The sequence below is a fragment of the Hirundo rustica genome, chromosome 4 (assembly GCF_015227805.2).
Source record: "Hirundo rustica isolate bHirRus1 chromosome 4, bHirRus1.pri.v3, whole genome shotgun sequence".
Taxonomy (NCBI): domain Eukaryota; kingdom Metazoa; phylum Chordata; class Aves; order Passeriformes; family Hirundinidae; genus Hirundo; species Hirundo rustica.
This window is the reverse complement of record NC_053453.1, coordinates 13,530,359-14,035,470: the sequence shown is the minus strand read 5'-3', so window position 1 is coordinate 14,035,470 and position 505,112 is coordinate 13,530,359. Positions and strand designations below refer to the sequence as shown.

General features: G+C 39.4%; 11 protein-coding genes across 19 annotated transcripts; 3 read left to right on the top strand and 8 right to left on the bottom strand.

The window, feature by feature from the left end:
* The first annotated feature begins 23,171 nt into the window (after window positions 1-23,171).
* Window positions 23,172-37,806, top strand: SLC26A3 (solute carrier family 26 member 3). Its single transcript, XM_040062349.2, has 20 exons — window positions 23,172-23,302; window positions 24,116-24,255; window positions 24,366-24,476; window positions 24,568-24,725; window positions 25,470-25,634; window positions 26,318-26,470; window positions 27,228-27,310; window positions 28,123-28,270; window positions 28,400-28,513; window positions 28,628-28,705; window positions 29,129-29,224; window positions 30,781-30,887; window positions 31,144-31,213; window positions 31,302-31,394; window positions 33,076-33,171; window positions 33,780-34,013; window positions 35,678-35,732; window positions 36,233-36,378; window positions 37,135-37,200; window positions 37,783-37,806. Exons 1-20 carry the CDS (start codon window positions 23,172-23,174, stop codon window positions 37,804-37,806), a joined length of 2,268 nt encoding a protein of 755 aa, XP_039918283.1.
* A 7,016-nt stretch (window positions 37,807-44,822) lies between these two features.
* CBLL1 (Cbl proto-oncogene like 1) lies at window positions 44,823-52,015 on the bottom strand. The gene is given in 7 exon segments (XM_058420347.1): window positions 44,823-47,141; window positions 47,143-47,518; window positions 48,037-48,110; window positions 48,931-49,014; window positions 49,258-49,358; window positions 49,725-49,892; window positions 51,900-52,015. Coding segments are annotated over 7 exon segments (1,482 nt in total). The 5' UTR covers window positions 51,913-52,015; the 3' UTR covers window positions 44,823-46,475.
* Window positions 52,016-55,417: 3,402 nt separating this feature from the next.
* On the bottom strand, window positions 55,418-77,587 carry SLC26A4 (solute carrier family 26 member 4). The gene is made up of 20 exons (XM_040061979.1): window positions 77,433-77,587; window positions 76,954-77,093; window positions 74,744-74,854; window positions 72,927-73,117; window positions 72,310-72,474; window positions 69,517-69,669; window positions 69,325-69,407; window positions 68,245-68,392; window positions 65,821-65,934; window positions 64,975-65,052; window positions 64,699-64,794; window positions 63,365-63,471; window positions 61,976-62,045; window positions 61,556-61,648; window positions 61,357-61,452; window positions 60,251-60,481; window positions 58,620-58,674; window positions 58,155-58,300; window positions 56,896-56,979; window positions 55,418-56,392 (listed from the first exon to the last, which is right to left on the bottom strand). The coding sequence occupies exons 1-20, from the start codon at window positions 77,585-77,587 to the stop codon at window positions 56,369-56,371; spliced, it is 2,340 nt and encodes a 779-aa protein (XP_039917913.1). The 3' UTR covers window positions 55,418-56,368.
* A 6,152-nt stretch (window positions 77,588-83,739) lies between these two features.
* BCAP29 (B cell receptor associated protein 29) lies at window positions 83,740-107,489 on the bottom strand. Of its 2 annotated transcripts, XR_009207753.1 has the most exons (9): window positions 107,356-107,489; window positions 107,003-107,106; window positions 103,434-103,534; window positions 101,184-101,334; window positions 96,035-96,170; window positions 93,339-93,450; window positions 86,072-86,172; window positions 85,000-85,166; window positions 83,740-84,700 (listed from the first exon to the last, which is right to left on the bottom strand). XR_009207753.1 is itself a non-coding variant. In XM_040061612.2 (8 exons), exons 2-8 carry the CDS (start codon window positions 107,092-107,094, stop codon window positions 84,662-84,664), a joined length of 732 nt encoding a protein of 243 aa, XP_039917546.1. In that variant the 5' UTR covers window positions 107,095-107,106; window positions 107,356-107,489; the 3' UTR covers window positions 83,740-84,661. The 2 variants fall into 2 exon arrangements, 1 of the variants encoding a protein (XP_039917546.1); XM_040061612.2 differs by lacking the exon at window positions 85,000-85,166.
* Window positions 107,490-111,693: 4,204 nt separating this feature from the next.
* DUS4L (dihydrouridine synthase 4 like) lies at window positions 111,694-122,190 on the bottom strand. 3 transcript variants are annotated; one of them, XM_040061611.2, is made up of 7 exons: window positions 122,126-122,190; window positions 121,396-121,530; window positions 121,005-121,126; window positions 117,541-117,658; window positions 116,022-116,144; window positions 114,493-114,719; window positions 111,694-113,030 (listed from the first exon to the last, which is right to left on the bottom strand). In XM_040061611.2, exons 2-7 carry the CDS (start codon window positions 121,503-121,505, stop codon window positions 112,780-112,782), a joined length of 951 nt encoding a protein of 316 aa, XP_039917545.1. In that variant the 5' UTR covers window positions 121,506-121,530; window positions 122,126-122,190; the 3' UTR covers window positions 111,694-112,779. The 3 variants fall into 3 exon arrangements, with proteins under 3 accessions (XP_039917545.1, XP_039917544.1, XP_058276200.1); XM_040061610.2 differs by lacking the exon at window positions 122,126-122,190 and having other exon boundaries at window positions 121,396-121,715; XM_058420217.1 differs by lacking the exon at window positions 122,126-122,190 and having other exon boundaries at window positions 117,541-117,574; window positions 121,396-121,715.
* COG5 (component of oligomeric golgi complex 5) lies at window positions 122,189-301,543 on the top strand. Its single transcript, XM_040061601.2, has 22 exons — window positions 122,189-122,282; window positions 123,081-123,220; window positions 124,220-124,277; window positions 127,171-127,225; window positions 127,324-127,393; window positions 132,394-132,514; window positions 196,541-196,671; window positions 239,138-239,303; window positions 240,521-240,633; window positions 240,728-240,805; window positions 254,086-254,167; window positions 256,418-256,622; window positions 257,317-257,478; window positions 259,461-259,560; window positions 278,424-278,534; window positions 279,898-279,960; window positions 280,755-280,858; window positions 282,198-282,435; window positions 290,682-290,758; window positions 291,244-291,370; window positions 291,933-292,012; window positions 300,696-301,543. Exons 1-22 carry the CDS (start codon window positions 122,228-122,230, stop codon window positions 300,808-300,810), a joined length of 2,451 nt encoding a protein of 816 aa, XP_039917535.1. The 5' UTR covers window positions 122,189-122,227; the 3' UTR covers window positions 300,811-301,543.
* On the bottom strand, window positions 153,484-159,542 carry GPR22 (G protein-coupled receptor 22). Of its 5 annotated transcripts, XM_040061609.2 has the most exons (4): window positions 159,500-159,530; window positions 159,100-159,352; window positions 157,041-158,095; window positions 153,484-155,139 (listed from the first exon to the last, which is right to left on the bottom strand). In XM_040061609.2, the coding sequence occupies exon 4, from the start codon at window positions 155,112-155,114 to the stop codon at window positions 153,813-153,815; it is 1,302 nt and encodes a 433-aa protein (XP_039917543.1). In that variant the 5' UTR covers window positions 155,115-155,139; window positions 157,041-158,095; window positions 159,100-159,352; window positions 159,500-159,530; the 3' UTR covers window positions 153,484-153,812. The 5 variants fall into 5 exon arrangements, with proteins under 5 accessions (XP_039917543.1, XP_039917541.1, XP_039917542.1 ...); XM_040061607.2 differs by lacking the exon at window positions 157,041-158,095 and having other exon boundaries at window positions 159,500-159,542; XM_040061608.2 differs by having other exon boundaries at window positions 159,100-159,520.
* On the bottom strand, window positions 301,534-319,024 carry HBP1 (HMG-box transcription factor 1). Of its 2 annotated transcripts, none has more exons than XM_040061604.2 (11): window positions 318,974-319,024; window positions 314,906-315,094; window positions 313,571-313,805; window positions 312,548-312,680; window positions 311,666-311,777; window positions 311,430-311,542; window positions 310,938-311,094; window positions 310,224-310,368; window positions 307,626-307,955; window positions 304,187-304,328; window positions 301,534-302,644 (listed from the first exon to the last, which is right to left on the bottom strand). In XM_040061604.2, exons 2-11 carry the CDS (start codon window positions 315,072-315,074, stop codon window positions 302,627-302,629), a joined length of 1,554 nt encoding a protein of 517 aa, XP_039917538.1. In that variant the 5' UTR covers window positions 315,075-315,094; window positions 318,974-319,024; the 3' UTR covers window positions 301,534-302,626. The 2 variants fall into 2 exon arrangements, with proteins under 2 accessions (XP_039917538.1, XP_039917536.1); XM_040061602.2 differs by having other exon boundaries at window positions 314,906-315,098; window positions 318,974-319,023.
* Window positions 319,025-326,039: 7,015 nt separating this feature from the next.
* Window positions 326,040-402,265, bottom strand: PRKAR2B (protein kinase cAMP-dependent type II regulatory subunit beta). The gene is made up of 11 exons (XM_040061951.2): window positions 401,864-402,265; window positions 371,868-371,903; window positions 344,924-344,976; window positions 343,777-343,860; window positions 334,054-334,160; window positions 332,653-332,806; window positions 331,397-331,498; window positions 330,754-330,828; window positions 329,924-329,989; window positions 329,663-329,801; window positions 326,040-328,241 (listed from the first exon to the last, which is right to left on the bottom strand). The coding sequence occupies exons 1-11, from the start codon at window positions 402,189-402,191 to the stop codon at window positions 328,108-328,110; spliced, it is 1,278 nt and encodes a 425-aa protein (XP_039917885.1). The 5' UTR covers window positions 402,192-402,265; the 3' UTR covers window positions 326,040-328,107.
* A 24,962-nt stretch (window positions 402,266-427,227) lies between these two features.
* On the bottom strand, window positions 427,228-460,930 carry PIK3CG (phosphatidylinositol-4,5-bisphosphate 3-kinase catalytic subunit gamma). The gene is made up of 11 exons (XM_040063311.2): window positions 460,798-460,930; window positions 452,974-454,989; window positions 448,723-448,788; window positions 448,392-448,617; window positions 444,393-444,496; window positions 441,997-442,143; window positions 440,678-440,768; window positions 437,438-437,568; window positions 436,717-436,828; window positions 434,673-434,830; window positions 427,228-429,254 (listed from the first exon to the last, which is right to left on the bottom strand). The coding sequence occupies exons 2-11, from the start codon at window positions 454,975-454,977 to the stop codon at window positions 428,973-428,975; spliced, it is 3,321 nt and encodes a 1,106-aa protein (XP_039919245.1). The 5' UTR covers window positions 454,978-454,989; window positions 460,798-460,930; the 3' UTR covers window positions 427,228-428,972.
* A 25,475-nt stretch (window positions 460,931-486,405) lies between these two features.
* CCDC71L (coiled-coil domain containing 71 like) lies at window positions 486,406-489,168 on the top strand. The gene has a single exon (XM_040062407.2). The coding sequence runs from the start codon at window positions 486,533-486,535 to the stop codon at window positions 487,385-487,387; it is 855 nt and encodes a 284-aa protein (XP_039918341.1). The 5' UTR covers window positions 486,406-486,532; the 3' UTR covers window positions 487,388-489,168.
* Window positions 489,169-505,112: the final 15,944 nt, after the last annotated feature.

Genomic DNA, 505,112 nt, shown 5'->3' with positions numbered 1-505,112 from the left:
GTCTTCTCTTGACTAAGCAGGCACAGCTCCCTCAGCCTCCCATCTTAGGACAGACATTGAATCCCATAGTCAATTTTGTGGCTTCTACTGGACCCTCTCCAGCAGCTCCTTCTTTTTCTTGTACTGAACAAGTACAAGAGGAGTCCGGACTGGACACAACATTCCAGATGTGGCCTCACTAGGGCCAAATAGAGGAGGAGGGCAACCTCTCTGGACCTGCTGGCTACACTGTTCCTGGTGCACTCCAGGATACCAGGCAGTCATCCTGGCCACAAGGGCACACTGCCAGTTCATAATCATCTTGTCACCTACCAAAACTCACAAATCCTTCTCAGTACAGCTGCTCTCAAGCAGGTCAGACCCCAAACTGTGCTGGTACTTGGGAGGCCATGGACTCACCTGGCACCGAAGTGAACCCTGGGGTGAGCAAAGCAGCCCCCAGACCCAGACTGACTGCATCAGAACAACACCTGGGCACAAGCAGAGAAAGGGCAATTACATGTTTCAGACAGAAACCTCTTTCATCTAATTGACAGTGAAATGCCCACACATTTTTAAAATATTAAAAAATGTAAAATCGAAGATGATTTTGAAAAGACTTGGAATAATTGTTTTCAATTTATTTAATCAGGAAAAAATTGAACTAGAATATTCTTGAGAATATTCTTGAGCTAGAACATTCTCTAGAAGAAAATTCTTCTCAAGAAGAGGTCATCATCAATGTATAAAAGCATCTAAAGGGAGGTGCCAAGAAATTGGAGGCAGGCTGTCCTCGGTGGTGCCAAGCAATAGGACAAGAGGCAATGGGCAGAAAGTGATGCACAAGAAGCTCTGCTTGAATATGAGGAAGAACATCTTTACTGTGCAGGTGACTTGCACTGTAACAGAGTTCCCAGAGAGGCTTTGGGGTCTCCCTCACTGGAGATATTTGAGAATCTTCTGGATGCAATCCTGTGCAATGTGCTCTGGGATGACCCTGCTTGAGCAGGGAGTTTAGACTAGATGATCCACTGTGGTCCCTTCCAATCTGACCGATTCTGTGACTCTGTGGCAGTGAGATGCACAAAATCCTCAACTTTTAAAACATTCAAAAATCTAAAATCTAACATATATAATTTTAGAAAGACTTTCAAGTGTCTTGGAATAATTGCTCCTAATTTATTCAGCCAAGAAAATAATTGAGCTAGAATGTTGACACATTTTTATAATTAGCATGGTTTAATTTAATGCTCTGTATATTTTCCCAGAACTTATGTTTACTTCTGGAAAATAGATTGTATTTTCTTCTAGAATAATAGATTGCACACCCTGCGTTCCTCTGTTATTTGCACTTCATCACTTCAGTATTTTAAAACTTAAATCCTTCATTGCCTGTGGGAGAACAGCAATGGGCCAAGATAATTTTCTTTATATAGTGAATTCTACCTAATTTAGGATATACATAATATTCTGTTAAATTTATGCTAAAAACACCTAAATGTCGCTTTAGGTAAGTGATATGCAACACAACATAGGTCATACTATTGATTTCCCACCTTGCCTGAACCTGAAAATCTTTCCTGTCAAAAAGAGTTCTCAGGTTTTCCAGATGTACTAATTTCTTCCATACGTCAGTACTTCCATCAGGGGGCGGTGCTTTGCTATTTCCCACACAGCCGGGGAAAAAGGAGACGCCCCATTGAGCAGGCAGAATTCCTCTTCTGTCTTTTTCCATAAGGATTTTTCTGATCGGCCCTTCAGCAATGCTGGAGACTGTGTGTGCCCAATATTTTCATATTTAAGCCCCTGTTGGTTAGAGCGTGGTGCTAATAATGCCAAGGTTGTGGGTTTGATCCTTGTATGGGCGATTCACTCAAGGTGGACTTGATCATCCTTGTGGGTCCCTTGCAGCTTAGAACATTCTGTGATTTTAATGAGAACACATCCCAGAATCATCCTGATGGTTGCAGGGATAGTATCATGTCCCCATTATTTCCTACCACCCTCACTAATGAGCCAACCAAAGGGAATGAAACCCAAAACTGCTGCAGCTGTAGCTGACTGAAAGTACTCAGCCAACATGTTTTAATTCTCCATGGCCTCCTAGCCTTGGTGCACGTTGGGGTACTGGAGGTCTCCCCTCTGCACAGGCATTACATGAGTATTTCTAGAGAAATTACAAGTTTTTTCAGACACAAATTTGAATACCATGAGAATGTTGTTGCTGCAAGCAATGAACAAGGCCACCTCTTGCAACCAGAAATTACTGAATAATGCCTCCAGTTGCTGTGCTCACCAAACGGAAGGCAGCTTGCGTGGTTGTTGCTTCAGCAATACTCTGCTTCTCTCCAGCACGTCCTTGCAGCTCTGTTAGTCTATGCAGCCATATTGCCCTCTGCTGGAAGAGGTGTAGGGGGCCTGGGGAAATGCAGGGAGCATTAAAGTGTGTATTAGTGCATGGGGACAGTGGGAAGGCAAAGGGGCACACGGGGAATGCAGGGTTAGATCCCTCCATCCCATTCACCTCAACCCCGGGAGTCACCTCTGAACAGCCTTGCCCATTAATTGCATGTCCCTTGGGGTCATGGTGGATGGGACAAATGTTCTGAGTTTTCCTGGGTACTCTGCTGAAGTTTGGAGATTGTTAAAATTCTTTATTGAGGTTTTACATCTCTCAGTAATAAAGATCATAAAGACAGTATATTGCCTGTAGAACTGTGGTGCTTGTAAACCATGGACACCTGAGTACTTTTTGTTCCCTTCCTCCTGACACGACTACCTCACCTCGCTTTTGTTGTGGCACTCCTTTCATGAACGCTGAGGTTACAGTACCTGTTTACATTCCCATTTTTTATTACATCCATGATTACTCATGAAATGTCCCCTCACAGCAAAGCAGGCTCCCAGGATTCCTGCATGAGGAGGAATCTTGCTAGCAAGAGGAGGAAGATGATCCTTCCCTTCTGTTCAGCACTGGGGAAACATAGCTGGGGTTCTATGTCTAGCTCTGGGTTCTCCATTACAGGGGGGACACAGACATACTGGAGATAGTCTAGCAAAGAGCCATGGCGATGAAGAGGGGCTGGAGTACCTCTCCTGTAAGGAAAGGCTGAGTGAGCTGGGACTGTTCAGCCTGGAGAAGAGAAGGCTCAGGGGGATCTCATCAAGGTGTACAGATACCTGAAAGGAGGGTGCACAGAGGATGGAGCTGCGCTCTTCTCAGTGGTGCCCAGTGACAGAACCAGAAATAGTGAGCACAAAGCGAAACACAGGAAGTTCCTTCCAAACATTTAATTTCTTGTGAGGATGACTGAGCACTGGTACAGGCTGCCCAGAGAGGTTGTGGAGTCTCTCTCCTTGGAGCTTCCCAAATGTTATTCAGACATGATGCTGACACACCAGCTCTAGGCAGCCCTGCTTTAGAAGAGGGTTGGATCAGATACCTCCAGAGGTCCCTTTCCAACCTGAACCATTCTGCAATTCTGTGTCAGGAAAAAACTGCATAATGGTTATTTGTTCTGAGAATGAGAGTCAGCTCTGACTTGGAGCCAGGGGAAAGCAGCCGGCACAGGCTGAAGTCAGCAGAGGGCAGTATGGCTGCATAGACTAACAGAGCCGCAAGGACGTGTTGGAGAGAAGTAGAGCATTCCATTTCTTTGAAATACTGAATATTTTCTTGCATTAAACATTGAAATTTTATGTACCTATGCTGTTTATTCGTACACATCAAATTATCAATCTAGACAGACTATAACACTGGATCTGACTTGAGAATACAGTACTAAAATGCCTATTGCATTCTATTCAAGGATTGGATGGTGGCCATCAGCATCTTGTACCTTTGCAAAGCTGTAATTAGGAGAACACATTTTCAGATTATTCCTCCTCTCTTTGGTAAATCCTTTTGGTAAACTCTTCTCTTTGTGAGAAGCAGGGCAAAGAGACAGGATGGCATTTTGTTTTGCATCCTTGTTCAAAGCAGAGCCCTGTACTGCTTTCCAGATTGCTCAGCTTATTGCTCTGCATAGAAAACTTCCTATCACTCAAGCAGTAAAGCAAGATGAGAAGTGCAGAGAAAGCTACAGCAAGTCAATGATCTCTGCTTGAGCTTCTGCATAAATATGTAGGATAAATAGGAAAGAGAGGGAATGAAACTCGGCCAGATGCAAAATAGCAGCATACCTTGGATTCACTGAAAAGGCAGGACAAGGCATATCAAGAGACTTGGTATGTGCTGTGTTGTGCAGGTATTTTACAAAGAACTGTGGCTCCCACATGCTAGCAGGAGAGTTAAGCAGTCAGGACATTCCTCTGCCAGTTGGAGCTCTAAAAGAGCACATGTAGGCAAGAAGGGGTTGGGGAGCTTGAAGCATTTTCAAGCTAGAGAGTATTAGTCACAGACTCTACCGAGGGCACCACAGGTGGTGCCAGTGACAGGACACATTTAGGTCTTCTCACACCACCTCGTGAGCCCAGAAAAGGGCACTGGTCCAAGCTGAACCATTATATACTCAAGATCTTGCTACATACCATGGTTAAACAGCCAACACCCTGCTCCTGGAAGTGGCTTTGGTGTGAGATGGAATCCAGCTGCCTTACCTGAGGGAGTGACATTGCTTTGCATTTAAATGTTAGGCACCTAGAGAAGCCATCCTCCTAAAGCAAGTATCCAAATTCCCTGTGTGGTCGGCAGGAATCTTTGAAAATAAGCACCCAGGAGATTCTATCTGTCTGTCTTATATGCATTTGCCAAGGCCAAGGCAATCTTCCTTGGGGCCTTCAAGGATTCCTGTCTCTGCTTTTACTACACAGAGAAAGCAAGCAATCATTGCAGGACTTACTGCAACTGTCAGGGCTGGACATCTGGTTTAGCAGGTCTAATAGAAAACGTGTCTTCTGGGCTCCTGCAGGACATGCAGAAAGATTGGCAAATTGAGAGCATCACTCATACTATCGCAAGGTGAGTGTCAAGGATTGCCCTCCAATGGCCAGCTCTACTGCTGCCATGTGCTAGCAGAGAGGGGACACAGCTCACCTGCACTAAACATCTAATTTTGATACAGTCAAACCTTGAGAAAAAAGCTCACCCCATTAAATGAGGGAGAGCCTCCAGAGGCCTGGAGACACTGGGCATCTCAGGCTGTTCAATTTGGTTCTGCCCTTGGCATTCCTGGGACACAACTGTGTTGCTGCCCCTCAAAGGAGGCAGAGATGAACCTCCCTTTAGTCATCAGTTTGCTTAACTTGATATATCGAGTTTGTTTTGCAGAAAGACAGTGGGAGGTCTGTGTCTGATGTCCTTCCCTTCATTTTCTTTCCATGTGACTTTCTTCTGGGTAGCAATAATTTTGCAATAGCAGTGAGTGGCTTTGCATATCAGTAACTTGTTGTACCTTGTAAAATTCTATTCCCTGCACATTACACTTGTGAAAATCTGTGACTTAATTAGAAAGGAGATTATAAATGAGGCCAATGCTGTTTATGAAAGCCTGGTTTGTTCACAGGAAAACGTCAGTGTTCTTTCTAGAAGGATAAAATTGCTCAGTGCCTATAATTCAAGGTCTTTGCAGTGAGAATTAGAAAGATATATGATTGTTATTTCCCATTTTCTGTGCTCAATATGTCATGCCAATTTAAGGTTCTTTATAAGCATTCATACCAGAGCATAAAGTGCCAGTTAATTTTCACATGTAAAGCAAAACCACCCCACTTTCATTTGTTTTAAGCTCCCAGTTACATTTTCAGCTTTGTAATAAAAACCAAACCAAAACCTGCAAATATTTTCTATTTCTTAGACAGCCATAAAATCAATTTGTTTTATTGTTGGAAAATATGTAGAATGTAAACTGAGGCAGAAAGTTTCCACACAAGTTTTCATGTTAACAGAATCTCAACTTATCCTCAAACAAGACCACTAAAAATGCAGCAACTGTTCAGTATTTAATTTTCTTCAACTCCAAAAGCTCTGTCAGACACAATTCACTTACAGACACCCCTCAAGAGATATGTATTATATCAAAGAAATGGTACACTTCTCCTCTGGGGATAGGTTTTCTCATGCTCTGCTCTGCTAATTTCAGGACCTGACCTTTAGACCCCCTGAGCAAACAGGGGGAAGTGTGGCTAACAAGAAATTTTGCATCAGAAAGCAGTGACAACTTCTTTGCCCCTACAGAAAATCTCTGAAGTAATACATTCCCATTGTTATGTCACGTTGGCTTTATGAAAGTCAAAGTTCTCCCTGAAGCATAATGACGTTGTGCAGTTTGGAAGTGTCTCAGTGATAACAGGGTGATAAACACAGTGTCATTCCTGCACCCTAGTTCACTGCAGTGTTGAGATTGTAGGCTCTCTACAGCATCTGGAAGGGAGAATGTCTTGATCTAGCACAGCAAATCAACTGACACCATGAAAACCAAAGTGCATGCCCCATGCAGTTTGCCCTTTAAGAACTGTAATTAATAAAGGTTAGTCATATTAACATTACTGTTTGCTTGTGATCCTGTATGCCAATCTGTTAATATAGGACATTAGAGCAAGGCTGTGATCCTGGGAGGCACCAACCCCATGCCACAGTGTGGGCTGAGTTCCAGCTGGGGAGAAAGTGATCTTGCCCTGGAGAAATGGGGCTGCTGGACACCGAGCTGACAATAAGCCAGCAGTATGTCCTGGCAGCCATGAAGGCCAACAGCTGCAAGAGCCAGCAGGACAAGAGGGGATGACTTCTCTCTATTCCATTCTTGTAGGTCTGTATCTAAAGGCCTGCATCCAGTATTGGCTCCCCAAAGCAAGAAAATATGGGGATCAAGAGAACAGGCACAAGTTGGAGCACAGGTACTGTGCCCTTTTTCTGGGCACTGGTCCAGGCATCCACTACATATAAGGCTATATAACCTGCTCTTTAGGAGCCCCAAGGAGATTTTAGAATGCTGTTGGCTTCCTATTCTTCCACTCTAGTATCATCACCATTAGAAAATTTCACATCTACTTTGTGTCTACCTTGGGCTGATACTCTGTGAAAGAGAACATTTTATCAGTTGGTTACAATTTGTTCCTATAAAATGTCTGGTTCAACCTTGCTTATCTCTTTATTGTCTTAAAGGTGCTAAAGCTTCACTATTCCTCCACTCTAGTATCATCATGATTAGAAAATTCCACATTTACTTTGGATCTACCCTGGGCTGGTTACTCTGTCAAAGAGAACATTTTATCAGTTGGGTACAATTTGTTTTTATAAAACATCTGTTCAACGTTGCTTATCTCTTTATTGTCATAAAGTGCTAAAATTTACATAGAAGTGTCAAATTAGTCTCATTCTCCTTTGGTTCTCTTTCTCTTTCAGTTAAAAATAAAGTAAATCTTTTCACATTCAGCAAGACTGAGTCCAGGTCTCTGATAAGAGTCAGAGGTTGCTTCTCTGAGTCCAGGATGTATTTCAGGTCCTTCCAACCTAGCAACCTTTACCTGAAGTTTATAAGCAGAAACGTTATACACACATTTTTGTAAGGATATATAGGATAGAGAAAGAAGAGGTTAAATAATATTCAGGCAATCTAGCATGATTTATGACCATTCTCTACCCTAAGGGTTGGTGTTTCAGCAATGAAGAAATGTATGTTTCAGGTAGTAAAACAACATCGAGCCAAATGTTGCCTGAAACTACTTGTGCATAAGTATAAGAAAAGGAAGGATAGAAAGAGAAAGATACAGGAAAAAATGAAGGTTAAACCAAATCAAACCAGCATGACTTGCTTTGCAAAGTGAACAAGAGCAGAGGCAAGCGGTACTTTGTCTCTAACATGTAGTATTGCATTGCAGTGGTTTTGGCTGGAAAAGAATTTCTTCATAGTAGCTTGTACTGGGGATATGCTTTGGATTTGTGCTCAAAACAGTGTTGATAATACAAGGAGGTTTTCTTCATCCAGTTCAGGTATGCCTACACGAGTGAGAGCCCGGGAGTCCAGGAACTGCTCCTCAAAGTGTCCTTTGCACAGAGACACATGAGCCTTTTGTTTGGCTGCATTCTTAACATATTTGTGGAGCACAGTCATATTAATGTCTAACAAGCTAATAACCAATACCTGCAATGCCCCTCACAGGCCTCCCAAACCACAGTGTCAACCACAGCTGTCAACCACAGTTCTTGAAGTTCTGGTATTCTTGCTGGTGGCCTAGTCAATAACTAAAATGGGTTAAAGAGACATTGTTGGGAAACAATTAAGGAAGACATGTGACAAGACATCCTTGTGAACAGGAGCACACAAACAATAGGACCTGAACTCCCAGGTCACCCACGTGAGGCACAACCCACACAAGGACACGGCTGCCAGCCTTGTGCCAGCTGATCCGTCAGGGAGCAAATCAGTGTGGACTCCTGAGGGACACAGTGGTGATTTTTAGATGGTTGGTAGCAAGGAAGATGGAAAACCATGTCAGTAATCCAGTCCCACTATGACTGTGACACCAGAGCAATAGCTCTTACGCCAGCAAGAGCCAGCAACATCCCCTTTCTTCTCTTCACAGCTGGCCTCCCTGCCTGAAGGCAGGAGCAGATTTCTAGAGCAAGGCTTTTCAATCCAGATTTTAAGAGCTAGAATATTCTCAAGGATCTGCCACAGACTCAAAGCAGAAGTAAGAGAAAATATAAGGACACTATTTTCCCCTTTAAATAATTCTAAGTTTGGTTGGGCTTTCAGAAGGCTTCTCCCAGTCCAGGTCATTTTAATTCCAGAACAATGGAGAATGTCAATTGCCATGAGCTGGTATCTGCCTTTAACAAAAGCTGCGTTGGGCTGTCAGAGGACAAGATATTCTTGCAAAGGAGGTTTCAAAAACATCTATCAATATAGATAGATGTGGCACTGAGTAAATTTTACATGTGCCAGTTTATTTTAAGTAAAGCAAATATCACATGCTTATCTACAAAGGAAAGGGTCACACTAACAGTCATAAAGCAATTCAAGAATCTTGAGAGAAAGGTCCTAAAAAGTGACAAGTGTTCTTACATCATTAATATATTAATAGTGAGATACCTCAGGTAATGTTTAACTACAGAATGAGACTTTAGTAATAAAAATGGCACTTAAGTAAGCATTAATTATTCTTCTAGTCAAGCTACCATTCCTCTAATTGAAGTATTATCTTCAAAAATTGGAGTGATTAAATAAGGGGCATATTTACAAACACTTTGTCTTCAGACAGAGTCTAAGGGTTATCAGCATAGATATACATTAACAAATAATGCTGGAATAAAAATTCTATTTTTGGATCAGTTTTCAAATGCTAACCAGGAAAAAAGGAGTTTAATGTCATTTCATATGATGTAGTCTTAGACTGTCAGGGAAAAATACTATCTTTGTATATATAGCACTAACATAAAATATCAATTTATATAATAAGAATGGTTTATAGTGGTTACAAGAGCTCCAACTCATTTTCCTGTATGACCAGGCCAATCTAATCATTGTGTTTCCATTGTTGTTAATTTTGTTTAATGGCTGAACTTGAATTATTTTTAGTATTTACTTGCATACACATAAATACTCTAGCATAGGCAGACATAGGCACATGTGTGTCCAGAACTGAGGGGAGAGCTTTATATATTCATTCTTAAGAGAAACAGGGGTTTGTAGCTGCATCAGAGTAGGATGCCTGAGGTATTCATCCTCAATCTCTCCTGCTGAAAATCATACATGAATTTGTTGGTGCCTCGTGGAGACAGCCCCTACTTTGCACGTCATTTATCCTTTCTACACGTTTTGCTGGCACCTCATTCCTCTGCCACAGACATCGTGCTCTCATCCTCTCCAACCTCCTTTCAGAACGCTAAAACTATACAAGGTTTTTTTGAGTACAAGGTACATGAGAGCATAGCACGTCACACATGGTCTTCCACAACCACGCGTGACCTTAGAACTTCACCCTTAGCACTCCAGCAAAGCTGCTCCCCTCTGCACCCCCAGCTGAGTCTCTGGCCCCTGTGCTGTTCCCACCGCTCCCTCATCGTGGGGACAAAGACAAGCAGGGTGCAGCCATGGTACAGCATGGGGCTCCTGTTTGCACCCCAGCGCTCCTTCCTGACAAGGCTCTCCTCGCTCTCCTGGGGAGGCTGTGAAGGTCAGTTCTCATGTGACAGCTTCACCATACTCCTGTGCCTACTGCAGCTCCCTGGGACATGCCCCTTCACCTGCTGTGACTTCACCCCGTGCACCTTCCGAGCTCTGGCTGGCAGGAGCGCGTGTGAGTGCTGCCATTCAGCAGCTCAGACCCACCAGGGTCTTGCTTACACAGCCTGCCTACACCCCAAACCCTTACCACGGCTTCTGGGATAAGACTCAAAAGACTGAGTTTAAATATTAACAAGATACTCCATGGTGCACCCGGCAGTCAAGGCTGAGCACAGTGTTCTGCAATTGGGTTACACCAGTTTGGAAAAAATTTTGCCTTTCAACAGCCTCATGCATATGCAACAAAGTTTCATTTTCCAATGTGTAAGCAGTTAGCAATAGAAGGTATCTGCTCTCCCTGAAAAAAAATTTTTAAGCTCATAAGGCTAAATGAAGCTCAGAATCGTCTCTTTCCAGCCCAGAACGAGTACCCAGCTATTTCTGCTCTCCTTTGGGTTGACAGGAGGAGGGGAAAGACTGGGAGCAGGGTGATGGGGACATCTCCATCTTCTTCAGCAAGGCTGATGGCTGAGCCCTCCAAAGGAGGGTTGCAGAGTGGTCACCCTTCCAACAAGAGCACACAGGCAGCCCTCTGTGCCAGGGCGAGACCTCCGTGGGTTAATTTGTATTTTCTTGCATCCTATCAGTCTCCCCAGCAAGCTGGCTCTCCTGGTGACTTCAGCCGTGTCACCCATCTGCAGCTGGGCATTTCCACCCGCAATCTCCTGACGGTCTCCTTTGCTTCACCCTGATAATCCTCATCAATTGTTGGTATGTCTCACTATAGAGAGTTGGAGTTTAGCCATTGGAACAAAACCCAGCTGCTTAGAACTAACTAATACTTACCTTCAGGTGGAAGAAAATTATTTTAGAAACTTAATAAACTTAATATCTTAAAGTACATGAAGAGGGCAGAGTGGTTCTTGTGGAGGTGAAAATCCCTTCGGCAAAGCCTCACTTCACACCCAAGAGATGGGGCAGGATGCTTTTCAGGCTTGCCAGCACCAGGGTGGTCTGGGTGGTGCAGCCTTTGCAACATAAATTGTGGCAATGCAGCACTTTAGAGCACCATAAGCATCTGCAAAATTTTGTGTGTATCATTTGTTTATTGTGCTTGTTAATTAGAAGTTTGAGCCAATGGGACCAGCAGTGCTGCACCATGCCTTGCATCCATAACTCAGGCAGCAGTCCCTGCCCATCTTGTCCTGCCGATCCAAAACAAGCTGTGTTCTGACTCCCCACTGCTGTTTCAATCAGGCTCTGAGAACACAGTTGAGTAAATAAAGGGCTGGATTGGCTAATGAAAAAGAAAAATTCAACAAAAGGAGGGAATACACATACTTGTGTGGTTGGTTTACTAGGACAGAGGATATTTAATTGTGGTTGTTTTGATTATGACTTAGACTGCAACTAACTCATCTTTATCAGATGTACTTAGATACATGGGTTTTATTTTAGGCCCATCCCAAGTTATAAATTAAAAAGCCTTTCCAGAAGACCTTGGAAAATATTGCATCATATGAATGCATCCAATAGGTTAAAGATAATTAACTTTTGATCATAAAGGCAGATAATAAAAAGAATACTATGTTTGAAAGCATTTTTCATGAAAGCCACTATGATATTAAAGCATATTACAATATTTGTAATGATAAAGCTTTAAAAGTTAGTTGTAATCATCATCATAAATTTACAATGACATTGTAAGGGATATGGCAGGAATATTGTGGTAGTTTCCAATATTGTTTCAGGACTAAGCCTGAAACTAAGCCCCAGAAACACAAAAGTTTATGACATTATGATAAGGAAGTATTAAACTTCCATTGACAACTAGACTGGACATTCAAATACACTCACTCCAAACACGTGGACTGCATGACTTTTTTTTCATACAAACATCTTGAGAAATGAGACAGGCAAGATATTTTCAAGATATGAAGGAGAGTTTGATAAGGATAGTTTACTTGTCTGTCCTTTCATTGCAAAAGCACCTCCCCAGAGCTCCAGCTACAAGTTTCCACCCAGCAGACTCTTTGCCCCAGCCAGGATAACCACACAGCTGTTCATGTGGAGACAGACAGGTGCTGCTGGTTCCCATCTCAAGGAGCCTTTGCCTCCTAGTCCTTCAAGGAAGAGCCCTGCTGGAACTCCTGCTCTTATTTTATCCTCCTTTGTTTGCTCTAAATTACCTTCCTCATAGACTTTGATAACTGGCTGGTAAGAATGGGCAGCTCCCCTTTCCCTTCCTCCAATCCCCCAAATGCTCATTTTCAAGGGACTTGTGTTCAGGATTACGGTTGTTTTCCCCAGTCCCAGTGCTGCCCTTCAGACTGACCAGTTTCTTATTGTCTTATTTTGAAGTGTTTTTGTATGAAGCTTAGCATGGGTGAGGTTCCCTCTTTAGTTTAATCCAAAGGACTTTTCTTTTCACTCTGTAGCTCAGCAGTCAGAGCCCTTTTGTGGTTCACTGGGAATGATGCCAGCTCTTGAGAAAGAAGCTCATTTCCTGGAGCAACTACCTTTTCTGAGATGGCCTTTATCCTAAACTGATTAGTCACAGTATTTTTGGCTTGTTGATCTGGCATGGTTACAGCCTGAAGCAGCCTTTTGAAGAGCCAAGGCGAGCACCAGCCCTGGCAGCAGGTGCTGTGGCCAGGATCTGTTCCCCAGAGGCTGCTGCAAAAGAAGGTGCCACCACCTGAGCACTGGAGGGTTTTCCCATTGCTCTTACTGCTTGTTGTTTGCAAAATGACTTGGCACACCTGGCTTTGGGATTTGTGGCTTTACATATTTTTATCCCAGCTGGAGGAAGTGCAGCTCTTTTTATTAATGATGTCGTAGGTAAAAACTACAGTAGCAGCCTCTCTGGGGACCAGAGACAACTGTGGGCCTGATTACGGTTCTAGGTGGCCACATTTCCTTCAGATTTGTCACAATGAGCAAATAAACCTTTTTATTTACTGAAGAAAAACAGCTGAAAAAATAAGAAATAGGCTGAAACCATTGTCTGTATGCAAGTCACAGCTAAGCCCCACGAGCACTGAGGCTTCTCCTCATACAAGCAGAGGCCAAAGTATGAGCTCCAAGCATTGTGTGGAGCAAGAAAAATCTGGGGGTCAGGGCTGGGCTGAATGAGAGATGATGTGGATGAGCCCAGGAGCCCCAGAGCTGGTGGGTTTAGGACAGTGAGCACAGAAATACAGACATCGCTTCAACAGGTGATGAATGAAAATTCATTCAAATGCTGCATTTGTGGCTGGTTGTTTTGTAGCGTTGGGTTTTTTTCCCTGCATCTCTCAGTTGTCATACTTCTAAACCTCCTCAAATTAGCGCTGTTAATAAGGAGTGCTACAGCTGGGATTATATTTAACCACTTTCCTACTTCTGCCTTCTCCTGAGCAGACAGCATGCCAGGTCAGGTCACCTGCTGATCTGCATAAAGATTTTATCATCTTCCTGTGTCAATCTGCAAGTGAGCAGATAGGAAGAATATTTAGGGGTGTGAATGCAGCGGAGGGTACTGGGGGGCTTTTCAGCAGCATGAGAGAGATCTCATTTGTGGATTGAGAATAAGAGGGGCAAACAGAAATATGTTAAACTTCTTGTAACTGAGCTCAGGTCTTGAATTTTACCCTTAATTTGTTCTACTTGTATTTATTATAATAGTATTTAAAATATATATTTAAGATTTTAGTTACTGCTTAATGTATTTTAATATGGTCTTAAAAAATGTGATACCTGTATGACATCGGGAGGCAAACTTTAAAAAAGTGAATATCCAGATTAGCTAGCACTAATCTGGAAATTAATCTAAACTACTGATCTTCAGCATGTGGTCTTTGAACCTAGTGTTCTACTTTTAAGGATCTTTGTGGCATGAGTAAGAAAAACAGACTTCTCTGTGATAGACTTCAATGTATGCTTGAAAGATTTGTATGGAAATGTTTATGAGCCCACAAATGGAAGAAGTACGTAAACAGTAAATTGAAAATTAACAAGAATTTCAAAGAATGTCAGTGGCAAGTCATTGCAATGTAGAAACTGGGATTCCCTCTCGTAACAATTACCAAAATATTCAGGAAAGTGAGGCTCCTTAAATAATCTGAAACTATCCTGATGTAAGATCAAAAGACAAAGTACTCCGTATCCCGTGGCAACTTGTTTTGTACAATTCCAGGGGAAGAGCAGGCTGTTAATAAAAGTGAGTTCATCTTAAAATTCCCAAATCCAGGTGTAATTTCTAAGGGGCTATGCACAAATGGATAGCTCTGGAACAAATACTTGGTGATAAAGGGGGGGGGACTGTAGACCCCAGACCTGTGGAGCCTTGGAGCCTGTGGGTAGGTGAATCCCTCTGCTAGATGAACACAACAATGTTGCTCTACGAACAAAACCCCAGATATTTCATTTTGCACATTCTTGCAAAACAAGCTGACACTGATAGGAATGCAGGAACTGATAAGAGACCTGGTGAAATATTGGGAAAGACATTTTTCCATGTCGCTGTTACCTGAGGGAAACTCCAGGCATAATTCACATGGTTTAAGGAATGGCACAGTCTAAAGTATCTGGAGATAGTGGAGTATTTTATTGCAGTGGTATCTGCAAAGATACATCCCACACTAGAGCACAAACATAAATGATTACTAGGAGATGTCTTTGACAGTGTTTGAATATATTCTAATGTTCCACCAGCTACCTAGAAATATACTATTTGTTTAGGTTATTTTTAACAGTTTATTTTAAGGTTATTTCAAAATGGATAAGCAAGTAAAAGTGTGCTCAGCTGGACTTTAGGAAAGAAACTGGAAACAGTGGCCAGGGCTCACCTGCGAAACAAGGTGCTGACACCCATTCATGGAAGCTTCTTGTCATATTCTGCCAAGCAGCATTTTGGCCATTTATAATTATTTTGGTTTTGCTTTTGCTTTCATGAAAGTTTGACTTTGTTCCTATTTAACAGAAATATTTTAGGATTAATTGAAATTCAGGTAACCGCTGTTGTGGTCTTCAAGGATCATTATCTTGACCCTGGCATTCCCAGAGATGGGATATGCTTAGAGGAGGAGTATACATAGACACTGTGCGGAAGTCTGAGGTGGACAGGACACCCTGCAGTGCTTCTCCTTTGGCCTGGTGGAACACAGGGTGTTTTTACATTCTCATATGGCTGAAAAGCCCTTGCAAATGGGAGTCCCACAAGCATCTCAGGGGCAGGCGTCCCTGTAGCCAGCAGACAAGACATCAGGGTGGAGTGGCAAGGCTGAACCTCCCATCCCAGCACAGCACAAATCAAGGCAATCTATGTCTCTGCTTTATTTCAGGTGTCTGAACACTCATTGCAGTCTGTGTTAAACATAACTTCATGCTCATGTAGCTGTCCCTTTACCAGTATCTGTAGCAGTATCTGGCTGTGACACTGCAGATTCCCTGACTCACCCATCACCAACTCTGTGACTGTGCTTCCTCCCATCCCTGTGATTCCCAGCCTGGTTGAGTCTCCATGTATTGCTAGATTCAGCAGCTGTGAAAGTAGAGTCAAATGCTGAATCAACAAGTCTAGTTGGTTGGTTGTCTCTGATGTGAGAGAATGCTTAATTAATTTTCTTCATGAAATTAGAAGAGAAAGCTTTAAATGAAAACAAATTACTTACATCTTAAGCAAAATGCGGAAAGTTCGTAAGAGGGAAAATAACACTGGATTAAAAGATGATACTTTTGTATTGAAGAATCAAGCACTATTTTTAATGTTGGCAGAGAAGGATGTCAAAACTTTCCTTGTTCTGAAGGACTTTGTGTTTGTGCTCTTCATTGTAGTGTAATGGAATCCTATAAACACCCAATACTGAGGCCACGATTGCTGGGTTTCAGGGCACGATAACTGTAAAGTCCATAAAAAAGAGAATAAAATTGTAGAAGTGTAATAAAAGAAGTGTGAATAAAAAGTGAGAGGTATGTGAATATGGCACCAATCTTTCACTGGAAATTTCCAGTTCCCATTCACCATGCACTGCAATAACAGCACTGGGTGCTTATGGTGTGCTCTATACAAAGGAGTGATAACTTTCAATGACTCTCATCCTAGCTCAGTGTCAGTTCTTCCTGAGGCACTAAGCAAAATTCCAGCCCTCATTTTCTACAGGTCTTAATAAACCTGAGCAATCAAGAAATATCATTGTTAATGGAACTGATCTCTTCCCATCCAACTTCACTGTCTTTTCCTTTCTAATGTTGTTTGCCTGATACTTGCATCTTGACTAAACTTACTCGTCCTCATCTCCTAGTTTTAGGCATCACCACTGAATTTGACACAGTAATGTGACTGATTTGAATTGGGCTTCAGGGTGCTAGTAAAAGAAACTTTCTGTAAAAACCTAAGGTACTAGAGACTATAAGGAGTGGAAAGTGAAATGATGTTATGCTTCCTTTTTGGCATCAGTGTCCTGAGTCTGTGAGTACAGGGGACACCTCTGCTTTCCATGAAGGCCTCTCAGGGCCAAGTATTTTTCCATTTCTTTCTTGGATGTCTCCAGTGGGGGCTTCAGAACTTCCTAAGGATGCCATTCAGAGACTGGGTCTCTGTCTTTCCTCCAAAAGAGGAGACAGGAACTGGCACCGACAAGAGATGCATGCCCAAACTGTCTGTTGCTCTACCACTGAGCAAAATACATTTATGTGCTAAACTGCCCAAGTAGAACACAGCATCATTTTTTAAATGGTTGGAAGAACTTGAGTTTGGGGTGTTTTGCACCTCTGGCATCACAGCAGATGGTATTGTGAGCAAATTTTTCTGCAAGGTTTTGGGCAGAATCTGGCCAGAAGACAGGATGTTGCCAGAAAGTTACACAGGAGAACAGAAGTTTTATACAGCACATGGTGAAGGAAAACATGGGAAAACAGTAGAAATCTGTATGGGCTGATGCAGTTATCCACATTCTCAGCCAGCTAATCTCCCAGTATTGATATTGGTGTTTATTTAACACTGAAGAAAGAGGTGGAGCTCTTCTAAAGAAATTCTGTGCCTCCAGTACAACTGTTTTCTTCTTTGTGAAAAAATAGCTTCTTTCTGCAGTAAGTCACTGAATTTGTTGCTGCTTCATCTCCTTCCAGTCACTTGTTCTTCCCTCTCCACCCTGGCCAGGGTGGGAGGCAATTCACGTGAAGCCCTTCAAAGCTCAGCTCAACAAGGGGCTCTCAAGAGCTCTAGGTGGATTTCAGCTCCCATGAAAACAAAGGGAAGCTGAGAGTGCTTGAGGCTTGGCAAAGGATCAGGCTGTGACTGATTTACATCTCTGAACTCTCTGTGTTTATGGGGCTGCCTGAGAGACAGAACAATCAGGAATTTTCATTTCTTCCTCCTCTGTTCTGCCTAGGTAGAAAAAGACCACACTTTCCCAGTTAGTTAGTTTAGATGTCTTTTGAGTATTTGGTATAAAGACATACAAGGTTTGCACAGCTGAACTTCTGCAGTGTGGGGCACAGGCGACCAGCCTCTTGTGTGGCCCTCGTGCATGAAACCTTTTCTACATTATCAGGGGAAAATCATGTTTTTAACAGTACTGCTGCAAACAGAAAAGCCAAAGGGTTTATTGCCTTTGTCGCTCTACATACCACCTCATTCCTTCAGTGAATTAGTGGAAATAATCCAAGAGTAAAACACTTGCAGGTGGATGTGATGAAGCCAAGGACAAGACCCTCCTGACTTCTTCAGAGCCAAGGGTCCCTCCTTTAAACCTAGTCTTTAAAAAGCTGTTCTCTGATTTAGGTTGCAGATTCTTGTGATGTATCCTGAACATAAAGAATTTAAAATTTTAAAGCACTTCTATGATCACGCCGTGTGAGGAGGGAAACCAAAAGCTGTTTATGGTTTTAAAGGGGTTCTTTATACTTTATCGTTCTGCAGCTTTTAAAAATGTTTGATATTTTAATGGTAATAAGTAAAAACCAAAACTGTGTCAGTTTCACAAACTGCAGTTGGTCCCTTAAGCCAACAGCAGGTCCCAAAACAGGGTCTCGCTGATGCAGAGAAGGTACTCACAGCAGTTTGGGAAGTGGCCTGGGATCCATATGGACTAGATGAGCTTATGGTCTTGGTTAGAAGTGTTGCTCTAACTGTCAAAAGAACCTGAGGTCTCTAACAACTCTCAGAGGGCTAAAGCACAGAAAGAAATCCTGCTGAACCGTCTAACAGAGGTCTCACCTTAAGCGATCGGATGTTGGAGTCCTGCTTGCTTCGTCATTTCTTGGTCTAATAATTGACTGAAATGTGGGCAAACCACCTGAGGAGAGAATCCCAGGCTCCTCCTGCCTCTTCTCCTAGACCCATCTCTGTGACTGATCCTGCAGGGCCCGAAGGGTGCCTATCCTCATGTTGTGACCTTTCACCAGATGAAGAAAACTTTCTTCAGGGGCAGAGTCTGCCACTTCAGATCTCCAGAGGCTAAATCAAGCTCTGCCTTCCAGAGCAGAGGAGTACCCTGAGGAGCCTGGCAAACCATGGTCCTCCTGATAAGATGGGTATCAACAGCTGAAGCATTGCTAGGTGTTCATGTCAGTGTGACTGAGCAAAGGGTTGTAAGGATGGTTTTCATCCGATGCTGGAGTGTCCTCAGCACCTCAGCTCTGAAGGTTCACTGCTGTCATGAATGCATGCTGCATGTCACAGGCACCTGGAACTGAAGTTGCAACCTGAGGCCCCAAAACACTATTTCATTATTTCCTTAGGCAGTTTTAGGTGTCTCAGGGAAATGTTTATCAAAGGTTCACTTTGGTCTAGGGAGGATGATCTCCCCTAGGAGATCTATGGGCAGTGGAGGGCAACAGGAACCTGCAGTCCAGTCCAACCCACCCATGCCACAGCACGTGGCCAGAGACATGGTCTGTGCCTTTCCACTGTCTGTCGTGGGGTGCCGCAGCTGTCAGCTCCGGCAAGTCACAGCTGCCCTTTGGAAATCCCTGCAAAGATTATTTTTGGCAATAATCTGAGAATCCAGAACTAGCTTCTGGAAAGACAATTTAGGGACTATAAAAGATGCTTTGGAGGAAGGTCCAGGGAGGCAAGCTTTGCCCAGAGCTGACATGTTCAGCAGCCCATCTCCCTCATCAATGATTTAGGCTTCTTCAGAAATGAAGGGTACCATAGCTGAGCGCTGTCCACCACCTCCCACTACAGCTCAGCAGCAACACAGGATTGCAACAGACAGTCCTTTTTATTCATCTCTATTTTCCCATATGATCTCTGCAGACCAATCAGAAACAGTTCACCAAAGTTAAGCAATATCACAGAGAACTTTAAGAAATTACTCCTTATCATCCCTCCTGAGGATAGGCTCAATGGTCAAGGCCAGAGTTAAATCTTCCTTTTCTTGTAAAAGTTAACTGAAGTTAGTTATTAAAGTGCTGGCACTATTTAGGGAGGTTCTGAAGTGAAGAAGAGCACAAGATACCTGCACTGCCTGTGAAAATTTCAGGGATATCTTTATCCAAAAACATCTTGGTGTAGTTTCTTCTGAAGAGCTTCCTGGAAGATATACCAGGTACATTGTCATTTTAGCTATGGGATATGTGAAGAAATGCTTGTAAATTAAATGCTTCTAGTCATGTGTTTTATTCTTTGTAAAAGTTTCCTTTGTGGAATTTCTTTGTATCTTTCAATTGTTTATATTGCTGAGATGTTCAATTTGTAAGTGGGTATATGTAGATTTAAAAATGGGATGGATCATGTTAATATTTAATTATTTAATTAAAATGACATATTTTTGTGTACTTCATAGTCAATATTTAGGATAAATCAATGAAGGGAAAAAAATATCCCTTTGTTAATCCTCTCAACAAGCTGGCACACATGAAAATATGCATTTCCAAGATTTCACAGGTCTGAGGGATTAGTGGTGAAATTGGAGATTTTTACATATGAGAAATGGCGATGCTGTTAATTCCTGACCATGAGAACAGGATCAGAAGACTAAAACTGAACCAGAATGTTGTCCCTGGAGTTTCATTTCAGATCTAGTCTTGGTCAATAGTGACTAAAAGCTGTAACCACTCAGTAGCTGTGCAGTGTAAGTTTGGTCTGTGCTGGTGTTCCTCACGTATGGGTAGACAAATTATAGAAGTCATCAGAAGAATTGGCCTTGTCCCTCAAGGAACCCAAGGCACTTTAGAGAGGTAGTGTGGGTTACTGGAGTACAGACTTCTCTTCTAGGGAATTTGTGAAGGACGTCGGCCTTCACCATGCTGGTACTTTTCACACTATCCTCCTTTTCTTTAAAACATCTAAAAATAAGTAATATCTCCGACTGATAGAAAACCTCCCTACACTGAGGACATCCCATCTTTTTAAAGATATATGGGAAGAAAACGAGAGTGAGCAAGAGGAAGGCAATTCTGGCTGCAGTCGTGGCATCTGAGAGCTGCCGGCAGAGCCTTGCAGGAGGGAATGAGACCGGAGAAGCTCGCAGTGGGCTCTGCCTGCAGCAAGGTGCTGCTCCCTGTGGCCCCATTTACCTGCCAGGGAACAGGCTGAAGGCACTTTCCACTCGACTGCAGGTGCTGGTGCTGGCTTGGTTAAACCTCAGTGAAGCACAGCACTGATAATGCAGACTGCAGCTTGGCCACGCTCCTGCTCTCCCCCTGCAGCTCTGAGCCGTCGGCCCCCAAGGGAATCTGTGAAACAGGAGTCCCATCAGGAGGGAAAAAACACATGCAAAACACTGACACCTTCACTAAGCCCAGCACTAATAAACCAAAGGATGTTTAGAGAGCTGTCAATAAGTTATTGAACGCTCCCTGAGATTGGGGCAGTAAATTTGGCCTGAAGAAAGGAGAATGTCTGGGCAAGGGGCAGGAGGGGCTACTGAAGTACTCTCAAAAGCTACAGCAGCTGCAGCACTGAGGAAAATCTGAAATGAAAGAGTCCCATACGTTTCTTTTATTTTTATGGCTCATGAACTTTTCAAAGGGTACAAACAGTACATCTTGTGCTCTATAATGTAATGGTCAAAACTATTCCACAGGACTTTCAGCAACATTCTTCTTTGTGCCATGAAGCCTAAAAGGCAGACACACAGTCTAGGAAATGGAGCAATTTTAAAACCTTTAATAGATAAAACAATTTCTTGCAAATCTAAGTAACCACGATTTATCAGGGAATAAACTGATGTATTTTTTTCACTGAAATTTTATCAGCCTCAGTTTTGGAGCTCTGATCCCAACAGAGGGAGGGACAGTAGTGTAAAATTACAAATCAGAGTATGATTTTCACTGGCTTTGCATTGGTGTTTTGAATGAACTTAGATTTTGACCGTTTGCCTGCTAGAATAATTCCTGCCAGGTTTTGGAAAATATTATAGAACTCAGGTTTTGTGTTAAAAGAGAGAGTAAAAATGTTTAACGCTTTGCCAAAATAGTGAATCCTTTGTGCAAGGATAGTATGTCAATGAGATATCTAAGAGGTTCATTGACACTGTTTGGACTTCTACACATCTATGTATTTCCACAGAGTGAACAACAAGGAAACTAAAACGAAATCACTTTAAATAGGTCAATAATAAGCTCTGAGCTGTAGCAAAGTTCAAGATGGGATTCACATTTTAATGCCAAAATTGTCATTGATTAAAAGATTGTCATCTGTTCATAACTATGCAAATAGTTTTGTGCCACATTAAAATCAGTGCTGTGATATCTCCAAATGTTGAGTACTCACAGGTCTGAATTAGAAATGCATGTAGGGTATTTCAGCAAGAGTCAGATGATAGACTTGGGCAAGGAACTGGTGCTGGTCAGGCATCTGTCAAGAGACCACTAGCCTGCACCAAGGCACCATGGAGCATTTTCCTTAAGGGAGAGAATATAAACAAAAAAATTCTATTATCAGTGTCCCAAAAGACTACTTGCTTCCTGCAGTACATCTTCATCTCTGAGTCAAAACAAAATAGAACAGGATCAAACAGATTCGTTCCAGCTGGATGGATCTTACAATCATTGTCTAGTCCAACTGTTGCTACAAAGAGCAAGTTCCACAGCTTCTGTCTGGGACTAGTACTATATTAAATATTTTATGATGGTTTTGACTGAGAGAAATATTTTTTGATAGTGCAGGTTTTAGGTGAATTTAATGTGGGAAGAATGTGTGGCATAATGAGAAACATAACAGCACATTGAGCAGCACAGTGATGGCATCAACTAATGGCTGCAAAATACCCAGTGGTATTGACTGAAGTGTGTGATGAACAAATTCATTCTCATGTGTAATGTGGGTTCCAGAAATGATGTGGAGTGACTCAGGGCAGTTTTTCTTCAGTACAAACCTGCAAATGTGGGTTGGGACAAGACAGAAAATAGCATTCAGGTAAGAACATTGCAACAACTGTTTGTGAACGTGAAGCAGAGGAGAAGCAGTCCAGACAATCTGTGGAAATAAATCTTACAAATAACAAGCAGGAATATAATGTTTTTTATTAACATTAACAAGGAGCCTGATCTCCTTGTCACACAAATCCAACCCAATACATTCAGCCTTGTCTGTGAATCCAAGAGAGGATGGCTGAGCCCTGCCTGTGTTCTGCCTTTCCCCTCATGTGTGGGTTACAGTGAGCTCCCAGCCTTCCCAGCAGTGCCACAAAGAGAAACTGCTTGGGATCTGTTTCTTTGTTCTTTGGAAAATTAATCTCCTTTGAGGGAGGAAGTTTTTGATTGTACATGGCTGAGTCAGAGTTAACTCAAAAACCGTCTTGGCAAGTTTTTGACTGCATCTTTAGAATCAGAAATACTTCATGCTCCAGTGAAACACTGCTCTGCAAGTGGGAGGAGGAGATCACCTTGGCAAAGTGAAGCAGGTGTCTCAACCATTCCTCTTTTGATCTTCAAAGGTGGTAACGCTCAGTTTGGAGCTCACTCAGCTATGCTATGGCTACCTGCCCCACAGTACATAAAGACCTAACTCTGTTCTTCATTTCAGGTTTTTAAGTGCCTGGGGCAGAGAGGAGCACACACAAGTAAGCATCGTATCCTGACATTTCAGGAGAAATGGTTGAACCTGTGGGTAACCATTATGTTATAGCCAGACCTGTATACTCAGAGAATGCATTCAATGAAGAGCATGAGAAATTGCACAGATACCATAAAACCTTTTGGGATCACCTGAAACTCTATTTTAGGTGAGGAGTTGTTTTTTTGTTTTGTTTTTTTGGGGGGTGTTTTTTGTTGTTTTATTTTAATTAGGTCTAAGAAACAGTCCTAACTGCTCAGTGACAGCATGGACTCCATCTTGGAGGTGTCCATCTCCCACTCCAACATAGCAAGTGTAAATTCATTAACTAAATTCAGTGTCAGATTTTTCTGGATTTTGGCTGTTACCCTTAGAAGTCTTCCTACAGCTTTATCTATGGTTGCTTCTCTTTTTCTGGGCCCTTGGCAGCACAGACTCTAGGAAGACTTTAGTGCACCCTTTCAGTACTTAAGGGGGTTTTGTAAGAAAGACAGACTTAGACTTTACCATGGCCTGCTGCGACAGGACAAGATATGATGGTTTTAAACTAAAAGAGGGTAGGTTTGGACTGGATATCAGGAAGAATTTTTTTATGATGAGGGTGGAGAGTACTGGTACAGTTTGCCCAGAGAGGTGGTGGATGCCCCGTGCCTAGACATGTTCAAGGTCAGATTGGGCAGGGCTCTGAGAAACCTGACCCAGATGGCATGCCTGCTTACTGGGGTGGGGGTTTGGATTAGATGGCCACAGAGGTTTCTTTCCAACTCAAACCATTCTAGGGTTCTATGAGAACCTCTGAAGGCCACTGGATATACCCTGAAGCACAGATGGCAGGGCAGGTTGATCAGGACTGTGTCTGGGTGAGATTTTGACTTCTGACAGCCAGAACCTGAATCCTTCCCCTTTCCTCACCTCTCTGAAACAGGCTGAGATTCAGCCAAGCTGTTTACTGACAAAATTTTGTCCCCTTGTGCCTTTGTAGCTGCTCCCCACAAAGGGCCAAAAAAATTGCTTTGAGTTTGTTTCCAGTCGTGTCCTGGCTGCCAGCATACCGCTTCAGGGAGTGGATTCTGAGTGACATCATCTCTGGCATCAACACGGGGCTCGTGGCTGTGCTGCAAGGTACTTTTGGGAAATTTGTGTCCTGACACAGCCTGCTAAGCCAGCTGCCAAGGCACTGCTGGCTTCAGCCTGCAACACACACCACTTTCCCTGGGCCTCTGTCTTTACAGGTCTGGCCTTTGCTTTGCTGGTGAATGTCCCCCCTAGTTATGGACTCTATGCAGCATTCTTCCCTGTCCTGGTCTATTTTATCTTTGGCACATCGAGACATATCTCAGTGGGTAAGTTCAGGCATACCACTTACCCTCCTCACTGATGAAGAAGTACATGCTGCCTCTTCAGAGCTCTTAACAAGTGCCTTGTGCTGCTCAGGTCCCTTCCCTGTCCTGAGCCTCATGGTGGGAGGAGTCGTCACCAGGCTGGTCCCTGATGACAGCATTGGAAATGGCAATTCCACAAATACCTCAGCATTAAACGATGAGAGGGTGATGGTGGCTGCATCTGTAACCTTCCTTTCGGGGGTTATTCAGGTTGGTAAATGTATGTGTGTGTGCACCTATGTGAATAGATGGAGGGTGGCCTGACCTTCCTTTCTGGTTTCTGCTTTTGTGGTCACCAAAGAAATCTTCTTCCTCTTGCTGAGCCTGGCTCACTGATTAGGGGACATCCTGTTCCCTCCAGTGTCCAGACACTCACATGTGCTGTGAGATCCTTGGTTTTGCACAGCCCTGAGCCCACAGCCCACACAGCTGCAACCTACACCTACAGCAAAAAACAATCTGCTGGACAGGAAAAAAGTAACTGTGAAAGTAATGAGAATGATGCAGATGCACCAACGGGAGTAGAAGTTCTGCTGTGCAGCAGTAAAATATTTGGATCTGTTTTTTAAAAAAGAACTTTTATCTTTACTCCCTAATAAAGAATTCCTGCAGTTCCTCCCTTCCTAACATACTAATACATTTTTTGCTTTGTGAAACACTTCTACCATTTAAAAATATAGGAACTGAAAACTCTGTAAATAAGGTTGTATATTTTAGCTATAAAATAAAAAGAATGGATTTTAACTGCTGTAGCAATTACTTTTACTAGTATTATGTCCTCTGTTGCTAAATGTCAACTTTTGTTGCAAGTCTGGTGACAGTACATTCCTTAATATCTGGATGGATGGGATTAGGTGAAAACCTTTGCTTTCATTAAATATGTCTGTCTTTCTTTCATAGATTGCTTAAAACCACAAAGGAATCCCACTGACTTATGCTCATTTTGTGTTTCAGTTGCTCCTGGGAATTTTTCAGTTTGGATTCATCGTTATTTATTTATCACAATCATTAATCAGTGGTTTCACAACTGCTGCAGCTATTCATGTTTTGGTATCTCAACTGAAATTCATGTTTCAGCTACCTGTCCCTGGATTTAATAAACCATTTGGCATCTTCTATGTAAGTGCTAGCTGTTCATTATTTGCTATTGATATACCCGTGATGTATTTCTGTCTGTGTATCACAAGGCAGTAAAAACAACTCAGCAGAAAAATGGCAAAGCAGGAGGAAAAATGAAAGATAAGTTATCAGTATTTGACCAATCTTTATTACCAAGCACCAAGTTACATCCCATTGGGATAATTGGATAATATTTTCTATTTTGTGTTGGCATATTTCAATCAAGCATTCAACTCTGTCGTAAGGATTTAATTATTCATTTTTCCTGGACTGATATTATACATATTTGATTTGCATATGACCCTGTGAGGGCCGTTGGATGAGAAACGAGGGAGAAGAAGGACAGGAAGGAAAGAGTGGAGAAAGACACCTGCCCGGCAATGCCACTGCTCACATTTCCTATCACGGACATGCCTGTTGTTCCAACCCTCCCTCAGGGGCCAATCTGGAGGAGAGGGTCACAAATTAATGGAAAGGGCCTTTTGCAGATGCTTCATCATTTGGCAGCTGCACATACATGTATGGGGACTTGCATGGGGGTCCCTATCATACCACAGGGAATAAATCCCAAACAGCAGAATCCTTAGAGCCGTTCAGATACAGGTTCTTCTGGAAGGGATAGTGCTACTGTGCCAGAACACAACTATTTCTAAAACACCACATGTTTCTTCCTGATTCTGCAGACTCTGGAGAGCCTTTTCAGCCAGATCACAAAAACAAATGTTGCTGACCTTGTCACATCACTGATTGTCTTGCTTATCGTGTTTGTGGTGAAAGAAATGAACGATCGATACAAGGAAAAGTTACCAACTCCCATCCCGATTGAACTCCTTGTGGTGAGTCACTTCCTTTGATTTTGCAATTGCTCCGTGTTACAACATAGGAAGCAGAGTTTTAACTATTTCTTCTCCTGTAATCCATTAAATGTTGTGTTATAATTTTTGCTATAAAGAAAAATGTACAGCATTCGGGAGCTATTGTGAGATGTTTTACTTCCACATAGCTGTTTGTAACTGAACATATCTGTGGTGTTATAAACTGTGATTTTCTTTTCCTTGAACAGAACTGGCTCTGACACCAGCCAGCTGCAGTCTCATGCCTGAGGCACTTCTGCACCACACCTGCAAGCAGACACTAAAATCCTGGGTATCTATGGCCACACACAAAATTGTCTTGTCCTCCAACAGCAGGTTTTGGCCACTCTGAGCAGCAGAGGGGTGGAGGAAGCCTCACAGGGGCAGCAAGCCCCTAAACTCCTGGAGGATGTTGTATAGATTCAAGCAGCACTGGTTTTCCCCCAGAGTCATTACACCACCTTGTTAGAACATACCTGTTATACTGGATGGGATGATCTCTGTTGTTAGTAAGTTATTCTGTTACCATCTGTGTGGTTTAGGAATGTAAACCCATACCTGTAAGATCATTCAGGAATGACATATGAACAGCAAAGGGATGTGAAAACTTGGGGCATAATTCTGCCACTGGTGGTGAGGCTGTATGGTGTGTAAGAGAAGGAAAGTAACAGTGTTTAATACATTCTTCACACTCTTGCTTTAATGTGCCTAATGGAGGTGTGGTTTAATTATCTTTCAGACAGTCTTAGCAGCACTGATTTCCCATTTTGTCAACTTTGAAGAAAAATTTGGAGTAGCTATTGTCGGAAAATTAGAGGAAGGGTAAGTGAATTAAAATTCACCAGTGGAGCAAAATGTTCTCTTTAGCTCGGCAGTGTTAAATGAGCTCAGCTATGCTGATAAAAATTATCTGCTTCATCTTCTTTCTGTAGATAAGCAAACATTTTTCTCTCAGTGATATGACACGCTTTCAGTACACAAAAGTTACACACTAGAGCACATCTCCTACTCATCAAGGACTGCACAGAGACATGAAATAATTGTGTCCCTCACTTTCTGAGGCAGCTGGTGAGCAGGAAGTTGATGTTTGTCCTTTTTATTGAACTACTCACTACTGAACTCCTCCGTTTCCCTCACAGTACATGCAGAGTTCAGCAGGCACCACCAGCCCTGGAAAGCCACCAGGACCCTGCACAATTCTCCTGCCTGGTCCCATGATCAGCCACCAGCATCTCCTCAGCACCACTATCCACCAGAGGCCTCAACATCTGCCTGTCCAGAACTATAGGCACATAAAGATTATTTCTCCACATATAGTATATATATCTATATATGAACTTCATCGGGCTATGCCAGAATTTTGGCATAAAGAATCAGGAGGCACAAGTTAAGTTAAGTTAAAAAGAGGGAAGAAGGACAGCAGAGTGAGTCTGGGATGGTCTCTGAAGCCCCAGGGGTGTTAGTAGGTGAAGTGTGCGGAGGAAAAATTATTTCTTCTCGAGTATCTCTTTTCTTCAGATTTCAGCTCACTGGGCAAAAAATAAGGGGAAGAAAGGTCCAGAATGGAATTCTCCCTAGGATCTGCAAAAGACCCTTAGGTATTTCCTTAATGAGCAGAGTTTTTTGTCTTTCAGGTTTCAAGCTCCTGTTGCACCTGATGTAGGCATCCTCCAGAAATGTATTGGTGACGGCATTTCCATGGCAATCGTTGGGTTTGCAGTTGCCTTCTCTGTGGCTAAAGTGTATTCCATCAAGCATGACTACCCAATAGATGGCAACCAGGTAGGCAAATAGCACAGAGATCAATATACTGCATTTATCAATGGGAAATAAATCATTTGAGAACAGCTTTGCCTTGTGAATAACTGTCACGAACCAGCTCTTAAAAACAGTCTTTTATTTTTATTTCAGGATCTAATTGCTTTTGGGCTGGGTAATATAGTTGGTGGATCGTTCAAGGGATTTGCCTCCAGCACTGCTCTGTCAAGATCAGGTGTGCAGGAGAGCACAGGAGGCAAAACACAGGTATAGAAAACAACAGGTCATGATGGCATTTAATGAAAGACATCTCTTTTTTTTTTCTAGCTAACCATAATAACTGTGGGCACTTATTCATTGTGGAATTGTTCTCTCCTGCAGATTGCTGGCATTATCTCATCTATCGTTGTTTTGGTTGTGATCTTGGCCATTGGGTTTCTCCTGGCACCATTACAGAAGGTATTCACTGGTTTCATCTAATGCTTCCTCCTGCTTCCCAAAGACAGGACTGCTCTGTGAGAACACTGTGAGTGTTCTTAGACTTCAGTGGGAGCCAATTAGGGTTTCAAAAGCTTGGTTCTTCTTCCCACATTCTGCCAGAAAGGACCACTACATCTGGTCCTTCAGAGGGAGCACAAATACCCAAAGACCAAAAACTACACCACCAACTTTCAGGTGCCAAAAAATGTGGGATTTACAGCTTCAAGTCAGACACCTGCACTGCACCATAGCTTAGGATGTCCCAGCAGCAGTGACACACTGGGAGTAGATCCCTGGCCTTTCAGCTGCACTTTGGCCCTATTTGTATGATCTTTTAATTCCTAATGTTCTACATTTTCTTTGCTTGCTTAAGCATGGAACGTGTTTTGGTCTTTTCAACAGTCAGTCCTTGCATCTTTGGCTCTTGGTAATTTGAAAGGAATGCTCATGCAGTTCAAGGAAGTGAGGATCCTCTGGAGAAAGGACAAATATGACTGTGTAAGTTGAATTTCACAAGCATCAGAAGTTAAGTTCTCTGCAAAAGTAATCTATCATACAAATTTTCCTCTTTTTATCCCTGTTTTACTTCACTAAACAGAAAGTACAATAGTTGCATGCCTTTTTTTTTTACTGGTATGCCCCTTGCTTATGTTTTCCATTTTCTCTCATTTATTTTGAGTCGATTCTCACTCTTAACTTAGTTTTCATCCATTTCATCAAAACCTATTAAAATAGTGCATTGTATAAAGTCAAGTAGAGAGGACAGTTACAGAAAATGCCTAAATAACAGAAAATATCCAAATATCTACTGTCTTGACTAAGCATTCAGGGACACTTTCTCACAATCACACAATATGTTATATGGAAGGTGCACAGCAAGTAACAAATGAAGGCTAGGACTTGAAGGGTTTACTCCAAATGGTAAAGCTTGTGGCTAGAGTGCAGGACTCATTACTTCTCAGAAAATTTAGGCTCACCAGTGGTTCCAGGCCTCCATTTTCCTAGCTATCAAGCAGTTATTTGGCCCGTGAAAATGCTTTGAGCCCTGTGGCTAAAAGTTCTTCAGTATTATCTAGTCATTTATCAGTCGTGTACACTTGCAGGGCCTATATTTGCACATTTACAGCTCTCAGTTTTACCAGATTTCTGATTTACTTCTAATCTTGTGTTGGGGTCCAGGGCTCATGGAAAATCCCTCGAGCTGCCCTAGGGGGTCCGAGACCCTGGCTGGGACCCCAGGAAAGCATTGCCTTTGACCTTAGTCCATGGGAAGAACTTCCAGCACTTAGAGATGAATTAAAAACAACAAAGATTTGAAATAATAGTACTTTAGTTTGTCATAGGGTGAAAATTTGTAGTTTTGGGTTTTTAGTACGGAGATAGATGAGAGCAAGATGGAGGATTTTGGGCGGTGTCTCATCTTCTTCTTCTACTCCATTTTCTGCTGTAACGGTGGCACAAAGACATTGGTAGAATGGGTTTGATGCAGAAATTGTGTGTTTAGAATAGGTAGCAATTATTGGCACAAAACTGTAAATATATAGAGTTAATTGAACCAGAAACCTTTAAAAAACCTTGGAATTCTCTGGCCGGCATTGTCACCAGCTGTGTTTTCCAGCGCATTAAGCTAGGTGTTAGCAATGTGCGGACCTTGAGATAAGAAACCGAATAAACATCTCTAAAGACCAAAAAGCTGCAAGTTCTGTTCATCTTTTAACCCTGGTACCTTTTAACCCTGGACTTTGTGTCAGAGAAAACATTCGACTCTCACAATCTTGCCTTTCTGCTGGATTTTCATTGATCTTTTAGTGAACTACCTATCCCATTTTTAAGCCTTTATTGTCTAGAAATTGTTGTCCCTAGAAACACTCCCTGGTGCTGGTTGGTGACCTGTTTTTCAAGGAAAAAAAAAAAAAAAAAACAAAAAAACAACTCACCAAAAGCAGATGGACTTCCTGGACCAGATCTGAGATCTATTCCTGCTCCTACCCTAAGTTCATGACCCAGGTTCTTGACATGCTTATAAAATGTTGCCATCCACGGTCTCTTTGCAGGTTATATGGGTGGTGACTTTCTTATCTGCTGTCATTCTTGGCCTGGATATTGGATTAGCAACAGCTGTGGCATTCCAGCTGCTGACGGTGGTGATCCGCTCCCAGTTGTGAGTAGTTGTTGAATGCACTGATATCCCAGGGCCTCCTGTTATAAATTATCTCCTCCTGTACAGAGAAGGACAACAACCCTGCCTGTGCCTTGGTCTGTCCAGCAACCATTCATGGAAAAATAATTTATACGTGTAAACCTTTGGATGTGGGGCTTACTTCAGTGTGCCAGCCCAGCTGAGGTGTCATTTGATCCTTCCCATCCCTCAGGTTTCGATGTGGGACACCAATAATTGTGTGTATGTTTGTTCACAGTCCAAGCTGCACTGTTTTGGCCAACGTTGGGAGAAGTAACATCTACAGAAACAGGAAGGATTACACTGATGTAAGAAATGCCTCATGTTTTTTACCACCTGCTGCCCTTGTGCTTCTATAGCAAACATTGCAACTGACACTTTTGCTTCATTTTACAGATCTATGAGCCAGAGGGAGTGAAGATTTTCAGATGTTCCTCTCCAATCTTCTTCGCTAATATTGAATTCTTCAGAGAGAAACTCATCACTGCTGTAAGTGTCTGGGGCTGTTCTGAACATATGAATAACATGATGCATTAAGCTGGATACAGTTTCCCAATAACTTGTATGCAGTCATTCCACAGTGCAAGGGTGAATTTTCATTATACTGTCGCCACTACTCTAATATAACATGTATGCACACACCCCTGAGAAAGAGAACAGCCTGACTCGTGCTGAACTTACACCATAGCAATGTTTATGCCATATTTGTACTTATACCATAACAATACATATTTTAACAAAAAAGGAGTGCAAACATAGATAATATAAAAGGGAATTTTATTTTATTTTGTTTTGTTTTGTTTTCTCTTGTATTATATACACACAATAAATCTGTCGCTAGAGGACACGAAAAGAACTTCACTCACGCAGTCTGTTGTCAGAACAAAAAGAGGGCAGTTTATTTCTCAACCTTGATTCATATAGATTCTGGACAATGACCAGGGATTGAAGAATGAGGTTGCCACCTCTCCGACCCCACTGGTCAAACTAGAAGTCCATCAATTGTCCCTCCTCAGAGAGGAATGCGAAAACAATCACTTTGTTGATGTTACAATCCGTGAGAAACTCCGCTACAAAAATGCAAACAATCAGAAGGCTGAAAATCAGGGCAACATAAATCCTAGTTTACTCATCTTGCCCCAAGAATGTAACCACAACAGTCAGAAGAATGTCAAACGGAGTCATTCTATCAAAGAGGGCTTAACATCTTTCATAACAAACTGGTGAATGCAGCCAGTCTTTCCATAACCAGCACAGAGATCCAGGACCCCTGAGCCCCCAGTGTGTTAATGAGGCCCACCATCCTCAGCCCAAACACAGCTTGCACCATAACCTCCCCTTCCTGCTGCTCTTAGTGGGGAGTTGGTAAGCAGTGACTCCCCTGAGAACTGGTAATGAACAGTTCATTCTTCACATTAAGGACTGAAAATGGCAGAGGAATGAGGGAATCTGACACATTTGGTTCTCCATGCACTTGTCTTTCACCTCAGAAGAGCCTGAAGTTTGTTTTTTTTCTGTGATTGCAGATGTTCACACCACTCTTTCTCTACAAATACAGATAATTCTAACACCTTTCTCCTCTACGCACTAGATGGATGAGGCAGGAGACTTGCAGGAATTTAGTATTTTAGTCTGATTTTATTATTAGCCTAATTTACCTGCCTTCTAATTCTGTTAAAACCAGCTCAGAGGTTCTAGAGACATATGCAACCAACATAATAAAATCTGGCTTTCTTCTTCAGGAAAAAGAGTGGGTGGATGACCCACAAAGCAGATAAAAACCATGAGCTCTCTGATCTTGGTCACCTGGGTGACCACCTCATAATGCAGATGAGTAGGACATGCCAGCACTGTGCCTGCCTGCTGTAGGTAGTGGCCTGTGCTAAGCACTGTCACTGCTCTAATGCTGTCCATGCTGGTGTCCCAAAGCAGCACAGATAGCCCTGCCTCATCTGTAGCTGTTCCTGTAGACATCCTTCCAACCTTGTTGAGAGAGCCCCTTCCAACCTAGAGAGAGCCCTTGTTTGAATTTGTGAAAAGTGGTAGACAACATCAAGTTCAAACTACGGTCATCATGGCTGTAACAAAAAGCCGTATGAGATGCTTTGTCCTTGCACTGGTATCACAGAAGTGTTTCTTTTTACAATTATTCAAAGTGCTGTTTTTGCAGGTTGGCTTCAACCCACTGAGAGTCCTGAGGAAACGCAATAAAGCTCTGAGGAAGATTAGGAAGATGCTGAAGAGAGGAGAGCTGCAAGTGACACCAGTATGTAAGGCAACCCCCTGGGGGTGAGGGGAGAGTTAAGCAACCTAGCTCCCTGGTTTTATAGGGAAGAGAAGGGTCTCATAGCCTCCCTTCTTAATTAGATACACTATTCCCCAAGTTGTCACTTCATGATATAGACACATTTAAAAACCAATGTTTTAAATGGCTCTCACAGTTAGAGACCTACAGATTTACCATGGTCAGAGCTTGTACATGTCCACTGGAGCTTTGCTTGGCAACAAATAGCAGGATAAGATCCCATAGAGGTGAATATCTTTCTGCATTAGTGGTAGGATAAATCTGGTTTTTTCCCAGCTCAAATCCTGCGTGCCTTCTGTTGACTTGTTCCAAAATTACTGAATTAAAATGTATCTGACAGCTGTCTTCAGAAAACAATAAAAAGCATCATTAAGTGATTATGATGATGATTAAATAATTTCCATACTTCTCCAGACAATGGGGAGACAGCACTTTCCAGCATCTGCTCTGTCTCTTGGGAAGATCAGTTGTGCTTTGCCATTACTCTTGCCCTTGTGTAAGAAGTACCACTACCTTGGCTGGGTATTAAAGAAGAGAACTAATTATGACACTTTTCTATGTCAACACAGAAAGGCTTGATTTGCATGGCTAACCCTACATATGAATCAGATGAAGAGTTAGACAACAACAAGATAGAGGAGCTGGACCAGCCTACCATCATGACAGACTTGCCCATTCGGATCAACTGGAGTACTGACCTCCCCCCTGGCATCACTGTGCCCCAGGTCAACCTCCACAGCATCATCCTGGATTTCTCATCAGTGTCCTTCCTTGATTTTTCTGCCATGACAGTCCTCCGAAAGGTAATCACAGTAACAAGACAAACAGTGGTCAAATAAAAGAAAAACTTACAAATGCAGTTACACTTGAGGGATACACATGAATGACAGGATGGTGCCCAGAGGGACATGGACAGGAGTGGGCTCATCTGAACCTCATGAAGTTCAAGAAGGCCAAGTGCAAGGTGCTGCAAGTGGATCAGGACAATCCCCAGTATTGATACAGGCTGGGGAGTAAATGGATTGAGAACAGTCCTGCAGAGGAGGAGATGGGGACACTGGTGGATGAAAAGTTGGACATGACCCAGCAATGTGCACTCACAGGCCAGAAAGCCAACCATATCCTGGGCTGCATAAAAAGAAGTGTGACCAGCAGGTGATTCTTCCCACTCTCATGAGAGATTCTATTCCACTCTCATGAGACCTCATCTGAGGTATTGTGACCACCTGTGGGGTCCCCAACACAGGAAAGACATGGACATCTTAGAACAGGTCCAGATGAGAGCCATGGAAAGGATCAGAGGGCTGGAGCATTTCTCCTGTAAGGAAAGGCTGAGAGAGTTGGAGTTGTTCAGCCTAGAGTAGAGAAGGCTATGAGGAGATCTCTGTATGACCTTTCCATACTTAAGGGAGCCTATAAAAAAGCATGGAGAGGGACTTCTTACAGGGGTATACAATGACAGGACAAGAGGCAATGGCTTTAAAATGAGAGGGCAGGTCCTGATTAGAAGAAGTCTTTTGCTGTGAGGGTGGTGAAATACTGGAACAGGTTGCCCAGAGGAGCTGTGGATGCTCCATCCCTGAAACTGTTCAATGGCAAGTTGGATGATGCTCTGAGCAACCTGCTCCGGTGTAAAGTGTTCCTGTCTGGGGCAGGGGCTTGGAACAAGATGATCTTCCAGCTGAAACCATTCTATGATTCTATTCTGTGTTTGTCGCCTGGTTCTTAAAGGCATTGCTACATGGACCGGAAGGCCAGTGGCAAACTTTGAGTTTATGTGAATTTGAATGTACATTTTCTATACAAAACATTTAGGAAATGGTTTAAATAATCAATATAAATTGTCTTGGAATTAAAGTGTTGGCTGTGGCATGCTTTCTTCACCTGGTAAGATTTTGGGAAGTTTTACAGATATGTAGTTATGAAATATGGCTTTAAACACCCAGCTGGAGTTGGAACATTGGAATTCCATTTCTGCTCCTGCTTTTGTTTCCCCAAATGACCTTGAACAAACCAAAAGGCACAACATTTTCAACAGTAGCAGCTCTGTCTAGAGACACAGAGGGTGTGTAAATCTATTTCCATAGGAACTAAAGACCCACCGTGTAGTTCTGCTCAGGTTCTCAGTTACAAAAATCTCCCCCAGAAGGTTGTGAAATAATTTTTTTAGTTTCATCATATATCATGTAGATACAACAAAGACATACATCTTATAAAAGATCACCTACTTCCCTGTGAGCTAAATGTTTTCAATACTGCCTCTTTTCAAAAAGCTTGGCCATCCCTGCCTGCAGCCGTGTGAAGAGATTGTCCTGCCTCTGTGTGAACAGAGTTTGAGTCTAGAGCCACTTACCATCATAGATCTTAAACATCATAGGGTGGTTGGTATATGTGCTGTGGCTAATCACTATAATGGTAATCAGCATGCCTAGCAGAATCTAAATGGTGCTTTCTTCTGATTTAACAGACTTTGAAAGAATTTGTCCGGCTCGACATTGACGTTTACATTGCTGGGGCACATGGTGAGTACTTGCCTTTGCATTGGCATCACCACAGATGCCTCATCCCACTGCCTCCCCTCATACCAGTGAGTATGGCTCAGTGGAGGATGGCCCAGTTTTACCTTCCAGTCTTGGATAGCAAACAGGTCCCACTAAGTGGAGGTGTTGTCCCTCCACGCTGTCCCCAAAAGGCAAGGACTGTGTGTGATGGCTCCTTTTACCTATGGCCACTGCTGTGCTGTACAGCTCTGGGCTGCAGGACCCACTACCATGCACCCGAGCTAGGCGTTAAATAAGAAAAGGGGCTCAAATTCCTTCCTGCCTGGCATAGAGCAAGGAACTACTGATGGGCATTTATGTTCCATCCTCTTGATATCCATAAAGCCATCCGCCCTAGTAAATAAAATAGTGCATTATACCAGGAACTCCCGTGTTCACTCAGTGGGCGTACCTAGGGTACACAATTTCTTCCTTTTTAAGGCCTGTGGGTCACCTTGTACTTTGATTTTGTTCCCTCACAGACGGCCTCCTGGACAAACTGGAGAGAAGCGCATTTTTTGATGAAGAGATTAAGCCATCCATGTTTTTCCTCACCATTCATGATGCAGTTTTGCACATTTTGCTGAAGAAGGAGATAGCCAACTCCCCCAAATTAAAGATTACTGAGGTAACACTGCGATCTTCATCTTTCATTACTTTAGTGCCTTTCTGGTATTGCCAGGCTCCCAGCAGCGCCCTGCACTGCTATGGCTGGGTGTGCTGCACCGCCTCTATTTTCAAAAAGACAGTCATTAAAACTCAGCTGATCTCCAATACATTGAAATGCAGGAGTGGCTCCTGGTTCAGGTGTGTGGAAAACCATTTGTGAAAGGAGTGAATAATTCTCACTAGTGGCTGGCCTGGCTGTGGACTTCAAGTCACCTCCTTGGGAAGAACAGAGTGCCCATCCAGCAGCAGTCCTCTGTGGTCACCCATCCAGCAGAGACTGCTTCATTTGCTGCAGTGGCTCTTGAAAGGCAGACTTTATACTGCTAGCCCTGTCTTCAAAAGGAGTGCTAAAGTAGTGTGGATAAATTTGTACTGACAGATTTGGTGATGGTCTTTCTGGGAGTGTTCTTAAATCAAGAGCAAGAAAGGATCCTGCATACAATAAATGTGTTTAAATGTACCAGAGCCAGAATGCTGCTCATGTGGAAACTGCCTGATTCCACATAAATGAACTGCTCCAGATTTTCTGCACTGACCCAGAGATGTGGTGGGGGTCATAAAAGCCAGGCAAGTGAGAGCCTCCTTTCTTCTGTGTCAATTTCCCAGGCATGTTCCAGAGATTTAAAAATCAAAACCTTCTTTAATGTGAAAAAGGAGAAACAGAAAAAGAAAAGCAATCCATTTCCTAACCCACAACTTCTTGTGCTCGTTGCAGGAGAAGAGTAGAAGCAGTGACTGTGTCATCATCCCCAGGAATGGGCTGCGCAGCCGGGAGTGCACAGTAAGGCTCTGGCTATGGCCCTCCTGCTGTAGAGAATGCAGCCCAAAAAAGCTGCTCATGGGAATGGCTAGGTCAAATAACAAAAGCATATTCATACCTGAGCTCTTGTGTCAGCCCAGGGCAGAAAGACAGTTTATTGATGGGATTTGAGTTACAACAAAGCCTTACAGGAGTAAGAGGGATGGGGCTCGGCTCACGAGCCTTGCAGCGTGCACAGAGCAGAGGGAAGGCAGGCAAAGGCTGCCTCACCAGCCTGCCTCACCTGTCCACCACAGCTCCTCCATGATAAAGTCACTGGTAGAATGCCCCTGTGGCAGAGAGCAGTAGTCCATCCTATCTAAATGTCTCAGGCAGAAGGGGAGTCTGGAGACAGCGATAAGGAAGGGACACGAGCAGCCCTCCATTGCAGAGAGAAGGGTGGTATCCCACAAAGGGCAAACCTGTAAGGAGGAAATGCAAGACCCCAGTCTTCCCACACAAATACTTTAGGGGATCAAACACTTACACATCATTTACCAGATTACAACTACACTGGCTATTTCTTATAGAACATGGAATTTTTTTTTTTTTTATTCCCTACAGATTCCAACAGAAACGAAATTTTAGACTTAATTTCCTAAGTATAATATCCTCCGGCAACACAGTATCACAGAAGATGAATGTGGATGCTGTGATGAGCATGAAGACAGAAGGATACTTTTAAATACCTTAAGAAGGATTTACTACATATGGTCATGTTCCAGGTTTTGGAATGGGCTTGTTAGTCTTTATGTGTCTCTGTATATATAAATGTATTTATGTATATATATGGAGGCTAAAATCACAGAGATTTTCTTATTTTATACCACAGTTTGTAGACAACCTGTACAGTTACTTGAGAATCTATAAATATTTGAAATCTTGTATTGGATACCACAGAATAATAGTTAGGACTGATATTTTATCTTCAGCATGTATATAACTTGTATAAAGTTTTCTTGATGGTTTGTAAGATATTTAGTAGACTGAGTTAAACTTGCTCTCAGCTTACTACCACAAGCATAAACACAGTGTACATAGTGACTAATGTATCTAATTATGAAGATCGTTCGGGAAAGAAACAGGATTTTCAGATCAAAACATGATTCATTCAAACAATTTGGATTGGGCTTGTGTAAAGCGCACAAGGGAGGACACATTTATAGTGAACCACTGTATATACATAAATAGTGAACCACCACGGTTTCAGTGACTGTACAGCTGCAGTTCTCCGTGCCCCACCAGGGTAGCTCATGGTCAGTGAGACCCAGCCTGTGCACAGACCCTGGGCCCAGAACTTGGCTGGAGGAGCCGTGGGTGTGGAGCTGCCCGATGGGCAGGCTGAATTGCCTGGATCTATGGACAGATGGGCAGAAGGCTTCAGCTTAAAGAGTCTACTCTAATACTCTGCACAACCCAGTTTGCACAACTGCGTCAATTAACTACTGCTGGAAGTCTAAGGCTTGAAGATGAGCTACATCACAACATTCAGATAACACCCAATGCCCAGAGTGACAGAACTTTTAATTTCACATAGTAAGTGCTAGAGGTATAAAAATCTAGAGGAAAATGGAACCATTACTGGATTCTGAAAGAAACAGCACTCTGAGATCATAAGTTTTTAGTTTTCAAAGCCTAGTTTTGACTTTCAGTCAAGCTGGGGTGGCCAGAAATGTGCATTTGAACTCAAAGAAGGGCTGAAGGGAAGGAGACAGTGTTCTATGCACACCAGAAGTACATTTTTTACATTTTTTTATCTTCAGAGTATGAAGGTGTTAAAAACAAGATCTGTTTGTTTTTTTGGTTTGGTGTTTTTTTTTTTTTTTTTTAATCTGGAGTTATCTGATGAACTTTGCTAATGAACTAAGCTGTAAGTCAGTATTAAAATGAGGAGATTTTGAATATAGAAAGAATTAGGAAGTGATACTTGAAGACAGAAGTAGAAAAGTTCAGCTTCCAGGAAACACTCATGCATTTGCAGATGAATAACAAGCTGTGGTTCTATGGTGGGTGATCATGTGTCTGATCTGGTGTGGGAGACGTGGACCTCAGTGGCATCACAGAGATGCTGCTTCCTGCAGACACCAGATGGATGGTGAGCATCTGTACCAACCCACTGCTCTTCTGAGCATGCCACAGCAGATTCACTGTCAAGTGCCTGTCGTGTGCCAGATAATCAGCACAGCAGTACCTGAAGACAGGTACAATTAGCACGCTGCCGAATTGCCCTTCTAATGCAGTCTTCCAAAAAACATAGAGTATAACACAATAGATCTTTCCAGAAAAAGAAAGTTATTTGGTCACTACAACGTAAGAAAGGTATTAAACTATTAGAGGGTGTCCAAAGAAGGGCAACAAGGATGGTGAAGGGTCTTGAGAAGAAGCCGTATGAGGAGTGGCTGAGGTCACTTGGTCTGTTCAGCCTGGAGGAGACAGAGGGGAGCCCTCACTGCAGTCACAACTTCCTCATGAAGGGAAGAGGGGCAGACACTGATCTCTTCTCTGTGCTGACCAGTGACAGGACCTGAGGGAGTGGCCTGAAGTTGTGTTGGGAGAGGTTTAGGTTGGATATTAGAAAACAGGTTTTTCCCCCAGAGGGTGTTTGTGCACTGGAAGAGGCTCCCCAGTGTAGTGGTCACAGCACCAGCCTGACAGAGCTGAAGAAGCATTTGGACAGTGCTCTCACGCACGTGGGGTGAACTGCAGGGACGCTGCTCTGCAGGGCCAGGCATCGGACTTGATGATCCTTGTGGGTCTCTTCCAACTCAGCACATTCTGTGATTCTGTGATACTGTGCAATGCAAAGGGGAAATTTCACTCTAAATACTCTGAACTTCAGGATTGAGCTCTCCAGTTCAAGAAAGATGAAATCAAATGTTAATGAAGGAAATTGTTGTGAGAATCTTTGTAAAATGGAGAGCCTGTATCTAAAGACTGGCGAAAAGAGAAATAGATACAGGGGTTTAACCTAGGAGAGAGGAAAAGTTATGCAAGATAAAAAAATAATATTGTCCTGTAAAGGGAAAAAAATGAAATGGGGAAAAAAATGAAATGGCCAAACTTAAACATGAACAAGATACTAGAAGATTGCTCCTCATTTTTAGGGTGGTGAGATCCTTTCCAGCTAGAACAAGAGGAGCAAAAAACTAAACTGCTTTTAAGATGAGACATAAACATGTTAATGAAAATCATGAAAATCATGATACCACATCATACCAGTGTAATATGAACTGTCAGACAAAAGAACAAAGCTGTTCTTTTCAGTCCTGTGCTCGTATGTACCTACACAGACCCAGGCAAACATCTCTATCAAAAGCAATATATGAAGTGCAGACTCTGGTGGAATTCCACATACTACACTTGGAAATCATATGGGATTTTTTGACAGGCTTCAGGTTAATAAAAAAAAATTATTTTCTAAATTGCACATCTCAGAAAAAATAATTTCTGTACTAATGACTCTTCTGACACAGCACAGTGCCACAGAGGATAAATCCCCCTTCCAAAACTATTCAGCATTTCTTAAATGGACATGGCATATAGACAGCCTTGGCCAGAGAGCTTTGCACTCCCATGTCACACCCTACCAGCTATTTGCCATGTTCCTGAATCACCCTACTCCTTATTTTTCAATGTTGACACCAGCAGCAATTTTACTTCTGATGCTTTATGAGAGATTCCCTCCAGGTACTGGTTATTTCTGCAACTCTGCTATTCCAGTACTAGCATTTTTCTGGGCAGTTTACCCTCAGGCAGATTATAACATCTTGTTGTGGGATACTGTGGTGATGCAGATTTACTGCTGTATTTTTTAGACAGGGACCTTCAGAAACCTGGCTGTTTAGGTTTCTAAACATCCTGCATCAGGTGCCGTTGCTACTCAGTTAGAACACTACCATATACTACATTTTAGTATTTTATTCAGGAATTAAGCAAAAAGGCAAATTCCAAACCTGCTTTTTGGAGAGCTGACAGGTATCATGTTAATTCCTCATCATATATCCTGAGCCTATCTCTTTCCAGCACAGTGCAGATGCTTTGTAATTAAATAACAATTTTACAGCCAGCAAGAGGGATGGAAAATGGAGAAGCCACAGAGCCAGTGATGCTCAAGCCTACTCTCAAGCTGATTATCACTTTGTGGTACAGTGTGAAATAAAGAAACAAAAAATTAAAATTGTTTATTCAAGGTCTTAGGCCCAATGGAGGGAGGATTATAACATGCAAACCTGTATTTTTTTCAATTTCAAACTCAGTTACTATTAAGGAAGAAGTATCCTTAAGCACTTCTTTACTGAAATGCTACTTACAGTTCTCTATTCCTCATCCCTATGCTGAATGTGGAGAATTTGTTTTCTCAGTCTGTATGCATTGTTCCTTTCTGCTTCCTAAGAAGATGCCTGAAAGTTTACCTGACCCAGAAATTGCAAAGAATAAGTTAAAGAACAATCATCAGCACTTATGTGATTTTATTTAGTGGAGGAAATAATTCACCATAAATTATCTTGGAAGTGTGTTCAAGCATTGGTTTTCACAAATTAAACAGAAGAAAACTCTTGACGACTGACACATACTTACTTCTATTTAGTTACTCATTTGCGGGTTTTTTCTAAGCAGTTATGATGAAATTCTTTTGTGAAACATTACTACATAAAAATGGAAACATTCCTGCCTGCCTGCAGACATTATCACTCTTCCCATTACCAGAAGTGTATTACAAAGAGTTCTACTGGCACTCAAGAAACGCTTGAATTGTATTATCAAAATTACTCACTTAAGCTTCATAATGACTAAGCTAATTTACCAGCTTCCTGCTGCTATTCCACCCACACATTTCTGGATGTATCCTGCATTTTTTTAGTATTTTAATCTCTTGCACTCATGAACTGAGTCTACACTGAAAATAAATTTTAAAAAAGAATAAATTAATGCCTCATACACAAGAGAATAAAGAGATCCCATTTAGAGTAGGGAAAGTTTCTAAAGTTGGTGTCTCATGGCTACGTCAGGACTAAATGGGGATTTAAACATCATTATTTTCACTCACATTGCTCAAACAAATGTAGGCAGTTTAGTTTGCACACTAGTCAGTGTGAATCATTAGTGTGAGTGTAATATATCTGAACACAGTGCAAAAGCTCACAATTGTGAAGGGACAATTACTGTATCAGGATGATTCATGAGCTGCTAAGAATTGTTTTTAACACCATAAACTAAATACGAAGGTAAATACAACTTGTATAATACTGATATTTACTTTAGAAGTGTAACCAGGATAAAAATTAATCCAAACCTTGCATATTTCTTTGCTGGACTCTCCGTCACACATATGAAGAGGAGAAGTTCAAACTTATTTCCCATACATTCAATATTCCATTACAGCTCCAATCCACTGTGCTCCTCCAGTTTCCCAGGCTTGACAGAACCTTCTGCTGTGAACCTGTGCCTACTTTTGTCAGCAGCCCAGCAATGCAGACAGAGAAAAACAACTCAAAATCAGACACAAGTTTTACAGAGCAGAAAACAGTTTAAGAAGAGAGAGGTGTGCTCAGACTTGATCCACATGGAAAGCATATCCAGGAATGTGTTTTTGAGAACACCTGATATCCACTAAGGAAAAGACAGTTTTTCTCCCTTGCTACATGTGCAAATTTGAAAGTGGAGTTAGGTAATAGTGGAGTTACTTCCACTTCAGTTTTTAACTAACAGTTTTTGACAATCTTTGAGAGCGGGAAGTGAAAAGAAGTGGAAAATTCATCCAGTAAGGTTTTATAATTCTCTTGGATCAGTTCCAAAACAAAATAATTCACAGTTTTTTCTTTTTAAAAAGCATGAAAAATATGACTTATCACATGTAGGTAACCAGTCGTTATAATAACAGTATTAAAAAATCCACCACAAACAGAAAGAATAGTTCACACAATGGGCCCCCTGGTTATAAAGCACGCATGGCTGCAGGCAACTCTTTAGGCAAAGTTAGAGATGGAATCAAGGATAAAGTGTATCTAAATCACAGATGTTTTCAGGCCATCTGCTGGTGCCCTTTCATTCTTTCCATGGTGAACACAAACCATCAAACTCTCTTTCATTGCTTATGTGACATTCTTAGAGGAACCTGCAATGGCTGACAAATTTAAATGTCAGAGTTCTCTTTAAAACTTGAGATCTCCTTGGCAATGCTTCAGGAAAAAGGTCACTGCCAGAGACAAGGACATTTATTCAAAATAAACATAATTAACCAAATTCAAATGTTTGTCTTTACAGTAAGAAGGAATCCAAAGAAATCACATCTCACCATTCCTAACACTGTCAATTACACAATTAAACATAACACATGAATTTTGTAACCTCTCAGTAAAATGACCAGGTGTTTAAAAAAACCCAAACAACCCACCAACAAATCAAGGAAAAAACCACCCTAAAACATACACCAAACCCATAAACAAATTTTTAAAAAAGTTAACACAGGGTTTCAACCAGAGGAAGCACTTTTAAACTTTGTAAATATGAAAACATCAACCGTGACCTCAGTTACATAGGTAATAGATTTATATATATATAATCTAACCCAGATTTAATAATTAAAAAAATATATTAAGTCTTCCTCTTACAAGATGACATAGAAATTTGACTCAAGTCCAAGACCTACCTACATAGGATGACTTTTCAGTTAAGTTCTCCACACAGACTTTTGGTCCATGGCCAGTAACCAGCTCAAGGGATCCCACTGATTTTTTGGGCAATACATCATCGTCCTTATGACATATGTCACCATTGTCACAAATACAGAGAAAAAACTCTCATACGCTATCTACAGTGACGATGATAGAGATACATTCATCTTTTGCGCTTCTTGATAGAGCAGAAACTGCTGTTTTCCCTTAATTCATCTGCCTCAGCATTTTCAGGAAAGCACTTCAACAGTAACTTCAAGAATAGCTCTGGACACAGAAATACTTTGAACTCTTCATCTGGGTCAAGACATGGGAGAATACTTAACAGAAGTTTGCATCCTGACTTACTTCAAACACCCAGCACGATGGGAAGAGTTGTCTCACTTCCTCATCACCTCTGACTGGCAGGTAGTAGCTCCTTCCAAAATGTCCTTTTCCCAAACACAGAGCAGGGGTGAAGTGGGTGCACAGCTCTCCCTCGGGAAGCCGCGCGTGTCCGAGCGCAGCGAGCCGGCACTGGAGCGAGTCCCTGTAACGCAGCTGTGTCGGGTCTGAGCCTGGCTTGGCAGTCAAAGGACAACAATCAGACACGCAGATTTCCTCCCAGATGAACTCATGTGCTGTAACATAAATGTGCCTCCTCCCAGTCAACTTCACCATGACAGAAGGGGTCCTCAACAGTTCCTGATGCGTTTGTTAATTACTGAAAGAAAAGAATGCTGGCAGAGCCATTTTTGCCTTCACATGTATAGAAGCAGTAAATTTTCAACCAGCCCATTTCATAGCACACTATCACAATCGGCCTCTTTTTCTTCACCACTGTATTTTATTTAAAATTAGTTTTCAGAGCAACCAAACCAAATAACTCTCTCTTAGAAAGAAGTATGTTACAGCTAAGCAGATTTTCAAGCAGTTGACACTTACTGGCCATTTGCATACCCCAGAATTTATTTGTGTCCCGTCTCTAAAGAAATATTTCCTTGAAAGGCAGTCTAAAAGATTTGGCCCTGGTCACAAGAAAATCAATGGCAGTCAAGAACAGAATAAATCTAAAGAGCCCTTGCTCTACCAATTAAAAATATGAAGTTTAGACATAAAAATACAAAATTTGGAATGTTGCACTGTCACAGCTCTTTCATAAATCTCACACTTGTGATTCCGGAAAAGAATGTTTACAAAATAAAAAATAACACTGAGGCTTTAAGATGGCTCAGATTATTTGAGAACGGTAGGAAACTACAAACTTTAGAAAAATCCCAAAGGACTTCATCTAAAAGCACCACTGCCAGAAATGTGGCATTTGGAAAAACAATGGTTCAGTGCAAATACTGATCAGAAATGCAAAGATAAGCACTCCAACCAACAGACAGCACTGTCTTATTAGTGTCTGCTTCTGCAACCAGCTGCTCTAGAAGGGAACCTTCTCATTTTATATTATGTTTCTCTTTTAAAGTATTCTTATAAAACAAAAATTTTGGACAAAAACAGACCTAAAAGTCTGCTTATATTGCTAGTTTTTGAGAAAAGCAAAACACCTAAACACTATCTGTTCAATTAAAACTGTATCACAAAATCAAAACAGATAAATAATGTGTACCTTTTTATTTCTGCACATGGGATTTCAGACCACTTCTCTTATTATCCAAATGGGAAGTTTTCCTACTGTACACATTATATAAAGTAAGAGGCAAACATGACTTCCCTACCTGAAAGAAGCTGCTTTTCATGGACATGGCAAGCCAGTTCACAGCCACTTCCACACAAACACAGCCGCAGGTAAACACAGTAGTTTGAATTCAACTCCAGTGAGTAGCTTACATGTAAACACAACCTTCTGATCAAAACTAGCTTTAAAACCAACTCCAAAAACCCAAACAAAAACCCCACAATACCTGGTTTCATGTCATGCCCAAAGCCATATCTTTGATAGATTCATTTTGATGCATAAAGAAAAAAACAGAAAAGCTGGAATGTGGTAAATGCAGAATTCTGCATGTCTGATTTTTAGTGCCAAGAATTTATTACAGCCTGAAATTCTTATGAGTAATGGTAAATGGCAGTAGGGGAAACATTAAAGTTCCTTTAATATTTCACTATACTGCTGTTTGGAAGGTACACGTGTTGAAACGGTGTCCCATAACCATGTGTATGTTAACTTCACGTAAGAACTCACCACATTTACAACCATATTTCAATTTAATTATTGTACACAGGTTAACAAAAACACTGGATTTAACAAAAACAATATTCAGAATGGTACAACACGTGTTCATCTTCTCCAGGAAATAATATTACAAGTGATCATCTTAGGACAATTTAGCCACACTAGCAACAGAAGTTCTGTTAAAATGCAACTGTGGTCTACTAAGCCACTTATTTTAGCACTACAGAGTATTTGAAGTTAAGAGTCCTACGGCCAAGGCTTAAAAATCATTTAAGATTCAAACCTCAAAATGTCTTACAGTCAAAATGACAGTATTCTTAAAAAACCACAACAAAATAACCCCAAAACAATGAATTAAAAGGCTTCTGTATTTAATTTTATTCTCTTCACGGCATTCTCTATTTATATAGTTGCTTGTATCATTGGTAATAGGGTCTGTATCTGGCTTGATCCGGGTGATGCGGTCCAGGAAGGGGGGCCTGAGCAGGAGGCCCTTGCATCCTTGGAGGTGGAGGCGGCCCCCTTGGAGCTGGCCATATCCCTGGACTCATTCCCCCAGGCTGCGTGAAGGGAGGACTAAGAGTTCCTTGATCTTCACTGAACTGTGGCAAAGAGCTGGGATTATAGTGATGGGGAGGGGGCGCGTTTACATTTACAGGCGGGCCTCCGTGCTGAGGAGGGGGAGGTCCCGGAGGAGGATGGTTCATGTAGGGCGGCATCTGGGCAATGATGTGTCCGGGCGGAGGGGTTATGGGCGGAGGGGCAGAGGTCATCGGAGGCGGCGGAGCCTGGCTGTACACCATGTGAGGGGTGCCTGCCGCCTGCGGAGGGTGCTGCAGCGGGTGGCTGATGGGTGGAGGCGGCGGCGGGGGCGGCGCGTAGTGCTGCTGGGGAGGCATTATGTGATGAGGGTGTGACACCACCGGCTGACCCTGGTACTCGGGATGGTGGTGAGCAGGTGCGGGCGCTGGTGGAGGCGGTTCTCGAGCACCTGAATTGGAATCATCCTGAATGGGGACAGTTATCAAGTTGCTGTGTTTCCTGGTTGAGATGCGGAAGGTGTCCTGACTGACCGGGCGGGGGGGGCGGCGGAGCCATGGACATCTCTGCGGGAGGAGCGCGGATGTCCTCGTGGGGCTGGTTATAGTGCTCGTGCGGCACGTGCTGCAGAGGAGGCGGTGGCATCATGATGTGCTGCTTTGGCGGAATGTGGCTCATGTGATGTTTCTCAGGGGGCATTATGAAACGCTCGGGAATTTCGGCTGGCGGCGGGGCAATAGGAGGATGTACGGGTTCGATGGGAGGACGAGTAACAGGCTTCCCCGCTCTCATATGACGGTGGTTGATGTGAGCTTGTAAGTCCCTCTGTGACAGGTAAGTTCTCTTGCATCCCTGAACAATGCTACACATGAAGAGAGACCCTCGTACGCACTGCTCGATTCGCTGCACGGGTTCGTTACAGCTGAATAAAAAGAGAATATTGATTTATCGTCATCACAGAGAGCTCAACGTGCATACTTCCTTGTTAACAATTAGCTGAATTAGAACTGACAATTTTGGCCCACTGTAGCAATGAAAGAAATTTTTCAATGATTTTGAAGTTTACCTACTTTTTAAATCTCAAAATGTAACTATGAAGGAACATAAAAATTTCATGAGGTAGACTCTTAAGTAGCATCTCTCACGTAAATTTCTTCTGTGCATTAAGTCATAACAGGGGGCCATTTTCACTAAGTAAATCAAACTGCTATTCATTCCTTTTCAAATCAGAGCAATAACAGGTTACATACCCAAAAACAACATAGTAAACATTGATCTCTTACAATCCCAAAATATGAAATAGGAACTAGAAAGTTCAGAGTACTCTACTGCCTCTGCTAAGTGTACATAAATAAGAGCCATGTTAACAGAGTATCTGAAAAAAGATATTTAAGTTACTTTCTTACATTTCCTTTAATAACAAATCCTGAGATAACTTACCCTGGACACATCTTGTCTCCTTTTTTCTCATGTAGTATAGCACAGTCATAGCAGAAAACATGCTTGCAAGGTATCTAGAAATAAAAAACTGCTGTTAAGCCATCATGTATAAATATCTATGTCATTCTGCAGAATACAGTTCTTCCTTCCAGTGCACAGTTTATAATAATTAAAGCAACTAAGTTACCTATGAGGTGAACAAACATAGCAGCGGTTAACAATTTACAGTATCTTTGCCCAGAAACCTTCTAAAACCACGTTTTTCGGTTTATGTTGTTTGGGGTAGTGTTGTTTGGGGTTAAGTGTTGGTAAAAAACACTGGCAGAAGTTTGAGTCTTGCACTACTACCAACACTGAACTTTCACAGAAGCTGCATATGCAATCTGATTATACTTGTTTTGCTGACAAGGGAGGCAAGTTTTAAAAGCATTAACTGTCATTAAGTCAGATGCTGAAGCCTGTTACATCACGCTCAGAAATCTAAATTACTCTCAGGGATTTTTAAAGGTACATAAAAGTGAACAGTTTTCTAACTTTGCTGCAAGTCATCAATTGAGATAAAAAGCTTACTTTCAAACCTAAGTGGTATAAAAAAACCCGAGAAAGGTGTCAAAACCCCAGAAAGATTTTTCCTTCATCATGGTGTTCTGGGTTTTGTTTAACATTTACAGGCTTACTTTACTGAATCCAGGGGTAAAGCAAAATCAGTCAGACAGATGGAACAAAAACACTTGAGCAGCGAAGGCCTCCAGGTCCATCCCGGTACTATTCTGCTGTTAATTCAGATGCCTGTTGAAATCAGTAATCTCTAGAAGCCTCATACAGACACAGTAAAACCTAATTTTAATCTAAAGGGAAACCATGGCTGCATCTTCCACTGGCAATTTCACTCACCATGCGTCCATACATTTTGATGGGCAATCCACACTTATCACAGAAATGGACCGGTGTATCATCCTTTTCCCCCAGCAAGTTTATCTGACAGGACAGAGAAGGAGGTGAGAAACCCCAGCACCACTAGAACTTCTCATTTCAATGATCATCAACATACCCATTATTTCTGAATTAGTTGAAAAGGAAGCAATAACACCACAAAGAGGAGAAAGCCGAGGATGTATTTTTAGTCAGACAAAAATAACTGATAATCTTTTAATTAACTAAGTATCTACCAGGACTACTTATAGCTTGGTATGAAACACAGGCAAAGATTCATTACTTTACCTTATAATCCCAAAAAATGGGCCCAGGAAATCTCCTTTGATTGCCAAACATTTCACCTCCTTTACATTCGTATCGCTCCTCTTTGTTATAATCAAATTCTTCTGTGGAAAGGAGAAAGAGAAGAAAGACACGAACCAACCACAACACTTTTGTAATTGACACCAGCTGCAATTAAGAGCCTGGGTCATTTATAATGAAATCATCAAATAATGCCACAGCACCTCCAATCTGCTGAGCCCATTCTACAGAAAGGGAGAGCCAAAAGAGTAAGACAGCCTGTTTTGGAAATGGGCACTACTGAAGCCCTACAGTGCAGCAGTACTTGGAGATTTGAAACCTGTTTTGCATTTGGACAGAACCCTGGACTCTTAAGTCTCTAAGTAAAGTCTCAAACACTCTAAGTAAAGTCTCAAACAATGCTGTAGAATAATTTACTTCCCTACTACAGGGAATTTATATGAATTTACCTTCATCACCAGCTTGTGTCTTTGAAGGCATCCTGTTCATATTTCTTGGAGTTCGAGGTGCAGGTTTGGTTTTATTGGTCTGTTTTGAAATAAGCTTTATAGGGATTCTTCTACGGACATCAAGACCACCCAATGATCCTGAACTATTTGTTCCTTGCAAATCATTGTCTATGAAAGAAAATAAAAAAAAGCTTATCTAATTTTTCACTTATCTAATAGTCTCTAAAGAGGCTAAATATTAACAAAAAAGTTTTAAGAAAAATAATTTTTAAAGCTTGCTTAAGATTCATAAAACATAAAAAGAATTAATCACTAGAATATAGGTATCTTCATATAAATTTATTCCAGATGTCACATGACAAAACTGTATTGGGAACAACAACTGTTTTAGGAAATCTAGTTTAAAAACAAAGCTATTTAAATAACCTAGCTAGTCACACGTTTTTCCACAACAGAAACATTAACCTTATAGCTCTTCTCACAGTGTGAAGAGAGTCAATTCTTTGTACAGCCTTGACTACACAGAATTTCTTATATGAAAAGATAATTTTTACTGTTTATGTATATTTTTTATTAAAGTAGGAAATAAACTACTTTATATATTAACTCAACACCTTGATGTATCACTTAGAAGTTTATCATGAAGTATCCCAAAAATATTGATACTTAGGAATATATAGCTGTATCCTTCCTAAACTGAAAATTTTTGTTCCTGGCTACAGACAAAATTCTCCTTAACCAGATTTAAATCTAAGTACAGAGTGAACAAAGCAAAGCATGATGCATGCATCAGCAGGTACAGGCTCCAAGACATAACACAAACCAGGTAGAGCAACAAGCAACACCAACGAGGAGGCGTAACTCCCTCAACCTCCAGCGAGTTTATCTGAAACTACCACACAGCATCTCATTCATACAAAAATGAAGTTATGTCCTTCACAAATCTTCCCAGCTCACTGGGATTTTAACTGAAAACGCCACAGGTGTTTCAAAGCAGGACATGCTCAGTCTGGAAAGGGTGAGTCCCAAGCAGTTACAGCCCTGTGGTTCCGCAGGGTACGGCACTCCAGCTCTGGAATGACTGCCAAGGCCCCAAAGGATTGCAGTGCAGGAGCACAGATACTGAAATTAGGGTCCATCAGTGTAATTCTGTACAATGTCTCAAAGCCTGTAACCACCACACACAATGCAACAAGTAGAAGAAAAACCAAGAAAAAACAGGATTGCTCTGTTTTTCAGCAGCTACCACCAAAACTAGGAAATGTGTCAGTTTCAAACTGGGACCGTGCCCTGACAGTCCTGCACCTTCAAATCAAAAGCCCTCGATTTCCTCATATAGATCAAACTCTTCTTAGCACTATGCTTGATGGTTTCACTCTAAAAGGCAATATGCAAAAAGGCAAAAGCAATGAAGCTCGTTTTTACTTCTGATCATTTGTTATTTCTTTTGGCTGTCCAGATGAACCTGCAAGCACTCAACTGTGTCATCAGGGTTCCCCAGGGAGTGCTGGACCAAGACATCAGAGGTGAAGCTGCTTGTTTTCCACGTGTTGGCAAATTCTGTTTTCTACCATAATACACAAAACCACAGCACCATAAACCACAAACAGTCTCTGCAGCAACTCAGTCCATTTGCAAATAGAGAGAATTAAAACAAATTTTAAAACCTGAAAACTTCTGTAGTAGTTACTCCACTGAACTGCCAATAGGTTCTGTCACTTTCTTCTCCTTATACCCTTTCAAGCCAGGAATATTTACATGAGTTAGCTGCTCAACTAACCCAAACTAGCAAGTTTATTAGTCAACTCATGCTTCACGGAAGGGTAATAAATTCCTGTCTGTACAAAAAAAACTTGCAGGATTATGTCCAGAAAAAACTACGACAAACATACCAAACCTGTTGAGATTGCTTAAAGAAGCTCTAATTAGAGGTGATGCAACCTACTGTCACCTTCATCAACTTAAGTTTTATTTTTGCATTTCAAGCTTTATTAAAACCCACAAATACAGCTAAAATACTTCACACAGATAGAATCGTAACGCAATCTTTTTTAAGGGAAAGGGGAAAAAACCTCCAAAACCACCCTAGCAAAAAGCCCACGTCCATTCATTTATTCACTGCACTACGCCAGCGCATTAACTAGCAAAGGATCACAGCTACGCCAGCGCGCTCACCGGCGAACGACATCTAAACCACGAAACCAAATTTAAGCACATGAGGAAGTTTCCTCTCGGGACAACCACGGAATCAGGAAACACATTATGGGCACCGATGCCGGGAAACGCCGCGGGCAAACGAGCGTCTCTGCCCCACCTCCGGGACGCCACAGGCTGCATCCGGTGCTGCCGGGCCCGGGCACCCCGGCCCGGTCGCCGCAGCCAGCGGCCGCCGCTCCGCTCCGCTCCGCCCGGGGGCGCGTCCCGCCGGCAGCGGCCCCTCAGCCCGGCCGAGCGCCCTCGGGGCGGGGGCAGCGCGGGGCGCCGCCGAGCCGAAGGTGGCACCGGGGCCGCCGCGCCTGCCCGGGCAGGGAGCAGGCCCCGCGGCGCACCGGAGCCCGGCGGGCACTCCCGGCGGCCGGGTCGGGCCCGCCGGCGCCGCCCCTGCGCCGCCCCGCGCCCGCTGGCCCCGCTCGGCCGCTCCCCGCCCGGCGGCGGGCGCGGGCCCGGCCAGCCGGGCCCGGACGAGTCCCCGGCCTCCCCCTGCTCACCATTGTGGTCCATGATGCGGCGCGGGGCGCTGTGGGAGCGGAAGGGCGCGGCCGGAAGCGGCGGGGACGGGGGCGGGACGCGGGCGGTGGAGCCGCGCTCGCTGAGCCTCGGCAGAGCGATCCGGCCCGGCCCGGCCCGGGCGCGGTGGAGCGGGAGGGGAGCGGGGCGAGCGGGGCCGCCTCACACCGCGGCGGGAGGGGAACGGGGCGAGCGGGAGCGCCTCACAGCTCTGCGCCTTCGGGAGCGCGGCCCCGGGGTGCAGAGGCGCGACTAGTTGGGTTTAGGAGTCCCCCCGTGGTTTTGGGGGGACGGATGGAGTGAAAACATGAGTGGGGTCTCTCAGTTTAGGAGCCGCGGAGGCCCCGTCCGGCCGCCGGTGCGGTGCAGCCGTCAAACACTGGAAAGACGTGAGGCCGCATCGCGCTCTCGGCTGCTCGTCAGCCTTAAGTTTTTAGCATGGAAAGGGCGGCTTCCTGACACGCTGTAGAAGTCATGGAACAGTGAATCTTCAGGGCACTCAGAAGCTTCACAGCAATAGAGCTCACTCGCGCAGAAAAGCTAAAAGTTACATTTAGTGTTTTGTAATTCCTGTGTAATTCAGTGCAATGCTGAGAGTTTCTATAGCACAGAAGAAAGGAAATAAAAATACAGCGAAGTCATAGGTTGTAAGTAAAAAATGGCCTCGAGCAGTCCTTCCACAACCCTGAAGTACGGGTAACTCTACTCCGTGCATTTCAGATTGGCGATTGTCTCACTAAAAGCTTCCCGGATTGAGATCTTGTTCCCCTACATACAATGTCTCTCATTATCTTTATAGTCTTAACATTTAAAAGCTGCCATTAAAGTCTAACATTTCTTCTCTTACCCGCACAAGGCAGAGGGAACAGGCTTTTCCTTTTGTTTTTATTGCTCCTCAAACAGACCCAAGGGAAGCATGACACTGATCCCTTCATAATATGCCTTACCTCCCCATAATAGGAATTCACAAAGAGAAGACTTAAACCCAAAACTAAACAAGAAACCCTCCAATATACAGATGCAAGAAACACATTTTCAGTATGCACAACTTTATTTTCTAGTTAATGGGTACAATTACTTTTCAAATGCAGCTTTTTAAAAGTGTAAAAAAGCTTAAAATACATCTCCAAATTTAATATCTGACTTGCAAAGACAGAACAGTAATACCCAAAATGCATACAAAAATACCACTTCTTCATCCTACTGGAAAAAGATAAGCACATCTAGTTACACAACTTAAAGATATTTTAATTAGTACAAAACTCTAGAGAATTTTAGCTTCATTATAAATTCCATTATTTTGGTATGCTTAATTTTGATGGATACATGGAAAATCAAGCACATAACCACTTAGGTATTTGAATGCATTCTGCATATTACCTCTTCTATGCCACTGTAGGCTTTGAGAGAAATGCTGTTTTTCAGAAAAAGTTTGATATTTTATGCCTGTTAAATTGAGAACAACCATGCCTGGAAAAAATACACAGGCCAAGAATAAGTGCATTTTACCATATTTTATCACAATTAATCCCAGATCCAATGTCGTATTTGGAAAGGAATTGGAAGACTGTTGAGTATTTAATTGCTTTTTAAATGTCTGTACAGACAAGAACTAGAGAAAGTTCAAAGAATAATGTACTGACATCTCTGTCAAGTAAGAATCTGTACTCAAACTTCACAGTGCAGATGTTTTCTTGAGAAAAAAAAATAAAATTCACTACTACTATTTTTTTACCATCTTTTCTGTAGAATGTGTCCTGCATCACAATTAGCTGAAAGCTCACTTACCAGGTAGAAAATTTTACTTTTTACTTACTTTTAGAAGTAAGCACTTTCTGTACTTTACTTTTTAGAAGCTGTATTGCTTTTCTAAAACAGATGTACATTTTTTACTTAAAATGTACATCTGTTTTAGTAAAGCAATACAGCTTCTAAAAAACATGTCACTGGCCTTGTGCACTGGCAACTGTTCCAGTAGTCAGGCTGATAGGAGTTGGGGCCACGGCCTGATGGGAACTTCAGGCCAGTAAGGTGGGCTGAAGTGCCAACCTCCTGTGAGAGGCTGGCAAGGGGACAGAAGGAGGACAGGTTGAGTTAAAAGCATGAATTGTCAAATCACAGGCTGGGCTGAAGCATTAGTTTCTACAGAAATTAATAGTTCCATCTGAAGACGTACAGAGTGGTCTGATTTGCCTCTTCAACACTTGCCTCATTTTCAGATGGTGGAGATGCCCATCCCACGGACAAATGGCCCGTGTCCATTGTGAATGCAACGCTGCTGTTTGCTGGCTTGGACTGGAGCACCAACATCACCTAAGTTCAAGTGTCTGTGCTGAGAAACTTCGCTGTTGTGAAGGCTGAAGTCTGTGCCTTTACTAGAGAATACAGATGCCGGTGTGGTGCTGTTACCTATTGTGTAAGATATTGTCCAACCAGCTGAAGTTTATAGAATTGTTTTTTCACTGATGTTGACAGAGTTCACTCAGGTGCTGAAGCCAGAATAATTTCTTTAGTGCTTAGCTTTTCCACTGTTACCCGCAGCAGAAATATCTGTGCAATGTAATGTGGGAAAATTTCTCTGATGTAATCAAGTAAGGAGAATTAAATAATGAATTTAATTTTCCACATTGTTAACTTAAAGGCATTTTGTACCTGGACATTTCTTACACTTCAGTTTTTATCTATTTCCTCAAAATGCAGGGCTTTTTCCCATTTAAAAAAATAATGTAATGCTAAAAAATTTAAGGTAGCAGTTTGTTTTCCATCAAAATACATTTCTTTTTCATGAAAATTAAGAACATTAGTTAAGGATTAAAGTTTTGCTGCTCAAATTTTTATCGTGTGTAAATTATTGCACTTGTGCATTATGAACTTTCATTTGTAAAAGAACAGCAGCAGTTTGATGTAGAATATTAAAAGAAAAAAAACTATAAAAATATAACTATTCATTAAACGAAAACCACAACTATATTGCATAAAAAGAAAAAAAAAAAAAAAAAAAAAGAACCAACAACAAAAAAACCCAACCTCAATACAAGGTCACATTCTGACTTTCTTACTTCAGTATCAATTTTACAGATTTCATTAAGTACCCAGGGACTAAGGTTCTCCTTAATTTATGTCATGATCTGCCTCTTGATGAAGATTATATAACCTAGCCAAAATAATCTTAATAATCTTCTGTCTGCCCTTCATTTAAGGGACAATCATTAATAGTAGTGCAAGACTTGCTACAATAGGATTAATACAGAACTAATGAACCCATATCCAAGGGTCTTTAGAAACTTTTCCTATTTGAAGTATTACCATAGCTCAGTGCTCTTTTTTGTTCGTGTGACAATTTCACCTGTCACCTCTTTCAGTGATCTAACTACCTGCAGCAATTTAAGGAATTGCTTGAAAAAAATGGTCGTGGTACATTTCTCAAGGCTTGTCAGCACATACTCTCACATGAATGTTCTAGAATTCAAAGCCTTGGCCAGCTAGAACTCCCGCCCTTTCACTAGGCTTTGTACAAATATTGAACAAAAGGCTTGCCATCCAAAGATTTTGGTCTCTTCCACTCTCCTGGGCAGACCACAGAGCAGCTTTTCATCCTGTACACACTGATATAAGTGTAGTGCAACTTCTTCCTGACTAATCCCAAAACTGAGTACATCTTTCACAATAGTCTTCTGATTTTCTTTTTTATTAATACATATCATAGCAGAAAGTGCTTGCAGAATCAAGGTCCAGAATATATCTGGGACAATGTTAGCTAAAATTTGGAGAGTTATAGAGATCTGTATCATTCAGACAAACAATCAGGGTTTTCTTCAAGTGCAAAGATTGGTTTCATAGCAGAAAATGCTGGTATAGATAGAATTGGTGCGTGAATATTGCCGTGCACTCACAGGCAGGGCAGTGCCCGCAGTCCTTCAGGAAGCAAGTCGGCGCATAGCCTAGAGAAATGGTTTTGAGAGTTGGAGAGAAACAGGCCGTGGTTAGTTCTCAGTATATACCACCTGGGAAAATTACATGTTTGTGTAAACTAAAAACTCAGTGAAAGTACAAAGAAAGTAACTTCTGTAAACTGCTGATTGTGCAAGAAGCTGTCTGCTTTGTTAGAAGGAGGAATGAAAGGGGAAGGTTGATCATCATTTTGGACTCTGATGCCTCAAACCTTACAAAGCCTTCTTTTAGGCACCTAGCTTGTGTTTAGATCTATTTACAAGCCTGTGTAAGGCAAAAGTAGTCCTAAAGCAAGAGGGATGAGGAGATACTTAAGCAGATAGAATCTACTACCATCTCAAGGAAAATGTGACTTCCTCCATTTACCATTGACTTTCAGTATCCAGAGAGGGTATTTATGTATGGAGAAGGTACCTGCTGAGGGCCATACTCTCACAGCGTGACTCAAGGCTACAGGCAGAGGAATAGACACATTCAGTTCTAAAGTGCATACCTCTTCCTGAACATCAAGTTCATCATCAGGCTGGCTGGCTTCTGTGAACTCTATGGGTTCTTTAGATTCCTGCATGAGTGAGATCTTGGTAGAAAGAAATTAAGAAACATGATGAGTTACATGTTGTCCATAGCATTGAAACTGATTTTTTTTTACTTTGAAGTACCTTAAAATAACTTCCGCTATTTAGAAGAGCCTGTTTTTTACTGTTCCTTGACAAAGATGAATATTTAGTTCAGCTGAGATGAACTTATAAATTGCAGAGCCTTTGGGCCTCTGTTCACATGACTAGTTATGGCTTTGTAAAAAAAATAAAATCTATCTTTAAACCATTCTATAGCATTATAAAAATGTTAATATCTACTATAAAAATTAGTATGAACAAGTTACAAAAAATAAGGGTACTATCCTAGTTAATTATCAGTATTATTAATTTTAATTTCTATTTATTCATAATACTGTAATTGTGATTGGTAGGAAAAGAGGATATTATATGACCATTTTCCTAATGAGAGCCCTTTAAATGCTTTAAATGCTATAGAGTGTAGCGAATCTTTAAATACTACAGAATGTTCTGGTTATCCGAAAAAAAAAAAAAAAATACAGAATACAACGAGGCAATGCACAGAGAAGGGCAGCAGGAATGAACACCAGTGTGGAACAGCTTCTGTACACATACATGCCAAGTAGAGTGAGATTATAGCTTTGATCAGAAGTCTATGGAGTGTTGGGAAAGGGAGCAGGGAATGATTATTCATCACAGCTAACAATCCAGAAGTCCAGCAGGCTTAAACCAAGCAGGAAATATTTGTCATATAAAATAAGATCAATAAATAAAGTAAAAATAAAAATAGAAAACCCATCTCCACAGGATAGTGTCACAGGTTCCAAAAGAAGTATTACAGACACATTGAAGAAAACTGCATCTGTAACAATTAAATGTAATATTCCAAATGCAACCTCCAGCTGATGAGGTTCTTAAGATGCCAGTAGTCAGAAATTAGAAAATATGCCTGAGGATGAAGTGCTTTCCGTGTGTGCTCTGTTTCTCAAGTTCTTTTCACTAACAAGCTCCTAGAATTGATAGATCTTTCCTTTGATCTAGAAAAATACCCATGTACTAAAAGCTGCCCAATTTACTACACTCCCTCTTTTTTTGTACTACAGTTCTAGGTCTAATTTTCAAATGTGTCACAGAAACTTCAAGAATGAGTGCTAGATGCCGGAAGGAAGGGAAAGGTACTGCTGGATATCCTTACCTTCTCAAATATGGGATCCTGGTTGTCACTGTATGTCATTTGATTTCTTATGTAGAGCACAGCATCATGGACAGTCAAGAAAAAAATGTCTTTTCTGACAGTGTCATCAAAGAAAGCACCCCGTTCCAGCTGAGATATAAGGTTGTCTGAATAAAAGAAATTTATAGCAGCTCTATACAATATGAATTAATTTAAGAAATAAGTGTTAAAATACATGGTTGCAACTGTCAGAAATGAAACGTACAGCCAAATGAATCCATCAGTTATAGTTTAGCCTTGATTTTACTTTCCATATTTCCTTTACACCCCATCATTTTTTGTGTCCCAGTGCAGCCAACAATGCTTATCAGTGTAACAGTTCACATATTTATTAGTGTGGATGCTACCACAGACACATCTAGAGATCCCTTCTCACCTTCATTTTATTATTTGCACGAGTGAAAGTAGAAATACTTGGATATTTACCTTGATATGAAGCAAAGTATACTCTCACATCAATTCTCTCAAACTCTTTAATTATCTATTAAAAAAAAAAAATGCAACAAGGACATCAATAAATAAAGTCTGTAAGGAGAAAATACATGTATGCCTGTACGTCTGTGTAATGTAGAGGCACATACACTTCATTTCTTTATGACTGTCTTCATTCCACAAAGTACATTTTGTTTATTTATCATAATTAAGATACTGCTATGCTCTGCTATACTCCAAGATCCAGTAGTTAAGTTCCTGGTTGCTGAAGTGGCCTATCTTAACTATGTAAGTGCAACTACCCATTTTACACACACAGGCATCACTGACAATTAAGGCTGTTGTTCTGTTCTCAAAATTCAAATAACCACCTCTCCAAGCGAGACCACCTGGGTCTGAGTGAGTTTTATTTCCCCCATGTACGTGTGATATGATACACTCGTTCATTCAGTGGCACAGGCATGTTTTTTTACACAGATTTTCCCCTCCTGCAGTGCAGCAGATGGACCTGTTCTTGGATGAAAAATACACATATGGAGAGAGTGATGTCAATGAACCCCATATTCCCATGTAGCTAGGCAGGAAGCTGATGCAAGGCACACACTGCTCCTGTATTTCACTTAGTTAAAAGGCAGGAGACTAGAATCTAACCCTGGCTCCCTGGTGGCAGGCAAGTCTCTTAGATCCGTGTTTTCAGAGGTGATTATTAATTCTGTTTCTGTTAATTGATAAACTTGAGTCATGGTAAAGATCTGGGTTTATAGATAGGCTAAGTAGTCCCAACTGCAAAATTAAATTAGTGAAAGCATCAATCTGAATATACAAAATATCAGAAAATACTGAAGACCGAACAATCTGGTCCTACGCACTTGTAACTGGGCCGCAAAAAATAATGGAAATACTTGGCCTTAATCTTTACACCCTGTTTCCTTCTTCCTAGGAAGGAATATTATCCTCTTATTATATACTGTGAGTTTGAAGATAAGTTAATGAATGTTGATGGAGCACTTGATACTAGCCACAGAAAATACTATAAAGAAATGAATCATTCTTCCTTCATAATTAGAAGGAAGGAAGGAAGGAAGGAAGGAAGGAAGGAAGGAAGGAAGGAAGGAAGGAAGGAAGGAAGGAAGGAAGGAAGGAAGGAAGGAAGGAAGGAAGGAAGGAAGGAAGGAAGGAAGGAAGGAAGGAAGGAAGGAAGGAAGGAAGGAACTAATCTTGTGGCTAAAGACTTAACTGGGATGGTAAGATGAAATTTTTACTATCCCTGTGTTCAGTGAGCATCATCCTGTGCCCAGATTAAAGCAGTAGGCACGTGGAAAGAAAATATATAAACAAATTATTTCCTAATATATGCATGTAAGGGGACTACATTTTGCAGTTAAATTTTTTGAGTACTCGACTATGCAACCTTCATTTTGTTCTTTCGATGCACTTTTTCACACTTACAATACACACACCACAAATATTCTATCTTTGGTGGTGTTTTTCATACTTATATTTTGATGGTATTTTTCAACAACATACTTTTAAAAACTCAGAAATTAACTTCAGCTAACAGCTCTCGATTTACATACTATTGACTAGTTTCATTTTCATAGAACATCAGAAAAAAATGCCCTTACCGTTTTTATTGATCTCACAGCTACAATATCCAAGAAGGTTACTGCTCCAAAATCAAGAATGAGACTGTGGATGGGCACCTTGGGGATGTTTACTTTGACTGGGAGTTCTGAATTCCAGTCCACCTGGATCTCTACTTCTTTGGTGGGAACTTGAATATCCTGGTTGTCTTCAGGTTCCTCATCAGTCTCAAAAGCTTCATTATTAATACCAGGCTCACTGATGATACCATTCTAATGTGCAGATAACATATGGAATATAGAATTTAATCATGGGAAAAGTTTGGGAATTACAGAAAATACCACCCTGTTGTACCTTCTGTTGAAGGAATTGACAAGACAGACACTTGTGACCAGCATCCCTCACTCCCAATCCTGGTACTGTGGTTAGCATGACTAAAGTCATTTTATAAGGAAAGAAGTCATTCTCTGTGGCTGAGCAGGTCATGTGTTTGTTCCCTTTTCCCTCATTCTCAGGTCTTGAAGGTCCTGTGAACCAATTAAACCAATCAAACTGATTTCTTCTTCCTCTCCCTACCAGCCTCAAGGTTCCTGGGCACCAGGCTGATCTCTCCCTTCCTTGCTGGCTTTGAAGGTCCCAGGCACATGGGCAGCTAGGTGTAGTTGATGACCTCATCAGAGAAAAGGGAAGTGTAACAGTGCACAGAGCAGTGACTATGGCAAGTCCTTAGTGGGAAATTTGGACCAAAAATGGTGCTGACAGTAAGACACCCCCAGGGGCCAGGGATGCCTGCACGCTTTTGTTTTCTCTGAGTATTGATGACACATCTTCTTTCATGTCATTTATAAGTCTAGATTATGATTTTTATATTGATACATTAAACCATGTATTAAGATCTGATCTGCGGGGGGTCTGGGTAGTTAGAAACTCTAAGTTAAGTTAGGGTCTAGCTTACTAAAACTCTAAGTTAAGTTGTATTATAAATTCTCCATGCTACTTATAAACTGTACTACCACATAGTAAGTCACACTTTTCATCTCTGTTTTAAAGATGAGTACAGAATAATTCACAATTAAGCCTTAACTAAAAAGCTCCAACAGTAATATTTCAAGAAAAAATAGAAATAAATAATTTTATAAAGACCTACCTTAGTAGCTTTTAATTTTCCCTTCTTGATTAGCTTTTGTATTTTCCTTAGTGCTTTGAGTCTCTTATTATATACCTTGACTGCATCAAATCCCACCTACAGAAAAAAAGACCAAAATGATATAACTTAACTCAGGTGTAATTCTGAGGAAATCTCAAGGTTAGTTAAGAATCTTCCAAACCCTGAACTTATCCCTTACCGTGGATTTGAGGCTGCTTTTCAGTCCATCAATGTTAGCATAAAAAATTGGACTTGAAAACTTGAGAATCTTCACACCTTCTGGTTCTATAACCTATTGCCAAAGAATATAAGGTTAAACAGCAACAGCCATATTTTGACTAATAAGAAGCAGTTTAACTTTTTCAGCAGTTCAACTGCATATCTAATTTTAGAAAAATTGCATGGATTTGCTGATGATTGAAGGGATTCTCAACCATCAACAAGAATTTGGAAGCTTACAGCCCCAGCATGCAAGATGGACCAGCTATCTGGATGAAGATGATGCTGAAATGTTAACTTTGAGCCCACTTCCAAATTCAAGTTGTGTACAACATGCAATGCACAACCTCTTATTACACTGACGTGTAGACTGAAGGAAAACAACTCAGCAATTACTCACATTTTTGTAGTCCTTGACCTTCTTGTAGATGTCTGTGCCAGGAATGTTTCCAAAGCCTCCCCATGAAGGACTGACAGAAATAAAAATAGAGTGAGGGTAAATGTCTTACTTGGGCACTCACAGAATTGAAGGGATTGCTGCATACAAAGTGTCTTTGATTCCTGTAGTTTGCCTTCTAATGCCAAACTAACAGACTTGCAAAAGTGTTTCAGCTATTTTGTGTCACTGTAGTGAAAGGGCCTTTATAAAACAAGGTACTTTGGTCTCAGCCTACTTGATGCACCATTTCGATTTAAGAGCTGAGTGAACAACTTGTTCAACTGGTTTTCCAAACCAGAAGAATATTTTTAAAGCAGATTAATTTGCTTGAAATTTAAAAAAACCCTATTTTTTTACACTGGAAAAAAAAAAAAAAAAAAGATGACATTTTCCATTTCAAATCAACTGAAATACATTTACATTATTTTCAGATTTTTAAAATCTTTTTGTCCAACCTTTTTAATTTTTATTTCAGTCAATAACAAAACCAAAATGTTTTGCAGCTTCCAGATATATATTTAACAGTAGAAGCAAATTGTGCTCAAGTTTGTAAGGCCTCATCTCCCCTTTATATTTTGGTAACATTATCAGAGTTGAATTTGGGAATTTTTTTTGAGGCTCTTCAAATTATATTTTTTATAATTTATATAATGTAATGACTTTTTAAAAGCTTTTTTTTTAGGCATTTGTTGACAGTGCAACTATCCTTCTGTAATGCTAGTTACTATTTATGTTGTATTTTCAGATAAAAGATCAATGAAAACTAACAAGATGACCAAATAAGATTCTTGAAATCCACTTTTTCTCACCATTCCACTAACATATATTCTTTACGCAGCAACAAATCAGCCAGAAGCACAATTTATTTTTTCTTATTTTCATGCTTTCTCTTGCTCCTCTTTTACAGCCATACAATCAGTCTTGTATAAGCAATAAGTGAAAAGGTTATTGGCATGTGCAACATACTGTAGTAGTATTGCCTGCAGAGAGTTTACTATAATGAATGGACTAATTACAAAAGCCATACATCTGTTTATATCTGATCTAGAATGTTCCTGTCCCTTTTCAGAACTCAGCTATGTGGGTGCATGCAAAATATATGGCTAAGTACCACCAGGGTGGCCAACACGATATGAAATACTGATAAAATAATGCAGCTTCTCTTTTATCAGTGTAATTAAACGATAGCACACAAAGAATGTCTTGTTCTAAAAGAAAGAGATCTTTTAATTTTAAAATTTTTGTAAACCCAAGCAGATACTGGACCACAAATCATCTTGTGTTTCAGCATATAATCTTCCTTTTTCATAACATAAAACTTGGAATTATTTCTGATACTATATTACTTACAACTGAACTCTCAGCACAACTGTCAACAATCCGAACAAAAGGCCAGCAAGTAATCCCAAATCAAGTCCCAGAATGATGGATGCTATACATGTAAAAACCCAGATCATCTGGAGAAGAAATAGCAAACATAAAGTATTTTAATTTTAACATATGAATCCTCGTCATGCTAAAGAAACACTAGACCAGCTAATGTGAGAAGCACATTTTAACTTTGGAACTGATTTTAGCACACTAGCAATTAGCTGACTTCCATACAAAAGCGTTCTTCTTCCTCCAAGATGTTTTCGTCCATCATTATCTTATTAGGCATAGTTAGCTTTTTAGGAAATAAGGGGATTTTCAACATAACAGTATTTTTTAAGGATCTGATTCCTTTGGTGAAATTAAAGGAGATACAGTTAAACGTTGCGTTTACTTATTTCTAATGATGGCAATCTTTGTTATCTTTCTTAAAAATTGAAAGAGTTTTATTTTACCAAGACATAAAATACTGTAAGGTGCCCCCTGTGCAGACATATAGGGAAGAAAAGGGATTCCTCAGTGACATCTGAGAATCAGAAAGAACTGTTGCAAAGAGAGGGAGTTCATATTAACAGGTTGATGGCACTTCTCTAAGATCTCCACTGAATATTCAGGCAGAACAGTTGAAGTGCACTCCTCACTTCTTTCCTGCATCACTGCCCATGCAGTAGACTCAATTTTTTAAAAAGCTGAGTGCTTGCACTTCTCTCTGAAGTCAGTGGGATCTTTTGTGCATAAATCAGCAAATGATTGATTAAAATATTTGAGATCTAAGTCAGGTACTACCCAATGACAATATAAAATCTAAGAACTGTAAGGACTGCATGGAAGAAATGTTTCCCATGCAATATTTTTCTGCACCAAGAGCCACAATGGTCTGTTCCACAGAATACACAGTGGGAGATATGAGCAAATACCCTGAGATTTGGTTATAGTGGTTCATAAGAAAAGTCTCTTCATCCATCCCTTAGCATGCCAAATGAATCCACATTCTAGCTTGGATTAGTCTTGCGACAACCAAAAACCCATCTTTTCTGAGGGCTGGCTGAGATTATTCAGGCAAATGGGATGCTTATGGGGTAACAAAATAAATATATGTACATGAATTAAGGAAATTCCCCTAAAAATGGGGAAACTTTTACTGATCTCAGGGCATTTGCATTTTGAGGTTGCACATAAAAGTTTTCTGATGTTAACTCCTCAAAATCCTGTTTATGTGGTAGTTAAGAGAAACTTGGATGGCATTAAAAGGTAAAAAAAACCCAACAAACTGGACAGAAATGTGCAGGAGAAAAAAAAAATAGGTTACTTACAGCATCCACTTTATTCTGTCTCCATAGACGGGGAACATCAAACACTTGCAAGAACATCCCTTTCAAGTTAGCTATGACTACAGCTGCCAACACAGACTGTGAAGAAAAATAATGAAAAAGCGGTATTCAGAAGCAAAGATGCATTTTAAGATAATGCCGAACATGACACACTGTAAACCACAGCCCTGTCTGGAATCAGTCACCACAGTTTAAAGAGGGATTTTAATCTTGCATTTGGATCTGATGTGGCTGTGCTGCAGAGGAAGAGTACAGTACCTTTTGTAATGGCTCTAGCAATTTCCCCAGGGCAACAATAGAAATCAAAACGATCCCAGCTGAGATTATACCAGCAACCTGCAAAGAACAGTGTTTATAGGAAATGAACTTACTACAATTCTAGCATCTGTTTCTAGGATTACAAAGAAAAAGGTACAAACAGTTGCACATGACATTTCTTTAGGAACAGGAAGACCTGCCAAAGTGTCATTGTGTTTAGGCATATGCAGGCAACCATTATGCACTTCAGCTAACACAGAAGGAATTCAATTAAGCAGGAAGTCTAAATAAACACAAGGTAGTAGCTCTTGAGGGATTATGTTACAAAGACAAATGAACGGAGCAGTCTGTGTGTAAGCTGGAAAAGGAGCTGCTGGATAACCTGCGGGTTTTCACTGTTAAGAACCACACAACCGTAGCTGGGTAAAACGAAACAGTTCACTCAACATAACAAAGATGTTCCATGGCTGATGGTGAATGACAAACGGCAGAGCTGCTCAGGCCAGCACGTGGGAGCTTAAAGTTATCATGGCCAGTTGGGAGAGATTTCCTCCCACATCCTACTGTGACAAACTCAGTCCTCTAATTGGAAATTAAATTCTGAGGAACTAGAGTTAAAAGATTTCTGACCCCTAAAGTAACTCATGCTATGTAAAACTTGATTGCCCTCTTCTGGCAGAGCTACAAAAATGGTTCACTGCTAGAGCAGAGCTGCTAACACACTCGTGGCTTTCCATGTGCCAGCAATGCAATCATTTTAGGACTGTTTTCATCTCACGGTGAAATCTGTGTACTACACAAAATTAAATTTACCTGTGCACACTACTAGTAAGAAGAGGTCATTACCTGAGTCTTTCCACCAGTACTTTCTTGGACTGCAGTCCTTGAAAGAGCAGTGGTTGCAACAAAACAAGAAAAGGCACCTGAAAAAATGTTGCTCAACCCAAAGGCAATAAATTCCTGAAAGATAATTGGATAATGCTGTAAATGAAGATGCCTGAAGGCATCTTTTCAATGGAGAAAGACAATAGCTTCTGCAGTAGTTGATAAAGTAGATAACACAATAATATTAAGAAGAGAATGAATTAGTAATAGCTGTTAAATATTTACACAAATTCCTCTTGTGCCAGTGCAGCTACCTCTGTTTGGAAACCAACACAAAGAAGTTGGTGTACTCCCCCTGAAGTGGACATACCTGTCTGAGTTCAAAGGTGTTTAAAGCTTACTTCCATCAATGTTACCAAAACTGACATTTCTAAGAATTACACTGGAATAATTGCATCAAGAAATGGGTACTAGAATAAATTTAACTCCCATGTATCATCAGTTAAATTATTTTGATCAGTACAACAGTCTGAGTTTAGACAAGCCTTTAACTAATGCAGAGCATTGTATTAGTAGTAGAACTATTAAGGAACCTTGCAATAAAACACAGTTGCACTGAAAACTTCTAGTTTGCTGAGTCAGAATTTTTTCCCCTCTAAGCATCCCAATGAACTCACGCTGAGTCTCAGGCCCCAGGGTCACAGATGCCAGCACCTACTGATGCTGATTTTTCTGCTCAAGTGACAAGGACCCTGGGAGCTTTATGTCCTGGGATCTGGGCCATTCCTCTGCTGGGAAATAAAGGATTTGGGAGCTGTCTGCAACCAACCCCATATAATTGACACATATAAAAGAAACATTGTTTTCACCAAGCTGACACAAGCACAGGAGCTTTTCACTCACTGCAAGCTTTTAAAAAATAATTTAAGATTTGATTTTGACTGTCTCCCTACTTTTCTACAAAATTACATTTCCTGTACATTTTCATTTAGCTCTAAATGTCCTCCTACAGGAGCAGGAACAGACCTAAATGATTCATGCCTATTCCCATGTAACTGCTGTGATCTGTAAGAAAATACTGAAGGTATAGTTCCTAGTGTTCTTAGACATTAATAATCTGGATCTATGAAGACAATATAGACAATGGTAGATAATAGTATTAACTCATCCTTCAAAACTATTTTACTACCTGCTTTTATGATGTTATTTTAACTTCTCCAGATCAAATAAAGTATTTGTCCATCATCCTGGGCTGCATTTAACCTTTGCCACATGTAAAATTCATAACATAGTACTGAAAGGAAGGCACTTTGCTTTTATAAATTAATTCTTCTACTACAGTATTTAATCAGTATCTTTGAAGCACATTACTGCTGGCAGAACAAGATACTCAACAACAGAACTGCATAAACAGCACTTCTACGATTATACATTATTCTTTGAGATTTATAAACTGAAAGTTGGTGCATTTTGGTTGACTTTAAGACCATGTGTTAGCAGATACAACCTTTGAGGATTGTAAACTGACAAACAGAAACATAATTTTCTTATACATTGCAAACCAGTGTTTCTAAAGTCAATCTTTATGTCATCAATTAGTACTAAAATAAAGGACTCATTAAACAAAATACTCATCTATTTGTTGTAGTTAGGGCATTTTCTAATATGCTTAAAGGATAAAATTAAAAATTAGCATAGATGCAGGATGAGGAAGCTTTCTGACATTTTATTTCCACACCACTGGCAAGCAACATAACCCCTGGCAAAGACATTGGACAAATGCAGGAATCCTGAAAGAGCTTGTGATGCACAGCTCATGTCACATTCTAGCTACGTGCCCCTAGAAACCAATGCTTAAAGCAGCTCAGCCATTTAGTGCACGTTCATATGCTGGTAGGCATTAACTTTTGTGAACCTGCAGGACTGATCTATTAGGTTACAAGTATAGTTATATTGATCAAACTGGTGTCATGCTGAGAAGTACAATAATTTATTAACTGTGAAGTTCAGCTGATTCAAATCCTCCATTAAGACCAAGCCCAAATAAAGCTGTCCAGAGCAACTTTTTACTTCAACAGTGCCTTCATCTGCCCAAGCAACCCACCTCAAAATATGCCTTACAAGTAGAAATGGAAAGAGGGTTGCTAGGTCATGTCAACTTGACATCACCAGAAAATTCCCCTATACAGTGTTCAGCCCTTTCAGACCTACTGCAGTCACTAAACCAATACAGAAGGAAATGAAAAGCCCATACTGAAGATGGATCTGGCTCTTCTCTATGTGGCCATTTCAGCTAATTTTTTTTTCAAGAGCTGAAAGAATTTCTTCTGTCAGCCTTCAGTGCTTGTCTGAAAAATGTCTGTGAATGGTGTTTCTTTCATTTGGCTACATAAATCAGCATGTTTTACATTCACTATGTTTTTAAACTATTTTGGTTATACATACCTGGTTTCCATCAATAGCATAGTCATACTTGGTTGCATACACCTTCCCCACAGATACAGCAATAGCATAAGCAACAATAGCAATGGAAAAGGAGGCTGCAATCATCTGGGAAAACAGGCTGACATTTGGAGGCTCAGGAGGCAAAAATCTAGCATTTAGAAAATATATTAGTGTTACTAACTTTGAATTCTGTTCTTAGCAGAGCTGTCAAGGAGTTTGAGGCGGAGGCATACAGGTTGCTTATAATATGAAGCGTAATGTTTCAAGTTAATAAAAAGGTGGAAACAGCCCACTGACATACAGAACACGCTTATCTAGCTCACCCCAGCCCAAATCCTGATGCTATTAGTCAGCAACAAAGCTCCCATTGTTCTCAGCATGACTGAGATTTGGCCTTATGATAGCAAAGTGAAAAACTACATTTTTTGAAGCATCGAATAAAGAATATTGAATAGTATGATGAATTACATAAATATGTTAATGACACTTCATACTATTGTTAACATACTTCACTAAGATCTCAGAAGCATTTTTTCCCCTACTGTGTTTCCACAAATTTTAATTAATTAAGCCCTGAATACCAAATGGAATGTGAAGGTTACTACTGTGAAGTGCTCTAAATCTTTCAACTGGAAGTCTCTACCAGTGTAATCCTCAACATCCTTGCTCCTATGAGTATGGAAGTGACAAAGTTGATTGGGATAACTGTAGCAGCATTAATGTGAATTGCAGTGGGATAACTCAGGATTACAGAAATTAAATCTATGCAGAATTTATTAAATATCCTTATTTTTTTGGACCATTTTCCATAATCCACTTCATGAGCAGGAAGCAATTAATTTTCAGATGGAATTCGTGAATTAGCCATTTCTAAGCCCATTTTTACAGGAGAAGGAAAGCTAGGCAACATATTTAGGTAGCATAATTGATAGAGCCAGAAGTAAAACTCAGAAAATCTCCAGATCTGAGTTCTAAACTCAGGTTACAGCTCTCAATGTTTCTTTTATGCATTTTCTCTTACTACAGTCATTTTTAGCCAATTAAAATAATACCTTTTTCCAACAAAACAAAGACACTCACCCTCTTGGAATGCTTTTAACAATGCCTGCATTGTATTTTTTTTCCAAGTCAGCAGCATATGAAATGCCAGTGGCTACTATTGTCTGTAATAAAAGAAAACAACAGTTTTAAGGCTTAAAGAGTTCCTGTCTTCCTATAGCTAGACCCATCCATTTTATCTGTTTTCAGCTTTTGTTACACCCCTTTGCTTACCACAATAACTTCTATTGGTATAGGTATAGGTATCTTGTGTTTGAACCGATCGTTTATTTCTTTAACTACCATGCAGACAAAAATGGTGAGGAGTCCAGCAATAAGATCTGCAATGTTGGTGGTACCAATTTTTTCAAATGTTTCAACAAGAGTCTGAAAAATAAAAATGACAACATAAAACATGCCAATGTCTACTTGAAGGACATGCAAATACTCATGAGATGATCCAGACCCATAGTGTTTTGGAGAAGGCCAAGTAACTTCTTCATTCATGCCAGAGGAAAATGTACTGTCAAGATGCTACAGAATCAGTAAATGGATTTAATAACAAATTTAATGGAAAAAGCATAACTGCAAGAATTGTCCACATAGGGGGCTTCTGATTCCCAATTTTTAGTCAATTAGTACTAAGTAAAAAAGAGCTAACTCTCTACTTGTGTTTTACCTCTACCTATATCAGAGCAAGGAAGGGAAGATCCGCAGCTTCTTCACTTTGACAAATAGCAAGGAGATCCTCATTTTTCTAAAGAGAGCTAGCAGACCCATGGGCAAAGCTCTGGTTCACTCCATGCCCAGTACACGTGATCTGTGCCTTACATGGTTCCTATTTCCACTGCTGACAAGCAGAATGAGTGTGAACACACAGGTCCTACCAGGCTATGGAGACTCCTGCACTTCAGAAAAGCAGCCACTAAACATCACTCTGCAGTAAATTAACCCTCCCAACAGAGCTCAGCCCCACATTGGAGCACTTACAACTGGACTACAATAGGCAGCTCCTTTCTCTGCCCTTCCTGTGCCCTTGTTTCATCCTATTGTTTATTACAAGTTATTGTACAGAGAAAACATGAAGGGATGGTTACAGGAAAGTCACAAATACTCCTCTGTCCTCCTCCTAAGCATCAGGGTAGTTCTCACTTGCTTCCTGTCTCCAAGAAAATGTAATTATCCCATGCATAGTGAAGTAGCTGTAGCAGAACTATCTGGTAGAAAAGGGGCTAGAAACAGACTTCTTGCATCGTGGTTAGCTCCCCCAGTAATGAGCATTTGGTTTAAACGTAAGAGAAGGTTTGCAGCAGCAGAACTACACCCACTTTTCTGAACAGACTTTGGTTTGGAAATGCAACATTTAAGTGCTTAATCAGATGTTTTCTAAGCTAAAGAAGAAGCCTTCCTGAAACGCTGAATCAGACGCCCTCCCTTGGTTGACTGAAGCCATTTCTTGCCCATTCTACTGCTTACCACAGATCCCATAGGAATGGCTGACCACCCCTTAGACTGCTTCACTTCACAGGGAAACAGCAACTTCCTAACTTTGGTTGTGGATTCTGTTGATGTTAGATGTTTGGTGTTGCAGTTTGTTAAACAACACTATTGAATCAAGTCCAAAACTTGCTGACGCAGACACAGCAAATCACTGGTTGAGCAGAGCAGAAATAACAATTTCTTTGCTCTACATGCACCTGCAAACACATTGACCTGGCTCACCTGCAAGAACATAGAAGCTTGAACTTTAACCTAAAAAGTCAGCATCCCACTCAGGCTTGCCGGAGCTGGAAGAACCATGTAGTCCCTTTAAAAAGTGTATTATACTAAGCCATTCAATAAACAAAGAGATGGAAAAAAATGCTGGATTAACGAGTCCATCATTCTGCCAGGTCTGTTGTAAGGTCAATTATACAGTACTTTGTCTCACCTAACTTTCCTTGTTCTATGGGGAAGAGCTTTCATTAGTTCTGAAAAGGCCTATAAGATATTAATTTTTTACCCCCACAAATAGTCCAGATTTCTTTTCTAATTTTTACCTTGCTGTTTATAGTTATATTCATCCTGTTATTGTTAATCTAGATGTCTATTGTATTTTTGCTAGTCTGGTTGTCAGAACTAGCAGGTAAAATCTCCAAATATGTTTTTTTCCTATTCATCCTATTATTGTTAATCTAGATGTCTATTGTATTTTTGCTAGTCTGGTTGCCAGAACTGGAAGGTAAAATCTCCAAAGACATTTTTTTTCCTAGAACAGCCTCTTTTAGAAATCTGCTGTTCTAATATGAAGTGCTATGGAAGATCTAAAACACTGTGAACCTGGATAGCTTCATGCTGAAGTCAGTGACACAACTCTGAATAATTTTCCTGGGAAAGGGTAATATTCTGTAATAAAAGACCTCTAGGAATTCAGTATTTCTTTAATGCAACCTAAACTTTTCTCCATTTGAGCATGTTCTATAAAATCAACAAATGGAGTTGTGACAGTTACAGTCAGCCTGACATTTGCTAACCAATAGGTGCCTGGCCAAAGGGTGGGAATCTCTATCCTTCAGGTATTCACACGGATGGCTACAGTGTGAAATGGAGAATGATGCCCTTTGCCAGAATGACCTGCTGGTTTAAGTGTAAAGAGCCTTGGGACTGGCCAGCTTTGGGAGATGACCTGACAGGGTTAATAAATGTCCTTCACCATAAGTGAGAAAGCAAGGGATGAGACTAACTCTAGTCTCCAGGACTGAAAAACTGTTTTGTTGGATAATCACATTTAAACTTCATGTGAAAAGGTGCTCTGTCTGAAAAGATGGCAATTAGACCTTCTGTCTGGGGAACCTCAAAGGCAGCTACTTAGAGACCCACAGCTATAAATGAGCAACTGCAGACCTTCATGAAAGTGAAAACTAAAGGAATGCCCTATACTTACCACCATATATATGAACCGTCCCTGTGTGAAATGGAAGCAGAAGTTAAGCAATTATGTAAAAATACCTATCATAAAACCAAAGCAGATTAGAAGAGCATACTTACATATATTATGGAAAGGACACCATTATAATTTTTAGTTGAAACATTCAGAACTATTTTCAGTTGTGACACAAGCACTTGAAAAGCAGCTGCAGTTGTGAACCCCCCAACTAGTGGATCTGCAAGATACCTCACAATGAAACCAATCTGGAGAACTCCAAATATAACCTGGAAAAATCATGAAGAATAACAGCTTGTTAAATAACAAAAAGGTACACTTTTATTTGGAGATCTCTTATGCTTTGTTTTTTCTCTTTATTGATGCAGAGTCTTAGGATGATATTTCCCCCATTTCAGCCTAGCATAGCTTAGTATCATCCACCCAAGGAAAAAAAGGAGACCTGAAGAAATGTGTGAAAGGAAGCTCTGGGATATGCACCATTAGTACTCAGTTTCATGCAGGTCTTCTGGTCTGCATTTACAGGGCTATTGTGCTCTCTGTACTCCCAGTCATGCTGTCAGACACTCTACACAGGATAAGAAGCTCTTAAAAGTTTGCAATAGCTTTCCTTCATTTTTGTGTTCTACTACAGGAAAATGTCTGACTGACATAGTAGGCATTTTCCTGCCATTAGCATTAAAGCAGTGTCAACCTTGTGTCTTCAAGTCAACAGTTTTACCTGTAAAATTCCAACCAGGAATGTGAGAGTACTAGCAATCAGCACTCTCTGTGCATCTCTGGATTCAGTGTCTATCAGTGCCCCAGTGCCATTAGTCCCTGTAGCATTACTGCCTTCTATGAGAAAATTCTCATCAGGGGCCATGCTCAATACAACAGATCCCACCATCAAACTGACTACTGGGAATGGACCTGTAATGACAAACAGAACACACTAAAGTTTAATACACATGGAAAAAAAGCATTTATCAGACTAGACAAGAAACCCCAGGACAGAAAAACCGTGTAAGATTGTAATTGGGGTACATTGGTGGTATTAGGGGGCCAAGAGCTGAAGGCACTGCATACATGAGAAAAAAATACTGCACCTTCTTTAAATAATGCTCCTTCTTTAAATAACTTATGTTGTACATACACATACAAGTGCAGTTTCATGCTTTGCTTGAGCCAATTTAAGGCTGTACCGAGGCCAAAAGGGGCAACACATTCAACAAGCTCCAACCATCTCCTTTGTATCAGCATCACAACCAGACAACCCAGATCACCAATCCAGGTGAAAGTAACATTTATTTCTTTAAGTTTTGTGGTTTCTTTGTATGCTTGTGGTTTTTTGGTTGGTTGGTTGGTTGGTTGCGTTTTTTGGGGGTTTTTTTTGTCACGGTTAGTTTTCAGCTGATCCTGTGTGCCACATGATCAGGGATCCCAACACCACAGTTGCGGCAGGAACATGATCCAATGGGTAGGACCACATCTTTTGGCAGTATCGTGCTATTACATTCGCTTAAGATGACTGAAACTATACTTTGGGCAAGAAACAGAAAAAAGTTACCATTGTGTCAGCAAAACACAATCTAAAAGTAATCATATTTGTTGCAGAAAATTATGCAGAAAAGGAAAATGTCACAAAATGTCTTCAAGAAGGTTAAGTAAATTTTACAGGTACCTTAGAGGACACTTCATGAATAAGAGCATTGGGAAAAGCATAAAAAGAAATGTTTGACAATCTAGAAAGTAGGAATGCCACATAAGTAGGCATAACAAGTCAGATCTGGATAGCAAATGTGAGCTGCTTGGTAGGGTAGGAAGAGGCTAACAAAGTTGAGAAAACATACAGAGAGTTTTGATGCAGCAGAGAAGAAAGTGATGCTCTGGGAGGGGAAAACAATGTGTTCTTGGTAGATATGAACAAGGAAAGACTAGGTTTTGTTAGAATGAAGAAAAAGGAGCTTCAGTGATCAAGCTGTGACAAGAATTTTAAATGTGAGAACTGACAGGAAACAAACCTCATATTCTAAAGAAAGAATACAGAATCAACAAGGTTTACCCATAGCCTTGATGTGAGGACCTAGAGTGAGGCTGGAGTGGATACAAAAGTTCTGGGTCTCCACGACAGGCAAGAAGAAGATACTGTCCACAGTAATGAAACAAGGATGCAGCAAGTAAGACTTGCAGAGAAGACTAAAAGAGCTCTGTTTTAGCCATCTTGAGCTTTAGCTGATAGACAAAGTGTTTGCCATTCATACTGCCTACTGAGGCCTTTATCTTGTAATTTCTTGCATAGAGGGTAGCCAAAGACAAGATTTAAACTTCAGTACAAATTGAAGCACAAAACAGGGGCATACCTGAAGTTAGCTATTATGCACAATTGCCTGTATAAAGAAGAAATAAGCCCTAATTTCCCAAGATCCACCAATATTAATATTCACCATAGCCAATTTGTTTCAGAAAGTAGTTATATTGTATGAAATATGAATGTCTGCAGTAAGGATTAACACTTTGTAATAGATAATTCACTGTAACTTGAACACATGCAGTTACCAACTGAGATGTGCCTTGATGTTCCCAGGAAAAAGTATGTCAGGATGGGGAAAAAAGCAGAATAGAGACCATATCCAACAGGGACTGCAACCAGCAAAGCATATGCCAAACCTGAAATGATAGATCATCAAAATATCACATTTAAAATCTCTCAGCAATCTACTATCTTGTCTAGGATAGACTTTCAGAAAGATTTACTGCTTTGGTCCAGATGCAATTTAGAATATGTTTTGTCTGTAAGTCAGCTGCAGGGACACATGTGAGTGAGTATCAATGACTGTATACCCCGTGCTGCTAGCTGAATGAGTAAGGACTGAAAGATGTTCCTGTATTTGCATAGGTAGCTCAATACACAGGCTGAGATAGGAAACTTAAGTGAAGAACATTGTTGCAAGACTGTGTGCCTCTTGAGAGAAAAGGAGGATAGCTGAAGGTTCTAGTTACAGGCAGAAATCTCAAGCGCAAGACTCTGAATTATTGCACAACAAATATGCTTCAGTATCTTCAGCTCTTGTGAAAATAGGGCCATTTCTTTTCCCAGTAGCAGCTTAAAAACTAATCTACCAATAGTAAGTCACATAAATTTGAGAGTCTCGGTTCTTCTTCCTTTGCATACCTGTGCAAGCTGTCAAATCCAGCAAGCAATAAAAAATTGCCTTCAAAATCACATCCCAGTTAGCCAGAGTATAGTATTCTCTTTCAAAGATTCTCCAAAACCTGTCAGAGTTCAAACAACTGAAGTCCTGGTCATACTACTGTGGCTGATAAGAGGACTGCAAACAACACATGTAGTTGCTGTGAATTAAGGACTTCAGGGACCTCAAGATCCTAGAAGCCTCTTTTTTTTGCAAACATTTTGGCCAATTTTTCCTGTAATGCATTTTCTAAAATTTCAGTGGTTTTTTTTTTTTTTTTTTAAATGCATAGGTGGGGGACCAAACAGTATGTTTAAAAATTTGGTTTTACAAATGGATTGTAATTAAGAGAAAATCAGGCCACAGGAAAAAAAAAAAAAAAAAAAAAAGGAGGTTATAGTACAAGCACAACATCTGTTATAAGCAATATGAAAGGTCCATCTAACCCAGTTCTTTTTACAGAAGCACAGGGATCCTGTAACAGTGCCACTACCTTCAGCAAAGATCTTCCAGCTCTGACATTCTTCTTCGGGAAAGAATCACTTTCTTTATTTCTCAGGTCACCCTCTGCCTGGGGCAGAAGTTTGTAATGGGTTTTTCCTGCCAGTCTCTGCCTTCCTAGCATGCTCCAAGGGAACAGACAGGAGGAAATACTTGTGTCTAATCGGGAATGCGTAAACTGCTTTCATTGTTCCCAGTGTAAATCTTTGTCCCCTTCTGCAAACATTTAATTTGCTTTGAGGGAAAGTGTTGGGTTGACACATCTAGTTTTGCCTGCTGCAGTCCTGAAAAATTTGTGAAAATAGTATAAGAAGTCTACTGAGATTAAAGAAATGAGTGTGGTTGATGTGTCAGGGTTATAGCCAGTCTTGTCTTAGACAGATGCTGCCTCAGGCAGGATGGCAGGCCCTCTGAGTTTTCCTTAAGTAGCTTATTTTAACTAATTTCTGCTTATTTCTGCCACTTTCCTATTTGTTCATCTACAGAAACCTTTACTAATAAATGGAATAAGGAAGCAAGGAAAACTTAAATTTGCAAGCCATGTACTCTAAATATCCATCAAGTTTAACTTTTTAAAAAATGAATACACCACCACCTTCTTGAGGGTTGTCTTCTGTAGAGACCTGAACAACCTTATGAGATTAATTTTAAAGAGGGGTAGATATTTTATAGAGGGGTACTTATTTTAGGGGAATAACTAGATTTTGTAGGCAGTTACAGAAGAACTATAGGCTTAGACAACAAAGACAGAGAAACAAACCACACAACCTATCTGATATATCACAATGTAATTAAAATTTTAAATATCAAAATAAATACTCTTCGAGTAAAACGCCTGGGAAAAAAAGCTAAATACATCCTCATAGCACATCACAGGAAATTTAAATCTTCTAGCCAAGGAAAGAAAAAGGAATGAATTAAAACCATAAATTATTTATTGCAAAATAATACCTAATATCTAGTATTAAATAACAAGCCTCAGATTCGTAATTCCATCTGCATAACGTCCCTGTGTTCAGCCGGCTCCCTTATAGGGACGTTCTGGGGCCGGAGCGCCGGCGTGCCGGGCTTTACCTTGCAGGGTGGCGACGAGGCCGGTGCTGAGCCCCGAGATGATGTCGCTGATCAGCCACTCTTTCACCCGGTAGTTGGGCAGCCACTCCAGGATGGGCAGAAAGGACTTGGCAATCTGAAAGGCCCTTTTCCTTGAACATCTGCGAGAAAACAAGTGATGAATACACCCCACGGAGCTGCGTTTGGAGCGCCCCAGGAACCCCGAAGTGACAGAGAGCCGAGCTGATGCACATTTAAATTGAAGGCGCAGTGACTGTCACAGTCCTGTCTTCCAGACAGGGACGGGGCACGTACTGGTGTCAAGAGCGCGCTCTCTGAAGAAGCACCGCGCGGGCAGCTGCGATACGCGGGGGAGCAGGGATGTGTCTGCCCGCAGTCCGGCGTGCGGGGCACTTCATCCCTCGGCGGGTGGAGTTTGCGGGCGCCGGGACGTCGCGCCCTCCGGCGCCCCCCGGCTCCCTCCCGCCGCTCGGACCCACCTGCAGGCCGCCTGCGCCCGCTCGCGGAGCGTGGGCGGCAGCGGCGGCCGCCGCTCGTTCTCCTCCTGGAAGCCGGGCTCGCTGTAGATGGGCCGCGCCACCACGTAGTGGCTGAGCTCGGCCGGCGGCTCGGCCGCCCGCCCGCCCGCGGCCATGGCCCCGCCTGAGGCGGCGGGCGGCGAGCGCGGCCCCCCCTGCCGGCCCCGCCGCCGCGCCCGCGGCCCCGCAGCGCTGTCCGCGTCCTGAACCGCGGCTCCGACGGCTCTGCCCGCGCCCGCTCCCCGGCCTGGGGCAGGGCGAGCCGGCCCCGCCGCAGCCGCATTTATACGGCCGCCCACGGCCCGGCGCTTTATTTACGGGGAAACAGAGAGACCCGGCTCCGGGCCGGCCCGGGCGACGCCTCCGTCCGCCCTTCCCCCGCCGCCCCGGTGCCCCCTCGTCAGCCCCGCTCCGGCCGGCGCTCCCGGAGCGACCGCCCCGACAGCGCCCGTCCCCTCGGGCGGGGGCTGCACTTCAAAGGCGGCGGGGGAATGGCTCTGGGGCGTGCGGAGCGGGGCTTGCTGCACGCACACGGACCCCGCCGACAGGTGATGGCCTCGGCCCTCGCCAGCTGCCCCGAAGAGACACCTGCCCGCCGGCGGCCGGCCGAAGCGCTCGCTGTTAAGGAGAGCCTGAGGGAGTGAGATAGGACCAACCGCTCTCGCACACTGCTTGGCGCACGGAACCTCCTTGGAGTTCCCAAAGCCCTGCTGCGTTCCGTGACCCAAGTTTTGGGAGTCGTCTCCGTGCATAGATAGAAATGCCTAATAAACAGCACCTGCTTTCCGAACCAGCCCGAGCTCACGCAGGAGCCTCGGTGGGAAGCAATGCCTCAGGCCCCGCAGGCTCTTTGTGTCACACCTCGAAGGACAGAAGGTGGCCCAGGGCTGCAGCTTCTGGTGTGCTGAAGGAGGCTCATAGGGAACGACCTCCTTGGCAGCCCTAATGTAATTCAGGATTACAGATATGACCGGGGCTGAAAAAGCCAGTCCTGCATGCTAAATACTGCTGGCTACATTTCAGCTCAGGTGGAAACCTTACGTACAGAAGACAACCTAGCAAAGATCTTGTGGGGTGAAGCGAAGCTATGTGTCCTCCTCACCTAGGAGACTCCCTGAAATAACAATCAGTGCCAGTGTTTCAGCCGGCACCAAAGAGGTGCTGAGGGTACAGCATCAAGCAAAGTACTTATTCAATGAAGTACTCAGGCATGGAGTTGGTTTTAAAGTATAGCCCCAATTCAGACATGTTGAAACCAGCATTACTAAAATGGAAAGACGCTATTTAGTGAAGAATTTTTTGCAGGGTTAACACAATTCAGTTTTCCTAATTCTGCAACTGGCTTCCCCTCTGCTGCACTGTAAGGAAATCAGGGTAAACTGCAGAACCGTTTTGATCTGAGCAATGTTGTATCCAGCAGTGAAGCAGCCAGCCTCCCAAAACAAGTCCCAGCATTTTGTTGAAACATGGCACTCGAGTCAGTAAAAGATGCCTTGTTCCAGAGGAACAAGGAAAGTGGTCTGATTTAAATGTTACTTTATCAAGGGTGGGAGAGCTTTCAGATTTTCTCATTAGCAGATAATTGGGGAAATGGAAGTAATATTGGAAAAAACATATTTGGCATATTCTAAAGCACATACTGAAAACTGAGGTGTCATCAAAACAGTAATGTATTAGGTTAGAATCCACTCAAGAAAAAAATGAAGCACCATGAAAAGCAGTTTTGAAAACTAACTTTAAAAAGCTGTTGCGGTCACATCATCTTAGTTCTAAAATTAATACAAAGACAATGAAATTACTCCAGCAGGTATAATGCTTTCTAGGCTAATCATAGAAGTAAAGAACAACAGCAAAATCATTTGCAGGAAACCAATGTAGATACCCTACACTTGCCACATAAACTCAGTTTTCAGGTCTGGCTGCGTATTCCATATTATTTTCTCCTTGAATATCCAAAAACTACAATTATATTATTATTTATATAACTAGGGTTTTAGAGGAGAACTGCTTGATATCAAGAGGAAAAGACATAGTACTGAACAAGTAATTAACACAGGAAGGGTACGGTCAGAAGTATCTGAATTGACTGTAACTCACACTCCTTGCTAATTTGTTCTTGCAGTGCATGTCTGAATAGTCCTCCAAGCCTCAGCACCTCAGGTGAGGAGATGTGGTAGGAGCACCTGCAGATGCTGTACAGACAAGACCTCTGTAGGACCACGAATATTGGCAGGACAGAAGAATGCAAGTTCAAGGACAAGAGGTTTCAGGCAAAAAAAAAAAAAAAAAAAAAAAAAAAAAAAAAAAAAAAAAAAAATTACCATCTTCACCATCTGCGTAACACAATATATTTACCAGAATTTGAAAAATCATTTCAGGAAGAGGCTAAAGACTGTAAACTCTAGCTCAGAATCTATCCCATACACAGAGACACATCTGTGTCGAATCAGATGCAACGTGTTTCTGAACTGTGATGTTGCTGATCCCACTCAGGATGCATCTCCCTTCCTCTTACCTTTCAAGCTAGCAAGCAGGCTCTTAGTTTTTCATTTTCCAGCTTCAGCTTTTTTATTTGGTTGGTTGGGGTTTTTTTTGTGGAGGGTCTTCTGTTGTTTTTTGGCGGGGAGGGATCTTTAGAAATTTTTTAGCTTGAAATCTGCATCAGTCTTCTGAATCCTTTTGTTTATTATTTGCTATTATTTTCTAATTAGTTCATGTTCACTTTGTACTTGGTATGAAACAAACAACCTAGGACAGATACACAGCCTGTTTCCAAGACTCCTACTTCACTGTATTCCCTGTTACTTTAGACCTCTAATGTCCAAGTCATGTCTGGAGAAGAATCAAAGCCGAAGATTTTGTCCTTACTGGCCAAGAATAATAACAGTTCCTCTTTTCCTTCCTCTCACATTATCCATTCCATACTCTGTTAAACACTCCAAGAAAGGAGTAGTTTAGCACCTTCTTCTATAGTCACAGGAACAGGGATTTAAGCCTCACACTTAGTAAGATGTAGCATATGGTCTCACCACCCAGGTGAGAAGTTATTACACTATCTCTCAAAACACAATTATCACCAAAGCTACTGCCTCTTCTGGCGGTGTTTTCTAAGACAAGAATAAATCAAGTGACTTCAAGCAGCAAGATAAAGGGTTAAAGCAACAGCTATTTTATGTTGAGTCTTGCAGACATGCTTTTATGACAGCAGTAACTGATGTCCAATTTCCAGATGAGCTTGAGAGATCCTTCCATATTCATGTTCCCGGGTATCTGTTTTTGGCATCTTCTCTCTTCCAAGAGATACACTAGAGCTAATATCTAACACCTGTTAGTCACTAAACATAGAGGGGAGGTTCCCACTTGCTAAACCCTGGTGCATTCAAGTATGTTTGAGAATCCAAACATCCCAGATGTGCTTCATGCAGACCAAGACCACTTTTACACAGTCCTGCAGGTAGTCTTTTAGCAGGTATAGTCCTGGGCTGTATAGTCTGCTTCCCTCTCTGCTTAGCTCTCCCAAAGCTGGAGATGGAATAGCAAAATCTTTCCAGGACACTTGCCTTTGCAGGTGGTCAAAAAACTTCCTTTGGACCACAGCTGCATTTCAGAGTGGACACAAAACTAGAGGGACTCTTGTTTTCCTTACAGATACACCTTGCAATGCTAGTCCCTATTTGTATGTTACCTCATAAGCAAAACACAAGTGTTACATTTTAAAATAGGAAACAAAACATTCCACGTTATTCCTGAACTGAGAATGCTCAATTCTAGAACTATGTTTTCAGACATTCCAGAATTAATGCACACAGCAATAGGCAGCACAGAGTACTGAAGGACAGGAATGGCATAACGGAGCTGATTTTCCAATTCATCTGTAAAATGACTTGTATTAGGTTGTAACAGGACCCAGATTACAACTGACAGGAGGATAAGCATTGTCCAAAGGCAAGGAAAAATGAGGGCTTCTGTCCCAAAGAATAAATTCAGAATTTCACAGAACACTTGAGAATCAAGGCAGTTTTGTAATACTTTTACAGTAACTTCACATTTGGAAAAACAAATGTTATTTCAATGCTGAGAGAAAAGCTGAGCTTTCACCCTTTACAAGAAGCTAGGCAAGCACAGTGTCTTTTCAATGAGGCTACGTAGCCAGGGACTACTGTGGCAGCAAACACACAGGGAGTGCTAATGTAAGGGTACATTTTCAGAAAAGGCTCTGCACAATTTATGTTATTAAGGAAGATGTATTGTTGCATGTTTGTTGCAAAAATAAAAACTGGGAAAAACATCCTGCCTAGCTACAGGTGCTTTCATGTAAGGTAACTCCAAAGCATGCAGCCAGGTCTATTAATATTCAGGTCAGCTCTCATGCACCCACCATGACCTCACTGCTTTCTTGACTCAGCAGAAAAAGGGGTTTATGAAAAAATATGGAAACACACCTCAATTTTTTTGAAAGCTGTCAGTTAAACCTGTGCAAATATTTTTAGAATAATCTCTCCCATGCTTCTCCACTGAAGTATTGAAAATGCACATTTCTACTTTTGTAAAGAGGGAAAAAGAGCTCTGAAACAACCAGGCAATTACTTTGACATTATTTAGAGTATAAAGAGCTCCAAATTCTTACTTCTGGAGACATACTCAGAATAAATTAACTGTCCAACGTGAGTACAAAAGTTATTTTGATCCCACCAGTATTAGTGGAGACAACTTTTTTCAGCTTCTCTCCCCACAACACAGGCACATGTGACCAAAATGAGACCAAACAGCCTAAAAGATCAGGAGATAAAAGCATGAAATTTTGATTCATTCTTTCCCTGTATATCAACTATAACTTGAAACATTACCAATGAGAGAACTGTAGTTAAAGTTGATCAACGCAGACTCCCACAAGCCCTGAAAGCACATAATGTGAAACAGTGAACATGCGAAGTATTCACAAGGATTTGCCATTTACTAGACTTTCCAGATACACTATTTAGACTTGCAATTTTACAAAACCCATGTTCTTTCCAAAAACAAAGCTCTACATAGCAGAACCTACAAAGTAATTTTAATCTGAATAACAGATTATTTTTGTGTGAACAAGTCTGGAAAGTTCCGAAGAGCTTAAAGTGTGATCATGCAACTCAGTCAAACGTGTGTGACTGGCCACAATAGACAAGTACAAAAATGATGATTGTCATACTCTCTGAAAGGGAAACCTGACAAAGGATCCAAGTAACAGACACGACAGAAGAAGTGAATGGAGGCAAAATACAAATTCTGTGTGTTGAAGGAAGCTTTAATGCATGGGACAGCTGATTATCAAGGTTTGCTGTGTAATGTATTACAGCATGTATCTATCGTGTGTTGAATGCATGTTACATGTCTGAAAACACCCAGCCTCATTCCAGCTCCGAGGGAACAGTGCATACCAGACCACAGTCATGCTCTACAGCAAAAAACTGTGTAAAGCTGTGCTCCTTCTCAAGGAGAAATATCAGTACTATCACTGCATTCACAGCCATCCATTTTTTATTCCATGTTATTTTTAAAGATAAATGTTTAAGGATGAAAATCACAGCGCACAACATCATTCATTATAAGCTTCTGATTTTCTACCCCATTACCTACTTATACTAGCAGAAGTGTTTGAAATTTGAGTAGATAACAGTAAATAATAAGCAAGAGTTACTTGCTTTTGTTCGGTGTCTTGAAGTAAGAAACATGAGTGAGGTTTTTTTGCTCTGTTATTTAAACCAGTACTCATTGTTATACCTCCAAGGCTTCCAACCGCAGCCTTTGGATTTGACTGGAGATAACATTCCACCACAATTTTAAGTATTTCAGAAAGGGGTGGGGAAAAAAATAAAACCTAAAGATGCATTCAACTACATCTTCAAAACATGTGTATGCAGGTATGAAAAATCTGTAACTTTTCCCGGAAGTTTTTATATGAATAAAAAAAATCTTGAGTGTCACAGAATCTCTGAAAACACATTCTGTTCTACTTCAGCAAGGATAAAGTATTTTTTCAAAACATATACCTTCTTATTTAATATGGTATGTTATTATGCCTTATACTATTTGATAAGCTGAGTTTAAATTCTAAGCTAAACAAATCCTATTTCCAGAGCAAGGAAAACTACCACTATGAAGACTGTATTTTCAAGAAGAGTTAAACATCATCAAGTTACAAGTATATCTTGTTCCTAGTGCATATAACTATTAACTGTGATGAGACAGTATACTGGGAGAGGTTTACAAGAATAAATCCAGAAACCATGAATTTAAACAATCCCTTTAATATAACAAACATATCAAACTTTCAAATATAAACTGGAACAAACTAACTCAATACAACAAATAAACTCAAAACAACTTTCCAAAAAGGTCTTATGCAAAACAGTGCACATTTATTTGAGGTATTGTATCCATGAAAACAAAACAGAACAAACCAAACTATCTATGTTTAAAAATATTTTTTTACTTAGCAAGGCAAAAGAAGTTAGATGGTACATAAGGAGTAAACCAATCTAAAGAGTGTAAAAGTAAAGACTGCTAATACCAGCCAACCCAAAACTGAAATATCCCAATATATTAAAGAAAAATAAACCAGAGGCATGCAAAATATTGTTTGTTAAAATACACTCAAATCCATGTGGCTAAAGTGAAAGTCACAAGCTAGTGAGGTGGATTTAGAAATGCAATGTTTCTTTCTTTATTTTCCTTAGACTGATTGTCATTCAGTTTTCCACTGATAGAAAGCTTTCAGCCTTCTTCAACCCACTGGGAACTGAATTTTTAAGGCTCCAAACAGGTGCCAAAAGAAGGTTTAAGTAATTGTTTTTATGATCTAGAGTGATATACAACCTCACTCAAATGCTACAAGCAATGGTGATCTGTTACCATTATGGGAGGAAAAAGCCTGGAAAACAGGTTGCTCCAGGTGGAGTTGAAAGATTTTTGAGTTTCTCCTCATGAGAGCAGTGACAAACTCCATGGTAAATCCAGTAAGCCATTTAACATTTTATTTGCAACACAGAACATTTTGGCAACTGATATATTAGAGGAATCTGAATAGTGACTTGCAATGCACGTGCTTTTCAGAAAAATCAAGTTTTGTTTCAGGTACACATCAGAACATCGACAGCACAAGACTTTTCTCATTCAAGCAACTGTAGCGATGCCATTCGCCTCTGATGCACTTACAGCTCTTTCTTATCTTCTGCTTTATTTAAGTTTTGCTGAAATGAGACAGATTAAAAATAACTTAAGTTTGGCAAGATCAGAAACCACTGACTCCACCACATTTTGCCCCTTTGCAGTCACACCTGCTTTGTTTGCCATTCACCTTTCTAAGCTGCATTTCTATCAACACTACCCCACAGAACACCTGAGCTTCTGCTGCCAGCACTCAGGGCTGTGCAGCCTAGTTCTGCTCCCTTTGGTGTTACAGCTGAGCTGTGCAGCAAACTCAGCAGAAAACATTTTCTGCTGTCAACTCATTTATCCTTGGGGGCTGCATCTACTGTGTGCTCAGTACCTTCTGTTCTTTCCACTCAGAGGTAAACAGAAGATGGTAAGGATGGGTGTTTTAGACCACAAATCTGTTAGAAATGCAGGACTACTATGGCTCATCACACAGGGAAGCACAAGGACAGGCCATGCACGGTGGTCTTGAATCGAACACAGAGATCAGCTGAGCAATCTCTGTAAAAATACAGGGTGAGGCTGGGGATGAGTAAGTGGTTTCACGGAGTACAGAAAAAAAAAGATTATAACCAGGTCAAAACTGCCTTTCTTTTTAATTAATACGGAACTGAACAACTCTTCTTGAAAAGCAGGTCACTATAATTTAAATGATCATTTATTTTCTCCAAAGACCACTACTTGCAAATAGACTTTCATTTTTACTGCATTTTGCTCCAGACAGATGTTGGGTATTGAGCATATGAACACCTGTCAGACAACTTAGAAGTACAGACTCCCAGTTGTACCAGAAATACTGACTGTGTATCTTATGGGTATCATAGCCATGCACATAAACTCAATCAAACAGCTAATTGAATTTTTGTTTAATATGGTTTAGATTTTTTAAATTTATTTTGTACTTCAGTTTGAATTTTACAGTAGCCTGTTTTCAGCCTAGGCTGTTTGTTGCATTTTTTTAATCCTTGTGAATCAACAGCATTGCAACATTTATAATCCAGGATTGCAAAAGCATGTTTTAAGAGCAAACAAAATAAAGTTACTTTTGTAAATTGTGTATGTACTTTCCCTGCCCTACACACACTCACACTTCCTATAATTTTCTTAAAGTATTTCAGTTTGATCACACATGCAAAACCATCTGAACCTTATTTTCCAAGTAACAGTAAAATTGAAGCTAATGATAACCCGAGCTTTGTCAAACAAAGTGCAAAAAAGAAAATGCTAGTAACTTTACAAAACAAAATTCTACTATTTTGAAGAAGTTTAGGGAATGCTGCCAATTGTAACTTCATGCGATCCTAAAGATTTTGGTAAATTCTCTTGCACAATAAATACCAACAAACGGAATTTTGCTGGTACAATTTCAAAACACAGTGCCTGTATGGCAATCCAGAACCACCTACCTGAAGCTGTTCAAATTCTTTCATCAGATGATCATATTCTCTTCTGAGGCCTTCAGACTGCTTTTTAACTGCAGCCACTTCAGTTTTTGCCTTATGGAAAGCTGTAAAATACCAGAATTGGTGTTTTAATTATTACTTGTATTCCTGCAGTTCCTCAGAGCCCTAGATGTGCATTAGGGCTCCGCTGCAGTAGTTCCTCTAAAAATGCTTAGAATTTAACACAGCATCACAGACGGACACAGGAAGAGAAGCCGAGGACAGAGAGCGGAAAGAGAATGGCCAATGTTCAGAAAGATCAGCATGAGGAACAGGAAGGGGTAGGGGTGAGACCAATAAATTCCTGAAAGAGGTGACTAGTTAGTGATGATTACAGTGTTCTGTCACATTGCAGGAGAAAGTTCTAGAAAAACAAAACTCTGCAACTCCAAAATCAAAACTGTCAGACGTCTTAAAAAGAGGACGGAACTCAAACACTGGGCAAGATTTTCACATAGCAACTGAGACCATCTACAAAACATGGTAAGGAGGAAGATGATATATGATTACAGGAGCACAGACCTCACCTTTTCATCCTGCTCTGAATTTTACCATGCATGAGTTAATTAATTAGCAGCATCAGTTTATGGATGAAAAGGCAGAAATGGTGATGCATGGATAAACAACTCTGAAGAAGTTTTTAACATGAGCAAAAAGGAATTATTACTCTACTCCATCTCAACACAAACTGAGAGCACATCTATGCTGCAGTATCAAACAGCCTAGGACTCCATAGGGGCTATTTTACAATGCAGGATAAAACAGCACAAAGTGTCATAAAGCCATTAGTCCTAAGCTGTTACATAAGGTCATTTAGACATTTTCATATTCCTCTGCTATAGCTACCTCAGGGATAGTTATATTTCTCTAATGCAGCACCACAGAATAGTCTAAATCTTGATGTATTCATGTGAGAACAAAGAAATGTTGTTAATGACCTAGTAAGGCTGCCTCACATGGCCACTTAACCAAATCTGATGGTACAAATAAAAAAAGAACATTTGTAAATTTCCTTGTTCCAAAAGTGTCAATCTATCCCTTGACTACGAACTGCCAGAGACTCTTCTTTCCCAGAGATCTCCACTGCACTCAAGAATTGCAGCACCACTAGAAGCTTGTTCTGAAGAGATGGGGAGCAACATGTGGTTTCTGTTAAGGGCTGAGTAAGCAATCTGGTATGAGCCAGATTTCTCTTTAGGTGCTAGCTCCTGAAACATCCAGAAATGAGATTTGACCACTCTCCGACAAGAAGAACTCCCTCACCCAGAATTTCTGTTGTTTTTAAATAATTAATTTGAATGTACGGATGAAAAAAAAATGCTTATTTCAGAACTCTGCAAGTGGTTTTTCTGTAACAGGACTTTTACCTACCCTGAAATTCTGATTTACTGTAGTCAGTAAGACTTCTGTCTATTGATTCCAACGTGATTAAAACTTAACCCTACCCCACCTCTTTAAATCCTTTCTATCATTTCCATATTCTTACAGTTTTCCTTCATCTTTTAAGTCATTCTTGACAGCATCAATACAGATTTTCCGAAGGTTTTGGTATTTGGAATAACTTTGATTTCACACATGTGACAGGTCAAACCCCACTGCATTTACTCTCTCTGATCTCGGTACTGTTTAAAATATTCAATAGTAAAATCTGGATATCAATAAAATAAACTTGTGACAATTTGATAAACTCCTGAATTTTAAGTTCTTGACAAAAAAAAATACATATGCTATTTCATTTCTCCAAGAATCTGATGATTAGAAAGATAAATCTTGCTTTTGTTTGAACAGTCTTGTACATAGTATAGTAAAAATTAATATCTCACTTCTGAAGAAGTTCTAACTCAATGTTATTGATCTAATACTATTTAGTTATTTATAAGTAGTGGCACAGTACTTCAGTTGCAACTAAAAACTACTTTTGCTTTAAAACATGAACAAAATATCTAAAAGAATCTACAAATGAAGAAAGCAAACAAGCTACTGCATTGTTTTAATGTTTTGACCAAAACAGATGTATGACAGAAATACCTCACCTAACCCTAGAAGAAGAAAAAGCAAAGAACAGATTGTCCTTCCCACCTGTGTTGGCTATGGACAAAAACCCCAAAACATCAACAAACCACCGAATCCAGAGTCATTCTTGTTGGGGCCACACAACTAAAAGGAGCATCACGTCTTTGGCAACATGAATTCCTCAGAGCACGGATTTCCCTGGATGCCCTGTGAAGAACCAGAGTGCCCACACACCAGTGCCCAGCTCCTCTGGCCGCACGAGCACGGCAGTGCAGCCGAGTTCAGCAGGTACGCTGCTTGTCATATGGATCCTATCATATGAACGTGGATCCAGCAGGAAACAGTGGATCCTTTGTGTGCACAGTACACTCAGTTATTATTTCTGGCTTCCATCTGGCCTGTTACTTTGCCTCACTGGAGCACAACAGCTGGACTGGCAGCAAGCAAACCCCCAGAGCTGACACCTCCCACCAAGTCAATGCATGAGCAGGCACGAGGTGAGGATGCTGCTTCTACATTAATGCACCCATTGAGAGGAATAATCAGTAAATTCCAAAACCAGAATCCATCCTTATGGATGGATGAGAGGTAGGCTATCCTTTTCCATTCCTTCTCCTTCCAAGAAAAATCAACAACCTATTCCTAGGGCAGTGTTTCAATGGAAGACATTTGTGGAAAACTGTATCCCTTTACCCTTATGTGTGACTGAAAGTCCATAAACTAATGTAACATATATGGTCTGGGAAAAGTAAAGAACTTGTCCTTTCACCACATTCTCTGATCCCTGTTCCAGGAGAGACAGTTTACTTCAGATTGCTCTGAATTCTAAGGATGAGGAATAAAACTGCTCTGAGGAGCTACATTACCGCAGCCCAGTAGCTGTAGCATTTCTATGATCTCATTTCAAAATAATGGAAAACCTAACACTAAAACCAAAACCAAACAGCAACAAAAACAACTAATAATTCTTTGGGCATTTCCTTGCCCAACTACTAGTCCTGGTCTGACTAAATCACTTGACTTACAGTGCTTGCTACTAAGGAAACCATCTGGAACTTACATTAGCATTACTCACAATACAAGCCTACAACCCAAATGATTTGGACTAGTTGAAGAGCAAAAAAGAGCCCTCTCTTAAAAGAGTTTTCAAGTTGATAAAGAGCTATTCACATTTAAGAATTTAGGCACTGACGGCTCAAGAGATTTGCCAATAAACATGCTGTAAGACTGGGAACACAACTCCAGTCAAGTAACTCCATACTAACTCTGAATTCTCTTCTTAAGATAAAATGGCAAGAATTTAAAATGAGAAGGCAGGGCCAAAAATTTTACAGATTTGCTTCAAGTTCATTTTGCAACCTCAATGAAATTTTGTTACAAAAGGGATGTTATAGCATCATTAGAGGGCATAAACAGCCTCACATAATAAACACATGCTTGCTGTATGCAGCCATCTCTTCCAATCAACAAATGTGAGTATCAACTCTTGCTGCACGCGACACTGCAATGGCTCCCACCTTTGGTTATCATCTCAGAGTTTTGTAAAAAGTAAGGTTAAGTAAGACAGACCTTGTTTCTCAACTTCCCTCTGCCATTGGCTAAATAACAAGACTGTGGCCAATTCTTTAAACTTGTTTGTTCAGTGCATCAGTGTGGAGTGCATCAGTGAAGCCCAGAGTAGTTTCCATACATGGCACTAGCCTACCCAGTAACACCAAACTGAACTCTCCCTTGCAGCTGTTTTATGAAATGTATTCACAATGTCTGTATTTTAACATGCTTTGACATGTAGTAATCTTCACATTGAAGTGAGAGCTGTACATCTGTACGCGTATATTTTCTAAAATAGCCAATAGTTAGAATTTACTTCAAAACCAGCCCTCCACACAAATTGTTGCTCTCTTCCTGCTCCTACAACACTATGCAGCCATGAAACAAAGAACACTTGTGCCAGTCTGTACATAAAATAAACTTCCTTAAAGGATGCATGGAAGTGCCATTAGAATTTCCTCCTGCCCCACCATATGACTACAACAACAATACATAAACATTTTCAGAAAAAGTTGAACTGCAGTTCAAAAGCACCTAAATGACTTTGATGTGCCAGTACGTATTTTCATGAAGCCCTGCTCCTGCCCCAGCACAAGGACCACAGGACAAAAGGCTTTATGAAACTTCTCTAAGGTCTAACCTCATGACCAGCGGCAGGTAATTGTTTTGCTGTGGTTTCATCAAAATGAAACAGTATCATGGCATGTCTTCTTTCACCAAAAAATTGCTACTGGTCCTAGACCAGTAGCCATACTGAGAACCTTTAATTATCTGAATAAATATTTTATGTTTAATGTGTAGCCGGAGAAACATTCTCACATCTGTACTGGGCATTGCTACAAGTATGTACATTTATTTCTAGATATCAACAAGACATTTTCATAATATATATGTGTCAATAAAATACCATCTCAGAAGGTTTCTAACCAGTCATGTTATTACATGTCTAAGTATGCTAAAAATGGATTTAGGCTCTCAAAGTGCTCGCCCCACTGCTGGGTGCCTATAAAGCCCTGACAACAATATGTGGGTGTGCAATAGAGTAGTGAGGAACTAGCCCTCGTTGCTTCCAAAATAAAGCAAAAAAAGGCATCAAGCGTAATAGAAAAGTCAAGCCTGAAAAGAAAGCAAATTTGGTCAAAAATCTTAAAATTAATTTCCAACCTTTCATCAGATTTTACTAATTTCACTGCTCAGTCTTGTACTTTGTTTCCTCCTCCCCACCTGTTCAAAGCATGTGAATAAGGTCTTCTTAACTTAGGATTTCACTGTTAAGCAAGGAAAAAAAAGTAGTCTGTTTTCTGTAAAAGGTAGAAAGCTGAAGAACTAGAGATGAGTCTCCTGAAAGTCTGTAATAACCTGTCTACACTATAATTTTAGTCAGAATTTCAGAAAGAGGAGACATACAGTATTTCCTCTGCCAGTCATAAATACTGATTCAAAACTTTACAGGAAATTTGCATGACCTTTGAAGTCACAGCACTAATCTGATACTAAACTGTTTTCTTAAATGTGAAGTAGGTATACATTTAGGACTCTTCCTGACTGCCATTATACTGACTTAAACCATCTTTCAATTCATGGCATACTCTAAAAAACTGTATTACCATGCATCAGCAGCTTAATAAGTGTCCCAGACCAGCACAATGGACATTTGAAACTGCTTTTGAAAATAAAAAGTTTTTTCTTTCAAGCAGCAAAAAAAGGCCCAAACACAAACCCCCAACCAACCAAGAACTAAATCCGAATTTATGACTAACTAATACTATAGCTGAAAAACAAACAATAAGAAAACCTCAAAAATCAGAACCAGTAGAGTTTTCATTTTCATACTAGTTTTGTACTGTTTCATTATTAGGTGGCACCCTACACACTCTTCACCTCTCCCCCTGCAACTTCATGGATTGGACTCTACGGACACAAAGAAAAAGGTGCTTTAGTCATGTGAGCTCAGTAGCATAAAACAAATTGCTTAGAAGAGGCAAAACAAACTTTCCAGTCTCAGCTTTCACTTTGTGTAATGCACTGCTCACACTTAGTGAACATGACAGTCAATATTCACCTACCCAGCTGCAGGAATTTCAGAAGAAAACAGTAAATTACATCCACGTTCTCTAATACTCTATAGAAAGCTGTGTCTACAGATGTGGTTGTTCTTATCAAGTATTTTAAGCTTTCTGGGTATCCATTTGCTCAAAATAACATACAAGAAAACTTACAAAAAGGTAAGACAGACATACATCAACACCACCTAGCTGCCCATAGCAATTCCCATACCACCCATGGGGTTTTTGGCAATGAGGGGGGTGGCATCAGGAGAAGGGCTATAAATATTTTCCTTTTCACTCCTTAGAAAGACCCTCTCTACAACTTTTGCCCAGACAAAAGATTCAAGCATGCCTTACATTATAACATCCCTTGGATGGACAACATCCCATGGGGAGAATGAAGCTGAAGCAGCATGAGGTAAATCTATTTATTCCCTAGCTTTCTCTAGCATTCCTGACTGAAAAGCTTACATTATATTAGTGTTACATACCACCAGTAAGTTTAAATAAAACATAAGCATTTAAATTTTCCATTGATCCTGTCACTTCAAAGGCACTTTTCTCCCCTTTCTTTAAGAAAAACAGCAGGAGAGGGGAAAACCCACCAACAAACGTGCCTGAGAATGTGAACTAATGAGAAGCTCTAGTTAAAGATTCTTGCTGCTTCAAGCCCAGCTGAAAACAGCTGGTTTACATTTCTTATTTGAATTCCCAGTGGACAGCAAAAAAGGATTCATGAAACAAAAAATATTCTTACAGCATTGTAGCAGGCAACATGTAAGTGGGGCTATGTTTTGATGATAACACATTATCTCTTACCAAGAAAATTTGTATTTTTGTTACAGTCTGAACATCTGATTAATGTTTACAAGATCGCAGGCAGTGTTATCTTAAAACACTGATTTCAGATGAGCAGGTGTTCACAGGTATCACACACCTTGAGATCCCAGTAAGACAGAATCAAACAGGTAAAATCTGCTTCTATCTCAATCTGGGCTGCCTATAAAGCAGTTTTGACAACCTAACCCTTAAACACGGAAGCTGCTAACAAAAGTATTATGTTACAAATTGCACAGTATGTTTCCTTGTAAACAAAGAAAATACTAAAAAAGCTAACATCTTAACACCTCAGCTGCGGAACATATATAAATTTAGGATACTAGTCAAGGACTTTTCTGCTGTCTGACAGAAACTCTGTGGCAGTAAAAAACCTCAACCACAATACCTCCTCATTTTATACAGGGAGAGCGGCTGCTATGTATGATGTGAAAGATCAAGCTGATGCCTATAAGCAACCTGCAAATGATTCCATACCCTGGTCATGTCATTGATAAAGACAAGTCAACATCGCTTAAATGTATCAGTCTGTCTTGTAAATAATTACAACTTAAATAAGGCGTTCCAATTACACCTTACATATTTTCATAACGAACAGTTACTAAAATATTGGGATGGCAATGGCATGTTTTGTCAGTTCCTAGTCAACGGTAAAGAAACCCCATGCCAAGTGTTCTGGAAACAGATTAAGTTAGTTCATGCTATACCTAGAATATTTTTTTGACATTCAGTGTTGAAATCATCTTTTTCGTATTTGCAAAGAAGTCCTAACTAATACTCACCGTGTGATGTCTTCTGTAGCTCTGCTTTCAAATGTTCAACTTCCTCCTTCAACTTTTCCTCAGTTGCATCTGTTGACTCTTTCTTTTTACCATTTCCTTTTCCACTCAAAGCCTATTAAAAACCACAGTTGCTACAATTAATTTTATTTTCATTAGTCAGATATTAATGCAAAATATCCAGGGAATGTCAGCCCTGATCTTGCAAAGCATTAGGTTTTATCAAATATCAACCTGATACAGGCAGATAGTCATTGTAGGAAAAAATCCTCCCAAATTAAAAAAAAGGAAATAGACAAGCTCAGTGTTCTAGATAATGGCATACTTGTAATAGAATGGTGTTATCTCCTGTGTAAAAGTACTTTGCATGTCTCTATCAAGTGTACAACTTCCATTTAGGTTATAAAACTGATTTTTCAGAAGATACATGCTGGGACTATCAGTGACAGAACACTGCCATGTTTACATGCAACTGGTTCTAATTCTCTCCTTGTAGGTTTCCAGCTACTTCAATCTTCAGAATAGTTCCAACATCCAGATTCGATTTCCAGTGAAATTCAAGACAAGAACTGGGAAGGAATCCAGGAAGAGCCACGTAAGCACTTGACACAAGAGCAATGTATTCCCTGTACTCCAAAAATGTTGGCACTACTATACTTATGCACCCTCTTAAGGTGTAAGATTAGATCCCATAATAAGATCCTTTTCTCATAAAGCTTCTACTGTCTAACCACACATCATCTCTGCAACAGCAAAAAAACCCGCTAAATGCTTAACAGGAACAAGAAAAGTAAAATAACTGAGACAAACAGCTGTTAAGTGAACTAACAATATCAGAGCTTAGCAGGCACAGGCAGGAGCAAAGGGGAAAGATTATTTCAGAAAGAAGAAAAAGAACTGTTTATAAAGACTGGTAAACAATCCAAGGAAAAGAGCTGAAAAAAAATTTCCAGAAGGTATTTAATCAAAGAGCTGAGATGACATTTAACTGCTGGTAATAAAACCACAGCCAACTGTCTTCTTTGCTTTGTGGTCACTTCTTTCTTTTAGTATGCAAATAGCTATTTCTGTAAACTTTTATCTTCAGTCCTGTGCTCCATGGAACCTCTGAACAGGTGACAGTGCAGACCTTGCACACCAGAGTAAACTCACAGTATTTATACTTGCAGCCTGTGCCTTCTGTACAATTGCTCTCAGCTCTCTAACGGTGGAATGAAACACACTTGTAAATAAACACAAATGCAGGGGCCAAGCCACAGAGAAGCCTAAACCACAGGGTGTCTGTAAAGTTAAAGTATTCCAACCCTGAACACTTCCCATGTCCATCGCATTGGAGATCCAGCCACAGCATGTTGCCTGTACCTGTGGCTACCTGTTTTTGCAAACCACGCAATCAAACACACAAATAAAAACAGATAGGACTACAGTTTCCAATTTCTGGCTATCATTTACAAGCGGCTAAGAGAATGTGTTGCTAAGAGAATGTGAAAGCAGAACAAAAAAAAGGACTTTTGGCAAAATCCCAACAGGACAGAGAAGAAAAAAAAACGAAAAACCCCCATACCCGTAGGCAGTAAAGAAACAAATTCCATGGCTCAGGGAAGAATTTGGATCATTCTGACAAAATACCAAATCCCCAAATTTTGGAATAATTTTATACTTGGGAAACACCTAACAGAGACTAGTGATCCTTGTCTTACAATGCTTCTCAAACGACTGGATTTGTTTGTATCCTCTCTAGTACCTTTTGTCCAGAGTCCTTGTACGAAGATTTATTACAAAAAAATGACAGTGCCAGTAACCATAGACACTGCTTTAGACAAACTGCAAGGAAACCTGTACACACCCACAGGGAATTTAGTTCTGACAATATCCTGGACTCTAAAAGCCCTCCTATGTCTAGATGTCTGAACTCAGCTTAGGGTTCAGTCTTTTCAAACAAAAGTCAACAGAGTAAACAGTTACAAGAAAAGACTTCATACATTTATCTTAATTATCTTTGATGTCTTTCCTTCCTGAATAATTACATGTTGAACCACAGCCTAATCATTCTTCACATAAAAATAACATCTCTTCAGTCTGTTGGTGGTTTTTTTAAGTAAGAAAAGTTTTGGTAGTATTCTTATTAATATTACAACAGTGTCCTACTAAGAAAGGGAAGTATTCTGAAATTGGCTGACCTACCATAAAAAGATAGAAGAATACAAAATACATTAAATAGAGATTACATTAAATAAATACATTAAATAAATTTTACAAGTTAGAAAATATATTCAGGACTGGAGAAAATCCTATTAAGAAGAAACAGTCAGCATAAAAACAGCTATATAGTAGGCTTTTTCATCCTGAACTGCTACAGCCTTGACCTAAACAGGCAACTGTTTGCAATAAAAGGAATAAAATTAGTGTCTCCCTCTACTTTGTTATGACTAAATTCAGAGAGATATATTAAGAATCTATTACTACTTTGATGAAATTTGTACTGGAAAAGCAGAACTTCATTTATTTTGTTTACTTCCATTTCCTTTGTTAATATGATGCTACTATAATTGGCTTTCAGTATTCTGAATTACATATTGTAAAAATATTTTTCTTCTTTTTCCAACCAGAAGGAATATAATGAACAAGCATTCCATAGCAAACCATCCTCGTACTAATTACTTGCTGTAAACAAAGTTACTGAAGAAGCTCAAAGATACCTCCTGCAGCCTTTCATTCTCAGCCATGTATTTCTTGGCTGCTTCAGTAGCATCATTTACTTGTGTTTCCAGAGCTGCATGAGATGCCATCTCCTTTGCCAACTGAGTAAGAAGGGTAACAGTACGTCTCAATACACTGGTGAAGAAAAACAGTGAACAGAACTGTAATTTACAGCACAAATAATAAAAACAAAACCAAAACAAACCACAAGCAAAAATCAAACCAAACAAAACATCCAACAAACCAAAACAAGCCCTTTTCTCTCTCTCGGCGTAGATGTAAAAACAAAACCAGAAGAGGGCTGTTTAAGCACCTTAAGGGAAAGATCCAGGCTCATCGATGACAAATAATAGTAACAAGAGAGATTGAAAATATTTTCATCCATTGACATTCTGATTTTTACTTGATACAGAACCTCCCTCCTTCTAAATACCCACAGCCGTTAAGGAGTCAGAGGCATCAAGGCTGTTTAAATACTGTTACATGACACAGTATTCTTAACAGGATTGATATCCAAACACAAGAGCCAAACAAGTTAGGGTAATGAGTACAGTGCAAAAGAAAAATAAAAATTCACACAATTTCATAAACAGCCTTGCAAGAATAAAATTAGCAGTATGAACAAAATAATCTTCAAAAGTACTGTCAATACAGTTAAATCAGAACACGTACGGATGTCAGCACTGATATGTAATCTCAATTCTAAGCTTTGCAAGTACCTCCCTTGATTATTTGCGTCACTATTTTCATTATTCATCGTGAAGTCCTTCAAATGTTGCTGAGTCAAGGCAACAACACTGAATTAAATTAATGCCTATAATGTAACTATGCAGCTGCTTTTCAAAGAAATTTGAAAATCCACGTAATTGGCTTTCGCATAACTGGAAAAGTATTAACAGACCTTTTCAAGTTAAGCCTCCCTCCACCTCCTTGCTTTTTCACTGAAAGCTCCCTTCCTTCCTATTTTGGGGGTTAAAAAAGTTAAGGTCCCCATGTCACTACTTTTTCACAGGTTAGCAAATTTACTATTGCTTATTAACTTACAGATGCAGGAGTCATTAAAACATCATAACTAAAAGAGAACCACAGAGTCATGTAAGTTGAAAGAGGCTTTCAGCTCATGAAAAGCAGGTTGAGCAGATTGCTCAGAGGCTTGTCCAATTGAGCTCCTAACACCTTCAGAGATGGGGGATTCCACCATCCTTCAGGGTCCTTGTTCCAGTGTTTAAGTGCTCTTGACAGCAGCAGTATTTTTCTGCCACAAGCCAGAACATCTCAGGTTCCTGTTACATCGTGTCATTCCTTTTTCCATCCACTGAGATGAACTGGATCCATATTTTTTACTACTAGACAGACATAGAAACCAAGAGGATTTTCCCTTCAAAGTCTCTTCTGGCTGAAAGCAAAGCTCCATCATCTCCGCATAGGTCAAAGATTTCCACCTCCATCTTTCTCTGTACCCCACTTCAGTACTTCAGTATTTTGGGGAGTTAAAACTGGACTTAAGTCCTGCAGCTGCAGCACCACACGTCAGACAGAGCAGAATAACCACTTTCCTTGACCTGCTAACTACATCCTTGCCATCACAGCTCAATACACAATTGGTTCTCTACCCGGATCCCCAGGTTTTTTCCTGCAAAACTGCTTCCTACCCACCCACGCAGCCAATCCCCAGCCCGGACGCTGTACATGATTATCCACTAAAACATCAGACTTTGCATTTGTCTTTGTTGAGCTTCATGAGATTTTTGTCAGCACATTTCCTCAACCTTTCTGGCTCCCTCTGAGAAGCAGCACTGCTCTCAAAGATGTCAACCACTCTGATTTGGTATCTTGAGCAGCTTGCTGAGAGCACACTCAATCCTATCATCCATGGTGTTAATAAAAAGATTAAACAATATTGAGCCCAGTACCGATCTCTGAGGAGCACCAGCTGAAATTAAAAATGTTATTATCCTTAGGGCCCAAAGGTCCAGGGAATTTCCCACTGGCTTTTTTCTCCATTTCTCCTGCTATGTATCTCCACAGTTAGTGCCTTTTAGTATCCAGATAGCCTATGTCATAGGCCTTGCAAAAGCAATATTCTGCTCTTTATCCACACAGCCATTCATCTCACTGCAGAAGACAAACAAGGATGTTCAGGCATCATATTCCCCTGAGTAAATCTGTGATGGGGGTTAAATTTAGTTTTGGGTTTTTTTTTCCTTTCCCTACAGAATTCTTCCCCCCCCCCCCCCCCCCCCCCCCCGCCCCGAAGTTGCTAAGAGACTAAATACTGATGCCTAAAGAGTACTTAACCTACACAAAAGAAGTGTCAAGGGCAGTAGATCACTTAGTTTGGAGGGGTAGGGAAAGGCTCGGGGGCTCCGGGAGCTGAGGGTGTTTCTCCTTCTGCTCTTGGTTTTGGAGGGGACAGTCGGGCGATGGCTGGCTGCGTGGGGAGTCCACTGTTAACGGAGGGTCCGGTCCTGGGAATTCTACCACCATCCATCATCTGCTGCAGCACCCAGGAATTAGGAACTCCTCGCCTTCCCTGCTGGAGCTGGGCCAGTCCTGCCCAGCCGTCACAGCTTCTTCAGCACTGCTCACTTTGCCGGGACACCCCCCCTTGCCTGCTGGGGACCCTCACCGTTCCAGCCACCAGCCCAGGAGTTTCCACGATCCCAGCTTGGTGCTCTCCAGGTCCCAAAGGATCAGACTGCCCCGGGCTCTGTAAAACAAAGCCCCTCAAGATTCCTGGTTCTGTTTATTATTAATTGTTGTTGGTTTTTTTGTCTTGTTATACTTACTAGTAAAGAACTGTTATTCCTTTTCCCATAGCTCTGACTGAAAAGCCTCTTTAATCTTCTAAATTATAATAATTTGGAAGGAAGGGATTAGAATTCCCCATTCCTAGAGAGGCCCCACTTCTCCCTAGCAGATACCTGTCTTTCATACCAAGACAATCTGTGACAGCTGTTCCAAGTCATCGTGGAGTAAGAACTGATTCATAACCTTTCCAGGGGGGCCAGTCTCTAGTTTCTTACATCCTGGTTTTTGTCCTTCTTGAAGACAGGTGCAATGTTTGCCTTTTTGCAGTCACCAGGATTGTCCCCAGAATCGTGATTTTTCAAACTAAGCCTTGCAATGACATTGGCCAACTCCCTCTGCCATCCTAGGATGCCACACTTTTATATGCCCAACTGGCCTATGCACTCCCTAGCTGCATCTTCCACTACTGGGGGTGATGTAAATACCCTACTGACTCTCCTAGAAGGCGCCACTGAGTGGTGGGCTCATGTTTTCTTGAGATTTTCTTTAGTTTTCAGCCCTTCTTATCCCTCTCTGGCTCAGCATGGGCTAACAGAGGACAGGTGAGACTAGCAGATGGGCGTCTTTGTCCTACGCAGGGGACAGTCTCCAGGGTCTATGACCCTCCTCTTTTCTGTGCAGTTTGCAGCTGATGGGCTCAGCTTGCCTCAATACCCCTAGTGACAGGTAATTTTCCTTACCAGTATCCAATGCTCTGCAATCACAACTGCTGTTGTCTTGCCAGAAGTGACAAGCTCCCAGCCCCCTCCATTTTATCGATCTCCATACACCATTCTTGTGGAATTCTCCTATTGGCTGATGTGCTAAAATGAACCAAAACTGACACAAAGAATGAACTAGGGGCATCCCATTACCCATTCACACTAGTCGGGGTCTCAGGTTGGTTGGGTGATGGTATAGCAGTACAAAGGGATAAGGCAACCCAAGAACACTCTCCCCTCCCTTCCCTGACAAACATTATGTCTGTTTCATGGATAAGCAAAACAGCTCTACTAAGAAAAGTCCTTTGCTCTAGTGACTACTGGAGGAGTGCTTATTTCACCTACATCTTCGTGAAAGGCCAGCAGCTCAAATAAACCTCAAGCAAACCTCTTCAAGAGCATAGCTTTTATACAAAATAATCTACTGGGATCATTTGACAACTTCTCCTCCTTGGAAGTTGAATATAAGTAGCATCCTGAGAGAACAACTTCCAATTCTTGTGTAGGAACCAATCCAGCTATTCCTCTTGGAGCAGAGATTAAAAATGTATTTGTGCATGTTTACTTAACCTTTCTGTAAGAAGGCAGGGAACTTGATGCATGCCTATCACTGTTGAGCAAGGCTACAGCCACATTGTTTTTTCCAAAGCTTTTCTGCTCAAGCTTCGCATTCATTTTTCCTTGACACTTCTTTATGCTCAATGGTCTTCTAAAATGGCCACACATCACTCTAAGGGGAAGAAGTTTGTCATAAGTCTGTGATTTTCTTGTTCTGTGTTCCTCTTGAGTACTGAGGCAATGTCAAGCAGCTCACTGAAGGAACTCCTAGCAGGACTAACACTCCTTGTCCAGCCACCACAAAAATGTACAAATAGGAAATCATCAGACCAGCAGGTCTGTTTCTGTTTGTTCACATTATCTGTGTCCAGTGACTTCATGTGCTCCCGGCCCAGCTGGTAAGATCTGCAGGTCATTGTGGTTACTGATTCACAGGTACTCTTGGATGCTACAGGTGGGTAGTACAGAACTGCCCTTTCCTTTACCCTGTTTCAGTAGCTGTACTTAAACATCCTGAAAGAGAGTTTAGACTTAAGATCGTAACACCATAGCAGGCAAGTTGCCACAAAGTGTTTGATCTGAAATATAACTGAATCTTTCCTTGAAAGCTGGAATATTATCCTACAGTTCTTAACTTCAAGCTTGAGCTGAAGTGGATCAGGTCAGGCTCAAGCTTTGCTTCTTAACACAGCAGAGTGCAATGACACCAGCTTGCCAGATAATATTATTTAACAGTACTTTTGTTTTTGAGGGTTTTTTTATTCGAGTTTTCCATGTGCAAAACAACGGGTGTAAGTTTAAGGAAGGAAATGAGTGAGTATTCCCCAAAGAATCTTCTGCAAAATACATGTTTTCTAGAGCATTCAAAATGTTTCTTTCCATGTGTTGCTCACACATCCTTCTAACCTTAAACAATTGTAAGGTATTATTTTCCCCGATCTTACTTGCCTTTTAGCCAACCTGGTCACAATTAATTCTTTAATCTCCTGAAGTTGTCCTTCTAATCTTTACAATTACTTTGTGCAATAGTTCCTGTGATAAACATACTATATAAACATTAGAAAAACATTGTACTTACAGCCAAAGAAATAAGGAAAAACCTGAGAGATACAGGTTTCTTTGTGACCGAAAGAGTTTCATCTGAATATGATCAAAGGCACTACTGTTGACATTTGCAGCCTTTTCATTCACATGAACAGATGAGTATTTCCTGACTTCTCTAACAGCATCTGCAAACAAAAACAGTCTGTTGTTATTCAGATCTGTGGATGTGCACTTGTGCTAAATCAGACTTTAGTATTAGAAATACGTACTTCAACTTTCTGCTCAGCAAACAGTAATAGGACAAATAGTGACATCAGTTGTATTATCCAAACATTTTAAAGATTCATCTTGATAAATCATGAAGTGCTCTATCATATTCCCAGAAATATGACAAACCCTTGCCCAAAATATTCTTGAACAGGTATTTCAAACACTTGTACCCAGCCACCAGGGATCGGGCCAAAGCAACTCACTCTGCAGATGTTATCAAAGACGCTATGGTGTAAAAATGTCACTGCTGACAATGGAGCTAAAATTCCCCAGCAGAAAAACAGTGAGAAATGAGAAAGAAAAGCAAAAAGAAGTAGTATGTTCTCAAGTATTTGCTTCACACAGATACACGTGTGTTTTAGTAATGACAGAAAGGTCTACTTTATGCTTCAGTCATAGAGGGAGAAAATTGTTTCTTTAACATCCATCAAAATAGGAAGACTGTAGTAACGCAGCAAGAGTAAAATCAGTAGTAACGACTAGCTGTAACAAGATCATAAAAAGAATGGAGGAGGAAAGCTACATCTCAGCCTCCTTTCATCTGCCTTTCATGCATCTTTCAGCTTCTTTCATCCATCACATACTCATGATAGTTCTGCAAAAGGGCCAGTGCACTGCAAACACCTTTCAAAGGACAAAATAATTAATTAGGACTTACATCCACATAAACTCCAAACCTAACCCAGTTAAGAGTTCATATTACATACTTTAACATAAGGTCATCAGACATTCCTACAGCCAATACAGCACCTAAAATCTCCTCCTGCACATCAACAAAATACACATTTCATTACATGTTCTTGCAGAATATCTTGGCCAGATGTTATCAAATTGCTGCTGCATTTGTCTAAGCAGGCAAAATCAACTGCAAAGAAAAGCACATGTGAATATCATCACTTCTGACTGTCTCTCTCATATGTCTAAGTTATTTAAATGGTAAAAACCCCTGAAGTGAAGCTTCAAACAATGCATGCCCCTGTGCTATCGGAAGAGTCTAGGCCTGCAGTAACCAATCACCTCATGCTATGGGGCAGGTATCTCATCACTGCTTCCATTTAGCCCTGTTCTATCTTTCCACAAAATCAATGACCATCACCAACTCAAAACCAAAAACTTTGGTCAACGTTCAACAGAGTAAATGAAATACATTAGTTCTCAATTGTAAGCCATTTACTAAAGGCCTACTTTTAAGAATACTAAACCTAATCTTAAAAAATAACTGAACAGTCTAATTGCATTTCTGGTACTTTAAATATTAAGAATATAGTACCAAAGCTCAGTCTGACATTGTTATATATGCAAGTACATCTGTACGTTTCCCTCAGCAGAAAATAAAAGTATGCATTATTTCCTTCTACTTCAAGTAGCCTGGAATTAAGTAGCATGTATATTCTAAAGCAGTGGAAACACTTATCTCTGGAAAACTACTTAATATCCCTAAAATACAGGAGAACTGCTTTTATTACTGAAATACAGGAGATGCTTACCACACAGCAGCCAGGACAGACATTAAATGAAATCAGTCAGGCATATGGCAACCATTAAAGCTTTACTCTTACTTCACAGACCTTAGGATCTACCCATAACAAATGTAGCCAGCAGCTGTTTTGTATCTGCACCGAGTAAGAGTATTCAAACAGCCCAGTGCTTTGACATATTCTGGTCTCCTATTTCAACAGCAACCAAAAGAAAGAGTGCCATCTGCTGCATGAGGTGCAGCTCAGCCAAATTCTGGTGTCAAACAAGTTCATTTACCTGTGTGAGAAAGGGAAACCAAGCAGCAGCCTAGACTGAGCTCCATTTTTTCCTTGTCATTCATTCAGTATATTACAATTGCATTTGGATTTCCAGTGTGGATGCAGTATTAGCCCTCTCCTCTTTCATTCCAGTGCATAACTTTTCAATACATTAGCTGACTTACACTAGGCTTGAATCCTTTCCATTAGTTTATTAATATAAACTCAATGTACCATGTTTCTTTTACCCATTTGTTAAGAAATTATCTAACACTTACCAAGAAACAAGACAATCAACAGAACTATTATTGTAAGAAACATCTTGTTCCAAAATACTGCCATTTTGCTCCATAGAGGAAACATAAAAATCTTCTGCCATCTGTAAAACAGAATTGTGTTATTCAAAAATAATTAAGCTCTAAAAGAAGAGCATTACAACCCCACAGAAGAGAGCCTTGTTATTGATAAGAGACTTGTATAAGGTCTCTGAACAGCTGCTTTAATTGCAATATAATTTAGGTATACTTTAACTTTTCCAGTAATCTAACTTCTCTTTTTTTGTTGTTAATACAGGAAAATACAGTTGGTTCAACTTGCAAATTTTTTGCACGATAGCAGGAATTCTGCAGGTGTGCTTTATTTTAGCTTTTACTTTGACTAGCACTATGTTGTATTCAGCCCTGACTATAACAAGGGATAGGGTAAAGACTGTAAAACCTATTCCATTATTTTATTTTTATCCACTAATAAATGAACCCTTGCCCAAAATTATAAATTATTATAATTATTAAATTTATTAATAAATAATAAACCCTTGCCCAAAATAAAATTGTTGCCAAATAAAATTAAAAGCTTCCAGAAATTCTCTACTATCCTTCTTCAGAAGGCTTATCTGCTGCGAAGATGAGTCTGCATAACTCTGAAGTACAAGGACTGTTATTACATTCTAACGTGTAATGGAAAAAAAAAAAAGGACAAGCATTGTGTTCATATTTTAAGGGTTAAAACCTTTTCCCAAACATAAACTTTCTGGCTACAGAAGTGACTTCTGGTGAGGCCAATGGTGGTGTAGACAATTTTTTTTTTTTTTTAAATAATTAGCTGTCTATTTTATGTTGCTGCATGAAGGGCTGTGGCTAAAGTCACACTTGCAGCACAAAGAACATCTGATGTGCTCAAATGAATTGAAACGAGTGGTAACAGAGCATCTACTGTCCTTTGCTGCAGGTTAGAATAGTGCATAAATTAAATAATACCTAGTCATGCCAAAAGGATGTAACACGGACATACCACTCACCATCTGATTATGTGAGGTAAAATTTTGTACTTTTGTTAAGACTATTTACACTTTCCAGAGACTGTTAAAATTTGCCGTCTAACAGCGGTTTCCAACCTTCTATGAATTTAATTTAAATGAGACTGTAGTATCATCTCCTATAGTTCTTTCCAGTTCTCCACCAGAAAGAACTAAAATGTTTTAGCATTGTGCATGCAAAAACCTCATTCAAGTCTTCTAGTATAAGATGAATTCTTTACAGCAAACAGCCACACTCTGTATCAAACAAAAAGCTTACTTCAAGATACTATTCAGGCAAAGCAAACTAACTCTTTAAACATGCAATTTTCAAGCTCGATACTGACCTTCACTTAATAAGTGATTCTTTGAGGTATGACCCTATATAAACTACACTGCCAAGTTATAATCAGGATAAAAAATCAATCACTTTACTGGAAAATCTTCCTGCATTTTATTTTCACATTTATTTTTCCTCAACAAATATTGACATTCACATTTACTAAAACTTCACTTTCTTTTGGTGACAAAAGTCATATAAATCTAAAACTTCCAAACTATAATACTAGCCACCATTTTAGATGTACTACACCTAGCAGAACAGATCTGTCTCTTGGTGTATTTGCATTTTTATGCTGTCAATTTACTTTTTCCCCAGGAACTTATAAACTTGTTAGCAAATCTGGGAAAAAAAAATTTAAAATGTGCACACACGAGAGACAACAAATCCATTTGAAAACTGACAACTGAATAAATCAAAACTTTCAAGAACAGCAGTTTCCCACCTGCCAGTAATCACGCATGCTCTACTGCTGACAGAACCGGCTCCCAGGTCACCAAGATGCATCAGACAGAGCTGCTGCCCTTGGGTACTGTCACAGCAGCTAAATATGATTTTTAACCCACAAGATTCCTGCTAGTTTTGTTAAGAAGATAATTGTAAATATCACATAAAGGATGAAGTGATTTCATGCATTTGGAAACCACTGTTCAGAGGAATAGCTGAATGCTCCAAAAAAAGCACACAAATCTATCCTTTCCTATAATTAAGAGCACCATGTTTAATGTTTGAATGAATTTTGGCAAAGCTGCACATTACAAATTTGCTTTTCAACCACAAACGCTGGACTGTTTGCATCATAAGTGAAATATATTTCAATACTCCCAAAGTATTCTGCTTGTGACATCAGCCTGCAGAAATTCTTGCAATTAGTTTCCTCACATAAACCAATAATAATCTGATGATTATGACTCCCATAATACTCCTCTTCTCTTACATAGTTGCACTTTTGCTTAGAAACCAATAAGGAATACAACAATTCAACAGTCAATGTCAAAATGCTGAACTCCTCTCAAGCCAACTTGTAAAAACCCAGAAGCTGAATTGGATTTTAGAACAGTTTCAATTTCTCAAGCTGAGGAAACATGCTTAATCATTGGTACCAGCTGTGGAGGAGCCAGTCATTTTCAAGAGTCCTCCAAAGGCTTAAGTAGTTAAACCCAGACTTTCCACAACTACTCTTGTTCCTTAAGAGGACAGAAAAAGCTACATCATTCTAAATATATCTAAAGATGCAGGAAAGAAACATGCAACAGTTTTTACAGAGCACTGCTGAGACAGCAGCATTTTAAAAAAAAAACAAAACCAGCTTTAAAGTTTCCTTCTGCTTGTTGTTCTGGGGGGTCATAGGTTTCATTCTTCTTTTAAGACTTCCTGTTATTCTGCAAAGAAATCATAAGTCTGCTTCTCCTGCCTGCTGCAGAGAATCTAGCTTTATTTCCTGTAGGAAAATAATATTACCAAATTTGAAGAGCTACTTACAGGAAACAAGATAATGCTGTAAGTCAGGCCCCTGCATACAGTAAGGGTAATGAATTCATTTTTTTTCTTTCCCTTACTGTGTGCATTTGACAAGAATTTATTATTTTCTTAATATTTGTGTTGTGTAACAGTACTATTTTCTTAATCTATATATGAGTTTTTATAGTTTTACAGAGGCCTTTATTCCAGTAGTCTTGAACCTTCAGCTTCAAACTCACGTCCAGTTTTTTTAAACAAGTGACCACAAATGTCTTGCAGCCGTTACACACAGTTTGCCGCTTGCTTTGAACATCTGACGCCTTATCTGTTCCGCACCCGCAATGCCTAGTGTACACCAAAACATAAAGTTGCACCCCACAAATCTGACTAACTGCTGAAAAAACGCACTCTCCTCTCATTTATTACTGCCAGATGCCTTCCTCTATGCTGCCTGCTCCACAACTCTGGGAGAAGCCGTCCCACCTGCTGAAGCAAAGCAGGGGGCCCCTGTGGACACCCCGACCGCTGCTCTCGGATGAATCAGCACTGCGTAGAAAACATAAAGCTCCTCAAAGAAGCTTGCGATTCTTGCACCTCCTGATACTCAAGTCCCAAACAGCAAGCCTTCGGCTTTGTTCACAACTAGTTTAGGATGCAGCAAAGCTCCGCGGTTATGAAAACAGAGGCGTAAAATAAACCCAAACTGATGAGAAGAGCGGGCTGTGTTGCTCAGCACACCTAAGTCCTCCTACCTCAGCGGAGAAATGAACGGCAGGCAGAGCACGAGAATTACTCCGATTTCGCCGTACAGGAAGGTAGCCACTGCCGTCCACTGGAAAGTCATCGTCCCGGCGGCCTGCGGAGGAACGGGCGGCTCAGGCGGGCGGCTCTGACATCCCCTCCCGAACGACACCCGGGACAGGGAGCAGGGGACCGGGACAGCCCGAGGCCAGGACAGCCCGAGGCCGCGCCGGCCCGGCGGGCAGAGTCCCCGGCAGAGGCCCCGCGGGTTCCTCCCGCCCCCCCAGCGCTGCCGGCGTCCCCTGCGCGGCCGCGGAGCCCCGGGGCCGCCTCATCCTCCCTCCCTCCCGCCTGGCCTTCGAACCTCGTCAGCGCCGGTACTCGGCGGAGCTGATGGCGGCCAAGGGGCGGGAGCGGGGCCTCACCGGCCGGGGCCGCGGAAGCGCCGGCTGGTCTCTCCCGCCGGCACGGGGCGGGGGAAACGAGGTGTCTGTGCGGACAGGGTGCCTCCTCCGCCCTGCCCGGGGGTGTGGGCCGGGACGGGGCTGAGTGACACGGCGGAGGCGGCGCGGAGCTTCCGCCTGTGCGGCCCTGGAAAGGTGCGGACGGGGAAGGCAGGCAGAATCCAGCCGGCCCGGCAAAGGTGCGGGCGGGGGAGGCAGGCAGAGTCCAGCCCGGCCCGGGAAAGGTGCGGGCGGGGAAGGCAGGCAGAGTCCAGCCCGGCCCGGGAAAGGTGCGGGCGGGGGAGGCAGGCAGAGTCCAGCCCGGCCCGCCCCCGCCGCGGAGGCCGCGCTCGCCCCGGCCCGGGCACACGTGCGGTGCCTCCTGCCGAGCGGGGAGCCGAGAACGACAGGCGCGGAGTTACCGAGGCGCCGCACCTCTGTTGGGGACGCGTGGATCTGCGCGATGAGAAGGGTTCAAATGAGCATTATCTTTTTCCTATCTAGGGAATGGTTGTTAGCGTTTTGCTGCGGAATCCTGCTGTGATCATCCCACTGCTCCATGACTCGAGCTTAATTGGTTGGGGACTTCACCTCTGCTCTCCAGCATTAGCATGAGTTTCTAAAGTTCGGTTAAAATACTGCGTGTGTCCGTCTATTCCCTCCTCCATGTGTTACACTACATTAATGTATTAAGAGACAGTAAATCGTGTTCTCAAGAAAAACAGGTCTAGTATTCATAAAGACGGCACAAATAACAACTGAACAGTCTCACTGTCAAACAGGCCTGTTTGGGCCTAATGAATAAAACACTATTCCTTCAGAAAACCCGTTCTATCCTATTGTCCTGTGCAATGATTTTTATCAGCATACCAAAGCTCCAAGAACATTATTTCCGTGCAACTCTCCTTTGTGCCTGCATATCCTCTGATCATTTTTCCTTTTGATCCTAACATGCTGAGGTGTGTCAGTGGAAGAGGACACCTTGTCTACCTGGGCATCACCAGCACTCTTTGACACAACTACTTTCTTTGGGGAATTCTTTTCCAGTCAAGTTCCATCAACATGAGACAAATAAAATGCTATGAATAGTAGTTCTTTGTTACTCTAATCCCTTGGAACTGACACGGGGCGGGAAGTTCTTGCATAAGCAGTTTTGAGCAGAGCTGTTTGCAGCTGCTCACAGTCTGAAATTGTTTACTTAAAATTTCCCAGGTCTGCAGCCTGGGGATAGAGGAGCCAGTGTGTCAACATTTTCCTAGTTGCTGCCAAGCAATGTCTGGATGAAAGGTTACATCCTAAATAATTGTTTATGCACAACAAATACTGGAGAGAGATATAAGGTGTCATTTCAATCCAATCTAGAGAGTAGGAATAGGCCCAGTTTTAAGTAGAATTTCTAACACATTTTCATAAACATATTTAATCAGCACTATAGACAAAACACAGCCTCTTAGAATATTCTGGTTATTACATTTTAGCTATTGGCCTACAGCCACAATACTTCACTGAAGCTGTTAAAACATGAAGAAATACTTTCCTTTAATTACAGATGTTATAAATGAGGAGACGTACTCCTTTATTCCATTTTTTAATTAAGCAATTTATTAACTTTGTGTTCTGCAAAAAGTGGGCAGGACAGCATTGGGTGCATGGGGAGTCACCGCTCTATCAACATACACACCATTAATTTTGCAGGTGTTTATACATGTTCATGTTAGTAGTCCCCTCCGAGTTTCCATTCCTCCTTGCGATGTCTAGTTTCCATTCTTCATTGTGACCTTTAGTTTCTATTCTTCATTGTTTCTGGTGGTTGCTGGTGGGGGAGGGGGTCAGTCTATTCTTCACCCTTTGCTGACGTCTGGCTCCTTTTCATGGCAGTTTTGCTTTGCTTGCATCATTATACATATTTTTATCTGACACAAAATTTCTCACACAGAGCAGTTTCCATTTCTGAGCTGCTCACTCACCTCTTTCTAGCACTGTAAGCTGCTCTCTCACTAGCATAGCCTCATACTGATAGGACTGTATGCACTTGTCCCTGATGCCAGAGACTTGGAGTCACTTTTTCACTTTAGGGGCTTCATACGATCTCAGAAAGACTCACTTTGAATGTGATGGCTGTGCACCTCCTCTGCAGCTGATGCATGTTCCCCACCAACCTAAAATGAGATCTGAAGAAAAGAGATGTCTCCTGCTAACACTCTTCTGTTGAGTGCACTCTGCTGCTCCTGGAAGGAATTCTGATTGAAGCTGTAGAAGTCTGCGTTGTTGATCTAAGGCTATCTCTCTTATACTGAACCACCATATGATCAATATGATGCCATACTATATATATATATATATATATAAAAATGTATGTATGTGTGTATATATATCTATAATGGCTGGCTGCTTTAGGGGAAAAAAATTCACAAACCTTCAAACATTAAAAGAAATACCCTTCTCTTCCATCAAGGACATGACAAAGTATTTAGAAGCAGAAATAGGAAATGCCTATATATTAACTGGTTAGAGGAGTAAAATCAACTAATTCTCTTCTGAAACAAAAGGAAAGTTTAAACTTGTTCTGTATTATTTTGTCTTTTGTGACAGCCTTATCATCACACACTGCTTTTGTCCAGCCCAAGAGACCTAAGAAATTTAACCACAGGCAATAGAGCAAATGGGATTGTATAGGCTGTGTGAGGGTGCTGGGGTTATTGTAGTAGGATAAAAGTTGCAAAAAACATACAGGCATTATGAGAATATGGTATTGTTGTGCAGGGGGGTTTAACATAAAGAACAGGATCAGTTACAGGAGGCCAAGAACCTAAAATAGGAAACAATGCTCTGTATCTTATGTTACTTGCTTTAAAAACTGGAAAATAGAAAGACTGACCACCTGGCGATGTTAAAAGTAACATATACAGGAGAAGGACTACATCCAGTGGTTTTAAACTGGAAATTAGTATTTTTCCATATTCAAATGCTTTGAGAAATATGACCATATTCTAAAAACAACACTGGTAGCTGAATAACTCTCATCCTTAGCAATTTATATATATTGGAACAGTATCGTATTCAAAGTATGGCTTAAAGACTCCAACTTTGCCATTTATTCTACACAGTGAAGTATGTTCAGATGCATATAAAATTCAGAATGGAAGGTTTACAATTCATTTCACCCTTGAAAAGGGATGATGAACTTCCACTGACTTTAATGATACATAAAAGGCCAGATCAAGCACTCCATAATTACTACCAATATTGACAGCAACCTAGGTCTTGTACTTCAGGCAAAAATCTCTGTGATTAATCTCACACAGGCATAACAACTGCTGCCTTCAAAGTCATCAACTACTCAGTTCCTAAATAGGTCAAGGTATTTCCAGTCCTCTCAAATTCAATTTTTCCACTAATACAGAAAAAATAAAGCCTTTGTGTTGATTATATATAATAAATTTTTCTTCTCTGCTCCTTGAGGCTAGTGGGACCATTTACTACATATAATAATTGCTAGCCAAATCATAAAACTTTTAAGAAAATGGCAACAAAGGGTTAGTATTTTCACAAATCCTTTTCTTCTATAATTCAGGTGCATAGTTTTACTTCAGAGGAGGCTGGAGGCATTTCAGAACTGAGAACTGTGTTGTAAAATAATTTGATCAACCCGATACTGGAAATGGCAGTACAAAATACCTAGTCATGCAGTTGGGAAGTAAGACCTTTTGCTCTAAAATTGGGAGCTCATAATTTACATGAAGAATATTAGCTGAAGAAAAGTGAAGTATTAGAAGTAGTATTAACTGCAGAAGACACTGCTGGGAATTTATCTGGAATGCTACACAGAATTGTGCCCAACTTATGTCAAGAAAACACTACAATCCAGAAGAGTGAAAAAATAGTTGTCTGAAAGAATGAAGACACACCAAAAATGGTTGCAGAGGTTGTCTCAATTAGCCTAGGAGAGCAAAGCATGTCTGTAGTTTTCCATTTGTTAGCACATCAAGGGAAGGTGATCATATCAGAAGAGTTACGTAACTTTGCTGCCTTAAATAGTGAACTGGACTTGATGACTTGGGTCATGCCTTTCAAACTTTTGTTTATATGCCTAAACCAGACATATTCACTATGAAAAATGATCAATTATTTTATTCTATTGCATTAAAAAAATAGTGACAATTTAAGATACCTGAACTATTAAAAGATTTGGAGAGTAGCATCAAAAGCAACCTGCCCTCCTCTAGACTGCTGTATAATAAAAAAAAATTACAACTGCATACAAACCCAAGTAATTTATTTAGAAAATCTGGAACTATTAACATGTATATTCACAGAACAATCACAGTCAGAAAACTCGGCAATTTTTGGTATGAATTTCTGTGTAAACATATAAAGAAAAAAAAATTGATTACAAATAATTGTACTATACAGTTTTGTGACATTTCCCTTGCAGAACAAATGCAGCTGGTGTGTAATGTTATTATTTTGTTCTAATTTTCACTATTTCACTCCTATATAATGATTCAAAGCCAAGTGGCTGTCATGCTTTGATAAGCAACATGCCAGCAGCCAAAAAGGACTGCAAGAGCCCCACTGAGAGAATCTGTCAGCTTTTCTTTGACCTAAAAAGTTCTGGGATTTAATCTTGTATACAATTATTCTACAGTAGATAAACAATACTGAATTTAGTTAGATTGAACTTAAAATCTTGTTCTTTAGATTCAGCTAAGTTTGTACTTAAACTATCTCTTCATTTCCTTTTTTCTTCTTTCCCTCTTAATTTTCCTTCTTTCTTCTTTCCGTAATTGTTTCTCTGTTCTCTGTTTCTTTTGCTATAAGAAGTATGGAATTTTTCTAAGTTAAAAGTAAGTTACAGAGTTTCAAGCTGCAAAAGAAACATCAAATTTAAAAAAGGACAGTATGATGGGCTTCAAGCTTATTTTATCTAAAGCAAAAACTTCTATAGTTGCTCCCTTTATATTCTTTTTGGTCTGGAATTACTGTAATTATCTATAAGTAGTCCTGATTTTAGGAGATTTAATGTAAGAAAGGCCCTAGTTTTGCAATCATATTGCTGTAAGCAATTATCTGGTGAAAAATTAAACTACTGGGGCCTTACAAGAATCAATCCTTGCTGTATTAGTACACTGTAAATAGAATTCCACATCTGTAGAATCTTGAATGTCATCTAGAGTGAAAAATGGAGACATAAAAATATAAAGTATCATCCAAATGATAATGTTTTGCTGTGTTGAAAATACACAATATACAAATGTGACTAAAAAGTAAAAACCCAATTAAAACTTTTACAGTTTATCAACAATTGCAAAATGCAAGTTTACACAGGACTAACATACTGTCATCTACCACACACCATAATGGTCATTCAGATAATCTAGTACTGCTGAGGTACTTGATAAAACATTAAAAACTTTTTTTTCTTGTTTTGAAGTTATGCGCTCCATCATGTACATTAAGTGGTGGTGAAAACAAGTAAAAGGAGTTCCATGCTCAAGAGCAATGTCAACCCAGTCCTGGATGCACTGAAAAGGTGTCTCTTCGTATCCTGCAAACATAGCTGGATTTGCCAGGAGTCCTCTAGCCACCATTATACCTTCAAATTGGAAATTAAAGCAGTAAGTTAATTGTAATTTGAATTTTATGCTAAATCTTCCTGTAGATTTTGTACAGCACTCCCAACCACCCAAAGCCTACAGATAGTAAGGGGAGAACAACAGGGATGAGTATTACAGCTGTATCAGACAAATCCACTGAACAAGGCAGACCTCAGAGTATCTACAATACCTATCAACACATTCCAGAAATTCTGAAACAAAACACAGGTCACAGAAGCATTTCTTCCCTTCTTTTGAAACTTTGATTATTACTTTGAGGTTTTTTTGCCATATACATTTATTGCCTTTATAACATAAAATTACAATGGAAAGACACAAGAGGATCCATAATTTTCTGTGCAACTCAGTCTATTCACTGTCCTTCTTCCACTAGGAACTTGATGGCTCAATTAAGTAAATTTTAGGACTCTTGATCTCCAGTAAATCTTTCTGAACAAGCATGTAGTATATTTGCAACTCTAATCCCATACTGTCAGATAAACCCATACAAGTTCTATTGTAATTTTTCTGTGATTAAGGGATTCTGTTTTCTTGTACTATCAACACACAATCTATCACAGTCAGTCTTTTCTTAAAAAATAGGATGATCAAAAATGAAAAATTTCTTTTGTCATTGTGACAGAAAATACTGAATGCTTTTACTGCTGAAGAAGGTCAGCTGGACTATGAGAACTTTTTTTTTTGTATTATGCATTTCCTTTCTGCTCTGTATTTGGGAGGAAAGTCACTGTAAGCAGCATGACAGTTTGGTTCAATTTCTGTTGTTGCTGTTAAACAGCAACAGTGTCAGCAGAAACCCCCCACGTGTACTGTTCTCTTTCCTCTTTTTCTCTAGCTGAAAGACACAAAGTCTGTAGATACAAATTACCTTTTCAGAACATATACCAAATTTCTACAGTCTTGAAACCACAGACAGTTGCAGGAATCTACTGTGACTAAATAACTGCAAAAATTTTCCAAATTTTATGACTGAAATGAAAGTGCAATGCCTCACTGTGTCCTTGAAGTTAACCATCTGGTTTAACAATATATCCCTTTTCCACTGTCTTCTTACTGCAAGAAATCTGATCCCATGTGCAGGAAGTAGAGATTTCCAAGTGGAAGTTTACAGTTCCTTAAAAGATGATCAGCTCCATAAAGAGACAGAATGTCTGAAGGTCCCCCTGAACTCCACTACTGAGTGATGAGATAGCATAATTAATCACAGAGCTTTTGTAATTTGCCTCAGAAATAATTATTTGTGGCTTTGAATAGCAGCACTCTAGTGTTCTGATGATTACCAATGATTCTGCTTATGAGTTTTTTAAGGCATCTAAAATATCCTCTTTCATTTGTCTCCTCAAGGAGAGAAAGCATTCAAATCATGTCCTACTTACATCCAAAATAAATACCTTGAAATCTGGTAAGTTTACTTAGAAAATAGAGTATGTTTAATCTTACCATCTGCTTCTGTCAAGTGATGAACCTTTTCAGCATCTCTTAAAGTTTTAATGTCTCCATTAGCCACAACAGGTATAGACATGCTTTGTTTAATTATTTTAATGGCATCATAATGTACAGGTTGATGCCTTTCTTCTATACTTCTCCCATGCACTGTAATCCATGAAACTCCAGCTGCTTCAGCTTTTTGACACAGGTCAACTGTTCTTTTTAAGTCCTCATGAATCCTAAAATTGCAAGGAATGAAAGCAGTAGGTAGTAAGTTTCCTGGCCTATATAAAAAGCACTCCTCCATACGGAAGAATTATCATAGATTTCCATAAATAACAGTATAAAGACAATATTGCTGCTGGAAAACAGTGTTTGATTTTTGGGTTTTTTGATATATGAGTTTTAAGATATATGAGTTTAGTGTATGGAAACTGATATTTAACATTTCCCAATTATATCGCATTTCTGTAATATACATGGTAAATTTTATAGAGATTGAGCAAGGGTACCCAAAAAATCTAAAATCAATGCCATGATACTGTATATTTTGGGGTGCAAAAAAGTTTCCAATTTATAATAGTTCCCCTTTCCAGAAGGATTGGAAACGGAGTTGAAACTTAAATGACAAACAGCAAAAGCCACATAGGATATATGGTTAAATAATGGATCAAGAATCGTCATAGAATCATAGAACGGTTTGGGGTGAAAGCAACTTTAAAGACCATCCAGTTCCAATGCCCCTGCTATGGTGGGCTATTGGATCTTCCACTAGACTCGGTTGTGCAGAGCTCATCCAACTTGGGCTTACAAACTTCCAGGGATGGGCATCCACAACTTCTCTGGGCAATCTGATCCAGGGCTTTACCTACCACCTCCACAATAAACAATTTCTTCCTAATATCTAATTTAAACCTGCCCTCTTTCAGTTTGAAGCCATTCCCCGTTGTCCTTCACATCATACCCTTGTACAAAGTCTGTCTCCATCTTTCTTGTGGACTCCCCTTAGGTATTGGAAGTCTGCTGTAAGGTCTCCCTGGCTCCTTCTCTTCTCTGGGCTGCACACAAAGCAATGCAAAATAAGTCTATAGAAGTTTAGAAGCTGATGGAGGGAAGCAGAATGTATTCCTTACAGCAGCTGTGGAACCAGTTCTCTTTATACCCAATCACAACTGTGGCTCTGCTCTCTAACAGCTCACAAAGCAAATCCTTGTGATGATACAGACTATGCATTGCTTTTCTTTTATGGAAGCCGTAATCTTTTAATTTGTACTTCCATGCTGTTTGGATTGCAAGAAAACTCTAGCTTATAGTATGTTAGCTGGGTAAGTAGTCAAAGGCTGTGCTAGCCCTAAGTTTTGTATTACCTGCCCCTGATATCTGAGTCAAAAAATCTCAGCAGTCTTCACATGTAAGGAAATTATTATAACATGCAGTATTGCATTAACAGAATTACAAATATTACTATTAGACTAAATTCTTTAGGGGAAAAAAAAAAGGTTTCTTCCATGTACCACAAACAGCACTTAAGTTAGACCTACCTTATTTTAATAGATACTGAAAAGTTAGGGTTGTCGATCTGACTCCGTACGTGTCTCACCATATCTTTAACAAGCTCAGGTTTATTTATTAAGCAAGCGCCATAACCTTCTGAAATCGCCCATCTTTAAAAAAAAAAGAACATTCATATTCTACATTTGAAGAACTGCAGATCAATATCAGTCACACACATCAGTTTCTTTCCTCATGACCTTCAGAATGTGTGGTTAAGTAAGCAGAGATAGTATACTGGCTGTAGATCAATTATTTTTTGCAGTTTGGTACAGCTTTTAGATCTTGGTTCAGTCTCCATTGTGCTACTAGACTATGGACAAGTTACTAATCTGTTTAGGTTCAATCTTCTGTTCACTGAATGGACTCATAAGGAAGATAAATTAAAATTTAATCTACAGTGCATGCACAAAAGAAATAATTTGATGCTTCCCCTTCCCCTTGTCACTGATTTATTTTAAACAGATGACAACTTCAGATTGAAAAGGAGGACTTTTTGAAGTGCAAGTGAGGATATTATTTTAGTGATGTTCTGGTCTCACTATTTTGACTGGCAAAAAAACCCTGTGCTTCCACTTAACCACAGTAGTTTTTAAAATAGCTTTTCTTATAAAGCCATGTAAAGTACACCAACTTTTGTTATTTTGAAACTAATATGCACAAGAAACAAAGGATTCAAATATAAACATGTATTTTTGGCCTAAAAGGAAGAGTTTGACATAACTGAAGTTAGCTGGAAAAAACCCTCCAATACTTCTATGCAGCAGTCTCAGCTCTCTCCAGAAGAATTTTCTCAAATATTATAGTTTTAAATCAAGAAAACATAATCAGAATAGAAAAAATAAGTATTTGCACCATAATATTATCTTATATTTTCCTACATTTTTCAGGTCTTCATTTAGAAAAAGACTGCCTGACAAACATGTAATAAATGGTTCTCAATTGAACCAGTTAGGAAGAATCTTACTACTCTGTTTCACTGTCAAGACAAAATCTTTATCAATTAAGAGAGAAGTACATCACTATTTCACTACACTTATAAATTTAATAAAAGATGGAAGAAAGTATTTTCAATACTTTATCTGTATAATTGTATTTTAAAGATTATCCTTCACCTGCAGAAATTTAAGACATCAGAGACTTGCCTCATTATTCTGGAAATTGCTGCATCAGAATTCAAAACACTCTGCAAATTATTTGCAGCAAACTCTTTCTGGTAGCGCACATTTAACAGTTATTGAGAAGGGAACACTTCTGAGCCAACACTCGGTATCTCAGAAATAAAAAAAGGCAAGTTGGCAAACACATAGAGTTTTCCCAGTTTCACCAAGGCGACAGGCATCTGGGAACACTCAGAACAGTGCCTTACCACATTTCTGACAGGTAAAACTCTTACTCTCTTGAAACCTATTTTTAGGTTAAGATACAAATTATGATTAAAAGGAAGGCCAGCATTCTTTAGTATCTTAATTCTTTCACTGTATTTACCCAGCTTTTTCAAAACTTTACCTCTGAGGACAGCCACAGTTTAGGTCTATTCCACCTGCAAAAGGACAGATGATACGGGCAGCATCACACAAAACCTGTGCTTCTTTAGCAGCAAACTGAACAATCAGTGGGTGATCACCTATGCCAATGAAAAGATAATTTGAGATTTAAAAAATCCCAGAAAATAAAAAGAACGAGTTCAAAATTTTGAATGCTTTTTTTGTATATTCTACAGCTGTCTGACCATGGTCCTGGCAACCAGGTATAGGTGACCCTGCATCAGCAGGGTGGCTGGATAACATGACCTACAGAGGTCCCTCCAAGCCTATCTATTTTGTGATTCTGACAGCCCCCAATCACAAATAAACAAAGGTAACTGGCCAGGGGTTACTTACTAAGTGAGTATGTCTATTAACAGAGGTGGGAATTCAGATAAATATAGGTGTCCTACACAGTTGCTGGCTGACTGAAACTGGTCAGTTCTTTCACAAAGACCATCTATGAAACTAGGCATTCTCTAATTTTCAGCAGCCTTCATGCTTCCCCTCCTAGCCTGCCCCTTCTTGTCTGCATGCTGCCCCTTTGCTGTGCTGACACGGCTGTCTGTCTTGTCAGGTGGGAAACTTGCTTAGAGAACCAACCCTTCAGGAAGGAACTAAAACACCCACAAGCTTTGCCCTTCCTCATCCCAGCCCATCAGTTTCCTTTTCTGTGCCAACATGGCTGTTTTTTATCCCCAACGTGACACTCAGAGTTGGAATGAGCACACGTGTGCAGAAGCAGCTCTAGCAGCTTTGTCTCAAGTGAGAAACCGAAGTGCCAGTGCCCCTCAGCTTGGGTCTGCTGAACTACTTGTGATTTACTAAGCCCCTGCAGAGAGCCAGATGGTCATTTGGAACATGCTCTACTCTTTTACAGCTACTGCATTACATTAAAGGCATCCCAAATATCTCAAGCAGTCTTAGCACTCACTTTCCATATAAACAATTGCTGTAGTTAAGAAGAAGCAGTGTGATATCTGAGCACTGATGGAAAGAGATGATCCAACAAATGCACAAAACAAATGCACTTCTGGTACTCAAGAGACCACAAGTGCTTTCTGAACATTTTTCTGTTTTAGAGGAAAGTAAGTAGTTACTGAAATGGTGGAGATTAAGTAAGAAATGCCCCCAGTACCCTCTCAATCAAGCTGAGACATTTCTAGAAGTTACCTAAAAATACCGTAATTAAAAAAAAAAAAAAAGAGAAAAAAAAAAAAAAAAAAAAGCAAGCACACATATTTTCAAAAGTATCCCTTTAACACAGTGCTCTAACTGAAGAGATTTACATTGTTATAACTAATTTTTTAGAATAAGCCCACATGCCTCATTTCTCTTTGTTGAGCATTAAGTAATAAAAATATTGACTTTGGCCACATCATTTTTTTAGCAGCAGCCACAAAGAACACCTACCTCTATCTGAGAAATACACAACAAAGAAACATTAATGCAGAAGAAAATGTAAAACATAAATTGCAAACCTACTCCACACTAATTAGAAGACAAAATCCCCAAAGAGCCAGCAAGTTAAACATGAAACCACACAAAAAGTATAAATGCTAATGATGTAAATACTATAATCTGGTCAAAGCATGAGGCAGAATTTTTTACAGGCCTGTAAAATTAAGGACAGCATGAAAGAACTGTGAAGGGAAGAGATGTTGTTTACAACACTGAAACATTTAATCTCCTCTTTCCCTGTCCCAGCACCCCCCAGAATACACTCCATATTGTAGAACTTCAATGTCACTGCACTTTGTGTAGGTCAGAAGTGTAAGTAAATTCAAGGGGGGCAAACTATTAACTGCGGAACTTTGAGCCATATATATTTGAATCAGTTACATTCTTACTCGTTTATTTTTACATACAATGAGTTATTAATGTTTTTTTTAAAGTTGCATTCCACTCATAGTCTACCTGTGCTTTCCAATGCGAATTTTCTCTGTAATTGCTCTGTTCTATCTGAGTAACGCACCACAGTACACAGTCAATGCTCAAACAGTGAAATATGCTTTCCCTATTACATTGGCACTTATGAAACTGCAAATTTTGTGGCCTGAATAGACTAAATCATCCCACTTTATAGACCCTACACTCTGATCTTACTTGCACTTTAGCAGCACTTTTTATTCGTCCAGTTGCAGCCTGTGCTCGTAAGTTCCTCATCACACTGTTCTGCTGCAGCCACTTCATGCTAACACATCTGTACCATTCTTGTCACCTCTTCCCACATACTTCAGATCTCTTTAAACCATGACACTTTACAAGTCCTTATACTTCTTTCTATAGCTGTTCTAGTTATGTTTCTGTACCGTGCCTGAAGCCTTGCTTCTCCCCCTCAACCTCGGCCATGCTTAAACTTCTGGTCTCTTTTGTGCTTTCTTGCGTTCGTATCTCGAGTCATCCACCAACAGCCCCTTCCACTTTCCTGCCTGGCTAATATGAAACCCTTCTTTTGTCAGTCCTTGACTTCACTGTATCAATGGTTGGTCTATTACTTTTTTCACCTTTAGTAACACTCTTTATTTTTGCTAGAGACTGGGAAACTTTTCCTGGCAATGAGTTAAATGTTTGTCTCTGAAACACACATGAAACATCTTCTAGAAAAAGAATCTTACTGTCATCTTGTACCTGGTCTAGCTGTGATGGAGTTACTGGTCAAATTTATTTGAAGTTAATTTATAGTAACCTGTGTGGTGCTGCATTTTGGATTTTGTGATAAAACCAGTGTTGATAATTCACAGTTGTTTTGGCTGTTGTTGCAAAGAACATGCAGAGTGTCAAAACATCCTGGATTTTTCACTTTGCTTCCCCCTGCCCCCCAACAAACAAACTGGGATGGGCAACAAGTTTGCAGTGGACAAAGCTATGACAGCTGACCCAAACAGGAACAGGAGTATTCCATACTGTAGAACATCAAGGTCAGCAAGGATGCTGGAATGACAGGGGAAATAAAAAAGTGGGTTGGGACATGGAATTTTTGTTCCAGATGCTTGGAGAGTGGCTGGGCATTGGTCTGCTAACAGGAAGTGGTTACCTTTGCATAACTTGTTTGTTTCTTTCCCTTTTTCTTTCCTTGACGTATTTGGCTGCCTTTATTTTGAAAATTAATTTTTCTTATATTTACTCTTCCTGTTCTCCCCCTGTGCTGCTGGGAGAGTGAAGGAGGGATGAATGAGTAGCTATGTGTAGTCAGCCCCATAAATATAAATCATTTTGTAGGCCTTGATTTCAGGTGAAGATGAGGTTTTCGACTATTTCATTTGATCTACTATCACTGGACCATGCTTACTCTCACTTAGAACATTTCTGTGGCTTTATAATCAGACAGAATATCAAAATTGGTAACAGATGTCAAGTTATGTGACCGACTTTATTCACTTGGCCAGTTTGGCTAATGACCACATAAAACATTCTGAGGAGGCAATGGTTTATTAAAAAGAATACCTTTGTTTGTTGTGAATTCACTGTCTCTGGCTTTTGCAGATCTCACAAAATCAGCTGCCACTATCATTGGTGTGTAACACAAATCACAACTGTACTTCCTAACCAAGGTTCTGAATGCCAACCTGCAGACACAAGAAGATTAAGAGGTAAATACTTAAGGCATTTTTCTGATTAGCTATCCTCAAATGCTGTTCTAACATGAAGTATTGTGGGGCTATTCGAGTATTACATGTGTAGATCTTGATGAAAACATGAAATGGAACATGTCCCACATCTACCTCTGTCTTAAATAAAAGAAGGTAATCACCCATTTCCAGTCAAGATAAATTTGAGAAACAAATTTCTAAACAGATAAAATACACTGAAAACAGCTGACATGACAGTTACTTACTTTGAATAGCGGACCATGGGGGCACATATTTTTACTACTTGCCCAGAATGAAACAAATCCATGGGATCTTTTAGCTGGCATTCTTTGGTTTCTCTGATGTCACCAATCATGTATTATTGACAGTCCTTTCAGCATCTAGAAAAACAAACAGCGTCTGAAACGGTCGTGATTCAGCTACTCCACACAGGCCACGCTGCAGAGCACCACAGGTCACGCAGCACTCGCGTTCTGGTGGAGCGTCCGGCCAGAAGCTGCTCCCTCGCAGGGTACCGGGGACAGCCCTCCCGGCACAGCCCATCCCGACACGGCTTCCCCCGGCACGGCCCATCCCGGCACAGCCTCCCCTCGGCACGGCTCCCCCCGGCACGGCCCATCCCGGCACGGCCCATCCCGGCACGGCTCCTCCGGCACGGCCCATCCCGGCACGGCACCCCCCGGCACGGCTCCCCCGGCACGGCCCATCCCGGCACGGCCCATCCCGGCACGGCCCATCCCGGCACGGCCCATCCCGGCACGGCTCCCCCCGGCACAGCCTCCCTCCGGCACGGCCCATCCCGGCACGGCACCCCCCGGCACGGCTCCCCCGGCACGGCTCCCCCCGGCACGGCCCATCCCGGCACAGCCCCCCCCGGCACGGCCCATCCCGGCACGGCTCCTCCGGCACGGCCCATCCCGGCACGGCTCCTCCGGCACGGCCCGGGCCGCGCTCGCTCCCGGCGGCCCCGCTCACCACGTGCCGCCGCCGCCGCCGCCGCCCGCTCCGTCGCGCTCCTTCGCCATCATCGCAGCGCGCCGCGTCCGGGAGTGACGCGCGGGGTCCGGCAGTGCCAGCATGGAGGAGGCGGGGGCCGCCCCCGCCCCGGCGCTCGCCGAGCTGCGGGCGGACGGTGAGGCGCGGCCGTGGGCTCGGGGGGCAGCGCCGGGCACGGCCCCCGCCGGCACGGCCGCGCCGGGGGCCTGCCGCGGCGGCGCGGAGGGTCCCCTGTGAGGGAGGCGTTGGGCCGGGCGGGCGGGGAAGCCCCTCGCCGGCGAGTCACGGGAAGTTCGGGCGGAGGAGCGAGTGCCCCGGAGGGACCGAGGCGCTGCGGTGTGCGGAGTGTGCGCTGGGGCTCGCTTGCTCCCAAAAGGAAAAAAAATTGCGCCGGCAGGGGAGGCGAAGATGCTCGGTTGAATTAAGAGTAGCTGCCTGGGAACTCTGGTGTTGCCTCATCCGGAGTCATAATTGCAGTATAATTTCATAATTGTTTTATAAACTCACACCGCTGTCGAAATCCGGTATGATTTCACGAAGTTTTGTCTCCTGCTACTTGTCAGTGATCTTCAGCTGACTGGTGTGTTTGGTTATGGGTACAGGCTCAACAGCTTCACTGTGGTTACACCGTAAAGTTTGAGAAAATAAGGCATTGATACTTTTTAGTCTATTCTGCTCCAGAGGAGGGTGTGGGGAGTAAAGAAACGTGTCTTTATTACCATTTGCAAAACCCCAAAACAAACACGAACCCCAGCTACCAGTTCCAGACTTGTTTCTCATGATTGTGGTCTCTTCTGACGTTTGTACTGTGTGATGTAGAGAACATTCACTGTTACGTTGAAGAAATTGAAGGTCAGAGAACTGTACATTGTACGGCTATAAATATTATTTACTTCTTCCGAACCATGAATAAAAGATCTAAATCCTTTTTCAGAATGTTATGCTGACTTCTTCAGAGAAGACTTTGATGTGAAAGCTTACACTTCCCAGTCTATCCATCAGGCTGTGATAGCTGAGCAACTGGCTAAACTTGCTCAAGGTATTAGTCAGTTGGATAAAGAGCTGCATTTACAAGTAAGTTTAAATACCTGTCATTCTGGGGTGATTGATATAAACTAGTCAAAAACTTAGCAATCCTATGAGCTTGTAACTTGTGAAATTGTCCAGTGTCCTCTGCAAGCAGTTTATAAAGGTACAACTTGCAGCTAGACTAGTAGTGAATTTGACAGCTCAGTTAAGCCCACACTCAGTATTCCTACCAGGCAGCCATGTACTGTTTCAGTTTTTGTAGTCTTATCACTGTGTGCTGTTTTACTTTTCTTTGTAAGAAGGAGGACTCTTTCCAAATGATTGTGTCAGCAATCATAAACACTTGAGGCCGTGTTTCAGCATTGTGTTGTAAGCAGATAGGGAGAACTTGCACCCTTACATTGTGTGCTGAAGAGTACTGTAAGCTCTAAGACTTACCTTTAGCTACACAGATATAACCTATGTTAACGTGCCTCTGAACCTTCAGAAAGGCTTTTGAGTTTAGATAGAAGACCCTTTTTATGCAGAAATCATAAATCCACAGTAGACATTGCAATGAGAACTCTCGCTAAGTTTCTGTGTAGTTTCAAAACCTGTGTCCTCCCTCCCACTTCCCTAGTTGGTAAGTTCTTTGGGAATTCGTTTATAAATGTCATAAATAGAAAAGAAAACAAGAATATATGTTTTTATGGTGTGATCAGTAAATTCACATTTACAGTTATTAGATATGAAGATGTGTTGAAATGTGATTGCATCTGCTGGCTTTAAAATGTGCAGCTCTGCTGGACATCTTAATTAATTACTGACCCTCTCTTCTCATTCTGAACTTCCTGCTTTTGTGAATTAAAACACCTTGTGTTCTTAAAACCCTTTCTCCTGTGAGATGTACCTGTTTTTTCCTGTATCTGGCTAATGTAGGGATGTTGATACTTAAATGCCTAATGTGGGAATGATGGTGATATATTTAATATTTCATTTAGGCTCATGTAATTTTAGGCTCATGCCCATTTTTTTCTTTTTAATTTCTGTATTTGGTTTTTTAAGGTTGTTGCAAGACATGAAGATCTGTTGGCCCAAGCAACTGGAATCGAATCCCTGGAAGGTAAATATTGTTATATTATGCTAGCTATGCTAGCTATCCTGACAGTGGAGGAAGCATTTTTAGGATGTCTGCAGGGAACATCATTCACTGCCAACTTTGACCTTCAATGTTAAAGCTCCAGGTCTGATTTCCGAGGAGTAACGTGTGGCAACTTTTTTTTTTTTTTTAGTAACGTCAGTAGATGGAGCTCCAAGGAGAAGATTTGGTTGATACTTCTCTGGAGTAGCTGCTTCATAGGAAAATTTATTTTGATAATGTTCTGAGCAACTTTAGTAATAAAGCCTTTTTTGACTTTTAATATATTTTTCTAAATAAGCCTAATTTTGTTGCAACATTGGTGCATATCTGTTGCCATAAGCACCAATTTTCTGTTGCATATGCAGGTGTTGCATAGTTTCCACATCTTAACCAAAGAGGTTGTAACACATAATATAAACTGTGTTGAGGTAGTTTTTACTAGTACAGGACTACTAACTTAAATACATACCTTTGTTTTATTCTGCTGTTTGAGATGTGGATTTTAACATAAACTGCTGATTTTCAAAGGCCTTGCTTAGGAACCGTTGGCGCTGTATAGAAAATGGTTGCAGTGGATTGTTCTTGTGCCAGGTGCTCATTAAACCTGCCATTCTGCACTTTCTCACTTTGCTAAGAATGTCACATGGTTGGGTATTGTGGTGGGGTTTTATTGTGCAGACAGATATTTACCTCTGTAACATGCTAGAATCTCTATAGCGTTTCCCCTTTTCCCCTTTGTGACTTGGTAAGTAATTTATCTTTGTTCCTTTTTGTGCTTTCAGGTTTTGGCATTACCAGAGTTTCTGGTTACTGATAGTTTTATCCTTAGTCTTTAGAGCTGCTTGGGTACGCTGTTTTGTGTCAGTAATTGCGTATAGCTGTAAAATTAAAGAAATAGCTATTTAATCTAGTAATGGTAGCTCCTGAATAACTTTTTAAACAGTTGGAGAATCAAGTATAAAAGGCTGAAATATGTGCTCATTCTCCAAATAAGAAGTAAACAGGAATGTGTGGTCAATCTTGTGACTGATAAATACCTCCCAGTAACAATCTTCAGCAATTTGTGCTCAGTGGAATTCTGTTTTCTGAAATTATGGTTTTTTCTGAAGGGTTCATTCCTAAAATTGCTCTGAGGAAAGAATGATGTGCTCCAAAACAACTACTGAGTAAGGAAACATTTCTATTAAAGCAGGGGTGGTAAATAATGCATGTCTTACAACTAGTACAGCAAAGTAAAAATAAAATTCAGTTCACCTCAAATTTGTTGAAATTTTTCCGTTTACTCAGGGTTATGCTCTTAAAGGAAACACTGAGTCAAGATTCGTAAGAAAAAGAAAAGATAAATGCCAACATATTTTTTTAATTGTGACGTTAGAAATGCATAGCTCTTGGTATATTTATCAAGTAAGTTAGCAAGTGAAGATTATGGAGCTAATTCACAGCATGCGTAGTCATTTGGATGTGTGAAAGTGAATCTCATTAAACATTTCAAATTGGTAAACCCAGCTTGTAGAGTCTTTTTTAGGCCTGTGCACTTTTTTTAGTGATGCACAGCTCTGGCATGTATATTCTTTTCTGTCTGTAGGTAGTTCAGTAGATATCTTGAGCTACCAGTTATTTTAAGGTAGGCTAAATTGTATCATCGTGTATCTTCCACTGTAAGTGGAGAGGGTAGAGTGCATTTTCCTCCAACCTTATTCTGCTTATTCATCCTCTGGGAAGAAGGCTGTTGTATGCTTAGTAGCAATATTACAGCCATAGATGCAGCAATGCTGTGCCACTGGCCCTCCCCCATTTTTGCGATGTAGGGTAGACAATGCAGCCTGTTTTGCCAGCTTTTCACTGTATCTCATACCTTCATCCTCATGATCTGTTGCATGCCCTGCTGTGTATAAGTAACAGTAAACACACGAGCCTGTCGCTAAGCTAAGTTAATAGTTCTGAAATACGGAGAAGACAAGAATTTACATATCTATATAAAATGAGTGAGGTACAGTCACAGTAGAGGACAAGCTGAATATAACTGTTAGCGGGAGTTTTGTTTGTCTTCTGTCTTACTGTATCATGCTACAGTTTTATCTGATTTGATGATGGCACGCTTCTAAACAGGCCTTTACAAAAATGTAGTATGTTTTAATACGCTAACAGTAACTGGAACAAAAATGATTTCATAGGCCTGGGTTTGTCTAACTTAATTAAATTCTCAGCAGGCTGATTCTGTATTGCACAAATGACTCCTGTCCCCTACTACTTTGTTTGCAATTTACCAAGAAAAGAACAGGCATGCTTGTTGGCTTTCCTTGTGCTAGTTTGCCAAACTAATGTGGAACAAACATGATTAGGGTAGTTTGCTCTGCTTGTAATCTAAATTAGATGACCTTACAATGACATTGATACCTTACTTTTTGCTAAAGATACTTACGTTCAGGAAGAAAACCTTGAAATAGCATTGTTTGTCTTCTCAGTTCTCTTTGTCTTAGAGTTGTGTTAAATCGGTTGTACCATTTTTATAAATCATATTCAGGTGTTTATACCAGGTTGTGTAATTTAAACTGCAGTCCTGATCAACATCCTCTTAGAAAGTAACATCCTCTAAATATTATTTGAAACTTCACAAATTATGGATTTTGGAGTGATATCTATTCTGTGCGTTTATGTTCTCTACCGATACATTTTCCATAACATTCAGTAAGTGACCTGCTCAGTTTATTTCCCAATATGCTTACTAATTTTGGTCTCTCTGATGCTCTGTTATAAAGGGGAAAACTGCTTTTGGTTTATGCCAAAGTAGTCTGCAGTAGCTACTGTGATTTGAAGAAAAACTCTTTCTATAATTGATGAGTGTTCCATGTAGAAAATCTGCTTTGTTTTGCAGGTGTCCTCCAAATGATGCAAACTAGAATTGGTGCTCTACAAAGCACTGTTGATAGGTATGACATTCATTATGCAATTAGAAAGTATAAATTCTTATGTTCTATAATGCTGTTTATTAACACTACTATAAATAATTTTCTCCTTTTATTTTTAGAATTAAAGTCAAAATTGTTGACCCCTACAACAAAATAGTGTCTCGCACAGCTCAGCTGGCAAAACTACAAGTAAGTTGCATTAAAAAACATATTTTTAAAAAATGCTTTTTGAACATGTTATTTCACCATTGTCAGACATGAGTACAATTTTTCTACTCTAGTAGCCTGTAGTTCATTGTCAGTATTTTTCTGAAAATCAGTATTTGTGTCTCTTCAAGAGCTACTGAGAAAGGCGTAATAGGAAAGCAGGAAATTGCAAAGTAGAAAATTGACCTTTGGCACTAGCTAATTGAGTTTTTGTAGCGATGGAGGGAAGAGGGGAGGTTTATCTGAGTACAGATTAAGTTCTCATAACCGTTAGTGTTGTTTTGGTATTTAATGTTATGGTGCTCTTGTGTAGAAGATGCTTTTTACCCCTAAGTTAATGCAGGCTTTGCTGTAGTTTAGTAAAGAGTTTGGGAATTCATTCTTTCATATTTCTTCAAAAGTCAAGATGCAACTTGAGCTATTTGTGGAGTTTTGTAAGCCCAGGTGCGTAGTTGTCCCTGCCTTTTAAATATAAGTGGAGTCTACAGAAGAATGTAGACATCTTTTAGAGGATAGCAGTGGGCAAGAGCTTATCACAATGATGGTGAGATTAAGTGTCGAATACTTCCATTGATAATTTTATAGTAGTTGAAAACTTTTCCATAGATCTTCAGGAGTCATGTGCCTGCATTGTGTTAAGTTTATGGTTTGAAATGCAACACAGCTCCAGCCCCACAAATGTTTAATGAGTTATTGTTTGAACTATTTGTCTTTGCAAGTTTAGCTGAATTTTGAGCTGTGGATATACACTCAAGTAGATTGCTGTCTGCAAGTGGCTGCTGTTGTAGAGTAGATGAAGCTGCAGACTCATGTAGTTTCAAGTCTGGGGACTGGTGGAGCAGCTGCACTGTCTCTTGGCTGAACTTCTATTTTCTGTGTTACTTTCAGTAGCAGTGAAGTTCAGCAGGAAGCTCTTAACACTCTGTGCAGCCAGCTTGGCCAGATGCTTCTCCTGTTGTTTTCAGCTCCAGCTCTTAATGTTTTTGCCACTGGCCAAAAGTCCCATGACTTTCATGTGGCAGGTTAGGTGCAGATTTTTTTGTGGTTTCCTGATGTGTGTTGTGAGTGTAGAAAAAGTTGTGGGAATGTGGGGCTAAAGATGAAGATCATTTCCACCCTGCCCTTACACAGAGTCAGACTGCGGGAAGATGCCTGAGGAGATTGAGTCTGTGAACTTCGGAAATGTTTCTTGGATGCTTCCTCTTAGCTGTTACATGGTAACATGGGTTTTCCTGTGATGTGAAAGCAGCATCCATCCAGGGTCAGCATTATTCAAGCTGTGCCAGGGGATTTGTCATACCTGACTATTTTGCTGTAAGTCAGAAAAAAGAGGTGCAGAGTAAGAGAGCCTGGTAGGCTGCTCTTTTAGCATAAGTGTAGAAAGAGGAACGATGATTTGAGATTCTCTGCCGGTGAGAGTCAAAGTCTTAGCACAAGAGCTGCTGTCCCTTCTTTTCTTGGCAGATACTTTGTGAGTGCTTTATGTTGCACTGCACTGCTGGGAGGAGTCGAGGGTCCGGATAGCTGAATTAAGAAATAAAGCTGAATTTACGGAGAGTTGAGTCAAGTCTCAACTCTCCAGCCTCCTAAAAATGCACTGCTGGAGTGTCCTTTCCCTGGAGGATTCATTTGTTGAGGAAAGAAGGGCACAGCACAGCAAACAATTCACTTCCTGATGATGGCAGGGCTTACATGGAATGGCTCCCAAATGCAGGTCTTGTGGTTTGGGACATTGTCAAACTGACTAATTTTATCAGTTGATCTACAATTGATAGAAAAAGCTGGTAAAAGAGGTTGTCTTCTGTCAAAATGTAGGGTTGGCAGGTATGTTTTGCTGAAAGGCATGATGTTTCAGTGCCTCTTGTACTTGTGATGGTGTTATTTTAATATCTCTGCATTGATTGCTGTGGGACTGTTTGCTAACTGAAGGAATATTTGACTTGCATAAAGCTAGATTTTGCCATCCTTAATTGTTTTTAATATAGTCTAGCTTTTTCATAAACATTCTCACTGCATGTTTGTTGTTAAACTTCAAATCTAGTCCTGAATTCTAAATCTCTGCTATGTGCTTGTACATGTTCTATCTTGCTCTGCTCTTAGAGCTTCATGGCATCCCAAGACAGCAGCAGACTTGGAAAGCTCACTTCCTGCTTTAAATCATGCTGTCCTCTTCTGACTCTTTCCATAGCTGATCACAAGCTAAGTGGGAGTGGTTAACAGCTGAAGTGTGTAGACAGGGAGTTTGTCCTTCAGAGAGTTCTTTTCTATGCAGCTCTGTTAAACTAAATGTTTTTGCATGGTTTCTTAGTTTCAGTGTCTTGGTGTATGAAAAACTTTCTAATAGCTAAATATTTTTAAAAACCCCAATAATTCTGTATTTTAAAGTGATTTTTACTTTAAAATATTCTCCAGTAGCAGATGTCTTCATGATGCTACTGTAAATAAACAGTAAATGTAGTCTGAAGATTGTGGACTGTCTCCTCTTTCTTGAGACTTTATAAAAAACAAAATATTCAGTTACCTTGCACATATGAGCTACACACTGGCACATTTTCAAGTGACTCTCTTCATAATTAAGTCTTTCAGTAATTTCTTAAAATTAATTTTAGATTAAAAGTAAGAGGCACTTCAGTGTCTCAAAATGTAGCATTAATTTCTGTTGGCACATTGCTTTAAATTTAAGGAGATAGCTAATATGTAATCTCAAAAAGCATTGGGGTTTATTTTTAATTTTACTTAAAATTAGTTGTTCTAACTGGGGCCACTGCCCTTTTCCATATTAATTCTTGCTTGAACAGTAGAATTTGTTCCTTCTTGGATAAAAACATCTCCTTTAGAATAGCATAATTGATCAACTCAGGGAGGGAATGTTTCCTGCTTTAGTTCAGACTTCTGTTATGTGGGTAGTCAGGTTAGAGGATCTGGCATCTGTGAACAGCTCCACCATTAGATACAGTTCTTTATTTCTGTCACATGTCCTTAAAGATAGCATTCTTTTGCTGTGACTGGGAGTTTTATTAAGTTGGACAGCTCACATAAATGAAAATACTTGAGCGAAACAGAATATTTGTCAATGTCAGTGTACAGTGCAATGGAAATCACTACAGAACTTAGAGTGCATCTTCAGTGTCTTTGGATTTTTTTCCTCCTACTAAGTCCCAGAGCCAGAAATTAAAACAAATTTTTTTTTCTCTTATATCTAAATGTAACTTTTCCCATCTTTTACTCTCTTTTAAAAGATTGTTTCTTGGGACAGGAAATAATAAGCAACAATTCAACAAAAAGGAAATAATCTTTTGATGTGTAAAGTAAAAGGTGGTTCGAAAATAGCAGAAGGTGAATTCCTGGGGAAAAACTATCCAGAGGTACACAACTGGATTAGAGAGTAATTAATTTTGAAAGCAAAATAGTAATATTGTGCCCTTCTATTTGATGAAGCGTAGTGCACTATATTAAAAGCTATTTTTGATTAATCTTGCAGAAATTTAGTTCACAGATATGAAAGTGATATGTGGATCAAGATTTTTCTAATTAAAGAAATGAATTAATAAAAATTATTACATTAATCTCTGAAAGTAGGATAAACCCCACTTAGTTCTCGCTAAGTGTAATAGAAATCATCTGGTTAAGTTATCACAGAACACTTAGAAAATTTACTCTTCAGACTGTAATAGAGAGCCCAAAGCAGCAAGAGTAATTGGACTTTCTCTGATTTGCCCCAGTGGGTTTTCTTCTAATTTTTCCGTTTTTTTCTGTCTAGATGTTTAATAAAATTAAACTATAAATATTCGTGGATTTTTTAGTTTGTGCTGGCATGGGGAAGAGACTGACAGGTTGTACAGTCTGCTGTGGATATTGGTTGAAATGATTCACTTGTGTATGTTTTCATATGTGCACTTCAACGTTAATTTTCAACAAATGAACTTGAGTTTGCGAAAGAGATTCTAAGTGTTGTTGGATGCTAAATATTTTTTTAAGTATTTTTAAATTAATTTTGATATCCATAAGGTTAATACTTCAGGAGGCTTTGCCTTCAGTACCACGGAAAATAACTCCAAACAGCTATGTCATACTTGTTCCAAATTCCTCACTTGCCACCCTTGATAATCTGATTGCAGATGTTGGACTGTACCTATGACTTTACTAAAATCTGAGTTGCATTTCTGAATTCTGTTTTAGTTGTTACCCACTTCAGGATGTTGCTATTCCCATAGCATGTATTTCAAAATACTAGTTGAGTGAAAAGTTGTGAAACTATTATATTTAATTCAGATGTTAGCAATGCCTGTTAGTCTAATTTGGTGCTAACAAAAACACACATGAATATGGTTCCTAAAAATTTGTGTATATGTCCATATTCCTAATTTTTAACCAAGAATGCCATGTACTTTAATAAGTATATGAAAGAATGTGAACTATCAGTTGGCTGAATGAAGGTTACTGACCTTCTGAAAGTTTGGCTGAGAATTATTTTTTACATATATGCCTACCATAAGAGTCAATATCTGTAATAACAATTTAGTCTTTAAGTTTTATTGTCTTCTGAGGTAAGTGCTGCCATTTTGCTTCTTTTGGATGGGTATTTGATTGTCAAAGCCAACTTCTTAACTTTGCTAAAGCTTAAAGAGGAGAGGAGTATTGAGGAGCAATGCACAAGGTAAAATAAAGCTCACTTCTAATTAGAAATAGAACATGCCTCTGTCATGGGATTTTGAGTTTCCTTTGTTTTTTTGTGTGGGTAGTGACAGAATAGTCTCAGTAGCCCCATGAATGTAATTACCATCTTCTGAAAGTCTTGGCCCATTATAACATAGAGTCATTAAAAATTTTTGGAAAAAATGGGATTTCAGTGTTCTAAAGTTCCTTGCTTTTATTCACATTCACATTTCCTTTTTTGGTTAAGATGTTTCCACATTTGAGCGCTGGTATGATGTGATTGTAATGCACTGATAATATCCCCTAATGCCACAATTTCCCTGCAGGCTGCCTGTGACTTGCTGCGGAGGATAATACGCATCTTGTATCTCAGTAAGAGACTTCAAGGACAGCTGCAAGGAGGAAGCAGAGAGATAACAAAAGCTGCCCAGAGTCTCAATGAACTTGGTGAGTCCTTGTTAATTACTTTTAGATATATTTTTAGCTTGCACTCACATGATTCACACTGGTGTTTGGCTTAAAGAAACACCCAAAACTTTTTACTGTGTTTCTTGCTTTCTACTTCCTGATATAAACTGAGAAATGGCATGGACAGAACTTATTAGTCCTTTACATTTTTTTCATATGACTTCTCTAGATGCAGGTATTTAATAACATGAAAATTCTATGATAATAACTTGTGTTCTTTTGGGCAACAATTTTTTTGTGAAGCAATGTCTTACTGTTTATGTTTCTATAAAACACCCTCAGAGACAGCAGATATATATTTAGCTTTTGGAGAGACATTGCACTATGATAAGGCATAGTTTAAATTATGTATTAAAAGAAAGATATTGGCCCTGTGACTTTCATGAAAACCACAGGTGATGTGATATACAGATACTTAACCTTCAGATATTGGAAGTGTTCTGCTGCAGTAGTGACTAGTTCACCTGTTATTTTATTGGCTTCTAGGAAGAATAATGAGGTAGTTCTCATGAAAGCTCAAGTTACCTTGCTAGAATGTTTTCTGTACTTCAGCTAGCTTGGGAAATTCTACACAGTGCTGCAGGATTCAGTGAGGAGCATCCCTTTAGTATTGGAGATCAGTTGGTGGTGTTGTATATGGTATCTTGCCCGATTCCAGCTTCCAAAAATGGATTGTAGGAGGGCTGAACTATCAAACATTCAGAATCATCCTGAAGTTTATTTTGCATATTTGTCCCTACTTCTCTTTTTTATACTGTGTGATCAAAGAATTGTTAGACAATTGTTAGACTTAGTTTAATAACTGGCAGTTGCTGTGTTGCAAACAGAAAGTTTATATTTAGTATATCAGTCGGATAGAAGCACTTAAGTGCCAATTGTCTCATTGTAAGAATATTTTTTCTGATTGTTTTTACTTTTTTTTTCCATTTTGCTCTATCATTACATCTTCAGAATATATAAAATAATACTGTCTGTTAACTACCTGGATTGCAGGTGCTGTGGGATTGAGTGCTAGATCCTATTAAACAAATTAATACAATTTAGTGGTAAAACCTGAGATGCTTAGTGTAGTTTTTAGGATTTCTTTCTTTGATAGAAAGTAGCTTTTACTATTCTTCTTCCTCTCTACTTTTTTTTTTGTTTCACCATTAAAAAAAAAAGAGCTTGCACTTTATTTTGTCAAAGTGCCACAGTGTTTTGAGCTTCTTGTTTTCAAATACTTGGTCTTTTTCTGCAGCTTAGCAAAGTCTAAGTAATTTTTGTTAAAGATCAAGGGAAATGTGCCCCTTAGGCAACTCTTTTGAATTTGATCATACAGTCCATGGGGATAGCCAAGGCTTATGGTCCTTTATTTAATCCTTAGTTCTGGCTGGTTTATGGCCAGGTAAAATACCTTGTCTACTGGCATTTCTCTCTCCATCTTATTTCCTGGTATCTCTTCCTTTCTTCTCCCTTACCTCTCCACCTGCAGCCCTCCATTTTTGGCTGTCTGTCCTTTGTCACCCTCTACTGCCCACATTGGCTGGTTTGAATTCTTTCTGCTTCCCACTGAGTGGATGGGAACAGGGGAAATGCTGTGCTGTGCTTCTGGACTTGGAAAGCATTGGGATAGGTGGGAGGTCTCTAGCAGAGAGGTGCAGTGGTGTGTGACAGGAGAGCACTTGGGATGTGGAAGTTCTGTGCTTCAGAAAGATGGGAAATGTGATGTAGTGCTCTGTGGTGTCAGGAGGGTGGGAAGCATGGGGAGCAGCCCTGAGCACTGAAGTTTGGTTGGTGAGATATGAAAGCTTTGGGAGGCCTGGGGAAATACTGCGACATCTGATGGTAGTAAGTAGGGGGTAGATGTGAGTGGTGTGAAAGCCTGGTATTGGATAGGGACCTCTGTGTCACAGAGGCTTGCTTTCATGTCCAAGATGAATACTGATCTGTGGTTTTAGCCAGATATTCCTGAATATCCCTTTCATCTCTCGTTCAAAAAAAAGTCATTCCATTGTTTATTGCCTTTCTGTGGTACATGTGGTGCAGAATATCATTTCTGCTTTGTCAGCCCTGTGATATTACTGTGAAAGCTTTGCACTTGCTGTGGTAAAAGATACCTTCCATTTCTTCTAAGATATTCTGGGTAGAATTTTGAGATAACTGTCAAGTCTTTTTTATGTACTGCTACACTCTGTGTGTATGTTTGGGGGACACAAATGTGCGCGTTCAGGTATGTATTTAACATATATTCCTAGCTAGTCTATGTTAGTTCAATCACAACTTTTATTTAATTGTGTATTGAAGTCTATTTTGCAGTGATGGGAAAGGCTATGGCAAATATATAAAATACTTGAATTAGGTAGAAATATGGGTCAGTTAGAGGAGCTACAAGAAACAGTAACTTTTACTGAGAAGTGGGTTTTTGTTGGATGCCTAAAGATGCTAGTAGTCTGCAGATCTCCAGCTTCAGTGTATGATGTTAGGAAGATGCTTTCTCTGAAAGCATTTGGTAATATTTTGACCAAGATCTCTACTTAGAACTGAATTAGATCTGAATTCCTCTGTGTTGGAGTTTCACTTTCTTTGGAATTAACTTCACACTTTGGCACAGTAAAAAGAAAAGCCAATTTCCTATGTAGTTTTAGAGATTAAAAGTGATTTCTGTGTGCATATGTGTATATATAGATATTTATATAAAATTAAACCCCAGACTTCTGCAACTCTTCTACCTTCCAACATACTTCAGGTTCTCTGTAGCAAAGTAGAGTAAGCAATAGCTGCTTCTCTAGTGTTAATTCTTTGTATTATACAATCCAATTCAGCATTTGCATCGGTAAAACAGGTGCCAATATTCAGATGTCACACAGTGCCTAATGCTGTGAATTATATGCCCTGACTATGCTTCTTGGTGGTATTTTAATACAAATATTTTATAAAGTGAAAAAGAAACATTCCTAAGCAAGATTAAACAATTGAATGTGACAAGAAAATGGTACACTATATAGTGTTGCCTTTCACAGAAGAAATCCTGCAGGTATTAAAATATCAGCTATCTTTCATGTGGGTATTCAGAAATTACTGTCTTTAACAGTGACTTATCAGATGGAGATGAAAAAATTCTGAGTTGTGCAGCAAAACGCCAGTTTAAGTGTGGACAGGCTAATTCCATCTGTCGGGTACAAACAACAAAGGATTTCTCACTTATAAATTATGTCATCTTTATTAATATAAATGCCTAGACTTCTTTTAATGATAACAAATTCATCATCTCTATATATACTTGTATTATAATTTATGTCTCAGCAAGTAAATGTTTGCTTAAATGTTCTTCAGAGTATATAATAACGCAGGCTCTTGCACCAGCCACAGTTTTGCTCTTTTGTAAACTCTGGCTTAGTCTGTGACTAAGCTGTGCAGTCATAAAATGAAGGAGAAGGGGTCTATTAAAATACAGTTCCAGTATCTTCAATACAGAAGTTATTCCAGGAAAACATTGCCTGCCTTGTAACTTAAGAGAGGATGGGCAAAGAGAGCTATAACCTTACTTTAAAACTAAATACTTCTAAAGAGATAACAAAACATTGCCAGTAATTGAAATGTAGCTAAAATGGAGAAAATGCTACATATGTAATGTGTGCCTGTTGTAGTTTAACCCTAACCAGCAGCCACGCCCATGCAGCCTCTTGCTTGCTCATCCATGACTGGAGGTGGGCTGGGCCAGAGGATTGGATGGGTGAAGTGAGAAAACCCATGGGCTGATACAAAGTCAGGTTAATGGGTAAAGCAAAAGCCAGGCATTCAAAGAAGAGTGAAACAAGGAATTCATTCACCACTTGTCATGGGCAGGCAGGTGTTCAGCGATACCCAGGAAAGCAGGGCTCTGTCAGACGGGGACACAAACACCATCACTCCAAACGTCCCCCTCTTTCTTCCCCCGGCTTTACATGCTGAGCATGACACTGTATGGGATGGAATATCCCTTGGGTCAGTTGTGCTCAGCTGACCTGTCTGTGTCACCTCCCAGCTCGTTGTGCACTCCCAGTCTCCTCATTGGAGTAGGGTGAGTCGCAGAAAAGGAGTTGACTCTAAGTCGTGCTTGGCAATAATGAAAAAATCTCTGTGCTATCAACACTATTTCCAGCACAAATCCAAAACATAGCCACTATCAGCTACTATGAAGAAAATTAACTCTATCCTTGCTAAACCCAGCCAAATCTTTTATACAGAGGGAGTAAAGCTTATCTGGGCCGGTTTTTTAGGCTGAACATCACAATACAAGGTTTAAGGGAAATTAAAAGAAATACAGCTTGTGAAGAAGTGTTTCTGGGCTGGAGACAACTGAAATTAGTTAGGAAATGCATGATACTGGGTGAAATACAATTAAAAAAAAATTATTTGGCTATGCCTGGATGGCCTCTTTGTAGCTGGTATAATATGGGTGTTGGTAGCCTGGTCTTTTGAAGTATATCCCAGAACCAGTGACATCTGTACAATGGTAACAGTAATCTTGGATGTGAAAAATTCTGGTGGAGGCTGGAAATAAATTTAATTTAGCACTTTTCTAGGATAAACAATATGGATCATATGTGATTTAAAAAAGAAAAAAATCTGAATAAACCTGAAACATATGTTAGAGTAGAATTAGAGGCAAGGAGAACAATGCCTGTCTTAATGTGGGACCTTGTCTTTTCCACTTTTCAGGTTTCTCTGTTTTAATGCACTTTTCTGGTATTGCTGCTACAAGTAGTACCCTGAAGTTTCCACTGAAAGGGAACAACACTGTTGTAAAGACTGTGAAGTTATGGTCTCTGGTACTGCAGCTCATCACCCAGTTTGTTTCATACACTGATACAAAATAGTGCTTGATAGAGGGAGATGACATGGTCTGTGTTTTCCCTGTCTTTGAAAATGTTATTAATTAGAGCAATATCTTCCCAAATATTATAAGCTTAAGAAATATTTTTTCCTTCTTGTTCTCTGTTGCTGATGGGCTTATTTCATGGAAAAGAGAGCATGTTCCTTTGTGTACATATATATAGCATGTATATGTATATACACATGTATTTAATAACATATATATATATAAAGATTTATAATATTTATAAATACAAATATTAACAATATGTAGATCCTAAAATAAAAATATATATCTCAGATGCTTTTCAGAGTAATCTCCTTATTCTTAGTGGTTATCTTTGTGAATTCTGTGGGGAGAGATTCAAATCTAATGGAGAGTTTGTTTTATTGAAAATAGACCTTACTGCCACCTAATTTAGACATTTCAAGCTAACCTGACTTCCTTAAGCAAAGGCACTCGAGGACAAATAAACTATTTGTTGGAGTCTATATAAAAGTGCTGTTAAATAGTAGGACACACATTTATCAAGAATGAATCCTGTTTAACCAACTGTATTTTCTTCGTTGGCAGCATAACAGGCCTTGGGACTAGAGAGATCAATGACTGTCTTGTAGTTTGATTTAAATAGGGCTCTTGACACCATTGATTTAAATAGGGCTCTTGACACCGTGTCACACTAGCAGGATCAGCAATAGAATCCAGATGAAAATATCATGCAGTGAATGCAGAAGTTCAGAGAAAGCTGTACCCCAAAGCCTTCATCTGTTGTTCACTTATCCAGCAATGGATCAAGCAGGGTGTTGTTAAAATGTGTTCTGTAGCTGGCTTGTATTTCCATTAATGATTTGAGTGATGTAATATGGCATATATCCTTATTAAATTTACTACCAATAATCAAGCAGAGAAGAATGGAAAGTATGTTGGGAAACAGAATTAGAATGAAGAATATTCTTAGTGAATTGAAGATATGTCTTACCTGAACTGATTTTATTTCTCTTTCAGAGAAGTTCTAAGTCCTCACATTGAATAGTCATAGTTAAGAGGGGGAACAGGAGAAATGACTGTATGGATTACAGTTCTGCAGAAAGGGTTGATAGTTCCTCACAAATTGAGTGCAAGCCACTTGTTCATTTATTTTGTAGCAGTGTGACATTGTTGGCAACGAAGTTTGTGCTGATCTTTGTAAGGAAGGGTGTTGTGTGAAAGGCACTTGAAAATAATCTTTTGTTCGTGCTTCAAGCAGAGCCATTTCCTTTTTGAGGCACTTCATTGAAGGAAGATGTAGGTTAATTGGAGAAACTCCTAAGCACAGCAGCAATGGTGGCTGAAGGTCTTGAGGATGGTCAGTGGGTGGAGGAAGTGTGTGGCTGTGGTTTGGAGGAGAGGGGTGTGAGAGGGATGTTCTCCAGATAAACAAAGGTTTTTCAGATGGGGAGGGAGTTAATGGCTCTCCATATGCACTGTGGTTGAAACAGTAAGTTAAGGGCCTGAAATGAAGCAAAGTAATTTTTTTTTTTAAATTTTAGGAAAGAATTCTGCCAGAAGTGATAATAAGGTGAGCTGTGAAGTAGTATGTGAAGCCTTTTTAGAAGTGTTTTAGACAAAGCATGTACCAGGAATGAAATCATGTAGTCATGGAATAGCTTGGGTTGGAAGGAACCTTTAAAGCCGACCTCGTTCAACTCTTCTACAATAAGCAGGGATAATTAGATAGGGATGATTTTGCCTTCAAGTAGGAGGACTGAGTGAGGTGATCTGCTCCCAATCCTTTGTGTCTCTTGGAGATGTTCCCCTCCTTCCCCAATTTTTCTGTTTGTTTGTTTTGTTGTTTTGTTTGTTTGTTTTAAAAATTGGAATGCTTCTTTGTTTTAAAAATTGGAATGCTTGATGTAAAATGTTCTTCACAAGTTGGTTTGTTGGGCATTGTTCCCAGATACCACCTGGAATATTAGGACAGTGTGACTGGAAATTTTATGCCATCACTTCAGTTCAGCCTCTTATCATTCCTTTACATGACATAGATAAATCTCCTCAAAGACCTTCATCTCAGCCCTCTGACACAATTTCTTCTCTTCTGGTTGTGACTGACATTCACATAAACTTCACATAGTTCATTGTGTTACTTGAGTGCTGCAAAAACTGACCCTCAAAAGCTATTATGTCAGTCTGGTCTAGGAGAATGCAGTGAGCAGGAAAAGGAAGGTAATACCGACTATGTGAATGTAAGTGACCTGTATCAATTTTTTTCCCCCCTTTGCTGGGAAAGAGGGCAAACTGACTGTTTTTAAGAAAGATGCTACTTTATTTCTCCTTTAATTTTTTAGTATTTGGGAAGAGTGATGAATGTTGTTTTGTGTTTATCAAAATACTAAGCACTACTAGTTAGTATTCAGGAAACAACAGTTCTAATTTGTTATTTCACTAGTAAGTATTAAGCTAATTTATTTTATACCAGTTAGCACTGTCTATTGCAAAGTACGATTACTTTTACCTGTGGTTTCCATGGTGTATCTTATTGAGTATTAAAATAGCATAAGTAGTCCAGCTAATACACAGTGACTTATTCTGAAGTGATTGCAGATTGGCTGACTGCAATATTTGTTCCTCAGGTTAAATATTGTTGTCTAAAAGCTGTTTCATTTTAGCTGCTACAGTTCTTGCAGTAACATTCAATATGTGTTATGTATCTGTGCACAAGTATTACTAAACCTGCAATGGTAAACTGTCTGAACACCTGCCGTGGATACTGTGGCAGCTCTCTTTCACTGCAATAATTTACACTGTATGATTGCCAAACCAGATCTTGTGCTGCTGTTAAAGTGAGGATGGACTTGGTTACTGTCATGTGAAGTCTTTCACTGCTACTACACAGAGCAGACAGATTTGGTGATAATAATACTGCCATGCACAGTTTCTCGTAAGAATCAACATGCATCGAACTTGGGGGAAATGTTGCTTTCATGGTGCTTTTGTTTAGGGACTTAGATGCCTTACAATTTCCTGCCTTGTGCAATACTTAGTGTCCTCCAAAATAATATGGCATATGTCTGTGTAGCACAATTGTTCTGTAGGGGTAAGTGAACTGATTTGATTAATAGAAATTACATGGCTTTGATTGCATGACTCTTTGCCTGGGGTAATTAGTCTTGCTGAGAATGACTGAATTGTATTACTGGCTCAGAGCCATCTGCATTAGTGCCACTGCTTCAGGTGGTGCATCTGAATCCATAGGAAGTGCAAATATCCTGCTAAAACATTTTTCTTCTGTCCCCGGTGGTGTTAGCAGTAACACTGCCAGACCTTCACTGAAATGGTCTGGACTAAAAAATACTGTGCCTTTCTGCAGCTGCATGTAATCTCCATGTTCTTCAATTTCATGTTGTTTCTTTCAGTTGAGTTGTTTTTTATTTCTCTTTGTTATGTTTTTCATGAGATCGTGTTACCATAAGATGGAAGATTTTGCTAAAATTTGGTTAAATTTTTATTTGTAGTGTACCAGGCCAAAAAAACTCTTTTGGTAGGAAGGTCAATTTTTTTCTTGTTGGCTTTTGAAATAAAAGAGAGTCTTGGTAGTATGTAACAAGTTCATTAATTTGAACTGCTGGCTGTAAGATACCAAATTAATGTGAATGTAATAGAATGACTTTCCAAACTTAATAAAATTTTTCACTATTAAGAGGCCAATAGCGTAAGAACACTTCATTCTCTTTGAGCAAGGCAGACAGAGCATACAGATTTTACCATCAAATTGTGTTTTACTGCGACTAGGATTTCTAGCTTGGAAACCTGATATTAGACAAAGCATTTTACGTAAATATTTCTCATGTTTTACCTAATCTTTGGCATGCATTCTTTTTCTGACCATTTCACTAGAAGACACAAAATAATTACAGACTTAAAAAAAGACTTAAGTTTGAGTTGGTGCAAGAAAAAACTCCTGTTGCAATTTTGTTATTCAACATATCCTTTAAATTACCAGGGTTTGAAATTTAATTTTCTTTATGCATACAGTTCAAGAAAAAGAATCCAAGTAGAATTGTAATTCTCGGATTTCTTCATGCCTAGTTTCCTTTAAACAACTGTAAACAAGTTTCAAGTTTGCCATATTAAGTGAAACTATTTTTTCATGCAAGCATTAAGTTGATTTCTGGTATTGATAAGATTAATCTTTTAGCTGTAACTACTCAAAAAATTTGGTTTTGCTGTACTCTTAAGTGTTTGGTAATTTTAGTCTCAAGCACAAAGACCTTGTTGGAGGGCTGTGTGTCAGATGTTTTAAAATGGGTTTAGTATTCCGCTTTCTGTCATGGTGTTAACCTTTTCCTAGGTGATACGTTACTGACAGCCCAGTAGTAAGGCTGTGTCAGAAGTTGATTATGGTGTGTTCAAGTTGCTTTTGCCGTAGCATGTGGAGTATTTCTGAAAGTTTTTATTCCTGTTCTGGGCCCATCAGAGTCTATTTTCTGTCTTTCACTTTTTTCTTTTTCGCTTATAGATCAGTTCACACCTTTTGTTCCTTATATTTCTGGAAAGCTTTACTCTTTTCAACTCCCTGTCATCTGTTCCCTAAATCTGATTGCTGCTATTTCATTATTAGAATCAGTTATGACTGTTATTGTATGATCTAATGTATAGAAGTTTTGGTTGTAGGCCAGTATTACATTAAGCTAGGCTTTAGCACAGAGTAAAATCTAGGGCCTGCCAGCTCTTGATTTATTCGCTTCTAAAGGTTCAGAGGACACCAGAGGGAAAGAAATTATGGTGGACAATAACTAAGGAAGGGAAGGGGGAATGTGATGGACTGGCACAAAGTGTTTACTTCTTGGAGAGGAATTATTGTCAGCGCAGCAGAATAACTGCACCCTTCATGCAGTTGATAAATTATTATGCATTTAAACTGTGTATGAAAAGGCACATGAGGCACAAACAGTGTTTTCATTGGTAGCACATTTAGTTCGGTGTTTGAGATTAAGCCAGTACTTTTTACTTCTTAAAATTACTGTGAGTGTTTTCAGTTTGCTTTGTTAATACATCAGCTAGTCTGGGATTTTGTGAGCTAGAGGATATATCTGGGGTTTGTAGTGTCACCTAATGCTGAAATAAAGGAACTTGAGAATTTCGGAAGAAGAATGGGTTAGAAATGAAGAATATAAGCAGCGATGAAAAGGGAAATTGTGGAAGATCTTGGCAATTACACCATCCTATCTTTTCTCATTAATAGGTGTAAATGTAAAGGCGAGGTATCATAGTTCTTTTTTTTCCAATTTTTCTTTATTTTGCAGTTAGTGTATTTAAATGTGTGATTCTAAAATCTGAAAACTGAACTTACATTCTGTTTCTCTAATTACGAAATTTTCCTTCTACTCTCTTCTCAAAGTATCCCTATAGAGCAGAAAGGAATTATGCCAAGCCTGTTTCTCTTTTGCTGTTAAGGCATATTTGTTTCCCACCAGAAGGATGGCATTCCAGCAAGGTTTGGACCTTGTTTTGCTTTACCCTTTGATCTTTTCAAGTGTTTGAACAGTAAGTATTTTTGTGTTTGTTAGCTAAGGTGTCTCATAAGAGTGGAGGTATAAAGGATATGAGAGAACCAGCAACACAGATAGGCTCGTATTTATGAATGCTTGTATTCAGCCAAATACAGCGTAAATACAAATTCAGAGGAATTTTTTTTTATTTTTAGTTGGTTCGAAGCAGTTACGATTGTGTAACTAGTACAGTTCCTAGGACATCTTTGAGTTTTGACATGAAGTATTGTTACTGGATAATCATACTTTTCAGTAGAACTACTTGATTAAAAGTAGAAAGAAAAGATCTGGGTTTCTGTTTCCAGGTGACATACAAAAACTAGCAAGACCAAAAGATGTCTGCAAGCTCTGTCTGCCTTTGAATCTACTAATTTTTGTGCACTGACTTTAAAAACTCCATATTAGTTAAAAAAAAATTTAAATTGACCAGACCAAAGGTGAAAAAAAAAAGTTTATGCAGAGGTTAGTGGTGAGTCTTTGAGAGGTTATCTTTTTGCAACTTGTAAATTATAAATACATTGTAGAGAGAATGAATAGACAGCAAGACTGAAAATAATATGCAGTTCTCTTACATATTACATAAAAAGAGAAAAAGCTGTGTGTGTATGGTCATGAAGAGAAAGGCAAGTTGAATGACATAATTCCATACAATAAATGAATGCAGGGATATCAACAAAACAGAGGGATGTCATCTCTAAATTTGTGGTATATTCGTACTCTCAACTGGCATAAAAGTTCAAGTAGGGCTCTTAAGTTGGTGACACAAAAGACTAACGAGGAAAAATTTATTTCTCTAGTTCCATTTACAGCTGGAATAATGCATCTGAAACAGTATGGATCCAGTTCTCTCTTCTACTCTGGGTGGAGGTTCTGCAAGGAAATGGCATTTTTGTGTTTCTGGCTAAGTATAGATAGGCACAGTCTGAAGTTCTGTTAGTTAACTGGCATTTATAACTTTCTCTGTTCCTTCTTTCTGAACATTTATATACTTGGAGATTCAATAGTAAACTGCAGGTTAGAGTAGTGATCTCTAAGGTGATCAGGCCTGGTGGTTTGAGTTCAATAGACGATTGCTCGTCCCTGGGAAGGTGTGGAGAAATGTATTTTTTCTAGGGATGCTGACTGAGGGTAGCTGAGTTTGGTTTATCTATGGCCGATGGTGAAGTCAGTTGTTTAGTGATCAAAGAAATAACACTGAGAAGCAGTTTCTAATATTGATCTTTGTCTTTCTGCTGGGACTGAAGCATTTATTGTTGTGTAACCCAGTGGTTGAACAGAAGAAGAACATGGTTCGTTCAGAAATAACGCTTCAATATTGTATGTCTGAGAAAACAGAGTGGGTTTATTTCTTTTTGATCGGATTCAGCAATAGAGTGAGAGAATAGAAATGGATGAAATGGACAGGTGACATGACCAAGGAAAGAAGGGAGCATTGGATTAGAATGATTACTAGAAGATCAAATAATGGTGGTAGTAAATAATTTTCAGAAAATTTCATTGAGGATAATAGAATGAGAAGTTTGAGTAGAAGTGCCTGTAAATGCATGTAGATCTGAAAGTCAGCTAACAAACCCCAAAACATGTTACTTTCACAACCCACTGAATTAAAACAGAAAAACCGAATCATTGCATGTTACCAAAATGTGTGGAAGAACAGTGTTGGGAGCCTAGACTACTTGTCCTCTGCAGCCAGTGCTTAAAAGTAACCCATTTCTAACTGAAATGTTATTTTGTGTTCTCTTAAAATAAACAAACTTACTGGATTTCAAAGCCACTCGTTGCCAGAGCAGCAAGTTGTGATGCGTAGGGCAAGCTGAGAATATACCCAGTGTTCAGTGATTCATTTTTGAAAGAGTTAATTTTCCACTGCAGAGGATCTTTTCTTCAATAGGTTGGGCAAATGAATTTAGCCAAACTTGAAAACTGAAAGCTTGCTGAGAAGTCAATATTAGATTGTGAAATACTGGCTTTTTGGCAATCAAGAACGAAGGTACTCCTGGCTGAAGGCCTGTTCTAATGTAGCGACAAAGCAAAGACAACAACTACAATTGGAAAACAATGTATATATGCCACTGAATGCATTCATTGCAAATATAGAGTTTAGATACGAAAAATTTAAAATACTGAAAAAAAAAAATAAATTCCATGACTGACTGGAACCAGAAAGACACCTATCATGGAATAAACTTTATTAATATACTTGTTTCCAGATTGTTCATAAAGATGGAGAAGAGGAGGATTTTTCAGTAAGTGCTCTTGTTTTGTCTTTGAAGGCAGGGTAATTTGTTCTTCCGTAGAGTAAGGATACCAACAACTAACTAGGATGTTACACAAAAGTGCTAAGTTCCTGGAGGCATTAGTTTATAATTCCTTACTGAATAGGGAAGGAGAAAGTCCATCTTGTATTGTTCCAGCCTTCAGAAGGAGATGGTAATTCTGTTGATATCAATGTCAAGTAGATACAAAGCTACTCTAAAAAAAGAGTAGGCAAGTTGAATTCATTTGAAAGAAGAATTCAGGGCTGTAAAGCTGAATTAATGATTGTCAGTTACCTTTTTTTGGAAAATGTGTTCTCTAACAAGTTTGTGTGTTTTGCTTACTGAATTGATTAAAGAAGTTGGGTAGATGCATTAGAGATTTATGTGCGTAAGTTTAGATGACTTAAACCTCCCTCTAAGTCATTTTTCCCCAAAGCAGGTATTTAAATAAGCCATATTCTCCTCACCTCGCAGTTGCTCTACAGTCTTAGTAGATGATTTTGTTACTAGGGAAGCTGGAAGATAGAAACAGGGGTAAGTAAACTGTAAAGCTTTGGAATTGGACCATGTTCTTGCTGGGATTACTTTACCAGTGTTGTTTCTGTTCTTGTATTCAGGCAGCTATGTCAAACAAATCTGTACTTGTGCAAATGGTATAAGGAATTGTGCCCTACAGATAAAAACAGTTTTGTGGTTACCTGTGAATAAATGCAATTATACATGTCACAGTGGGCAATTAAGTGGGCTCTTTTTCTTGAAGATAAAGACTGTAGAGGTGCATTCATGGGGAGAAAATAAAGGACCACAGAAGGGCTCTTGGATTAGTAGGGAAAGAAATGGCAAGAGCTAAGGACTGGAAAATGAGGCCTGGCAAATTCAGAAGTATAAAATAATTGAAAAATTGGATTATAGACACAATTTTGTTGTAATTCCTCAAGTGAATACTGGTTGTTTAAATCTTAAACATAATAACCAATTCTGTTCTGTTCATTTCTAATTAAAGTACAGCCCGTTCTGGTTAAAAAGTCTGGTTAAAAAAGTCTAACCAGATAGCTCTGAAAAGAAGACTGAATCTTTGTTCAGGCCCTGGATGGGAGCCAGTATCCCTGTAACTATTGTTACTATTGTCTTGCCTAAAAGATCAGTGAAGGTGTTACTGTATGTAATACAAAGTAATGAGAAGTGTAGAGTAAGATTTCATTCTTCATAGAAAACAGCTTTAAAAATAAGCAGTTTTCACAGGAGTAGTTTTTTCTCTTTGTCGCCCAACTCATGCACATAATTTTCAAATATTGTTTAAGAGTATTAACAACTCTTTTCAGTTATTGTTTAAAACAAAAAATAGTCCAGATGTCTTATGTGTTTACCTTCCAGGTCCAACCTTCAGTTATTCACAGGCATTAAATCTGATTACTGGCTTTGTTATCTTAAAGGTAGGCCTTCTTCAGTTGAAAACCAGTAGGGTCTCTTACTTTTTTTCATGTAATCTCAGGCAAAAAATGTGGGAACCTAACCTCATTAAAAGAAGGAACTTCCCAGTATTTTGAGAACATACTGTTTCTCTGCCAGGTTGCTCTGTCTACAATTTCAAAGATTCCCCCCTTGCCCAGTTTTAGCAGACCTGATTTGCAAACTAGAATTGTAGAAACTTTTGACTGAAAAAAGTTCGGAACACAAGAAAAAATCAGTGACTGAATTAAAAGTTTCTCACTTTTTTCTAGTTTATTTAAGCTGCTCTGTAATCTTTGCTGTATGCTATAAAACTGTGGCAAGATTTATTAGAAACTTCTGAATATATTAATCTTAAAAGATATCTTTAACTTGTCTTCATGTGTACGTTTTTATACTTCATTCCTGTTTAATGCAAGTGCAGATGAGCTGTATGCCTCCAGTTTAATAATTTCGACTGTAGAAGGTTTTATGTCCATAATATAATCTTTACCCACAGATTCCCTTCATAGGGTCACAGAAGGGTTTAGTTTAGAAGGGGATCATGAAAACCATCTACTTTTACACCACTACCATGGAGTATCTAAGCACTGCCAAGCTTAGACACCTTCCACTAGACCAGGTTGCTCAAAGCCCCATCCAACCTGGCCTTGAACACTTCCAGGGATGGAGGTTCACAGCTTCTCTGGGCAGCCTGTTCCAATGCCTCACCGCCCTCACAGTAAAGAATTAATTTGCAGTATCTAATCTAGACTTGCCCTCTTTTAGTTTGAAGCCATTCCCCCTTGTCCTGCCATGACATGCTCTTGTAAAAAGCCTTCTTGTAGGTCCCATTGGTACTGGAAGGTGCTCTGAGCTTTTTCTCAGAGCCTTCTCTTCTCCAGGCTGAACAACCTCGACTCTCAGCTGTCTTCAGTGGAGAGTTGTTCCAACCCTCTGATGTCTCCATGGCCCTCTGGACTCCAACAGGTCAACGTGTTTCATGGGTTGGGGCTCCAGAGCTGGGCACGGCGGTCCAGATGGGATCTCATGAGAGAAGAGCAGAGGGAGTATCACCTGCCTCTTCCTGCTGGCCACATTCCTGTGATGTTGATGAGGCCAAGGATACAGCTGACTTTATTGGCTTCAAGTGCACATTTCTGGGTCATATTGAGCTTCTCATCAACTGATTTTCACATCTTTTGTTTTGTTTGTTCTTGTTCATTGATAGATCTCACTTACTAGCTATTAGAGCTCTTAGCAGGAGTAATAATCTTCTCATTATTATTAAGGTGTTTTACAACAGCAGTGCTCACATTCATCTTTTGTTTTGTGATGGTACATACATTGCAAATAGTGTTCCTTTCTCATTTTCTTTTGCCTTAAGCGTCTTTGCAGCCCATTGTAAATACAGCCAGATACACAAATTATCACTGATTTTTGTAATAACTTACTAATGTGGGAAGCTGTCCTTTTCTCGAACTTATCCCTTCTTCTCTCTATTTGTGAAAGGGATTTATGAAAAGTATCTTGAAATAAAATTTGGAAGAAAATTGTGGTGCAGAGTAGCAGTAAGTTACTGTGCCTTTTTCCCCCCTACTAACTGAGTTGAAATTGAGTTTAATTTGAAGTAAAATCTCACAACAGATTGTGAGAGTTCCTGGTACAGTTAAAAGTAAAACTGTGCTAATACAGCTATGTTAATAGCAGTCTGACATAGCCAGAGTGACAGATTTTACAGCAATGTTGTTTCAGCAGTGACGTTGATTTGTTTATTAGATATGGTATCAGGTTGAACTGTTACAATATATGGTAGGAAGTTAGAGATTGTATCAGGGTAACAGAAACTAAAGGTGTATTTCCAAAAACCCATCTTGGAAAGGAAGCGAGAGCGTGCTGTGTGCCAGCAGCTTTGTGCTCTCAGCCTGCCTGCCTGCTTGCCTGGCTGCAGTGTCAGGAATCAGAATGGAGGTATAGAAAGGCTTATATGCAAGGGATACAATTCATTCAAACTGTAAAAAGAATTGGTTTAATAGTTTTATGTTGTGTACCTATCACACAGCTTTCACTGTAAATCTTCTGGTTTTTCATTTCAAGTAAATTTCTTTTCACTGTGTGAGAATTTCTTTGTAAAATAGGAAAACAAGATGATACAGAAATACATAAAGTAAATGCACAAGAAGATATTTCTCTCATTCTGTTTCATTTTATAATAATCTGAAGTGTAATTTTAGCAAAGAATATAAACATGCCTAGTGATATATCTCCTTCAATTTATTAGTCTACAAAAATAATTAAATTGTGCAGTAGAAAAGAAGCAGTAGTTGAAAACATACTGTGGTAGTGAAACATGCTCAAAGCGTCCAGATGAACTGAAGTTATCTGACTTAAGGAAAATTCAATAGCATATTTTAAAATGTATCACTGGGAGCAGATGCTTAACCTTTCAGGTCTTTTCTTGTAATGCTTGTACTCTGTGTGTACTTTGTACTTTATCTGTACGAAAAGAGGTAATAGAGTAGTGCGCACTTTTGGTTTGTTTGGTTTTTATTCTGTGTACATTTTGTTAAATCAAATGCCTTTTCTGGAGTTGCTATTCGTTTTGCTCTCCCCTCTCCCCCCAGGAATTTTGGCACAACCACATATCACACTCAATGGTTCAAAGATAAGTTCTTATCTTTTTGGCTGTTGAAACCTACAACGTAAGGTTAGCATTTTGTCCACAGCAAGTGCATGTTGCCCTCCGCCTTTCTGTGGTCCTGATGGCCGTAGCTGCCTTAGAGTGCTTCCTTCTGCCTTCTGTGCTTTTCCACTGGACCTGTACCCTTCACCTTCTTCACGTCCTTCTTATTTAACACGTATTAGCTGTGAGTGATTTTGATTTTCCTGTTAGTCAGTTAGTATGTGGGGTTTTTTCCTTTTTTTTTTTTTTTTTTTTTTAACCTTCCCCCACCAAAACAAAACCCAAACCCTGGGTTTAATTTTGCTTCTTGAATTGCACAAGGGTTCTATGAAGTAGAAAAAGGAAATGCTAATTATAGAATCTGATTCTTCTTTCCTCTTGGTGTAAGACAAATACATTCAGTGATATTATGGCAGAATGTGTGAAGTAGGAGTGGAATCGTGGAATCCAGCTCTTATAAGACTGGAAAATTTTAAGACAGAAGCTGGTTGTTCTTAGCTATATGTTGGAGATGTTTTGTCCGAATAATAGCTAACAGAAGTAATTTAGCATGTTCTAGATTTTTTTTAATGCTGCAGTGAAACTTTGTTTTGCAGTGAAAGAATGCAGTATTCTCTCCTTTCAAAAGAGTTTAATGGCAATTGGTAAATAAAACCTTTTTCATAGGAAAAAAAAATAGTCTAGAATATTCAGCTATCAAAGAAGTTTGATGATTATCACATGCATCAATTTAAAAATAAGTGCTGTGTGCACTGCAATATAGTATATTTAATGGTTAACACAGCAGAAAATTTTTTCTTCTGTCTGGGGAAATTTTGTAGCCTTTCAATGTCTTATTTAATTTAGAATGAAAAAAATCCAACAAGGGTGGGGGAGATAGGATGTTTAAATTTATGTGTGGTGGGACATAGTGCCTGTCAGTCCAGATCAGTGATACTCTTACCAAAACCTCCTTCATATAAATATAAAATAGATGCTAATGTTAAACCCAGCTTTTGGTATCTATGGATAAATAATAATTTTGTAGTACATACATGTGTGTTTTTATGTAACAATGAAGGAGTGGATTGATCTGATGTGTATCCAACTGCATACATTTTTAATCTTATATATTTAGAAAGTACAAAAGTGACTGCTGTTCCCCTGGCACTAATAAAATAAACAGAACTTCCAATCCTGTGGATTACATGCCTTGTAATCCATAAAAATTGTTGTGTATTAGAAACTAGATATTTGTAATATATTTACATTTCTGTTTCCCAGGTTTGTGATATACTAGCGTGTGAAGGTATGTTTATTGAGTATCCTAATACATACTGCCACTTCACTCTGCTTATTTTGCTATTTTTAGTGGGGGATAACCTCATTTTACAATGTAAAATTGAATGGAAATGCATTTGCAGTTAAAAAACAACATAGTCAGATACCAGCTAATACTTTAGAGACAGAGAATGTGTGGAAATTGGCAGTGCTTGCCTGTGTTTCTGAGATGTGTTTGCTGGAATTAATATTTTTGGAGTTCTGTACAATTCTTCTTGCCTTAGGCTGAGTGGTGTGAAATGTAATTGAACTAATGATTCAGTGTGGTGAGATCATATTTAAGAATGTAGTGGGCTTCTTATTGTACCATACTATGGCATGAATTTGCCCTTTTTTCTACAGCGATGCTGCCTCGTTGCATTTATTTTAGTCTATCTGTCAAGAACCCACACCTTCATATCGCTCCTGAAATGCTCTTGTGTCTGTAGGATATGTAATGTGTCTTCACAATTTAGTCTTTTTGTCTTGTGTTAAATCTGTCATGTGGTACAGATCATGTATGGTTCTGTTTTATGATGGCTTCTGGCTGTATGTAGGATGGCGCATATTCTTACTTGTATTCCGTCTTGCTATATGCAGACTTCCCTTCTGCAGTCCTCAAAGTGTACTCCAAGTTAGTATAAGTCCCCTTTTTAAAAATTAAATGAAGTTGAAGAATAGTAAAAATGAACCTACTTGTATTTGTAAAGGCAATCGATGAGTGTGATCGACATAGCCTTTAAAACTGGGTTTAATCTCTTTGTGTAATTCCTAGGCTGCTCTTTCTCTGCTATGAAGTGCTGCTTCATTGCATCTGACTTTCTAATGAATGAGCTTTTAACACTAAATGTGTAATTCTAGAGGTTTTATTTAATTTTAAAAAGTAAGGTTACTTTTTAAAGAAAGGTTACTGTCAAGAAACCTTTCAAGTCTGAAAGCTTTTCTAAATGCTTTTTTCAGATAAGGACATGATGTAGACTTATTAATCTGTTCATTATTATGTCTCCTTTCCTTCTTTTTAAATGAATGAGTAGTATCTTTCATTTAAGAATGCTTTACTGGAAGATTAGTAATCACTGAAATCATGTTATGATATTAACCCTACACATCCCACCTTCTCCTCCTTCTAGTGTTCAAAATACAGAGGGTAGCTTGAAAGAGAAATGAAGAAAGGGTACAAAAAGGAAAAATTAGTTTCTGCTTAAATATTTTGGGTGCATTTCTTTTTGGAAGTTATTCCCAAAAGGTTTTTTTTAAAGTGGTAAATGTGGAGGATATGGGATAAAAAACAAAACAAAACAAAAAAAAACCCCAGCTTATTGAATTTACTTATTTACTTCCTCTCTGCAAACTCTTAAATAAGATACAGTATTTCAATTCTTGTAGGAAATCAGAGATTACTTGGACTAAAAAAATGCTTTAAATGGGTACAGTTGAATGCAGCTATTTTTTGGGCTAGTTTCCGCAAAAAAACCCAGTGAAAATATGTTTGAATATATGTTACACAGTAATTTCACATAATCAGTTATTATCAGTCAGATAATAACATTTCTAGGTAGAATTTGGATGATTATAAGTGGCTATTCTTTGTGGAATATGAAGCTGTAGTATTATATTTTTAGTCTTCTGTTTTGGTAAGCTAAGGCATGAGCCCAAGTAAACTGAAGTACTTTACAAGTACTTTCTTTTTAAGCACAAAACCAGCTCTGGCAATACACATATGATTGATAATTTAGCAATGTAGTGGAAAATAACTTTTTGTTCCCTTAAAACTGCGCCTTTTTTTTATAAGCTACTTCAGAAAAGTCCTATAGAAAACCTAATTTTTTATGTAATATGTTAGTCAAACTAGCTCTCATATTGAGGAGTATGATCTGCTTTTTTATATAAGATAATAGTTATTGAGAATTAGCATTTTAAATATAGCTGGTGACACACTGATCGGTTTATATAACAAGAGGAGTGAAATCACGCTCATTGATTTTGCAGCTTTTTGTTTTGTTTCCCCTTTCCCGCCGATGTTTCATTGAATTTAAGATATTTTTAACCATGGCATGGTGCAAACAACTTGAAAAACTTGTGTTTGGATGAATATCTTAATTCTTGCTTGCAGTGCTATGGATGATGATAACTTCATAAGGCTTCTTGATACTTCAGAGCAGGTTTAGGATGAAATTGAAGCAGACAATGTAGAACCAAGGTATGCCATGGCTACCCAGGAAATGCAGGAATACCAGAGCTAGCAGCATTGGTGAGTGGTTTGTGACAAGGCAATTGCATGGCTAGAACTGAACATACTGGAAAATAATAAGGGGCAAGAAAAATTATCTTCTACTTTAGCTGTGGCATTTAACAATCATATCTATGTAGATAGATGGTATGAATGAAACATTTCTATATGAATTGTCCTTGTGTCACACTAGATATCAGTGTGAAAAATCTAAGCCTTTGCACAGGATTGACTTGGTTGGTTGGTTGTCTTTTAGCATCAGCTCATCCATGCTTTTTTCCTTCATTTAGACTTTTACTCCTATCCTGTCCTGTGTAATTATTCAAAGATGTGTATTTTCCATGTAGAAATTGTGGATCTGAGATTGTGTATGCAATACTTTTTACTTTTCTTAAGAGCACTGTCAATTTTTGGACCAGCATGAATTTTTTTTCCCCATATCAAAAGTTTCTGAACCATTCACTGAAGGACATCATGCAAATGGCTTTTTCTGTGTATGGTAGTCACATGCTGGAGAATATTGAAATAGGTGGGATATCTAAATATGAGGTCAAAATGTGCCCAGGTTGTAGCTGCTTAATATTCAGAATACCTCTGATCAATACTGTTTATGAATTAAGTTTAAAAACACCATATTGTACAAAATGGTGAATTTGGGCTATAGAAAATTATACCCAAGTGCAAGTTTTGCTTAAAAATTCTTTTATATTTACAGAGAAACTGAGCCATACAAATATCTTTAAAAGTTTGCACTTCTTTAAGGCTATTTATTTTCTAAAAAAAGAGGACTTGAATATTTTTGACAAATATACACATGGTGTTACGCTAACAAACAGCCATGCAACATATATCTTACATAATGAAGAAATTGAATATACAAGACCTACTCTGTTTAACATATATGTTGAAAATATACAGTCTTGCCAATAGTTAAAAAAGTTTTTCTTATTTGGCAGTATTTTTTTACAGTTTGTTCAAATATTCCATTTGATGTGTTTTGGTGAATACTGAAATCTAGTCAGTGACAACCTGAGGTACTAAACATTTCTGCCTTACTTCGCTGTCTTCAAAGGTAATCTTTTTGTTCCTTTTAGGCTCTATCCATGAGTTGTGTATTACAGCGTTATTTGGCATGGGATCTGCTTCCACTATTGAAACAACTCGCTTTTTCATCTTACTTTTCAGAACTTTCTGAAACTTTTGCCTCGTGAATGCGTAAAGTAGAGGGTGAAATATAGTTGTTCCATATGCCATTACTAGAAAACATAATCTCAACTTTACCAAAAGGTCACTTGGGCCCAAACATAAGATAGTGGTGTTTAAAACAGAGATGGGTGTCCAGCAGAGAAGGAATGTTGAGATAATCAGAAGGGACATTCTGAAGACTCTCTTTTGCCGTTCTCGTCGCTCCCGGTGCCGTTTTACAGCTCGGCGTAGAGCAATTATGACAGACACAGAAGTCCTTACACCAAAGACGACATTTTTTCCTCCACTGCTGTGGGATACATCTGTAGTCTCATGCTGAGTGGTCAAAGAAATAGTTTTTTTCTTTCTATTTTTCTTCTTTTGTCCCGTTGTAAATCTTGTACCAATCCGAATATTTAGGGCCTGGAGTATTTTGGTGTATGTAATTAGCATTACTATAACAGTGAAGAAAAATATTGGAATCTGAACGAGAATGTGGTAGTACATTCCTAGTTCAGTGTGGTACTCGTTTGTACTCACGCACAGAAGTGTCTTATTTTCCCAAGTACTTGCACTTTGAAGACTGAAAAAGTTGACTTCAATGAAAGGAATCAGGAAGGAAAAAAGTGAAATGATCCATATTGAAGTCATTAATATCACAGCCCTTCCCATGGTCAGGATTCGATTAGCAGGTTTTACGGAGATGTCGTATCGGTCCAGGGTGATAGCGAAGACGTTGATTGCAGTTGAAACGCTTGCAAAAGAGACACAAGCCTCATGGAAGCAGCAGATGAGAGCAGTGTTACTCTCCAGTGATAGCAGAAGGATAACTATAGTTAGAGGAATACATCCCACACAAATTATTACATCAAGTACATGAAGGTTCATTGTAATTATGTTACTGACAGAATTGATTAAGTTGGATTTCATACAGTAAAGTACCAGCACAGTGAGGTTGCTGCCAAGTCCCAAAACAATTTCTAACATCAGAAATCCAGTGAGAGAAACTTGAAAGCTTAATGGATATGACAGTGGTTGGTACATGTTGGTATCGATGTCATCAATGGCATCTTGAACAGTAATGTTAGATTCGGACTGCATGTTGACTTCCAGAATGGGGGACAAACACATTCTTTTGTTGCAGCTGGTTTTTCTCCTGAAAGGTGAAATAAAATATGGAACTATTTGATTTCTTTTTTTAACACTTATTGTCGATAAATGCTGGGGAAGGAGGAGGGAGGAAAAGCAATATTCTTACCAAACTCTTCATTTACAGTATGTTTAGAGCTTTAATTGGCATGGACTCAAAAGCCTGAAGATCTAGAATAAGGTCCTTACTTTTTAAAAGAAAGCAGTATTTGTTTGAAAAAAAGAAAAAACAGTGAAAAGCTTCCACTTAGGGAGGCAAGCCTTTGTTTACAGTGATGTGGTTTTTCACAAAGGGCTCATTTGTTGAATAAACCATACTTTGTGCGTAGTCTTTGTATTGCTTTGAGGGTCATTTTAGAAGAATGTTGTTAAGTATTAACAAATTAGTGATCAGGGTAATTTTAAAAAGCTCTTGTGGAAAAAGAAGTGATAGGAACATGGAGCACTGTTACTTATGTATCGTAAAAAGGATGTTTAAATTATTGATGCCATTTTATCCACCTCTTATGAGGTTTACAGTAGTGTTGTGGACTGAAATGTGATGTTCTGTAATTGACCAGATTTTTACAGAGTTTAAACCTTTTGTTCATTTTAATTTTCTGTGCATCTTTGTGTATGATGCTTGCCACTACAACAATTTTATATAAGTATATAGAATTTCAAATGCAAAACTTATGAGGGTTTGGGAAATTGAGTTTATTATAAAATACTAAGTTTTCTTTTTCTGATTTGAATATTCAATTTCTTCAAGAAATCTGTGCCTACATGGAATGGAAGAGTATTTAATTTTATTCCAGAATGTATTTAAGGGAATATTTTTAGCAAATAATACTTAAAAAGAAAATTGTCTCTTTCAGGTTTTGTTTTTGGTTTGCCTTTTTTTTATTTTTTATTTTTTAAAAGCTTCTATTAAACCCAACAGATTTACATGCATAGAATGTTTCTCTTAGGAGTAAGTAAGGCTCAAAAAAGTATTTATTTTATCTAGCAGAATTTTTATTTTGTGTCTCATCTGCTTTAGTTTTACACATGCGGGTAAGTTTTAAATATAGCATCTGCATGTAATACATGATGTTTGTATTATTTATGTTGTCAGCCAGCTCTTGGGTTTGTAATTGATTGAATAAATAAAAGAGAGGTTATTCAATTTCTTGTTATGATAGTGGAGATTTTTTTTTTCTAGGTAGCTTTAAATTTAAGAGGGGACTTATTTGGCATGAAAATAAATTTGAATGTCAACCTTTGTTCTATTCTGAATACATTAAAATGGATAGCACTAAGGTGAACAAAATTGAGCTCTTTTAAAATTAAAGTATGAATTAAGCACACTTGGGATACAGTATGCAAATGGATTTCATCTGCAGTTCTGAAAAGCCTCAATTGAACAATACTATTAATTGCAAATTGTATGATGAAAATTCTTCGTATTCTTCAACAGTTACTTCACATGTGCCTCTTAAATAAAAAAATATGTAAATTAGAACGTATTACTCTCAGGTGTGAAATGAAACAAGAAATATTTCAAAAGCTTTGTTTCATTTCTAATTTAGGCTACCTCTATCTGTGTTACATTAACCCTCAGGAAAATGATCTCCTCTTGCATGCTGTCCTGGCTGTGAATGGATTTCAAGAAACCATTCCAAATACATTGCTGGATAAATGAAGTTCTTTTGTATTAGCAAAAGCCAGGAGGAAATCAAAACCAGATCGGCTAAAACAAACGACAGTCTCACCCTAACATTATAGCAACCGAGATTTTGTGAAAACAGAAAACCTCAGCTGTGTTGGGCTGTCATGAATAGATTAAACATCAGCTCCTTGTTGCATTGCCTCGGCTGTGGGTGCAGGGAAGCAGAACCGTGGGGACAGGAGCTCGTTCAGCCAGCGCCGCAGCGCCGGGGCACCTACCTGTTCTCTGTGCCTCAGGGGCCTGGCACAGCGTGGCAGCAGCTTGGCACAAACCGATACATGGTGTCACTGAGAGATTTTTGACACGCACTGTAACCTGGAAATCAAGTGGTAGCTGAGCTCTTATTTCATTTCTTGTAGGATTTTTGTTTTCCTTTTTTTTGTTCCTGCAGTTCAGCAGCAAAAAGTTCTGATTAAACATGGGGACTTCTTAATTGCCTCAGATACTTCTACAGACCAGACCATTTTCTATTTGTGTGTTCTGAGTTTCAAGCCAGCAATAACAAATAAACCTTCTTTTAAGTGATGTTAATTTCCTTCCCCTGTTGCATTTTGTAGAAGCCTGTTTTTATTTTCCAGGTTTAAAGAAAAATAATTTCTGATCTCTGTTTTCAGAATATGTGTAGACATCCTTAGTTTATGGTTGCGTATTTCTTTCTGTAATATTCCTGCTCATTACTTTTGAGTGATGGCTTAGTGAAAGAAGTTGCTATACATCATAAAATCCAGTTCATGTGCTTTGAGAGTAACCGTGGGTTACCTAATTTGGTTTATTTTGATTTAAGGGGAATACATAACATCATAAAATTGAGAGAAAAATATCCATTAGTCATTATGACAAGTAAGTTATTTAATGAGCAGTATAGAAAAAGCTTGGTTAAACCTTTATTCAGCTTGCTGGTGAAGTATGCATATTCTCCTTTTGGGATTTCATGTTTCATTGTCTCTTCATGCATCAGTAGTTTCCACAATTCTGGTTTTAAATTATAAATCCCTCTTTAAGAAATGCTCACCATTTTAAGAATCAATCATTGCACTCTTCTTTTAATGAAAATCTGAGCAGATGTGTTAGTCTTCCATGTATATTGTTGAAGTGTCATGCACAGAAATGGTAATGCAAGTGTGCTCCATGTTTTGTTTTTAATTCCTTTATGTCTTAAGAATACATTTTAGGGATGCATCCTGCTGCTTGTAGGTCATACAGCTACAAAGATACCCGGTCAACTGCATTCTTCATATTGTCAGTTGTAAAACTGAATTAGTTGCTGCATGCCCTTGTGAAGGGGAGGAAAAAAAAGGTTAAAAGTAGGGCTTATCATTTCAAAAATAAAGTAATGCAAGAATGTATTTTCTAATGTCACTTAATTAATGAATAAAGGATCTCTAAAATTGGACTTTATAGATTACATAGAAAATCAGTTAGCCTGCTCTCTGTTTGCCAGTAAAATCATATTCTTCTGTCAGCTTACATGAATTTAGGTTTTTTGGACAAGTTTCCTGTTCTCCAGATAGTGCAGGTTACAAAAAATCCTGGCTAGAAGTGATAACTGTTGGATGCAGAGTATCTGTGACTAAAGCTAGAAAACGTAGTTTTTTAGCTCTGGTGAGCAGGTAGTTTATACATACAACTCTCTTGTCTTTTAATGAGAAACTGAATTAATGAGCCTTTAAAAAAAAAAATGCTTGTGTTTAATTTGCGCACTGATACACTTTCCTTTCTTGAAATAAATGTTTAGTAAATCCAAGCTTTTAATAAGTGGCTTGAATGTATAGGAGAACGAAAGAAGTTGTTAAAAAAACAACAGAAAAGGGGGTTTTCCTGAGCAATCAGAAATTAGTCATATTAGCCAACCTTCATAAAGCAATAAGTATACACTAATTACAGACTACCTGATCCTTCAAAGAGTAACTGAATAAATCTGAAACATATTTAACTGCCAATATTTGGAAATACTGCTGAGGGAGGAGAAGCATATTCCCGGTTGCTTTATGTGGTTGTTTTCCCCAATACTGTGAGCTTAAACTGTACTGTCTTCATGTTGTACGAACAAAACAGGTTCTTAATATTCTATAAGACTTTCATACAGAATAACATTTTTCTATCATTATGTTTTTAATGGAGAAGGAGAAACAGCATTTAAATATTTCCTGGTCTTAAACATAACAATATATTACTGCTTAATATCAGTTGAATCTAATCTCTTGCCTTTTTTTCTCCAATTTTTAATTTGGTTTAATGTTGCTTATTCTGCATATTGTAATAAGGAACAGGTCTTACCTCCACTAAAGATTTGGTAAATTCTCGATGCAGGTGAAGCAGTTCCAGGTTGGAGGGATTCATTTTGTTCACTTGTTAGCAGAGTAGAAGGGAAAGAGGGTTATAAGCATATCTTCAAAAAATGACCTTAATGAAAATTTGTGCCTGTACTGTGCCATTGTTTCAGCATACTGCTAATGTATACAATTGCTTTAGTTCTGGTTTACAGGCTGCTGCAGTCTCCCACTCTTCCTACGGTAGAATCAATAAGCATCTGAAAATGCATAATGAAAGTAATTTAACATACTGAAGGCTTCTTGTCTCCAGAGACACCACTGAGATTCAAGCTTTCTAAAAAAGAAGAGCAGTGCTTCTGAGAGGAAAGCTTGCGATGGGCAGCTTTTGCAGAATGACAGCCTACCTTGTCGCTTCTCCTCACTGCAGAGAGATGCAGTGCATTCACTAATTTTGATTGGTCAGTGATGTTGGGCTTAAATTGTGCTTCATATATGGGATTGATGCCCTCCCTCCCCCCAATTTATATAAGGATTCTTTTATAAAAGGACTAAATTTACAAATGATTTATGAATTCTGGAATATATTAAGGGTATGCCTGTTTTTTTTTTTACCTTTTCACTCTTTACTTTGTGTACACTGGAAATCACATGGCACTGAAAAAAAAAGGGATTAAACGGTTATTACTTCAAAAGCTTCCAACAATCTGTATTTGAATTTGTCTACTTCCCATTTTTGAGCCTTTTAGGTTTTGAGTTTTTGTTTGATTGTTTGTTTGGTTGGTTTTGTTGGTTGATTTTTCTTGTCTTAACATTCTGAAATAATACTGCCTCTTTAAGCCATGCTGAATTTCACTATACATGTTTCCATGCGAGTGGTCATGTAGCTTTTGTAGCAATATATTGTATTCAGGACAACTTGGTACCCACGTGTATATTAGCAAAATTTATGCTAGGACGCACCGAGATTATTCAGACCCTGATAATTATTCAGACATGATAATTCAGTTGCTTCATGATCAGAAAAAAATGATTTTTAGGATCCATCACTATGTACAATGTATGTATAGTTGTGGAGGTTATTAATTTTGTTGAAATGTAAACTTATTAAAAAAACTTGTATGTTCCACATGAATTTTGCTAGAGACTCGACAGGTTTTTGTAAGGATGTCTTTCTTGTATGGTGTTCTTGACCTTCACTTTGCAAGGGATGTCTTTATTTTCACTTTTTGTTTTGCAACTTATTTATGAATCTGTTCTATCAGTATAAGCAATGCTCAGAACCTCATAATGAGAAGTATAGCGCAATACCTGTTTTGATTAGTACTGGTGCTAAATAAATCTTGGAAATAATTTCAGTATAAACCCCAAAACAGTATTTTTCAAAATTGGTTTGCTGAAACAAATAGTTTAAAAATATCTGAGTATAAAATGCCCTATAGATAATTTATAATCTGAAATGAGCATGGGGCTTTTTTTCACCATGATTTAAAAGATTTTTAAGTTTTTTTTTTTGTAAAGTGTGATAAAGTACTAAATGTTAAAGTAGAGTTCTTATGTAAGTAACCATATTAAGATGGTAGTTTGGGTCAAATTTTGGTGGGGTCCTCTGGTTTTAGGTTGTTAATGCAAATACAGAATGCAGTTGTGTACCTCAGATGTCTTTCTTTCTTTCTTTTTTTTTTTACTTTTTGTTTCAGCCAGACATCCAATATATTATTTATCTTTAGGTAACAGCATGCTTTATTTATTTTTTATAATGGCTTCATATCCATCTAGCGTGCTTCCTCTTCCGTACTCTTTTGCATTCAGAAACCGTGTAAATAAAGATTGCAGAAACTTTGAACAGGGATCAGTAGGTACCAGCTGGCTATGCTGAGTAGCAGCTGATTGAGCCCTTTGAGCTGTCTCTGTATCATCTGCCTCCCAAGAGCTTGAAACCAGCTATACCAGCATAGCTCTTAAGGGTAATGTGATAAAGAGGATTCCTGAAATGAAAGCATAAATACTAATATATTAAAGAGATTTACTTGCTTCACTCTCAGTATGACTAAGGATAAGTAAGGAAGCCTGTCTAAATTTAAACAGATGAATCTCCATCTCCCTTTTTAATTCTTCAGTGTGTGCCTGAACAAAGATGGAGGTATCGGAAGAACTGTACTGTTAGAAAAAGGTGTAAACACAGTGGAAGATTGTAACAGGATTTTGGGTATACCATGAATATATGGTTCAAATGCAAGCAAAGGGGTCACAAAAGACTACCTGTATGACAGGAGGTGATATTGGCAGAAGTTTTATCTGCAAGAAGTGTTTGAGAGGAGTGATAAGGAGCTGAGTTGTGAACATATATTAAGCTTAAGTTTTCTGGAGACAGAATCAGGAAAAGAAGCAGTACCATATGGAGGCAATCAGGAGTAGGTGGATGGATAGACATGCTTATAAGCCATTGCTGTGCAGATGCTAGTTAAGATGGTGTGAACAGATGACTTCATCCTCAAAGGGTAGATAGGGAAGAGTGGGCAAAAAGAGCCATGTGCAGGCACCCAGCATAAACAGAAAATGTGCTGTTCTTATACCTGATTCTATATCAGTACAGATGGGGGAAAGAATTTGACGGGTATTTTGGCTTTTAGGGTAGTGAAAAGTGGGGTGAAAAGGTAATGAGAAGGTAGAAGTATCAGGGAACAGCAGGAGTCCTACACCAGGAGACTGATGATGAAGGGTTTTTGGATTGAGAATGGCAACACAAAGGAAGAGGGAGCTCCAGATGGTAACAGACTTGAAGGGTTGAGGCTGCTGGGTCTGATGTGGGGGGAAGAGAAATGCAGAGAGGCAGGAGCTTGAATCAGGGTTGAGCACAAGGATGTAGCGGCATGTGATTGAAAAGAGACACTGGGTGCACACGGGTAGAGAGAATGGCAATTGCCAAAACACACACCCCAGTAGTACTTCTAAATTCAATTCAGGAGTCATAGCTGTATGTGAGAATATATTTTTCTGTTTTGCTGAGAGGAAGTCCAGTAATTTTCAAGTTGTAGTGTGTTCCTTGGTCCTCTTCCATCTTTTATCTACTGTCTTACTTTCTATGCAGAGGAAGTAATGTCCCAACATTGACTGTTACTGCATTCCGAAATGGTGGTAGGTCATCTCTAGATCTGATGGTCAAAGCTTTGCTGTTGAGTTTATAAGATAACCCTGAATCAGTTTCTTGAACTGCAGTGTTTTAAATAAGCTTAGTTTGTTTAAAAAGACTCATTAGTCTCAAAAGGTCTAGCAGGGCCAAAGGAAGTACCCAGTTCTTAGAATGGGATGAAGTACCCATAAGAACTGGGTACTTCCTTTGGCCCTGCTATCAGAGTCCTTGATTTTGGAGCTTGAGAATTCTTTTAATGTGTTTTAGAGTTTAACTTTACATAAACCTACTGTAGACTATTTTAACATCCAGATGTCATAGATCTTCATGAAGATCTTTATTAGCACAGTTGTGAGACTGTGTCTGCTCACTTCCCTTGTTGTCTGCATTATTCTTTTCTTCATCCTGAATACTTCAGCAACTTTCTTTCTTTCTTTCTTTCTTTCTTTCTTTCTTTCTTTCTTTCTTTCTTTCTTTCTACTGCACATCTTGTTTCCTAGTCTGAATCTTGCTGCTCATTTAGTGACTATTTAGAATTTTACTGCTTCTGGTGTAAAAATGTCATCTGTTTTCATATTAGCAAGAGACTTGAGATCCTAACTCAGACAAATTTCTTAGTGCCAGATAGTGTCTTTAGAGCTCAAGTTGCTTTAGAAAATTAATATTGGGTGGTTTTAGAAATCCTGCCCTGGGATTGTTGTTCAGCATTATTTACATGGTGCATCTGCATAATTTCAGCTAGATAGCTCCTCTGTACCTTTCATTTACCTACTCTGAGTCATGCCCAGTTCTAACCTAGCTCTTCTGAATATTTTGTGATTTGTATCTGTTCTAGCAGTTTGTCATCTGTATCTAAAATTGTTTCTTACCTTGTATCTCAGTTTCATCAATAGTCAGTTGCAAAGAACATTTTTTAGAATATTGTTGAAAATTCAGTAACTTCTATAGTATCAAGGAAAAATAAGCAATGGATAATAGCTGTTCGAGTTTGGGAGTTGTACTGATGTGCTCTTGCTACGCTGAATTTGTAAATGTGTTCTGCTTTCTACCTGATACTGAAATTGCAGCTTGCTGGTCTGGATCATGCTGGAGCATGCTTTCATGTAGATACTGACTCCTGACCCATACACAAGATCCAGTAATAAAGGGGTTTATTATTATTTAAGAGTGATATGCTGAATCGATGACAAAAATTCTGTTAGGATTTGTAGATAGTACTATTCTGACTGAGATGGTATCATGGTCTTTCTTTTTGGCTCAAGTGCTTTATTCTGATTTCTTTTATCTACAGAGAACTGTTTTAAGGCTATTATTCCTTTTCTGTAGCAAGGACCGACATCCAAAAAATTAATTTTCCATTTGGCATCTTACCTTTAAAGTTTATTTTCTCATCTCCCTTACTGTTGCTTGCCATCTTGCTTTGTTTTGGTATTTTTATAATGATTTATTTAGGTCGGGTTTTACAAGGTTTTTTTGGTGGGTTTTTTTTTTTTCACTTTTCTAACATTCATGTTTCCCTTGACAGGTAACAGTCCTTCACATGGGACTTTGTTGATCTCGGTTCTACCACTGTAGAATTACATCCCTGGGAAAATCTGGATTTTCCAGATAAATTGTATGTTGTTTCACTGTGCTTCCTCTTGTATTTGCAAAGACAATGACCTCTGGAAGCAGCAGAAAGACAAGTATTTTTAAATAGATAAAGAATAGATTATGTAGAAATGATGAATATATTAGTACATATATTTTCCATGTTTATGTATTTTTATATCTAATGTGTACATATTAATTTTCAAGATTTGGCATTAATGATAGTATAGCGGCTTAAGTAGGGAAAAATTAACTATTTTTGCCATGGAATAAGAATGTCTTTTAAGATTCTTTTGGGTTTGTATAACTATTAGGCATAGGTTATTTGTTCAGTAGTATTCCATGTTAGAACAACTGTTGACCTTTTCAGCACTGGAAGGTTCTGTACTCATGAGGAAATGTGTAAGTTGGTGAATGACCTTTAGCTATTAATACCAAAAATGTATTGTTTTAGTTTCGCACAACGAGGTGATACGAAAGAAGAATTGCAAACCCATTGCTTGCTCACTCATATGTTGGGAAAATATCCTTTTTGTATCATAACAAAAAATTTGGTCAAGTGGTACAGCTAAATCACGGTCCTAGTGCATTATTGCACAATTATTTAAACATTTTAGTGGAAAGAAAAAAAAAAAAGGCAATATCAGTTATGCTCAGGAGGGAAGCATGGCTGGTAAATTTAATAGTAATTTAAATAACATGTCTCATTCCAGCTTTTCTCCATGGAGGTGGTTTGTGCTCTAGTATAAATATTCATAATGAGTAGTGCTGTATGTTGTAGTAGTTTTAGGCAAAAGTTTAATTAGTGACTATAAATTTCAGGATATTTTTTCATTTTTCTTTAAAAATTGTAATATTGCTATGAATTTGGTTTCTCCTTCATTAAAATTTTGTTTTGACTATTCTGAGAACTTAAGAGGTTTCTGCTTTTGTAAAATATCCTTAGTTCTAAGTTGGTAATTGTTACTGAATTTTAGTGAGGATTTTCATTATTATGGAAAGGCTTTTGGAATTCTGACATCATATCTTTTGTATGGTTTTGAACATACAGATAAAAAAGGCACCTGCTCACATTGTGTGAGCCTTGTGGAAGCGTGCCTGAAAGAATGTTTGTTCCCAAAGTGGCAAAAGGGTTTAACATAGTAGCTGAAATGTTCTGGAGCTGGAGTCCTGATGCTGTGTGGTTACAGAATGAGGAAATTCTGTCTTGTGATTTGAAGTGCCATGGGATTACTTACCTTTCTTTCATGAAGATATTTTGTATGTTGGAGGAAGTTTGCAGTGCTGTTCCCTGCTGCTGGATAGCTCTGTTGCCCAGCACCTCCAAGTCTCAGCTTCTGGCAGCTCTGTGTTTGTGCATTGCACAGCAGCCTTGGTGCAGATGTGTCAGGAAGTGTTCTGCCTGGCTGATTATGTTGCTTTGGATTGGGAGGCAGCTGAAGTTAACATGCAGGGTTGAATCTTTAGGATCTGGTTCAGGATTCTCCGTCAGATATCATAGTTGTGAAAGTCGTGTGTAGCCAGGTATGCGGGATGGGCAGCAGCAGGAGCGGTGCTAGCTGCCCTGTTACAATCCCCTGGTGCAGGAGTTTGGTTACACACCTTCCTTGCTGTACTATCCTTTAAGTAGAATTGCTAATTTAAAACAAAATGAGAAAACAGGAAGATTCTCTCTAGAATTGTTTATTCGGCAGAGATCTTGGATAGACTTTGTTTCTAGTAATTTCGTAAACTGAAAGGACGGTACCATTGTCACTTAAGACAAAGTGTTCACATGGTGTGCCAAGTAGCGAGCATTGTTCTAGCTGAAATTAAGAGACAAATCTTGGGATCTTAACTGTCCTGTAAATAAAGAGTGAACACAATATGAATAGGTATCACTTGTCATGTCCCTTTAATTTTTTTAAGGCTATGACAACAGTGTAAGAGTTACCACCAGGGTTACCACCAGGGTGACTTCATATGTGTCAGTCTTGCTCAGGTAGCTGCTTGGCTGATTCAGTTTGGAAGCACTACAAAAAGTGTGTGAAAAGGATCTAGTAGGTTTACTACCCTTAAAATCAAAGTTCAGTGACCACACACAGTAACTCTGCATGTGACAGGAGCATACTTTGCCTTCTTCAGACAACAAAATAAAACCTAAGGACAGTAGTTAGATTCCCCTCGTTGCTGTGAATGTCTGATATAAGCAATTAATATAATGCCAGCCTCTGTGTTCAGTTCAAATGTAGGAAGTTCTCCACATCAGTCTGACAGTGGTGATATTCCACAAATTAAATTCTCAATATCTGAAAAATTATATGCAGTATGTTCTCTTGTCTGATTTTTTAAATGATAAATTACTCGGTTGTCCCCTCTTTGTCACCTTGGTTCTTCAGTTGTTTTTACAAGGTCGTTCAGGGAAACGGATAAAAATCTGTTTATGTAGTGCCATAAAAAGTCATGAGAGAAGTTTAAAAGTAATAAGCTATAATGATAAATGCATAATAATATGGAAATTGAACTAATTTAGTGCAGTGTGTTGGCTTCACATTTCCTCTACTAAAAAAATATTCATTTGATTGATGTGCATGTTGATCTAAATTTAGATTTGTGTTGGTATCATATTCAGTTTATTTTCGTTCTTCCTCTGTTGTTTGGGTTCATTAATTTTCATGATTTGTATCCATAATATAGTTGGGGGTTTTTTATTGATTATTGAAAAGCATCTCTAACTTTCTTAACTGGATAAATGAAAGAGGAATATAAACCCCTTCATATTTTCTCGATTTTTTTGAAAAACATATATATTGTAGCTGTAGAATCTAAAATAAATACCTAAACTGTGTTAAAATGCATATATACACATGCATATGAAGAACTAATTTTGTCTGTGAAGCTTTCAAATATCAAGGATTTTTGTGCCTAAACGAGAGTTTCAGTTTTTTTCCATCTTCTGAAGTATTTTTAACCTCACTGCATAATTGTTGTCTTTGAAATCACTTACTGTAATACTGAAGCAAACCACAGCTTGTATGAAAAATGCTTTCATTTGCTGTTTTTTTGGGAGAAAGCTGAGAGCAGTGGTGTCAGTGGTATGTCTGAGGAAGGGAATAATGTTTTGCGTTGTATATGGTTGATGCCTGGAGCTGGCCTTGTAGTCATTAGGCTTGAAGCCTAAGTTTTATTTTACTAATAAAATCTTGGGAAATTTAAAACGATTGTTCAAGACATTTTTATTGCACTGATGGATGGTGAGCAAATACAGGTTTATGGAGAAGAAGCTTGTCACATTCTTCGGCAGCCTTCGCTGATGATCTACGTAATCAATTAAAACATATAGGTAGCATGAGTTGCAGTGATGGGAGCTATGAAGTGTAATTGGAATAGGAAAAAGGAAAAATGTTATGTGCATTATTTCTGGTACCTTTCAAAGTGAGAAGCTTCACTATTACTAGGTAGGCTGGCAGCTCTGCTACCTTGTCTTAGGAGCTCCTGGAGGAAATGTGGAAGATGGAGAGTAGCAACAGCAACAACCCATCAACAGGAAAACCATGTGAGTTATTACACACTCAGTTATGACTGCCTGTTACCGTGCTGTCTTTCTAAAAGAGAAACTGCTGTTCTGACACAAGTAGAGGTCTTTTCTAATTCTCATTCTTTCCACAGTAGATATGGTGCCCAGTGAGAATTTATTCCCCTGAGAGACAGCTGGATATGGAGAACATTATTTTATCTTACTAATCAAGCAAATTAGTTTTAATGCGAGGAAAGAGTGAAAGGAAAGGAGAGCCCGCCCTTTGAAAGCAGTTACCATTTTAAACTGGCTGGTTGTTAGGCTTGAAATGTTTTTCTTTGAAGTTGCTTTATGCTGTAATACCTTTTCTGCTGCCTTGCTGTTGAAGTAAAAGGAAAACTCAGGGCTTTCTGTTCCCCCCAGGGTAGTTTTTTTCCCTGCAAATTTTTTCTATATTCTTCAGAATTTTGTTTGCCACCATCAAAAAATTCTAGGCATTTACCTGTTTACTGGACACTTGCTAATACCTTGTTTAATACCCACTCTGAAATCTTGAAGCTTGCATTATCTCAGTAAGACTACAGGTCTAGGGTAGAATACTTCAGCAGGGATTTTCCAATGGTGTGCGAGTGCATCTTGGACTGTCGGTTGAGTGCATACCTTGAGACATGTTACAGGCTGTGATGATAACATTTGTGAGAATATAAAAGCCACTCTCAGTAATCTTGAAGCCTGTAGGCAAAGCAGCTATTACAGTGTACTTTGAGGCAATAAAAATTGATACTAGGCAGAGTTTTAGTTTGTATTCAGTACCCTTAATGTAGAGCGAATTTATATGGACAGTTAGAGATAGTGTGGATTAACAGTTAAACTCAGGATTTTAGCTTCTTGTATGAGGTCCATGACTGCAATGCCTGAGCATCCTGTATCTGCTTCATAGTTTCTGTTCACATTATTGTGTTTTTTCAAAAAACAGTTTGGTTATGTCCTAGATGCCTGGTGCAGATCTGGAAAGGTTGTCTGTATTTCATTAATCTGTCGAGTCTCTGTAATACAAGATTTATTTCTTTTTGAAGAATGCATGGACTATAGAAAATTAACACATTTATTCTCTTTGCAGATCTTTAAGCTGAGATTTTTAATGACTAACTGGACTTGACAAAGTTAACCAAAGAAATGCTTTGGAGTAATAAGGAGAGACTTGAGGTTTGAGTGGAAAAAATAGTTCATGTATCTATCTCAAGACATAAATTTATTTTTTTCTGAAGTAAAGTAATGTATTGGCGAAGTCAGAATATAAATTATTTCTTGTGCTAACTTTACTTCTATCTAAATTGCTTTAAGCCCTCAACTGCATTGGAAGAGGGGTGGGGGAGCAAAACAAACCTTCAGAACATGCAAATAATTAATGATATTTTAAAAAATGTATAGTGATGAAACATTATAGAAACACTCTCTACTTCTTCACCCATCTTTTCAAAATTAAACATCCCCCCATCTCTAAGGAAACAGGCCTTGCAGCATGCATTATTTTTAAACACGGGACAAAAATGCAAAACTCTTTGGAGAATATTTCACCTGTAATTTGACGCTGAGAAGTTGTGGCTTCCAAGCATCAACTAGGAAGTTAAATTAAGTGTAAAGATGCTTCATAAATAAAACCTATAACAGGCAGTACCATGCAGTTTAGCAACAGTTAACCAAATCAATATTATGAGTAGAACAAACTGGACATAATGATTTTTTTGTGTGGTACTTTGGGTTGTGCCATACTGAAAAGAAATTGTCATTAATATATTAGGTGTCTTGTGTTGTGCATTTCCCCTTTTCTTATCCTTCCCAGTACCACCTTACGTGTGTGTGATGTGGCAGAAGGAAGAAGGATCCTATTGAGGATGGAGTTAGTTGCATGAATATTTGATGAGAACTAAAGGAGTCACATACAAGGACAGGGAAACAGGGAGAATTGCTGCAAGGGTGACTGAGCTGCTCTTCAGATTTATTTATATAGGCTTTCTTCATTTTCTTAATGAACTTTTGCTATAAGTAGACGGAATGTTGAGTGTTGAATTTTATGGTTGCTTTTGTACGAAATTGCTAAGAGCTTGACTTGTAACCTTGCTTTAAGTTTTGGGCTTTTGAAAAAATTCTTCAGCTCTATCAATATTTCTTCCCTTTGGTACCACAATATAATTCTATTGGGTACAATTGCCACATACAGGCGCTGGCTGAATGGCATCCTGTGATCAGCTGGGCACAAAATTGCCTTGAATAGATTTGATCCACAACACAAGGAAATGAAAATGGAAGTGGGATTGATCCCAAAAATTCCATGAACCAGCAGTTGCAGAGGGAACTGTGAATTGTAGAGTATCCACATAAAATTGCTAATCTGTAGTTTTAAATCTTGTTTAAATCTGTGACTATGATACAAAGTTTATTTTTCTGTGCTTGCCTGAAAGCATCTATATTTTCAAACTACGTTTGAAGATTGGTGAGAGCTGCTAGATGTAGATACTAAAGAAATTAATTCACCAAATCACTAATATTTTTAATTTTTTAGATTATTTTTGCAATAAATCCAGCTGATATAGTTTAATATTCTGGTTTTGTGCAGAGTCTTGGCTAATGCATCTGTTGAATGAATGAATAAATAAATGGAAAGAAATGCAGTTTTAATTCTGGAAAAACCTATTTTTATGTTTTTGCTTATAAAATTGGCAGCAATACTCTACTCTAGGATAGCGTTGGTTACTGACATGGTGGAATAATAGTAGCAGTTAGAAATGAACATGAATGTTGCTGAATTTTACAGCTTGAGCTTTTATTGGTTTTAAGTAATTTTAGCGCCTGCAAAATAATGCAAGATGTTGGTTTCTCTTTTGACAAATATTACACATTCACAGATCAATGTATAGCTTCCAGTTTCCATTGATTACTATTACCTAGTAAGGACTTGTTAGATATCAAAGCAATGAACAGTGTGAGCAGGTCACAGACTGGGTCTGTGACCTGCCTGTTTGACAGAGGCTCAAGAAAGCAGCCAGGCACCTATTGTTTTACTCTCTGAACAGAAACAATTATTTCTTTGTCTGTGTTTTGGCTTTTGAATTCCTACTGAGTTGGTAATTTATTCATTTGTTTTGATATTTGAATGATATTTGAACTTTAAATGAGGAAATTCTGTTACGCTTCTTGTGGGAAAAGAAAATTGTATCTGTACAGTTTTAATTACTGTACCCAAATCTTTGCTGTTCAGTTTAGCTGATACGTACAGGGCTACTCAAAATGCCTGCTATGTCCACCAGCCAAGGCATTCTCAGCACTGTTCCAGCTCCTCTACCAAACCTGGGATTTTGGGGTGCTGACTCAGCTGGCACAAGACAGCTCTTGGTGCTCTTGAGGAAATCTGTGATTGCTCAACTTGATTAAAACTGCTGTCACCACTGCCACTGACAAGCAGTGCTCCACGTGAGGCCACATGTTCAGCTGAACACTGTGTACAGAGTAATTATTCTGTAACTCCTGTCATAGACGCACCAGTTATATTTCGTATGCATGTGTGTATGTATTTAAAAAGTATAAAGTGGTTATAAAAATGACTTGATTCATTGAAGTCCTACAAAATACACGCTTTCTGGCAACAGAAATAATGTATTTGCTGAATTCTTCAAATGGAGATTCTCCAATACATAGTGCTTTCGTCAAAGTGGAATCCTGCTTCTGGAAAGGTACCAAGAAAGAATGGTGAATTTGAGGAAATGTACCCCTTACCCAGAGACTTTCCAAAATAACCTTTTTTCCCAAGGATGGGCGGGCTGCAATGGTGATGGAGAAATCAGTTCAATCTGTAGTTTGAATGGACATTTTTAGTTTCAATGGACATTTTGTCCCCGGTTTTATTGATTTTGACAATGGAGATAATTTTTCCCCCCCTCTTCCATTTAATAATTTTTTTCTTTCAACATTTATTCTTCTTAAAAGCATCAGAAGTAGTATTATCTGTATGGACATTGGAAAGGAGAAAAGATGGACACAAATCTACTTAGAATCTCAATCTCTTATAAAATTTTGATTTTTGTACAAATGAAGTATTAGCATTCCTGTCTTCTTTTATATTTTTAATAGAAACATAGAATCATTAAGGTTGGGAAAGACCTCCAAGATCATCAAGTTCAACCTTTGACCATACACTACCAGGTCAACTAAACCATAGCACTAAGGTCCAGTTGTTTTTTGAGCACTTTCAGGGTTTGTGATTTTACCACCTCCTTGGGCAGCCTTTTTCAATATCTGATCACCTTTTCAGTGAAGAAACTCTTCATGATTTGGGATTTTCCTTTGTGTAACAAAACCAGTTCCTAAAGATTAAAGAAATTACAAATTTATAGTTGAAGGTGTGAGAAAGTTCTTTCCTTCACTTCTCTCAGTTTGGTAGGTTTCCTAACCCTCCATTTCTACTCGTGGGCAGAAATAAGTCAAAGGGGAAAAAAACCCAAAACCAACCCCTGTTGCAAAAACAATTAATCAGCTGGGAATGGATGAAACATTGGACAAAGTCCTAGGGTGGTATTAGGTAGAAAACAAAGAATGATATTTCTGTTATAACACTGTTCACAGGACTTGTGTGGTAGCTGGGTTTAAGTGCAAATTTGTTTTTCAGACAAGTTACTTTGTATTCAACTTCTTCCCTTTATAAAAATGCTTAAAATGGTAGCCAAAAATGCTGTGAGAGTTTAAGATGGGAACTGTAGACAAGTGCTACCTTCTAAAAGTTATTTTAAAAATACAGTCTCTATGGTTTGTGAGCAGTTTTACAAACTGCAACCTCGCATGATGATTGAAAAGCAGTAGGGAAACTGATTTAGCTTCCAAGCTTCATGCATCAAATGCTTTTTTAAATATCATGAAAAAGTGCTGTAGCAATTGCATGTGAATATGGTGTTTTCCTTTCCTTAACTGTTTAAAGCTGAGCATCATTGGCTGTGTAAATATTGATAGCTTTAAAGACCGGAGGAAAAATTACTGTGAAAAACGTAATCTGGATAGGCTCAAATACTGCAATTTCAAGACAAGATCTTAAACAGAATATACTAAAACTAAATTTAAGTAATTCTCCCTTAATAATAATAAAATATACAAGTCTCCATGGTGCCCCATCACCTTTGTGCAGAAAATGGCAGCATGGAAAAAACTGCCACTGCTCAAAGGATGTTTTACAATTACAGTAGATTGAAAAAATTAACAGTGCATGAAAACACATAAAATTTCTTCCATTATTTATTAAATATTAACTTATTTGAAACACAGAGTGATACTTTGCTCATGTTTGAAGAAGAAAACCTCTGAGTGTTAACCATTGTGTATAGTTGTGCATGGTTTTTAAATGATCTGAAAAATTATATCTTCTCAGGCTCTTTTTAGGATTACTTGCTTGAACTTACATTAAAGCAAGCATGAGTGAAGAAGTGGTGTTGAAGTAATGCTCTCTTTTCTATTTGTAATCTAGATATGATCTTAGATACATTAAAAAAATAATTAATGCACTAGTTCCCATAATTACTGGAATAAATTCATTGATGTCTGCCTTAAGCTGATGCTTATAAAAAACCTGCTTTTGTAGTTGATCATGGTAATATAAGAGAAAAAATTATGATTCTGACATTATGAATATGATAAATACTGCTCCTATCCATATTACCAAGGCACACACATCTACCTCTGGTGAAATGTAAAGCACTATGTTGGCTTTCTAGTAAAATACTAAATATTAGAAGGAAATATTTCCTTATTGGTGATTGCTAAACGTGTGAATAAAACAGATTTATGGATGGTAGGGTTTTCTGTATGTTTATTTAAAGTTTCTATCATACTGTTATGCCACACTTGCAGTTAGAATAGTTATGCATTGAGTTCTGAGAAGAGTGATCTGAATCTCAGACTGAAAAAAACAGACTGGATTTTGAATCAATTATAGCATTTTTAAGTCTGGAGAAGTTTATTTTTAGTCTTGAAGGGAGTTCAAGTGGCAAAGATGTCTTACAGTTTCTACTTTATAACTGTGTGTCATCTTGGACAAATCCGTTTTACCTTCATTCATGGATGGATTAGATAAATTGGCAGCTTGCTTAGACAGAACAAAGAAAAGCACAAAGAAAAGGCAATTCTGTCTTGGAACATTGCACTGCAGCCCTTTCACCTGCTTCTGAATTGCAGTGAAAGACACTTTCTTCTTCCTTTTGATCTGAAGCTTGATTTATGAAATAATAGTTTACTGTTCTATAGTAGCACAGAAATCAGGGTTATGAGGTTGGTTCAGAAAGAGGGTAAATGAAAAAAAAGGACAGGTATACATACCTGTAGAAGGAAAATAGTTATGCTGCTCGGTTTCCCTGCATAAGTGATCCCACTTGAGAAGGCACAAGTTCAGTGATCCCATTCTTAGAGAAGTTCTCTGAATTCTTGCTCAGAAAATAAGAAGTCATTCAAATCTTAAAGTTTATGGACTTGAGCTTCTGTTTCTAGCCTCAGTTTCAGGTTTGAAAGTCTGAGCTGTGAAAGTTTTGGTTCATCAGTTTCACAAATTCTGAAGTGTTACTTATTTAAAGCAGGTTGAGGTGGTTGTACCAATGTATTATGTAATGTTGTACTCTAAAACATTCTCTCTACCAAGGTAGTCAGAAGAAGTTGGTTTATGTCGCTCTGTTGTAAAATATAATAGGTGACCTACTTTTGTACTTTCCACATGGGAACAGAAAGAACAACACTATATTTATGTACTTTGAGATCTTCCTACACATTTTTCCATCCTTTCTTTCTTTAGGTTTTTCCTCCTTTTTTGTATTCTATGCCCAGAAATTAGAGATTCAATGAAATAAAATGCCTTAAGTTTTTTCATTTGACCAGGTACAAAATATGCATAAATTTCTGTTAAATATAATCCTAGATGTATATTTTCACATTTCTTTGAAAAAAGGATTTCTTTTTTACTTATGTTTCTTTCATATACCTCTGTATTTGTCTCAAGTTTAGGTTTTTGTATATGTTTCACATATTTTTTTGTTTTAAAATTTGTTCTTAAGAAACTTTTTGTTCTTTTTATTTAGTTTTTAGTGTTTTTTTTCCCTTGGTAAGGGATTAACTCAACTCTTGCATAATTGACTGTGAAAAATGTATTATTAAAATTGATACAGGGAAAATGCTGTTATATGTATAGCTTAAACTAGACTCTTCTCCTTGCGCTGACCTTTTCTACTGTATAATAAAACATCCTATTCTAACCAAGTCAGATAGCAGAAAATTTTCCGGCAGTAATGTTTTTCAGATTCATGGCATCTGTTCAATTGGCATTTATGAAGCACTTGGAGATACTCAGATGAATGAGGCTATGTATGTGTTAGAGGGCACTGTTAGAAGGAGCAGCATGTATAAATAATTGCAACTTGGACTTTTATAAATTTAGTCGTATAGAAACCATCCTAAGTAAAACAGCCTATGAAAGGCAAAACATAAGCATTAAATTCCTTGGATGCCTTTTATTGGGAAAGCAGGATTCATAAAAGCACAGTATGTTGCAGGCTTTATTTCACAGTTCTGCCAACACGAATCCAATCTGAGCTCGAGCACAGCTGCTATTCCTGCCAGTCCTCCTCACTCTCCTGATGGAGCTTGATCAGCTCTCTTTGTTTTCTCTGTTCACTTAAAATGAACGCTGTTTAATGATCTTCACTAATGAATTTATGATGTCCTTTTCAGAGACTTTTATTTATGGAGTGCTTCCCCTCCAGCATTAAAATATCCTTTACTGACATAGTATAGAGTAAGGTAATGAGAAAAAATAGTTGTGAAGTTCAGGATGGATTGTGATGGATAGAAATACATAGAGAAAACTAGATGTTCTTACAACAATTGTGCTATTCTTTTTATCCCTGTAACACAGTTACTCCTCCTCCGCCCCCCACACAACAGATTTGTAATGAAAGAATAGAATCTTGTGCAGGCTGCAACTCCCAAAGGTAAAACCCACAGTACTAGACTTCCATCTGTATAACCTATTTTGTTTCAGGGAGATTTCATTTAGTTTTCCTTGGTTAAATTAGTCTGAAATACTGTCTTTGCAAGTTCATTAAAATTATTCTATAATGGGCGTCTACTGTAATTTTTGAAGTTCTATATTCAGTTTCTTGGTGGTGGTGCTTGCTATTTACCTGATGTTCCTGTCATCCTTTCTGCTATGTTCTGATGTTTGTCAGGCTCTCTTGCCTCTGCACTCACCTTCATGACCAGTAGTGTTTTTCCTGACCTGTGCTCCATAGCAGTCTTTGGCCTTGTCCCCTTCCACCCTCATAATAAAATACTGGAATAGAAAAAAAAAAGTCACCTGTATTAGTTATGTGTAATTGGAGTGGCGAAGGTAATCCTCTTTGGTTGAATAATATATTTTTATAGCATTTAAGAAGATTATTTCACCAGTATAATAATCCGTAATGTTTACATTTACCAAACGTAGCCCTTACTGATTTGTAAGGGCTTTTATCTGCTTGGAGAAACTAAAGCTATACATGTAAAAAAAAAAAAAAAAAAAAAAGCTTACCAGGGAAGGGGATAGTGCTGGGTTTTCTTTCTATTCTGCAACTAGCATGCTAAAATGTACTGGATCAATACTAGGAATCAATACTGGATAGTTTCTTATGAGCAGTTAGGAGCACAGGAGGCCTAATCCTGATGAGATCTGCACACTTGGATCATTTAATAACCCGCACAGCTACGGGGGCAAGTAAAGCCTCAGTGCTGAGTGTAGGACTGGGCACAGGTTGGTGAGAGCTTGGCTTACCTCATGTGGCATGAGCACTCATCACTGCTCCACAGACTGGGAGTGCTCCAGGGCTTAGTGGCCGCTGCTCTTCCCTGGCTTGTAAGACACTATCATTATCCCTCTCCTTTGCCAAGTAATCAATCCCTCTCCCTCTAAAACATGAGCAAATAGCTGAACTAAGTAAGCGAATTACTATGAATATATACAGGATCCATCCAGGTTCTTTCGGGAAGGGCAGTGATTGAACATTTGAAAAAAGCTGGTGACAAGTTTTATCTGAATAATCTGAATGTGTCTAATTGCCATTTAAAAACTTTTCCCACAAACAGTTTATCCTTACTGAAGGTACTTGTTTCAATACCAGATAATCTGACATCTTTTCTTTCCAAGCTTGTTGCTCTGCTCGACTGTTCTTTAAAGAATTTATATTTCTGCTTTGAAATTTCTGAGTGCTTTTGCCACAACTAATTTGTGCATTAACTTCTTTATATGTTGAAGGCATGTGCTAATTGGTACTAATGAGTTATTGAGTAAATGGAAATCTGAGTAAGATACTGAAAACTTGATGTCCGTACAAACCACAACTTTACAGATTCATATACAGAATTTACAAAGTTCTGTTTTTTATTGCTTTAACATGAAGCTTCCTACACACAGTGGATTAGAGACTGATTTCCATCTCCGGTTAGCTGATAATAAATTGTTCTCCTATGATTCTTTTCTCCTTGCATCTCCACCGTACATGGGTGCTTGTTCCTTGCATAGGTGTATCCAGAGGAGTGAGGAGCTGATGCTGAGCAGTGGCTGAAAGCTCCTGGGGTCATTTTCAGCAGAATGCAGAGGTGGGGAGGAGATGACATGGCTGGGAGATGAGGAAGGGAGGGAACAATGGCAGCAGGAATGAAAACTGATAGCATAAACTGATGTGGAACTGAAGCACAAGAGACCTGGGGTCTGGTACCAGGTCTGTATTTTCCCTTTCTTAAAATCTGTAGTATGATCATATTATACACAAGTAGGTGTCTGTCTGAATTATTATCTTTCTGTGGAGGTCCCTGAAGACTCAGCAAAGGAGGGGTGGGTGAAAGCTAACATTATGGCAGAGCTCAGAATGAGTAAATGGAATGACTCATTACCTGGACCACTGGAATATTTGCTTATGACAGAATAATTTTGAATATGGGACATAACAAGCAAAAAGGACAATCAGAAATCTAAGCACTACTCCTGGAAACAAGTTTTACCATTTAATTTTTGCTTTATCTCTATTGTAATAGCATTCCTTTGACATTGCGCATAGCTATTGATGTGATCTGCTTGCTGTGGATTGAGATTGCCATGGTATCTGTTAGGGTTTTAAATACATTTTTCTAAATGTGGATGAGAAAATTAAAGTAATTAATTTTGCATGGACTCTGAGACAAGAATTGACCACAGCCATTCTGCTAGCAAAGTTTACACATTCTTTTTGTCATCCTTTATAACTGATTTTCTGTAACTACTAAGGGAAAGACTTTAATAAAAAGTGATAAACTGAGATGATTTTTAAAATAAGGTTACAAGTGTCATAAAGCATAAATGTGTTAACACTATTGAATTCTGTAGTCTTTTTAATACATTTTAATTTTACAAACCAAGTAAAAGGTAAAATGCAAAAGACAAACCCTGAGCAACTGTAATGATAAGAGTCAATGGCAGAACAGCTTTCCCATGTAAAAGAATGGTTTCATCTTTGTTTTCTCTTTGTCAAGTTTATTCCACCCCAAGATCTGTAGAGTCCTTAAGCCTTCCAGCCTTTTTCATAGTTGAGCTGAAAATCTTATATGTGAACATAAAAAATTGAAGAAATGTTGATAAAATTTTTTCCTGAACACTTCTAACTGTTATTGTGATTTCCTTATTCTGTATTTTTAAAACTCTTTTATACTTCATTAGCTATTTTAGCAGCACAAAATATCTCCTTTCTGTCAGAAGCTGTCTTAAAATTCTATCCTTCATCCATCCACCAAGCACCTATTGTTATTTTTTGAATTTAAAATTAGGGCTTAATGTCATAAGCCAGTAGAAATATAGTACATCTAATATAAGTATTAGTGCTATTTTTAAAACTTGCAGAATGAGAGAAGAACAAAAGTGAGTGGCAGTTGGTATAGTTGCTGGGACATGGAGAGGAGCCCTCCTGTTTGAGCAGAGGCAGTGAATTGGGGTTAAGCATCAGACAATTATCTGCAGTTTTATTCCTTGATCAATATGCAGTTGTTTCTTGGTCTTATTGATCTTTTCTGCTTATTTAATGTACTTTCATTTTATGAGACCTATACAATCATTTAATGGAGTAATTTGAATTGGGTTTGTATTATTTTCACTTGCTGTGACATTGGTTTTAACATACTGGGTTCATTTACTGGATATCTGTACTGTTATTGCCATTAAGAGAAGCAAGAATAGCACATCTACAGGACCAGGCAACTGTCTATAGCCAAGCGTCCCATGTTAAATGATTTGACCTTCTTCAGAAAGTTGCACACACTCAGTATCTCTATTTCAAAATGTCAGGTATTGTTCAGTAGTTTATTTGGAGGTTTTGTTGTTGTTGTTGTTTTTTCCTGTTTGTTTGTTTGCTTGTTTATTCTGACAACTGGGGAAATACTATTTCGCAGCAGAGCAGTTTGGTTGCAGTGTGAGCTGTGCTGAAGATCAGCTTGCTTATAATAGGCTTTTACTGAGCAGCAGCCCATGCACCGCTGTGTGACGGCATCATTCGTAATTCTCAGCTCGCTGTGTGCCTGGCGGTGCGTGCTCCAGGCGCTAGCTGGGAACCCGTGGAAGTGCCTCTTGCCGGGGAAGAGCCTCGTGCTGCAGTGCCCTGGCCTTGTGCTCTCGCAGTGCTGAGGTGCCCGCGTGGCTTCGGTCTGCGCTGCGCTACAGAGGTTTTGCCGCCATGGCTCTTCCAGATATTCCTTTCAGCAGACACGTAATGGTGCAAATGCATTTTGGCCAGCTTGGGCTGTGTTAACTCCGGAGTGAAATGGGATACGTTGCATCAGCTTTTCTACACTTAAGCTTTTTTTGGCATAAAAATGCTGTAGACCTTTCACTTCATCCCAGGACGGTGCGCTAAGAAAAGTTTGTAATCTAGTGCTGGACTTAATTAATATGTATTAAGAATAGAATATAGAATCAATGTTGTTACACTTTAGTAAGCAAAGCTAGTGAAAAATACTGGGTGAGTCATGATGAATACTGGGAGTCTTTTTTTTTTTCCTATCCCCCTTTTTTGTCCTCAAAACAATTTGATGGGGCTGGTTTAACAGATGGGCAGAAAACTTATCACTGTGTGTTGGAAAACTGTTTCCAGATGAAGAACAGTTTTCTTAAGTCATTTGCACTCTTTTTTCTTTGTTCAACATTGACTGAACTAGTCAAAACATTTTAATCACATTAAGCAATAACATATTAAGTAAGTCTATAAAATAATTAAATTGGGACTAGAAGCTAAGAGTTCTTAGAAATATTTACATTAATATTAGACTTAGTATAAATTTTACGATAGCTGCTTTTGAATCTTTGAGGAACCTTGTGCTGTAGATAAAGAAGAAGTTTGTTAGGGTTGATGTGCTGTTTCACACAGAAATGTTTAGGATTATCTGGTAATTTTATTTCTGAGTCAACAACAGTCTGTGCTTTCCCTTTGTTGTAAATACTCAGCTATGATGATGAGGCAGAGAGACTTAAGGTTTACATCTCTCCTCCCAGGAGAGCTTTTGTAGAGTTATTGAGGTGTTGCAGCACCCTTTGTTTTTCATGGACTTTTTTTCTGTATATTTTCTCATACAGGAATTGCACAGCATTGCTGTACCTGAATTCAGGTAGAGGTTTTAATGGTTATTCCTTGAATCTTTTGGTCCTGGTCACTGCTCTGAAGAACTTTTATGAGTCTGCCCTTTGCATGTTCTTTGGGAAGACCCAGACTTTTAAAAATTACGTAAGGTTAATAGTCTGCATAATTTTGCAGAGTATGAGCAAGTACTTGGCAGGAAGTGCTAAAAAGCTGTGGCAGATTAATGTTGTGCTCTGTAGTCTCAAACTGGGTTCAAAGGACACTGTTGATAACAGGTGACAAGTAAAACACCATTAAATAGCTCTTCTGTGGTCGAGATGAGTCAGGTAGTTATCAATTTCTAAACACATTTGCAAAGCAAAATCCTTCTGACAAGAGATGTTCGGAAGTTTTTTGGATCTGAAATTTGGTGGAATGCTGGTAAAAGGTGTATGCAGATTTGGGGTTCTTTTTTGTCCTGTCCTCACTGTGTGAAAGGGGATAGAAGAATCCTGTAATTTATTCCTCCAGTGTCCAGTAATTCTCAAGTTCCTTCAGCGTCTCCAGTATGTTTTCTCTTAGATGAGAGAAATCTCTGATCTGCAGTTTTTCCCCATTAAGATGCTCTCTGTCTTACCTCTGCCTGCAGGCACTCTGTGCAGTTCTCACCAGTGAATCGTTTGATTCCTCTCAAGCCCTCGCTGGAGGGAAGCCAGCAGCAATCACTTTCAGGAGGAGGCAGTGAGAGAACTGTAGCTGAAAAACAGCTCCTTAACCTTTCTCCATAAAGCATGTCACTTGAAACTGGGGGTACTTTAGCATCCTTTGTTACCAGGCCCAGACTCCTCACATCATGCCCCTGTTTTTTCAAAAAAATACATTTGAAGATCTGTCTCAGCTGCTGAATGTTCTCTGGAAAGGGAAAGTCAGTACTATGCCCCCATGGCTGTATTGCTAGCTTGTGGCAATTGAAAAATCTCATCCTGCTTTTATGTATTTTCACTTTTTTAGATGTTATGATCACGATAAAGTTTGAGAACCTGAACTTTATAGATCCCACTTTGTTTTCAGAACTCTGAAAATGTGGCGAGTGCAGAGCGAGAGTTCTGTAGAAGTTCAGGAATAAGTTCAGAGAAACACAGTAAAACATGCATACCAATGTTATTTGGAAACACAACTATGCCATGGTTTCTTGAGGACTGACTCCGTTTTTAGCTCTTTATTATTGATGATTCTCCCCTTTCTTGTTTTCTAGGGAAGGAAAGAGGGGTGAAATCCCTCTTTCCCACACTCCATGTTCTGCTTCCTCTTTCCTGACTATGCACTGTTATTTTCCAGTTTTACGTGGAGCAAAGGGTGAGAGAGACTCACAGCAGCATGAGTGGTTACTTGGATAGTGAAGGTAGAATGAAGAACATCTATGCAAACAGTACTTAGACTCCTCAAAGACATGAAGCATGGAGAAGTATTCTGAAATGTCTGCTTTATCAAGAACCAGGGAGGATTTTTTTTCTTTTCCTGTTTTTTCTTTTCTCAGAAATGTACTTTTAGTGGTTTGTGTATTTTATTAACTTTAAATAATTCCCTCTGTCAGCCCACACAGACATCCCTCCTCTTAGTTGCTGCAGGGCCTTTGATACTCAATTTCAGGGTTTTTTTGCCTCATTCTATTTCTAAAATGAGAATTGTGTTCTACTTATTTTTACCCTTGCAACAGACTTCATACAGAATTTTCCTGTCATTTTTTGTAGCATATGAACTTCAAGAGATTATTTTTAAGTACCCACCCATCAACCCCTCTTCTATATTCCTTTCTTCTTACAAGCCACTACTTGTGTATGAGATGATGGAAAACTGTTATTCTCTAAATGAGCCAATGAAATTATTTTCCTATTTCCTGTTATCAAATACAAAATTTTATTATTGAAGCCTTATGCTCCTAAGGAGCACTCTGTCTTACCTAGAATGACTTTGAAGACCTGTCTGATTTCCCCTTACTCCAGCAATTTGCCTTGATCCCTAACACTGCTCACTGAATTCAGATCAAACGTAATTAACTTTATGGTTGAAAATGAATCTTCATGAGAGTTAGAGGATGAACTTGGAATTGTTGCTTTCTGAGAAGATTTGACATTTTGAAGTCCAGTTTTCATCCAATTTGTGACAAATAGGGCTTACTTGCTTTTCCCTCTAATTATGAAATTATTTCATAACATAATATGACATAATCAAAATATATTTTTATTTAAAGAGGAAGCAATAGCTGCTTCCAAGCAGTTACTGAAATGTCTTATAGAATGCATTTAATTTTGAATTCTCATTTATGATAGCATAAATATGTGGATTTTTAAAGTCAGTGTCTTGCAGAGACTACACTTTTCATTGTTAGATCATTTCTGTAAATGAAATGGAAGTTCTGTTAAATCTGGAGTACTTGTACTCTTGTAAGTCCTAGAGCTTTATTCCCTCTTCAGTGCTTGCTTTTGGAGAGTGCAGGAGCTGAGGTCCATGGGAGCTGTCCCAGCAGCCTGTTGGTGGCTGTGCTGGCCATCACAGGAGGACCCAGGGCTGCTGATCTGATGGGTGACTGCCTCTCAAAGGCTGCTGCTAACACGAGCCTCTGCAGGGATCCTCTACTTCAACCAGTCCTAAAAAGCCATTTTATTTACAAATATGATCTGTGTAATGTCTCCTGAAATGCAGTCAGCTAATTCTGCCTTTTTAATTACTTGCAATGGCTTTAATTGGATCAGAAAACAGAGCGAGCTATAAAGTAGTGATGTAATAGGGTTCATATGGCGGGAGGAGTCCTGCTGTCAGCAGCAATTTGCAGTGGCTGTTACCGAGCTCTGTCCATTCTGCCGTGCTGCAGGTCTTCTGTGATGCAAGTACCAAGACAGCCATGTTCATTTAAGATACTCAGTAGCTGGAATTTTTCAGCATTTCAGGTTCTGTACTGAGAATGACTGACTAGTGTTGATCCCCAGTGTGCTGCTGTGTCTTGCTTTTGGAGTAGTTAGCCCTTCTGATACCACTTTCTCATCATTTCAGCAATCTGATGAGTACACAAGCATCCAAAACCAAACTGCTGCCTTTTCTAAAGGGCACTGCAGTCAAGCCTAACTTCCTACTGAGATTGTCTGTTTATTGGTGTCTCTGGCTGCTTTAGTGAAAGCTGGTTTTGAGGAGCCAGTATCCTGGAGCTCTTACTGCTCTTTATCTTCTGGCCATTTCTAGCCACAAAAGCAAGGTACCTTATATGTGTCTCTGTGTGATGTACTTATGAATTTAGGACTTCCAACTTTTCCCTGACTGGTGGTTTCCAATTTGATTTTTTTTTTTTTCTTTTTTTTTTTTTTTCCCAGAGGGTCCAATACACAGAAAGTAATTGGCAGCTGTGCCCGAAGTACCCAAGAATTTATAAGTTTCTACAAATGTTCATTTTGAAATGTTTTCCTTGTGTATTTTTTTCCTAACAAAAAAGTATTTTTTCATGTACTTAGCTTGCAAATTAAATGGCAAAGAAGGTTATAAAATCACTTAAGAGAATCAAAAGTTTTACTTGATAGAAGGGTCACAAACTTGTTATTTTTCTCAGTTGGCAGGACTTACGACTTCATCTATTGCATGGTGTTTAGGGTCATTATACCCAGAGGGGTCAGGCTCAGGCTCAGGCTCAGCACTGTGCTGGCTCTCTCTGCTGTCCATTAGTAGCTCTCTGTTGGGATTCTTGTGCCAGAGACATCATTATGTAGTGTTAGGTAAATCCATTACTTGCTAACCCCAAGATTACCCAATGAAGGAATACATGGCAAATGCTCCTGCGATAGATGGGGTGAGGGTGGAGATTCCAGTCAGCTGTCAGTGGCCACCCGCTATAAATAAGTTTAAAATGGCTGAGGGGCAATTATGATGGAGGTACATGGAATCATGAATGCTGCAGGAACAAAGGAGCACAATGAACAGTCACCTTCTCCCTTTACAAGCCCAAAAAAGTGCTGAGTGAAACTGTCAGGTGGCAGGTTCACAGCCCAAAGTTGCTGCCCCATGCGGTGCATGTTTCAGTTGCCACGGGAAGCAGTGGTTGCTAAATGTTTTCATGAGTTACAGGAGTTACTTTATAGTTAATGGAAAAGAAGCAGAAAGTGAGGATTATTGAACATGACAGTACTCACATACTTGTTGCTCATAATATTGCTAAATTGTAAACTGTTGCTCCGTGGAGTTTCTGCTTTGCTAGTTGTCCATGCATTGGGCTCAGCACCGTCTGTTGGAAGGAGCTTGGAGCTTGGCAGCGGCTTGGCTAACCTGAAGGCGATATCAAATGGAAGCTAATGGCCAAGAACACAGCTCATCTAGGAGCTTATCTCTTAGGATCTGTTGATGGAGATTTTATTCTGCTTGCTGAGATATCCCAGAGATGTGTATTTGATGGTAATAAGTTTTACATGTTAGAATTTCATGTGTTGTTATGTTTCCAGTCAAGACTCTTTGCTGCTGCTTCTTCTTGATTGTCAGTGTTTCGGTAATGATAAATAGTTTTGAGTATATCAATACTCAATTGATACTCAATCAATTTTGAAGACCCTTGATAATCTTCATTTAATTTTCTGCTGAAGTTATTTTCAGGCTTTGATGTTTTTTGTATATGCTATTGAAATTTTGGTTTTTCTCTGTTTTTCTCCTGAAGGAAAAGCTGTTTAATTTAAACAATACTAATGTTTCTTTTAGAGAAGATTCTGTTTCTTTCCTGATCTTGAAATTATTCACAACGATCAGCAGTAAATGTCACAAATTATGCTTTGTAAGGCTTGAGAAATATCTGTTATCAGACTAAATATTATTTAGAAGTAGAACTGTAATAAAAATTATGATAAAATCATATGAGTACACAATGCATCTGTATGTTTTCTCAATTTTATTTTGAAGTATTAAATTGCTAAACATATTTTATTCTTCAAGCGGCACATTTTTTTGTCCATTCAACTCTTTTGTGTTAATTGTTAGATACAATTGGCTGACAGATGTAGGTAATAATAATTGGCTCATAGATAATTATGAAATTCTGCAAAGAAAATATCCGCATTATTTATTTAATAACAGTTACTTGCTAAATTAAATTTTTTCACCCATCTGTTAACAATTTGTGCCTTTAATGACTGGAAGATTTGCCTGAACTTATTGTTGGCTTCTTTGGATATGCGAACTTTAAAAAAAAGGGACTTATATATTTAGCATTTAGCTCATTACTTTGAACTCGGCTACAATAGATACTGATTTTTAATTTTATGTCTCTGTGACATTAATGATAGTAGGAACTCAAATGTGTCATCAGTACTGTATTAGAAAAGACTTAGCTTTTCGTTTTTATCCATTTTGAAATAATAGAATAAACCCAATGGCTTCTCTTTCTGTTTACGCTGACATTTAGTAATTTTGAGAAGACATATTAATTTTTGTGAACTCTTAATCCATGGTAATTTTCAACCTTCATACGTGCATGTGCTTCCTAATTTTAATACCGTGTGGTTTTCATAGAAAATCATGGTCAGTGTACACAATTTTAATTTCACTATCCAAATTGGACAAAATAGAAGGTATTAAAGAATCATCAGAAACATCTGCTGTCAGTCTATGTTGTGGTTAAATACTATTCCAGTTGAAAGGTCAAAAGACAGGCATCTGTGCAGGCTAACTTCAAATGCAAGTGTTTGGAATATGAACAGTTAGTTTCAGTTTGGCTTTTAAACAATTCTTACCTGTTTTTTTAGTACTGTTGCAAAGTTTTATTATTACTAGAAGAATTGGAAAGAATTCTGGCAGACTGGGCAGATTTCTGCCATAGGCTGATCTCTAAATTTCAAAAAAAAAAAATTTGCTGTAGGAGACAAGATATATTTCAAGATGTTTTAAAATTTTGCAATTACATTCAAGTTGTCTACCGAAACACTCTGTAACACAAGGTTCACTTTGTTGTCCTGCAAAGTATCTGAGGTACTTAAAAGCTGTGTGGTTTATAACCTATGCAACACCTGTTGACTCTAAAGATGATAAAAACAGGTAAATCTGCAGCCAGTTGCAGGAAGTTATTGGTGATATGACAAGTGAGGGGTGGGAGGAATTGAATATGCATTTATTGAAGACAAAAATTACATATATTCCAGAGTACAGAGGTAGTTGACATAGCTGTTACTAAAGAAAATGCAGTTCTGCTTTTGCAGAAGTGTTTTCTTGAAGGTGTAAGTATGAAAGGATGAATGGTGGGTGTTGAAAAGAGGCAGCAGAGACCCATAAGGAGAGAGGAATATGAAAGAAATATTTGCAGCTTATATACATGTAGTAAAGAAAAAAGGTAGTATTTCCCCTTATGCAGGGGCCAAGATAGCATGGGGGTTTTTGTGGGTTTTTTTTGTTTGTTTGTGGTTTTTTGTTTGTTTGTTTTTGTTTTTTGTTTTGTTTTGTTTTGTTTTGTTTTGTTTTGTAATTACTTTGATTATATAGCACTGTAGCACTACTGATTCTAAAGTATCTCTTAACATTTACAAGTGTATGTTAGAAACTGCCTGTGTTCTTTCATGGGCAATCTACATTTTTGGATGCACATTATTAGTGCAAAAATAATGATATAAAGTCAAAAAATGTAGGATATATCTCACCAAAAAGAAAAAATTAAATGCAAACTAGCTAGTACAGGATGGTAATTGTAGACCTGTGGACTTGTAAGTCTGTAGCTGTCCATGTACACCTTTATCCATGTGTAAAGTATTCAAAAATTAGGTCAATAATCATTGATATTGTTAGTTAAAACTCACAGATGTACCAACATCTCCCCTGCCCTCCTTCCAAGGCAGTGATTCAGTGAAGAGTCAGCCATCTTTGCCTTCTCCGCAACTGGTGGGATGTCTGAGATAAGTTATTTTTGACTAAGATTCTTGAGACACATCATCATTTTCCTTCACTTTCTTTTATCATTGCATGGTCTATTGCAACATGGGATGGTACTGATGGAAGCTGAATCATCATGCGTTTACATAATGCTCTATATTGAGGAATTCTACTTAGCTATTGAATGATAACGTATTAATAATATGTAAAAGCTGCCAAAAGGACTGGTGTTTTCAGGCCAACATGTAAATTTAGGTTATATTTTGCATCTCTCTGCTTGTAACTATTTTAATGGCTTTCATGGCTTTAGTTGCAACACTAACTTAGGGAAAAAAAAGACAGCCAAAGTCACGTACCTTCATTTAGGTGAGTCCTTATCTCAGTTTACTAGTTCAGGAAAGGGATGGTTTACTTCATCCACTCCATTTGGAAGGGCATAATTCTTTTACATGGGTTTATGGTGCAGTTGCAATGTATTTTCAATGCTATTATCTCTGATAAATATGGGAGTACATTCTTTTCGTGCTGCTTCATTTTATATGCTGATATGATGCTCCATCTCAAGAACTGTTTATTGTTCACCTGTTGAGATTTCAAGAAATAGTTTTGAGACGGTAAAAATCCTGATTACTGTCTGTATGAAATTTATTTAAAACAAGCTTTATTCACCTCTTTGTTTTCCAGTTTTGGATGCTCTTCTGAAACAGGAGCAGAAATGAGCATTACCATTGGCCTTGGTAATAAACAAGCAGTGCAAAGCTGTGAGCTTAGGTTGGGATGGGGAGGAACTGGTCAAGGTGGAAAGCATATGATGGCACTAAATTGCTCTTACAGATTAATAAAATCAAACTGTATTAACTTATCTGTATTTGTACCTTTTCACTACATTCCTTTGTAATTTTCTGTTGTTTTTCATCCTTCTGTTAGTCTCGACTCTTTCCAAGCTGAAGTTCATTTTTTCTGTAATGCCCCACTTGGGCTACATCTCTCTCCTGTTTCATATTATACCTTCATGTCCCCCTTTCTGTTTTTGTCTCTTTCACACATGCTGTACATTTGCTTTGCATCTGTGATGCTATGAAGTCTGTTCACAACTGAAATAGGACAACTAGAGTTCTACTGGCAATGTATTTTATTTTTACTTTGCTCCAAAAAAAGCCCAAGAGGAGTATTGACTTGTAGAGGTATTATTGCATTGTTGCCAGAATAAATTTAATTTTGAAAGTTGAAGTACATCTGAAGAGCAGTTCCATATCTGTGCAGTGTTTAAATTAAACTTCAATGAATTTATTGTGGCAAAGTGTTTTTTTTCTGTTGATTTTTAATGAACAGTCTTTATTGTCAGAATAGAACATAGACTTTGTAAGTTAGATGGGTACTGGTGTTTTTTTCCATGATTATAACTTTTGTTTCATGTTACAGACCTGGATTATGTTTGTAATTTATGGCCATTGTTGTAGGAAATTTTCTTTTGAATATTTTCTGATTTCTAGGCCATAGCTCATATAGGATACTTGGGGTGAAATTGGTTTCAACTTCACACAAGTACTATTGGTGAATGGCATGGATGTTACAGTTCTTTGTGAGTATTTTATCACAGAGAATTCAGAAAAAAATATGCAGTTTTAGTTACTAAAATTGTTTTGGGAGCTCTGAGGGAGTTTCCTCAAATTAGCTTGTTTTGAGGGAAAGCTTAAGAAGCTTACGGTGATTTTTAGTTTTAGAGTGTAATGTTTTACAGTTTATCAATTTTAATTATATTAAAATATATTGTGTACATTCCTGCAGGTTAATAGCCTCCACAGGTAAGGTGTACAGAACCATAAGTACAGTATTCTGCCCCCGTGTCTAGCTGGAATTTCTCATGCTGTAGCCTGTACCTCTTGCCTCTTGTGCACCTCCGGGAAAGGTCTGTCTGTCAGGTAGCAGAAGATGCAGTTAGATCTCTTCTTAACCATTTCTTTTCAAGGTCAACAGACTTCGTTCACTCAGCCTCTCCTCACACTCACATGCTTCAGTCCCCTGTCGTGATGGTTCCCTATTGCACTCATTTGTCAATGTCTCTGTTTTACTGGGAGGTGTGGAGTACAGTGGTCTTACAAGTGCCAAATAATACGAATAATGACTTCCCTCAACCTGCTGGGTACAGCCAGTCCAGTATGCAGCTGGCTGCCTGTGCCACAAGACTCTACTGCTGCTTTAATTTAATTTTTCTGTCCACTGGGTCTGTTTCTGAGAGCTTCTTTCCAGCCATTGAGCATCCAACCTGCTTGTCGGGACAGGGCTGTGCCATCCCGAGTGCATAGGGCATAACTCACTTTTGTTGAACTTCACAATGTTTTTTTCTGTCCTTATCTAAGGATTGCTAAGGTTCTTCAGAATAGCAGCCCTGCTCTCCAGGGTGCTGAGCACTTCCTCAAATTGCTGTCGCCCGTAAGCTCGCAGAGGGTTAATTCTGTCCTGTCACCCAGGTCACTAACAATGGCGTTCAGCAGCCACCAGCTGGATGTGGGCTTGCTCCCCTTGGAGCCCGGCAGTCCAGGCAGCGGGGGGCACACGAGTGAGGAGCGGGTTTAGTAGGTCGTGGTGAAGTAAGGTTGTGAGTCTGTATTCAAGGGTGAGGGGGAGGGATGGGGGAGATCTAATGGTGCGTGGGAGGGGGAACCTTAAAGCAGTGCAGCAACTCTTGCTTTAGGTCTAAGTGAGTGTGGGAGTCGTGTGGTATAACTTGTGATTAGACCTAAGTAGTGTTTGTCTTGGTGTGTTAAGCTATTTTCTGAATCATGGCATTTTCACAGGAATGTCTCCAAAATTTGGTGCTCATTGTTAAGTCAGTGATGATGATAAAAATAGATATCAAACTCATTTCCATCAGTTCCAGATCCTATGTGGCATCTGATTTCCAGCCCGGAGAGCAGTAGGAATTAACTCTTCCATCAAGACGACTTAAGTGCAGCTTTAATTTAATTTAAAAATAGCTAGTCAGTCTTTCTCACTGCTCCCCCATAATTGTTCTCAGTTCAGGGTGTGGTTTTTTATGTTTTTGCATCCAGTCTGGAGAGAAGCAGCAGGCTTCCTCTGTAGATAGGATTGGACATAGATGATTATTAAAACACTACTAAATATTTTAACATAAACCATATTCTATTAAAAAAACAGGAACAATTTTTGGAGGAAACAAAGCTTATCCCAAGTGCAGGATGACAACCCATTCTTTCTTATTCCAACCTTTACACTTAAAACTTTCTCCTTTGTTTTAACATGCTAGAAAATGTTCAATTTTTTCATACCTACATGGTCTCTGAATTAGAGTGTTGAACTTTCCATTTTCTTCTGAAGTAAAGCTTTGTTCAGGTAAGATGGTGCCCCATCATTGGAAGTGTTCAAGGTCAGGCTGAACAGGGCTTTGAGCAACCATGATATCATGGAAGGTGCTCCTGCCCATGCAGAGAGGTTGGACTATGTTTTCTTTAAAGGCCCCTTCTGACCAAACCATTTTGTAATAATATAACGTAAATGACAGGTCTGTTTTACAGCACAAGATAATTATCCGTGTTTAAATGAGCAGTTAAAGTTTTGCTTTCTTTGACTTACATGCTTTCTGCCAGTTTGGTTTTGGTACTGTTGACCTGATTTCTTTAAGATGAAACCAGTCTTGGATTGAAATGAAGAGCTGGGAAGTGCTTTGCTCTATTTGTATTTTTCATGTTCCCCTTTGCTTGGGACATCTATCAGAAAATATACTTGGTTGTCTAATATTTCCTTTTCTGGACTTACACAGAAAGAGCGTGTTAATGTGCTGTCTGAGAAAACAAGCAAGTAGAGAGCTAGTTTCTGTCTGCAGCAGGACAGTTTTCACTCATTTAATGTTGCTCAAACAGCTAAAGACTGAAGTCTTATGTATTATGCATGCAAGTAGTTAATTTTTAAGATAGTAGAAATTGCTTAAATATGGACTAGATTTCATAGGAACTTAATGGCACTGTAGTTACACAGACAGATTTTATTCTCTGTTGTTTCACTGAAGAAACATTTGCAGGAATTTTGCCATATAGGGAAAGGAAAGAAAGATACCAAGAGTTTTGTAACAACTGGCATTTTAGTAAAATAATTTTTTCTTCCTCTTTAATAATGAACTAATAATACCTCCAGAAAAAATTTCAAAATTAATATTTTTTTAATGTATATTCAAAATATTTGACATTGTGTATGGCACTTAGTATAGAGAAATTGCATTCTTATTTTGAACACTTTACAAGGCATTGTAATCTATACAGTTTTGATAGGAATGAACATCTTTTTCTGAAGAACTCAAGTTGCATAAGATAACTCTAAGATATTGTTTAATAGTACCAGTAGTGGAATCCCTTGATTTAAAGGCTTAATATAAGGCTTGCTTCAGCAAGCACTTTGGTGCCTGGTGCAGAGTGTGGGGCAGTCATTTCTGCTTAAGTGGAAAACTAGTCTGGTTAAAACAGAACATAAGCAAAGGTTCCTTTTGGAGGCATCAGCTTCCAGTTTGAGCACTTAGAAATTTGCCTTCTCTTGCTATTCCCCACTTGCTCTATATGCATCAATTGTACGGCAAATTTAAGTGTTTCCAAGCAGCAGAACACTGTTCTTTAAGGTAGGGTGTTTGTTTATTCCATCTAGGGACTAGAGATATAATGTAAAGCTCTAGGTTGCTTTCACCAAAGGGTGAGCATTGGTCTTCTGCTGAGGAATTGGGATCTTAGGCTCTATTTTCAGGACCTTGGTTTCAAATGAGCTGCATTGACAAAAACAAACCAGTTGATATATTCGGGCCCAGCAGCATCCTGAGTTGTTGGTTCAGATACAGGTGAGGCAAACAGGATGGCCTTCCTGTTCAGTAACTGCGGCTACAACTAACATATCCATTAAGACCATGGAAGGTAATAGAAAGAAATGCTCCCAACAGCAGTTTAGGTTCAGTTTTGTGAGCGTCTTCTACCAATGCACACATGAGTCTTCTATAGTAGTTCTTGATAAATCATGTAGCCTCTCATCTTTTGCATACTTAAATCCCAGCAGAACTCTTGGGTATCATTTAGACCTGTTGACTTTTTGGAATTTAAATTAGTTTCTTCAAAAAAACTGCATTTTTTCTTCTCTATAGAAAAGTAGCAGTATCTTCTTAGGGTACAGATATCACCAACATTATCTACAACTAAGACTGCAGAAGCAAGTAAAACAATAACCAGTGCAAGAGAAATAAGCCTCAAGCCTTCCTCAAATAGGGAAACAAAGACCTGTGATTTTATAATTTTGTGATTTTATTTAAGATTTCAGAAGCGGGTTATTTTCCATTAATACCTTCTCTCACCCCTTCCCAATCTCCCATGGAACGCCTCGTAATTTGTCATTGGGTTCTTGCATTTGTGGAGAGTTAACGTGTCTGCAGGTCTTAGGTGTTCACTCCTGGGGAATCTACTTCAGATGTTCTAATTTCCTTTTTCCTCCTCTTTATTAGTGTCGCTGAGGTTGGTTCTCAGAGCGCAGAAGGGTTTCTCTTTTGACTCAAGTAGCCTCTTGAGTCATGCAGCTTAATCACATTGGTTTATTACTGTCTTCTGTTTTCCTCTTTGTTAGTGCACCTGATTGTTCTCAGTAGTCTTCTGTTGATTGTCTGATTTCTAGCATAAGCTCAGAATCAATTCAGTCCATATAAAGAAAGTAATACAGTTTTTGTGGAGCTCATAAGGGTGCTAGTTTTATAGTTATCTCTGTTCCAAAATGTATTTTAATGCTAACAGAAAGTTTCAGCTTCTAATCTTGATTCTGTATCACAAAGAATATTTGAGGTTAAAAAATGAGATCACATAATAGAAAGAATCTGTATTGGTGAGTCATTTGGATTAAGGAAAGCTAACTGTGTGTTCAAAGTACTGTTTTTCTGCCTAATGTACTATGTGCATATTGGATTTGTCTGTCTCTGAAACTCTTCTTACATAACTCTCTGGGAGATATTGCTTTAAAAAAGCATTTTCAAGCAGCACCTCAACCAGTAGATTAGAAAAGTTGTTCAGGTTTAATAAATCAAGAAAGTTTAGAATTTTAGTAACAAAAATATTTGTTTTATTTAAAAAATACAAAGTCCTAACCCTTTGCTAGGCTGAAGTAGATTATGTATGTCACTTATTCCTGGGTCTTAGTGTATTCCGCCTTAGCATACAGTATTTTTGTCCAAGAAAATTATTCAGCAGGCAGTCTGTATTTAAAGTTTTTAGAAAGCAATTTCCAGCTGTGCTTTCCAAACTTAATAGGGTGCGATAGAAGGGAAACAATACCAACACCCAATGAGAGAGTTAAGGATTTGCCTTTATGTTCATGAACCTATATAAAGAGATATAATTGTCAGAGGAATGAGAGGTACAGGAATGGTTATAGGACTATGACTCTCTCCTCTAATTTGCTCCCTGGCTGTGCTGAGAAGTGGCTGGAGCAGCCTGTGGTGCTGCTGAGAGGGCGATGCTTTGGTGGCTGCTCCAGCCCTGGCATGTGGTGGTACAAGATACTTAGATTCTAATTTGTTAAAAGCACAAATCTTCCCAAAGACTTAAAAAAAAAAAAAAAAAAAAGTTATATATATGCTTTTAAAATCTCTTAAGGGAGAGACGTCAGTTATAAATATGTACTCACTGAATCTTTTAGAGTTAATACAGTAATAGTTTTACTCCAGAGCTTTAACCTTAAAGCAGATGGAAAGTTGACATACTTGAAAATGGACACCAGTCCACAGAGCCTGTGCTAGCTGAGGGGTGAGCCACTATTTTTGGTTAATTCCTGACAAGAAGACACAAGTACTTTACAGCCCGTGTCCCACTCACCTCTGATCATGACCACAGTGTTATTGACTGACTGTGCATGGCAAGAAATAGAAAAATGATCACGTGAGTAAGTGCCCGAAGCAAAATCCTACATTTGCTACTCGCAGAGTTAATAAGCGATAGCATTTTTTGTTGTGTTTCACTTGACAGGGTTTCTGTACTAACTAAAATTGACTAGCTGGAATGTGTGAGTTCCTCTGCAATATTTTAAATAAATCAGATCTTAAATGCACAGGTATTTTGGGAATGATCTGGCTGCTCTTATGTCAACTGTCCTGCTTGGTTTCATTGTGCTGTCCAGGATTGCAACATCACTCTTGAGAGTAAACAAGTGTAGAGATTTCTAATATTATGTTGTCTGCACAGGTGACAACAGCTATCCAAAGGCACGTACCCTGCCTGTGTTACAGCTTCTGCTCTCACATAAGAATGCAGGAAAGCACTTGCAGGCATAGACCTGCTGTCCTTATGAAAACTGCTTTTCTTTTGTCACGGTGTCGTTGCTAGAGCTTCCTTACTGACAGAATAGCAACTAAGAGCATCTATAGTAGTACACCCAGCCACTGAACCTACAGAAAGGCCCACTGTTTTGAAGTCCTGCTGAAATGCATTGTCCAAAGACATTTTGTTAGGATTGCAGAAAATTTGGAGCAAAGCTGCAGATTTTAACAGATTGGCAGGAGGTGGCTGCCAGTCGGAGACACAGATGGAGGTATTTGGTGAAGCCAAAGCAGCATGGTCTTTCTGTTCTTTTCTTAAAACCATCAAAAGGATTAGATTTTTAGCACTTGAAGTGACTTTAGATTTTGAGATAAAACACAGCAGGAAAAAACTGTATCTTTTTTAGTCATCTTCCTCAGATTTTCTGTGAATTTAGGAGATCATAATCATATTTTAATTTTGTTTTGTTTAGGCAGCCTGGGCTTCCAGATTATGACTTTATGTCTTAAGTGAACTACACAGCAGTTCTTGTATTTGTGGTATATGTAAACATTTGGTAATATTTGCACCTTTTTCAATCTCATGTTGCCAAGAAACTTCTTCAGAGTTTACTATGGCAGTAGAGTGAATCTGTGATAGTGCTTTCCTCCTTTTTTTTTTTTTCTGAGCAGCTAAAAGAAAGGGGTCAGAAAATTAATCTTCACATTCAGGACTCTTGCTCACTGGAACTTGTGGGAGTTCAATATTAGTTTTAATGGGTTCGTATACCAGACCACCTGTAGAGATGCAGCTTAGTCACAGCAAAAAGTTGCAGGGAAATAAGGGGTAAGTGTGCTGTGGCCCGTGGCAAAAGCAGCTCTGTAGACACATCAGCACACAGGGCTCCATGGATTGCCTGTGCTGTCCTGCTGCTCAGCTGACCTTTGTCCCCTCTGATCCATTTTTAAACAAGTGCATGCAGGGAAAAGCATTTGCAGGCCTGTTCTTAATAGACTAAAACCTATTTGACATACTGTACTGTTAAGAGAGATGATTTCCTTTATGCCTGTAGTAAGCTTTATGCAGTATTTCAGTAAGCTTTTTGTTTCAATTTCTTATATGGTGTTTTTCATGTGCAGATACAGGGATGTTCTCTGCATAGCTGTGAAATGATTCACTTGGAAATTTGTGTTCAGTTGTGAACGTGATTGCTGAAATTAATCTGAGAATTAGGTTAGTTTATTCTCAGTAAACAAAAATAAATGGCTACTAAAGTGAAAGGTTATTTGGCAAATATTTAAAAGTTCAGTTAGCTTAGTTAAAATGTTTAAGTCTGTGCCTTAATAAACTTACTGTGAGGACTAAAAAGAAGATAGCTTTATTAGGAAGTCATAGAGGACTGGTTATAAGTGGAATTAGTGGAACGTCATCTTATGAAGGAAGAATCTGATGCTGGGTGAAATGCCTTGGCCATTATTTTGTTAGTTTTATTTGATCTTTCAAAAAAAGCAGTGGAAAACCTGCTTTATTAGGAAAACGGTGTAAATGAGAGTAGTTCTGCATTATCTTGGTGGTAAGCAGTAAAGTTCTAGGCTACCTGGTCATGGAGAATTGGATTAATTTAAAACCAGAAAGATTAAAAGGGGCAAAAAAATAAATGAGAAAAGCTGAATTTGAATAGATTTTTTTTTCTGCAGTCAGCAGTGCCGCCTAGTAATCTGTAGCTACCTGACTGATGGTGATTTCCACCTGACTGATGGTGATTTACATGATGGTAATAATTTTTTTGATGATTCTGTCATTAAAAAGGAAAACAAACTCTCCTCTCCTCTCCTCTCCTCTCCTCTCCTCTCCTCTCCTCTCCTCTCCTCTCCTCTCCTCTCCTCTCCTCTCCTCTCCTCTCCTCTCCTCTCCTCTCCTCTCCTCTCCTCTCCTCTCCTCTCCTCTCCTCTCCTCTCCTCTCCTCATTTAGTAGTGTAAAATGTTTAGTAGTTTAAATATATGAAGTATAATTTGAGCCTTTTAATGCACCTTTAATTTCAGATCTTAGAGCAAATTATGCTTATTTGAACACGTAGTTAGACAAGTTTAATGATCTAGTTAATTCTTTGGAACAAGGATATGACTTCTTGTCTCTTTGTGGCCTCTGGTTTTGATTCTGCAGCTCCTAGAACTCATGTTTTGCACCTCTTCAGCAGTCTCTGGGTTTAGAGAAGTGTCTTGAAGTAAATTCAGTGTATTCAATATCCAGGTTTTCTTAAATAATATTCCTCTGATTTTCAGTTTTTCTGGTAGAAGACATTACTTTGACGTTCTGTACTGTCAAGTGTTGTGTACAGAAACGTCCCTTGGAACTGACTGTAACTTTGAAATGTTTTAACATGCTTAAAATAGTTCCATTATCCTGTGTCATGCTTATCAATGTTTTGTTGCTTTTATAGATTATCTTTCTCAAGGGATAGATCTGTCTGGAATAGAAGTAATTGAAAATGACCTGCTTTTTATTGCAAGAGCTCGTCTTGAGGTGGAAAACCAGGCTAAAAGGTTGCTTGAGCAAGGTGTGGAGACTCAGGTAAAATACACTTTGTTCTTTATTTCCTTTCAAAAGTAAAGTGTAGAAGAACTTGAGCTTGATTTGCTTTGTGTATCACTGTCCAGTGTAAGTTAAACAAGAAAAAAGTCTTATGTGAGAAATTCTCACACATGACTGTATTCAAATAAATTGACAAAACTGGTCTTGCACAGTACTTGCAAGAATAAAATTTTGCTGCATCTGACCCTGTGATTTGGAAGAGAGTAGGTGAACTGTAAACACTGTCATACAAGCTTGATGCATTCAACGCCATATACAGCATTGCCAATGTTGCCAAGCTTTACAGAAAAATATGAAAAATGCAGTTTCTTAAGCCTGTAAGATTTCTGCATTTTAGCTGTGCAGAAATATATTGAAAAGATTTGAAAATTTTGCATTAAAACTTCAAAGAGCTGTTTAAACTTTGAGGTAAATATTCACTGTAGGGAAATAAAAATGAATATGTATAATTACATTCATTCATATGAAATGTAATTATCGACATCTTAATAACTGAGCTACATCTCTTAGCCGTTTGCAGTATCTTTAGTGCTATTTTCTTGCCTTTGTATAATTTAATGTTCTTTTGCCCATACTTTTTAATATTCTTCAAAAACCAAAGTATTTTAAATCCTCATTGCCAGAGTAAGAGGAGAAATATGGTACAAGTTACTATCAAATTTGGATCTTAAATTAGAGAACGAAGAGGCTTAGAACAAGATATTTTTATGCTGTTTCTTACCAAGTGTTAAACTTCTCTGTAAGTCAGTATAGCATTTGTTTGTACTGTTGAAGACTAACATGAAAATAGAACGTATACAGAAAACCTATTGAATAAATTGGCTTGACTAAACAATTGAGGATTAAAATTATCAGCGTGTCTCAAACTTTTACTTAGATCTGTCATTTCAACAAATTTTCTGCAGTAAGAAGTCATGGTTGTGGTAAATACCTTTGACTATTTGCTGATAAAAACCTGGTAGGAAAAAACCACTCCATTTTTCACTTGATTACTATTCCACTGTTGAAACTTCTGGCTATTTGAGTATGTTGCCAAGCTGTGATTGCACTTTTTGCAAGCTATGAAGTATACGCGTTATTAAATAAAGATTGACAGAAGATAGGGCCGAAGAAAAACCAAGTGGACATTTATTTTAAATGTAGCAAAAGTCTTCATTAGTGTGGACTCCTAGTTTTTCATGTCAGATTTGACCTTCTCTGATAATTTTCTCTTCATATTAAGTACTAAAATGGAACTGACAAAGAAACCCTGGGGAAATCAATCCCACTCCACTTGAAAAATAGACAGATTTATTAGGTGTTCCAGGCTGTCTCCAGGTAATCAAGAGATTATTAAAGTATATGCCTGTTGTGCTTTAGCCAGGGGCCTGTTTCCAACAAATGGGACAGTGTTTGGAAGAAAATTATTAGTGCTTAGTCATATGAGAAGTGGAGATGTTTTCATGAGGAGGTGGTGGGTTATGCATCACAGGTTTGTTGTTGGATATGATTTGTGAATTTAACGTTGAGAACAATAGTTTGCTTTAGAAAATACGCACGCGGGCATTGCCCAAGAAATCTAGAATTCAAAGTATGACTAGTGAATAGCATGTCTTTGATTCTTGTTATTGTGTTTTATTGATAAGCTGATTTACATCTATACCTTCCAACCCCTGAGATTTCCTTAAGGAGGACATGGGACCTTCATCTTTTCTCCTGCATTAGGTACTACAGAATTCCTTAGATGAGCTGTCTTCGTGCCAGTATGTATTCTGGTAGCTGTCTGTACCTTTGAGAATAGTGCATCTGTATTTATCCAGGTGGTTCTTTGGTTATTTGATATTCATATTTGCAAATGCAGTTTTAGTTTCCACCCTTGTTTTCATCCGCTGTGTAAATGATATATGAGATCAGTTGCCTATGTAAGAGCAAGCTATATTTCTATATTTCATGCAGCACTTCTCAGCAACACCTTAAGAGAAAAATTACCCTTATGTCTCCATTTTAGAGCATTTCAGTGTTCACCTAGAAGAGAAGCAGGAAGCAGAAATACATTTTAAACAGTAAGACTGGAAGTATTTATTTTTAAACAAAAGTCATGAGAATTTGGTGAATGGAATTCAATTCAAATACTCTGGAATTCAGCTTTTTTTTCAGAGAGGCTGCTAGAAGTTATTCTGACAAAAACAACAGAGCTAAAAAGTTTAAACTGCTCCTTTTGTCATTTTTATACATCACCTTTGCTTTGGACAGAGACTATTTTTGTTATTTTTATTGTTTGTTTAATGATGTATAAGTCGCATGCTAAAGAGCTGTGCACAGATTCACCCAAATAATGTCCAGCAGTAACACATGAAAGCAGATACTTATACCTAAGTAATGCATTTTCTCTTTCTGTTCAGTGTAATTCATGTTTTTATGGCATATCCACCACTGTGGTGTTTGTGTATTTCTCTTCGCCCTTTGGAAATGTGGCATTAGCCATTGACTGCTTTAGAAGTGAAGCCTTCTGCTCCTGTTCCTGGTGGTATCTTAAAGCTGCCATCTGGGTATAAACTGGAAGTGTCTGTCAGTGTGTCTAGACTTAACAGGCTCTCATAGATCTGCAAACCACACTTGCCTTCCTAATCCTTTTAGGAAGGGTAAGCTCTCTTTGCTATTGATGACAAAAGTAAAACAAATAACAGCAAAACTGAGCACGTGGGTACCAGTGGCTACAGACAGGTTTTTTTATTGTTCTGTGTGCTTTGTTAGGCACTCCTAGTGTTTGTAGTACAGATAGATGGTCTTTTGTCATCCACAGAACAATTTAAAGAAAATGGATTCTAACCCCATTTTTCTTTCTAGTCCTAAACACCTTGCTAGCTTTCCTTCATACTGTAAATAGGTTAATGGCAGATAGCATGGGAAGCAGGAAAGACTGTTTAGCAGAGCATCAAGAACGTGATTAAAAGCCACCCTTCTAACAGAGGGGCCAACAATATTTTCTGCTTTGAAATTTAAAAAAAAAGATATATTTGCATCTTGCAACCACCTGAAACATGCCCATCATTTCTTTTCCTCCCATGATGAACCGTAGACTGAAGAATCTAGACCTGCTCCTGGTACTGCTTCATCCTTGTTTTCAACAGCAATATTGTATAAGGCGATCTGAATAATAAGAAATTACTGGGGAAAAGAGAAGTTTGTTAAGATTACCATGTTCAGTTCCAGGCAGAACAGTTTTTCCAGACACGGTTTTGTGTCTGCTGTACTTAAAAATGAGAAAGCTCATGCTTCAAACCTTTCCTGCTGTGTATTGCCATGCTTGGTGTGGGATTTACAGCCAGGGATAACAAACTTAGCTCCACCTGGTAATGGCAACATTGGTAGCTTTAGGATCCAGGCTGTGTGTGTGTGGAAAAGAGCTGCATTTCCATCTCCTCCATCCTCTTAAAAGGTAACCTTAGTTTGAGCTAGGTTCAATGCTTTATACAGCAGCTGTGGATCTCTGTGAAAGAAGGATGGATTTTTACATGTGTGAAATATGTTAGGAACCTGTGTTCTTGCTTGTGACTTTACTGATACAAATTGTAATAATTAGGATATAGGTTGTGAGGTATCAATGGTATCATTAAAGATTGATTAAAATATAAATATCCACTTAGGTCTAGCAGGATGTGGTGTAGAAATGAGAGCAGAATTCAGATTTCCCTGGGTTTGCATTTTAAACAGTTTGTCTTTCTGTGTGTTGCAGAAGCATTCTGTATCTTTAAATACAGAATAAAAATGGTCTTTCTTTTTCTTTTGGAGGAATCTGTAGATGTCTGACTAGTGGGGGGGTTGTTTGTGGGTGGGTTTGTTTTTTTTTTTTTTTTTTAGGTTTTAGAGAAATTATTATGATGTTTTATTGTCCGATTTCCTTGTATAAGGTGTGGATAAATCTACTTACCTATCTAGCATGGATCTGGAGAGAGTCAAATTCATTGATAATTCATTGAAATTGTTCTGGTCATCATGTAATGAAGTGTCCTAATCAAGTTAGAGAAAGAAAAACATTGGTGTTAGCCTAATAAGTACCCTTTGTTAAATTGGGTGTGCTGGTTTTTTTTGTTTTTTTTTTGTTTTTAATACATAGATTTATTTTTTTTTGAAATGAACAGCTTTCCTAATTATAACCTTGCAAAATAAAGAAGAGGAGAAAATAACGTAGAAAAATAAATCCTAAATTCTACTTCTGACACTTATTCAAATGCTGGATTTGTATACACTGGATAAATAGGTAAACATTATGATCTGAACACAAATTTCTGAGTTATTCACAGTGTAACATTTTTGTACTGTTGTTATTTTGGGCATATTTGGGGACATTTTGAGTTTTAATATAGTAATTAATTGAGAAGAATTTGTTTTGTGAATTATTCTGTTTTCCATTCTTTCTCATACTGAATCTTTCTTCTCACTTGTTGGCTCTGGAAAAAGTACAGCTTTTTTTTTTACCTTTAAAAATTACTAACTAGATGTATAAGTGTAAGTGTTCTTAACTAATGCTACTTAGTGCCTGAGAAAAGTGATGGGAAGATGAAGTGTCTGCATAATTAACAGTTGTCTGGAGGTGATTATCCAGGAGTTGCTCAATCTATCTCAGTTCAGGGTTCCCTAAGCTAGGTGCTTGTGTAGTAAATCTTGCAGTGTTATTGGTGAAAATTGGTGAAATTAATCTGAGATCTTTCATAGACTAGCATTTAATCTCTTGTCAAGGATCTCTAATAGGTCTTGTTTCTTATCCCCCGAGGCATTGGAGGGGAAAGTACGTACATAATTGACCGGTTTTCCAGACACAATCATCAAGAAGTTGCATAATTTGTTTCATTTCAGGGCCCTCTGAGCTGAGTGCTTATCTATCACAGCTTGCAGAGTTACGGCAAGATTGGTGAAATTATTCTTAAATCAATCATAGGTCAGTGTTCAGTCTAATGTCAAGGGTCTTAAGAAATACATGCATTTATTATCATGTGGCAGATTTTTCCAGTCATGCAAATGTACTTCAAGGTGTTTGAGATATTCAGATATTAAGAATGGTTGGCATTGGGCTCCATTTTTCACTTTTTTGATGAAACGTGGAAAAATATAGTAGTGCTGTGTTTTCTAATTGCTTCTAATTATTACTGCCAAAAGTGCATGGCTCTTGGAGCATGACTGACTGGGCAGGGTCCTGTGATCATGAGTCTCTCCATTTCTTTCTATCTTGTCTACATTAGCAAGAGTATGTGTTGCACTGAAACATCCTTTTTTCTAGATCAGTTCACGATATTTAAACACCTTGATTTAAATCAAAGTATGCCTGCTTTTTGCTGGTTTAGTGTCTTCTTCAGATGAATGCTTCGTTGTGAAATGGACTGTGCAAGTACATGAATGTGCTTTTCTAAAGTTGTCAGCTCTGTGGAGATGAGCTTCACTGTAGAATGAAGTCTAATGTTGTAGCGGGAGGTCATTTTGTGCCCTGTGGTTGTGTGGGGGCCTCTTTAATGTGCAGCTTTAGTTCATTTAGCTTAGAATCTGTTAGATTATCCACGCTGATGTACTGTGCTAGTCAAAAGCAGAATTTTAGTTTCCAGATGTTTTTGCCTATCCTTTGCTGCTTTTATATATTAGCTATCATATTTTGTCATACCTTTTAAATAATACAAGCGCTTATGTGCTTCAGCATGTCAGTGGGATTGATTGCTGTTATGTAGATGTACATAACTGCATAGAAGTGCATAATTACAAAATGATCATTAGAATAGCAAATAAAGTAGGGGGGGGAAAAAAAAAAGAAAGAGAAAAGAACCCCTCCAATCTGGCTCATAGCCATTCACCTTTTTATTCCATATACTGTTGGTTACCCCCATAAAAATTCTGGAATAACTAGAGTTGAAATGTTTGAGTGCTTTTTTTAAGTTTAAAAAAAGTAATCATTGCTCTTTTTTTTCTTTTTTTCTTTATATTCTGACATTTATTTCTATCTTGAAAGATAATAGTTGGACTTTAACCTTGTTACTGTCAAAATTTTAACCAATATAGTACACTTTACGCAGTAGTTGGTATATTTCCTTTTTATACCACAATCTTGATTCCCTGCAGGAGATACTTATGGAAACCAGACTGAGACAGTTATTTTGTAATAAAGTGATTGACTACAGTATGATATAGAAATAGAAGGATTTTCTGATTATTCAGTTTGAAGTCAATTATTTGAATCTAGAGTAAGGAGTCTTACCTGTAAAGAGGAAAATTTGAACCTGCTTGCTACTTTCAGCGTAAGATGAGGGTGGTAGCTATAGTTGACTTTAAATCATCTAGTTTTGTTTAGTGAAAATGGAGTATGAAATCCAAAGCCTTTTATTTAAATTCATGTTAACCACCCATTTTACTGCTTCTTCTAACTCTAATGTAGACAGAGAAGACTTATTCCAACATGTTATAGCTGTCATGTTGGCTTTTGTTCTGAAAGATCACAATGTCATTTGAGGCTGTTTTAATTAAAATCTTACTAACTTACACTGTTTCTATCCTTTCTTTTAGAGTAGCTCTGTATACATATGGAGAAATTTCACTTAATATGTTTAAATGTCTTCATAAGTTTTACTCTATCCTAACCTTTAAGTTTTTTTGTCATAGAAATATACTCATGTTGCATTATTCAATTTTATTTCTCATCTTCAGTCTTATGGTTATGGTTTTCTTGATCTTGTTAACTTGCTAAATCAGATTCCTTCATCTGGCCATCTGGTGCATGGCACTACTGAAGGAGTTTTGTATAAATCTAAATTTTATTTTCATTGAACTATTCTATTAAGATGTGATGCAGCAATGTACGGCTCATCTAACAGCCAAAAAATATCTTCCAAGTGTATATTAGTTATATCCTACATCTAAACTGTAAATTCATGGGGATTAACCAGACCTTAGAAAATTTCCGCTTTACTATTCTGGTCTAAAAGGAGTTTGTTTTATCTTAAAGTCTGATCTAATGGAACTGAAGCGTTAACCACGCCTCAGTAATTCAAAATCACCAAGCTAAACACTAAGCATGAATTTATACCTCTGAACTATGGATTAAAAATAAACCACAGATTTCTCGGCAACATAATCGGCTGATACTGATATAACCTAGAATATCCTTTCAGTTTCCATAGGAACAGATGATAGAATGTTTTGAATCTTGGAATAGCTAAAATGAATGTCTGACTTCAATATAGTTCACTTTTACTTTGCAGCTTGCAACCTCTGCATGTAAGGGCTAAAAATGTGCATTAAAAAGGATGGTGGAATATTGGCATAACACATATTAAAGTGGTTTTAGGAGCAGTAGTAACAACGATAACAAAAAAATAGTATTGCAAGTAAAAAGAAGGTGTTTGTATGCATAGTTCTTCAGGTGTTAGCTCTGTATTTTATTATACAAGTGCAAAAGGTGTTTTCAGTTCCATAGGAAATGAGAACCATTAATTATCCTTTGTGTTAATGGCTCATTTATTAAATGTTTTACAACAACAACAACAAAATCTGTCTTGTTGGTCATCTCTAAATTTCCTGTCCAGCCATTGTTTAATCCCATTGTGTTACATTGTATTAGGTGTATTTTCTGATTGAAATAATTTCAGAACACAAGAAAACTTTATATAGCCAGAAAAAAAAGATCAGCAAAATTTAAATGGAATATGTAGTGTGTTATTTAGGTGACTATAGCAAAAAATTATTATTGAAGAACAGGCAAGGAAACATGGCAGTTGGAGTAGTACCTGTTTTATTAGATGTTTGACATTGTTTTAACAGGTTGCGTTGCTAAATCAGAGGAGATATGCTTTGAATGTAAAAACATTAGCAATATTTATTTATTTATCTCGTTGAGATAAACGGATATGTAACTCCAGTATTGATGTAGAGGGAAAATATGGAGATCTTGTTAAAAAGACAATTAGGAAATGGAGTGCCCATAATCTGAAACATTGTGCATGCAGGTTGAAATGATAGTGTGCGACTGATTGTTCAGTACATGGGCTCTTTTCATTTTTTTACCTCATTTAAGGTACAACATGTTCTCCTTTTAAGATACTTAATGCTTAAACATTGTGTATGAGGAAATTAGGATGGTGCTGAAAGTAAAATTAAAAAAAAGAAAGAAAGAAGCAAAATGGCAAAGAGGTAACAAGTTGTGATAGTTTCTCTTTTCAGTGAAACAGGTTTTTGACAGAACAGAGCTGCACTGTGCTAATATAGTTCAAATAGTAATTTTTTTAAGGTATCTGTGTTCTAAGACTATTTTAACTACCATTAACATAGAAGACTCATGAGAGCTGTAGTTATTGGAACATATGGGCAAGTCTAATAGCAACTTTTTGAAAATAGAAAGATTTTAAAATAACAGTAATATCTAGGGGTTTCCTGCTCAGTATTAGAATGCATGCGCATGTGTGGAAGACCCTTTGTCACATGTTACTCTCTGAATATTGATCCTTTCTCATTAATGATTTTGTTTACAATTTTGCACCATCCTTTAGCAAACTCCTCACAAAGTGTGTAGCAGGTGTTTTAGGCAAGTATTAGCAAAACTTATTCCACAAGTGGGCCTATACGGAGAAGTTCTGAATGACAAGAAGTAAAGAGGCACGTTCTTAGGAAGTATTTGGGTTTGCAAGTTTCTATGCTTTAGTGATTAGGCAACACTGGCCCTTTTTAACAACACTGGCCTTGTTTCAAGAAAATGCTTTTTTCACTTGCATGAAAATAACTTTTTTTTCTTAAATCCTGGAAGCTTCTATTTTCTCACCTGAAAATATCTTCAACTGTGATTATTCATTTGTTGAAATATTTTCAGGTGAAGTAGAAAAAACATTGTAAAAGAAATGTAAATTTTAGTTCTTTAATTTATGTTCAGCACGAAGTTTTCAGGTGTGGGGGTGAGCACAGGGCATGGAGGGGCCCCTTGCCTTCCATCCACCACCTTGCCCAGTCAGCACCTCTTGCTGGGAGTCTGCCTCCCCAGCTCTGGGCTGTCCCATGGCTGTGCAGCTCTGCAGCAGTGTCACCTGCATTTCACTCCACAGCCAGTTCTGATGAACTCCTGCAATACTCAGGATCGGGTTTAGGCCTTGAAAACGTAAAGATTTTTTTGTACTAGATATTGAAGTTATGAAATGTCTATTAGAACAAGCAAAATGCACAGGTTTTCCTTTTTGTGATGAGGCAGTATGGGGAGGTACTGTGTTGTGATGTATTAGCAGCTATTGTTTTGTAAAACCTTCAAATTTGGTTAGTTTGAAGTAAGAGAACTTTTTTTTGTCTCCTGTCCTTTGAATTTTTTTTTCTTCAAATCACATTAAAGCAGAGAACTGAGATATGTTTCCCAGACTTGGATTGTCTGACTGTCTCCTCTGGGGTGGTGGCAGCGGCAGCAGCTTCCTCTGCAGTACCCACGTGCCCATGGATAGGGCATACAGCTGTCCTGCCTTCCTCCATCCTTCAGCTGGATACCGTTACACTGCCATTTCCACAGGGTTCAAAACGCCTTCAAAAGCATCCAGATTAAGAAGTCCTCTCACTCTGGACATCGTGCTGTATTACCTCTGTTGTTTTCCAATCTGTGACCAGGGCTGAGCCCACCAGCTGCCTTCTGGGAGCCCTGTATTTGTATCTGAAATGCTACTGCAGATCAGCCCATGGCCCAGGCGAGCCCAGCAGAACTGGGAAGTGCCACCTCCTTTGCTGTCAGTGTCCCCTGCGGCTGCTGGAGGTGCTCTTGGCTCGGGGCTTTGGGTGGCTTGGCCAAGGGTATGATATTTCTTGTTGCTCATCAGTTAGCACCGCTGACTGTTAATTGTACGTCTGCTGGACACATGTTCCACAGGGTAGTCTGCAAAGCAGACAGCCCCAGTGAGATGTTGTCAACAGCAAATGGAGCGTGAACCATTCGCTTTTCCCTTCCCTGGGTGGCAGGTAGTACACCGTGGCGTAAGGAATTCATAATTAGTTGATACGAGGCACAGACTCAAATGTACTGCCTTTAAGCAAATATTGAAAACAGAAGAAAGCAAGAGATTGCATTTTGAGGAGAAACCTGCTTGGACAGACACATGTATATTTAATCAGTCTTCAATAATTCATGTAATATTAATGTGAAGCGTATGATAATACAAGTGTTTAATAAAATGGTTTGGGCTGAAATTTTAATACCTAATTGGGAGTTGTTGCCTTTTATTTTATATCTTAAAATTCTTTGGGAAAAAGTAGAATTAGCTTAAGTAAATTATTTAATATTACTCCAGCTATGTGTGTTATACATATTTAACTGAAAATAGTTTAGTCCTTAAAGTCACTAAGCTTCTTTACTAAAAGCGGTGTCTGATTTTGCGCAATAATTTTGTGCCATGACCTCTTTCAGTGCCTTTCCCAGAGAATCCATCACTATCTAAACCGTGATTTCTTTTGCTTTACTGTTTTTCTTGTGACAAGGTAGTGCTTATGTTTGCTAGTCTGATTTGTTTTTTTAAAAGACAGCTGCAACAAATAGCATAAAATACAGATTAATATTATAAAAACAGAAAAAAAAAGAGACATTGGTTTTGCTGTTCAGTTTTCTATGTTTCATAACAGTTTTTATGATGGTGATAATTTATTAAAATTATGAAGTTAAATCTGTATCTTTCTAACTTGACCTTGTTTTGTATTACCATAAAATCCATTCAAGTTTTCATTTAATGGACTTTGAAAAATTTTGGTAGCGACTCTTTTGCAAGCTCTTTAACCAAGCATGGTATTTCTTTGTGTACAATAAAGATTGTTTGAGCAATTACTTGGATAATCAGTAATTTACATCTTGAACCAGGCCGAGCATTTCTGCTGGGTAAACATTTCGGAAGCACAGAAGAAAGGAAAACATTGTCAGCTTTGGAGACATCTCAGGCCAAAAACCCAGATGTACAGGTCCACCTCATTCATTTTTCAGAGCCATAGTTTTTCCCCATCCATGAGGGGCTTTCCAGAATGAAAGGCTTGTAAAAGAGGAGGGAGTGGTGAATTCCTCGGTGAATACTCTTGGGGAAAGGCGACTGCTCGGGAAGCACCCAGGCAATACATTTTTAGAGGCCCACATTTTAGGGTAATAGAGATAACATAGTAGCAAAAATAGTCATGAGAGTGTTTTGTCTAATCTAGGGAGAATTAGTTAATGCCAAAATCCATCCCTTGTACTGTTTGCTGAACCGTGCTGAGGCTGCAGTGCTGTTCTGCCCCTGTCACTCTGACAGAGCACGAGGAGTGCCCACGCCAGGGGCGAGAGGGGCAGCGTGTCCGTGTTTCGTCCTGTTCCTCTTGGTCACAGAGCATGTGACAGGGTATTGTGTGCTGATACACAGTCCCTCTCCAGAGATCAGATGGAGCTTTGTGCAACTCTTCCCCTCCAGGAGTGGGGAGGAAGGGAGGGTGGAAGAAGAACTTCTTTCAGTGTTTTCCCCTCCTTCCTCCAGCACTGTATATGAGCAAAGCTAAAATCCATATGCATTTGGGAAGGAATGTGTGCTGTAGTAGGAGTTACCAGCATGAAGGATGGGAGGGTGCCATATGTTCTCCTGCGCTGCAGGTTTTACTCTTTCCTGGAGATTTGTTCTAAAATCCTATTGATTTCTTGTCCAAAAAATTTGGTTGTCTTTTGTACTTGATCAGTATTATAGAAGATCTGGCTATTCCTGCTTAGTGTTGCTATCCTTGTGTTTATTGGGAAAGAAGTACTGACTTAATTGAGAAAAGCATGAGATACCTTGTTCTTTGTTACTAGTGTTAGATGAAGGATTTTCCTGAATTTAGATCTAGGTCAGTATTTATTATTACTGTTGGGGTTTTTGTGTACTGCGTATTGAAAACCAAATTCCTCAAGCACATATGTTTCACTCAGTAGAAGCTTGTGGTATGACAATGTTGGTTGCTTTTTGCTGCAGGTTTGTGGTATTTTCTGCCTAAGGAGATATTAATGCATGAGGCCTTTTCATTGTCTTTCTACTTGACTCTTGTTTTATCCCCCTTTAAAATGCTCACTAGGAATCTGAAATTCAAAACTGTCTGCAAATAAATACAAGCAACCTTTCCAAAGATTTAAGACTTTTTCATTTGCTGTGCAGCTACAGACTATTCTTCTATACTTTTAGGGAATTCATTCCACTTAATTTAGGATCAGCACTGCTCTGTCACCGAGGCACACAAAGCAGCCACAAGCAGACAAGACGTTTCGCAGGGCAGAAGTTCCTCCGATCCGGCTCAAAAGCTGAGTCCAGGCAGAGAGAGAGCCTCTTTGGTTTATTTCTTACTTTTTATACATTTGTGGGTCTAGCAGAAGATTGGCTTTTAGAGTTTTCACCTCTCAAGCTAACTGGCCACACCAGCCGTCAGTTACAATTGTTTTCAGGTTAGAAATATGCAAACAAAGGACAGAGAATGAAAAACAAAGGATTTGTTTATGTTACATATGTGGGAAAAGTTAGAAAACTGCTCTTAATAACGTGCAGTAACTAAAAATCTGACTCCATTTATGAAAATTCAAAAGGCTATAAAAAACTCAGAAAAACCAGGGTAACACTCCACCACACCTTAGAATTAAATTTAATCTACCTCATGATCAAGAATATTTTTCTCCTTAATAGAAAATATCGCCCTTCATAGAGACCCTCTGACAGTGTTTTCATATACGGCACAGTGGGAAAGCATCACTGTATCTAGTATATGTTGCTTCAGTGCAGGTTATAAAAATAAAATAGTGAAATAAATAAATTCACAGAGTTCTACAGTGAGTCAAGAAAACTTGTGCTGGTTTAGTCTGATTTGTATAGTGCTGGACACTGACTTAAATTCATCAGATGATGAGCTGTAAGGTGTAAAGAATAACAAGTGTTATGAGCTGAAAATTATATTCTAAAGCAGGGGATTTGAAAATTAACTTTCATTGGACTGAACAGTTTTGAATCTTAAGTTATATAGCCATGTAAATAAAATAGTCTTTGCTCTGAGATTTGACATGGCAAAACTGCTGACAAGAATGAAGAGGATTATTGAAGTAATGGCCTGGCACGTAAACATCTAAAAATCGATCTCATGCTTATTATTTTAAAATGGATACCTATAGAATATGGGATGTTCTTTTCAAAAGAGATAAATTTTAGCATACTTTTTACTTCTGTTCAGAGGCTTTCATTCTTAATTCTAGGACTAGTGACAAGAACTTTAAAAAAATATTAGGCTGTTGGCTTTGACTAGATCTCAGATTAGTTTTTTAATCCACAACTGAAATCTTTTCCCCTACACTGAGAGTACCTCATATTTTGTGTCTTGATAGTGGTATGTGAAAGAGCAAACTTAATCCTACATCTTGATAAGTAACTGCACCTACATATAATTTCTCTTGCACAATAGACTTCTCCTGTGAAGACTTTTTCCATTGCATCTGTATACAGTTTTTAGGAACAAGTGATTCACTCCCTTTTTTTTTTCTTGAAACCTATACTAGTAAATAAAGCGTGCCTTAGGTAAAGTGCAAAATGTTCTGAAACACTTTTGGTTTTTACAGGTTATACTGTTATGTATTCCAGTTTCTGTAAGAGATTTTTGCATGCTGAATTTTATTTTCCATACCACACTTATTTATATTTCATGGTAGTTAAGTTCACAATTTATGTGTCATTCATACAAGAGAAAATACGAGGGGGATGACAGCTGAATTTTTATAATGGATGAGGAATTACTTAGTTGCAGTAGTTTTTCTAAGGCCCTTTTAGTTAAGGATCTCTATCAACAACCTCTTTGAATCTTTTATATATGCTGAAGGTTTTTACCTTGGCTGTGAGTATTCAGAGGAAGTCTGGCAAAGCTGATAATACTACTCATAATTTAAGTGTTTGTTTATGGCTTTCTTGGGATGGGGGAGAAGCTAGGCTAAAATAAAGTTAAATTATTGTCCTTATCGTGTGCATTAGACCCAAGTTGTTCTTTGATGTCAAGTAGCTCATCTCTTCTGTAGACAAAAACTGCTCTTCATACAAGTAGAGACTTTGACATAGAATTCATGAAAACATGTCATGCTGTGTAACTGTACATAGGTGCTAAGAATATTATTTTAACTGAGAATTTATTGAATTTTCTCGCTGAGGATCATTATTATTGTTTAACCCTTCCAACCAAACTGTTCTGTGCTACACTTTACAGAGCATCCAATTATGCAGCAGCACATGTGAAGCTTAGACTGGAGCACGAGGCACATTGTCACAGTCAGGCAGTGTTGAGAGGCAGCCTTTTGGTATTCCCCTGAGCTGGGATAAAATTACACACCTGTGATACAGGAACATCATTGATGTTTTCAAATAAAGACAGAGTTTTGGGGTTCTTTTAAATATGTAGTAGCCAGAGAAACGTGATGGTTATTGTGAGGGGAATTCATTTTCCATACGCCTTAATATGACATTTCAGTTTGTCCAGACCACAGTGTCTTTGCTTTGTGAATTCTAAACCTGTCCACCTGTATAAATTGTGTACCGTGATGGTTTGCTGTCCTCCCTTCTGCCTTTTTTAGGTCTATGAGAATGTTGAATAGAACCAGAATTAGGACAGTTAATGAGAGACACAGGTGCTGGGGTGTCATATGCTTGGTTTATCCCTCCCTATTCTTTATGTTCATCGTTAGACCATGTTTGCTTGGCTTACTTAGGAAAGTCACTTAAAATAATGTCAGCCTTGCTTCAAATCAAAACATGTTACGTCTCCTATTCAAAGGTATGTTTTCTCTGTCACAGAAATAAATTACTTTGGTTTGGCATGAGTTGTTTCTGACAAAGCCGTCTTGGCTATTATTTAGCACCATATTAAAATTTCCTTGTGCATATCAAAAGGCAATTTAGCTGTGCAGTCAAATGTAAATAAGTTATTACTTTGTGGCAGTAAGACTTAAAATATTACTATGCTGTTTGATGGTCCAGTTTTGAAGAACAGAAATGTATGAGATGCTAATTTCAGAATTTCAGACTGTGCAACATGCTTCCAGTGTTAATGACTTTTTTATAGGAGAGCTTTAAACTCCTTCATGTATTGTTTGCATTTCAATGCAAATTTCAGGGAATTTTCTCACATAGATTGGTAATTAGGATACTTTTTTGACATAATTAGTGCAGCATACTGTGATTAATGAACTTCCAGTCGCAAAATGAAGATTTATTCTTAAAGTACTACAACCTGGATAATGAAAACATTTACAACCTGTATCATTCATGGAATACACTAGTACTCCTTAATATAATTTGCAACGAATCAGTGAACTCCCTTTCTCCTTCTTCAGCTCCCGCTGCTGATAGTTATTTTAAGATCAGAATTAACAGTTACATAAATACAGCTCCTCTAAATCAGATAGATTTTAAAAAGTACATTTTTGACAATGCTGAAGCTAAAGTACCTTTTCTAGGGTGGGTCATACATCAGCTGTAAATATCTGGCAGAATTCTTCTGTAATTAGGTATTTGTGAAGAGCCTTATGTTTATGAAAGCTTATTATTCTAATCATTCCAGACTTTTACTTCTGTACCTAGCTGTACACATCCATTTAAGAAGTTGGAACAGACATTTTTGGGGGTTACTATAGTTGATTCTCTTGACAGCCAAATGAGATGATTAAATGGAACTAACATCATCTACTCTGAAACCTTTTTAAAAAAGTCACATAGCTGAAGACAATTTCTCACCAGCTGTTAAATTAGATGCCACCATATATGCATCTAAAAGTTTCATGTTGCCTCTCAATGCCTCTGTTCTCCTCCCAAGATGTTGGAGAAAATATGTCTGCTTTTCAAAAAAAACCAAAATAAAGGGATGTAGAAAATACTAATGTAATCATACATTACATTACAGCCTAAAATTTGGAATATGGCCAAATTCACAATACTCTTAACTATGCACATTCTGTTTCAGTAACAGGATTTAGAAGAATTTAAAAAAAGAACACAAGAAATTTTAGGAATATAAACCCATCGTCAGAAGAATAAATGCTTAAATACTGAGGTTATTTAGTATATAAGGTAAATAAGTTGTGCAAATAATATATGTATAAGCCTATAAGACAGTGACTGATACAGAGAAGAGAAAATGGAGTCTTTTAGAATTTGCAGTTTTCTAACCAGGTCACACACTTGTTGCCCAACAGAGGGTTTCAGAGTAGCAAACAAACTCTACAACATGTTTCTTACAAAAGTCACAACAGCAAGAAAAATTATTTGTTAAGTATTAACTTTAGAACAATTAAGGTGCTAATGTAGAACATCTCTGAAACAGTCACATTTAAAATGTAAATTTTAAGAATTTAATGTGTGTCATTTATGGACAGTATTTCCATTTAAAATGTGAGAAATCTCTGAAGAGGTCTCTGTGTCTCAGAAAAGGTGCAGGCATCTGTCTCTCTAAAGAAAGATGGAACTTTGTTCCTTTTATTTTTCATCATTAATTCAGACTCAAGTTAAAATAAAATCACTGGTGTGTTGTAGATTCTTGACAATACAGTCAAGACTCCTTGTCATGAGGAGCTTTGGTTAATCATTTTACAGTTAACTTTAAAAATAAAGTACATTCAGTCATGATACTCATGTGCTCTGCTTTCTCAGTAATGCCAGAGAATGCAAAAAGAGAGTTACAAAAATTGCATTGCCGTTATTTTTGTAGTAAATGTTAGAGGAAAAATTATTAACCACTAGCAACTTCTTTACTTGTGAGAATATCAGACTGCATGTGCCTGCTTGTGCTCTTTAGGAAAGAGGCTGTGGTAGGATGTGTTTAGTCTCTTGAAAATAGCAAAGTCCTGAAAGTCCAAGTAGTGTTATTGTGGTAAGGGGTTTGCATAGAAGTATTCTTGTATATTCTGCAATTTACTTTTTTTTTTCAAGGAGATCTTCAACAGCATTTCAGTGCTTATTACCTGTTTCACAGGCATTGATGACCTTTAAACAATGTAAAGGCATATTTGTATATGACAGCTAGTTAGGCAAAATAATGGATTTTTATCAGGATTTTTTTAAGGTCTGCTTTACTAACTTCTTACACAATTTATGATGTTACAATGGCATTATGTTAAAATTAAAACTCTTTGTTTTGCTTTAATATATCCATAATGTAAAGACTTGATTGGCATACATGTTGTCAAAAAGTCAGTAAAAAATTACTTTTAGGTATAGTTTAAGTGTTCAGAGATTAAAGTTTAACTAAGTAATGTGGTAATTCTGTTATATTCTTCAAGTAGGCTCCCTTTCTTAAGTAACTCTCATTTTGGATTTAGATAAATAGAGAAGCTCTTAAGTTTTCAAATTTGAATTCTGAAATTCATATCTTCTTGGCAAATTTGTTCACAGGAAAAATAAGTGTTAGAAGACACTTAAATGTGTGCATATATGTAAAATTCATCCTTGGTTGCTGACTGCTGCAAGTTAACCTCAGCAGTGCGCTTATATGTGACCTAAGTGATGTCACAATGTTTATCCAAATGACATTGTCACAGGAAATAGCTATTATTAGCCCAAATGTTTCCTTTTTAGGAATCCTTTCAAACTTGTTCTGCCTATGAGTTTATTTTGATACAAGCCCCTGAAAAAGGTCATGTTGTTTTATTACAAAATCTTTTGCCTCTCTTCTTTTTTTTTTTTTTTTTTTTTGTGCTTGAAAAAGCAAGTTAACAACACTTGAACGTAATTAGATCCTCTGTCTCGCAGATGACCCAGACAAGTATTTATCACCCAAGAAAGTTCCTGATCTAGAGTTTTTGTAAAAGTGATATCGTATTAGGTGTCAGAACAATTCCACAAAGTTCAGAGGCATGCCGAGGAATTACAAGAAAATTTGTATAGGGTTACGCTGGGGTTCATTTAGCTTGACCCCAGCCATTTGGAGCTCTGAAGTCAGAAATTCCTGCAAGAGTCAAAAATCTGTATGGTAGACATACAGTGTGATGATTGTTTTTGTTGGGATAGGTTATCTGACAGGATGAAGTATAGGCAAGTAGGTATTCTTTTGTCTGTAGCCGTATAGTAGAATGAATCTGACTCTGAACAAATGCGATTTTTTTTTTACATGAGGTATAGATGGTTTTTGTACTTTCTTGATCCCTTTTAAATGCAATGTTAAGACTTAAAATATATATTAGAAACAAGGCTTAGCATTGAAAATGCTGAGTTTTGTTTTCTTTAATGAAAAGCATCCTGTGTTTTAGGGTGGAAATACATGTTTAAATTACATCTCCTTGGAGAGTCATCTTAATGCCTACTGATGAGATTCAGTACTTCAGTGATGCTGGAGCCAATCAAGATCCTTTATTACAAGATTTGTTCAATCATCATCATCCCTGCTGGGTGAAAGATGATATATAGTACAGTTTACCATACTAGATAGGAATGGAGCTGAGCCTTCAGTTCTCATTGCTAGTTTGGAGTGGATGCATAGGACTGTGTATCACTTAGGCCTGGGGAAGAAACTGAGTTATTTTAGGATTTATTCTTACATTATAAAATCATCCTTTGATCCCTTGGAAGGTTAAAGAATATTTTATTGCCCTTGAGATTTTGTATGCAGACAGACACAAACATTTTCACTGATGTAATGATTCAACAAGCAAAGTTCAAATGATCAATAAGGAACCATGATTTGTGCGATGCTGCTATGTTCTTTGTCAGCAAACAAGGAGGGTGAACAAGGATTCATCTTCTCTCTAGAGAAACAGCACAAGTCAATAAGGCAAATGGAGGATTTCAGATCAGAGGAACCTTTTGCCATAGCTTGGCTTAAGTTTGCAAAAAAAAAAAAAAAAAAAAAAAAAGGAATTTGTACTCTGTCATTCTAGAATGGTGTATTTTTGAATGCTTTGCAGATTGTGCACCTTGTCTCTTCAAAACAAACCCTTTAAAAAAAATTCTTTTTCTCTGACACTTCATTTTAAATCACAGGGGTAAACAGAAATGCCAGCAATTTAGTATATTTTGCTAAAAGAACCCTCTCCAGGGAAGAGGCTCATGAACCAGGATTTAATTCAGAAAAGAAAGCAAGTCTAAATTACTATAATCAGTGAATTTTTGTTTAGATCAATGATAAAGAGCTAATCCTCTAGAGCTTTAATATTTGTGTCAGTGTCAGTAAGGGTATTAAGGGTCTGATGGGTAAAGACTAAGCAAAATATCTAAAGCCTTCTTGATGACAACTGCCCATTAGGAATAAATACACATAATTTTATTCTGACCAGTGAACCACTGCTTCTGAGCCTGTCCTGAGCATGCGAATGATGTAGTGTTTTTCTCCAGGCTTAGTCAGTAGATAGAAGACGTGTAGGTGAGATACTCATTTTTAAACCAGAATCTGGGTCTAGAATCTATCAAAAGGATCAGAAAGTGTACCTGGGGTGGCTGGGAAACTGTGGGAGATTCCAGATGATAGCTTGGTTAAAGGGTTGCTGCCCTCTGTAAGGCAGAGGTTAGAGGGTTGTAGTGTTCGTGTAACAAAGAAACCTTTATCTGCTCATTAATCTTAACAACTTGAAAAGCTAAACTGTATGTAGTTGTTTATTTGACTTAAAGCTACCTCAGTGTTTCTGCACAGAACGAGATGGTAAAAGACAGCTTGCTGGAGTGGCAAAAAGCTGACACGTTGCTACTGTTCATTTCTTCTGTTCTGTATGTTCTGTATAGCTCATAGAGCAGTCTTCCCTATCTTTACCCTTTCACAGCTTGTTATGTGAATGTTTTGACTGTGTTTTGGTGTTAAATAGTTGTTGATAGTTGCTTTTCGGTAAACCTCTTGTGTTCTAGATATTAAGAATTTGTCTCAGTTGGTCTGATAGCAGACCAACTGGTGCTGAGTCAGAACTAATGAAATGTGTATTATTTCTTGTAATTGTTCGCAGTTTATGAATATACCACGTATTTCCACCCCCAGAGAACTAACTGTGCAAAAGCCGTACTCAGTAGCAAACCTTTTAGTGGGCTGTGCTTAACCATGCTGTGTTAAGTGCTGTTTTAAGTTGATTCAACTACTGATGGTTTTTGTGTAAACTTTTCCCTCTAGAATTCTGCCAAAACATAATACTTTGACACTACTTGAAAATACTCTGGCTGCTGTTTGCTTATTATTTGGCTAGATCTAACTTCTGAGAAATACACTTAGGCCACCTTTGAAATTGTTCCTTCCTGGCCAAAAAAAAAGGCAACCAGTTGTGCATCGGAGAAGAACATTACTTAGGATCTGCTGCAGGAAGAGTACCCTGAGTCTGAGAACTGACTTAACTACTGCTCTACCACAGACCTGCACGTGGTATGAGGATGTGAAAAGCAAAGAGATGCCTGTTTTCTCAAAATCCGCAAGAGGAGATTTGTGAAATACATAGTTTCACATATATACACATGAAGGCTAAAAAGATCCACTAAAACCATAGTACTCTTTCTCACATTTTGGACCTTCCCACCTGTTAATCACTACTGCTGTAGACTTTCTTAGGAAGCGTGTTTTTTACATGGCCTTCAGAAATATTTCATAGCACACTCTCTTAGAAATTCATTACCTTTTGAAGAGATGTTGGCAAGCAATGAAGACTCTATAATTAAATCTTAAATTTTCACTTACCTTTCATTTTCAATGGGATATTTAGGAGTTGTTTTGTATCTGTTGGTTGGTTATTAGTAAAAATAAATTGGAGGAGAGAGAAAACAAGGAAGGTAAAAATAGCTGAAGGTAGAGTTGAATATAATCTGTGGTTACAGTGAATAGCTCTAGAAGGCTTTTCAATGGAAAAAAGGCCAATTGTTTTTTCCAAGGAATAAAGCACGTAGCTTGTGTTTAATTTTGTGGTAAGTATTTATGTTATTTGTGTTAATCCAGCCCTGTAAAAAGCATCAACGTGTCATCGGAATTGCTACAAAAATTACAATTATTTTTCCTTTGTTTTGCTCTTTTTCTATCAAGCCAAAGAGAGACTAAGGCATTCTTTTTACCTTTGCTCAATCTATGGCTCATCTCTTTCAGTTTGGCTTTTAGGATGCTGCTGTTTGCTTCCTCCTTCCCAGCTGTTCACTAGAAGATTCAGGACTGAAGCCAATTCAGTTGCTTTCCTACTTTATTACCAAAAATGGCAAAAATTTGCCAATGTTGTCATTTTCCCATCTCAATAATAGATAATAAAGTTGCACATGGGAGTTTTTGCATATCTTCAATTTTTTGAGTGTGGGTGGAATACTATTTCAGGCTCTTACTCTGAAATGCTAAAACATGAAAGACTGTATTAGGTTTTTTTTCTATGATAACCAATATTTTTAGCTTATTTCTGATTCATCTGAATCTGAGATAAGATATCAAAGGCACAATGCTGTGTAGAGAAGAGGGGACAACCCTCCCTAAACTTTTGGAAATGTGTGGGTTTTATTTTTGCATTTTACCAGAGGATGAAGTTTCTTGACATTGGCTGTAGTTGAGTTTGATGAGAACTAGTGTGGAAGACAAATTGTATTGAATTTAAGGACATATAAACGCCTCACTGGAAAGGGTATTTTGGTTTTGTTGAATTTTTAAATCCTGTATAGCTTTATTTAAAAAATGCTTGGACAAATTTTTTAAGAGACTAGTGAAGTGCAAAAAACTCTTCAGAAGTTTATATAATATCCAGGGCCAGATACAGACATTGTGAGGAATTACTAACATTACTTAACTGGAAGCAGTAAATTCTGGCGCACCCTATTGCTGATGTGAAGGGATCTGTAGCCTTCACCTGCTTCAACTTCGCAGTGAAATCTTATGACTAACACCATTCCTCAGATTGTCTCCATCCTTATTAATGAAAACATAAGTGGTAATCAAAGAGTTTTGCTTAAGAAAGACTCTGAATTGTGAGTTACTGTAGATTTTAAGGTGAAAGGGGAGTATGGTATATATGACTCAAGAATCAGTATGAGTAAGTACATATAACCTCTTATGTAAGTAAGATTGTATAATCTTTAAGAGCTGAAGAACATTTTTGTAGAGGAGATGCAATTTGATTTAAAGAATTAAAACCACCCAAAAAGATTAGCTAACTTATCCAGGAATGTATCTGTTAGGTGATTGGGTTTTTTAAGGGAGAAAATATACTCACGAAAATGCAATGCTAATGTTTCAACAGATAGCAAAGCAATTTTTCCCTATTACAGTCGGTGGAATGAAGTGTAGACCCGTGTGGGACAATGCCTGTGTACAGGTACTGTACAGACATGCAATGGTAGCATTTTCAGGATTGTCAGCTGGAGGAGGTGCTGGTTTCACAGCAGCAGCAGCAGCAGCTGTTTTTCTGACCAGGCTATCACTCTGAAAAAAAAAGCTCAGCTGCTTCATACATGAGATTAATTGCCCAATTTTAATTCATTACTATGGGCATTCTTGAATTCTTTTACATTTTCTCTGTGCAAATCATCTTCCTTAGAATAATCAAGATAATTAAAGCAGTCAGAGCTGAAAAACTGAAAACTGGGGATTATTACAATGATTAGCAACAATATGGGATATTAGATGATGGGTGACAGAAGTCCAAAACTAAACATATTAATGAAACAACTATTGAAGTGTTCCTTTACCACTAAGCAGTCATGTTACTGGGGAGTGTCAACAATTAGAAGTTAGGCTAATCAGGAGTAAGTATAGCACCTGTAATTTTGAAACACATCTTGAAGGGTAAAAGACTCTTTCAAATATTACTCTTGGCATTCCCAGTCACGTTGCTGTATTAATATTTTATACTTCTGAAAGCAAATGTCTTTCTGAGGTAACAAATTTTTTGGCCTTCCAAATGTATTGATTGAATTTAAGTTTTCCTTCTAACATCTCTGTTAAAATACATAAGGTACTATTTAAAAATAGTAAAGTGTCACAGATGAATATGTAATACTAGAAGAAGACTTGTACCGACTGACAGTTAAAGTTTTAACCGTTGTTTCTAGAACTTCTTAGCTACCACCTTTAATACTTAAAAGGGAAATTTTAGACGTTATCTAGTTTGGATTTCAAAAAAGAAATTGGATGCTAAAAGAGAATATGTAACTTGCTCTCTTCTGGAGAAGGGAAATACTTCTCTGGTAATTTCATGCAGTGTTCAAAAGAGAATGTTCTCCTTCCACAGAATATTCCACTTCAACATCGTTCTTTGGGTTACATTTTGAGCAGCTGATATCTGTGCTTAGAGTGATGTGCTGTAGTGGCGGTCAGCCTTTAGCCTGCAGTGCACATCAGCCCCTCGGGACGGTGGCCCTGACCGCTCTGGGAGCTCCCTGCGTGCCCGGCTGCGGCGAGGGCCGTGCTTCCTGCGGCGAGTGCCTTCCCTCCTGCGCCCCCATACATTCCTGTGCACACGCCTTGAAATTGTGTGTATGAACACAGCCCACATTCACACGCTTCCTTCGTGTCCCAGCACTGATAACCACACGTGTGCTGAGTCAGCCTCATGACCAGCACAGGTTTCTGCAGAATGAGTTCTGTCACACCAGCTTAGTTTCCTTCTGTTAAAGGGTGTTTGCTTTAGTGGATGGAGGTGTGAAAGGTGGAGTCTGCTGTTTTGTCTGTAATATTTCTTTACCTGTGGCATTTTAAAATTCAAGCTGAGGAAGGATAATCTAGACTTAATAAGGATAATCTTAAACTGTTACAAGATCAATGCAGAATGGTTTGGAAAACCATACATAGTGTTGTTTCACTTCCAGTATGGAAGAACTGTATCCAGTGAAGTTCTGCAGGGATGTGCCCCAGGGCTAGCACTACTCAGTGCTTGCATTTATGGTCTGGATGATGGAATACAGAATATTCTTATTAAATTTGCAGGCTATACTTGTCTAAGAAGGATTAAGAGGTCTTGTAAGGACAGAATTAGGATGATCTTGTGAAATTGATTTGAAAAAATAGGATGATATTAAAAAGGAGCAATGTCAGGTACTGCATGAAGAAAAGGAACAAGGGAAGAAAAGCATGAAGCAGCTGTGTGGAAAAGAGACCTGCCAAAGGGGATTTTGAAGTTATAGTGGATTACAAGCTGAATGTCAGCCATGTCAAGTAGATACTAAGGAGAAAAATATTGTCCTGGGAGGTGTAAACAAAAGTTTACCTGGAGTAATCTCTTAGCTCTGCTCAGTAGAGCAACCTTTACACTCTATTCAGCCCTGGGGGTTCTGGTAGTGAATTCAACATGTCAAGAAGGATGTGGACTAACCTGAGAGGTAGTCAAGTAAGGAGCAGTGAAAACTGGACTTAACGAATAACAGTTTGGGTAAATTTCTACTAGATGGTTTGTATTTTCATCTGTAGATATCTGTTGTTTTATAGAAGGAAAGTAAATTTAAACTCTTCCTGGAGATCTTTTCAATCTGTGTGGTAAATTTAGACATGGTGTCCTGGAACTGACAGCAGAACTGATCATCCAACACCCTGCTTGCAGTGGGTGCCCACATAAGAGCTCAGCTGAGGGCCAGCCTCAGTATACATGAGGAGCAACTCCCCAGCAGGTGTCACATCTCTGACACACACAACACCACTTGTGTGTGTGTGCTGTAGTCATTTCTTGTGGTAGGGAACGTGGACTATGGCTCTTCTTTGCACAAAGGCAAGTGACCTTCCCAGCCAGAAGGGTTGGGCATCTCTGCATTTGCTTTATGATTTACAGTTGACAAGGCACTCACAGTTTTAATGGATTTCAGATTTCATTAATGGAAAATATTTGCTGCTGTAAACAAAGTCAGTCACCTTGTTGATAATTCAATACTGTATTTCACACACTGATAAGTTTGTAAATCCATTGGACACTACTTGATAGGGTTGAAGGGCATTCAATACCAGCAGTTTGCTCTCTCATGTATATAGACCAGCAGCATGCTTTGCAAGTGACAAAAAAAAAAAAAAAAAAGGAATGTTTGTGGTTTGTCAGAATACTGAAAATCTGAATGATGACATTTTTAGGTAACTCTTACCTGGAGTCCTCTTGCCTGCAAGGACATCAGTGACTGGTTTTGATAAGCAAACTGCAAGAAAAATGAGTAACATTTGTGTTAAAGAGAAGACAAAGAAACTTTTAAAAGTAACTAATAAATAATAAAATAATAAAAATTGACAAAGAAAAAAGTATCATGTTTTAAATTAGGAAAGCAAAAATAGTGAAATAATTGCTTGTTGAAGAGGTGAAATGGGTATTACGTTTGTTCAGTAGAGCTGGGAGGAATTTATGCTCTTGGAAGCAAGGAATGGTGTCTGAGAAAAGGATGCTCTGATGATGAGTGCTATTGAGATCCAAGTCTGAATTGTTCCAAGTAAAAGTATATGCTTCAACAATACTAGATCTTCAGAAATATGTGTAAATGTATGTGCCTAAACTATCTGTTGGTATTTACTATGGCTTTTAAATTAGAGCATGAGGTTGAAATGGAGTGCATATGTTTGTGGTTTGTTGGGACTCTGTATGTCTCAGAAATGCTCTACACACAGAAATGTCAGAAATAATCCAAGGAACTCTGTCGGCCTTTTCAGGAGTAATGTTCCTCTAAGATACTGCAAATAATTTGAAAGGATCCAGTCAGGAATTTCTCTCAAAATATTTGTGCTGTACTCAGTGCACCCACTCAATTGCTTAATATAAGATTGCATTGAAAAGCTTGCGTGCAGATGTAGAGATAATAGTCATATAAAGAAATGCTAGAGTATGGCTCACATCTTAGGAATCTGAAGGTACGTTATGGATAGATGATATTTGTGTACAGTAGTTAACACATGTATCCTAGTAGGTTTTGAATTTCTTTCTATATTGTTTCTTGAAAATGAGTTATGCTGGAGATGAGCAAAGATGGACACAGTACTTGTGTAGATTAAGTGGAGCTGCAGAACTTACGCAGTAAGGCACAATGTAAATTTATACATAAAAAACTCAGTGCACTATAGAACTTAGCACTTACAGTAACACGACATCATGCTATATTAATAAACTGAAAGGGACAGTAGACAATTTCCTTCAGTTGTCTGTCCCTCACACCTCTGTCTTCTATCAGCTGTACCTTTTTTCCACTGGAGATAGTATCATTGTATTCAAACTGAAATTGTGTGGTTTTCATCTTAACTTGTTTAGCGTGTGACAGCGTTATTAAAAATGTGTATGTCCTACTAGTGATCCTTGTAGGAACTTGTCTGAATACAGATAAAGTACAGTATTGCATACTGAAGATCTATTTTTGGGAATTCCTCAGAACATCAGTTAAAAGAAAGAGTGAATTTCAGTCATTAGACATTTTTGGCAGCAGTTCACAATTTAAATGGCATTTTAATCTTTATTCAGAATGTCTGTCTGACCAGAGGATGAAGACAACTTTTTTTATATTTAGCTTGGTAACTAGAGGTACTAAATTACATATATATAACGTAAAAGGTGAAACAGAAATTTAATTTTCTCAAAATGAAGTATCTAACATCACATGAAACTTGCCTAATGCCTACAGAGGCCTTGTGCATAGTTCTGTGTATCATTTAGTGTGTTTACTTTTTGTTAGTCCATGGGGCTTCATTTACTGGTACATAGCTAAGAAAATACAATTTTTAGCTGACATGTTCAGCTGTCATCTTTTGTCTTTTGCAAGCTGTTACAAATATCTGCATGTTTTTTAATCAGCCGGTTAATTCAGAAAAAGTGCTAAACTGCAACATTTAATCAGATTAATTCTTCATATTAATGATAAATCAATAAGCATCTCTTCTGATAGTATATGTTGCCCAGGTTTCCTGTAGAAGGAAACCATCTTCCAAGATTGAGAAACTTTTATGTGTCTTCCAGAAATTCCCTGTGGCAAGTTTCGTATTTACTACACATTGTTTCCAGGTGCGCATAGCAAAACTGGAGCTGCTGTTCTCTGATATTCTGTATGTTTTTAGCTGAGGGACTAGCATTTTCAGTAAAAGTTAACCTGAGTTTATTTGGTCTGTCTCTCTACTTTAGATGACTCCATGATCTGTGCTATCAGAATTCCTTACTGTTGCTGTTATCCCTACAGCAGCTTTGTGACACAGGTGAAGTGTCACGAAACAACATCGGTGTTTTGTGGGTGAAGAGCTGAAGCCGAGAGAGCGAGAGGTCATGGACAGATCGACAATGTGGCAGACTCCCAGGTCTTGCCATGCACAGTATGGGTTGTGGTGGTGGGGAGTGTGGTGTGAGGTACAGGAGTGGGATTCACAAAACCATTTCAGTTTTCTGGGTGAACGTAGTGAGCTGAATTAAGGACTTGGTGAATTAAGCACTGAAGGTCTGAGATTTGCAGCAGAGATTTGATACACTGCTTTACAGTCAGTGTATCAAAACTGAACCTCAGCGCACATTTTCAGCTTTTCTAGGGCTGCTTTTGCTGGGATTCATCAGCCATTACCTTTCCTGAGCGTAAGTACCTGGGGCTTCCTTCTAGGCATGGATGACTGCTTCTTTAACTGTGCAAGCGATGAAAACAATGAAGGTGCTGGAGAAGACGTGTTAAAACACGGCAGGAAGTTGGAATGAAGGCCAGGGCCATCCTTAGGCTGAAGGGCTTTGCCTCGTGTCTCATCTGGGAGGGAGTGACCTGTCCTTGAGCACCAGGCAGGGCTGGGGTGGTCACACACTGCTGTGGCTGCCAAAGGACTCAGGACTAGGGCATGGCACCAGGTGGTCCTTTACATGCTTATCATCTACTCGTGCAGACAAGGCAATTAGTTTGTGCTTAGGGTTTGGATCTGCATAATGAATATGGTATAGGAATGTGGTATTCGTGGAGCAAAGGGAAGAATAATTGCAGTCCAGTGTGGACAGTGTACTTGGGAAGTTCTGCTCTTGGATAATTTTGGGAACTTAGGCCTCAGTGACTTGCTGAAAATCATGTCTTATACAGCTGAGTCTGAGCACTAGTAAATAGATTTTTTTTTCCTCCCTATAACTTAAAAGCAGGCTCAAGTCATTGCAAGAACTGCTATTTCACAGACTGTTCCTTAACTGTACTGGTATTACTTCTTACCCAGAAATTCATATGGTTGAAACTGATGTTAAAAATAAGCTTTCCCATGCTCTGGTGATTTAAACCTGCAAAGGGAGAAGAGACAGCAAACAGCATCTTTTAGTATCACTTCCTTTCTGCTGCTGCTCTGGTTGTGATGCAGAGGCAGTTTAGGCATTCCCCCTGTCTGTGCCTTTTTTTTTTTTTTTTTTTTTTTAGTCTCCCCTTCTTTTGCTACTCAAAGTTATTTTTAAAATAGAAATATAGAAGGCAGAAGCAGTGATTTTTGCAAGAAGGTACTATGGAAACCTGTCACGACAACAATTTCAAATGAAAGTGAATTTTTAGCTGCTTAAGAAGTCCATGTCTTTGTCAGACTCTAGTGTCTCCTTCGCGGTCAGAGTTGAAGAGGAAGGAAGTGAATAGAGCAGTGTTGAGGGGAAAATATATATTTTCGCTTTTTACTTGGGGAAAATGAATTTCTGGGCTCAGCCTTGCAATTAGATATCCTGCAATGAACTTCTTATCTGGGACCTACAATTTCTCAGTTATGTAATGTATTATAATGCTGTGGTAGCAGTATTGTCCATTATGGATGGTAAAATCTAGCTTCTAAGTGCTTCCAGATGTTTTGCTGTTTGTTTTTGTGTGTTTTTTTGAGAAGTCATAGGCAGATGAATTATTCACAAAGCTCAAAAGAAGGTGGTGCAGAGGGCAATAACTAAATAAATATATCTTTAGCATACATTTCGGTAGTGGATGTTGGTGCATATTTGTCAGATGGAAAATCAAAGCATGATGTGAATGTATTAGATCCCAAGTCACTTGATATTTGTTGTCTGTGCCCTTGCTAAAGAACACACAGTCAAATAAGTTTCATTGTTATTAATGTAGCATGCAGAAGATGAAAAATGACACAAATCTGGTACTGCTAGTAATTTTAGGGCTGATAGATTCACTTTGGTCTGTTTCAGCACTATCCTGATGCATAATAGTGTACATACATCTATATATCTATATGAACATTAATGTTCCTGAGTTAAATATTTGGAATGCCAGTGGTTAATTATTTAAATATGGTGCTTCCTGGGGATATTCCAAAGATGTGAGTTGAAATGCTGAAGTATTTAGTCTTTCTGTGGTCACTGAAGTTCCTGGGCATATTTTATAATGTTTGGTTGTCATGTTCCTTGCTGCTAGAAGTATTGGAAAACAATACCTAAGAAACGATATCTAAGAGAATACATAAGGAAGACTTACCTTTTTTTTTTTTTTTTTTTTTTTTTTAAATTTAAAAAATACTGCTGTTCTTAAAGGATTATAAAGGGAGAGAAAGACTTTGGTTGAGAAGTTGCTCTGAACAAGTAAATTAATCTTTCATAGTGTGTAAATTTAGAATTTTTTTTTTTAATTGACAGAGGTTTTATTTTCACATTTTGTCTTAAACTTTTTGCTGTGGAGTTATAAAGCCCTGACAATAATAGACATAGTGGTAGTCTCTTTTGTCCTGTGAGATTCAGATCTTTCAGATTTTGATGACACTGTGCACATTTATTAAAAGATGTGTACTGAATTAGAAACATGTTATGGGATTGTGCAGACTTTGTCTGCTCTGTGATACAGAAAGCTTTATATCACTTTGCCATTGTGCATTTGCCCTATATAGAGGTAATTTAAGAAGCCTAATGCAATTGATGTCCTCCTGTGACATGGTATTTTTGTAAAAGTAAAACTCTTCACTGCTCCTAGCCTTTTTAAATGGTTAATCAAAGTGAATTGACAGATTATGTGTCTGGGGGTTTTTTTGGGCTTTTTTTTCTGTGTAGGTGTTTGTGACTCATAAATGCAGAATTAGACTAAAAATGTGTGACTGGAAAATGGAGAATTTGCAAGTACTTTATTGCAATTTTCAGTGCAGCACAACAAATAGCCTTCACTTTCCAGTGTTTATTTGTAAGGAGTTATTATTGTTTGGCCCTGCTAATCTCATAAATTCTGCTTCTATTTTAATGATAGTGCAAGAAAGTAGTTTATAAATAGTTTCTATAAATGAGTATTCCTGAAAATGCATCTGATCTGAACAATATTTTTGTATAACTGTCTTTTATGGTAAAGTAATAAGTGAAAATTGAAAAGTCATTAATGTTTTATATCCCTTCACTCTGCTATGAATCACCACTTAGCTGTTTGCCAAAATCTTTGCATTCTGTTTAGTTGCAATTTTATATGAGGATCATCTGGGTAATTTTAAAATTCACTTCTGATCCTTTTCTTCAGATAGTCATATCAATTAATTTGACCAGTTGTCAACTAAACGTGAAAACTTAATCTTCCATTGTACATGATGTTTTAAATGCATATTAACTTAGGTAGTGTTTTTTGAAGAATTCAGATGGCATTACTGTTCCAAAAAGTTTAGGTATTAATAAATTCTAAGGAATTAGTAGCTATGCAGTGTGTGTGTGAGGAGGGAAAAAAAAAAATCAGAATACCTTAGTAAGCTATTAAAAATGACCTTGTGGTTTAGACCTCCCCATTGAGACTAGTTATTTCGAAATGTGAAACACTTAGTTTGGTTTCATACCAATTAGTAAATGTCATTTGTGATCACTAAAAAATTACTCTTCATAGAATATCCGTCATGAAAACACAGGAATGGTTAATAATATTGAGTTCAGCTTTCTTTGCAGACAGAAGTTATTTAAAATTAGAGGCTGTTGCATAGTCTGTTTCCATGTTCTGGTTGTTCATCTGTTTAGGTGTTTTCTCTGGACTGGAAAACTGTCTGCCATTATGTCTTGGGCAACTCTAACCACAGTGAGAAACTGAAACTGCACTAAGACTAGGTAATACTTACAATGCAAGAATTTATCTGATTCTAGTATTTCTAAGGTAATTAATGCAAATATGATGATTGATTCATCTATTTATATGCAGAGAGGCCTGGGTCACTGCTATGAACTGCTAAGCTGTGAAAGGCTTTGTAAATAAAATACACTGTAGGGGTAGAATGGAGGAGACTGGGAACCATATATGTGTCAGTATGGAAACTGGAAACAAGGACTTGAAAGTAACTCCAAAAAATTACCATGGAATGGAAAGAGCTGTTCTAAGAGCAAGACTGCAGAAGGCTGGAGGATGGACTGGGGGATGCATAAGGTAGAGCGGTGAAGTAAGGAAGTGGTGTTTGCATGGCTACAAATGCAGAAAGGTAGGCCAATATTAGATCTTGTTGAGGTAAGACTGGAATGGGAACCGTGGAAGTTTTTCTTTATCAGACATTGCAATGTTTTAATTACATGGGCCTAATCTTTATGGAATGAGGTTAAATAAAGTTGTCTTCCAAAGTCCTAGTCCTTTTAGGCTTTTATACCAAATTGATTAAAATATTTCTTCAAATCCAAAAACAGCATATATGAAGTTCTGCTAAATTCTGCAACTGAACAGAGACTGACATGGGCTTTGGCTAGATCTCTATATAATCCATCCCAACCTTTTAAATTTTTACTTCGTGTATCTGTGTCTCTTCAAAACTAAAGCTACACCGGGGTACTTTCTCTCCAGATAAGATAGTATGTTATTGTTAAACGCCTCTCCCAGACTGTAATTCTATTTGTGGTTTGTACTGTTGGCTGTTGATTGTTAGCAGGTTCTGCAATAATGCAATTAGGTGATCCAAGAAGAACATACAAAGCATTAATAAGCCACATCTGGATAGAGTAGAGTGAAAAATATGATCGACTAGTCATGATACTCATCTAAATAAGATAATTCATTTTGCCTTTCTCAGGTTAAAAATCTTCTCTGTCTTAATCCTCTTAGAGAAAATCAATGCTTCATCGTGTTCTTGATCTGCTACTCAGGGCCACATGAAATTCTGTATTATTGTACGTTGTTACATTTATTGTAACAAAAAGATTGAAAGCTTTGGGTAAGCTTGAAATGACATAGGGAACTGAACAGTATGTGACATTAGAAAAGAGAAATCTTGCATCAAAATACTGCAGTTCTTGGATGATGAATAATGTTGTCTGTGTGGAAGAAGACATGCACTCAGCTGCTTATTGTTCTCTTTCACCTCCCTTCTGTCCTTCTGCAGACAGCACCCCCAGTAAGTTCCCATTTGTGTGAAGATTTCAGAATGCCTTGCTGGCTGACAGCTGAAGTCACGGGTGGGGACTGCCTTTTTTCAGTGGCCAAACTGGATCCCAATGTCTGTGTTAGTAGCAGGCAAAGCTAGATGCAATATTTCTTTTCTGCAGAGGACTTCAGATTTTTTTTCCTTCATAATAAAGTTTTTGTATGATACAGCTTTGCCCATTTGATCTTAAAGGGACTTACCTTGTTTTCTTAAAAAAAGCCTAGAAATATAAAATCTATTTCTATGAATGTAGAATCAGTAAGAAAAAGAGGTCAGTTTTGTTGTGCTTCTCCCAGTGGACAAATTTACAAGAGGACTTGGAAGACTTAGATTGCTGTCAGGGTGTGGGTAACACGGCCAGCACTGAAGACAGGTTTGGGTGTATACATGCCCTTGCTCTCTTTCAAGCTGGCCTCAGCAAAACTTGATGAAAATGACTGCACAAATCCATTGTTGCATTCTCCAGGAACTGTAAGAAGCACTAGGAAGGGAAATTGGAGCAGAGAGTGTCTTCTGGCTCATTCCTGAGCAGCAAGCAGTTGGATTAGGGCATCTCCAGCAGTCCTGGCAACCTACAATGCATCACCAAATTATCTGCAGATTTTCCTGTAGGTGTGTGATACAGTGAATTTGAACTTCGTATTAAGAACAAAAAAATGTTTTAAAATTCTATTCAACAGCAAATCTGACCTTGATGGAGATGTATCTGTAGTTGAGTATGAAAATATTAGCTGAAAAGCATTTAAAATAAAATAGCTTCCTGAAGTTCATTCCTTTTAAATACCTGAGGACACTTCAGGGCTGTTGACAATATATGCACAGATTCCAGAAATGAGATGTTGTCACTTGCATAGGTAATTACTCTCTTGATGCAAAGACTAGCAGGAGAACAAGAAAACCCAGATGGCTTTTGGTAGATATTTAAATCATTCAGAGAATACCATTTAAAGGGTATTTTTTCTGAGATAGGTGGTTTGGGGTTTTTTTGTAAAGAGAGAAGAACATGTTATAACACTTCAGCAGCTAATTCCTAATGTTAATTGTTAAGACTGAGTTAAACGTGAAACTTGACATTTCTGTTTTGTAATGGCTTTGTTGAAACATCTAATAGAGTGAGCACATACATAATGATATTGTGAGGTGGAAGAAAACATCTGTTCACAAGCTTTTGTCCAAATATCAAAATTAGTAATGAGATTTTGTGTGCTTAAAATTCTGTTCTTCAGTAATGGGACTTGAATCAGCAGGTGTAAGTCAGGGTTGCACAAGGACAGGAGAGGTGCTGCAATCTCACCTTGTGCTCTCTAAACTTCATCAGAAAGGGATAGCTGTGTTTTTAATAGAGCATCCACATCTTCAGATGTGAACTGGTTTGTTGTCAGTAAGGGCTTTAGAGATCAGTCAAATTGTGTAAGAGGTGGGAGAAGCATTTTAAGAAGCTTGATTTGGCTCAGAAGCCCTCATTTCCATGTTGCCTGACTATTTTTTTAAATTTTGTATCATTTCTACTCTGACTTTATACTCTTCCTGCACTTAAATAGAGCAGTGTAGGATAAAATTTGTAATTGTTATGGCCTAGTCAGTCTAGCTGATCTGTCCTCAGAGGAGCCAAATACTTTCTTTGAAATTGCTGTCACGTTGATAGCCTAAGGCTTGGTAAACTTTGGAACATTGCTTGATGTTTCATGAGATAATTCTTTACAACAGTTCCTGATGCCTTTCTGTCCCATTAGCTCTTAGCCATCTGTTGCTTTGATTACACTATTATGGTGAATAAGTGTTTTGGCAAGCTATTTAGCTGTGTTGAAAAATCTTGTTTCTTTGCTTTCTAGTATTTTATTGCTACTGTTTCTTTTTATTTTTTCCCTCCTCAACCTTTGTAATGCAATGCTTCTTGCGATTTCCTTGTTATTCTAAGAAACAAAAGGCTGACCTACTTTGAGGACATGATGAGGTTTATAACTGTGCTTTGTGGCTGTTCTCCTTTCGTGTGAGTCTTTCTACCATAGGAGGTTGTGTATTTCAAATGTGGGCTCACAGAAGGTGAATGTTATAACCTAACCATATTTAAATGTTTGGCTTTGGGACTCTTTCCTCTTAAGGCTTAAAATGTTATTTTCTGATCTAGCCAGTGTCACATGTGTTACATCAGTATTGCCTATGGTATTTCTGTAGCAAATCATAGTATTTTAACCTCTCACTCCTCCCAACACCGCAAAGGCCAAAACAGGAAGATTTGGGATATCATTAGAAAGAAGCCTGTATTCTCTGGCTTTACATTGTCACTTTGACCTTTTCATTTATTCCTCAGGTTTTAGAAATGAACAGAGTAAAAGACAGATGGGGTGATAATGAACATAGAGATGAGCTTCCCTAAGCAGGCTCATTTTTAGGAGTAGTGATATATCAATTAATTTTTTTAGGCATGGACTTTTGGAAATGGAACAAAATACCATTTTTAAACTGAAACTGAATTTCATTGGCATTTAATTTCTACTTTTAGGTTTTTGTTACTTTTTCTACTATTAAAATAACTTTTAAATTATTAAAATAATTTTTCTACAATTAGAATATTAATATACCTCAAAGCAAGAATTCCAGCCATTCTTACTAAGTTACTAATTCTGCTCAGTGGATCATTTTGCCTTGACTGTGACTTCGGTCACAGGGTTCTTCACTGCTTACGTGCTTGAGCTCTGTTGCATTGTGTGGCAGCAGTGACCATTGTGTCCAGGGAGGTTACAACGACCAGCAGGGAAACAGAGAGATAAGTCTTTGTTGTAAACACGAGAATCCATTTATTCCCCCTACCCCGGCTCGGGAGGGTGTGAGAGTGAAGAGGGGTGAAGATGAGGAGGGCGAGTAGGGGCAGGCTTGTGGGTTTTATAGGGTATTCTAGGGAAGGAGTCTTAGGGTTTAGGTCAAGGCGGGAGATCAGAGTTCAGCCTCCTCAAAACAGGACTCCACAGGGCTCTTGAAATTGAACTGCAGCTTTTCCTGGAGTAACTTCTCATTTTTTCGCTTCTGGTGTCTGTAAGAGATGACTAAGAATGGGGTAGCTACAAGTGCTTGCAAAACTCTCAGTCACTTGGTCTTCAAGTAGTACTCGTCTTTAGGGATAGTAATGTTATTTATGGGAAAATTATTGGAAGGAGGCAGCATGTTGTGATGAGTGAGAGGGGGAAAAAGGGGCAAACACTGTAAAGGAACATCTGACGGGACTTTTACCTCTCAAAGGGGTCCCTTTGGACCTTTTAAAGCTGTGCTGTGTTGGAAAATGCAGCTGCTATCTCCTACAAACAAAAGGAGCTGTATGAAATAAACTTTAAAAGTGTGTGAAATAATTCCCAATGTAGCTGTAATAGTTTTAATTTTGAAAACTGGATGGAAACACTAATTAATGTAGTGGTTTCACGTTCACTAAATTCTGGTCTTAGTATTCACTCTTTTTTCTGTGGAAGAGAGACTGGGAGAGAAACAAAGCAGGCTTAACTTTAAAAATTAACAAATAGTTTTATTAACATACACTAAAAGAATGGAAAAAGAAAGTTGGGAAAAAAAACCCCTAAAAACAGAATGAAACTTCAAAAATACTTTTCCTTTCCTTTACAAACTGTTCACTTTCTTACAAAACAACATGAAGAGACAAAACTTGTAATTTTCAGTCAGTTTCAGTATTTGACAATAGTCTTTTATTAATTTTTTAGGAGAAGAGTCTCTCTTAGAGTCATGGATCCTACTGGCAACTTAGAATGGTTCTTTTGTGGGGTTTTAACTGTTAAAAAACCAGCCGCCTGGAGAAACTTGCTTTTGTGATCCTTCCCATTAGCAGTTTCCCAAGCTGCTTATGGGTTATGGGTCTTAGACTTTTGCATATTGGGGTGTCAGCGTTTAAAGATAAATAACTCTAAAGGCAAAGGATTCTTCATCTCTACGGTACAGAGGTATCTTTTCACTTCTTCACTGGAGCAGAGGGCTTCTTATCTCTATCTCTGTTTAAGTATCTTATAGGATTAATATTACTTAGTCCATTACAAACACTTTTGCTCAAATCCACACACAAATCTAAACAATCATCTCCTCAAATGCTTATCTTTTCCGTGATTTAAAGGAATAATCTAAATATAGGGTTCATTTCTATGGCTTAAATAAGAATGGAACAACTAACTCTTCAACACTCTGTCTTAATAGTCTTTTTACTCTCGCTTTACTGACTTCATGCTGTTTCTTCTTCATGGTCAGTCTGTCCCATTCTTTTCTCTCTCAGAGAAGGGCTAAGTTCTGGAAGCTTTATGTTGCTAGGAAAGGGTTAAATTTGCCTAGAGTCTCTTTTCTCCCGTGGTAGCTCATGGTGTTAGATGTTCAAGGCCGAGCTGATGAGGGAGGAAGAACTCACAAAAACATCAGAGATCAGAGCACTCAGGCAGTCCGGAATCACAAAACCAGGCAGGATCATAAATGCCTTCTCAGCCCACCCCTCAGTGTAAATTGGGGCGGCCTCAGCCCAAACGGTGCCCATAGCTCTTATCAGGGGCCCGGCAGAGATCTCTCCCTGCTCCAGGGAGGTGTAGAGAAAGTAGTTGTTGTAAAGCAGCAATCTCTCCTTCCCCGCACCCCCCGGGAGCCGATGGAATCCGGCCAGGCCTCAGGCCAGCTCCTCCCCAAAAGGGGGAGCAGCAGGCCCAGCTCGATGTTACCTGTCTCTCTCTGGCCAAGGGAAAAAGAAGGAAGGACCCACCTACAGGAAATTCATGGGGTTTTATATGGTACTTCCCAAACAGTTTTCAGTTGTCAAAACAGATGCCAATATTCCAACTAACCCTCTGATAGGTCCCTGTCCTTTCTAAAGAAATTCCCAGGTCCTGACCCGGAAAATCATTCTACATTCCTCTATGACTGAAAAACTAAACTGTACTAACCCATAAGAGTACCAAATGACAGAATTTCATTCTGTCAAATTAAATTAGTTAATACTAAATGTCAGTCAAAGATACTCAGAAGTATAACTTGGAAACTGTTTCTGCCATTACTCTGTAAGGACTTCAGTCTTTTGTATTCCTTGTCAGAGAATATACATGAGTTTACGAGTTTGGTTATTTCAGTGCGCATCCTACTCTGGGATTGTGTTTTAGTGCCGATTATTTCTTGATGGGTAGGGAATGTTGTGGTATTCCTTGCTCGCCACGTTGTCAGACCACTCTGTTTAAGTGCTTCCTGGACTAATTAGTAATTATGGATCTTCCTTCAACTAAGCAATGTACGTAATTATTTTTGAGCTGTGTTACATTTTTACTGCTTGTGAATGGGACATTGTGTATGTTTTGCATAAGAGGTAATGATGTGACAGCACAATGAAATCGCAGCTGTTGAGTTTATCTATCATCTATCATCTATCTATCTATGTATCTATCTATCTATCTATCTATCTGTCTCTCTTATCTGTCACCAGTGAAAATTTTCTATTGGGTTTCTGTCACAGCCTCTTGTGAAAAGGGTTATCTGTTCTCTGCAGAATGATAAAGATTTTCAGTCAGAACCACTGTTCTGATGTTAATAAGCAAAATAGAAATGTCCTTTTATACATTAGTAGCTATGGAACATAATTTCTAAGTGAGGGACTAGTCCAAGTTTGACTTCTCTGCATGTGGTCCTTCCAAACTGTACTGTAAAAGAGCATTTCCTTGGAGAGCTGTTCTCATTATTGGTGGTGAAGGTACTTGTGAAATTGAACTGCATGAAAGTTAACAATTAATTACATTTGTGACACTGCTTCTTCATGAAAGTAGTAGTAATTGTCTCAGATAGTATTGACCATAAATATTTTTGCCAATTAACACATTCTCATTTGAGAAGGAAGTTGATAGTCCACACAGGTGAAAATCCTGTGGCATGGGATCTTAGGGGCAGGTTTGTACTGGATAAAGAATTAATGATGTAAAGTTCCATAAGACAGAACTGGGTAGAGAAGAATGATCCACATAATGAATCCTGTACCCTGAGAAGGTGGAGTGTAAGTTTGGAAGCTGTGTTTGTAGTACTTGAGCAATTAGTTTTGTCTGTTACACAAGTTTCTTATTTTGGGTTCAGCCTTGTGGTAGGAATCTTCCTGTCCCCAAATTAGCTCAGGGTCATCACCACACTCCCTTTTGAGAAGCAGGTTTGCTTGTCCAATTTGCATTACTAATGATGAAAAAGATTGCTCTTTCCTTAGCCGTGCTGTCAGAAGATTATTCTGATAATACTAGTGTCAATCTAAAAATAAAAGACTACAATCTTGGCCCTTAAAAAATAGTTGCAATATCGTCAGTTGGCACAACAAAATTGTTTAGTTTCTGTTTAGTCTTCGCAGGGTTATTATCTTTGTGGGAAAGGAAGTGACCAAATGGGGTTGTGCTCTGAGAATGACGGTAACTGCCATGCTGGCCTGGACAGCATCTGCTGGATTATTGAGTCCAGTCACCTGTACTTTGAAACAACCATGTGATGTAATTATGAAAAAAACCCACATTCATACTGATGACTGCATGACACTTATTTTTCTACCTGTGATCATTTACAAAACCAATGGAATGGGATGGGATAAAATTAATCAGAAATTATGTCAAAAAAAATGAATGGTTCTCATGCATAGAGAAAATGAGCCAATACGCCTGGTGTGAATATTTCTTCATAGCTTCTGCTGAATGTCTATCTGTTTTGCAAAAACATAAATTGAAATACTCATGTCTTTTTTTCAAGTGGTGACTGGTATCAAACTTCTGACCAAGCTATTTGATCTATTGTCTGATGGATTCTGAGAAACTTCGATGTTTTAAAATATTTATGAGACTTGTTTCATGGTAGAACTAGCATTTGAGCATGCTGATTTTTCTTTTATTTTCTTTATATGTTGAACTGATGACTTTTTAAACACATACATTTGTGGAATTTCATTTCTATGTATGTGTAACATACTATGTTGTGACTTGCCAGATGGAGGAGTTCTTTGAATGGAGAAGGGTATTATTGGTGGACTTAATGCCATCTCTCCCTAACTCCCTGATTCATAATAATTTTTGCAATCTGAAGATTACTGTGGTTAATTTTTGAGTAGGTAATGTTGTTGCCCTACACTTTGTGAGGTCATGTTTTTACTTCACTTGTGTATGCTTGTGTTTATGTGCTTTGATTATACTGTATTGCTAAAATACTACCAAATGCTCTTCTGTTTTTCTTTGCCCTCTACTCTCGATTGTCATAGCTTCAAGGTTATGGCAAATGTAAAAATTCTTTACAGACAGAGATTCTAAGGAGAGCGCTTTAAAACTCTTAAGTGTGGTTGTCTGCAGTGGCAGAAAATTTGTTATAAAACACTGCTGCTGAACTCAATTATTTCAATCTCAGAAGTAGTTATATTATTTTCCATATTGTTCCTGTTGGATAGCTATTCTGAATATTATTCTCTGATGTGATTTCCTTTTACTTTGTTGTAGTCAGTTGTTTCCACTATTGTAGTCAGTCATTTCCACTATTGTAGTCAGTCCTTCTTGACTTCAAATACATGATTTCCTCTTGATAAAAATTATGGCAGGTTTTCAAATCTCAGCACAGTTTAGCTTTAAGCTTTCTTGGGTAGAAGGAAAATATTTGGGAAAAATTCTTATCAATAAAATCTATTAGTAGTAGCAAATTCTGAAATACTGGCTCTCAACTTTTTGTCCAGTGTGTATTAACAATAAACAGTTTAATTTTGAGATGTATATGCAAGCCCTAAAGTATAATAATTCATTTCTGTCCTGCTTTTCAACATTTTCTTTTCACATAATTTTTGTCCCAAGTGGGGCTTTTTTTTTTTTTTTTTTTTTTTTACATATTGTCTAAATCGAGAAACTAGCTGTGCATAAAAATTTCCATTGTCTTAGGATTAGTCATAAACCAACTATGGACTGTTACATAGCCATATGAAACAAAAATTGTTTCCTGAGGTGAGAAAATTACTGTATATGAATTAAATAAAATAATACACTTTGTTCTACATTGTCAGGGATTTGATATGTCTCTAATTCTACACAGGATAAATGCATGAGCTATAACCCCTCTATCTGTGGCCATGTCCACAGTTTAAAGCAAATAAGAAATAGGCCATGTGCATAATTTTTGTTCCAGTCTGATTTTAATTTTGGTACTAGATTTGGAAGATACTTGGAGTGAATAACAGGTTTCCAAAATTATGTATTTTGGTTTGAAACTTCTGGCTAAAACCAGTTCTTTTGAGATGTAGCTCAGGCTCTCTTGGAGTATGTTTTAATGTCTTTCTTGCCCAGTAGCTGCAGAGTTATTTTGCTAAACTGTGATGTGGGAGCTCTAAGATTGATTTTTTTGCCTGCAATTATTTGTGCCAGTATTGCCTGTTTGCAGGAAAATAAGTATCTGGCCACTGATTATTTAAGGGTGGGCAGTGCCCAGCTCACCTTTTGATGCTGTTCTATTTTTTTATTTTTTAATATATGAACATTAGAGCCTGACTGAAATCTGAACGCTCTTATAGTAAAAGTAGGATTTTGTAGTACTGACTCTCTATGTGGTTTCATAATTGCATAAGTATTCTGTAAAAAATAGAACAATTTAGGAAAGGCTAGTAAGTGAGGTGTGTCTTTTGTATCTTTTCTTCCTTTCAGTTTCATTCTCTTTCTTTCTGCCAGAGTATTTTCATTCTACTCCCTGTCCTATTCCCATTTATATTTTCTTTCTCTTGTTCATTCTGTCCCCAAATTCCCTCCTTGCATTATAGTACTCTTCATCTTCTGACATCCCATTAATCTTCCAGTCTTTATGGCTTACTTTCCCACCTCCACAAGCACACCCACAGGATGCTTAGAAATTTTACAGCATACCCAGTTGTCAAAAAACTAAACCTACAAGTCCCAGACCTGTAATACTATGCTGGGAATGCTCATTAACTCCCACACTGTTTGGAAAAAGAAACTGGTATAGTTAGTATAAGGTCTGCAAACCATAATACATGCCTAATGTTCCTTTGCTTTCCACTAAACCTGGGAACTCCTCATTAGAGCTGAGAAAAAAGATGGGATTTGGCCTTTTTTACTTTAACTGTGGTTTTGATCTTGCAGGAACCCTAGAAAAAATGACACGAATGTGCAACTATAGGAGTGTGACCTTTGAAACACTGGGTTTGAGAATGCATTGTTTGCCAACAGATCAGAAAACCTATTGCCATAGGTGGATGTACCAGCAAGTGCATCCTCAGCACAGCAGCTGCACCATGGCCAAAGCCAAAATGGCTTTGCAGGAGGAAGTGCCGGTGGTCTCAGATGCTTCTCTCCAGTCTGGCTGCCAGCATTTCTGTCAGATCATGTTCTTTGCTGCTGGCTGAAGTAAGAAAAATGACAAAAGACTGCATCGCTAATGTGTATATGATCAACTGATTGCCCCCTCCACTAATTGCCAGTGAATGCTAATTTAAAAAGCAGTATTCAGTGTATGGATGACAGTGCATAGTTTCCAAAGGCAATAATTTGAGGCTTCTCTCTTGCTAAATAGCACCCATGCCAGTGTTTAGTGTTGCTAAGTGGAATTATCATCAGATTCAATCTATACCAGAGGTCTCCTAAATAGTGGACCTGGACACTTTTTGGACAGTTTTCATTTCCCTGTGTTGAGGCCTTTTTTTTTTTTTTTTTTTTCTTTTTTCCCCCAAACATGGGAAATAATCACTGCATTGCTTTATTTTTTAATTCTGCTGTGAGGAAAGTGAAGTTATTGTCAGCATTAGAAACAGAAGTGTGGAAATACAAGCTTAAATATTGCAGTAGCCAGTAGGAGGGGCTTGACCTGCATGCTTCTTCTTATCCTTTGTTAGTACTTTTTTTAAGCCTGTATCACATTTAATTAACTATTTGGGACTTAACTGGCAGTAGTGTAACACTGCATGTTAAAGCAATTGCAGCACTGTAGAGTACAGCTGTACTGTAACTTACCCCAGAATTACTGGATCAGTCACTGATAACTCACACCAGGTTAGATCTGCCAGCTGTGCTTCCAGTTTCTTTCTTTCCTTTCATATTCAGAGGATAGCACCAAAAGGCTCTGAGCAAAGCACTGCTCAGAGATCAGAGGAAATCAGGCCTCTCCTTTATTCTCCATTCTCTGTTATGCAGTAAGGATGCCAATAACTTAAACAAAATTAATTAGCAGACTGAACTTAAAAGATGAACTTGCCCACTAAAATGATGTTTCATCATGGATAAAACATCTCAATAGTTAGAGTTAGAGATAATTGTTATTTTTTAATATCTTTTTTCTTCAGAATCCTACTCAGGTGGGAACTGCTCTTCAGGTTTTCCATAATCTTGGGACTTTGAAGGATACCATTGCTAATGTGGTGGATGGATACTGCACAGTGCTGGAAGAGAACATAAAAAATGCTTTGGATATCAAAGTGCTGACCCAACCATCTCAAACAGTCACAAGAGGTGCGATACTTGTTTTACAGAGAATGATAACTGATCCTTTTTTATAGGAGTACAGTATGTTATAAAATGGAAGAAACTCTTCACATCCAAACCTGTTCCAGTAAAGTTTCCCTGCTTGCTTTAACCAGTAGAGCGTGGGAGTAGACATATCTCCGCAAACATTTAATTTTAAAACATTTAATTTGACAAAATTGGGTCTATCTGATATTTGGCTTGGAAAGTTTTCCTTTATTCCTCCCTGCCACTCCTTCCTAACTTACCCAGTTAGGCAAATTGTCCTCATTAGGTTACAACTTTGTAGCATTTTCTCAGCTGTTTCTCATGGAAAGATGACTCCAAATTCTGCTTTCTTTGTATTGGTGGGAGGAGTAGGTGTTGAAATTATTTGCAGTTGATAGAAGAGGCCTGCATCTACATTGTTATGCTTTTGTCAGGTGAAAATTTTTTCAAAGCAGACTATTTGATATGAAGAAATGTTGTACTATTAAACATTTAGTTTAAGACTGGACATGGCACTTAGTGCTATAGTCTAGTTGAGGTGTTAAGGTATAGGTTGGACTTGATGATCTTAGAGGTCTCTTCCAACCTCATTATTCTGTGATTCTGTGAAACATTTAGTTCCTATTTAGCTCAGACACCAAAAACTACTGACAAATTGAGTGGGCAGGCAAATTTGAGGTTTGGTGTTGCAAACATTCAATTTTTTTTTGAAAGTCTTGCAACAAGGTGAGGGTCCAGAAGCATAATCAGTGGCATAATACCAAAATGTATCCTCTCTCAAGTGAAGTGATTGTTTAGAAGCTACATGACCTTCATCTGAATATCACTTTTTTTTCAGCAGTTTGTCTTTGCATTCAAGTCCTGAGCTGGTAATAGCTGTATTTTTCACAGCTACTCTTTCTGCTATTTCACTTTGCTCTTACATGCTGTAAAACTGCTTATTGGCATTACTGTGGTGTTTATGTGGAGGTCTGAATTGGTAGAGTATGTAACAGTCATGAGCATGAAGTATCCTCACTGAACTTCAGTGTTTAGTCACCTTCTCAGCTGAGACAACCGAGACCATTCACAAAGTCTGTTCTGAAGGTATTTTAGGCTGCCTTGGCTTAAAAAAAAAAAGTGTCTGTCAAAGTGCATAGATATCTGTATTTCCAATATTTTAATTTTCATTTGTGGAAGTTGAAATGTGCTGCTGTGTATGTTTGAAAACCATTTAGGTGGCCCTGGTAGAGCTGCTATGCCAACACCTGGGAACACAGCAGCTTTTCGAGCAGCCCTCTGGACAAACATGGAGAAACTCATGGATCAGATCTGTGCTGCTTGCGGACAGGTAATCTGCCCCTAATTCCTGTTTGTCTCATCATGCAATTTGGGATGTAAGAATTTAGATGTCACTTTCCCTCTCAATAAATTCTCTCTTACAGGTACAGCATTTGCAGAAAGTATTGGCAAAGAAACGAGATCCTGTGTCACATGTCTGCTTCATAGAGGAGATAGTTAAGGTAAAGGCTTTTGCTGAATACGCTTTAGTAAATCTCTTAAGAAAGAGAAGGAGTTTGTTTACAATTTTACAGTTCCATAATTTTTTAAAGTAAATTGATGGAAAGTATTGAAACTCAAACTAACATTGAAGGATATATTTGTGGTCTGTAATGAACCGTGGGTTATATCTGTAGGATGTAAACATGTTCATTTTGTTCTAATTTCTTTTGTTTTCTTTAAACGGGAGCTGATAAGGCACCACTGTATGGATCATTAATGTCATTCCATAATACCATGTGATTTGAGTAATTAATTAAATCTGTTAGTTTGCATAGGAGAATGTGTCTTCATCTATCATTTTCAGCCATCTGTTTCTCACTTCTTGACAATTTCTCCCTTGAAAAATAATCATGGCTGTTCTTTTGAATACCTATTATTTTCCATTTTTGCATTGCTTTTTGTTCATATTTGGAATAATTTGATTAATGGTCTCCTTCAGTGGTAGGATCAGGATTACTGAAACTGTCTCATCTACCTTAGTAGAAGAGAGCAAAAACAAAAGACGTGTTCCTGCTGACGTCTCTTTCCAAGTGTATAACTGGATTTTTAATTTAAATGGACTTAATATTTGAAATAACTTGGAGAAGCTCTTCATATGCAAACATGGTCTTCTCAACAGTGAAAGCAAATAATGAAGGTTAAATACAGCCTTCATCTGTCTCTTAACCCCATCTCCTGAAGATATTGCACAGAGCTTCACTTTCCTATGAGGCACTTCAAGCTTCTCTTTCTGTGTTAAAACAAACAAACAAAATAGCAAACCAAAACAATAAAAAACCAACCCAATAAAAAAAAATCCACAACCCTCCTCAAAAAGTTTATAAACTTTTAGCATATTTTCTTAATTAAATAAAGTTTAATCTGGAAAAAAATATCTATTGCTGCCTGGGTGGATCAGCCCTTCAGTGGATCAGCGTGTTTAGGGAGAAACATAGAAACCTGGAGACAGAGCAGAAACACTGAAAAGAAGAGTTTGGATGGAAAGGCAGCTTAGGTAAATGATCTGTTGGTGTTCTTGGGTGGCTCCCGCCCTGTGCCCATGCTTCTCACTTTCACTCTTCCCTCTTGCAAAGCATCACCTGAAAATAAGTTTTTCTACAACTGAAAACGGAGTTTTTCCAGTTTTTGAGGCTGATAATAGAGGGAAGGCAAAGGAAATATTTTACTCTCCTAGAGACTAAATGAACAGGGAAAATGAATTTGAATGGAAGCAGGGTAAGGAAAAACTCATTAGAAAATAAGACCTACGGGGTTGTCTTTTGCTAAGCATGTTCCATTTCTCTGATTACCCTTCCTTCTCTTGAAGTTCATACTGCAGAATTGCATCTAAGTGAAAAGTTTCATTTCCCAAATATAATCCATGTCGCTTTCTGCTCTGTGTTATTTGTTTTCATATTGTATTTTATGTTACTTATTTTTTATATTGGGTTTTGTGCTATAATGGTTTGTTCTGTACTCCCGTGTTCTCCCGTAAAGTGTTCTATTCCAAGGTTTGTCCCTACCCCTCTTCCCTGTCACTCCTCCCAGTCCCCTCCTACAGGCCCTGTCTGTCATTCGGCTGTTCCTCCCAGCTTCTAGAGAGTTCAGGTAAAGATATCGAATGATAGGGCAAGAGCTGAGGAGGTTCCTCCCTTTATGTTCCCATTGGTTTCTTTAAATGTCCCTCCAGCCCTGTTCCACTCCCAGCTTATCCCTCGCTGGGTGTTGGTTTGTCCCCTCCTTCAGCCCCTCCCCTGTATGTAAACCCGGGACACGAGGCCAGGAGGGACTTGGCCAGAGCAGCTGAACTGAGGCAGGCGTCCGACCAGGATGGAATAAAGGCCTTGGACTCACCCTCTCACCAAGTCTGACTCCTTTCCTCTGCCACAGACAAGGTCTCTCTCATGATAAGGGGAAAAAGCCTCTTTGCCGCTCCCCAGGTTTTTAGGATTCAGGGGAGTTTTCCTCTCTGGTCGCAGTCTCGAGCTGGCCTGGGCAAAACAGAGCCAGCAGCTCTGATGGAAACAAGCGATAAATCCATCTATTTATTTTTCCACAGTTATCACTCTTCCGATTGCTTTGCTCTTTGGTGGGTGTTTTGGTGTAACATGGTGCCAGGCTGGATATTGTCATTCTCAGCGGGGCAGCTAAGGAGGGCTGGTACATGCTTGTCTGATGTTCTGCTAGCAGAGCTCTCTCAGCATGGCACAGTACTGCTGATGGCACCGATGCTTGACTTACTTCTTGCCTGAAATGGTTCAGTATAGCACCGTGTTTTTCTTGGACATTGTCACAGTTAGACCATTTGTTCTGGTGTCTCTTGACAAAGGTGTGGCACCAGGCTGCAGATGGTTGAGGTCACACCAAAGAGCAGAGCTGTTGTTCAGTCAAAACCAGACACGTACTGCATGCTGCAGAAATTCAGGAGTGTAAGTACAGATGGTTGTATGGGAGAGTATGAATTGTTTTAGATATAAATAAGAAATTGGTATTTTGCCATTTACTAATGAAGATTCCGTCTTGTGTTAAACCAAATTGAAATGTGCTTTCCTCAGCAAGTGTTCTGGAGAGGGAGAGAAGTTGGATTTTCTTTATTGTATTCAATTTCATTAATAAACTGAGCAAATGAACAAAACAAACCAAAGGTACTAACATTGCACCCGTTTGCTAGAGCAGCATGCCCACTCCAGAAGATAGGAAAACGAATCATCCACTCTACAGTCTGTGCACTAATTACTGTTACTGATGTCAACATTATTATTATAGTCATCTTCTGCAGCAGCTGCAGTACCACTTTGCCTGTCCATCTGCTTCCTTGTTTTGATTACTGCAGTGCAAGTATCATCCTAGGAAGCATAAGAGAGGAGGAGATCCAGCCTTTTTAAAGCACAAGTCCTTTAATAGCAAGGAAGCTACTTGTTGTTGTTTTTTTGGGTTTTTTTTTTGGTTTTTTTTGTTTTGTTTTTTAGTCATCATTCTCTTTTTCCATTGGGGATTTTTTGTGTCTTTCTCTTCACCGATAGCACAGCCTGCAGTTTTTCTAATTTTGTATTATGATCTCAAACATGTGCTTTCCGGCTATCTCATTACCTGTTGCCATAATAATATTTAGTAGTGTTGTATCATGTTGTATCCGAGAACGTAGTTTTAAAAGCACTAGCTAATTAATTAAAGGATTCACAAAACCTCTCTTTAAAAAAAAAACGGAAATAAAACCTGACAGATGAAGAAACTGAGGTACTGAACTTGGAAAATTTTAAATATTGCAGTTCAGCAAGAGGGCAATGACAACACCTGCATCTTTTCTACCCTATGGGTTTTCCTACAGAATTCTCTTCCAATTTTTACTAGCTTTAGATGTGGCCAAGAGTTAGGTAACAGTCTCAGGCTTACATGAGGATCATGGAAGAATGTGGACTTTAAATTTATACTGTAGACTTTTTCACTGCTTCCCTTTGGAGATCTAGATTGTGGTATTTTTCCTTTGTTGCAATATGAAATTAATGCAATTCTGAAAAGAAATCATGCACTCATAGTACCTTCTAAAAACTGCTTCATTTCATACTAGTCATAAGCTATAGATTCATTATTAATGTTTACATATTTAAATTACAGATTTAATTTTTTAACAAATCTATTAACTGTTTAAAGGAGAAATACGATTGAATGGACATTTTGTGGGTTTTATGTAAGAAAAAAAGGCCTTTAATGACTAGATTTTAGTTGAAGAGTGCTAAAAGGAATCAGAACTCGTGGAGTTCTGATTTCTAGTTTTGCAGAAAATAAATAGAGCTTTCATTGTATACGTTTTTTAAAAAGATAGGGTTAATGCTATCATAATGTTAGGGGTAAAAATTAAAATTACAAATAAGTTTCAAATAATGTAAATTTGATAATTTTGTTCACCTGATGACTGGTTATTTATATCACTTCTTTCATTTGCTTAATTCACCTTCAGAGAGCTAATAGGTTACTTCAGTTTATTCTGCTTTATTGCTTCTCTCTTTCAATGTGTTGTGACTAATCCTTCCTCAGCTGTTGTAATGCCTAAACTACAATTGACTTCAGTGTAAATCGCAGCCCAACATATCTTTCTGTGACAGCCACCTTCCTAATTAGAGATAAGAGTCCCTCCTAGCCCCTTGTAAAAGAGTTGAAAATGATCTTTGATCCTCATCTATTTTGGATCCTTCACTCCTACACAGGCATCAGGGAACAGTTCTGCAAAGAGAAAAGCAGCTTGAAAAGCAGCAAATCGTTTTTAAGGGAGGGTTGGGGTGGTCAGTAGAAAGGTTGAGCTGGGGTCTCTCCACTGTGCAGGAAGGCACACCTGCCCTTGCTTGCCTTTGGGTGTCCTGTTTGCAACCAAGGCACATCACAAACCCTGTCGTTTACGTAAGCCTCCGGGTAAAAAAGTGAGCTTGGAGTCGTAGGGAGTGTTATTATGTACTTTGTGGAGGGCTCTTATCATTGCTTCTGCTGATGAATGTTTGGTGAGTAAGCAGGCTTTTTTCCTGACTTGTCAACACTGGCAATATGAGGTGTTAACGATACTGAAAGAAATGTCCTCATCATTACATAAGATAAAGAAATTAAATGGAAAATATAGATGTTTATTGACAGAGTGTACTTATATTTTACCTTCTTTTTTCTGCTTCCCGTCGGAACTTGTTAAAAAATGTTGCTGCTTTCAAATTATTTGCATCTACTATCACATATTCACATTCAGTTGACCCAATTAAAAAATAATCCCAAGTGGAAAAAATTGAAAAATAATCTAATTATTGTCTTATGTGAATTCAGAAAATAGTATGGTTTTCACCAATTATTCCAAGTATATGATTTATATTTCAGTATTTTTTCTAGAAGCAGAATTGGATTACTTACACATCATTTCTGCTATGATTTCTGTTTGTTATTTAAGCAATAGTGAGGTACTTTGTGAAGATCTAAACACAGGTGGATGAACAGGTTTTTGGTTCCCAAAATACTGAAGACCGCTTTTTGTTTCAGATCTACAAATTGCCCTGCTGAATTCACTTGCAGGATTTTTGAGGACTCTTAAAGAGCCGAGAAGATCCTACCAGTTAAAAGCCCCAATTCTCATTTTGAATGGATCTCTGTGCCCAGACAGCCATACTAAAAGTAATTTGATTCTAATTCACATGGGAGGGTCAGAGCCTGTGCAATGGCTTTCTAATGACACTACGATTTCTGTAGAACTTTAATTCCATTTCTGTGACAGAAATGTGCAGCTGTGAAGAAAAGAGATGGTCTGGAGGTTGTGTGGGTTAGTAGGTAATACTGACCTTTGTTCTTTTTCATTTCTTGTTTGGTGGTGTTTGTGCAAATTGCAGATCAGTGATGACTGCAAATTATTAAGTCAGTTGGTTTTCAGTCAGCTTGCCATTGGAAAAGAAATACATTTACCAGAAGTGCTGCCTTTTATCATCATTCTTGTCAGTCTTACCTGAACAGCTCCGGGCTGAGTGGACGTGGTAACGAACCATCCTTTCATCCTTGGAGGGGATATGGAGTAGTCAAGGTGAAAGCATGGTTTGAATTGAAGCTCCGCGTACTAAATCACTTCTCTGGGTAGAAGAAAGCTGTCAAGTCCCTGGGGTAGTTACTGGCTTTTGAACACTAAATTCATTTATTTCCAGTTGATGCATATCTTGCAGGAATATAGAAGGATTAATTAATGTTTTAAGTAGTTTTGAAGATATATTGGGCACTGTTTAATATCTAGGTATTTTTATCCGTTACCAATTAGTTTTACTGAGGAATCACTTAAGAATTCCAATATTCTATGAAATGCACAGTCTTAACTTTATTTTCTAGTCAAGAAGGTTTTTGAGAAATAAAGCAAACCAGCTTTTGTTTCTTTTGTCACCTGCATAAAGAGACCTTTTTAAAATGTTTCACTACTGCTGGAAGTCTAGAAACTATTACACCTTGGATATAAACTGATCAACCCAGTGTAATGAAATTCTCTGCCCTGCAGTAAAACAAAAAAATCAAGGTCATTTTTAAAATCACAGTGTCATTTATTGACATCTCTGCACCTGTAATATATAATATAAACAACATTAAAAAATTAAATTCACTCTTATTTTAAGAAATTTAAACCTGACTACTTTAAATATCTAGAAAAGGGTTATTGAAAACACACTCAGAATTTGTCTTTACTGATTAATTGCAGTACTGAGGATGATGGCTTTTTGTTCAGAGTCTAACATTTGGCAATTATGTTGCTATAGAAATAGTGCAAATAGATTTCCTTATTTCTGTCCCATGAGATCTTGCTGTACGAAATTGTTAAATCATTTGCATTGTTGCTTTATTGGTGGAAAAAATATTTAGACTGTCCTTTAAACGTCTTCTGTTTTTAGAGCAACATTCACAAGTCCCGTATTTCTCCATGGCAGAGCGTTTGATTACAGATAGAAAACACTGTATGTATTAGTATGCAAAGCCTGATTTCAGGAGCCTGCAGCAACTAGCTGCATGGTAATATTCACTATATTGTTTTACATTTCAAAGAGGCTTCACAATAAAGATGGTTTTTGCATTCCACTCAAAGTATCAAAATTTCTACAGGGAAAAATAAGTTGGAAGTGGTTGTCATGAAGTGAGAGCCAGTTTAGAATCAGTGGGTCAGATTTATTATTTGAATGTTAAAATAGCTATTTTAGACACACAAATATGATAATTCACAGATGGGAAATTATACTCATTAAGTTCTAAATTTACAGTGTGGAGGAAAGAGAGACATTTGTAAAAATAAATATATGTCCTTTCAGCATCTTCTTACATTCTTGTCTAATACTGAAGAAGGGGGTACTTTCATTCTCATTCCTTGAATTTAGATTTAATGTCAGATACTAAATAGTTACAATAAGAAGAGAGCTAAAGAGATTTCATTTCATTTCAGTAATAGCAAAGTTAATTAGTAGCTTGATATGGGTTTTTTAAATGAGGTAAGCTGGGTTTATGTTTGAGGAGACTTGAAATCAGTTTTGCAGGCTCTAGCATTAATATTATTATATAGTACCAGTGAATACAGATCTTCTAATACCTTTCCTTTGATGATACTGGTACTCAGCCCACTATTGTTCAGTGGTTTATTAACTTACTAGTAGCTGTTAGTGAAAATGGGTTATATTTTTTGAACTGGGAAAACGAGTCATTTTCATGCGAGTGAGAAAAGGTTTAGCACATGAATCGTGTCAGTCTGTACCTTCTTCTATAATCTTGTGAGCAGGCAACATCGAATCTAAATTTCAAATCTATGCAGTCAATGCATCAATCTGAGTAACAGTGTCACTTCACGCTATTAACAAGTCTGCTTAGGTGCTCTAATACCATGCACTAAAGGCAAAAAGACTACTGAAAAAAAATTAATAGACAAGTATAAATCCCTCCCCCCCTCCCATTCATTCCATACCAGTAAAAGAGTACTGATCTAAATCCTTTCCTTACCACCAGTCATTGCATAGGGGGTGATTGAGTCTGCAGGCTCTCCCAGGTGCACTGTGTTCTGAAACTCAGCTTTTTATCAATGTGGGATTAATCATGAATGGCCCAGCTGAATGACCATGCCCAGAAAGTGATGATGAGTGGTGCAAAGTCTAGCAGGTGGTCAGTAGCGTAGCCCCATAACGCATCAATGCAAGGCCCAGTTCTAAGACTTTTGATAATGATCTGGATGATGGGCTAGAGTGTACCTCTGCAGGTTTGTTGATGAAACAAAACTGGGAATGTCTCCTGGCACTGGCCTTATGCAGTGTTATGAAGTTGCATGAGGGGAAGTTTAGGCTGAACATTGGGAAAAAGTTCTTCACATTGGCCATTGGAAAGGTGTTTAAAAAAAGACTGGATGTGGCACTCGGTGCCATGGTTTAGTTGACAAGGGGGTGTTAGGTTGCAGGGTGGACTTGATGATCTCGAAGGTCTTTTCCAACCTAATTAATTCTTTGACCATGTGATTCTATTATACAATCCTAAAAGTTTTATCTAAAACCCGCTCTATTATGGGAAAGTTGCACAGTGTTACTGTTTGTGCTGAGTATTGACAATAGTGACTTTACAGAAATAGTTGAAGTTAAATAGTTACACAAAGTGAAAATATTTTTAGTGGATTGCTGGTTATGGCCCTGATTCAGCAAAGCACTTAAGTATATTTTTAATTTCACATAAATAAGATATGCCATGGAAGTCAAACTATCTCTGTCTATTATTTTAATAATGATAAGCTTTGTCCCATTCACGTACAAAATAAAGTGAAGCCCACTGTTGAGAAAATAAATCACTGTTTGTGGTCTAGCCTGCTGGACATATTTTGTCTGATTTATAGGTATAATTTTCATGAGCAAGTAATTTCTCTGTGAATAGTTTGTGTGACTGTGTACCAAATTTTTAAACAGTGTGAAAAAGGGGAAAATTACACTGGCTGGGCCAGAGTGCAGTCTGGTTGTTGAGTTTTTCTATTTTACTCTACACAGATGCAAGTGGGTTACCTAGAAATAACATATTTTAAAGGAGCTAAGTGCTAATAATACATACATCTTTCAAAAGTATCTTTCCATTCCCCTGGTTGTGGCCAGCTGTCCAGCAGGTCAGAATGCCAGAGGGTTGCCCTAGTATATGTTGCTGGGCAGTTCAGTTCATTTTTGAAAATAAAGAATTAACAAGAGGAGGACAGATCTAAACTGTCTTGCACTGCCTAAGGAATTGCACAGGAGCTCCTAAATCATGTAAGTGCCTGCTCAGCTGTTCAGTTTTGGGGAATAAAGTCATCACTGGTCACAGGAACAATAGTGACATTTTTAATTTACAGTTTGGCTTGGTAGATATTAGTTTATGTAAGTGTGCTTTAGGCATTGGAGCATTTTCACAACAGATTTTAATTAGAAAATAGCCAGTTCCATGGCTGATCTTACTTCCCCACCATTTTGTAGTGGTATGAAGTATGATTTATGTGCAGATTTTCTGTGCTGTGAGATCAAAATAAAGCTGCGAACAGACAGTACCATTAATTCAACCATGCTGCATTAAATGATCTGGTTTGGAGGAAAAGTTCTGCTTTGCCATTAAAGCCTTACAACTGCTTGCAATTAATGTCCATAGATTTAATTTGGTTATTTTTCATGATGGGAAAAATATGTATATGTCGACCTGAATCTTGCCTACCATCAATTACAGTTTAAGATTCTTTTGCTGAAGGAAAAACATATTGCATGACAAGAGGAAATAATATTTTATTTTATGCTAAAGTGCAATGATTTACTTCTGGGAGACTTTCAATTATGTATGGATGTTTTATGTGTGCAGTATGCACCTGAAACAGCTTTGTGCCAGATAATAACACCTCTTAGCTTCCAAAGCTTTACGTGTTCTCTGTGTTGTTAAACATATACACTGGGTGGGGGGACAGTATGACAGAACAGTGACCTTTTTCCAGTGTTGTTGGTTATGGCATAGGAAGCTGTTGGAAAATGATTGCTACAGAGCTGAAAAGATAATCGGATGCAGTTCATTACTCATCTTGTCAGCTGCTCCTGCTACAAGGGATTGTATCACAAGATGTTAATCTGCTTGTGACTAGATTTCAAAGCAAGCATTTTTATTTTGGAGGGGGTGTAAATAATTTAACGTCTTTCAATTCTATTTCATTTTCAGAAGCAAGAGGAATGGAAAATTCCTGATTTAAGGTCTCAGAATGTTAATTAATAGAAATATTAGTACATCCTTGTGGGTTATTTTACAAATATATGATGATATGCTGCAAAAAGCTATTTAATTGCAGAAGTTGTTATTTTTAAACTAATTTTGTGGTAGTGTATTCTTTGAATAGTGGAAGTTAGTCTGCTAGCACATTTCACTGTGTTCTGCAAGACAAGTATTAGACACAAGACAGATTTGGACCTAAGAGCCCTCTACACATTGAATCACTAATGTGGATGTACCCAATGCTCCCATGCATTGTCTACCACAGACGATAATTGGTGTAAGTGTGGGGGAGGACTATAGTCATTATTTACAGATGGGAAGGTAACAAGAAGGTAATTTTAGCTAGCTGGTTTAAGTTTTCTGAGAGTGAAAGGCCTGAAAGAGCAGTTACTTTCTGATACTATGGTTTGGTGTTCACAGTGCTGTATGTGAAGAATAGGGGAAGGCTTATAACATTTCCATTACATTAAGATGAGCCAGTAGAATTGCTGTGCTCATTTCAAGCAAGCAGAACTGCCTTTTCCTCTTGCAGTTTCATCCTGCCAATCTTTTTAAGTCCTTGAATAAGTTGTCCAGTACAAGGGACATTCCTTTAATTTCCTGCTGGAGGAAAACGCGCATTCTGCTACCATTTCTGTGTAATTTTCTAGTATTGATTATCGTCAGATGGAATTGCATATATTGCAATTGCAATAATTGCTTTCATTTTAAACAGTTAAATTATAATTCTCATAAATCTAATAAATCTTATCCCTATTAGAATACATTATTTAAAAAACAAACAGTGAGAGATTTAAATGTACTTGCAAAAGTAATATATTGAATTAATGTGTAAGCAAAAGAAATTACAGATTTAAACAAAATAAATTGTTTCTGGATGCTCATGGTTGCATATGGCACTTTTTACTCCCTCAGGAGTATCTGGTGCTAATGCCTTGCTGTATTCCAGTTTTGGTAGCTACAGTCCACCCACTTAAATACCCCCTGGTGAATGCGTAGGCATCAGTATTCTCTAGTTCCTGCCACAGACTCTTACATGGTCTTCTCTGTGCTATTAATGAGCAGCTGTATTTCACCTCTAGGGAGACTGCATCTCAGCACTGGACAAACTGAAATCTCATATCATATGTTACAGAAGCAACCAACACTCTGTAGATAGTGATTTTAGTTAGTTCGAAAGCAGAGTATTTATTTTTCCCCTTAACATTTTAGACCCAGTAGTCAGTCAGTAGGAAATGTTACATTTTTTATGAAGCTTTTCCCTTCTGTTTCTCCACATATGTAATACAGTTGGCTAGCTGAGCCATGAGGGCCTTCTTCACTACAAAATTCTGGTACACTTCATGTACACCATTCGCCCAGGTCAGATGACAGAAGCTAATGAGCAGGGTCTAATTGTTAGAGTTGTGGCTACCTGTGCAAATGTGTGCATGAGAACATATGTACGTATGCCTGACTTTATATTATATATGTATGTAGAGATACATAGAAAAGTTACATTTTTCCACAATAACATAAAATGTCATCCCGTGTTACTGTTATTTGTCACCGTGTTGAATCTGACAATTAAGATAGGAATTTTGACGTGGAAGGGTACATGCATATTTGTTTTCTGGACCCTTTAATCACTGTGTTTTCTGCTGAGACAGTGACAGAGATGTAGCTGGTACTTACAGTAATGAAAAAAAGCGTTGTTTGAAAGTGCGCTCAAAGTATTTTTGCACCTTCATTAGATTATTTAGAATTTGAATTGAGTTACCATGCTCGGTAGGCAGCCATTGTTCCAGGCTGGGATAGAGAATATGAAAACCGTTTAGTTTATACTTGATGTGAAAGGCCAATTGTTTTTATAGTAGTCTCCATGTGCTAAATTTGAAACTGTGAAATAAAGAATTAATTAATTTCACATTTATGCTATAGCGATAAATTTACCAAAGAAAAAAGATTTTATGCAGTGAACCATTTTGAAGAGTTTTCTGATATTCTAATTTTACTTTGCCCATTTATGAAAGTCAAGTACAATTTTACAGAAAATACAAACATAGCTGTAAAATAAATTATTTTGGTTTCTAAATCCATCATTGTCCTCAAGCAGCCAAAAATGAGATTCCATAATCCCAATTTATTTTAGCATTTGATGTTAATATCATAGAGTTTATGAGCTCAACAACATAAAAATTTTTCCCTCTCAATTCTTAACATGACCTATAAACTTTATCCTTCTTTATCTTTAGAGATAAGGAGTAAAGTTGGATCTAATTGCAGAGTTTGTGATGATAATCCTATTTTTTATCATGACTTTTAGATGTATCACTATACCTTTGACTGATTTTCAGGTTTTATATTAATTCCTTAAGATGATTTTTTTTTAACTGAAACTTGAGCTTGAACTTGCAGTCTTTCAATGATCAGATCTTCAAGAGGGATGCAGTGGTACCTGTTAATGAATGACATTGTAAAGACATTAATTGCTTTGCTCATTATTGCCGCTGCTAGTGAAAAGAGACCATTTTTTTTCCCTTTATCATCTTCAGTATAGTAATTAATTTTGGAATATCAAGGCTTTTAAATATAATTATCTCCATCTTTTGGTGCCACTGCGGGGCAATGCAGAAGTTAAACTGACATTTTTTTTCTTTTCTGATTATCATTGCTATAGTGATTTGGTCAAACTGATTAATGCAGCAGTAAGGTAAAGGGATGATGTGAACACCATGCAAGGAAGAAAAGCTTTCTGTTCAGAGCGGGTTTTCTCTTCCCATGACAACACCGAACAGTATTCCAAGTATCTTGACAAGTAGGCAGGACAGGATACCCATCCTCATCTCCTGGAAGTTTTTTCCTACCGCAAACAGACAAGGATCAAAAATCAGCTTTAATGCTTGACCCTAAGTGCCAGATGTTGGGGGCAGTAGGGACACGGCCTGCCCCTACCCATTGCCTTTGGTGCTCTCCCTAGTTTCCACTTCTGACTGCAAGCCCTGTTGGCACCAGGCAGTGAAGAGTCAGCTGTGAGGTTCGCTGTATTTTTGTGTGGTTTATGTTTTTGGGAGCCCGAGCTGCTCTGTGTGCAGCACGCAGTGACTTTGGTCCCTGGCTGGAGTTTGGCAGCGCGTGGTAATGACAGTAAATAATCGCTGTGGTGTAGCCAGCACGAGAGCTCCCACGGAATGGGAAGGTCACCGCAGTGCAAAGAGGTTTTCTGACTCGTCTCCTGAGGTGTGCTGCTTCGGGCTGCACTCACACCCTTAGAGAGCTGGGAGCATTTCTCTCAGACTTGGAGGAAAATACTTAATTTGAGACAAGACTGAATCTTTTCTTTTTATTTTCTCCAATACTTTTTCTTTTTTTCTTTTTTTTTTTCTTTTTTTATTTTTTCAAACCTGCGGGAAACTTCTCAGATTTCACTTACTCTGTTTTTATTCTCCGTGATGAGGAGCAGCTTTGACTGGAAGCATTTGCATTGCTTGAGATTCTTTGAAAAGAGTATTGTTTTGAAACTTGTATTCCTTTTGTCCCTTGCTCTCAGGATGGCCAGTCTGATATTTTGTACAAATTTTGGACTGCGGTAACCCAGACACTTTCCTCTCAGTTTCAGTCAGCAACAGACTGTAAGTATTCAGTATAAATTATCTGTAATGTGTTCTGTAATTATTTTGAATCTTGCTTTTCAGTAAGCCCTTTGCTCAGTATCTCTTCTACCAGAACTATAGCATTGGTTCACTCAGCACAAGGTCTGTGTGTTTAAAACTTCTGGCTTTGTAACCAGACAGGATCCTCCTAACCTATGGTTGAATTTTCAGAAAGTATTTTCTGTTTCATTAAGTAATTGTTATCTAGTAACAAAAAGTATTTTTCTAACTGTGAGTGGATGTAAAAATGTTTGGAATGGTACATTATACTTCCTAAAGCAAGTGGATTTGCCAAATGCAAAATTATTAATTTTGTTTTAAAGACAAATTCTTAGTCTTTTCTTGTTAAACACTGATTGGTTGTAAAAATCAAATTTCAGCCATTTTTTGGATGCCACTATAAACAGGATTTCAGTTACTTCAAAATTGTCTTATATAATTACAGATTAACAGCTGGTGTCCTGACTATACAAAATTTTCTCTACATGTGTTATAGCTGATCCAATCAAGGAATATTAAACATAAATCATGTGTTAATATAGGACAGTTCTATTACCAGAAAATGCTAACAACTGCAGCATGCAGTTGGATCATAGGCGAATTTGGTACTTTCATAAATACATCTTTCACGTTTGCATAGAGTGTTTAAAGTTAATCTTTTGCACATAGAAGTGAAATGCATGAGACGTGCGTTTATCTTTGTGATCTCAGCTATTGCACTGGCCCTTCAAAATTTGGTCCTTCCAGGCTTTATAGCAGCAGTATAATTTTGAGGAACTAGCTGGTGAATTCATGTTCAGTGGTTGCTAAGTAACTAGAGGATCCCAAAAGAAAATGTATGTATCCCGTGTTAAAACACATTAATTTTATTCTTTGCCTTATGCATTGTTTTAAGTGCAGTAAGTACATACCCCGAGCCTCCTGTTCAAACTGAACACGTGCTACCTGCTCTCAGCACTCATGTTTAAAATTGTAAAATTATGACATCAGTTAGTGGGACCAACCAGCACTACAGAGCTGAGGGAATTCTTACATTTTGTCAGCTGTACTTTTTCTAACAGCTATTCAAAACTATTTTCTTATAGTTTTTAAGAATGTGTTTTATATAAACATTTATAGAGTGGTTTCAATGTGAATGATGTTTTTATTTTGCTGCAGCTGAGTTTTGGGGAGAGATTTTTTCATTTAAGCGAGGCATCGACATGAATATGTTCATTTTTAACATAAATTTCTGGTGACTGCATCCACTGACATCAGTCAGGTTCTGGATCATATAGATCAGAGGAAGACAAGATACCAGAAAAATAGTGTAAAAATAGGAATTTATTGGCAGTTTAAAAGGTTTTGTATTAGATCATGATCTGCTTTTGAGAGGTTGGGACAGCCTTTGTAAACATAGCTTCATGACCTAAAATAACTGTGTTTGATAATAAATGTGAATCCTCCAGTGCTCAAAATTCTATATTTGAGTCGAAAGCACGGGCTGGTTGAAATGGGGCAGATGTCTGGAACCTGAAAAACCTACAAATGAATGGAATAGTGTTAATCTCCTAATGTAATGGGAAATCTATAGAGTATGAGTGATGTTAGATCAAGATTAACTGTTGCTGAAGCAGTTGTACAATTGTTTCATTTCCTGTTACTTGTGGCAAGCCTTTCAAGGCTGAAAATAATGCTGCTTTTTCTGCTGGCTTTATCATTCTTTGACAAGTTTAGGAATTGCATATTAAGTACCTTGTTTTAAGAAGTGAGCATAAAAGCATATGCTTCCCTCACCACATTTCTGAAGACTTTGGTTCATAGGAGTTATCTTTGTCTGTTTTAAATTGTTATCTTCAAAGTTACACAGCTCCACACTTATCCTCCATCAAGATATTGTTAGCAAATCTCTAGATTCAGAGAGTTCCAATTATGCTTTGGCCTTAAATGAATAATAATAATAATAATAAAGTTTGACACCAAACATTTATTGTTCAAAAAAATAGTAAATTTTTCATATCCAGTCTTCCAATTGTGGGTTTTATACTGGTGCTTTACATCCTTTGTCAAGTGCATTTAATATTATAGTTATGTCACTTTGAAATTAATTATAAATATTACATTATTAATATTAAACTTAGTATAACATTGTGTAATATTGATATAAATGCAAGGATAGAGGTTGTTTGTAGGAATAAAAGAATTAGTTTGAGCTTAGCACTGTGTGTTGCTTACTGCTTTATCTTGCAGCGTCTATGTTTTTGAAACAAGCATTTGAAGGAGAATATCCTAAATTACTGCGGCTTTATAATGACTTGTGGAAGCGCCTCCAACAGTATAGTCAAAATATTCAGAGGAATTTTAACACAAGTGGAACTACTGATCTTTTTGCTGAGCTACAACAAATGGAAGAAGATGCACAGGACATATTCATGCAAAAAAATGAAGATTACGAGTATGTATTATAAACTGTAGGACTATAAAATATAAATCTTTTTACCCTGTATGAAAGCAGAATATTTTATTAAGCTTACTGTTATTCAAATTGTCACTGCAGGAGAATTTTAAAGGCTTTTTTCCCCTCTTGCAGTTACTGCTCTAATGTTATTTTAGAGCTGTAGACTTTTCATTAAGCTATGTATCTAACTATGTTGGGTTATCTTTCACAAAGTCTCTGACTTTTGAACAAGTTCTATCTTTTTGTCTCTTTGGGTGAAAAAAATAGGAAAATTGTGAAAGTTTTGTATGCATTGTGATTACAGCAGTAGCATTCTCCTAATGACACTGCAATCATTTGAGTGTGACAAATGCTCAGTTGTTATGATTCATAGTTTTTAGTTTATACATCATAGAATAAACATCATCTAAGAGATATAAGAAAGATCAAACTGGAACAGGCTTATCAAGCCTATTAGGACTTCTAAACTTATGTAAGATAAAATGAATATTTTATATGAGAATTGTATTGACTTAAATATGTTCTTGAGCAGTCAGTGGGAGACTTATCAGAAGAATGTTTTTCATATGCACGTGTTTAAAAAGCAGAAAGGAAAAACAGGTTCAGTATTGCAAAGTTTGTATGTCTGGAAAGATTTAATGCTCTTGTGTATTTTAATTTAAAATGCGGTCACTTTTTCTTATATGCAAAGTCCAGAAAAGGCCTTGAAAGATTCACTGCAACAGTATGAAGCTGCCTATCTGTCAAAATCCTTATCTCGACTGTTCGACCCCATCAATCTTGTCTTTCCTCCTGGAGGTCGGAATCCTCCCTCTTCTGACGAGCTTGACAGCATCATTAAAACTATAGCCAGGTATGCACATATAAGGCATTGTAAATGTAATATCAACATGTATTTTTTCATAAGTTACAGTTTTAGAAAGGAGACTTCCTTAGTAAATAGTTGATTACTCTTCAATTATAAGGTAGATTAGTGCAAAAATCAAGTCAGAATTTAGGATAGGATAGGATAAGATAAAATAGAGTAACACACAGTAGAACAGAATATTTCAGTTGGGAGGGACCTATAACGATAAATCCAGTCCAAATGCACGAACACTTCAGAGCTGGCTAAAAGCTAAAACATGTTAAGGTCATTGTGCAAATGCCACTTGAATACTGACAGGCTTGGGACATTGACCTCCTCTCTAAAAAGCCTGTTCCAGGGTTTGACCACCCTATTCTAAGGAAGTGATTCCTTAATGCTGAGTTGAAACCTCACCTCATGCAGCTTTGAACCATTCCCAAACCTCCTCTCACTTGATCTTGGGGAGGAGTGCTTAGCACCTCCCACTCCACTTCCTCTCCTTAGGAAGCTGTGGCGGGCAATGAGGCTGCCCCTCCTTTTCTCCAAACTAGACAAGACCACACCCTTTGCTATCCTTCATAGGACGTTCCTTCCAGTCCTTTCACCAGATCTGTTGCCCTCCTGTGGACACATTCAGATAACACCACATTATTCCTAAATTGTGGAACTTTGAACTAGACGTGGTGTTCAAGGTGAGGCTGCACCAATGCTGAATACAGCAAGATAGGCACCTCTTTATTATTATTTATAATAAATAATATATTTTATTATTTATTTCCTGTATTTTGTTTTTCTGGAATAAATGAAATTTTAATGTAAGTTTTAATGCTTACGCTTATAAAAGATTAGGAAGAGAAACTATACTGTAAATGTCTGGTATCTTAATTATCCTTACTCAGTCAAAGGGAAGTGGTAGTTGCTTGGCTGGAAGTGATAATATCTGGTGTAAATACTTTTTTAGAGTAAAACAGCAAGATAACAGGTAAAGATGACTATTCCAGGTAGAATTTGTAGAATGAGATATCTGAATTACCAGTGGTGCATCTTCCATCATAAGGTTTCGGTAGTGACTACGCTGTATAATAAGAAGATGGGCAGTATTCACAGTGTGTATGTGTGTATAAAATATTAAATATTGAAACTGGGAGTGACTGGGAGTTACAGATGCTCAGAACATGTCTGTTGGTGTGGTGACACTATTTTGCTCCTTGCAAAAGAGAAAGGAAAACAACATAAAAATGATGAAGTTTCAGTTGAGTTTTCTAGAGTGACCTTTAGCTAAAGATGTTTGGGGCCCTAGAGAGTTCTCAGAGAAGATTATTCTAAGTTGAGGTACCTAATGATTCTCCAGATCTTGAGAGAGGTTAAACTCACCATTAGCAACGTGATGGTTCTTGTGCTCGTCTGTCTTCAGCAGAGCAGTTTTGAATGCATCCCCAGCTGACAGAGATCTGGGGATGTTCATGAACAAAAAATACTGGAAGTGATTTCAAAGTCTTTTCCTTCTTCATTTGTTCCCTGTCATTCCTCGGGGGCCTCTTTTACTATAAAGGATTGCCTAAAACACAGCTGATTAGTTGTGTCAAGCTAAGGCATCCCCTGGGTATTTCTGCACAGCTCATGTAATTCCAGAGTTGAATGACTGTGTATTCACCTGTAATGTTTGAAGGCTGCTGCCAAAGCTTGAATGTAGTTAATTGCTGTCAATATTTTTGAATGGCTTACTAATAGTGATTTCATACTGAAATGTCATTCCTAAACTTTGCTCATTTTTACTAGAATAGGAACACTGCACATAAAATTCCCAAATGACTTGTTAAATTGTAAACTGAATTACGTGCGTGGAAAGACTTGGTTGTATGTCTTACTCTCTCTAAATTGACGTGCCGCGTGACTGTGTATTCATAGTTAGTTCTTTATCGATTCAATACAGCATTCAATACAGCACTGTTTAGTTGTTAATTAAGATTTATAATCTTTGCTTCCAGTGAGCTAAATGTGGCTGCTGTTGATCCAGACCTGAGTTTAGCTGTGGCCAAAAATGTGGCGAAGACCATTCAGCTTTATGGTGTAAAATCAGAGCAGCTTGTAAGTAATTTTAAATTTCAAAAATCTAATGTTTGTTCATGTACAATGACCTGGCTTTTGTAGATATAGAACATAACTGTTAAACAATCTAGATAGACAAAACCTTCCAGTGAGCTTTCCATTGTATTTATGAACATTATCAGTTAAATTCTGCCTTCAGATAAACTCAGTCTATTGATAGCAGTAAAATTTATCTGTATAACTCTAAATTGAATTTGCCATATTAATTTTTCAAAACTCAAAATTGTAGCTGTCATTAAACAAAATCAAGACTATTAAATTGTTTATTAACCAACATGATACTACATCAGTTACATGATACAGAATCTTTATGGTTTTAAAATCTGGACTATTCAAATACAATTTTTTACTACGTGCAAGAAATTTGGGGTATTTTTTCCCACGTAATTATTGACATATATTTAACTGACCTTTGATTTGTTCGCATTTGTCATATTTTTCCAATAATTTACCATGCAGTGGTATCTAGTGTTAACCTGAATAGAAGAAGGATCCCCAAAGCCTTATCCATTTGCTAAGAGCCTCCAAAAAGCCTATGGATAGTACTGTGGATTATGTCATCATACAAAAAAAAAATTCAGATGAATAATTTTCTCTTAAGAACTGTTGCTGAAATTATAACAGTTTTCTTATGAAGAGATGAAAATAAATTTTTGCAATATGCAGACCCACCAGAAATGACTAACTGCCTGTATTTGTAAACAAGATTTTCACTTAATAAACAACATTAATTCTGACAGCAGACTCAGACTCCAGTAACATTCATTTACTATATGTCTTTTTTAAGGAAAGATGCTTCCAAATATTTTTTTGTACCAATTGGCTACGAAACATTGCAGGAATTCAATTAGTATGGTTTCTGTTTACCTTTTGCATTTCTGCCGTCTCAGAATAGCTTTGAAAAAACTGAAATTCAATAGCACATACTTTGTTTACCTTGTCTATTGGATGAATTGTCTTGTAAGTTTGCAAATTTGGTGTATGGAAAAGGAATGTAGGTGAAGCAGTCATGAATATTTTAAAGAATAATAAAGAATATTTTAAATTTTAAAATAAAACCAAATGTTACCATTATTTTGTTAGCAATTCAAAGCACAGTGCTTAAGTTGGGTCTGCTTTTAAAGATACCAAATAATGGCTTCGTATTTTCAGAATGAAATTTGCTTATGACAGAAATAAGGACATTTAGTAGGTTATGACAGTCACCATAGGTTAAAAAAAATACATCATTGTCTGTATGTCATGGAATGTATCATTCAACCAGGGGGAAAAAAAAAAAGACCTTCAGCTCTAACTGAAAGCATCATCTCTGTTAGAGTCTGGCCAGCGGATTCTTTGGAAGTGAACATCGTTTTGTGATTAGACAGCTGGGAAATTCTTAAGAAACCCTGAAAAAACCAAGATACTTAGAAATAAGCTGATAAGTATATGATTTGTGGCATTGTGTTGGCTCACCTCAAAGTAAAAGGATTTGGGAAGAAAGAGGGAATGTGAGCCCTTGAACTTCTTGAATTTGACAACTGAAAATGCAAACTTGAAACACTGAAAAGCTAAGTGAGGGGATTGACCTAGCTGGCAGGATGAAAATCAATGTCCTTGAAGCACATACCTACAAGTTGTAAGATTATATTAAGAGTATTTCAAGGCTACCCTTTTTAAAACCTTCTTTCTTTCCTTGCTGATAACACATTACAAATTTAAAAACCAGAAGTGCTCAACACAGTTGCTAAGATATAAGTGTCAGAGTCATCTCTGAAGTGCTGAAATATCATTCCTAGTCTCCAGCTGCCTCTCCAGCAGGGCATGGCTCTCCCACTTGTCCTGCGCCATGCTTGCCACCCCTCTGGATATAATCTGGAACAACTTAGCCTTTTTTTGGTGCCTATTTTTGGGCAGACAGATTGAGCTTGAAATGTGCACCACGTGTAGAATAGGAGCTGTCAGACATCACTGTTTCATTATGTTTTGCTGGTTTAGCCAAGAATGCAATCTTAATTCAATCTTGCAGTCCAGCCTTCAACAATAGCTTGGAGTCCACAATAGTCCTCCTCTCCAAAGCTGAGAAGGGAACCATGGAACATATCCGCTCAGATGCTTCATGTCTGATAGCAAGAGTAGAGCAGTGCTAGAGATGGAAATTTAATTTCCTGGATGAATTTGAAATTGAGTTCTCTTCCAAATTAAAAGTAAACAAAACTATCTCAGAATTCTCAGTGAAAGAAGTTGGGGGCAGGAGCTTTAAAAAGTAATTTTTTTTTTCTTTTAGTGTAGTAATATTGCAGGTAGATTTAAAGGTGAAAAAACTGAAATGTGCAGTTCTAAAAGATTGAGACATTCTGCTGTTGATGTCAGGGGTTTTATTTACTCAGTTTCACAGAACAAGAAATTCACTGAGATTTCATCACTGTTTCACCAGGTATTCTTAAACAGACAAATAACAAGAAAAATATTACTCAAGATTCAAAGGTTTTACCTTTGAGTGAAAACAGCAACTATCAGTCTGTACATACAGTCCTGAAGCAGAAACAACTAAGTAAAAATGGCCTCTTCCTGTAAATCCAAAACATTTGTTTGCGTTACTTGTGGCTTTGTACGCCTTCCCCCACATCCAGAACTTGCTGCACTTGAGAACTGTTCTTTTATTAACCGGTTCAGAGAAGATAATAATCTCTGGAAGCAGCAGTATGTAGATACATTCTGCTGTTGGGTGAATCTTTAGTCAATCCCTTGCTGATGCTTGATGTGGTTGGTGTATGCCATGCAGCGTTCAGAATTATTGTCCTAATTTCACTCAGTGTAATTGCAGATGTTCTTACTATAGAGAGTTTGAAGGGATAATTAGACATTGCACTAGATTTAAAAGATATTTCTGTTAATTTAAGAGTATTAGCTTTCATCTTCACTATCAATCCTGTGTTTTGTGGTGCTGAGAAAGGCTGCTTTGTTTCTTCTTATTCCCATTTTCCTTAAAAGAGATAGGCCAGACATCTTCATAATGATTACAGACACCACCAGATTTCTGTTTAGTCACCATTTCCACATCCTTCTGATTCCAGATTGGAAAATATATTAACAAATCTGATCATCATGTTTTGGATAAGAACAAAATTTTCCTTTTCTGCATTTGTACCTTGTAATCCAGTGCACAGGTTTTAACAAAAGGTCTATTTACTGAGCCAGTATTTGTTCACTGGCCACTTTTTCTTGCAAGTGAGGTAGCCTAGATGAAAAAGGCTCTATTCAGTTCCTCCTCTATTCTCTCCTCTATTCAGGTCCAGAGGAGTCATCCAGTCCCAGTTGCAAATACCTGTAATTGTGTCTTGTTTGACACATACAGCATGTTGTATTCTTGTTTAACTGGCCATAGCACGAAGATTAGCTCTTTCATCTTAAAATATTTCCAATAAGTACAGTGAAGGGAAGAGATTTGTGAGAAGGCAAGAAGTTGCATTTCCTGGAAAGAGATGGAGAGGAAAAAAAAAAAAAGTTGAGTAATTTGGGGTGTTTATGAGAATCCACGCTCCTTAACAAAAAATAGGAGCTCATAAATCTGCTTTCTAGAGATATTTTTACCCATTTGTTCAATTGATGGTTGAGAGATGTAAAAGAGAACTTAAAACTCACCAACATCTTTATTAAATGCCTTTAACATGGCAGCAATAATTGTGTGGCAGGATCCTCTAGTGCAGTGATCTTAAGATTTTTGGTTATGCATTCCTATCAGTATAAACTTTTTGAGCGTGCACTCTCATTATATGTATACTTGTTTATTTATAACTTTTATACATGTACTGTTGAAATTCTGATATTTTTGACATGCACCCCATTTTGTCTTGTCTAATCCTTGCGGTGCGTTTGCCCCACTTCAAAGACCACTGCTCTAGAGTAATACTCTGCAGTTATCTTCCACAATAAGGGAAAAGACTTGGTCTGTTAATTTTTTGAAACTGCCTCATTGATTGCAGTCTTTTGAATTCATGTTTGGTTTTGTTAATATGATATTTTATATCAGATTTTTCATTTATTTATAGTAAAAAATATGGTAGTCTAATGATTGAAAGTGAAACAAAACTGTTTTCTCAGTTGATTATCTGTAATTTTGTCATATATTGAGCTGAATTTTGAATGTACTTGAAATGTTGTTTTCTCCTATAATTAAAAATCTCTTTGTTGTAACTTCACAATCACTATATTTTTGTTTGCTGTTGATAGAGGAGTAATGAAACATTGAGGGTTAAAAGGTCTGGAAGTTTACAAGATATGTTATTTTGCCAAAAATAAATGGCAAGATCAGTTGTCCATATAGACTGAAGATGGAAGAGCACTCTTTGGTCCTCTAGTCTGTTCCCTTCCCAGCACAGGACTGTTTGAAACAATATTTGTTGTTGGGGCTTTTGTTGCATTCTTTCTGGTGTCAGAGTGATGATTTCAGTTACCTGAATGTACGTACTGTATGTTCTCTTACTTTTGTGCTGTTTCTATTCAGCTTGTCATGTGGGTGGATTGAAATACACTAACACACCCACCAAGTGCACACAGATGAAATGTGTTGTGCTGTGAACATGAAGATGCAGTTGTTTGGAGAAGGTGTGATTCTCCTACTTTGTGAACCAGAGGATCTCTACCAGTTCCCTCCCTAGAGTTACAGTCATCCTGTCAGACTATCTTATTAATTTTGATCAGAGTCCCAGAGCAATCCTTCCTGCCTTGTCTGATGGAGGCTGTGGCTTGCTGACTCCTCCCACCATCAGGCATCACTAGGGACATCATCAGAGACCGCATTATTATCCTTTGGCCAATAAACAAGCAAAGAGTCATTTTGCAGAGGCAGGATTGTAAAAATGAGGTTGCCCACTTGCTTTTCAGAGCAGGTGGGGGCGATTATGCTGGCAGATTCTGGTGGATTAAACTGTCTTAAAAACATTTCTATATGAGGCTATGGTGTGCTTACATGATTTAGACAGACAGAAACTCACTCTACTGTGTTGCCAGATGGCAGAGCACATTTTAGCTCCACTCCAGTCCATGCTGACCAGTTCAGCTGTGCCACCTTGCTGAACACAACACTCACTCAGCCTGGAGCACAAGCAGAGGAAGTTCATGTCTGCTTGAAGTACAGACAAAGCAAGAACCTGCATGGCCATACTAAACTATGCAGATTTTTTTCTAAGGTTGGGGTAGAAAAGGCTAAAATCAGTGTGAGCTGTGATGGCCTATTATTGGAGCATTTCCTAAATATGGAATATTGTATTTTATGGAGTAATAAGTTTATCTAAAAAAGGGGATCTTTCCAGCAGACAAGAGGCTGCAGGCAGATGATATAATGGAGATCTTTTCCACTGTCAGACTTGTAAGCCGTCATGGAGAGGAAGCCCTCAAAAGATGGAGATAGAGAGTGGTGTAATGAGGGAGGAAGGAAGTAGAGAATTTTAATTTTTTTTTTATTCTCTTAACTCAGTGTGGTTGAACTGATGCCACATCTCACAAAAGCTGATGAATGAGGCGGAGGTCCGAAATACAGGCTGAGGACAGTGCTCTCGGAGAGCTACTAACCTTTGCCCTCAGGTACTAAACTCCTTTAGAGCTCGTGGTAGAGGCTTGGCTTCTCGTCAGCATTTTAGCCTGGGCAGTGGTTGTGGTGGTTGTGATTATCACAGCTGCCACTTGGAAAATTTTAAGCACTGTGCAGAGAGCACAGTCTTTCCTGGCATTCTGAAGAGTTCTTCCCTGGTCTTCTTAAGAAAACACAAGACAGTGTACGGTGTATTTTATGTATTTCGAAGTTAAAATGCTAAAGACCCAGTAATAGAAGCAAATTTTGAGATTAAAGAGAATACATAAGTGTCTCAAAAATTAGAGTCACTGCACCAAGGTTCAAATAGTTGTCACATATCCTCAAAGGGCAGGATATTGAATCACCTCTTGGTGACCTCTACTACTGGATATGCCACAAGCCAAAATGAGAGAGAATTTGTTATTCTGATCCCAGAAGAATGGATGACTGTACACTTCAGACATAAGGACATTTGTGAGGATTTTCCTGGGTGAATGACGTTTTAGGATTCTGGATTTTTTTGAGAGAAAAGTCAGCATCAGCTGATGATATCTGTGATATAGAGTAGGCAGCCTCTTTCTCACTGTCCTGGATCTCGGTAGTATATTGAAATTTATTTATATTTACTTAAGTAAATATTTGAATTATATAATGTTATGCGTGGTTCTAGAATGTGCATCAGTTGCAGAGCGCTGGAGCAGTAATATGAGCACTAATACATTGGCACAAAAGGTTTCTTGGGGAGTAACTGGGAAGCTTTGATTTAGCCTGATCTTGTTTTTGAATACAATGGTGAAACTGGATTTCAGATACTGTGAAACAGTTCTGAATATTTAACAGGCTTAATGTTTAAATATAAAGTGACTCTAACATAAAAATTCTGCGATTAAAATTAATATGCATTATTTCTAAATTTCTGGGGGTTTGCTGAGATATACTTTTCAATTAACTACTGTTACTAGATTGTGTAACTAGGGCAATGTTATTCTAAAGTATTAATACCTGTCATAATGATGAGAAGCATGTGTTTGATGACAGATTTTTTTTAGTGCATTATAATTTGATAAAGTAAATACCACAAAAAAGCAGAAGTAGAAAAGTGTAACAATTCATTGTTGCGTCAACCTCTTCTTCAGAGGCAAACACTATACACATGCATATCCCAATGTCCTGGTTTGGGACAAATTTGGGAGAAAACCCCTGTATAGGATCTCTCTAAGGAAGCAAACCCACGTGGCCCCTCCCTCCAACCGGTCCGGAAAAAACCAAAACCCTCTTTGGAGAAAAGTGGAAAAAACTATTTTACTAAACAAATGAAGTGCATACAAGTATAAAGAATGAATATTATGAAACAATAAAACCTCTCCTTCTGAAGTGAGACGGCAAATTGAGAAAGTCCTTGCCGTGGGTGTAGCTCGGCTCTCTCTCTCAGTCTCTCCTCAGTCCCAGTCTCTCCGGCGCTGCTGGAAAATGCCGAGGTCCAGGCCCCGGTGGGCCGCAGGTGCAGCCCCCAGTGCTCCCCTGGGTTTTCAGTCCAGAGCAGGTTTAAACAGTTCCAAGAAAAAGGAAAAAAAAACAGTCCAGGGAAATTCTCTGCCCTAGCTAGCTGAAACTAACTAAAAGCAAAGGGAAAAAAAAAAAAATCTCTGTCCTGCAGTCTCTCCCAGCCTCCGCCGAACACGCTGTCCGCAGCAGAATGTGGAGGAGTCGGGCAGTTTTCTCAAAACAAACTCGGCGCTTCTCCTTGCTCTTAGAACCAGTCTTAAAGGCACAGGACTCAATATACAGCACAAACAGAACAGACGATTGGGGATACAGGCATCATAAAGTTACCCTAGGACACCCAATCACTGACTGCTTGTCCCCAGATGGTCTGGGTTTGTTTTTCAAAGAGAGCATGGGGGTTGAAAACAAGTAACTTTCCTCAGAACAGTAAATGTGAGTAAGTAAATGAGCTTGGTCTCATCTGTGTGAAGGCAAATTTTTATCATCGTGGCTTGTTCTGATTAGTGCTGGCCTCACTTCAAGGATCAGCAAGACGTGTTTGTTTTTGCTGCAGAAGGGCCGTGTATTGAATTGCTCCGCAGGGTCACCCTGCTGTTTATGTCAATGTCTGCCTCTCTCGCTTCGGAGCACAAGGTCGGTGAGGGGTTGTGACTGACACTCAGGACTTAATCTGCCATTCCAGCTGTGAACATCTCCCTGAGATGGGAGGGTAACCGTGATGTCTGTAGTAGGGAGCGCCAGGCTCCTTGTGGCCGGTGGGGCCAGGCAGTGCCTCCCGCCTGGGCGGGCTCCCCTTCCCCAGAGCAGTGCCCGCTTGCCAGAGCCCTCCTGGCAGCGGTGTCTGCAGCACTGCCTCTCCTCAGCTGCACCAGGGGAAGGGCTTGGCCAGGTGTCGGCCACGTGTTGCTAATGAGTGTCCTACCAGCTTAGTGGTACGAGTGTTACCCTGGTTTTTCTGAGTTTCTTTATTAGCCTTTTGATTTTCATAAATGGAGTCAGATCTTTTAGTTACTGTAGAATATTAGAGCAGTTTTCTACCTTTCCCACAGAAGTAATATAAACAAATCCTTTGTTTTTCATTCTCTGTCCTTTGTTTGCATATTTCTAACCTGAAAACAATTGTAACTGACAATTGGTCTGGCCACTGAGGCTGAGGGGTGGAAACCCCAAAAAGCCAATCTTCTGCTAGACCCACAAATGTATAAAAAGTAAAAGAATAAACAAAGGGGTTCCTCTTCTCTCCGCTCTTTCAGCTGGGAGCTGGATCAGAGGAACCTCTGCGAAAATCTCTTGTCTGCGTGTGATTTCTTTGTGTGTCTCGGTGACAGTACGAGCACACGCCAGATCCAGGGACCTTTCCTGGCACCCTTTAATTTACTATGCTGTGGATGTAGCCAATATGTGACTGAGACTGAACAAGAGCGAGCTGCAAAATCTCTTCAAGAGGAAGCTTAAAATGCTGACAGATTGGAGTAATTTTTTCTTGCATCTGGAAATTATACTTCCTTCTGCTGTAAATAAATCTCTAAGGCAAAAGTTTGGAGATGTGATTTCTTCTGTAGTAATATTGCTTTTGGCCTTAAGATTTTCTTAAATTCCCAGAGCTTCAAAATATATGCGTTCCAAAACATGTTTTTCTATCTGCAGTGCTTGTCAGCTGTACTTGACTTACTTTCATATAGCATTTGGTGTTTCTACCAGAGTTTTATACCTTGAAAAGAGCACAGTTGTCCATGGCATTGTGGCTAATTGGCAACTTAAAATACTACTGGATGTGTGCAAAAAAACTCTTGGATATTACCTCTTCGATGTTCAACCCTTTCTTCAAGTAGCCAAGTATTTCTTTGAGCCAACTCAGATGACACCTTTTTGCATGCTGGTGCAACCAAGCCCTTCTGTAATTTAATATTCTATTTTTAGTGAATGTAATGGATGGAGATACAGGCTGAAGACTATCTATCTATCTGTCATGTTCTGGTATTTTTAGAGCACTGATCTTTGTAATGCTGATCAGCACCAAATGTATTACATAAGATTAGCATCAAAATATATACAATGGAAAGTCAGCTCTGCTGCAGTTGTTCTTAAATTATTTTTAGTATTGCCCACAAAACTTGTACAGCTCAGTGCATTGCCCAGTCTCTATAGGAAGCACTTTAAAAGATTCATTTTGCCTTTTCTCAGACCTTTTCAGTCACAGGTCTCCTTCCTGAGGCTTCAAGTAAGATAGTCAGTGATGCACATTATGGAAATTTTAATAAATGCCCACTTTCCACCAGGACTGAAACTGAGACAAATTGTCTCTCATTGTCCCTCAATCCAATTTATGTTTGAACTTGTGATTTGCAGATGCAAGATTCCAAATTCTGTTTTACTTACATTCCTAGCTAGTGTTGTGTTCTTTATTGGTGCTCAGGTGGCTTAATCTTTTGCAGTTACCCATAATGATATTTTCAATTTTCAAATTTTAGTGGATACTCAGAACTAATATCTTCTCATTAAATATATCTGGTTCACTAGCTAACCATTTGGAATGCATAGGAGTAGATGACTTGGGTCATGAGTTTTTGAGTTTAGAGGCAGACTGTAAGAAAACAGACCATGTTCTTCTCACACCACTCTAGAAGAAGTATTTTTGTGTTCAAAATTTTCTGAAAAAAGCAGATCCTTTCCTTTGAGTATTTTTAAAAACTAGTTTGTAATTACTGAGGTTTAAAAGAGATCTCAACTTTCTGCATATCCATCCCATCATCGTAACTATTTGTAGAAGATAAATCTTGATTTTTTTCATATTTTTTTTTCTTAGTGGGTTTATGGTGCATCTGATAGATTATAGTCAGTAGAAAAAATTTGCTATTTGTTTTTTGTTGATGTAGTTTTGAAGATGTAATGCTGTCATGCCATTGCTTTACAGATCTTCCAGGTTCTCTCTTCCTTAGAATGCAATTAAATGTGCTGTGATCTTGGTTTATGTTGCTATGTTAAAAACAATCTCTAATTTATTAATGCTTGTCCTTGGTGGCTTGTAAACATTGCTGCAATAAAGAGAATGAGGAAAGGAAAGGCTAGTATGCCAGGTGGAAGAAAAACCCAACAATTAATTCAGTTTAAAACAGAGCTGAAGAAGAGAGTCTTGACAAGGAATTTTTGTAATGTCATTTGTAGAAGAGAAAGTGTCTGTCATGCTTGATCAGGGTGATGAAGATTAAAATAGCTCCCTGTTTTCAGGGGGTTATTTAGATGATAAGCAGTATGAATGGCATTTTTTTTTTGTCCAGAATCTAAAAGGCTACATGTATTATAACTGATCCAGAGACTATATTGGAACATCTTGGCTTAATCAGTGAAATTATGAAAAGTGGAAGTGCAAAGGAAAATGGGATTTAAAAGTTAAACTATTGCAATGAGAAAACACTTGGATGAGAAGGATTGATTCATAGTTTTCTCTGACTGTTCATGGAGATAGGAATTTTTTTTCTGAACCTTTAAGTCTGTCCTTAGTCGTTGACTAGGAAATGCCAGAGAGGGGCTGGATTAAACAAGTTCTCCATTGATTTTGCCCCAGTCTATCTAGTGGCGAGACAAATATCCATAACATGTTGCAAGAAAGAAAAATGTTGATACAAGATTCTGCTGTAATTCTGGTTTCTTTTAGGGAAATGAAAAGAATAAAGACCTCATTTATGGGGGAAAGCATTTGTTGAGTTAGCATTAGTCATATATATTGCAAGGAGAAATGTACCTTACACTACCCAAAAACATTTTTTGGCCCAGTTATTTTTCACAAATTCCTCAATTGCGATATGCTGGAGTAGTAAGAAAATGGATGTGAGCTGCATCTCTGTTAGGATGTTTACTGATGTTTATTGACATAACTGTGTGGTTTGGGATAGCTGTGTTGTTTTTTTTCCCACCCATCCTCTTATGTGACATAGTTAAATTTATCTAGCTGAATGATTCAATCAAGTAGGGGAGAGCAGGGTGGAGGGGGAGAGAGGAAAGACTTCCTGGAACCATATTCTTCCAGTGAAGGGATAAAAATGCACTGGAATTCTGGCATCAGATTTAAACCCCAGGAAATTCATGAGGCCCGTGATGGTTTTGAATTGAAAAGCATGATGAATCCTTATTGTAATGACATAAAGTGAATTTCTGATTGCCTTTTTTATTATGTGATCTTACAAGAATTAATCCATGTCTCTTATTAGGTGGTGTTATATTGAATTGTAAGCTTTCATTTGTGGGTGAATCACTATTCAGGACATATTCCAACAATGAGATTTGTCTGACAGTTCCAGGGAAATGTATCTCGTCCTCCTGTCTAAATGTCGAATATTGAGAACTTCGGAGGGAAGTATGAAATCTAATAAGCTCACAAATTATCAGGAACAGTAGTGAAATGACACCTCAGGAAAGGTTTATGTAAATAACGGGTCAGTAACAATGGTGTAAGTAATGTGAAAGATTATATTTTCTCCACTTCTTTTTTGAGATACATGAATTAATTGTATTATGCCAGTACCTTGAAGACATAGTATTACTGTCAATGAAAAACTTGTATCCATGCTATTTAAATGAGAGAACCCAAAAATATAAATTCAATGTTTGGCACATTAAAAGAATTCATTAATAAGAATTTAAATAGGGTATGTGGGAGGCTATTATATAATAAAATAATTTCAGAATAATTGCTGTTTCACTGTACAGTAATAAAATCTAAAGATGGCAGTAGGTCTAATTTAAAAATAATCAAAAGCCAGGTAAGGTTTTGTGATTTATTTTTTTGATGGAAAGGTAAGAAGAGCTTTGTTGAAACAGTCATTAGGAAGTACTTATATTGGTCAGAAAATACTTAGAAATATTTATCTGATAAATCACTTTAAAAAGCATTTAAACTTTTAAAACTGGAATTAAAAATCTGGAGGAGAGAGTTACATTAAATAACTTTATGAAGGATTTTCTTTTTTCTCATGTTGTCTTTTGCTGGTTAGATCGTGACTCACATAACAAATGTGTGAGTTTTAATTTTTTTTTTAAGATATACTGGCTAAACTCCAGAAAAAATCATCCAAACATAAAAGTCTGATTTTTAGAGTACTGTGTACTTCATTTTATCTTGCTAGAAAATTGGTTAAAGGACTTCTTTAGGTCTAGTATTTATTTTGCTAGCATGTAGAAAAAGAATGTGTTTGCACAATCCTTACAGTATTTTGTTATAACAAGCTCTAAGTTATTTCTTAGCAAATTAAATTCTGTGATTCAGAAAAGTTAAATGTTGATACATATATATGGTGTATATATATAGATACATATGTATATAAAGAATTTGGAATTTTTCCATTTTGGAACAGCTCTTGTGAGACTTGGACCTTGTAAAGTTCAATTATAAATTTGTGTGAGGTGGTAATATTCTAATCTCAGTTAATGCTGGACTTGATACTACAAAAGGCAGATGGCCATTAAATAAGTTGATGGTATTTTTTATGTGTGGGTGAATATCACCCTATCATGTTGAACCTCGCATGTGTCTTGGGGATGAATGTGTCTGCCCTTCATCTCTGGAGGGGCATTCTCAGTAGCTGGTTGAAACCAGGAGCTAATGGGATTACATATAAGATATGATTAATCATTCAGTCATTAATTTGGCAAGCATGAAAAATGCAATAAACTGTTACAGTCAGAAGTATCAGGATCAACACACATTGTCCTTGAAACCCTCCTCAGGCTTGGGCTGGCTGGATAATAGAAGGGGCATCATCTTCTGTTGTTGAGAAATTATTCCAAGTGTTTCAGGTTTAGGTTTCTCTGAGGTTCCTTAAAGGAACTGGTTTTATAAGTGCTTTCTGATATCACAGTTGTTTTAAAGCAGCTCATTATTTAAGAACCATGAAATATTACTCACTTTTGATTACTTCCACAGTGCTTTTCTTCTCAGATGATTCAAAGACTTGGAGATAAATTCTGTCTTTTCTGTTACAGAAAGACCATTTGCTGTTTTTCTTCCATTTCTTTGGCTTTTGAAAATACTAAAGAAGAAAAACCAAAACAAAGCTGAAATACCCCTGGGGAAATGGTTCAATGATTGCTGCTTCTTCTAACATGAATAGTATGAGCATGAAGTTAGGTCTTTTTTCCTGGTCAAGGATGTCACAGTCTCTTCAATTTTTTCTTTCCAAAATAATGATTATATTTTCTATAAGATTTTTAATTGCCTCACCACAGACCTCCTTTTCTATATTTGTGGAATATTAAAATTTAATTTTTCTGAGGAAGCTAAAAAAAATATTCTGAAGGCTACAATAATGTCCTGAAGGTGCAATATGCATGTTATTATGTACATTTTAAATTATTGCCTGAACTCACAGCTTATTCCTTCCCTCCTGTCTTGAAATATTTCTTCTTTGCAAAATTAGAAGCCACTCCAAGAACAAAAATTCTTACTTAAGATTTATTCTTCACTTTTAGTTTTGTTTTTTTTTTTTTTAAAGAAGAACATTCATATTGATTTATCCTTATCAGTCAAGGACCTTATTTCCACTGACACATTCATTCAAATCCTACACTTCAAACCTCTAAATTATGTCTCTTCTTTTTGCAAATTATCCTCTAAGTAGCTAATACATTAAGTGGAACAGCTAACGGAGTTCAGATTCTTCTGTATTTTTCTGCTAAACGGTGCTTTTTTTACAAAAAGTAGCAAACTGATTCTACTATAACCATTGTCATTTTTAGGTGGAAAGAGCTTGTAGAAGGCTTCTTCTGCAGTACGGAAAACATTAAGCCTAATAGTAAATCATCCCAATTTTTTGTAGTTTATGGGAGAAATCCTAGGGCCAAGCCCTATTGACTCAGAAACTCTCTAAATGGATTCTGTGCTTTATAGTAAGTTGTTATGATCGGGCAGGAGGCCAAGTACCAGATGGATTGATTGCCTTCTGCCAGAGGTATGGCAACATCATCTGCATCTATTAGGAATGCATTTATTGTTGAAAATGTCAGCTTGACAACTGGAATTCAGTTTGTGCTATCAAAACACTCTTTAGTCCCGTGATCCTGGAGTTAGATTGAATGATTTGTTGAGAAGTCCTGCTTTAGTCTTATTTTAGGATCTTCTCCATACTCCTAAATTATGATGATGTTTCCTGCACTAAAGAAAATGGGTTTGCTGCAGCTGTTTCAGAGAAATCAAATAAATGGAGCTTTCCAAAACTGTCAATAAGGATGCACAGGAGATCTTAGTTGCTAATAGTGAAACTGAAGTTTTTCATGAGATGAAGGGAATAGGAGCAAAGCAGCTCACAAATCAGTGTCTCTTCTGAGCTGCCACCTGTTGAAAGAGGGGAGTGTTAGTCACTTTGAAGCACTAAAAAAAATTACAGGAAAAAATGTATCAAGTCTGAGCTTTCCTACAAGAAAAAGACAATCTCAGTTAGCATTTTATTTATAGCCCAGGGGAGAATTGATGATTTGGTTCATGGCCTAATCTAAATTCTACATTCATTGCTTCATGGTGAAAGCAAGAATTTAATCCCAAAGCAAGCTTACCATTGCACATGTCTCAACATGTGAGATCAAATCCATGCTGTCAAATTTCATGTCTGTTCTTAGGCATCAAGCACAGAGAAGTGTCAAATGCAGAACACTTAATCTGGTTATTTCCAAAGTAGGTCTATGCAAAGGGGTCCAAATACATTTATAGGGTGAGAATGCATCTGATATGACTACTAGGGATCTGTGCTACTGCTTTAAATTCCCTTTATAACTAGTGAGGGGTAATAGGTGCATACAGGCTGCATGTACTCTCTTCTCAAAGCAGGGGTTTTAAAATAACCTATGTGGATTACTCGATGGATGTTCTTATTTCTCTGCTTCATGGTTTCCTGGATGTGCTCAGGTGAATCATTTGTGAAATTTTCAGCACTGGGCAACTTACTGACCCAAGATGAGGCACTTGCACTCTTTGGAGGTGAAGCAGTGTACCCATGTTGGTGTACAGAGGGATACGAACTAAAAGAAACTATATTTCAGAAGGACTTCTGAATTCAGTGAGAGCACAGTGCCAGTCATGGCTTACAGCTTCTCCACCACGTCAGGCTGAAGTGCATCAGCCGACCTTAAGTCAGCTTGTTCTTCTTCGTGACACATTTTTTGTGCACTAGCTTCTACAAATGTCCTTTTTGGTTCACTAGGCTACCTGATATCAGTCTACTGCCTAAGTCTCAGATTCAGTTGAATGAGATTTAAAAACCCCCAGAATTCTTCTATGCAGCTTCCGCCAGCTAGTCAGCTGCTGGATTGAACCTGCACATTTCAACCTCCCACTTTAGAGAAAACACTCATATATATGTCAGAAAGAAACACTGTCTCCCTGTGTTTCTATCTCTTTTCAGTTTAACAGCTGCCCTTTCTGTTTTTAAATACTGCGTGGGACAGCAGCTCACATTCACTTTTTTTAGGGCACCATGAGACAAAGCCTTTGTCCCAGTGCCTGGATGCATGATACAACAGTCCTGGCAAATATTTCCTGGTAGGACACCTCTCTGCCCCACCCTTCCTCACAAGCATCCCATGTTGGCAGTGTGCTCGTAGCTCCTGTTGGCAAAGGGAGCTCACGCTGATGTGTTACCTGTTGTAGAGTTGATGCTTGCTGGGGAATGGGTGCCTGTGCTACTGCCCGTGGAATTACTGTAAATAGTAGACAGGCTTGAGGTAAAAGCAGAAACAATTTAACCAACCGAAGTGAAGAGCGTAAGAAATCAATTGCTGTACTTAAGGCAGATACAGAAATGTGGAACAATTACAGTCCTTGTTGTTGCTGCTTATTCAGGTCTGGCTCCAACATCGTTTTCCTTTGTTTTCAGCTGTCAGGCTTAAACCAGACTAGCTCCCAGGGTGACTGACAGCTCCCTGGAGATGGGGTCTGGCCTTCAGCTGCGCTTGGTCTTTTACTTGTTTCCCAGAATAGATTCTGGTTTGGGATTAAATCACCCCTTCTGTCCCCCCTGTTTCTGCTGAACGTAATTCACTCTTCCTGGCCTTCTACATTTCAGGATATATCTGATTAAAAAAGCATCTGATTTTTTCTCCAGTGCCCTCATCAAAAAGAAGGCCTGTGGACTGTGTCTTTCAGGCAGCCTGAGCAGGCGTGCACGGGCTTCACAGTTACTTGACTTAACCTATTTACACAATGCAATCCCCAGTGGCCAGATAACAGAGGAGTTACATTACCACGGGGTTTAAATGCATAACCTGTGTCTAGCACAGAACTCTAAAAGTACTTTCGGTATAAAAGAGAGTGATAAATGCGAGTTGTTGATAAAACCTGGCACGCTGGAAAAGAAACTGAGGGATGGTTTATGTCTACAGTAAAGGGCCATAAGCCTGGTTTCTGGGAACCAGGGAGGCACAATAATGACATTTTTCCTAACTGGATGTATGATTGTATAATAGATATAAGGGGTGTCAAGAATTCAGTCTGAGGCATTAGAATACTGGAATAATGATAAACTGTCTGAAATCGGGACACTTGCCAGTGACAGAGTGTATGTACATGAACCAAACTGGACAGAGTGCAGAACTTTCTTGCTTTGAGGCAAAATCAGAGAAATCATTGTGCTGACAGCAAGAGAGACTTCTGTAAATGGTAGGACACACCTGCCCATGTAGGTGCCAGGTGTTCCCATGGCACACCTTCAGGAGAAATGGTCCCAGAGAGCCCTGAGCTGCCCAGTTCCAACTGCTAGTTATAGGAGTCTTTGCTTTAGACCAGAGGTTTTAGGATGTGCAAGGGATCAGCACATCTAACTGTCAAAGTTCAAAAGGATTAGTTAAAGGAAATTTAATATGGTAAACAGTTTTACAAAGATGAGTTGTTTTTAAGGTATTTTCAAATTTTGCCTGTGAAGCTGTTGTGCACTATTTCTGACTGCAAGGATTTCTTGTTGCTGCAGAAGGGTTATGTTTGTACTCGTTAATGGTTTTACTTACCAGTTAAACTTTTTCATCAGTGGGAGAGATAAAGTCCAATGTCTAAGAAATTATGAAACCTTTTCAACTCTGAGGAGCTGAAATTTATGCAACTGGGATGAAAAACTTTACTGGTTTAATAGTATCTTTTATGTTTAATAGTTGTAAATATGCAAGAATATAAATTAGTCTGTACAGTACTTAAAAAAGCATGGAGAGGGTTATTTGTGTCTGAGAGGGTGGTTAGCAAGGTGGACAGCATCTTTCTTTGCTCAGCTGTTTTGTTACTAATCTGTGAAGCTGTAAATGTGAAAAACAGAATTCTAAAATCCTGTCAGCTTTGTCAAATAGAAGTATCTAGAAGGAAACGGATGTTGTGGCTCACGTGGCTGTACTCATCAGGGAAGGGAAAATGCTGACACAAAAGTATGTTTGTCAACCAGTTTAAAGATACATTTTGATGTCAAATATTTGAAGGTACATTGGAAAATATCTTTCCTTCTGCAAAGGCCTGGGAAATCTATTTATCCTGAAATAATCCCTAAATACGAAGAAAGAGAAATGAATTGATATTGTCACCTCAGTGCTCTGAATAAATCAGAGTTCCTGGGTGCTTGCAAAAACCTGTCTAAAACTTCATCATTAGCAATGCTGGAAAATACTAGATAACTGTGCTTGTATGCTGTCTGTGTTGATGCTGTGTGGAAGCAATGGGAAGTATGGGAATAGTCTTTCAGTAGTAGAGATTCACTGTATCTAAGTTAAAAATTTTCATATTATGTTTGTTTCTTTCATTCCTAAACAATTATTACTGTATGCTCAGTTTTAGTTTTGGAGCTTTCTGTAGGACCTGCAACTGTGTTAGACACACTCCGTGGAAGCCTCTTTACCATTTGCTCGGTGTGTTGAATATATTTTTACTGGGAGACTTTTGGAGCTAGGCATCTTCAGGGATTTCCTGGAGGATAATTCTGTATCCTGAAACATAGATAACTAGTTGGGTAATTATATCTCAGTAAAGCCTTCTATTAATAGGTATTCTTGCTTTAATGTTTAAATGTACTTCTAGAATTCACATTGCCATTTGTCAGTTCTTTGTATTTCTGCAGCCTTGAGTGCACAAGAAATGTTTTGTTTGTTTAGCAATTGCAGTTTATTATATTTTAAATTACAAATATATGCTGTATCCTTACAAGACTGTTCCATAGTTAATGGCTATTTATGTATATTTCTGGAACTTAGATTTCTGCTGTAATAATAAAAAATGCATGCTTCATGAAGTTTAAATATTAAGAAATATTTCTTTGATTTTTGCCAAAAGATTCATAGATAAAACTCTTTAATGACAGGTCTAGCAGTTTTGGTCCTTGTAGTTCTGTTTTTCTGTTGACTTTTAAGCCTCTAATATATACAGAGCTCTAAGCCATCTATTTGAAAAAGCAGAGCTTTTAAGGAGAGGCTTGAATGGTTGTCAGAAGGACAAGACTGAGGGCATACAGAAAAATGTACACTGTTCATAGAAAAAAGCTGCTGGTAGTTTATTGGGCTTCCTCAGGTAGGTGACTTCACCTGACCCTTAGATTATAAAGTTGAAGTTTTGCTGGGACTAGGTATCTCCAGGACATCTGGGTCTCAGTGCTGTGGTTTGTGAGCTGAGACAGTCTCACAAGGTTCCTGCTACTGTTGTTCAAGACAAGAGCTAAATAGAAGATCATTGGGTAGTGAGGGCCTGTGGCTTTCTGCTGTGGTTGAAGTTTAGTTTGGGGAGATACACCATTTAAAGAGTTGGTACCAACAATTTCTGTGATCACTGCAGCTGTCTACTCAAGGAGAGGCCAGCCAGGTGATTGGGCCACTGACAGAGGGCCAGAGGAGGAACGTGGCTGTGGTTAATTCTCTGTACAAACTGCACCAGGCTGTTCTGAAGGTAGGCTTCTTTTGGCATTTCCCTTCTTTCTGTAATGTTACCTTCTTGCTCTATCCATGCATATGTATATCCATTTAGAGGATGAGAACCCTTGACAAATACAGCCCAATTTTGTGTTAAGAGCTGCACCTTGCTGTGCATTTATACAGCTCTTTGAGATTGGGCTGGCCCTTGAAAGCACCACTATATGACAAATTGTCCATATTAGAAGAATAAAGATATGTTTATAGAGAATAATCACAACTGATAACTGTTACTTTGTGAGCATAAACAACTCAACTCTGTTTTTTTTCTTTGTACTAATCAGCCTGATAGCCCCCTTGCTGCATCTGCTTCAGCCCAAGCTTATTTTTTCAGAAGACCTTCAATGCTTTCCCACAATTGTGGCTAAACTGAAAAGGGGAAGGAAAGGCTGAAATCAAGAAAAGCAATACCTCACAAATATCTCCATACATTATTACTGTGACTAAAGTGGCCTGGAAATTTTTCAGGACTAAGCACAGTTATGAATACTTCCAATTTACTGGTTTAGTGATGCCAGTTGTTACATAGTCTTTGTAAAGCAAACCAAACAGATATACTGGTAGTTGCAGTTAATCGTATTTAGATCTGAGCCTGGTTAGAAAAAATATCACAAGTACTCCTAACTCTGGATATGTTCAAAGAATTTTTAAAAATGCTAAGAAGCCTATAAAATTTCCTTGGATTTTGCAAACAGATGGTAGATAACTTTTAAGTCTGCTTTCTCCGATGCACTTAGTAATGAACCTCACGTGTCTTAATGTTGGAGGGAGATCTGATATGATTCAGTCTTGGAGTTCAGTACTTATCTGGCTTAAAAATACTATCGTGTAGCACATTCAAGATGGTAAAGAAGTTGTTAGAATAGTCCTTCAAATCATTCCTTGACTCTCAATTTTAATATTGTTTTAGCTGTACATAAACAACTATTTAATATGTAGTGCTATAACAGTCATAATGCTGAGAAAGAACAACCATTCCTTCAAATAGTTACCACAGAGCTGCTTGTGTAGTTCTTCATGAATTCTATACTTAGCAGTGGGAGAATACACTAGTTATTTCTATTCTAATTCTGTTAGCCCTTCAGCTAAATTTCAGCTGAACTCCATTGAGTCATTTCTTTGCCACGGCAGAAGCAGAGTCCATAGGAAATCTGAAAGCAAAGGACTGACACTGATGCATTAAAAATTCTGTGTGTATAAAGCACACTTGATAGGTATCTGGAGCTATGTAAACACTCATTTCTAAGGATAACGCAGTATGTTTTTAACTGATGCTGAATATTATGGATTCTCATAATTTGTTGAATGCTGACTATTAACAATTACTTTCCAATCTTTAGGTTATTACCAGTCAGAGCTCATTTCCAGCAGCTGCTGAGCAAACGGTCACAACTGCCTTAAAGGTAACTGAATGTCCATATGCTTCAGGGATAGGGCTGAGCTTGACTTTATTTGTTACACTTTAAATGGGCACTTATTTCCCACATATTATTTTACATCAGTATATTTAGCAACAGATGTAGAAATATTCTGACATTTCTAATTTACTGTATCTGAAGCTACACATAAGTGTTACCTGTGCCAAATCACTGCTTGAGTCGTGCTTGTATTCAGAATATTCTAGTAATGGTCAGAACATAGATGTCATTCGACTGTGAAAATAAATGTCTTTCTCTGCAGCTTTCACACAGCTGGATCCTTCATCACCCCCTTCCTCCCCCGACAGATACATCAAATTATAATTTTTATGTGACCTGGTACTTTCCTGGAGGGGGTGTGGATGGCGGTGCAGCCTCTGTGGATGACAGCTCTCCAAGTCCGTCCTGCTGGGCACTGACCCAGCGGGGTTGTGTGCAGGGGAATGAAGGGCAGCTTGTGTCTGGGGAATGAACAACTGAGCCAGGTGTGCTCCAAAACATGTACATATACAAACCAGGAATGCCAAATTGCTGTGCACCTTTTTGAAGGAAGGCTTTACATGGAAGCAGCTAGCAGCTTTATTTCTGTACTTTACTGGTGAAATCAGTTAAAGAGAAATGTTATCTTTAGGTTTGGTTCTCCTGTTTAGCATTTTCTAATGCAGAATAAAAAAGCACTGAAAAAATGAACTCTTTCCTAAGGCATTTTTGAGGTGTCAAAATGCAAATGCTTCTAGTTTTTGTTTCCTTACTTCTGCCTTTTTCTTATTCTATTTTAGGCAGTCCATGATCTAATGGGTAGTGCTGTTCAGCCGCTACTGAACTCTGTAGGAGATTCAGTGGAAGCTATTATCATCACTATGCACCAGGAAGATTTTTCTGGGTAACTAGAAATACCTTTTAAATTTACCGTTGCTCTAGTAAGATGTCCCACATGTGTGTAATAGATTGTTATTGCCACAATGTCCTTGAAGCAAGAGTGCTTGTTTGTTGAGGGGAAGGCAATGCTTTATGGTTAATGAATACAGGAAGCAGAATTACCTATCTGTTGAAACAAATTAATCAAGTAGCATCGGTCTTCTTTCCCTCCCCCTTTTTTATTCATATCTGTTGAGTAAAATTCATTTCAAATAGAAAAAGAAAGCTGACAAGAGGAATAGGCCATTTTTGTGCTTAAAAAAGCCCTTTTGCTTTCAAAATGTGGGGTTTTTGGACAGTCTTCAGAACTGTCAATATTCCTGTTTCTCAAAGTGTATAGCCTCTGATGTAATAGCTAAAATTAACTTTTTTAAAAAAATTAAATCTCAGATTCAGTATGTTTTGCTATTTTCCCATGGCATTTTCATTAAAATTTCCAGGATTCTTTGTGTGCCAAGATCTTGAGTCTGATGTAAAATTGAGACTTCCTTCCTAAATTTTATTTTGGTTGTCATCTGTTCTGACATCGCTCGTATCATCATCAATTGTCCTGTTTTCTGTCTTTAAAATTCACTGAAAATAGTATCTTTTCAGAGATGTTTTGAATTTTCCTTTTGACTACTTTTTTTTAAACAATATTTTACCCTTACCCTCTTTTGGCACCAGTAGCACAATACCTCTCTAGGTGGGTGAACAGTTTCCAGCCAAAGGCTAAGTTGTGTTAGATAGCCTGTGTGTTCTTCTAAATTTGGAAGAGCTCTTTTATCTGACTGTCAGTCAAAGAAAGAGAAAGAGGATTGGCTTGTATCCAGGGGCTTCTGTGCTGCTTCTGTGATTCTGACTTTGTAATCCTGGATTTAGAGAAATCTAGGAGACTAATTCTATACAGAGAACAGGTTTGGGATTGACAGGCTAAATTAGTAACCCTCTGACATATGTTTATATTTTGTGATCCACTATTAGAGTTTTGAATCAACAGCTGGGACATTCAAATTTAGGATCTGGACTTCAGGTGTAGGGTCCAATTTGAAGGAGGTTGGGTAGGAGTAGGGATGTTTCCCTTTATCATGGTATTTCTTGTTTCATCTTTTAATTCTTCATGGGCATGGCTGATAAAGAGATATTTTTTGACTATAGTTTCGAAGAGAGCTACATGCTCCATATTCTGAGTGGAAATGAGACTCTACAATTCATGCCATGACTTGGTGGGGTAGGGAAAAATTTAAAAGAATCCAGCAGGTTTTGGTTGTGTTTTAAAGATGAATTTAGCTGCCTCTCTTTCTTTTTCTTCTCATTTTTTTCAGATCATTATCCAGCTCAGGAAAACCAGATGTGCCTTGTTCTCTCTACATGAAAGAGCTTCAGGGTTTTATAGCAAGAGTCATGAGCGACTACTTCAGACATTTTGAGTGTTTTGACTTTGTCTTTGATAACACTGAGGCCATGGCTCAAAGAGCAATTGAACTTTTCATTCGCAATGCCAGTCTAATAAGGCCCCTCGGTGAAGGTGGGAAGATGCGCCTGGCAGCGGATTTTGCACAGGTACCCTCAATACTGATTTCTGCTTTCTAGTGTAATTTCACAGATTTCACTGAAAAGTATCAATGCTTTTGTCCCCATCGAAGTGTAAACAAGCAGTTGTAGAGATTGGTGCATTCCAGGTCTAAATGTCCACTCTGATAAGATACTGAATTCTGAGAAATGCATCCACTAGGTAGTTGAAGATCCCTCATCACTGTAAGGCACATTCAGGGAGGTCTGACAGCTTCCTGTCCAGGTGACTGTTGCATTTAAATTCAACTGCATCTTGGCATGTTGTCCCACTTGGCTGACCTCTTTGGCACATCCGTCATTTGCCACCATTCACTCACTTCATTCTTTCTCTCTCTTCTAATGGAATATGGTGTGTCACTTCCTTAATCACTCTATATATCATGGTGCCCACCGTGGTTAATGGCTAATGGCTGCTTTGCAGTGAAGGAGACAAGCTAAAGAACTATCAATATCCTGGGGAAGAGCTGCCCTATTGGAAACAGAAAGTTGTCTGGTGGGATTCTCTTCATGACCCAATTGACCTGCCTCTCAGCTTTGCCTAACTCCTATGCTGCACTAAACCACAAAAGAAACTGCCATATTCATATCCACTGCCTGTCTCTGTTATCTACTGTATTAACATATAATTTGTCAGCAGTACCACTGTATGGTTAACGTGCCAAAGCATTGGGCATCCACGGATCAATCTGAGGCTGCCATTTATTATTATCCAGACCAGCTGCCTGCATACTGAGAGCTGCTTTTGGCTGGTAGGTAACAGGTAGGAGAGCAGGGCAGGGAGAGAGGAATCGCTGCCACCTCCACTCCTTCTTGTGGCTGCTTTGTATTCATTTGCCTGTGAGTTGACATACTCCCGAGTAAAATTTTTTTATTCATTACTCAAAAATAGCAAATCAGCCCTTAACCACAGAAATGAAGGGGAAGTTTTCAATTGCTTTCAGTGAGGAGGTTCCATTCCCTTCTCTAGTTTGAAGACAATGGCATAAAATTGGGAGCAAAACGAGGACACTTGACTCTTCCTGTGGAAGGAATAGAGATAATTTTTGTAATTTATGCTAATTTTAACTATAGTCATATAAATTTGGAAAATATTTTTCACCTGATTGTACCATAAAAGCATCTGATCTAAGCACCTGTTATAATCTAAAAATATAACTTGTTTATAATTTTTTAAACACTGATTTTCCCATTCTGACATGGGCTGCCTTTTAAGTGAAAAATAAAGGTACGTTTTCATAGAGTGTGGAGGAATTTGCAGGGTCTTCCCCACTGTGCTGAGTATAACTCCTGAATGGACAACTGTGTGGAGATAAATATTCTGATTTCTTTTGTACCACAGAATCAAAAAAAAAGGGGTTGATTCCATTCCTGTCTTCTGCCTTCAACTGTTGCTGCATCTGGGGACTTGTGTGTTTCTTTTCTTCACATTGCACTGTATTCTTGGCTTGTTTAAAAATGGGCTTCAGACAAGAAATCCATGTCCAACCGCCTGCATGGAGCCAACTCAGCGCTCACTCTGTGCCTTTGAGCGTCTCTGCACAGAGCTCCTCTGGGTGTCCTGGGCTGCACAGGGGCTGTAGTGTCCAGCATGGCCTGCACACCATATCCTCTTGCTCAGGACAGAAGAGAAAGGACTGAAAGTTTTTGTGAGTGGACACTCCCTTATATCCATGTTTTCTGGGATGTGTCTGCTCCCCCCAAAAACCAGGTGGATTTTGTGCACATGCCCATGATGCCAGCTCCTGGGAGCCTGGCAGGAGGGTGGTTGTTGCTCTGACCCAGCCAGGAGCCGTGGTGTAAATGCAGCTTTAATCCTAATGCGGACCAGGAGAGGTTGCTGCTGCTTTTGGCTGAGGAGGGCAGGGAGCAGGTATTGAGCTGGGCTGCTGGCTTGATGAGAAGGATAAATTTTTCCAAATGGCCGTAAGTGCTGTGTGCAGGGGTTGCTTTCATTCCCAGGAAGGCACTGCATTGTTGGACTAAAGCCAAACCCAAAGAAAACAACCTGCCTGGAAAGATACTGTGTGTAGGAGTAGGTTTGTTTATAAACTGTTTTTACTTGTGTTCTGTCTTGTACAGTAATTTTGAGTTTTCTCTATGCAAAAAGGGGTTATATGTTCTTGCTCAGAGCTGACTTTTGAGATCTAAAACTCATTCTGGTATTTCAGGGTTGCTTGCAAGCAAAAAGACCTGGGGAGAAATCTGTCCAGAAGCTTTGATTCATTTGAGTTCTTATTATAAATACACATGCAATGAATCAAATAACCTTGGATTACATCAGATTTCAGGTATCTCATGCTTCTTCACATTCTTTCAGGGCACTCACAGAGTCACAGCTGCCTTATACTCAGCAAGAATAGCTTTGGCTGAGAGTCTGATATGAAAATCTTTGTACTGAAAACATGTTTTACCGATAAGTTGCCTCAAAACAACAGGTGTCCACACAGAAGGGAGAAAACAGATTTCAAGTTCTCTTCATTCAGAACTGAGTTTGCCGAGGTGCATAACAGCCAATTTTCTGGAGTGAGGCTCAGCTACTGATACCTTAGGAATTACTGCTGTAGCTCTGTTGAATTCTCTGTCTTACCCTGTGTGCAGTGTCACTATCGCATTTGGCTGTCCTGTGCATTACAGATTTCTCAGCAGTGAGATTATGTGTGTGCTACTGTGGCACCTGTAAACAGAGCTATGATAGGCTTGAAAGATGCCTGAATATCATTAATATGATTTCATGTAAATCAGCGCTTACGGGAACACGGGAACATTGCAAGCCCTAGGAAATGTGCACAGCGCTGCAAGGTTGTTATGGAGTGCAGTGCCACAGTTCCTTGGGAGTCTCATTTGAAACATTTCCAGTCTACAGGCTGAGTTCAGCTCTTTTCATGCTCTCAGTTTTTATGCAAGCAATTGCACAAGATTACTTTTCAGTTCATTCCTGTATACTCCTGAATCAGCTTGTTTTATTTGGTTTTGTATTTTCAAGGTGCCCATAATTCAACATGCACATATTTAATACCGAATTTCACTTTTTAATTCAGTACTTGTCAGGCTGAAAAAAAAAAAATGTTTTCCTGGAGGCAAACGAGGCAGCAAGCCCTGATGGTTTTCAATGCTTCTGTTTCTGGGGAGTACAAGTTCTTCTCCAGAGGATCTTTTAACTTGCTTGGTATTCAGAGTTACAGCACTTAGGCATGCTTTGGGACTGTGGCTTGTAGTTCAGGCTTTCTTAAAACCCAATGGAAGTTCTGGACAATGCAGCAAAGAATGAACTATTTTTATTAGTCCTGTTTGAGTTGATACTACTCTTTATATGCTTTCCTGTATTTCTTATCTAGGCATGATTTATGGTTGGGATTTTTGGCATTGTTCAGTACTGTGTTCAGACAGTTTTGATAGGGTACAGTTAATGCTAATACAAATTCTTCAAGTCTTTCGTAAAAAAATACTGCAAAATACTGGGTTTTATTGAATTTTCCTAGAAAAATGTTTTTATGGTAGAAGTTTACAATGCTAAATTCTAGTGTAGAAGAGCTGTTCCTATCTGCTGGCTAGCCTATGGTCAGAATCTGGTTTCCCGATTCAATATGTGTCATTAAAAAAACCAAAAAACCAAAAAACCCAAGAATATTAGGCATTTGGCTTTTTAAAAATGTAGACAGATTTGCTCATTTGAACAAACATGATGATACAAGTGTAAAAGTGCTTTTTATATTTTTTCAAAAAAATTTCCCTTCTAGTTTCTTACAAAGAAATGAGAACAGCAGGATGCTGTAATCACATTTGTAGTCATGAAGACAGAAAGTATTAAAGCTAAAATACATTTAATGTTTAGTGATAATTTCTTCCTGGAAAGAAAGAATTATTTGCTGATATGTGTTATTTTAGAGGTGTTACAGCTGAAGGATTTACTTAAACATCAACATCAATTTTGGAATTGCTGCACTGGGGAGAAATCAAATTGTACATCCCTTCAAGGCCAGCTTCTTTCATATAATAGTTCAGCTCTTCTGCTTCCTTGCTTGTTAAAGCATTCTGTCCTGGTGAATGGCTAGAAAAAAGCATTTTGAGGTAACATTTAAAAACTTGGAATTCATCTTGGCCAGGAGGAAATGTAATTACTAAAAATTTAATATTAAGATTTTCCAGCTGAAAAAACAGCTGTTTAGGTAATGAGAGATCTTGAAAGTACCACAATAGGCACTAAACAATAACTTCACTATTGTTTTTTTTTAAAGCCCCCTTCAATATATATGCATTATCTGTATCTAGACTACAGATTAACTTCACCCTTGGGTTGCTGAAAATAATCCAATTAGAGAAGCCAGGCATTTGATGTATTTTTTTCAATATGGCCAGCCAGTGAATAGTTCAACAGATAATTGACCACCTAGCCATGGGCTATGGCAGAGTCATATAAGAAGAAAAGATAATATTGCCTTTTTGGGCTTAGAGAGCATGAACCATTGAGAAGATGCATATGTTGGGCAGGAGCCTGCCACTGTGTCCTGTGAAGCATAGCAAACTAACATGAATAAATCATGGAAAAGCAGTGGGTTTTGAACAAAGCAAGAAGAAACAGGCCTTCTTCTGTTCTATCTACTGCTTGCTTTTTGGCAAGCACATTCATCTCCTAGTGCGCCCCTTCGATTCTGTGTTAATGATTATATCATATCAAGCCTCTTTGTTTGCAAATTGCTGCTTGAAGACCTGATTTATCACTGAATTTAACTGGATGTTTGAATTTTTAAATTTGCAGTTTGGAAGGGAAATTCGGAAAAGAAACAGAAAATACTATTTACCCTTTTATATGTAAAGTCCACAGGACGATACGAGTACTGGCTGCCAACAGCCAAAAGCATCCCCTGATGTAAGAGCTCACTGACAGGCTTTGAAACTATAGCTGTGTATCACAGCAAAGGCTGCTACAGTATAAACTCGCTGTGTGAATCAACAGTTGATGCCGTTTCAGGTGATGACAGGTAACACGACCAAGAAGTGATGCGCGCTCAAGTCTCTGCCCAATTCCAGCATCTTAAAAACAGCAGCTGTTCCAGCTGAATGGTTCCTCCCCAGCACTTGCTCCTGGGCTGGCACGATGCTCAGCAGAGACACTTAACCCCTCTCAGTGTCCTCAGAAATGCCTGTGTCACTGGGCTCAGATAAACACCTAAAATTCAAGCGAAGAAAACAATCTTGGTTATTATGTGAATAATACTTTATATTGGACAGAGATTAGGTTGTAACACAAAGACTAGTATTGTAAATTATAAAAAAGAGTTTCTGTGGTCTATGTACATTTTTACCACATTAGTTTTCACTCATTCCCACTCTTCATGAGTCAATGTGAGATAGTATAGTATGCTGCAAAGCTTAAAAACAATATTTTTCTTTGGCAGCTATTACTTCACGAATCCACCATCTGCTGCCATTAAATCTATCTAGTTCTAGCAATACTAATAATTTCCTACAGTGAATAAAGGTTGAAGATGAAGTAATAGAATTTTCCAAAGTAATTTTTCTTCTTTATTACTTAAGACTAAAAATTTTAATTTATGGAAACTACAAAATACATTCAAGAGAATTCAATCTGAATTTGTTTTAATAAGGAATTGGTTAAGTTGTAGAAAGTCTCACTTAACATCTCATTACTTCATATTATGTTCCAGGAGCGAAACAATCTTTTAAAACTTATTAAGCAAAATTATATTTTGTTATGCTGTTATTTCTTCCCCCTCATGAGTACTGTTTGATCCACGCATCTCTGTTTCCGCAAGTCAGACTGGCAGTTTGTTGCCTGTTGTCAAAGTCTCTGGAGATCCTAAAGGAATTATCTTCTCCCGGTCCCTCACGGCTACAAGCCCACAGCTCCCACCAGAGCTGGGACACCAGCTCCTGCAGGATATCAGTTGCTTCCAGCTGCCCCTAGCCAATATTGAAACAAAGCTCTGGAGAAATCAGAATCTTGCTCCCATTTGTTTTTCAGGATCTGTAGGGTTCTTCCATCGTGAGGCAGCAAAGCATTCTTAGTTAACTCCATTTTTTGGCTGCTTGCTCCTGATCCTGAGTGGCAGACCAGCCTTTTGGCTCCCACCTGTGCTCCTGGGGGAAGAGCATGCTGAACTTGCTGTAAGCTTATTGCAGCTTGGAGCTGGAGCACCTCCCTGCAGCAGTTCCCTGCAGAGCCTGCCTTTCCTGGGTGCCTACCTTCCCTTGTGCCAGCAGATTCAGAAGGGCACAGCAGCTGGTGGCTCCTGAGCCACAGGGACATTGACCTCCCGCCTGCATGCAGGAGAAGTGACCTCATCCTCAGGGTGTAGAGAGGGGCTATTTCATAGCCTAAAGATTTGGGGACCAAAAAGGGCAGCAGGCAAGAGGAAGCCAGGCTGTTACTCAGGTCTGGAGCCTTATTTCTGTATTTCCACGTCCTGGATTGTTATTCACTTTCTTCTCCTGTGAGTGAAATCTGCATAAAATGCAGATTCCAGGTGGCCTGGAAGTGCCTAATGTGGGATGTACTCTGAGGTCCCTGGGCTCGGGCAGTGGCTGTGCACTGCCCATAGGAAAGCTCTGTGGGGTGTTCCCCATTGCTTTCCATAGCTACCCACCTCTCCTGGTCTGCAGGGGAAGCCAAGATGCTGGGGTTGAGCCCTGTGCCTGAGTGTCATGTAGGGGGTTATTCCTACAAACAAAATCCACCTGACCTATTTTAGGTGTCCACCTTGGGGAAAGGTGCATCGCCTCCCCAAGACTGGCTGTTTCTCTCCCCTGCCTTTGAAGAGAACCTGTAGATGTTGAGAAGCAGGTGAGATTACTCCTATCCTGCCACCTGCTTCTAAAGAGGGATGCCTGAAGTATATGGCCTTGATTTGCATTATTCACTAATTTGAGTTCTTCTGGTTTTAGATGAACTATGGCCTCATAGTTCACTGCACCATGTTTCATGTTTATGCTGGAGTCCCAGCATAGTTATGTGCACTTGGTGAAGCTGGTGGCCCAGCAGCCATCTCTGTCTGAGGAAATGCTGCAGCTGGAAAGAATAATGTAATAATATTAAAGACTTCACTGTAAATAGTGTCATATCACAAACACTTTGAAACTTGTTCAGCAATACTACTTACAAGGGGAACTCATTGTATGGTGGTTTTGATCTTGTTACTTATTTTAGTTGTCATCCTTTGAAACTCAGTTTAATTGTGCATTATGGGTAAATAAAAGTCTGAATAGTCTTTCAAGTTGGGAATTTTAAAAAAACAGAGAATAAAGCTTGATCCCTCATTTGACTGACACTTCAGGAATGCAAAAAATAAAGACTTAATCCATGTCTGAGTAAAATTACCTGCAGGGTGTTTTAAGTGGTGGTGTTTGTATTGGTGTGCACATTAACTGAAATTTTGCTGTGTAATGTTCATGTTCAGTCTAGGATCCAGAAGGGAAATCGTTCTTTCTCACTTCTGTGTCCTCACTGTTAATGAAGAGCCTGTGACAGAATTCAGATGTAAAATCCTGAGTGGAACCTGGCTCTTCTTCAGAAAAGCAGAATTCCCATGCTTCAACAACAAAAATTGTTTTAAACTTGTTTGTTTTTAAAGATGGCTGCTCTAACTCCGAAACCCAACAGTATGAGAATAACGCTCTTATTCTTTTGATCATGATTCCATATGACCCTTTGGCAATAGATCACGGCTGCCTTCTATCTAATCTGTATAGGTTTTGTGCCCCTAAACTTAGAGCCCACTCTTCAGGAAGGAATCATTTTAACCTTGTCCTTTACCAAAGGAAAGGGTGCCTAGCTGAAATATGTCTGCAGTTTTATGGCTTTCGCAGTGGTTTGTGGAGTCCTGCCTAGATTTGCTTTCTTCCCAGGCTGCAGTCACGTTTTTGGGCTATTCGCATAAGTGCTTCATCAGGAAACTCATCACCAACAAAATAAATCCGCTGCAAGAAGCAAAACTTTAGTCTCAGAAAGCTCATGAGGCCCCTTCTGTTGTTATGCACAGACTGTCTCTATCATTTGTCACGAAATGCTTATTGTGTTGCCAAGAATAAGGCAGAAGTCTTGGCTTGGGCAACGTAGTATGGAAGGAAAAGACAGCTTCTTGTCTTAATTCAGCCACCAGAAAGAAGTCACTGACTTAGTCTGCAACTTTGGATTATTGCTTAAAGACAGACTACTTCAATACCAGGTGTTATGTTTTGGGAGGATCTAATTCAAATGGAACTCTTTGCTTTTGTAGATGGAGTTAGCAGTAGCACCGCTGTGTCGGCGAGTCTCTGACTTAGGAAAATCTTACAGACAGCTGAGGTCCTTCAGGTGAGTTGCAGGCACAGTATGACTAAACTGTATTCCAAAACTGATTTATTACCTCGTGTTAGTTCTGATTGAACTGAGAGCTTTTTTGGCAACACCCACCTGCAAATTAGAAATAGATTAAAGTTCTTTTAAATTTTATGCAGAGTATAACTATGATTTAACAATCTTTGTCATGCAAATGTTGGCCAAATTGTACTTTTTTGTGTTGCTTTCAGTACATCTTCTGTATGACAGTGAGTTCTATAGTTACCTTAAATGTTTTCACTGAAATACAAAATTTACAGTTCTCTGTTGTTTAATTCCAATAGGAAACTGCTGTAAATTTTTGCAAACTGGACCTGTGTTGGAAACTCAAGATGCAGAGTAGTGGCAAAAAATGTGATGATTCTATCCTAACACAGTATTGCCACCACATTGAGGCACTTTTCTAATGCATAAGATAAGCTTTCTCTTCATTTCATGAGTATATTGTTACATTTTTCCAGACCACTGCTGTTCCAGACCAGTGAGCATATTGCCAGTAGCCCAGCTCTAGGAGAGGTTATTCCATTCAGCATTATTCTTCAGTTCTTATTTACAAGAGCACCACCAGAGCTAAAATCACCCTTCCAGGTAATAAGATCAACATCTTTTATTTTCAGATGTCCTAAGGTGAAATGAGCATTGTAGTTTGCCCTAGCTGTTCTAGTTAAAAATTATTCAAGTGAATATTTTATATGACTTCTTGGTTTTGTTTTTATTGTGGCAAAGGTGTTATGGTAATTGGTTTACTAAATTAATTGATTGATTCATTCATTCATTAATAGTAGGGATATGATAACCTGATATTAAATAGACTTTCAATTCTTTACTATTCTGTCAGCTGATAGTAGAAGTTGCAGATCTTTCCCCAGACTGCCAATTGCCTCGATCCTTCTCTTGTAAGATGCAGGAAATCTAGATAAAAACCCTGTCAGAAATGGGCCAACACCTCATGTAGGAGATGACCTCTGAGCTCCCAAATAACATACTGGGCTATTCCTGTTAATTGTCTAATTTCTTAACTCATTCTGCATTACTGTGGTATTGAGAGCCTCATGTGGCTTTCATTTATGCCATCTTTGATTCTGAAATTGGTGTGTCTGTTTCCTTTTTTGCATTTTGTGTAATTGGTGTTTGTGTTTCTCTTTACCAGAGGGCTGAGTGGTCCATTGCCCGCTACTCCCAGTGGCTCGATGATCATCCATGTGAAAAAGACAGGCTTGCTCTCATACGGTAAAAATCGTGCTTCTTTCTTTCCTACCTTTGTGATAATGGAGCAGTAACTTATCTGCACACTAGGGCTCTTGAAAAGTAAAAAAAAATGTGCCTTGGGAGATGTATCATAGATACCTTTACCTTCTCTCCACTCGGGATGAATTGCAGAGGGGCAGAAATATAAACTGAACTCTCCCCTCCACCCCCCTCTACTCGAACTCTGCAGTGCCTTTGGAAGGGGCACATAATCCTCTTGTAAAGGAAATAAACTGTGCACAATGATGGTGAACATTAATAAGGAGTTTTTGCAAAATTGCCTCTCTCTCTTAGCTGCTGAAAAATCAAGGCTGCAGCTGTCCTGTCAGCTGTATCAGGAATGAGAAGCTCTGAAAGCTTAACCAATATAAATGTGGTAGAAATCTAAAGATGGAAGACCCTTGTTACACACCTGGAATGTTATTCTTCAGGAAATCAGCCCATGATCTTTAGAAAGTAATAATTACATCAGATTTTTTAAATCTTGCTAGGGTAGATGACTTCATAATAGGTAACAGCTATTATCACTTAGATAATAGCTAAATATTATTTTGCATCTTAAGATGTTAGGAAAAGTTATGAAGAGTCTTGTTTTTCAGAGAGCAGATTTGTATGAACATGGCAAAACCAACCTGGGGATCCTTAGGATTCAAGACTCAGATGATCATTTGGCTCCTAAAGCCCTAAATTTTCCAGCCATCTTCTCAGTGACCTTGGTGTCCCCCACACCAGTGACCTGGGAGAGTCACACACAGCTGCACCAGGCTCCATCTGGCCTGGGAGCCAGCTCTGCCTTGAACTACCATGCATGGATGTTGCCAGCTTTTGCTGGAGTGATAAAAGCTGACTTTTACATTCCAGCCAACAGTGATTGTGCCTCAGAAAGTCAACTGTTTCCTGTCCACACTTCTAAGGCAGCCAAGAGAAGTCTGCTATAAATATTTACACTTCCTGAAGCTGATGGCACCACACAGTCCCATGTAGTGATCAGGCCAGTTAAGGAGATACTAGTTGATCACCAGTAGAAGTTACTAAGATTTATTTCTGAAATATTATAATACAGACTGTGTCTCTTCATATGTGTATTTTTTGAAAATCGTACTTGTGATTTGTCTAGGTCATCTACAAAACCAGCTTTTCTTGAATCTCAAGCCATGACACTGATTTACAGGGGCATAGATGATAGGTACAGGGCTGATAGAGCTGTATATGTAATCAGCTATGAATATTTTGATTGTAATTTCTGTCTTGATAGTACTAGCAACACTGGCAGTGTTAAATCTCAGATAAAGGAGGGAAAGCCAAGAATGCAAATAATTTGAGAACTGGTAGGATTTTGTTCTCTTCAATACGTTTTCCCAAGTTTGAAAATGCCATCCTTAAACTAAAACACATTTTTGTCTGTCTGCAATTAAATTTCATCCAGACTGATTCAGTTAATGTGCTTGCTGGTGGTCATGTTCAGACACTGATAAATTGTGCTAACCATGGAGGTATTAAGGAACAAGCCTTGGGATGAGGGCTGTTAGGCTGAGACAGTGTCATCCATTCGACCAAGTAGTGAAGCTGGAATACTTGTTTTCCTTCTAGTCATTTCATTGAATCCCTTATTCATTTTGCAAGGCTGGTTATCCATATGTAAGGCAGGCAAGCAGACATCAGTCACTTGTATGACCATGAATCACTCATATTTTCTTTAATACTCTATTGGAAGATTTCTGAGCCTGTTCTTTTTGTTTCTCACAGGAACCTAAGTTAAACTGTAGGCATCTTGCTCTTCTGTCAGCCTCTTCACGCTTTTTCCATCTGTAGTTGTTTCAGCTATACAAGTTGAACTTTGGATGTTTGGAGCCTTCAGATCCCTGGCCTACTTTAAGATATTATCTTTTTGTTTGCTGCAACCTTACAAATGGTAATTTTCTGCAACTTCCTTTTGTAGCAACTGTGCAATTACTCTAGGGACCTGCTGCCTAGATATTAATTTCCTTGTGTTACCAGGATCTTTATAGCTTCATATTAAAGCTAATTGGAGTGCTTCTTCCGCTCTGTAGGTCTTAAATGCTTTGCTTGCAATGTGGTGTGAATGGTATGAATTAGTCCCATTCTGAGCATTTTTGTGCCTTTCTTTCTGCTTGTATTCAGCACAAGGAGTGCTGCTTACCTGGCCAGAGGTATATTTGCCAGATTCCCTTTATACTCAACAGAGAGAAACAGGCGCTGCTGGGGCTGATTCATCTCATCCTGAAGCAGGTATCTAAAATAGGTCAGTTGCGTTGTGTCCTGAAAGCTCCCATTTTCTCTGTTCCGTGAATGGAGTGTGGGCTGGGACACAGGAGCCCTCTCAGGCAGGCAGCCGCCCTGCAGACATTTAAAGGCAGGTGAGATGACCCTGCTGCAGGCGTCCTCCCTGCGCAGGGATTGTGCTGAAAGGAGCACTTCTTTAAGTGGCATGGGCAATTCTTCTTGTTTTCTTTTTAAATTAAGCTTGAAAACTCAACTTTTCTTCCGTAAAAGAGACCCTAATAGATGTGACAGGATTTGAACCAGCCTGAAGGACAGTTCATTCAAGGGCCAAATTCTTACCTTTGCCATTAAATATGGGCATTAAACGCCTTTATTCAAGCTCACCCTTGCTGAAGCAGAGTCGAAAGCCAGGCCCAGTGAAGGGTTCATTTCCTCAGCGAGCTGCTGTCCTGAGCCGGGGAGTTGCTCTGGCCGCTCACCGGCCCGGGGCAGCACACAGGACAGCCCGGCCCGGGGCAGCACAAAGGACAGCCCGGCCCGGGGCAGCACAAAGGACAGCTCGGCCCGGGGCAGCACAAAGGACAGCTCGGCCCGGGGCAGCACAAAGGACATCTCGGCCCGGGGCAGCACAAATGGCAGCTCGGCCCGGGGCAGCACAAATGGCAGCTCGGCCCGGGGCAGCACACAGGACAGCTCGGCCCGGGGCAGCACAAAGGACATCTCGGCCCGGGGCAGCACAAATGGCAGCTCGGCCCGGGGCAGCACAAAGGACAGCTCGGCCCGGGGCAGCACACAGGACAGCCCGGCCCGGGGCAGCACAAAGGACAGCCCGGCCCGGGGCAGCACAAAGGACAGCCCGGCCCGGGGCAGCACAAAGGACAGCCCGGCCCGGGGCAGCACAAAGGACAGCCCGGCCCGGGGCAGCACACAGGACAGCTCGGCCCGGGGCAGCACAAAGGGCAGCCCGGCCCGGGGCAGCACAAATGGCAGCTCGGCCCGGGGCAGCACAAAGGACAGCCCGGCCCGGGCAGCACAAAGGACAGCCCGGCCCGGGGCAGCACAAAGGACAGCTCGGCCCGGGGCAGCACACAGGACAGCCCGGCCCGGGGCAGCACAAAGGACAGCCCGGCCCGGGGCAGCACAAAGGACAGCCCGGCCCGGGGCAGCACAAAGGGCAGCTCGGCCCGGGGCAGCACAAAGGACAGCCCGGCCCGGGGCAGCACAAAGGACAGCCCGGCCCGGGGCAGCACAAAGGACAGCCCGGCCCGGGGCAGCACAAAGGGCAGCTCGGCCCGGGGCAGCACAAAGGACAGCCCGGGCAGCGCCGTGAGAGCGCGGTGTGTGCGCTGTGTTCCGTCTGGCTGGCGCAGGGCCGGCAGCTCCTCCGGCCAGCGCTGCCTCTGCTCCGGGGAGCGGGCGCCGGCGGAGGGGACGCTGCGGCACCGGCGGCCATGCAGAAACCCTGCGGGGCACTCCGGCGTCTCTGTCAGCCCTTTGGTCGCTTCGTTACGCAGTCTGGAATAACCGGAGATGTCTCCTGCTCCTCTGTTGTCCTACAGGTGATGCTGTTGGAGGTTGTACTGTCGGGTTTTACAGTAATTTTAATAGCACTGGATTAAACAGACCTGGTGTCACACAGATGTGCTCTTACACAGCGGATTTTCCGTTCTGTGCTTTGCCCCAAAGTTTGCAGAGCAAACAGACTTTTACCAAAATACTAAAGAAAAGTCTGGCCCCAGCGTGCCCCAGCGGCCCTGCTGATTGATCGGGACAGGAGTGCACAGGGTGCAGTCCCACTGCTGAGCAGAAAGATGATCCTTGCCTCTTCTGAAGCTTGCCATGTAAATCCGATTCCATTTGACCAAAGGCAGAGCCCAGCAGGGTAGTGCTAGGATTCACAATTCCATATAAAATTAATTAATTGGAGTAATTGTAAGTGATACACATTAAGATCCCTTAAGACCACAACGCAAATCATACTTTTTTTTTCTTCTTCCTTTTAACTCTAGATATAAATCTTCATGGGTTGAAATAACATTTTAAAGAACTATCAGGGTCTTATATAATCAACTTGTCCTGATTTCCAAGAAAGCTCATGGTTTTGCTCATGCAAGTGAAGTAATTTAATAAGTGCTTTAAAATCCTTTTCCTTATGTGGGAGGGCATCTTAAACTTAGGGCTTTTTTTTTTTCTTTCCTTCTTATGGCATTTTTAATGAAGCATTAATATATGCAGAACATCCCACCAACCCTCCTTCCATAGCTCTCTTTTACAAACAATATTTGTAATGTATACCATAGCTTGTCTTTTAAAATAGATTGCTGAACAGGTTTTATGTCCTTTATTAGACTAGAAGATGCTGAATTTAGGGCATTATTTAGTCTGATCCCTTCAAGAGTATGTTTTGTATATTACATAAACAGGGTTTCTTCCATCTTACACAATAATAATATAACTGTATATTACAGCTATTTATATGACAACCGCCGTGATCTCCTCTGTGCTGGAGACTTGATACTGCTTTCACTCATAGCACTGTTTATTTTTCCACAATTTCTTTGGCACTGGTGTTCTTACAGTGTCCTCAGCGGGAGTGAGCCTGCCTTTTTAAAGACAACATGGTAAACTGGTGCACCTGAATTGAGTTCTGTACTGCCAGCATAGCTTACAAAAGCTCATTTGAGCTAGGACTGCTAAAGTTTACCAAAATGTCTTGGAAAATTCTGCATTTCAAGTGTTAACAAAGCCATCTCTTTGAAACAATGCAAGCAAAGCCACAGTAAAAGAGCAAGTGCAGCAGAAGGGACCTACAAAACTCCTTTTAGCTGCCTCTGATGGAGTTGGTTTTGCAAGTTAAATCAGATTCTTTTGGGGCAGGAGAGAAGGAAAAAAAATGAAAGCTGCTAGAAGGTGTGACAGTAGGACAGTAATAGTGCTGTATGGCACTTGGCATAGCCTAAATCTCATTCTGTCTTGTTTGATCTGATGGGAATAACAGTCTGGCAAAGGATTATCAAGGGCTCACATTGAGTGGTTTTGGGTGCTGCTTTTAGGGTAAAGCTTCTCTCTTTCATCTGTCTGGTTATCTCTGTAATCTTTTTCAAGGGCTTTTTCAAGGCAAGGAGATAAGTCAGTTAAGGGATAGCAGTGTTACCATCTGGATAATGATGCCAACCCACAACTTCATGAAGAGGTGTTAGAGCTTTCTAAGTTAAGCAGGTCAATATGTTTTTTTTCTATTTTCAGCTTTTGATGACTTCAAAAAACTATTTGAGTCCAACAAACTTTGAGGAGTATACAGAAAGGAAAAGATGGGAATACTGCTGAGTGGAAGGGGAGAGATTTAACAAGATGAATGGCAGTAAGAAAACTCAGAGGAGTTTCTCAACTGTCCTTTTAATACAAGGGACAATTCTTTGTAGCAACTAGCAAGCATGTCTAACAATTACTGCTGACCAGAGCACTTGAGTGCTGAGCTGAGTGGAAATGTGAGGCATTTCTGACTCTTCTGAAGCATCTCCACTCATCAGGATGATATCTTCTATGTCATCCTTGAGCCTTCCCTGCCTGCATCTCCCACCTGCTGCTCAGTCTACTCATAATATGCTGGCCCCTCATTGCTACAAGAGGCCAATTTATATTAAAAGCACAACTTTCTGCTGTCCCATTCCCCCAGTCTCACTTTTTCTCTCTAAATCTCAGGATTGAAAATAAACCTCTGGATGTGCCTACTAATCTCTCTGGAGTTCAGGATGCTGATGGCCTTTGCTGGGAATGATGTGAGCTGCACCCAAAGCACTTTGTGGCTGCAGCATGCAGTGTTTTAGTTGCCTCTTTACCTGTAGACGCTGTGCTGCTCCCCAGGGACATTGGGAAGAAGCAGGCTGAAGGTTTTCAGGGAGCTGACCAGGTGCAAAAACTCAGCTTTACTTTAGCTAGATAACATAAATATTCTTTCCGTCTTTCTGCCTGTAACAAAGGATTGCTTCTCTGTTGCAGTTTGTTGCTGTGCAAAAAAAATCGAAGTGATTCCTTACAGTGTATTTGTACCTGGTGGGGAGCCCTCAGCAGTAGCTCACTAGGAAATTGTCAAAATTGAAGAGCTCTCAAGTGCACCAAGGCCAACATGAGGGACTATTTCTGTGCTCAGTACCTGTATTTTCCTGAAGCACCTCAACTCTCAGTAATCCAGTCCATCCTGCTTTTGGGTCCCCCAGTCCATCCTTCTTTTGTCTCCCCCCAGACAATGTCCTGGCTTCAGCAAAGAGGGACTGTGAAGTCTGGATGCTGCATAGGGACATCAGGAGCTGTGGTGGGAATCACCTCGTGCTGTGCTGTTTCATTTCCATCCTGTGCTCAGAAGTGAAGCTGCCTCGGGTTCTTTGATTGCACACTTCACTCTCTCCCTGTCAAACTCCATTAGCAGGGACTGGACGTGGGGACAGCCAGCTCCTCCTAATGTGCTCTGGCAGCGAGGCTGACGGATCAGTGCTGGTCTTGCTGGGGATGCGAAGTGCTGGCAGGAGCGGGAACAGCCCCAGGACCAGCTCATGGGGCCGGGCTGCCATTGCTGTCCTTGGCTTCTCGGAACCCAAAGCTCAGACGCCTCTCTCCAGCAAACTGAGCCCAGGCTCTTGGCCTCAGGAGCACCTTCCACTCGCTGATAAATGAACTTTGCTGGAAATTCCCAGCGACACTGACACGAGTGGGTTCGCGCCATTGAGGAAAGGGCTAAGCCCAGGCTGATGTAGCAGCACCTTTACTCACAGGCACCCAAGTGTATTGTGAGCCTGCATCTTCCTGCCTTCTCTGGTTTGTCAGGTTTGGTGGGCTTATCCGAGGCTTCCCAGAGCAGCAGCATCACACAGGGATCTTGGCTGCTCCTGTCTTACCCCCTTATGCCAAGAGAAGCCTGTGTGTGTGAAACAGGGACTCAGTATCACTCTTCAGTACTTTTGCTTTCCTTATGCTTTGCCTGATTCACTGCCTACTGCTGCCAGCTGCCAGCAGGCACATACCAGGGAGCAGCACTGCCTTCGAATCCGTGAACTCCTTGCGCAGGAACGCAGGGTTCCGCCAAAGGCTTGTTGTTGGAAGGAGCAGCAAACATAAATACAGCTCTGTCTCCACAGCGCACCATCCTACAGCAGTGGGTGTGTATTTATAGGCACAACTTTGCGGTTGCTCTGTGTTACCATCCCTTGACCCTGGTGCCCTCCACCCCTTCACCAGATGTGCACAACAGCCATCTGCCTCCTCCCAGTGGGACTAGGAATGTTCCTGCCACGTTCCTAAAAGCCAGCGGGCTCCCTCACTGCCAGAGCAGCTGTGCTGGTGCCTCCTGCACTCCCAGAACGGAATGCACGAGACAAACCCAGAACCACTCCCTGCTCAGTGACCGCATTCGCGGCAGGACCTTGCTGCCCTGTGGGCTGGTGCCTGCGCAGTCCTGGAAGGGCTGTGGTGACAGTGACAGTCTGTATTAGAAAAGGAACAGCCACATACCAGGAGCTCTTTTAGTCTCCAGTTAAAACGGGGTCTGTTGTTTGTGCATTTTCTTAATGTCACAGTTTTGCTGTAAACAGCACAAAAATAAGCAAATTTTAGAAAGAAACTCCAAGGTGACTGTATCAGTTACATGAAGAAATGGAAGCAGAAAAGGAGAAGAAAATGAAATTCAAAGCTATATTTAAGTGTGGCAACACTAGCTTGGCCTACTTAATGAATCAGTAAGTTGGAATCCCAACAGATGAGCACTCAGTGTTTTACAAATACGCTGTCACTCAACAATACTGCATATTAGAATACTGGCTGAAAGGTGACCCCATGCTGTAAAGCATCACCACAGCTGCCCCTTTTCGCTTTGCAATGTTCTATTTGTGTAGCTCTCACGTGATGACTTTGTGTGACGTCCTGTGACAATGTGTAAGAGAGCCAGGACATGCCTTGCTCAAGCCCTGTCTGGGTTTAGCGCGGTGTTCGGAGGACAGAGAACAGGAGTTCAAAAGGCTGTGCCAGGAATCACCTCAGGGCACGGCGAGTGTTCACCAGTGCCCCACTTTTCATGCTGGAAGTTGCACTCTCAGCGTCTGCAGCAGCTGGAGATTATTCTCTCCCTTTCTAAAGGTTACCAGTGCAGCACTGAGCCCGAGTCTGTGCGTCAGAGCTGTCATTTCAAGCCATCTGCAACATGCTGCTGCTTATTTAAATGTTAACTTGTTTGCTCCTCAAACATGCAAGAAAGGAGATAAGGATCACGGAACAATTATACAAAGCTTTGCAAGGCCTTCCTTGCTCACTTCCTTCCACAGACAAGTAGGACCATCTGAGGAAAATTCTGCAGCAGGGAAGAAGGCAATTAATTTCTGTTGCAGATCCTGAATTTACAGTACTTAATTGCTTACGCTTTTTTTTTTTTCAGTGGTGCACTGGAAGCTTATGTTCAATCAGTGAGAACGAGAGAGGGAAAAGAGTTTGCACCAGTCTATCCCATAATGGTTCAGCTGCTGCAGAAAGCCATGTCAGCCCTTCAGTGAACACACCTGGATAGTGCTCTCACACCAGGGAATGGACGGTAACATAGCTGGGAGCTTTGGTGCCACATATTCACTGTTCATGTAAATTATCCCCAAGTACATCAGCTTTACAATGAAACGTTTACCTACTTCATGTCTGAAACTTCTGTCTTCTTGCTGTCTGTTCACATTAGAGGAACTTACTTATACAGAAATATTATAAGGGAATTGTACAACTTTTATGTGCTGTAAGTCTACATTTAATTGAAACATTCTTAAGCATTCCTTTTGAATTTAGAAAAGTATAAAATTAGAACTCAAATATTACAGTGTAATTGCTGAATATCTCAAATAAGGAAGCAGCTCTCTTCCTATAAGTAGAGTTTTAAACAGTTGAATACATTTTAGCCGTATTCAGAAAATTGTACTTTTGAAATGTTTGAATCATCAGTTTCCATTTAAAATCACTAATTTTAACACAAGGAAAAATATTTATAACTAACCTAAATGCTTCTCTATTGCACTGCTATTTGCTTAGAAATAATTTATAGATTTCAACTCTTTTTGCTTAAACTGTAATAAAGAACATTAACTATCCAATCCTGAAAATAGTATTTGAAATTTTTCAAAGCATTAAAATATACATTGGATGGGTTCATGTAAAGACTTCCATGCAGAACGTGCTCATTGCTGCAGGGCTGACTTCGTGATTAGTCTTCTTCATTTTATAAAATACACAACACCAAATTTTAATGAATTTATTTGAAATAATATACAAGAATATAGTGTGCAAAAATCTTAGGGGCAACATCATGTAGACGTGTCATAAACTGAAATTTACAGTTGTGATTCTTAAAAAAAAAACCCAACACACAGCTGTTTAGTACAGGAAAAGCCATGATTGTAAATGTTCACAGCAGAAGCAATTGTAATCCTAACGCAGCTGCTCTAATTTTAGACAGTTGGAGGAGAAAAAAAAGTAAAGTGCAAGTGTTGCACATATAGTTAAGTGCAAAGTTTGCCCCCACCATAAAGATGTCTTATGGCAAAATATAATATTGTAGAATATGTGGCAAAGACAAAACACAGAGTTATAACTATGATGGTGATGATATCAACAGCACCACGTTTCTTGAGATAACGCTATTTATTCGTTTCATCCTGTCCCGGGCCATTGTTTCCATCACAAAATGACAACTCTCACTAGTGCCAGCTGATGCGAAAATATCTTCCTTGTGGATACAAGTTTTCTAAGTGGCACCGCAAGCAGCAGTTCTCTTGCTACATCACGCCACCCCTCCATTCCCACACCTTCTGGTAACTTGCTGGCAGCAGGGCAGGCTGGGAAGCTGGAAGCTAGCTGATAATACACTTTGCCATTTCAGAAAATCCCAGGCCCCAGAATTGCAATTAATAATACAGTTGTGCAATACATATTAATTAGCAATAAGAATCAATGTATATAAACAGCTGTTACATATTTTAAAATTCCCCTTTTTTTACATTTTCTTTTAAAAATAAACATTTATACATATCTCCTTCACCTCTTTCTAAAGTACTTTAGCACCACAGGATATCCATTTTCAAGCCTATATTACCTGATACATAATGAAGTTTGGAAGAAAAATAAGGCAATTTGGTTTAAAATGCTGATAGTTTTTAGCTTTCTTAATGTTCTACTGTAAAAAGCAAATCTGCACTCAGATCATTTCCATGATGGTGCCAGTATTTTATGGTCACACATAGCCACAACAAATACTAAGACCTTGATCTTGCATCTTCTTGCCATCAAGCAACAGCCATTTTGTAAATACAGAGTTAACAGAAAAATTCTGGCTTAATGCTGTTGTGAGCCCTGAGAAAAGAGAAGAGAAAACCAGGTTAGCAATTACCAAACAAAGGGCACAACACTTGTTTTCAAAGTCATAAGTATTTCTAATCATTGGTCAGTTATTCAGAAGAAAACAAAAAGGCCAAACCAGACAGTTTTATTCTCTGATCATCACAAGACATCACAACTTCTCTTTCACAGCCTGGAGCCCACTGTCATTCCTGAGTAAGGTTACCAGACTGCTAACAGTTCAGTTCACTGAACTAGAACAATTCAAAGGGTATTTCCTGCTGTAGCACTGAGGTGACGGGTTCTACAAATCCTGTTCTCTTGGCCTGAAGACTGTAGGGACAAGGAAAATTCTACTACAAGGCAGGGCAAGAAAACCTTACTGAGGCAAACCCATCACTACTCAGCTACACACAAACACACCTCTGAGTTGCTTGAGGCACACAGGTGAGCCTGTGGTCTCACCATCCAAAGCTCAAAACTGCAGTAGTGTAAGAGCAGAATAAATAAATATTATTTTAACTAAACCCACAAGGAAATGTAACAGAAGCTGTCACTGTTGATTAAAATAGGATGCAGTGAACCGAAAAACAGCTTGTTCCCAGCAGCTGGGATTTGGTGGAACCTTCTGCAACAAGGGACTGGAAACTGCACAAAGTATGTGCAGCAGAAAGAAGCAACTCAGTGTTGGAGCATTTCTTATTCAGTCTTAAGGCAACACTTGCATATGCTCTTGAGAAAGAAACCTCATTTACACATCAAAGGAAAGGGGGTAACTTGAGGATGAAATCTTACATCACATGGATGGATGGTTTCACCAGCCATGAAGATGAAGTCCACACCATCCTTCAAGCTCTTACCCAGCCATAAAATGGAAGAACTTGGCAAGCACTCTGTGCACCTCAGTGAATCTTTCCTTCCACTCTTCTAAGCTGAACAAGCAGAAACTCCTTTTTTTGATGTTTGCTTTACATGATACTTCAGCTTTAAAGCCCTTCTCTCTCTTAATACATCCACCACCTACTAATACAATGCTGCAGACTCTTAGATTGATTGCTTTCTACAAAGTTGAAAACAATTTCTTTTCCTACAGAAGTAGTATTATCTACTGTATTTATTTACAAGTGAACAGAGTAATAAATAAAAGGGATTCATGGGGAAAAATTACATTGCTCCTTCAATATCTTCATATATGCTGATATAAATTATCAGTAAGAAAACTGGAAAAAGGTAAAGAAAAAGCTTTTACAGAAGATAAAAAAGTTTAGGCACAACCTTATGAACTCACTTCAAAGTAAAAGACCATGTGTCCTTCCTTTGCATTTCACAAGCACACTAACTTTCAGTACAACAGAATTCTTAGAACTCTCATAAAAATTCAGACAGACCCTCTCCTGATCTGTATCCTGCCAAACTGCTCAAAGCAGGTTACACAACACAGGGAGTAAATGAAGGTTTTGGCTACTAAGAAAGCAGTTTATTCTGAACAAACCACACTGTAGCCACCCATCTGAACACATGTAACGGCATAATGAAAAGACTGCTGCACAAACGTACAGAATTTGTTCGTTTTCTTTTCCAACAGTCAGGATTTAAACGCTTCTGCTCCTCTGCCAAGGCCTTGGCTTCTAGTGTGTACATCCTTCTTTCCTCATTTTTCATTTTCTTCCACCTGTCGCCAAGTATCACACTTATGGCTCTGCAAGATAAATGTTTACAGTACAGTCAGGACAGTGCTAAGAAATAGTGGGATTTTTAGTTTTGTTTTGTTTTTTATCTGAGCACTTAAAAGAAGATGTGAGTTAAATGTGGAATTAACACACAAGGAGGAAATAATCTGTACCTTAAAATTTTTAATAATCATATTTGTGATTATCTTCCCATAGTTCTTTCAGTAGTTAAACAGATGAGACTTCTGTGTTAGCTAAGCATGGGTCAATGCACATTTTAACATTTCAAAGGGTGTACATACAGCAGCTGGCATAAACCAGCAAAATAGAGATGTTAAAAAAACCACCACCAAATGGTAACTCACATTTGTTTTGCTCTACTTTCGTATTAGAAAATCATATGACAGATTTGCTGAAAATATGTTCTCTAATAATTAGAGCAATGAACTGAGTATGACCTCAGCCAAATATTTGAATAACTGCAAGTCTCCAAGTCTAGTTAATCAATATCTGTAGCTTCCTCCACCTTTAATTCATCCTGGGTGGAACATACTGATAAGTTCTCATTCCTGTGCAAATGGAACCATTTGTTCTAACACATCTAACACACCATTCCAGAAGCTGAATTAATTCCTTTCCTTAGAAACTCTACGTCTTTTGACAGCATTTCCCTGTAATAACCTGCCGTATTGCTTAACCCCACTCCCAAATGTTGGATCAATATCCTATTAAAGCTTTAACTCTGTCTTTTAGCTGAATGAAAATCTCTAAACAACAGCTCTTTTATCAATGCCTGTTAAAGCTACCAAGTGGTTTGTACACTTTGGCTTCAGATTACAGCAATAAGAGTTCTGTGACTGGCTCTAAGAAAAAGGTGGACACAACTAGGTGCTTTTCTTACTTCTGTTAATGAAGTTCCTTCCTGGCAGTGAAGATATCCAAACCGAATGAAGACAATCAGAGTGGCATCAACTATTTCCATAACATAGCACACAGAGCAATTCTGAAGGCTGTTCTGCACCATGACAAAGAAGTGGACGTGACTCCTGCAAGGCTGTGTGGTGCCGATTCTGTGAGCTGCAGAGCACTCAGGGACCACACCCCAAAGTGCCCAGACTGCCCTTGAGCCTGCAGTGCCACGTGTTCTGGTGACTGCTGAGAGTAAACTCCTCCAGGGGACACCACATCCCATCACCATCAAACCCATTTGCACAGCCTGTCTCTTTGGCAATATTTCTGGTTTTCTATCCAAACCAAGAACCAATATCTTTGCTCTGTCATCAGAAGCAAACATACCCAGTTTAATTAGCAGATTTTTCATCTTTTGACAGTATCCAGAGGTGTATCACCAGAAACTTGTCTGCTCTGGGTCACCAGCTTGTACTGGATCACTTACACCCTCAGGAAAGAACACGGTGACCCAGAGAGAGCAGGTCTGCTGTAAAAGCCATTGCCTTCCCAAATAAAAATGCACCATGAAACCTTTTAAACAAAAATTTCCCTCATCTCTAGAAAATCCACTGCTCAAAGAATTTCTGAACGCACAACCAAGTTCAACTACAGTTACAGTGTTACAGTGAAGAGTATCTAGAAGATAAACAAGTGCAGCTCTGACATCAGCTTTTCAAACATGATCTTGCAGTCCATTAAGTATCATGTGACTCTTGACTTGTGCTTTGCATGTTTACAAGCTCACTGTCTTGCTGACACGCCTTGAGCTGCTTTGTCTCAGAACAGACCATTTAACTCAGAATACATCAAGTTCTGCACTTTCTTACTCCCTTTAGGAAATAACAGCAGCAAACATAAGAACTCCACTGTACAGAAATGGATACTATGTTGTAAGATCTACACAGTAATCTGAAAATGAAACAAACTTGTATTTAAAAAACATGAGAGTTGCCTTCCAGCAGCTAAATTATTGAATGCCTCAGCAAAACTTGAGTGACAGTAGCTGAATGTCTGTGTCGCTTATCACTAATGCTATTTCTGCCATCCTGTGTTTTATGGATGCCTGTGTTTTATGGAACTACACCCAAATGCACTGCCTTCCAGGCAGGACAGTGAGCAATGCACTTTGAACTGCACTTGTAACTTTGTCATCTCTTTCCATCAAGGCAAACCTGATCACTGTCCTGCTTGCTCACTGAAATATTCCATTCATTTTCACATCCATGCAGCCACAGCTCCAGTTCACTGCATCCATTTGAAATCAGCATTTTCAACTAAATATATAACCATGATAAACTTTCCTGGCTGGCATTCTGCTCCATTTCTCATTGATAGTTGCAATGAGTGTGAAGGCAGCAGATCTGCTTCACTGTACTTACTATAAACATTACACAACATCGTTGTCAGGACACACAAGACTGGCTGGGATTTGTCTGGCAGGATTTTATATTTCAGCACAGTTACAGCCTCCTTATTAGAACATTATAAAATAGTAAAACCCCTTTCAAAGCCCTGCCAACTTTAATTTTTACCAGATCTAGTTCTAGAATTTTTATGTGACAGTGCATTTTTTACAGTAACAGTTTTTATAAAATTACATACAGTAAAAAATCTGATTGTAAGATCAGTCCATGTTCGATCCATGTGTTTTGGTTTCTATTTACATATGCACAATTAGCACCAAATATTCCTTAAAACATATGTAATGGAAATCTTAATTGAAAAATGTTTAGAAGTAAACGTGCTAGAGATAAAAAACAAACTAACAAAGACCCATCTCCCAAACACAGTCATGGAATTCTGCATTCCTCATGCAGGAAACTCTTCCTGCAAGTTTTAACAGATTGTTGAATGCCTTTAGGGCAAGCAAAATTTGGCAATGTGCTGTCTGGATTATGATCTTTGAGATATCCTAACTTATCAGTACTCCACTCTTCAACAGGATATACAGACTGGAAATAAATGCTTGTAACTTCATGACCGATTTGCAATAATATGTCAAGACTTAATTAGAAGAACGAGAAGTTCCCTTTTTTCCATTACAGCACATGAGCAGAGCACCTCATCACTGTAAACGACAGTTCTGTATTTGTGCCTCTGCCAGTGCACACATATGAATGTATCAGTTGCTTTGCCCCAATGTTTTCTCAGAAGGTAAGTTTGCCAAAAGTGGTTTGTATTGAATTCACTGAGTACTGTAAATATTCACGGTCAACCCATAAACCACCCTTTACATTAACATCTTTCAAAACTTATTCTTAAAATAACACACATTTTATTCCAAATGCAAGATTTAGGCTATTTAAATCTGAAAGAGGGACACAGATATTCTTCTAACTCACCAGTGATAGCAAAACTACAGTTTGTATCATTACCTGTTGTCTTTCCCTGGATACATCTGAGTGTATTCAACTCTGTATTTTTTGGCAAAAAGCATGAAGGCATTCATTGGTCTTTTGCACTTGTTTGGAGAAGCGGCACTCACAGTACTTGCAGTCCCTGAGCTGTGGCTTTTGCCAGCTTTGCTGTACAAAGGATTGGAGGAAAGATGTGACGGTGCAGCAGAGGCACAGTTTTTACTGCTGCATTCTGATCTCTCAGCATCTTGATTGTTTGATCCCCCACAGGACAGCGAAGCGCGACGCTGGCGAGCCATGCTGCTGAGCACATACACTGCAGAGGAGTCCATCGGGGTAAAATCGTAACTACAGGGAAAAGACAGATCATAAAGCCAGAGTCATTTTCATGTAAAGTCCCTGAATATCTATTCACTCTTCAATTTTACTACATTTCTAGTATTTTTCCCTCTTTTGTGTGACATAATGATTTGTGCTTGATGTGGATGTCGGTGTGAAAAACAAAATGTACAAGATTTTAGCAGGTAAGTTAGTATTTTCTTCGATGTGATAAAGACTGCAACTTTACATGTTCTGCTTTGAACTTTCCTCAGCACTGTATCAGTTAACTATACACTGTCGTCAAACTTCATTCTCTTTTTAAACACACCTTTTTCTTTCTGCTTCTGTCCTTACCATAAATCAAACCTGATCAGTGAAGTACAGATAGGGAAGAAATGCAATGAGTTCATTTGCAAATATCTACTAACGGCAAATATGAAACCACTACATTAAAATAAATTATATTATATTCACTACTGTACAAATAACTTCTCTAGGCAGTTGAATACAGATTGTTTCACCTTCCAGTGAGGTTAAAACCCTGCTCAGAGCCCCGTAACGCCGCACTATGTGATGCTGTGCTGACAAACGCCTGCCCTCTAGTGACAGAAGCGCGACATTCCGCCTCAAGGTATTTGAACAGCTTTGGTGACTTGTTCCCATAAAATTCCGACCTCCAAATACGACAAACACTTGCAATTTTTAGCTGACCCACAACTGTAATTAACCTCTAGTCACTAAAGAAGTAGTTTAACTCCACAGACTATCTCTTACCATCTCCAGGTGGGAAAAACACTCTTGGAAAGGGGCTACTCAATCAGAAATCTGAACCACTAAGTGACCACCACAAGATAAACACAGAACATACATATATATGCTAAGGCTTCTCTTACCTACTGCTCAGTGTGGCTATAGTTGCATGATTTATGGCCAAAATAAAGGTTTTGAAGAACTTTTTTGCAAACACCAAGTAGAACTAACTACTAGCATGGAAGTACTGCATGTGGCAGTCCAGCCCCATCTGCAAAGGCAGCTCCTCTCGTGGGGCACAGCCACACAGAAGAGTGGAGAGCCCAGCGAGTGGCCTCCACCATCCCTCAGGAAAGCACAAAGCAGCAAAGAAGGGATAATGGTGACCAACTTGCAGGCTATCACAAGATAAGGAGAAAGGACCTCTCTGTTCTACAACAGGCCAGCACCCTTCCGATTCCTAATCTCCTCCTTCCCATAACACAGAATTTTGTTTTTAATTCTTCTGTCCTGTTATCACAGCTGCAGCTGCTGCATGCTCCTTTCTCAGTCACTCCCTTCTGCCCAGAAAGACAAGGAATTTGAAGTACAAGACAGTATTCAGCAGGGTTGCACATTAGTGAGGAGCCAGAAATCCAAATTTTTCAGTGAGCTGTAGCTACCATGATTCTAAGAGCTCTCTACATATGCAGCACAGAATAGGAGTTAAGAAAAACACCCAGACAGCAAATGAGTGAAGCCAAGCAATCTGATCTCCCTCTATGCCAGACTGAAATCATGCAAGAGCGCACAGCAAAGAGCGTCTTAAATTCCCTTTTTTCTGTTGCAAAAAAATGAAGTGCAACACTTTAAAAACAGATGCTAAAAAGGCATCCTAATACCATAGGAAAAGATGGATTTTACTAAACCTTAAAATCACAAAATAGTATGGTAAAAGCTTTACTATTTCCTTACACTCTTAGAGTAATTTTTGTTGAACAGGACCTCTGAAGGTTATCTGGTTGAAGTCCTAGCTTAAGGAAACCCCGAAGTGAATCAAACTCTGAAAGTTTGATCTAATATCAAAGAATGCCAAAAACCAGAACACACAAAAATAGTAAGAACTAATTATAAACATACTGTATTCTAAAGCCATTGCACATGCATTTACCACTAAGAAACTACTCAGATAATTCAGACATATTGTTAACAGCTGGCAGACACACTATTGTCAGAAAATTGTACTAGGTTTTTCAAACATAATCCATTTTACCTGGAGAATTTACAAAGACAATACACATATTTTTACTACTTTATCTAATCTGCCTTAAACAATCATAAAAAGAGGCTAAACAGTTATTTCACTCCAAGGCACTACTTTGAAGTTTAGCAGAGCACATAATTACACAGCTTTCCTAGTACTGAGTATTCAATTTTCTCTATCATTTATCTCATATTACCAAAATTAGTCTCTCTTTTCTCTGTATAATGCTTCAAATTCTTCCAGCTTAAGGTGCCTACTCATTAAATATAAGAACCACTGAGGCCACTTTATCCAAAAATTACCTTTTAAATGTATCAAAAACACCTGAATCATCAAAGTTAATGGCATCAGGGTGTCCAGGAGGTAGACACAGATCTCCAAGATGCATTTCACAGCATGGAATGCCATGCTGTACCACAGTCAAGCTTGGATAAAAAGATGACCAACCTGAAGTGGTAAAGAGTTAAATTAGACAAACGGCCAGACAATCTCTCCAGTTCTTCATTGGAGCAATCCTATATCTTGAAATTACATAATTTTATAAAAATATTCTGATGTAGTTTCTTTCACCCAAATGAAAAATCAGAAACTCCTACTTAGGGAATTCTTACTGCAAACAGTTTATTTTTATCTCAAATAAAATCTCATTCTAGCAAAAAAGGAATCAAAACCTGGAGACTTTTACCATCAAGAAGTTCCATTTTTAGCAAGTGAGAAAAGTCTCCCTTATTTGCAGTTTTCCTGTCTCCCGCCACCCCGGTTCTTCTGTTTTCCTGAATTCCATTGATGTACTCAATGAAATCTTTCCTTAAGAGACAGGCTGTTGTCCTGGAGCATTATGGCTTTACAGGTATTTTTGTTTGTTCATATTCCAGATTTCTTTACAAGGACAGTAAATTGTTTCTACACTACAAATTTTATCCCTTTCTTGAACAGTATGGGATGCCTACAAAATCTGCGATCACTCTCTGAGAATATTTTAATATGCAACCAAGTGTACTTGGGGTATTTCATACCTTTATTTTTAACATAAAATGGATGATCGAGTCTGCATTCTACAGTAAGCAAGCCATCCTCCACTGTGCCGGGATCAAAAGTCAGCTTCAGCACTGACTCACCACAGGAAATGCTTTCTTCATGAGAAATCAACTTCAAACCATTGGAACCATAGTCCTGTTAACACACATACAGTTCAAAAAAATTTCCCCAAGAAAAGCATATACCTGTGTATACTTTAGGTGTATACTCATCATCATACATTGTATTAAAAAATAACAATATTCTAATTTGCAAGGAGTTAATAAAGATGACGTAACATTCAAAACATGCATAAATTAATTCAGTTCCAGTGCTTTTCTGTGAGACGCACAAACAGCACAGTGGTCAGCTCTAAACAACATTAATGTCAACCTGTTTTCCTGAGACTGTAATTAAAGGCACAGGGGTAATATATGAAACTAAGTATTTGCTACAGGTATTGCAGTGAATTTATTAGAACTAATGGCTACCTTGTATGGACTGACTGAGAGATTTTCCTCTTTTCCACAGTTTTCAGATCTTGCAAACTCTTCAACATCCTGCCATTCTTTATTGCGGCCTTTATGAAAGCACAAACGAGAGCCTAAACAGATTTTTTCACAGAAAAAAGAACATTAGTGTTAGGTAAAAAAGTCTGTGTTATAAGGAAAAAAAAAAAAAAAAAAAGACAAGATAAATACTTATTTGATGACACATGTAATTTTACCTTTTAGAAAACAATGCCAGACTGTTGAGGGCCAGGAATGGCACCATCCTAAATCATCATCATCTGAAAGTGATGACATGCAGAAAATTCCAGACTCTGATTCACTATTCGCCTATTAAAAAAAGCAAAAATTGTGTTGGTATTTTACTGCAGAGTGTTTTAGGGCTGGTCTCACATGTCTTAAGACACCTCTAATTTCCACTTGTGGCATCAGTTTGCCTTAATTACTAACAGGAATGTACCATGAAGACAAAGATTAAAGGAATGCAGTAAATGTGAATCGTTTTCATCTCCTTTTCTGAGATGGATCCTGACATTTTTTGATTTCATTCTCTGAGAGTCATTTCATCCCTAAGGATTATCTTATGCTCATATGTGAGCATTTTACACCTCATCATTCCCTGGTCATATACAGAATCATTTAAATTACTTTATGGTCCAGTTACTGGAAAGCTGTAGGCTCAAGGCAGCTGTAGACAAATCACTGGAGAAAATTCACTGTTGTTAACAGACAAATTTCAGATGCAAATTAATATATGGGAAAAGGAGACACAGGACTGACAGGTTTTGTGCATCTCAAAGGAGAGGGATCCACATTTCCTTTTGAGGGATAAAACAAAATAACAGTTTTTTAAAGCTCACTTTATAGAATTAATCACAATAGAAGCAGAGCTTTCTTAGGAAGTGATGTCATCACAAAAAATATGAAGTAACACTATAAGCCTACCCTGTATGGTAGAAAGAAAAGTAACAGAAAATCTAGCTTAAATAGCAAGAGTATTAACACTAAACAGATTTTTTTAAAAAAACTAGTTTCCTTTGTCAAAAAACTTAATTCATTACTCATACATGTTTATTTTAAAATGTTTCAGAACAACTCACCCTTTCATGTCTGACTGGTGTTTCATCCACATCATTCTTGGAGAAGTTAGGATCATTGTTTGAAGATCCTGGTGGAGGACGTGCATAGGAATGTAAACTTTTGCTTGTTGCTATTATGCGAACAGGAGATGATCTACAACAGAACAAGTATTTTAAAATATCTCAGATTAAGACAACATGAGACTTTGCTGCCATTACTCTAAAATGCTTTTATTGCAAATATTTCCGTTTGCATGAGCTGAACACCAAACAAACCTCCCACACACCAGTATTCCGAGGGGATGATTAAAGGGTGCAAGCTCAGGCAAAGAGAACACTTAGCACAACTCCTGCACAGGTTCTATATGACACCCAAATGACAGTATTACTTCCACAGTGGCATCTCCTTAGCACAGTGCTGATGTTTTTATAAATATCTTGAAGGAAATACCCCACTCTTAAGAGATTATAAAGACATCTGCTCTGTCCAAATGATTAAATCTCAACTGCATTACTATTAACAGTATTGCATTGAGTTTTCTGATTATAAACCTAAGAAAAGCTGTACAATAAAAAGTGAAGCCCAGAAATTTCCAAGATCCCACATTTGCTGCTCGCAACCTTACAGAATTTACAGATCACAAACGTGAGACTGTTATCGCTAAAATACACATTGCATTAGATTTCCAACTAGCTGTCTAAAAAACAAAAAATTCTGAAGTCTGTGCACTAGAAAGCTTTAAGAATTTAATGTAAGAAATTCCTCTTCGTTTTTATCGGCTGCTTCACATGAGGTAAATGTCCATTCTGAGCCTGCTGTGGATAGGCAATGTCTTTTTATCGTCCTGTGTAATTCATAGCTGGAAACTAAGCAGCTTTTGCATCAGGCTCTGAGATGAGTTCTGTGCATGATTTCGCAGAGCAAATAAAAAGACAAAAAAATAGGGCTCCAGTTGAAAACCAGACGGTGTAAAGAGTGAAGGAAATATTTTGGATACAGGATTATAAATCTCTATAGTTCAAAACTGAAATGAGTGTCAGTACCTGTTATAAAAAGCGCACTGCATCAACGGACTCTGAGGACTTGTGGCTATATTTGCTAACTCTGTCAACCAGTTCACCCCATTCTCACAAGAATAAGCGTTTTCTGGATTGCTGTTTGAGGTATGTTGGCTCCATGAAGGCCTTGAACATTCCTGATGTGAAACATCAGCACCAAGCTGAAAAAGTGCAGGTTGGGTAGAATCTGTCTGCACAGCCTGTAATTCAGGAAGATCATCTACAAACAAATGCACAAATTACCATAATTATACTCAATTCCTTAGTGTCTACTCAATTTGACACCAAATCTTGAAAATTTAGTGAAAAAACCACAATAAAATAATTTTATTTTCTCATATCGCAACTACCAACATTTCACAAACCCTATTCATAAAAATGGCCACAGAAATAATAACATGTCTAGTCGATTCTATATTCACACAAGAAATTTAAGAAAAAATTAGGTAACTAGATAAAAAATGTAGTTCTGGTTTTAAAGTTCTTACTAGATTTGCCAGTTTACACAGAACTATACTGCAGCATTATTCAAAAACAACATGCTTCACTAAAATACTAAAATCTTCCCCAAAAGACAGCTAAATTAATCTAAATGTCTTTGAAGGTATGACAATAAAAAATTCAACATCAGACCATAAAGGTAAAAGGTTTCCACCAGGGAACCAGAGTTAAATAACTCAGATTAAAGAAATTATGAAAACTGGGTATATAGTCTGGTAGGATGAATTCCTAACAATAATATACACCTTTCCTATCTCATACTGAGTAACAGAAAAGACCCCAGCTTGTTAAGAGAAGTCTGTGCTATGTGCTGTCACGTAACCAAGTATCATTATTCTTAATCACTCCATACCTTCAATTAAATATGTTAATATTTCACTGATTATACTTATACTTGCTAAAGTAGAAGCTGTTTTTCTCCAATACGTAAGAACTGAAGTAATGTTCCTCTATCCCAGAATCTTTATTTGCAGCAGATCTAAGGCAACATGATTTCCCTTTAGGAGGAGCTCTTGAGCTTTCTTGTTTGTTTTTCTTGTGCCGAAAAATCCCTGTTCCTCTGGGGATCAGAAGCACAAATTTGTGGCTCTGAGTTCAAGAACACATTTGAGTCAACAGGCCAGTGTGTCAGAACTGGAAATGGGTTAAAGGGAAAAGTGACTGCAAAGTAAGACCTTCAGATGTCACAATTCCCTGCCTTACTCAAGTTAAAAATCAGCAACTTCATTCAATCAGCTTCCAATAATTTCAGTTATTTCAGATATAAAATCTAAAACAAACTTCAGAAATCAGTTTCCTCTGAAAAATCATGTTATTTACCAAGTTCCATGTGCTCATCACACGATGCATATCCAGGAGAAGAGGGCAGATTTTCATTACACTTCAGCAACTCCAGTGACTCGTTCATCCCTGAAGTTCTCTTGTCCACTACCAGAAGGAGTTTCTGAACTGCATTAGGCATTTGATTTGTCTTCACTTCCCACACCATGTTAGGATGCTCCAAAGTATCTGACTTTAGAAAGACAGAGGTTAGAAATTTGTATACATGTAAACTGCTTTCAGTTGCATCTGATATACTACTTCCTTACCAGGGCCCTAAATCCTCATTAGTCTGTTGAGTACCACAGCATATTTTAGGGGTGTCTAGACATGATCTTTACAGAAAACAGAGCTAACTCTGAAGTTAAGAGGTAGCCTGGGGCCCTGGCCACTTGAGTTTGTAGTATCTTGAAGGATGGAGACTCCGTGGCACTTCCTCTGTTCCAGTAACCACTCTTGCTGTAAAGCTGCTCCTTATGCAGGCTTGAACTTCCCACAGCCTCTGCCCCCTGCCTTCAAGAGTGTGGAGTTACCTCCTCAACCACCACTCAAGTCAAAATAAATAACATTCACTTGGTACCCTAAGTCACTCAGCCCATCACAAAAGGCAATCAGATGGGTCAGACAAGATTTGATTTGGGCTAATCTCCCCTGGCTATTCCCAGACAACTTCTTGCCTTAAGAAAAAGGGTGGGCTTGACTGTCAAGAGAATTCGCCCCATAAAATACATGAAGGCTAAGGCTGACCAGCATCCCCACATCCTCCTCCTTGAAGCCTGGTGTGACATTTTCTTTCTTCCACTTATTGGGAGCCATCCTGCCACCAAATCCACTGCTTTTTGGATCCTCACAATACATCCCTGCCCATGGCAGGGGACTTGGAACTAGATGATCTTTAAGGTCCCTTCAAACGCAAAACATTCTGTGACCCACAACTGACACTGGCCTGGAGGGATCCCATCTGGTCCCACAGCATGGATGTGTCACAGAACTGGCCTACCCCTCAGTTGCTTTGCTTCTACCACAGACAAAGAAGTGTTTTGCTCTCTCAGAAGCAAGTTGCTACACCCAGGGACTTGAGGACTGGGAACAGGCCTGGAAAATGAAGATGAAAGCAAAAATGCTGTCCTAAACCTTGTGAGATGAGGTCTCCTCTGCCATTTAGCATCAGACCCACATTTTCCCGTTGCCCTTTCAGCACTGGTGACTGCACAAGCCTTTTCCAATACCCTTCCCATCTCTGGCCTCCAGAGAGTCTCAAACACACTGGACACCTAACATCCTTCAGTGTATTGCAAACAGAAAGATAAAGAAATCTCTACTGGAAGATTTCATTTGTTTATTTTCCCCAAATCCTTGTAATGTAAGGTTTATACCAAACCCATTATTTTAAATCGTCTTCAGCAGAGAACAGTGGCTTATTCTACACAACCACTGTCTCTAAAAGCTGGTAAACAATGTTATCCAATCTTTAATAATTTAGTTATCTATGGTTTTTTGGTTTTTTCTTTTCAGATGAGGATGAATTAAAGCTACCATAACATGATCACCTTGTACTTTAGTGAAGTGTCCTTGAAAAAATAATCGTAAGTCTTTCACAAAAAAGCAGTAAACACAGCTTAGCACGAAAGAAAACCTGAAAAGTCTACCATATGCATGTCCACTAAGTAAGCTACTTTAGAGAAATACCAACAATAGCTGAAAAAATTATAGTATTTTCATATCATAGAATGACTGGGTTGGAAGCAAGCTCTGGAGGTCATCTAATCCAGCCCCCTCCACTGCTAAAGTAGGTTCACCTACAGCAGGTTGTATAGGATCATGTCCAGGAGAGTTTTGACTGGAAAATTTATACCCTTCTGGTCTCCTAATCTTTGAAATATATACAAAACTTATATAAACTTGCATGCTAAACATAAAAATACACTTGATTCTACTTAAATGGCACTACTACAAAGCTACATCAGCTTATACCAATTTTAAGGAGGAGAAGGTCACAGAAATGAGAATATATAACTCAAACTGTCAGTGACATTATTTTTACCTCCAAAAATCATTTTTCACACAATTTATACCCCTGTCAGCCATGAAGGATAGTAAAATTACAGACCACAAGAGCTGATAGCTCAGTTATTTCTGAACAGAAAAAACAGACCTCAGTAGTACAGGTCAGGACCTTGAAGATTATCTCCAACTAATCAACTCTGAAAAGCCACTCCTTGTTTTTCTGGCTTATCTACGTCTTTCCTTTCCCTCCTTCTGCCCTGGTGTTTTTTTTTTTTTTTTTTTTCTTTTTTTTTTTTTTTTTTCTTTCCCTGTTTTTTTCTCTCTTCCTTTCCTATTTTCCTGCCAAAATGAAGAAGCAAACTTATTTCTAGAATGTTACCTTCTCCTTCCTTCCTGCCAGGTGCCAAGACTTGAAAGTACGTGTCCTGGTTTCCCAACACCCTGAAGGTCAGAGATAAGCCAGAGATACAAAATGCTAGTGTGACAAGAAAGATACTTGTTTGAAAAATTAATTATTCCTCCAAGTCACAAGAATTTCCCTAAACCAAAGCCATCTGTGTACAAAAGCCAAAAAATCCTCTAACAAATGAATTACAAAGGAATTTAGAGAGAATTACAGAGAAAAACTAACAAAGTATGTAACTTTACTTTTCAATTTTTTTTTACTCTGCTTGATTAAAGTGTGCTGTAGACATCATGTCCTCCTCAGCCTTTCAATGATTTGGACATGAAGGGGATTGGTCATTAATTAGCTTGTAAATATTTTTTAAAGTTCAAGTTTATGTTGAAAATTTGTTGTGTCAGATGTTGTCTAGAACCATGCTTCACAGAACTGTAATTACTGTGGCTGTCTTTGGAGGCTAAATGAAATTATTATTTTGTGCTTTAAAGTAAGTTGTTGTGTTAAATGGCACTATTAATAAAGGCTTTATGAATTGATCCAAGTCTATTTCTGAGGGACAAAAATAAAATTGGGAGAAAAATAAACTGCGGCTGAGAAGGGGTTCAGCAGGAACAGGGCAGCATCCACCCAAACCGCACCGCACAGAATGTCTGGGTGAAGTGCTTCCCGTGGTTTTTTTCCTTCTGCTATTTGCCTTCCCCCAACCTACTGACGAAGTTTCAGGCCAGATCTACGCCTGAGCAATCAGCTGGACGGAGTTTAATTCGGAGAACAGCTTCTCCAAGCAAAACACAACATACTGGCAAGACTGGATCTACACCAGGGACTTTTCCTGGCGCAGCTGCTTTGATCAGGAATCCTCGCCGCACATCCCCGGCCGTGCCAGAGCGCGCAGCCGAGGCAGAGCGTGATTCACCATGTTTTCGAAGCCGGGGCGGCCTGTTCGCCGAGGCGGGGCGGGCCGCGCTGCCCTCGCCGGCCCAGCGCCCCGGGGCCGCCGTTCGGGGCGGTTCGGGGCGGTTCGGGGGCGGCGGAGCGGCTGCGGGACCCCCGGGCGGCGCCGCCTCGGCCCCCCCCCCACCGGCACCCTCGGCCCCCCGCCCGTCACGTGACCTTGTTTACACCCGCGGCCGCACGGCGCACGCGCGCTCGGCCCCATTCATTCGAACTGCGTAACACCGGCCCGGGGGGGCCCCCCCGCGCCCCGGCCGCCGCTCCCCCCGCGGGGCGCCCCCGCGCCCACGGACACCCCAAACGCTGCCCGTCCCGCACAGCCGCTGCTCCCGCAGCGGGCGCAGCGCCCTCGCTCTGACAGACCGGAGCGAGCAGCCGCTCCCCGGGGAAAACAAAGGGGGGGGGGACACCCCCCCCCCCCTATTCCGCTTGTTTTCGTGGTTTGAAGGGGACCAAAGAGGGCCGGCACACCCCGTGAGTTTCAACCCAGCGGTGCGGGACGGTGGCGGATCCGCGGGGCCGGTTAGGGAATGCGCACAGTAAACAATGTCCAAGGTTGCCGTCAGCGTCAGAGTGCACCCAGCGACCTCCTCGGCTCGGCCTGCGGCCCCTACTATTGTTCTCCGACCTCCCGGACCCCTCCAGTCCCTCGCCGGAGCCTCGTAAACCCCAAAAGCGGCAGCTTGAAACTTTGTAGCACTTACCGAACCCGTCGCCATTACCGAGCTCCCCTCGGCTGCCCCCCCCGCTCCGTCCTCCTGGTGGGTCCCGCCCCCTACAGGCGCAGCTCGGGCGCTGAGTGGCCAGTGGCGACGTTGCTCAATTCGCAGACGCTTTCTATTGGCCGGCCGGCCTGCCTGTCAGGACTCCACCCGGAGGGCGGGCATGTTTTGACTCTCCTGCACAGCGGATTGCACCGCGCCTCACATCAATCACCCCCTTGCGGCACTCCGATTGGCCGATGTCTCCGCCGTCGTGCGCAGAAGCATTCTGGGAGCTGTAGTCGCCACCGCCACCCGCGCCTGCCCACGGGTCCGCGATAAGACGACAGCCCCCAGGATGCCCCGCGCGGGCCAGCGATAGTAAACAAGCGGCGCGGGACACGTGTACCCGGCCCGGCCGCTGCCCGCCCGCGCCCCCCGGCCGCCCCCGGCCCGCTCGCCCCCGGCAGCGCTTTGCGGGACGGGCCCGCGCCGGGCCCCGGTCACGGCGGCGGCGCGGAGGGCAGGGCGGTAGCTAAAGGTCAGGGAGTGAGTCAGCAGCTGCGCCCGGCCTCCGCTCCGGCCTCGTCCCTCCCTCTCTTTCATTGAAAAGACAGTGGTGGGAGCTTAGGCCCAAGACACAAGCTGGGGTGGGGAGGAGAAAGTAAACTAAATCCGTGCAGGTTTAGCAGTCCAGTGGTGTTTACCAGACAGTCCCATACATTTATTTCCAAAATAACAGTGTGGTTTGGTTAAACATTACTAATTAGGACATTTTCCCACTTACCCAGTAACTCCCGGGCAATCAGAGAGGCAAGGCTCCTCCGGAGACCGCATCTTTGTCACAAAGTAGATTAATTTTACTATGCATGATGTGATACAGAGCAAGTACACACACAGTTCAGAAACAGACAATATTTTAGAAACTGATGGGCGGTTAAAATATTTTGCAGCTGTTGGGATTTTTCCAGCAAATGCACTTCTCTCTTTCCCTGTTGTCAACATCATTCCAGAAATAAGAACGTGTCTTAAATCTTGTTTCAAAATTGGTATCTGTGACAGTTCTGCCTTTCAGGCATGCTAACGTAGCTGTACATGAAAATAAGAAAAATAAAAGGTTAAGTTAAACAGAATGGTTCCCTGTTTGGTTAGTGGCCACTAGAGGGAATGCTGGATTTTTGTTCCCACAGGCCTACAGGGCCTACAAAGATAACACAATTAAAAAGTGAAAAAGGAAGTTGTACTTGGCATCATAACACACTTAGTCTGCAGATGTCATTGGCGCATCAGTTTGAGATTTGCCTTTTCCACGAGGTAATAGTTTGCCTGTTAGTAAAGTCATTGCCACCTGTAGTCACAGTTTGAAGACAAACATTACTCCGAAAAACACCCAGTATCTTCTGCAGTGTGAACTGGAAATTATTACTCTCTGTAAGCAAGCTTAGCTTTAAAAAAAAGTAGAAAAGCCAATCCCATGGAATTTAACTCAAAGTTTTCTGTGCTTAATGACCAAACAAACAGGTGCCTAATGACAATTACAGATCATTTTCCCAATTTGAAAATATTATTTAAATAAGTACCTTGAGGAAAATAATCATAAAAGTAATACTGAGATTCAAACATTAAGTGACTAGACAGCTTATTATAATATCAGCTGTCTACCCCACATCCCACAAGCTCACATTTTCCCTTTATTTACAATTCAGGCTTTTTCTAAATAACTCATACATCTTTATATGAGAAAGATTTCATGGCATTCCCTCTCTAAAATGTATTCTTTTAATAAATTGAAAACTGGTAAACCAGGAACCATCTTATTTTACACCGCTCCACAATAAAATTAATTTTAAGGCTGTGTTTCTTCCCCTCCTCTTTTGATCTCCATTACATATCTAAACAGCCTTTAGGCTCTTTGGAGAGACTTCTAAGCTTCTTGGGTTTTTAATGAGTTTCAGCGCAGACCCTGCACCGCCAGATTGGGGTGGGGCAGAAGACCTGGGCATGCAGATGTCTCCACTCTGCAGACTGCCTTCTGTGCCTGTGGTACAGCCCTTGCAAGGTGAAACTCACACTGTGCTCTTCTGGAGGCTCCTCTGCCACAGTGTGGAAGATGGAAATGGCAGAGGCCAGATCGAGCAGCTACAGAAGATACAAAATCTCTCAAGTCCTATCTTTCTTCAGAAGAAGTCTGTTGGCTTAAAGGGTATGAAACTTCTTATGGAGCACATTTCCACCCTGCTGCATATTTTTTGGACCCAAAACAAAATAGCTTCACAGCTATTTACTGTGAAGAGCCACAGTTCTCTAAAAAAGCTTCATGCATGAGTGTTAGATATGAAGCCCAGTCCTCTGAGATCCACTGGCTCAGATTCCAGACACAGGTCTAGACAAGTAAATACCATTGCTGAATTAGAGCCTTGATATCACACTGGAATCTATGACATACCCAGAAAGCACAAAAATATGAATCCTACCTAGGACTGAGATTAAAATCTGGTAAAGATGAATGTCTGAACTGTTTTGAAACTCTAAAATGAGACAAGTAACAGCTTTCTTATTTTCAAATCTGCCTCTACTTTGCATACAGTAAGTTAACATTTACTCAGTGAGGATGTAAGGGAAAATAAGTAAAGGGACAGGTAGTCCATGCAGTAGATGACAGCAAGACACACAAAACTAGCAAAGCTTACTCACTAACCCCATTGGCTCAAGGCAAGTTTGTATCATCTAAATTTTAGAATTAAGATTATGTCAATGCCATACTCCTTGCTCTGAATGCCTGGTCTCTAATTAAATCATTACTCCCCCTCCACACACCCTACGTCGCCTTACTCCATGCCCAAATGAATGGGTGGTCAGAGAGTGAATCAATACTGTGTAACACAGGCACTCTCGGTAGCTTTGCTGATTCAGTTGCTTCTGCTGTTGTAAGAGGTAGCAAATAAGTGGGGGATTGGGAAGTGTTAGTCTTATTATCACATTACAGGTGGCATAAAGAAGCACAAAACAAACAGGAGAGACTACAATTAGAAAATACTGATTAATTTGCATCTTAGCTATTTACCTCTTAAAATTGCCAGGCACAAAGCAGATTTTTAAAATTAGCAGTATTTCAGTCAAAGGTGTATTAGTAAAATATATGTTATATATTGGGTTTGTGCCTATCTCCACTTTTAATCCCTCCTGTCCCAAGTCAATCCAGCCCTTTTATAACACGGCTGTTACTGCTGACTCTCCGAAATACAGCATATCATTATTTTAATCCTGCTACAGGAGCAGGATTTCACATCAGCATGTAGACATCCACCCTCAGTAATGAACTAAATAGTCCCCCTAGACATCAGAAGACCTCTGCTCACCACAGCTTCTACTCCTACCCAACATGGCAGCCTCGGTTCTGCAGCCATTCTGCTTCTCAATCGAGTTTTCTCCTCACACAATGACTTGTGTATCTCCTAAAGCTGTTTGTACTCATTCCCTCTTCCAGTGGGCATTTGTGGCCAGCTGCAATGGTGGCTGGCTCTGTCCTCACTCCTAATACCGTCCCACCTCCACACTTCCCATCCTCAGTCTCCTCACAGAAGATGCTCTAGGGAGTGAAGAACAAAGGAAAACTTGTTGTGCCCAGGAAAGGAGTTTTCTCTTGAGTGCTAGAAGAGAAATTTCAGTTGCCTCCTGCAGTGACTCAAACTGAAAAGAAATACAATAAATAACAGGGCAGGGTTTGGGGTTTTTTTTCCCCCTTCCAAAACAGGTCAGGAATCAATCAGAAATTTATTTCCTGGCATTATGGCATTCCAGATTCCAGTTTCAGCTGAACAGTTTTAACCTATAAAGATAGAGCAAGATTTAAATTGACAATAGTATTAGGAAAAAAATAAAGCCTTCTCATATCACAAAAAAACCCAGAAGAGTGATAAATAAAGAACTCCTCCATCCCAGCTCAAAGCTTGCAGAAAAACAAGTCAAGAAGATATTCCAGAAAAACTGTAGATTTCCTCTATGCTGGTTGGTGAATCAAAATGCCAGTGAGTGTTTCTGGGCACTGGAATACAATAACCTGTACTGTATATGATTCATTTTAGAATAACCTTTCTATCTACAGGTTTTGCACAGGCCAATAGCTAATAATTTTCAGATATGATTTGGGAAACACCATAGGCCAAGGACTATTCTCAGTTGGCCATTGGTATATGGCCACCCCATATAGCAAGCTGAAAAAAAATTCATCCTGGACAACTTATAAATGAGCCCAGAGGGATACTGGAAAAAAATATGAATGTTGATCATTCATTGCCTCAGTACTACCAAATAGTCTCATTAGGCACATTAAATTTCCTATGATAGATACAGCCAAAAACCAATGGTACAGTCTAGCTAAGGCTGCCTAAGATAGGCAAACCACCTGACCCCACAAGGAGCAAGCAACAAAGAGAAAAACAGTGTAGAGCTTCTTGGTAAGTTGGATGGATTTTTCTAGATAAGACGTTTATGAGAACTGAGTTTACACATCTTCAGAGATGTGAGGGAGCAGGTCCCAAGGGCTCACTCAGGAAATTAATCATCCACAGAGACCTGCACAGAGCATTATCCTCTCCCAAAACTTCATAGCTGCTCAGCTGAAATAATTCAATACCTTCCAAGAAGACAAGACAAAGTATTCATATAATGAATTATGCTATTTTTAGGCCGGCCTAATTTAATGTACCTCAGTAAGAAAAGGTTGAATCAGCAGATACCATCATAATGGCCTAGTAGAACCTAATGTCAGAGTTTATATATGGTCTCGATGGGGCAGCTTTATTTATGTAACAGCTTGGTCTTTGTCTTTTCCCTGTTCCACCATACACACCTAGGCCTCTACCAGTTCTCTGGAAGAAACACAACCCTACCCATTGTATTCACACAGCCATGGCGATGCCAGAACTGCACTCCAGCTCATTTTGATTTGCCATCGGAAAAGGGACGGAGTGGGACAAAGGGGATGAGGAAGGGAGAGTGGCTGCCCAGCCACCAGGCCACTGTGTCCCAGCGCACACCCAGCCAGCCACTCCACTTGCCTTATATCCCCCTGCTGCCACGGGCTCTTCACCTGGCTGCCAGGAGAAAGATCATTTAGAGGGAGAGGAATGGTGTGAAGGAAGAGACAATGTGGACTTCTAATTTTCTTTGGGTTTTTCATACCCCATCAAGATTATTCAGCTTCCGTTCAGTTCATCAAGTGAGAGTGTCCAGCCTGATAGGCATCTTTCTGAGCCAAAAAGTACATGAAGAACTTGGAAACAGCCTTGGTATGTATCTAAAGGAAATACAACTCTCAGAACGATTTGAAAATTATCCTAAATTTTGTAAGACAGTCAACAGCACAAATCTGTACAGACTCAGCATACAAAGAAGCAATTTCTCCCTAGAGTAACAGTTGAGCACTACAGACACAGGAAAGTATCTTAGAAACTAAAAAAAAAAACAAACAAAAAAACAAAAACACAAAAACAAAAACAAAAACAAAAACAAAAACAAACAAACAAAAAAAAAAACAACACAACAAAACAAAAAAAAACCACCAAACTTTAGCAAGAACATGTAAGAATGTCCATGCTGTGGCCAATTGACTTCCAGCAAAGGACTTTGTTCAGCAAACACTCTCAGATGAGTAAGCATCTGAAAAAAAAGAAGACTAAGAATTGTCAGGTCTGTGGAGGATGACCAGAAGATATTGATTTTGCACATCTGGGAACACTTGATACTGAATAAACAATAATGTTTGTCACAGCAAGTGTGCCACGGACTACAAAATGGCACAACCATGACATAACTGTCACAGAGTCACCTCACAGAAAGCTTAAAGCACCAAACATTTCAAGCAAAACCAAACCACCAAAACAAACAAACAAACAAAAAACCTAAACCCATCATTCCAGCAAGGAGCAGAACAGTCTTCACTGAATAGAAAAGACAACATGAGGGAAGCAGATGGAGTGATAGTGGTTTAGGCTGTAAATGGTTTCACAATACTCTTCAGAGGTTTGCCTCAAGACTTCCACAGTTGATCACTTCTGCACCTTAAACCGCAAATCCAGAAGGGAATGATTTCAGAAATGTTTATTTCAGACAAATTTGAATTAAATCTCATGAAGCACAATGTCATTTGACATTTAAAAAATGAGGGCATCAGCAGTAGGATCAAGGAATCCTTTCTTGCCTCAGGATTTGTGTCTTGTATCAACTTCAGGGCTGCAATCAGATTGTTTTCCCCATGATTAAGGCATTTTTAAAAACCATTTGCTATCATGTGGATTCTCTTCTGGTTAGTAAAGCATGAACACATGAATGCCTCTCATACAGGATTTTCTCTCTTCATTAAGTGGGGCATATTTTCAACAAATTCAATAAAAATCTTTAATAACAGAAGCATCAGGTAACTTAAGCATGGACACAATCTAATAAGGTAAACCTGACACAGTGTTGTTTAAAATTATTAGAATTGTCTACTTTTTATTGAAAGGTCTGTAAAAAAGAAATCAATAACTTGATATGATTTCATTCTTAGGATTAACACTCACCACATTTAGGACATGAAGCATGGTATGTTTGAAGTGTACGTATGAAGAGATCCAGGAGAAATCCCAAATGCTAACAGATGAAGGATACAATGATTTGGATGAAACTTTAAAAGTGATAACATGTTACTGTTGGTTAAGCCCCCCCTGAATTTACCAACAAAGAAAATTCCAGAAATCATCCAGTGTCCAAGAGCAATAAAACTGCTGCAACATGAAGCTGTATTTTGGAAATCAGAAAACCCAGAGTCTCTGATTGTCCTAAATTTGTTACTCCACAGCTTTTTCCCAGCTATAAACTACCAGCAAATCATCAAATAATGTAATTATGACAATTACTGCATCAACATGTTGTCTGTTCTGATTAGACAGAGCATCCACATAATGTCATTTATGAAAATCAGCACGAAAGTGTTAAGAATGATGAACTTTTTAAATAAATTAACATAAATAGGTCACTTGTAACTTTATGGTAATAGAATTAAAAAATAACATCAATAAACATAGAATTTTATATATAAAAGTGTTGTTTATTGTAAGGAAACTTCAAATATAACCAACAATATTGAAAATATCATGACTGGCATTTATGGCCTTGATTGTAGTTTACTGCCATACAAGTAATTTCTAGCATTTTTCTTAATCACATCAAGCCAGTGCAAAATATAGGTAGCTTTTAGAGATTAAGCATACAGAATGACAAGAGTGTAGATCTTGGTTACCTGATATTTCCTTCTAGTATAACAGGCTTCTCTTTTTCCCATAAGTCAAAAGTACAAAGGCAAGTTATCATATGTGCAATGATTCATACCAGGTTTCTAGGTTAAAAAAAATTACATTTGTAAATTTTGTTCAGATTGTATTTTGTTAGGAATCTGATTTATAATTTATACCATACTATATGATATAAATTATATATCGTTATCATATTATATAATCATAATTTCATATACAGGTATGATTATATTAATTGTCAGAACATATCACTAACTGTAGCATAATGATTACATCAACATACACAAATATATGGCATTAGAAAAGTCATTATCTAAGAAGGAAAGATGTTACAATTCAGGTGTTTGAATCAGGGCACAAGCAGCCTTCCTACAACTCTTGCAGTGTCATCTCGGCCGAGCTGCCCATCGCCAGTACTCGCACTGGCTGTCCACGGACATCAACAGACAGGGCAGTAAGCAGGATTGAAATTGGACTGTGCCTGAAATTTCCAGTCACACACCCTTGTTAGCAATGTGCCCCGTGCTCATAATTAAGGTGATATTCTCTCTCCTCAGTCTCAGAAGGTACCCCATGCTAATATGGCTGAACACATTATTTCATGATGACCTACAGGTTTTTGAAAGCAAGACGTGTTAGCTTTAAAAATGACAGATGTGTGCAAAGCTTTGGAAGCATTGATCTTTCAAATTAAAAATATTTTTGCACTTCCTGTTAAGGATTTTCAAGGACAAGCTCAGTTTAGCATGGCTTTTGATATCGATCACTTCAGTAATTGACTCTGATCTTTGATAGCTGAGATTAGACTGCAAGAAGAGAGATATACAGAGATCATTTAACTTGAAACATATTTAACAATAAAAAAGGTGAGATTCGAAAAGAAGTTAACTAGAGAACAAGCATAAATAAAGACAAAATGCATAAATATAAAACAAGGGGGAAGGAAAACAATATAGGTTATGTATGATTAGGTAGAACATGACAATGACCCATGCCTTTGCCTTGAAAGCATTAAGGTTAATTTGTCAGCTGTCCTCACTCATGAACAGAATTCATGTAACTAATAAAAAATGCCGTTTATTGCAAAAATATACAAGTCCTCTAAATTGCATAAGATATTACAATGTCGTGCTGAAACATGACATATTAAACAAAGAGGACTTTAAAACGAATTAGGAAATGTTAAAAACCAGATTTGGGTCATGAGCGTTACACAAAACGCATTGTCATGCTTAATCTTGTGATTCACTACATCTGTGATAAATGCAACAAAAAATCATGACAACTGTAAGAGTCAAAAAGTAATATCTACTGTATATCTTCTGTATTAATACATATAAACACTTTGTGTGCACTAATACTTTCAACATACCACATTCAAACTAACAGTCTTTCCAGAAAAGATGTAACCTTTTTGAAGAACAGAAACTGGTTTAACAAGTCATCACATGTGGGTTTTTTTAAAACAATAATTTCTTTAAGGAAATGCTGTGTTAAAGGACTTGATTTTCAAAGGTGCTGGGCTACTGCAGGCTGTCCTTATATCAGATGGAACCATCAATTCTGAGCACTTTTAAAAATCAAGCCCTCAATTTATTGAATTGCTATTTTCTTTACTAGTATTTCCACTGTCGTAATTAAAAAAAAAAACAACCAAAAAACCCAACAAAACAAAAACAAAAGAACCACCCAACCAAAAGCAAACCAAACGAAAAAACCCCAATCCCATTCTTAAAATCACAGAAAATGCTTGGCATCTATAGGAAGAGAGACAATTTCTCAGTGGACTAACCACTACTGTGCTATATTCTCATAACAGATCTTGTTGCTCCAATGTTTAGTTCATGCACTGGTGTCGGCAATGTCCATGTTTGTTCCAAACAGAGCAACTAGCTGCTCCTCATAGTTTGCAATGTTTCTTTTCAGAATTTCCATACAAGGTCCCAAGAGCCTTTCAAATGCCTGCACGTCCATAACTAAGATAAAAAGGGAGAGAAAGAGAAAGAATATTATGTGCTCATCAGTAACAGACACTAATCCTGGTATTTATGATATTCCAGTGTAAGATTTTAAATGACAGCAGATACTACTGAGGCATACACATTGTTCACACGGGAGGGAACCGTTTACCTTAGCAAAACCAAGATCAACCGACACACTGCTGTCTTGAAACTTCATACATAAACTTGAACTTTCTCTGGTCCTTATTTTTAAAATATTTTCATAGTAAGATATATGTTACCTAAGAGCTTCTGAAGAAGTCTGAGGGGGCCTGGATTCTTCCACAAAATGAAGTGTAAGACCCCTGAGATTTCAAAAAGCCACAACTTTAAGTGATGTTGTTGGCTGTATTTGGACTCTAACAGCCTATTTCCTTGCTCCTTTTGCTTGCTTCCACCCAAAGTGAAAGTGGTACTGAATACTTGTTTTTCCAGCAAATGTGCAAAAAGTTGAAGACAGTAATTCACATATAATGTCAGTGCACAGCCAACCAGAATATTTTCTTTATCTGATCATGTAATGTGATACTCTATAGTTCCAGCCAATAGGCCAGGGAGGAAACTTCATATGCTTCCGACCTGTTGGCCAGTAATCTCTTGTCTCCTGAGAAATGTTCAAGATCTCTGCTGTTTGGGAAGTGCTAGAGATCTTTGTTATTTAGCCAAAATAGACTTCTTCCTCACCACTGCCTCTTATTTTTTCCCATCTGTCATATCTTTGATCTCTATTGCCTGATCATCTCTGTGTGTTTCAAGTTAGAAATTTTTAAAAATAGAGAAACTTTTTGGTTACTGGCTTGGTCATCATTTTGTTATGCAGGAATGCCAAATCTATCTTTGCAGTTTACGGGTTTCCCATAATTAGGAGCTAAACATCAGACAATGGATGTGAAGGGTTGCCTATGAGCACAACTCCTACAGTCTTCACTCTTCCTGTGCCTGAGACTCCAGTGTGATGGGATGACTAAATTAACAGCTAGTGAAGACGAAAGAATTTGTTAAAAGCTTAAGTCATGGGGATAAAAAAGCACAGGGCTTTTATCAGAATTATTTCTTACATGAGTCAGTCTACTGAGAAAAGAAACACCTCACCTGTCTGCAGAGTATTAGATATTTATCTGATAGCTATAAGCAGTTTGCAGCAATACTCTGTACTGTCCTACACCAATTTTTACTTCCATACAATCAGAGAAATGTTGGGGAAACTGTGTGTAATAGTGTTTATCAATTGTAAGTAATTTTTGCAGATAAGTAACGCAAATAGTAATGCTCAATAATAGGCGATTACTGAAACAGCTTTAAATCTTATATTCTGGAGAAAGACAGAGTCACAGTAAAAGCAACCAGATAGATTATATATAATTTTATATTAGAGATAAAATAGTATAGACTAATACCTAAACATTTGACAGTGCCAAGAGCAAATGCAGAAGCAGCTCGGGGTTTGTTAGTTACAAGAGCAAGTTCTCCAAAATACTGTCCTCTTGAGCATCGAGCTATTTCTACTGCTCCATTCTCTTCTAGATCTTGTTTACCCTGAAATATCATGTTAAAAAAAAAGAATATTAGAGGAGAGATTTGCCCACCTCAGGATTTCATAAGCAAAGTTAGTGACAGTGGTAAAATAAAAAAAAGGTTGTTGTTTTAGAGATGTTTACCTTCCTTGTCATTATAATCCTTACTTCTCCAGATTCCACAATAAAGAAAGAATCAGCCAAGTCACCCTGCACAAGAAAAAAAATAAAGTGAGTAAAAAAAAGTGTAAAATTTCCCCTTCAGTTCCCTGGTAACATCAAAATATTTGCAACCATTGCCTTGAAGCTCCTCTTTTTGATACCTATTGCAAAAGAAACCACTTTTAATTTAAAAACCATACTCTAGACACATAACAATCAAAACATCTCTACAGAACTGACAGCATGGCCTTTTCATGAAAAGACATAGCTGACTATGCCTTACACAAAAAAGCAGAGCAAACCGACGTTGTGGGAGATTTTTAGGATCCTTACTACCACTTATCCACTTCTGTGTTACTCCCAAATTATTTTCCTTAGCAAGTTTCCAGTATAAAAAGCCTCCAGAGGCTATGTGATATCCACTAATTACCCTGGGGCAAGACAATCACAGTTGCCTATCCTGAACAGTTTACTTCTGTCTTCTTGACAAGTTGACCATATTTTAACAAGACCAAGGTAAGTCTTCAATGCTACTCCTTGAAGGCATATTTTAAAAGTTTGAATTTTTAAGTATACTAAAAATGTTGACTCTTTCATTTATACCAGCAAAGAGGATTGCTCTTGAAAGTATAAGTTAAAAGTGAGCTTTTGAAACAAAATAACCACATCTTACATTTAAGATTCACTGATTTTGTTTATGTGAGAAAGAAAAATAGGGTTTAAAAGTATGCATTGTCTATAAATAACATGATTACTGTTATGATGTTATTACCTGTTATGAAAGAAAAACTAAAACTAGGAAGAAACTGTACCTGAGCAATGATTTGTTCTCCATCTTTGTACACTTTGGTACCAATCACATCAACCACTTTTAAACGCTCAGATACCTTCATTTGGAAAAAGAAAATGTAAGGAATATTTGGTTAAAATTATGATAGTATATATTGACAAAGCCCTTTCATATTTTGTTCTGTGAATCTTTTGTACAGAATAGTGTATCTTTTTTTTCCTGTTTTGATTGCCATTAAGAAAAGAACTGCTGAATAGTGTTCCAGAGGGTATGTTACAGTTTCAGCAGCTATTCTGATAAGCTTCCATTTTTGTTAGGAGCCTTCAAAAATTATGTTTAGGAAAGCATGCATGCAAAAATATAGCTGATAAATGAAAGTATTTTTAAATTCCCCAAGTCATTGTTTAACTTTGTTGCCTAATATATAGTAAAACTAAGCTTTGTGAAACTGAAAATAAAGTTAATTTATGTTTTAAAATACAATACAAACAATAAAAAATTATTCTAAATTTTAAAAAAATATTAAACGTAGTCTTTCTCTGAAACAAAAGTATGCAAACTTCTATTGTGGAGACACTTTGGATGCCAAATTTAATGTCATCAAGAGCAGAACCTTATCAGGTACCTCCAATACAGCAATTAAAATAATGCAATAGAAATCTTACTTCTAAAGATTTAAGGAATGGCAATGACTCAATAAAACTTTCATACATTCTTCTCTTTTTGGCATTATTTTTTACAATGATTCTTCGGAATGTTACCCGATCCTGTAAACATAAAGAGAAAAAGAGAGTTTATTAACTGAAAATATGTGCTAGAAAATACTTAAGAACTGGCTGTATACGATCAAATTACCCAATTTTAGTCACTCAGTGTAGCTGTCAACTGAGCTGGCTGGTCTCTCCCTACTGTCAGCTGAGAAAGATTCCTCTAGAGGTCAATCAGGAGCTAAAATTTACCTGAAAATCTCTGTGAAAATCCCTGCAGGATGCACACCGAATTCACGTACAGGGGGCAGAGTTTACAGCAGTGAACACGGAGAGGGTAATTTAGGATATTTAGGAAATCCTCAACATTTAAATGTTTAATTTACAAAGTTTATGCACTACCCTGAGGTCCCATACAAATTGATACGTACTCAAAGAGGCTTTTACGGTTTTGTAAAAACCAAAATCCACGGGTCTGGGTCTTAGGTCACAGTCCACTTTCTGCTGTTTCAGCAGAACGAGGCTCCCTGCTGCCCGGAACAGCCAACTGGACATTCCTTAGGATTTGGCCATGAAAGTGAACCAGGCAGATGGAGAAACTACACATATGGTGTTTTCTTCTCTTAACCTTGTGTGGCTGTGCTCTGGTGATGGGCAGAGGGAAAATGCACTGAAGGTCTTCACTGCCACAGGGCGGGGGGACTCACTGGCCAACACAACCCAATTTAATCTAAAGCCATTCTTACAGTGTCCTAAACATCCCAAAAGTCACAGGGATTAAGCTGGTGAATAACCACATGTTTCATTTCAATCCTGGGATCAGTCATTAGATCAATCTTGAAGATGATGGCCATCTTTTTACCCTAGTAAATAACCTCATATTGGAATTTTTCTCTGGAAACAAAGGCATTTCCAATCAAGGCATGGGGGGGGGGGGGGGGTATTAATATACAATTACCTGTGCTTTTCAATTTGGGACATTGCAATTAAAATAAAATAAAATATTTTTTTAAAAAATCAGTGTTATATTAAACCTCAGATTTTCATCTATGGATTCTGGAAAAAGATAGCATTGTGTTGAGATTTCTCATGATTTCTAGAAATAACTTTCTGAAATTATATATATATTTTTTTAAGTGATGATATAGCATGCAAGTGAGATCGATATAAAATATATATTTTTAAAAATAGCTTAAAAGAAGTACTCTACTTACCAAACCCCAGATGGAGCCAGGAGAGGTAGCTATAATTGTAGCTGCTCTGGGTGTATTGTACATTAAGGCCAACTCACCAAAGCATCCTCGGTTATCATAGGTTCCAACACATCTCCCAACACCATCACATTTTACATAAATATCGTATGTACCTCTGTTAATAAAATATATAAATACAATTAATAGAATCCAGCCATGGCCTTTGCTAAGTAGCCTCTCACTATATTTTTTATACCATCAATTCCAAAGATAAAGCATTTGAAATACATATTTGCTTGCTTAAATGGTATTAAACACCTTGTAAAGACATCTCAATGACTTCTATAAATAATAAAAGTGGTCCCTCTTTAAAGGGAAGGATAGGATTATTAGTTTTTACATTAACTCAGTTTAAAGATAGAATGGATGTACAGTGATCTATTTATCACCAGAACTTATTAAAAATTAAGATCTAACTTAGAATCTGTTTCTTAATTTCATTTTAACAACACTAACTACATATGTCAAGTCTGCAAAATTGCTGTGATAGGATCACTGAAATAATTATACAGGTTATTCAATATTTTAAATATTTTAAAGTAGTAATTTCTAATGAAACAACAGAGGTGCAGGAAACAGAAGGAATGTATCTGAAAAGCAACTTAAGATCATGAAATAAATATATGCATTTTTCTAATGTGCATTTCTTCTCTCCATTTTTAACTTAATAGCTTTTTTTTTTTCCTTTGGAAATGCAATAAAATCTGGTATGCTGTAAAACATGAAGTTCCCATGCCCATTGATGCTGAGCCATCATTTTCTTCTGTGCTGAATAATTTTATGGTGTGCATTGATAAATCATGTGAATGTATTGCAAAAATCTGTGCAGTTATTTCATTGATAAGGGACACAGAGGTGATACCCTACACCTAAAAACTGCAGGGCTGACAGAATATTGTAAAGTCCCTGCAGCCTTTTGGAAGAGATGACAAACTGTAACCTCACAAGGCTGAAAAATATCTGTCTTTCCAGCACAGAATCTGGACATGCTTTTATGATGATCTGATTTACTATTTCAGTTAGAAGGGACCTAAAACAATAATTTTGTTCACCTACCTGACCACTTCAGAGCTGCCCAAAAGGGAAGAACTTTATTAAAAGAACTGTCCCAATGCCCCTTAAACACTGACGGGCTTGGGGCACTGACCTCTAGGAAGCCTTTTTCATTTGGTAAAGAAATGCTTCCTAATGTCAAATCTGAACCACTCCTGGCACAGCTTTGGACCACTCCCATGAGTCCTGTCACTGAGTATGAGGGGAAAAGCTGTAATGCAAACGTGAAGTACAAGTTCATAGAATACAGACTTTTCCCACTGGACTTTTGCATGGTACTTTGTGCTATAATGAGACACAGCAATTCACCTGTCAATGACGTAGAAGTTGTCACCATCATCCCCTTGATCAATTACATGTTCCCCTCCTTCAACCATCTTTTCAAACATTGCATCCAGCACCTGAGACATCTGTTCCTGTTTAAAAGAGCACAAAGACAAGAAATTATCTGCTTCTAAAATTTTACGCTTCCAATTAACCAACTGGCCAGCTTCCCAATATGCAGATAAAAAATGTTAATGGCGGAGAATATTCATGCTACAGAAATGCGTGGATCAATAATGGAAAGGCAGTTCTATTTAGTATTCAGTGTCAGCTTCTCCTCTTCCAGTGTTCAGAGCACAGCTTCCCACTTATCACTGCAAATGGTAAAATAGATTTTCTTCTGCAATATAATTTGCTCATGACCACCCAAAGACAGAATTTTACCCTTCACAACTGAGTAATGTTATACCCTTGAAAAAAACCCAAACTGCATCCATAATTCTAAGTGATGCATTTACCTAATTATGTCTTTAGAACTTCCTTATAGAATTTAGTTTCCAAATGATTGTTATTTTGGAAGTCTTAGTTATATAATGCCTGCAGAGTGTTGGGGCAGATGTAACCATAAAGGTCTGCAGTGCTTTGGCTGAGTAAGTAATAAATGCTGTATTCTTTGGGAAGTAGGAATTTACACATGGCTACAAAACTACTTTGTTGACAGAGAAATGTTAACAGACTAAGGAAATGGGATCATTTGAATTACGATAGTCTAATAGCAACAACAAAAAAGCACTAATTACTTAATTTGTCTTATTTGATGTAAACTTGACTATTCACATCTAAAAAAACCCAAACACAGCTCATTGTGGATTAAGAATCTTAAAAAGGTAACTTAAAATTTTAAGTTTTATTTTTGGTTTATCCTGCAATATGCCAAAAATTCTATACCGTACTTCTTGAAATTTATTAAGTATATATCATATTGGAACAAGCAGATTCTAGTGAAAACCATGGTAGAAAAAGCCTGTAGATATGCATTGTGCAATGGTTCAATTCACAGCATTCCCAGCTACTGTAAGATGGATGGCATTTGCTTCTCCAAAGAACATCAGTCTAAGTCAGTCCTTTAGAGTCCTGCTGCAGCCCATGGACAGATATAACCATACAAAATAGCTCAGAATAATTCTCTAGAGATTTCCCTTTCTTTCCTCTGAGGATGGAGAGATCTACCGTAACTCCCAGTTACTCACAGTTTTTAGACAGATAAATTAGTTGTAATGAATTCCATCCTTATGCTGCTGAATTTTTTACTTACTGAAAGCTTTTAAAAATACCAGCAGTATCATGCTAGCCAAGCCTTTTTGAAAAATGGAAGATAAATTTTCCTTCACAGAGCTGGGTGTGGGCACAAAGAACAACAGAATCCATCCTTAGTACAGTCGATCGCGGTAAAGTACAGGGAGACATCATGCAGCCCTCCTAGGCCAGCAAAGAATCATTTAACCGTGTCTCTGTTTAGTACCTTTGTTAGTATAGACAGGTACGTACTTGAAAGAAGATGGATCATTTCAGATATCAGTGGATGTGTTATAGCTCATTTCAGAGAAAGGAAAGTGTGAGTGGGTGCCATTGGAAGAGACTGAAAACTATGTACAGCAGTTACCATTTAAAAGCTTCTGTGCTTGAATGAATAGATAGTATTGCTTCATTCTTTTCAGTCCTCTCTATATAAACAAAAAGAATTCCTGCAGAATCGGAAAAATTGACCTAACATCAGCTTGTCTAAGGCACTGAAGCAGCACCTTCCCTTTCTCTGGCTTTACATCTGAATTGGCAAAGTGGCTCCCCAACCAACAGTCCTTGTCTGCCTTTTGAAAACAAGTGAGAACACGCAGAATGCTCCCCACTTCATGGGAGGCTAGAGGCTGTGTTATCATCTAAGTGCAAGCAATGCAAGAAAAATATATTATATGTGCATAAAACCCCAGAACTTAAAATACTTCCAAGATATCTTGGGAAAAAAGGTTAAACCAAAAAGATGGTTATTTCCTGTAATAGAGGAATAATACATATAATTAAAATCTTTATTCAGTGTGCTTCATCTTGGATTTCTGGTTAAAACATTCTCAGCACGTACCTATGAATCAAGCTCATAAAACTACAACTTTTCCAGTCTGTAATTCTGCAACAGAATAGAATTCACAAATCCAATTCCCTTTTTAAAATGTTTTAAATATTTTAAGATATTTAATATTAGAGAGTCTATTAATTGCTGAAGCATTGCACATTTATTTTAACTTCCTAAATAAACTGCAACTAACTTAAAGACAAGTGGTCCCTCTTCTAAAATTTTCCACTTTAAATTAAGACAAAGCAGACTGCAATAACCAATCCAGGAATGTTGTTTTTGCCTTTACCACGAGAATTACATAACTTGCCCAGTTTGCTCTATGTGAATCCTCTGGAATCTCTGCCAGACTGAGGCTCAATTTACTGGCACCCTCTGTCGTTACTTTGAAAAGATAAAGATAGGTAATTTTGCAATTAAAAATCAGATCTGTTAAATAAACAGAATTAATTCTAGTACTTTGTAAAATGGTGCAGTCTAAATTCTTCCTTAAAGCAGTTCTATCTTCAAAAAAACACATAAAATGAAAACAGGATGAGGGGGTTTTCTTGTGACTTGACTGGCCTGTAGCTCCCTGAGTATTTTTCATTTCCTTTTTTATATTTCCCCTTTTCAAATCACTGGACCGCGATGAATTGTCAAATGAGTGGTGGCTTAGCCACATCCTTGGACAGTTCGCTTGAGACCCATGGATGTAACTTGTCAGGTCCCATGGAGTTATGCTCCTACATTTTCCTTAGGTGTTCATGAGCCCAGCTGGGGCCGTTCTACAGTGGGTGGCTCCTCATTCTCCCCATCCCTGCTTTCACCTTCTGCAACTTGGGCAGTGTGGCTGCAGCACTTGCTGGTAAAGACTGAGGCAAAAAAGTCGTAGAGTACCTGAGCCTTCTCCATGTCCTGGGTAACCAGGTCTCCTGTACCCTTCCTGAGAGGACCCACACTTCTCCTAGTCTGTTTTTTATCACTGACATACCTAAAAAAGCTTTTTTTTGTTACCCTGGATATCCTTGGCCAGATCTACTTCAGTCTGTGCTTTAATTAACTTCCTAATGGTCCAGCATAACACCTCTTCTTGCTGGCTCCTCTATCACATGGAGAAGGATGTTAATGCATTCCAAGAATCCCCTGGATTGCCTGTGCCCTGCTGTGTTGTCTCTCTGACAGATGTCAGGAGTGGTAGGAGTGCCCCATGAGGATGAGGAACTGTGAAAGTGAGGCTGCTCCAATCTGTCTGTAGAGGACCTCATGCCCAGTTTTCCTGTTGGGCAGCTGTAGCAGACCCCCACTGTAATGGCACCTGTCCCTGCCTCCCCTTAACCCTGACCCATAGCTTCTGTCAGCTCCTCACCCATCCCCAGGTGGAACTACATGCACTCCACCTGGCCATTGATACAGAGGGCAACACCACCTACATCTCTCCTCTTCCTGCCCTTCCTAAAGACCCTGTATCCTTCCATCTCAGTGGAGTCACAGGAATTGTCCCACCATGCTCCTGTGACGCCAGTAAGACCTGCATTAGTAAGGTGTGTGCAAACCCATTGCATTGCCATTCCATAACGAAATGCACAGAATTTTGTGCATGTTTACAATGGCTTACGAAAGACATGATGAGATTTAGAAGAACAAAGCCCCACACAGGAATGAAAACTGGTTTACCAAGGACAGCCCCTGGCACAGTGTGTGATTCCACGCCTCTTGCCAGATCAGGTGAAAAACTACAACTAAATACTCATGACTCTCCTCTCATAGACTTTGTATCACAAAATACTGTCCTCCAGATGCATGTTGCTTTGTTTGACAACAGTATGTTAACCTCAGTTTCTCTTGAGTCCACCAAACAAACATAGCAATCACATCTCAACAAAAATTCTTGACAAAAATTAGATAATAGATTTAAGTATAATTAAAATGAGATTTTATTTAGTATATATCTCACACAGATTAAAAATCTAGTCACTTGTATGTTCTTGCAAAACAGCTTTTAGTCAAGAGAGCTGGTAGACCATGGCATGTCCTTCCCAGATGCCAAAGGGTGTGAGGAGGGGGAGAGAGGTAGAGAATGTTAGCAAAATACAGGCAAGGAAGCCATGGGAAGAAAAGGACTTCTTAAATCAACAACTCTGAACCTTGTAGAGGAAGATAAATTACAGAATTCATGTCTCCACCTCTCCACATTTGTTTTTCAAAACAAAAACATGCACATATACTCCAGGGGAACTCTTATAAAAATGTTAGCAGCAATATTGATCCAGTTCAAAATATTTAATTCTCTTATGTTATATCCACTTGTAAACTAATGAAAATGCATTCGCTTCTTCACCATCAAAGACTACTTTGTATTTCAATGTACAATCAATATTTTCAAGCAATAGTATTTTCCTTGAGAACATGCCTTAACCGTCTTCCACAAAGTTACATGCTGAAGTAGTACCCTGCCTGTCAAATTCCACACACATGCCCATCGGTCAGGCTCAGTAATACATTTCATACTTTGTAACTACCACAAGTACCACAACTACACATCTGTTCAATACCTCCAGGGATGGTGACCCAAACATTTTCCTGAGCAGTCTCTTCCAGTGCTTGACAACACTTTCAGTGAAGATATTTTTCCTGCTATCCAATCTGAACCTCCCCTGGACCAATTTGAGGCCATTTCCTCTGCTCCTGTAACCTGGAAAAAGAGACTGACCCCCACCTGCTCACAGCCTCCTCTCAGGCAGCTGTAAAGAGTGACAAGGTCACCCCTGAGCCTCCTTTTCTCCAGGCTGAACACCCCCAGCTCCCTCAGCTGCTTCTCAAAGGACTTGTGCTCCAGACCCTCCACCAGCTCCATTGCTCTTCTCTGGAGAGGCACCTCAATGTCATCACCTTTGTGTCGTTTAGGAGGGCAGAGTATTGACATGCTCAGGCATTCTGGGCTCAGTTGTATATATTATACACACACTTTATATATGCATAAATGTGTGTGTATATATATATGGGGGGTGGGGTGTATATTCCTCTTAACTGCTCCAAAAATCTGTAGTTCTGATTCTTCACCAAAATTCTTAAGAACCTAAGAGCAGCATGAGAATCTTTTATTAGTGGTTTCAAGGAATGATTTGGCCTCAAGTATTAGATTCCACTATTCATAAAACAGTTACATTATGTTCTCTTTCATGTTCCTTCAAGTTAATAAATTCTAATTGATTAATCAATATTTGTGCTCTCTTACACTAATACTCCAGGTACATAAGTGGCAATATGCCCAGAAATTGCTCTTGCATATTTGTGAACAATATGAATAATTTATTACTTTTTAGAAAAGGGTCAAGACCTATTTTATATATTCTGTACAAGCATTAGCAGGGCAAAGCTCTCCAATATTAAACTTCTCTGAAAAGAATAGATGATCTAACACCGCTTGTGATTTTGTGCCAAAGAAAGGATTCAGACTTTAAGTACAAGGGCACAGCTCAACTTTGATGGTACCAGTCCCCTGAGGCAGCCTCTTGCTCTGATAAAAGGTTTATCAAGTTTTTTAACTGCTGCCCTATGGGCCGTAATTTCCAAACTAAATAGCTTGTTGTTAATCACCCCAGCACATCTTCCTCTTCTGAGACAAAACCAAAAGAACAACTCTGAATTATATTGTAAAAAGGAAGTGTAGAAGGCTTTCTTGGCCAGTAGATGAACTGCTGCTTCTATTCTTCCTGGTGATAAAACAGTTGCTAGGCTGAACAGAGAGAAATTTCAGCAACTTCAGGTTTATCCTGTGTGTGGGCTGAAGACATTTGGTCATCATCTAGTTTTCTCCTTGCTGGCTTACACAAAGTGAAAGTGGAAGGGAAAGAGAGCAGCTTCAGAGCCCACTGTAGTAACCTCCAGCACCTGGAGCACGAAGGAGGGTGTCAGGTGATGTGCTTTGTGCATGCAGGCAGAGTAACCAGCCTGGCACATCATGACAATCTTGGGAGCAAAACAGTCATATTATGGTTTCTGGCAGTGGGGAAGCAGACAACTGAGAAGGACAATAAACAATACTCTTAAGAGGAAGAGGTTTTCCTAGGAAGAGGAACAGGAAGACAAGCATTGGAAGAGGAATGAGTTAAGAAAGCAAATATCTGGATAGACCTGTCTCCTGTTCTTTCCTGATCTGGTCCTCTAAAAAGTAACCAAGTACCTCTGCAAAACCTCCTTACCTCATCTTCTTGAAAATGCATGTTTCAATTCATATTTTTCTCTTGAAGTAATTTTTCTAAAACTGTAACATGCTAAGTAAAACTGATATTGAGTGACAGCAACTATGGCGAATGATTAAGCCCCTATTAAGGCAAAAAAAAGTTAAAATGTCAATTTTTAAAAAGTAATTTTTATTTAAGGGAGTTAACTACAGAATACATTGCTGAATTCACATTCACTGACCAGTCACATCCTCATCAATGTACAAAGTTAAAGAAAGTTTCCATAAAATTAAAGTAATTTCATAGATTTTAGACTACAAGCTGGCCTTTAAAACATAAGAATGTGGCTCAGGGAAATGTATGAGAATGGGTGTTTCTTTAAATTATTATATTTTTAATCACAGACAATATGTGAAATATTGATATTTGTAGATATATACGTGCAAATTTACCTATATGATATTTAAAAATTACTCTAGTTAAACGAGGGCTCAAGACACTGTTGTGTGTGTATAGCAAGTCCTAAGTTGTCTCAAGGTCTGAAAGTTACCTTTTCTCCTCTCTCATTTAACCTTACATTCAAATGGTTCTGCTGGGTTTTAGTTTTATGTGATGGCTCTTGTCTTTTCAAATAGCCTCTTTAATTAACACACTGAACAGAGAACTGTAAGTCACTCCCAACTACTGCAATTTCTCCTTTGGCTTTAGTGATAGCCTTATCTTATCATTCCATTCAAATTAAAATACAGTGTGTGAGGGTGGGATAAAATGTTAAAAAAAGGTGGACTTCACTGAGCATCACATACTGAATGCAATTCTGATCACACTGTAAGACATGTTATTCTGTATTTGAAAATGGTATTTGACACCCTGTAAAAGGCCATCGGGGAAAAGCCATTAAGCTCTTTACATCATCTGCTCCCCTCTAACTGACCTTTGAAATGGTGACTTTCAGACACAGAACTACGGCAGAAAGAAGCTGGAGTTCAATACAAGGGAAAAAAACAAAAACAAAAAACAACCAGCCAAAAAATACAACAGTGGGAACGGGAGATGCTATCAATACAAATCTTGACTTTTGTTCCAGAGACTTGAGCTTTAGCAGCAGAAGATATTATCTCTCTTCAAGATGAATAAGGTTTTTGCTAATGCACCAGTCTGTAAACTGCAGCATCTCTCATGGAGAGGCAGAGGTGAAGAAGAGAGCTGGCACAGGAATATTTAATTACTGCAACTACAGTGGCAGAGCCCTTGAATCACTGCTGAGAAGAAGAAGGAGGAGTGGGAGAGGTTCCCCAGGGACTACAGATCCTGGCTCCACAGAAGGAACAAGCCAGACTTAAGAAGGCTACATTTTAACATTTTTGCTCTCTTCAGAGATCAGTAGTTTTCCAGCGTCTTTTATGAATAAAATTATTGTCATGAAAAACTCCTTTACAATAATGATCTTATTCAAATTTCCAGAATGCTGCCTGTAAAGGATTTCAAGCAGGAGGAAGTGCTCTTAATCCACTGGAAAATCTGGGCAAAAGGGAGTGAACAAGACTTGGGAGATCCCCAGGGTACATTTCAAGGCTTTGGATTGCAGACCTCTGCAAAGGGAGAACTCAGCTGAGAAACCTTTTGCTAAACACCTGGAACAGATTGTGGGAATTATTAATTAGAAGTAACTGGTTCAAAAGAAAAATTGAAAAAAATAGTTCAAAACATCACTATCAAGACAGCGAGCACAAGTCCTGAGAAGAGTTTCATAAACAGAGGAAATAATTCCTCAGTATTCCTTGAAGAATTCATCCTTGGAAAAAGTCCAAGTGCCCACACTGGAGCAGTTTAGTGCTCTGTGTCTACACATTACAATATAGGCAACAGACCCCTATCCTGCAGACCAAGGGGCTGATGACTATTGAGACAGAAGACCTAGCTCTCACTGTAATGCAAAGCAGTTCCCATCCAGAGGATTGATACTGTAAGCATTATTAACATCACAGCAGGTTCTAGGAGCACACAATGATCTATCATGTTGCAGGGCTCATAAGAGTGAAATGCTCAGAGCTTAACCAAGAGGGGGCTCCCAAAATGCCATTGGCAGGCTAATGTAATGATGGTCCAGCCAAGTGGAAGCCAGGACACACCAACAATAAGGAAAATATATAATAAAGCAATTTCACATCCAGAGCAGATGCCCACATACAATTTTGATTCCCTGAAGCTATTCAGAAAATCAATTCAGGAGCAGAAGGGTAAATGTGTGCATGGCTTTAGCTTGAACAAATATAGTGGAACAGCTGATTAACTACCTATTAGACAGCATGAGGGAGCTGGGAAACCTTCTGTGTCAGGATCCCTACTGTCCCAAGAATGCACATGTATTAGCAGCCACGTTGAGGCTTGATGCCCTTTCATAACAATAACTCCAGCCTTCTGCTAAGCTGGGGCTTTGTGGCTCACTGCTCCTCAGGACTTCTAAGGGAACAGTACCCAGGGTCAGGGTTCAGTCTTTGTGCCAACAGGAGCAGGAGCTGGAAACCTGCAGCACAAATTAATGGGCATTCTCTGTAATAGCACCTGACTTCCAAACTGCAGAGCTGCAGGCTGGTCCATTCATTAGCTCCCTCTTGAATAAAATGTAAACTTTCTGTTCTCATACTTAAAAATCTATGTAATTGCTTCTCTTTCCTTCATGCTCTCTGCCTTGACAGCAGAGAATCAAATCTCTTGAGGAAGCATTTGGGGATGCTGTGAGTCATCCCAGCCTCGGGATGCATGTTTTGATTGATAAACTCATCTTTTCCCTAAAACAATCCTGTGTGCTTGTTTGGTAGCGTTATCACCTTTGTCTGATCTAGATCATTCATTCAGTGCATTTAGGCTTTCTTAAAAGCTCAGAGTTGTTTTTATGCTAAACAGAAGGAAATTACCTGCACGGAAGAAAATTACCTGAAGCTTTTTTATGGTATTTACATGAAGCGAAATAATAATGCAAACACGTCACTGGTACCTTTCTCTTTCCCTCTGTTTCATAATTCACTTGTTCAATTACATCCACAGCTAAACTAAAGGCTTTGGGGGTAGTTTGCTGTTTTGATGGAGCACGCAGCACATTTTGATGCTAAAAAGTAACTAATAGAAAACACTTAAACGTTCCAGTTAACTGATGTGTTTATAGACATGAATGTACAGGACGATTTAAAATAAGAAAATACAGTTATTTTCTTATAATAAATACAGAATCTGTACATTTTTATTAATGTACAGATTCATAATAATGTATTTTAATGTTATCACTTATGGTGGTAAGCAAAAGACTCTATATATGATGTATCAGTTGTAAAAAGTGGCATTTCTAGAATCCATGATCAAGAAAGCATATGTAAGAGGTTACCAAGTCAAATCTGTAAATTTCTGTTCCAAAGCTCAAGAGAAATAATTCTTAGCAGCCCTGCTAAATGCTGTTCATTACCAAGAATTTCTTACCGGGTCTAGGTTCTTAAAAAGAAGGATGTCCTTGCATGCCTCCTGCAGTCTGTTTCGTTGATCATCTGTTTTGGGGTGAATAATCTGAGGGATATAATACAAAAGCTCTTAGAGTGATTATCATATTGTAGCGCAAGCTGAAGGACTGAGCTAATTCAACTAAGCATTTTACACAATATTTTGGCCGTGATTCATAACTCTTTCATTTCAAAACCTTCAGGATTTGAATAAAATGGTACCACCATTAGCAAATGAAACACTGCTATATTCAAACTCAAAACATATTTTCACCTGTGGAATCCAGTTAATTTCTGCAAGCCATTCTGGACACTTTTATCTACCCTATTGCTACATAGACGTTACTACTCTCAAATCATAGTTGGGGCATGCATATTTTATATAAAGTACCAGTGTTACATTCAGCTATTTTCCATTACTATTTCCTAAAGAATATTTTGAGAATAGTATCTGTGTAAAATTTATATCAGAAATATCACAGAATAAACAGACATGACACTATCTGAGTGAGCCAGAGATTCAATAAATTACCAGCATCTGGTTCCTCTGAGTATCAATCAAGTTTTTCAACTCATATGCTTCCATGCTATATATAGCTGTAATACTACAGGGTAACCTTTTGGACAGAGTTACAGGCTAGAAACAATTGAACTTCTCTTGAAAGTCATGCTATTTCATCTTAAAAGCTAAGTAAATGCCCTTTAAAGGGTAACACAAATAAAATAAATAAACACAGTTCATTATTTGTCACATTGTACCTTGAAAAATCTTAGCAATTTTACAGTTTAACTTTTTTCTGCCTTCAGAGAAAGGAAACTACCGCAAGATTGTGAGGACACCAAGTAAGGGATTTTAGAAGCAGGTGCTCTCTAGGTAAATATAATTGCACAAAGATGTTTCCTTAATCATGTACCACAGGTTTGGTAATTAAGAATAATACATCAAGTCCTACATGGGTGACTATTAGGGAGAATTTTTACATGTTTCTTTAACACAAAACCCCAAGAGATTACTAAAGTATATTATAATAAGGATGTTTTTGGAAAGGAATGGTAAAGCTGGTTACATTTTTCCTCCTAAAGTTAATGCTTGAGAATTGAAAAAGTATTTGACTCTAAGCATGCAGTACCCTAGATTCTGCGTCGTCCTCTTCCTCATCAGGATTGTAAGCTTCTGCACACACTGAAGTAAAAGAAAAAGGATAATCTTAATTCAAATCACAGCAGTGTTTCACAAGATTTACAGACCAGAAAATTCATTGTGTGGCACAGCAATAATGCAGCACAGCACATGTAACATGTTCATACTACTAAGAGGGTCCAGAGCAAGGCAACTTCAAACTGCAGATGAAACAAAGCTACACTTTGTATCATTTTTGGATATGCTTTCCGTGTTTTGAAAGACTTACACACTAATAACACTTACCAATCCCTCACCTAATTTGCTTTTAGACTCTCACCTTATGGTCAGGATTGGGGTTTTTTTGAAGTCTAAATTAATTGTTTCTCTTATAATTTAAGCTATCCATACAGGGTGCAGAGATCAGATCATTCCCTTCATGTGTGTAGGTTCAAGGTGGTTTAGGGTGTGTTTCTTTGGATGGTTTGTTGGTTGACTCAAGGTGCTTTGTTGGGATTTTTCACATTCTTGAAAACTTTTTGTTCCTACCTACCCTTTTCTTTCAAGGCTAAATACTTCTGGTTCTTCATTTTTCTCCCTTACAAGTCTTGTTTTTCAGCTCCCTTAACTATCTCTATTGCCATTCCCTGAATTCCCTCTAATTAGCTATCTCTTTTGTGAAATGGGGTGCTCAAAACTGGTCCCAGTATTTGAACTGAGCAGAGTACTAAGTACATCAGATGAATTACTCCATACATTTCACGGGCTATATATCTTTTTCATCCATCCATGCCTTCTTTACAACAGCTTGACTATGTCTATTCAGGTAATATTTATTACATATATAATTTTCAGAACCCACTGATTAACCATCTGTCCTGTGCCTGTCTGTGGCTATTCTGTCCAAGTATAGTACCATACGCTTACACCTGCTAAATATTACTTTATTTTCAAAGCCATGTCAAGATAACTTTCAATTCTAATCCTGTTCTCTGGCATCCTTCCAATTAATTCTCAACTTTGTGACAACTGCAAATTTAATAAGCATATTCTCTAAAACTTAATCCAGATTATTGCTGAAAAAACATATTAGTGTCTAAAATAAACTCTTGTGGAATACACATGAGTGAAACAGCAGTAACTGCTCGGTGTTTACCTTATCCAACCAGTTGTACAACTACATCCCAAGCAACTTACATATGAATACTGCTTGATATTCCCTAGCTTGCTTATAGGTGACTTTTGTAAGACAGCATTCAGAAGTTTCTTCAAATGAAAATGTAGGGCATCTGTTCCTCTTCCTTTATCCACAAATTTTAATTTCTCGTTACAGGGTATTAGATAGTTCCAACAAATCCATCCTGATTGCTGTTTGCTACTTTATTTAGGTATTTACAAAATGAATATTTATCTGTAATTCTTCTAGGAGCAAAAAGGATCTGCAAATCTGTGACAGCACTCTTCCATCCGTAGCTCCCCCTTCTTCTTAAGGATGTGGGTTTCTATTTTTCTGGATTTTTTTTCACACTCTTTTTTCTTCTTCAGATTCTCAATGGTAACTGCTAACAGGGCTGAGACTAATTTAGAAAATTCTTCCAGTTTCCAAGTATAGCAAATCTGAGGCACAGCTAACCTGGGAACACCTAACACATTAACTACTCTCTGATTTGTCCTTTCTCTGTTCTAGGCTGTTTTCCATATACTTGAAATAACACTAGTGAAGACCAATGTGCTTCTGTTAATCAGTAGAGCAACACTTTCCTGGAACATTCTCTGCCAAAAATATACTTCCAGAACCATTTCTGTTACTCCTTGTGTACTTAATGCACACAATCTTTTATTGTACACATTTTTTGGTCTTGGCTACTTTGATATGTTTTGGTTTTTTCTCTGCATCTTTTGCTATTCTTTTGTATTTGTTCTAAATAATCCAAACTAGTTTTAATTTTATACATGGTTCCTTCTTGTGCTTGACATAAATGAGCTGCTTATATTTTAGACAGATTTATTTTACTATGCTTTTTGTCCTTCTCCTGTGCTGTCTCAATTTGCATTTTTTCTCTTTATAATTTTTCTTTGGGGAATAAACAATTTAACTTTTTTCCTCCAGACTCCTTTACAAAGAGGTTATGTCCACTGTCCTCTCATATCCCCTTGAAACCTGTTGTTCTAATTCTTTTGCTCTTTCTCTTCCTGAAATCTGTGGGTCCTGTTATTGTGGGTTAATTCTCACTCAACCTGCCTTTTTTCTTCCAATTTAACAGTTTCTCCCTTAGAGTTGGTATGAAATATAATAGTTCCCCTTAAGATTACTTTTCCCACTGTCTCAAAATTTGGTCGTAAGTGCATTGCGAAGCACATTGGAATTCTCCTTCATTGGCTTCCAGCAGGTGACTGATAATTAAAATCACCCATTCTCACCATCACCTGTACCCTGACAATAAAAATCCCTGCCTATCTGACCTGTTTGGTGGTCTGTGAAATGCCTGCATAACAGTGGAGCTCATGAGCTTTCTCCTGTTATTATTATTATTACTCATAGAACACCTGTATGTCCAGCTCCCTCTACAGCTGGGTCACAGTACAAATATCTGAACCAAAATATACAACAGACTTTTCCTCCTCCCTGTCTTCCCACCACGTCTTTGCTATGCCAGTTCAGTCTCAGTGCTACTCATGGATTAAGATTTGGTGTCCTCCTGCTTATTCCCAGACTTCCTATGTTATTATACAAACAACTTATGAACTAGTAACCAGGCAGACCCATCAACCTCCTCATTACCACATCCAATTAAAAAGGTTTAATGGTAGAGTGTATCATTGCATATATTAAGCAGAGTCCCAAAGGAAGTCTTGGTCCCCACTGTATCAGGCACTCAACTAAAATCTCCATTTTATAAAAGCTGGCATCTTCAAAAACCTAAAGAAATTTGACACAAGTCCCTCTGGAACTGAGTGAGATTCCTATCCAGTTTACTGGAAACTGGATTTGGTCCCAAATAATCACAAATGGCCACAAAAGGAAGTCTGCAATCTCCTGAACCACTATAATATTTTAATTCTACATAAACAAAATGTTCCTAATGGCCATTTAATGGTACTACAGTTGCTACAATCTTGTCAGAAATAAACTTCAGGGGATTTTATTTAAAGAGCAACAATAATAACATGCCAAGTAAGCCCCATATAACCCATCATAATGTAAATCACTATTTTGTTTCAGCTGAGCCCTAGTGCACGTATGTGTACGTGGGATCCAACAATCTGTGTTACAGTACAGTGTGCTGCTGGGTGTATGGAGAGCGTGTTTCAACCTGAGGTACAGGTACATCTTGTCCTTACCTCTAGGTGCAAAGAGTTAAAACAAATCAGGAATTTAATTTAATAGCTTTGACACTGCTATGCCAGAACTGACAGGTTTCAGAGAGCCTAGCTGAACATTTAACAGTCTTCCAGAACACACAAAAGAAAGTGAATTTCTCGCATCCATGCCCATCCTGAATCACCTTATCAGTCCCTTTCATGTAGCAGGATCAATCCAGAGAGAGAGCGTGTTCCTGAGGTATTTATTCTGGGTCAGCTTGTGTCTCTGCACAACGTCACTCTTCTCTGCTAGAAATGCATTTCAGTCAGTCTCAGCAGCAGCTATCAGCAGGTTCCTTCATTAAATATTTCTTGTTTATCAGTGGTAATGGACAATATATTTAAGAACTGCAGTTTCTCCTGACTAGTGCCTATAGGCCCAAATTCTAAAAGGATTTATTTTTATCATCTGTGATGAGAAACTTACTCTTCTGGTTACAAATCTGTACTTATTTTGCCTTCATTTGGGTCACAAAGAAAATACCAATGCTTTGAATCTGCTGTTTTAAATATGGAATTTCCTTTCCTTTATTGCTTATTTCAGTAACACATTCATTTCTAAGTGCATACCACTAGATGTCTCATGGAAAAACTTGATACATTTTATTTTGGTTCTTAAAATACCATTTCTGACATTACTATGGTTCACTGAATTTTATTACATGAACACTGGGGTTTGGCACGCAAGAATCCCACCATCTAAAACTGAGATGCCTTTTACACAGACATCCATCACCTGCACAAGTCATCTGGATTCCAGTCACAGTCAATGGGCAGAAACAGGCACTTTTAAAAAATGATTCTTCTGACCTGAATTACATGCCCAGACTAAAATGAGATTAATTAAAAAGATGGTTTGTCGGTTGAGGCAAATTCTATCCCTTTTGAGATGAGTCCTAGTAGTTACAACAAGCTGCAAGACTGGTTCCCCCACTTCTCCATTTAGTATATATTTCCTGGAAAACAAAGGAATTCATCACCTGATGATGACAGGCTGCTCATGCAATAGCACACCTTCTGTACTCATTCCATGTATTCCAAGGAGGCAGTCTGTGGTCCCCATCTCTTTAGCCTAAGGCACCATGACCATGACTAATGACTGCCACCACAGACATGAATTATTCTGAATGACTGCACACTGCTGGTGGCTGCAATACTCATAGTGTTCAATGTTTTATTTTTTCACTTCTCTAGCTCGTTCCACATCTCAGTACATGCTACTTTACCATGCTCAGATGCCCTGCCATGTTTTGCTATGTGCCACTGCTGAATGCAATATTCACATCATTGCTCAAAAAGCAGTCCTACTACTATTCTTAGGGACATATTTCATCCCGTACTTAATTACGGCATTAAAAAATAGTGGTACAAACACTGTACATATTTCTCCACTGGTTGCTAAGCTCAACTAAGTGAAACTATTTTTTTGTTTCAGTTTTTCCAGCTGAGGGTTATGTTTCAGATATAGTTCCCCAAGGTGGACACAAACACCAACAAATCCAAGCACATCAACACAAAGTATTTGCAGGAAAAATGAACTGTCTAAAGACAGTGTATTATGAACATACACATGCACTGAAATCTGTGCACTACTTTAGATGGATTGCTTTGTCAGCAAGACAGAGGTAAACTTTGATAATTTCCGACTCATCACTCCAAGTAAAGTCAGTTTTCTAATTTTCACCTGGTAAATATGCTTTATATTCAAAATCAGTAGTACAGTCACTTCAGCCATGAATGAATTCTAAAATGAAAATTAACATACAGTTGACAATTATAACATCAGAAAACATGTTAGTCATGCTGTCTCATTCCCTTGACGCATCAGGAAACGAAGCTATCAATGAAGAAATCAGTGAAAATTCATATATAATCACTGAATAATGTATTTTACTCAAAACATGGCAGGAAAACCAATCAATATGTGTGTACTCTTTCCAAACTACAGAACCCTCAAGTCATACATTGTATTAGAAAGAATTTTTCAAGAGAAGAAGAGCTGTGAAAATATTTTTTCATCCCATTCAAATCAAGACAACAGTTTTTGCCAGCAAGACTATCAGGCTGGAGCATGAAAATAGACCATCTCCAGCTGCTGCAGCTACACCAGCATACCATACAACCCCTATCTATGGCAGTTATGCCCATTCCCTCATACAGTAAAAATATCACTTCCCCAGTTTAACTGTATGAAAATTGCTAAGGTGAGTGTGAGATTAACAGTGTGAGATTTTTCCTGTTTTGTCAGGATTTACTTCTCTTGAATGAGAAATATGGTACACGGAGACTCCTTGCAGACAGGTGGTAGTTTCTAAACAAGACTAGAAAAATACTACCGGACCTCCAAAATTTCTGACATGGAAATCTGTTTTCTGACATCTCACCAGTTCCTACCACTACAGGAAGAAATAGAAAGACAGCCCTGCACCCCAAAACTCCAATTCCATAAGTAGTTTTTATTCAAACAAAAGCAACCCTTGGGGGGTAGTAGCAGTGAGAAATAATCAGTTGTGGTCTCAGACGCTTACAACTAACAAGTATCAGATTGTTTCTGTCTTCCTGGTTTTGACTGGAAAGATCTTCCACATGGAAGATGCAACTGAAGAGCTGTAAGTAAACATAAGGACTGAAGAACAGCCCAGAGAAAGGCTGCTCAACTCTCTCATCTATCTGAGTGTAAAATGGAATGAGACATAAAATTTATCTGATTTCCATGCATGATATAAGGCAATACCAACTGGCTCTGCTGCTGAGACCCACCATTTGTGTCAAACCCTGGAACTATTCCAAGAAGTTTAGATTACTTTGAATATAAACTAATTTGGAACAAAGCGTGATTGCTGGGGCTATCACTTCCCATGATACTGTCAAAAAGAAGTCTGTGAAGTGCCTACTCCTGAGGGGGTCACTAAACTGAAACTTTATCTAGGCATAATTAGGTGAATACACAGAATGCCTGATACCTTGCAATTCTGTGTTATTAATAATTCTTTTAACACAGAACATTTACATTAGAGATGCCATCCAACCTGGAATAGAAGTATGTATACTCAGAAAAAGCGGTCTGGCAATCAGAGAGACATGCATATTGTAGAGACTTCCTCATATGCAACTAACAAAAAATAAAGAAATTTCTCCTCCAAGCCACACGATTTAGGGGGTAACAACTTTTGAGCAGTCAACTACCTAGCACAAATAACTTAAGCGCTCAGAATGTCAGCATAAAAATCTGAAGCTGGATAAAATCCAGGCAGCTTGTTTCTTCTTAATTATCAGGAAGGTGGTCTTCAGTTCATCAGGCAAGAACTGACTGAATCAGAATCTTGGGAGCACCGCCAAGACAGTCTGTTTCAGGATCAGCTGCTCATGAAGGACAGTTACCTACTCTTGCTGTCTGTGCTCACACTGCAATTCTCCAAACACTGCCTTCATAGTCACGATCACCTACCAAAATATCAGGGTTGTGCTCAGCTACACAGCTCAATGGTAAAACCTTCATTTTGCCAGAGCTGGAAGACCTTGCTCAGCCTGCACCACATGCTTGCAAGAAATCACACAATCAACTTTTCTACAGCATTTTCTCTTGGCCATCTGCTACCAGTGCTATTTTTTTCTAATGTGCTGAACTACGAGCTATTTCCTCAAGCATTTCTGAAAAACATGAAGTATCTAATATAACATGTAGCATCTTGAATGAGGTCCATGCCAATAGTGAGTCATAAAACCTCCCAAGGATTCTCTTTAGAAGTCCACATGGGGTTTATTCATGTTTCAAAAATTCTCGCAATGAAGCAGAAGTTTCACCAAGATTCTACTGATCACTGAAAGCCCATTTGAAGAAACACAATAACCCCCCAAAAAGACATGTTTGGATAACTTTATCCCAGTTGAGTTATTGATGCGCAGACGCCTTTGCACAAGTGCCTTAATATTGTCTAGTATGTAAAATTGTGATGTGTTAGACCACAGCACCTTCCTCTGCTTCAAAGCACTCTGGATCACAGCTAGCACGCTGGGTCAAAGATGGACACTACTCCCTGAAGTCAGAGGGGTTTGAATCACTAAGCAGGCTCCTTCACAGAAACTATCTATTCAAACATCAGCACAAGGAGCTTAAAGGATCCCCTGGCTTTAAACAGTGCACCAGAAAGAAGCTTTAACAGAATTTCCCTAAGGATTTCCACAGTACTTAGTTGTCTTTTTAGTCCTATTTCAGTTCTTCCAATAACTGCAATTTGTCATGATGAAGTTAAAAAAAAAAACAAACAAAACAACAAAACAAGCAACCCCAGCCAGGCTTCTGGCTCATGGTTGGAGACAGTTTTTCTTGGTGTCTCAGGAAATGCTTGGTTTCATCTGTCTGGCTAGTGAAAAGCAGCACAAACACACATTATAGCGTCCAGAACACTGCAGGTAGTTATTAAACAATAAAACCATCACGAAAGTAGGATGTACTTCCGCAAGAAGAGCTTGCCAATATATGCCATGCACTGCAGTACTTACTCCATAAGCTTTCCCACTACAGCATAAGGAGTAGCACAACATACAGAAGCATACTGTACTCTGATGTTGACTTGTGTAACCTTCTGTTCCCATTCTCATGCAACTCCAGCAGTTCACAGTGCTACAGTGTGTCACTTGGGATATATATAAAATATGCATAAATATCTGACAAAGTCTGAGCAGACACAGAGCTCTCTGCATACATTTCAACTTTATATTTGCTAATACCATAGAATAGAAACAGAACTGCACCCAGCTCTTCCTGCCATATTTAGTACTTCATATCAAACCATGTGATCACAGAGTACATCAATCACAGATATTTTCTCTTACTGAAAAGTCAGCATTAGGATGATATCAGAGGGACTAAATTATTTTCCCGCTAGAAAAGTTATCTCTTACATACAATGTGAGCAACTATAAATTGCAGCTGTTAAAAAAACATATGCTGAACAATGCAACCTAATCTTTGCCCATTTTGTTTTTCAAAGAGGGTTAAAACCAAAAACTGTCTGGGACAGTGGTAGTGCTTCTCAGATAATGTATTTAAGAAGGAAAAAGAACCTGCTATATAGACAGCAGCTGGAAGACAGGAGTGAAAATACATGAGAAAATCTGTGTCAAGGATCTGCAGAAGGTTACAAAGACTAATGATACAGAAAGGTAATGGTTGTTCCATGAATCCACATTTATTTTATGTGCTAGTGTTTAAAGACTAAAACAAGATCTTGATAGCTATAGAAAGGATGTAGTCAGGGGAAGAAAATGGTTAGGAGTGACAAAGAAAATAATCACTAATGACTGGACACTTAAAGATATTAAAAGATTCAAGAAAGCAGAAAAATATTATATCAAGGGGAGACAACAGAAGGTGACCTCCAAGACCCCTATAAAGAGTGGCTGTAGAGGGAGCAGAAACAAATCCAAAACTATTGACTCTGACAAGCTTGTCTCAGTGTCCTGCCAGGGGATTAAACTGATTTGACCAAGACAAGGTGAAAAACCTGCCAATAGCAGGTATTACACTATGATAGTATGGTATATAGTACAATGTATCATCCAGCAAAATGGAGAAGGTACACAAAATTCCAAATCTAGAACATGCCTACGAATCTTTGGAATGATGTCTAAGTCATAAATTCAAGAGTTCTTCAGAGGCACGTGTCAAAGCCTGTGATCCCGCATTCAGTGAAGATTTGGTCTGGGCAGCTAAAAGAGTGCAAAATTCAATCTCAAATAGGCTTCACAGAAAACCCTGCAGTCATATGGGATTCAAAACAGCAAACTGAGAACAGGCACCTAAAAAACAGGTGGAATCATCCTTTTGAAAGAATGGTTGCTATAGCAAAGTTACCTTTGGTTTTCACCCTCTGGGACCATGGGAAGGAAGCTTAAACCCACCTTTCCCATTTTCCAGAAGTGCCCTACATTCTATATTCCAAAATACTCTGTAATGAGATGCTCCTCATTCCTCCTGGGCCCAGGCTGATAGGCAAAATGAAATGAGAGAATAAGCTAACAGAGCTTGTCTCCTGGAATTTTAGCATGCTGATTTTAGGTATGTTGGTTTTGGTTGAATGGATAAGTCATGCTCACATAATCCTCTATAAGAAATATAATAAACCAAACTTACTAAACAAGTTCCAGATATAACAGGAAGACAGGTAGACAAAAACACATTAGGGAAGATACTTCTGCCAAGTTTTGAAATGGTTGATTTTGAACATCTGTTTTCTCAACAATTCCAAAAAATAAATTCAAGACTTTTTGCTGACAGGATTCTTTTCAAATGGCCAAAGGAAGTTCAGAAGACTTACCAAAACTATGAAATAATATATATATATGCTGTGTTACTTTTTCACAGTCAAATATGAAGTGCTGTAATGAAATAATACTGGCAACTACACACCAAGGTAAAAAAGCCAGTCCTGCATAGAAATCAGTACACGCTCACGTGCATCTGCAATGGGGCAGGCAATTGTAACAAGCCAAAAGATGGGCTACAAATATTATCATTCCAAGAACAGGGACAATAATCACCCTGAAAACACAGATTACCACATTATATTTTAATAATAGAAGTTGTCTGTAACTGCATGACTACTTACCACTCAGAACAAGAGAAAAGGCATTGAGGTCTCACAGAACTAATCTTTTTCTAAGAGGAAAAAAACCCCAAGCCTCCACTCATTCAGCTAATGACCTGTCACTACTTGAAACTAATATTTCTCAGAAAGTCCTTAGTCAATGGTAAATGCAGAGAGTGCACTCTGAGGACTTAAAAATAAAAGGACACTTTTATTTTCAGCTTTCTAAACACTCTCCACCCTCCCACACATACACATTTGGCACCATTATGAACTAAATACTACTGTATTCAAAAGACTACGTGGGTAAACACACAAACACATCTACCTTTTTCCTGCATATTGTGAAATTTTATTTCTTCTTCTGTCTGTGGATCTTGCAGAATTCCACAGTGCTGTTTCACTCCTTCTTGTTTTATACTGTTCTAAGAGGATGCAGAATGGCTGGATGAGAGGTCGTCAGCACACATAGGATGCTCCAAGCTGTATTACTCTTTTATGCAGGTCACCATCACTTAACTCCATTTTCTCAGTATTTACTTAAAATCACTCTGCATATGAAGAAAAGATGAACCCTGGGAACCTAACATATGTGTGCAGGAGGGGTTCACTGGTGAACACTTGACAATGTGACCTCAGACAGCATCAGAATGACAAGACAGCTGGCTTGGACTTCCCAGTCTATTCCATACCAAATGACTGTGATGACAAAAGCATCCTTCTCCACCTGCAGCTGATAAAGAAAAATCAAGCTTTTTCCCATAAAGAAGAAATTACTAAATTGCATGAATGGCCTCCTGACTTCTGCAACAAGTTTTTTATAATTACATCACATTATTTGGAAAAAAGCTGAGCACATCTCCACAAATACTTTGCTGCTGTATTCCAGTGCCTGTTCCAGTATTCTCCATTTTCTGCAGACTTCCTTGTCTTACACGAACCTCAAGTCCCATTCTCTTGCCTTAATACACAGGATCTCTGCTGGGACCAGCTCTTGTACTCCCCTATACACGACCTCACATCATTTCAGTGGAAAATTAAACTGTAAGACAACAGGAAAAAGCTCAAAAGTGCAAATACAGCAAATTTCTCAGCAACTGAATCCATATCAGAAAACCTCTGAAAAAAGTGCACTTGCCATTTTGAAAACAAAACATAAAGTATGTGCTTCTAACTTGGTTTCCTCTTGAAACTGTGCTGTGCATGCAAAAGAGATCCACTCTTTCAGGAAAACAATATACACATGAAATTATTCTTACTGAATGGAAGGGAGGAAAGATTTTTATTTGTATTTTTACTTCATGAGAGAACTGATAATACCATATTTTCTCTCTGTAAGCTACAATTCCTTTAAATTCAAAAAGGCAAAATAGTGAAGATCCTAACCTGAGCCAAACACTTCACATTTGCTGAAACCAATATCCTAAGAAATCCTGTATCCCAGGTAACCACTTTTCACCAAAGCTCCTAGAATTACAGCACAGATTAAAGAGTTAACATCTCACTTTGCCAGGCGCTGGAATTCAGGTTTATAGTTCTTTTCTCCCAGGAAATGAAGTATCTACAGCTGCTTTTCATCAACAACTTTTCTGTTAATTATCAAAGAATAAATGAATCCTTAGTGTAAGAAAGAGTAGCATCTAGCTTCTTCAGCCAAAACAATTGTTTGTAAAAGAATGTTCTTTTAGAGATTAAACTTAGAGGGACTAATGAAGGCCATAGAGAAAGATGAAGGAACCCCAAGGAAATTGTATTCTTTTATGAACGCCCCATGTGTAAGCAGCAGTGCTAAAGAGCTTCTTGACTTAATTTGTATACAGTTCCCTCAAGACTTCTAGAAATTTCAGGTTTAATGATGAAATAATCATTCAGTGTAAAAGTTACCAAGATAACAGCACAGCTAGGAGATAACAAAAACATTCTGGCTGAATGAACCACACTGAGTTGAATGAATCAGACTGCTGAAGTACTCACTGCTGGTATGCTAAATAAAGCTATTCTAATTATAAAGAAATAGAAAACAATAAAAAGCAATAAAAATTGAAAGCTGCAAGTGTTGAAAATAAACAGTGTCACACTTGGAATACTGTGACAAATGAATTTGAAGGTACTACACTCAGTGTAAACACTTATAAATCAGCGTGGGTTTTTTATACTCTCAGGAGCCTTTCTGTGGGCCAACCTGCAAAGCAAAGGGAAAGTTATTTACAACTTGTTGAAGCTCTCACAGTTGCACAGTACACACAAGCCAGGGTATAGATTGTTCAAGTCGGTAAACTTTTCCATCTTAGACATGCACAAAGAGAGATCAATAATATGAAGAAACTGAAAAGTCTGGATAATAATGGGATATACAGAAGAATGGTCATCAAAATATGAAAAAGCTCCAGGAACTGCAAAGAGCCAGATGCATAAATGACAAAAATGCTATTGGGTTGTGGCTCCGAGCACGCTATTGGTGTTTATATCCCAATGCCCCAAATATTAGAGGGATCAGAGTTCATTAATGTTTTACAGTATGTACCTCATTCAAAACTATTTTCACAGCAACAGTTAGGTTGGAAAAGACCTCTGAGATCATCAAGTCCAACCTCTGACTGGTCACCACCTTGTCAACTAGACCATGGCACCAAGTTCCATGTTCACTCTTTTCTTTAACATCTCCAGGGATGGTGACTCCATCACCTCCCTGAGCAGCCCATTCCAGTGTTTAATAGTAACTCATTCTGTGAAGAAATTTCTCCTGATGTCCAAGCAAAACCTCTGCTGGCACAGCCTGAGGCTACGTCCTCTTTTCTTGTTGCTCCCTGCCTGGGAGAAGAGGCTGATCCCATCCTGGCTATACCTCCTCTCAGGCAGTTGTAGATGGACAAGAGCCTTCTTTTCTCCAGGCTGAACACCCCCAGCTCCCTCAGCTGCTCCTCCCTCACAGGACTTGTGCTCCAGACCCTTCCCCAGCTCCATTGCTCTTCTCTGGACATGCTCCAGCACGTGGAATAGCGAGGGGCACAACACTGAAAGCTGACATATGCTTAATGTCTTGGTGTAGATTTGGCAAACCAGTGCTACATACTATCAACAGAAGCTTCATCCATATCACACAACTTGGAGCTCCATGGGTCTCATCTTAATCATGACAAGTCTGGAAAAGGACACTTCCTTGAGGAGTCATCTTAAGAACCACATCAGTTTTGTCCCAGAGGTGCAGAGAGTGGTGCTTGCCCCTGGCAGTGACCAAGAGGGTCACTGAAACATCAGACACCCGAACCAGGTGAGGCCTTGGTGGCTTTCTCCGCTCCACTGCTGTGCAATAGGGGCACTTGATCCCTCCCCTTGCTAAATTTAAGAGAACAGCAAATAGAGCATTCATCAGGAATGCAGCACTTTCTAAGCAATAAAAATAGTTCTCTTAAAAATAAAAAAAATCGATCAAAGATGGAATTCAAACCTCTCAAGTCTCACAGCAATAGACATAAATTATAAAGACATTACTGCTTTAAACAAAAAGAACGGGATCCGCCATGCAGAAGAAAATCTGCCTAAGCAGAAAGTGCTTCATCTCTGCAGAGTGGCTGCAGGATTTGACACCTCTCTGAGCCTGTTACAGCTTGTGCTGTAACCCACTCCCCCCTCCAAGGATGAGGGAGGGTCACGTATTGAGTCCCTGCAGGTACTGCCAAGGGAAATAATGCGTGATCTGTAGTAAGGAGGAGGATGTATAGAGACACTGTCAATAGTCACATAGAGTATCGCCCACAGAAAAACATAATAATTTATTGATGATAACAAAACTGTCTAAAATAGACATGAATTCCTAATGCAACACACCTAATAAGAAACAAGCTTTTCATTCTTTGATTCTTTTTCAAGAACAGTTCAAAATAAAATGTTTCTTATTATGCTGTCACCAGTGAAAACCTAAAAAAGGCTCAGTGTAAGAGGAAAGATAAAAAAAATCAGTGAACTGTTGATCAAATTTTAAGACCTTCCTCATCATATAAACCCATTCATAACTTCTCAGCAAAATACACCCACCTTTGAAAATTAAAAACTTTTTAAAATCAGTCAAGCCTTCATTAAAAAAGTATAAATATTGCCACGGGTTTCAGTGGGCACAGCAGAAGGCCCCCAGAATATTTTCAAGCCCTCATGAAGTTAAATGTTTTTAACAATATACCCATAAGGGTGAAGCCTAGTAATGACTATGTGACTCTATAAGAATTAGAGACACCATGTAAAAGCACTGTACAGAGAACATGGGCAGCCTGTGGGACACAGAGGAGGGCTGATATACCAGAGATAAAGACTGCTTCCTCATGCTGGTGCATCTGTGCCCCCTAGTATCTCTGTTAGAGGGCAAAGAGATACAACAGACAGTTCCCAATACATGTCTGTGTCTGTACCAAATAAAGGATCAATGACTCAACTGGAAAACAGAATAGTACGTCTTCAATGGACACAATCCTCCCCAAAAAACTAAGAGGACAACATGAAGTCATGCCTCACCCAGATCATTTTGTGCAGAACACAAACCAAAAACTCTCCAGAAGCTATGATGCTAAACATTTGGTGCGTAAAAAAGATGTGCGTGCACATCCCTAATGCCTGGTAACAAATTGCTTCCACGGATCCAGCCAGCCCAGGGTTACATTATTTCTTTCCATTAAGCCACTTACGTATGCTCTACCCACCTGCATCAATGTGCAATTTCACAACCCAGCTATTAAAGTGCGTTGATTTTACCTCAGGAAGGAAGGACGGTGGTAGTTTTAACTTTGCAGTCATGAAACCAACACCAGGAAGAAAAATAGCGAAGTTTCATTAAAAAGAAGTATTCATTAAAAACGGCAGCATGGGGAAGTAAATTCAGAGTTCCTGCTGGCACCACCACATACGATAAACGCACTAAGAAACCCGGTCATTGGATGTGATTGCAACCAGTCTATAAACAGAGACAATTCCAAGTGCTCATATAAATAATGCCTTTGCAAATGATCCCTCAGTCATGTTGTGTTTTGATCAAAGAGTCTTGCGTGAGAAGTGTGAAACGAACAGAAATGCCCCTGAAATTTGCTTCCTCTCTTGCACAATACAACCACTTGCCACTTCAACCTCCACACGACTGAGGACCTCCTTTCTTATTCAAATTGATGGGACATATTTAGTGTTTGTAAAAAATAAGGCCTAGTCCTGAATACAAAGATCTAAAAATCCATAATAGAAAAGGTAACACATGATTAGTCAATTATAACTTGGCACACAGGGTTTTTTTCTTCTTAATAATTCAACCTTAATGCAAAGCTTTTAAATTATAAATTTTAAAGCTATTTTGTCACATATACTGTTCTTAAACTAAGTCACCCAATATTGAAATAGATTTTGCTTCAGCTTTGAAAATGTCACAGATATTGAAAAAACATCCTCCAACTCCAAATAAGAATGACATGATGGTCAGAGGTGAACCACAAAATAATACACACTAAGAATTATTTGCCAGAAATATACGGATATGCCAGAATTATGGGTATTATTGGCATTTTTCAGTAATCAAAATTATATAAGCCCAGTTACCTAAAGAATCATAGAATCATTAAGGTTGGAAAAGACCTCCAAGATCATCAAGTCCAACCTTTGACCACTAAACACATCACAGTGTTCCACATCGATTCATTCTTTGAATGCTTACAGGGACTTGATCACCTCCCTGGCCAGCCTGTTCTAATGCCTCACTATACTTTAGGTGAATTAATTTTTCCCAATATCCAATGTATACCTCCCCTGGTGCAACTGAAGGTCATTTCCCCTCGTCACTTGTAACCTGGGAGAAGACACTGTCCCCCACCTGGCCACAGCCTCCTTTCAGGCAGTTGTAGAGAACAAGGTCTCTCCTGAACCTCCTTTTCTCCAGGCTGAACATCCCCAGCTCCCTGAGCTGCTCCTTGTAGGGCTTGTGCTCCAGAGCCTTCCCCAGCTGGGTTGCCCTTCTCTGGACTCGCTCCAGCACCTCCATGTCTTTGTTGAAGTGAGAGCCCCAAAACTGAACACTGGTGTGTCCTTGCCAGTGCCAGGAGAAAAGAGTTTTTTTAATGGAATAAAACCATTCTGTGACTTGATAAGCTTTACTTCTTTTTCTTTGTGAAAAGTAAGGTTGGCACACTCTTGAAAAATTTGCAATTCAAACCAAGCATTTCAAACAAGTGTCAGTGCATTATATCACTATTTCAGTTGTTCCCCCCCCCCCCAACCTTGATCACCAAAATAAAAAAAGATTAAAATTAAGAAGTAATTTGGGAAATCATCACCACAACAACTGACAAAGAAAGCCAGTTGGCACCACTGAGACTTTGTCTGGACATGGTCTACTCAGAAAGAAAATGTGTAATAAATTCTACTTAGAAAGTTAAAATACATACATGAGTGATAGTATGTGACAAAATGGCTTATGGTTTTTAGGCAAGCATGGCAAATACCATTGCTTAGTGGGTTGTATCTATTGTCAAATATTTTTCCAAATTAATACCTTTTTTAACAAAATCATGAATATCATATTCCACTTAAAGCATCTCTCTACACCAACAGTTATACTTTACTTTGCTAGATTCACCTAATTGAAAATCTGGAAAACATAAACCATAAGGTGGTGTGCCATTCAATTAAGGGCTTTATATGTAAATTTCTCAGGACAGCTTTTTGTTCTATATTAGGTGACAGTAATATTCCATTATTGTGGGGACCAAAGCATCTACAGGAATTAAATTATTCCTGTAACTTTAAACTTTAAATCAACAGTTTCTTGGCCATTCTGCAGCCAGGTTCTGTGCAGAAGGCTTTAAGCAACTGGGTTCAGAGTCAGGTGTGAGGATACCATGGCTGCACGATCGCATCAGCAGGTATAGAGTCAGCATGGCGATATACATAGCTAACGTTTGTGTCAGACTGCAGCAAACCAGCCTCTAATAGCAGGCAGCCTTTGTCTCCTTTATGCAGCACAGCTTTTATATCATCACATGTTTTAATCTTCCTTGCCTTTCAGGGCAGGTTTTCCGCAGAGATGGGAATGTGCACAGTGCAGGCAGTGAGGGTGTCTCACCCAACAAGCACTGCTGCTGGGCACTTGGTGGTAGGCGTACCACAAAGGATTTGAGATCCCACTTAATTGTTCTTTTTGACTGTATCAAGCATAGGCTTCCTACTCCTCACTTCCAGCCCTTGCTAACCTGGTGTATCAGCTCTTGTCACACTGTTGCTCCTGCCTCTGCTTTGCTACTGTGACAGCTGCCTGACCGCAGTCCTCTAACAGTATTTTAGTATTTTTGGCGCGTGTTTCTTGAACTGACCTGTAAGAACTGTACCACTTCCCCTTCCTCATTCTTGCAACAGACCAATTTCCTGGATAGCATATTAAAGAGGCCAGCTGTGTTGGTCCAACAAGATCCATACATATTAGGATGAACAATGGGGCACGCCATACTTGTTCTTCCTACAGTTTGACTTGCACAGCTAAGAAATGCAATTAACAAAATGTACAGTCTTCACCAACATGCAATAACATATTCATGTCACTGGGCACTACTGAACCACAATGACAATTTAGATTCTCTGCTGTAATTATGAACAAACTGATCCCAAGAGCACACCTCAAGGAGATCTTTTAGATTAGGATCTCATCTTTTTCAGCGTAATTATGCCACACAGTAGGCATATTTCTCTTTTTCTTTCTTAGTTATTTTGCATTTGAAACATTCCTTCACACTAACCATGTGAAAATGTGATTGATTCTGTGATATGTCTAAAAATCCTACAGAACAGTAGGTAAGCATTATACAGGGAGACATTCCTGCTGTTCTTTTTAAATGTGTGCACACACATTTTCGTCTGCTGTTGGCTGATTCTTTGACTTCATCTATTTGAGCCTAAACCCCAAACTCATGATGGCTGGCATTGCCCAGGAACTTATTCCCAAATGAATAGCGTAAATGGGGCAGTTTTTTTAAAATAAAGAATAAGATTAGTGCTTATCTTCTCAGTAAGAAAAATGCCTGAACAAATTAAATTGTGTCCTGCACAACTATGTTTGATATTGGTATATTAATATGATGATATATTGCTATACGTTATATATTTCTATAATGGGATAGACAAAAGAAAAATAAGAGTAAGTGTACTCAACTCTGGACCAACTAGAATAGGTGTGAAAGTAGTCCCTAAATCAATGCTGGCAGAAGAAATATGTCTTCTCCTGTTGCTCACTGGCAAGAATATGAGAGACTAGAAAGTAATTATTATTTAGGAACCTCCCCCTTTCAGTGTTCCAAGTCTCCAGCTCAGAGAGCACAGTTTTGCTACAGTACTGCTCCAACGGGAAGCTGTATTTCCAAAACTCAGACTGTAATAGCAGGAGAGAAAAAGGCTGACAAGTAGGCGTTGAATTTGTGCCTTAAAAGATGCACTCATAACTTACTAGACTGCACGCAAAACAATGTTGAGGATATAAACCCCCAATTTTGTTGCTGTGTGTAGCCGATGCTCAGAGTGAAAGATGGTTTCAAAAACTGACTGAAGCTTTGCCTTTAGGCTGATGGGGGTTCCTCTTCTGTGACTGGTTATTTGAAAGTGAATCTCCAATATTTTTGTTATTTTCTTGTGTATTTAGAGGGGAAAGAGTTAGTGTTTCCATGCAATCACAGATTTAACAAGAAAACTAAACAAGGCTTTAATAATTCCATTTAATATTTCCTCTGACAAGTTCATTTTTCTTTATTTTCCCATGGAGTTCTGTTTCCTATTCTATGTAATAAATACATACAATTTTCCTCATGAGTGGATTGTGGCATTGTAGCAAAGAAAAATTGCAGCAATTTTTCTTTCTGACATGTTCATTATAATCCTTCACAATAATTGTGAAGACACCAGAAATCAGTCTTTTTCACTTTCACATAAAATTGTTATTAGAAAAAGAAAAGGAATTATTCACCTTAACCCCTTAAGGATGCATTCACATTAATACAACAAATACTGTTATTCCATTTTGAACAACTTGCTATGTAAAACATGTCCTGTCTTACTCATCTTTTATCCTTCAGAATAAACCTTCTATAACATGAAGGTCAAACCACATGAAGTCACAGATGGAATGGAATTGTTTTGGAAAACTGGTAAGAAGATACAAGAGCCTACAGATTCATGCTCTATCAGTTACAGTGGAGGGAGCATACCTCCCTAACCTAACACAAGTATGGAAGAACAATATAGCACAGCAACCAAAGAGGAGCTTATCATAGACAAAGATATTTCAACATTTTAGAGAAAAAAGATCTGAACTATTAGTGACTGTCAATATACACCCGCTCCAAATTTATTTTAAAATCTTTCCTCTTTCTTTCAGCAACATGGATACATTCTCATAAAAAAATTTAAAAATTTTATTTGTTTCAAAATCATGAGTTATGAGCATCCTGATAAAAGCATTGGAAGATTATTAATAATTTTCTGATCACGTGTTATTGGGATCTCTGAGACTATCAATAATGAATGCAAACTTAGAAGCAGGTTAAAACAGAAAACACAGTATGACCGTTGAGGTTTAAGAATTTAGTGCTCCCACTGAGACTCTCCAAACCATGCTGCCACTCACTCATTTCTCTTCCGGCTGCAGCAGGCTGGAGAGGAGAACAGGAGGCACAAAAGGTAAAGATCATGGGTTGAGATTAGAGCAATTTATTGGAAACAGCAAAAAAAGATAAGGAAAGAACAGTAACAGCAGCAACATTAATAACAAAAGTGCACAAAAAAAGAGGGAATGAATCTCATTCTAAAAATGCTCAGCACGGAGCTGAGCTTGGCCGCAGCTGCCCTGACGACTCCCCCCAGCGTTATGGGAGCACTGCCCCGGCTCAGAGCTGCAGCACCCCGCTCCCTCCAGCACAGTCAGCGGGCTCCAGCACGGCCCTTGGCACAGCCCCAAACACGAGCACTCCCAAACCCTGGTACGGATGAGGCCACGCTGCTGGCTGCAGGTAGCGCTTGATGTATAAACACACCTTCCCTTACCCATCCCAGTTACCAGTTACATACAAAAATAAGTTTAAAGGTACTGGTCAATCAGTCTAACAACTCGATACGTTGCTAGGATGTCTGAGCTCTTCCTCAAACAGGCTGGGCAACAGCCCATAAAGAAAAATTTGATTTGTATTTCAAAACCAATCTCTGGTTTGTGTTTCATATGTCTGAAAAAGGACCAACCGAAATAGGTGAAAAAACTACAATGAATAATCTTAACGATACAAAACCACATATAGAATGCTATAGAAAGGTAATACTAAGACAGCAGGAAAAACTACAATTTCCTATAAAGGGGGTTACACAGTAATTTGTGAACTCAAAACACAGCTCCTATTTCCTAAAGAAACGGTTGCTACCTAGCTTTACCAGCTTGTGCAATTTAAAAATGTATATTTTAGTCAGTTTATAAATGCAGTTAAGAAATGTGATTGCAAAGACATCTAAACAAACATGGAAATACAGATCAAATTTCAATAAATCATCAAAACCACCTATCTAAATCACCTATGCACCGCTGCAGTATGAATTACACCTCTATTCCTTCAAGAAAAGGTGTTACCTTTCTTTAAAACGTCTGAGATAACACAGTTAGTGTAAGACTGTGCAGTTTAGTCTATTGCTTTACTAAGTATTTAGTCCAAGAGTTTTCCCCAAGGCATAGCCTAAATATTTGTGTGCGTAAAAATTAGGCCAATCACTATTTGTTTATTTCCTTCATTCCCTGCCACCTCCTTGGGACAAATATTGAGAGCCCTCTCTATAGCAACCTATCACAGAGCACAAGGCTTTCGTACTTCTTCCTACCATCTCCCTCTTTCCCTTGTCTTGCCTTTTTTCCCCCCTTCCTCCACCACCTCAAACTTTGCTTTATAGTATGCATCTATAAAATTTCTTCTTTTATTAAACCTTAAGTGTTATGACAAAAACAGCTTAAACATAGCTCTATCTCAAACGTGGCATGGCATTAATTTGCAACAGTTTGCCTATTTCTGTAACTCAGCTGCATCAATGGGCTCTGAAAAAATCATACTCAACCTCTGCTGATCCTATATACAAGAAAACACTTTGATACAACCTGCTAGAATCTATGCTTCAGGTTTTGGAGCTTTAAAAGGGGAATAAATGAAAGTTGAATATGAACCACTTACAAACTTCCTGAAGTAATGTAGATAGCCCAAATTTTGTTCTCTTTTGAACAAGAATACGACTGCCCAACTATACATTGTAGTATGGAAGAGTTTTTGTATAAATGCAATGCAGCTGAGAGAAGAAAAAGTTTTATGGGCAGAGTCTGTCACTAGAGCAGCCAAAACAACTGAACCTGGAAGGAGGCAGAAGAGCTTCTGAGCACACATGGTCTTCTTCAAATCCACATCAAAAGCAACAAATCTCAAGGTAACAACAGAACAGTAACAAATACCCCCAAGTTTAACATCATGATGTTATTTACCAAACATTCTGAATTAAAACAGTGGTTAGGAGTGGAGGTAAATGTGCATGTTCTTTAAGCATCTCTAGGCCTATGTTAATATTTCATTTTTCTACAGGAATTTTTCTGAAATTGCCAGAAAATATAAGAGGAAACAAGAGCAAATTAAACTCTTGTTTCTGTGGCTATCTCATATGCAGAAGAAGTGCACAGCAAGTAGTCTATGCAAAAAAAAACTAAAGAAAGGAACCTTGATCAATTAATTATGGATTACATGGGAAACAGCTTTTATCACTAACTTTCCACAGACCCAGAAGTGTTGTGAGGCAGATCCTTGAGATCAGTTCTTCATTCTCAAGAGTCAAAGAGTCAGCAGTGCCCTGGCAGCAAGGAGGGCCAAGCATGTCCTGAGGGCATCTGGCACAGCATTGACAGCCGGGCAAGGGAGGGGATTGTCCCTCTCTGCTCTGACCTGGGGTGGCCTCACCTCGAATGCTGGGGCAGTTTTGGGTGCCTCAACACAATAAGGATCTAAAGCTATTATAGAATGTCCAAAAGAGGACTGTGAAGATGGAGAAGGGTCTGAAGGAGAAAGCCACGGAATGGATGAGGTCACTCGACTTATTCAGCCTGGAGGAGACTGAGGGGAGACTTTGCTGCTGTCCACAGCTTCCTACCAAGGGGAAGGGGAAGGGCAGCCACGGAGCTCTTCATTTGGGTGAGCAGTAACAGGACCCAAAGGAAAGGCATGAAGCTGTGCCAAGGAGGTTTAGGCTGAACGTTAGGAAAACTTTCTTCACCCAGAGGGTGGCTGGGCATGGGAACAGGTTCTCCAGGGAAATGGTCACAGCACCAAGTGTGATGGAGTTCAAAAAGCATTTGGACAATGCTTTTGGGCACGTAGTGTGACTCTTGGGGTGTCCTGTGCTAGGACAGGAGTTGTACTTTCCTTCCAACTCATGATATTCTATGATACATGTGCTTTAAGCAGGACCAGGACCAGACTGAAGCACAGCGTCCTCCCTGATCCAGTGGCTCTAAGGTGCCTACAGCTCATTGCACCACACCCATATTGTTATTCAGCAAAGGATTTGAGTGTTACAGTGATGGCCATTTCGAGAAGGACCCTGACAAGACACAATATGCCTTCTTTATTGTACTCTGCTCATGCAATGTAGATACACTCTCAAATTCTGACAGCACTTTACTTCTGGTTTTCCTCACCACGACAATAGCAGTCTTAGTGCTTGAGTTTTAGGTACCACTGTGTGTCAGCTATGTCCTTATTTCTAGTAAGAAATGTGACATATTGAACATTTCAAATTTTGGATTAACTACATGTGTGTAATGAACAAAGGTGAATCCAGCATCCCTTGAATTCAGTTTGGGGGTTATTCATCCCTCACAAGAAGCAGAACCAGTAATTCTTCTTGAAGAAAGAGACTGGAATTACTGGTTCATCAATAAAGTTCTTCTTTCCTCTATCACTTGATATGCTTCTACAACAACATTGTATCCTACCTGAACATTTCAAAGGGGACTTTACAGTTACTTTATTCCATACTATTATTTTTGGTACAACCCCAGCTTCTGCCTTACTCTATAAAAGGGAATAACACTTCATTTCAGCATGCTGCCTTTCTCTGACAATTTTTAATATGCCACAGGAAAGTGGGTGCCAATCTTTTTAAGAAAAACTCAATATAGTTGAGTTGATTGAAAATCACAAGTGAAATGTTGTTCCTAGGGACATTTTCTATTCTTGGCTAGCAATGTCGATTTGCTCCACCTAAATACTAGTTTATATTTAACCATTTAATTTGATATCACCTATGCTCTTCCCTAATTTCAGAAAGCAATTAGCCATTCCTTCACTAACAGGACTCCTGCAGTCAAAATGCAGTAAAATTCACCATAATTCTTAAGTACATTGTCACGCTTCCTATAGGAATTATTAAATTGAAAAGTAGCAGTGATATACATAAATGCTACTCTGGGCATGACTAATCCAGTCCACACAATGGTTTAAGGATGCTGCAGACTGAAACTTTTATTTTGTCACTGTCTTCCTAATGGTACCTTACATGAAGAAGAAGAATAAATTGTTCTGGCAAACTTGCTCCCAAATTTTCCTCTGTATGAGGCTGCATAGAACCTTCAGCATTTTATCTGAAGGATGTAGGGGTGCCCTTCATGCTCCCTTTTTTCCAAACCCAAGTCTCTTGATCGCCTCTCTTTGTTTTCCTTTCTCTTCATCTTAGTGCCACCAGATTTGAAAAGAAAAATTAAGGATTAACTACTTGCAGCTGTCTCATTGTTCATTCGAGCTCTGTAAAGTATTTTTAATCCCCTCTTCTTACTAAAGTCCTCTTTTTAAGAGTGTGATATCTATTATTCTTTGTGCATAGCCTGGAACAATGGAGTGCATTATTAACTGGCCTGTGAGTAGCTGTCACCAGCACTATAAGTGTATTTTATGTATGGAGCCCACATTGCAAATATACATATACATATGAATAAACACACATCAGAGATACCTAATTAGGTAGCTCAATAATTTTTAAGAGCTGAAATTCTAGAACAGCTAATTTATCCTAGCTTACTTCTGCTTTTTTTCCCTACATACCAATTGCAGTTCATTAATACTTTCTCAGCATGTTAACAGGAACAGCTGTTAAATAATAAATGCTGTACTGTATTATTTTCAGTAGGTGCTTCAGCAATTAAACTCTGGGTGCCTAATTTCTTGCTCAATTAGGAAAAATAACTATATTTTATGCAACCAAGTAAAATACTAGACATTGCCCAAAGAGAAAGAGAAACATCAAAATACATCAAACTGTAGAGAATTATTGTTCTCTGTGAGGAAATGTTGGAAACCCAATGCAAATCAATGCACCAGAACCTCGTGTATTTCTGCTTTATTTAAATCAATCCACCCTCAGGCAGCACAACTCCTGGGTCTGTGCAGGAGAAGCAGAGAGAACCTATGGGCAGAGGAATGACAAAAAGGGATCCTGAAGTCACACACTCCCAGAATCAGTCTGCAGTATCATTAATCAGCTGCAACATGAAACCACATTCTACAGCTAACTCTCCTAATATTCACCACCAGCTTGTAGAAATATTTGCCAGAAAGAAATCTTCAAAAACACTCAAGAATCAACAATATTGCACATTTCAAATTTCAAAATAACTCTTAGCCAAACAACCTAAAATTAAAATAAACTCATATTTGAGGAAAAAAAATCCCTACATTTCATTTGGTCTGCCTACATAATACATATGGCATTTCCTAAACATGAGAATCAGCTTTGACTACAGAAGGCTGTTAAGCGACCAAGCTTTAAAAAACCCCAAACCCAACAGCTACTGTCTAGCTTTCCCCCTTTCAAGGTATCTTGATTGCCTTAACCTACACACACAACTGCTCAATTGAGAAAGGTATTTAAAAATATGGTTAGGACTGCAAACATCTCTGTGAAATGATTATACTATCAGCATAGTCTGGTTTATATTTTTAATTTTATATTTTATCAATCACATTTCTTAAAGGTACTGTACTTCTCTGAGAGCCATTTATCATTTAAGAAAAGTAAGAATTATCACCTTTCACAGGCTCTCATTTGAAAAACAGTTATTTTAATTATTAAAGCTACCACTAGCTTAATAAAATAGTGCACATAGTGGACTGCAGCATTACCTTGTTCTAGCTTGAAATGTATTCACATGATTTGCATCTGATTTACTATACCACCTGACTCATTATTCTGAATAAGATAACTATTCTATTGCTCCACAAAATAAATGAAATATTAACTCCCCACAGAAATAACTTCCCCAATAATTGCACAAAAATTTCAAATTTATAACATGTTTTTAGTTTCCTTTTAAAAATAATTGTTAATTTTATATTAAAGAAACATTAAGAATAACTGATTGGGGGCTTTTTGTGTGCAACTATTTGCTGTTCAAACAATCAAACTCTCTGAATGCAAAATCTTATCACACATCTGTTAGAAGGACTGCATTCATTAATGTCAGCTATCAATCAGTCACAGTAGAACACTCCTTAAAACATGAAACGTGATTTGCATAGAGCCCTGCTCACTGTTCCTGAGCACTAGTTAACAAATCATTCCTTTAATTTCAAGCTACAGTACCTCATGAAGTATTATAATTACTTAAATCATGAGAATATTTGGAATAAATTACATTTTCTTTGTCCTACATATGTGAAGGTGGGTCAGGCACGGGCACAGGTTGCCCAGAGAAGCTGTGGCTGTCCCATCCCTGGAAGTGTCCAAGGCGAGGCTCTGAGCGACCTGGGGTAGTGGAAGGTGTCCCTGGCAGAGGGATGGAACTGCGTGATCTTTAAAGTTCCTTCCAACCCAAACCACTGGGTGATTCTGTGATATGCTGCTATGCACCAATCCTGCAAACTTTTTTTCTCTACAGTTCCCCAGTAATCCTGAGGGGTTTCACTAGCATTTTCACATTGACAAGGGACTACCTGACTGAGGTTTTAACCAGCAAAACTAGAAGTCTGGCTAGACTTACAGCATTATGAAATACATTTATTAAAAATGACCTGAAACTAAAAACAAAGAGCATTTTATATTTGGATGTTAAACATGGTATACTGAAATTTCCAGGAATAGCTCACATCTCCTGCTCTCCTGACTCTTATGAGTCAGCCATGAGTCTCATTACATTTCACAGGGACTTCTATGCCACACTTTCAGATTCACAGTACTTCAAACAAAGAAGATCCAAGATTCTGGGCCTCACGGTTCAGAAGAAAAAAAGCCCTCAAAAATTAAGCCTAAAGGACATGACACAGCAGAACAATAAGGAAAGGCCAAGAATATTAACTTTTAATGATCCATAATTTGGAGGGATCTGTTACGTGTATTGGAAATAAGGTGAAGAGTCCTCTGAGCCAGCAAGAACCAAGTTCACTTGAAGAATGCACAAAGCAGCACCAGGCAAGGCAGGTGCACGCCCAACACAACTCACCAGCAGCACAGGAAGGGTGCTTCCAGACCTGATCTGCCAACAAACACACCAGCACACAAACCAGCCTGGGTTTGGAAAACAGCGAGATTTCCAACACAGCTGTACATTTCCTCACCCGTAGCTCATCTCAAAATTGCAGTTTCAGGCTGTCTGTGAAGTAAGCAAGGTAACCCTGCTTACATTCAGATTATACTCAGTTCTTGCTTTCAGCCTTCAGACCTGCTAGAACTGAAATTATTTGCTTTAAAGGGGGGTGGGAGGGAAAGCTTAGGGTTTTAGTAAATTCCACAGCAACAAGAAGGGCTCCTGCGAGTTCCACGACTTGAAACCTTGGCTACATTTTTCAGTAAAGCAGGTAACAAATTAGAGACTAGCCCAATTCCAACGTCTTTAAAGACCTTTGACTAATGTCGTATGACGTTTTACATGACAATCACTGTCAGCATAATGTTTCAACTATTATGTAGACAAATGGAACTTCATTCACTTACCTGACGCACGTCTGGTGAATCGGTTTACCGCGGGAGCTGAAAGAAAAGACAACATTTTGATTATTTTTGTAGTAGTCTAACTTGCTTTAAATGTAACAATGTTATACTTCAGTCGAAGTGTGAGGTCTACAAATACCAGATAAACATCATTTTTTGTATCTTTATAGGAACCCATTTGTATACACTTTAACTTTTAAGTAGCTTTGCAAGAGATGGTACATAGTAACTAAAAAGCTTTCGATTTTCAGCTTTGTAAGAGTTACTGTTACTTACTACTGCTCAGGAGTGGATGTGAAACATTTAGGTCTGCATCTCCGCTGTTATTGAGTGCAGAGAAATTGGCATCTTGCAAACAATAATTCAAACAGGGATTAGAAAAGTATGTAAAAAAATTAACTTCATTTTTACAAAATATACCTATTGGAAATCTGGCACTAAGGATACTCCTGTCGAGAAAAAGACTCATTTGTAATCCCATTTAAAGATCAACTTTTGCTTTGACTAACCTTTAAAACTCCTTAGGTAAGTCAATAACAATGCCAACCCCCACCAAAACCCCAGTGCAAATGTTTTACAGTGCCATCCTGGCCCGTCTCCAACTGCATGCTGCAAACACTTGTAATCGGACTCCTGTCTTGTTTCCAACTAGGAGAGACTGCAAACTACAACTTAAAACACATGGCTTTGCCTCTCTTTCATTTCTAGATTTACCAGCTTCTTCAAGAGTTACTAGAGATAAAATAGTTTTATGTTTTGCTTTCCAAATACAACCTTCAGCCTTCTAATTAGTAAAAACCACTGGTCTTGAACTCTACTTTCATGTGATGTATTAACTGCTGGAATAAACAGCGAGAGGAAAATCTGAATGACCTAATTTCCAATGTGGGCAGCAGCCACATTAAAAATGTATGCCCTTACAGAGCTTATTAATATTCAACCTTAAAAACTGCTCTTCATGTTTACACAGAACTGAAAAAATGAAAGATATTAACCTTTTTTTTTATTTTATCCCACTAAATTTTACATGGGAGTTATGCATCATGTCTTGAACACCTAAGCCAAGGGAAAAAAATTGCTGAGAAAAGAGGAGAGACAGTAACAACAGCCTGAGATGCAAACTGACTTCTTATTCCTTTGTGGACAAAAAATCAGAGCAAAACTACAATTTTTGAACCACAGTCACAGATGGTTTGTACATGCACATACAGGAGTGACAGATCCAAGTGGCAAAAAAAATACACTAGGAAACCTGACAACAGAGGCTTGGAGTGCTAGTCACAAGGAAGGAAACCTCTGGTTAATAAGTGGTTACAAACCCCAAACATATATAGAGATGAGCACAAGAGTAATATAACCAGCAAAGTTATTTTGAAACGTGAATTCTAATCCCCCCCAACAACTTTTCATTAAATAAAAAGACAAAAAAATGTAGACACATTTTAATCAAAACAGACAGCATATTTTATGTGACTGCTGGTTTTTAATAGGAGGGCCATTTGAGTCCTCAAAAGTCTATTTTGTCACTATTGTTATGGGCCAAATTAATTTCAGGACATCAGTCATGACTGTCACCATCAGATGGCTGAGTTGTTTACTCAAGCAAGTAAATTTGCAGCAGGTCTCAGCAGATGTGCTCATATTAAAAACAAAATTGGAATCTGACTTATTTCTAACAAGAAAACATAAAATCATGTTTTGCTCCCATTCAGAAGCTTTTCCCAAGCTCAGGGAGGGCTTTGGCTGTCAGTTTTGTGTATTATCTGTAGATATGAAGATTTAACTCCTCTAGACAGCTACCTCAGCAGATAAATTTTATATGTGTGTGTGTATATATATATATATGTATGTGTGTATGTATATGAACATGTAATACAAAACTAACAAGTTTTGAAACAAGTTACTGGGATTATCAAAGAAAAACGTCAGTTTCTGCTACATAATTCTAAATTCACTTTTTATTTGGCTACAAGAAGCTTAGTTTACCATGCAACAGATTTTACTAATTATTTACTGTTAGAAAAACATAGCAAGAATGTCAGAACCTTGATCAGCAATTATCTTTGAGCTTATGTGAATAATCAGTGCTTCAGGAGCAACCAGACAAAGCCTTCCTACCCAGACTGGGATTTCATGGAGGTCATCCAAATGTGTTACTGCGAGATTTAAAAGCAGAACCCACAGTTCTTTGTTATGGAGCAACTTGAACTACTCTCTATTTTTCTGGTAGCAAATCACAACATACTTCTGTTGTCCAGAAAGGTGGAAGCATTAACATACAAGAAAGTCTCAGATAATAATTGGCCCTGCAGGAATTCAGCTGTTTAGGGGTTTTCAGTACAAAGTAGATGAGTGGTCAACAGATCATTACAATGTCTGGCAGGATAAGCATAGTAAAGTGGGCAAAAGAAAGCCTAAGATGCATTTTGCTTGAGGCATAAAACAAATACTAAATTATCTTTCAAACATGTCAGGAGCTGAAAGTCTTGGCTCAGAAACAAATGGACAAATCAATGGCAGAAATATTCAATGAGGGATATTAAATGCTCCTCCTGGAGCCACACAGCATCAGGAACAGCAGAGATTCCCAGGGAAGAAACACTTCTTATTCTGCCTGTGATTACCACCTTCCCTGGGTATCTATTTTTAGCCACCATCCTTACTGAGATCTGAGTTAGGCTGACTGTTAGGTTTGGACTGAGATGACTGTCCTGATTCCCACAGCTCAAGTGGAAGTGGTACCCAGAGAGACAGGGATGCCAAGAGACAGTCTTGGCATCCAGGTTGAATTATGAGGGCAGCTTTGAATTCCCACTCACAGGACACAGGAATATTGTACTTAAATCCACAGTTTCAAGCCCCAAGCTACACACACATAGAAGTGGTGCTTAGGCATTGTGATTCCCACCCCGTTACTGCTTCAGCTGCTTCCCAGCACTCTGCCCTCCTCTCTCCTCTCAGCCATGTCCACAAGCAGGTTCTCAGGACTCCATGCCTGCCTGCAGGCACAGCAGAGAGCAGCTGGCATTGTGCTCTGCCCAAGGACTGCTCCCTACAATGTGAAACCCAGGCAGCCTTTTGGGAGGGTTACCCCATCCCTAATAACATGCCAGATGCAACACTGCTGACACACGCCAGTTCACAGCTCCAGCTTTCCAGCAGGGGTAAATGTGGGAAGGGAATGGGTGTGAGGCAATACCTATGTGGCTGTTGAAGTTAACTACAGCAAAAATAATCTTAAAGGTTATAGTGACATTGTGCTGAGGGCTGGTTGCTCAAAATGATTAAATTCAAACAACTTGCTAGAAAAAAGCCCACAGTAACTTACAGTGCCACACACATCCCCACTAACCTGTGCAAAATATAGAAGGAACAAAATTCGTGAATTGTAAAACCCTGCCATTGGAAAAGTCAGGGATTTTCCCCAATAAAAGGCATAAACACATACAGATAAATTCACAACACGTCCTGAATTGCAAAACCCTGCCATTGGAAAAGTCAGGGATTTTCCCCAATAAAAGGCATAAACACATACCGATAAATTCACAACACGTCCAGTGACATTTAATAATTTTTGCAGTATCAGAAAGAATGCTGCATCACAACAAATAATGTACAGCTGTACACAGAGAATCTTGTTTACAAGCATGGTGTCACTCTAATATTGAATATAACTCTTCATGTTCTACTTTGTTTCAACTAAAATCTATTACAAACTTTTCAGGGAAAATTATCAGGGGGTGGAGTGAGTGTGTGTGAGAGAAATGACAGAGGTCTGTATCCTGATGAAGTTTTGATTAAATTACCATTTGAAAGTGCACAAACTTACACAACATATTCCAGGAGTTCGATTCTTAGCACTACATAAGAGAGAATTCTACAATCTATCACTTCTTAACAACTGAAATTCATGTTTGAAAATCCTTGGTCAGAGAACTGTATGGAAGCACAGCTTCTAAAATATTTTGGCAATATAGATCAAGCAAATAAACATAAATAATTGGTAAATTATCAAGAGCAGCATGGCTTTGTAAGCTGAGGAGGAGATGGGAGTCTGTGTGATCATTTGTAGAGTAGCAAGAATAAGAAAGTAATGCTAAGAAAAGATCCCTACCTGGGCCTCCTCTAGATGTTTAACCTGTTCTGAGAGCCTAAGCTGTCTCCTTTTACAAACTCACAATTTAAATGTTTTTGCTTCAGAAACTGCCAGAGATTCTTGTGCCACTAATGTCACCTGGAATAAGAAGCTGAAGACATTGCAGACAGTAGACATGCAGCCTTCCCAAGAGGTCAGGGACTGTGAGCCTGGCATTCAGGAAGAGGCTCTGCATATCAGGGGCTGTTAGGACATGCCTGAGCACCCTGTGACAACCAGACCTGTGAACTGGTGCTTCCCTCAGGTCTGCAAACCGCAGCAAAGACACATCTCACATCTCCAGGTGTGCTGCAGAGTGCATGGAACCCCGCGTGTGCCCAAGCCAGGGTGAGCACAGCCCACTCCCTGCAGCCGCTCTGCGGGACAGAGGCCAACAGGAGGCTGCTCACTCTCCTGCCACACTCAGAGAAACTCAAGGTTTAGCAGCTCTTAAAGAACAACACGCAAGGGCTGGCAAGGGATTAGTGATTAATCTTCAGTGTTAGTAAAAATAAGAACACTTTCCACAAGCCTCACTTTCAATCAGCCACTGCAATTTCTTCATATGGCAAAGGACTAAACCCCCTTAAAAAAACAAAAACAAAAAAAACCAACTCAAAATTTAAACTGAACTACATGTTTAAAACCTTCAAATTTGGCAGCCCATAGCCCCCAAACCCCACACTTATTTACAAAGCAGGAATATTGCTAATGTAGCTTAATGGAGAGACAAAGAGAAACATCCATGCCGTAGTGTGTTTTCCTTGTGTGGAAAGTGCAAATGCCCCAGGTGAGCTTAGAAAACAAATGTCATATCCAAATCATCCCTTTTTTTCTGTCCTATTGAGGGCAAAGCTGTGTTAAAACTCTCATTGAGGTCAGTGGGTTAAACCTAGTCCAAACTTGAATAACAGACTGAAAACCTGTTCTCAACACACTGTCTGATTTTATTCCATTTAACTCTAGTGTTTTTGATAGAGTTATTCCTGATTTACCTATGGTCCTTTCATCATATACCTCAAAATCCCAGGCTAAATATTAACTGATCATGGGCAGTATATGTTCCACCTTTTCAATTTCAATCTTACCTACTTCTCAAAGATCTCAACTTTCAGAAAATTTTGAATTATGCTTATTGCAATCACATTCCTATATTAGGCTAATTAATATTCACTTGTCTTCTTTCACAAACAGATTATTAATTAGAATGACCTAATCAGAACAAGAGCAATATCAAACCTAAATGAATGCCTCTCTAAAATGCATACCTTAATCAGATTCATGTTTTTATGTCCCAAATAGAGTTAACTCCTCATTACAATGATACGCTGGGACATGGATAATACCAGCCCCTCTAATTTCACTCCATCACAGGGAACCTTCATTTTAGTTCAGGATTAATCCAGGTAGAATGATTCTTTCAGAGGCTGACACCAATACAAGACAATACAATTATTTTAATGTACCTTCACACTGATAAGACCTCACAAAATCTCAAGGAAAGCATGACAAACTCATGACACTTTGAAGAAATAGCTCTGACAAAGAAGGGAGTTGCCAGGTCTATGGAGAATAGCTCTTGTCTTTTCCCTGTGAAAGGCTCTGACAACTGTGAGGAATGAGAAGAAGGGATAAGCACAGCAAATACACAGCTATTATTTGGATGAAAAACAAACAGTCCTGGCAATAAAGTAGGTAGAGCATAGCTTTCAAAATATTTGTATTTAAATTTCTGGAAAATTTACAACAATGGTAATATTTTAATGATGATTTACATGAGGTATGTTTTATTATTTCCCTCACCAAATAAGGCAGTCTGAGAAGATGAATTATTATTATTTTATTTTTATTATTTTTTTTTTTAAATTAAAAACAAAATTGAAGAATAGCAGCACACAGGCTTGGCCTTTACACAAAGAGAAAAGGTAAATCATAGTCACAAGTGTTTCCTGTATGTACCAGTCAGCCAAAGAACCTGACAGGCTAGACAGCAACACTGGCACCAAATTTCCCAATAAACAAATCTTAACATCTCAAGAATGTCTGAAGCCCACTCCAAAACTCTGATTAACCTCAGTGAAGAATACCCACAGCTCCTAAAAGGGTAGGATCTGCACACAGAGGGATCTGGCTCCTGCCAAAGAAAGGTGTATTGCTGGAAAGCATTGCAAGTACACACTTTCAGGAAGAAAGGGCTCCCTAAGGAGTTGAGAGTGCTCTGTAGCCAGGGAGACAGAGTGCACAACGACACATGAATCCATACACAGAGCAGAATGCAGGCAGTGAGGCATGAAGGCAGCACAGCCTTTCAGAGAATCCTGTAGACTGACCGAGAAGCCAAAGATGAGGGAGAAACAACACTATAGTGGTAGAATTTATGTGCTACTGGGAGAAAAAGAAGGAGAGAATAATTTGGCTGTTGCAAGAAAAGTAGATGTTGGCAGTAAAAAATGGCTTTAGGTCATGGGACACCCTAAAATTTGTTTATTTTTTTAAATAAAAATCTACAGATTTTAAAACCATCAGTACCAAAACAAATACATACATAATTATTGCTGTCTTTGCAGAAATCAATACATCTATAAAAGGATTAAAATATACAGAAACCAGAATATCTTGCTATCCCTTTTTTTTTTTTTTTAATATGCCAAATCAACTTTATTCACATGAAGTTGTAGTGCTAAAATGTAGTTGGCTTTCTGGGCTGCCAGCACGTACTGTGGGGTCATGTTGAGTTTCTCATCCACCAACAATCCCAAGTCTTCCTTCTCAAGGCTGCTTTCAGTCCATTTCCTGCCCAGCCTGTACTTGTGTTTACATTGCCTTGGGATTGTTCAGAGGTGCAGCACCTTGCACTCAGCAGTGCTGAACTTCAGGAGGTTCTCACAGACCCACCTCTCAGGCCCGTCAGGTCCCTGTGGATCCCTTCCCTGCACTGTGACAGCACCACACAGCTCGGTGGTGGTGGTGAACGTGCCGAGGGTGTGCTCCATCCCTGTCACTGACAAAGGTGTCCAACAGCACCGAGCCCAGCACGGAGCCCTGAGGAGCCCCAGCCCTCAGAGCTCTGCTCTTGGATCTCGAGCTGTTGATTGCAACCCTTGGAGTGCATCCAGCCATTACTATCCATCCATTCATTATCAACTGAGTAGTCAAATCCATGCCTTTCCAGTCTAGAGACATGTGATGCAGGGATCTAGAGGGATGTGATGCAGGACAGTGTCAAATGCTTTGTAAAAATCAAGGTAGATGACATCAGTTGCCCTTTCCATATCCACCACTGCTGTAACCCAGTTGTAGAAGGTCACCAGGTTTGTCAGGAGTGATTTGCCCTTAGGGAAGCCATGTGGCTTCACCAATCATCTCCTTACCTTCCATGTGCCTTTGCATAGTTTCCAGGAGGATATGCTCCATGAGCTTGCCAGACACTGAGGTGCAACTGACTAGCCTGTAGTTCCTCAGGTTTTCCTTTTTTTTTGTTTTCTATTTTTAGAAAAGGGGCTTATGTTTTCCCTTTTCCAGTCAGTGGAAACTTCATTGACTGCCATGACTTCTCAAATGTGATGGATAGCGTCCTAGCCACTTCCTTAGACAGCTCCCTTGGAGTCCATGGATGCATCTCATCAGGTCCCATTAACTTGTGCACATTCAGGTTCCTCAGACTATATTGAACCTGACCTCTTACAGTGGGTGGTTCTTCATTCTCACAGTCCCTTCTGGGACTTGAAGTCTTCTGCAATTTAGGTGCTGTGGCTGGAGCATTTGCCAGCAAAGATCGAAGCAAAAAATTCTTACATACCTTGTCCATCTTCACATATAGATAATCAGGTCTCCCATTTCCTTCTGGAGAAGGCCCACATTTTCTTTTATCATGAACATATCTACAGAAGCTTTTCTTCTTGCCCTTGATATCCCTGACCAGACTTAATTCTTTCAGGGCTTTAGTTTAACTAACCTGACCCCTGGCTGCTCAGACTCAGACAATCAGTATTCCTCTCAGGTACCTGTCCTTGTTTCCATCTGCCGTGGGCTTCTTTTTTGTGTTTGAGTTTGTCCAGGAGACTGTTGTTCATCCATAGAGGCCTCCTAGTGTTTTTACCTGATTTCCTCTTTATTAGGATGCATCACTCTTCAGCTTGGAGGATATAATTCTTGAATATTTAACCACCTTTCTCAGGCTTCTCTTCCCTCCAGGACTTTCTCCCATGGTACTCTATCAAGCAGATCCCTGATTAGGCCAAAATCTGCTCTGCTGAAGTCCAGGGCATTGAGCTTGCTGTGCACCCTAATCACCACCCTGAGGATCTCAAACTCCCCCACTTCATGGTCACTGCAGCCCAGGCTGCCCTGGAGATTCACATTCCCCACCAGATCCTACCTGTTGGTGAGAACAAGGTCCAGCATAGAACCTCACCTTGCTGGCTCCCCTATCTCTTGGAGGAGTTACCATCAGCGCATTCCAGGAATCTCCTGGATTGCTTATGCCCTGTTGTGTTGTCCTTCCAACAGGTATTGGGGTGGATGAAGTCCCCAGTGAACACTAGGACTTCTGAATATGAGAATGCCCATAGAGGTCCTCATGTGCTTGCTGGCCTGGCAGCTGTAGCAGAACCCCTACAAAGTCCCCCCTCGCTGCCCTCCCTTTAATCCCGACCCACGGGCTCTCACTCGGCTCCTCTTTCCCCCAGGCTTTGCTCCACACACTCCAGCTGGTCACTGGCATAGAGGGTAACACCCTCCCCTCCTCTCTCCTGCCTGTCCTTCCATTCCAGCACTCCTGTCACAGCAGCCACCCCAGGACACGAGATCAGAGCCCTGCAGGTGTGTGCACGTCTCTGCCTCCTCCTGTTTGACCCCCGTGCTGTGTGCGCTTGCACGGGGCCAGCGCAGTCGGGTCCCCACTGAAACCAACTCTCTGGCTGGAGTTACTCTGCAAGTAACATCCTGACATTTAACCTGGCCGGGCACAGAACCTTGAAAGTGATGTAAATAAGTCTCTCCTACTTATATCAGTTAAAGAGATTTCAGCTCTTGTGAATAATTGATGCTTTATGTAATTACAAACACTGAAAATAAAAAAATTAAATGCCTGCCTGATATATTAGACCAATGACCCAATACACTGAAATGGGCTGTCACAGCTCATTATGGTGAATCAAATGCTGTTTTTTTCCCACTCAGGCAGCTTAATCAAGATTTTAGGCTCTATATATATATATTTTTTTTTAATTTTCCCATCTATTCTTTCAGATTAATGTCCCTGTTAAAGCAACAAAGTGAAGATGTTGATGAGTTTTTCTGTCTTAAATATGCATCCTGTTCCTTAGCATGTTTACCCTTAAAAATTCATCCTCATTATTACTTGTGACCAGTACACTTGGTCATTATCTGATTTAAAGTGATCAGTGGTCTAGATAAGAGGAAAAAAAAAAATATATATAATTTACAGCAATATTTCTAACCTTCTGTAATACCCCAGGGTAAAAAAGTTAATTTGTGTCAGAATTTGTCTATGTACAAGCTGAAGATGTATACATGTGTGGAAATCTTAGTTTGGAGCACTTGCTGCCCTCAACCCCAGATTACCCAGGATATATGAAGAAAAGTAGTAGTGTGTATGAGAGAATAATTCTACCCACCAGAGACAACACCTTTTGAAAGCAAAACCGAGCCCAAAAATACCAATGGAATAAATGTATGAGGGAGGTCAGCCTTCCTAGGCCATGCCCTGGGCTACAAAGACCCAATCCTTCCCACAGGGCCAGGACCCAAGACCCACAGCTCTTTCAGCTGGTCACCACCTAGATTCTGTTTTGTACAATTTACTGAACTGCCTATTTCTGCCCCAGCAGAGTGGGTTGGGGATTTTTTGTTTGTTAGGCTGGGGTTTTTTAACATGATCACTACACCCAACATCACTTGTAGTAACACCCTTCTTTGCTAATTTATTACCATCTCCAAGGGATATTCTCTATAGCCAAAGCCCAGCTTACAATTGCTACCAAACAATCTGACACAAAATGTCAGTAATGCTTACCTTCTTACCCTCTCTAAATGGCCTATTTTCACTTGAAATTTCAAAAGCTATTTTAAGAATATTATGGTTATTTGCTTTCTAATACTGCTGCATAGGCATTTAGATCCATTTCACGTTCTCTTCTGCTTTCTAATTTTGCTGCCCGGAGCATATATACTAATGTATGCATGTTCCCTATCAGAACACGAGAAAAACTGGTCATTCTGCCAAAGCTCTGCCAGCAATGCCCAAATCAGCAGGGATCCTGTAAAGGATCGAATTGATGTAACTGCTCCAGGTTCACCATCTCATAAAATAAAAAATCTGTACCTGTCCTTGAAATAATATTTCTGTCAAACTGAAAACTAGAGCACTGAAGATTTTACATGAATGACTTGTTCTCCTGATTTCCTTCCCTTAGCTATTACATAACAGTGCTTTAGGTCAGGGTTGGTTTGTTTGACTGGTTTATTTTTTGGCCTATGTCTTTTGGCTCTTGACAGTACCTGCAAAATATATTTATTACAGAGGAATAACATTGCAATCTCACTGATGGAAGTGGGCTGGAGAAGATGTCAGTATTCTTCTCTGAAGGAGTGCACCTTTGTGTAGAGTTTATAATTATCTCATCTATTTTATATCATTTGACAATGGTGAACATAGCTGCTTTCTCCCATACACATTCATACTACCCATGTTTAATCTAAAGCCTCAAAGCTTTTGAGACTCAGGTTTTCCTACTATTTTTCATGTTTTTATCACTTTGCTATTAGGTTATTACAACAAATCCTACATGGGCAAACACCATTAAAACTTCCCAAAGCAAAGATTTTATACAAGGACTCTGCTTGGTTCCTAGGACTGCCTTGGCAGAAATGTGTGGTACAAAATACCTTGATGAAGAAGTATATGAATATGTATAATCTGCAATCTGCATTGCCTGCTTATTCACATCCTGGTGAAATCTAAGATTTTGGGCTTGATGCATGTTTTAAAGTTTGCATATTTTAAGAACATTACTTAAAGGGAGTTTCTCTTGCATTCCTGAAAATTAATTCTCAGCTATTCAGATCTAAAATAGACAGTTTTGTTAGCTTTCAGATAATTAGGCAAAGCACATTTTCTGCACTTGGTTTTAGACAGGCTGAGATGTACCTCATCAGAAAGCACAGTGACTGTAAAGAAAAAATTTTTAAAAGCCCAAACCGCGAGTGTTATTGCTTGAATGTAATGAGAAGAATGGCTGTTTCAGAAAAAAAGTAAATTAAAAAACCTAACCAAAATTAATATAAGCATCTAACTAGAAAAGCCATGGCCAAAAAGAAAAGTTCTTAAGAAATAGTCTGTCCTCAGTCCCACCACATAAAAGAAGCTTGTGGGTGATACTGATGGCAGGATAGTGCTTCCTTGAATCCAGCATGCTGACTAACAAAACACCTAATAGTCCACCACCCATTTGCTAGTAAAATGTTCCACTGATTAAACTGCAAATAACATAATTCCCACATTGGACAATCTGTCCAGTGTCGGGCAGCCAACAAAACCAGTTAGTGAAACAACAACACAACAGGTCCCAGTATCCTCACACCAGGTAGGAACACATCTACTGAAGTCACTTACCTTGGTGGCTGACACCTTCCCCAAGCTCAGACCCCACATGTCTGAGTGTGGCTTCTGAGAAGAGGTTTGGGATAATGCTGGGTTTTGTTTATCTGTTTTTAGTTAATGCCTGTACTCTTAGGCTACAGACCTGGGCAACACAAGCAACAAAAGCCTGGGCTACAAAAAACTACAAAAACTACAAACCCCCAAATATTTCACTATTCCCTTCCCAAATATGTGCAATGCTAAATTACTACAAGCAGCTGTTGGGGATTACAGTGAAGCTGTTGGCCAAAGCACCCTTTGTGATTTGGCCTCTCCAGTTCCCATGGGTGAGTGAATGAAGCACAGCTGGTGCACTTCAACACAGGCCTTGGATACCAGGGCAGTATCTGCTCTCATCTACTCTTGCACATGTGTGGGACAACATGAGTCCAAGGAGAAGTGAGATACAGATTCAGCTTGAATAATACAAGCATTGACCTCCCTTTCCAACAGTCGGAACAACTATCCACCTGCACAAGACCACTGATGAGGCCCTAATTAGAGAGACTCCAGGAGCGATTCAGGTTGACTTTAATGAATGTCTGTATGAGCCATGGAAGGGCATAGAGAAATCCTCTAAAGAATCCCTGGTGACAGTGATATCTAAATGACCCCACAAAGCTTCACAGGCTTAATCCTGAGTTAGCTGCATGCTGGCCTGTTGACATCTCCCAGAGCAACAGAAGGATTGCAAATAACAAAAATCCATCAACAATGAGCACCCGTGACTTACAATAAAACAAATTATTGTTCTCTCTATTGATAAAGAATGACACAAAGGAACACCACATTGACATATCATGCTCTGAACAATGAAATGAGGATCTTACAAATGGCACCTCCAAAACTGAACAGCTGGCAGCCTTCTCCCCTGAACTGGGCAGGTAAAGAATGGTGGCAATTAGGGATAATTGGAACTTTGCCCATTGCCTTGTGATGGCTAGCAACCGACCAAAGGGCAAACAGAGCATGGGCCTCATCTCCATGACCACACTGCCCTGACCCTGAAATTCCCCCTCGAATGGCTAGCTCTCAGCTTTCAAACATGGCACCCTGTTGTTGCTCTCTCTCTTCTAACAAATGTAGGAATGCAGATGATGTTGCAACTCACAGCGCAATATGTTGCCCAGCCCAGCTGCTGTCTTATACTCAGTCATGAGTACAATTGTGCTGGCATTTATATGACCACAATCAAAGGCAGACCCAAGCTGCTGCATGTGGCTGTCCCAGTGCCAAGAGGACAGTATCATATAGGACATATATAGTGTAATGCATTTGTTTAGCCTCTTTTTCCAGGCCTACATTCATATCAAAATGTTTTTCTCTTCCACAGTAATAACTCAGAACACCCTCAGAACATTCCAGGACCACATCCCAGACTACAGAAAATTAATGCAGAGCTAAGTGGCCCGACTTGTGGAGATTTTTGTGCCCAAAGGTATAATTTGTGCCTAGTGATGAATCTTGCCACTTGAGCCCCTTTATGTATTTTTTTCTTTATTTTCAAAGTGCATCCTACCTGTGCCTCAATTATGGAATCTTTGGGGCCAAATAACTTATTTTTTTCAAGAGAATGGAAAGGTCAAAGAGATCCCACAGTTGAGCACACCTTATGGACAGAGTAACAGGACATGTCTTTTCTGACCTGAACAAATTGGCTCATGCAAGTGAGCTGAGGAGTGGAAAAGGAAGCTGCAGACACCAATTTATTTCAGTACCTCCTGTTGTGTTAATGTGAAACAGAGATGACTGGCAGCACCTGAACAACATTCTCTGAGAAAAGGAGTTGTCAAAGTACAGATACAAAGATCTACCTCCTATGATTTCTTTCCTTGATACTGCAGAAGCATTAAAAGCACTCTACAATGTAAAAACTAAATCCCATTATGTTTTTCAGCTTCATTACTTGTGGATCACATTCAGAAATGTCTAATAATGGCAAATGGTGGATTTTTCAGCACTTCTCCATTTTGCTCAATAGTTTGGGCAGCATTTGAAAAGTTGCATCTGTTGTAAGCAAACTTCAGCACCACAGTCACTTTCACACCCATTTTCCTTCCCTGGCCAGAGATGCTTGAGAACATTGTCCTGACTTCCTTCAGTAACTATCTGTGAGATTCCTACCAGGGGCCAACTTTCCATGACTTTTGATAGCAAAATTCTCCAACAGACTGACTAGTCATCAGGCAATGAATTAATTCTTGGCATAAAATAATGGTCTGTCAACAGAGGGCTTAAAAAAAAAAAAAAAAAAACATACAAAAACCAAACCAAAACGAACCTACTATGCTTCCACTTCAGATTCCATAGCAAAATTACATATGATAACTACACCATTACTTGAAATACAGCTAAAACCAACCACAACAAATGTCATCGGTCATGACCAAAAGACTCCTTCCCTCTAGACCCATCCAAGAAGTCCAACACACATTTTCATATTGTCTATTTACACTTATCTACCTGGGAACATGATCCAAGACTTGGGTACAGAACAGGAAAATACAGAGCCATGTTAAAGGCAGACTAGCACATGCAGATCATCTGGAATCTTGCTCAGACTCTCTGCTTTGGAAGATTACAGAAATGCTTTAAGCTGTGTCTGACAGTGTGCTACTCGTCCTGCCAGTCTTCCCCCAACCTACACTGCCTTTCAAGAAATTCTATTTCTTTTAGAGCAGGTAAACAGAAAATGTCCAGACTGCATTAAAAAAGGAAAACAAAAAACTGAGGGATGAGCCTCTGCCTGACTGGATACATGGCAGACTAGCAACCCACACCACTGGGAAAAAAAAAAAAAAAATGCCCTACTTTCCAGGCTATGCCATATTCCAAGGGCAAGCAGTAAAAATTCTTATCTTGAAGCCAAGACAATGTGCAAACAAGCATGCTAAAAAGCAGACTGGCCTAGTGATCTGGATATTCAAGTGTCGACAAAGGTAGGCTAGAATTTCGAATTTCTTCTTTAACTTACTGGAAGATGTGTTCTTTACATTAAACCCTCGGCACAAAAAAAGCCTAATCCATTTTTGTAAATGAAATTGGAATTTTCTAACATTTCTGCCTTGCTTTCTCAAAAAAACAACAAAAAAAAAAAAAAAAAAAAAAAAAAAAAAAAAAAAAAAAAAAAAAAAAACCACAACCACAAAAAAAAAACACACAAAAAAAAAAACCCCCACACCCTAAACCCACTAAACCCACACAGACTTCTTTAGGAAATTTCTGAAATTAAGGACACTCAATTCACAGATCAGGATAAATACTGCTTTTCACTTACATTCCCAGCATCCACATTAGGTAACTACAAGAGAAGATGAGGAGATCAAAATTATTTTGGGCAAGAAAAAAATAGAGGAACGCTTTTTGTCCTAATAGTGGATTTTTAAAAAATCCATAAAGATACAAAAATGGACAACTGTTTCAGGTTTTTTTTTTTTTTTTTTAAGAAAAGACAGTGACTTAAGACTAAAAATGTATTCACCTTTTACAGGCTGAGTCGACGCACGACCTTTATGCTAAATGTGACATGAAGAGCACATGGCTTAACGTAGGATTCTGTAATAGTTACATGGCAGGAGCCCATACTAATGGCTACAAGCACCTTTTGTATAAACTATTTGGTAAATGACAGTATGAGTTAGGAATATCAAGTAATGCAGCCTCAGATTTATTACCCTTTTAAGGGCAATCTTTGTAGTCTAAACAAGCCGTATAGGTGTCCTCTGTTTACAAGGGCTTTGCTGATTGCTCAGGTATTCTTGCACTTTTCAATCAAAGATAAACCCATCATTTTCTATATTTGGCCAAAAAATCATTGCATCAGATAAAAATTTCTTAACTTCTAGCATCAATTGGGCCCTGGACTCTAAGATACAGAAGTTTTTTCAAGTATTGCAGGCAAACAATGACACATGAGCCGTTCACAATCCTTCACATACATACTGCTACACAGTCCCTGCCTGTAGCTGGGAATGGCAGATATTCCATTTCACCAAGTTACAGGCACTAGTGCAAACTACTCAAAGGCACACAGCAAGTCTGCGACACACATGAAGATTTAACCTAATTTGTCTTAACTCTCAGAGCCCTATTTTTAATTTGTTGATCATTCTTCTTCCTTAAAGGATAGTTATCAAGGGATGAGATTAGAATAGACCAAAACTTAGCCTTCAGTCCAAATTCCTTTGTCTTGTGGATTTCATCCAAACCCACAGAGTATTAAAATAATTTTTTCCCACAATTTTAAAATATCTCTTACGAGTGGTAAGATAAGGGAAATTACCCTCACTGTATATGATCATTTAAAATGTTTTTATCACCAATTTGATGAACTACAAAATCTTCATCAGGCAGTTATTAAAAACAGACAAGTATATATTTTCTAAAGCATATAGTTTTTTAGGTACAATAGGTGTTCCTGTATCATAACCTTAACATTTCTGTAAGTATTTTAGATTACCACGATGCAGTTTTACAGACATGCCAGTAATTCTGATAAACTTGCCTCTTTCATTTTTTTCACACCTCCAGTTCAAAGCTCTCCTTTTTTGCTTTTAAGACAAGAAGTTACTTAGAAATCAAACCATTCCATAAAATATGTAGGATCTGACCAATAGAAAACACAGTTAAATAAAAGTAATACATATTGTCTTATATATCAAAACTACTGATCACCAAAAGTACTTTTTTAAAACTGAGAACTTTGATTAAAATTCTTTTTGATACAAACAGGAAAAGAGTGACAGTTCTGTATCAAGTTTCAGCTCACATTCTCACTGGAATTTGTGTAACTTTCCAATTACAGACTACAAAACTTCAATTTTCTTTCCACTCCCTTAAGCACAATCAGTTATATGCATCTGATCTTCACTCTAGGAACACAGAACCCCATGTCAAAGAGTAACTACACAGGGAGAAGTTATCCTTAGGATACATTGCAACTGTTCAATCTCTAAAACACAATTTGTGCAAGAAAGGCATGAGGCTAGTTTTAGGGGGGGAAATTGTACCTAAAATGTACTGCATTAAAGGCTCTCACTAAAAGGAAAGCTAAATTCATCCCTTCATCTGGGGGGGTGGGGGGGAGAGAGAAGAAAAAAAGGGGGGAAAAAAAGAGTAGTTCTACAGCTCTATAAATTGTTTTGACCTGGAATGCAGAGCACATGTTAAACAATGTCAGCTTCTAGCAAGAAGTAAATAGAAAATAGGGTTTCCAGAATAAATGTGTACTTCTCATTGGCTCTGTCTTTACATTTTTAAAGCAGCACATGTGTTTATATTCTGACCTTCATATATTTTCCAAAAGAAAACAAAACAAAAACATCTAAGTAATACATTTAAGTATTTTCAGCAATAACCAGGCTCCTGTTACTTTCCAAGTGTCAGTCACAGTCAGGTAACTGCGCCAAGTGTCACAGCAATTACATTCCTATTCTTGATATTTAGAAAGAGTGTTGTTCCACAGAACCTCACCTTTCGATTTTAAATAGGTTTCAGCAGAAACGATTCAAACACTGGAAACAAGCAAAGGCAATTTCATTTTGCAAGTGATACACAAATTCCTTAACAAAAGGAAAAACTGAACTTGCTCTACAATTTTCAACTGAATTTAACAATGAGAAAAGCCTCAATGCAAAGAAGTTTCTAGTAATGCGAAAAACAGAAGCTGATACCGAACTAGTATCTACCGTGAAGGACAGGTGACATAAATTCAGTCTTGGCCTGCCAGATGATCAGCACTAGACACTCTCAATATCAGAACTAGATGGATCTGAACCAGACACTCAGGTGCTTCCTCCCCCTGACCGCTGAGGGCACCTTTAGGAACGCACAGCTCCCTGAATCACCCAGCACTGCAGGGGTACAATGCACACTCCATGCCACATACCCCTGCCTCTCATCCAGCTGGATATTGGAGTCCAGGGCATTCCTTTGGCTGCCCTGGAGGGTCAGAGACCTGGACAGGGGGGTCTGGGACCCCGGCCCAGAGGGACATTGGCTTTGATCTCAGTCTATGGGAAAGGCTTCCTGCACTGTGGGAAGGATTGCAAGCCATAAGAGTGTGAAAGATAGTTTAGCTTATCACAGAGTGAGAAAACTGTAGGTTTGGGTTTTTAGTATGGAAGTGAATGGGAGCAAGATGGAGGATTTGGGGCGTTGTCTCCTGCTTCTTCTCTCTTCTTCCCTCACTCCATTTTCTGCAGTGACGGTGGCACAAAGTAGTTTCAAGAGATTGGGTCAAAGTAGAGATGACCTGTTTAGTATTAGTGATAGGTATTAGCAAAAAATGATAAATAAAGAATATGTAGCAATTAGTATAAAAGATAGCGACAGCCCTGTGCGAGGAGGAGTCACCAGATGCCCAAGCAGCTGCACAGACCTTTGTTGGGCACTGAGAAAATTGTAAGATAAGAAACAATAAACGAAGCACGCAACCTTGAAAAATCAGAACCTGAAGACTCCGTCTCTTTCTTGCATCTGGTTCAGAGCTTTGCACAGGGCGAAAAGACTCTAAAACCACCTGAATCTCAGAACAAAAAAACAAGACTGGATAGTTTTCACCCCAGCTGAACTGAACCCAAACCAACCAGGCCGTGCTGGAATAAATGCGCACTATGATTTAAAGAAACAAAGGGAGCATGGGGCAGTTTGTGTGTTCAGAGCTGTGTAGTCAGTTTTGTTAGCTCTTCACAAGCAGCTGTATAATAACTTCAGTAAATTAGACTTCAAAACTTAAAAAAAAAAATAGAGAAACTCACTGAAAAGGACATGGCAATAGATGTCAGAGGTGAGACATCAGATGACCACAACCACAAACAATAACTGCTTTCTCAGAAGCTAAACACATCTTAGCAAGCACAGGAGTCTCTAGGCTCATAATAACAAAAATAGTTTTGCTTAATCATTAAATTTCCCCATGGCAGTGGAATCATGAGCTGCTTGTGCCCATGCCAGTGCCACCTCTAGCTGGGACAGATCCCCCCCGAGGGGTGGGACCACAGGCCAGCTCCCAAAAAAGGGACCTCTAAGGTGGAAGAGGGAATAAATGGCCTGCTTTATTAGGGAGAAGCACTAATGCTCTCCTTAACCTGTAGGATTTAAGAATGTCTTTCTGAAGCTCATTTGCATGCTTAGTTTTGATTCTGTCAAGGATCCAGATGTTATAGTGGCAGAATTCTTCCAGAGTTAGACATGAAAACATTTTTCTAACGTGAAAAAGCATATTTCAGTGAGCATCCAGTGAGTTCCAGGCTGACACCAAGATGACTACAATGATCTGGATCCAGGAGTACCTGTCTCCTCTTCTGAAAGCCCTCTACATGCACCTGACATCAGCTCAGTCCCAGATGGTCTTAAGTTATCTGGTGTTGCAGCTATGAAGACAGTGAGTGTCGTGGTAGAATTGTGAATATTAACCTGCCTCCTTTCGACTGAGAAGGGTGATCACACGCATTTCTGTGAGTTATCTCCCATTATTCTAAAACAGAACTGCAAATAATACTTCATCTCAAAACAAAGGAAATGGATCTCAGGCCCTGATTGAGCTTCTGGATAAAGAGCAGATCAAGCAGCCTGCTTAATTTCATACCGGGGGGGGGAAAAAATAAAAAAAAAAAAAAACCAAAAAAAAAAAAAAGAAAAAAAAAAAAAGTTAAACAAAACACTTGATCCCCTCTTAACAGCAACAAAAGATGAAAACCAGAATTTTTTCCTACTGTCTTTTACTGTCTCCTACTACCATTTTTTCCTTTTCACTATTTGTTGGTTTTTTGGTTTCTGTTTTTTTATTCCTGTGCATGATAAACATCCTTCAGCCAAAACAAAGGTTGAGATGGAAGAAGTAGGTTGCAACACATTGCTGTACTTTTGTACATACAACCTTCATAGGAAAACTCCATATAACCTTCCCCGGAAAACTCTGTTTGGTAGAAATGGATCAGTGCCATCCAGTTTTGGCAGCAGCAAGAAACTCTGGTCTTTTTACAGTATTTACAGAAGTTCTTGTTGAGAAACTCCTCGAAATCCCAAAAACAAAGTCAGAGATGAGGACAAACACCTACATATTTGCATGGAAAGCATCGCTTTCTCTTACAAGTTCAAACTGTTCTTTGATTAGATTTCCCAAGATCCCAAGACTTCCCAGTCTCCCTACACCTCTCAAACCCTGCATCTGTGCTTTCTGAAATAATTTGAAGGATGGACTTGAAGAAAGTATGACACTGTTCCTCTTCTTTTTGCATTTTTTTTTTGAGGCCATAAACTCAAGTAATTACATATGAGCCATGTTCATGTGACAATATATTCCAGATAGACAGCAAACTAGGGTGCCCTTAAATCAGCGCCTCCATTTTATTCCTGATACTAAGAAGGCAAAGCCAGAAGAACAAATTACTTCTTTTTGCAAGGTGGATAATGGAAATTAATCTACATCTACTCCCACCTCAACTGCCAGCAGCAGTTACATTCCAATAGAAGGGGAAAACTGACAGATTAGCAAGGGAGACACAAAGAAAAATACTGCAGATAATTTTTTTAACAAGAATTGAAGTTAGTAGTATCTAAGAATAAATAACCATCTATCTTCTTGCAAACCAATTTTTATATGTGCATTAGGCACTAAACAATATTTCCTGTAGGCTGAAGAAACAGGAAGGAAGGCAGGCTGTTAACTTCACATTTAAATACCTCACAGATGCTTAAATATCATAGTGGTGAAGGCTAGATCAAAGTTTCCCGTGTTTAGACTACCTATTAAAAACCAGTAGAGAGAGATAAATTATCAGCTAAAAGATGGGTTTTAGAGAAAGATGCTTGAGTGTTACTCAGTTATTGAACAAAATGGCTGGAAAGAAAAAGCACTATGCATACAGAACTGGAAAATAAAAACCCCAAAAATAGAACTAAAGATAAAATAATGACTGGGTCTAGTACTAAGGAGACTCATAAAGAAACAGATCGATAAAGCTACCGGATCCTAACTTCTCGATTTCAGTAGAAATTAGGCATAACTGGGGACGAAAATTAAACTTCTCCCTCTAATGTTTAATATCATCAATTATTTAGAATATACCATTTTGAAAATTCATTCATGATGAAAAATGGGTTTATTATAATGGTAGAAAACATTTTGTTTGAAGTCTTAATAAAATTTTGATAGATGTCTATAGCACATATCTTAATTGCTTCTGACTGCAAGTGTGATGAGTATCACAGGCATTGTTTTGGAAGAGAACAGGAAATCTCAGGACAATTCCAGCCCTCTATTAGACAAACTTCTTGTCATATTAACCATTGTTAAAACATGAGGAATACTTAAACATATTTACTAGCTTTTAGACATTCATTTCCAAGATATCAAATAGCAAAAATTCTTCATCAACACTTATTTCAAGGACTTGTGGTATTAGTCTGCATTTTTTAGCAAAGGCAATTACTGGCCCAAAGATGAAGTTCTTCAGCATCAATGAAAAATGTGACAGCTTCAGAGAGAACGTCTGAAAGGAACCACTTCAGTGGTAAAAATAATGAGAAACAAATTAGAAGGACCAGATCAGTGCAGCGACAATATATATTCTTATGCGAGGTCATCCAAAAAAGGATGTAGCAAAGCTGTCATGGACAGCTTGAGTTCAAGTTAACCCATATCCCACAACACTTACAAATACCTTATAACTTACGGCATTGAATTCTGTTTTTCACACTAACATTACAAAATATCATTAAAGTCAGAATGGAAAAGCACACCAAGACTTTCAGCCTGTGTGCTTGGGCAGCCAAGTCTGAGTGCTTACGCTTGGCTCCAGCTTGTATTCATCCCAACACCAAGAATTCAGTACATCTTTTATTTATAGTCTACACTGAGGCTTTTCAAGTAATGTTTCATTTCCAGTGTTGGGCAAGGATTTCTTCCTATCTGGTATGCTTTACAATGGACATGTCTGCTAAAAAGGTATAATTTAAAAACATTACCACTATTTATAAAAACATGTTTGACATCTCCATCACTGGGATTCAGAAAGGATTGATGCTGTTATAAAAACCTTTATACAAGCAGGATCGTATCAGGAATGACTGAGCAGGAAAGATCATGTTACTTCTCCTTTCAAAATCTATTTTATACAGCAATTTTCTAGACCCTCCATTAAGGAAGTCTTAATAATATTTACTAATTATCCCTTTTAGCCCAGCTTTACAGAAACCACTTCAGTCATATAACTGAAATTGTATGTGTAAGATAGCTATTCTCATTATCAGCCTTTACCTGCTCAAGCCCTCAGCTTCAAATTCTTGCTCTGATGATTTTTTCTTAACCTCATTAAGCAGAGTAATATAAGAGTCAAGCACATAAGTGAAAAACACTTCCTGTTGTTACAGCATGCTTTTTTACAACTCTACCTTCCATTATCCAGAGTGTTATAGCACAATAAGGCAAGGCTGACTAAATCAAAAATTGGATTTTTTTCCTTATTGTTCTATTCTTTATAATTTCCTTATTTTATCTGTGGTCCACAAATTACTTTTCTGAGCAGCAATGCTAAAAGGATGTAGTTTATGGAAAAGATGGCAAACTGCCCTATGGCTGTTGTACAGTTCATTCTGAGGATACCTTGTACCTACAATCTGCATTTTAGTCCCATGTACTTCAGGCACCCTAACCTGTCTCCATCCCCCTTCATTTCAGACCTCCCACATTTTCATATCACAGAGTATCACTGGAAATGCTGAATGAGGCACTGGACATTTAAGATGATTACCATCATCTTTTGGATGTAACCCCAAAACTGTGTGTCTTCTGGGTTATTTACTGCATCGATTTAAACCTGGATTTGTGTAGTACACTGCCTAGAAACCACAAATAGAAATTCTGTGAGTACTTCTGCTATTTTTATCATTAAGTGCACAAAAAGTTGAAACAGAGCTCTTCAAAATTTTTAATAAAAAAACAAATTGACAAACATGATGCTTTTCTATAAGGAAAAGTGCAATAATGCCAGTCAATTAGAAAAGTAAAAAATGAAGAGAAAACAAAGTGCACTCAAAGTCAACTTTATCACCCTCTTCAACAGTCTTGTTTAGTACTTTAAGTGAAAACTGATCTACAGACAAAAACATGTATTCAATAGAGAAAAAAATTAAATAAACCCCTAAATTGGTAATTACTTGTCATGATCAAAACATCCTGTTCAGTTCCATGCAGCAAATGGGTTATCATTCCTACACAGCATGTGGAAGGGTTAGCCTAAAAGGGTTCCATGAAAGCATAAGGGGTTTCAGTATAAAACCCCTATATAGAGCTATCTAGACTTACCAATATCATCATCCAATGTCCCAAAGAAAAGGAAATTAAGTGCATGTTTTCTTTAGAATTCTTATGAATACTTTCAAACAATACCATAACTGATGGATGTTTATGGTAATGCCTACGTATAGACAAGCTTATTTCTTTTGTCAGGCTTATCCAGCACATAGTAATTCACATATATGTGGGGTTCATCTTTTATGCACCCATATCCATAAAACAACCAACAATATCAAACAAACTATGTGATAAATGTATCACCCCTAGTAAAATTACCTCTTCTTGTTCTAATTTATGTACATCAAGACCTATTTCAGCAGCAGAGAACACTGAGCCATTTTTAATGGCTCCTTTTCTCAAACTCTTCTCCCTCCTTCATTCACTTTTTAAAAATTGCTCACCTTTTTAAAGCACAGAACTTCTGTATAATTACACTCACTTGAAGCTCATAATAGGAGTTCAGACATGGGGTGGGAATAGTTACATTACAGCGTGACTTTAAGGCATCTCCATTAAAATAACAGTTGGTGAAATAACCACTGTGACTTGTATTAAGCATTTAAAGTAGGGACATTTCACCACCTCTGTTATGTAATGTTCAATGTTGCATTTCTCCATCAGCACCATCTTGGCTCTCCTAACCATGAAGATGGAAGCTGTACCCATGTGTCTATCGACTTTCTTCATGATGACCACAACTTTTTTTTTTTTTAATAGAAAATGGCTGAAACCAATCTGGATCCTGCATAAAAAACTTGAGTAGAAACTTTCATTAAAATGCAAGTGTTACGAGACTCAAGACATGGTAATATGACAGATGACCATATCAAAATATTTAATAGATCTCTCAGCATCAGATGACCAAATTCACATCCATGCAATGCATTGACCGGTGATTTTAGTTCACATTTATGCTCTCCTGAAATATATTTAAAAGCCAAACAAAATCTCAATAGAAAATTCAGGACATAAATTTGGGACAACAGGGCTACAGCAGGGTAGAAAAATAAGGGCAGAGAATTTAATGTGCTTTCTCACATGTGCTGTCTATTCTTTTATCATTTTCCCCTCACTTCAGTTCTGTATCTCCTCCTTCCTCTTGTTTTTACCTTTGTATTTTCCTTACTACACAGACTCCTTTTCTTCCTCCGTGTCCTGCCTTCCACCTTGCCTTCTTGTTTCTTTCATCACTGTCCCAACAAATGAAATTTCCCAATCTAGAGGTCATATTTGATATCTGGAAACCAGAAGTGCAGCAGCAGCCCATACCTTTATTAATCTGTACCTTGTGACCTAAATGTGTGACTTCCAAACCATATGTTCCAGATTTACAGGAGCAGCTAAGGCCAGTAAGTCTGCAGAGATTTGACTGTTTAGGTACATTTCACGCAGACTGAGGAAACTGGACAGGACTGGAGAATATAATTTAATACTTTTGCATAACAGACTTGGGATAAACCATGAGATGTACATATATTAAACAAAGCTTAACTTCCTGACAGATGCACGAAGCACCTCTGTGCAGGTTAGAAGCACTAGGTCATCCTGCTGTAGGAGTACATTCCAAAAACACGCACTCTCTTAATGTCCAGACATAAATCTTTGTTCTCATCACCAAGCAGGGAAATAAATTGTGTTTTTCCATTCACTTAAATGCATAAACAGGACTAAACACATGGAACAAAAAAATACAACCTTCCATTGAGAAACTGAAATGATGTCAGCAAGTGAAACAACATTCCTAGAGAGTTCCTGAGGATGCAAGTTTTCCTTTGAAACAGACACGATACAAGCAAGAAAATGAGGTGTTGCTGTGCAAATGTGCATACTGACATTGCTTATAGGTTATAATTCATAAAACAGTCACTACAAACCCATGCCAGCAAAATTTTATGTCTTCCTATGCATACTGAATTAACACTGTTCTCTTTTTCCAAGCTGAACAGTCAGCCAAAATCATCTCTACATTGTTTCTTTAGCAAAAAAGAACCTGAAGACAAAATTGAATATTTTTGGTATAGTTCTACTACTTTTCTGTCCATAGGTCTTTGGAATTTTCTCCTGCTTCTCTTCAGTACACTTTAACAGACTTTAACAAAATATTAGCCAGCGAAGACACCTCCACTCATGTATGCTTAATTTTGAGCAGGGATGCATAAATACTTTTGAGTGGAGGCTGCTATCATTTCAACTAAATTATTAATATAAACATACTTATTTTAAAAAAAAATGGTTGCGTCAAACGTATTCCTTTCATCTACAATCCCAAGCAGATACATGTCTGAGAGGGAACCATAGTCCTTACTACCAATGTTACTAAATAGTATATATTACAACTTCACATTTCTAGTTGCTTATATTTTTTTCAGACTGTTTTTTAATGACAAATCTCTCCACTTGACTAAAACACCTGTGTCATATTAAGGAATTAAAAAAATAAAAAACCCAAACCAACCACAAGCAATTGCCAGCTTGCTTGGGTTTACTCTCTAAAATAACTGTTAGCAGAAAGAAAATATTTTAGTTTGCTCCTGTCAAAAATACTGGAAACCAATATTTCAAAAATCTGCATTATTTTGGAGAATTACAACAAGGACAGAAGGTTTTGCGACTGTGTACACTAGCAGAGAAGAGCAGGCAATGGCCAACCCCTGACCAAGGCCCACTGGATCAGCAAGGCACCAATTCACGCAGCAGGAATTCTCTTCCCTCCCAGAGTCCGTCTTCTTCCCAAACACCCACCCTGAACACTTAATTTGTACATGTTATTCTCTCAATGCCAGCAGGCATAGTCTAGAAAATTGCAAGGAGATATGGCCCAAAGCCTTGCCAAGGAGTGCTCCAGCAATGCCACGCTCACAAGGGACTGGTCTGTGGCTGGAAACTTTGTCTCTTGGGAATTGCATCCGCAGCAAGGCTGCTCCAGCCTGGGTCCGATCCGGTTTGTCCTTATAACCATACAAATAATGTTTTATCTCTTTCTGTATTTCACAAGAGTGACCATAGGAATTATTAAAACTTCATTTCTAAGGTTGGCTAAGGACATATCAGATGGTAATGATTTCAGCCATTGCCCATCATACTGCAGATTTTTGTTTGAATATACACATTTTAAAGAAATTCAAATGTTTTTCTATACAGCCCCTGATTTAAGGATATCCTTCTACAACTTGTATGTATTTTTATGTTGTTCCCTCATCCTCACTGACCCCTTCCACTGCTCTAATCTACCCATTATCTACACATGACAAAAATGTAGTTGTGTGCAAAGTTTTTTCCTGCTTTCTACAATTTACCTATTAGTTCAAAATTTCTATGAACTGTACATCTGTAAAGCACTTCAGACTGAAAAAATTAACTAAAATAAGGACATGCCTTTGTAATTGGTATTGTAGGGTAGAATATGTATGTTTTACCTAAACAGTGATCTCATATTATTTAGGAACAATTAGGTTAAGCTGAGTATAGACTAGCATTTTCTAGCTCAAGTTTCCAAAGAAGGAACTCAACGCAACCAACACACCAACAGAAGCACACGGGGGAGGAGAGGGACAGCTGTAGCATTTTCCTGTTAAAATACACCACTATCTGAGAAAGACAGCAAAACAAACTGAAGTAAAACAAAACAAAAGAAAAATAAACAGAGCCTATGTCTTGCCAAATGATACATTCAGCACTGCAATTTTTGAGTTTAAAGAACAGCGATGTTACCTCAAAAAACTCCTCTACTAATTCATACTATGGCTAGATGAAATATAAATTTTTATCTATGGCAAATATTTTAAAACAACTGTTACAAATGGGTTATTGCCCATCAAAATAAGTTGCAAATCAACATGTAAGTGGTAATGTCAAAAGAAAAGTATAGTCACTGTAAAAAGAACAAATAATTTACTGAACATTTTCAAATTTTGCAGACACCGTATAATAAATCTTAATAAGCACTTCAGACCTGCTAAAAGTTAGACAAATTTTCTAAAATAGGGCTCATTTTTATGTATATTTCCTATTCAATTTAGTGACTGCTATCAGTGTTAGTAGGAATTAGTTGTTGTAACTGATTAATGCTAATACACCCATGTAGGACAATTAAATATTAAAAAAAAAAAAAAAAAAAAAAAAAATCAACTAGAAAACCTGAAAAAATTCCCAAATTAAACTGTGTGTTCTAATGGGGATAATCTAAATGCTCTAAACATAAAGAGTGCAATTTCTGAGGTCATCTTAACTTTAGGTGCCAATTCAAAACTATGACACTGATACAACAAAGTTCTCCCTCCAGACAAGGTAACTGCTTTTACCTTTATGTGATTTCTGCAGCTGAGGTGATGGAAACAGCAAAGACCTGAATAGAGTTTAATTCAAGGGTCACATATAATTCTTAATCCTGAGTACAGGGTTTTTTCTTTTTAACACAGCTTATGCCTCAGCTCATCATTTCGGAAACAGGATAATGTTCATGTACCTTCCAAAATACATTTCAAGGACAAAACTAATACTGACAAAGAGTTCAACTGCAGTGCTTGTAGGTTATTGGGAAATATTTAGTAGGGAAAAAAATAGGTTTGAAGCATTTACAATGAGAGCTCAACAATATTCTGATTGAATTAATTAAGGAATGCTGTCAGTTTGACATTTCAAATGTACAGCTTTAGCAAAGGAAAGATACCACCACCAGGTCTGACCTCCTTCTCAGAGGTTTTCATTCTACATTTGCTTATCAACTTTTCAAGCTTATTGTCCTCTCCTAAGGATGCAAACAGGACGATTTTGCTATACAAGAAGTTTAATAATTCATAAAGGCAAAAGAAAAAAAAAATTAAAACTTCCCCCAAACTTCAGTTCTTAAGAATTGCTACTTCTAAAAACAGAAAGCAAAAGCATAAAAGAAATATGCTTTCAAACTGGTATTTAAACCCATTAAACAAATATTTGAGTACAAGCCTTTATGCCTCCATTCATTAACAAAAGGCTGGGTGGATACATTGTTACATTACCTTAGAAGAATATATCCAGGGTAGACATAAAATTTGAATTTAAAATACACACTCCTGCACAATGCACACATACACAAGCACACTTTTAGTAATCATTTACCCTGAGTTATTTCTTATTTACCTTCACATGGCTTCACAAATATTTTCAATTTTTATTACTTTTAATTAATAATTATTTGAACTGACAGAATTTACAAACCATAATACAATTAAACATTCAAAATATATTAGGCTTAAAAATGTGACATTTTAAAGGGGTTTTGTCAAACAAGTAGATCAATTCGACAAACTATGAGATTCTAGCATGTCCCTTAATAAGAATAGTGACAATAATGGCTTTCCATCTTCAAAAGCACAACGAAAAAAGACTCTCAAAAGAATCTTGATTACAGGTATTCATTAGAAAAGCTTAGAAAGCTTCTTAGAACACTCTGTAAAGTTACAGGTATGTAACATATACATATTAAGAAATAAAAGTACTTTTCTGCACTTCCTTCCACATGACATTCCAGTTCTCCATTTACCAATGAGACTGTTTGATGCTAGAATAATTAATGTTTGAAAAACCACATCTAGTGTTAGTAAATTAAGATAATAATTCTTTTCTTCCACATTGTATGACCATTTCAGTTTTCAAGGACAGCAAACTTTCAAATTTCTACTAATCTCACATAATCAGCATTGGAGTTTAAAACTGCCATGTAAATCTGCAGAACCTCATTGACAGATTCAATTTTTCATTAAGTACATGTGGGTATAGCTGCAAAGAACAGATGAGAAGAATGGCGACTGTCTTATGGGCTAACACGAAGCATTTTGAAAACTTACCCGCTTCTTAAATGCCTACTTGTTTACCTACATTTCCTGATAAAACGCACATAGCACTACATTTTAAAACCTGCACTGAAATTCAACTAGCAAACAACTGCCTTCTGTACTCTGCTAAGTAAATCTACCTCCAGCACAACTCGGAGGGATGACTGCTTTGATGATCTGATGAGATACACTTCAAGCTATCCTCAAAAAAAAAAAAAAAAAAAAAAAAAAAAAAAAGCTTGTACGCTTTCCTCTGCCTAACCTTATTGACTGACCCTTCAGTCAGCCTGCTCGTGACACAAAGACAAAGCACTGTGCACCCTTCAGACACAGCTCCCACCCGTCCCATAGCCCACAGCAGCAGATGGATTGACACAGTCTCTAAATAAAGCCTGTCAAGCCGCACAAAGATAAGGTGTCATTAGCTGAGTGTAGATCGGTGTTACCTTCAAACACAAAGATACTGCAAATGTTCTTCGCTGTCACAGCAACACTTGTTCCACAGGCCCTTCTAAATGCAGAAAAATTTCACTCTGGCTTTCAGGAAGACATTATGTTTCAAATTGTGCTCTACTTTTTAAAACATGTAAGTACATCTACGTAAAACGCTTAATCGAGTGCGTGAATACAGTAAGCATGCCCACGAGAGGTGTTTTCTGAGGCAGACATACCCCTGCACTAATTACAGAAAGCAGATTTGCTCTTACAAAAAGGAAACATACAGACGCATCTTTGCCAGACTATTACAGCCTCAAACGCTACAAGCGATGCAGCTGGTGATACCTGCGTGCCAAACGCCCAGCACTGGGGAAGAGCAAGGAAAAGCCCGGGAGGTTAAAGTTTGCCGCGGGATACGGGAAACCTCCGGCGGGCTCCGCTGTTTGGCATCAGCGCAGGCGGTCTGTGCCCGCGGTGCCGCCGCTGCCCGTGTCCGCGCACCGAGGGCAGCGCGCTCCCGCCGCCCCCGCGACCCCCGGGGCTCCGCGCCCCTCCAGCGGCCCGGCCCGGGCCCCCCCTCCGCCGGCCGCGCACCCGAGCCCGGGCCGAGCCCCCCGCGCCCCCGGCCCCGGCGCGGCGGGGGAGCCTTACCCGGGAACTGCTGCGGCGGCGGCGGCGGCGGCGGCTGCTCGTCCTCGCCGCTCTCGGAGTCGGTCTGCATGGGCTCCTCGGCGAAATTGACCCCGCGGGCGTCGGGGGGGCCCCGGCGCGGCGGCTGGGTGCCCCTGTCATGGCCGGTGCCCGCTTTGCGGCCGCTCGGCTCCTTCTCCGCCGCCTCCTTGGCCGTAGCCGCCTCCTCTTTGAGGCGCCCGAAGTACTGGAGGGCGAACTCCAGCAGGTCCCCGGGCTGGCTCCGCAGCACCTCTACCGTGAAGCCCTGCAGCAGCTCCGTCAGCCCCGCCGGGATGGAGATGCTCATGCCGGGGCCGGCCGGGGGGGCGCAGCCCGGCCAGGAAGGGGGAGGGAGAGGGGAAGGGGAGAGGAGAAGGAGGAGAAGGGGAGGGGGGGCCGAGCCCGGGGCCGGGGGTCGGCGGCCCGGGGGACGAGGCGCGCCCGGCGGATCGCCCGTGGGCAGCGGGAAGGGGCGGACGGCGGCGCAGGTGGGAGCGGGCGGGGGGCGGGCCCGCGGGGGGCAGCGGCTCTGGCAGCCTCGGCGGCGGCGCCTCCTCCCCCCGCGCCGGGGGAACCTCGCGCACATGTGACCCGGGAAACCATGACAACCTCCCGCCGGGGACTGCGGCCGCCGCGCCCCGCCCGCCACAGCGCGGGAGCCGGCGGGGCACGGAGGGCAGGGCAGGGCATCTCTGTCCCCCGCATGGGCTGCCTCCCCGGGCACGGCCCCGCCGGGCACCGCCGCCCCCCGCCGTCCCCGGGCTCCCGGGGACGCAAGCCTCGAGCGCCTTCTCCCTGCGGGGGCGTCCCGGCATCCGCGCTGGCGACCAGCGGGGATTCGCGATGAGCGGACATGTCCCCGCGCAGGGGAGGACCGCAGTGCATCTAGCATTTCGTCGCTGATTGCTGCTGCGCTTTCTCATGGCCATGCACCACCTTAAAGCTCTTCTCCACATCGTTCCTATACATGGAAGTGCTGGAGATTTATATACGTCTATGTTATTTAGGATGGGAAGGGTGATGTCGTGCTAGCAAGAACATCCTGTTTGTCAGCTGGTTGTTTAGGGTCCGTAAAAAATTTAGCTGGAGAAAGAAACAATTGTTTAAAAATGGGGGAAGAAGTCCAATTTAAACACTGCTGAGTGCCAACGCATAGACACTCTTCCAAGCCATGCTGCAGAGACTACTTAGCACAGTGGTAAGTGGGTGCTGCTTGTCATCACCAGGAAGCTTAAATGTTTTAAGTAGAGTTAAGTACCAACTACGGGTGCCATGTTTTTCAATGCTTCACTAAACGCTTCTTGAGGTCCATGGAATGCATGAAAACTGCATTCACCCCTCCTCCCCCCCCCCTTCCCCCGTTTGTTGTCACCTCTGAACATCGGCCAAAGTTTGGGGGTTTCAGAAAGATGTGTTGGAGTCTTATTTTCATGCATTGAGCAAATTAACTGGTAAAACATCTAAGGCTCTGACAACACGGCTGTTTGATAATTGATTTCATTAAACATTCAGCATTACTCAAATGGCCTTGCAATGAGCTTCATAAGTGCTTAGGGTAAGATAACCAGTCAAGTGTGAGTTTGTAGTAGCAAGATACTGAAAGACCTGACCTCAAAAAAATAATGTGACAGCAAAATACAGCAATCTCTGTGACACTTTTCACACAGATAGGGATCTCAGAGACAGTTTTAAATTGAATTAATTTCCAAATGGAGCCCAGTTCTGATTGTGTATGCATTTTCAAATGGAGCTTGGTTCACAAGTTGTATCTTTAAAGTGTTATACACCAGGTAAATTAGTGAAGTGAGTAAATCATGTGGGTGATATTGCTGCCCTGTACAGGCAGGAGACAACCTCTGCTAGCGGAGCTGTGGAATACCTTCGAGCAACATCCTGTGGCTTCATTTTACTCTGCAGAACGTTATAAAGTATTTATTTGCAGTTAAATTCGACGTTGTTTAGCACTGTCCTGCTTGAGGAACCTCTTCAAAGTCAAGCTAAGTCATCTGGAGACCACGAGTTCTCTCTGGACTGCAGAAGATCGCTCTGCCATCAGGCTGTAAGAACTGCCATGGTGTCCAGGGGGTTCCCAGCCCTGCCAGCACCCCCACTTCATGCCATGCCCCAGAGCTGGCACGCCCTGACCACAGCTGCTGTTGGAAGCACTGCTGGTGCAGCATGTAACCACATATATTAAAATGGCTGAGAATCAAGTGCAGGAGGAGAGCTGACACCTGTACATCTTGGACAAGTGCATACCTTAGTCACTCTGGAGGGTGGGTTAGCTAGGAATGCCAGATTGGCTCGTTCACAAGTTTGGGAGCTTAAAAACCTTCTCACAAGCCTGATAGGGTTGATCTGTTTGTGACCAGGCTGACACACACCTAAGCTTTGAGGAAGCCCTCAGGAAGGGAAGTGTTAGTAATTAGTGCCTTCCAGGCACTAGGTGTTCTGTGAGCATAATATTCCATTTAATGGAGTCTTGCAGGATTAGCAGGGTTGTCATCCCTGAGCTACATCTTAGCCAGACAAGGCAATCTTTTTTTCTAGGAATTTACCAGCAACATAGTATGTTTTGCCATCTAATCAAGGGCTCCCCTAGTTTGTCAGAGACTCCCATCCTCCCAGACTTAAAACGAGATCACTTCTCTGAGGACATCCTCAAGAGCCAGCCTTTGATGTTTGTATGCAAAACTGGGATAATTTGAATAAGAGATTCCTAAGTGGCAGAACTCTAAAGAATGCTTCCTTCTAAAAAATGTTTCAAAACAGCCCAAAACGTTTGTCTAGCGAAACTTATCTTGAGTTTTTTGTATCTCAAAGAATGGCAGCAAACTATGTATTTCAAGTTTGTGTCATCTCGTTTCCTTAGATGCTTTCTGTTCCAAAGGCCTTGTATTGATATTTAAATTGCTTTTAAATCCTCATAAGGAGGACAGCTGTCGAAAATATGTGTTATGTTTAGCAGAGTGAACAGTTAGTGGAAGTATTGGTTCACACCTCTCCAGTGAGTTTTATTAGTTGCTACTAATTCTTGTGTGCTGTAAATATCTTCTTAAAAAGAAAGAGAATATACAACCTACAGAAAGCCTTCTGTACTGAAAAAAGGTTAGGCAGAATATTCCCCTCACAATTCCCAAGGAAATAACCTATAGACTTTTTTATCTCCTTTCCTCCTAGCCAACAGATGCACTTTTCATAACACACTGCTTACCTGCTTTGCATGTCATTCTACACCTGGTTTGCAGCAGTGAAAAACTAGATTAGAGCGAACGAGTGAGAAATAGCAAGCACTGTGTCTCCCACAGCACTATTCCAGACAGCGTGCTTCAGACAGTGGTTGGGAATACTTTGTCAGAGCTTGGAGAACAAGATATTTTCTGATCTCATGGAGGACAATGAACAGAGTACAGAACAGAGGACTGTCAGACTTTCAAGCTTTGTCTTTACCAGGGTCAATGCAAATTTAGTAAATTTAGTACACTTGACCTATCAAAGTCCATCCATCATCCAACTACAAGTCTGGTTTTTTCCTGCCAACTCTCAATGCTTTGCCTAAGAGGAATATTTTTCTCCAGTCCTTCTGAAGACATGCTCTCCAACAACTGTCTCCCAGTGAACCCTGGCTAAGCCCACAATGCCGTAGGAGGCGTGCAGAGAAGTGTGCACGTAACATTGGGGGCGTAAACCTGGGTAAAGCCCTTTCTCCCCTGGGGAAAGTAACTTTAGCAAGAACACTAGTGGAGTACAGGCCTTTAAATCCTGCTCTTTGTTACCTCGTGTCAGGCAAGAGGCACTATAACTACTGTGTCCTTGGACTGGCTGCACAGCTAGCCCAGAGAGAAGAGATCCTGATCTCATCATCTGTAATAGTCTCTCTCAATTCAGCAACCTAGGAATTCCCACAGTTGTTTTCCCTGGAAAGAGTTCATATTGTACTGGAGAAACACAGGGCAAAGCCTGGACCACTGCCTAATGCAGCATTGTAGGAAAAGACTCACTTTTGTGTTTGGGAGATGTTGCTCCCTATATTTCCTGTGTTTAAGAGATCATTGATTTGTGTTATCTTAATTTTTTGTCCAGACTTTTGAAATTTTAAGTAAAGATGCCCTTTGCATACTGTATGGCTAAAAAGCTGCTGCTCAGAAGGCATCTTCAAATCCTGACATATTTTGTATTTGCTTCAAAATCTCTTCAGCTATACGGTAATGGTTTTTCTTGCTGGCTTTTGACTGAGTGGTAGCTGGTTTGTCAGTTTGGAACAACCACAGTTCATAATGTACCAATTTCTGATCTTCCAAAATACCTTTAAAAGGTTACATGTGTTGACTTTCTTTTTTTTTTTTTTCCCCTCGGGTCCTTCTAGCTTACTAGGCAAATCTTGCTTATGGAATTTTTAAACTGTTTTAATGGCAATCATTCAGCCATGAATTTTCCACCAATAACAAAACTTGCAGTCGTGTAGATCCATAGTTTCACACTCTTTTGTTCTCTTTAGCATGATATGTCACCATAATTGTATTACAAAATCCATTCCCAAATCCAAATCTATTTATCAGAAAAGTGTTCAGTTCTATAAACAATATAACAAACTAGTGTCTCTAACACATGAATCAAATTCAAACACATTCCTCATGATTCTTCCTTCAATTGAATCTCCTCCATCTCACACCCTTTACTCTGCCTGTGCTTTTTGTTCTGTGGATTCAAACCACTTAACTCCTGCCCTGCCTACTGTAAATCTAGGATGGCAAGAACCAAGTAGCCATTTACATACTAAAGTAAAATTGTTATTTATGCCATTGAGGGTTTTCCCTAGCAAACAGAAAGGCAAAGTTCAAAACTTGGATGGAAGGAATCCACCTGAAAGAACAGAATAGCAGCAAAATGAAATAGCCCCTGCTTTCAGTACTTTCAGTACCAATTCACAATCAGTTTAACCAGATAAACAGTTTGAGGAGTTTCCTCACACAAAATGGCACCTGCTAACCCAGGAGCAAATGTTCATTTCCTCTCCCTTCTATCACCTTTTAGGCACTTGTAGAGCTATGTAGTCAGTGAAATTAAATGCCTGATTAGGGCTGAGATGAATCATCATGCTCTCAGGGAGAAGAGAGCAGAAGTCGTGGCTCAGGAGGAGGAGTATCAGATTATCAGCAATTCAAATTCTAGTTGGCTTACGTTGGTCCTGAATCCTAGTGTTCCATCCACCTCATCCACTGAGATAGTATGTTCAAAAGAAATGCAAAGTATCACATATTCTAACCTCAAATCCCTTGCTTTTTCACTCATCCTAGTCCTTTTTAACCCCAAACTGTATTTTCCAGGGAGTACGAGTTTTGTGACTTATTACAAGTTCTGTTTACAAGTGTTACTATTCAGTAAATGAACAGCTGTTGATTTCCATTGAAATCTGTTGTTCGTCATCCTTGATATTCAGAAACTACAGGATACTGTCTCTTAGAAAAGTGCTCTTTTTTATGTGCCTCATTTTGGGCTCTCATCATCACCTGTAATTTCAGAAAAATATGACTAGAGTTTCTAAAGTCAATATAGTGAATGCTGAATTTGTCATTAAAAGTAAACCTTTTCATTTTAAAAGCAATGAAATAAAATGACAGTGTAGATGTAGTAAACTTCATCTATTTTGAGGATCTTTTTTCATTTGATGCCCTGTGCTTTTTATAAAAATGGCATTATACACTGTTAAGACAACCTGTTAAATGGCTAACAGAGACATCTCTCCAAATAACTAACAATAGAAAATCATCATCAGCTGGAGAAGTCCCCCAGGAATTGACAGTAGGCTGCTTCTGCTCAACACCTCTTGCATCACATGGGAGCAAGTATAAATGTTGTTGATATAACTTCCAGATGACACAAAACCCAGTAGAACAGTGATGTCACTGAGCTCAGGGAAGCATGGAATGATCTGGATGTCCTGTCCATTTGAAGAAAATCTTGCTCTACAAGCTCCTTGTTAAGTCATTGGCTTCAGAATAAAGAGTGCAAGATATTTCCACAGAATGAAAGGACTTTATCTTGGAAGGCAGTGCTTTTAGAAGAGTTGGGTGATCACAGTGGAAAAACAGCTTTACTCCAATTTCTGGTGTAATTCTGTAGACAAAGGGGCTAATGAGATTTTTGCTTGTTTCAAGAGGGAGATCAAAAATAGGAGTGAGAGATCTTCCCTATATAAAACACTTCTGAAACCAGTAAAAAAAAAAGGTACAGATTTAGTGTTCATATATTCAAAAGAATATGGAGAAATGGAGATGTGCAGAAAAGAGATATAGGAATTATTCATAAGCAGAAGGAAATGCCTTGAGGTGAAAAGACTGGGAGAATTCTCAACCTTAATCTAAGCACTTGTAACCAGGCTCAGTAGAAGAGGCTTATATGATCTAAGAGATGAAGTCTATCAGTCTGTATAGTCTAGTAGTATCTTTATGGAAAAGAATAGAGTTAGTCTTGCTAATTAGACATGGGTCAACATCTTCTCTTGGAAAATCAAACTCTTTCATACCACTAGAGGAATACAAAAATATCCCCAAAGATGCAGTAATTCTTAGATCTTCTGAAATATGAAGCACTAGTAAAAAAATCATAATACATATAAGCTTTTAAAAACCTACTGTCACTGCCATGAATGCTTGGGTTTTATTTTAAATGAAAAATAGTGATAGTGAATGGATAGTTTTGCTTTGTTTTCCTTGAGGGAGCTTGGGAATCCAATAATTTTTGAAAAATGAACTTTCTCCATGCAAATCTTCTATTAGTCCTAAGCTTAGATCTGAAGTCTTCAGATAATCTACTTTATGACAAAAACTGGGAGAAAATGAGTAGAAATAGCTGTTGGATGGAGAACAACACCACATTTCCATGTCTTGTGTTTCTCATTAACTGTCAGTGTTCCTAAAAAAAAAAAAAAAAAAAAAAAAAAGAAATTAAGAGAATTTACTTCAGTTTCTTGGAAGCTAATTTCCAGAAGGAGTGAGCCAGAGCTGTGGAGTCTGTAGTTCAAAGTGATATCTTCTAGGGAAGAGGAAACATTTTCAGTGAACATTAACTGTTGGGCTTTTGGTTTGGTTATTTTTTGTGGATTTGGATTTTATTGTGTGGGATTGTTCTGATTTGTCTGTTTTGTTGTTTTGTTTTTTGTCCTTGATAGATTTAATTTGTACTCATTATATTCTTGAGGAAATTATTAGTTATTCTTGGCAAGAACAATAAAGCATCTGCACAAGTATTGGTTAAAGAGGTACCAGATGAACTATTTTCTTTGATTTGAACCCTAATGTAGTAGTAATGTTCCTGCAGACTTTTGTCCTGGTGGGCGCTGGAAATAGCATTAATGAGTAAAACCACCACTCTGACCCTAACATGTTTCTCAGTTTGGGTGTCTCTGCACACCTACACACACCCGGGCTTGGGTAGGCACTACTGGGTTGTATTGCAGACACTAATGTCCCAAAGGCATCAGCCAAGATGGGTTCAGGTATTGCCTAATCTGTAAGAGAAGATGTGTGCCTGTAGTTGGAAGGGAAGAGAAGAACCTTAATTCAAACTGGGAGACCTTAAAGGACTAATCTGAATGCCTCTGAGCTGTGCACTGGAGTGTCAAGTCTCCAGTTTGTCTCAGGATAATTTGTTTATACAAACTTGTGGATGTGCATTTGATTAAAAAATAATCAAAATGTAATGACCTTTACAGATTCTGGAAGAGGAAGACTGTGTTTTTATCTCTCTATAAATGTATGTGTGTGCATGTATAAATAAACACACATGCATTTGTCTCTATATATTGCTGTTTCTACCTTAGCCGAATCTAAAGATCCCATCATATTAGTCTGTCTATGAATGCAGTGTAAGTATCTTAACTCAGATGCCTTGCAGTGAATTAAGACTGGCTGTTTAGTGTAGATTTATGGATCGTCAATGAAAGTATGCGATTATTTTTTATACTTTTATAAGAAACAAAGATATTTACATTTTTAAAGCAAAATTTGTAATTGCACCACACTTTCAATATTCCATCTTTAGCCCCAGGAGTGGAATATAAACTGTGCCAGACATGCATTCCCATGAGTTTTTTATCATTGTTTTCGACACAATCTATTTTTATTCAGTTCTATGGGAAATGCACACACTTTGTGCAGTTGCCAGAATGTCATTTCCCAATGCCCCTTATTTATTTTAAAGTATGCTTTTTTTGGTTTCAAGTGCTTTTGCAACAGCATGTTTTCATGTTTTGTCATGTAAGTACTCCTTGCTCACACTGAACCTCTTGGTGAGGCCAATGGTTACATATGTGGAGCTTGCATGGCAGCCACACAAACTAGCAGGAACCTCCCACACTGGCCATAACAGCTGGTTCTCCTTCCTGTTTCTTCCATTTGGTCTTCCATTATTCATGCTTATTCCACCCAAGGACTGCATGCAGGGAGCTGGGGCAGAATTCTTGCTTTGTTCAGATCCTGCTGCGTGTATCAGAGCCCAGCAGTTGTCGGGGAGATGGTGATGGCCTGCTGAAATCTCTCTCTTTGGGCCTACCTGGCAGGACAATTTGAAGGTTGCCCAAATCCACAGCAGGTTAATCCTTAGGGACCATCTGGGATCTGGGGCTAGCCAGAATGCATCCAGCTTCAGACTGATTTATAGCACAATTATTGCCTAAGGAGCAATGGAGAGGTTCAGGCTGATTACATACAAGAGAACAGATTTGGCTGCAAAACCCCAAAAGGACACGGTCCTTAGTCAATATGTCCACTAAAATTTGCATGGTGATTTCCAGCATAATTTTCTGTCCTAAGGTCACTTTCACTTGATAGAATTTTTTCTCTCATTTACTCATTTTTGTGTTAAAATCAACTTGACCATGTCCTTACATCCCTACAAACCACCCCATTAGATCATTGCCATAAGACCTAGTCAGGGACTCTCATGGTTCAGACACAGTTGCAGTTCTGGGACAGTCCTTTATAAAGTTCCACAGACACTTCTGCATATAAATAGGGCACCACTGAAGAAGATCTCTCCAAAACTTCCTTGCAGTGCTGTTTAAAGGACATTTTTATACACGCCCCAACCCTGATTCTTCTGCTGTACAGCACCACAGACCCTGGACCATAACATCTCACAGTGCTCTCCAAGATAGACTTCAAACAAATAGGGAAAGGAAGAAATATACTCGAGGCCAGACACTGAGGTCAGTAGTCCTTCCTACTTCTGCCATATCTGCCCCAGTTTATACCTGGTAGCTCAAATGTGAGTTTGTTCCTGGAGGTTTGGCCTGACTGCTTGCAGAGAGGATTGGTAACCCTTCATAACACATACAGCAAGGATCCAGGACCAGGGTGCTTTCCTTTCCCTGTGGACTTCTCCGTCATCCTCCTGCCATCTATGGCACAGCTTTGTCCTACTGGGACTTGGACAAGAGGCAGATGGGTTTGGTAGCCACTGGCAAGACACATGGACTACGGAGATGGAGGAGGGTGAGAAGGTTCTCCATGGGTCTGAGCTCATGGCTACATCTTGAAACCATTGTTGCTGGAATGTGTCAGGGAGAAAGGCTGCAAAGTTACAAATGTTACTTGCATGTTCTCCTCAGCGTGTCTCCGGTGCCTAGGCCTTTTAACGGGCAACTGCGACAGGCAGAAAGTAGTCTTCTCAAAGCCTGACAACCTCACAGCTTTCCAGAGCCCTATAACTCATGAAGGGGAGAGAAATATTTTGAAATTGGGCACCTGTGGGGACCCAAATTTCCATGAAGTGGCATGGAAGAGGAGCCTCTCAAGCTGGCAGTGTCAGAAGAAGCCTCCCAGTCCAGATACTTCCACAGACCTTGTTGTGACAAAAGCATCTTTCCCGAAAAAGCCAAGGACTTTCACCAAGGAAAGGGGCACTGCTGCTCTTCTAATCAGCCTTCAAAATAACTGTTTTCCAAGATCATCTACCAAGTCAATTGATAACAAGGTAAATCTACATTAGGCAGAACCTGCAGAATGCTTCCTTCCTCCCTAAGCAAAAACAAAAGGGAAAAGAAATCAGTATAATCAAGAGCTGCAAGGGCTGTAGGCTTGTCCATGCATATCTGGGCTGTCAGATACTTCTGAGGTCTGGATTCTCAGAATAAGGCAAGTCCTTTTTTTGTCACAATTTGTGTAGACCGTCACAAGCAAATGGCTAAAGGCATCCTAGGACCCCTGGGCTCAAATGGGTCTGTGCAGGCAGGACAGCTTACAAAGTCCATATGGCTCTGCATGCTTCTCAAAATCATATCTTCTAGTTTTCCTGAGTTCACTTCTCATGAGCATGTGTGCTTAAAAGCCACATTTTCTGGTAGCCCCACTGTAAACTTTCTAAATATTCCCAAAACAGGCCACTAAGGTAGAAACACTAGCAGAACTTCAAAACAGCAGATCTGCCCTTTCCGTAGGAAAGAAAGGGAAATGTAATTGCCCCAGAACTATCACTCTGAAAGGTAAGAGTCACTCATGAAGCATCCCTTTGTCTATCCATAATAACTAGATCCTTGTTTTGATATTCTTTTTTCTGAAGGTGATGAAGTAATGTAGCAGGAATGCAGACACAGAAGTGTGGGGATCTTTGGGTGAGAAAATTCCCCTTGACCAGTCATTTTTCTGACAGGACCAGTTATCTTTCAAAGTAAGTCCTCAGCTTTTTATCCTTCTCAAAATGTGTCTGGAAAGACTGCGGTATGGATATTCCACTTCAGGGTTCCTGAACAGAAGAGGAAGATGCAGACAGCAGATAGATAGCCTCTTATACTTACACTACAGATTGTCCTGTGGGAGCTGGCAGTGAGGTCCAGCTGATCTTATCCTTATTTTAAAATAGGATAATGATTATGGAGAACACAGATTCTCAGTGTGTGATCACTGATCAGTGTGTGATCAGTGATCACACCACTTCCCTGGCCAGTTTCCAGTGTGGTACTCACCAGGCTGAGATCTTTTACTTAATCCATAAAGTGCTAGCCTAGTTTTATGGTCCTCTCCGTGGAATCAATTTCCCATGGATTAAGATCCATGGAGAAGCCCAGTCATCACTGCAGCTGGGGTGGCAGGGAAGGAATATGAACTGGGGTTGCACTGGTCTCCTTGTCTGTCCTGGGAATGACCAGATTGGGCACAACTACAAATCTGGTGTGTGTTTATAGAAATGAGACAGGTCTTTGTGAATCTCCACCATTTCTTGCTCTTTCAACACAGAAACAGGGAATAGAGAGCTCCATAACACACCAGGAGGAAGGGCTGAGTCCTTGCAGCTCCTTGCAGACCTTTTCTTTGCCTGCACCTCTGTGTGTGACGTATCTGGTGTCAGCAGCACTGTTCCCTTGTTGACATTGGCCCAGCAGGATGGCAGGTCAGGAGGATAGGAACAGAGAGGAAGGGCAGAGGAGGGCAAGAAGACAGCATCATACTGGCTCTCCTGAAACAAAAAGACATTATATTCCAGCAAGGGCCACCCTGGAGAACTGCAGTGAATCCTGTCCTGGGCTCTAATGTGCCCAGATGAAAAGAAAATTTGGGGTTCTTAGTAACTGAGATTTTTTGTGTTTAATAGCCAAAGAGCAGTGAACTTTCTGCCATGGAGATGCTGTCAGTGAAAGCTGGCAAGCCAACCTTCAGCCACCTCATCCCTCCCTTTGTGAGGGGAAGCTTTGGTACAGAGATGGGCCCACTCCTTCATGCCATGGAAATGACACAACACTTCTAAATGATGGAGGATGGTGTGCATCCAGTATTGACTCTGTCAGAGTAAAACTGATTTGCATTCACAGAAAACGGTGCATTTAACAAGCTGTGAAAACCTGTCATGTCCTGCCAGTGTTTCATTGCATCATGTACAGAACCAGAACAGAGCTCACTGAGGATGCTAGAAATCTGCTGACCACTACAGATGATATTGGGGTTGGGTCCTTCTGGATTCAAATTATTTTCTCCTGTGAAGTGGCAAGTTAATGAGAGGTGAGAAAGAGATAAAAACAATGTCTCATAGTCTTTAAGATACAGAGAAAACCACAGAATTGTGAAGGAGCTGAGGCTGGCAGGGATCTCTGACAGCTGTGTACTTCAGATCCTGTCTGTTGCCTGTTGCCTGTCACCTGTTGCCTGTTGCTCTGTCCCCAGGCACCACTGAACAGTCTGGCTCTGACTCCAGGATGAGCAGTCCCAGCTTGCTAAGCCTCTCCTTGTACGCCGTGCCAGCTGTTACAAGCCCTTAACCAATGGCAGTGGCCCTTGACTGGACTCAGTGTGGTATGTCCAGTGGTGTCGGAGTCCAGGGCATTCCTTTTGTTGCCCTGGAAGGTCAGAGACCTGGGCAGAGGGGTCTGGGACCTGGACAGGGGGGTCTGGGACGCCGGCACTGGCTTTGACCCCAGTCCATGGGAAAGGCTTCCTACATTGCAAGATGAATTACAAGCCACAAGAGTGTGAAAGATAGTAGTTTAGCTTATCACAGGGTGAAAAATTGTAGTTTTGGGTTTCTTAGTATGGAAGTGAATGGGAGCAAGATGGAGAATTTTGGGCATTGTCTCTTGCTTCTTCTTTCTTCTTCATTCACTCCATTTTCTGCAGTGGCGGTGGCACAGAGTAGTTTAAGGAGACTGGGTCAAAGTAGAGATGACCTGTTTAGTATAAGTGATAGGTATTGGCAATTAACTATAAATAAAAGAGTATGTAGCAATTAGTATAAGAGGCAGTGATGTCCCAGTGAGGAGGAGTCGTCAGATGCCCGAGCAGCTGCACAGATCTTAGTTGGGCACTGAGAGAATTGTAAGATAAGAAACAATAAACAGAGCATGCAACTTTGAAATCAGAACCTAAACACTCCGACTCTTTCTTGCATCTGGCTCAGGGCTTTTCGGAAGGCAAAGGACTCTAAAACCACCTGCATCTTGGGAGCTGAACCCGAGACAGTGGCATGCCCAATACAACTGGAGAGCCTTTATCCTGCCAAGGTCCCATTGAATGGCAGCACAGCCATCTGCTGTGTCAGCCACTTCTCCCTGCTTTGTATCTTCTGCAATCCTGCTGAGGCTTCTCTCTGTCCCACCACCCAGGCCATTAACACAGCTGCACCCTAACACAGGTTGCCTCTGGGGTATGTCACTGGTGACAGTAGCCAAATTAAGAGAACACGTAAGGATTTTATGCCTGGAAGGGTTTAATTCCTGCTGATCAATATACAGAGATGCAAGAAGAGTCCTTCTAAGGGTGTATGGAAGGATGTACTTTATTGGAGACAGACAAAAAAAGTGTGAGAATTTATTTTGAAATGTCTATTATTTTAAAATATCTACTACTTAATAAAGCATGAAACATTATTTCATTTTAAATACGTGCAGCATTTTAAGACTTGGACTTTTAAAACATGTAGATATTTTAAAATAACTCCATTGTGTAAACAGATCCTTGCTTAATAGTGCAATGTCTTGTAAACATTCTAAATAATTTAATTGATGACTTTTCTCAACCATTGGCATTCCTCAGGTTAGATGTCAACATTTCTATGCCTGGAAGCTGGAGGACAAAAATAGTTACACTCTAAAAAGGGGGCAGTGCTGAGGGTGAAAGTCCTGATCTTGGCACGGTCTTGCTCACATGGAAACTCAACAGCACTACTTGGGTGAGGAGGAATTACTCACCCAACAGAAATTACAAAATGAGGCTGAGCTCTGCTACTAAAATAGCAATAACTCAAACATGGAAAAGATTATTCACTCTCCGATGAAAGAGAAGGAGCCTGAGTGTACAAATCTGCGAGTTTTAAAGAACCAACTAGGGCTGAAACTCACTAGAAATCTGTTTTGAAAACAGATGAGAACCCCCTGCTAAGCTGTTAGACTGCAGTGATGTTTCAGCAGTTGGGATTTTTAGGGGTTTTGTGTTGAACATAGATGAGCTACAGGGATTTCAGGCCTATTTGGAAGCCAGCTATGTATTCATGTCAATATTAATAATGCCTTGGGCTAGACAGAAATCTTGAAAACTATTTGTTTACATAAATAAAACCCAGTACATTTTTGGAGTTATTTCATTTTATGGCCTTAAAAAGAGTGTCCTTGGCACAGTAAGATGACCTTATCCTTAGAAAAATAGTATTATATGTCAGAAATGTCTTTATTTCCTGACACAGCAGGACAGAAAAGCCACTTTTATTCCAAAGAATCCAGCTTGTTCACATGAAACCTAAAGAGAATGGACACATCACGACACCACAGTACTGATTGTCTGGCTCTTACAGATAAGGGTGAAGTGCCTAATGGCTGTTTTCCAAACAAAGAGCACTCAGTTAAGAACCAAGGTACATGTCAAAAAGGTTTTAAAGGGGAACATTGCAGCTCAAGCATAGTTAAAATATATTAAATAGGCCACAGAACTCTAACTCCTATTTATCTGCCACAAGTAAAGGGGAAAAAATACCTCAAATCTGTAAATCTTCTATTCTCTAGCTCTTTTCTACCTGGACCACCACCTTCTCTGATTCTGAGCACCTCTATGCTGGTCTTGAACTGAATTTGACAGAAATGGCAGCAGCCCACTTCCAGGATTCACGGACAGTCCAGCTGGTGTGACCAGACCCCAGGTCTCTGCCACACCTGAACAGTTTCAAAGCCATTTGCCGCAAAAGTCATTTACCACTGTGGAAGGTTCATAATTCTTGATTCTTCAAAGCACCTCAACTAACGTAATTTAAGATAGTAGTTCTCAGGCTGCAAACAGGCACCTAAACTTTTCAATTGCTGGTCCCATTGCCCTATGGTCCTTTAAAAACATTTCTGATTTTTCCCTCTGAGAGATGATAATCCCATGAGCAATTAACCAACTTCCTAATTTGCTTCTCCTCTGCTGTTTGTGGCAGACACTCCCCAGCTGTAGGTTGGAAATGAGAAAACTTCTCCAGGGCAAAGCTCTTTGCTTAGCACCTCGTGGTGGTTCCTCATGGAGAAGGTAATGGGCAACACAGTTGCCTTTCTGTTGTTTCAGTGTACTTGATTCTCCTTCTTATCCACCTTTTCAACTAGAAAAAAAAGATTCTTTAAACAGATCTAACATAGCTTCTTACATTGGAAGCTCTGGAGAGAGTCTTTCAGTCTCTGTATGGGCAGGTCTGCTTTTAATTAATGCTGATTTCCTTTCTTACTTTTGATCGTGTCTGAGCATAATTGATGCATTTGGAAGACTAGAGCAATTAGCTTCTCCAGATCTCAATGTCTCTTCTGTTGTTCTTGGTTGTTATCTTGTAAGCAGCTGTGTGCCTATGGACCTTTGTGCTTGGCCAGCTTTCACAGCTGGATGAAGGTCTAACAGTTTATTGCTCAGAAGCGATTTCGTAAATAGTCCATTTCCAAGACTGCACTGGATTAGTTTCTTTCTGGGGGGGAAAGATCAGAGGTCCCAAAGAAATGGAAATATTACGTTTCTCTGTCAGTTGAAGGGCTATTCTTGACCTTGTTGGTGTCTAAGCTACTAAAAACTGAACTGGTCTGTCTGACTTTACAAGAATATAATCCATCAGAAGACATCCACTAATAAGTTGGGGTTTTTCTTTTTTCTTTTTTTTTCTTTTTTCTTTTTTCCTTTTTCTTTTTTCTTTTTTCTTTTTTCTTTTTTCTTTTTTCTCTGGCTTAGCTCATTTTCTGAGCAAAGTATTATATTACATTAAATATCTCTCCCACCACTCTTTATTTGCAGGCCTGTTCTTTAAAGGAGAAGCCAATTTCCTCTCAAATGCAGTTGATTTCTCTGCGACTCACTTTGACAGCTGTGACAATCTGTTTGTCACAGAGCTATTGGTACATACCAATTTATATATTAAAAGTAGCTGAAGGTGAAGCAGTCTCATAGAAGGGTTTAGAGCCTTAAAACATTGTGTGAAAAATCATCTGATTGTTTTCTGATTTTGTGGCAATTTTTAAAGATGGTATTACTTTTTAACTTTGTACTTCAGTGAGTTGTCTTACAACAGTGACTCTTACCTGGGAAAAATACTGCCCAGAATGTCCAGTTCTGCTCCATGCTAGAGTATCCACTATGATTCTATGGCAGTGTGGGAACACATCAGGCCAAGGCCAGCAGTGGGCTGTTTGCCATTCTGGGGTGAATTGTTTCTGGCTCGGTACCATATGCCTGAGGGTGGCATGTATCTTCTCAGGAAGGACAAATTAGTCTCCTTCATGTTTGGCAAGCTCCCGCTGGCATGCCAAAGTGGCCTATATTTAGTACTGGTACTGTTTAGCCAACAAGCTGGGAAAAATGTCATGATGATGCGACTAGAGATTTACCAAGGCTGTTTTCCAAGAGCTGAAGAAGACATGGTTGAAATGAGCTTTAGGTTTCCACATTTAAATCTTGCAGCTCCTATTTTCTCTGGGTAAAGTACATCCTGCTCCCAAGCCCAGGCCTGTGGTGTTGCAGCTTGAACTGAGCTCATTTACTCCAGCCTGGCATTGGTGGAATTCCTACAAAGCTGGCTATTTGGATATACAACTTGGTACCCAAAATTCTGCTCCCCTTGTTCTGTTGAATCCTGGCTGTGGCTGTTCCTGCTGCCCTGGTGACACGTGCTGTCCTGGCTGCCTACAGGACATGTGGTCCAGATGTGCTGAGAGCAGAGATCCAGAGAGCAGCAGCAGCTGTTCCCAACAGAACCCTCTTTGCCTTTCATCTGGCGTACCTACAATTCAAAGAGCTCATGGGACCAAAGGCAATATGTGCCCTGACACTCCCTGAGAGAATTTCACTTCCTCTGCTCCTTTCTCTTGTGAAGCAACATCAGGAACCTCCCAAGGAACTGGAGCAACACCATGGAGTTATCCTGTTTCTTATTAATTTTATTTATCTAATTTCCACCCCAAATTGGCCGCAAAGACATTCACTGCTCAACAAGAGCATCTGAAGATCCTTCTCCTGGAAGGCCATGCCTATGGGAAGGTCTCAGTTATCTACTGTTTGTATTAATTTGAAGTTATATTTTCAGCTGGTAATTTGCTCTATACTCAGGTTTTGTATACATAGCAGTGCTAGAAAGAGGGTAAAAGAAATTACCTCTTTAGGAAAAAAAAAGGCAAACATCCCAATGTAAACATGATTTTATTGCTTTTATTTAGGCTGTGTGAAGGAATGGAAATTCATAGGGAATAAGCTAAACTAAATAGGCTTTCTATTAACAAAATATTTCAAACATGTGTTCTGCTCACAGCTCAGCTCAAGACACGTGAAAAAAAAATTAGGGAGGACCCTAATTTTCTAATTTCATATCCCTTCCTTAAAAAATCCATGCAACTATTTAGTTGTGTCTTGACACACATTCTTATAAGCAAAGGAATTTTTGAGTTATTCTTAAAAATATTCACAAAATGTACCTTAATTCTTTGCTTGGCTATTTAAATATTCTTTTCCATCTGAAGCAAGTGTTGCTTTTCGCTGTTGTAGCTATAGCCAAAACATGAAAAATCATCTGTTCTTGGGTTAGCTGTATTGGAATTTTCTCTTCTATATGCTAAGCAGGAGGTTCTCAGAGCTGGCTAATACTGTACACATTTTCTCTTCATTTGCAGTTTTGGTATTGCTGGCAGGATATTGCACAGCAAAGAGCACGGTGCTATCCTTTTTCCCTGTGTGTCCCTTCTGTGTGCATAAAAATTAGGTTGTTCTGCTTATTTAATTACTGTGAGGACAGATCATCTCCTTAGGAGTCCAGTCACAATACTGACATTTCTTGTGGAAAATTTAAGTGATTTAACACTTCTTATTATAGTACAATTTCTAGCTTATCTTCCAGTGAACAAATGCTGATTAATAATTCTTGGCATTACAAACAAATCACAACTTTTGTTTATTTTCAGTAGTTCAGTAAACTAGGGGAAGGTCTTGACAACTCTAATTTGCTTTGCTTAGTAGATGTTCAACTATTTTTATATATTTCTCAGGTCTCCATCCATTGGGCCAAGAAAAACCTGGAGAGCAGTTTATGAATGTCTGGGACATCCACCCTGTACAGACCTGTTAAATCCCTCTGATGTTTGTTGTTGACTATTACTTTAATTAATTCACTGCAGGTCACTTACGTAGCAAACACTGCCATGTGGTAACTCACAACTATGACCCTTCTTCAGGTCATTAACTCCCTCTAGTCTATGTATCTGCCAGGGAGGTATTTGTTTGCATCTTCCAATGGAGCCCTTTCTCCATGAATAAAGCAGCATTAAGAAAAGTGTAAGACAAACCTGTTGTTGGAGGGCAATACACATTCCTCATTTTGGCTTGGTAAGAGGCTTTGTAAACCATAGATTTTAGGAAAAACAACATGGTAAATGTACAAGAAACATAACTCCTGGCAATTAGTAGAGTCTAAATAGCATACATAGATGTGAGAATGCACTGAAGATTTATGTTTCTCCACTGTACACCACTCCCCTCACAGCCCACAGCGTTTGTGGGGCTCTGTCACAGCCTGATTTGCTGCACAGTCAGCTCCCAGGTTGTTTGATTGAGTTTGAAAAATTACCATAGTAATCAGCTGTCACAGGTAATGGTTTCCTCTGAGTTTAGAAGGAGCAGCCACCAACTCCTGCTGTGCTCTGCTGGGTGCGCCGGGCATTGCTGCCAAGCTCCTTGAGTTGTGGTTCTGCAGTTTTGAACAAAGGAAGGAGCCTCTAGCTATTTCTGACCATTCTTGCTGGGGAAGTGCACAGCCCACTCTCCCTGTGTGTACCTTCTGAGAAGTGTCCTGAGTATCTTTCTCCATGTGATTGAGGTGTGCTTGATGCAATGACCAGGTATTGTTTCTGCAGCCCACACTCCAGAGCTAACCCTGTTTCTGCTTTCCACAGTTCTTTGGTAGACAAGAGTACTTTGTTGTTCCACAAATTAACCAGAATTACTAAATCCTCATCAATGACTGATTGTCCTAAAAGATTCAATATCTCATTGATCTCATTTTATCTTCTAGTAGGCACTGAGCAGTTTGGAAGAATCTACGATATCTCCGAATATTGTGGGTTTTTTCAGCTCTTTTAATATTTTTTCTTGTGGGCTTCTGTGGTGTCATGCCACAGTTTTATGTCTTTTAAATCATTCCCTTTGTGGATTTGTGACATTTCTGACATCTACAAATATTTTCCCTTTTTGAATGGAAATGTTGCTACATGGGTGTTTGTTCCTTCATCTACACTCATGGAGCTTCTCCCTGTAAGAGTGCCAGCAAATTGCCCACTTCTAATGGTGTTTAAATTGTGTTTCAAGGTTGTGGTGTCCTTTTTCTCAGGCCTTGCTGTGAACTATGTGGCATCTGCTGTATTACAACAAGTTCTGGCAAGTTGTTATGAGCTATACTGTGGTTTCTAAGCCCTTTTGACAAAATTATGCATTTAATAGTTTTTCTATTATTCAGTTTCTGGTTATAATCTCTTGATCTTGTAAATAACACTAATAAATATTTCTTGTAGTTTATATTTGATGCTGTTTTAAATTAGGATATTGCAATTTTGATAAAGACTTTTCCATATATCTTTTTTATTGGCTTATCCTTTGTGAAGATGGAATTCCAAAGGGTGCTCTCTGAAGCACTGCTTTACAGGGAGTACTGTAAAGCAAGTAACTTGCTTTTCAGAAAGTGCAGTTGCTGATGCCATTAGCTAAACTGATCATAGTATTGGACAGCATCTGTCTTGGGCTGCAATGCAATATGTAACCAAAAGTATGTATTCTGTTACCATCTGTTGAAACCAGTTACTGGTTGGGGAGGTGTTTTTCTCTTCTACAACCCATTCGTCTAAACTTTGGGGGCAGGGGGTGGGTATCTTCTGTTAATGGCCCAGCTGTTAAAACCAGGTGGGCAGTGTTCCTCATCTCTTCCATGACCCATCCTCCCTCCAGGAGATATCTTCTGTTAATGGGCCATTGAGTCTTACTGCATGACTGATAAAATTACATCATCCCACTGTGAGATGCTCTACCCAGGGGGAGGAGCCAAGCATTCCTACATGGATAAAAATATGAGAGTCAGAACACCAGAGCAGCCTGTTTCCACTGGATTCCCAGAGGAATACTGGACCCACTTCATCACCACTGGATCTTCAGAGGGAAATTCACCCTTCTACAGGATCATCTCTGCTCCAACAGAACCACATCTGTCACTCCAGGAGGACTTAATTTGACTGCTACCAACATCCTGACCAGCATGGTGTCAGGCTGTATCCCTGCTCTGTCAGTGTTTTCTTTTTTGTTTTTTTTTTGCTTTTTTTTTTTTTTTTTTTTTTTTTTTTTTTACTACTATGCTTTTCATTTTTTAATATTCCTAGTAAAGAACTGTTATTCCTATTCTCATATCTTTGCCTGAAAGCCCCTTAATTTCAGAATTATAATAGTCTGGAGGGAGGGGGCTCCGGCTTTCCCAGGCAGACATCTGTTTTCCTAAACCAAGACAACATCCATATATGATACCAGGTGGGACAACTAGATCGTGGTGGCCTCACATTATTGCTTTTGTTTTAGCCTTGGACATTCAGAAAAAGGCCTGTATTCCTCTTATTATTGCACTTAACTGCATTAAGGTTTATCCACTTTTCTAGACAAATGTGTATTCACTATAAAGTTCCTTTTCTACCTTGATAATAGTAGTCAGGAGGGTGAATATAGAGTATTAAACCTGGGAAAGCTTAGTCTTCCAGTGCTTTGCACCTTGAAGCATATACAGGCAGCTTTTCCTCATTTCTTTTGCTCTTTGTTTCCTTGTCAGAGTCAGGAGAATTTTTGACAAGTTTCTCCCAGTGCAGGTGTTTTCAGCATCTCCAGCTATCAGTACTTTTGACACGTGGTTCTTTTGCTGACATTCAGCTGTGCATTTCCTGGCTGTGAGGTGCAGAGAGTTTATTCTGGTTTTAGATTTTGAGGTCCAAGGAACAGCACCAAGAGACGAGAAATGAGGAATTAGGCTGAAGATCCTGAACAGCAGCAGCAGAATGTAGTCATTCATTTTATGGTTTTACCTACCAATTAAAAGAAGAGTAAATTTCATGTTTTATAAACTACTTATTCTCACAGAATAGTCCTGCTAACAACACTGTTTACATGGCATGAATCCCATGAAAGGGCCTTTCAGTAACATACTCTATCTGCTGAGGTCTAAACCCTGCAGAGCACACAGTTCATCCTGGCACTTAAACCCTGACTCTACACCCATTTTTGCCAGAGCTGCTGCCACTGAGACCCCATTCCCCTGGTGGGGGCAGCAGCTGCCCCGTGGCCACCTCTGCCCCACCAAGCTGGTATCAATCTCCACAGGATCTTCAAGTCTCTGGCCTTGTTAGAGGCCACTCTTTACCCACACTTTGGTGTGTTGTTGCAATGACAGAATCCCAAAGGCCATCCTCTGAAGTATTAATGTGCAGCTAAGTAGCATCTCCTGAAAACTGCCTGCCTTTGCATGAACCATCACTTTGAATCCAAAGGTCCCTGCCTGGAGTGTTTTAATTTCAGACTACTTTAAATTTACTGAGATCTCTGGGTATTTTTCTCTCCAGGTAGGCAGAATTACTGTTTTACAAGATTTGGAAAACACATCGTATTCTGTGGGAAGGAAACAGGTTTGTAAAACAGAGATGCTGTCATGAACATCATCAAAATGAAGAATAACTTTGGCTGGAGGGAAAGCATTTCCTGAGGAGACCTGTTTATTTCACCAAGATTTTTCATGCAGACATTTGACAGCTGAGCAGAGGATCTGCCATCCAGCATCAGAGACAAAGTCTGTCCAGGCCAGTATCCTGCCCCTGACAGGGACCAGCTCCAAATACTTCAGAGAAAAATGCATTTCCATCAGGATGAGAAATAACTTCCTCATGTGATGACTTTACTGCCAGTCCCAGACACTTTCTGGCTGTATCTTGAATTGCTAATGAACTCTTTATCATGAACTGCATTGTGGCAGCATGTTACTTAGGTTATTAAATAGTCATATCCCTCTTAGCCTTTTGCAAGATAATTAGTTTAGATAAAGATATATTCAAAAGCAAAGAAGCATCTGGTATGAACTCTGAGCTGTAGTCTTAAAACTGTTCTGTAATATGGGTAATTACCATTTCTACTTTCTTTTAATTTCTCCTTTCAGGGACCTTTCTGGGTATTCTTCATTACATTAGATTTGACTTTTCTTGTGTACCTACTCATTATTTATCTTATAAAGAAATGCTGCTATCTACAGTGTATTGTTTTCCTTTTTTTTTCCTTCATGCACCTAATCAATGAATCAGTAGTAAACTCTGACCAGAGGCACTAGACCAAAGACAGCTTTGATAGAGTGACCAGCACTGGCACATGGTGACTCCTAATGCTGAACACAGAGTGACTGCACCCAGGTGTGGGATGTGCTCGCACTTAGGAGATACAGCACTTCTGCCATGCACAGGAATCTTTTGTTAGCTAAAATTAACTGGCACGTGTTCCTGGCAGTGCTGCTGCTGTTTCCAAAGTGACAGCCTCTTCTTTTGCATCACCAGGAGAATACCTGAGAAATGGCACACACTGCCTACCTGCATTCCCCAGCCTGCCGAGTGCTCTTGCCATGTCAAGTGCAGCCAGCCACTCTCTGGAACAACAAACCCCCATTCCAGGGGTAGGAAGGAATTTATCCTGTCCAGTGTCTGCTTGTTCATTATCAACAGGCAGGTCATCAGCCTCTCTCTTGCTGGGTGTGAGACCCAGTGGTGCACAAAAAGCCAGGAGAAGCCTTGTGCCTGTCTCCTTGTATCAGCAGACTAGAACAGGTCACCAGTGCCCCTTTTCTCTGAAGACATAATGATGTGCACAGTTCACATGTGAATAACCATGGCATTTGTATCTTCGGTCAGCCCTTGTTATTAACTGTGTTAACTGCAGATAAACAGTTCATCTTTCTGTTTTCTCCAGCACGAATCTTACTTTCTGTCAGTGTGTCAAAAAATTTCAAATATATTGGTACCTTTTTGGGCCAGTCTCAGCTTCCAAATGCTGAGTGGGGTGAGCACAGCAGGAATCTCTCCCTGTTGACCTCTCTCTAGGAGAATTCATTATTTCTGGAGTGTTGTTTTTAACATATATTATGTAAGTTGTAGTAAGAAGATTCATGAAAGCACGAGTGCTTTTCAGAAGCTTCAGTGTCGCTGGGATGCTCAAAGAGCCCACCAGACCCTGCAGATGGTATCCCAGATTTTAATTTTAATAATTTTTTACTTTCAAGACTACTTTACACAAACTTCATTATAAAGCCATTAGTACACAGTCTGAAATCTTTATAATCCTCAGGACTCATGTGGATTTGCAGAATGCTGCTAGTAGTCAGGAGATTTATAATAAAAATACAAGAATCATCATTTCCATTGATATTTTTCCAAAGTCATTTGTTCATATCTGTATTTCTGTATCACTGATCACATTTAGAAAAAAATCTGCTAAACCTGTTTGTCGCTAGAGAACACAAAAAGAATGATACTCACACAGTCAAGTCAGGGCAAAAAGAAGGGAAGGGCAGTTTATTTTCTTGACATCGCTTATATAGATTCTGGACAATGACCAGGGATTGAAGAATAAGGTTGACACCTCTCCACCCCACTGGTCAAACTAGAAGTCCATCAATTGTCCCTCCTTCAAGGAGGAATGTGAAAACAATCACTTTGTGAATGTTACAATCCATGAGAAACTCCACTACAAAAATGTAAACAATCAGAAGGCTAAAATAATGTGGCAACACATGTTATGTCTCAATACTCTGCTAATGATAGACTAAACACTTCTAACAAGGGCAACTGGTGTATTCAATGAAGATCTAAATATAATCACACTGTACACCTGAGCTCCATTTCAACTTCTCTTCCTGTCCTGGAATTTAATTAGGATGGAGCCTTGGGGACACACTCACTGCTAACCAACATCTCAATGACCTTGCTGGGGCCAAAGCACATGTCAAGTCACAACTGAATCTGACTCTAAGAATAGATTCAGATTTCCACTGTTAGGTGCAGTTGTAATGTGAATGAAACTATCAAGAAAATATGACAGATCTCAAAGACAAAGCAGCCCTTAAAATAATTTTCAAAACATAATCTTAAGGCTAACAGGAGACAATGATGGTAATTGAGACATACACAGAAAATTTAGTAATTTTCTTTTTCTACATGCTGTATTAGAGCTTCAGAAAAAAGTGGTTAGAGACTAATTTACCTTTCCTGGTTTATAACCCTTAAAAACCAGTAAGGGTCAGTGAATTTATGCACTGGGAGACTCAGGAAATTGTGGTTTAGCCTCCTGCTCCAGCAGTGACATCTGTGCTAAAGCTCCAGCTCTCCAGGCCTTGGGAATGTCACTGCAGAACGGGACAGCCATGCTCTGTCTGGGACGTGCAGATGTGTCCTGGTGTCCACCTCCTCACCTGAAAAGCAGCTCCTCTCCCCGCTGAGGCTGGACTGCCTCAAACCACATCTCTTCATTGTTTCTCCTTGTGTCAGGGCCTGCCACAAAACAAGGTCAGTGGTGGTTTCCAGGGTGGGGAGTGGAGGTTTCCAGAGGGACACAAAATCCAGCTGATAATCAGCAGCATGATCGTGCAGCCATTTAATAAGGAGATGCTGGTGCCCAAAGTTGCTCCTTAGGTAAAGAGATTTGGCAGCTACTTTTGATCTCCCTGGAATCAAGCTGGCCCAGAAGACACAAGGCAGCCCAGCAAAGCCCAGGCAGCCCAACCATAGGCTGCATGGGCAAAGAAAGCAATGAAAAGTCAGTGAATTTGCTCTGCCCTGAGGTGTTTCAGGTGTCGGCAACAAACAGTTCAGTACAGCGCATTGTAAACTGCTGATAAAAATCATCAGTCTAAGTTTAGTGCAGGACTTAACTACTTCCCTCTGGGTGCTGATCTCTTGTAGATCCTTTCCTGTAAATGAAGGCTGCTTCAAGAGCGTCATTTCCCTTAAAGTTGTGATTAGCATTTATTTCCCCATGCTAGAGTTAAATTTAGCACTAGATCTACTTATTTTTTAAAACTAGAAACTTACTAAAATCTTCAGATTTTTCATCATACAACAAAACAGGAATGAATAAAGTGCCCTTCGAAAGTGGCAATTCTATTCACATTTTACAATTACAATAATTGCAATTCTAATACTACAGACTATTAAAATCTAAGATATCTGACATAGTGCAGAGTTATTAATATGGAACTAAAACAATTCCTCTGAGTGGGACTTTGAATAAGATTTCTTACTGAGATTAGGTAGCATTTAAGAAACTGCATAAAAATATTTTTGGCTAAGCTACTTATTCACGAATAATAATCAAATTAATAGAACATATCAATTTATTTCATATCTATAAAATACAAATCTAAAAATATCATTTTACAGACAATATTCACCATTTAGTTTATTTTTTAGTATGATCTAAAGCCTGCCTTGCACAGAATATTAATGTAACAGAATAACAAAACAGTCTACATTTTAACCTTAGAGATTTCCTTAACTGGAGTCTACCATTTACATCAAAAATACTTGTGCACAGTAACCAACTAAACATCTACATTTCAAGAATAGATTGGCTACATCTCATAACTGAGACACCAATTACAGTACATTTGTTAAAAATTCTTCAAGAATGCACTCAGTAGGAACAGTAGTTAAAATCATAACAGTTCTGTGAAATGATCAAAGCAAATGATAACAGAATTTTAAAATTCAGTTAATCATTTATATGTAATATAAAGCCCATGTAACACTACAATGAAGGAAGAAATTACATGGGCACAAGTGCAAAAAAGCAATATTGTAAGCCATCTTCTCTCTTTGGTAAAAATCAATTAGCAAGAAGTATACCACAATAATTCAAGTCAAAGACTAATTCAGGCTGTATGCTCTTTTTCTTTCCTACCACAGGTAGACTTGATTTGCAGGCAATCTACAGTAGAGTTAAAATTCTACTTAACACTGCCCATTTTTTCCTCTTTTAAGTTTAAATATTGAAATTAAAGATAAGGTGTTTTTTTGTTTTTTTTTCTTTCATAAATAGCTTTTCAGTAGTATTGTTTCTTCAGGAATTTAAAAATAAATAGCAAAATATACACAACTTCAAAGATTACATTTAATTCCTTCTAGGTATATCCTGAAAATATATCACTAAGGAATAAATAACTTTGGGTTTCTCAGATATTTGGTAAAATGTCAATTACTCTTACATAAGGAGTTTTCTCTGAGGGATAAGGAAGTACCATTGCTTTTTTTACAAAGCTTTTCCTATACAGGTGGAATTTCAATAACTTTACACTAAGAATATAATCTGTAATATAATACTGAACTTCCCCACTAAAAAGTAGAGTAAAAAATCTTTCAAAATTAAACCTTCAGAATTTCATGTTCAAATCTGAGGAACTTCCAGGTCACTATGAAGTTCTCCTGGCAGTCAAGATTGGTTGTCTGTGTCAGGAGGCTACAGTAACAGCCAGGCAATTTCCTCCAATGGCAGAGCCAAAGCTCTTTTCTACTGACAGCATATTAAAAATCCAGAAAGGACAAAATGTTGAGGAAGGGACAAAAGAGAAGGATGTGGATAAAGAACACTCATTTGTAAACCATCCTGAGACAGATATGGATTGTCCACAGAGATTTCACTGTAACCATAGATTTTATATAAATTCTTTTGGTTTTGAAGGACTTGACCCTCATGAACAGTTAAGATAAGGTTATAGAGGGTTTGTAGGTTACCATCTTACTCAACCTCCTCCTTATACTTATCTCAAATTATTGCTAAAGAAAGCAAAAAAAAAAAAAAAAAAAAAAAAATCCAAGCCACATCAGCAAAGCAACTAGTTAAAAGAAAGCAGAAACTTGAAGTGTCATTAGAAATTAGAAAAAGAAAACCTTATCTGCAGGAAGATCTTCTGGAGGGGCAGAGTAAAGTCCTTGCCTTTTTACAAGATCCACTTAAGCTGCCAGAAGAGTAAAGGCAATTCTGACTGCTCATTTATTCAGAATTCATAAATAACATGTAGGTTCACTAACCTCCTATTCACACCCACAGTTAATTTACAAAAAATATTAAGCAGAATGCTTTTCTACTCCTTGTTTGATTCCAAGCACAAGATGCAAAAACCAGTTAAACTGCACTGTCCAGCCCTTATCTCTGCAAACTTCTATCTGATCAAGAAAATGCTTTTTGGCATCTTCTTCGCTTTTCCCTACTGTCAGTGCATCCCTGATATATTCAATATCTTCTTTGCTGGTTAATTGGGGCATTCCCGTCATTAGCATCATGGAGAACAGGATGATCAGCAGGTTTGTGTGGTGTCGGAGAGCTAAATAAGCCTTCACACATACGTCCTGTGAGAGAGAAGAGTATTTTGTTAATTGAGGAGACGAATTGAGAGGGATGGTGTAGGAATTTCACAGGACTCTCATTAACCAATGCCATTCAATCATTTGTGTATATCAAAGACAGAAGACCCAACAGAGTCGTTCAACTGAGTCGAAACGCGACACAAATTTCTGCAGCCGCTGCTCAGTGCAACTTCATTCACCATAGCTTGGGGCAACAAGAACTGTTTGGGTGGGTATACAACTAACAGCTCTTGATACTAAATTAATTACTAAAGCATGAAACCCCAGCCTCACCAGAACCTCAAAAGAATTTCACTACCATATAACCTCTTTCTGTGGCTTTTAAAGAGACAGCAATAATTCACTGTCCTCCTTCCCTGTTCGGATGTTCCCATTTAAAGACCGTGGCTGGCAATTGATACTGAACAAAGCAGCACCTCCAGGGGATTGCTCTTCATTTTCTATAGATGTCTATTAACTTCACAGTGGTGACGGATTATTTAACAGGGAAGATTTTCAGGCTTGGTATTCTAAGGAATTTTGCTAGCTGACAGCTCTAGTCTTCAGGCACTCTGCCTTGCTGGAGGATTTCTATCACTGTGTACTGTCATTCTAGATTCCACAGGCATTCTTTTTTATAGCCTTTTCATTTCCATGTATAAATAATCTGTGCTTAACAACAGAACTTCTAGAAGAATGACATTTCTGCAGCTTGGCAAAACATGCAGTGCTTTAAAAATAATATTTCCTGCTAAGCGACTAATATATAAACTGAAATTATTATTTCTTATTTTAAATTTATAACTCAGTTACTAGCAGAAATAAGAACAATGCAACAAAGACATCAATCATCAATCAACTAGAAATTAGTTCTGCAATGCAGTAATGTAAAAATATGAAAAATATTTCCAAGAAGGTTGCTATTATTCAGCTGAAGCAATGCTAATTTTTACCCAATTAAATATTCAATTTAACCTTTCAACAACTGTATATATAGTTTTTGAATAATGCTTGGGAAATCTAAATATTTTAATGTAAACTTCCAACAAATCCCATCATCCCTGCGGCATTTTTTACAAGACACACTCTTTTTTTCATCCTCTGAAACGAGAAGTGCACAAATAATCTTAACATTTATCTGTTTATATCAGCAACACCAGGACATCCAGACAGGTTAGAAAAATGTTAAGGAAGGAAGATGATATATTGAAGATCTGTCTGTACAATTTCTTTTTTCAGTATTGCCTAAATCTTTTATTCCGTTCCCAAATAAATTCTGTCCTGAAATAAAATCATACATATGAACTCCAATGTTACTTTAGTTCTAGCACAGCAAAAGATTAAATGCAATGGTCAAAGCCTAATTTACAATAGAAAGCACCATCCCCTTATCACCTTATCACAGGGAATAGTTTCTCTCCATTATAGCAGGAGAAAAAATAAGAAAAGAAATTTTACTTATGTGTTATCAACTTCAAACAGAGAAATCTTGTCACAAGAGTTAATCTGTGTTTTGTTACCCTTGAAAGAGATGAAAGGTCTTTATAGTTATATCAAAGAAGGTTTTACATTTCTGCATGGATGATGTATCTCACTGCTTTGGGTATCTGAGACAGAAAAACAATTATGCAGTCAAGAAAACCCTGGTATCACTGCATCTCAAAGGCAGTCCTTCCAGGAATTCAAAAGATTTAAAAAATCTGCATCTGCCTGTTACAGTTATTTATTCAGACAGGAACTGAATGTGGTTTTGCATTAGTATCTTCCAAGAAAAGGAATTTTTACACCTTTGAGAGAGGCAGCGAGAACCAAAAATAACCCAGCCGATAGGTACGTGTCAAGGATATGTACGTTTACCGTGAGATTAAGAAGAAAGCTGCTAGAAGCCATACGCAAAATGAGAGGAGCTGAGGAGAAACCAAAATCCCTTTGCCCAACAGGAAATAAAAGAATAATCATTTTGAAAGCCTGAAACTGCCCTAATTATTATTATTATCCTAAACTCCAGGAATTTTTATATGAAGTGTCCAAGTTCTGTTACATAGGCCACCCCTTGTATCCTTCTACTTTCTGTCACCTTTGCTTGACAATCAAATACATGAGATTTTATAAAGAAATGGCATAGAAGAATTTGATTAGCACTGAAAATACAGATCTCTGTATTATCAAGTCAACAGAGTAATGAAAAAATAATGAATTAAGTAAACTAAATCTAATTAATAAAAATGAGTTCATAATTTAATGCACAAACTATCAAAGACAAATAGACAGTTTTAGGCAAATCAGTAATAAGTAGATGGACAAACTCAAAAAGGACCATGAAGCTCTTAGATGAGGCTTAGTCAAAGGTTTCTGCAAGTAGAAAATGAGAGAGCTGTGTGTGCACAGAAGTAAGAAAATTGATGGGTTTCAGCCAAAGGCTGGAAAGGAAATGCCATCACATATGACAATTACAGCAAGAGAAATCTGGGCAATACTAGGGCAGGTGAAAAATTCATAGATGGAATAGAAAAATACTTGTCTTCTCAGGTTAAGTTATGCTTAAATATATGTTTGTGATGAGGAAAAAGCCCATCAAATATTGCTTCCTTCTAAGCATTTCTGTGATGTCATTAATAACCTCTGGCATCTAATTTTCATTAAACCATCATAACAAATGCAAACAAAAAGGGAAACTAAATTAGATTAAGAATGAATAGAAAGGAAGCTCATTGCTAGTTCAGAAAAGTTGCCGGTCACTGACAGCCTCACAAGTGCACTAATAATGAACTATACTCTTCTGCAGTGAACTTTGGTCCAAGTTATTTGTCATTTTAACCGTCTCCAGCAATATGAGTTCTGGATAACACATCTGTATATACGTACTATGTCTAGTAGATAACAAAAAATTAAGATTTTATACAAGTAGGTTACTAAGTTATTAAAAACTGTAAGAACTGTAAAAACTTAAGACTGTAAAAAACAAAGGAGTCTTCTGAAATACAAAGTGTTATAATGCAGTGAAGTACAAAATAATGAGAGGTGCTCTTAAAAATTAATGAAGGATAAATGCTGAGACTTTTCCATTAATACATGAATGAGTCAGCAGGCAGACTGAATGAATCCCTCAATATTAGGAAATACGATGAAACAAGTCAACTGTAAAGTAAAACTACAATTTTCGGGTTTTTTTAGTCTCTGGCCATGTAATTAAAACACACATTTTTCATAGCAAAATATGTGATGAAAATCTTGCTCTGTGTTACTCTTTTACTCATATAGAAATATTTTAACTTTCTTTTTATGGTCTTTGAGACAGAAAAGACTTTTAATGTACTACTGCAATAGTGGTATATAAACAATAGCTATTGCAGCAGAACTATACACAAACTTATATTTTTTTGGTCAGTTTATTGTTGTCTGTGCCTAAATCATATTACTTAAAATGCCCAGGTCTCATATCACCATCAGAGCTTGCAACAGTAAAAGCACATTAATCACCTTTTATATGGCTAAGGACACTGGTGGAAATAACATTGGTGCTATCACAGCATTCCTAAACTGTCTGCATTAGTGGGATGGTAGCAGTACTTAGAAATTAGTACCAGAATAACAAAAAGTTTATTTAGCCAAACCCAGGACTCCATGATGGAGGCAACATGTATTGAAGAGAGACTATGACCAAACTTACTTTCAACTGATTTTGGTATTTGGGCTGCTGAAGTAAAGGTCAGATACTCTCCAGAGAGCTGGATGATCCATATATATGAAAACAACTTTGCAGACACCTTTCAATTCTCCATTAGCACACTTTCAAACTTTTAACTATTTTCTGCTTCCAGAACAGAGGTCTTTTTTGAAATTACATACCCCAGGCTGGTGCTTCAGTCCTACACCTGCACATGACTTACAGCTGCAGCAACAGCATCGTTGCTGTACACAGCACGGCTCACAGGCTTCCCTGAGAGCACGGGCTCAGCATTCCCTTCCCATGGCAAACCCCACCCTAACATCTTTTAAGCTACAAGTCCCCTTCAAAACACCTCCACTGTGATAAACACAGTCCTGGCAAAAATGAAGACTCAAAGATTGGACAGGGGTCTTTAATTATTTTCAGAAGTTTGGGCAATGACTTCAACCAAAGATCATTGGTTCTTCTTTGCATGGGTCCTCTCCACACGTGCCCTCTGACTTTTGATTGCCTCTGGTGGACAATGTGATTTGTCCTAACATAAGAATACCAGAAGGAGGGAATTGCAAGAGGAACCAAGTGGATCCCCACCCCCGGCAGGGAGGCCTGCAGGAGGTGTCCAGCCCGAAGATGTGGAACATTTATTTTTGGATGAGCGCGTAAAAGCACTGAGATGCAGCCACAAATGGAGACAAAATGCTGAAGACACTGGGGACCCACCTGGTGTTATCATCTTAGGATAATCCCCATTGCCCATCACAGACAATCACAAGGGAGATGGGGGTGTGTGTTGGAGACAGATTTGCTATACAACTGTGTATATGTTCAAAGGGACATAGTCACCATCCACCAGGAAGAACCATACTTAGGTAGTCAAGTTAGAAAACCAGACTCCACTGGGACTGGTTCATCCACAAGAACATATAAGTTAGGCTTTGGCTTTGACTCACCCTACAGAAAAAAATTTCTTTTGATATTATAAGCTTTCTAAATAAGACTCTTTACTCAAAGTCTCCAAAGATGACCACAGGAATAATAATATCTCAGACATACATGTAATTCTGACTGACCACATTCTCAATCATTTAATTAAATGTAGGAACTGCATACTGAACTCCTTCTTTGACCAGGTCCTTCACTAGCTCAAATAATCGCAACCGGTTTGAAAGTGCTCAATTTCAAATAGAAGCAATAGAACAGATTTTTAACACCATTAATTTCGTTCAGAGTTAAAACTATCCATCCACTTCACAAACTAGCATCTGAGACAGCTTTGGGTCACTATTGCTTTTTACTCAGATGCAGCAGTCCAAGCCCCAGAACTCAAGGGCAAAATCAGGAGGGAATAACACTGGCAAAGCCAGCTGAGAATGCCTCACACCTGCTCATACTCCACAGAGGCTCTGATTAGAGCCATAAGTTTCTTCTAATTGCACAAACACTGAAGCCCTCTGCAAAGTATTTTCAAATCAAGACAAGAAACAAAGAGAGAACTGCTCATCTGGTCGGCTGCTAATGAGCTTTTCAACATGCCTTTGTGAATGTTTGAATTCTAGTTCCCATAATTGTACAGTTAATTTTTTTCTCTTAGTTGCGGATAAAACATCCCGGAATTGTATTATGATTCAGTACATTTTATTAAGATAATACCCAGGAGCCTAGATCTTTGAAAATCAAGGGACTAATGTTCATTTCAGAGGGTAAAAAAAATAGTGCTTAATTGATTTGCAGCTAAATACCCATTCTTTTACCTGAAATTTATGGAAATGGAGACTTGTCTTCTTTCCGGAAGTTCCCATGACATACAGAAAATCTGGAGTCAGCACAAAAGGAACTCTCTCCTTATTAATTCCAAGGAAGCTTTTATAATTCCCAAGAATATGGCCAAAATCAATATGGAAAAGGTTGCCTTCATAAAGAGAAGAAGTCACATTTAGATAAATAAAATAAACTGCTAAGAACACTTACATGTATTCACAGTACTTCCAAACCCCTTTTTTTTTTTTAATAAATATCATCATTCTTAAATTCAGCAGAAAAGAGACTATTTTCTTTCTTTTTTTTGGCAACTATATAATTCTCTCCTCTAAGCAAAATTACTTCTTACTTTGGTCGTTGTTAAAAGTCTGGCAGAACTGCTGCATTATCTAAACATACACTCACAACTTTTCAAAAATCAACCAAGGAGAGCTTGTGCCTCATACCCGTAACAATCAGAGCATCACTACATGGAAAAGGCCTGAGGGTTATGTTTCATGTATCCCCCATGGGATTCTGGCACTACCAGAATCCTTGGCAAGTGTCATTGACTAGAATATGCTTTCTCCTCACAGACCTTCATTAGCAATTTCTAAACTGCACTGTGAGTTCAAAGTCCGCATTGTCGCCCTTTGGATAGCATTGAGAGAGTAGTAGGGCATCAGTTCCCACAAAAGCAGTGAAAACCTCTCGTTTTAAGAGTCACTACACCTACAGGACTGGAGTTTGCTGCTACTTTCCACATCACTTTATTACTTTCACTGGCAGCCAGGATATGGATTTGGATACAAGAGTATGGTTACTTAAAAACACAGATTTGTAGTAATGGCATATTTATAAAAAAAGATAAAACATCAAATTATGTAAGATGACACTTAACAGTGATCTGTAGGTGGAACATCCTTGGATGTTCCAGATTTTAAGCCAGCTTTCAAGTTCCCCCAGCCTACCAAATCTGACTCTCTGCAGACCTCTCAGACTGAGATCCTCCTGGCTCCTGATCCTGTTAAAGACTCTGAAGCGGACCTGCTCATGACCACAACAGAACAACACTTCTTTCTCTCTTTCCCTATCAATTGATCTGTGCCTCATGCTCTGCCACTGGGAACTAACATCACATTATATATAATATTGTAATTAAAGCATTTCTTTGTCATTTTTTCCTCAAGGGCTTCTGCTGAACTTTTTTACTGTAGTCTTCAATCAGCTAATTTCTGCCTTTAGGGTACTTCTTCTCTCTAGTCTTCAACTGATAAAACTTTAATATAATCAATATTAAATATCCAGCCTTCTAACTATTTTCCATCTCTTATCAGAGACTAATTATGAAGTGAGAGGATCATGAAACTAAAAGTGAATTCCTTAGACTAAATATAACTCCTCCATATGTACCGATTGCTCCAGGGTTCTTTCCATAGGTAAGTAAAATTAAGGATGAAACAGTGTGCAGCTACGGAACTAATTCTGAAACTTTACAGTACAAAAGAACTGTGAGTTTCTTCAGGTTAGAGTTTCTAACCATTCCACAGATTTTAGTAGAAAAACAAATACACTCCATGTACACTTATTTCCTAAATTTTTTACAGCAGTACACAAAAAGCAACTACATTCCTCAGAAGCAAAAACAGTCCAGCAACATCTGAATTCTGACAGAATTCAGTTCCACTGAACACTGTCAGAACCACATCCATACACTAGATAGATGAACAGCTGCCTGCTTTATAAAGTTTTTTTGGTGTTCAGACCTTAGATGTAGACAGTAAAAAAAACCATTTGGTTTACATTTCTAATGACTTAGTTTGTATCAAACTTCCCCTTGAAAAATAATGGCATTATTAATTATACATATCTCTAGTCTGTATGGAGGCCAGCTGGGGTGAAAATACATTTCAGTGTTACAGGAGAACTTGACCTTGTAAGCACCACTGACAGAACTGGTTTGTGCCTCCTCATTCATTGTAAAATGCATTATTTATTAAAATGAAACATAAATCTAGACAGTCTGCACATCTATGAAATATGAAAAAAATAACCCACCTGTTTCTGTAATCATGATGTTGTCATTGTGCCTGTCTCCTATTCCGAGTACAAAAGTTGCAACACAGTATCCAGCACAAGAATAAACAAATCTTTCCACAGCTGCCTGAAACTAAAAATAAATCTTAGAGATGTTAAATGCTTCAATAATAGGCACTAAATGCAATCATTCTCAAAGTTATGTAGCTTTCTGTTGAAATGTATCTATCAACAGTTAGGCAAACTATCTTATAAAATACACCACTGCACAGCAGAGATCAAGATCACAGCCCTGCACTCCCTGTGCTGGCTCTATCCCTCAGCACAGAAAAGCAGCATAAAGCAGCTCACACGTTCTGAGGAAAAAAAAAAATGTGGCAGAAAGCTGTAGTAGATCAGTGGATGTACACAAGAATAGGAGCTGAGAGCACACAAACTGCACCTAAATCCCCAAAAAACCACATTGCTTTTCAGTGTTCTTAAATGTCCTCTCAACCTGCTCCTCATATATCTCTTCTAACTTCAATTGATACAGGAGTGATTTCAGAAGCATCTTGTCTCTCAGGAGTTTAGATGCCAGCTGGATGCTAAAGGCTCATTCACTGACATCTGCAGCCGGGTGCAGGGAAAATGAATGGATTTTTCTAATTCCCACGAGTAACAAACACAAACATATGGGCTCTATGTCCCTAAATTAGTAGGGTGCAATTAAAAATCCTACCTAAAAATTCAAGGAACTCACCTTCTCTTCAATCATGCATCTTTCCTTGAGCCACTGGTTTAGTATTTCATCCTTAAATGCACCAGTGTTCCCAACTGTACTCTGTTGAATTTTGGCAATTGTTGTAGCATCTTTCACAATTTCGATCATTCCTAAAGAAAATAAGGAAAAGGTTTAGAAGAAGTTATTAAATTTTTATCCAAGTATATTGAAAACATTCAAAATAAAATTTTAAACTGTGTTTAAAGATCAACTGCAGATCTTTATATTTCTGTGAGCAGAAATTTATTTCACAAGGAGCAGTGGTTCCTGTTCATTCCCAGCTGAAACCAGCCAGAGTTCATAAAGAGCCTGGCATCAAAACTCCTCCTCTTCTAAAACGGATGTATCACATGATGAGTGCATAAGGCTTTTCACAAGGAGAGAAAATATTTACCTCCTGATCCTAATTCACATTTTCCCCAGCTTCTCTCCAACTTCACAAATACAAGGATCTGAAGAAAACCTTTCAATTTGCTGCAGTCTAGGGATGCAAGTGTTGCCAGGGCTGTGGCAGAGGAACAGAGCTGCCCCTCCTGCATTAAATCCAATCTAAGCTTAAGTGTGCATATACACAGAAAGCTCAGAAATATCAGTGCACAGTGAGGTACGGCAGTGGGATTGCTGGTGGAAAGCTCTGGCTGTCGGGACCGTGGGGTCTGTCTCTAGACTGAACAGACCCTTTCCAAGGCAAACTGGCACATCACAGCAATATGGTGCAGAAACAGGGCCTTGTTGTGTTTGTGCCAGCATGGCATGTGACAGAGGGGAAGCTAGAGAGAAATGCAGAAACAAGCTGCAAGACAACTCTGCACTGTAACCAAAACTAGAAAATGCAGTCCAGACTGGGCATGCCTGTATAGGAGAAAGTCAGATTTTAATAGAATTTATTTGGTAATCAGAAATATTTTATTTTCTTTCTCTGGTTCAAATTCAACAGTGTCTTCTAGCTTCAGGTCCAGTTCAGAGATAAGCAAGCAAACAAAAATACCCCTTTCTCTCCAAAGTGATTCAAAGCAGTTTCTGCTCTGGTTTCAATTTGACTCTGCATGAAACAGATAAATTTCTTTCTACTCACAATCCAACCCTTTTGCAATTACTGAATTATGTGCAAATTTTCATGTAACAGAGTAACAACACAGCAATCTCTTCCTGCCCTCTGCAAGGCTGAACTAAAGGCTGAATAGCCCCTGAAGGTATTTTCTTCTGTCTTTACAGTGGCCTGGATATGTTTGCCATAAAACCATTGTGGAAATATGACCTCCAAAACCCATCACCAAGACCACCAAATTAAAAAGCTTTGCATTTTGGTCTGTGTTTGCCAAGCTGCTGTTTTTCTCCCGGATGTGAGTTCCAGCTCCCATTCCAGCTCTTGAGAAATCTTTCCCTGCCTGTGCTTACAAATCTCCCTCTACCGGCCAACAGCTCCTTGATACCGGGGAGCTGAGCTGGCTCAGGAGGCACGACAAGGATGGCAGCTCTCAGCTGGGCTGCATTCAGCTGGGCTCCAGTGCAGCAGAAAATGCACCATGCAGTGTGTTTGTTTCTGGGGCTCTGTGGTACCAAGACAGGTGACTCTTCTAAGAGCCAGCTTGAACTTTTCAATTTCAGCAGTGATGCTGCACAGTAAGTAGTGATAATTGCTTCAACAGAGCCAGGAACATATGGAAATGTTAAAGGGGGAGAGAGCAGGGTATGACCTTTTACCAGTGATACAGTGAAGAAAAATTTCATCCTACAGAGGTCTGCTTGGCAGCAGCAGTGGAGAGGACAGATGCTTCCAAAATTACAAACTGCACTGGATGCAATGTCTTTAACAGAATGAGAATGCTCTATGCAGGAGGAGATGTCAGCCCCAGCTGTAAGACACCTGTTCACCTGTGCTCAGTGTAGAGTGGGGTACTGTCCTTGTGTCAATACACAGAAACTGCCCAAGTTCCATGGAAGTATTAAGAGGGAGGGAAGAAGCAGCTTGGAAGAAGACCACATGTGAATATTATGAAAGAACATTCGCACGCCACTACTCTTTGGTTCTGTTCCAAACAAGCATAAGCTCTATATCAAAGTATGCCACATTGGGCATTACTAATTTAGGCTGCAGGTATTCTCAGCAAACCAAGCAGAAGTGTTAATATGATTAACCATGCCCCTACTGTGGTGCTAAAAGGATGCTAAATCCTTACATCTCTCCCACGCCTATAGGAAAATCAAGAATTATTTCCTTGAGACAGAAGAATGGGGATTCAACTAAGAATTCACGAAAGAATAACAGAAATCTGTAATTCAAGTATGAAAATGCTAGAATTGCTGGCAGAATTCCTCCTTCTTCCTTCATTTTTTCAATACATTACATTGTCTTGAGATAATTTTAAACAAAGTTAAATCAGATCCTAAAAAGCTCTAAAAAACTAGGTTTAACACCTCTAAAGGAGAGAAAAACACCCAACTTTCCTTATATTTATAGTTGGTTAGCATTTTGATGTACAATTTTCCATTTCCTTTATTACTGAAATTCTATCAATAAATATGATTCAATTTTAAATCATTTATATTAGGAGAAAAGAATCTCTCTTATGTCACGCTACCAGGTATTTTATCAGTGAGTTTGGGTTTCCTCCATTGCTGAGAGATCCTGAAATCAAAACGATGTAAAAAAAAATTATGTGGCAATGGATTTTAGAGAGAAATACATTACAAAAGTATATTAAAGAGTTATAAAGAGTCTTAATTTTATTGGCATTTCTTACTTGACTTCTTTCACCACAAGTTCTGAAAAATTGATCATCTCTGCTGCAGGAACCAATGCCCTGCGAGAAATATTGCCTGAGTATCCTGTTAAGTAATGTTGTTGCTTCCATGTGCTATAGGGTATGAAGTCTTAGGTCAGGAAAAAATATAAATGTTTTACTCTTTATTTTATTCCTATCAACACATTAAAATACATAGTGAATAAATCACTCACTTTCACTGCTATTTTGTACTAAGTATTGTTATTAAAGAAAAGCTTGCAGCACAAGCCAAGTCATTGCACAGGAATCACAGCCAGCAAAGCTGTAGCTACAGCTCAAGGAAGGGCAGAAACCACTGTCAAGACGCAACTGAAGGCTGCTCACAGAAAGTATAATAAAGTACTATTTACCTCAGCACATATTAGAATAGTTCTCCCATACACATCTTCTGTAAATATGGTATTTTGAATTTCTAATCACGGTGATTACATACCTATTTTGTTCCCTGTAGAAATGCAACCATATGGCAACAAACAGAGGTCCAAGGATTCTGCTTCCCAAATGGATTCCATAATTCGAAGAATCTAGTACAAACAAATGTATATGCTAAATTATATCAAATTATTTGAACATTTGAACAGATTACTTACACAAATAACACTACCCAGACTTCTAACATGGGGCTTACTTCGCTATTTGATTAAGAGATAAATACAGAAAGTGTGCAGCCATTCAAGATAATCAGTTACAGAACCAGGATTTATATTTCTTCATCTGTTTTGCAACCAGGAAATCTCTACTGTTCCATAAAGTATTAATCAATATAATGTATGTTTTCTACATAAGGTGAGATTAAATGCACTAGCAAGCATGCTCACTTTTCCCCATCAATACCTCCAAAAGCCGTAACAAACCAGTTGTCTGAAACTAGAGTAATGCTAGCTACTGATTTTTCATTTGTTAACTTCACCCGTTGCATAAATAAATGGTAAAAACACTTCATCAGAGAAACAGGCAATCTTGCACTAAGTAAGATTTTGTCTCTAGAACACCAAAATGTGAAATATCTATGGCATATGGCAGGAAAAGAAAGAATAACAGTATGCACTGTGTCTGGTTGGGATGAAGCTCCTTTTCGCCAGAGCAGCTTGTACCGTGCTGTGGTTTAGGGGGTGACCATAGCAGTGCTGAGAACACACTGATGTCCCAGTGCCCCAGCTGAACAGTGTCTGCAGAGTGCCAAGGCTGCCCATTTCTCACCCTGCCTCACTGTGCCTAGACTGGGTGCACAAGAGGTTGGGAGGGGACACAACCAGGCACAGGACCTGAACCAACCAAAGAAATACTCCATGCTGAACAATGTCATGCTCAACAATAGAACAGGGAGAAAGGGGTTATGTAGGTTAACCGTCTTCTGTGCAGGAACTGGCTGGGAACTGGTCCACCCATGGGATGTGGTGAGTGACTGCCTTAGTGACCACTTGTTTTGTTTTCTTCCTTTGTTCTTCCACTTTTCCTTTGCTTATTAAACCACCTTTAGCTCAACTCACAAGTTTTCTTGCTTGTACTCTTCCTTTCCTGTTTTCCCATCCAACCAGGGTTAATCCATAACACAGTAACCAAAAAACTGCAGTAGGACAGAGATGATCCAGTGCTGATGTCAGCCTTGCCATACAGAGTTTTAAATCCAAAAGACAGCCTTGCATTTCATATGAATAGTGAAGACAAGGTATACACAGTTTGGAAAAGTAAAATTATTTTAAAATATTTTTAAATATTCATGTTATTCTTTATAAGCTTTAGCTATCATACCTGTAAAATTAGCATGTCCTGACGGAGGTCATCTCCATGTTTGAAGATGATGCCTATGGTTTCATTTGACAGAGCTGTTGGATCTGCACACTTAAATTCAAGCCAGAGTGGCTTCTTCTTAGAGGCCATTACTTTACATTTTTCTATCTGTGAAAGACAGGTTAATTGCTTGCTAGCCAATGTATGCCAACATCAACCCAAGAAACTTTTCTAACAGCAACTACAGAATCGTTTACCAGCTTCCACTCAGTTATACCACAAGCAACATACTGAAAAGTTGCCACACAAAGCCTCCCTGAACTTGCACAACTTTTAACCACTGTCCATGATAAAGGAAAAAGTGTATCTTGCCTCTCCAAAACTGGATTTAGCTTGTACATCTGCTTCAGATAGATTTAAAAGAGGAATAGAGATTCCGACAAAACTGGAAAATACTGACCTTCACAACAGCACTTTGACAGATGCTTTGCAAAATCAGAACCTAATCATTGTCCAATGCAATTTACCACACCATCCACCCTTCTGACTTCTAGCAACTACATTCCAGATTGCTTGATTCAATTCCCTTAGTAAATTGTTCAAGTTCATGGGAAAAATGGCATTTTTGAAACTAATTTAAGGTAATAATTCATAAGATAAGAAAATAGGTTCCCTATTTAATTTTATTACATTTTCAATACTGATAAATTCAGTAATGAAACTGCACTATTTCAAATGCTTGCTATATGTTATGGCTAATACAACTGTAGTATGTCTTACTTTCTATTATTGAATTCCTGATTAATTGTTGAACATTACTATGTAAATAAAGCCATCTAAAACTAAAAAAAAAAAAAAAAGTGCACATCAGTGTTTGAGAGCAGACAGAATTCATTATATACGAGTATTTTAGCATATTCATGTTTCATCTACTGAAATTCTGATCCTGTAGTTTAAAACAAAATAGTTTTTACCATCCTCATTTTCAAAAAGGAAAGAAGTTTTTAAATCTTTGAACTTATTAGAAACTCTGATTTTGCTTCTAATACTGTGTTTAGACTTGTAAAATTTTAGATTTTGAAAATTATGGACAAATAGTACTTGTTAGAATGAACATGAAGTGAAAGCTTAGTTTGTTTTACCAAATATTTTTATTCATACAGTTTGGGAAAATAAAAGCTAACCCAACAATTTTTGGACATAGCTACCTTCCTTTGTATATCTATTGTTTTGTTCATCTAGGAAGGTCCCAGCAGGGCTGATTACCTCCTAAGTGAAGAAAAACTAGAAAATCCAGAGGAATCTTTTATCTTAAAATATACTTTCTGTTAAGCTGTTGATGATTTCTGAACAAAAACAAACAATCAAACAAAACCCAAAGAGAATATACAAAATACAAACAGAAGTTACAAATTTAAGTTAAAAATTTAAGAAGTTACAAATTATTTCTGAATAAGAAATATCTGAATTGGGTTCTGTGCTGACAGTGCTTCAGCCCTGCTCACCTAAGAGGTGTTTAATTCTCTCAGCTTGAAGCCAGACTAGCTTATAGCCTGTCTCCCAAGGCACAGGTTTATTTAACAGAAACATGGCCATATCTAAGATAATGCCTGAGCATTCAGCAATTTCTTAAATTCGATGGTTTCTCTGTCCTTAGCTAAGAGAAAATTAAGAGGCTCTTTCCTTGAAAGGCCCTTGCTGCACATCAAGTGAGTCTAACGATTTTGACTGTGCTTCTTTACCCAGTCCTCACATTGCATTTTAGGTGCATGATCCAATTTCCTCTCACTATATATCTGCTGATCTACAAATCTTTTTTTAACTCTGAGTCAACATACACAATTGCAATCTCACCACAAAACTGAAGGCAGCAATATAGAAAAACCCAAGTGTTTCTTAATGTATTTCTAACAAAACTGTAATGTGTTTTCTAACAAAACAAACACAGAGATACTGAAAAATCAGAAATAGCTGAGGTAGATATTGTTTGATGAAGGTCTGGACCCAAATCTTAGTAACAGATATGAATCAGGGTAAGACAGAGACAGTAACTGGAAGAATGGAAACTGAATATCCCAAAGGCCCTCAATCAGATACACGTTTTATACAGTTATTTAATTTTAAAAAAATTCAGCTACCTGGTTAAATCTTGTATTCAACAAATAGAAAAGTATAATTGCCATTTAATGATTAGAATTTCATGGGTTGTTGCAACTTTTTTTAGCACATGGTGGCATGTCATTACATTTAGAAAAATAATAACAGCTCTGGGAGCAAAAACCTACAGAGTCCATGCAGTGTCATTGTATCCACACAGAAACAAGACCTTTTGACATATTAGCAAAACTTTTTACCAAGTGCCACATACTTGCAAATATATTTTTTTAATTATTTGTAAAAATTCAGAATATACTTACCACTAGTGCTCCTGCTCTTAGCCCAGGATCATATGGAACTCTAAAACTTTCTGGAAGTTTGCTGCCCTGTAATTTTTCAAGCTTTTGTCTCAGCTGTGCAATAACTGCAAGAAAGAAAACACAATGAAACCAAACATTGGAAGGCACAAAGGTTACAGGTAATCAAACTTGTTGAGCATTATACTTCAGCTAAAAATCTCCATTTAGCTCCATTAGCCATTTTAAATTACTTTCCTCCTGATTCAAGGAAGGGAGGAAAACTCTTTAACTTGCACTATCAATGGTCAGGGCTATTCCAGACACGTAAAGGCAAAGTCTTCAACCACCTCAGAAGTCATGTGCTTTCTCTGCAGTATTAGAAACAGTGCACAGTATGAGTTTACATTAAAATGTCAGCTTTCATTTAAAAAACAAAACACAGTAGAACACACCTAAAAGTATTTTCCCTCATAACTGACAAGAAATGCAAACTCATGGCTTTTGAATTCCTGGAATCTATTACTCTGTAACCATAAAGAGACACTACAGAGACACTGAATTTCCTGTCCTCCTAAAACTGGTATCATAGTGCAGCCTTCTTAGTCTCACATTCGTGTAAGAAGAAAATTTGCTGTATATTTATATGAACAAGAATTTTAATGTTCATATCTAAATGCAATCTTTTAATTAATAAAACTTCAAGCTCCTGAATCTTCTACTCAGAATAGTACAGATTATACAATGCATGATGTGTTTTGTTCACCTCAGCTACTGAGTATCAGCAGCATAAGCAATACACTGGCTATTATCCTGCATAAGGGCAAAGACCTGAACACTGCCCTAAAAGAAACTGTAGCTACACAGCAGAGGATGCATATACGTGTTCAAGCAATTTTGGAGATAAAAATTAAAGAGAGGAAAAAAAATCATACCAGTAAAGCTAAACACAGACCTGGATACTTAGAATCATAATCACAGAACCATAGAATTATGGATTAATTTGGGTTGGACAGGACCTTTAAAGGCTATCTAGTCCAACCCCCCTGCAATAAGCAATATCTTCAGCTCAACTTGCTCAGAGCCCTGTCCAACCTGACCTTGAATGTTTTCAGGCATGGGGCCTTTCTACTACTCCAGACAACCTGTTCCAGTGTGCCAACACTCTCATCATAAACAAAAATGCCTTCCTTACAAGTAGTTGGAATCTGTCCTTTAGTTTAAAACCAATAACCCTTGTCCTATCACTACAGGGCCTATGAAAAAGTTTGTCCCCTTCCTTTTTTACAAACTCCCTGTAAGCACTAGAAGGCTGATGTTAGGTGTCCTGAGCCTTCTCCAGGCTGAAAAACCCCAGCACTCTCAGCCTTCCTTCACAGGAGAGGTGCTCCAGCCCTGTCATAGTTTTTGTGACTCTCCTCTGGACTCATTCCAGCAGTTCCATGTCTTTCCTGTCCTGAATGGCCCAAGCTGGACGCAGTATTCCACATGGAGTGTCACAGGGGCTGTGTAGAGGGGCAGAATCATCTCCCTTGACCTGCTGCCTATGCTATTTTTGATGCAGACCAGGACACTTTGACTTTTTGGGCTCTTAGCGCACATTAGACAAAATATCAGGACAGTTCAAATGCTGCTATCAAGATAAGAAAGTCAAGCCAAAAGAATTGGCTGACAATGCACAGAACACAAATGTTACATCTGTCCTAGAGGGTTTTGGAAAAGAACAACTAGCAGTGTCTGGTAACTAACACGGTATCTCTTCCAGTAAAAAATAAATCTAACAGCGAGACACAGAAGCTAACAAGTGGAATTAAAAATTAGACTCTTTTCAGAAAAACACCTCAAAAATCCCAAACCCAAGCAAACTATAACACAAAAACAAACAAACAAACAAAAAACCAAACCAAAACAAACAAAAAAAAACCAAACAAAAAACACAACCTCCCCCCCAAAACAAAAACCCCTAGCAACTCCCCCCTGCCCCTAAAAGTACCTAAGTTGCAGTAACTTGGATAACGAAACAGCCTTCTATAATGTAACTAGATTTCCTAGACAAATACCTAGGAAAGTTCCTGTTTGCAGTTTACTGTTTGTTCAGTAAGTCCCCTCATTGTAATGTAATGTAATGTAATTTGAAAACTGTAAGCAAACCAACTGAAGCTACAAAAGATTCGGAATAGCTGATTTTAAAACACAAGTAAAGGCACATGCTAAAACAATTTTCCAGTTGATCTGGCTTAAGAACAAGGTGCTATGCACTTTAAGCAATGAAACAGCTGCATAGACACATTCTTGGGAGACAAATCATCTAGCTCAGGGGGTGATGAAAGCAGATAATCCCATGCAAGACATAATATTATGATCTTAAGAATTTATTCATTTATTATTACTTGCCATCTTCAAATATAAGCAAAGACAATAGAGTGGAAAATGAAAATAACAATTTGACACATTTGCTATTGCAAGACTATGGACCTAATAGGAAGGAATTTGTTCTTTACAGAAAATCCACAAACACTGGAGAAAAATATATATATAAGAATAAGATGAGACTGCATGACAGAATGAAACAGGACAAAGCATTCAGACTGAAAAATAGGAACAACTATGAACTTAGTAATGTTGGGACAAAAAAGAAGCAATAACCTACAGAATAAATTTTAAGATAGACATTTTTAAAAATATAATTAGAGGGAGCCTGTAGAAAAAAATTATGTCCTCAATAATCTGAGAACAAACTACATTAGATATAGCATTATTAGGACACTCCACAGTTTCAGGAAGCCTTATTCAGTGAAAATGTCAATTATATAAGTCTTCTTTCAGTGTTCTGCTGTACATTACATCCAAATATTCTTCAACTTTAAAACCTGGTGGGCGTTAATATGATTTCTTTCTCTTGAAGCTCTTCTTCTTTGCCCACATATCCTTCAAAGATAATGTATTATGGAATCCACTGCTCTTACTGACACATACATCTGCAAGACTGTATAGTTTCTTTCCAAAATATGGGATTCTGACGAAATACATTTAGGTTATAGAATATTTTAAGAAAAATTTAGGAAATTGTTTAGAAACAGTATTTTATATGGGGCTTCGGTAGGTCGCTTTACTCACACTATGTGGTAACAACAGATTTTACACTATATATTGAAGAATAAATGCCTATTTCCTTTAAATCTCATTTGAAACACCACCACAGCCACTTCTGCATAGCCAGAGTGGAAAAGCTTTCCAATCCAAGGACCTCCTGGCCTGGAGCATACCAGGCTGAATATGCAGGAAGAAATGATCTCTTTACAGCCTTTAGAATTTTGTCATATGTCTGTCTTACTCCTAACACCAAGCAAGTAACAGGAATGAGGATAAATAAGCTTTTAAGAAAGCTGAGGGGGGGTGGGGGGTGGGGGAAAGGCAGACAAAACCCAGAGGTAAAGAGGCATGGCATAACCCAGCACTGCTTCCAAAGAACTGGAAGAAACAATACCACATCTGTCTCACAGGACTCCTCAAAGACATGCTCTGCATATTCACCCCTGATCCACCAGCTACTTCCGTGGCACAGCAGAGGCTGCACTGGACTCCTCCCTGATCTTCCTGCCAAAAATCTTCTAGTTAGAGTTTAGAGGAAGGCTGTATTTTTTGGCAAGTGTCACTTTTAATTTCCAGTTGATATTTGTGTCTTTCTTCAGCACTGGAATGCAGTTAATGTACAAGAACCTACCTGTTTCCCAGTTGGCATGGCATGAGGTTCAAAAAGATAAGCCAAAGCTTGGGAAAGTACTGGGTGTCTAGAAAATTGATATTCTTCTCCTTTTGGGGTGAAATGAGCAAACAAATCTATTACTGGTTCAATCATTATTAACTTACATTCACATTTTCAAAGGAAGTAAAAATTATGCCCTTTGACAGCAATTTATCCACAAATTTTCTTAATGAACAGTACAATTTGCTGCCTAGTCTTTCACACTCAAAGAGAAAAAAACCAATATTAACAACAAAGAAATGCCTGTTAGCAAATACCTTGAGAAGTAACATCATACTTTTCTGCAGAAACTGATTTAATCTCCATTGTGACTTTATGCAGCAATTCAATTACTTGAACCTGCTTCATGAAATCGTGCAGCATTGCTTTTCCACAGCCCCTAAGGTAGGCTTCGAGGATGACTGCAAACCTCTGTTGGTAGTGCATGGACTGGGCAATTTCGCTTCTCAAGAACCAAAACAAGAAGTGACCAATTCTTTTGTTCTACAAGTAAAGAAAAACACTACAAATTAACATTCATTTCTTGACAAAGGGTTTTAATAATGCCAGCAACTTTAGCATAAGCTGGCTGTATTTTGAAGTACTTACTCTCAAACCACGTTTCAGCAAAAATCTGGCTAATGCGCTGTCATGATATGGCTCAAATTTCACAGCCTGAGTAACACAAACATAGGAGACGTGGTTAACACACTTAAGATCCCACTGCTTACACTTAACCAATGACATCTAGAGAACTCACTGCTGCAGGAATAGAAAATGTGCAACAAAACAGGTCTTTTTCAGGCTTCTCCATCTGATTCAAGAAGCACATTTTGTTTGCAACAGGTTCTTTTCAGGTTTATTATTAATGTGACAACGAAAGGCATGGAGCATCTAACCAGAGTCCAACCTGAACATATGCACAAAGCAACATCATTCTTGGCAAAAACCAGCAAGATCAGAAACCAGTCTGCTGTATGACTGATATTGAGAATGCCTGAAATGATTACTGACAGATGGAATAACGTATTTGTAATAGCTCTTTAATAAAACGTTTCAATAATAAAATACTAGTTTTGGTCAACATTCACAACTTTGAGACTACGGCGTCCGGATTCACTGATGGGTTCCCCAGAAAAAACAGGATACAGGAGCAGCTTTTCAGAGCATTTATCTGGTCTTTATTCCATAAATTAAAGAAAGAATAAAAGCCCAGATACCCATCCTACAATAATGAAGTACAATTAATAGGAAGACTTCACCAAAGCTTTTTTTTTTTTACTGACTGTGAAAACAGATGCATTTTTTTTTTTCAAAACCTCCACCCAAGACCACAGACATTTCCAAACTACTGACAAAAAAAGGGGGCGGGGGGTGGGGGGAAGTCAACAACTATTTTCAAGTGCCAGTATTGGAAATTTTTTTTCTGTTATTCTCTCCTCCATCCCAATAACCAAGTGAATTGATCTACCAGAAATCCATCACACTTCCAGATTCTACCAGGGAACTTCTCCACTTCAACTCATTTTTCCAGCAGTTTCTTTCATGTTGCTTGAGGAATTCAAGTTTGTAGAAGGTTTGTATTCAGATTAATGGTGGAAAAAACTATGCACTTATATCCCATGGCAACAAAAGAGAAATAAGAAGCATACAGTCTATGAATCAGAGTCACAAAATCCCTGTCATGGATTGGAGGGGGTTCGTAAATGGTTTCAGGTTCTGGAAATAGTGCCAGGAAGCAGCCTGTAGGGAGATTAAGGGAAAACAAAGGGATGTGCAGAGAGCTGGGTGCATGTAGTATGCTCAGCTTTCAGAAGCAACTAAGTATGCAAACCTCTAGCAGTAGTTATTCAACAGAACATAATGGCTCTTTCAAGATCACTGCGGTCTGCAGCTTGCAAAGAAGCAACCAAGCCGTCAGCAAAAGTCTGCTAAATTCAAAGAAATCATCATTTTTATAAACTCATACAAGTACTGTGGCGTACAGTTGCATTTTTATTGTTAAAATATCAACATGATTTCTGAAATGTAAATTGTCCTGTGGGTTTAATCAAAAGAAAAAAAAAATCAAGTCAACCTTCCTGAATGAAGCAACTTATAAAAATATCACAGACACGTTCTTTCAAGCTGCTGGCTAAGACAGACAAGAAATCCAAGCACAAGACAGACAAAAAAGCCAAGCACCAGACTTGCCCTTCTCCTGTATCATAATTCTGCAAGACCTCTCTTGACTGTCTCTACAGTACTGTTTTATATCCCCAAACAACATCATCTTATTCAGGAAAGACAATGGGAATTCACAAATATAACAATATATAGATCCTTTCACTTTGTGTATGAGATTACAAGGCATGAAGCGTTTTTACTAAAAATTGATTTTCACTGCAGTAAGGTGCCCAAAAGCAATAATTATCACAAAAATTCTAATGGATTTTCTTACAGTCCCAGGAAAGCCTATTAGAAACCGCATTCTGGTATATACTATGCTTAATATTCGCATAACCTTGAAAAACAATTTAAGACTTAAATACAGGCAAACAACTGACCATTACTTCAAAACAAAACCTCTTTACTGAACTTGCAAATATATTTTAACATGAAACATTATGAAATAATGCATTATGACCATCCTTATTGAGCTGTTTTAGATAATTATTTTTTAAAGTCCAGCCCTTTTTTTCTTCACAAAGTCAAACATCAACTTTAGCATAGCAACAATAAAAGCTGGCCATTAAAAATGTCTTCTGGCACTTCACCACGTCCCTATGTGTACCTTTTCCTTGTCAATTCAGCAGGTGGTCTTTACTCACTGCCATATACATACAGTACAGCCATTGGTGTTTATCTTACAAAGAATTTTGTTGCATTTTAACTATTCTATCCATGGCTTATCAACTGTACAGAGAAGAACAGTCATTACAGGAAGCTCAACAGGTTGATTTATGATGTGGCTGCTTCTATTTGAAATAAACCTGTGGGGAAATAAAATGTTTGATTTCTAACTCTACAGAGGATAAAATGGGAATATCCTGTGCAATGTGAAATAACCATAGAGCTTTCATAAAGATGTGCATTTGAAAAGTGACAACCATTTGCAGAGGAGATGTGTCCACTGGAGCACAGGAATGGCCGACATCCATTCTCTGAAAAACGCAGATTTTAAATACACTGTCAGACCAGAACTTTGCTGCAGAATGCTGACAGCTTATGTTCCACAGTTAGCTAAGAAATAAAGAAGGAAAGCAGCAGAGAGGCAAAGTTGGAATCTAGCATGTTTTTAAGGATGGTAAGCTCATTATTTCTTAAAACACCACTTACTAAAAATGACACAGTGAGGTTAAGGCACTATGATTTTATGCTACAGTATTTTATTTAACTGTTAGAAAGCTTTAATCTTTTTAAAACTCACCATATTTGTACATCCTGAAAACAATCAATTTCAAGAAAAAATGGAAACAACCCCAGTATTTCCCCTATTTTCTCAGGCATTTTGATAGCAACCAATCATCATCCCAAACTCCTAATTTAGACACAAAAAAAAGTGAATAAAATTGCTGAGCCACATGTAGACAGCAAAAGCTCACAAGCCAAGCATATATATAGCAGCAGCTACGTGGGAGGCCCAGTGAGGTAACTGTAGCAATTCTTTTGGTTAATGCAGAAGTGCATAAATTCTGCCTAATCTTCAGACAAGCAAAGACAAGGCTAGAAAGGCTTTGTTGAAAGCACTACCAATGTGCAGCAAAATCTGAAGTACTAATTTCATGCTCCTGGGATTCTGGGCTCTCTGAACCTGCAGAAACAAAAGCAGTTTCCCTGGCTGCAGTAGCTCATTTTTTAAGTGGTGGGGAGGTTTTTTTTTTTGTTTGTTTGTTTGTTTAATTTTGAATGTTGTCCTCTGATGCTTTGAAAAAAGTACTTCCTCTGAGGGATGACAGCCTTTCCATGCAAAACAGAGCCCTGTCAGGTGTGGGAGGCCTGCAGACCCACCTGGCTCCAAGGCTGTGCTTACCAGGAAGAACATAAGGTTACACCTTCCATCAGACACCAGAGGAGACTTTGCCACTGCCAACTGATGGCAGTGTTGAGATGATTGTACTGAGAGAAAAGCAACCAAACCAAGCAACTGATAAAAACCTTTCCAGTGTTTGACCAAGCCGATGTGCACACAAAGTGCTTCAAATTAATACACCAGTGATCCCTTGCCATTAGAACCACAATTTTGTACCCAAGTTCCCAGAAAGACTTAATCTTAGTATGTGGTCCTATCAACTCTTTAACTACTTTCAAAATTTTGTTGGGGTGGGAGTTTCTAGATAAATTTGCTCCCCTTAACAGCACAAGACCGAAGTTTCTGCAATATACTGTGCAATTACACTGGTGCTCTTGACCTAAAACCCAATCCCAGATTTTTCTTCAGGCCTTGCCCATGTCAACATCTGCATTTGCTTTCTTTCTATCTATACTCTATCTAAACTATCAGTAATGTCACTCAACAACTCTTCAGTGCTGTGTGATTCAAACTGATATGAACAGGATTACAGACAGCACAGTTAGAATTTATTCCCATCATGGCTTTTCTGGCATTAACAATTTCCAGAAAAACTTACTACTGTAAACATGAGATGCACATTGTAAGACACAAGGCAATGGTACCACACAAACATCAACAAAGGCAAAAGACAAAAAAATAGAAAAGTGTATTTTGCATTAATCTGGTTACTACCACTGCCTTGACTAAATACTGAAGACTTAAAAACTAGGGAATACTAACAAAACCTACTAAAAGGAAATGCAAATTATGGGGTAATGCAAATATATTCCTGGAAGGCAGAGTCCAGGAATGCAAATAGACCTTACCTGCACAAGCTGTAAGAGATAATGAAGAACATCATCATCTTCTAAACTTTCCAGTTTTTGAACTGCCATTGCTCGGACATTTTCGTCTGAAAAGTTACAGTCCAGAAGTTGCATTGTGAGTCCAACATCTAAAGTGCTTTGATCCCAAACCTCTTTTTTAGCAAGCAACTGGTATGTTTTGGCCACTATTTCTTGTTGTCCCCATTTCACAGAGCTAAGCAGCTTAGGATATGCCTTGGGGTGCTTTATGCTCTCATATCTAAAGTGCCACAACAGTTCTTTGTCCTCAGGAGAAAGTGGATTAAGTGGGTCAGTTGCTATGATCTCCTCAAGTTGCTTGCGAAGCTGGTTGGGCATTTCAGCTCGGGTCCTGTCCCCCTGAGGGTCTGATGATATCCTGTGCTTGGGCAAGGCAATTGGGTGACAATATTTGTCCAGCACAATAGAGATAGCCATTGAGTTTTCTTTATCCGGGTTAGTTGCTGATGTGAGTTTGTCTGCATTTATACTTCCTTGTTCTTCCCCCTTACCTGGAATTTTCCACATGTGGAGCACATACTCCCCACTTCGTAGCAAGAAACGGTGATCTATCAACAAAAGATTTACATAATAGAGAAGCTGGGTTTTGCATTTTGCATCAGAGTTGGAGGATTCATGTGACTGAAGGTTTGCCTTTGTAGATGGTCCCTGTGCTTTGCCACAGTATATCTGAAGATTCAGAAGTGCTCCTTTAGGCAAATCCTTGATTTTGATATCAAACTCCAACCAAATATTCCACAGAACCTCCTCAGTAAAAGGCTTTGATGCAGTTCTTCTCTGTGAAAGGAGCTGCTGCCCATGTTGAATGTTAGCCTCTACAAACACAGTAAGATCAGTATTTCTTGGTAAAACTGGGATATCAATGCCAATTATTTTCACTCTAAATTTTCTATTACAATCCCACAAAGAGATAGTGAAGATTCTCTCATGATCTTTTCCATCTATTGTCAATTGTTCATGATACCCTGTAACTCCTGTACAGTCATCCACCAAGGGCCATTCTTCTTTCTGAACCTCATCTTCATTTGGGTCCGGGGGATTGTCAAGGACAAGGTGGATTTCTTCCCCATTCTTAAGGCACTGTCTTATCCAGTGAAAATTTTTGATTGGTGTCTCTCCAGTAATGTACTCATCTCTGCCACAAATTCGGAGAACAAAATCCAGTTCGCTATGATCTTCAGGAATATCCATCAGAGACTTTTTCTTTGCCATTTTTGTGAAAAAGCTGTGGAGAATCATATCTGGAGTTTCATCTATTGACACTTTAATTTTCTGACTAGTTGTTCCTCTATGTATGATTATGAAAATGTTATTATTAGTGATCTTTTTAAATAAATATTCTGGGAGTGGCTTAGATGTAGTCCATGGGTGCATTGCATATAATTTAGGATCTCTGCAAGCTACCTCTATCATTCGTGGAGTGACTAATCTGCGCCGGGTAAATTCTAGTTCATCATCATGCACATTGCTTACATCAGTGACATCATAACCAATTAAATCGTTAAGTTGCCGCTGAAATTCCTGAACTTCTTCTGATGGTTTTTGTTTCTGGACGACATAGATCTTGCCTACCTTTTTCTGTAACACTTTCCAGTACAGTATGCAGTCCAGTGTCTGTAATACTTGATGTTTGTCATAAATTTCATACCATTGCCCTTTCTTCTGATACTGCAGAATAAACTGATCTGGGGTGAACGCATGGTAGAAGTCCGTGGTTTGACTCATCTCTATTGCACGCATCCAAATCTGTGCCTTCATTTGCTCAACCGTACAGTTGCCAGCTATTTCGAGTAACATAATTTCTGGTGCTTTAGTATGTTTATTGCTTGTAGGTAAAATGAACTCAATGGATATCAGTTCCATTGACGAAAAACTACTCGATGTACAATGAGGTTTCATTCTTCTTCTCCTTCGCTTGTTTTCTTCTCTCATAACAACGGGCTGTTCATGATCCCCCAACTCCATGCCAGAAGAAATCTAGCAAAACATACAATTACTTGATTATTTTCCTCATTTACATTTATCTTTACTCTTACTTTTTTAACTTTTCATATATATTTTTAATATTTCCTCTTCCCCTAATTTCTGGTCACAAATTCTTGATTTACATAAACCACTTCAGATGTAATCTATTCAATTCAATACTAAATATAAATAAAAAACCTCCAATCTACTCTCCAGTGATTAAGGAATTGAAATAAAGGTTTCAAGCATCCTGCCCAGATTTTACTGAGGATAAGCAGTTCAAATGTGCAACCTCCATATTGATTAGTTCTTGCTTCTATTTGATCAAGCATTGATTCTTCTGCTGCCTCATCTGTTTTGATGCTGCTGATGTTAACGTAAGTGGGTTTTCACAGAAATCAAAAGACACACTCCTATATATGAAAAGAAGGCAGTCCCACTGAGCCCCAGGAATGGCAGAAAGTAACAAAACAAGCAATTTGCAGTCTGGACAGACATGAACCTATTCCCGGTTTCCTCTGCCTCTCTTTTCAGTGATGAGGAATCAGGACTTCAACCTAAAAAAAGCCCATAGGATGCAAAAGTCAAGGACTATTTCTGAAGATATATTTAATATCCATCTAAATTCAAGGTGTGTGTCCTTAGATGTACTTCTTTCAAATAAATCAATTCACCAGACTGATAATATCCATCCATTTTCAAAGTACACACTACCAATATGAACTACTAGTTTGTTACAGAAGAAAATTCTCCCAAGCTGATGCTGATTTATTACCCTATACATATACCCTAAAACACCAGTAAAACAATATTAAGCATGAGTAGCCTACCTTATCAGCATTCAGGAAACAAAAATATTGTTGCTCAATTAATCTCCATTGACCAATATTAAAGTGGAAATTATTCAGTGCTGATCGAGTGCACTTGCACAAGTCAAGTTACAGCAACATACTGACCTTCTTTTCCAAGCAACACTTTCTACACAAAATCTTTAACTGCCAGTGTAATGATGCCTCAGCAGATAATAAAAGAAGCAAATAAAAATATAAAATATTAAACTCAAACAACATAGCATGCTAACTAAAATTCTTTGAGTTTCAGAAAGCAGTGACTGTGGACATACCACCTCTATAATTGATAAAGTACCATGAAATATTACCTGCTTATAAAACAAATGATGAATTGCTGAAGATGATTCATTTGTTTAATTTTTGTAATCCCTATTTTTTTAAAGGAAGATTATTCACACAAGAAATTTCTTTGTTTAAACTGTTCTGCTTTTCTTGCTTGCTGTCATATCCAGATGCAAAGGAAGTGCTGCACTTACCAGGAAGGAAGTTTTAACCAAGTTGATTATACATATGATTGCTCATTTTAAAAGAAGTCAGAATGCTTTTCCTGTTACAACAGTAAAAATACACCAACAGTACATCAATTTAACACACATGTATAGAAAACATGTTTAGAGCCTTTTAAAAATAGCAAAGAATAATCTGGGCAATAAATTTAATGAATTCAAATAAGGTATTTAAACCAAATATAGTTTTGAGAGATTACCTCACAGAAGGATTAAATACAAATACTAGATAAAAGACAACTAAATATGTAATGTTTCATTATTTTTATTTGCATGGTGATAGCCATTTGAGGACTCCCAACTTAAATTCACTAGAGACTTTTAAGCCAGTCTCCACACAGGCATCTCACAGAGACTGTATACGCCAAGGATCATGCATGGTAGCCTCAGCAGCAGAACAACTTGGCAGCCTTACCCGAAATATCTTAAACTCATTCATTTATGATTATGTACACACAGGGAAATTCACTAGAAATAGTGACTTTAGATTCAGGAAGAAATTAAACCATAGACTTTCAACCGTAATTCTTGTGGTTAACTACAATCTGAGGTGCTGTTCTTTTACTAAAAATATGATCTCCACAGGAAAAAAAAAAAATTTGGGAAAATGTACAAAACTGAAAGAAAAGACAGAAATCCCTCTATTTTCATCCTTTTTCCTTATGACTTTTCCAGTGAAATACCAATCTTTTGAAGAGCAACAAGCAGTACAAATCCTACAGTGGTAGATGTCATGCAAAAATGATGACTCTCAAAACAGAGGAAAAAAAAATGAAATAACTGAAAGGTTGTCTACCAACAGTAAAGTGTCTTTTTTTTTTTTTTTTAACATATGCATGTTTCCTATTTATAAAACATATTTTTTATAAAAGCGTAAAAAAAAACCCACTCCCTCTGAATTGGAAAAAAAAAAATATAACAGCCTCTTACCTGCCTCCAACATGCCAAGATTGATTAACATTCTACCAAGATTAAAAAGCAGAAAAAACTCTCTACCACTGACATAGCTCTTCTCTCTATGAGCATCACTCTGCCTGTCAGCTAAGATCTTTTCTTTTTAGTGGTTATTTTTCTCAGGAAGTCAGTTTGGGGGAAACATGCTCTGTCCCAGATCCCTCTATCTTTTAAAGCCAGTATTTGAATTTTCTCAAGATAGTGGTGAAGTTACCCTGGACATTTTGTTGCTGATGTGAAATCTACCCATCTAGGTAAGTCTACACTTCCAAAACATCCTCCAGCCACATGCAGCCTGTCAGCATTTATCAGCCACAGCCTTTGTGGCATCTCAGCACTACACACCACGTTCCTCTCTCATCTCTTAAAATACAATGTAGTAATATATTTCTCTCCATTTAGACATAAACAACTACCATTGAGGTTTTTTTCATGCCAACAGGCTATACAGATTATTTTGCAAAAAGTCCTTCCTCTAAAAGTCATTGCGCTGCCCTATTAAGTAAACCTGAAGTAATTTCAGTTTCATTGGGTTCTGCAGATCTAGGAAAGCTTCCTGGTTTAAAATGTCCTCAGCCCTCCCCTATGAGTCATGCAACTAAGGATTAATTCTTCAAACACATACAACTAGCTCTTATACCACTACTCATAGATCCAGACCATCAAGACAATCAAAGGCAGCATCTCTCCCTCATGCAGCAGAGAACTAACCTGTACATTTTTCCATGAATGCAATTCTTTCACACTCTCATCCACTTATAAAGGCAGGTGGAGCAACACTTTCTTGGGTTCAGATATTCCCCCACAAATTGCATCAGACATAACACAAAATGTGGCACTTCTGTAGCTGCCTTGCCCATGCAAGGCTGCCTGCTCTCCTGTATTCAAGCAGTGACCAGTCATGTCAAGTCCAGCCTGATCCAATCTCCATCTCCAGTTCTGCACTGATCCCTTTTCCCCAGCTTCAGAAGGCAGCTCTTGGAGAGACAGTTGTCTCTCATGTCTCTGCAGTGACCCATTCTAAAGGTGACACCAAACTGTATCCATTTCCTGCTAATCCATGTGTTGGCAAAACCATATTTCCTCATGTACATCAATCATAAAACTGATGTTTATAATGAAAAATCGTTTCATGTTAAGTTCCTAAAATCTTTGTCATATCTACACTTTACTTACAGTATTGACATTTCAATAACTCTACTGCAACAACACCCCCCAAAAAAGGGGGGAGGGGGGGAAATCACTCTGTTGTACTTCTAATTCTAATGAGCCTCATCAACCCTGAATATCCCTGTATTACAAGACCTGTCCTACACTGGTCCAAAAATCCTGATGGAGTCCAATGGAGAAGGAAAAGATGGGCCTGTAAAAGCTAACTAAGACAAGCAACCAGTCTTGGCTTTGTCTGCAGTTGTGTTCCTATGTCATCACTCAGGTCAGCAATCTCACCATAACAAAACCAGCAAAAAATTTGGTTAATTTTCAGATGGATCAGTTCCTTTATCTGACTCAACACTTGCAGAGGTAGCTGGGCAGCGAGGAAAGAGAAGGAAAGGGAATGGAGTCAGCACAGTTAAGCATAACTGAGACTGAAACGTGATTCTCAGCAGGATTAGGATATACACTTACAACTAAAGTCATTAAATTATTTGGAAAAAACTGGCTGAAAGGTGTTTTAAAAAGACAATGTGATATTACAATGTATTACTTATTTGGTTACAAAAAATTTAGGATAGCTGTCAATCTTGACTGCTCTGTTAAGACTATGTTAGAATTCTACCAGTTACTATCATGCTTATTCTATATTAGCTCCTGCTTCTGTTTTAATTCATCATGTGAAAACCTTATTTTAAAATTATTCTTTTCACTTTAGTGTGAACTCCTCCCCAGACAACTTAACTTTCAAGAAAATAAGCACATTCTACCAGAGTAAGAACTACCTCATGCATGCATTATGTAAATATAACACTAAAGTTTACATTCACAGTTTTAGACAAAGCTCACTTGAAAGATAAATTAAAAAAAAAAAAAAAAAAACCACCATGACAAGACTTAAAGTCTTCCAAGCAGCATAGCACATCTACTTGCCCAAACTGTTTGGTAGCAGGAGATGACTTTGCACTTGCTGGACAGAAGTACATCTTCCCTACACCTGCAGTGATCCAGGGCTGAACTTCCCAGGTAAGATACAACACTAACATTTCAAGCATGAACACAACAACAAAATACCAAAAAACCTGGCTCAGTTTCTTTGTCAGATCTTCTAGCAATTACTAGCTCTCATGGGAAATAAATCAGTGCAGGTTCCCATTAGCAAGCAAATTTTACAGGTAATGCAGTCACATTCCTCACCAAAAAGATATGAACCAGCAGAAACAGCTTGATCAGGAGGCTGGGGAGTCAATCAGACTGCTATTGCAGCTGTAGCATTTTCAGGATGTCCTGCCTTCACCTCCTTTAGTTTCTATATGACTTGTCTATTTGGGGCTCCTGGAACAAACAATAACTTCTAGCTGGTTCTGAAAACTTAGGTAAGAATTTCAGCAAAGATCTAGTTCACTGGGGTTGCACATGTGATCTAGTAGTAATCTCGAAGTAATCCACCTTGGAACCAACACTTCGCAGAGTTTAAAAATTCAGGTATCCCTGCTGTTGCTCCTGCAGGGACACACTCTCTATTTAGACACTGTCTGTCCTGTCAACTTACGCCTGGTTTTCCACAACTGATTGTTAACTGCGTGATCTAATCTACACCGGCAACCAACTCCCGAACGCCCTCAGGTACTATTTCAGAGCGATTGTGGTGTGGAAAGGTTTCACGGTCTATATGCATCAGATATAGACACAAGAAATTTGCTGGATGAGGAAATAGTTACGTATAGTTTAAAAGCCGTGTTGTAGCAGAGCTGACTCACTGATCTTAAGACTCGAGGGAACTGTCTACTGTGATCCTTCACTTCGCATTGTTTCATTCAACGTTCCAACAGCTTCCTCAGCGGGTTTGGCACCAAACTCGTTAACTCCCGTTCGGGCCATGACGTGAGGCGGGACCAAGGTCGTGAGGGACCGGGGAGCACGGGGGGCTCAGCAGTGCCGGCTGCGGCGGGGACCGCAGGGCGACCCCGGCCAGCCGCACCCCCCTGCGGGAAGGGGCTCCGCGCACGGGATACGGCGGGAGCGGCGGGTCGGGGTCGGGGCCGGGGCTGCGGCTGCCTTCCTTCCCTCCCTCCTTCCCTCCCGCCCCCGGCCCACCGCCCGGGCCCAGAGATGGCGGCCGGCGCCGCCGGCGGGAGGGCGAACCTCGCCGCGCCCGCCCCGCCGGGGCTGCCGGGCCCGGGGCCGCCGGGGCCGGAGGCGCCCTGCGGCGGGCGCAGGGCCGGGGCGGGTCCGCCCGCGGCCGGCGAAGGGAGCGGAGCCGCGCCACCACCTGCGAGCCCGGGCCTCGGGCAGCGCCGGCCCGGGGCGCGGTCCGCCGCGACCCCCGCTGCCCCCGGCACAGAGCTACTCACCTCAGCGGCGGCCCCGGCACCGGCCCCGGCTCCGGACAGGTGTTTCCCTCAGCAGGAAGCGGCGCGGGCCAGGGGCCGGCAGGGAGGCTCCATAGCCGGCGGCAGAGGCAGCTCCGAAGCCGCCGCCAATCACACGCTGGGCAAAAAGGGAACCGGCGGCGGGGCCTCCCCGCCCCGCCCGGCTCCACCGCGGCCTCGGGCACCCGGCCCCGGCCCCGGCCCGGCCGCATCAGCCGGAGCGCGCACAGACCCTCTGGTGGGGCGAAAGCACTACAGCCGCGGTGAGGCTTAGTCGCCAGCACAAGGCACGCAGGACGTGTTCTGGTCTCAGCACAACCAGCGAAACCTCCCTGGGCGCAGATTCCTGAGGGGTTCCTTACCCAGGGCCCCACAGCTTGCCCGTGGCACTTCAGCAGCGACCCCCGCCTGCCCGGCTATCCCTGACAGCATGACAGCTCCTTCAACCCCACACCTCAGGGCAGGAACAAATTAGTTTGCCCTTAAACCCTGAAGATGGCAACCTACTCCAGCTTGGTGGTCTTCTGCTTAGGGAAGATTTTCATGCTCTCTGATTAAATGTCTACTCCTACAGACTAAGCATCTTGCTTGTCTTATTCCTCTTACTCAGTCCGGCAGTTTTCTTCCTCCTTCCCCCCCTCCAGCTACCTTCTTATTTGAATTTGCTGTGTTAACTGTTTTTCTACTATTTTTCCATCTCCAGACAGGGCAGTCCTGCATCTCCCTTTTTAGGTCACGTTCCTTAGACTTCCTGTGATTCCGGTAGCTCGCCTCCAGACTCTTGCCAATTGGGCCACATTGTTTTTGGAAAGCTCTGCTCAAAACTGGACATAGTAATATTCCAGCTAAGGCTTTGCCAAGGCTGCCCACAGCAGGAGGATTAATTCATCAGTCTTATGGTGCCAGACTCCAACGGCAGCTCAGGCATAACCATTCACATTCAATTCAAACAAACAAACAACTCCCCCTCATCACTCTTTCCCCATCCAGGCTGCTGTCTGTTTGGCTCTGAATGGAGCTGAGTGTTTCTGTCTCCACAGCTCTTGTTCAGAGTGAACAGCAAAACTCTTTCCATGATTATGTTGAGACCTGTTTTGTGATCCAGATCTTGCAGTGAGATTCACATGTCAACTCTGTATGGCACAGGGTACACACTTGCCCTGAAAGCTATGCTGACATAAGGTTACATCTTCAGGGAACACTCTACAAGACCATAAGCTGCCACAAAGACTTTAAAAATTATTATGATTTTTCTAGGTACACATCCTTAACTTCCATGGAAAGAAAATATCAGAAGGAAATAACTAATATGTTGAATGTACGGATCCTATTATAAAATGTTGGATAATCGTTGTTATAGCATGGACGGATTCTTTTGACTGAAAAAATCATTTGCACGGTGTTAAGAATCATACCAGTGTGAAGCAGAAAAGAGAAACTTCTGTTTCAAAATGAATATACATTACACTGGGCTGTGTCTGTAAGGAATCATCATAACTGTGCTGGCCTCGAGTTCCCTTTTACATGAAAGCTAAGCAAAAACCTTCAACAACTTTCATGTGATGTGTATGCAGCATAGGGGAAACACAGTGAAGACTCACTTCATGCTTGGTTTTCCTTGATACAATGGGTAATATCTGTCAAAGAAGTTCAGCTTTACACAGCATTACTGAATGCTTTAAAAGACATTTAAAAGCCTTTATCAAAATAGGAAGTCTTTTTTGTTGTTGTTTTTGGCAGGATCCCCAGATGGATCACTCCGGGAACACAAGTGTAGCCAGTTTGGCGACTAATCCTGTTAAAATCTGTGGACTTTATTTGGGATGCACAAACATATGGAGATCTGAGCAGTTGAAATACAAGCTGTCATTTGTCAAAAGACAATTATAGAGGGGATAATTTAGAGCCAGAGCAAATGACACATTTCGTGTTGATTTTAGCCAGAATTGTATAACATTTTTTTAATAGTTATAACTCAATGTAGTTTATTTGCAATGAAAGAATAAAATATCATATATATTATATCTGAGAAAGGTTGGTAAACTGAAAATTTTGCTCTCTTCAGGTTTTAGTATGTGAATAAAATATTACATTTTTGCAGTTAATCTTCAGCTCGTCTATATACAGCTCATTTTCTTTATTGCTTTTTCTGGCAAATCAAGCAATACAAAATTTCCTGTAGGCACAAATGCTCTCCTTATAGGTTGTATATTCTTTAGAAATACATATTTTAACATTATTTTGTTCCTCTTAATTTCCAAATGTGACTCAAACCCTTTCCCATAAATTATCATTTGGTTGGCTTGTGTGGTTGGTGGTGTTTTTGGTGTTTTTTTTTTGTTTTTGTTTTTTTTTTTTTTGTTTTGTTTTTTGTTTTGGTTTGGTTTTTTTTTTTTTTTGTTTTTTTTTTTTTTTTTTTTTTAGTCAAGAACAGCCTGCACAATAAATTGAAATGCATGTTTTACCACATCAAAAACATAACTTTAAAACAGTCAGGAATACCATAGCTTAATGAAGAAAGGTGAAGAACACAATTTGGTATTTAAATGAAGCTGATTTAATCAAAATTAGTCATGCAAAGAAGCAATCATTTTGCTAATATAATCTTGTGGGGTGCAGTCAAAATGCAATTATTTCCTTTATCTACCAGCTGTAATAAAAATACGACAAGAAATTGCTGTCATGATCTTAAATGGGAGTTTTAGATGTTGAAAAAATGTAAGATGGTATCTTTTGTATCCTCTGCACAGGCAAACATCAGTTTTTATGTCGTTTAGTGGAGAAACTGTGATGAAGAATAACAGCTATATTAAATGCTCAGCAACAACTTCATATACTGACATATGTTGGATGTAAATGTTCTGTTATCATTGACAAACTGGGTTTGTTGCAATTTAGGAAGTAGTATCTAATACTTTGGGTTGGCTTTTATTTTCTATATTGCCAGCAGAGAAAAAAATTAAATGCAGAACCTTTGTAGGTCTTGTAACAACAAAGTCAAAGCCTGCTTGCCTAAACCCAGCAATAGCTACATTCAGTTTTGTCATTGCTTCTCTATGTAAAGAAAATGGAAAAACCCCATTGTATGATACATTGTCCATACCGATGGAATGATAGGTAGCTTTCTTCTTTCTTGGAGAATGTATAAACTGGAATTTTCTAACTGGGTTGTAAACCCTTTGTGATGCATTCAGGGGAGGATTTAAAATAAATTGACAGAATCCCTTTATCTTATATCTCTGCTATGAAAACTGATCATGTGCATATGTGATCAGTTGTATTAACATCATTGTCATTGATTTGTCCATATGCATGATCATATGGTAACTTTGGTATTAAAAATAAGCTTTTCTTCTTGCTATAACTTGCCAACAAGCAGAGGAGGAATGAGCTGAATTTTAGTTTGGCTTTTGCATCATGTTCTAGGTATGGTAACTGCTTTTGAAAGGGATGTAACTGACAGATAAGTGTTGCCTGCAGTTCTGTCCTCCATTCACAACTTTATGTCATGAGAAAGGCACTTCTACTGATGCTCATTCTGGGTCGTTGCCTGGGGAAGCGTGAGAATGCTTTGGGGAAATAGGGGGATCCAGAAGAGCAAACGAAGGGTGGGCTCCTTCTGCATCCCTCTGTAGGCAGTTAAGTCCTCTTAGAGATGTCTCCTATGTGAGCTTGGTTCCCAGCCAGAAGCTTGGTCCAGGGGAATCTTTTAAGATCTGCTGGGTATGAAAGAAGCCTTGTGGTCTGATCCAGAAATGATTGCTGTGAACCTCTGTAGGCAGAGCAGAGTCAGGAGATCTCTAACAAAGAAAAGATATGTCTTTCCTATCTCTTTTCCATCTCCTCCAAGAAATACCCACTCTTTCCTTTCCTCCTAATTAGACTGGTGCTCCTGCTGATTGAGATTTTGCACAAAATCCCTCACTTCAAACACCTTAAGCTCGCAACAGGAAACAGCAGGTGTTCAGAAGCCTTCTGAGATACATCTGCTGAAGACTTTGTCTCCCATTTTACAAATTTAGGCTATTATACTTCAGAGTAGGTATTTAAAGCACAGGGGTGGGAGTACAAGTTGTTTCCTCTGTACCACATGCATACACACATCAGCTGAGATAATACCTCTTACTGGCTTGAATGCCTTTTTTTAAATCTGTTCACATGTGTATGAGTTTGTCAGAGAGAGATGTAGTCGTTGTGGTAGCAGAGTGTGTGTAAACAGATCTTTAAGATCACTGGCTTTTCTTAAGGGGTGGAGAAACTCACAAGTTTTTATGGCTGCTAACAGAGGGAGGTCTCAGTATTAGGTGGTGATGCAATATTGCATCATTTTGTGGTGTTGGGACATGACAGAGGAAATGAAAGAGGTCAGAAATAGAAAAATAAAGAAAAGGAGCTCCCAATACCAACGAGGCCTCTAGCCTAATAGCATTATATTAAGTGCTCTTTAGTATAACGTATGGACAAGAATTCCTCAGTCTCTGAAAGTTTCTGACACAGAAAACAATGAGTCTAATTTGCTGATAGATTATGAGGTTTCTCTAGACAAGCTCTCTGAACTGTGTTGCTGTGCCATCTCCCTGTCCTGATATTTATCATTCTTAATATTTGAAAATTTGCTCAGCTGTATATTCATTTGTTGGTGCAACCTTCAGCCTGTGAGGAGGTAAATATATATGCATTATATAGGAGTTATGTAAGGCTAGACTTTTATCAGAGGATTTCTGTACTTTTGTTCTCATAAATGAGTAATGTAAAATTCTTTTCCTTTGAATTACCTCATTGTCTCTCTCTGTATATTAAAACAACGTATACTTTAGACAGAAAAGTGTCTCTTACTAGAGTTTCAGGCACTCCACAGGCTAAATGATCTGCTGTCATAATACTCAGGAATACTGAAAAGATATTTAAGGAGATCTATTTGTTCCATGGAGTTTAATTGAATACAAAATTGGCTATAAAGAAAGCTCCTTCTCAGCCTGATCTTTTCTAGAAACATATCCTTAATCTTCTCCAACAGTTTTAAACTTTAAGAAGTGGCCTTACCAGAGTGTTCAGATCACCACATCTGAGGGGGTTTTGGGGATTGAATAACAGGATTTCATTCCAAAATGCTGAATCCCTTGTACAGGAAGCCTGCAGGCAGGTCTGTTTCAGGAGGGGAGTGAGGGTCCTGTCTGGGAGCTGGGAATCCTGTTGGGATGCTGGGTTTGCATCTGTGGCAGCACTCCATACACCAGAGATGGTACCTCATCACAGTGGTAGCTTTGCTAAATAAACACCTGTTCTCAGACTGGAATACAGAGCTTCTGTCTTTACAGGCAAATGAAAGCATTGCCAGCCAGTACAACCATGATGAGTAGAAGCCACTTTCAGTCCTGGAATTTTGTATATTTGCTTCCTAGAAGTGAAAGCTGAGAAAAGCTGTGAGCCAAACTTTCACATGGGAAGTGTAACCCTTACACACAAAATGAGGACAGCATTATACTGGGAATATGAGTGCTTCATCCTGTGTCAGTCTGGTCGGTATAGATGCCTGTCCATTTTCTATGTCAGCTGGGGGTGGTTAAAGACAAACATGGAAACACAGCCCAGATAAAACAGCTGATGTTGCCGGACATCCCATGTGTTTTAGTATTCCCTGAGTTACCATCACAAATATTGCATTATCCATAAAATGCATAATTTCCTGCTAGTAGTGGAAAGCCAGGGGTCTTCAGCAAAGTTTTGCAAAGCCTTTTTAGTATTTCAGCTTGAAGCCTGAGCTGTTCAGCAGGGGAGGACATGGTAACTAAGCCCAGTTTGGGTGGGATGTATCCCAGTCATTTGATGTCACTGATGAGGCAGTAACTGCTGCAAAGTGATGGTCAGAGCCTGTTCTTCACGCTCTCCACAAAGTAAGATGTGTCTTATTCTCTCTTGGTCTACACTTTGCGTTGTTGTTCTTCACCCCAAAGCTCAAAGGGAATGTAGCAATGTCAGTCTCTGCACCATCACTAAGAGTCATGCTACCTCACATATGATCTGGATACCTGCTACACTACTTAGGTGTGATAGAAATCTTTAACATCTCCTGTTTTGATAGAAACCTTTAACATCTCCTACTTCTGCAGTTAAAATATGCCAGTTGGCCAGACCATGTCTTCCAGGGCATGTGGAACACTGACCCCAAGTATGTTGGTCAAGTTAGGCCAGCTTGCCTGCAAGCACCTGTGTGGCTGAAAACAGGCAGGGTGTTGAGCTGCATCTCCTTATAGTTGTTCATCTGGCTGTCTGTCAGCTACTGAACAGACATAGCCCACAATAAGGGTTTCATGAACAACATTCAGAATTTCTTTGATGCATTTCAGAAGCTATGGGAAGTCTTCCTCAATAATAGTTCCTTCACATAATGAGGCAGACATGCAGGAGTCTTGTGTTTCATCCCAGCAGGGAGCAATTGTTCTTCTCTGGGAAGCTGATGTTCTTTCCCAGTACTTTTCCCTTGTGTCTCCAACAACAAAATGTTTTGGTTATGAGATGGTGTGATTTTCCTTCTTGAAGATGGTAACCTAGTCCTGGATAGAACAGATGTTGTAGTCTTTCCAAAGTACAACTGTACCCTAAAAGTGTGTGGTAGGTTGTCATGAATAAATGCATAGAGATGAGGGACACATGGGAAGATCCTAGGACGTTATTTCCTTTCTGATCTCAGATGATTTCAAATACTCCAGGTTGGCTTTGGACTCTTCCTGGATTCCATTAAAGAGAAGAAAATAAAATAAATGTGTAGAAGGTCCTGCTATATCCAGAGGAAGAAGACAAGACCAGAGCACAGAGGAATTATTGATATTAGAGATGCGTAACAAACGCAAATGAATGAGTGACTTTGAAGACTGCATTTTGAAAATCCCTCCAGAAGAGTGACCACAAAATGCTACATAGCAGAGCTTGTTTTAGGCACAGAAGTTGCTGGTTTGGGATAGCAGGCACTGCAGGGCCTGCCCCTGAGGAGTGGCTGCAGGTATGGTGGGAAGCTGGTCCTTATGAAAGAGGATCAACTCTACAGAGCTTCCCTGGGGAAGGGTGCCTTGCTGGCACAGGACTACATGGTCCCTTGGGCTCCAACACCTGTGAATGGGGCTTCTCAGACTTCTATGAAAAAGTGAAGCCTAGAAGAGTTTAATGACTCCTTCGTCTTGACAGGCCAAGCGCTGGAGGTAGCAACCATATTTGGATTCTTACTTTTCATTATTTTTGCCTCTGTTTCAAGTAATGGGCATTACAATGATTGTAGATGAAAGGTTGCTGGAAGTTTAGGAGTTAAGTGTTTGTACCTAGGAAATTGCCAATGAGGGGGAGCAAGCCAGAAGACCATGGCTTGACTGTTCAGTACAGGAATCAACTGGGCATGTTAAAAGCTCAGGAAAGAAAAGAGTTGGCTGAATTAAGTCAGCTTCACCTGGAAAAACAGCAAGATATTCAGAGCAGTGTCCATCTTCTAAGAGTGAAAGCACATTGAAAGCTGATTGATCTGAAATCCCAGATTTAGCTTGTGAGATCCTCTGGTATCTGTGAGGGGAGTACCATGAACTAACCTCGATGAAACTCATGGTACATAAAATATATGAAAACCAATGTCTATACATGGCATTCTTAACAAAAGAATTATTTAGGTGATGCATGGTTCATTGAGGGGTGCCACAGGAATAAATATATTTTAGGGTTCCCTGTAGTTAAGGGATGAAAAGTGTGGAGCCAAGAATACTGAAGGTCCAGCAAGGATCCGATTTTGTGCACAGAGGGTGCACCTGCAACGGTAGCGGTGTTTGTGTTGGCAGTCATTACAGTAGAACTTGGCATTACCCTCTTTTCCAGCCTTAATTCCATGAAAGGAGGAGTACAGAAAGCAAGGATTCTTTTCACTGGTGATTAGGGAAGAAACCAGCTGTTTGAATCTGAGTTAGTCTGATAATCTCATTTAACCAAATTATGTACATTGAGATGCTGTGGAGTTTGACATAAGCAAATCCATCGCAGGTCCTGCAGCCAGGGAGGAGGGAAGGTCTTGCATTTGATGTCCTCAGAGAAATACCTGTGCAATTTTTGGCAGTGAAACTTGCAAGGAGATTGAACACAATTCTAGATTCACCCATGGAGAAGGATTTATACCAGCCTTTGGAGGTACATCTGTGAGGAGTATGCTGGCCGGCACGAACCCAGACCTTTCAGCTGACCATAAACGTTCTGCGACATCACTGTAGCCGAGCTTTGTTACCTAACCTCTCTGACCTGCCATCCCACCAGGGACATGCCCCTTGCCCCCAGCTTTGTGCGAGGCAATTGAGCGGGTGACCTTTCCTGGGCACGTGCCTTGTGCCCGGCCCTCCCCAGCCATCGCTGCCCTGCTGCGGTGCCACAAATCACGGCAGCGGTGGCCGGGCCAAAGGGCACAAAGCCAAGTGGCTCCTACAAACTCTCGCTCTCCGGAGCCACCCGTGGCAGTCGCCTTGGCTGCGTCACCGGCCGCGGTGTGACGTCACCGCCGCCCGGCCAGCGCCGGCATTGCGTCATGCGGCGGGACAGAGGGACCCTGGTGCTGTGGTGACACCTGCTGGGCCGCAGGAACATCACCGAAGGGCCCGGGATTCCTGCCTCCGCTCGTCCCTCATCGCCCCGTGGGCTGTGAGGAATAATGGTACTCACCGGAGCTACCCAAATGTCAGGCGCCAGTGTTAACCCGCGTTAACCCAAAGTTAACCTAACCCATAGTTAGTTCTGTTTTCGGTCATTAATATCGAAGAAGGATTAAAGATCCTTAGGATAGGGAAGCACAACGTATTTGCGTGTTTCTGGAAGACAGTTTGTGACAATGATTTTGACTTATCTGTGCCTCAAATACATACGTCATCCAAAACAAGCCTCAGCAGGGCTTTCACATCCCACCAACTCAGCATGTAAATTGTGTCATGCAAGCATCTAAATCCAGTTTTGGACATCCAGTTCTTGGCAGAGAAGAGTAAGACAGGAGGGGAGGACTGCTCTTGCTGAGGACTGGCTCCATGGGAGAGCTCAAGGTGCTGTGCGACGGCTGCGTCTCAGCTGCCTATCAGGTTTTGAGCAGAGGCTTTGCCAGAGATGAACAGACAGCTTGGATTAAGGAGTTCACATGGGAGCTGGGGTCTCCAAACACTTTTCAAACTTGCCTTTGCTGGGGGTTACAGCAAAGGTGCCACCTGGCCCAGTGAGGCTTCTGACATCTTCAGGACACTAACGCCTACACACAAGGTTGGCCTGAAATTGCCACTGAGGAACATGCATTGCTTGAGAGGCTGGAGGCTGATGCTGGGGCTGGTTCAGGTGTCCTGACTTTTATAATCTTCCAGCAATGTGAATCATGATGATTCCCTTGTAATTTTTTTTTTTTTTTCATCTTCCTGACTTCATTTTCTGCAAAATGTTTCCCTTCCTTGCACCCAAGAGCATGAGCACTGCCCATGCTTTTGTCAAACCTTTCCACAAGCCCTGCAATATTCCCTTATTTTAGCCTCAAATGGCTACATTTGAAGAGCATAACAACTTTATTCCTCCTGCTGTGTGAAGCAGATAACCATGACCAGGCACAAAGCTCTGCATGAGTGATACCAGGAATACTGAGCCAGCCATATGTGATGGTGGGCATCAGATGGAAGCCTAGCCTTTTTCTTCAAACCATCTGCTTTTGTGCAGCCACCTTCTCTTCACAGCTTCTCAGGTAAAAGTCTTAGAAAAATCTTAAATGAAATCTGCTATCACTTCAGTTATAAGACACAATGGGATTTCTATGACAGAATATTATCTGCCAGAATATCACTGTGTAGCATGGTAAAACTCAGCACCCTCAGAGCACCAGCAGATTGCTGGTGGGATGGCTTCCATTCAAGCTCATAAGATAATAATTATCCTTGGATTTATTGTCACAGTAAATCAGAGTCCAAGACAAATTATTAAATTCAGATGTAAAGATCCTAGTCAAGATATTAGCAAAAGAGATTCAGCAAATATTATCAAGTTCAGTGAAAGAAGTAAAATGGTTATGAAACCATTATAAATACTTTTCCAGTAACATGAGAAGATGATCAAGTTATACTGTATTCAAAGAAAAGAATGAAAAGCATACCAGTAGAACTGCATACTGACTTATGGGAAATGATATTTGACAAAGGAGAAGCCACAGTTTCAGATGAACAGTATGAAGTTAAATGCTTATGCAGTCAGCAATACTAATTACCTTCAATACTAGGCTTTTCTGGAGCAAATTGAATTTTTAAAGAAACATCTATCTCTAAGTTGAAAGATAAAATGTTAAAATGTTTGACCTCTATTAATAAGTTTAAAATATATTTAGAATAATAGCAACACCCCAAAAAGCCTCCTTGGATTAAAAGACTTTCAGAAAATCTGTGTGGATAGGTAGAAGGATGAGCTGTTCACCTTTGAAGCTGGTGATGGCACAGCCCTCCCTGCCTCCCATCCTCAGTCACTGGCCATGGGAGATGGACTGTATTTGCTAAGTTGCAGATGCTCTTGGCCTGTCACTGGTTAGGAAGAAACCCCAAATACCACTGAGGGTACAATAACTTATTTCTATTAGGGAGAGCTGGAACTCACTGGGAACCTCAACACAAGGAACTACTGGGAAATATGTTTCTTCAGCACTCACTTGGTGGACTTATGATGAAGAAAAGCCTGCTGTAAAGATTGTTTTCTCCTAGAGGAAAGAAAGAGAGAGGAAAATAGGGAAGCTGGTTGTTTCCCTTTAGAAAGAGAAAACATCTGCCATTTGGCTTGGTTTGGTTGGAGTGGGTGTAACTTGCTGACATGTTCAGCCAAAGACTTTTTAAAAGGGCATTCTCCTGCCTTCAGCCTGCTCCTGCTAGACAAAGGGACAGCACAGGCACATGAACTGTCCCATGTGGGGGAACGGGTCTTACTGTATTCAGCCACTCTGCAGCGATGGAAGACCACAGAGCTGGGCCAAAGGCAGGAGGGTTCTGCCTAATACACTAGTGAAGTCAATGACTACTCCTATTGCTGCTGCTTGCAGTGACCTCCAAAGTATCAGGAGAAGGAGGAAATCTATACACAGAGATGGGATTAAGGCACCAGTGATGTAGAACAGGCATCTAGGAAGTAAATGACTCATAGGAACTAGGCAGGGATGTAACAAAGGAAATATCTTGTGCTCACACCTTGTGGTGACAAATGATAAGAATTCTGATGAGAACATTTTAGACTATAGTTAAGGAATATAGCGCTGAGCAATGAAGAGGGCATATTCCTGTTCCTTTTCAGTCAGTTGTGTTATTACTGTTTGCCAGTTGTTTGCTTTATGACAGGTAGTTTGTTTATGGTTTGTATTCTTGCATGTGCTCATACAGCCACGTCACATAACCAAATCCATTCATTTAGTTATTCGGTATTAATAAAATAACCTTGACATTACTGGAGTCTTTGCAGGCAGACAGCTAGCCAGCTGCTAACAGCTATCTACAAATATGTACACTGAACTCAAAACTGGATTGCAGCTGTTTGGCATTAACTGAAGCACAGTTTCCCTAAGGGTGGCCTTATTTTCAGAGCAACACTCTGTGTAGGGAGGTTTACTGTACACAGGTGGATGGTTGTCTTGGTTTTGAAAGACAGTTGTCTGCCAAGGAAAGCTAGAGCCTCCCTTGGAATGGAGAATGTAAACCCCCTTCCCTCCAAATTAGTATAATTTTGCAATTAGGGGCTTTCAGGAAAAGATATGGGAGTAGGAGTAACAGTTCTTTACTAGGAATATTAAAAAAAAAAAGGAAAATACAAATGTAGTAGTACAAAAAACCAAGCAAGCTAGCAAACAAAAATCCTGGAAAACCCTGATAGAGTCAGGGATATGACCTGGCACCCTGTTGGTCAGGGTGTTGGAAGCAGTCCAAATAAGTCCTCCTGGAGTAAAAGATGTGGTTCTGTGGAGTAGAGATGGTCCTGTAGAAAGTCCAGTGGTGACGAGATGGGTCCAGTGTTCCTCTGGGAATCCAGTGGAAAAACAGGATCCCTTGTGTCTTTCAGTCCCAATGTTTATCTAGCTGGGAACAGCTGGATACTCCCGCACTGTGTGGAGCATCTTCCAATGGGATGATGGAATGTGTCATGTCATTGGTGGGCCCTAATGGCCCAGTATCAGAAGATGTCCTCCTGGAGGATGGAGGGGTGATGAAAGAGATAAGAAACACTGCCCCACTTGGATTGAATGGCTGGGCCATTATCAGAAGGCATCCACCCCGCTCCCCCCTGGAAAGGTGAGAGAAGGATAAAATACCTCCTAAAAAACAGCTTTCAACAGATGAAATAGAGTACACATTTTTAGGTTACATAATCCAATACAATGGTCCAGAACACATCTGCCTTTCCTGGCACACAGGATGCCTGATTCCAGGATCTTCCCACAGGTAACCAGAGTGAACATCTGTACAGCCCATGGTTGGCCCACATTCTGTCAGAAAATCTTTAAGGAAATGACAGACATCTATCTCTTCAGAATGGCAGGTCTCTCATTCTCCCTTTGTTTTATATTGATAGAGGTCTCCATCTGTCTTGGGTGAAGTGTGATGGCTCTCATTACCAGCATCTAATGTTTTTTTCTGCTTGTAGTGAATACTCCACTACAAGAAGAATTCCCTTGTGTCACATCAGTACACCTAATTCTTAGAAAATGGAGTAGCACATGTACGTCAGTGCCTGGAGAAATACAAGAATGCAATCCTGGAGCACGCACACTATGAGCTTTACTGTATTTTAAACACAAATTCAGAGCATTTGAAACCAGAATGCCACTTTTTTCTTTAACTGAAAATTCATGTATTTTCTATGGGCATTTCAACATTTCACTTAGATGTCTAAAATAAGTATGTAATTACACCCTTGCTGCATTAGGACAGGACAAGATGGGTACTTTTCTCAGCTTAATAGGTTTCTATTATCTCATGGTAAACTACTTTGTTCAGCAGGTACTGACTCATATTAACATATTCCCAGTTAAAACTGGTTATGGTAAGAATCTAATTTTCTTCTTTTTTCCCTCTTTTTAATTAAAGTCTTTGTGGCCTGCTTATGGGTTACATAAGTGATGACAGGTGTCTTTTACCGGCATTTATTCCTTTCAAAATTAATAAGTGCAAAGTTTGTACACAAAAATCGCAAGTTTCTTTATAGGGTTTAGTTTTCACACACTAGAGGGGGACTCTGGGCCTCTTGTCTCCTCCATGCGTCCCACCCACAAACTAGGCCACCTTGTTGCAGTATCCTTCAGAACTATAATTTTATCTAGCCTTGTAATGTTAATTATTATTTTCATCATGGCCAGTACAGCAACTGCCACTTATGTGACTGGAGGAGGATTGGAATCTCCAGGCTATCCTCTGGGTTTAATCCTATGGAGACAACCAAGCTTCTCACTAGGACATCCAGACCAAGGTCTGATCCTGTGGTAGAATTTCTTTTAATAGTACTTGTTAGATTATTTTTAACCATGAATTTGTCTAATTATTCTTTGGATCATGTAAGCTTTTGAAACCCATGGCATCTTGTAATTACTTCCACAGCTCAATTATGCACTGCATAGAAGAGTGTCTCTTGTTTACCACCTGAGAATTTGGATTTTTGCCTCCTGCATCTCATATTACAAGAAACAGCAGACAACCATTCCCCATTTTTCTTTCCCATAAGCCTGTTTTTCACAGGCCAGAAGTCTAAGCACTCAATCCTTGTAGAGAAACCATCCAATTGCTTCTGTACCATGTTAAATTTCATACTCACAACCTTTCTTGATCTAGGTGGAAAGATATGACATGGTTTGGTGGCAGGTGAAAAAAAATGAAAAAACGGACAAAGAAGAAAATGAAAATGGATTGAGAGCTGAAGTAACTGCATGCAAGAGTCACATTATAGGGAGAGGAAATGAAAGATGAATGGGAGTTGTTTGTATTAAAAACTGAGGCATTAGCTTGACCGACAGAAGTACTAGCTGAAAAGGATAGTGGTACGCATAATGAAATAAGAATTACCCCAACAACCCTTGGGAATGGAGAGAAAAAATTAGGAATGGTGGGGAGCTATTTCTTCAGGTGATGATTTGTAGGGGTAGCTGTGCTAAGGTGTTGGGTGCAGAAGTATTTACAGTCCATGTCTCTTCCCAATAATAATGAGGTGAAATTTTAGAAGTTGGTGATGTGAATTCTCACAGTGTTGATGGGGAGAGGGGCAGAACCCAAGTGCTGCAGACATAGTGGTGCTGTTTCTTTTTTTTTCTGCCTCTCTTTACTTGGGTGCTACAGGAGAACATACAGAACACAGCTAGGAGCACAACTTCTTGCTCATTTGGAGTACCTTGCCTACAGGGCAAACCCAAGAGCATGAAGTCAATTCTACAGCTCGCCACTATCACAGATGGACCTTCAGTCAATTCAGTCTGTTAAGTGCTTCTCCCAGATCAAAAGAGTTTGACTGTCTGAGTCTAGCTCAGCTTCTTTGCTGATAAGAGCTGTAGCAAAGAAAAGGAAGAGTGGGCTTGCCTGTCCTTCCCCAGGGAGATGCTTTTAAGTTGAAGCTCCTCTGCCTGCAGCTGAGTCTGCACTTCCTCTCAAACCTTTTTCATCTGATCTGGACTCTGTCACCCTGGTTTGACTTGGCTTCCTGTCTTGGCCTCAGACCTGATTCATCATGACAGACCTCCTGGCTGATCAGTAGCCTGAGGCTGACCCTGATCACTGCCTCCAGAGCTGCTCCTGATCTGGGCTCACCAACACCACTTCCTGACACCCATGGGTGAGGCAGTACTCCTGCATGTGTTGTCACCCTCAGCTCCCATGGTCCGTGCCTTGCCTGGTGGAGCAGCCTGCCTGTATTGCTCCCAGTATTGTTCCTGTCACCTTACAGAGCTCTGCATTTCAAATGCAAGAAGCTCTTAGGCCTGGTGAAGTATATATCCATGTCAACTAAGCTTGGACAGGAAAAAGGTGTTTTGTCTTGAAGATATTTTCAAAACACCAAAACACTTTATCCTGCCATAAATTTCAGAATTTTCAGAGTAGTTATTTTGGTTAATTTGATGAGCAACACCTCAGGGCATACAACACTTTTGGGAGGCCATGGCTCATGTTTTTCTACCAGTGCTTGATTAGTTAGCTCTAGAAAAAGAAGTAGTGCTGATGACTTATATTAAAGGAATCCTACACTATATTAGCCATAGTTTGACACAACTGGGTTGAATGATAGTGAGAGACAAAGTCAAACACAGATGTACCAGATAACCAGTAACTATATATCCAAATGGTTTCCCAGCAAAAACTCTTCAACCTTGTTTCACTAGCTTTGTTCATCTTTAATATCAGCACATGACTCACTGCTGAAAATAGTACCTTTTTACCAGCAGTAACTGAATGTTGTATCTCTGGATCAGAAACTGGAGATGCTGTTTGAAGTGGAAGTAACTGGGGATTTGATCCCAAATATGAAGTGGTGAGTAACTTATAGGAAAGCTAATGTACTGGAACATAACCCATGAGGAGGAAGAGGAGGCTGCATAGGAGTTCAACTGACTTAACAATGACCAATTTGTTTTTGTCACATCTCTCCACTTCTGCTCTGGATATCACATAACCATAGGTTAATTTAAAGAATATATTGGTGTAAGGAAATTATAATTTTTGACTGAAAATATATCTACAACTGTGATAGATTTAATTTCACTGTAATCAGGATTCCAAGAGGATTCCTATCTAAACTAAGCATAACATTTTTCTGAAATTGTGGAGATAAACTAGTGAAATGCCCATATCCATGCTGACAGCTAGTCTACATTAGACTTCAGTGATTTAAAATGTTTGCGATTCAGTTTGCCATCAGGTGAGGCATTTTCTTGCAATCCACTTGTCTTCCTCTGTTAATATTTTAATCCCTTTCTAATCTTTCCACTTCTGTATAGGTGGAAAACTCTCCATCTTCATGTGTTTAAACCTCTCCTGGCACAAGAACAGTTTGCTAGGAAATGCCTGCCACTGGGGAAAGTAATTTTACAATCTGGCTCGGTGAGCTGGAGTTTTGTTGTTGTTTTCATTTTGGTGTTGGTTCAAATCATATGCAAATAGAGATTATGTCTGGCAACCATTTTCAGCAATGGTTCATTATCAATAATTGTAACACCAGTCCTGAAGTCTCAGTCTTTCAGTTTTCTCTATTGTTTTCTTCCTAATTTATTTTTCCTTTGCTATTGTACGTGGCCTGTACATATCGATATCTACATCTTATCCACTTTGTAACTAAATTGTTTAATTCTACAAATATTGTGGGATAAAACGCAGCAAGCAAAGCAAACCTGTATCATAAGATATTGTACTATATTAGTCAGTGGGAGGAGGTGGTGCTTTTGGAAATACCATCTCATTTTGGCAGGGAGCAAATGGGCAGGAATTTCAGTGATTCAGCTTTCAGTCAGGGAGGGACAACCAGGAAGAATCTGGATCAGGAAGAAGCTAGAAAAGGATTGGAGAATATGGAGAATATGAAAAGGAAGATGATTCCGGTGCATGTAACGTGTAATGTTGAGGATAAATGTGGTATTTCTCTGTTATGACATGTCCAATCCATTGCTACTGACCAGAGACACCAGTCTTTGATTCAGACAAAACCTGAGGTTAGCCTCTGGCATCTTCATTTACACTTCTAAATAATGATCACTTTTTCCAAAGTGATGGGCCATTTGCAGTTCTCACTGCCTGCAAGGGAAAATGAATGGCTCAGGCCATGAATTGCAAATGCCGAGCATTAAGCAGCTCCCTCCAGACAATGCATTGGGACTTTAACTTTGAGTTCCCAGTGTGGAAATCTTAGGACTCAAAAAGCAGATGTAAGAGAATGCTAATAAACAGTGAAAATTCTGGCTTAATTATATGGCTTTAATTAAACCAATAGTAACCCGTATGTGGATACTCTTAAATGTGAGTAACAGTGGCTCACTGAGCTTAAACCGAATAGTAGCCTGTATAAACTAAACCAAACAAACTGGTGTAGGTGGCCACACTGGGGCTTACCATGGATTTAATTAAGTCAGTAAACGATTAAACCACTAATATTTCTTATTTGGAGGAGCCTTCCAAAGATAGCTGAGGGGAATGGAGATTAAAATATAGATGATTTGTTAACTTCGACTCCTTTTTGACTCTACAAGGAAAGTTTGTGTCACTTGTATATTTTGGAAAGTATTTAATTCAGTTACTGGTTGATAACATTTGTATATGTCTCTGTGACAACAAACACAATTTAAAAATTCACTGTATTTCTGAACGATAATATTAAAATTCTGCAAAATAGGCTACTCATCCACCTGGAGCCATTGCAGGTTCACCGAGGATGAATGAACTCTCCTCTTTTGTGGAGAGCCTTTATAATGATGCAGATCATGCGCAGGGTCAGAACCTCAGCTAGTATCTGTCGTTGTGCCTGTATTAAAATGGAGGGTATCTATAGCTACAGAGGATCCTTCATTTTAAAATGTGCAATTTAAAAGCCCAGTTCTCAATGTATAATCAATCTATTTTTATTCTTTCTTCGTAGCAATGTTATCAAAAATGGTCAAAATAATTCATGTGTTCAAAATATCCAGTTTTGGTATTTATTGTGTGCTGGCGTGAATTCACAAGAATTTTTAAATGATTATAAGAAATACTGTGAGCCAAATGCTACGGAACCATAAATTATTAGGATATTTTGGGAAGTTTATATAAATCACACTTCAGGCGCTTTGAACTGAATCTACATTGAATAACATAAAAAATTCTTTCAAGGAAAAGAAAATTATACCGCTAAAAGTAATATGGCAGATTTCTAGCAGGTGTAAGTTCGGGGCAGCATCTCTTGTAGTAAAGATATTCAGCTCAAGCGATGTGAGGCAAGGCGACAGCTCCGCGCTCCCTAGGCCGGGGCTGTACCGGCTCCCAGCGCTGCATCCAAACCGCAGGGGCCAGCAAAGCCCCCGCGGCGGGGACAGAGGGGCCGTGCCAGGAGCAAGGGAGCTGGGCGGAGATAAGCCTTCCAGGCTTTGAAGCCCGTGCCTAACTCCGAGAACAAAAGAGAGATTCAAAAGGAGGTGTTAATGCTAACAGCTAAATCTACATAATAATTGGCTGCTTGCAACTTTCACTGAAACAGAGAGATCAAGACCTTTTCCACCTAAAGTGTCTAAAGCTCTCTCTCCTCTGCCCTGTGAAAGTGTCAATGACGACAAGAAAAAAAAAAATAACAAAACTAGTTTCTGTCGCTTTCCATTAAAACAAACATAGCGGGCAGTAGGTTTTGCAAGATTCATTCGGACAAAGAGAACAAATAAAAACGAGCCTGACTAAGACGTGGTCCAATAACACAGTAAAGCTGCTGTAACTCTCTATTTAATAAAGCCACATCCGTATGACATACAAAGCTGAGGTAGTGTCAACTCCCTCGCACTAATTCACTCAAAGCTTGAAGGGTAACTTTTCTCCATGGTCTTTATGCTGGATCACGTATTGTGTCCTCCCTAGGCCAGCATAAAACATAAATCCAATATAAACATTGCATTGTATCCTGTGGCAAGTTTAAAAAAAAAAAAAAAAAAAAGTGGCTCTTTCTGTTCTGGAGTGAAATTGTCCTGTCAGCTCATCTGGTAATGCACAAATCTGGTAGGAAGGAAAACGACAGCACAGGCTGGAGGATATCACAAAAAGAATTCACGAATTGACATGTTAAGCCACATGGTATCAAGAAATAAGGTTTAATTAATAAGGTTTTGAAGTAATTGGTAGTAGGCTTTTAAAATTGTCTGGTTTGAGACGAGTGAATGAAATTCACATTTGTTTTAACAGTGATGGTACTTTAAATAGAATAGGAAACAATGTGATCAATACTACAAGATGAAATGATCTGTGATATGTGAGAACCATGTTCTTGAGTAACATATTTCTTATGCTGGAATTATATTCAAGAATCAGTACTGACCCATTTTATACCTTTGAAAATACTGAAAAGTTATCAACTAGTCCTGTATAGGAAAGCAGCACATATACTACTTCTGGTTTATAAATGAGGATCATTTGAAGGATGTACAGTAGGAAACAGAATTTGGACAGAATGTGATTGAAGAACTAGAAGAAGGAGGATGTTCCAGCAGAAAGCAGAATTAAAAAAAAAAAAAAAAAAAAAAAAAAAAAAAAAAAAAAGAGTGGAACAACAGATTCACAGAATTGTGGAGATTGGCCGGGTTCTCTGCAGTCCTCTAGTCTGACCCCACTGTTCAAAGAAGGGTCAGCTACAGAAGGCTGATCAGGACTGTGTACAGTAGGTTTCTGAACGTGTCTGAGATTGGAGACTTTACAACCTCTGCACAACCTGCTGGAATATACAATCGCCCTTAAAAACGTTTGTTTTTTGTTTTTTTTTTTTCTCTTATGTTGCTGCACAGCCTGGTGCCATCTTCTCACGGTGACAGTTTCTCAGATTGGTGCATCTCCTGCAGGCTACGAGACCACGTCCCACTGCTCTCGCCTCAGTGAAAGGCCCCAGGCACTCCCTACAGCCCGGGATCTGCAGAGCTCCACCCTTCATCTGAAGCTCCATTCGAAAGTTGTCTTAGAATGAAATAGGTAAGAACAGAAAATAATTTGGAATAGGTGTTCTGAAACAATCTAATTTGTGAAGCATTTACTTGTAATAAAGATGTTTGAGAATTTTTCCCGCGGCCTAGCCTGCACAGTTTCCAAACCCTGCGTCGTCTATCTACACTGTGTCCCACCGTTTGATTACTCGCCTTAGCCACTTAATTGGTGAGGACGATACAATGTGGCTCTCTCACTCAGCGCTGGCTTTCCAAAGATGACACAGTGGTTAGAGTACTGTTACTTTGTCTACAATAAAGTTAACCTTCGGTAAATTACTTCAGGGTCGTAAAAACTGAAGATTTGGGAGTATTATATAGTCAAAGCCAACAGAAGTGGTTTATAGAGGGCTTAGGTGGACTGAAAGGAATAAGAGAAAAATAAAAGGAAATAAAACCAGGATTAGCAAGAAGAGTTTTAATTTTGGATATAAAAAGCAAAGACTTGTTAATGTTTTAGACCAAGAGACCATCATGACTGGACTAAACAGCTAGGCTTTTATCAGTATTTATTGATAGCAGGGCAATGATGACATAAGTGATGTACAGTTTGCATGATTATGTGTATCATATACAGATTATTTCCCAGAATGTGGAAAAAAATGTTAGTCTCTGCTAAGGTATCTTCCAGGAGTGTTTTCTGTATCACAAAGCATGCTGCTTTGTGTACATCTACTTTTATGATTACTACAGGCTTTTTGTGAATGTGCGAGTCTTCTTAAATTTGTTATGGATGTTTTCCTCTCTCAAATATTGTCAATGAATGCTATTAAAATGAAAGCTTATTAAAAAAAAAAAAAAATCCTTTCTTCCCCTCTACATGCAGTCAGTCACCATTTTGAAAGAGTGTATTGAGGCAATGAACAATGCAAAAAAAAGAGTATGCATTGACTGGAGCCAGTGGAATACACCTTACTTCAGGCTCCATCCTTGCTGTGCTTCTGCCTGAGTGTGGCTCGTAGCTGCTGGTGGATACTGGAACCTCTGTGATCCTTTCTCTGCAAATGCTTTGTTACCATTAAGTGCAGGAATATGTTCTTCTAGTTGTCGCAAGGTGATGCAACAGTAAAGCTCTGGGAAAGAAATACTACATTTAATTGATGTAGATGCCTCCTTGTAACAGGTCCAAAGAGTAGAACCCGCCTTGATGGCTAGCTCCAGGTACCACCCAGTCCAGCGTCCTTGTCTGTTAGAGGCCAGGTGAGGAAGGTTAGGGAAAGAGTGTGAGAACGATGCCAACACTGAGAGTTACTTCCCCAGTTATATCCTTCCTTCCTTCCCTTCCTAGCCTTTGGCTTACAGCCTTTCTGAGCCTCTGAGCCCACTGTTTTCATGTACAAGAGCTATTGATGGATTTTTTTCGTCCAATCATGTCTAATGCTTTCGAATAGTGTGCTCTGTAATGTCTGCAAATGTACTGGGGTATATTTTTCCGTTTCGGGATCCACAATTTTGCTGGAAAATGAGCTCCACAAACTAATGATGAGTCATTTGGGGAAACCAAACCCCCGACTCCCCAACCCCCCTCCTCCCCCCCCCAAAAAAAAAAAAACCCACATGTCTTTTTGGTCATTTAATGTTTTCTGCTTTATAGCTTCATGTGCTTCCCTGTCATTCTTGGATTATGGAAACTAAGACATAATAATTTCTTATCTGCTTTCTTTGTACTATCACAGTTTTATAAACGTTTATCATATTCCTCTTCAGCCATCTGTTTTTTCAAGCTGAAGAGTCTTAGCCTATTTAAACTCTTTTCATAGAGAAGCTGTTCCATATTTCTGCTCATGCTGGTTGCCCTTCTTTGTATCATTGCTATTTTCTTTTAGAGATGGTAAGACTAGAAATGCATAGCATTCAAGATTTGTGGAGGCACAATGGATTTGCATTCAGCAGAATACTATCTTGTTTTTCCTTCTATCCCTTTTATAGTGATCCCTAACACCCTATTTCCCCTTTTTTACTGCAGCTGTGTTTTCTACAGATAGTGATTCCACATTTTTTTTTTTCTCCCTTATTACTGATTGAGAAATAATTCTTGTAAATTATTTGCTTTTGTCTCTTTGAAAGTATTTTCAGGAATTTTGCCAATACTTTTCTGGGCACTTCTCAGGCCTAGGAACTTGTTGACTATGTGACCTGATGACTATTGGGTAACAACTGAAGTTTAGTTGTGAATTGATGGGGAATCATGTTTGCATCACCACACAAACTTTCCTGAAAATATACTAAAAGCATTTAGGAACCAAATTAAGTGAAACAGGCTGCCAGTTAATGCAACCTCTCAAGAACAAAAGTAAAGGTACTAAGAAAGACTGTTTATCTTTGAAAACATTGGACAGTAAGGCTGCTTTTTCTAACCTGGGTAGACAAGCTTGAGTATGGTGAAGGAAAAGTCCTGTCGTAAGAAGAGATGTGACTTAATATGCAGGGTTTAAGGGCTCATCAGTGGGACCCAAAACTGTGTGATCATTTGTACAGATAAGATTAAAAATAATTAACAATTACCAGCGGGGGTTTTCTGGTACCAGGCAGGAAACACTGAAGAAAATAAAGTGTCTCTATTGTGCAGCAATTAGTGTACCACTTTCTCTATTGGTACATTGCTCCTCCTTCTCGAGAATTCAATACAGAAAAGAAATTCTAACAAATAATTCGAAACAAAGATTGCAGGGTGTTTTTTACTCTTCTCTGTTCCAATATGGACATTTCCTATATTTTTAGAATAATGATTGTTAGAAGATCTACAGAAAATTGAGTCTATACATCTTACTCAAGCCATTTTGATTCACTCTTTCATTTTATTAATCTATTAAGGAAAGGCAATATTTACTTACCTAACTCAGAGGTACTGTGAGTGATAATTAATGCTTACAAGAAGTAGTATGATCGAAATGAAGAGCTATGCACTTCCAAAGGATTATTAATTTTATTATCATTATTATTACTGTACTGAACTATTGAAAATTACTAAAAGATAGGCAATGGATGTTCTTGAGATGACTTTGTAGGGTATTAAAAGAAGAGTGTTACACTGCAAAAAACTCATAATGAAGTTGTAAAAGTGAGATTACATCCCATGCCTTAAAAGGGTATTGTCCACACGTTAAGTTAAAAGTAAAAATAATAAATAATTTCTACATGGTAAAATGTGCTGATCTGACTTTTTGTTTACAGTTGTAGTGACTCATTTACTGCTTGCTTGAGAAGCTTCCCCCTCTCTGCCTCAATGATTCTTGAGTTATATGCCAGAAATGTTTGCAATTTTGAGAAAATGTTATGTCCAATGCGCAACTGGGTTTCTGCAGATTAACAAGAGCCTATTTGTCAGCTGAGCTGCTGAATTATAGCTGCCTCCACTGAGAATGTGAGCCCAGGGCAGCTTCTGTGGTCCAGCAGGTGATGAGCCTCTGCTGAACCATGGTGACCTGATAGCCAGAGTGTGACCAACAGCGGCACAGCAGGATCAGGAGATGCCTGTCCCTGGTGCTTCTAGCTCCAGGCTCTTGTCCTCTACTTTGTAGGACAACTCCCTCAGTTAAATCAGTCTGGCTACATGACTGCATTCTAAAGTATACCATGAAATGGATCCCTTAAAAATGGCTCTAACACCATCATTTTGAAAAAAGGTTTCTTTTTAAAAAATGAATTATTTACAAAGCTGGTTTAGAATATGGCTGTACCTTGAAACTGTCCCCATGAAGATTTAAAATAGCTTTGTTAATATCCACTTTAAATAGCTGTTTGCATTAATATTCTTGAGTTTCCCATGAACACAAGTTGAATTATCCTGTGAAGAAAATTAATTCATTTCCACTGGCAGTAAGGAATAATTTCTTATGCAGAATTTCTGCCTCTTACTTGACTGGATTTCTAGACATTCCAATTTAGGTTCTTGATGAGTTGAGAATAAAAGATTTCCCTATTCTAATCTGAAAGATTAATTACAGAACAAAGACTGTCTATGAAGAAAAATGTTATTCCTCTCCCTTTACCCATGCTGAGAGAAAGTAATTAGTTAGGGGTCTAATTGAACTCCAAATAGGATTTGTACAGTAGGTTAAGCCACCTCTGCCCTTGCTGGCACCTTGCTGTTCTGGGTGCTGAAAAGAGCTGTGATTTAATTGCAGTGATCCAGGAACCTAACAAGACACTCTGCCTGTGATAGCAATCTGAAGTATTGGAAAGCATGATCCAGAGGGACATGGGACTTCACAACAGCTGACAAAATTGTGCTGCCAAAGCTGCAAGTGTAGCAGTGCCATGCAGGAAATGCCTTGCTGTGGACTCAGCAAGGTGGTGACTCACAAAGAGCTCAACCAACCCAAGTTTTTACTGCTTAATTTGGGATATGCTTTGTTGGGATATGAAGCCAATCCCAATGATGCGGTACGTATCTCAGCGTTGACAGAAAGCAGCTTGGGACAAAAGGATCGGAGGTCTTGGTGGATACCAGGCTGAACATGAGCCAGCAACATGCCCTTGCCACAAGGAAGGTGAATATTATCCTGGGCTGCACTAGGCGAAGTGTTGCCTGCAGCCTGAGAGAGAGATCCTCCCACTACATTCAGCGCTGGTGAGGCCACACCTGGAGCACTGTCCACTATCGTGTTCCTTGGTACAAGTGAGACATGGATACACTGAAGAGAGTCCAACAAAGGGCTGCAAAGATGATGAAGAGGCTGGAGCACCTCTGCCGTAAGGAAAGGCTGAGTGAGCTGGGGCTGTTCACCCTGGAGAAGAGAAGGCTCAGGGGGATCTCGTCAGGGTATACAGATACCTGGAGGGTGCAGAGAGGACAGAGCCAGCCTCTTCTCAGCAGTGCCCACTGACAGACTCAGAGGCAATGGGCACAAAGTAGAACACAGAAGGCTCCCTCCAGACACCAGGAAACACCTTTTTACTCTGAGTGTAACTGAGCACAGGCACGGCTGCCCAGAAAGGTTGGAAGCATCTATAAAGACCATTGAGTCCAACTGTCCTCCTCACAGGAATACCTAAAACTAAACCATGTAACAAAGAGTGTCATTGAGATGCTTGTTGAACTCTAACAGGGTTGGTGCTGTGACCATTTCAGTGGGGAGCCTGTTCAGTGACTAATCACCCTCTCAGAGAACTTTTTCCTAGTATTAAATCTGAACTTCCCTTCACACAACTGCATTCTGATTTGTCATGTCCTATCAATGGTCAGCAGAGAGAGGAGCCTCCATCCTTAGAGATATTCAAAAGCTATCCAGATACAGTCCTGGGTAACAGCGTTTAGGTGGCTATGATTGAGCACAGAGGTTGGACCAGATACCTCCAGAAGTACCTTCCAACTCCAACTGTTCTGCGACTATGACTTATGATGTTGACTGACCAATCTACAGCTTCATGTTAAAAAGCCCCTCTACAAGAGGATGGATGTACTTAATATGTAAAGCACTTCACTGTGTCATGTCTGTTGGCCCATTTTTGTTGTTTGACTCAGTTCCCTCCTGGCTACGCTGTCGGGGAGTTTGCCCATCGAAGTGTCCAACCAAATCCTTACTCCAACACATTTCACACAACAAGCCACCTTTGTCCACGGGCCTGTGAGGATCCTCACCTCTCGGCGAGGCGCGACGCGGGCACGCGCTCACCCCGCCATGCGGGGGCCTCGCGCCCTTCCTTGAGGGAAGGGGACACCCGCTGGAGACGCGGGGATGGCGGCTCGCTGCCGCGCCGGGGGCCGGGCTGGCGGACCCCGCTGGACCACGCTCCGGGGACAGGGAGCTCCGGGGACAGGGGCTCCGGCCCCCCCAGCCCTCACGGCCACCGCCCCCGGCGGGGCGGAGCCGGGCCCGCCCGACGCGTTTCGAACGGGCCAACGGGCGGCGCAGGGGGGGCGGGCGCGCGCAGGCCCCGCCCGAGACTTTAAAGCGCCATTTTGTGCTGGGCGCAGGACATCGATCGCTGCTCGCACCCGGCGAGCGCCCGGCGGCGGCCGTAGCCTGCCTTCGGCGCTGCCTCCGCTCTGCCTTCTCGGCGTCTGTCCCGCCACCCCGTCCCGCTGCCTCCATGACCCGCAGTAGGAAGCAGGCGGCGCTGGAGAGAGGAGCCGGGAAGATGAACACAGAGGCGGGGAGCGCCGCGGCGGCGGCCGCGGGAGCCCGGGCGGCGACGGCGGCGGCAGCAAGGGCAGCCGGCGGCGAACCGGCGGCCGCCGCCTGGGGGCTGGAGGGGGAGGCGGATAAAGTTGTGTACTCGCGCTCGCAGGTCTCCTTCGCCGGCACCAAGGCGCTGGGCGACGCCCTCAAGCTCTTCATGCCCAAGTCCACGGAGTTCATGAGCTCCGACTCGGAGCTGTGGAACTTCCTCTGCAGCCTCAAGCACGAGTTCTCCCCGGTCATCCTCCGCAGTAAGGACGTCTACGGATACTCCTCCTGCCGCGCCGTCGTCCCCGACCCGCCGCCGCCCTCGGAGCGGCCCCGCCGCCGCGCCGGCAAGCGGCGCCTCTCGGCCGCCGACGCCAAGCGCCGGGCCGGGGCGGCGGGCGGCAGCGCCAAGCGGCGGCGGCGGCGGCGACGCCGCAGGAGGGAGCGGGGCAGGCAGCGGCCCGCGGCCGGTGGCCCCCGCACCCAGGAGGAGGAGGAGGCGGCGGTGGCGCCGGAGCCGCCGGGTGAGCGGGCGGACGTCGAACAGGGCAGCCCGACGGCGGCGCCGGCCGCCTGGGAGCCGTTCGGCGGCAAGTCGCTGGAGGAGATCTGGAAGGCGGCCACCCCCCGCCTCACCACGTTCCCCACCATCCGTGTGCGGGGCAGCATGCGGAGCCGACGGAGCCTGGCGGCGGCGCGGCGCCGCGCGCAGCGGATCCTCGGCGTGGACCTGTCCCCCGTGGTGCGGGTGCGCCGCTTCCCCGTGGCACCGTCCTGAGCCTGCGGGGGCTCCGCTTCCCGCGCCTCACCTTGGCCGCGGTGCGGACAAAGAGACCGGTATCAGTCACCTGTTTACATTGCTTTTGTCTGGATCGTGTTCTGCTGCTGCACTTTATGGCCCGCTCGGGCGGCGCCGGGCCCCCCGCCGCACGGGGGGCGGTCTGCCGGGCCCCGGCCTCGCCCCGGGGTGGGACCGCCTGGCAGGTATCACGCGTGGGGACCAAGTTCCACTTCCACTTTTTTTTCCTCTCCCATTGGGCTACCTCACTGGTCCAGAAGTCCACCCAAGAAGTTATTTTCCAAAGGAACTTACTTTCATGCTTGTATAATAAAGCACCATCTGATTCTTGCTATTTTTTTTTTTTTTTTCCTTTCCCCTCTTCCCCTTTTCCGATGGATTATGTATGCTTTGTGGTGTTGCACTAGTATGTGCTCAGGGTATTTTGAATCCCAAGCATTCCCAAGTTTCAGTTTACTCTGATAAAAGGATGCATAAAGAATGGAGGTTCAGGACTTGTGGCTGTTCTTGATGGTGCAAAAACTTTTTAAATTTTAATTTCATGAGCTTAGTGATATATAAAGATGTATCGCGCAGTATAATTGTTACAATTTTGTATCTAAAGTCATTTTTAAAGTTTTCTAGTTGAACTAAGTATTTGTTTCTATGGAGCACCTAAAGATAGAATCATCCTGATATTTTATAACCCTGTTTACTTTAGGGAAGCTCATTTGGTCAACCTAAGTGAACTTAATAAAAGTCAAAGAACAAATGGTGTTTCAGTTCAATGAAACTGCACAGGGGTGGGTTCCTGGTGAAGTAAACCACTACTGAGGCACTCTGTGTCAGTGAGCTCTGGCTTTGAGGAGAATGTAACTGCTTATCAAAGCAATGTATAGATGTCTGGAGGTGAACTATGATCCAGCATTGGTGCTGACAGCCAGAAGTCAGTAGCTTGCATGGCACAAATATCACACTGGAGTGCCTCTCTCTGCAAAAAGAGTAAGACTTGATATCTGGTCACTCGATAACGAACTGGCACTTGTGTGGTTGTGAGATGGTTTATGTTGGATAATTGTGTTTAATATAACTACTTGCACGTAATTATTTTTATAAACCTTTCATGAGTCCCACAGTAGACTGATGAAAAATTCATGATGTAGCTTGGTATTTTGACTGAAAAATACCATGTGGTCATTCTATGTGATAGGCAGTCTCTTTTTAAACTGATTTATTAAAGGCTTTTTTTAGCTCTTATGCCTTGCAACTGGTGTGTGAGGAGCAAAGGTGTGTGTGTGTGAGGTAGAAAGTGATTGATTATTCTCTTTTTGCAATAATTTTTTTTTATGCTTGCGAGAGGATTAAGAAGTGCTGGGTAATACACAATTTACATTCCAACTATCCTGGCAGATGGGACTAACCAGTTTTCATGGTGGAATGAACAACCTCACAACTTGCTTATAAAATCATTTGATGATTTAAAATTTCTGATGTGTTTTGACTCCTTGTTGCCTGCCTTCAACAAAGGCAGCAAGACATCTTGATGGTGTAGAGGCTGCTTGTAAAACTTGCTAGTGTTAATGTAAAGCAGCCAGCTTCTTCTAAAAATGTGTATATTTTGTAGTTTTTTTCTACCTTAGTGAAGCTGCAAACTCCTTATTCTTCCAAACTAATGCTTAATCTATTCAACATCCATTTGGCTTTTGAAATTGTTTACATAATGTTAGACCGTCTGCTGATGGCTGCAGTAGAGCCACGTCGCATTTCAGAAGTGAATTGAATGAAAGTTCGAGGGTGCATATTGTTGTGCTGTTTCTCTGGGTATAATACCTGCATGACTGTAAAACAAAAATTGGGTGATTTAAAACCCAGTAAGGCAAGCTGCAGAGTGACCAGATGCTGAGGCTCCAGGTATTTCAATTTTGAAATTCTACTTCAGAAACACAAGAGCATCATTACTAGTTCTTAAAGTGTATAGGTGATTTCAGTGTTCCTACTGCTAGGTTGAGGGGTTTTTAGTATTATTTTCAGCTCTGTAGAAAGATGATAAAATTAAGGATTTGCCTTGTGCAGATTGTTAACTCCTAAACAGGCACAAGACAGACTAGGTCAGATTTCAAGGATGAGACTTAAGGCTGCCAGAGCTGTGATATGGGAGACACTGTATTAAATTTGCGCTGCCTTGTTTGGAGGCATATCCTGAAATATTCTGCGTAAGAACAAAATACAGTGAAGTAACTTTTAACTCAACTCTGTTGAGTGACTCTTGCTCTGGGGGCTCTCTGAGTAAGACTTGCTTATTTTTCTCTTGGTTTTGCTTTGGCTTTTTGGTTTAGAAATGGGAGCTCTACTGGGGGTATAGTGTGTTTAGCTGATGCCCTGTTAGCAGGTTGGGTTGAAGTTTCACTGGAGTCAGAACTCCCCTGACAGCTGCATTTACGGATTCTTAACTGAGCTGTTTCAGTTTGTGAAGTCAGTTAAGAATGGGAAATCTCTGCTCGGGTTTTCTGACAGTGTAATGAGCTGGAACAGCTCAGCAAAGGTTCTGAGTACAGCATGGGATGTGAAAGCCAACAGGTCACAGGGAAACTAAACCAGCTTATTTCATGATTATATTCATGGCAGTTTGTGGCAGTCAAGGACAGAATTGTCTGTGGTCCCATTTCCCCACATCTTTTTCCTTCTCAAAGGTGCTATTCCCACTTTCCTGTCTGTGTTCATCTGAGAAAACTAAGCAGGCAGAAAACTCTTCAATTTCAGGTTTGGCTTCTGTTCAACCTTCTAACTGTAGACCAGATCTGAGGAAGGTTGGAAAGGGGTGTGCAGTATTGCCACAATATTGAGTTAGATAATTTTAAACATGATGACAGTAGGTTTATTTTATGAAATATACTATTTTTGTACTCTACCTATATGTCTGGTGTTGGAGATAGCGTAATGGACTAGACAAACTTTTGGTCTGACTCCATGTGGCTGTTCATGTGCCCACATTGAGCAGTGTGAGAGGTGTGATTTGTTTGATTTAACTCAGTGGTTTCAACATCCTGTCACATGGGCCTGATTCTGAGACTGACAAAATGCAGGCCCAGAATAAATCCAGTGTATACTGCCCAGATGGTCTCATATTAAACAGGAATTTTGTGGTAGCCTCTGTTGCTGGTTCCCTCCCTTACAAGCTTCCTTTTTAGAATATAATATGTGCTATTTCCATTTCCAGATCTGAATTTTCAACCAATCACTCAAAGGTTACTTAACTTCAAAATGTCACAGTGCCAAAATGAGTTGGATGATGGCTCCACGTCAGTTGAGGCAACCATTGGTTTAGAATGTTCCCTGGTGTAGTCTTTACATTCAAGAGGCAGTGCCTTCCTCTGAGTCATTGCACAAATACACTGTTCAGGACTAAGCTAATAAAAGGAGAATGCAGTGCCTTGCAAGAGTTCTGCTGGAGACTATTGTTACATAAAAGTTTTCACTTCAAAAGGATCAAAGTGTACAACTGGTCCCTGAAACCCTCTATTGCTGGTCATTAAACCAAAAGTCTTAATATGCCCAAACCTCATGCACTGCATCACTATTTGCAGAAGGCAATTCTAGTACTTGGGTTTTACATTGCATGGTCAGGGAATGTTGTATGTATTTCCTTGCCTATCAGAAGCAAAAGGCAGTGTGAATCTGGTTTGAAGATTTCAGCATTGATCCCAAATAATTTTTCACTGGTGAATGACTGCAAGCTGGCCAATGTGACACCCATTCACAAAAAGGGTGCAAAGGAGGATCCTAGTAATTATAGACCAGTCAGTCTGACCTCAGTACCTGGCAAAATAATGGAACAGTTTATATTAAGTGCCATCACACAGAACTTACAGGATGGCCAGGGTATCAGACCCAGCCAGCATAGGTTTAGGAGGGGTAGGTCATGTTTGACCAACCTGATCACCTTTTATGATCAGGTGGCCCAGCTGGTGGATGCAGGGAAGGCTGTGGATGTTGTCTATTTGGACTTCAGCAAGGCCTTTGACACTGTCTCCCACAGCACACTCCTGGATAAGCTGGCAGCTCGTGGCTTGGACAGGAGCGCTCTTCCCTGGGTTAGGAATTGGCTGGATGGCCAGGCCCAGAGGGTGGTGGTGAATGGTTCTGCATCCAGCTGGTGGCCAGTCACCAGTGGTGTCCCTCAGGGGTCTGTGCTGGGGCCAGCTCTGTTCAATATTTTTATTGATGACATGGATGAAGGCATGGAGTCTTTCATTAGTAAATTTTTGGATGACACTAAGCTGGGAGCGTGTGTCAACCTGTTGGAAGGACGAAGGGCTTTGCAGAAAGACCTGGAATGGTTGGACAGATGGGCAGAGTCTAACAAGATGAAGTTTAATAAGTCCAAGCGCCAAGTCCTGCGCTTTGGCAGCAATAACCCCCTGCAGCGTTATAGGCTGGGGACGGTGTGGCTGGACAGTGCCCAGGCAGAAAGGGACCTGGGGGTACTGGTGACAGCAGCTGAACAGGAGCCAGCAGTGTGCCCAGGTGGCCAAGAGGGCCAATGGCATCCTGGCCTGTATCAGGAATGGTGTGGCCAGCAGGAGCAGGGAGGTCATTCTTCCCCTGTACTCTGCACTGGTGAGGCCACACCTCGAGTGCTGTGTCCAGTTCTGGGCCCCTCAGTTTAGGAAGGGTGTTGAGATGCTTGAGCGTGTCCAGAGGAGGCAACAAGGTTGGTAAGGGGCTTGGAGCACAAGCTGTATGAAGAACGACTGAGGAAACTGTTTAAGCCTGGAGAAAAGGAGACTCAGAGGTGACCTTATCACTCTCTACAGCTTCCTGAAGGGTGGCTGTGATCAGCTGGGGGTTGGTCTCTTTCTTCAGGCAACAACAGACAGAACAAGAGGACACAGTCTCAAGCTGTGACAAGGGAGATACAGGCTGGATATTAGGAACAAGTTTTTCACTGAAAGAGTGATAAAGTACTGGAATGGCTTGCCTGGGGAGGTGGTAGAGTCACCATCCCTAGAAGTGTTTAAAAAAAGACTGGATGTGGCACTTGGTGTCATGGCCTAGTTGAGGTATTAGAGATGGGTTGGACTGGATGATCTTGAAGGTCTCTTCCAACCTAAAAAATTCTGTGATTCTGTGATTCACTTACTGCTTCTTCAGCAAGGCAGAGTCCTGGGCTCTTCACGCTGTTTAATATAGTTGACTTATGGTAATATGTGTTGACTCAATGCTGTACTTCAAGCCCAAAGTGTGCAGGCCTATGAAGCCAGTAATACAGAAAGTGCCTCTATTTCCTTTTGGCCCAATGGACCGAAACAAAAATTTTGATTTGTGTGTAAGAATCAAAAGCAGTGATTGGGGGTTGAACAGAAGATTTTGTTTGATTTGAAATGCTCAGGTTTTGCTTGTGTCGCAGGAAATCTGGAAGCAAAGGACTAGATTGACAAGAGTGAATGGAAATACCTCATGGAAATGGGGCAATCCATATCAAGAAAGAAGGTAGATCCTAGAAATCCTAGACTTCAAAGACACAAATTTCAGTGTTCCCTCTGTCACACTTGTAAGGGTGAACTTTGAAATTGTATTATGGAGGACCATGTTATAAGAGTTTGAATCATTTAACTGTACATTAAATACTCCCTAAGTGAGAAAAGATTCCTGAATATCACAGTTTTTAGGAAACAGCTTGCTTCTTCTTCCACTATTTATTTTAGGTGAACATAACTCCCTTAACCAAAAAGACTGAGGCAGACCCATCCCACAGTATTCTGTAGTAGGGAATCTGCTCAGGTGGTGACTCCAAATGTTGGAGTGCTCCTGATGGTTTATTCCCGAGCTATAATGAGGCATCCTGTAAATGTGGTGGTAGGACCATGTAGAAGAATTTTGGAACATATCTTATCCCTAAGCAAGGCAAAGCCATTTTTCCATACTGTAAAAATAAAGCATATGTATCTCCCCAGTGTTAATACTTAAATATCTTCATAAAATTACCAAAAAAACAAAAAAAAAAAACAAAAAACCAAAACAACAAAAAACCCCAACAACAACAACAACAAACCACCACAACAAAACTCTTGCCACCATTTTTCTTATGTAAAGAGACCTGAAAATGTTTTCCAGGCTTGATTCCAAGAATAGAGTCTTATTTATCCATTTATTTACTGTAAAACTCCTCATGAAACTTCTAAGTAGTACTCAACGTTATAGGAGATGGAAGAAGTGGGCCTTCATTCATGCATTTTTACTCAAACCGGTGTGCAGCCAAACAGAAAAGTCTGTGGTTCCCTGTATTTTCTGCTGTGCTTTAAGAAAGCTTCCATTTTGGTTTTCTTTCAGCCTCCTTGTTTGAGACTATAGAAAATTAGCATTAATAGTGTTGAAGTTTAGAGATGCTAGTGTCAAAGGAAAGCCCAGTCTCTTGAACTGCTCTCATTGTTCTGGGTTTCTCTCTGCATTGCTGCTTCAAGGATGCAGACATCCTGCACCTGCGCCTGCTCCCATCCTCCTTTCCCAGGCTGAATTTGAGGAGAGAGACAAAATTGATGACTCTAGAATAGATAGGAGGTGAAATTCTTTCTCTGAAAGACAGGTGGGGTTTTTGTTGTTTCTGGGGTTTTGTTTGTTTGGTTGGGATTTTCGTTTTGCTTTTGTATGTGTGGCTTGTATGTAGCTGGCTGCTGCCTTCCACCTCCTTAGAGTCTTTGCTTTGCCTTTGCTGTGCCATCGTCCATCTCTAGTTACCTGTTACTTTGCTTGTGCATCTGAGCAGCCTGTTCATCACCTCATGCTGACCATGCCAAACCACCTTGCTATGAGATGATCTCTGAAGATGGAGAGGACAGGTTCATACATACACATAGTAAGTGTTATCCTAATCTGACATTTTGGCAGCAGTGGATGTTACCCAGAATATCAGATGCTGTTTCCAAATGGATGATATTTCCTGGAGGAGAGGCAAGAAACCAGACTGGAAGAGCCCAATGTGACAGTTTCTTTTGAGTCTGTGTGATCCAAGATGCCTTTTCAAAGTATTTTTGAAAAAGAAGTTTCTTTCCATATCCCCATTAATTCCTAAAAATTCTAAAATGAAGATACTGTGCTATTATTTTTTTTCCCTTTCCAGTTGAGTGGTTGAAATAACAACTGTCCACTTTATACATCCCAGAACTGTTAAAGTAATTTATAACTGAACTTATCCCATGTCTCTGTAAGGTATATGGTGAAAAAAGAACATATACTTTTGAATTCACTGCATGTCAGATTATGTAGGAAGCTGACACAACACACTTCCCCCCTCTGAGGGGTCTACTCATCTAAAGGAAATTAGTGCCACAGTTTGGGACCAACGATGCAAGTTTTCTTGAAATAGAGGAGAAAGTGTGGGTTAGGGCATGGTCCCCTTCATTCTTCCCAAGCTCTGGCATAAGGTTCCAAATAGCAATGATTTCCTAAGTATGCAAATATAATTATGTTTAGCAAAGGCTAAATTTTGCAGATGGTATATATAATTATGGAAGCTTATAATTAATAATAGTGTATGTATGTACTCATGCACACAAGCACTCAGACCCCAAAGCAGTTCTCCTATAGAGGCTTCTGTTGTAGGCTTTATTTGTCCAATGCCATTGGAACATAATATTCTCAAAATATCCCACATTTCCATGCTATGCAGGGTCAACAAAACTGTCACAAGGCCACAGAAATCCCTCCTGGAATCTACCTTGTGTACTTCTTAATGGTTATCCCATCCAGAAACCCCTTTTTAGTAAGGTTTCTGTAGACTTCTGCCTCATGATAAATCCACTAATACTAAAAAGTTGTGGTATAATCTCCACTTAGCACTTGCAGTCTTGGAGGTTGTGAGGGGAATTCAGCTCTTCTAGAAGAATGGGTATCTGATTTTTCTTTTACTTTCACAGTGACTGTTTGAGAGACAAAGCAACCTAAGGCAGAAAATCTTAAACCCAATCTTTTTTCTTAGGAGAAATATTGAAGTGCAATTCCTTCTGTTGTTGAGTGGCCTTCAGCAGGAAGGGTCACACAGCTCAGTGACAAAATGCCTTCCAGTTAAGTACTTTTCCCAGGAAAAAACACAGAGCACCTTGTCCTGTGAATGTACAGAAAGAGTGCAGTGCTGATTCTGAGTGGGCTTTAATGTGGTTGTAAATGTCAGGTGTGGTTTTTCATAGAAATTCTCAGTACTTTGTAACTTAGGCTATACTAAGGAATAAGCTTTTCATTCCTAGATCTTTCAGGAAACTCAAAAGTTTAAGTCTTTTAAAAGCTGCCCACACGATTTTCCCCCCCAAAGATATATCAGTTGCTCAGGAAGTTGTGCCTGAGGAACACAAAATAACTCAGGTTGGAAGGGAGTTACAGAGGTTAACCTTGTCAAACAACATCCTCCATAGGCAAGCACAGATAAAAGATGTTTTGAAAAGTGGCTCCTTAAAGACATCCTAACTACTCATTAAAAAAGAAAGAATAGGGACAGAATTAATTAGAAACTATACTGGGGCAAATTTTCCTGTGTTGAAATGTATCCCAGGGTCCTGAGGGAACTGGCTAGTGTCATTGCCAAGCCACTCTGTCATATTTGAAAAGTGATGCCAGTCAGGCCAAGTTCTTGGAGACCAGAAAAAAGGAAACATCATTCCTATTTTTAAAAGGGGCAGAATGGAAGACCCAGGGAACTGCAGACTCGTGAGCCTTTCTTCTGTGCCTGGAAAGAATATGGAGCGGGTCCTCATGGAAGCAATGTTGAGGTGCACGCAAGCCAGAGAAGTGATCTGAGACATCACTAAGGGCAAATCATGCCTGACCCATCTGGTGACTGCTATGGTGGAGTGACTGCAATGGTCAAGGGAAGAGCAGTCAATGACATCTGCCTAGAATTCTGTAATGCTTTCAACACAGTCCCACATGACATCCTTATTTCTTAATTGGAGAGATGTGAATTTGGAGGGGTGGACTATTTGGTGAGTAAGGAATTGGCCAGATGGATGCAGCCAGAGAGCTGTGGTCAGTGACAGGCTGGGTGGGGCTTTGAGCAACCTGGTCTAGTGAAAGGTGTCCCTGTCCATGGCAGGGGGATTGGAACTAGATGACCTTTAAGGTCCATTTCAACCCAAGCAATTATAAAACTCTATGAAGTCCACAATGAAAAAAAGAAGGTGCTGATTTTTGCTATTGTAAAATCTGTACATTGTGACCATAATGCCACTTGGAGGTTTTTTATCCTCTCATCTTGTATGGTAAAATTAATGACGCTGAACAGAAACATCCCAATACTTTTTTCTGGACAAGTGGAAAGACGTAGAGGAGAAAGTGGAGGAAATTTTTGTCAATTTTTATTTTCTTAAATCGTTCCATCTACTTTACTACTGCCTTTGTTTTATGATCCAGCCTTTTACTGCAGCTCCATGTAATTTGACAGAATTCCTGAGTGAAGTGAGTTGTGCTACAGAGAATATACCCTAGGTGCTCTTAAAACATATTAAGTATTTGAATACTGACTAGATACATCAAATGTGCTCATTTATTAGCAATAAATAATGATCTTCTGTGTAAGAAATGTGCATAAATTGCTTCCATCTGCACATCAATTTCACCTCTGTCCAATATCTGATGGAAACCTTTCTATCACACTAGGTGTCTTAATAATCCCCTGGTGTTTGTGTCCTTCTGATTTGGCTTAACATTTATATCATTGTCTGTTTACTCACATCCAGCTTCCTCTTCTATATTTCCAGTGTATGTAAAAATCCCTTTCCTATTAAAAAAAATCATAATTTCTTGGATCATGGACCACTTGAAACAATTTGAATGAAACAAGACCTCATGGAATTTGGAGAACTGTCTGAAATTATCCTGAAAAATAAGTATGTCTTAATGAAAAATGTCTCATTTAAAAGAAAAGAACACGTGAGCCTGTTGTTTTTGCATGATTTATTTTGTTGACACTTTTATAAAAGCATCTTTTATTTTTGCAAACAGTCTTTCATTAAACAAAATGCTTGAAAGCTTCCATTTTTTGGCAAAGGTAGGAAAGATAGTGGAGGTGAAAGCCACTTAGGCTTTTTTGTTCATTATTTGGGTAACTTGGTTTTTTTTTGAATGCAGAGCAATATATCAGTGAGCACTGGAAATCATTTATTTTTAATTATTTTCTCAGTGGTTTTCTTGCTAGTAGTGTCCAGTGCAGGCCTGTGAATGTACCTACCTAAAGGGATCGTGAAACACATGAACAGGTCAGCTGGGCACTGCCTGGGCAGGAGAGTCCTTGTGTTGGACTCAACTCTGGCACACATGATAGGATATTAGAATTGCTGTGTCCTCCCTGCTGATGCTAAGCATTCCCCCTCTCCCAAGGCACTCCTTCCCAGAGAGAAGGTGGTCTGAAACCCAGGTCTGCAAGGCTGTTGCCCTCCTGCATTGTGTAGGACTTTTTCTTGGGCATGGAATGTAAAATACCACCACATCAGAATTGCAGCTCCTGCCTTGCTGAAATGCTACAGAATATCTGGAGTGCCAGACAAGGAAATAATATTTCATGTCAGCCGTGTTGCTAATTAACATGTAAATAATTTTGCTCACTTTTCACCATCACAAGATAGGCTTACAAAAATCAAAATATTTAAAAATTTTTTATATATATATACCTGCAACTTTAACAAGTCACAAAATAGCATGCTTTTCAAGATTTTCTTTGCCTTCAGGAAGCACAGAATCTCATTTTAATTTTGAATGACAAATAAGTTTCCTCAGTCTAGGAATGGGGACAGTAAGAAAAACAACAAATACCATGATCCTGGCAATAAAATCCCAGAGTTGGCAGTCGTGGGTCAGAGAAGACAAGGCTTGGGAGGGAGCCAGACCCTGCCTGTGAACAGGAGCAGCAGGCTGGAGACAGCTGTCTGGAATCTGTCTGGGCAGCAGGCACCCCAGGAGATGAGAGAGTCATGCAGGGAAGCAGCTTTTTGCTGCTATGGGAGCTGAACATCGGAGCTTGTTTCCACTTAAAAGGAGGTTTCTGTTAGAACTGCAACTGGCAAAGCCTGCCCATGAAGATGAAAGCTAGAGAGCTTCTCAGAATAGAATTACATGAGCAGAAGGGAGTTGCTGCTTGTCTAAAAACATCTATATTAAAGAGGATTCACTGACATGGTTATAGGGTTTGAGAATGGGTGGGTGGTTTGGTGGTTTTTTGTTTTTGTTTTTGGTTTTTTTTTTTAATGAGGAGCAAGGCTATAGGAATGGGAGAAAACACAGGGACAATGTAGGGAGACACAATTTGCCTTTCTCTATGCACAGTTTTGAACAATTGAAATGAGGTCAGATCAGGATTCCCCAGGTGTTAGAACCTGTGGTGAGTTGCAGATGACCTTTGGTAACAAAGCAGTCTTCTACTGCTGCCATGAAAGTTTGGAGTGCTTATGAAGCCTCATTGTAAAGTGTATGGGTTTGCAAAGCCCAGAGCATATCCCATTTCTGGCTCAAGGCTTCTTGTGCACAGATTCCATCACACACACCAGTGATTATTTTCGGGCTAGCTGGAATGTGAATTTGAAGACATGTTAAAGAGTTTCAACCATATTAGCCATATTAGCCATTTTCTTTTCATCTTGGTAGCTGCAGTTTAGACATAAATCATCTGGGCTGTGCTTAGGAAGACCCAGGTTTTGGGACATCTCATGGTGGACCACCTTAATTCAATCCAGCTGATATCAGTCTGTCTAGACTATGTAAAGGAAAATTTGGAAGCATGTAATAGCCTAATGCAAGTATTTAAGCTTTCACCACTCCAGGCAGGTTTGGAGTTCAGAATTCACAAACCAGCACAGGTGGTAGAGGGTGCTGGGCTTGAGCACAAACTCAGACCCAGAACTGACGAACAGTGCAGGCATAGCGAGAGAAAGGGCTGGCTGACCTTGGAGATGAGGACAGCATCTGTGGGTGTGATAAGTTTGACAGTGTGTTGCACCCTCTTACTCACTGGTGCCTGCTCCTTGTGCCAGTGCAAGTAGCAGAGCTGGGCCCAAAGGTAGTGACTGCTGTTCACCTACTTCAGCATGTGGTTACTAATACTGCAACATCCCAAATGTGTCTCCTGCTGCACAAAGGACCTGCTGCATTTTCAGATTTCCTTGCAACTGCCAGACCTCAGTCTTTTGTGACTATTTTGTTCCTTCTTACTTACCTACATCATCTTCTTTCTTGGAAACCCTGACTTCTCCTGCTTTCCCCAGCCTTTGCTGTTCTCCTCTATTTTTTTTCCTTTCCTACTGTTCTCTCCTGACAACATCAGCATCCTAGAAGACTGGTGAGTTTGCAACTAAGAAACTGATGCAACCCATTAGCTGAGCTTCAAGAGAGCTGTCAATGTACCCAGAAGCAACATAACCCTGTGTCAGTACCAGGAGGCTGCCAGCTGCTGAATGGTGCCTCATTAAGCTGGGAAAGTTATGGCCTTGCTCTTGAAGATCCAGAAAAATTCCTGAGGTTGGCGTGGCTCAAGTGTCTTCAATGCAGACAGCTCAAATCAATCTTTGGTGGGAGCAAAGCACCCTGCGTTTAGCACCTGAGCAGTTTGGAGGGGCACACTTCTTCTGGCACTCCTTTGGGCTCCCTGGCCTTCACTGAGGAACCGTGCAAGGACATATCAGGGGGCATGTCTTCGATCCTCATTCCCAACCCAGCTGGAATTAGGGAAACATTAGTGGACCAACTTCCAGCCCCAGGTGTGTGCTGGTGACCGGCTCTGGTGCTGTACAGCTGTGAGCAACCACAGCACCATTCCTTCACCATCCACGCCTTGCTGTTTTAGCCTCCTCTTCCTTCCTTGATACTTCCTCTTCCTGGTGAGCTGAAGCTCACAATGGGGGAGGAGGTGATAAATGTAGATTTTCTCACAGAGTGACTAAAGGCATGGGCTTTCCTTTTGTCTTTCCAAGTCCCACAGAGCTGATGCTGGGCTGTGGCTGTATTCCAGACAGAATATATGTCCCCATAAAACTGTGCTGAACAGCTCTCACTACTGTTGAAACCACCACGTTAAAACACCTTGTTACTAGTGGCAACCATTTTCTGCTAGTCTAATTTCTGTGCTTTCAAAGAATGGGAAGGGATGAAATAGCATTTCTTGTTTGCTTGGGAAGCCCCAGTGTCCTTTACATTCCTGCACAAGTCAGTCTCCCCTTTGCTGCTTTTGCAGACCACAGCACAGCCAGTGAATTATCCCCTCAGCAGCCCCTGGTGCAGAGGGTTTTCAAGATGCCTGCCATAACCCAAATTTCCCCATGTTGGTACCTGTAAGCACAGCAGAGCTCACAGCCTGTCCAAATGTGCAATATGAGCCCCATCTCTCCTGCCTTCAGTTAAGTGGCCTCTCAGCTATCCTCATTTTTTCCCCAGCAGAATTATTTTGTCTAGCTCAGAGATAAAAATAGCTCACTGTTTTCTAGGGACAGATTCTAGAGAGATATTCTCGAGAGAAAAGCGCTGAGCACCAGAAAAAATAACCAAAAGAGTACAATTCTATGATAAACCCAATACCATTTAATATACCTAGATGGTCTGTGGATACAACTATCAGAAATAAAGAGCAACAACTTTTGCTTTTCCAGTCCATCTTTTTTTTTAGTTGGTTGTTTTTCTGCCCCTGTCAGAGTAGGCACTATTCTGAGAACTACTGGAGAACCTTAATTAAAGCAGGACTTAAAAACAGCAGTGACATAATTCCCATTTCAACCCACAAAGTTAGCTACCGGGAGCTGTAGATATATTCAGTTTAGTTGTCAAAAGTTTGCTCTCCTACATAGAAGTTTTGGTCACTGGATATAAACTTTTGCGCATCTCATCTTGTGCAGAAGGTGCAAAATATTGCTACAAAAATCCTGTGAAGACTTAGAGGCAGCCTAGTGAGGTGCTCAGAGGTTTGCCTGGCTCTTTCTCCATTGCCATGTGCCTCTGCTGTCTGCCCATATCCAGAAGTGTTCTGAGGGCAGAATGCCTGAAGGGTTTTCCCCCATGAACTCAACCAAATGTGCTCCCACCCTGGACTTGACAAACAAACATGATGCACCTCATGCATGGATGCACAGCTTTACAGGATAAACTGCTTCTTAATAGAGCAGGCTTAAATGTTTTGAATCTTTGCTGACCTAACTTCTAGTGTCAGTTGAAATGATGGCATCTAGCTTCAAGACTGGAAACAAAATTATTCCGCAAATCCGACTCTAAATCCCAAACTCTTAACAAGAGACATTTTTAGTGATTTGGTATTTCTCACTTGGGATACTTTCTTCTTAGCTGAAGGCTTCAGTTCACTCATTGCTCTGCTTGCCTTGTGCAGAGCAAACCCTCAGAATTAGGATTAAGGTTGGACTATTGGGTTGTCACTCAGCATCCCTATCTGCTCTACAGATGGTGATGTGATGCTGGCCACTCCAAAGCCCTTACTGGTTTAAACTGCCAATTCCAGTCCCCTTTGGTTTTACCTTAAATCTATTCCCTTGCTTATTACCCAAACCCAGCATGTTTATACTGGGGTCACAAACAGCTTTTCTCCTATCCCAGACTTTTTTCCAGGCTGTTACATTGTCTGGGATTTTAGTAACAGCTGTTGGGATATATATTTTCCTCTAGTCTGCCCCCCATCTGGACGATGGTGGTAGAATGCATAGACAGCATGTCCCACATCCTATTCCTTTTTTCCTAAAATCTTGTCCAATACCATACACAAATTTTGTCATTTTCAATTTCATTCTGTGCAGCTGCAGTTTTGGTGAGCCATCTTTCCAAAGGTTCTGAAAGAGTGTAGTGGTTTCATGTTCACTAAATTTTGGTCTTGGTACTTACTTTTTTTGTGGGAGAGAGACTAGGAGAAAAACAAAGCAGGCTCAACCTTAAAATTAACAAATAGTTTATTAACATACACTAAAAGAATAGAAAAAAAAGAAAGTTGGGGAAAAAAAAAAAAAACAAACCTAAAATGGAATGAAACTTCAAAACCACTTTTCCCTCCCCTTACAAACTGTTCACTTTCTTACAAAACAACATAAACAGACAAAACTTGTAATTTTCAGTCAGTTTCACTATCTGACAATAGTCTTTCATCAATTCATTAGGGAAGAGTATCTTTTAGAGTCATGGATCTCACTGACAACTTAGAACAGTTCTCTTGTGGGTTTTAAACTGTCACAAAAACAACCGCCCGGAGAAACCTGCCTTTGTGACCCTCCTGGGAGCAGTTTCCCAAGCTGCTTATGGGTCATGGGTCTTAAGACTTTTGCATACTGGGGTGTCACCTTTTAAAGATTAATAACTCTAAAGCAAAGGATTTTTCATTTCAAGGTACAGAGATATCTTCTCACTTCTTCACTGACACAGAGGGCTTCTCATCTTTATCTCTGTTCAAGCATCTTATAGGATATTACTTAGTTCATCACAAACACCTTTGCTCAAATTCACACACACAAAGTAAAACAATCATCTCCCCAAATGCATATCTTTCCCATGATTTAAAGGAATGATCTAAATATAGAGTTCATTTCCATGGCTCAAGTAAGAATAGAACAACCAACTCTTCAACCCTCTGTCCCAATAGTCTTTTCACTCTTGCTTTACTGACTTCATGCTGTTTTTTTCTTTATGTTCACTCTGTTCTTTCTTACTCTCTCAGAGAAGGACTAAGCTCTGGAAGCTTCATGTTTCAAAGAAAGAGTTAAATCTGCTCAGAGTCTTTGTCTCTCTCTCTGTAGCTCTTGGTGTTAGATGTTCAAGGCCAAGCTGATGAGGGAGGAAGAACTCACAGAAACATCAGAGATTGGAGCACTCAGGCAGTCTGGAATCATAAAAAAAAAACCCAGGCAGGATCATAAATGCCTTCTCAGCCCACCCCTCAGTGTAAATCGGGCTAGCTTCGGCCCAAATGGTGCTCATAGCTCTTATCAGGGGCCCGGCAGAGATTTCTCCCTGCTCCAGGGAAGTCTGAAGAAAGTAGCTGTTACAAAACAGCAACCTCTCCTTCCGCCTTCCTTTCACTTGGGAGCCGATGGAATCCAGCCAGGCCTCAGGCCAGCTCCTCCCCAAAAGGGGGGAGCAGCAGGCCCAGCTCGATGTTACCTGTCTCTCTCTGGCCAAAGGAAGAAGAAAAAGGACCCACCTACAGGAAATCAAGGGGTTTTATATGGTACTGCCCAAAGTCGCAGCCAACAATTTCAGTGGTCAGAACAGATGCCAATATTCCAACTGACTCTCTGATAGGTCTCTGTCTCTTCCAAAGCAATTCCCAGGTCCTGACCTGGAGAATTATTTTACATTCTTTTATAACTAAAAAACCAAACTGTACTAACCCATGACAAAGAGAAAATCAAATGTAGCCTGTTGGTTTGTTTCCACGAGGTTTGACACCTGCATCCTTATGTTTCTTGATTTCTTCAGTTACCAGACTCCTTCCAGCTGAGGAAACACTGGTATTTGTTCAGGAGGTTTTCTGGGCTGTCACACTCCTAAAGACTGTTCTTCAAAAGATGTATCACTGAATGATTCATTGCTCTTGTGTCCTCCTTGGTTGTCAGTCTGTAGTTCCCCAGTTTCTTACATGCTGTCTTGGTTTGCAATGCAGGATATATTCTATTTGCCATCTGTTGAAACTGGCTGGGGAGGTGTTTTTCTTTATCTCTTGTATAACCTATTCCTCATAACTCTGGTGGAGGGGGGAGGTGGGGGGATGGATGTCTTTCTGTTAATGGGCCAGCTGTTAAAACCGGTGGGGCAGTGCTCTTTATCTCTTCCACCACCCATTCTGCCTCCGGGGGTTATCTCCTGTTAATGGGCCATTAAGGCTCAACACATGACTGGTAACATTACATCATCCCATTTTGAGATACTTCACCCAGCGGGAAGAGCCAAGCAGTCCTAGATAGATAAAATTCAACACAGCAGGACAACTTGGTTTTCCACTGGATTTCCCAGAGGAAGACCTGACTCCTCTTGCCACCACTGGACCCTTCTACAGGATTATCTCTACTCCAACAGAATCGCATCTGTTACTCCAGGAGGACCTATTTGGACTACTCCAAACACCCTGGCTGACAGGGGGTCAGGTTTTATTCTGAGTCTGTCAGGGTTTCTAGGATTTTTGTTTGTTTTTATGCTTGTGGGTGGGGGTTTTTTTGTTGTTGTTGTTGTTCTTTTGTTTTTTGTTTTTTGTTGGTTTTTTTTTGTTTTTTTTTTACCACTACATTTTTATTATTAATATTCCTAGTAAAGAGCTGTATTCCTATTCCCATATCTTTGCCTGAAAGCCCCTAATTGCAAAATTATGATAATTTAGAGGGAGGGGGTTTACATTTTCCATTCCAATTCCAAGGGAAGCTCCAGATATCCCTGGCAGACACCTGTCTTTCCAAAACCGAGACACATGCTTATATTTTGCTGTATGTGCCTTTCCCACACTTGCAATGAATTTAGGGGCTCTCAGTCAGATGCATTGCCTTCTGTCTGCACACAAGTGACAGTGTGACACCCAGGGGTGGCAGTGGCTCAGGAAGGAGTCTTGAGACGTTCCCCTGATTGAGTGCTCATTGTATCTCTGCTAAACATGGTGAAACCACTGTGGTCACTGCACAAACTCTGAGGTTTGGGGGTGTGGCAAGGAGGGCGTGAGGAAGGGTTCATGGCTACAGCAGTGCTCCCCCATAATTTGTCACCCAAACACTTGACTACA

What these genes read in the sequence shown, in the direction of transcription:
- SLC26A3 (XM_040062349.2), top strand. Translation starts at nt 23,172, where the DNA reads ATGGTTGAACCTGTGGGTAACCATTATGTTATAGCCAGACCTGTATAC. An exon ending in ATCGAGACATATCTCAGTGG is followed by an intron (nt 24,477 to 24,567) that starts GTAAGTTCAGGC and finishes TGTGCTGCTCAG; the next exon opens with GTCCCTTCCCTGTCCTGAGC. An exon ending in CCAAATTAAAGATTACTGAG is followed by an intron (nt 36,379 to 37,134) that starts GTAACACTGCGA and finishes TGCTCGTTGCAG; the next exon opens with GAGAAGAGTAGAAGCAGTGA.
- SLC26A4 (XM_040061979.1), bottom strand. Translation starts at nt 77,587, where the DNA reads ATGGCCGCGGGCGGGCGGGCGGCCGAGCCGCCGGCCGAGCTCAGCCAC. An exon ending in TCCTGGTTGGAATTTTACAG is followed by an intron (nt 72,475 to 72,926) that starts GTAAAACTGTTG and finishes TGATTTTTCCAG; the next exon opens with GTTATATTTGGAGTTCTCCA. An exon ending in AACTTGATGTTCAGGAAGAG is followed by an intron (nt 56,393 to 56,895) that starts GTATGCACTTTA and finishes CCATTTCTCTAG; the next exon opens with GCTATGCGCCGACTTGCTTC.
- BCAP29 (XM_040061612.2), bottom strand. Translation starts at nt 107,094, where the DNA reads ATGACTTTCCAGTGGACGGCAGTGGCTACCTTCCTGTACGGCGAAATC. An exon ending in TTTTCCTTATTTCTTTGGCT is followed by an intron (nt 96,171 to 101,183) that starts GTAAGTACAATG and finishes TTTCTTCACCAG; the next exon opens with TGTATTGAGACGTACTGTTA. An exon ending in AGAATGAAAGGCTGCAGGAG is followed by an intron (nt 93,451 to 96,034) that starts GTATCTTTGAGC and finishes GGTTTTTAATAG; the next exon opens with GCTTTGAGTGGAAAAGGAAA.
- DUS4L (XM_040061611.2), bottom strand. Translation starts at nt 121,505, where the DNA reads ATGATTGGTGACATCAGAGAAACCAAAGAATGCCAGCTAAAAGATCCC. An exon ending in CCCATGGTCCGCTATTCAAA is followed by an intron (nt 121,127 to 121,395) that starts GTAAGTAACTGT and finishes TTGTGTCTGCAG; the next exon opens with GTTGGCATTCAGAACCTTGG. An exon ending in TGAATTCACAACAAACAAAG is followed by an intron (nt 117,659 to 121,004) that starts GTATTCTTTTTA and finishes TCATTGGCATAG; the next exon opens with GTGATCACCCACTGATTGTT.
- COG5 (XM_040061601.2), top strand. Translation starts at nt 122,228, where the DNA reads ATGGAGGAGGCGGGGGCCGCCCCCGCCCCGGCGCTCGCCGAGCTGCGG. An exon ending in CTACAAAGCACTGTTGATAG is followed by an intron (nt 127,226 to 127,323) that starts GTATGACATTCA and finishes TTTTATTTTTAG; the next exon opens with AATTAAAGTCAAAATTGTTG. An exon ending in GTTTCAGTCAGCAACAGACT is followed by an intron (nt 254,168 to 256,417) that starts GTAAGTATTCAG and finishes TTTATCTTGCAG; the next exon opens with CGTCTATGTTTTTGAAACAA.
- GPR22 (XM_040061607.2), bottom strand. Translation starts at nt 155,114, where the DNA reads ATGTGTTTGTCCCCCATTCTGGAAGTCAACATGCAGTCCGAATCTAAC.
- HBP1 (XM_040061602.2), bottom strand. An exon ending in CTGGCATTGTTTTCTAAAAG is followed by an intron (nt 311,543 to 311,665) that starts GTAAAATTACAT and finishes AAATCTGTTTAG; the next exon opens with GCTCTCGTTTGTGCTTTCAT. An exon ending in TATCCAGGGAAAGACAACAG is followed by an intron (nt 304,329 to 307,625) that starts GTAATGATACAA and finishes TTTATCTTGCAG; the next exon opens with AGCCATAAGTGTGATACTTG.
- PRKAR2B (XM_040061951.2), bottom strand. Translation starts at nt 402,191, where the DNA reads ATGAGCATCTCCATCCCGGCGGGGCTGACGGAGCTGCTGCAGGGCTTC. An exon ending in ATTCACCAGACGTGCGTCAG is followed by an intron (nt 344,977 to 371,867) that starts GTAAGTGAATGA and finishes CTTTTACTTCAG; the next exon opens with TGTGTGCAGAAGCTTACAAT. An exon ending in AGGACGACGCAGAATCTAGG is followed by an intron (nt 343,861 to 344,923) that starts GTACTGCATGCT and finishes TATATCCCTCAG; the next exon opens with ATTATTCACCCCAAAACAGA.
- PIK3CG (XM_040063311.2), bottom strand. Translation starts at nt 454,977, where the DNA reads ATGGAGTTGGGGGATCATGAACAGCCCGTTGTTATGAGAGAAGAAAAC. An exon ending in TGCTGAAACGTGGTTTGAGA is followed by an intron (nt 448,618 to 448,722) that starts GTAAGTACTTCA and finishes CTTTACTTGTAG; the next exon opens with AACAAAAGAATTGGTCACTT. An exon ending in TTCTACAGGGAACAAAATAG is followed by an intron (nt 437,569 to 440,677) that starts GTATGTAATCAC and finishes TATTTTCTTTAG; the next exon opens with GAATGATCGAAATTGTGAAA.
- CCDC71L (XM_040062407.2), top strand. Translation starts at nt 486,533, where the DNA reads ATGACCCGCAGTAGGAAGCAGGCGGCGCTGGAGAGAGGAGCCGGGAAG.